Source organism: Triturus cristatus, chromosome 4_2 (assembly GCF_964204655.1).
Source record: "Triturus cristatus chromosome 4_2, aTriCri1.1, whole genome shotgun sequence".
NCBI lineage: Eukaryota > Metazoa > Chordata > Amphibia > Caudata > Salamandridae > Triturus > Triturus cristatus.
The window spans coordinates 68,101,167-68,642,380 of record NC_140586.1 but is presented as its reverse complement, the minus strand read 5'-3'; the positions used below and the strand labels follow the sequence as shown (position 1 = coordinate 68,642,380).

The 541,214-nt window shown below is 45.5% G+C and overlaps 1 long non-coding RNA gene across 1 annotated transcript; it reads right to left on the bottom strand.

Moving 5' to 3' along the window:
- Window positions 1–55,886: 55,886 nt before the first annotated feature.
- LOC146832996 (uncharacterized) lies at window positions 55,887–490,774 on the bottom strand. Its single transcript, XR_014960190.1, has 3 exons — window positions 490,644–490,774; window positions 430,603–430,709; window positions 55,887–58,955 (listed from the first exon to the last, which is right to left on the bottom strand). It is a non-coding gene; the product is annotated as an uncharacterized LOC146832996 (long non-coding RNA).
- Window positions 490,775–541,214: the final 50,440 nt, after the last annotated feature.

The following is a 541,214-nucleotide window of genomic DNA, read 5'->3' as shown; positions in this document are numbered from 1 at the left end:
CATCACTCATGACATGGTCAGTGACATCACTGATGGCATCATTTAGTGTGTCTGTGTTTCTGTAAAATATAATTTTGTTTTATATATATGCCAAGCTGTATTGGGGAATGAGTGGGTGTATAAGTGTCTGGATGGAGGATTTAGTAGGTGCGTGACTGACTGTATAAGTGAGTGATTAAACGTATCTTACTGGTTGTATGGGTTAGTGACTAAACTGTGTGAATGTCTGTATGCGTCTGTCTGTTGGTGTGTAAGCGGATGCATGGTTTTGTGAATAGGTACATGAGTGTCTATATAAGTTATTGGTTGGTTGTCTGAGTAAATGTATGGGTGCCTGAATGTTTGTGTGGGTGGGATATGTATGACTCTGTGCATAGATGTGTCAGTGGGTGATTCACTGGGTGCATGGTTTCAACACTAGGTCTGTCATGGACTGTATGGGTCAGTGAATATGTGTATGGTTGTGTTATTGAGTGAATATATATTTCATTAGTACATGTGTAATTTACTACATATGTGAACGGCAGTATATATTTAGATTGGAGTACAGAAATGACTATAACTGGGAGTGTGTGATAGTGTGAGTGGCTATATGGATGAGTGTGTGCTTGTATCATTGATTGTATAAGACCATAAGAATGTGCTAGTATTTGTATGAGTAATTGAGCTAGTGTCTGTATAACTGTATAGGTGAGTAAATGGCAGTGTGATTAATTATTTGCATGACTGAGTACGTGTGTGTGAGTATCTATACAGGTGTATGAGTACATATGATAGTCCTGTACTTAGTGACCATAAGTATGAGTGACTGTACGGGTGAGTGAGTGGATGGGTATGTAGACCTAAGACTCTGTGAGGGGGTATGTACTTATTGGTGTTGGAGTGTCTATGGTTTTGAGAGTGGCAGTGTGTAATTTAGAGTGGGTGTATCAAATGTTATATTAAATTGTCAGAAGATGCATCAAATGATCACATGAATGACGTTATCAGTGATGTCATCAGTGATGTAATTTGAGATGTCATCAGTGATGTCATCAGTGATGTCACTGACTATGTCATGAGTGATGTAATATGTGACGTCATCAGCAGTGCATTGCGGGGGCGCGAGTTATAGTTAGCTGAACTAACTATAACGGGGGAATTTCAATGGTTTTGTACGAGGGAAATGTCCAGCTAACTATAACGCCCCTGAAACCTATGGTTTTTTCAGTGAATTTCTAAGGTTTTTTATATACTAATTCCTAACTATAACATACCTGAAACCTATGGTTTTTTAAGTGAATTTCAAAGATTTTTTAAATGCTAATTCCTATCTATAACTTATCTCTAAACCTATGATTTTTAATGATTTTCATAGGATTTCTAAATCTTTATATTTCAGTGTATCAATTCTTTTTTTTATATTGTTTTTCACCATTTTCATAAGTTTTTTTCACTTAATTCTATTAAAAATAAGAAAAAAAATATAATTTGTTTTTAATGATTTTTTTTGTAAAAAATATTAGTACATTTTTTAAAACTATTTTTTATATTGTTTAAAAATATTTTTTAAACTATATTTTTAATAGTTTATTATTATTTTTTTACAAGTTTTTTTGGGATTCGCTCACCATATGCGCACCTTTCTCGATCCCTGCGCGGAACATAGTCGCCATTTTACGATTGTGGTGTAGGATCTGCGTACAGTATGCTTTGGGTACGTATTTTCGTGCGTGATTGCTATGCGAGCGGTACGCGACTCCAAGCCCATAAGCGACACGTACGAAGTATGTTACGTGATGCTCGCGCGCTTCCGTGTGATGTCATATACATGCTTGACGCGGTGGATGCGCGAATTCCGTGAAATTTCTTAATGTTTTAAATTATATATATAAGTATTTAATATACATATTAGGGCAAGACATTATCTAAGCTAATTATAAAACTAGTATACTTTTGGTTTTCATAAACTTAAATTACTTTTTAATGCGATTTCGCAAAGTCGTGTTGGGTGCGTGCTGCCATTGCGCATGGTGCGCGGACCCCATGTGACCTGAAAAAAAGAGATTTGATTGGAGCCCCCCTCCCTCAATAAATAAAGCCCCGGGGGTAGCGGTCCCCGGGGCTGGGGGGCCCCCCTGGGCCCCCCAATGATTTTTACGCATTTTGCCCCCGGGATTTGGCACCCCGGGGGGTAATTATTATGGAAGCGCGAAAGCCTGAGCTTCGGTTTTTTCTTTTTTTTTTACAGCTGGATCCGCGCACCCTGCGCGCATTTTGCCGTTAAAAAAAAAAAAAGGGGCTGTGGGAGTCCTTCTGGGACTCCCCTAAGCAACTCTAGAGGGTCAGAGTATTTCTACCCTGACCCCTTTATATCTTTCACACACTTATTTCCCTTACTTCTTCAGCCTCGCTTGTACCGAGGCACAAAATGGCTGCCAACAGTTCCTGGTTTCGAATGTTGACAGACACTTGACAGCCAATTAGCATTCAGCGCGTGATCGGGAGGGTGCGCGCACGGTTTGCAGAGGGTGCGCATAGGGTGCGCGGATCCTCCGAGGCCATAGATATATATGTAGTTTAACTCTAATTTTCTCAGGAACTACTGAACGGATTTACACCATTTAAGCAAAAGGCACGAGTCTGAACTGAGGACTACCTTTTTACCAAATTTGGTGTAGTTCCGTTCAGCAGTTCAGGTTGTAGCTGCGTCAAAAGGTCCTATGGGAAATTTCATGGGGAAAACGTGTTTTGGGACCCCCCTTAGTTCTCGGCCCCCGCTTGACGAATCACCCCGAAACTTTCAGGATAGGAGTGGACCGGTGCTGGCCAAAAGTTTGGAAAATTTCGCGAAGATTCGTCAACCGGCGCCAGACTTATTGGGAATAGAATGTTGCGGATTTCCTATGGAAAATAGGTCCTAACTATAACTACCTACTGGCAACCGCCAGTAGGTAATATATATATATATATATATATATATATATATATATATATATATACTCACTTAAAAAACCATAGGTTTCACACATGTTATAGTTAGGTGGATATTTCACTCGTAAAAAACCAATGAAATTCCCCCGTTATAGTTAGTTCAGATAACTATAACTCGCGCGCCCGCAATCCACTGCTCATGACGTCACATATTACATCACTCATGACATGGTCAGTGGCATCACTCATGACATCACTGATGACATCATCCTTGTGATAGAGTGGCGGTCGCGCGAGTTATAGTTATCTGAACTAACTATAACGGGGGAATTTCATTGGTTTTTTACTGCTGAAATATCCACCTAACTATAACATGTGTGAAACCTATGGTTTTTTAAGTGAATTTGCAAGGTTTTTTAAATGCTAATTCCTAACTATAACGTGTGTGAAACCTATGGTTTTTTCAGTGAATTTGTACGGTTTTTTAAATGCTAATTTATTTATGTATTATTATTTTTTTTCTATATTTATTTTACAATAAACTACGTATTAAAATTTTTTTTTTGGTTTTCACCGTGCGCGCAAGGTGCGCGCACCCCCGCGATTTAAGCAAAAAAAATCCTTCGGGGTCCTTCAGGGACCCCCTGACAAAGGCTAGGGGGTCAGGAACTCTCTACCCTGCCCCCTTTTCACGTTCGCCACCTTCCTTTTTCACTCTCGCACTGAAAACAAACAAAATGGCGGCCGACACTTCCTGATTTCGACCGATTCGAACGTTGACTAACATGTAACCACCAATCAGAATTATGCTCGCGCACGTTAGGGTGCTCGCAGGGTGCGCGCGTATAGATATTGATATGCTTTTAAATGCTATTTTCTCAGGAAATACTGAACAGATTTACACCAGACCTGCATAAGGCACTTCCTTGACCTTATGGCTACCTCTCTGCCAAATTTCAAGTAATTCTGTTCAGCCGTTCGGACTGTAGCTGCGTCTAAAGGTCCTATGGAAAAATGCATTGGGGAAAACGTGTTTTGGGACCCCCCTTTTTTCTCGGCCCCCGCTTGACGAATCACCCCGAGACTTTCAGGGTAGGAGCTGAACGGAGCGCCCCATTAGTTTTGAAAATTTCGCGAGGATTCGTCAACTGGCGCCAAAGTTATTCAAAATAGAATTTTGAGATTTCCTATGGAAACACGGTCCTAACTATAACTATCTACTGGCGACCGCCAGTAGATAATATATATATATATATATATATATATATATATATATATATATATATATATATATATATATATATATATATATATATATATATATATATATATGGCTTCAACTCCCTTTTCCACGCACACGATATGCCGCTGCAGGTAGGAGCCCAGACCACGATTTGGTGCTTGAAAGGATCTTTATTCGTCCGCTCACAAGTTCAGCACAGCCATTACGCGTTTCGAGCCCGTGGGCCCTTGATCACATGACGCTAGCAGCAGTCTCACCTGGGCATTTAAACATTTTTTTAAAGTGCATTTTTTTCTTTTCTTAAAGTGACATGGTGCTTTATGCAGTTACCAATGATATCTTACAATGCAAAGGTAGTAGATATAGAAAACATATTGACATTTTCAATATAGCTAAATATACATCTCAATGATAAAAATTATTATATAAATTCATCATTAACAATAAATATATAAATATATAAATATAAATAAATATATATTAAAGACTTTAAAAGGGTTTACATATTAAAAAGTTTGCATATATAAAACCCCGCAAATGTTTGATTGATAAAAACACTCGCCTGAACCATAATTTATATGTCTGATGGCCATTCTATTGTTATGACTTAGTGTCATAATTGTGGATAATATTTATGAATGGAGCTTTGAAGATAGTATTTACAAAAATTATGTTCAGCAAAATGATGATATTTATGTCTTAGACTTTCATTGCATACAAGAATAAAATCGGTAACTATTAACGTGTATGAAAATGTTGTGTGCCACCTCATCCTCACCCAAAAAGTGTGACCGTGATATATATGTTCATGTTCACAATCCCACAAAGGCTGCCGAACACACGACGGGTGCACCCATAGATGGGACTAACTACATATTGGAGTTCAACTGCAAGTGGCCGGGTGGTTTGAACACAACGGAGGACTTACATACCCTTTTATGAGCAAAATTGTGAATAAACTGTGCTGTATCTTTAGACAATAGTGTATATATGGCACTTGAGTGTAAAATATCAGATCCCCCACAATATGGCTATGCCATCTACCACACAAGCAAATATAGAATATCCTGTCCCTGAAAACCTGTAAAAACTTGTTGAGACTAGTAAATTAAGAAGAGAAAAATGGGTATATGGGAATGATTGTCTATCACAGGGGCTATGATCCCGTGACATTGTTTTTTGCGATTAGTTTTAAGAATTTCATGGGTAGTTTTTATCTATGTGTCTTTTTATTGATTGATTTAGACATGTCGCTGGGCTATTGCCAATGTTTTAGCATTATTTATTCTCATTAACCTCATACACTCTCTTTTTATAATTTTGTCATATATAGAATGAACAGTATCTCTTACTATTGAATTTGGAGTTTTTTTAAAACATGTGTTCGATGGATTTATGCCACGTTTTTTAATGCACTAGTCACTTTTGGATTGTAGCGTTTAGGTCTTTGTTACTTTAAACGCATGGTATTATAGCACTATAGCACTTTTTGAAAAAGGAAAAAATCTTTCAGATTTTTATCGTTTTGGTGAGCACTTAATATTATGTGACGCACATTGTGCAACAAATTGATTCATGAGAAAGGTTGGATAAAATGTAATATATATTGTTCCACCATAAGATTGGTCAATATACTTAAGAATACATGTATGAGGAGAATAAGGCATTTATGCTTTTATTATATCTTTTAGATTTCCAATATATATGGGAAAATGCATTCTTATAAAATGTATAAACAATGTTGAAATGTATTTATACAAACATTAGTATGTCTTTCATGTCTATCAATGAATATGCTGCACTTGCACTTTAAAAATGGGTAATCTCGTGACGTATGATCAGGTGATCAAGGACGCTTGGACGGCCGAAACGCGTCCTGACACAGAGAAAATAAAATAATGCTGAACACAGATGGTCTACGCTGGTGATTTCCGCGCGCAAGCGGGTGAATATTGCGAGTTGCTGATATATATATATATATATATATATATATATATATATGTTCATGTTCACAATCCCACAAAGGCTGCTGAACACACGACGGGTGCACCCATAGATGGGGGTGAGACCCATTTTTGTTACACAAGCACGTGAGTGCTTCAAAAGAATTTGAAGCACTCACGGGGTAATTTTAAATGACTGTATTTGCAGACGCATTTCGGCGTTATGCCTTCTTCCTTGCAGTCACATCATTAAACAGCAAGCACGGAGTTGGTTCGTTTAAAGCTTCCATTGTTTGTTCCTATTGGTGGAGATATGACCATTGGGCAAGTGGTAATGTTATTATTAAAATCGCTGTGGTCTATGCATGTGAGTATGGCTGCAGCAGCAATAACTATGTATATATGTATATTCAGATTGAGGAAGGGTGCCTGGCCAGCCGAAACGCGTCATTCCTTGTGTGCGTGCTCTCTTCTATATGAAGCAGAATCTCACGCACCACCAGTCGTTTTTGGGCTTCTCGCATAGACCGTAGTTTGGAGTTGGAGCATGGTAATGCCAAAATGATTAGCCCCCAGGGATTACACTGGAAAGAGGAAGAATGGATGACAGCAGAGCAAGAGGCAGAGATCCTGGTGCGAGGAGGTCTGACGGCATTCAGCGCGGGGACTTTGCTTCACCTGACTCGAAATGCCTCACGCTTTAATCCGGTGTATTTCTGGTGACTGGGCACCGTTTCAGCCAACGCTGTTTTGGTGAGGTTTGTTTGGCTTAAGGATTTTTTGCGCATGGCCCTCCCCCTGCACAGTGACTAATTTGCATTGACTGCGTGGTGTGCTGCTCATTACGGAGACTGACACTTACAGGCTTTAAATGTGCTTTTCACTTCCTTGACACACGGAGTCCATTTGGAGTCAGTATTGAGTATATCATGTTGAATTTGTGTGGGCACTACTAACTGTAAGCTGGGGTTAAACTTCGTCTCATTGCCTGCTGATTCATGCGGGCTACATTTCAGACGTTTATTTGGTCACTCTACATATTGTTGATGCCTTTATATCAGTTAGTTGCCTGTTTAACATCCTGTAACTGTTTAAAATGAGGGAATATGGAATTAGTAGTCCAGTGGGTGGTGACATTCTGACTGCGGGGCAGCGGAAGAGCTCGGATATTCACACTATGTGCCATATTCTGACAGCAAGGCATATGCTAGAGTAATGGTGAGCTTCAATTTGTTTACCGACATGTTCTCCAGCATTTTGTCATTTTGCTACACATTCAAATCATGAGAGAGCTCCACTCAGTTATCGCCTCGAGAGATCTCTATGCAATTTAAGTGATCTCTATGTCAATCCCAAGAGTAGATAAATGTACAGATTTAAGGCAACCAAAATGTAGACCATAATTAATGCTCTCACATATATAAGAATTCTCAGAAAGAACCAAAGAACAACGATAAATTTATCAAAAATACAAAAATTAGCATTTATTAAATTTTTAGACAATGGAAAAGATTGAAAATCATTCATTCACTTTCATATCCATCAAACGAACTCACAACCATACCAAAAATGAATTAAAAACATTGTTGAAATGGTAACACATTGTCAATGAGTGGTAAGTCAACACAATATATAAAGAACACTGTCAATTGAGAATGGAGTGGCACAAATTCAAATGACTGGTGGAATTCTACGCGCGTTTCGGCACACCCAGGGTGCCTTCATCAGGAAGAGGGCCACAATAAAGACAATTGATGATTTTTTAATATGGATAGGAGACCTATAATGATGAACAGTCAATGGAGGCAGTGCGATATATCAAAAGTGATCTCAAAAGCACATGACGATGGAACGCTGGTTAAACAAAGTGGAATGTAGAGAGCAAAGTCCTCTGTTGATTTCAATAAAGATATACTGTAAGTCTGATGGACAAAAGTAGAAAATGCTGCGTCGCTTGGACAGGCAAGGAAGTTCAGTGATGTCTGTGGATAACCAGATGTCACTTTCTATTTTTCTGGGTTAGATTAGTTGCGATGCAGACAGAAGGGCTCAATTCAATTTAAATTGCTGTTTTTACGGATAATCATTAATGAAATCGGAGCTTCCGGATATGGGGTTCCTCTTATCTGCAGATATGCCTAGGGACTGTAGAAACAGGAGGTCAATTCCCTTTGTGTTCCCGATACATCTCACCCACGCAGCGTACCAAAAGATTGCTAAGCGTCACATGAAAGCTATTTGCGCTATTCCGTTGCTCCAGGGGGAAAGGGCAAATTTACATATCCTCCCTGTGTCACAGACCCGTCATCACACTAACTCATTCATACATTCATTCATTGGCCCATAACACCAACACTCATACGTCTCACCCGAATCTGCGCACAGGAGGAAAAGAGACGCTGGACATGTGGGGGGTACCCTATTACCTATAGAAGGAAATATTTACATATTATACATCTGCACTTATAGAATCCTAACTTGAACATCAAGGCACTCCACCACTTGGTCGATGGACCAATTAGTTGGACTGGTTGATGGTGATTTAGAACCTGCTAAAACACATTAAAGCTTCGGAACCTTCGATCAATCAATACCTTATTAAAAGAATCACAAACTCATTTCTTGTTAATCAATGTTTTAGTTTATCTAATTAATTCTCATTTGTTGGCATAGTCAGTACTCAATCAGATCAGTTTCAATGAATAATTTGGCACAATTTGCATAACAATTATATTTACCTAAATCGCGACACTGGTGACCATTTCCCGAAAACCAATCAGCCCTACACGAATCAATAATCCCTTCTGGTAAAATCGCTCAGTCAAATGCAGGTTAAGACCCAAATGAGTCCGGGAAAGTTCTTTTCGCTCTGCATGACACAGTCCCAAAGGTATCAAATGGACCAGGCAATAGTGTTTAGCAAATCGATCCTCCTCATTAGCAGTCACCCACGGCAATTCGGAACGCACTTCTCTCCCACCCTCTCTAAAGTTTCCCTTATATAATAAATTCTAAGATAAATTGCAACATCGCTGAGAGGAGAAGGCTTCTAATTGGCTAAGCCCTCAAAATTTGAAATATTAGACTAGGTTCCCAAGTTTTCTTGGTTCTCAGGGAATTGAATTTGTCATCCTTTAGTTTGTACAGTTCTCATGCGAAAAGTTCTGAAGTAACAATATGTAGACCTCTGGATACAGGTCTCCATTGATTTTTCCTGTCATTCACATTAGCTGAGTTCTGGCAATCCTCCATGTTCCTATCCTTGACGAGGTACAGGGTGCCCACAACGGAGGTCGCCTGGAGATCTTCAGAGTCATCCGAGTCTGCGCAGTAGACATCGCGCTCACACGACAGTGGCCACTTCCGAACTCCATTTTGAATACTGCGGCCTAGTAGGCCCGAATGCCAACTTTAAGCAAAACAAACATAAAATAAATGAATACACGGAAATTAAGAGTCTAATGTTAAACCCACACTGATCCCACTGTACATTAGTATGTTCCTAGCTTATAGCAACATTTAAAGCGATATTACTCACCATTTTGCCATACCAGGAGCACAAACCATCACAAAGCAACATAAATCATGCAGATTTCTATACCACCACATTCTACAGTTAATATGCATACCACTGTTAATTAATAGAATTATTAGCCATGCAATTTGCATTTTAGTCCCACGTATATCTTGTGTTTATTAAGGTGCAAAGGTTGGTTAATCATAACACTTCAAACAATTAATACGGGTTAGTGATTAAAATGATTATGTAATTAGTATTTTCATGCATAATAGTGAAGGTATACACAATTTTGTTTTACCTGCGCCACCAATTCCCCCTTTGGTGATTTTTAATATCACCACAAATCCCACTAATTTTCAGTTAAAATTTATGGAAATGAATTCTCAGTTCTCTTACATTTGGTTACGTCACATCATTGTTTCCCCCATCTCATCCTCTTTTGTTTTCTTATACATATTTTCCTTCCATTCTTCTAATTCTATATCTCCCCTTTCTCGTTCTCTTGTTTCTTTCTCCCTTTCCTTTGCCACTTCTCTTTTTATTTTATTTTGTAATTTTCTTCTTTTTATACATACGCATCCTAGTCTTAAAATCAATATTAGTATTACCACACAAGTCACTGACATTAGAATATTACCTACAAATGAACTACCTATTTTGATTAAGAAGCTTTTTATAGTAGACAATCCTTTACCAATCCTTTCCCAAACACTTTCAACCTCCAGTAGAACAATTTCCTCATGCAAGTCTGTTATATTCTTAATATATTTATTTAAATTTGTACTCTCGTCAGGAATGTAAGTACAACAATGTTGCACTTTCAGCATTCCACAAACTCCTCCCTCTTTTGCCAAAATAATATCAAGGGCAAGTCGATTTTGCATCACCATAGCTCTCATGGCGACCATTTCGGTATTCACCAGTAAGAACCCTCCAGCAGTGCTTGTCGATAAGCGATCCACTACTGTAGACAATTTCCTGATTTTATGTGCATTCAGAGATATTCCAACTACTGGTATCAGTGCTCCAAAAATATCCCCAACAATTTCTGACCAACTCTCTCTCCTTCTGCGTTGTTAGTTGCCTACCTATCTCATGTACACCATCTTTTCCCCCTCCCACATGAAATATTTTCGGGAAGACCAGGCATAGGTAACATGTGCCATACCAATGGTCCGGCAACCGATAATAAGCTTTGTTCCCGCAGATGAAATATAATCCAGGGAATACCGGATCGTTTCCTTCTTTAAATCCCCATCCTCCCATGATTCTATATGTATCATGGCATTCACTCGAACCTATAAAATTTCCCTTTCTGAGGCCAATCTAAACCTATAACCGGACTAGTTTCTCCCTCCAAATGTTTTTCCCTTTCAACATCCAAAACTGTCGTCTCTCCTTTTCCCTCAGGTATCTTTCTTTGCATCTTAATTGTCCTCTCTTCAACCATGTCCAAGAATGTCTTTTCTTCCTTCCTCAGACTACAAGTAAGATTATTCTTAAACACTTCCTCTAAAGTTAATTCTCTAGTTTCTAAGAAATATTCACCTAGAACTTTACCAGGTTTTATCTTATTCAGTTCAGGAACTACAGGTACTTGCGAAAAAATATTATCTACATCAGAATAATAATAGTCTAATTTCCCTGTTTTATAAAACAGACTAGCTAATACACTACATGTTATCCCATATGTCACAGGAAGGTGGTGATAGGTAACACCCTCTGATACTGATGCAGGTAATTACATACAAACATAACAATCTCTAACATCCATCGTTTTTACATATTTGTACAACAATTTTGAGAAAACATTATTAGAGAAATCAGTTATGGACCTATCTTTGTGTAAATCCGTTCTATCAATTTAGTTGCATGAGTATTATAACCCCTTTCTATATTAGTCCTATTTTCATGGTGTTTCTCTACCCCTCCGAACGTTACTCTAAACAAAACTATTATAGCTAATATACTCCATAGAAGCATTAGTAATCCTGTACAACAACAACACACCTTGCGCCATCTTCGAAGGAACCCACATGTTGGTTTTCTATCTTCAGCGTTTGCCATTTCGGAAATGATCAGTGTCTTTTGCTTGCCTCTTTATTTACAACTAACTTTTGTCAAAACCCAAGGCTCTAAGCACCTACTTGATTTTTTACAAGTTATAGGTCTTATCCGGTAATTTCAATCTCTCTGTAACTTCTTCACGTTGCTTCAATCTGGCATTTGATCGTCTTTTATCTTGCTTTCACAATCTTGATTCAGAATTTCCTGAACATCCGTTTCATTGCCGATATCAGACAAGATAACTCTCAGGATTTCTGACTCTTCTTCCTCTTCAACCACTTCCGGTATAGTCACACTTAGACTTTCTTGGCTGTCTGCTCCCTCTTGTACTTCAGGAAGTGCCACATATGTCCATTCCGGTGACTTATACCTCTGGTTGGGTTTCTGAATTTGTTTTTCTTTCTTCAATTGTGCCTGATCAGTGTCCTCAATATTCTCTTGACTGGACACTTCATTCACCTGTTCTGCCTTAGATGATTTCACTCTCGTCAATCGATACCTCAGTCTCTTTATTCTGTTTGGCCAAATTTCCTCCTTTGATGGCCTTTTCAACTTAGTTCCCTTCTCACCTTGTTCGGTTTTCCAAGCTCTCTTCCTTAAGACTCGTCCTTCTTGTGCTTCTCCTTCACTTTCTTCAGATTCAGTCGCAGTTTGACCTTTTGATTTTCCCTTCACGACATCTGGTTCCTTATCTACAATTTTCCCTCCTCGTGTTTCTTCCGCGCAATCTTCCTGCTGAATAACTGTCCCTTCTTCTATCTGGACGTGTGTAGTCCCTACACCTCCTCGGGGGTCTTCCGCAACAATCTTACCCTCACTCTCTGTATCTAGTTCCTCACCTTCTAGTTCTATCACCTCAGGTGGAATTTCTTTCGTGTTTGCATGTGGGGCTTCTTTATCAAGGATTTCCTTATTGGTTTCTCCAATATTTTCATTTACCTTTTCTTGTACCTTCCCCTGTTCAGTATCTGATTTGGAACTAGTCTCAGAGATTTCCAGTCGTCTCCTTAATAGTAAATTTTCTGGTTCTGGAACTTGACTTGGTTCCAACTCTCCCCTTCTTGGAGCTTGTCTTATTCTTGTTTCTTCTGATTCTGACTCAGAACTGGTATCCGACTCTCCCAAATATTCTTCCTCACTTCTATTTACAGGACTAGGTATTCAAAGAGTATGGCTGGCATGAATCCAATTCTTTACTCTGGCACATTTCACAGCAGTCATTGTGGTCAGAATCACTTGACGTGGTTTTCCCCACCGTGGGACCAGGCAATTTCTTCTTCTATGCACTTTAATCCTTACCCAGTCTCCAGGACTTAAATCATGAGCTGGCTTCTTTTCAAGGGTGGTTGCATCCGATCCAACCTGTTCCACCACTCCAGAAGCCTCTGGATGGTAGGCACAATGCAGTTTCTGTTGTACATTCAATGCTTCACAAATCAATTTTATGATTTCATTCTCAAAATGCTTTCCTCTATCTGACTCAATCGTAACTGGGAACCCAAACCTAGGAATGAAATCTCTCAATTGGAGTTTAGCTACTGTAACCCCGCTACTCCTTCTGATTGGGTATGCTTCCACCCATCGTGAAAACAAGCAAACAACTACTAGGACATACCTTAGCCGATTACATGGTGGCATTTCAATTAAATCAATCTGCATTCTGGTGAAAGGACCTCCCTCCTGTCCTATCGTTCCCAAACTCACCACCGTTTTTCTTCCTGGATTGTATTGCTGGCATATAAGGCATCTCTGACACAGGCTTTCAGCTACAAGCCGGAATTTTGCATTATACCAAGTCTGTTTGAAAAGTCTAATCATAGCATCCCTACCCACATGTGCTTCTCCATGGTACATTCGTGCCATGGTAGAGATCATGCTATCAGGCATTACTGGTCTTCCATCCCGGTAAACCCAAACTCTGTCTGCCTCTCGGGGTGCACACCCTGATTTTATCCACCGTTTCCTTTCCTCTTCTCCTGCCTCTTCCTGTAACTGCCTGACCTCTTCCCAAGTACTCACAGTGTTAGTAAGGAGTAAGGAACATGAGTTCATTTCCTTTTCCTGTTTCCGATTGACCGAATTTTGGGTCTGTGCACAGTACTGCACTATATCATTTGCGAATTCATTTCCCGCCGACACGTAGTCAGCACTCTTTGAATGGGCTGCGTATTTTACCACCGCCAATTGCTTAGGCAGCTGTATCGCCTCAAGCAACTTTCCAACCATCTCAGCATTCCTTATAGGAGTTCCACTCGATGTCAAGAACCCTCTTTGGGACCAGATTTGCCCAAAGTCATGCACAACTCCAAATTCATACTGACTATCAGTAATCACAGTGACTCTCAGATTCTTTCCCAATTTACATGCTCTTGTCAATGCAAACAATTCAGCAACCTGAGCGGATCTCACACCTTTCAAACATGATGCTTCCAATACAGCCGCTACAGTACGCTGCACTCAAAATTCCTTCTTCAGTCCTCAGGCATGACCCATCCACAAACATCACATAGTCACTTTTTTTCAAAGGTACATCTTTTATGTCCGGACGCGGCTTGGTGCAAAAGTCAAGCACTTCCAGGCAATCATGATCCACGTCATCCTTCACTTCCACATTTACAGCATCAGGCAGCAATGTTGAGGGGTTCACATTAAGACACCTCACATGTCTAACATTCGTAGCACCTAAAATGACTTTCTCATATTTAGTTAGACGACTATGCATCATAAATTGAGTGTGGCTCCTTGTTAAAAGGATTGCGACGTCGTGGGATACAAACACTCTTATACGGTATCTCATCACAATTCCTTCACTCTGTTCCAAACTCTTGCAGGTAGCAGCCATTGCTTTTAAACAACCAGGCAATGCTACAGCTACAGGATCTAACACGGCTGAGAAATATGCAATTGGTCTTCTTAATTTCCCTTGCTTCTGTACTAACACAGAAAGTGCACATCCATCTCTCTCACTGCAATAGAGCTCAAACTCCTTCTCATAGTCAGGCATTCCAAGAGCTGGGGCTTCACACAAGCTGTCTCTCAGTTGTTTAAAAGCCTTCAATTCTTCTTTGTTTAATTCAAGGGGGTCTTTCACATCACTCTTCGTCAGGTGTACCAGCGGTTTTGCAATCAGTGAAAAGCTGTTTATCCACTTACAACAGTATCCCACCATTCCAAGAAACATTCTCACCTCTCTTTGAGTCATTGGTGCTCTCATTCCCTTGATTATTCTGATTCTGTCTGCAGTCACTTTCCTCAGGCCTTTCTCAATTTTGTGACCTAAGTATTGTACTTCCTTTTTGCAAAATTGTAATTTAGATGGGGATACTTTAAGTCCTCCATCTGCCAAATGATTCAACAATGCAACTGTATTTACCACACAGGTTTCTTGTGTTATCGATGCCACCAGTAGGACATCGATGTATTGCACCAGTACTGAACTTTCAGACATTTTTAAATCTTCCAGAGATTTCTTTAGAATCTGATTAAATATCGAGGGACTTTCTGTATACTCCTGTGGGATTCGGCACCATGCCAAGGTACGTTCGCCGAAGCGGAACGCAAAAATCTGTTGGCTGTCAGGGTGCATGGGATAGAAAAGAAAGCGTGACACAGGTCAATGACCGTGTACCATTCTGCATCATGGGGAAACTGATATAGGATCACTGAAGGGTTTGGCACAATGGGACAACAAGGTACAACAATTTTATTCACTTTTCTCAAATCTTGCACTAGCCTAAAAGTCCTGTTAGGCTTTTTCAAACCCATGATCGGTGAGTTACATGGACTGCTCATTATCTCTCTCAAAATGCCCTGTTCAATCATTTTGTCTATTATAGGAGTCACTCCTGCAATTATTTCTGGTGTCAATTTATATTGGGGAATATTCGGGTAACTTATGCCTTCTTTTACAGTAATATTTACAAGGTCTACCTTTTTCATCAACCCCATATCTTCTCCCGTGAAACCCCATACCTCGGGTTTCACTGTTTTCTTCAATTCTTGAGGCAATTCTTCTGGGTCAAATACAACAAATGCCTCAGTAACTTCGGGGTCCAGATTAGCCATGGTCATTCTATACAGTACATACTCAACAGGAGTTTCAAAAGCTATGCCATCCGGAGTACAGAAAATCGTGCAGTTCATTTTACACAACAAATCCCTTCCTAACAAATTTACAGGACTGGTATTGCAAACAACAAAGTGATGCAAATCGGTGAATTTCCCTATTTTAACTTTAACAGGCTCAGTAAGATACATTTTTATCTGTCTATTGAGACTCCAACTACTTGGATTGTGTCATCCGAGAGAGGAAGATTTTTGACGTCAGCTGATCTAACAGTTGAACGAGTAGCACCAGTATCTACTAGGAAAGTAAAATTTTCCATCCACAAAAGGTCCTATCTGGTCTACCTCTAGAGTTGCGCCAAGTACGCACTCCTCGTCCTCCCCTCGGCACCGTCAATAACTCTCTTCTGACTCACTCTCCTCACACTGCAGCCAATACTGCGAAACAGCACTAGTGCGCAGTAGCTTTGTTACCTGTTCTTCAGTGTAGAATCCTGTCTCATTAATGCATCTCTGAGGGTTTACGCTCTGTGGAAAAGGTGGCTTTGGCACTTGACACTGTTGGGCAACAACCTGCTGCTGTCGCGGCGGTTGACAACTCACCTCATTCTGCACCTGTGGATTCAATGATGCATTATCGCCATTAGCACTCGGGGGCAATTTACACTTGGATTTCCAATGTCCTACTTTTCCGTAATTATGACATGGCCATTTCTTTTTTGCTTCGGCTAAACTAATTTGTCCCTTTCCTTTTCCAATATTAGGTTTTGGTCTCACCTGGCCCATGCCATTTGCCTGTTCAATCAACTGGGCTTCTTGCCTTTCTGCTACCTTAACCTGTGCCCACATGGCTTTCTCTTTCAGCTTGCGTTGCTTTGCCTCAATTTCGTTGCAAAAATATTTTGCATGTCTCAGTACTTCATCTATCTTTTTGTTTTGCCAATCCACCGTATGCTGTTTGATCATCTCACTTACTTCAGGTCTCAATCCATAAACAAATTGATATACAAAATGACTCAAATCCTTTTCACTCAATTTCTCATCGCCACTATATTGCTTAAAAGCTAACAACAATCTTTCATAATAGGCATGGACAGATTCCTTAACTTCCTGGTGAGTTCTATCAATTTTTACCCAATCAGTTTCTTTTGGAGGCACTTTATTTTTCAAAACGTAATTACTTGTTCATACTTCCTCATTACTTCTGGATCAGGGGCACCTGTTTTAGGATCCCTAGGATACTCTTGAGTGGGCCAACCTACCGTAATTTTACATTCCGCCTATAGATCTGCTGGTACAATGATATCGAACAAACCATTCAAATCAATCCACAATACTTTGGATAATTTAACAAACCTTTCCACTTGCCTATACCATTCCACAGGCTTCTCCCTAAGCCTGGGAAAATCATTTGTAAATGATAAAATGTCCTGTCTAGTCCAGGGAACATACACATAATCCCCTCCGGGGATCTCCCTCATCGGACATTCTGTTACCACCGTCTCCTTTTCTCTTACCGGAAACGCTGAAAAGGTCTTATCTGTTGCATCATCTCTTTTACGAAACCACCTGCTTTTCCATCTATCCACATCACCCCATTTTCTTAGCAAAGCAATTAATTCTTTAATTTGCGTCAACCTTCCTGCAGTATTCAAATTTTCAATATCTTTTTCAGAGAAATCTACTCTATATGGCTTCTGTAATTATCTTATTTTTTCAAAATCAATACCCATTTCGCTTGCTGTCTCTTCCAGTTTCTCATGCAAACTCCTCGCAATCTAGGTTATACTTTTACAAAGAAACATTCATTCTTCATCTTGATATGCTTTTAATTTTTCAGTTGGAATATTCCCTACTATTAATTCTTCCAACTTTATTTTAATTTTGCTACATCTAAAGGTTGAGGTTCTGTATCTTTTTGCTGTAAACTCCTTAACCAATCACATCATTCATCAGAAGTGGGACCTACAGGAATTGTTTCACTTCTTATTCGTTCCATACTCCTTTCTGGGGTCTCTGATGCTGATTCTGTTTTCATTAGCGTCTTACTTGCTGGACTTTGATTAATTGTCAGATTTTTAGGGGAACTTAACCCTGAGGTACCTACTAATTTTCTCCATGGATTTTCTCCTGAATCTCTTTTTTCCGTCTCGATTTGTTTATTATTATTGTAAGGGACTGTTAAACAATGCTCACTATCTTTCTGTTTATCAAAGACAGGCATCACTGGTCCTATAGTTACAGGAACAGTTACGTTTTTCATATTTTTGGTTAATTCCCTAATTTTCTCAGTTAATTCCATGGTAGTTCTAGCCAGTTCAGCTGAATTATCATTTACCATCCTGACAGGTTGTCCTATTTCAGAGTCTCTAAATGGATTATTTTTCCCCAAATCAGGTGGCGTCTGCTCAAAAGTTTTGTTTCGCGATATTTCTTTGACTGGCACACTCGGCGTCAGCAACGTGGAGTTTGGTTGATACGGGGGAGGATTTTTATAGAACATGTCCTCTAGCACATCATCCTCCGACTCATTCACACCGTACTTGTAACCTTCTGACCCTGTATTTTTTCTTTTTTCTGTACACTTTCTACCACTAGTCTCTTCAGCATTTCTCAGTGGAAACATCCCATCAGTCATGTTTGCACTCCGCCATCTCCTCATTCGGTCCTCATGACTCTCCTGTCCACACGGTCTACCAAACATGTTATTATACCTTCCGCCACTCCGCTGCCGTTCTCTTTCATACATCTCATCTTCCCATTCCGTTAAAGCTTCAAATTGAGTAGGTCTAGGTCTCGGTTCTAACCTCATCATCCTTTCTCTTAAGTTTCTTAATACAGCTAAACTGAACGAACCACTTTCTGGAAACGCTAGAACTCCATCTTCTTTTGTATACTTTGCCCAATTATCTAGCCAAATACATGTATGGTACCCATATTTCGCTACCATAAAGGATGCGGGTGATTTCGGTGGGGGAAGTAGCTGTCCTTCCCTAGTCACAATGGGCTTGTCCATTTTAAATAAGTTCTTGATTTTCCCAAACCATGACATTTGCTCCTTCTCTGGTGAATCGTAGTACATCATTTTCTTATTCTTTACTCCTGAACTGCTAGAATTCCTGAATCGCTTCCCTACGACTATTCTGTTTGCTGTCCAATCGCAGCGCGACTCACACTAACGCACCAATCCTGAGCGTCTACGTCACTCTGTAATTCTCCAGTCCCAGCGCGACTCACACTAACGCCTCAATCCTGATCGTCTACGTCACACTGGCATTCTCCAGTCCTAGCGTGACTCACACTAACGCCCCAATCCTGAGCGTCTACGTCACACTGGCAGTTCTCTACTCCTAGCGCGGCGTACACCAGCGCACCAATCCGTGAACACTTCGTCTCTCTATAGCTGACCAATCCCTGCGTGGTGTTTCTGACGTCAGCTTGTCTTGCTACTTCGGCTTCTGCTGACCCCTCCTTGACAAAATTTATCGGCAAAATTTCCTTACGTTCTCTTCAATCAAACATCTGTTAGTAACGACATAAAAACACCACAATTGCCTGTTTCGCTAAACCAAGAGATAGTTTTGTTCATTTACACAAGAATTCTGTATTTCCAGTAGGCAGCGCTTACCTCTACCCTACCACAGAATTATTCTGTTTCGCTGATAAAGTAGCACTACCCTCTACCTAACCCTTCTAACAAGCAAAAAAAGCTAACCGTTTCTCTGGGGATAAAACACGTGGAGACTATACTGCTCCTCAGAATTAAGGCCAGAGTTTCACGAGAGAACCTGTTGCTATTGCACTCACGCACTTTCACACAGAAATGTCCCTAACGATAACACACGACAATGTTACCAATTCGAAACCAGACAATGCGTTGTGCGACTCCAATCGTCACACATTTCCCTGTGTACCTACAGGGCAACCAGACAATACACCGTGCAACTTCACTTGCCACACGTTTTCCCCGTGTACCTACAGGGCATCCAACTTCCTACATCCCGGAAGTCTTCAACAACATCAACATAGAACGCAACGCGACTCAACATAGAATGTTAGAACATAAATCGACAATCAATCCAATCATCAATAATCAATAAACCAATACAATAAAACCATCCTCTGCTACCAGAAAACTGCTCCAGCGGGAAATGGCAAATTTACATATCCACCCTGTGTCACAGACCCGTCATCACACTAACTCATTCATACATTCATTCATTGGTGGGGCCCATAACACCAACACTCATACGTCTCACCCGCATCTGCGCACAGGAGGAAAAGAGGCGCTGGACATGTGGGGGGGGTACCTTATTACCTATAGAAGGAAATATTTACATTATTTACATATTATACATCTGCACTTATAGAATCCTAACTTTAACATCAAGGCACTCCACCACTTGGTCGATGGACCAATTAGTTGAACTGGTTGATGCTGATTTAGAACCTGCTGAAACACATTAAAGCTTCGGAACCTTCGATCAATCAATACCTTATTAAAAGAATCACAAACTCATATCTTGTTAATCAATGTTTTAGTTTATCTAATTAATTCTCATTTGTTGGCATAGTCAGTACTCAATCAGATCAGTTTCAATGAATAATTTGGCACAATTTGCATAACAATTATATTTACCTAAATCTCGACACCGGTGACCATTTACCGAAAACCTATCATCCCTACACGAATCAATAATCCCTTCTGGTAAAATCGCTCAGTCAAATGCAGGTTAAGACCCAAATGAGTCTGGGAAAGTTCTTTCCGCTCGGCACGACACAGTCCCAAATGTATCAAATGGACCAGGCAATAGTGTTTAGCAAATCGATCCTCCTCATTAGCAGTCACCCACGGCAATTCGGAACGCACTTCTCTCCCACCCTCTCTAAAGTTCCCCTTATATAATAAATTCTAAGATAAATTGCAACATCGCTGAGAGGAGAAGGCTTCTAATTGGCTAAGCCCTGAAAATTTGAAATATTAGACTAGGTTCCCAAGTTTTCTTGGTTCTCAGGGAATTGAATTTGTCATCCTTTAGTTTGTACAGTTCTCATGCGAAAAGTTGCGAAGTAACAATATGTAGACCTCTAGATACAGGTCTCCATTGTTTTTTCCTGTCATTCACATTAGCTGATCCTCCACGTTCCTATCCTTGACGAGGAACACGGTGCCCACAACGGAGGTCGCCTGGAGCTTCAGAGCCATTCGAGTCTGCGCAGTAGACATCGCGCTCACACGACAGTGGCCACTTCCGAACTCCATTTTGAATACTGCGGCCTAGTAGGCCCGAATGCCAACTTTAAGCAAAACAAACATAAAAGAAATTAATACACGGAAATGAAGAGTCTAATGTTAAGCTCACACTAATCCCACTGTATATTAGTATGTTCCTAGCTTATAGCAACATTTAAAGCGATATTACTCACCATTTCGCCATACCAGGAGCACAAACCATCACAAAACAACATAAATCATGCAAATTTCTATACCACCACATTCTACAGTTAATATGCATACCACAGTTAATTAATAGAATTATTAGCCATGCAATTTGCATTTTAGTCCCACGTATATCTTGTGTTTATTAAGGTGCAAAGGTTGGTTAATCATAACACTCCAAACAAATAATGCGTGTTAGTGATTAAAATGATTATGTAATTAGTATTTTCATGCAAAATAGAGAAGATATACAAAATTTTATTTTACCTGCTCCACCACCGTATACAAATGGAATAGTTTTAACAGGTTTTCTAATTTATGGTAAAAGATACATCTATATCACAAATGTTATGTGCACACATTGTACAGCTATTGTAATGGGCAGATGATGTATTATGCAGTTATTGAGTGTATTTGTTTGCACTAGGCACTTTGCATTTTGATTTGTATAATCATTATTTTCAGTTTCATTTGTGACCATTACCACCACTTAATACAATGCACGCAAATTCACTTGCGCGTATGTTTTCAATGTGGTTATCTTTTTAAATGTGTGTATCTTTTCAATTGGAACCACAACATGTTGTCTATGTCTATGAAGTTTGACATGTATAAATGTTTTTTTTTTAATGACGCTCATTAGATTGAGGAAGGCTGCCTGGTCAGTAATGAGTGAGGAAGGCTGCCTGGTCAGCCGAAACGCGTCTCTCTGTTGCCGGGTCGGAGGAGGCCCTTCTGGAATAAAAAGTGCCTGAAAACTCAGCATTCCTTGTGTACTTGCTCTCTTCTACGTGAAGCAGGATCTGTTTGGATGTATATATATATGTAATATAAATATCACAGCCGCCAACTTAAGTATGGCCAAATAACATATTATGAAGAGGAATTGAATACACACGTATTCACCATTTCTTACTACAGTGCAAATTCCAGTTTGTTACTACAGTACACAAAAGTGACATGAGAAAACACTTTTCACTGCCTCGTAAATCGTGTGTTACAATTCCTTTACACATGAAAACAACTCTCCTGATAGTCATAACGTCTCTTGAATGTGAGCGTACCTTCCTGCACAAATTTAACACCTTGAATCCTGGTTTTGGTGAAATAAATTTGTTTAAACAAATATGCATGAAAAATGAAATGGCATAAACCATACAAGCAGATGTGCAGAGTATAATATGGTATTTATTACCATTGATGAGGTAGGGGAGGGGCAGACCTAGCCTCACATAGCATCACCATCTGTACTAAGTCAACCCAATACCAGGCTTACAGACTCCACACACACCAAGTGGTCTTGAAGATGGTGAAGGTTGCGCTACAGTACAGCTCTAATTTACGTAAAAGAGAACACCAGAGATTGCACAGGAGAGGAAAACACAAGTGTGCAGCTGAGTTGGAGAGCAAACTCACGAGTATGAACTAGCGAGTGGTGCACTGCGCACTTAAGAGGCAGGAGACAGAGTGGAATGTAATGCCCTCAAGTTCCAGCTTCCCTCAGGACTCCTGTGTGATCTTGAGCCCATCACTCCTTGATCCCCTAAGAGCTGAGCGGTGCAGACATTAAAAACTGGAAACACAACACAACCCACTTCCTCTGTGATCGTTGAGCTGCCACAAGTGTTTGGCAAGGCTGTCAGCTCTGGGCACCATTCATCCCCGCGGGCACTGCCATCTGTACTGCACCTGAGCCCAACCCCGGAGCAGCATCATCAGCAAAGCCCCAATGAGTGTCCTCGTGGCCATTCGCCTCTTTGCAGACTCCAGATTACTGCTGAAGAAGCGTATTTGATGGAGAGATGTTAGGAGGAAAACAGAGATAGAAAGGTACATGTGTGGGAGGGGAGTATGTAGTATATAGAGAGTGGTAGTGGGTGGTAGTCATAGGGAGCACCAACTAATTATATCTTAGAACTTTCAATGCGATATATTAATATGAAACAAATAAATTGGTACTATTTTTAATGACCCCTGAAGGAGGAGAACCGTATCTGGCCCTACTGACATTCGAACCAGTGACTAGGTGATTGAACATAGACCTCTATAGCAGACGCTCAACCCACTGGGTTGTCTTAAGAGGTTTGGAAACTGCAACTACCAAGGTTGACGAAAATACCCACATATGCTCTGGAATCCACAGAGCTGTCATACCTGGATCAGAACCCATGACTGTGATCTCTGCTGCTGGTGCTCAAACTATGGGCTCTTTAGGTCTCACTTGTGACAGAGCATGTGCTGCTTGCGCTTGCACTCTAGTTTCCAAGATGTATTGTAAAAAGGGGCTTGCAGACCGTCCATTGCTTAGCATTTGTTGTCTTTTTTGTCACTCTTATTTGCAGCCATGTAATTGGGCTGGGTGTATGGGCGTCACCTCTTCTTTTCAGCTGGACCATGGACCAAGTACAGATTACTTATCAGCTTGATTGCTGTCTTTCCGCTGATAGAGATACTATTTTTTAAACTGTATTTTGCATATGTCTTCTACTCATTTCCACCCCCCTTGTCCGTGTTGTTTCTTCCACCTCCTACCTCCCTACGTCCAATTGTCTGTGTTGCTTCTTCCCTCTCCCACACGTTATAAGACAAGAAAATGCTATAACGAAGCTGCGTCATGGCACTTTTTTAAGTGTCCCGTCCCCATGCCCTCCCAACCTCCCTCCTGTTATTCAATCAATCAATCAATCAGGGGATTTATAAAGCGCACTACTCACCCGTGAGGGTCTCAAGGCGCTGGGAGGGGGTGGGGGGTGCAGCTCCGGTCCATGTTATTCATGTTACCCCTTTTCTCCCAGCCCCCTCTCATTGTCCCTGTTGCTCACCCCCACCAGACATAGGGAAAAAAAAACACTATGATGCAGGCAGCGCTGTTGTACAACATGGCTAAAAGACATTGGCAAAGCTGTTCTCAATTGTACCTGGTTATGAATTCCCATACTTTGTAGAAGGAACAACTGGATTGCAATATACTTTCAGCCGGTGACCTAATAGACCTTGACTGATACAAATACACATGCACAGACTGTGAGAGAGAATTTGAGAAAAGGCAGACGTAGATGTGAGTGTGGACTGCAGTCGTAGGCAGGGGCATAGCTTGCTCAGTATGATTGGGGGTGTGAGCTTCAGATTTCCCAAAACTTACGCTGGGACATCTTGTTAAAACACATTGGGCCTAATGATGATGCAGGTCGGACTGCAACCAATGGCTCATCGGTTGCGGTCCGACCGGCATCTGCTGCGGTCAACCAATGCATTATGAAGCGTGCTGTCGGAGGCAGTAGTCAATGGGACCAACCGATGCTTTCTGACAAAACTCACAATAAATCGCTTATGGACGGCGTTTCCAGAGTCAGGATTATGATGTTGGGTTCCGACAGCCATTCCATGTCGGCCTTCCCGCCACGGTCTCCGCATTTGGGCTTGTGGTCCCCCCTTGAACATCCACAGGGTGCAGGGATGTTCACAAACTTCCATTACTCAATGGGAGCTTGTGCTACGGGCGGTTTCCGCCCGCCACACAAGCTTCCATAGAGAAATTGAAGTTTACGACCACACTTTGTGTGGTCGCATCGTAATAAGTGTCTTCAGAACCGCTGACCTATGGTTGAGTGGTTCCCTCACTGAAACCGAGTTGGTTGGAGGCAATTCCGAATGACATCATAATGAGGGCCATTAAATGAGAAGCCAGACACAATGGGAGCTTAAGGGGCAGTGGAAAGAGAGAGTGCGGATTGCTAAGGCTACTTAAACAAAATATTTTTCACATGAATCAACATTTTTTAAGTCCTTCAATATATAGAAGAGAAAGAGTGGGTGTGTTTCTGTTGTGTGGTCATGTAAAAATCCCAGGTGAAAATCGCAAGACACTTCACACTACCGAACTGAGAGCACTTCTACCCAATTATTTACTGCAGAATACATTTTTTAGGGGGGCGGGGTGTAACCCCCCAACGCCCACCTAACCCCCTCCCCGGACCCACCCCAATGTGTGTGCTGACTCATCATGAACCAAGGGGCAACATACACCTCGGGATCGTCCTCTAAAATCTCTTATTTCGATGCACTGTGGATAGCTAGGGCCCAGCCCTCTACGTGTTCTATGGTGCAATTCACTAAAATAGATGTAACCTACAACTCTTTCACATCTCCATCCAATCTTATGTTGTGCTTGTTCTGTTATTGAATAAAAGTCTGTCGCGGAACGGCTGAACGGCTGCCCTAATCAACAATTTAAGTGTATTGGATTTTCTTAAAAGGGAAATTAAGTCCGCTTTTCTAGCCCGAAATGTATGTTCAGCCTTAAGTAACAGAAGCCCTTTTCTCGCTTAGAAAATCTGACAGGTTTCTAAACTCAGTTCAGGGATCCTTTCAGCCGTCGTGTGAAGGCCCCGCCTCTCACATGTCCTGCGTTCTGTCGCTCTCCTGTGAAAACTGGTGGGGCAGGGGTGAATGGGATGGGGCGGTAGGGGGCTGCGTCGGTGCTCCTCACACTTTCTGCAGCAGGTACCTCTTGGGGCGTGCAGGTACGTGCGGGATAATGCTCGGTGGCACCTGGAGGGAGAGAGGAAAGGGGACGCGTATCCCGCTCTCTCTTCAAATGTCCTGTTTGAATTTTTACCCTTATGGGTTTTGTCGGCCCTCTGTAGCAACTCTCTGAATAATGTTACAGTCGCTGTATCTTTATTTATGTCTGTGGCCTGTGCTATTGTCTTTCTTTCTTGTCCCTCTAGTGTCTCGCTTTCTTTTTGAAGTATTTCCCTCTTTCTTCCCTCATTTCTTTCCCTTTTCAGCCTCCTCTCAATATACCTCTCCTTCTTTCCGTCATAAGCTCACTCTTTCCTTTCCTAGCCCCTTCTCCTTTCTATAGCTTTCTCGCATTCTCCCTTTTTCGGCCTCTCTTCTCTTTCCTTCCATCTTTCTCCTTCCAAAGCCAGTTTCTGTCGTTATTGTTCCATCTTCACTGCATCTCTTTCCCGTATGTCGATATATATGTCACCCGCTTTCTCTCTCAATTTGTCTCATTCTTTCTTTCCCAGTCTGTCTCTAAATCTCACACTTTTTCTCTTCACCGCTCTTTCTTTCTTTACCACACCTTCCTTTGACCTCCTTTTATCTTCCTTCCTAATATCTTTAATCATTTCCTCCTTTGTCTCCTTCCTCTGATTCCTCGTCCCTCTATTCATTTCACCTACTTCACTCTCTCCTGCTTCCTCTCTTTCTCCACTCTTTTTCTTTGCCTCATATTTCCACCTTTCACTCTTTTCTCTTCATTTTCTCCTTTCACGTCCTCCTCCTTTGTTTTTCTTTCTCCAACCATTGTTCTTTTTCTCTTTTTTGCACCTGTTTATACATCTCTTTTTCTTTCTTTCTCTGCCTCTTTCTCTCTCTCTCCCTCCCTCCCTCCAACTCTCTGCCTCTCCTCTGCTTTCCCTCTCTGCCTTCGCTCTTCTCTCCCACTCTGCCTCTCCTCTTATCCCCCACTGCCTCTCCTCTTCTCAATCTCTCTGCTGGGCTCACAGATATGTAGCCCACCCCCAGCCTACTGAAATGTAGAGTAATTAAAGACGCCTATCTGAAGCAGATTAGCTTAATGAATTTAGATAGCCAGCATCTGGAGAAAGGTGAGCAGCTATTCGAGGGGGGACAGGGACGAGAGGAGAACAAGTAGATGAAAAATGGATTTTTTTAAACTCTTGTCCTGCCGAGGCCTCTGTCTACAGAGTGAGCCAGCATCAACCTGTTCGCTGATGGCCGAATAAAGAGATGAATGAATACTCCTGCTGGGCGTTTCGTGTCACCCTGTAGATGGTAGCCAAGGTTCGAGAAGACTGTTATATGCATAAGTTGATTTACAAAATTCAAGGTTAGCTCAAGTGACAGCACACACACACCCTTTGGCTTACGATGACATCACAGGGTTAAACCGTTGTCTTCTTCCAGCCACTCACAGCCTCTGGAGAGACCTATCATCGGATGATTGAATGTCAGTTTCACTTAGCACCAAGATGGCTTTTTTGAGGTAGTTGTGGTCTCTACAGTAAAATAGAATGCAACATAGCATACGTGTCAGTAGGTGTGGGCACAAGATGTGCAATTATTTGTAAACAATATGCACTTTCAAAGTATTTAAATAGGCAAAGTCTCCTAGAACAGGAGTCTGAGGTGAGGGCTGAACGATTTCAAGTTACGTGAATTTCTTGCTGTAAGGTAAAATGAACAACAACCTGTAACTTTGCCTTTTTTCCTATGAATGTGTCTGCAGAGTGTACTTCCTGTCCTCCTCTGACATCACTTCCGATTTTGTGGTCGAAGGTTGTACAAGAAATAGATAAGATAAACTTTTACAGAAAAGCTAGGACAAAAGCAAACAGCAAATAGTTTTTAAAGAGTAGTCAAGCAGGCGATACAACATTCATAGTAAAGAAAAACATATTATATTGTATGGAATGTTCTTTGTTCCCTTTAGACTATGAAGCAGCAACAACATCCGCTCTTGCTTTGTCTCTTAGACAGCTCTTCGTTTCCTGGATCTCCCGCTTCTGGTGAGGTGCAAGAGTGAGCCCCTGAGGGCTGAGGCTCCTCCCCCTGGGGGCACTGCAGCTATGGCAGCCTGTGGAGTTCAGATCCACCGACCCTGCGATCCGCTTACATTGAGCCGTGGCCAATCTCCCCTAATACCAGATAAGCCGGGCATGCATTCTGCAGCGCAAGGCTTCTAAGCGGAGATGATCGCATTGTCCACTTACAACAATAGGATGTGATTAGGGAATTATGTCTGCGAGCCCTCTGCCAGGCTTGTTCTTTGGTCCTTTTGGCCATGCCAGTTTTTTTTAGATGTTACTGGTAGCTGGTGGCAGCTTCTTGGTTCTTCCTCCTGGTAGTGCTGAAAGCTTGTGTAGGAATCAGGCAGGAGTGAGGAGGGTGCCAGATGCCTGAGACCAGTCTGCCTCTTCACCCAGGCACTCATGACTCCTGCGGGTAAGGCTTTGTCATCTGTTGGGGGCCATATTTAATGGATGCTATCTCCAGGTGCTGCCCATCCCTCCTAGAGAGTAGACTCTGCACCACCTGCTCCAGGAATTGTACTCTGGAGCTGCCTCTTATACACTCCCGCACTTCCAAAGTGCTCTGAAGCCATCAGAGGGTGGTTGCAAAAAACCTCAAATAAAGAAAAGCAAAATAAATGTTTTGCCTTACTACAAGAGCTCAGTAACCTGCCAGGAAGCTACAGGGTAATGGTGTTTGATTCTTTACGTTTCTGCAGGGGAGTGTTTTTTGTGCTTGTGTGTGTATGAGTGAATGAAGAATGTGGTGCGCGTGTGTGTGAATGGAGTGTGTGAATATGTGTGTGATGGAGGAATGTTCAAGTAAAACCTGCTATTGTGCTGGTAGAGAGCCTAATTAGACGTATCAGTGTTAGGCCTATGGCATGAAAGATGGCACAGCAGAAGTGATATTTCTTATGGGATCTCTACCTGAGAATGGGAGAAGGAGCGTGACCCTGAGAGACCTTAGGGCTGTGTGGGCCGCCACTTGGCAAGTTCGAGACAATGATGGACCTGGTACCCAGTGTGCTCCTATCCACTGGCTGTCTCTGGATTGTATGTTGAGTGGTAGTGGTGTCAAGGACTAGTGATGGCACTTGGGCCCCTTCCCCAGATCCCTGTGTGGCAGCAAGTGGGGGACGCATATGACTCCTTTTTTGTGAGAGTACTACATTTAGCATGAGGCCGCCTCAATCCAGCAGCCATTTAGCTGTGGGTCTGTCCTCATCCTGTTCATAGAATTAATGCTTATCTTTATACGTGTTGTCATCTTCCACCTTGGCCTACAGATCCTTTTAGATGATAATGCTGTGTAGCACCAGTGACTGTGACTTTGTATCACATTACTTAACCTTCAAGCGGGGCTTTCGGTTTGTGGAGATCCCCTAAATCCTGATTTTAGGAGATCCAAGTCCTTTTACGTAAAGATGGGAGCAATATTATTGGAGATAAATGGTATTCACTGCTTGTGGCAATTACCACCCATCACAGAAGAAGGAAAAAATACTGCTTACCTGTCAATCTACAGACTGCCATAAAAGTACCATGATCGGTACCCTTTATAGACAAAAATACTGCCTAAATATTTTGGAACTTACCACCTAAATAATGTCAAATCTGAGATAAACTTTAAATTGGTAAAACCTACACACTGGTCAAGTAGCGTGCTTCTTTGGTTATGTGTGGAAACTAAACACTCAGGCAATAATGTCTGAGGGCCTGATTCACAAAGGTAAACTTAGACCTAAAGTCGAGGTTTAGAACTGAAGTCTAAGTTTAGACCGGAAGTCTAAAGGTAGACCTGAAGTCTAAAGTTAGACTTCAGGTCTAAGTTTACCGTTGTGAATCAGGCCCTTAGACTTAAGGTTTAAAGTTAGACTTCAGGTCTAAAGTTAGAATTCAGGTAGCGTGTTAGACTTCAGGTCTAAGTTTACCTTTGTGATTCAGGCACTTAGACTTTAGGTTTAAAGTTAGACTTCAAGCATATCACATGGGCCTGACCGAGACCTTCACTAAATTGACTACATACTGGTACTAAACCCCTGACCGTCTACACTCTATGGATCCCTTCCGAGATGCGGACTGCTGGTGGGGCTGTGGGGAGCGGGGCACTCTTGTACATTTGTTGGGACTGCCCCCATCTCCAATCTTATTGGGGGCCAAGTCCTCATGGAAGTAGATACACATTTCGATACACAAATCCCGTGCTTCCCTGCCTACGTCCTCCTGGGCCTTCCGAACCCATTGACATACCCACTAAAATCTCGCAGAGGCCGGCTCATTGCCATAGCGCTGGGATCAGCGGTTCAAAACATCCTGACACACTGGCGCACCCCTTAGATTCCTACCTCTCGGACTGGCTTTATCGATTATGGCAGGTGTTGGGTATGGAGAAGCTCACTCTGACCATGATGGGGAAGGGATCCACATTTAACGAATTATGGCAGCCATACCTGGCCCTCCTTTCCTCTGAATTCCGGGAAGTCACATGCCCCAGATATCTCCGCCTTTTGCGACTCTCTGACCAACGGCAACCAGACCCATGAACCCTTGCGGTGAAGGATTACACATAAGTTATGTTTTTCTCCTCCTGTTTTCTCTTTTCTCTCTCGGTGGACAAGGGAAGGGGTGGGGGGAGGAGGGGGGTTTAGAGTAAGTTTCCTTTATGAGTATTGTCACACCTCTCTAATTGCGTTGGGCGCCTTATCTGTTCTGCTATTTTGACACAGCATGCTTTGACCGTGTGCCAACGGTTACAGTGCTGCCCTTGAACTGCTGACTGTGTTTTGATAAATCTCAATAAAAAGATTTAAACGATAAAGTTAGACTTCAGGTTGCGATTTAGACTTCAGGTCTAAGTTTACCTTTGTGATTCAGGCACTTAGACTTTACGTCTAAAGTTAGACTTAAGGTCTAAAGTTAGACTTCAGGGAGCGAGTTAGACTTCAGGTCTAAGTTTACATTTGTGAATCAGGCACTTAGACTTTAAGTCTAAGTTAGACTTCAGGTTTAAGTTTACCTTTGTGAATTAGGCCCTTAGACTTTATGTCTAAAGTTAGACTTAAGGTCAAAAGTTAGACTTCAGGTAGCGTGTTAGACTTCAGGTCTAAGTTTACCTTTGTGAATAAGGCACTCAGACTTTAAGTCTAAAGTTAGACTTCAGGTCCAAAGTTAGACTTCAGGTCTAAGTTTATCTTTGTGAATTGGACCCTGAGTGTTTTGTCTGGTAGGTGCCTCTCCTTCCACCTGAAATTTAATTTAATTTTCCTTGTCGTTTTTTTACCACTAGGCAATACATTTCATCCTGTAAGGATTTGGTCAGCGGCTAAATGCATACAAATATGTGTTCTGCTTAGTGTATGTCTTGCTGCTGGTGGTAATCTCTCTCAGTGGTATTTACTAAGGCAGTCTTTTACACTGCTATTTAATGAGTTTACGTGCCCCTCCACAACAAACCTTGTCATACACTGGACAGAATGGCAAGGTTTTAAGTGATATGAAAAAAGTGGAGTGGACAGTCTCTGAAAGGGGTGTGGCTTATATAATTAAGGGGAAAGCTTAAACAATTAAACTACATTTCTGTGATTCCCATAGTGTGCCACCCAACTGGCATTTTGGTTCCTCTCTGAGATTTCTGTTTTTGGATCCATATATATAACACAACAACTGAAAAACACTTAAAATCAGTCAGAACTATTGGATTTTCCAGAGGTTGTTAGGTACTTAGAATAAAGGAGTAACAACATTGATTTTTTGGCAAACAATTGATGAAAATGTTTCGATTCTGAAATAGTGAGACAGTAAATTAAACATTACTGAGTCCTGTGGAAGGGGTAGTGTTCTTCAGAGTGTCTCAATAACTCCTATTATGTTAGACATGTACAGCCTTTTTCTCATCACATCTTGTCCATCTGCACATCTTACACCTCATCTCTTTCCAGCACCCTCTTTTCAACCTCTCCTACATCTACTTCCTTGTATCTCTTTCACTTCACTACCCACAAACACACAACTCACCCACTCACTTGTGAGCGTTGCATTTTCTTTTACTACTTTCGACTTGTTAATATTTTGACAACTGTGTACCTCCTTCACCCACGTGCGCACAGAACCACAACTGGAACTGGAATCTGTGATCACTGCTCTATGTGCTCTTCAGAGAGGCCAATGACTGGATGTGCATTATTCTGAACTCCTTATTGATCCACTGACAGGCTCTGTGAGAAACTAACATTCTCTTCAGCCTCAACTCCAGAGCTCTCAATCATGGCCCCTAATAAACATCTGGTGGTGAATCAGTTAAAAAATATGCACTACACATAAAGTACTATACTATACGAAAATAAAAACCCAGAATTACAACTTCCTGGGAATAGCTAACACTGTGTTTAAATGTAAGATTAAATGAAACATGTGAAAAATAAACAAGAACTTAATATCTGACATTGATTACCTTAACATTCTTTTCCATTCATTGGTTAGAACCCGATCAGTGTTTTTTCATGAAAGTTAAGGACATCAGTGGCAGAGGTAGACAGTTTGCTGCCCATGGTGGTCCCTGCGGTGGCGCCCCGCAGAGGCCGTATGTAAGAGGGGGGGAAGAGTGCTGGCGATTCTTGCAGCAGCCGCCCCGCGAGGGCTGCTGGTGGGAGCGGGAGGGGGAAGCCCGCCGCCTCCAAAGCTCATCTTGCCCGGGGTGGCCTGTCCCCATCTAGCTCCCCTTGCTACGCCACTGAAGGACATGAATATAGGACCTGACAGGGACCTGTTTCAATGTCCGTTTTTAATTACTACCGTGTCCGAAACCCAGAGGGATCCGTCCCGCTTAAAGCCCTGTGTAATTGCATTTATGTTGCCTAGCTGTCATGGCCTAACCATATAGGGTCAGAATGTCTGCTGTTCCGTCACCTTTTGGGGGTTGAAATTGCTGGTCAGATGTGAGCAGTAGGTTTTCCTACGTCAGTGGCTACTCTGCTTTTAATCATACCAAATAGCAATCTGTCCGCCAGTTGCCAATGGTCTAACGCATATGTATTTTATATCTGGGGACCAGACTCACCAGTGAAGGCTGGGTGCTCAGCAGAAGATCAGAGCACTTTTAACACCCTTCTACTTGGCACACAGTTTTCTTTCCGGTTGCTGAGCCTGTGTTTTCCCAACCGGGATAACCAGAGGGTTGATCTGTGTGTCATGTGGGGTGCCATACTAAAAAAGTGGCAGGTAAAGTGTGGAAGTATGGAGCAGAGGAAGGATGTCAAACATGGGGTTCTTCTTCCCAGTTAGGCCAATTCTTGCAACTCTCCTGGAGCATTGGGTATAACCGGCCATAAAGCAATTCCTACCTAAGACGTCTGTCTTCGCCATGTTTGTTGCTTGAACTTCCCAAATGAAGATGCTGCAAACCTCTTCCCCTGCGATGTCAATTCCGGCCTATTCTCTGGCTTAGGCAACAGAAGGATGCATCACAGGACATTAGCCACCTATTTTTTATGGCATTTATCTCCCTCTATGATGCATTTTAGTCCCTGATTTTTGCTTTTTTTTCAGCATCATGAGCCTTATTGGATTCTTGTTTCTGGAAAACCATATGCTGGGTTCTTTCTGAACTCTGATTTGAGGGATCACTGGCACAATATTGGAATCAACAAAATCGTGCCGAAAATATTGTTTACAAAAAATGTCGTTTCCCCGCTCCTTATATTGGAAAGTATAAAAAATTTAAAAATATTGTTTCACACTAATATCGTTAAAAAAGTACAAAAATATAGTTTCTGAATGTATATATATATAGTTTAAAGTAGTACATCTTAAATATTATAATATATTCCATCAATAGATTGGTAATTAAAAAAAATTCACTAATATTTATCACTAAATATAAAAATAAACATACATATATGTGTGTATGTTTATATATATATATATATATATACACACACACATAATTAAAAATAAAAATATTTTACACTATATTAATGTTTTAATTTTTTTAATTATTACTATTAAAAGCACATTACACACACACACACACACATATATATGCAAAAAAGAAGTAGAGAACTCTGGGTAGTTCCCAAGTTTAAGTGGAGATCAGCTCCTGTATAGAGCACCCTACACCACCAGTGACACTCTGGATCTTCTCACTTCAAATGTCTGTTCGGTCAGACATAGGTAGTTAATAGTTAGGCCTTAGTTTCCATAAAAGAAGCATTTTTTCACTTGCCTATAACTTTAGTGTCGTTTGACCAATCTTCATGATATTTTCTCAAGAAAGTATCAAGGTAGGTTCTATGTGTCATGGAAAGCTTGGAGGTGATCCGTGTAGTGGGTACCAAGAAATAGGGCTGCAAAATAAGGGTGCATTTGTAATGTTTATTACCATAGGAACGCGTTGTCAAATATACAGCCCGAAATGCTGGATGGAATCACACCAAATTTGGCAGAAAGGTAGATGTTGTAACGCAGGTTGTGCTTTTTGTTATTTGGTGCAAATCCTTTCAGCAGTTTTTGAGAAATTTAAGCTGAAAAATATAGTGATATCTTTGGCTGCTGATATTTCGCAGAGCTTTCGCAATGACAGCGGATATTTCGCAACAATTTCACGGTAAATCACAAATTTGTGCATCAGCGGGAATGCTGTGATGGTCTGGGCTCAACCTGAACAGAAAGTTGCAGCCGCCATTTAATCGTTCGGGTATGGTTCCTGGGGCTGAAAATTTCTGTGAAAGCTAACACAAGGGGTCAAGGTGGAGGTGCTTCTACCCCATGTTTGAGAAATTGGGGTGTTAGTGACACAAGTTATGTGTCCAAAATAGATTTTTTTCATTGTGCACGATATTCACGACAACGCCGCCACCCCCAGCCCCCTGTGTACCATCGTGGGAACACCACGACTATTGCGGCGACATCGCAAATGTTGGTGGAAATAAACAAAAAGTATCTATACCTATATGCATACCTTCGCTGGTCACAGTCACAGACTCATGTACCTATGCACATATCCACTCAAACACTCTTTCACCCACTCACAAACCCACTCAGACACTAATGCATCCAGTTAGAGACTCACTGAGAGACCCATGTGTGTACTCACATAAGCCTTTACAGGCGCATGCACCCCGTACAGATGCACTGAGACTCATGTGCCTCTTCACATACATAGTTAGAGACGTATACCTCCACTCACAGACCCACTCAGAGACTCATGCACCCAGTCACAGATCCTCTCAGACGCTTACGCAGCTACTGACACACCCACTCAGACAGTTATGCACCCACTCATAAATTCGATCGCAGACTCATGTACCCATTCACATTCCCACTCACTCACACACACACCACATACCCAGTCAGAGACTTATAGACCCACTCATAAACTCAATCAAAGACTCATGTGCCCATTTATATACCCACTCAGAGTTATGCTCCCACTTATAGACCTACTGCAGGACTCATGTACCCACTTACATAAACCAGTGAATCATTAATACACAATGTTATAGATATTGAGAGACTAATAAATGTTTTTATAGATTTATTTAAGTAGTGATTTATCGAGTGTGATGGTTAGAATGAATTATATAGTTGTTATTTTTGAATGTGGTGGTGGCTATTAAATGCCTACTTTTGCTTTGTGTTTTTGCGACGTCTTTGCGGTCATCACGGCAACGATGTTATTGCGACTCCCGGCGTCACCACGAACATGTAAAATAGGTTTTAGAGATGGTTTTTATAGAAACGCTATTGAAAAATTTGACTTTAGACAATAGTGTAATAAACCCCTAGTGTGTAAAATACTGGAATAAGTGAAGAAGAAGAAGAATAAGTGTGCATATCTGTGTTTTATATTTTATAAAAAAAGGCACGATAGTCGAGACGCGCTGAGTAACCGCAAAAATGGAAAATAGGTTTTAGGGACGGGTTTTTAAAGAAACTTAATATAAGAACTAAACTTTACAGGTACATAATCCTTTAGAAATTGTATGTGAAAACCTTATAAATTCACTGAAAAAAACAAAGGTTACAGGGACATTATAGTTAGGAAATAGAATTTTAAAAAAACTTAGAAATCCACTCATACAGAACCAGAGAAATTCAGCAGCTAATTGTTTATCATTGTAATCTTATAGCATTTGTTTATATTTTTATTTCTTTTTTTGTAAATGTCATTCTTTGTTTTTAAAATATTTTGTTTTATTATTTGTTTGGTCATTTATTTAATGTTTTGAAATTCAAATGATTAATATTTTTTCTGTTTCATGTTAAAAAAAAAATATATATATATATTATCTACTGGCGGTCGCCAGTAGATAGTTATAGTTAGGACCGTGTTTCCATAGGAAATCCGCAACATTCTATTTGGAATAACTTTGGCGCCGGTTGACGAATCCTCGCGAATTTTTCAAAACTAATGGGGCGCTACGCTCCGCTCCTACCCTGAAAGTCTCGGGGGGATTCGTCAAGCGGGGGCTGAGAAAAAAGGGGGGTCCCAAAACGCGTTTTCCCCATGCATTTTCCCGTAGGACCTTTAGTCCGAGCTACAGCCCGAACGGCTGAACAGAATTACTTGAAATTGGGCAGAGAGGTAGTCCTCAGGTCAGGGATGTGCCTTTTGCAGGTCTGGTGTAAATCTGTTCAGTAGGTCCTGAGAAAATAGCATTTAAATCAATATATATATCTGTAAGCGCGCGCGCAAAAATTAAAAATAAATACATAACTTAGCATTTAAAAAACCGTACAAATTCACTGAAAAAACCATAGGTTTCACACACGTTATAGTTAGGAATTAGCATTTAAAAAACCTTGCAAATTCACTTAAAAAACCATAGGTTTCACACAAGTTATAGTTAGCTGTACATTTCACTCGTAAAAAAACAATGAAATTCCACGTTATAGTTAGATCAGGTAACTATAACTTGCGCAACCGCAATGCACAATGTGTCATTTCAGATGTCATCATTGATGTCATGAGTGATGTCACTGACCATGTCATAAGTGATGTAATATGTGACGTCATCAGCAGTTTATTGTGGACGCGCAAGTTATAGTTACCTGATCTAACTATAACGTGGAATTTCATTGGTTTTTTATGAGTGAAATGTACAGCTAACTATAACTTGTGTGAAACCTATGGTTTTTTAAGTGAATATATATATATATATATATATCAAAGCTTCCAAGTGCCTACAGGCAAGGACGCACACAACCAACAGCTCGCTGAGAAGAGTTTATTAAGGTAAGGCTGAGTTTCGCATTCCGATAGGATTACAGCTCTCATGTCGGTAGTTATAAGCCTGACGCGTTTCTGAGCTTCTGCTCTCGTCAGAGGCTCGACAAGCAGTTTGTGCTGTTTGGCACACCCACGCAAGTTAATTAACCGCCCTCAGATGGGCTACATCAATGTGTTCAACGCAATGCCTGCTGGTACTTGTGGTCTGTGTCATACTAATTCCCCCACTGATGGATGTACGATAATTCACACTGTTCACTTTCAAAGCCCTCGGATGGTCCTCGGAAATACGTGTCAGTCCACAATCCCATCAGCTGCTGGTTCCCATACGAGGCTCGGAAGAATTTCGGGCCCCAGGACCCCCAGTCATCACGGGGTGGTGCAATCCTTCGCGGCTGGGCTGCCGCGTGTAACATCAAAGCTTCCAAGTGCCCATAGGCAAGGACACACACGACCAACAGCTCGCTGAGAAGCATTTATTAGGGTAAGGCTGAGTTTCGCATTCCGATAGGATTCCAGCTCTCATGTCGGTAGTTATAAGCCTGACGCGTTTCTCAGCTTCTGCTCTCTTCAGAGGCTCGACAAGGAGTTTGTGCTGTTTGACACACCCACGCAAGTTAATTAACCGCCCTCAGATGGGCTACATCAATGTGTTCAACGCAATGCCTGCTGGGCCTTGTGGTCTGTGTCATACTATTCCTCCACTGATGGATGTACGATCATTCACACTGTTCACTTTCAAAGCCCTCGGATGGTCCTCGGAAATACGTGTCAGTCCACAATCCCATCAGCCGCTGGTTCCCATACGAGGCTCAGAAGAATTTCGGGCCCCAGGACCCCCAGTCATCACGGGGTGTTGTGATACTTCGTGGCTGGGCTGCTGCGTGTAACATCAAAGCTTCCAAGTGCCCACAGGCAAGGATGCACACGACCAACAGCTCGCTGAGAAGTGTTTATTAGGGTAAGGCTGAGTTTCGCATTCCGATAAGATTACAGCTCTCATGTCGGTAGTTATAAGCCTGACACGTTTCTGAGCTTCTGCTCTCTTCAGAGGCTCAACAAGTAGTTCGTGCTGTTTGACACACCCACGCAAGTTAATTAACCGCCCTCAGATGGGCTACAGCTTTGAGATTATACACGGCGGCCCGGCCGCGGAGGAGAGCACCAACCCGTGATGACTGGGCGTCACAGGCCCGGAATCTGCCGTGCCTACTTTGTGAAGCAGTAGCGGAGGGATCAATGGCCACTCTGCACTGAGACCCATTCGAGGGTTTTGCATTACACCCATCAAGGGAAGAGACACGTACTACTAGTCCCACGAGACACTGCGTTCCCTCCATATGAGTGGCCCATCTGTGGGCGGTTAAATATAAATAGTGGGAGTGTCTACATGCTTTCCCTCACGATGAGCCTCTGATGATGAGTACAGGCTCAGAAATGCGTCAGGCTGATGATTTATATGAGCTGTAATCATCGGCGTACAGAGATGTCCCTTACCCGCTATAAAGCAACCACGCTGCTGCTTGAGTGCTCCCTCGCCTGTGGGCACCTTGGATCTTTGAGATTATACGCGGCAGCCCAGACGCGGAGGAAAGCATCACCCCGTGATGACTGGGGGTCACAGGCCCGGAATCTGCTGTGCCTACTTTGAGAAGCAGTAGCAGAGGGATTAATGGCCAACTCTGCACTCTGAGACCCATTCAAGGGTTTTGCGCTACACCCATCAAGGGAAGAGACACGTACTACTAGTCCCACTAGACACTGCGTTCCTTCCATATGCCCATCTGTGGGTGGTTAAATATAAATAGTGGGAGTGTCTACATGCTTTCACTCAAGACGAGCCTCTGATGACGAGCACAGGCACAGAAACGAGTCAGGCTGAAGATCCATGTGAGCTGTAATCATCGGTGTACGGAGATGTCCTTTACCGGCTATAAAGCAACCACGCTACTGCTTGAGTGGTCACTTGCCTGTGGGCACCTTGGAGCTTTGATATATATATATATATATATATATATATATATATATATTCACTTAAAAAACCATAGGTTTCACACAGGTTATAGATAGGTGGACATTTCACTCGTAAAAAACCAATGAAATTCCCCCGTTATAGTTAGTTCAGATAACTATAACTCGCGCGCCCGCAATCCCCTGCTCATGACGTCACATATTACATCACTCATGACATGGTCAGTGGCATCACTCATGACATCACTGATGACATCATCCTTGTGATAGAGTATGTATGTGGCGGTCGATTCAAATGTTGACTGACATCTAACAACCAATCAGAATTTCGCTCGCGCACGGAACGGTGCGTGCACGTGCGCGCACGGTGCGCGCGTATAGATATTTATATGCTTTTAAATGCTATTTTCTCAGGAAATACTGAACAGATTGTCACCAGACCTGCAAAAGGCACTTCCCTGACCTGAGGACTACCTCTCTGCCAAATTTCAAGTAATTCTGTTCAGCCGTTCGGGCTGTACCTTCGACTAAAGGTCCTATGAAAAAATGCATGGGGAAAACGCGTTTTGGGACCCCCCTTTTTTCTCGGCCCCCACTTGACGAATCACCCCGAGACTTTCAGGGTAGGAGCTGAGCGGAGCCCCCCATTCGTTTTGAAAATTTCGCGAAGATTCGTCAACCGGCGCCAAAGTTATTCAAAATAGAATTGTGAGATTTCCTATGGAAACACGGTCCTAACTATAACTATCTACTGGCGACCGCCAGTAGATAATATATATATATATATATATATATATATATATATATATATATATATATATATATCCCAGAACAGTTTTCCGCGATTCCTCTGCTTCTTAAGTGGCGGCGGGCTTCGGTTGAGGTAGCGAACCTCAAATATAAACTCCACTCCACGGTATTGTGTTCCTCACCAAGAATAGCCGAGCCCAGATCTGTCTTGCCCGACGCGTTTCGGAGCAGCCGCTCCTTTCTCACGGGTCATTTCATGTTTGTCTTAGAAAAGTATATATTGAAGGTGCACACGTCACATAAACAAAACATAAACATAGGACTACTACACCACATCTAGGAGTACAAGCAAAATGGCAGCCATTTTGGAGTGGTGACTATAACCATTGTATAACATGGACGATATTCATTAAACCTGTACATATTTTTAGGCTGATATACACGTAATTCTAATGCATCCTAAAAATTTAAGTACATATAATATTGAAACCATTTCATTTGGTCAAACTAATTACGTGTGATTGTAGTTACAAAATTAATTTCACCAATTCAGCCCAAGTGGGCATATCAGTCCCAAGTTTCTAGTTTTGAATATCAATATTCCAAATATATATAGTCCATTACCTCCTTGTAATGATGCAAATTATTTCCAATTCAGCCCCAGTGGGCTTAATAGATTCATCATTAATTCCATGAGCAATTTATTTGCATACATCCTCATATTATGATGATGGTGTGTCCGTCTCCTACAATAAAAATACATGTGAATAGTGATCACCTGTAAACACATAAAAATACAAACTTCATCAGGGGTACACGGTTTACTTTAATAGAATATTTCTTTTTCATCTTAGTACTTTCTTTAACCTAAATGGACAGACAATTCCTCATCTTTATTGAGCCCTAAGGGATGCATTGTTTCATATTTGATGATCATCTTAGATTCAAGTTGCCTGAGTTCTTTTAGTCTGTTTCCCCCTCTTTTAGAGATGGGAATTCTATCCAAAGCACAGTATTTGAGTAAGCTAGCATTTTTCTCATGAACATCTTTAAAATGCCTGGCTATTGGATATTGTTTATCCTCGTTCACAATTGCTCTCTTATGTTCTAAAATACGTTTCTTTACTTGATGGATAGGGCTTCCAATGTATAGCAACGCACAAGGACATATTAAAGCATATATACAGTAATCTGATTTACATGTCAGATATTTGTTAATGACAAACGGTTTTTGATTTTTTGATAATTCAATCTGTTTGGTGTTACAGCTATTTTTACAGGCTTTGCTTGATCTACAAGTAAAGAATCCCTTTGTTTTTGGGCCCTCAACGGTTCTCTGTATAGTACCACTACAAAGAATGTCACTTAATGCAGTACATTTTCTAAATGTAATCTTAGGTATTATCACCTACAAATGTTTTGAGGGTTTTGTCAGTACCTAAGACGTTCCAGAATTTTTTAAGACAACGTCTATCTTCCCATGATTGGTTGCTATAGGTAGTTATGAATCGTAAGGGAGATTCGATGTCATCATCCTTACTTGTGTCCTTCAGTAAATCAGTTCTATTGACAAACTTGATTTTCTCACAAGCTTGGTTTATGGTTTTAGTCGGATATCCCCTATCCTTAAAACGAGTTACCATAGTTTCCATTTCTTCTTTGAAATGAGCATCTGAACTACAATTCCTCCTTGCTCTTAACAGTTCCCCGTACGGGATACTGTTAATCAAGATTTTCGGATGGCAGCTATCTGCATGTAACTGCATGTAAATTACCTGATGTTTTTTTCCTAAATAATCTACTCTCAAGTTTATTATTGACCACTTTCAGCTCAACATCCAAAGATCCTATTTTTTCATCATGAATAGTGGAGTATATATATATATATATATATATATATATATATATATATATATATATATTTCGTAGTACAAACGCCCTTCCCGGGAGCTCCGCCCATAGTTCGGTGGCGCGTAAAGCCAGTAGAGCAGAACTGGCATATAATCACAGTCCAAATATAAGTAAATACGCACTCTCAGAAGTCCAATCTGGATATTTATTCAAGGTTCAGGTTACGCATTTCGGAAGGAAAGTTTACTTGATCACACACGTGATCAAGGAAGTTTTCCTTCCGAAACGCGTAACCTGAATCTTGAATAAATGTCCAGATTGGTCTTCTGAGAGCGCGTATTTACTTATATTTGGACTGTGATATATATATATATATATATATATATATATATATATATATATATATATATATATTTCCACAATGTGATCCACAGAGTTCAATGCGCTCATGCAGCGGGTGCTCTGCGTAGGGGCCGGATCCTGGCCCTAATTTCCATTTTACACACAATTCATGCGGCACTCCGGAGTAAAGTTTTCAAGATGAGTTTATTTTGCCAATACAAACTGGTATATCTTGTGAAGATAAGCAAGATTCGAAGCCTGCACACAGCGTGTCGGTTTCAAGAATGTTTAATGGCAATGTGTTTCAACCCTGCCGGGTCTTCCTCATGGCCAATTTACACAACACAGTTTACAATTCCCCTTAAAAAAGAACCTGAAGGATTTTGTCTGCCATTTATGGCTTTTTCACTCAAAATGTGACCCTTTATAAGGAGTCATTTGACACTTTTGACGTGTATATTGAGTGCATGGTGGCACCCTGGCAGCTTCGAAGAGTAGTTTTTTTTATCAGTCAATCAAGAAGGGAACTAGAAAGGCCTTCACAGTGTCTAGTTCTTTGCAATGTACCACTCTGTGTGGGAAGTGTGTATGAACAAGTTACTCTGCCACGTGTCTGTAATGATGTGTTTTTTTCATGAAACATTATCTACACATTAAACAAATATTGATCTATCTGATTATGGTATATGAGCTGAATGGCATTTGGCAGCCATCAGTGCTTGATTTGAGCCGGTTGTTGCAGGTGGGGCCCACGGGCAGCCATTTCTGGGGGCCGGTACTTATTTTTCCTCATTAGACTTTTGCCCAGAGCAAGAAGTAGAAAAACTCAAAAGGGACAAAGAATGAGATAGCGAAAGATGCAAAACAGTGACAAATGGAGAAAGCAATGACGAAAAAGAACCTGCAAGAGTGAGATATATGAGTGGTGAGTGCCTGATGGTGGATGAAAGAGGCTAAAGTGGAATCACGCCTGGTAGCCTTGGTATTTGGCAATCCAGACATTCAAAAGCGTCAGATGTGGGCTTCTGAACAAAACTTTGTGCCTGACTCTTAGTCTTTTACAAATTAAGCGTTGGTACACACAGTGGTATATGCTTGTCATCTACAGCACCCATCACATTCGAGTAATGTACTGTCTCTCAGAAGATCTCCTACTGATGATGTAGCTCTTCAGGCATGGTGGGCAAGTGCTTGTGGTTCCTGATGTGGTTATGCGTGGCCCTGATAAATTTGTATAGTGAATGTGAAACAAGACCTTAGGATGTCCTCCTGTTACTGTTGCTGGTGACTGATATTTTGCAGAGACTGAAATGAATTATAATTTTAGCATTTGTAAATGTATACATGGTTCCACCACTTTTGGTAAGTATGTCAGAATAACAAGTATAAAAATATTGTACTACAAAAATATTGTGGGCAAAATATTAACTATTAAAATATTATGAAGGTCAATATATATTGGCAAATCAGTGGCATAACGAAACTTGAAGGTCCCCCCCTGCAAAGTACATTGAATGGGCCCCCATATTCTGGACCCAATAAGGAGCTCTCAGGCCACGGACCTGCCGACCGTGTACAGTGTGGGGGAGGGCCCCCTCTAGATTGTCCCCTGCACCGCAGGGGCTGCGGAGGCTAATGTTATGTCGCTGAGATAAATATAAATGTAATATTCTAAACTGTGCTTCTCTGTACCTTGACAAAAGTTTTAAATTGGTGATTATGTTTGTATACATATTATGCGTTCATATGTTTTTGGCTCTGTTCAAATAAGGTCCTCCTATGAAATATAACCTTTCCTTCTTCTCCCTTCTAGCCTACCAGTAACTATTAGTAGTATTAGGTACTAATAACCACTGCATCTGTTAAGTCATAACAAATGCATGGGTTACTAGTAACCAAGGCGTTACCAAGATTCTTTCAACAATCTCTTGGCCCCTCCCAATAATAAAAGGAACCAACTGGGCAGGTGCCAGAGATTTTTATACACCTATATATTGGATCTTGCTTTCCACTACTACACCAAAGCACTCCCTGGTACCTGCAGGGAGCCTACTCACCGCTAGTACATTCTCTGGCTGGTCGCTGATGAAGCATGACATCCTGGGTGGTGTCTGAGGCTTTTCCAGACATTTTAAGGTCTCGCCTAAGCAGCGCATGCACTGTCTCTTTGAGACATGCTGTAATTTTCGATATGGGCTTTAAAAAACACCCATCTTTCTAATTGGCTCCTTTTACTGTCCTTTGTAAGTGACTGTTTTTCATTGATTAATATCGTCATTACTCCCTCCTTTTTTCACTTTTGTAACTTCCCTTGAGGACTGCCCCTCTTACGTGTGGTGTTACACGTCATGTTATTTATTACTGTCTGAGTCCTTTTTTTCATTTAACTCTTTCTCTCTCACCTTGGCTACAGCTGCTTTGGAGGTCACGCTTTATTTGAGGCTTTATATTTGCAAAAAGTGCTTGCTGAGACGTCGCGCTTAAACTTAAAATATGGTGGCAGCACCTTTTGTGTGGTGGCTTTATATTTACAATAAGCGTTCATCGCACGCTGCCCTTTAACCAGTTTATTTTTACAATGCGCCACACTGTGCTTCACATTTAACATGGCGCATGCGCGCCTTTCTTTTGTGCTGTGCCGCTCATCAAAATCAAAAATATTATTTTTTCTTTTGGTTAACAGTGCGCCATGCCGCGCTGTAACTTTACCAATGGCACACGTGCGCCTATTCAGATCATTTTTTTGTCAACAGCGTGCATGCAATGCTTCAACTTTAACAATGGCGCCTATGCGCCTATTCAGGAGATCATTTTCTTTTTATCACCACCCATAGCACATACCGCAGCGGCTATTCAGCATTTTCAACACCAAGAGCTCTAAATTTCACAATTGTGAGATCTATTGCATTGCAAATGCTTGTTGTATGGGTCCCTGGTCAGTAAATATAGAGAAACATACAGAACTGTAGGTCCCCCTTTAAGAAGTTGGACAACCATCCAGAGGGGATAGCCACTGACATTTTGTTCATGTCTTTTCTGCGGCAGTAAAATATGTGGTTAGAGAGGACGCAGACGAGGCCAGCCCAAACCTAGCCCCTCGTTCTCTGGACCCCACCCTGGGGATCTTATTGTTTATAATAACTATTGGCAGTAGGCAGTTGACGCATGCATCTCACATACGCGTAGAGTGGTACACCCTCACTATCTCAGTTGCATCTTATTGCAGGGCAGTAAAATTGCATTCATTATATCAACGTAACCAATAAATATAATTCTTAATAGCGTTAGAGATATGATATGGACTTAGCTTGACGGTGTAGTAGTTGGCATGTACTGGATGCAATCTTGTTGTAAGTCAAGATTTTTTTTTTTTTTTAAGATTTTTATTATTTTCTTGCACAAGGTATAAACATTGCAGACATTATTTAGTAAATATCCATAATCATCACCTTCGCATTGACTAACATTGTGGCACTTGATATTATAAGTTCGCAAACATTTCTTGAAACTGGCGAGTGTCCTCATTTTACATTTCCAACTCTCCTTCATTTTCCTTGTCTGAGTCCTCCTCTACTTCAATCTCAGGTGGTTCACAAATGTTTTCCCTGTATTTATTCCACACCCCCCATATCCTGATCCATTTCCCGGGGCAACCCCTATTCACAAATACTGTTTTCTCTGCCACCATGGCCAAATCAAGATCCCTACACCAGCCTGTCAATGACGGTGTCTCTTTCGCTCCCCACTTTTGTGCGATATTGCGTTTTGCCACCATTATCCCCATTGTTACCCACCCCTGTGCAGGGCGGGTGAGGTCATTTGGCTCCCACACGTTTAGAATGCATCTTCTAGGCTCGGGCTCCAGTGATATTTCCACCACTTGCGAGATAGTCCTCATTACTTGTATCCAATATTCTGCTATCCTGGGACATTCCCACAAGATATGGAGGAAAGTGCCCTCCTCCCTACAACTTCTCAGGCAATACGGATGTGGTGCCGAGCTTATTGTGTGCAGGATACATCTATTGTAGTAGGTTCTATGCAGAATTTTTAATTGTACTAGTTTAAGTCTGGACGGTATCCCCACCTCCCGCGGTGATGCTAGCGCCTCTCGCCATTCATAGTCGTCGAAGTCGCCCACCTCTCGTGCTCATGTTTCCCTGAGTGCCCCGTGAGGATCCGGGAGGATGTTCACTATCTTTTTATATGTGAAGGAAATGGCACGTCTATACATGCAATCTGTCAGAAGCCTATCCTCCAAGGGGGTGGCTTCAGGGACCTCTGTGCCCGGTGGAATAGCTGTCCGTAACGCATGCCTAATCTGCAGGTACCTAAAGCGTTCAGAGGGCGCCAGGTCGTATTGCGCCCTAAAATGCTCAAGCGTGGCTACTCCTCCCTTATGCCACATGTCCCCCACTGTAGATATTCCAATTGCATCCCATTTGTCGAAGCCCTTGCAGTATCCCAGGCCGCCCAGCCGCTGTGTCACCCACAGGGGGGTGAGCTGTGTTATCTTTCCTGCCCATCCCATTTTTCCCTGCGCTATATGCCAGATAACGACCGTCAACCTAGTGGGCCCGAGTAGCTTCGGCGTGCGCTTTTTGTTATACAGTGCGCACATCATGCCTTTCGCCCCGAACCCATCTCTATCTGCCCTGTAGGCGGGATTCGCCTGCGGAGCATGCACCCATTGATTAATGACTTTCAAGTGCGCCGCCCAATAATATAACTGGATGTCCGGTAGCGCAATGCCCCCATCAAACCACCCTTTGTTAAGCTTGCGTTGTGCGATGCGCGCCGGCTTGTTCCCCCACATTAGCCCCGCGACTTGTGCCGCAATGTGCTTAAAATACGCGGGCGGCACCGAGTATGGTGTATTTTCTAGGGCGTACAGAAATCGAGGCAGCGCCATTATCTTAAAAAGCGCTGCCTTCCCAAGCAGCGTTAGGGGGAGAGTCCCCCAGTGAGTGACATCTCTTTTGAGACGGTCCAGGGGGGGGCAAAAGATTTTTCTTAAAAAATTCCTCAGGATCCGGAGTGATGTAGATTCCCAAATATCGGAATCCCTCTACCGAAATTTGCAGTGGGCAATCCTCCGGGAGCTGTGGTGGTGGGCCTCGGAGTATGAAAAGTGTGGACTTGGACCAGTTGATAGTGTAGCCCGATGCGTGGCCAAATTGGTCACATACATTGAGAACCACCAAGATGGAGCGATAAGTCAAGATTTTTGACAATAACATATATATGCAACCAATACACTGCAGCCACTACAAACCTTTTGGTTGCATCCTGGTTGGCCTTTGCGTCTTGATTGATGTCTTTTGGGTTTGTGGTGATTCACAGAGGTTGCATTTTAAGTACATGTAAGTTGCGATCCGCTGATTGGGATGCTCATGTTTCATATTTGCATTTTGCCCACCCGCAAATGCTACCAGGTGTTTGATGTGGGTGCAAATCCAGGCTGTGCCACTTGCATGCACTTCTGTCTGTTTCTCTGCAGCTGTGCGTCACCGCTCTAGCGTGCTAGGTTTAGCAGCTGGTTGTTGGTGCCCGTATGGATCTGTCTTTATTAACATGCTGCAGCGTCATGCTTTTAATAAAGATCACGTTCAGCTATTATCAGTGTCACCTAGGGTGGTCTTAGCTTGTCAGCTGGTCTTGCATAAATATAGGCTGGTCTTCTATGCCTGTTGGTGGTCTTGGATGTGGTAAATGGTCTTGTATACATATACACTGTGGCGTTGAATGTGTCAGGTGGCCTTGCTTAGTTGAGGTGGTCTTTTATATATAGAAAGTGTTCTTGAATGTGTCAGGCTGTTTTACAAATGCCCAGTAGTCTTCTATGTATCTTGTAGACCTGGACATGTCTTTGGTCTTGAATGTGTCTGGTTGTCTCACATATATTTGGTGGTCTTGCTCTTTCTAGTATCTGGATGTCTTGGATGGGTCAAGTGGTCTTTTATCTGTCTGTCCGTCTATCTATCTATCTGTCTGTCTATCTATCTATTTATCTGTTAGTCTGTCTATCTATCTGTTAGTCTGTCTGTCTATCTATTTATGTTAGTCTGTCTGTCTATCGATCTATCTATCTGTTTATCTGTCTGTCTGTCTGTCTGTCTGTCTGTCTCTCTATCTATCTATGTTATTGCCTGGCCTTACATGTGTGATGTGGCCTTACATATACTGGTTGGCCCTTGCCAAGGTCAGGTGTCTTGCATATATATAGAGTGGTCTTGTTTGTGTCAGGAAGTATTGGACATGTCGGTGGTCTTGACTGTGTCGGGTTATCTCATATATAGCCGGTGCTTTTGCAAGTATTTGTTGGCCCTGCATGTTTTGGTGGTCTTGGATGTTTAGCCCGGTGGTCCTTGATATACCTAGGGGAGACTTTAAAACACCCTTTTGAAATGACTCCTCGGGACCTTTGAAAAGGATTAATTAATTTTCTCCTGAGGGGGCCGTGGAGGCACGGGGTCAAGTTTGAGCACCAGCCACCTCCCCACAGTAGAAGCTCTTTGACAAGGATGTCAATCATGCGGCGTGCGCGCAGCAGCAGTGCCGTTGCCTAGCAACTGGAAATGTGGTTACCAGGCGGGAGGGAGAGCTCGTAGGGAAATAGTCTGTTAATTCTGAAGAGGCTGGAAACCCCAGATGCTGACATCAGAAACAAGGATGGTTAAGGGTGGGGGGCTCAGTGTCATGCAGACGGTATGAGGTAGGGAGAGAAAGGGCTCTCTATCAGTACTTTTGCTCTTGCTGATGGACAGGACTCCGTAGGGGGCATGTACTGCTTGGGCAGACCCCATAATTAAAATACGAAATGCACCGAGGGCTGCTGGAATGGACTGACACCAATGACTGCATGTGCTCTGTGGGCCATGATGAAGGCGCATCGGTATGGCTTTGTGAGGATCTCAGCATTGGTATACAAAGGGTGCTGGGGACGGACAGCATTGAGGTGCCTTGTGAGAGCTGTGAATGCCACAGCACATTCACTGCAGACTGTGTTTCAAAATGTGTGGCATGTTCAGCCAATACAGATTTTTTTTCCGTACAGTACATTGCATTCTGAGGCTTGTAGTTTCACTTTTAACATTGTAAGCATGGGCTCACAAATCCCAGTATCCAAAGTAGTTTTGGTAAAAAATGACAGGGCTGACTGAAGGTGTTGGGCATAATATGTGGGCCTTTGCAAGATAGTGGGTGGGTTACGGTCAACTGGTAGATCTTTGTGAGGGTTCCAGTGGAGGAGTTGCATGCATAACTGCCAAGCGCCCCATGTCCTGTGTAACTCCATAAACTACTCCTGGCTTTTTTCCAACAACACTGTGCATTCTGGGATATGTGGTTTGGATTTTAACGTCGTAGGTATGTGCTTGAAAGCCCACCTGGCAAATTGTTGTTGGTTCATAAGTCAGGACTAGGTGAACGTATTAAACAGGAAATTTGGCCATCATGGAGGGTCGGATTGTCATTGAGATTAGGCCCGGGCAGTTGCAAAAAAGTGGCCCAATTCATGAAACATCATTTGGTTAGTACCAGATGACACATTTTTAGGGAAATGTATGATAACTTGGCCATTGTAAAGCCTATAGAACCAGTAAGATTGTTTGAAGGTTGAAGCACTGCATTTAGACCTCAGGGGCAGGGTGAAACAAATTGGCCCAAGGGCCACAATACTTTTTCTGGCTAAGGTTGCCACCTGGCTAATCTTTTTACTAGCATGACCGGTATTATAATATCCTGGCAGGTACGAAAATGCTGAAAACCAACCAAAGTCGGTATATTTGACCGTGATTAGAGTGTAATTTAAACAGTCAGCACAAGGTGAAATCGCTTTAACATGTATCCAAAAGCTGCTTTTTCATCCATGACTAATAAACTAAAGGAAGATAGATAAGCCATGTTTTTATATAAAGCGTGCGCTTTAATTATCACGCTCTGGCCTTTTCAGAATTTTAATTGCTTTTATGTAGCTTTATCTAGGGGGAACTCGTCACAAGGACATTGGAACGATTTACATGAGCACTAGTTATGCTACACAAGATCAAATTCATTTTTAATTTAGGCATGGGGAGATTAGGTGATTTGCCCAGAATCACAGGATGTTCAGCCAACGCAAGCACCGGAACCTGGTCTCTCCGTCCCAAAGTCTGCAGCTTTGGCTGTAACGCCAAATCCACCCTAGTTTAAGAAAGGCTCAATAAAGGTGCCTCACAAAGAGGCAGATATGCACATCCTCCAGGAAGGGGTGAATGCCATTGAGACCGAGGGGCCATCACCAGGCCCCCAGCGAGGCCGAGGCTGCTTCTTTTATTTCACCCCTTCCCCAGACCACCATAGCCTCAGAGCGATGACCTGACAGGGGTGAAGAAAAAGCACACAGCTACTGCAGCTCGAGCGGGTGGGGGGGGGGGGGGGGTGGCTGAGGTGTAGATGGCCCATGGCTACAAAATCACCTGCCCCCCCCGTGAGGCCCTTGTGCGTACTCCCAACCTCCCCCATTCACCATTTGCTGAATGTGATGGCCTGGTAGGGGAGGGGTCAGATGAAAGACACTGCTTCTGATCCAGGATGGCCTCACGGGGGAGGGGGGGAGGTGAAAGGGGCCAAACAGCCAGCAGTGCACCTGGCCCACAGTGAGGCCTATTCTTAGACTAACTCGCCTCCCCCGCCCTCCATACCCTGAAATGTGATGGCCTGGCAGTGGAGGAATGAAGCAGAGACCCTTTTAAAAACACAGCCCACGGGTCACGGGGAGGAATGAAGCAGAGACCCTTTTAAAAACACAGCCCACGGGTCACACTTAGGCACCGGCCAATCGCCCAATGCCCTACTACCCAATCTGACCATCAACATGACAGCTGTGTGCATAAGTCGCTGCAGATCTAAAGTGCACTAGCAGAGCTTTTAGAGGTTTACAGGACAGTAAGAATGCTCATCTGCGGAGTCCCTCAAGGATCGTGGTTCAGCCCAACACTCTCCAATGTCTACATGATGCCCATCGCAGACATTGTCAGAGCCCATGGCATTAACATTGTATCCTATGCCAATGGCACACAGTTCATCCTCCCCCTTCCTGACTTCCACCTCCCACCCTTCCGCTCCAAGACCACCAAGATCATCTGCGGCATACCACAAGGATCCTCACTCAGCTCGACGTTGTTCAATATCTACATGGCACCACTCGCCCACGTCGCCCGACAGCACAGCCTCAACATCATCTCCTACGCTGATGACACCCAGCTGATCATCTCCCTCACCAAAGACCTTCTCACCGCCAAACCCAACCTCCACAGGGGAATGAAGGCCGTCACCAAATGGATGAAGGACAGCAGGCTGAAGCTAAACTCTGACAAGACGAAGGTCCTCATCCTCGGCTCCACCCCCTCAGCCTGGGACGACTCCTGGTGGCCTACCTCCCTGGGAACAGCTCCAGCACCCACCGACCACGCACGCAACCTAGGGGTCATCCTCGACTCCACCCTCTTCATGACCAAGCAGGTCAACGCCGTCTCCGCATCCTGCTCCAACACCCTCCGAATGCTCCGCAGGATCTTCAAGTGGATCCCCTCCGAAACGAGAAAAACCGTCACCCAGGCCCTCGTCACCAGCAGGCTGGACTACGGAAATGCCCTCTACGCAGGAATAACAACCAAGCTCCTGAGACGGCTGCTACGCATCCAGAACGCCTCGGCATGACTGATCCTCGACATCCCCCGACGCAGCCACATCACCCCCACCTGAGAGACCTACACTGGCTCCCCGTCAACAGGAGGATAACCTTCAAACTCCTCACCCACGCACACAAAGCCCTACACAACGCCGGACCAGCATACCTCAACAGACGACTCAGCTTCCACACCCCCACCCGCAGCCTCCGCTCAGCCAGCCTCGCCCTCGCCACAGTCTCTGCATCCGTAAAACGATCGCCGGCGGCAGATCCTTCTCCCACCTCGCCGCCAAGACCTGGAACACCCTCCCCACCAACCTACGACAGACCCAAGACCTACTGGCCTTCAGAAGACTTCTCAAGACCTGGCTCTTTGATCAGTAGCAGCTCCCCCCCAGCACCTTGAGACCCTCACAGGTATGTAGTGCGCTTTACAAATTCCTTGATTGATTGATTGATTGATTGATTGACTTAACCAGCACCTCCAAAGCAAACTTTGCCAACTGCATGAGCAATGTCGCCACTTGGATGAAAAACGGCTGCCTCTAGCTTAACACAGACAAATCCGAAGCCCTAACCTTCAGCAACAACCACTCCCCCGGTACACCTCTTGGTGGTCCTCTGCTTTGGCCCCCCCACCCCTGTGGACAATGCGAAGAACCTCAGGATCATCTTGGACACCAAACTCTCCAGGAGCAGACAGATCAATGTTGTCTCCTCATCATGCTTTCACATCCTGTGAATGCTGCACAAGATTTTTAAGTGGATCACACTGAACACCGGATGAAAGGTCACCCAGGACCTTATCACAAGGAGAATTGATTGCGGACACGCCCTCTACATCGGAATCCGATCCCATATCCTACACTAGCTCTAAACCACCCAGAACGCCACCACCAGACTCATGCTGAAAATCCTGCGAAATAACTGCATCCCTCCACACCTCAACAATCTACACTGGTTCTGGGTCCAGGAGGGGAGACATCATTTAGTTTGCATGCGATACATCGAATGCCATTACAACGTGGTTGTTACAACGACAGCTTTGTTATATCGCATACGATTACATCGCAAGTCGTTACAAAGACTTGCTGTAGGGGGCAGAAGGTGTTGGATTTACAATCCAACACTTTCCCTGCTGTTGCACAAACTGGAGTATGACTAGTAAATTATGCTATTCCTAAGTCCAGCGCGCCCCCTACAGCAAGTCATTGTAACGACTTGCGATGTAATTGTATGCGATGTAATAACGCGGTCGTTGTAACAACCGTGTTGTAATGGCATGCGATGTAGCTCATTCAAACTAATGTCATATATTCTCCAGGAAAGATGTAAGTTCAAGCTACTCATCCATGCCTACAAAGCTCTCCACAATACCGGTCCAGCTTACCTCAACCACCGCTTCAATTTCTAAAAACCCACCAGACACCTTCGATCTGCATCCCAGGCAAGAGTACACCTCTCTCGCTTCACGGAAGACTAGAAGTGGAGGATGCTCCTTCTCATACCTCGCAGCCCAAACCTGGAATGACCTCCCAAAACACCTAAGAACCTTCCCCTCCATACCGAACTTCCAAAGCAATTTCAAGACATGGCACTGCCAGACGAAACAGGTCTGATCCCCTCCCCCCCTCAGACCTGCCCTACTCAGCATCAAGATAACCTCACGGGTGATTAGCTGTGCTATACATTTTCACATAACATAACTTTGAAGCAGATCAGGATTTCGCTGCACTGGCAGAGTTATGTTATCCTAATGACACATGTATTCCATAAACTTGTAGTACTATCCAGAGGTGCTTTTATTAAAACAAGTGCCTGTCAAACGCCTCTAAAAATGTATAGCTCAGGTTTCTCATGCTTGAGCACCTCATCCAGATCCGTTTTTTGGTTGCTTGTTAGCTAAGACCTTTTGATGTAACTAAAATTATATGTATATTTTCATTACTTATCGGGGCTTTCAGCCAGACATCTCTGTCCATTGGACAGCTATTGTGTCTTTCATATTATTCTTTCACCCACTACAGCATTGAGGAATGGGTCAGCCCACTTCAGTCTTTGGTTAACTTCATTCTGCTCTTTCACAAAGAGCACATCCATACACAGAATAGTTCTCCTCAATGTAATTTTTTTTAGCTTGATGGGGGCTTAGCAACTTCCCCAACAACAATCTTTTGCAAAAACCTTGGCAAAACAAAACAAACATTGACAAAGCCAAAAGATTGGCAGCGAAATTTTAGGCCTATTGGATTTGCCAGTGCTTGTTTTTGTTGCTTTCTGGCATTTGTAGTCTTGTTAAAACTGTTATAAGTTCTGGAAAGAAAATCCCATAATTCACAGCTTTGTAATGAAACGGCATACATTTTATACTACCAAAATTGTCAGCAAAAAAACCATAAACGCGCCCTCACATATATTATGAAACATCATTGTGAGTGAGGCACTAAGTGTTTGAAATGTCATGTGGTCTCAGATTCCAAGGTCCTGTGGTAATCTTGAGTCCAGCGGCCTTGAAGGACTGACGTAGGTTCCACAGAGAAAACGCACTTCCAAAAGCACCCTTGATTAACGATACATTCATTTCAATAACCGAATCATTGCCTCAGAAAGCAGCACAATTATGCAAAAATACCAAACATGCCTAGTGTGGAGCCTGGGAAGCAGCTGCTGTGCCCTGCGGGAGTCACTATTGTAAGAGGGATCTATCCATCTATTCAAAGCAGTGCTTAATTTGAGCCAGTGGTTGCCAGTGGGGGGCACGGCACTTATTTTTGGGCACCAGCACTTATTTTTCCCCTATCAGATAATTACCGAGGGCACGAGTGGGAAAAACACAGACATCTGAAAGACGCGGGAATAAAAAGATGGCAAAACTGTCACAAGTAGAAAACAGGAACCTGCAATTGTAAGAAAGAAGGGCCGGGAGTGTCTGGTAGTGGATTGAAGACTAGACCATGGTATTCCGTGCGCCGATGTTTAATTGCACCAGCAGCTGACATCTGAGCGGAGCTTTGAGCACCGCACTCTTTCGTTCACAAATTAAGCACTGGTTCCAAGAGGGCACCTAACATCCAGACCAGAGCTCTCCTTTTACAACTCATTGTTATAATGCGTGTTTTACACCCCTCATAAAAGGCATTGGAACACTGTGCCTGGTAACTTGTGCAGTTCATAAACATCAACCAGCCAGAAGTGACGTTGGTAAATTTCATCGGTAGTTCCTCAATACTGTTTTCCCAGGAATGCCCAGCATGGGTCTATGAGAGTAGGAGCCATGCTAGATTTTCATGATAACCCTTGGCTATCTATGTGAGCTTTATTTTGAGCCTTAGGGCCTAATTACGAGCTCTGTATGGCTGCTTAATAAACAAATGAATGAATAAACAGTTTTCTAGAGCTCACAGAGGCTCCAAACTGAGTCTCCTCGTCCTGAATATCAGTGAGTGACTACGTGGTGTAAGAAGAACAACGTAGCTGTAGGGAAAAATGCGAGGTTTGGATTTCTGATGTAACAGAGCAAACGTGTAGTAGTGGTTAGGAGTTCTTGAGTTTGGCTGCACCAAAACTGAAGGCATGACCACCATGACAGGATCTGCAGAGCCTGGGGATGCTTAGCAACCTAACTCCAGAAGATCTCGAGGCTCTGGCAACATACTGTGCTCAGACTGTATTGGTTTTGATAAATAGCACCTATTCTGAGTTTTTCACCAGAAATGGGGAATAACATGTGGATTTTGGTGCAAGTCATTTCCCCCATTAAATTCGGGCAGGGTTGACAGGCAAACATTTAATGGGATGCAGGCTTTAACACTTGCTGTAAACACCTGGTGCAATAAAGTCTTTACAATTCATGATTCCAATTCATGCAAATTTGAGCAAGGGGGTCTGAATTATTTGGCCAGTTGTAATCAATTGCTGAGCAGCATCTAATGCATGCACATTTATTTTATCTAGGTATCCTAATACTGTGGTGCTCATCTGTCTCTTCTGGACCCACGTTGAACACCACTGCCTTATATGATATGGCTGTTGCTGGTCTCAGTACTGAGTAATAACTTTCCAACATTTATTGTGCTTACCATATAAAAGGGTAGTTCCTGAAATTACTAACATACTTTGTTTTGGTTGACGAGTTCACAAAAATAGAAGCTGGAAAGCAAAATACGAAGGTTTCATCCCTCAAATATTCATTGACCTTATATGAATGTGTATTACAGCATACCTCTTATTTTATCTAAAGTATTGCGAAATAATATCACATTTACCAATGCATATATCAGAAAGCCATCAAACAAGTATCAACAAATAACTTCTTGGGCACCTCTAAGACACAATTCTTTTAAATAACTAATAAGTCTTTATTGAACAAATTGAACATTAAAACATCTTAATAAATATTACAAGAAGTATGTTTTTTCAGAACCTGAAAGTCAAGCATTTAGAAAGTAAGAAGTCTTCTTAAAATGAGTAGACATTACACACCAAGACTTTGTAAACTACCAGGGCTAGTTGGATTTGTGGCACATTTTATTCAGTGGGCAGACATATGACATCCAGTCCAGGGAAATTGTCTAAGGTATTATCTTCTCTGTGGCATGCAGCAGATATTTGAAATGAGTTTGACCAACCATTAGCTTACCATATTCAATAATCTTTTACAAACTCTGGTGTTCTACTGTGATTCACCAGGGCATATCCATGACAGATGTTCAGAAAATCCCCAAGAGATACAGTTATATACCATGATTCTAAACCTGGAATCATTTAGGTTGTCTGTGGTTTTCCTGAAAATGTGGCCTTGCTTTGGTGTTGAGGACCAATATTTACCACCCTTGATGGGATACAGAAGGAGGTCATAAAAAATCACTTAGACAGATGTTATTTTGTAATTTGAAATAAATGTAGTGCCTTCTGTAACTGAGAACTATGTCAATTAGTTCCAGAGTCCATAGGCGTTACGCTTCATTGGTCAATAAGCAATGTGTGCTCCCTACTTCCATCCTAGCTCCTATCTTGCCTTTTGACAGGGCTTCATGGGTCTGGTACAGAACCTGCCATTAAAATACAGCTTCTGTTCACTTTGAACAGAGGAGGACATGAGATGGTGTCTTGAAAAGAGTATTAGATCAGATTGTTCAAAATAAAAACTGGAAAGTCCAAAAGCCCAACATGAACTAGACTGAAAATTAAAACCTTGAGAGCAAATCATTTTTATAAATAAAGCCCCAAAGTTTTTTGAAAACACAATTAAATTAACATGGAGCAATAAACAGATTGGGCATTTGGGAGCGTTTAGAGCTATAATTTTGTTAAGTAAATTTTTTTTGCATATAAGTAAGGGTGACAGGTAGCTTAACAGCAAGAATAAACATAAGGGATAAAGTAACAGCAAGGGATTGTTTACTGTAAAGGTTGGGTTAGGATTAGAGACAGTTTAGGATAGGACCGAGTTAGAATCTTAAACAAGATTAGCTTTCACACTTGTCTTTTGGTAAGTGTCAAGCCCGAGGTTAGAGATAGGGAAAGAAGTAATATGAAAGTGTTAGAGTTAGGACTCCATTCCAAGTTGTGTGATAATCCAGCTCGGGTAATTTTACATCTGAAATTTCCATTACAAATGGGGGCATTTATTATTTTGTGAGAAATTGGAAATTACTGAATCAGGAATATCGAATGCAACGCTTGCAATAATCCCCCATATTCACCCAGATTTTAATCCAGAAAGTTTACCAGTTTTTCGATGGATAAATGTCCAGGGAGATGGGGGGATTTACCAGCAGTGTGATATTAATTTATTTATGCATTTGTATATAGCACGGACATTACCCAGAGGTGTCAGAGCGCTTTACGATAGAGTGAAGAATGTTACATGAAACATTCCAAGTAACAGGGTGACAATAGGTCCCTCATACCATTAATTCCTCATTCAATGTTTCAAACCAGAGCTATACCAATGACCTGTCTGAGGGCTGGCTTTTCACCAGTTTCTTGATTTTTTTTTCTGATGAAGGGATGCTAGGGTTTTTGGGGATGGCTGCACTTTTTGTGGAAGTGTACTATTTGTTTTCAGCATTTACTCCTATTAATACTCTAGGAGATATTGATACTTCATTAAAACGGAAGACACATTTTATGATTTTTGATCTTTTATATATCTACATTTAGAAAATGATTTTGCTCAGAAAATATTTTTTCATACCTAAAGCAAAGAAAATTGCACCTTGTGGGAACAGACGCTCTAATACATGTTTTTTCAGGCAACTTGGCGAAAGCACACCATTTAAGTCTGTATTGTACAGGCTACAGCCACAGCTAGGATTCTGTTGACACGTAAAAAACATATGTTTGTAAAATTACATTCATTCTATAAACCTTAGTTTTTTAAAAATGCTTGGCAATCTGAGATCGTGTTTTGAAACAAAGGATCATGGTCGCGCATGAAAACAATTCAGACAATCTTTTAAGAATGTTTTTAAAAACACTAAATTAATACATAACTACAAATAATGCAGGCTGAGGAGAGCTGCTTGCAGGCGTTTCTAATCTTTGAGGGATGAAAGAGTTACCAACACTAGAAGAGGGCTTTTAATTAGGGATGTACAATATCGTGAAAAAAATTTTGTTGCAGGAAATTTCAGCCACAAGCATGGTGGTGGTGAGATGGTGCCAAACTTTCAGGCTTTATTATATTGCGAAGTTTTTCACTTTTGCAAATCTTTGCTGACAAAACCATAATTTTGCTCACCAGTACTTTTAACGTAAGTGTGCTTTGATGCCAACTCTGGCATGTGACAATAAAAATCACATTACTCTTGGTTAAAACACAAAGTCAAAGGAGTATTTGTACAACGTCAAAGGATTTCTGATCCCAACACAGCGTTATGAGGATAAAAATACTTTTGCATTGCAGAATAACAGGTAAGACCGTCAGTTACACCGCATATCTTGCTCCAGTTAATCATAGTAAACAACGATTGTCACCTACACATTCCATGTCAATGTTTACTTTAATTGACCATGGTTTTGCCCATGGCTATGCAGAGTCAAACCTTGATTGGCAATGCCCAAATAATAGTCATCCTCGTCGACATGCACACATGCCAATCATATGCCTTTTGAACCATGATCATTCTTTGTCGATGCTGTCGTGAACATGCAGCAAAGGCCGGCGTGCAGGTCCTCGCAACAATGGTGTGAACTTGTGGTGGAACTGATCTCCCCTCAACTACGCGTATTCTCAAGCAATAACAACGCCATCTGTATTATCTACCCAAGAATACCCGTCATCGAAGGGAGCCAATCACAGCACTATGCTGGAGCAGGCCAACTGTATCCCATTGGCAGTCACCGCCATTTTCTTTGAAAGGTTGGAAACAATTGGAATCCAGGAAATCCTGGCCATTCTGTGGAGACATAAATAAGAACACATCTTTAAATATTGTGCTTGAAGTTTGGAAGCGTGCAATAGCCATTAACCAATTTTACTTCAACTGCCTGCTGAGTTTTTAAAACATATTTTATATTGAAGTTTATGTGGAAAAAGATTGATCACATACAATTACAGACAATACACTTGTAGATATGTTGTCAATGTCCGCTTTGCAATAAAACGAAAATGTTATTAACAGCGGCTCCCAATCCATTAATGTTACGTCAGAGGGCTTCCAAACAAAAAACAATCTTACCTTTGAGCAAAACTCGCGTATTGGGTGAAGAGAAACATGTGAGGGGAGGAGCAAATTGAAAATAGGGGTGTGGCCACAAAGAAGCTTGGAATAGGGCAGAATGAATGGGTGTTCCAAAGTTCAAGCGGGTGCTATTAGTACCTTAGAATGTATATAAATTAACCTGCCCAATCCTTGCAGTGAAAATCTACACTACAATGAAGTAATGTATATGTAAACATTTCTGAACTATTTGTGCCTGTATTTGGATCCTGAATTGTGGGGCAGTGTTTCATTTCAGAAAGCCTTTGGAAAAATGCACTATAGAAAATTCAAAAATACAACGAAAAAAAATAAAATAAAATAAAGCCTTGGCACATCCAAAGCATGAAAGATAAATAAAGGCAAAGGACACCTTGGAACCCTGTAACATTCAGTTAATCATGCAATCTGATCAGATAGAGGGCTTCAGCGTGCATCTCTTTTTCTTGATAGGAGGGTTTTGGGGACAGGAAAGAGGACCAGGATAGGGGATCCTAGGTCTGTGATGTGCTCTCTCTCTTTAAAAAGCATCACCAGAGGATGGGCTTTTGGAGAGATAAAGTCATAGGGAAGGAAGAACCTTCCCTTTAGCTACCATGATCGTACGTATAAGCCATACTGAAGGGCAGACCCTGGGCACTGGAAAGACTGAAGCCGATGGGCATCCCACGATCTTCAGTGAGTATTACTCATTGGTTACTTTGTAACAGAAAGAGTGCCAGTGACCGAAGCTCTGCTCAGAAGCCTGTGGTCGTTGCTACTAAACATCAGCACACCTAATACCAAGGCAGGTAGCCTGAAATCTATCTTCTGCCTCTTTAATGCACTACCAAACACTCCCTTCCCCTTCTCCCCCTTTATCTCACTCTTGCAGGTCCCTGCTTTCTCCCATTGTGACCATTTTTAATCTTTCTCTTCCTCCGACTTTCTAATTTGTGTGTTTCGCTCTCTCTGTAAATATCTGATGCCAAAAAGTAAGTGTTGGTCCCCAAAAATAAGTGCCGGTGGCCCCCACCAGCTCAGATTAAGCACTAGAATTACTGTACAAGGAAGAGACTCAAAAGGATGGGTTATCTGTGTTGGAAAGAGACTAGAGAAGATTGGTAACTCTATCTCTTCTTCAGAAACCGCCATTGTAATTTACGTCAGATGTAGAAGGAACAACTGTACATGCCCTCTATCACACGATAAAGCTACAAAACTGCCTTTTTTCCTTTTCCTTAGACTTGTGATGGAAGCATGGCCGTTAGAATCAGTTCTGACAAACTCCCCCTCTATGTAGTCCAATGCAGCAGTCGTGGCCGGCATGGCTCGCCGGTGGGAGGGTGGGGTGTCACGGGGGAGGTCACAAGGGGGTCGCGGGGGACGTCACAAGGGGGTGTTTAATTTAAAAAATAAAAAATAAATGTACCCTGAGGCCGGGTGCCGCGTCTTCTCGGCTCCTGCTCTCCTGCCTCCGACAGGAACAGGAAGCAGGCAGCCAGGTTCCACCCCCTAAGCCAATCACAAAGCTGCATGCAGTGATGTGATTGGTCGGGGCAGCGCCCAGCCAGGGGCTTATTGGGTGGGCATGTTTTCCACACAGGCTGCATTGAAGCCTGCATGGAGAAGGGCAAAGTGACCATGACTGGTTTGGGCAGCCCGAGAGGACTGATCAAACAGTGTATGTGCACTCAGGAGTGGGCACACCACTCCTCCTCTGCCCTGCTCGGAAAGCAGAGCAACCCCGTCCGCAACGCAAACATAAAATGGTAATGACTAAAAGTATTACCATTCTATGTTTCTTCTTCTCAACTTGCGAGAAATCAGCGGGGCAACGCTCTTCCGCCATAGCGGATGAGCCGCTCCTGCAATCCAGGGGTAAACAAAGCAACCACTGCTGGACTGGCCTTTTGGATACTCTGGCACTGCCAGACTGGTCAACTTGAAATAGGCCATTCTGAGGGTGTTTTTTGCAGTCCCATGCGCCATGAGGGGATCAGAAAAACTGTTCACACTTGCTCTTTCAAGCTGGCTCATCTAGCAGTGCCAGAGTGCCCGAAAGGCTAGCCCAATACAGATAGCAGTGTACACAGAAAGGTGTCTCTGTCCTTAATCTTTACCTGGGGAAAGCTCAAAATGCCAAGGTGAGGTACAGAGCATACACACAGTGGCGTAGTGTTTGGTGCAATGGGCCAATAATGCCAGCAACAAAACTGGGCCCCGTCACCTGTTTGGCAGTATAAAACGGCTACTAATTGGGGTGAAGTTAGCGTCTCACACGACTGGGACCCAGTGCCACCACACCTGCTGCACTACTGATATCGCTGCCCCTGCATGTCCATCGCTGTGTTGGGGTCGAATATTTCTATCATTTGGTACACGCCTGCTCTCACTGTGCTGGGAGAGGAGAGTTTTCAGAGGTGGGGGTGGTACAGAGGGTCCCTTGTGCGTTATTTTTTAATGTAAAGTGCCTGACTTCTGCCTAGAACCCTCACTTCTGCCTGGAACCCTCGCCTCTTTCCCAAGAGTCTCTTAACCGCTCTTACCTTTCTGATTCTAAAATCCTTTCGTTTCCCCCTTTTTCCATTAGTCTCTGTCTCTATTTTCAATTTCCCACATTTTTCTTTAAACAAACACCGTTATGTTTTTATTTTTACCATAAATTTGCTTTTCACAGCTCATTTTCAAAGCAAGACACCATTCTTTTATTGTTTTATTAACATTCTGAGATTCTTCTGAATTCAAGAGAGAGGAATGATACTGTATTATTTCTAAAATTCCTTTCTCCGATCAAGGGCGAAGAATGATACAGTAATGTGTTTTTTAATACAATTCAGACCTCACTCTCAGATCAACAGCAAAGAAGGATGCCATACTTTTCATAAAGTACAGAGCCTATTCTCAAGGGTCAAGAGTGAAGAATAATAACATCACCTTTATTCGAATAATTTTATCAGTATAGTTGAGTACATATTTTCTTATGGTATGTTATCTTGGTCATCTTATTTCAGTCCAGTCCCTCTTTCAACAAACTACTGAAAGGTGTAAATGTAGTCCCATTCAGGCGAAGGAGCCCCCAGAACACATTGGATAATTATACTCAAGCCCTGGAAAGGAAACCTAGAACCCTTAGAACAGTGATTCATTTGGTAACCTGACTCAAGTTGCCCCAATGAAGCTCCAGAAATGCTTTTTCCAAGTGAAGATGGTCAGGAATACAGGATAACATGGCGGAAGCGCTGGGTGGTTTGCACTGAGATGACTGATGGTCTCTGCCAAAGTCCAGACTCGAAGGGAACCAGTTGGACTTTGATTTTTACTGTCAGGAAGTAAGCGCGAGGCTGAGAGGTGCAGAGGGAGTGTGTTCCAAGGACTAAAGGCTTGTGTGTGCTCAGGGGACTTCAGGATTAGGTAGGAATGCCTAGGTCAGGTATCTGTAGACGTGCTCTGAATACTTCACAAACACACGTCCAGGAGGGCTGAATCCATGACAGAGTTTCAGGATCACCACTCACTGGATAAAATATTGCCTTTGAGACTTTTTGAAGTTTACTTATTTCATTTTGGGGTAGGGGCGATGTGGATGTATTGTTTCATGGCTTAGAGGAGAAAGATTCTACAAATGGGAGTTCTTGGTGGCATGCTCAGTGTCTGGGCGCGGATCCTGAGTGGAACTGCTGTAGCAATAGTCAAGTAGAGAAATGACTAGTGCAAGGTTCAAGGTAAACCTGTGAAGTGCCATGGTACACAGGAGCCGAAAAGGTTATTAGTTTCATAATTAACATTGTAAGAGAAAAAAATCCACGAATGTATGCTTTTGCATAAACCAATTTTTGTTGGAGAATGTTATCCCCCCCAAAAAGTTTTTACAGTAAAATTCTTCTCCAGAAATATTGGAGCACGAATTTGTGCCCAAAAACAAAGTATTATGAAGTTTACAAACATTTGCTATTTTATTAAAGAGCTTAGACTACAAACATTTAAGGTGGAAAGAAAAAAAATACATCTTTATTTATTGTAGCATCGATGTGTCATCGGATGGCTCCCTTAGGGTACTTTGTAACACTGTGCTTATGCCGAAGGATAAAACAAAACCTTAAAGCTCAGGGTATAGACAATGCTAGGGCAGTGTGGAGGGCAAACATTGGCTATTAGGGTGTAAGCGGGGTAGGAGGTGAGCAGGTGCATAGTACCACTCCATCCTTCCTTTATTGACCTCTGTCATTTTCACCACATTGGTATTTCCAGGTTGTTTTTAGGTCTTGTCATTTGATTCTCCTGAAATTATAGGTGTGATATTCTTACTTATAGGGGCTTTCAGCCAGCACTCTTCATCCATTGGTCTGTTATTATGTCATTTTCATTTTTCTTCCACCCACTACAGTATACAGCATGGCACTTCTCTCATTGGCTAACGTCACAATGAGTGGCAGATTTTCTGCTATTTCACAAGGAGCATATTCAACACAAAGTAGTTCCCATAAGTGCCAGGGACCCTTATAGTAATGTGGGCCTTTTAAAACCAAAACCATATTTTTGCTTTTAATCTATTTTTACGATTGAGGAGGGCCCACAAACAATCATTGACTAAGGCAAATGGCTGGGGCCAACACCAGACGTATGAATGAACCAGACTCTTGGGCTATTGCATGCTGGTATAAAGTTTAATACAAAAGTTAGCCAGACATAAAAACCTGTGGAACTTCTTATGTCCAGGAAATACTTTCACTTATACGACCTTCTGGTCTTTAAACTGGTTTCTGTTATGGAGCCAATAACACAAACAAAGGGCTAACGCTCTGGCAGGGATGTTGTCTATTATAAAGGGTTAGCTAACCCCGGGCGTAGTGGGCGTAGCGGGGCTACGCGGAGGTCCACGGAGTTGCGAACAAACTTTGTGGACCTCCGCTACGCCACGCCAAGGGGGGTGGAGGCAGGGGTTAGCAAACTCCGCTCCGCTGCGAGTGTGCCGAGATTTGCCTTCTCCGTGTTCTCAGCGGAACGTGGAGGAGGCAAATCTCCGCACACTCTGGAGGTCTCCGTCCGGGGTTAGTTAGCACTGGGCACCTTTTTATTCTGGAAGTGCGCCCGTGGTTTTGCCTTGCTGATACCCGGTGTAGATCTTGACTTGACAGCGGAGGCATTACGCATCTTTTCTCTCCATAAGGGCTCATATTCACCTAGTAAGAGCACAATACCAGCAGAGTGACAGCCCATCTTGCCAAACAGTGCTTTCAGCCTCTGCTTACATTGCCTCCATTTTTAAGCTTCATATTGAGGTAGTTCTTTTGGAAGAAATTAATGTTTTCAGCATTTCCTGTTCCCTTCGTTTGGCGTGCCACAAATTAAAAACGAACACATTTCTGACACAACTTTAAATACTTGTGGTTGAAATTAAAACATTGGCCGCCTTCCGGCCCCCACCCGCCCCACATCTCTGTGATCCATCTAACAGCAAACCATACCACTCCTTTCCTCCTGTCAACAGCGCCACTAACAGACCCACAAAAGAAATTCCCTATGCATCTCCCCAATACTCCACCCAGCTAATAAATGCTTACCACATGCTAAAGAGACATCATTTGACACTGAGCCATGTGAATGTGTCGCGGTTTGTGACAACAGGACAGAGATGGTGCTCTCTGTTTATGAAAGTAGACTAGTCATAGCTACCAAGCTTCACAAGTCTATGCATGACTAGCTGCTTCAGTCCAGGTTTGTTCACTGTATTCTGGGACCTGTAGTCCGGGTTCTATAATGGAATAAAGATGACTACAAGTCTCAGAATGCAAACAAAAACCTGCTATATAATGTGTGACCTCCATTCCATTTAATCACAGAGACACATTTAGGATCGCAAGGCGTTACATAGCAAAAGCATCTGCATCAATAACAACCATTAAGAACTAACTTTCCTCTAGGCTCGAAAGTGCATGCATTGAATCAGTATACCAACTTCAGTGATGTTCCATAATATTCAGCTACTGCAGCACTTACAGTCATCACTAGAAATGAAGGGGCATATTTATGAGAAAATGTTGGGGCACAGAGATGCGCCAATTTTAGCAGCGTCACGCTCCGACATTTTAAAAATGCAGGGATACGCCGTCTTCACGAGAATACAGCACACCCCTGCGTTTTCCCTAGCACTGGCGCTAAATATATCTGCCTAGCGCCAACGCAGGCACCTGCCTGCATTGCAGGGCATGATTGTTTATGTGCAGGAAGGTGTCCCTTCTTGCACATAAACAATCACTAATGGCAAATGCAGCATCCATAGAAGTAGCAAATTGTCATTATTTATTGCACATAAACAAACAATAATGGCATTTTGCTCTTTCTATGTGCATAGCAGAATGCAAAAACAAAGTATTTTCCCTCGTTTCACCATTCTAATGCCTGCTTTTGCATGGCGTTAGTTTGTGGCGCTGCCCCAGATTTACACCTCCTTGTAAGTCTGGGGCAGTGTCAAAAGTAATGGGTGTTGTGGTGGAACGCCCACAGCAACACCCATTGCACACCCCTTTCATGCTCAGTGACGCGTGCAAAGGGGCCTAATTTACAAGGCGGAGTTAAGCCACAAAAAGTGAATTCACGTCGCTTTGTAAATATGGAGAAGGGCATTTAGCCACCAGAACATTGCCAAGAGTGACGGTCTGGTGGTGATATCCCCTTGTAAATATGCCCCTGACTCTGAGCCCCATGGAGTAGTGTGCTATCCGTCCTCAAAGTTCATTCAATGTCTCATCAGAGATAGTAAGCACTATATAAATCTTCAGTACAATGTAATTTGGAACCGAGTCCTGTCTCTGGCTTCCTAGCAGACGGCTAACAGAAGCCCTCAGCAGAGAAACTAAAGAAATACTTTTGGATGGATGAAGATCTAAAAAAGATAAAAGGACAAATCTCAACACTTCAACCCACGTGGCATAAGTTAAAGAATCATCTTGCGAAAATGCATATAGACAGGCACAACAGAATGTATATGTATAAAAAAAGCAGGAGAAAATTCGCTATTTAATGAGGGTCTACAGTAGCAAATGCCCAACCAAGGAAATCCATACGGTACTGTTGGAATTCCAAAACAGTGAAATACTTAGACAACTATCCCTCACTCGCAGTACTCTTATCAAAAGCTGGTAACTCACTACACTACAAATGCAGGTGACTTAGACCCAATTAACAAGAGTAGCAACTGTTGCCTACTGACGCCACCTTAAACAAAAACTCCAGAAAAAGGCGTGCATCTCCACTGTCCTTCGAAGAAATAGAGTGCCAGAATTTCTGAGCCTTGTGAAAGCCACCTGTTTAGCCAGCTGCCTTTCAGACCAATACCAACTACAGATATTCAAGACAATTCTACTGTCAACATCAGTGTGGAGACCGGTGTTGAATATGATCAGTAATTCTATATCCACGGGGAGCTTAACAAAGGGCTTAAAGTGTACCAATGATCATTAACCAAGAAAAACAACCTTGGTCCAGAAGGCCCCAATAACACTACACATTTGTAATGGACCCTTCTTTGACATTCTGTTTGAAGAAGCAGCATTTGTACGGATCTCTCAATTCCTAGAAGGCAAACATTTACTCTTAGACATCTCACAGGGCTCCCCTAGGAAAAGGCACAACATCTAATCCAATTGCCATATGGTTGTCAAAAACGGTGTAGCATCACTTCTTGTCCTGGAGCTCTCTGCAGCTTTCAACACAGTTCACCATCAAACCACAGTTCTTAGACTCATGAAATTAGTAGTGATGGAACAACTCTTGCTTTGATCTTCTCCTAACTTGATGACAGGGCAAACATGATATGCATTCCCCTTCTTCTTGACACCTTAAAAAATAAAAACAGGAGTTTCCCAATCATCATCAGCTCTCTTCTCTCCTTTAATATATGCATGAAACCATTAACAGAGCTAATCAACAGTTTTGAGTTTATTTGTTACAATTATGTGGACATCACAGAAATAATGCTCAAACTAGAAATTCCCAAGGACATATGACACTTAAAAACTGTCTCAGAGCGTTAAACCGACAGATGACATGGAACTATGATAAACTTAATGGGGCTTATTTACAATCCCATTGTGCGCCATTCTTTCCCATGTTAAAAGTAGAACACCGGTGGCGCAAGGGGCTTGTAAATAAGCCCCAATGTATCAAAAACTGAAATACTCATTTTGATGATTGAAAAGCATGATCCATTAACACTCTAGCAAGATGATCTAGGACCACCGCCAAAAATATAAAATGGAATTTGAAACATTGGCATTGTCTGGCACTCTACACTCTATGAAGTTCCAAGTGGACAAACTAACCATGTCAATCTTTTAAACTATGAAGACACACTGATGCAGTTTTTCTCATCTTGGATTTCCACAAAATGTTCAAGCAACAACATTACTCATCCTCTCGAAAATTGCTCATGCAGAGATCGGCATCACAGGATTCCTCTATCAGGGATGGGATCATGCCAGAAAATTCAGAACTCAGCTGCAAGATTTCCTTTTTATCTAGAGACACGCACATACATCTCACCTGCGTTGAAGGCTCTCCAATGATTTCATGAAGGAAGAAGATCTTCATTCAAACTATTATCTGTCACTTAAAAGGCAATATACAATTCAGGTCCTGAATTCCACCAGCTGAAAATCAACACATATTCCCAATCTAGGAATTTGCATTCTAGACCATCACTGCAGCTAATCATTCCACCTTATAACAAGCATTGGCATAGCCAATAGGTCTCGCCTTTGGGACCTTATAAGTGTTTAGCCATGCAACAGTTGCATAACTAAATACTTATAAGGTCCCAAAAGCGAGACCTATTGGCTATGCAAAGTGGCCGTGCGGCTGCGAAAGTGAAAGTGATCGCGATCACGATCAAACATCAAAGCGGCTGTGAAACCGAAAGTAATTGCGGTAAAGCGCGCCCGCGCACATGCACTGTAGCTCTAGGCTGGCCTGGTAGCACTTTTTGGAGCCCTCTCAATAAGTCTCGCCAGACCAGTGCATGCGCTGGGTCAGGCGAGACCTAAAAAGAAAACAGTTGGTAGTGCTGGTTTCACTGTACAGGCTTCCAAATTATGGAATTCCATCCCAGAAAAATTAAGAGACAGTGACAACCATCTGGAATGTGGAACAATGATTAAGAGCTGGTTATTTCCAATCTGACCATCATAGGTTCTCTGACGCATCTTCTTCTACAAAACAGAAAAGAAAGCAAGATTAAAGCCTGCTCGGTCCACAATCAGAAACTCTTGCGAATCAGTCAAGATCTTTTGCAAGAAGTCAATGAATGCTTTCATCCAGTTCCTGTATGGATATATAGAAAATAAATGAACATAAACTCACAAATGCTCTGCTTTTTTCTACTTTCACTACACATGATTTCATGGACTCCAACAAGCTTCCACCCTTTTAAATTGCATTATCCTGGACAAAAAATACTCCTATTTATGAACATTGAATACTAATGACCATCTGCTGGTCCTGCTCACCTTATTCTACTTCTATTTAGGCATGGAAAAAATGTGAATTACGCCAGAGTAATCAAAGTAATTTTGGTAATTCTTCATTACTCTTGTGATGTGAAATTACCAAAAGGATGCAATTACATCTGCATGAGTAACAAAGATAATTTAGGGCAAAAATCTTACCGCAGCAACACAAGAACACTGAACTAAGAAAGCTCCTGTTCATGTTCTGTTGCATTTTGACCTATTTTCTTAGCTCAAAATGCATCCTCTGCTCCATTTTGGACACAATGGTGCTTTTTGCCCTAAGAAAATAGCAGTAAATGCAGGATTACAATCCTCGCATACAGGGGAGTAACTTCAGGGGGGGTGTTACCCCCCCAAAAAAAATTATTCCGTAGTAAATAGTTGGGTACAAGGGCTTTCGGTCAGTTACAATGAAGTTTCTGGTGGATTTTACCTGGGATTTTTACATGCCCACACTGACAAAAACAGACACACGCACACTCGCTCTCGTTTCTGTTTTGAAGGCCTTAAAAAGTTTGTGTTTTAAATGCCCCCAACAATCTGCCCTCCTCTCACTTTACACCGTCCCTCAAGACCTCCTCATGCCCTGCTTCTCATATAATGTGTTTTAACAAGATATTCCAGCGCGACTGTTGGGAAATCAGAAGCTTACCCCCCCTCCCAATCGAACTGAACAAGCTATGCCCCTGCTCGCATAATTAGGCACGGTTCTACGTAATTTCGTGTTAATTCCATGTAACTACGCTAAAGAAAATTACACTTGTTAGGCACACCCCTACTCTGAATTGCATGTCCCTATTCGACTCCTACACAAAGCTACACACCCTCTGGCTTACCTTTCTACATGGTCTTTTGTGAATAGCCCTCTTTCCCACAAACAGGCAATCAGTTCCCTACCATCTAACAACAGTCCACACTTTCTCTACCCTATCTAGTCTTCCTGCCAATTGTTCGCACAGGCACCCTCCTCCTGCAGCCCCTGCTAGCTATAACATCTAGTTCCCTAGAGAAACTTCCTCTACACTATCCATTCACCTTCTTTTTTTTCTTCTGGAGTTTTATGTAGCGCAAACTTGACCCGAAGGTATCAGAGCGTTTTACATGAGCAGCAGTTGTGTTACAGAGGGACACATTCATTTTTTTGGTAGGCACGGGAAGATTACGTGATTTGCCCAGAATCACAGGATGTTGAGCGTCCTTGCTGAGACTCGATCCCGGTTCCCCAGCGTTGAGGTCAACCGCTCTAGCCATAAGGCCACATCCTCTCCACTTACGAGTCATTTGCATGAACTAACATATTCCCACCCTGCTAGTGATGACATCTAACGCCCTCTAATTCCACCACTGACTGGAATAATGCATGTAAGGGTTTCTTCTGAGGACACAGGACTGAAGTCACTACTCAAAAAATACCAAATTACTAACCTTGCATAGTGGTAGTGTGATACTTGCCATAAAGCACTTAAGTGCCTTCTAAGCTAGCAAGCGTTATGTAAATGCAATTACAATACAATACAAAGCATCTCTAAAAATAACTCAAAATGCATGGAGGTCTTCAGTTCTAATCCACAGCCCAGCCAGGTGTGTGTGCGCTGCAGACAATACAGTAATAAAAAGGCAGCAATTACAAGATGTCGGATTTATTGGGCTATCAGCAAAGCTGGGTCTTAGGGACTCAACTCTAATATAGGCCTGAACGTTTTATTTAATACTTCTTGCCAAACCAGACAATTCTGCCTCAATTCCAGACTATGACTTTTGAACGAGATGTGGGGAGTCAGCCAGGGCGTGACCTCAACCTGCTTGCGTCCCGTGGCACGTGCACAGGCAACGAACATTTGACGTCCTTTCTGACAGAACTACTGTAGCAGGAATGTCGACATGAAAAATATCGTACATCTAAGAATATACCGTTTATGGATTTACTTTACTTAATGTATATGTACCTTGAGATAATATATATTTTAAGGTATACAATTTGGAGTTAAGAACATTAAGTCTATACCTACCTATACATACTTAACGTTACACTATTTTTGTTATGAGTATTCTTACAATATTAGTGTCGCACCATATTTTTGTGTTGGATATTCTGACATGCCGCCCTAAACAATAAATATGGCAGATGGGATTCTGTGAGGGTGCCAGATAAAAAAAAAAAACAGGGTGTGGAGAGGGTACGTCGCAAAGGACGGCTGAAAGGTTCCATTTGTATTTTTTTGCAAAGATTTTAAACAATAGTGAGGGTGTAAGTTCGAGAGCTTTACACATCCCTAATTACTAGATTACTTTGTGATGACCAATAGGATGGAGAAACATTATAATATTGTGCTGAAAGAATAAGCTTCAATTTATAAAATGCATATATTCATAATCATTAAAATGTGAACACACAGGTATTTCCTAGCTGGGCCTTCGTTTTTCAAATAAATAGAATGAATGTTAGTGCAACAGAAAATTACCAAATCTGCAGAAAACGATATACCATTACAAATAGTCATGTCTCAACTTCTAAGACAGGCCAATAACAGACACTTTTTGGGAATATATTTTAACGAATTATGCACTCATCTTTTATATGCCAACTCACATTCTACCAGGAGTACCAACTGTGAGGTAAGGCTTGTAGATTCATTTTATAGCTGGTTTCTAAATGCTGATATTTACATGTGCCACGATGCATGGGCAAACAGTGTGAGGAGCTGGGGACGTTAGGACAGACAGTGTGAGGAGCCCGGAATGCCTGGATAGACAGTGGGAGGGGCTTCGGATGAATAGAAAGTGCGGAGTTCCAAAAACCTCTGCGAAGGGACACGGAGTGCAGATTTTTCTTTTGAGCGACTCACCAATGTTAAGTTGGCAAGTGCTCGTAAGAAAAAATTGCGCGCTAGAACTCATCCTGCCAAGATTTTTCAATGCGGGCGGTCGTGGCAAGTCGCGACCGCTCACGTTGAGAACTCTGCCTCTCACATTGAAGAAGCTGCTGCTCGAGTAGAATGTCTACTCGAGCGGCAGAAAGCAGCAGCACCCTCTGGCATAACGCATAGTGCAGTTTGCACTAATTTTACAGCACAAGACGAACTCCTGGTGCTAAAAATCAGTGTGAGCAATGCAATTTAACAGACTCCGCTGCTGGCGGAACTACGCAGAACGTGGCTGAGTTTTTCTGGCACTTCGCGGAGTTCCGCAGAGTAAAACTCTGCCAACTCCACCTAGGCCTACTTGGAGTATGTGCAGCAGAGTAGGTAGCATGGTGTGCTTGGGAGATTGGACAGTGAGTATGGGGAGCTTTGGTAAAGAGAGTGGGAGGTGGTCAGAACACATTCATGGTGCGAGGAGCTTGGGGTACATGGACTGACAGTGTGAAGAGCTTGGAGCATATGGACAATGTGAGGAGCTTGAGACATAGGGACAATTTGTGTGAGGAGCTTGGGCACGTGGACATATAGGAGCATATTTATCAAAGAGTTATATCGCCCTTGTACCACACAAGGGCGGGCACAAGGGTGACGCAAATACTAAATCAGATTTATCAAGCCCTGCATGCCTTGATATATCCAGAGTAACACAACGTGGCACAAATTGCTGCCTTGCGTTACTCTTCCCCAGGGAGGTGTTCTATGGTTGGAGCATGGGTGTTCCCATGCATCCACCCAAGGATTTTGGCACATTCCCAGATTTACTAAAGCCTCTAAACCTGGGAATGCCTCAAACTGCTGTGCCTCCCCAGGTGAGGCACAACAAGGAGGGATATCTTTATATCCCCTCATTTTTAGGTCTCTCCTGACCCAGCGCATGCGCTGGTCTGGCGAGACTTATTGAGAGGGCTCCAAAAAGTTCTACCAGGCCAGCCTAGAGCTACAGTGCATGTGCGCGGGCGCGCGCGCCGCGCTTTACCACGATTACTTTCGGTTTCGCGGCCGCACGGCTGCTTTGATGTTTCATCGCGATCACTTTCACTGTCGCGGCCGCACGGCCGCTTTGCATAGCCAATAGGTCTCGCTTTTGGGACCTTATAAGTATTTAGTTATGCAACTGTTGCATGTCTAAACACTTATAAGGTCCCAAAGGCGAGACCTATTGGCTATGCCAATGTTTGTTTCCTCTTTCTATGTGCCCTGCATTCTGCAGCACACATGGAAACAGGAAAATGCATCAGAGAATTGTTTTTGTGCAGAAAACAATCCAGCTTACAAGGCCAAAACCAAACCTATGGTGTAAGGGGCCTGGGTTGGCGCTAGGTGGCCGAGAGTGCGCCAGTGCATGGAAACGGCAGGAATGTGCCATATGATGTTAAATACGATGCATTCTTGCCCTTTCACGTTAGTTGTGCTGCATCAAAATGTGATAAGCATGTCCCATAGCATGTTGAGATTAATGCTCATGAATAAATGATGGGTGAAGCAGCTTTGGTAAGGACAGCTAAGGTTGACGGACTTGGGGTGCATAAACAGAGGGAGTGAAGTTCTGGTGGACAAGGACACCAGCATGAGGAGCTCAGGGTACCTAGAAAGGTAGTGCAAGATGCTCATGGCACATAAGCAGTGAGGGGCTCTTTGGCTACATGAACAGACAATGTGAGGTTTTTATTTCTCCTGGACGGACAGTGTGAGGTTGTTATTTCGCCTGGACAGGAAGTGTGAGAGCTTTGGGCACATGCATAGTGTGGCAATCTTTAGGTACATGGGCCTATAGTGGGAGAAACTCAGAACACATGGATAGACAGTGTGAGGACCTGGGGGGTATTTACTCACCATGTGAGAAGTTTGAAGCCCTTGGACAGATAGTGTGTGAAGTTGGCGTCCTGGATAAACTCTGTGGAGAGCTTGGGAGAAATGTAGAGACAGGTTTGAGGTGCTTAGGACACATGAAGAGACAGCGGGAGCTCAGGGTATGTGCTCTGACAGTGTGAGGATCTGGAGACAAGCAGGGTCTAAGAAAGAAGCATGAGATAAATGAAGAGACAACGGGGAGGAGCGTAGGCCCACAGGAGATTTTATGGGGCCTAGGGGTGGTAATGGATCATCTTCATCATCATCAAACAGCATTTGTAAAGCACAACACTGTCACTCCTAGGGGTATCTAAGCTAGTGTGAGCTGCTTTGGGCACATGGACAGAGATGTTCGAGGCACTTGGGCAGCTTGTGAGAAGCTCGGTAGGGAGCAGAGAGGGCGATGAACTTGTAGTATCGTGGGAGAGTCGAATGTTCAGTACTCTCAATCCATCTCTTTTAACTGGCAATAAATCCCAAGCGCCTGGAGCCAGTTTGGTACAGAGTGTGCTCCAAAGACGCCCTCTGCTGAGGGCTGGCTGCAGAGCTGATGCTGTCCAGCACAGGGACGCCAGGCAGTCAATTCAAGCTGCCTCTTTCAGGTGCGAGGAGCTGTCTGGGTCCATTGAGTCTATTTTCTCTTTGCAATAGGGTCCATGCAGATATGTATTTCTGAGTATAAATGCAGGAATACAAGTCCCAGAATGTAAAGAAAAAACACAAAACTAGGAGCTCTAGACTCAGTGAGGTACTTACACCCGGCATGGGACAGCCTAGCATCTCTGAACTCATTGAGGTACTTACTCCCGGTGTGGGACAGCTTAGCATCTCTGGACTCAGTGAGGTACTTACTCCCGGCGTGGGACAGCTTAGCATCTCTGGACTCAGTGAGGTACTTACTCCCGGCGTGGGACAGCCTAGCACTTCCATCCGGCATGGGACAGCGTGAACTCTCTAGTAAGTTCATCACCTGACATGGGAAAAGTCCCGCTGCTAGTCCCAGCCTGCGTGGTGCATTGGATATGTTTATGACATGGGTTACTATCAAAGGTACATTCTGCATCCACACCACCTCACTCCTGCCTACCCTCGCATGATCTTACACACTGGGACAAGCCCAATTCCAACTCTATAAACAAAATCTATAAATCTTCTTCGAAGATGAAAAATCCTTTGTTTCATAGATACACTCAGTGGTTAAAAACACAACCCATGATCCACCCATGCTGAGAAGCATTCACCCTCTACAAGCCAGCCTTTGTATGAACATTCAGAAGTCTGGGTCCCATCAGGACTAGATTGCTGTGAGAGCTGTGTTGACCGACACAAACCGCAAACATGAACATGGAAAGATTCTAATCAGGTAGTCAGAGCGTGCCTGGATCTAACAACACACACGAACATGCCACATGCATGATGTCCCTCGGCTGCCTTCAAACACAGCAAAAGGTCTAGGTCTATACACACGTCTCATGCACAAGGCCTTATGCGGAAAAGACCCTCTGCAAAATCAGGCTTAACTCCGTTGACCTCTGAGGAATGTGAAATCCAAGAACGCCTCACGCCTCTGCTACACCAAACCCAGACCAATAAAACAGAGGGCGCTCTCTCGACGCACAGGCAGTCTGTGGAAGAACTGTTGCCGCCCTCAGGGGGCCAAGGTAACTTCCTGGAGGCCAGAAAAGACCAACAGACATCTCTTGAGCACACCAGTGCCTCGGGGATCATAACCTGCCACAGGCACTGGGCCCTCGCACCAGCAGGATCCCTCCGAGAGGGATCCATTTGATACTGGTCTGGGCAAGAACGCCTGGAGCATCCGTTCCCCAGGAGTTGTGGGACTGAACTCATCTTGGACTGAACCCACCGCTGCAAAGAGACATTTAGCGCTATGAAGCCCCGATGAAATAAATAAACGACAAATGAGTAAAATGTTATACTATTCCATTGCCCCATGTCAATTATGTTTGTGACGACAGTGACACGCCCACAACGGCTATTTTAGAGGCCTTAATGCCTTGTTTAGAGGGATACAAGACAAACAGGTGGCATCTGGGATGCTATTCCTCTAGTCGCAGGTTTTCACTTTACAACCGTGTGCATTCTGGGAGTCGAAGTCTTTTAGACCCATTTGACCTGGTGCCCGATTACCATGTTTACTGAAAGAAAAGCTAAAAACTGGGACTGCTTGTCCCAAGTGCATTTGACTCACGGGCCATCCCAACCACCAATTATTTATTTCTCCTATGTTATGAATTGTTTTATTAGGCCTGCCCTTTCAAGTGCACCAGTTATTGGCAAAGACTATCGGATACTCACAGGGCTACTCGGGGCTTCAGTCTTTGTTTTTAATGTAGCCAATCATTGAATTCAAACTACAGCCGGGCCTCATTCATGCCACGCAGCAGGATGTACTAAGGTGTGTATCGGCGTTTGCAGAGCCCATCAAGCACGCCGGGGGTTTCTCTCTCTCACACACACGGACGCAGGCACACACACACACATATGCCTGCGTACATAGCTCTTCTGCAGATGGGTGGTGCCAATATCAGTCCATTTTCTATGTCTATGGCCACCCCGGTTTTTGGTTCTGAAATATCTAGTTGGCCTAAAGTCCGATAAGATGAGTACACTGACTCTTTCAATCATTTGGGCGCCGAGAGATATTCGGCCTTGCAGCCTGCGCTCTTTGCTGCGCTGATGGTCAGCGTTATTATTTATTAACAGGAACATTGAACCAGAAGCAGGGGCTGTGGTGGCTGATCGATAGCAGACGCTGGAGATGTGAACGCAGAATGGGTAATGAACAGCCGAGAGTCGATTAAGGCTGGGGTCGGATCTGGACAGGGCACTTCCTCAAGATTGATGGGCAGTGGGACAAGGCGGATCAGGCTGTGGAAGTGAGGTTGGATGGGCATGTGACACAGGGTCGGACTGGGACAGAAAATAGGCCTGGGCACCAAAATAACAAGCATTTGCAGTGCAATAGGTCTCGCAGTTGTGAGAGTCTGAGCTATTGGCATTGTAAATGGCAATGCCTTTTATTTACGTGTTGGTTTTTCACAGTGCTTTAAATGGAAAAAAATAAGTGCAGGTACTCTTAAAATGAGCTATGAGTGTAGCAAGTGGGCGGGGCTAGGGGCGGGGCTAAGGACAAGACATAAGACACTTCTACTATGTGGCTGAATACTTCTATATTCTTGAGTGCGGACTCACAGAAACAAGCAGCAATGCTCACACAAAGCATTCCAAGAATGTCCTTTAAATACCTCCCTAGTGTCTGGATTCTCTCCCTCTTTCACTCGCTTTTCTCACACACACACACACACACATACACACATACACACACACACACACACACACACAAACAAGCGCACACAAGCAGGCAAACACCCAGACACACAAAAGACAGACACTCACACAAAAGACTCAGGTGGGATAAAGGCCATTTTACACCGCTTATCTCCCATGCCTTTCCTAATTGCTGCTATTGCTGCTGTCAGCGGGATGCCTGGATTCGAGTGTGTGCACAAATGCACACCATGGTGTGAATGTGATTGTCCGCATAGGGCCAGAATGGACCCGGCTCTGTCAAACACAGCGTGGTGGTGAACACCGGACATTATGCAGATGAGCCCTGCTGAATTGTTTAGAGGTGGCTCAGCTTGGGCTAGAGACGCTTTGGCTGTCAGACAGCCTCGTTCGTGCGCGTGAGTCAAAGCAACAATGAGCCTACCTTTGATGAGTACCGGTACTCTCCTTGGCAGCAGAGAAGTGCCAGCACTCAGAGCGGTAAAAATGAGAAGTGCCGGTACTCAGTACCGGTGAGTACCGGCCCATTTAAAGCACTGGTTTTTCAACCATAAATAAAAAGCATTGTCATTTACAATGCCAATAGCTTAAACTCTCGCAAATGCGAGACCTATTGCATTGCAAATGCTTGTTGCTACAGCTGATGAGTTGGTTCCTCATAGGTTTCTTCTAGTATAATTTGGCCTTGCAGTAGAGAATTGCAGTTTCTTGTGCGACAAAAGTGTCATTCGGGGCTTCCTATCTTCATTTCCTCCCTTTTGCTAACGATATGTGGTTGTTTGTTCCAAAGTGAGAGCAGAGGCGCAACTAGAAGCTGTCTCAGCTCGGGCTGACACACACGATGGAGGGGGACTGAAGCCCTTTGAGCCCAATGGGCATTGCACACCTGTGTGAGAGGCAGTTCCTTTTGACATTTGTCTGTGGCATAGTGCGTTCCAGCCGAGCTTCTCTTTGTTGCATTTCTCAAGCATGTTTCATTCGCCCCCTTTTCTACTAGAGACTGTGTGGCACACCCCCATTGCTGCACACAATGTCAGGAGCAGGTGGAGTATCTTCTCCGAGATCTGCCTTTGAAGAGCTCTTACTTGCTTTTAGGGATGAGATGTTGGGGGGGAGGGGTCTTCCTATGGCTATATCACGGCCTGTGGAAATTGAGAGAGTCCATTTTAACTGGAAAAATGGCAGGCAGATGTTTTCAAGAGCCTCTCCCAAATTTATTGGAAACATGATTTCCTTGGTGGCTAGCTCTACTTTTTTTCTTTGGGTATGGTGAGTTGTTCAGGAAGTTCACTAAAACCTTCTAGTTGATCGGATGCAATCAGGTCCCGTGAAGTAGCAGGCGAAACTGTATTAACGGACTAAGACCACATCATTCATTGTATCCACCCTAGAGGTAGCACAGATCCATCCATATCTATACTAACGTACTTAGACCTCAGTATTATTCTGTCCAACCTCCCTCCTGCTGTGCAGGAGCAATGGTGGCATTGATATGCCAGGACCCTTGGTTTATCATGCTGCGGCATTAAGTCCTGAAATATGGCTCCAAGCAATGTCTACAAGGAGGGTGGGGAGCACACAGACTTACTCCTCCTGCGGGTCTGAGTTCACGTGCTGTTTAGTCAACCCGAGGATTTCCTGTTTCTAAAAGGAGTGACTTCAATGGAACACTTACCCTCGTCCTTAAAAAGGAGAAACATGTATGGAAAAATATGTTTGAGCTTTGCTAGGGAGACTGGTGTGCTGCAATATCTTACCCTTGCCTCTGTCGTCGTTCGGTGGGCGTCGCCTGTGGTAGATGTGTGTTTTTGAGTGGGGCCAGGAATGAGCTGTACAATGTTAGTGCCCCTTTTAATGGGTCAGGGGCGCTAAAATGGTGGAAGGTAATGCAGGTGGAGCAATGAATATTTTTTTATCCATGCCGTCCTATTAAAACTAATCAACTACTAGTGAGTCTACATTACAGCCGCCTCTCTCTCTGATGCGCCTCCAGTTACATAAGCCAACACTCTCAGTGTGTCTCATCACTCTCCTAGACCTGCTCTAGAGTCAAACCCATTTACTCATTTTAAATAATATTTAAAGATTGTCTATAAGGGTGGAATCACGATGGGCCTCGTTTATTTTAATTATACACAAACGCACACAAATACGTCTTCTAATATTGATTAGCTTTTACGCCTTTTGATTTTATGCTCTCATCCTTACCCCCAAAGCTTATTCTGGATGACACTTTAACTTTAAGCCCCTCAGGAGCTCCGCAGCCTCTAAAGAAATAAACCTAAAACTGTGCTGCAGTCCAGGTCCTATTCGGAGTCAGACACTGGGGCTTTATGAGCGGCACCAAGAATGCAACGATGAAAATGCACATCACAGCCAACATAAACCGGTCATCATGTCTGCTCTAGGTTCTCCTCTGTGGACTATATCTTTAATATTCATTAAAAGGAGTGCAAGAACACAGGTGCAATATAAGGGTGCTCTGTGTATGCAGGCGATAATTTATCAGCCAGTCTTTCATAACGTCTCCGAGCCAGATTACTGAATCAAAGGAGAAAATGTGCATGCAAGGTGACAGTAATTTAGCAGCGGATGTTACTCCGGCAGCCCGTCTTCGGCATAGCTGTGTGCAATTGACAGGATGCGGCCTAACAGCCAGAGCTGCCGACTCTGGAGCTGGAAAACTAGGTTCGAGCCTCGGCGTTGGCTCAACATTCTGTGATTCTGGGCATATCAATTCATCTCCCGAAGCTTACCAAAAATAACTGTGTCCTTGTGTAACTAACGTGAGTTGTGCTCCTGTAATGCGCTCCGATACCTTCAGGTCGAGTTCACGCTATATAAATCTGCAGGCAAAAAAGAAGTACTGCTCAGCGATCTCAAACAACTGATTGTAAGGTGAAGAGCTCAGTCTTGTTAATGCTGTCATGAAGTTTTTATTTTGCAATCTACTTTACAATTCACTGCACACTCGCAAATGGACGTGCCTGTATTTTTGTGTACAATTTTCACAACTTCCTTCATACTGTTTGAAAATGTCGGTAACATGAAAAACATAAGGGAAAGTTTGTGGAGTCACCAGATGTCATAGAAGAGTATTTTAATTAAATATACATAAAGGTGGGCGCCATGCTTAAATAAAGCGCGACGCATCTTCATAAGTGATTAAACAAAGAAAGCGAACGCGGGGAGTAAAGAAAGTGAAAGCGTGCTATGCGCGCGTTCTGCTAAGACGCTGTCATTACACGTGTACAACATACGCGTGCATATGTCCTGTCCGGGCGCGTGCACATGCCCTGTCTGGGCAGGTACGCCGAAGGAAGACAGGGAGGGAACCAAACATACTTCCCTCCCAATAGAAAGCACGCATTTCGCGGGCGTTCCAATAAAAAGCGTGGGTGGAGCTTCCACCCCCGATTTGCAAGCCAAAGTGACGACAATCGATCTCGCCAGGAGCGAGCAGCACATGCGCTGCGTTGCTAGGCGAGACCTAACAATGGCCCCCATTAGTGAATAAGATAGCTAAAAAGTGGCCCATGTATGCAAACTGAGGCAGTTTTGAACTTGTAAAGGGATGCTGTATAATTGTTTTTTTTAAGGTATGGAAGACAGCATGGATTTGACCTTGCTTCGGTCAATGTTTGTTTTGATATCAGGGAAATAAACAATAAGAACCGGACCAGCAGACCATAAAACAGGGCCACAAAAGCCAAAACATGGCCCCCACTCTGACCTGTCAGGTGAGGCCATCGGGCACTGCCTGATTGCTCTATAAGCCAGTCTGACCTTTGAGTTCGATGGGGCCCATTCCCAAAGGTGAGTCCCCAGAGCAGCGATGGTGGAGCACCAGGATGGCCCATTTTAGTCTCAGTTTAAGATAAATTAAGCCAAATGATAAACCTCTTTATCCCTGTGCAGTGTGGCCACTGCATTTCATGTCATCATGGACACTATCCTTGGTCATGGTCAATTGTGTGACATCCTCATGCATTCTGATTGTTGCAGTCTTGGTTTACTTCCATTGAACTAATTAGACTAACACACAGCAATGAGTTGTGGGTGAAAAACCAGGGCTGGATGAGATGTCCATGAAGACAGGAAGTGAGATGGCTGCCCTAATCCTGTACTCACATTACCTCCAAGAAACCGGCAGTAAAATCTTGGCTATGCCGATCTGATTGGATCAACGTTCCAGCAAAACTTACCTGGCCTGATAACTTTTATCCACACGACGGAATCTTAAAATAGACTCAACCCTCCAGTTACTAAACAGTGGCACAGATCTTTTCTGCCCTCGCAATGCACAAAACTTGACATACTACGTGGAAACCTTCTCCCATATTTAAATATATTCTTCAAAACATAGACAGTAGACCATTCACTGTTGTACTTGGAATAGAGAATCTGACTCAGTCACCTTGAACAACTCCTATAAAGAGGTGAAACGTGTTGGCTGTCCTGCTAGAACAAAAACATTGCCCGACTAAAATGATAAATTATCAGGTCTTTTGGATTTTTCATAATTCTAGGTTTCTAAGTGTGTGATTATGCTATGGAAATGTGAATTTTCTTGAACATGTTGAAATTTTGAGGTGTGCCACCATCATCTGAACATATATGTAAAGAATGATCAGTTTTTGACTATTACAATCAACATTAGTGTTAGCGAGGTGCTTCCATTTGAGCACTCTATGTCTATTAAATATGAGTATTTTACAACTTTGTATTACATGTTCTGGATGTGCAACAAAACCTTGTCCACTGCTACCTTTGTAAACGTAAAGTTTCAGAGATGTTTTAAAGTCAAGGCACTCCAATTTTCGGCTGCTATATTGGTGCAATAAGACGGGAGCTTGGCCTATATGTATTTCTGTAATGCTCCGTGGACAGTGTTTCTGCATGGCTTCTGCACTTCCACTAAAGATAAGGCAGAAAAAGCATATTTTTCAGAACCGTGTTAGCAGGAAGACAAATTTGTTAACAAATGAAGTATTTCCGCAAAGGTATTAGGAGGTCTGAGAACAAGCACATATTATTTTTTATTACTCTGTCTCCACAAGTACTACAACCCTAACAAGACATATTCAGCCTTTCCGCTGCGCTGCAAGAAATGCAATATACATTAGATGAAATTCTAGGGAAAATGGATGCAATTGGAATGCAATGTAACTTTTTGGAGAATTTACTTGAAACCACAGAAGGAAGAGTCGCAGAGGCTGTGATCAGAGCTGCCACCGTGAAAGATGATATTGTTCAAAGGAAAGAAAAACATGAAAACTGAATTATAATATGCTGATGAAAATAGAAGACCAAGTATCTAGATCTTGGTGCAGTAATGTTTGCCTAGTTGGAATACCTGACCTATAGGAGAATGTCAATTAAGAAAAAAAAACTGTGGCTGATTTAATCAAAGAATAGAGACCATAGGCTGAGCTTTCAGAGCACAGAGGCCTACAGATGAGGTAGGCCATCCCGTCCAACTATTGCAAAGATTTTGTTTGACGCTTTGAGCAAAGATGACATTCTGAGAGCTTCAAGAGATGAGAGAAATACCAAGTGGACGAACCAGAGTGTAAACTCTTGTTCTGGCTTTATTTAGGCAAAAAGCCAGAAATTATTTCAACACCGCAAAGGCAATACCAAAGGGAACATCATAGAAAATAGCTTTTCTTCTTTCATTAAAATGAAATGACCCGGGCTCTGAAAGCGCCACATGCGCACACAAGAGGTAAATCACGCTATACAAATGCTGATGACATCACATAACACAAAGCCAGCAGTTGTATATTATCTCAGTGTGTCGCTGTGGGGAGGTCGCTCTTTCCGGTCCATTCCTTCCTGAGCTCACCCCAGACTGCAGCTCTAAAATCCCCAATATTCATATTTCATTTCGCCTCCTGCAAGAGCCAAATTGCAGAAATGGTGTAAACATCCAGTTAATTTCTCAAATAACCAATAAAGCAACAGGGAAACCATTAAAATAACACATTCACGCTGTCGGGAAGAAAAATGGGAGCCCGTGCTCTTTCTGGAAGGGAGCCAGCCAGGCTCGTTGTCGGTAGGCGGGGCGACTTCTTATTGTTTGAGCATTTTCTATAGTGCCAACCATACAAGAGGGAGTCAGAGCGCTTGAAATGGAGGAACACCAGCACGAGGAAGGCGGCGGTCAAAGGTCATTGGGCAGTTTATAATCCACTAGAGCTGCATGGGGATCTCTCCCTCCCTTCTCTTCAGCTGCTATTATGTCAGCCTCCAAGAAATCTGTCTTTGGACCACAATAAAACACTTAGCAGTAAATCTATCTCAGCGGGGCAAAATCCCTACTGGGTTTAAAAGGAGAGCTGCCAAGTGACCCTATGTCATCTGTGGCACCTTGAGCCAGGCCAGGCTTTTTAGCCAAAAACACTATACTTTCTACGACTCGAAGTTTTTCTTTTAAATTGTGGGCATATAAGTCCATATTGCAAAGTGTGATTGGATAAAAAAAGTCAGAGTGACTGACAGTGTAACACATGGGTGTCCAAAGTAGGTCGACAAGGGGAAATTCTATGACAGGTATTGGGATAATCTTTCACTTTGAAATGAGTTTCATTTAGTTTCACTAAATGGAGGTGATTTTGCAGCTTCAATTCAAACGTAGAACTGTGCAAAATTCACATCATTTCCTTTCGCATAATTATGCAAAATTTTTGAAAATATATGAAATTTTGCAAAATGCAAATATGGTATTCAAAGCTATTTTTTTAGCATGAAATTCATCAGGACGCATTTCACTCTTAAAAAATAACACAAAACATAAGTGCTGCAATCTGTAGACACTTGCATTCTGTTTATTTGCATTGTTTCCATGCTCTTGCAATAGGATTTTTACCCCATCTGACTTGAAATTACATGATGGGGAGTAACAGCTTTATTTTGAGAATTTCACATAACAAGTGCAACAAGAAATGTTGGAAAATACCTCACATTATGCTGGCATAATAAAAATTTCGCCCAGGATGCTGATGACAAACGCTTCCAAACAGAGAGTACAAGAGTCCGCCATGGTCTCAAATAGCCTCCAAGATTTAGTTCTGGATGAGGGAAAACTTTCAGTTTCTGAGAGTCTCCAAGGCTGAGGTCATGAATAAAGGAAACCCAAGCAAACCTTCTTAAGCATTTGAGGTGTGAGCGGCGGCCACTCCGGTGTAGATAATAATAGACAATAACACAAGGTTTGGTTTGCTTGTGGTCTCGTCTTCAGTCCTCAGGTTTCGTCTGTCCCGTAGAACAGCAGTCTTCAGCTTCTCGCTTTATTGAACCACAGAATGGAACTCGCTGGAGCCCTAGTGCTGTCTCACCGAGACGGTTGCACGAGAGGCTACATCCTCTCTCCAAGGAGCGACATTGTGAGAGGGCGTAGGATAAAGAAAGAAGCAGCAGATCTGCTTCACTCAGATGACCAGTACAGGAAATGAGTGGGATCCATCCGGATCCCGCAGCTATTATTGAACCGGATGCGAGATCCGGGAACAGGGCCAGCCAGTCGACCCCTGTATGTAGGAGATGTGCACGTACTGTAAGATCTCAGATGTATCTGCATGAGTAATTGCACGAATAACCTTTTACGTAGCACTTACTCATTTATTTTTCTTTAATTTCTTTTATAGCGCGGCTCATCTCAATGTATTGTGTTCAAACTCTTTAACTCACACAAATATTATACAGCTGCAATCAAACATACAAGTATATCGATAAGTTGTAAATGTATTTAGAGAGCGCTTACAACCCTGACGAGGCACTGAAATGCTCCTCTTTTGGCACGTAGCACTATACTCGGGAACCCTAGATTAGTAGTTAGTAGGTTAGTACAATTTGTTTTTGTGTATTTTTGTTCATTAGTTGTGTTAGGATTGTGCTCTTGATTGCTTGTGGTGTTTAGGAGAGTTTGGGGTAGGCATAGAATGATAGGAGTGGATTTGCGATTGGGGAAGCAGTGGGTTGTTTTTGTAAGTAATGGTGAATATACATGAAATATTACATAAGACAATGCAGGTGACAAGGTGACCATACTAACAGGCATTACTTGTTAAGAACACTTGTTCTGGAGAAACACAGATTCGGGAGTTAAAGTGTGTGTGCGCCACATAACAAAGTAGTTGTGTTTGTGTGTACTAATAAGCCTTTCTCATTACCCAAAAGGAATCTTATAAGCAACTTTAGACTAATAAAATATTGAGAGAAAAAAACTAAGGTTCTTACACTTTGTATGCAGCTCTTTAATGTCATTTCATAACTTACTGAGCTGCATCACAAGGAATGTTTCTTACCACCTTCAGATAATACAAGAATCTATGCGACAAATGAAGTAAGCCACTGAATTAACTACATACCATACAAACAAGTAACCTAAATGTTAAACATTGTGCTTTGCAGCAGGCACATTACCCTTCAATGCTATTTTGTTATGAGTCAAACCCGTGGCTAGACCATGCAGATCTCTCCAGCAAGTGTATTCAACACAAGAGTTATCTTATTGTTGTTATACCTTGGAAGTTTCTGGGTGCACAAAGACCTCTGCAGCAGATGCCGTACCTCAATATTTTAAAATGCAGCCTGTTTGTGACCAATTAGGTACGCCAGAACAGATAAACTGTCAATTTTTTTTTATTAGCAAATTCTCAGGGGTCAGAAATTAAAAAATAAATGTATAAGTTGACTGTCAAACTCCCTTCTTCATTAAAGGTGGGTGAGCCAACAAATTAACGGGGAGAGCCGAGCCAGAGCCGAGCCAAGCCAACACTCTGGCTCGGATCTTACAGCCCGTGCAGGAGCCAAGCCCTGACAATATGTGTTATGTAAATCATGCAAGAAACCATGTAAAATATGATAAAATCACTTCAAAGTGCTAAAAGGTATATTTATTTAAGATGCGGAAGCTCTACATTAATAGGGCACATAATAGTACTGAGAAGTATTTATTAAAAGTGATAGTTTTGTACAACTGGAAGACTGAACTCACACATTCGAAGATGGTGTCATACGCAATAATTAATAAAAAAGAGTTTTGGTGAAATAAAATATGTGCTTAACCTTTTGACCATAGCGCGAGTTCCACTGAGGTGTGGGTAAAATAACGAGTGGGCGTTTTTTCGGACGGCCCCCGGCTGTCCTTCGCACACGCCCACCGTGACATCGGACGGCCGGGGGCTGTCCGACGCATGGAAAGGGTTCAGAACACACAATTTAAGCAGGGAAGCCACGATTTATCCAGGCCTTCTGGTTTTACTCTGTACAAATTGGCCAGTAAATTGGTATCTATTTGTCTTTCCTTAGGTTAAGGCTTTGTTTTTACCACTTAGTGCATTCTTCACCAGTTTTTTAAAATATAGCGCAAAATCGACCCGAAGGTATTGGAGCGCTTTACATGAGCACCAGTTACATTGCACAAGATCGCATGCAATGTTTTATAGGCATTGGAGATTAAGTGATTTGCCCAGAATCACGTGATGTCGATCCGACTGCAAAACTTGAACCTGGTTCCCGAGTTCCATAGTGGCAGCTCTGGCCGTAACACCACATCCCGGGTAGAGGGAAGGAGGTAAAAACCACATGAAAGCTCAGCTCATTACATTATGGGCTCGAGGTTCCAACAGGATCTGGAGCTGAGCCAGAGCCAGGCTTCAGGCTCGAGCTTTTAGTGGCTCGCCCACCTTTACTCTCCATGACTGTGATTCCAGCCCCTTTCTTTCCCTTTTCTTGACCCCACAGTCTGTGTGACCATAAAGTAATTTTTTTCAACTTCCCGCATTGAAGATCAACAAGTGATTCCATGTCAGGGAAGGGCACAGTGATCCTGCCCGAGGCTTTCCCTACAAGCCCTTAGCATCTGGTAATTGAATGCAGCCGACAGAACAGGATATGTCATGTGGCGCCCAAGACCCATCTGACTCTCAAGAAAAGAAGGCCCCCAAGTGACTGTGCCCTGTAAACACTGCAGATTGGCACCTGCCCTGTGTCCGGGACCCCAGGGGGCCGGTGCCATTCAGAACCTACGCACCTACAGATGCCTCGGGTCGGCCTTGCCGAGGTGCACCTGCTCCCCCTTTCATCCACTCGTGTGCGGCGTGAATGAGAGGGTGGGCGGGCGTGGGGGACACAGTACACCGCATGTGTGCGACAGATTGTGTGTTTTGTGCTCTGAAGAAAGGCAGCTGATGAGCCGCTTACCCCGTGTTTTCATTTTAGGAGAGAGAGAACTCGAAGCAGCCACCGAGGGAGACGTACCAACAGAAAGAGACACGGAGAGGGGAAAAAAATGCAACATATTGAAGCATCCGCCCTTGGAGTGGGAGAAGGAGGGAGGCACGAACGCACAGCTAACCAGAGAGAAACACACCAAGGCCGCCACCCTTGGACGGAAATACACATCATCAGAGCAAGAGACTCCCTCACAGAAAGACGCGCGCACGCACACGCACGTGAGCGGTGGCCGCACTCAACATTCTGCACAGGCGCAGCGCCGTGAGTAGGCTCGGTGGCCCCCTCTCAGTGTGCACTCAAAGGCGTCCCGAAAAGATTGGCATAAGGGTGACTTGCTTGAGCGTAGTTACGATGGGCCTGGACTGTACCAAACAAAACTAACTCGAGGGGGACAGCCATTCCTCAATATATGGACAACCAAAGAATCCACTCAAAAGGCCTCATTTAGAGTTTGGCCGGAACTGAAAGACCTCCTATTGCTGGAAAGAACTCTAAATACGGGGACAATCCGCCAGCTGAGGTCCCTCGCCCATATGGATTGTCTTTTTTTATTAAGCAGATACATACGGTAATCAACAATACACCAAATTACTAGTCATTATTTAATCAACAAGGTACATCATTAATTGAGGCATTGGGTTCATAAGGACATTAATTTAAATATTTCCTCCAGCTATAAATAAACATGCATCATGTCGGAAGGACAACCCACAGGGAATGCCGATGAAAATTCACAGGTGGTTTGCACCCCATATTTTATGCTGCTTCCAGAAATCGGAAGATTTTCAGTTTCCTCCATACTCTGAATGAGGTCCAAAGTCCATCTGTTTGCAAATGACCAAAAATCTTTATTTGCCTCTTTTTCATAGTTAAATATCCACCCTGCATCTTGAACTCATCGCTGAATTGATTTAAGCTAACAATCCTGCTTAATATTTTCTCTTAAGACAAGACCAGATATGCTGTGAAACTTTAGACCACCAATTGTTTTCACCATCATAAGTTTGAAAATGCTTATTTAACATTTACAGTGGTGATGTGTAAACACAGCCATCCTGATGTATGTGCCTGCATGGTAGAAAGCGAAAAGGTATGTGTGGGAGAAAGAGGAAGCAAGAGAGAGGTACGTAAACAAGAGAGGGCAGAGTGCAAGGGAGATTAAGGTGTCTGAGTAGGGCAAGTCGGAGTAATTTGTGAGTGAAAGAAGGATTTGAGAGAGGTAAGGCTATGTGTACGTGTGTGTGTGTGTGTGTAAGGGAGTATGTCAGTGAGGGAGGAGGGTGTGAGGGAGAATGGGTTGGTAAGAGTAGCATGTGATTGAAAGGAGGATTGTGGAGAGATGGCTGTGAGAATAAAACGCACGTTTAGCAGATGTCAGAGATCTCAAGCAGTGCTTAATTTGTAAAATATTAAGTGCCAGGGCCCTGACTAGGACGCCACTGCAGCTTGCAAAACCCATTGCCCGTCATTGCTCCCAGAGATGGTACCAAACGAACTACTTACCATCTCTCTTGCCTGCAATTGAGACAGTTCAGTTTATTCCAGTTTCCCAAAGCTAGAGAAATGGCTCAGGAGGCAGGTATTAGTATTTTTTAATGTATATTGTACTCATAAACTGTTGATCTGCTCATCTCTAAATGAGATGAGCAGTGCCACCATGTGGCAGAGTGTCATAAGTGTGGTGATGACAATTAAATGCCGGAGTCGAGCACCGGAAACCAATTAAGTGCTGGTGCTGAGCACCGGAAACCACTGGCTCAAATTAAGCACTACTCTCCAGCTCTCCAGTATCTAGAGTCCATATGTGCATAGCTTATCCAGCCCAGGTGTTTGCTTTGCCTTCTTGAACATGCAGACCTATTTATTCTATTATAAAAACAGTACTTCAAGTCTCCAAATGCAAAGCAAAAACCTGGACTGGATGAAATACCCACACATGAACCTGTGGAAATGTGAGAGTCCTGAGAGATGTGAAAGGATAAATGAAGGTATGAGAGAGGTGAGTGATATGGGTTCAGGAAGAGCGTTGTGTGTGCGTGTGTGGTGAGCTAGAGGAAAGAAGAAGCATGTTTGAGACTATAGAGAATCAGGACTTGGCAATGAAAACAGTGAGCAACATAGGGTGAAGGAGAAGGATATGTAAGGTAAATAAAGAGAGGTGAGGATATGAGAAAGGGGAATGTATGAGGATCACATTTAGGAAGATAAAGGAGGGTGAATGACAGAAAAGAGACGGAGAGGAGTCCGCGAAAGGACACTGCCACACAAAGGGAGTGTGGGGCAATTTTGGGGGAACAAAATACTAAGTGGATGACTAGACTGCCACCAGCAACAGCTGTGATATTGCCAATACAAGCAGCAGATGTGTCATCCAGCGTGGTGAAACTTTGTGCACTAGTCCTACATGCTAGATAAGGCTAGAGGGAGGGAGGGAGCAAGCGGGTAGATGGTTAAGTGTTTGAGCGGGAGACAGAGTGTGGGCCTTGATGAGAGTGTAACAGAGAACTTGAAGGAGAGGAGGTTGGGAGAGAAGGGGGCAAGAGAGAGGCAGGTTTGAATAATGCGTATGAGGGAGACAAGGGTAACAGAAGAGAGTGAAAAACAAATGAAAGTGAAACAAGAGCAGTGGGTTAAACCCCTGCTCCAGAGCACAGTGTGCAATCTACATGCCACTTATTCCGTAAAGGAACATGTTTTGTGAGCGAAGGAACCTTGCACTACTACTTCTGTTGTGCTGATTCTGTTCTGCATGGAAAGGAAGCTTGCACTGCTGCTGCTGTTGTGTTGATTCTGTTCGGCAGGGAAATAAGGCTTGCACTGCTGCTGTCATCTGGGAAAGAATTTTGGTGTTTGCCACAGCCATTTTTCAGGGCAGAGAATCTAGCATTGTTAATGCTCCAGTTGTAGGGACCTGTAGAGAGAGGTGCAGCACACCGGCCAGAGCAGCTGACGCCGAAGCGCCGGGCTCATGGTTTGATACCTGACACTGGCGGCAGCTCAGATCAGCATCATGTGACTCTGGGCACTAACCCCCAGTGCCTCGAAACCCTTAACGGGGGTGATATGTTCGCGCTTTACAAATAAGAATTATTATTATATCTATAATTCAAGGAAGGGAAGCTGGTATTGCTGCTACCAGTGTTGTAAATGTTCCGTGTGTGTCAACGCTTTTGCCACTTATCCTGCTGCTGTCATTGGTCCTTTACCTGTTCACTGTGTCGGGGAAGGTTGCACTGATGTCCCCTCTGCTATGTGTCAGTGAAGCTCACAATTTTCACTATACAAAAATATGGGTGGGCGTAACTGGATGATTCTCTCTAGCATAATTACCACATGCTTACTTGTAATTATGTGAGAAGCATAATGCAGCATTTAGCGCTATTTTCTTACTGCAAAATGCACCCTCACGTCCAAAGTAGACCCAGGATGTATTTTGCGGTAAGAATATAGCACTAAATGCCACAGTCCACAAACAGCAGTAGCCAGCAGCCGCTTGAGCTCAGTTAGCTCATTGTTCCTGTGCTCCTGCAGCAGGATTTTTTCCTCAAATTACTCTGAATTACTCAAGCTGGCGTAATCACGTCATTTCGGTCATTTCACATCACAAGGGTAATGTGTAGTTACTGAAATTACTCTGGCCTAATTACATTTTTGCCCAGGCCTATACAAAATCTAAAATGATTGGTATAGTCACCTATGAATGAAAAAGTAAGCCCTTCCAAAATAAGTAAGCCAGGCTTACTTTTGGTTGTGAAACAAGCACATATATTTTCTAAAGGGACTAGACCACTGTGTTAAAGTTGAAAACAAAGCTGATAAGTGACCCAACATGATGAATTATCCCTTTTACCAATTTTGCCTTTCTATCCTAAACCAGTTAAGGGGAGTTTGAGCCTACAAATAATATTGTTGAAAACAAAATCCCAAGATCCAAAATGCAACATACGGCTGGGTGAAAAGCAAGGACTGGCTGATGGTGCCACATGTCATGGATTCACTTGGCAGCCTTGTGAAAAGAAACATAACATTTGTTTGTGATTTTCTGCCTTGTATGAAACCGGGCCTGCAAATCTGGTGTGCACCCTGAATATTGAAACCAGAATATCGATGGCACAGAATATTGAGGACAAAATCTCAAATTCAAAATATCGACAGGTAAGTATATATCTTCTATACTTAACTCCACATAAATTCACCTGCGTGATATATGTGTCTTCAAGGTATGTGGACGTGGAGTTAGGAATAGTAAATCTATACTTCCCTAAATGCACTTACCCTTTGATATTTTGTCCCTCGATATTCTGTCTTCGATATTCTTATACCACAATAGTGCGAGGGTGAATATTTAATAGTATGACCTGCAAACCCCCATTCTAGCCATAGACTCCGGCAATGGGGGGGCTGTTCTGAATGGTTGTATGACAGAACCCCGCATGCATTTACCCCGCATACCTGTACAACGCAGTCACTACCCCGATTGCAATGTTACCATGCGTTCCTTTACCATGCAAGGTGATACAATGACCTGCTTCAGGGGGCGCTGGACTTTGGAATAGTATAAATTACTATTCCAACTCCAGTCTACGCAACAGTAGGGAAGTTGTTGGACTTAAAAATCCAACATCAGTCCAACAACGCACCCCCAACACACGGTAATGTCGCAGTCGGGATAGTAACTGCGTTGTAAAGGCAGGTCATTGTTGTGACTGCGGGGTAAAGGATGTTTCCCGTTTTGAAATTTTTTGCCGGGGATGATATTGGTTTCCAGTAAGGCACTGGCAACAACCAGACAGGGAGGGACACCAACACAGCCAGCAGGAGAGATACACCCTGAACCAAGACAGTTGAAAGTATTCAAAGGCAGACACCCAAGTGGGGGGGGGGAGAGAGGGAGAGAAGAGAGAGGGAGAGAGAGAGAGAGAGAGAGAGAGAGAAGAGAGAGAGAGCCAAAGCTCTAGATCTGGGCTCGGTTCCACGTCCTAGCTGAAGGACGTGCCACGGACGAGCCATTCCTTTGCCCCACCTCTACATTCTAATATGCAACTGCATGAAAGAGAACATACAAAAACAACACCTAGAAAAGCGAAGGTGAGCTGCTGTAACAGGAGTCTGAAATGCAATCCCAAATATGCATTTTTCTTTTTTACTCCACTTTGCTCTTTAAATGCAAAATAGGAAAATCAAACTATGCCCAGCACACTGCAGCCAGTTGAAAGGTGAACTGGGACATTGCAGCCTGAGAGCAGCTCTCTGAAGTCCTCTGTGGCCTTTTCATGCCTTGTGAATCTATGTTACTGCTTCTATTGAAGTTTAGGACGACTCCTGAAATAGGTTTGTGTGCTAACCCATGAATGGAAGGACAGAGACATTAATATGTAAATCGAGTGCCCCGCTTTCCTTACTATAAGTCCGTCTATGTAAAACAATAAGTACCACTAGGAGGTGAATCCTGGGACTGAAATGCCGCTGTGTCAGCAGACGTTCTGGGCTGAAATCTCAGCTTCCACACAAGGCCAAATTGTGTGATTGTGGTCAAACAACTTTACGTCACTGTCATTGTTCTCAGCTACAAAACATGGGAGCAAACCCGGAGTTAGCACTATACAACACATTTTCATTCACACATAGTTTCTAGACTGTAATATTTCCCCAATATTATCTTTTACATAGCACACACCAGCATTTTATTAGTCTCTTTGTGCACTAGTGACAACTTTACCCAGATATGTTTTCTTAAATATTTCTCCTTTTATGTTCAGAAATTAGAAATTGTAACACATGTTCCTCTTAGCACTCCTCTAATGTAAAGTCTAACTTTACTACTTGCAAGTGCCCTTTGTGAATACGGAAAGACGTAAAGTTAGACTCTCCGCCAAGTTTGCCTTTGTAAATCAGGCCCCTGGTGTCTTGCCGCGTCAGACAGGGAGAGACATTAACCCAGTCTGCTAATGAGGGACTGACTGATTGCTGTGATTTGGAACGGGCTCTATTTGCACCTTGTTATTCTCTCCGTATGGCTGCTTTGGGAAGGGCAGTCTCCCTCCTTGTCTGTGTGATCAAGTATCAAAGCAAATGTTACTGCATTTTACCTTTTTTGTGTGCACATTTTATGGAAAATTGACCAGGTTGTTTCATTTGCCTATCTTCAAATTGCACAATTTTAGGTCATGCAGGCCAGCTCTTAATTTCTTACAGACTCTTGATAACCAAAAAACATGCTTTGCTGTTTCCAGCTTTTTGAAAAGTGCTGTTTGTTTCTGTACATCCACGTATGAATACTTTTTATATCAGTTTTTTTTGTATGTTTCATACATTTGCTCTAGTAATGAAATCTCGCGTTCTTACGATTAAGTTACATAATCGAAAAGTCTTTTGAAATTTAAACATGATTGACTGATTGGTTGATTGATTGACTGATTGGTAAAATGCTATCAGTTACTTTCAGAAGCAAGTGCCCAAAAAAACGTAAGTGCCAGGGCTCTTGTCAGGCGGTCACTGCAGCTTGCACCACACATTGCCCCTGTAATGCTGTAGAAGATAGTAACAACACAACTACTAGACATCACACTCCTACAATGTGACAATTCGGATTGATCCAGGCCCCCAAAGCTATAATAATGGCTTGGGCAGCAAGGAATAGTCATTTTTAATATATGTAGAATTAAAATGTAACTGTTGTTGGGGCCATCTCTAAATTAGCCAGACAACGCCACTTTGTGGCAGACCGCCACAAGTGCTGTTGTTGACAATTAAGTGCCGGCGCTAAGCACTGGAAACCACCGGCTCAAATTAAGCACTTGATTTATTTAGCCTTAGCCAAAGGAGGTGTAAACAGAGAAAAAGAGAGATACAGTCAAGAATATGAAAGATATAGACAGCGAGAGAAATCCATAGATGTAGCCGGGAGAGGGAGGGGGGAGCAAAACAGTCAGTCAGAGTTTCACACAAGCTAAACCAATGGAGTGATTGGAAGCGGCATATATAACAAAGAGAAAGAGAGAGTCAGAAAGAGAGTGCAAAGCCTACTTCACCCTATTCACAAAGAAATGGCCATAAACATATGTTTATGGGCGAAATATGTGATGTTTGTCACTTGGCCTTTCCGATAGAACACCTGAAATCCTCCATCTGGAATGAAATATGTAGTAAATTACTTGTCTTCTGTCTTTCACTGTACTGCTCTGCTAGAATGTTCCATGACATCATAGAATGCCTGAATGCCTCTCTGGGCTAGAGTGTCAGTTGGTCAACTCAGGTTGAGCTGTTGGGAACCTGCTCCTGGTGGGGCTATCGCTGTACCATCTATCTTCTCCTACCATCCTGACCACCTATGTTGGAACCAAGCTGCTAATAAAGAAGTATCCTACATGTACAAATGGACTCTGTATCTTTGTTTACAACAATTTTGGCGACGATCTTAAGAACTGACGCGTGCACTAAGGAGTAAGGACTACTAAGGAACCAAGGAACTAAAGACTTTAATCATTTTCAAGACGTCAATTGAAACTCAGATGTAACGCCCTGGCCAGCCCCACCAGTGTCCTGTACCACCCGGACAGCCTGCAACCTGGGCGTTAGTTATCCTTTCACTAAAGACCCTGCTGTCATCTGAAAAACTTCTGCTACCCTCCCTGAGGCACAACAGGCACAACAGTGAACCACTGATTTATCTAGAGCTACAATTAGCTTCCAATAGAGCCTCACAGTGTACTCAAACAGCGTCTTCTTCAAAGACTGATTGATTGTAGATCTAAACGGTTTCTTTGGCAGTGACCAGCAGTGTACTCAATTGCAAGCTACATCTGCAGACGACACACACCGAACACTTTGTGGGCGTGTTTTGCTCTTGGTGCTTTTACGGAGACAGTGACTGCACTAAATCGTCCTCGAAACTTTTCTGGAAGAATTAGCCGAGCGATTGGTGACTTGAGGAACGGCACCTTTGGTGAGCACTTGGGCATATTTGCGGGGGCAGAGACTCTGTGTTTTTTTGGTGTGTGTGCGCGTTTCATTTTGCCGCTTTGGCTCCCTAATGGACCCTCCATATCAAACTGTAGCACATTGTGTAAATTCAAAATCCTTCCACGCGCACCTCACCGTTCTCTTAGTTCCGTGTGGAGGCTGGGTGAATTCTGTATGACGTCTTCCCTAGTTCTTCATAGCTGACCAGTGACGCCTGCATGCAACAGCGTGCCGTGAGCCATACGGCGCTGCGCCTAGAAGCGTGCCGCCATCTTGTGCTTGGCTACAGCATATTGACTTGGAATTTTTACTTGGACCTCCCGTTTGCCAACCATGTTTTTCTCGTGACATTCAGCTTACAGGCAGCGACGTTTCTTCGCACCGCTATCTTGGGCTTTGCTCCAGCATATCGCCTTTTCGATTTTCCTCTTCAAATCGAGTTTAGTTTGTTGTGATTTGCGCGATCCTTGCTGCCTTACACACGCGGTGACTATACTCATGATAAACGAGATGACACGAGCAGAGGCATTGCTAGGCCAGCACCACAAACATAATGGCAGTTTCAGAGTTACTTACGAGGCTGGACTGCCCTTGCCTACTGCAGGTCACATTGCTCTTGACTATGTCTGCGATGACTTATCCATCCTGGCAGGGGACAACTTTTCTGGAGCTACATGGAGCTGCATGAAACGAGCAAGGAATGAGCTTCTCGTCGGGGACGACTTCGGGTGAGAGACCGCTCACCGGTGCTTAACCAGTGCCTTGTGATTATGTCTTCTGTACTCATTATGCATGTCCTCTATAGGTCTGTGCTTACATCGTGTGGGGGAGGGGTCATAGTGTCTTGCCTTAGTTTTAGTTGTTTATCTGGAGTGTACCACCTAGGGGAAGGTGTGCAGTCTTTCCAGGGCATTTTTATCCTGTGGTGTACCCTTATTAGGGGAGGTTGTGTTGCATGTGGGTAGTCAATGCCCGTATTAGTTCTCCAGGGTTAGTACCCTGTGGTGTCTCCTATGTAGGGGAGGTTGTGTAGTTTCCACGGTTAGTACCCTGTAGTGCAACCTTCTTAGTAGAGGCTGGGTTGTTTCTGTGGTGTGTACCCCGTGGTGTACCCTTATCAGGGGAGGTTATTTGTGTTTCTGGGGTGTGTACCCCGTGGTGTACTCTTATCAGGGGAGGTTATTTTGTGTTTCTGGGGTGTGTACCCCGTGGTGTACCCTTATCAGGGGAGGTTATTTGTGTTTCTGGGGTGTGTACCCCGTGGTGTACCCTTATCAGGGGAGGTTATTTTGTGTTTCTGGGGTGTGTACCCCGTGGTGTACCCTTATCAGGGGAGGTTATTTTGTTTTCCAGGGTGACTACTCTGTCATGTGCTTTACCTAGTGGAAGTTGTGCTATTTTTCGGGGGTTAGTACCCTGCGTCGTCCTCTATTACTAGGGGAGATTATGTTGTTTTCTAGGGTGCGTGTACCCTTTGGTGTACCCTATCTAGGGGAGGTTGTTTTATTTTCATGGGTTAGTACCCTGTCTTGTTCCGTGGTGGAGTTCTTTTTGGTTGCTTCTTAACGTTATCTTGGGTCTTCCTTTTATGTTGACACTATGCTCCGGTCGAAGTCTACCTGCGCGGAATTCGTTGCCAAGGGTTCCTCGCTTGTACAACTTTGAGTGAGAAGCTTTCCTCTAGTGTTTAGATTTTTTTTTTTCAAGTGTCAGCATGCCTTCTACCAGGGGACCCCGTGTTTATTTACAGAGCGTTTCCTCTCTGTAGTATCTTCTTGTTATTTAGACTGTATCTAACCCCTATTGTACCTCTCTATTGGGGATGTTGTTTTCTCCCAGGGGTTAGTGTCTGCACCCACTTTTGTTTAACAGGGTGTCTACCCTGTGGTGTACCCGCTTATGGGGAGGTTGTGTTTCTCTGTTGCATTGTTTTTTTCCCCATGTTTTGTTTTTCCCTGAGGGAGGGGGATGGGGCGTGTTGTAGTGATTTTTGCATCTTAACACATTGTTGTTCATGCCAGTAAAATTCTTGATACCTCATGTAATACATCTTTGCATATGTCATTGTTGCACTTTCTTGTTAATTATATATTGGAGGTATCTTACTTGTCTTTATCTTTATTTCTGCTGTTGTTCCCTAAGGAAGGAGGATGTTTAGTAAATTTCTTGTCTTCTGTCTTTCACTGTACTGCTCTGCTAGAATGTTCCATGACATCATAGAATGCCTGAGTGCCTCTCTGGGCTAGAGTGTCAGTTGGTCAACTCAGGTTGAGCTGTTGGGAACCTGCTCCTGGTGGGGCTATCGCTGTACCATCTATCTTCTCCTACCATCCTGACCACCTATGCTGGAACCAAGCTGCTAATAAAGAAGTATCCTACATGTACAGATGGACTCTGTATCTTTGTTTACAACAAAATACACCTCAAGCAACTCTCCTGGCGTACTTCTGCGAATGTTTGCGAATTAAAAAAATGCAATAGTACGTTTACTACATCTTCATGCCCCATGTAAGATCTTGCACTAACCTCAGCTCCACAAATGAAAACATCCGACGCCTCCAGCCACCCCTTCCAAAAATCTTATTAATGGGATTGCTAATGTCGTCACATTTCTTCTTGTATTAGGACAGCATTTCTGGTCTGTGGCTTTCATTTCTCACCCTAATAGGCATAGCGCCAAGTACATGTTTTATATGTGAGATGTTTCTTTTATGTTTCATGTCTTTGATTCGGTTTACAATTGTTTGTACATCACTCTGATACTTTTGGGTCATGTGTGCGCTTTAAAAAACACTTCAAATAAATAAATAAGAAGGGCCACCCCTATACTACACCTACTTCTGCCACATGGGTCGCACCATAAACAAGTGCTCTTTCAACCATGCCTACAAACCCTGGTGTGCTACAAAATACACAAACACACACTTTGACGCCGCACCAATGGCAGCAAGACCTTCACTAACAACCAGCAACGAGGTGTCCTTGAAAAAGAGGATTCCAGCGCCTCGCACCAGCCCACCATTACCCTCAACTCCTTATACATACAATGCTGCCCCTCCTTTGAAAAACACCCCAAAAGAAAATGTCAGGGGCCGAAAAGCGACCATGACGGATGTATGTCGTTACAACGCACACTTTTACAACGCATGCACTTACAACGCATTTTTTACAACGCAACATCCACTACAACGCATTCCATTACATAGCATGACACTACAACGCATGTTTAAAAACTACCTTTACAACGCATTCCATTACATCGCTTACTACCTTTACAACGCATACCATTACAACGCATAGTATAGGGGTAAAAATTACTATTCTAACTCCAGGGGGTGCAACAGTAGGGTAAGTGTTGGATTGCGTTGTAATGGTATGCGTTGTAAAGGTAGTATGCGATGTAATGGAATGCGTTGTAAAGGTAGTTTTTAAACATGCGTTGTAGTGTCATGCTATGTATTGGAATGCGTTGTAGTGGATGTTGCGTTGTAAAAATTTCGTTGTAAGTGTAGTGCGTTGTAACAGTTGCGTTGTAAAGGTTGTTCACCGACCATGACTCACCCACCCCTGTTGTGCTATTTTACTTTTTATCTCATTTGTTGAGCTTCACGCCACACTCCTGCCCTTTATGCATCAGGTGTTGCCATTATCTCATTTAATGGTAGTAAATTTGCTGACCTCGAGAAGCTCACTTGACTCTCAAGCTGCTGTAGACAATGGTCGATGTATGTTTAGCGCGGTCCTGGGCACTATTCCGGCTCTGAAAGCCTGTGATAACATTTTGCCAATATCATTTTAAGACATTGACATTGATTCACTATAATTGCAGGGACAACAGAAGACCCCATAGACTCTTTGTCACCCTTATTTCACATTAATCCCCCAACTGCCTTCCACTCACTGCTCAGATGTGAGGATAGGGCCAGGGAGCCGAAAGTACCGAAAGTAAGCATGAAGCATAAAGGTTTCTTTTTTTTTTACCATAGAATTTCTGCTGTTTTATATACCACGAAGGTGACCAATGGGCATTAGAGTGCTTTACACGAGAACAACACTATTTTGTCACCCGGGGATTAAGTGATATGCACAGAATCAAAGGATGACGAATAGAGATGGGGATTCGAACCTGGCTCCCCAATTCCAAAGTCAGTAGCTCTAGCCATTAGGCCACATCCCCCCCTTTTACAGTTTAATCACGCAACCACCTTTGGGACGGTTACCACCAGGGATAACAAGGACAGTGGTTGAGGTAGTAAAGGACAAACCAGTGGTGGCAGCTTATCATATGATACCCCTGGCTCTCCCTCACCAGAGTCCACGGCAGAAGACTCTGTTTACAGCACACGGTCCGCTTGCTCCCAAAAAGCTGCTTCTCAAAAGAAACTCTCAGTTCAGCATTTCAATGAGCGCAAAGTTATCAGTGCTTGAATCTCACATTCTTTACCTGACCCTGTGCTTTTAGTCTTCAGCTCGTGCCAAAGAGATTCATAAGGTCTCTCAATACTTCCCCTTAGGTCTTTCATCGGGGACATGAACCCAGTTTCATGCCCATCCTGATTCCATATTTTGCCCTTTTCTCCTACTCACGGTTAGAGTTTTACACACAGATGAGTCTTTGAGCAAAGGGTGTTTGTGGGTCTAGTTAAAGACATTGTCTGTAGGTCTTACTCCATCATGCACAAATTTTACTTAAAATATTGTTTATTAATATATTACATGTTCTACAGAATACCACAGAACGAACCAGTTTCTGCCTCCAGAAGAAGACATACTGTATCTTTTTCACAAACTGGTGCCGACTGAGCAGTTGGCCTAAGTCCATCCATCAACTGTTGCACATTTATGCCATTACATGCAATAGACAGCCAAACTCCTCATCCCACGAAGTCATCCTAGCGAACAACATGGCTACCTTTCAAAGATAGTCTCTTCTGTCGATGTCAAACCTTGAAACATTGAGCTCTTAAACCGGTACCTTTGTGGAGAGGTGTACTGATGATCAGGTCTAAATTATTGAAACATTTTTATCCCATTACTGACCCCATCGGCCTAATGAACATGATTCGATATAAGAATGCGCCTTAGAACAGCTACAAAGGTACTCAGTCACCCTGCGATTTATATGAAACGACGTAAGGAAAGCCAAAAAACTGGCTCATTATGGGAACCCCATAGTAATTAAAGGGCTCTCTCAAGACCTATATTTCTTTTATCACAATTAAATTCAACATGGGCTCAACAACAATGTAGTCATATCAACAGGACTAACAACATTTCTTTTATCATAGTTGTTTACTTAACTTCTTTTTATATGCAAGATATCAATATCAAAAGTAATTCATTTTCTTTCTTTTTTTCCCCTTTTTAAAAACGTTTTATACATAAAAGTCAACAGTATTCCCATATGAAATTCAGAAATACATACAATGTACTGTTTAACAAATAACCCCCAGAAAAAAATACAATTACACATACCAAAACTAAACAATACACAGACTCATTCAGACTCACACAAGTTCATACAGCATTCACAAAAAAATATAAATCTGGATAAAGGGGAGACTATAGATCGCAAAGTCCCCGCGACCAAGTGTGATGCATATGTTCAACAAGATATGAACATTAGGCCAACACGCGTTTCGGTGGCATAAAGAAAGTAGTACGGCCACCTGCTTCAGGACCTGTTCAGAATTTCCTGAATGAAAAGTATGAAAAGTCTTTTATAAGACTGAATATTTTTAATTCAATGTACAGTTCTGAGACACCTGAAGATAAGTGTTTGCTTTTCTCCCTCTATCTTGATTTTTTGTACCTTTTACTTTAGTCAAACTGCACTAAATAAGCATTGGCAAAACCAATAGGTTGCTGCTCACATTATAAAGACGAGATCTATTGGCTGTGCTAATGCTAGTTATATTATGTTTACACATATAGGACACACACTCACAAAAATTTGTATAATCATAAGAAGCAAGTAATTGAAAAGCGAGAGAATGTAATGTAGTAGAATAAGGAAAATAAGTAATCATAAAGTAAAACCATGCTTCAAAACACACATGGGACCTGATTCACAAAGGGTCTCTGTACTCGTGGCGGAGGCATCGCAGTTGTGGGGGAGTCTCCGCAATCGGGGCGGAATCTCTGCAATGAGAAATCTCATTTGTGAATCAGGCCCAAAGTAGATGGGAAAAAATATAGAAGGAAAGAGTAGTCCTTTAAGTGCGATATTATATCCTAAAGGGGTTGTAGTACTGCAAAAATTAGCTAGGCCTCTCGCGGTCTGTATAATCATTCACCATCCTGTGCATTATAGCAGTCCAGAAATGTTGACTGCATTTCTTCAGAGTTTGACTCTGAAAAGTGTTCTGTTTGTTTTTAAACTTTAAGTAGTGCAGCGGAAATTTTCATTATAAAATCCTGCGTTACCTGCTTCTGTGAATACGGATTTATTTCATTTACTACCATTAATGCATTTTGAATGCATTTAAGTTACGCTTAGGTGCGCAAACTGTTTGTGAATCAGGTCAAACTGCCTTGAATTGTGTATCCTACATCTTTCCCTGGGCACAGAGAATCAGGACTCAGCTTAATTATCACTAAACATGTATTTATATTATTATTGCAAGTGGAGAGAATACCAGACTTAAAGGCAACATTTTCCTAGATATAGATAGATGTAAAGTTGTTAACTAACATAGGCGCAGACGTCTTCTATTGGTATAAAGTGGGGTTGTCCATGGTAGGCTCAGGAGGACTGGTTGTATGCCCACATTTCAGGAAAATCACTTTGTAGACTATTTCCATTTAGATTCAATATATGTAAATGTATCTTATGTAGATATCTGAAAATAAAGCTGGGATCCTCTCTCTCGGACTTATGCTGGACATCACTGTCTTAAAGGGGAACATAGGCTGGGGAATCCACTGCTAGAATATCCTTCATCGTAGGTATGGTATGGTGGAGTATAATGCACCAATGAATAGCTCTGTCTTCAGATTTAGCAGATCCTCCAGTGACCGGTGGACCCCTCTCCAGAGTTATGATCCGGGGATTTTCCGTTACCACCTAACTGTAAATCAAAGTAATAACATTCTTCGAAAAAAGAATATGTGTGAATCTTGCAAGGCCTGGTGAAGTGTTGGCTGTATCCACCGTGTGATATAGATGCATTCTAAAGACAGAGATTAGTTAATAAGGTAGTATATGCCCATGATCTGATCTGCTGCATAGACAATTTATGTCATAGGTACTCGCAAACATTTTTTCACAGGACCAAGATGTTTGGCCTTTGGTGTGACCAGTGCCCAAACGTATGCCATCAGGATAGTGGATGGGGGAGGGAGGGTGTGAGGGGTGGGTGTAAGGGAAGCAAAGAACTTACATCTAGTGACTGAATTGAGTTGCAGAATGTGGAACCAGAAAACCTTTGATTAATTCCAGCTTCCCCACTTGACTAAATTGTGAGATCCTAGACAATTGTTTTATTTTACTTTCCCTCCTTTTTCATCATTCCCACATATAAGTGGACCTCGAAATACATGACTTCAGAAAGTGCGCTGTACAAAACCACAAAAAAATACTTTTTTAGAATTTTAGGGAAACCTTATATTTTTACAGGTTTGTGCAAGAGCTGTTTGAAAATGAAGGTGTTCTGAAAGTTAAGTTGTGCATGACACTCTAATTACTTCCTTTCTCTTACAGTAATTAGCCTTTAAATAAATGCTTGCCGGTTTATTTAAGATTGTTTTACTGTTAGTGCTGAGTCTAGTAAGTAGGGTTGAGTGGAACTCGTGAAGTTTTACTCCGTGGAATTCCACTGACTTGCCTAAAAACCCAGTGAGATTACGCAGAGTTCCACAAGTGGCGCAATTCCGGTCCCTACTTTGAGTAGCATTGATTTATGCGGACATCCTGCATGCACAGGGTGGTGGTGCTGACTCACCAATACCCATTAAAGAACTTCATAGAATAAAACATTTAACGCAGTTTAGGAAATTATATTTGATTCCCTGCCTCCACTTTAATCAAAGCTGAAAGATGATTTTGTGAAAATAAAACAATGATAGTAGGGGGACTTGGTGCTACAAAGAGGCTGCGAGGTCACACTTCAGCACTAGACAAAAAAACTAATATTTTTTTTAAAAAGAGGCCAGTCTTCTTCTCACTTTCATGCACATATTTTCTTTAAATATGAACTCATCTACTATCTAGGGTGGGTTTGCAGAAACTGGCTAACTCCCTCTATCAACCGGTATACAACTCCCTCTTTCCAGGCCGTATTTTGTGTAGTATTTTACAATTCTAGAACTACCTACAACAATTTTATGCTTTTTTGAGTAGATGTGGAAACCACAAACAGACACATCAACACCATCAACAACTTATATAAATTGTTTGTTTGTGCATTAATGGAATTTCAAGAAGATTGGAGTGAGCCATTTTTGTGAAATATGGCTCCTGCTGCCAACACACTCCCTCCCTGTCAGATTGCCTTGTCAACTGCTCCTGGTGTTTGTAACCACCGTACTCTTTTACAGTGTGCCCTTTCTATGGCTTCTCTCGTACTCTGCTATGTCTGTGGCTCGTCTTACCAGTACATACCATTCTCATAGGCTCCTCCTATCGGCAGCCACCACATCCTAGCGACAGGCTGCACGAGCAGCATCTGGCTAAAGACAGCGTCAGCTGCCTATTGGGAGAAGTAATGACATCCATACTACTGACCCTCAGCATATCACAGATGTGTACTCTGTGTGCTTGACCCCAGTGTCTCAGGTAAAGCGCTACACTGTCTTCTCACAGTATGGGAGGCATGGAAATGGCAGCACCATGTGTCTGCTGTAAGTGTTACTGCCAAGCCAGGCGTCACAAGTCTGCAAATGCTCGCTTCAAATTACTCTACCAATTGTATTTCGAACTATTTTCCGTCAAATAGTTGAAGACCACAAAGCTATGTAATAATAAAGCTTCTCAATGGACTGGGCAGGACTGTGCTTGGATGGGAGTGAGTATTTCTCAGACAGGAAGTCCGTTGTTGATTTCTGAAGGTGAGTGTAGTCCACAAAGAGCAGTGGAGCTGGTCTGGGTTCTGATCTCGGGCAGGGACGGCACACAAGGCATAGGCCTTTGTCTTGCCTTCATCAATGACTAGAATTTGGATCCATGTTGGCGAGTCCGAGCCCTGGATACACAAGTTGGCCTATGTCCATGTTATTAAAGTTACCCTTTTCACGAACTGGCAGTGCGTGAAGATGACACTGCCCTTGGTAATCTGGTCAAAGATACTGAGGCGAGTTTCAACACTTCTCAACACCTTCTGCTTTTGGGGAAGAACCACTGGTGTTAGTTTGTTGAGATAGGAACAATAAGACAGTTCAACCTGGTAGTTGAACGTAAATGGGATAAAATTAAAAAAAATAATATTTGAAATCTATAGTTTACAAAATTATATTAGGAGGCCCACAAAGATCTTCTCCAAGGATTCCTGCGTAGACCTAAGCAGCGCTTCCTTCATAAATGTGGTGACATAAACGTCCCACTAGGGCTAGAAATGTCTGGAGGAAGCAGACCTAATCTTATCTAGTCAGAGACGCTCCACTGCAAATATGCAAAATATTCTTATCTAATGAGATTCGTTGCTGGCATGTTGGCATCTATCCGGCCAATAATTGTTCAGTAAGGCCCCCTGGTCTCATCTTTTGCTCCATCCGCCATTTTGAATCCCAGTGGTGCATGAAGACCCGAATAGACCTGGTTACCCAAAGCTGTCTCACAGGTACGAGGCTCTGTAATGCTAAGTACATATTTAGAAATTATTCCTTGAAGAAAGCAGGGCACGCATTATGGTCAATTTATAAGAGTTAAATTGGATTGCACAAAGATTCTCTACCTGGAGTTATCTAAAAGAAAACATGTATCTGTATGGTCCACATTCTGAAGGAAATAATACACCAGTGGAAAGTCAAACGAAACATCAAATTCAGAGAACACTAAGGAAACGCAATTATTAAAACTGTCACTCCCTGATCCACCAACCATATGCATGCCGTAGCCATATCTGCTGGAAACCTCTGGTCTGCAGCTGGAATGGATGCTGTTTTTAGGTAAGGGCCCATTCAAGGGCGTAGAGTTGACTGTACCCAGGACATGGATATAGGACGCGAACCCAGGCACAATAGGGTCTGTAAGCAAACCTTAACCACGTCTGAAAAGAGTAACAACAACCTCGTGGCTGAGAATGGTTCTAAATACTGGTTGGAATAATGCAGATACAAGTCACCTTCAACAAACATTCCCTGAATGGAGTGGTCCAGAGCTTCCATTAGGAGATATGTATAATTAATAATCAATACAATTACTAAAGTAATTTCTGACTTAGCGTTCATTACTTTACGTCCAACCAGTCCCTCAAAGGCTGTGGGAGTGTACAGTACCACACCCCTCCCCCATGGTTCATTCACTGGGGATCTATGTGGAAAGGTGAAAGCTAGCATTAAAGATCATATGTTATGGTCTGTGCATATGTATGCTGCTTACTGCCATTTACATTGTCCCATAGCACCTTTAGAACCTGGCTGCCCGTTTGCTTGTGATCACATTTGTTTCAACAAACTCCCTTTTAATGGAATGTTTTTATGATTGAAGGACGGCTGGTGGCAGATGCAAAAAATACCAACCTCTCCATTCTAGCCTGTACATCCCACAGCCTCTCATTAGCTCATTTTTTCTATTTAATTCCCAATAAATTAGGTATTGTTCCTTTGGTGTCTGAAGGCAGCGCAGTCCTGCACAGCAAATCCCTTTTATTTCCACATTCTAGATTTGATAGAGAACTTGTGGCCCACTATGCCTCTATTAAAGGGACTAACCATTGTAGAGAAAAAACAATGCTGTTCTCCCACTACTGCATCTCTTACAGTCACCACCAATTGGCACTCTAAAATGTTCCTTTGTTTGATGACGTCAGCTGAGTTTTCAGCTATATTTTGACATTATCTACTGGCTTGGCCCCTATAATTGATGCAGTGTTTAATTTGAGCCAGTGGTTTCAGGTGCTCAGCACTGGCACTCAATTCTCAAAACCAGCACTTTTGACAGTCTACCACATGGTGGCAGTGCCTGCCTAAGTTTAAGATGAGCCCAACAACAGTGCCTAATAATTCAATATACATTACAAATGACAATTCAGACTGTTTCATACCATTTTTCCAGTTTGGAGTGGCCTGTAATAGTCTGAATTGTCACCCTTTTAGGAGGGTGATGGTTAGTAGTTGTGCTGTTACTGTTATTGGTGTGCTGTCTGAGGTAATGGGTGGTGCAGGCTGCAGTGGCCTCCTGAGAAAGGCCCTGGTACTTAGATTTTTACAAATTAAGCACTGAATTGCAGTCTTCTCTAGCCTTGTGCTCCAGTGCTGCCATTGTCCACTGATTGGGAGGGCAATGTTTTGCCAGTCCTCTTTCAGTTTGGGTTTTCTGGAAGAAAACCTGCTTTCTTCAAAGCTGGATCTTATACGGCCATTCACTCCTAATGCCATAGACTGTTGTATGCTGTTGCTCCTCTAGGCTCCAATAAGGTAATCAAATGGATTATTACCAACAAAGTTTTGTCTTTTAGTTATTCATTACTTCTGCTCTTTTTCATACTGGTTTTGTCAGTGAAGATGGCATAATACTATTCTCCAGAGGTGGGCTAGGCAACGAACTAACAGGAACAGCCGAGCCAGAGCCGAGCCACAGATCTGGCTTAGCTCTAAGGCCTGATGTGCAAGCCGAGCAATGAAAATGTTTGGCATCTAATTTGTGCAGCAAACCTGAAAAATGTGTTTAAAACCCTTCAGAATTCAATTAAGTGTTCTTCTTTAAAACATGGAAGTGTTACACTTTAGTGCAACAGATTATACTATTGAATTGAAAGGCATTTATTTTAAGTGAAAGTGTTAAACATGAATTTAGAAACATTCATGCCTCACCTCCCTGACAATGATGCCATTAGTGAGCTAAGAGGCGAATCAATTGTCATGTGGACCGAATATGTGGCATCATTTCAGTCTATGAAATCAAACATAAAAGAGAAAATTGCTTAGGATGACACATTTTGGTCAAGCGGGGAAGCCAGGAATGAGCCACGGTTTTCTGGTTTCACTTTGTGCAACAGAGACATTAGACGGTTATTTCTATCTCTTTTCGGTTTTAAATCATAGGGAATGATTTGTTTTTAATTCTTGGTCCATGAGTTTAGTGCAGGGGTGGCAGGCAGATGCCACATGAAAGCTCTGCTTGTTATGGGCTCAAGGGTCCAAGAGGTCTTTGAGCTGGGCAACGGTCAGGTATCTGGCTCGAGCTTGGCTTGAGCATTTTGTAGCTTGCCCATCTCTACTATTTTCAGCATAGACAGCAACATATTTATGAGTTTGGTGATGCAGGGCAGCACAGCAAGTCACCTTGCTGCACTGCCCTACGTCACAGGGAAAGGGCAGGAATGCGCAGTGTTTATCCAATACTACGCATTCCTGTCCTGTGCCCTTGCACTGGTCAGTTTTGGCAGCTGAGCACTAATGCAGGCCACCATGGTGCAAGGGTGCCTGTGCTGTAGACAGGATTGTTTTATTGCAGGAGGTTGTACCTTCCTGCACAGAAACAATCCTGATAGGTGTTTCCTCTTTCTATGTGTGATGCAGAATGCAGCACACATAGAAGGAGAATAAAACAAGGAGAATATGGATATTTCTCTTCAATACGTATCCCCTATGGAGGTGCATCTTTTTGGGGCATTCCCAGATTTACAAGGTCTTTCAAATCTTGGAATGCGTCAAAAATGATTGGAGTTGCGTGGAAACACCCACACAATGCACAGGGAACGTCTACCCAGGGCAGAGTAAAGCAAGGCAGCAATTTGCGCTGTGCTGTGTTAGTCCATATTTTTGGACCCGCACATAGCCACGCAAAGAAACTTTGCGTGGCTTCAAAAATATGATTTACGGTTTGTGTCACTCTTGCACCACGTTGCGTGGTGAAAAAGCAACGCAAACCGGGTCCTAGATAGGGCTTTCAATCCCTATCTGGGCAGGCTGTAGGCCGAGCACTTACTTCATTGGTTTGTTTCCCTCTGTAAATTTGAAGGTTCTCCATTCTACCCTGTTGCATGGTCTTCCTTTCAATGATACCTCTCTTCCAACATTATTTACTACAAAACTACAAACTACCATAACATTGGCACCACTGTTGTGATTCTTGTGGCTAACATGAGCTCACAAATATATATCGACAAGCAGTTTGAGACGCTGGCGTTGGTGGGCAGTGTTAAGAGTCAGAAATTGTGGGCAGTGTCGAAAGCAATAATTGGTTGACAGTGTGATGAGATCTATCTGGTGGGAAGTGTGAGCAGTGGGGGTCTGTATGAGAAGCCAGCACTGGTGGGCAGTGTGAGAAACTGGTTCTAATGAGAAGGTTGGATATCTGGCCCTGGTGGGCAGTGTAGTGACCTGTCTGGCACGGGTGGGAGAGCGTGAGCTGCCACTCGCTGCCAGTGTTAAAGCCAGCACGGCTTGGCAACACAAGGAGCTGCCACTAGGAGGCAGAGTGGGAAGTTTCCACTGCTATGGAACAATTCAGGCCCTGATGCTCTCCATGCAGTACATTTTGCCAACTCCGCCGTTAAAATGATCCAAGTGTCTAGAGGCGATTCCAAGACCAATATCTCAGAAGTATTGGATCGCTTTCCCCTCCCCACCCTGCTTCATGGTACCTCTTCATCTACATATCTCCCTCTTTAGACGTAATTTGCAATATTCCATGCACTGTCCCAGAGTGCTTCCATCGTGCGCTGTCCCTCGTCAGAGAGCCCCAGTGTTGCGGTTTCAATGGAGAGTATTGCTTGCAGTTCAGAGTGCGAGGCCACCAACAGTTGGAAAATGAGTGGTTCCTAATAACATAATAATTCATATTCACTATTCTATGTTTTCCTTCCCAGTGGTGGTTATTACCTGCAAGTGGAGTGCACAGTAATATCATGGTCAAAGATCGACCGCTGCAGAAAATATTCACAAACGTGGCACCAGAGAGGCCTTCTCTCTGGAGCTGAATCCTGTAAAAATGTAACAGGAGGCCATGGGATATAGTCTTGCAGCGGCATGATTCTTTCCAGGTCTATGCTTCAAGGGCACCCCCAGCCACAGATCCCAGCTTTGCACAGTGAAGAGCCTCCTATTCATTCTGTACCTTGTACAGTGACCATGACTAGCCGACACAACCAGTCTAGTCAACAAAAAGGTTGTATGCACCCTGCCAGGCCAACAAGGCTGTCCCATATATCTTCATGGGTCAAAAGGCTGTCCTACGTAAAATACCTAGTTAACAGAGATGCTGCCTACCCCATTACTAGTCAACAAGTTAGTCTCATGCACCCTTTGGTGGCAACAACACTCCACTCACACCATGAGTAAATATAGTCATACCATGCACCCCTTGGAGGCAATAAGGCTACTCCATACACCCTATGGAGCCTGTAAGACTGCCTCGTGTACTCTGGTTAGTGAACAAGTAGCATATTGGTCAAGCACACCACTAGGGGTGGGTGAAATTCGTGCAATTTGCTTTTGCGTAATTATGTGAAATTTTGAAAAATATACAAGAAATTATGTGTAAATAGGTGACATGCAAAAGTGCCATTTGGCACTATATTTTAGCACAAAATCCTTAGTAGCGTCTACTTTGGACATGACAATGTATTTCACATTAAAAAAATAACGCAAAAAAACCCCAAAGCACCATTACTAACAGCCGTTTATGTGCTGTTGTTTGCATTCTTTCTGTGTTTTTGCACTACATTTTTATGGCAAAGGGTGCATTTGCAGTACATTTTTACCAGTTATTATGGAACGTGGCATAATAGCATAATTTGGGGAATTTCGCATAACGAGAGTAGCATGAAATTAATGAAAGTATGCTATATTATGCTGGCGTAGTTCAAATTTTGCCCAGGTCTACACTCTACTTGGGTTGTGAAAACACCCTTATGCTCCACCGTTCAATTCTACTTGTGGCAGAAGCTACTGCAACATTTTACTATCACCAGTGCTACTGGAATTATGTGGCAGGAGAAGGTCAAATTATGTGGCAGAGTTGCATAAATTATGCGACATGAAAAGGCAAATTATGTGGCAAAATGGGGCACATTTTGTAATAGTATTACTTCATTATTTCATCATTTTTAAACTTGGTAACACTGTCTGGCAATTGGTTGCACCCCATTAGGGCCAGTTTAACTTCCAAATATAGCAATAAGCAACAAAAAGTTGACCAGTCAAGTGTTGAAAAGGGCCTTTAACCGCTCTGGAACACGTGTTGCTGCATTTTCAGTAACTTTTGAACTGTTGGAGCCAGAACATTTTTTGGGGTTGTTAAAATCTGTAGATTATGTGTCAGATGTAAGATTATGTGGTAAATGCAGCAAATCTATAACTATGTGAAAATTGCTGCAGCCGCACAATAGCCTAATTCCAGTGGCCCTGACAATCACCTGCTTGTGCTTACTTGCACACACTATTCACTTTGCACGTGGAACAGTGGCGGCTCCTCGAGGGAGTGCTGCGGGGCGGTGGGGAGGGTAGTAAACTCCAGCATAGAGCCCAACGGAGTTAAGTAAATAAATAAAACAATTTACATTGCGTGCGCTGCACCGCCGAGTTGGTCTTGCAGTGTGCGCAATGTAAATTGTTTTATTTATTTATTTACTTTAACTCCGTTCAGCCGTCTGCCGCCCCCCCCCCCCTGCCCCTGCCCCTCCCCCACCGCCCGGTAGCACTCCCTCGTGGAGCTGCCGCTGCCAAAGATTAATCTGGCATAGTGAGCACATAAAAAAGGTAAGAGCGATGTTGGGCTCCAAAGCCCTGAGGACCCAGTATATTGATACAGGCTCAATGTCATAGAGTCCCCGTCCTTTTAAGTATCAATTGGTCACATGTATTGGATATCTTGGAATGGGTAAAGTCCCAAGCAGGACCAAGGGTGGGTTATTTGGCATCAATAAAACATCAATCACAGACGAATATTGTTGGCAGTCGTCAGCGCTTCAGTCGTGAATGTATCAACTTGCGCTATTTAAAAGTACGAGTATTTTTTATGATTTCCTTTTGCGTAATTATGCAAAATCTCAGACAAACTCCACAAAATGTTGTGAAATTCAATAAAACTCAAATCAGAGCTATATTTAGTGCGAAATCCATCCTTGCATCTATTTGGAGGCAAAGATGCATTTCGTGCAAAAGGAAATAAAAGGCAAAAGACGTGCGCTGAGAACAGCAGCCGCTCCTGTTCTGGTTTCTCACATTGTTCCTTTGCTCCTGCATTGGGATTTTTGCGACCAGGTGTAATGAAGTAATTTTACGTAACCAGCATAAAGCGAAATGACGCAGATAGTAAAACGTCATCCATCCTTACTGAAAAGAACGTCGAGCATGACATTGAGCCTACAGCCATTGCAAAAAGACGCATTTCCTTTTTTATAACCAGTAGAATACCATCTTTTCCCACTAGCCTTGAAGAAAACCCAGGCCTGCAAGCCATTGGGGGAAACACATGGTGGCTCTTGTCGCTTACTGAGGATACACATTGAAGAATGGACAATAAAGTAAATCACCAAGCAAAATCTCTGGAATAATTGATTGTTCTCTAATACTGTGTTGAATTGCATTTCAGTGTTGATCACTCTCTGCTGTTATGGTGTCCGTGTTTTCACTATTTCTGCACATAAAAAAGCGAACTGGAATATTTTCCACAGCGACACGAAAAGGGTCGAAGGGATAGCTGCACCTTGCATCAGGCACGAGGTTGTGGGTCTCGCTGCTGTCCAGGGTGCTGAAAAGGCAGCCTTGCTGCGTTGATGAATGCCGTTGCTGTCCAGGGTGCTGAGTGAAATCGTCTCTGCTGTGTGGAGTGCTGAATGTTGGTGCTGTCCCGTTGGTGAACGCTGCTCCTTGACGCTGTCTTCTGAATGATGGTCTGTGCTACTGTGGCTAGTGCTGAACGTTGCTCTTTGACGTTGCAGTTATCTTTTTTCCTGCTGTCCCTCCTACTGAATTTTGCTCCCTTTAGCTGAATGTTCCTCTCTGCTGCTCTCATTTTCATTGAATGTTTCTTAATGCTGCTTTCTGCGGCTGTGCCATTTGCTGGATGTCCCTCTTTGGTGTCCAGGCTGCTGAATGGTGCTCTCTCATTCACTTTGCTGCTGAATATTGCCCTTTAGTGCAGAATGTTGTCGTTTTACATGTTGCTCCCTGGTGCTAAATCTGTCTCTGTGCTGCTTTTCCCGGAGTTCAATGTAGCTCTCTGATGCTAAGTGTTTGTCTCTGCTGCTCTCCCTGGTGCTGAATGCTGCTTTCTGATTCCGCTCGTTGCTGTTGACTGCTCTCCCTGGTGCTGACTGTTGCTATATGCTGCTCTAGTGAATGTTACTCTCTGTGGCAGTTACAGGTGCTCTGAGACCCACAATGTTGCTGTTTGGTGTTGTTCCGTTTTTTGAATTTTACTCTAGGGAAAGACGAATGTTGCTGCTTGGAGTGTAGATTGTTGTTTGTGCTGTAAGTAATGATACATTTCGTTCCCTGGCTGTTAACAGTTACTCTGAGACGTTAAATGTTCCTATCTGTTACTCTCCCTGGAGCTGAATGTTTCTCTCTTAGAGGGGAATGTTGGTTTCCTTTGCTTTCTCGTGTGCTGAATATTGCTCTCTCGTGCTGTTTTGAGTGTTAAATGTTGCGCCCTGGCTGTTAAATGTTGTTCTGGTGCGCTGAATGATCCTCTCTCCTACTCCCCCTGGTGCTGAATATTTCTCTCCTAAGGTGCGAATGTTGGTCTCTTTTGCATTCTCTGGTGCTGAATATTACTCTCTCGTGCTATTCTGAGTGTTAAATGATGCGCCCTGGAATTGAAAGGGGCGTTGCGTTACTGGATGTTACCCAGTGCTGCTGTTACTGGGGATGAATGTTCTTCTCTGCTGCTCTCCCTGGTGCTGAAATGGCGCTCTGGTGCTGTCCCCAGGCGCTTTGTTTTACTTTCTTGTCGCTGAATGTTGCTGTTTGCTTGCTTGCGGGGAGTAGTTCTGGGCACTATGTTACCCTCGGATGTCAAATGGTGGTTCTGTAGCTGTTTCTCGGAAGCTGACGGTCCTCTCAGCACTTTATTCCCTTTGAATGGTGAGCGCCTATAACTGCAAATCACAAAAGCCTTCCTTGCGCATGCGCTTCAGAAATCCCTTGCTTTTATCTTACCAGTGAGCTGAATTGTGATGCACAGATCTCTGCAGTCACTGCATCAACCTACAGAGCTATTTAAACGGGACTCAAAATTGCAGCCTGCAGGTTACACGCAGAGTAGAGCAGTGAGCACATTAGCCCGCTGAGCCATCTTACTTGGAGAGTACCCTGTCCTAGGAAGCACAGCTTTGACCGTCCTTCCCCTTCAGGCGCCAGAAAGTTATCTGCAGTAGAAAGCTTTATCCGGGCTGGGGCCTTGTGACCTGCAGGTTCCATATATATCTATAGCTGCCCATAACCTGCTAAGCTATCTCGCTATATTTTTATAAGCTTTACGAGCACCAATGCATGCATTTTGAAAGCTACTTCATCAGTGTGTCCCTGCTCCCTAAACTGAGGAGTCCGCATACCCTGCCTCTAAAAGTTGGCCTGTCAATGGCACATGATTGCATTAAAGATTCATACCATCTTGGTATTTTTGTGTGGTTTGTGAGTGTTTGTGTGTGTGCTTTTGTGTGCGATTTATCTGTGCACGTGAGCCGGCGTTTGGTTATCTACGCACAGAGCAATATACTCTTAAACACTGACAAACCCCACATCACATTGTGAAACAAATCTTCAATGTAATGTATAGAGGCCAGGGGCGCCTCCTCGGACCCACTTAGCAATGTAAAGAAGCCCCAAAGAGCTCGAAATAAAATAAAACTTGTTTTGTCACAGGGTCCACAGGCCCTGGGCCAGGTCTACAGACATAACTTTTCTCCTGAGGATTCACAGCCCTGCAAATTACCCAAACCAAGGTCTGCGGACCTGAAAAAAGCAAGAGACCTACACAGGCGAGGTCCTTTGGCCGCACAGTGGATTGGGCGCGCGGCTGGCGGGGAACAATCCCTGCAGTCTGTCCACACCGAGCACAGTCTTTGACAATTTGCAGTTGCACTCAGATTGTTTTAGATAAATCTGTTTCACAGGATGGATTCACACAACAAACCTATACATTTTTGACAGATTTGTGGATCCAGCTCGACACATGCTCTCCGATATGTTGGACTGCACGATACACAATTCCTTTAGTGGATGAGCAAATTTCAGGACACTTTCAGTTATATTTTGGGGCATAGCGGCCCCTCCGCCCACCTCCCCCACCCTTCCTGTCAGGGAATGTTCCCCCATCCCATCACTATTTTCAAGATGCTTGCTTTGCTGAATGGGATCCTATAGCAGCCATCATAACATTTGTTAACTGCTATCGGCTATTGGATGGTCCAAATTTGCGAATCCTCTGATTCAATTTAGATTCCCAGGATCCCACATTGGACAAAGGGAAAAAAATAGATTAGTCTATTGTTCAAATGTAGATCCAGGAATTCTCTGCAAGTAGGACCAGCTAACATTTTTTGGATTAATTGACGAGATAACTCCATAATTTAACCTGTTTACAGTCTGCTCAGCACCATTTTTATATCACAGAGATCCGAAAAACAGATTTGAACCAACTACAACCACAAAAAGGCCATATTGTGAGTACTGTTCTAGAGTCAGGCCCAGTGAGGTGTAAGTTCATTCACTTGTTTTTGCTTTAGTCAGCAAACATAGATTGCTAAGGTACTTTGAGTTAGAAAGGCTTCTTTTTCTCAGCTTAAACAATCTTCACAATTAGGCCATCTCAAAGTTTTTCTATCAATTTTTAGGTGCAAATATATAGGGCAATTTTTGGAACATGCACAAGGTTTTTCAGAGGTGTAGAGCAAAAATAAAGGCACAAATTTACATCAAACTGTGCTTGGCGATAGTCAGAATTGAATTCCTTTGGTGTAAATCCGTGCAATAGGTTTTATAATATATTAAACATAGAGATTTCTGGTAGGCCTGGGTGTGTAATTCCGTTCCGCTCGTGGAATTTGCAGAGTTTTTCCCACATGGCGCTCCACGTAGCGTACGGAGTTCTAAAAAAAAAATCAGCTGAGTTTTCCCTCGCTTGTGGCTGCCAACGTTAAGTTGCCGAGCACGAGCGAAGAAAATCTTACTCTAGACCACTTCCCAGGGAAATTTCTCAACGTGGGCGGGCGTGGTGGTATTCGCTACCTCGTGCGTTGAGAAACCTTCTGTTCGCGTTGCGGAAGCTGACGCTTGAGTAGAACATCTATTTGAGCTGCAGAAAGAAGCAGCACTCTTTTGATCTGTGTATGGTGCAGTTCGCTCTGATTTTACAGTGCAAAACTAACACTTGGCGCTAAAAATAAGAGCAAAAGGTATGAAGCAATGCACTCTGCCGCTTGCGGGACTCTGCCTGGAGTTGGTCACTTCATGGAGTTCCATGTAGCAGAACTCCGCTAACTTTGCCCAGGCCTAATTTCTGCATGAGCCTAGAATTGAGGAACTGATGCTCTACAGTTCAAGAACATCTGAAAAGTCATAGGCTGCAAAGAAGTCATAGAGTGTTCAGAATTCTCAAACTCTTTCTAGAATCACTTCCTAGCTCTTTAAATCAGTTCTCGAATCAAAAAAGGACAAAAACCTAAGTGGCAATAAATACTGCACTATATAATAACAAAATCCCACAAATTCAGTAAGAAAAACAATGCTAATTAATGTTGTGATCAAGTTCCATAAACCGCAAATTCAACATTTATGTTAACCAACACACCCATATCATCAGGTATTGACATTGTCTCTCTCTGGTGACACCCATTGCTTTGGCAAGGCTTTATGGTTTCCTTGGGTACCAAATATGGCCACATATACACCTTTAGTTTTGGAACATAATCATTAATGTAGATTTTGTCCGTGACATTTCAATGTTAGGCCCTCCATTGAAGGCAATGGAGTGACAGAGGTTTATTATGGCTGCTATAAAGGGCAATAATGGCTGGTGTAGAGGTCATTAATGGCTGGTATGATCTCCCCCATTCAAATGTGTGCCTGCAGCTCCGGCCTATAACTTTAACCGCCAGATTTGCCCTCACCAGCGGGCAATAATTTGAGGTGTGCGTAACTGCATACAATTTTGGGAAGAGTATGCATAATTACGTGAAATACAAAACCAACATTTAGGTTTATATTATAGTGTGAAATGTGTCCTCATGTCCATTTTGGATGCGAGTGCACCTTTCATTCTAAAACAAGCATTTGCAATGCAAATTGGTCTCGCATTTGTGAGAGTTAGCGGTATTGGCACTGTAAATGACAATGTCTTTTACCTACCAAAGGATTGAAAGAGGAAAGAAAATGAAAACAGAAAGGATGCTAGAGAAAGGAAGAAAATGAAACTAAGATTAAACTAACCTGAGGAAAGGGGGCAACTGGGGTAAAAAGCAAATAAAGGGAAAAAGGGAAACAACACAATAAAGAGACGTTAGTACTAAATAAAGTTTACATTGGGTACAAGTTTATTTTCAGTTGTGCCACTGACAGGCCTATTTAAAAGAATCTTAAGAAGCAAACACTGAATTAATGTGCACTATAAAAAAAACACATTTTAAATCTGAAATGCTATAGATAGGTAGTTGATATTCAGTGTGTTTCATCGTGTGATGTTGTTTGAAGTTGTGTTTTTTTTTTTGGTTGCCAAGTGTCATTGATGTGGGACTATAATGGCAGCCTTCTTGTGTTAAACATCGTTTATGATATTAACAAACACCAGATAACAATAAACTCATTATCACAAATGCCTACCAAACCCCAAACCCCACATGCACTCAACAGTTCTGGAAATAAGTTTATAAATCAGCTATCTTATCAAGTGATCAATTCTATATGGACCTCGAAAAAAGGACTTTCCACCGCTCTGAAACCATACTCCATAACAGTCTCAAACCCTTAACATAAGAGCAGCTTAATTCTAACCTCTTTAGTTGCATATGGAAATTTGAAGTAAATGGAACTGGTTACTATACGTGTGTCTATTGTAACTTAATATCAGTGCTAAATTTGTAAAAAAATAAAAATAAAAAAAGCTACTTGTCAGGAGGCCCCTGCAGCTTGCCGCACACCCAGTAGTGCTGGTGTTATGAATTGAGTGCTGGTGCCAAGCATCGGATACCAGCAGCTCAATGAAGCACTGTTTAATACAGAGAACTCAAGCGCTTGTGTTTCACTTCGACCTGGATATGCAAAGTGAAGTGGAGATGGGCTGGAGTGCAGATGGATCCTGACCGCAAATGGACGGGTGTAGGAGTTCATGACACACAGGTTTCTAATAAGATGCCCTGCCCTCAAACTCTATGATCAAATAAGGTCACGGCTGTTTTAGGGATAATGTGAGAGCGAGGTAAAGGAATCTGTTGAAAAATGTCGCACGTGATATAAACATGGTATTTATTAACAGGAGAGGATTTTGTTAATATTGACTGCTTGATGGTATTTATAAATGAACACCGAACGGGGCTTGTCAGTATTAAGTGAAATTAAAGTTTTGCAGATCCCCGACTGACCCCCATGTAGTGATGGTCAAAGGACTACTATCCTCCACCTCTAATATTGTTTCTCTGAGCCCCCACACTGCTGTTGCCATGGGGAAGGTGTTAAATACTTTCTAATAAGCCAGAGAGCACATGGTGACCGCACGCTCCCATAACAAGCATTTGCAATGCGCATTTACGAGAGTTTGAGCTATTGGCAATGCAATAGCTTAAACCGTCACAAATGCGAGACCTATTGCATTGCAAATATTTGTTTGTCTACTAGCGTCCATGCAATGCTTTCATGTTCATGGAGGCCGCGCCCTTTTCTTTAGACAAGCCTCATCTAAAGAAAGTAAAATGTTTACAGATCATGTGACCAACAAAGCAAAAAATATTACATGGCATATGCTCACCACTGCAACAGAGAAGAACATCGATCGTGAGAGATGGTGTTCAAGAGAGGAAAATAGAAACTCTGATTGTGATACTAAATTACCACTTACCTTGATTCCACTATTTGAACATGTCCTTTAACATCCTACAAAACTACACTATTACAATATATTTGTATGAGAATATTTAGTTTGAACATGTGCCAAATTGTTGCTAGTCTGTTTCAACCCATTCACTATGAAAAAAAGTAACCATACCCTGCTAATAATGCGTATTTATGTATGTTCTACCAGCGGGTTCCTATCACAGCTGCACTCCAATGTGAAGCAGTCGGCCATTGACTTGATCTAGGTTATGCAAAATCTCAAATAAATGATCTATTTCACGGTTTCCCTCCGATTTAGTTCACCCCATAGGAGGTGGGTTGAGAAGGCCAGTGGATTGCTGGGACACATCATTGTACTGCTTGCTTCTGGGAAGGCGGTATAGGTGCGATATCAGCATTCACTTTTCCAATATATACTGTTGAAAGTGATTTGAAGATTAGAGTGGCGTGGTTAAAAAGGAAGACTACAGGTAATCCATGGAGGTTTTCAGTAACATTTATTTCAGAGCAACAAGATGCACTTACACAGAGGTCCAGTCTAACAATGCCGCTAACCAGCTCGCTGTGTGGATATATATATCTCCACAATGCATTTTCAAACCCTGCATCGTCCCGAGAAAGCCAGTTACCATTCGTTGATGCCTTAGAAACAAGAAACCGTGTCTGGAAATACAAGAGAGAGTATAAAGGGAGTGGTGCGCGCACGGCCGTCACGCGACGCGAAAGTGATAGCGATCGAGCGCGCGGCGGGCGATGCGCTTAATGAGCATGAGGAATGCCATATGGCGTCTCTGCTCAAGCGCGCGCCCGCGCATATGCACTGCAAGCTGTAGCCGGCGGTAGCATTTTTTTAAGCCCTTACTTAAAGTCTCGCCAGACCAGCGCAAGCGCTAGCTCAGGCAAGACCTAAAAATAGCATGAAAAACACATGGTCTGGGAACACAGAACATTTGCCTGCATTTTGGGTGTTTAAGTTGTCTCCACGTTCCTGTACTATAATTTTGCCACAGCATAATTACGCGAGGTACCATAACGGCATAATTGGGGAATCCCACATAAAAAGCATAAAGCGAAATTCCTGAAATTACATGAAAAATGCCATTGTTATTTAAATTTCGGCGGCGCCTAAGAGAGGTGTGGCTCACTGGATAGAGGCGGCAGACCCGTAAGCAGAGATTCGGCCAGGGACCAGGGTTCAATTCCCGACGCTGCAGGGTCGTGGACCAGGGTCAAAACGGACTCGATAATTCTCGCCTCGGTACCTACTCTAACCAGGAGCACACTCGGCAACTCTGGGCATTAAGCTTGCCTCATCTCTACAACGGCCCCCCACAGACGCCAGGGATGCCTGGTTTCACCTTGGAGACACCCAGAAAGGGACCGTCTCACAGGGAAAGCCAGGACGGGTTCCCCAGCGGTCTTTAGCGCCGGGACACCTCCTTGTGAGGTAGCTGTTCGCGCTCTACAAAATGCTGTATTATTATTACCTACACTGCTATATTATACGTTGGATGAGAAGAAATATCTTAAGGTTAAATTGTTCAGGGCTCGAGAAAATAATTTTTTGTTTCACAGGTGAATAAGTTTGGCCTAGTTTTACGAATAAATATTACATTTTGCAGCAACAGTGTTTGGCCACTGCTAAATGTCTCACCAACTGAGGTGCTGATTGGCCAAGCGAGAAGGGACAACCATGGAGAAGAGGATCCTAAAACATGTATTTAGCATTCAATGTGCCATCTAAATAGAAGCTTACAGATGCATCAAATATTTCCACCAAACCTTGCACAGCAATAGCTCAGAGTCCAACTTGAAACCCCTTTGTGGCTTTGGCAAATCTGTGGGATATATTTTAGTGAGATTTTTTCAGTTATTTGCCTTTTTGGGTTACTTGTTTTTATTTTTCGGTGGTTATTAGGTCATAACAAGCAAGTGCAGCTTGTGAGCCAAAATTCATGCCGTGTTTTTTCTCACTTCGGGCATTGAGGCAAAAATGCCTTCGGCCATTTGGGTCATCAAGTATAATGAGCTTACCATGTGACCCTCAGAATCTGGGTATCTGAAATCTATAGTAAAGAAGATTCTGTTGGGGGAAGAAATAATTACTTTACCTTTGTCAGAAATGTACGCACAAGAAACGAACGGAAACACACCTGGATTGATGTAATCAAAAGAAATTGTATTAACAAAATTAATTCATATTTCATACAATAGACTTTAGAAATGACATGATAAGGCTGTCACAGTGAGAAACATGGCATTACAATACAACACGAGGTAAGTTAATCAGTGATAAGGGGATCTAGAAGTGACAAAGTGTAAGGGGTGAAATACAAATTTATAGAGCTGTACATATATAAAATCTGTAGTCAAATGCTATCAATCCCTATACAAATGAATCTCCAGTCCATACAAGATTCTGTTTATTCACATGGTGATGAGAAAGTAGGGAACTGATTGCATTGGCACGTCGATGTTTCGACCAAGAATGTGCGTGATTCTAGTAGAGTCACAGAGGGTCTTCTTCAGGACAAGCAAAACAGCCAGTACGAGATGACAATCAAGGGCCTGACGAGTGATTGGATTGAAAAATCCACCGGGGGTTGGATTCTGGTCAGGGATGATGAAGTCTGCAATAGTGTTGAACCATCAGGAAGGATTGGTAGCAGCACGAGTCAGTAATTGCATGCAGCTGTGGGGATAAGTCACATCAGCTGTGGTATTAATCACAAGGCTCTGATCTCTAGGCGAGTGAATGAACTGCAGGGTGTCTTCAGTGTAGGCAGGCAGGACCAGAGCAGACCCAATTGAGAAAAAATATGCTTTATTTCAAATTAGACAAAGCCGACTTACAAGTATACATAGCATTTTTACATACATTTTTACCTAGTTTCACCCTTGGTCTGAGATTGAGCTTTTACGATTTGCAAACTGAAAAGGACAAAATAGTTGAAGCTAGGCCAAGGTTTTCTATCCACTCACTCACATTGGTGTGGCCAGGAGCCTGTCCTGCACAAATACCCAGTCGCAGTATGGCCCACCTTCGCAGTTGGGGACATCTCAGTGCATACCTGCCAACTCACACAGCGCAACTGTGTGACACACAATATCGGCTCCCATCACAGGGTCTCCTGGGGAGGAGCCAATATCACATGGTGGCAGGGAAAACGATCTGAAAACCACTGTAAATAGTGGTTTTGCAGCTCGTTTTCCGAGGCTTTCAACTGCCGACCTCCATTAATGGGTGTGAAAACACCCCAGGACGTCAGATCCCAGGACGTCAGATCCAACCAAAGCAAGCTTTTTTGCGGGGAGGAGGGTGTTTGGGGCGGATTTCACTTCTCTGCACAAGGCCACGCCCCTTTCATGGCCCCACCCCCTACTCACAGGAGGAGATTTTCCTTCAAGTTGGCAGGTATGTCAGTGGCATGGTGGAGGATGGGGCAAGGTGCTGGAGCCTATTGGGTGTGGGAAGGGGTCTGGAGCTAGCGTTGATGCTTTGGGGGCTATCACAAATGGACTTTGATGGGGAAAGGGGAGGGGATAATGGAGCAGGGTACAGTACAAGGGCTCCAATCGGAAACTGCTGTCCTACATCCTAGTGAGAACGGTTTTGCGCTGTCGCAAATCTCTTTTGTTTATTTAGAGGCAAGCTTGCAGAGCACGCAGATTAACCGCATGACTATTGCAAAGCATATAATTACAAAATCGCACAGAACACATTCACTGCCAGAAGAGAAATCTCAAGTTACACAAAAAATAAACCTTCTGAAATTTGACAGTTCTGGTATGCATCACGATGTAACCCCCCAACTCGGACGTGCCTTGTTTGTACGACATCATCTGTGACGTCGAAGATCACATAAACAATTGTTTCTTTTGGTGACAATGTTCACATGTTGAAAACTATGCATGCTTTTGGATTTTTAAGTTTAGGGGCAATGGTGTGTTAAAAGTGGTTCTGTAGTCTAATTAATAAATTGCAAAAAAAATTATACGGACATGTGCTCTGCATGGACAGTTGTGTGTTAAAACTGGAGCTGCTGTCTAACAAGTGCATTTTAAATACAGCTGTGCAAATGGTCAAGTTTTTGGGAACGGAAATGTGTATGTTGAAAGTGATAGTCTAACAGCTACATTTTTAGTTCGAGCCTACCAGGCAACATAGATGTCTGGTTGTGAAAGGCATATTGTGGGCGTACCAAGAACATAAAGGGGCTTGGAGCTAGCCTATAGCTTACCATTGGTTCACTCTCATTTGCTTCCTATTCGTGTCCCAGAGTGTCAATCTTGTATTTGTCCCTTCCATAGAGCATGGCGTCTTTACCGTCTCTTTTGATATTCTGGCTTCTATGCTTCCACTGACGGCTTTTCAAGCACTACTTTTTTCTTTTTGGTTATTCACTTCACAAGAGTGCATGTGTTTTCCAGCTGTCTACCTCCTGTACTTCTGTCTTGCCTGAACTCTGTGTTGCTCGCTGTAACCCATGTGCTTCTCCCTGCTCCCCTTATGTTGAGCTCGCTCTGACATCCTCCCATCACTGCTTTTTCACCTATGTGCTTCTCCCCAGCCTGCTCCACTTTGCTTTCTCACTCGTTGCTTCTCCTCCCCACCCCACCCTCCATCTTAATTCTGCCCCCACTCTCTGTAATGCTTTTCACATCCGTGCCCTCCTTCCCTGTCGCGCACTGCTTCTCCTACCCATTCGCCACATTGCTTCCCCTATCCACATGCTCTTTGTTGCCCTACCCATGCCCTCCGTGTTGCCCAATCTCCACATCAGAAAACGCTTCCTCACATTTTTTTCATTTGCCAATCTAACTCAGATTGAAAAATAAAGAGAAAAAAATATGCAGGGTCATTTTGTAGAATGTAGGCGTGGTGAGCATTTCTACAAAAGTGATCATTTTTTTCTAATTTAGCAATGCTGCACAGCTTTGGGGATACTGTACGGCATGGTATAAACACATTGACTAAGCAAATAGGTCTCTAAGGCGAAAAATATTGGCTTTGCCAATGCATGTTTTAAATATCTATTTCCAATGGACTCTTCCTCTGCAGGGACATCAATAGTTTGAAATTGATACTGCAACTAACAACAACATTTGCTCTCTGACTTTCAGAGCACTTCATCACATGGCGTAACTGTAATGTCCATTAAAATATTTATTCTGATGAGTGTACACAAATGTACTGTGAATATATAATGAGCATGGAGGGAAGCATGATACTGGGGCTTTCTTGAAAGCCTCTTATTCAGTGTCATGAAGCCTTTATACCATTCTCCAAGTCTTTTATGTGTGTACGTTAACTGCACAGTGAGTATATGAGTCTAAGAGAGAGTACGAACATGTTCAGAGCATGGTCGGTGCAATCACCCTAAAATACCTTGCATTATGCAAAAAGCATACTAGTGCAAAAGGGCCTGGCTGCCTCCAGAAACTGGGGAACAGCTTTTACCATGACGGCCGATCCTCGCGTTTCAGTTACACGTGGCCATTACAACGAATGCGTCTTTACCGTGCATCCTTTACCACGCATGCTGTTACAACAACATGCCTTACGGAAAGCAAGCGTTGGACTTTAAAGTCCAATGCTTTCCCTACTTTTGCGCAAACTGGAGTTGGATTAGTAAATTATACTGCTCCACTGACCAGCAATTTCCCTAAGGCATGTCATTGTAATGATATGCGTGATAAAGAAATGCTTGGGAAAGATGCATTCATTGTAAAGACTGCGGAGTAACGGCATGCGTGGTAAAGGCATGCGTTGTTCTGACATACAGCCCCTGAAACTAGCTCACCACCTCATACCATCCATGAACCTGCAATCCTCCTCAATTTATTTGATCTAATAACACACCTTCAAAAGACTAAAACACATAGGGGACAGGGCCAGGATCGATGGAATACTCTGTCCTTAGCTCAGAGCAGAATCTCCCTACCTTCAATTCAAGAAACATCCGAACACAACACTTTTTCAGACTGACATTCAAAAAATACCTAACCTTCCTACGGGAACAGGACGCCGGAGAAGAATGTCAGATACAGGCCGTCCAATGCCACCAGTTGGTCTTTATTTCCTTTCATTTATATTGCACTTCCATCTGGTTACTTATCATCTCTTGGTTGACCATATCCATACACTGGGAATAGATGGCCCAGCGTTGACACTGCTGCAGTAATTTCTCTCTGGGAAACTTCAGTCGTTGTCCTGAGGAGAATTTACCACAGAACCCTACTCAGGGGAGCCCCGCAGGGATCTTCGTTGAGTCCAACGCACTTCAATTTGTATGTAACAGCCTTGGCTGCGCTCATAATTATTTTGTCTATCATTAGCATCATATGCTGATGATACTTAGCAGTATCTCTTTCAAAAAATGATGTCCACACAAGCGATCTATTTAGGAATTGTATGAACACAGTATGCAAATGGATGAACTGCAGCTGTCTAAAGCTTAATTTAGCTAAGATAGAGGTTATTCTCTTCGGGAATAACACTTCTTTCTGGTCCCCTGAATGGTGGCCATCTTCTTTGGGTTCACATCCAGCACCTGTTATGAAGGTTAAAAATCTTGGGGTGCTGCTCGATGACAAACTGATATATAAAAATCAAGTCAATAAGGTCACTTAATCTTCTTTCCACACACTTAGAATGTTCGAAAAGATCAAAAAATGCATTCTCTTCGATCTCTTAAAAATGGTGGTCATTGCATTAGTCTTGGCAAGACTGGGCCACTGCAAGACTCTGCATTTGGATCTGCCCAAGGGCTCCTTATACAAACTGCAAACCTTTTAAAATGGTGCTGCGCATTGTCTTCTAAAAATCCCCAAATTCCACTCAGTGAAAGTGGCTATTAATCAATTATACTGGTGCCTGTCACACAATGTGTTATCTTCAAAGCCCTATGCATATAAGACTCTGCACGGGCAAGTCCCCAGTTACTTCAGGGAGAACCTGAGATTTTATGTGCTGAGATGGACTCTTCGTTCTAGCTCTGCTACGTACTTAGTGGTGCCATCATTCAAACCATCATCTTGGGGTGGCAGAAGTTTCTTCTGGTCTACGGCGCTACACTGGAATCGACTCCCTTACAGTGTGAAGGCTGCTGCCTGGCTCTCCGTATTTAGGAAATTGCTGAAAACTTGGCACTTCATCCATCGAACTGACAACTGAGGATTCACTGTTCCTAGTCTCATAGCTGCAAGATGCCTCCAGGCAATCACTGTGCTCTACAAGTCATTTCCTTCATTCATTCATTTCTGTTTTATCTTTCATCCAGGGCTCTGAAGTGGCCTGTGTTGCTTAGCACTACATAAAACGTTCATACTTTCAGATAAACAAACACACAAATTAATAAATAATGTTCCTGTGTGGATAATACCTACACCCCATGCTTGAGCCTCTTTTTAACCCCCACGTCACCCATCCATCATATGCATAATTAGCCCAGGATGTGTTTTTCAACCACAAAGTGGAAATCTGGTTATGAGTGGGTCTGTGTCTGTGATGACTGTTTCTGGGGAATATATGCCCATCTCTCTCTCTCTCTCTCTCTTCCTTCCCTCTTGGATCCTGGAATATGTGATATACATGTGTTAGGGACTCCTCCTTTAACGCCAGTTAGGAGGAGAAGGAGTGAAATCCACGTCAGCATGGATGGAAAAGCGAGATGGCGACAACCTAAGCCAGCTTTGGGCCTGCTTCACAGCATACAATGTGATGGCTCTTCCACTCTGCAAACCTTTGCACATGTTAGAAGGAAGTATGGACTACCGTTGAGGTGCACACTGTGGGTCAGAAAAGTCATGTCTACATTTCCTGAGTGAAACTCGTATATCTACTTGTTTCTTGGCAAAATGTCCATACTGTATGTTACGCTATGCTTGTCAGTAAGTGGTGATAGAGTTTGGTGGTGCTGTGGTTAGGGCTGTGCTGGTTTGTTGTGGTGGTGGTGCTGCTGTGGTTGGGGCTATGCTGGTTTGTTGTGGTGGTGCTGCGGTGGTTAGGGTTATGCTGGTTTGTTGTGGTACGGGTGCTGTGGTTTGGGCTGTGCTGGTTTGTTGTGATCGCAGTGCTGTGGTTAGGGTTGTGCTGGTTTGTTGTGGTGTTGGTGCCATGGTTGTGCTGGTTTACTGTGGTGTGGTGCTGTGGTTAGGGTTGTGCTGGTTTGTTGTGGTGGTGGTGCTGTGGTTAGGGCTGTGCTGGTTTGTTATGATCGTAGTGCTGTGGTTAGGGTTGTGCTGGTTTGTTGTGGTGTTGATGACATGGTTGTGCTGGTTTGCTGTGGTGTGGTGCTGTGGTTTGGGTTGTGCTGGTTTGTTGTAGTGGTGGTGCTGTGGTTAGGGCTGTGCTGGTTTGTTGTGGTGGTGCCTCTGTGGTTAGGGAGTCTCACTATTTCCGAGGCCTACATTAGGGACAGAAATGACTTTCTTGACAAAGAAACACAACACTTTGCTAAGCTAGTCACGGCTGTGACACCATCAACACGGGGCAACAAAGTGTAATTACATGCAAAAAATACTCCAGGGCCTGAAAAGGGTCTCTTCAACATAGGATGCCAAAAATCCTCTCCACCAGTCGACAGGACAAGAAAAAAAATGGAAGTAAAGACTTTGGTGTGTGTGTCAGGCCTTGTCCTTCAGTAGTCCATCTTTTTAAATTAATGAAAAAAACTTTGCACATTAGCTGGTCAGATTCGAAAGAGTCACTTTGAGCACAGGGGTCGGTGGGAACCCTCGGGCACATGTTCAACATGGGTCATCAGCAGATATGGGTTATGAAGCTCCACAGACACAAGCTGCGTTTTAAACACACTGCGATCAACGCCAGTCTTTAACCCCCCCCCCCTCCCCCTGTCTGTCAGAGCTAATTTCAATGTATATTGCCTTAAAACATCGAATAAAGTGTTAACATTGGTATCAACACACGCTTCTCCATAACATCGAATATGTTGAACAGCGCTATAGAGCTACATGCAGCACTAGGGACAAAACTAGAGATCAGCGCAGGGGAAGCACCAGAGAGCAACATTCAGCACAGGCATCGGCTCAGCTTCAGGGAGCGACATTCAGCAACCGGAACAACACCAGTGAGCAGCAACCAGCGACAGAGTGGGACATTCAGCACCTGGGACAGCGCCAGAGAGCAATATTCAGAACAAGCAGCTACTCAGCTTCAGGGAGCAACTTGCAGCAGCCAGCGCCAGAGTGAAACAGTCAGCACCTGGGGCAGCGCCAGAGAGCGACAATCAGCAACAGAGGGCATCCTTCAGCACCACAAAGAGCAGCATTCAGCACCAGTGAACAACATTCACCTTCAGAGAGCTGAATCCAGCACCCCAGAGAGCACCATACTGCACTAACATGCAACAATCAGCATGAAAGAGCAACATTCGGAACCAGCTAGTAACATTCAGGACAAGAGATAGCACCAGAAAGAAACATTCAATAAACGGATAGCAGCGAAAAGTATCATACCGACCCTAAGAGCAAAATTCAGCACACTGGAACGCAAAAGCGAGCAGCAGTCAGATCCATTGCACAACTTTCAGCACTGCCACAACAGTAGAGAACAACAATTAGCACCACTGATCAATAATCAGCACAGCAAGCAACAGAGAACAACAATCATCACCACAGAGCAACAATCAGACGCACAGAACAATACCCAGCACATGGGTTACCACCAGAGAGCAACAGTCAACAAGAGGGAGTAGAATTGAGCACATTAGAGAGCATCATAAGGCAATTAAGACAAATAATTACACAAGAGACATACAGTCAGCAAGGGGACCGTAATAGAGAGCAGTAAAGAGGAACCAAAGATAAACGATCAGTACCAAAGAAAATATCCCGAAACAGGTCAGCACCAGGACACAACAGTCAGCACAAGAGAATGCACCAATGTGCAACATTCGCACCAAATAGCACCATTTGTCTAGCAGGTTAGTAGCAAAGAAACGAAAGGATCAACAAACAATCAGGATAATACGGAGACCCAGAGATCCACAATCAGCACACAAAAAGCAACAGACAGCAACAGCTTGCACCAGAGAGCCACAATCAGAACCAGAGAGCAACATTCAACTCTCGGGACTACAGCTGAGAGCAACAAACAGCACCAGAAAGAAACAAGCAGCAAATAGGTCAGCACCAAGGAGCAACAATCAGCACAGGAGACAGCACCAGAGAACAATACTCAGCTCTCTGGACAGCACCAAGGAATAACACACAGCACTTGGACAGCCCCAGAGAGGTAAACCCAGCACCAGAGAGTACATTCTGCACTGAAGGCAGTCTGGGTTAGTTAGAGCAGTGAATTCTTAGAACCTGATCCTAGATACAACTGTTCCAATCAAATGTCTTCAAATGTGGGCATGTGCTGTACAAATTTAGAGCCCGGTTTAGAGATTGGCAGATGGGGGGAGGTACTCGTCCACTGTTACAAGCACCATAGGATATAATGCACTTGTAATATGGCAGACGGCATATACACCACGTTTTTAAGAAAGTATCTCATCCACTGAACTCTAAATCCGGCTCTAAGGCTTATTGAGGCCATGTCTGAAGCATAACATGCAAAACTGATCTGAAATCATTACAAATGGATGTTCAGTGACTGTTCAGCCATAATGACTGAAGAAAGGGCCTTGTGCAGCACAGGACTGAACTCTCCATATCCCGGATGAGTAAGCCATATAAGCAGCAAGCAGACCCACGATGTCAACTCTTACAACATGTTGTAAGAGATTATCAATCTGGTGAGTCCTACTGACGCCCTAATGTAGGAAATGGAGGTGGTTATGACTACCCCATGAAAATATCAGCACTAAAACTAGAAAATAAACTTTCAAACTAGCAATATTGTAATGGGCTTCTCTGTAAAACACTTTCCGAAACAAAATGCTCAAACATGTTTCCATCAGATTTTCATGAAATGGATATATACATCGAATTAACTTTGAGCTGACATGCTTATACAGCATGGAAACTGAAGAAGGGGATTTTATATAAAACACTATCAATGATGTATAGGTTCATTAATAATTTGGGCAAGCATAATACGAACAAAGTTCTATTTGTGCAGCATCCGGGAAACATGCCATATTCAGTATTGCCCAAAGCCATTCCAAATTGACGATCATTTGCTATCCATCCTTAACATGTACATTTTTAAATTAAGCTGGTAAGGATTCCACTGTCTTCATCGTCTGCAAAGTTTGATGTAGCAAGCATAATTGTACGTTCTTACCAATAAATGTGTATTTGCAGGAACAAAATTACATCTGCACACCAACACTTTAAAAGGAATCAATGAACACTGTTCAAAATTAACTGTGCATGTGACTGTCAGGAAAACTAATTAAAACAACCAAAGGTGATCGGTGGACTGCTTCCCAAAGCTTCAATCACTTGGGCAGCATTCACGTCCATAATTTTTTTGCAAACTGCGTTACTTCACACGTGGAGCTTCCATATACAAATGAATCTTGGCCCTTCTCTAAAAGAAACAGTCTAGCCCGAGCTGCCACTTTACGCAAAAATTGTAAAAATGAAGCATCAGTTGTGTGAGAGCCATTACACTGTGGGCACTACAACCAGCAGAAAAACAAAAAATAATCATTTCACATGACTTAAAACTTCAAAGGTGAGGAGTAAAACTAAAAAAACTCCCAGAATTAGGAAATTGCAAGTGCTATGGAGGTTCATAAAACTTAACACCACAATACAACACATCACTTAACACAAAAAGCAATACTGTAAGACAGCTAAGTTGACATTGGAGTGTTTCTGTGCCTTTAAAAATCATGTGCATGAATGTATCTACTTTTGATATTTTTTATCTCATCACACATTCTTAATGGTATCTTCCATTGAAAATGGTGACATTTTCTAAACTTGGCCTCATCCGACTCAGTTCTTACACTGATTGGCAATGTGTTTCACAGTTCGGGGGAGAGAGAGGAGAGAGATCTTCCACCCCATTTGGCCTTCTGAATGTGTGAAACAGTTAGAAGACCTGTGTCGGAGGATCTTAAAGTCCTGCATGGAATGTAGGCAGTCAGCAGGACTCTAATCGGACGGGGACCCTTCTCATTTATTGCCTGTGGGTCGGAAATAGTGCTTTCAGTTTGATTTTATGCACCACCAGGAGCCAGTGTAATGACATCATGGCTTTCTTTGCTGTGGAACCTTTAGGTACCTTATAAATGGTTCTGGTCGCAGCGATCTGCATCACGTGTAGCCGTTTTTAGACTGCTTTTGGGGAGCTGGGGTATAGAGAGTTTCCATAGCCCAGGTGTTAAGAAATCAATGCCTGGACTACCCCTCTTCTGCAAGGGATGGGCAGTAGATCCAGAATTTCTTAGTGTCCTCTATATGCCGAAGCAGGAACTGGTCAGTTTTTTGGCTCGAACTTACATCGACAGAGAACTGTCCAGCCATATTCCCAAACTTTTTATAGGAGAAGATGAAAAGGGTAGCGTTCCTAGACTGGTTTGCCAACCCAACAGTGTCAATGGGGGTGGATTATTTCCCAGTACCATCAGTTTGGTCTTGCCTCATTGTAGTTTTAATGAGCAGCTTGCCATCCATTGGGTTACTTTCTCAAGGCATGAGCCTACCTGAAATTGAGAACCCTCGTTTGGGGTGAGGGAGACGGCAAGCTGTGTATCGTCCGCACTGGAGACAATGGACACTCCTTTCATCACAAGCCGGGCGGATCTCCCTGATGAAGAAATATAACTTTGCTCTCAAATTGCTCCAGCTTGCAAATTCCACCGTTTGGTGCTACAAAAGCTTGACATGTTGTTGGAATTTGTTCCAATCCAAGCATTTTAGTTGCTGTAGGAGGTCTTGATAAATTCTAGATTTGACTGTTGCACACCCTATTAAATATATTTTCTGATAAATAGTTGGATACAAGTGCTTTCAGTTGGGTATGGTGAGGAGCGTATCGGATTTCACCAGAGATTTTTACATTTACACAGACAAAAAGCACAAACACTCTCTGTTTTGAATTTTTTTTTAAATGTTGGTTATTTTCACAAAATCGGGTGTTTTCTCTTACGTAGTAACCACTACCAATCTGCATTTCTCTCCCTTTCCGCTACCTCTTAAGCCCCTCTCATGCACCATCCCATTAAATGCCAGCGTGATTTTCGGAAAATCTGAAGCTCACTCCCCCAATCTCACCGACCAAGCTACGACCCTGTTTGTTTGCAGAATGCAAAGAGACTAAGAAAATAAGACCGCCTTCTGAATTGCGGACAATATTTCAGATCCACGGTCTGATGCAAACTTACGAATTACAAAAGGCCTTCAATACTGCCGTGAGATTCATTCTGAGCATCCAATCAGCCAAAGTATTTGTTAATGGGAGGGGTTTATACTGAAGGTTCTCAAAACGAATACCTACACTAAGGCGTAGGGTCGCCACCTTACTGCATTTACACCAGCCTGGCTTGTATTTTTAAGCCAAGCGAGTAATAATATTGGGAAAACCTGTGAAAAACGGTAATTTTTTCCTTACGAAACATAAGCTTGAAACAGAACAAATGCATACGAAAATCAGTTGAAAAGTATTTGCGAGCTGTCTAAATCATTTCAGAAGGACCATTAGAGCAAACAGAGGAATGCCTCCAAGGCCAAGAAAGAATCCTGACAATTTTGCACATTTATTTTCACCTACCAGCTCTTGGCTGTTCCAGAATAACAACCTGTAAACAACTATCTGGTATTTTTTTCTAAAAAAAAGGTGCCAACCTTACTAGAGGATAGAAGAAGGTTCTCTGTTCTGGGGCCTAGTCTGTGCAGTTGGCTCACAGGGCCTTGTCTGTGCTTACAGCATGTTTTATATCATTCGGAGCAGCTTCTTTTTTGCACATCATCCCGTAAACAGAACGCCTCAAAAAAGCTCCTTTACATGTCATTTGAATTAAAAATCACATACTTTGTTCTTTTTATGAGCTGCTTTCAAAATTCACTTTAGAAGTAGTTAGAAGACATATGATTAACTTTCGATGTTACTTGAATGTAGTTTATAGACAAACGGGCAACTAGCAGGTAGCAACTACCTTTCATAAGAATAAGCAAATTGTGTTTTGCAAGGAAAGTTTCCCTTAAACCCTCTTCCCCATTTGCGCCCTTCTCTTCAGCTCTTACATTACCAAATCATTTTGAGTATGAATTAGATCCACAATTCCAGAGCGTAGGTCACACCTATCCCATTCGAATTTTTTTTATAATTTATATTTTCCTTCCCACAATCATCTTGTAGTAACAGTGAATGTGGCTGGTATATGAGACCCCCAGGGGACTCAAAAAAATCAAGGACCCATGGGGAAAAGGCCGGAGAGGCCTTTTATTCCACGGGGCTGGAGCCATTTGAGGCTGAAAACCCAGGGCTCCTGCTTAGGCCTCGATCACTTTCCTCAGGTCCCCGGGTTAATTGCAGCAGAGAAGGAGGAAAATGGGAGGGAAGGAAGAGAGAAAGTGAACAGAGAGGGAAAACGGCTGGATGGAAAGAGAGTATTAGCGTCAGAAGACAGAAGGGGGCGGGGCTGGTTTGAACATTTCTGGTGAGCCCGGCCCTGCCCAAAGGGACTGGAAAATCCGCCCTGCGGAGACTGAAAATGCTGGAGCCTCTGTGGGGACTGATAAATTCCAAACGCCACCAGTACAAACTTCTCAAAAGCTGATCTACACTTTATTTTTCAGTTATATTGGTATTTCTAAAGAAATATGGGAAATAACCTGAGCTCACGGCGGGCTGGTGGACGTAAACAGGTATGGCAGGACTGAAAATCTAAGATTGTAATTTTGAGGCCCCATGGATGCCCACAGACTCCGACGTTAAAAAAAGAAAACATGCCAGTACGGAGGCTTCTCTGGAGCTCTCCATGGTCCTGAATCTAAAAGGAACCGCTCAGCTTCTGTCCTGTGACAACGAGGAATGAACTGGAAACACGCCCTGGGGGCAGAGTCTCTAATACAGAGCTATGTATTTGTATTGTGGCATTTGTCTAGAGCTTGCTATCCCCATGTGTGGCGATGAAGCGCTTACCCACACAGGTACAAAAGCATGCTGTGCGGCCTGTGTGATTGGGAGGGTTGTGCCTTTGACTTGAGCTTGTGATGGAAGTGTTTTGGTGACCCGCCTGAGTGGCCAGAGTGGTGTGCCTGGTGGGACACGATGCTTAAACTTCTTCCTATGTCTGCAGCGGATAGAGGCAGACACTTCTAATTGTCACTGTGCATCTCAATCATCACTAAAGAATACTTAATTTTAAAGTACTATATCTCACTGAAGGTTGATATTTATAGAGGGTGAAAAAAATGAGAATATGTATATGTGTGCGCTTCAATAATCGTGTTTCTGGCTCCCCCTTTACACTACCGTCTTCGAGCCAGACCACGCCGGGCCACGCGGCCTCCATTCATAGCCAAGGAGGGTCTGGGAGGCCCAGCTTTACCTCTCGGACCCAAAGCATTCCATCCTCGCCAGCAGCCCCGCCATTCACACTGTGAGGGAGCTCCTGCACCCCCGGGTGAGTAGTGTGGTGGTGCACTGCACTTTATGTTTTGGTGTATATTTATATGAGGCACTTTACCGGTTCATAAGACATTAATTACCATGCGAGTTCATTTAAACGAGTCGCGTCGAAGCACTAAGTCGGTCATTTTAGTTACGAGCCTACGGAAAAAGAAGGCGTGCGAAGAGCACGTGCTCTTTTTATGCGTTTATGCCCGCGTGCAATGGAAAGAGCTCCTCGCCCACCCCCTCCCCCCCCCCCCCCCCCCCCGAGAGTGTCTCACTGCTCTGACGTGAACCGTCTCAGACCACCACACGGCAGCCAGCCGGTTGACAAAGAGCAGCAATCAAATATGCCCCCTCCCTCGCGCCACAGGATGGAAGAGGCACCCGTCCCCGCGGGGTGCCTAGCGGCCCAGAAACCACCTCACACCCCATCTCTGAATATTTTGATGGTATTTCAGACAGCAGGGCAGGGGCACATAATCCACAGACCCGCCCCCACCACCACCTTCGAAGGGGTGGTCGCATTGTGACAGATGCAGGTTAGGAGATGTGCCGAGTGCCGTAAGCAGGAGTCTGACGTCTGCTAAAGGCTGGCGTGTGCGGAAACCTCGCCCAGGCCCACGGGCTGGACCAAGGGGTCTGTCTCTATTGGGGTGGGGGTGGGAGGGCAAGAGTGGCTCAAGGATGGAGGGCGGTGAAGTGTTGTCAGAGGGAGCTACCGAAAGAGAAAACACATAACATGTCCGGCCGATGGGGAAGAGGGGCACACCCTTGCGCCTCTTTGTGGCGCGTGGATGGTGGGTGAAGACAAGGCCAGTGTGGCAGTGCCATTGCTCTGTATGGACTAGGCTTTTGGGGTGATCAGATCTGTATGAAGAGGAAAAGCGGGTGCTTTCAGGGGAAGACGAAACGCGGGGTTATGCACTGAGATGGGTTTAACCTGCGGGGGAGCGGGCTGTACTCTACACGCAGGGTGGGGTGGGGTGGAGGGGTGGCATTCATTTTGTATGAAGGCTTCAGTCGGTGATGTGGGGAGGGGCAGCAGAAAGGTATTGCAGGGCCAGGGGTGGGTGATGTGGGCCGGGGCAGCTCTCTGGCTCTGAATGACACGGGTGGGGCCGATGGGGCGGGTGCTTGGGGCACTGCGGAGCAGAGGTGGGAGGGGGAGGGTGGACGGATGTGTGGATGAGGGCGCAGCAGTTGTGCTCCCACTGACCATAAATGTCGGGGTGGTGCAGAACCCCGGGATAGTAATGATCCAAGATGGGTGGTTGGGGGGGGGGGGGTCAGTAGTTCTGCACGGAGCAGGGCTGGGTGGGGTCATGTGGGTGCAGCGGCTTTGGAGCTAAGGACGGTGGCCGGGGAAGGGATCGGCCCCGTGGTTTTGTATGGACTAGCTGTTTGGTAGTGGGGGGGCTGGGGGAGGACAGCATCTTGGTTCTGCACAGCGCCTGGGTGGACAGGTCCGTGCTGTAAGATTTTGGGACAGGATCGTTTGCCGCCTGCAGGATGTCAGATTTAAAGGAAAGAAATATAGGGTGAAAACAGTCAAAGGCTCCACTCACCATGTGCTGCCCTCCCGGGCTGGGGCCGGTGCTGGCTCCGGGCTCCCCGTCTTGTCGTCTGCTTCCTTCCCTCTGTCCATCTGCCCCACCCATCCCTCCCCGCCCAGCCCCAAGCGCCCCCCTCTTTCACCCTGCGAGACCCCTGCATGTCTTCTCCCGGATCCCGTCTCAATCCAGTTTTGACATCTGCCTCTCCCTTCTTCTCCTCCCCAGACCCCTCCCCCCGCCTATCCCCTACCTCCACTCGGCCCTTTCACCCCGCCTCCTTCCTCCACGCGTTCCCTTTCAACCCTCCATCTTCCGAGAGCACCAGACCCTTCTGAAACCGGGGCTGGAATGTGACAGGAGGGAGTGTAGGGGTACACGTGGGCGGTGCAGGGGAGGGAGGAAGAAGAGGAAAAGGCATTGGTGGGAAGAACGAAGGTTTAAGGGAGGGGAGACAGGGAGAGAGGTGGTGATGGTAGAGGAGAGAGGGGTTTGTAAAATAAAGGAGGGGAGAGAGAGAGTCAGGCAGATAATGAAATACTGGTGGAGAGAAGGAAGGAAAAGAATGGAGAGAAGGGGAAGTGTGCACGAGAAGGAGAAAAACCGAGAAGTGAGGCAGCTGGTAGGACAAACGCAGAAAGAGAAGCAGAAAGGGGAAAATGCAGGGGACAGAGAAGAGAGGTGGAAGAAAGGAGGGCAGGAAAGAACTGAGGGAGAGAGATAGCAGAGGAAAGGCGAGTTCCGGGGGAGAGAAGATGGAGGCGTGGAGAGGTAAAAGGAAACGGGAGAGGGAGAGATGGACCGGGCAGAGAATGGGAAAGGCAGTTGGGTGGGGAAACGTAAGGGAGAAAGGAACAGAGGAAGGTCAGGACTGGAAGAGAAGAACTAAGAACAGGGAGAAGTAGAAGACAGGGAGTGAAGGTTTAAGAGGGGTGTTCAGAGAAATGTGAGAGGGATGTAGAAAAATGGGCCTACGTACAAAGAAGTGTCAGAAGGAGAAAGGGGGTGAGAAGAGGGAAAGTAAGGAAGACAGGGTCTATAGAGTAAGGTAAGCGAGGGGGAGAAAGGAAGGGGACACGGTGAAGGTTAAGGAAGAAAGGGAAACGTGTGAGGAAGGGGAGAACCGAGGAGAGAGGTAAGCAAGAGAAAGGGATACAGAGGGGCTCAAACCCACTAAGTCTTCAAGCTTTGGGCCCAAGGGTCACCAAGAAGCCAGGCCAGTGGGCAGTGGCATCATTTCTTAACAAGCTTGTCACCTTGAGTCTGGCACCTCTGCGCCTCTGACGCACTGCGGGAGCTGTGCCAAGATTTTCATGGCTCCACGGAAAGTGCCATTTTGCCAGATGAAGTGCTCCTTATACACTGATAACAAGCATCGGCAATGCCAGTAGGTTTAGTTTACAAATGAAAAATTATTTTGTATCATTGATGGGTTAAGGCAATCAATAATTCATCATTCATACACTCTGTCCTATTTTTGCATTCATGCTTTACTCATCCATCCATGCATCCCCCTTCTGATGCTACCATCATAAAACCCACACACAGTCAACCCCATATGCAAAATAAATCAAAAGAATACATGCAGTAGAAAGAAAACACGCTGCCATCTAAACACGGTGGGACCCTAACCTCTGAGGCGGAAGCCGGAGGAGATATTCGCTATTTTAAAAGAATTGTTGATTTTTGTGTTTACATATTTTAAAACTTCTATTTTCTATTCTCTTCTCACCTGAGCTCTTTTCTGGGCAAAAGCGCCAAGCAGGCTCAACACATTTCAGCGGAACTAGCGCTGTTTTGGCACATTGTTGTTCGCGGCCGCCATCGCAGCAGACGCGAGGCCACGCCCACTTGACAGGCCACGCCCACACCCCCTGCCTATAAAAACAGCGCTGATTACTAGCGCGACCAGTGGAACCCTAACCTCTGAGGCGGAAGCCGGAGGAGATATTCGCTATTTTAAAAGAATTGTTGATTTTTGTGTTCACATATTTTAAAACTTCTATTTTCTATTCTCTTCTCACCTGAGCTCTTTTCTGGGCAAAAGCGCCAAGCAGGCTCAACACATTTCAGCGGAACTAGCGCTGTTTTGGCACATTGTTCTTCGCGGCCGCCATCGCAGCAGACGCGAGGCCACGCCCACCTGACAGGCCACGCCCACACCCCCCGCCTATAAAATGTGCCTCCCACGCAAGCGCAGCGGACGAGCGCAGTGGGAGCGCCGTTTGCGCGCCAAAGGCGCGCCTAAGGCAAGCCCATCTGGGCCCATCCGGGCCTGGACGGACCCAGGCCCAGGGATGCTGCCAGATCCATCCCCCAGTCGCCTGATGTACTCAGCAGACATGCTTCGGGACCTCCGACCTGAAAAAAACCAAGGTTGTCGCTACACTCACGAAGCAGGTAAACCCTTTACAAGCTGCATGCGCTGCTATACAGCCACTCAGACCCCAGCCAATTCCAGGCTACAGCTCGGTCTTCTCAACTGTCGCTCCCTCCCCAAGCACGCACTCGAAATCAATGGGCTGATCCAAGATCAAGGCTTAGACACATTGTTTTTAACAGAAACCTGGCTTTCTGACAGCAATGATGCGGATATTGTCACCGCCCTTCCCCCAGGCTACCTCATCCAAACCCGCCATAGACCCAGAGGAAGAGGAGGCGGGTTGGCTATAATCTACCGCGATCACCTCAGCTGCAGAATCAATGACGCCAATATTGAAGACGCTGAAAGCTGCCACTTTTCCCTCCAAACCTCCCCGACGCACTCCCTTTCGGGACTGCTTATCTACCGGCCCCCGGGTACCCTTGGGAAATTCCTTAACGCAGTCACCGAAACGACCTCTCAATTGGCCGCCTCTGTTTCCAACTTTCTTATTGTAGGTGATCTTAACCACCATTTTACTGATCCCGCTGACCGGTCTGCCTCTGACCTTCTAGTGGACCTTCTGTCACTCAACATTCGATTGGTGAATAACGAGCCCACCCACGTCAAGGGACACCTCTTAGATCCCGTCCTTACTAATGACGCCAATATTACCACGAGTCCTTCTTTGTCACTGCCTTGGACCGATCATTTTTTAATCCCCATCTCCTGGGAGTCTCCTACTGTTACCACCCAGTCCGCGAAAATCAAAGTCACCGACAGACGTTGGCACAAACTCGTACCATCTGAATGGTTCTCCGTTCTCTCTAATTCCATTCCATCGCTTTCCCCTGATGCCATTACGGCCGATAAACAGTTTAGCTCCTGGATCACATCCTCGTTGGATACACTCCTTCCTAAAACCACCACCCTCAGACACACCAAACGAATACCTCCGGCCCCGTGGTATACTCCAGAGCTCAAGTCGCTTCGGCAGGACTGTAAAAGAGCTGAACGTTCCTGGAGGATGGAGAAATCCAACACTAATAAGGATGCCTATCGCACCTCCTTATTAGTATACAAATCTTTTATTGGTAAGACAAAAAGTCTATTCTTTCAGGAAAGAATTGAAAAAGCCGCCTGCTCTAGTAAAGAAACCTATCCCATCCTGAAAGAACTTCTCAATGTTCCCGATCCCGTCCCGAGAAACCCCCCAGACCCCAAAGCGGACCAGGAAAAATGCCATCAGCTAGCCAGCTTTTTCCAAGAAAAAATTCAAAAAATCCTTAATTCCATCCCTCCCTCCATTCGCGACCCCCTCGACACTCCGATCTCCCCTAACCTAACTTCCTGGGGGCAAATAACCATCAAAGAAGTCGAGAACACGCTAAAAACTATCAAAAGCGGATCTCCTAGGGACCCCGCACCGCTACGGATCCTCAAGGAAGTAGCTCCCATCATTATCCCCCCCCTCACCCATCTGATTAACGAGTCTTTTCAACAGGGAATCGTCCCCCTTAGTTGGAAAGCGGCAGTTGTTAAAGCACTCTTAAAGAAACCCTCCTTGGATCCAGCGGAATTGGCTAATTATAGACCAATATCCCTCCTCCCTGGGACCAGCAAGATCGCCGAGAAACTGGTGAACAAGAAACTTTCCCAGTTTCTTGAATCTAATAATCTGCTAAAAAACTCGCAGACAGGTTTTCGCCCAGGACAGGGCACTGACATCGCCCTCCTGGCGGCGGTGGAGGAGGCCAGAGCACTCTTAGACGAAGGAGGTTCAGTGGCAGTGATCCTCCTCGACCTGAGCGCGGCCTTCGACACCGTCAACCACCAACTCCTGATCAAACGGCTCAAGAAGGTAGGAGTAGAAGGCACTGCTCTATCCTGGCTTTCCTCCTTTCTGGCCCAACGTTCCTTTCAGATCTGGGAGAATAACTCCTGCTCCTCCGAAACACCCCTCCAATGTGGGGTGCCTCAGGGCTTCTCCCTGAGCCCCACATTGTTTAACATATACATGGCCCCATTGGAGGAGGTTGTCACCCCGTTCGGAGTGAGCATCGTCAGCTATGCGGACGACACACAATTAATCGTCTCCCTATCCCACCCCAGTCAACAACCTGCGGACTTATTCAACTGCTTGACGCAGATACAAGGGTGGATGAACAACTTAGCTTTAAAGCTGAATGGATCAAAGACGGACATCCTCCTTCTGGGTCTGAAAGGTCTCACTTTTCCCTTGAACATCTGGCCACCCTGTCTGGGTCCCCCCCCAGACCCAAAACAGGAAGTGAAAAGCCTGGGAGTATGGATCGAAGCCGATCTCTCATTCACCACGCAGGCCAAAAAAGTAGCCGGTACCGGCTTCGTACTACTGAAATCTATGAGAAAGATCCTGCCCCTACTTCCACCCACATCGCAAAGACTTCTTAACCAAGGCCTCATACTTTCCAGGCTCGACTATAGTAACGCAATCTACCTGGGCGCACCTGAAGCAACCCTAAATAAACTTCAGAAAATCCAAAATGCGGCGGCCCGGATCCTCACTAACACCCCGGCCAGAGCTTCAGCCAAACCTGCTCTGAAGCTCCTTCACTGGCTCCCAGTGAGGGAACGAGTGATTTTCAAAGTCTTATGCATGGCGCATAAGTTACTGCAGAATCAAGGCCCTACGATTCTTAGAAAATTCATAAAATCTTACAAAGCCCCAAGATCCCTTCGATCGGACAAGGAGTCCCTTATCATCATGCCCAGATTCAAGAAAGCCCGCTCGGGTGGAAGACGCTTCTCGGTCCACACTGCTCGCCTCTGGAACGCTCTCCCCCGAGACCTGAGAAAAGAACCCAACTACTTACGTTTCAGGAAACGGCTCAAAGCTCACCTGTTCCCTTAATTTTAACCTTCCTCCTTCTGAAACTTGCCGTCCCCCCCTCTCAGCCGCCCAACCCACAGAGGTAGGGATCTTTAGCGCTGGGATACCTCAGGGTGACTACGCGCTCTATAAATTTTTTTAATAATAATAATAATATTGAAACTAAACATAGCTGCGGGCGCCCATCTTGCAGTGGTATTGTAGATAGTTTATCCTTGTTTTAAAGTTCAAACATACCAGCCATGTTTAGAACCAACCTGTTGGCCACCTTAGAATGATAAAACAATGATACAATATGGATATCAACATCCTATAAGGGTCACCTGGTTCAGAGGAAGTAGCAAGGTGGAATGTGGGCCACTGCAGATGAAAAGAGGGGCAAACAAGCGGACGCTTAGCGATGCCTGTGGAGCTGTAGCATGCGCTTGAGAAAAATGGAGAAAAGAAAATGGAGAAGCAAAGAAATGGAAGGGGAACTATAAAACGAAGAAATTGAAACTAAAGGACTAGCCACCCAGACCTGATGCTGAAGGGCACTCATTTTCAGGTGGATGTGAACATGTAATCAGAAAATGCCATCATTCAAAGCGCAAGAAGGCTGGTCCAAAGCCCTCTATTTATCTATATGAATATATAGTTAAACATATGGATGTATGAATTATTACATTATTTTTTATTACTAGATCTTGGCAGACAGCTAAGCCTATCAGATTCTAGCAATGATTATTACAGTGGAAATATTCTACCTCTAGGTTTGTCAAAGGGGGTTAAACAAAACCAATATTCTTCCCTACAAAGGTAATTGTAAATTTCATGTAACAAAACACCTGACTGCACTCTTTAACACATTGCAAAGACAATCCACCCTTAAAGGCCTATTGGCTTTAACAAGTGGGTTACAAAGTAAATACAACAGCTCAACTGCCTTTGTTGTAACTTTTCATTATAAACAGATCACACCTGAGGAATCTGATGTAACTTTTTCTAGTGAACTAATAAATCCTGTAGCCTTTTCACCACAGGGTTGACACCATAACCAACAAAAGCCCACTGAAGTCCACATAAACTGGCAACCATCAGGAATACGGCACATAGTTATGCAATTACAAATGTGTACAAAACTACAGTTGGCAAAACAATATACAACCACTCTCAACAGGGGATAACAAGAATCATCACAGTAAAAGTCTTCTACTTCCAGGGTTTGTCAGAGTGGGTGACGGACTCCTTACCCATTGCCTACAATGGTAACCTGTGAGATGACAAGTAACACAATACTAGTCTAAAGTCTGTAACAAATTGTGATAGCAATCCACTATTAGAGGCCTACTGGATTGAACAAATGCCCAGCACAATAAATAAGCCAGGTTTATTTTACTGCCTTTTGTCATAACTTTTCAAAATAAGCAGATAAGACCTATGACATCGGACATGGCATTTCCCAATACATCCACCAGTCCTACAGTTTGCCACCATTACCAGACACAGGGTTGCTGTTTTCAGCATAAGCTTTCCCACTTGGCAACCATTAGGCACACAATCATAAAATTACAAAGGATTATACATTTACAGATGGTTAAGCAAAATACAGTGTTTCCTAAGGGCCTAACATGGATTCTGACAGCAAGCAAATCATCTATATCCATACGTTACCATAGCGGGTAACCAACACCAAAACCCTTTACTACTACAGTAATTGGGGAGATTCCCTGAGACAAAATCCATCTCTGCAGCCTTTCATAAAGAGTCATAACTATCCACCCTCGAATGGATGGATGTTAACATAAATACTTTTCACAATAAATATGTTTATGGTAACATTACGTAATAAACGAATCAGGCCTTTAGACAGGATCATTGGCTTGCCACCATTACCAGCTCAGCCCTTCTGTATTGAAGATAAGATTTGCCCCAAGCCAAAACGTGGAATTCAAGCATTCTTTTCACAGGAAGCACACAAAAGGCCTGATTACGATGCGGGAAGGAAGGGCTCCGACCAACGGCCCACATCGTAATCACAGATTCGGCTTCCCTTCCAACCAAGCCATTTCGATGGGCTCGGTCGGAAGGTAATCCAAATCAGTCTTCCGAATGGCTTCCAACGGGCTTGGAGAGCCCGTCCGCCATTCAGAAGACCCACAGTAATGCCTCGGCCGTCTCTTTCTGGCCCAGGGATAACAAAGGCAGTTTCGCACTGCCTTTTTGTGTCGGCCTTTCTGGCACAAAAATGCATTGGGAAACAGCTTTGGGGGCCCCCAGCAGGGCTCCCATGGGTGCAAGGCTGCTGAATGGCAGCCTAGCGGGGACCGGTGGTGCCCACCTGTTAATCCTTGCACCCAGTGGAAGGCTCCTTGAGCTGCCTGCCTCTGGGTGCAGGGATGAACTGCACCTTAGCATTTTGCTATGAGAGCATACATTCCGTTTGGAATGCATGCTTCCATAGCAAAGTATAGGATTGTGGCCAAACAGGGTTCGGTTGCATCCTAATTCCTGGAATGGAACCGATGACAGGAGGTCGTTCGGATCCAGTTCCAGAATGATGCCGGACAGACTTGGGTCCATCCGGCATCGTAATCGGCCCCAAAGTCAGCCCTATCAAATCCTGTAGTGAGGGGATCCAACATGTGGGTGGAGCCTAAGTCCTTCTCTTAGTAGCACTCAGAAAAGCCTTTTTGTGTTGATCAAAGGCCCTAGACCTAAAAATGCCTGTAAATTAGTGTAGTCCTGTACATGCCACACTGCTCTCAAACACACAACTCTGAAGTCCAAAGCTAATTATGGAAAGAGAAGGGGAGGGTTCCGGGACCGAAAAAACAGGAATACACCCTCATGACTTCACTCCTCCCATCTGTGCTGCTGCCTGAGAAAAACAAAACCTTATATCATCTACTTATCTAAGAGGTGTCAGCAGTGTTACAGTCCCACATGTGTACTTTAAAAAGAAGTACATTTTCATGCCAATATAAGCGTACTACTTTCTGTATGTTATGAGCATTCACTAGGCATTCTTACTTCTGCTAGCTCAGGGGGGTAGATAAACAATGAAAATTATACCAGCTGTGGGGAGAGGAAGCACTTTTTTCTGTAGAAGCACCCAACCTCTACCTAGTCAAAACATGTAATCCTTCCGCCATTGTGTGGGAGGGGTCAACACCCCTCTCTGTAGTACTTCTGAAAGCTCTTTTTTAGGTTGATCACATGCATTCCCAAGCCTCACCTAGAATGGGGATTATTGAAATAATTTTGCATCACTACTATGTGGTGCATTAATGCTATAAACTGAGCCACATAGACTTAAACCCAATGAGTTTCCCAGCTCTGTAACCAGGCCACCAATGAACTAGAGTAGAGTGCAAAAGCAAGCTTGATACATACAATTTTCATATATTATAATTTAACTCATGTTACGGAAGCATGGGTCCTCACTAGCCAGAACGAATCATTAACTAACGATGCAGAAAACCTTAACCCTACCCCATTGGGTAACATTGTCCTTAGGGCATTTTATTTTTTGAAGTCTAACGTCAAGTGCCCAAGCACAATAAAGTATATATACACTAAGTATGAGTTATTGTCTATATGAATAGATGAAGTGGTGTTTTTATAAGTGTATAGCTAAGTAAAAGTAAGTATGATCCATTGATTGCAAAAGTGAGTAGGATGACTTCATAAGTGATTAGGATGTGTGCTGGTGTGTAATGTCGATATAGGTGTTTAAGTATATTTGATAGTGTTCTATTGATCATTGACAGCATGTATGAGTGAATCTATAGGTAAGTGATTAGATGTGTGTATAGATCTAGGAATCACTGAGTGGGTGTTTAAAAACTTGTATTGGTGTGTCAATGGTTTTAAATCTGGCACTCTGTATTTTACAGTGAGTGATGAAAGGTTATACTAGTGTATGATGAGGTGTATCTGATTTTCACGTGGATGATGTCATCAGTGATGTCATTTGAGATGTCATCAGTGATGTCACTGACCATGTCATGAATGATGTAATATGTGACATCATCAGCAGTGGATTGCGGGCGCGCGAGATTTAGTTAGTACAACTAACTATATCGGAGGAATTTCAATGGTTTTGTTCGAGTGAAATGTCCAGCTAACTATAACACCCCTAAAACCTATTGTTTTTTCAGTGAATTTCTAAGGTTTTTTAAATGCTAATTCCTAACTATATCAGGCCTGAAACCTATGGTTTTTTCAGTGAATTTCAAAGGTTTTTTAAATGCTAATTCCTAACTATATCAGGCCTGAAACCTATTTTATTTTCAGTGAATTTCAAAGGTTTTTTAAATGCTAATTCCTAACTATATCAGGCCTGAAACCGATGTTTTTTTCAGTGAATTTCAAAGGTTTTGTGAATGACAATTTTTAATGTATTAATTGTTATACTGATTATTTTGATACTGATTTACTACATTTTGTAAACTGTTTATTTTTAGATATTTTATTTGTTTAATTACATTATACATTACAATACAAAATATACTTTCTCAGAATGAATTACTTTAGTTTAAATACTTTGCAAATAGGCAATAGACTTTTAAATATAGCAGTTACAATTGTTGCAATGGGCAACACAATTTCAAACACAATGCAACATTGAGCTCAATGTGAATTTCTAGTCAAATGCAATTAGTTACTTTATGGATTACTTTTCTAACCACAGGACTGGATCCTAGATTCAGTCCTTGGACATCTCCTGTAAACAGTTGAGTAAAAGCCTTTTGGTTACAGTAGTGATTTTTAAGGAATATTATTGTATTTTAAAAGTTGACACTTAGAACATTTTTCACATAGAATCACCAATGTTATCCTGTGGCAGAAAATTCACTTAGCAGGTAAGTAGTGTTATCGTTACTTTTTCTTACTCAGTCGTGGATCCTGGATCCAGCACTGGTCAATCTCCTGTAAACAGTTGAAAGAATGTGTTTAAGTCATACAGATGATTTTTCAGGAAAATATTTAGTTTGTGAAAATAGACACTTAGAAACTTTTCTGCTCAAAACCACACAATGGATTCCTATGGAAGGAAATACAAGTTACTGGTAAGTATGCTTAGAATTACTTTTCAGGGTCAGTGCTGGGCTAAAAGATGCAGCACTGGGTTCTCTCCTGATAACAGGTGAGTAAATCGGAATTCGTAGTTTGGCTGATTTAAGAGGAATATTTGTAAGTTTCAAAAATGGACACTTAGAAACTTTTCTGGTGAAAACCACACAATGGATTCCTATGGAAGGAAATACAAGTTACTGGTAAGTACGCTTAGAATTACTTTTCACGGTCAGTACTGGGCTAAAAGATGCAGCACTGGGTTCTCTCCTGATAACAGGTGAGTAAATCGGAATTCGTAGTTCGGCTGATTTTAGAGGAATATTTGTACGTTTCAAAAATGGACACAAACTTTTCCGGTGAAAACCACGCAATGGATTCCTATGGAAGGAAATACAAGTTACTGGTAAGTACGCTTAGAATTAATTTTCAGGGTCAGTGCTGGGCTAAAAGATGCAGCACTGGGTTCTCTCCTGATAACAGGTGAGTAAATTGGAATTCGTAGTTCGGCTGATTTTAGAGGAATAGTTGTACGTTTCAAAAATGGACACTTAGAAACTTTTCTGGTGAAAACCACACAATGGATTCCTATGGAAGGAAATACAAGTTACTGGTAAGTACGCTTAGAATTACTTTTCAGGGGCAGTGCTGCTCTAAAAGATGCAGCACTGGGTTCTCTCCTGATAGCAGGTGAGTAAATCGGAATTCGTAGTTCGGCTGATTTTAGAGGAATATTTGTACAATGGTGAAGGAAGGGGGCGGGGCCTGAGGTGACGTGTGCAAACCCGCCCTGTGGTGCGTTTTAAGTTGGGGAAGTAATTCCTCTTCAATCCTGCGGTCCCCTGGGGGTCAACTAGCCCACCAGATATTGCCAGTATGCGCCAGGGAGCTGCATTGCAGAGAGGTGTTCAGAGGCCACGCCCCTTTTTACAACACTCTGCAACGCAGCTCCGTTGAGATTACTGGAGGTACCTGGTGGGCTAGTTGGCCCCTAGGGGACCTCTGGATTGAAGAGGAATTAATTCCCCAACTTAAAACGCGCCACAGGGCATGTTTGCATACATATCAACTCAGGCCCCCCCCTACCTTCACCACTGTGCAAACGCGCCCCGTGGCGTGTTTTAAGTTGGGGGATTAAGTCCCCTTGAATCCTGAGGTCCCCTGGCGGCCAACTAGCCCACCAGGTACCTCAAGTATGCGCCAGGGAGCTGCGTTGCAGAGAGGTGTTCAGAGGCCACGCCCCTTATTACAACAGTCTGCAACGCAGCTCCGTGGTGCTTACTGGCGGTACCTGGTGGGCTAGTTGGCCCCTAGGGGACCTCTGGATTGAAGAGGGATGAATTCCCCAACTAAAAACACGCCACAGGGCTTGTTTGCACAGTATCACCTCAGGCCCCGCCCCCTACCTTCACCACTGTGCAAACGCGCCCCGTGGCACGTTTTAAGTTGGGGGATTAAGTCCCCTTGAATCCTGAGGTCCCCTGGCGACCAACTAGGCCACCAGGTACCTCCAGTAAGCGCCACGGAGCTGCGTTGCAGAGAGGTGTAAAAAGGGGCATGGCCTCATTACACCTCTCTGCAACGCAGCACCCTGGTGCATACTGGAGGTTCCTGGTGGGCTAGTTGGCCCCCAGGGACCCCCAGTATTCAAGGGGAATTAGTCCCCCCTCTGCAAACGTGCCAGGGTGCGCGTTTGCAGAGTGGTGTAAGGAGGGGGCGTGGCCTCCGGCCCGATCCCGTCTTTTTTTTTCTTTTGGCCCTGGGGACCCCATCCCCCAGGGCCTGCCCCCAATTTTTATTTATATTAAAAAAAACGGGAAGGGACCCGCGTGGCCCCCCTCCCGAGGCCATAATTTGCCCCGGGGACCCCATCCCCCGGGGCATGGCCTTTTTTCTTTTGAATTGTTGAATATTTTATGGAGGGGGCTGCGTAGCCCCCCTCCTCTGGCAACTTTAAGGCCCCGGGGACCCCATCCCCCGGGGCCGGTCATTGATTTTTTAAAATTTATTTATTTTCTTGGTGGAGGGGGGCCACGTGGCCCCCCTCCCAGGCCACTTCTGGCCCCAGGGACCCCATCCCCGGGGCCTGGCCTCTCGTTGGGGACTGTGGGGTTCCCCAATCCCCCCACGGTCCCAGCCGGCTCCCCGCCTCCTGCGGGAGCCGGCATTGCTTTTCCACATGGGGGGCAGTGTGGGGGGGATTGGGACCCTACCCACACTTAATTTGTAACTATGCCCCCAGGATTAGCCCCCCCCCCGGGGGCAAATTACTATATGGAGCTAGGAAGCCCACGCTGATCCCTTTTCGCATTTTGCGCCTTTTTTGGGGGGTTTTCTTGTGCCTCGGTTCCACCGAGGCACAAGATGGCTGCCAACACTGCCTGATTCAAAGTGTTGGCAGCCAATTAGCATGCGGCTCATGCTCAGGAGGTTGCGCGGATCCTCCGAGGCCATAGATATATATGTACATTTAACTCTAATTTTCTCAGGAACTACTGAACGGATTTACACCATTTAAGCAAAAGGCATGAGTCTGAGCTGAGGACTACCTCTTTGCCAAATTTGGTGTAATTCCGTTCAGCAGTTCGGGCTGTAGCTGCGGCTAAAGGTCCAATGGGAAAATGCATAGGGAAAACGCGTTTTGGGACCCCCCTTTTTTCTCGTCCCCCGCTTGTCAAATCACCGTGAAACTTTCAGGATAGGAGCGGACTGGAGCTGGCCAAAAGTTTGGAAAATTTCAAGAAGATTCGTCAATCGGCACCAAAGTTATTCCAAATAGAATATTGCGGATTTCCTATGGAAAATAGGTCCTAACTATATCTACCTACTGGCAACCGCCAGTAGGTAATATATATATAGATATAATATATATATATATATATTTTCACTGAAAAAACCATAGGTTTTACAGACGTTATAGTTAGAAATTAGCATTTAAAAAAACATTGAAATCCACTGGAAAAAAACATAGGTTTCAGGTACGTTATAGTTAGAAATTAGCATTTAAAAAACCTTAGAAATTCACTGAAAAAACCATAGATTTCAGGGACGTTATAATTAGCTGGACATTTCACTCTTACAAAACCATAGAATTTCTACTGTTATAGTTAGTTCAGCTAACTATAACTCGCGCACCCGCAATGCACTGCTCATGACGTCACATATTACATCATTCATGACATGGTCAGTGACATCACTGATGACATCACTGATGACATCACTGACGACATCATCCAGTGAATGTGTCTTTCTGTAATTTTAAAATATGTTTTATATATATTCCAAGGTGTATTGAAGAATAAGTGGGTGTATAAGTGTCTGGATGGATGATTTAGTAGGTGGATGACTGACTGTATAAGTGAGTGATTAAATGTGTCTTCTTGAATACATGGGTCAGTGACTAAACTGTGTGAATGTCTGTATCAGTCTGTCTGTTGTTGTGAAAGCTGCTGCACGGGTTGGTCAGTAGCTACATTAGTGTCTATATAGGTTATTGATTGGTTGTCTGAGTATTTTTGGGGGGAGATTGAGTGTATGTGTGGGTGTGTGAGAGGTGAGTGACTGTGCACAGATGTGTGAGTGGTTGATTCACTGGGTGTATGAGTTCAAGAGTGCATGTGAAAGCAGCTGTATGGGTGTGTGAGTGTGTGTATCAGTGTGTTGGTGAGTGAATAGATGTCTCAGTGGTACATGTCCAAGTACATATCTAGCTAAAAAGCTGTTAGACTACCGCCCGACTAGAACACTCAGATCTACTAGCAGGCACCTCCTTACCGTTCCCAAAGTACGCACAGTTAGAAATGGTGACAGATCCTTCTCTAAAATAGCCCCAGAAACCTGGAACACTCTACCTTTATTTATTAGGCTAGAACCTAATCACCAGAAGTTCCGAAGAAACCTAAAAACCTGGCTATTCTAGCACTGCCTGACCTCCTGACTACCAATCTGAGTAACTGCTGGCGCTATGAAATCTAAGGGTGATTTATGCACCTTACAAATACCAAATACAATACAATACAAAGTAACTACATATGTAAAAGGCAGTGTATGTCAGAGATGAAGTATATAAAGGACTCTACATGATAGTAAGAGATTGGGAGACTGGCTGTATAGATGAGTGTGTACTTGTATCACTGATTATATAACAGAGTAAGTATGCATTAGTATCTGTATGAATAAGTGGGGTGGTGTGTGTATAATTGTATAGGTGAGTAAATGCGACTGTGATAGATTCTTAGGATGACTGAGTAGGTGTGTGAGTAACTGCATGGATGAGTGGCGGTGTGTGATTGTCTGTATAGGTGTACAAGTGCATATGATAGTTTTGTATTGATGAGTGACTGCATGTATGAGTGATTGCATGGATAAATGAGTGGATGTGTGTGTAGACCTAGCAATGAGTGAGTGTGTATGTAGTAACTGACATTGGCGTGTCAATGATTTAAAAAATGGTAGCCTGCATTTTACAGTGGGTGTATCAAAGGTTATATTAGAGTGTGAGGAGGTGAATCAGATTTTCACGTGGATGATGTCGTCAGTGATGTCATCAATGATGTCACTGACCATGTCATGAATGATGTAAAATGTGACGTCATGTGCAGTGCATTGCGGGTGCGTGAGTTATAGTTAGCTGAACTAACTATAACGGTGGAATTTCTATGGTTTTGTAGGAGTGAAATGTCCAGCTAACTACAACGTCCCTGAAACCTATGGGTTTTTTCAGTGAATTTCAATGGTTTTTTAAATGCTAATATCTAACTATAACGTCTGTAAAACCTATGGTTTTTTCAGTGAATTTCAAAGGTTTTATCAAACCTATATTGTTTTTAAGTAAATTTTAAAAAGACGTCCATACTTTTTGTAGTGAAAAACTAACTGTAACAGTAGTGTGTTATAAGTTATAATTTAACCATGTTTAAAACTTAATTAGCACTAATTAACATATAAGTGTGGAAAAAGTGTGACGCAGCAGCTATGATACCTGACTTCGAACAACAAAATTCACAGTTCGATTACCGGCTCCAGCGGCAGGTTAGCCCACCACTATGTCACTGTGGGCAACACCTTGCTTAATCTTCCCGATGCCCCCGAGCGCCTGGCCACCTCTCCGGGGGTAGCTGTACGCTTTGCAAATGCTACATTTTTAAAATTTAAAACCATAGTGATGAGAAATATTAGCATGTATATTTTGTTTTCTATTCTGAACAATATTTTTTTGATATCTTCTATTTAGAGTTACGGCAATTAATAGATGTTTTTAGTCACGAGAAAGGAAATAACACAGTTTGCTGAGTAACAGTGTTTAAGCTCTCCAACGTATGTACATATTAATGAGCTTATACTTGGGAGGATCGAAATCGAAACCTTTACCGCTTTTCACATTTTGTATCTTTTCCCAACACATGCACAAGTTAAACAGTGAAAACGTGAGCACGTGTCAACTGTAAAAGGTGACATCTAAATGGGCGGAGCCGCATCTTCCTTCTATAGACTACACAATAACCAAAAAGTATATAAACCACACCCGTTGTTCGATTACTTTCGTTTTTGCGAGTTATTTACCCGTGTACATTCTGTAATGCAGGTACCGTTTTCTAGCTTCGGATTCTTCTTTGGCGACAACAAAACATATTACGAAGTTGTAAGTTGTTTGATTATGGCATAGTAGATATTTATACTACGTAGCTATTTGTAAATATTTAAAGATTTGTATTTTGAAAAAAGTGTTATTGGTAACCCTGGGCGTAGGACTACGCTACGCTCGCGTAGTTTGCGCAACTACACGCTACGCGAATTGCACATAGCACAGTGCAAAAACAGTTGGCGTAGCGGGCATTTTTTGCTTGCTCGCAGTCCTCAACGTCAAGTTGGCGACCGCGAGCGAGCAAAATGACATCCCGGCAAGACTTTTTACTCGTTTGCGATCAGAAACATCAAAGTGCCGACCGCGAGCGTGGAAAATAAACCTCCCGGCGAGATTCTCAACGCGGGGAGGTCAGGTTTCTCATTGCGAGTGGAAGCGTATGCTCGTGACCGCTCGCGATGAGAAACTACCAGTCCGCGTTGAGAAAACTGCCGCTCGAGTACAAATCTACTTGAGCGGCAGAAAACGACAGCTTGCACTGTGCAAGATGCCATTTGCAATGATTGCACAGTGCGGACAAGCATCCAGCACTGTGCAATCAATGCAAACAGCATTTTCCCTGCCGCACTACGCAGCTCGCGTAACTACGTGTAGCTTGCGTACTGCGAAGTGCACTTCGCGTAGCGTAGCGCTACTACGCAAACTGCGCACCGAGTTAGCTATTGGTTGTTTTTGCCATTTATATGTAACGTCAGCAGCGTGTATTCAGAACAGACAGAATAGAGGAAACACTGTTCCTTTTCTGGCTCCTTTGAGCTCATATAGTGTGACTTTGTATATTTTAATATTGACACTACACTTGACCTCAGATGTGTTGGTGACCCTTGGGCATGAAGACTAACGATTTATAAGTAACGTTAGCAGCTTCTAGTTCTTACTCTGTTTCCCCCTTGGGATCATATAGTGTGAGTATGTATATTGTAATATTCACAGTCATTATGATCTCAGAGGAGTTTATGACCCGTTGGCGCGAAGACTAAAGTAACGTCAGCAGCTTCTGGTTCTTACTCCGTTTCCCCCTGGGATCATATAGTGTGAGTATGTATATTGTAATATTCACATTTATACTGACCTCAGAGGAGTTTATGACCCGTCGGCGCGAAGATGAAAGATTTCGAAGTCCCGGCGAAAAGAAGCTTTTAACATATTCACAGCTGGAAAATATTTCGTTATTGATCTTCTTTTGTGTTCATGACTTTATTTTCCTTTTCCTTTTGTCTGGCATCAGTAAATATTCTAATACAGTGTCATATTTTCAGACAACAGGAGTTGGAGATTTGTCGGCGCCAGGAGTAAACCATCTGAAATACAGCTTACTGACCGTTATAACTCACTTGATCAGATATTTTTACAGTGACAATATTTTTCAAAATTGCAGTTTAAAAAAAGATTGTTTGCATAGATACTTTCTTACTGAGTGCCTTTGATAAACCCTACATTTTTTAATGATATTTTGGTATATCTATTTTTCTCTGCTGTGGTTCCTATTCACTTATCCCTATATAATATATAAGACCAGTAGTGTATATTATTATACTACTATCCTACATGTTCTTAAAGGAGTACGTGATCTGTTAGCGGAGCAATGAGCGACGTCTAAGCACTGCGCCAGAACCTTCCCGAGTTCTACGGAATAGAAATTGTAAAAATGTTGATTGTTTTGTTGTGGTTCTTATTCTTCTTCTCCTGTGGAATACTATAAACTCACCCTGTATATTTTAATACTGTGAGTTTATAGTACTTCAAAGGGGCTGGCGATCTATCTGCGAGAAATTAATAACATATAATACAGTTATTTCCGTTGATAACTTTCTACTGCACAGTTTGTAACACTGCTAATGTTTTATAAAACAATAGTTGCTAAAAAAAAGTTGTATACATAGTGCTTAATTTAATGTTTTGATGAAGCGTACATTTCTATGTAATATGACGTCACTTGTGTTTAACTGTTTTTTACTTGTTATTGTTGTTGTGACCTGAGATTATGTAGTGCGGGAGTGTTTCTTGTAGCACTTCTTTTCTACTTTATCTAAAAGTAACTGATGCCCTCTTATATTAACAAGAATATGGGGCAACACTTTTCCAAACTATAGGCGACAAAAAAAGGGAGGGTGTGGCCACGCTTAAGGGATATTTTATGAATTGTGTTTTTATTTGTCACCCCTCTGATATATACAGCCACACTTTCCTAAGAAAGTATATTTGCGATTGCTTAATAAAAACTGTTTCAAACATGGACGGAAATTTTTGCAGCGCAACCACACCTACCATTTTGCTGCAAGGAATTAGCACTCCCCGCGACAGAAGTAAGCACCGCACTATAACTATACATTATAAGTAAACATTGCTCCCGAGAAGTAGCCTACTCAGAACCTTATTTAAATGAAGACCACAACAGCGTGCTTTGTTTTTGCAACCCCCCTCCTCCATATTATATTTGCTTCAAAGATATAGCGCTCCCCGTCACAAAAGTAAACACCACATTATAAGTAAATAGTGCTCCTGGGAAGTATCTCACCCGCTGACTTAATAAAAAGAAGACCGCAACACACTCTGTTATTTTCCCAATGTGATTTGTAGGCCCCACACAAATTATATATATGGCCCTTAAAATATATAAAAAAACATTTTTACCTTCACAGTCCCTGACCACACCTTGTGACCACTGTACAGAGTTAATAGTGTTCCTACCCTCCCTTCTACTACTTTTTTTCCCGTACTCCTTTGAAGTGCGTCACAAAATGGCTGACAACAGTGAACCGTTCCTAGCCAATAAGGAGCAAACTTGTACTCGGAACCCTTTAGCTAACAAAATGTCCATGGTGTTCCAAAGAGAGGGGGGGGGGGGAATGGCTGCCAACACTTCTACTTCATTAAGTTCGGGAAGGTCCTGCTTGGAACACGTTACCTAATCAGATGTCCCTGATGCTCCGCGGAGGGGGAGGGAATCGCTGACAACACTTCTACTTTCAATGGTTCGCAGCCAGTGAACATTAAGCTCTGGAAGGTCCTGCTTGGAACATGTGAGCCAATCAGATGTCCTTGCTACTCCGCGGAGAGGCAGAGAATGGCTGGCAACACTTCTACTTTCAATGGTTCGCAGTCAATGAACATTAAGCTCTGGAAGGTCCTGCTTCGAACATGTGAGCCAATCAGATGTCCTTGCTACTCTGCGGAGGGGGAGGGAATGTCTGGCAACACTTCTACTTTCAATGGTTCGCAGCTAATGAACATTAAGCTCGTTGTTGGAACACCTCAGCCAATTAAACGTTAATTTTGTTCCGCACACAGGGACAGAACACGCCCTCCCACATAATATTAAATTTCCTCTAACAAAGTGACGCTATCCGTGATAAAAGTGAACATTGCATTATAAGTAAACATTACTGCGCATTATATTAAAGGAAGGCCGCAATACTGCGCATTGTTGTTTTCCCGGTATGATTTCCACAGCCTATTGAACATTGCCGCAATACAGCGCATCGTTGTTTTGCGGACGTGATTTCCACGGCCTACGCAACATTCACACCACCTCTGTGTGCACCCTACACACTGCTTGCTGCAATACGGCGCAGTCTTTTCCCAATGGGATTTCCAGAGCCTACGCAACCTTGCCGCAATACCGCGCACCTTTGTTCTGCGGACATGATTTCCACGGCCTACGCAACATTCAAACTCCCTGCCTCTGCACTGTACAGCCTGCTTAAACTAAGTCCACACTGTTCTTACTGTACCCTCTTATATAATTTTTCTCTTTTTTTCCCCCTACTCTTTTCAACTGAGTCACAAAATAGCTGTCAACACTTCCCAGTTTCAACCGTTCACAGCCAATGAGCAGCAAGCTTGTGCTCGTAACGCCTCAGCCAATCAGATGTTGGAATTCTCAAATATCGATATCTGTAAATTTTGATATTTCTCAAAAACTACTGAATGGATTTACCCCATTTAAACAAAAGCGTGCTTTCTGGACCAAGACCTTTCTCCCTGCCAAATTTGGCGTAATCCCGTTCAGCAGTTTGACCTGTAGCCTTCTCTAAAGTTTCATGGAGAAAACATGTTTTGGGCCCACCCCCCTTTTTTCTCAGCCCCCCCGGAGAAGGGTCTTGGTCTAGAAAGGATGCTTTTGTTTATTTGGTCTAAATCCATTCAGTAGTTTTTGAGAAATATTGAAATTTACAGATATCGATATTTGGGAATTCTGCCATCTGATTGGCTGAGGCGTTACGAGCACGAGCTTGCTGCTTATTGGCTGCGAGCACTGCGAGCGGTTGCAACTAGGAAGTGTTGCCCGCCATTTTGTGATTCCGTCGAAGTGAGTAAGGGGAAAAAAGGGCAAAAAAAGTGTGAAAGAGGAGGGTAGGAGCACTGCAACCTCTGCGAGGTGTTTAGGGTGTGCTATAGACGGGGTGTGAAGCGAAGTATTCACCCCTAGCAGTGTGAAAGTTGTTGGGCTACGGTCTGATGGTGCTGGGGGCGTAAGCTGAGCTGCTGACGGACTCGGGGTACAGCCGGTGAACTACTGACCCCTACTGGTCTGAAAGTGCTGGGTACGGAAATTAAGTGAGGTATTGCCTAGAGTGTCATGCTGCTAAATTTAGCTGCTGCTGGACTCGGGTATGAAACCGTGAGCCTGTGTTTGCTATGCTGTGAAGTCATGTGCTCTGGACGCAGTGCTACACTTGTCCTACTTGTATATGGTGCTTAGGTGGTGTTGTACAGGGAGTGCGAAGGTAAATCAAAACGGTATTTGTAAAGCGTAAACTACTCACCCCTATGGGGGAGTAGAGGTGGTGATCAAAGGGAGAGCTCTGTGCTGCAAAGTCAGATGGTCTGGTCGCTGCGTCACAGCTGTGTGGAGAATACATTTTGGCGAGGGTGCGGGAGTTGCCGTTACCTGGCCTTAAAATAGCGGGCCTAAGTTGTCAGTTATAGGGTGGCTCTAAAAAGAGCCCTTGTGTTGATTAGTTGGAGCTACATATAAGTGCGGATGCACAGCTTCAAGTTATTCATGAAAACTCGATTTCCGTGATCTGTGAAGTGTACTCCATCACTTCTGTAGATATCAGCCATATCAAAAAGTATGTTGTTGTTGTAGATGGACCCCATTTTGTGGTCTCTGAGGTATGCAGACACAGCTTTGTTGAGTTTCTTCCTAGATTTTTCAATCTGAGGACAAAATTGTTTTGACCATTTCCACTTCTGTCTTTGGCATATATTGGAATATACAAAGACAGTTTGAGGGAAAAGTAACATCAATTGTCCAAAGGTGTCCTTCATAAGCATTTCCAAACCTACCCCAGTCAATGTGCCTAGGTCGTTTTCACCATAGTGCACAATCATGAGGCCAGAGTGTTGGAGATGCAAACAGGTTTTAACCAAAGGCAACAATTGGTGCCACTTCAATCCTCTCTGCCATTTAATGTCCACATTTTGTAAACCTAGGTCGAAGTCAATACGTCTCTGTTCTGCATACCTCTTGCACCAGAAAATATAGCTATGTCCTGCGATCCACACTAGCATTTTGAAGGTATGGCTGGAAGGTATGGAAAGATGTCTGTAGCTCCTGCAGTTCCTTGGTAGAATAAGAGATATGTTTAAAGATGGGGAACTACTTTTTATTGCCATACAAAACGATACGTGATTGGGAGATGAAAAGCATTCTTTTTTAAAAGTAGGGTGCACCTTCGTTTTGTGGAAAAGCATCTTTGTGATTGGTAAAGAAAAAGCAGTTTCAACGTGGAGTACATATCATAGGATAAAAGTTGTCAACTCAACCACACCTACTACTTGTATTTGGAAGGCACTGTTCGAACTTAAAACAACCGTGAACTCTTAACCTGCACGTGCCGTTAAATGTTCGAGAAATTGTTGCAAAAAAAAAATGGTTAAGTTTAAAAAGATTGATGAACTTTTAACCTGCACATGTTGTAGAATGTTCTAGAAAGTGTGTTGATAGAATACGTTGCACTTCTGACTTCTATGTGTTGGTGAATATTTTAAAAAAACTGTTTATATGGAAAATTAAAAAGAAACCAAGAAAGAGAAGTTTTGAAACCTAAAAGAATCAAGGAACTATTCTAATTTGTTCTTTACATGTATTTATGTGTGGAGCAACAAAATTATAGACAGAACAGCACCAGGAAGAGGAAGAAGCAGGGAGTGGGGGGACGGGGGAGATGGGCAGAATGGCAGACATGCACAATTAAGTATAGCACAAGTATAGACAAACAATGGCCAAAATGAAATACACCACCAAGGAGCACAAGTCACACAACTTACCAACATCACACCAGTGAACGAGCATAGAAGTGAAAACCACGCTGCATTCATAGAGGATGTGTACAAAGGCGGGTCGTTGGTTTTGTGGGATGTCTGCGACCGTGTTCCTCATGGATGACATGCCCAGCGCGTGGCACATGGGCGAGTTCACTGTCTGTTACGTTGCAAACAGCTGCTCCTCCCTCCCACGAGCTTCCACACTTTTGTACGGTACGGTGTTGTATCTCGTGCACTCGTACGGCACACCATTGTAATGCCTATTTGCGCATGTGCTGCTGCATTCCAACTACACCATCACAGTGCCGTTTGGAGGTGGTGCATGCCACTTTACAACATTGACTGCTGCGGCCCTTGTGGCAGGCCACACTAGAACACAAAGACACACTTACCACACGTCCTGTACACGGAGATGTCCGAGAACCCCGTTCCCGTTGTCGGATAGGCACACCCCTGCGTTGACCTGTGTACTCCGGACCAGCACACGTCGGTTGTGCATGCAGGAGGATGCGTGCGTAGCTACATGTCCAGGCTTACTGCCAACGCTGAGGTGATAGCACACTGTGATGTTTCAGGGCTGGTGCCTATCATGCTAACACAATGACCAGAGGGACACACTTGCTCAGATGCAGATTTGGGGGGTGTTGGCGGTCCCGGAGTTGTTCCGAAGAGTCTTGTGGCCCTCATGGGTATCCCTGTGTCATGCTTATTTATTCTATAGCACCTGTGGGTGTTCTGGTGTGGCTCTTGGCTGTGTTCTCTTTCATGGTGCAGGTAGGCGTCCTGCTTAACACCATCAGAAAGCCTGTGTAAAATCCCTGGTGCTTACGTGGCTTATCGCCAGAATTTGTTTCGCTTTGCAGTTGGTGTGAAAGTTGTGATGTGATTTTTTGCATGTGCAGGACAATATACGAACTGGGCAGTGTATCTCGTCAAGATCCAGCACCTGAGGCCCGATTCCCAATCAATATAAATACAATCAGGTTTCGTAAATGATTTTGTGTGTACACTGTGAGTGCAGCCACTACGTCAGTGCAATTCAATACAGGATTTTAGTATTTTGAATAAATCGCAAAGGTGCACCTCGTGTCTTTTTGCACGGAAACGGCTAGTCTGCATTTCATTATCAGCAATTTAATGGAAGTAAAGTTGAGATAAATCTAACACAATATTCAGAAGTTGGTGGAAACTGCAGACATCACCAGTATTACCGCGATAAGTCCTCAAAAATTTAAGACCAGGTGGACTTCATCAAATGACAGTAATAAGAACAAGAAAGAGTTACACAGCAGTTAAGAAAACAACCAGAAAAGTTATTCTTTTTTTTTCCAAACTTTATTTTTTTATTAACATATATCAACGATTGTTGGACTTGGCCCTTTTCCCAGAAATTTTTCGCTTTTCTGTGGAACCAAATGTGGAAATGGAAAGACTGAATGTGTGCAGACTGAGTTTCCCCATTTTAAAAATGTAATTTAAGATGGATGCCAAAGCTGTGTGGTTGCGCCGTTTGACTGAGCTGGGTTGACAGTCTAGGCATTATTTCCCAGCAGCCCCAGCTTTTGGAGGGAAGCCTGGCACCCAGGGTGCTCTACCCCTCCCCCTAGGCCAGTTAGAGCCAGTTTCCCCAGATGCTTCTAGAAGCTTCTGGGACTGTCTGGAAGGTGGGGTGAGGGGCGTCTAAAGGGCGGAGCTGGGCTGCCATGCAGTCAGTCAGAGGGTGGACCTGGGAGAGAGGGGACCTGCTGCCAGGGGTTACCGCCACATAGGCCTGTGTGCTGGGCCCTGAGCCTACCTACCCCCCCCCTACTGTCCACAGGGCGAGGGAAAGCTATAGTGGGGGCAACGCAAACCTGGAAAAGCCTTCGCAGGAGTTTAGGCGGTAGGATCAGTCAGGGACCTATGCCTCTGAAAGTGACAGGGCTTAGGTGCTGCCTTTCAAGTGAGTGAGGGATCCTGAACTACCCACTGATCTGGCCCGGCGAGGGGAGAATCCAGGGACGACAGGCAGAGACTAAATAGTCCGCCTTCAGCCACCAACGCAACTTCCCCCCCTCAAGAAACCCTCAACCAAGGGGCAGGAAAGAGAGAGCGCTATTTACAAGCCCCCCCCCTGGAAGGAGAGCGCTAGATTTGGTGAGCGCTACATCTGAAGGGACTGTATTCTGCTGGGGGCCGCTGTCTGTCCACTCCCCTGTGCTGTCGCCATATGGATGGTAAATCGACGCCAGCGGGAGCCCACCCCGCGTGATACCGGCCGTCGGCGCGAGTGAGAGCTGCCTCGGCACTTATTCACAACATCGGGAGCCTACCCCGTGTGTGTGCCACCACGCGGTGGGTGTAGTTAGACCACGGGAGCCTACCCCGTATTGGCGCTGAATTAAGAAACGGGAGCCTACCCCGTATTGCCCCAGCAAGAAGAAACTGACCAGAACTCACCGCCGTGGGCCGGGACCTCGCTGGTAGCGTGGCCGGGCGGAGAGAGCATTGCGTGTCCCAAGATCACCACCGCCGCCCGGGCCCACGGGAAGGAGAAGCACCCTGGCGAAGGAGGTCGCCGCAGCTCCGAGGTCCGGGGAGGGCCGCAGCGGCTTTCACGAGGGCGGTGCTAGGCCCTGGGAGTGTCGGCGGAGCGTTGCCAGGCGACCGGGGTGCCGGCCGCGTCATCGGCCGCACCTCGCCGGAAGCTGCGTCCTCATTGGTTCCCGAGCGAGGGCCGGAGCTGGTCCCGATCGTTACGGGAGGGGCTCCGCTGCCAGAGGGAGCCCCTCGATCAGCTACCCCGCCTACTGAATCGGCAGGAAGGAGACGCCGAAGGAAGTGCTGCCGCCCGGGGGTCTCTCCGCGCACTGAGGAGAGCCCCGTGTGCGCTGCCTGCCACCAGCGACGCCGAAGCCTGCCAGGGAAGTGCCGGTGAGTGGGGCCTTGGTCCGCGTTTGCTGGGGGAGGCATCGGGGCATAACCTCGGTGCTCGCCTTCCCCCCGGGGCCGCGTGGGGGCAGTCCCTGAGTTCCCCAGTCCTGGAGGGGGACTCCAACGGGACCGCCCGAGTTTGGATGTTTCTCAGCTGCCCCACTTGACAGCGGGCAGCTGCATCGGCCCCCAGAATCGATTTCAAGCACCTGGGGGGCAGGCTCCCCCACGAAGGGGCCTTTTTGAGGAGCGGGGGATTGGGATTGAGAGGGCGACGGGGCACATTGTCGGTGCCCGCCCCCCCCCCTTGCACCAGTGTGACTCTGGCTAACGCGGGACACGGGAAGAAGGGACCCGGGGAAATATTCCCCAAAGAAGGCTCCAAGCCAGAACCAGAGGTAGCGCTTGGTTCCCTGACATTGGGAAGCGCTGTAGGAGCTGGCAAAGTCTACTGCTCCAAGAGCTTGCTATGCGGAATGCCCAGTGAGGGCCATATATTAAGCGCCAGTTTGCCAGGTGTAGCACCATGCTATAGTGTCAGGTTCAAAGCGCTATGGTAAATGAGGGTTGTGCAGCGCTAATGATGTGCTATGTTCAGCGCTAGGCCCAATGGCTATGTTTAGGTGCCATGTGCTGAGCGCTATTGCCGTGCCATATTTGAAGTGCCGGGGTAGAGCTGTGATTGCTGGCCTAATGTTATGATAGGTGCAGCGCTAGGGTAAATGCCTGATTTAAAGTGCGATTCCATTGCCCCGTGCAGCGCTATGTTTAGTTGCCATGCCCTGTGCGCTAAGGCCTTGTTTTAACGCGCTATCGCCGTGAAAGGTGCAGCGCTATCTTTGAATGTCATGTGCTTAAGTGCTATGTTAATGGTTATGTCTAAATGCCAGGTTAATGTATTGATGCTCTGCCTAATCTAATTTCCTGCCTCAAGGGATGCCCGGGACGGTCATGTTTATTGTGATGCTGTGAGGTTTCCTTTACAGGTGTTCCGGCCTAATGTCTCACGTCATGCCCTGATGTATTTTATTGCAGGATTAATGTGGATGGATGGGAGCTTTATTCCTCACGTACAATTATTTTATCTGTAAATCGCAATGATTCCGGCAGGGGCCCGATTGGCCCTGCCCTGTACATAATTCCCCCCTGTAAATTGGAACCGGGCGCCAGTTGGCGCAGTGTAGAGATTTCCTGACACCTAGTGGTTTTGCCAATACAAAAGTTATTTCTACCTAAACTGGTGTAGTGTCTCTTTTTGTAGTGTGCCTTGTGTGTCGCATGTGTGTACTGCGTGGATGCTTTGCACATTTCCTCTGGAGTTTGGCCCGCCTGCTCTGCACCACGCTACCCGATTCCAACATTGGTGTTCAGCGGTGGGATAGGACTTGTGTTTGCGCAGTACCGCAGCGACCACGGGTTGCACTGCAAACTGAGTGTGTAATGTAATCTCAGGTTTTGGGGAATTATTGTTTTTTCCATAATTGTGATTTCCTCCTGGAAGTGTTTTTAAATTGTGTCCCCTTGTTGCACTGTGGGTGGTGTGTCCCGGGTGTACCTTGCCAGGATGGGGTTGACCTACAACGAAGGTGATCTTGGGGAGTACACGGAGCAGGAAGTGATTTATTTCTGCAGGGAGAGAGGGATACCCCCAGTAGGCAACACACGCAGGAAGCTATTTCTCTATGAGGCCCTCAAGAGGGGGGAACCCTTAGAGATTGGTGGGGACCTGTCAGATTACCCCTCCGCATATTTAAGGGGTGGATTTAGTGGAGACCCGGAGGAGGACCTCCAGTGTAGGAAGGACTCCGAGAGTGAGGGGGCCCAGTCCATAACCCAGGAGGTAGGTGACACTGACGAGGAGGAGGAAGATGACCGGGGGGAGACGCCAGTAGCGAGTAAGGACACCAGAGTTAGGGAGTCCAGCGCTGGGTCCAGTCCCGGGGGCACTGCCCCGTCCCTTTCCCTGTCCCCAGAAGAGTGGGTAGATAGGAGGGAAGAGAGGGAGCATCAGCTGGCGCTGGGAAGGCTCAAGGTGGAGCTAGCGCGGCTGAGTGTGCAGGAGAAGAGGCTAGAGACGGAGAAGGTCCTAGCGCAGGAGAGGATGGCGGAGGCAGAGAGGGCCTTTGCCAGGGAGAGACCAGCTCGGGAGGGTAGGTTGTCCCCTGAGAGTGGTTTTTGTGGTCTGGATTCACCAGTAAGGGTGGGATCCAGTGGTGGCAGCGAGAGTGGATCCAATGTAGGGTGTCCCACTCCCAGAGCCCAGGAGACGGTGCCTGATTCCCAGGAAGAGGGGGACAGGTTAGAGTTCAGGGGCAGGGGAAAACTGTCCCACCAGTCCTGGGGGGAGTTTGTGGAGGTGTGTGGGACTGCATTGGAGGATTGGGTGGTGAGGAGTGCAGTGAATGAGTGGGAAGGGCTGTGCCAGGTACTCATCCGGGAGCACATGCTCAGAAATTGTTCCCCCAGGTTGCGTCACCACCTAGTACAGTGTGGGTTCTCCGACCCAAGGGAGCTTGCACAGGAGGCAGACCTCTGGGTGAGGGCCAGGGTGTCTGAGGAGGCATTGGGGAGTGACCCTGAAGAGGGTGGTGCAGGGATCTTCCAACCCATCGAGGTGGGAGAGGTGGCGAATAGCCCAGCTAGGTCCCCGGGAAAAGAGAGGGTTGTAGGGCCTCACGACCTATCCATAGGAAGGAGTGAGACGGGGAGGTGTCCCGAGGTGCCCCAACCGCAGTCTCAGGGCCTGGAGAGTTCCGTAAGGGAGCCCCAGGTTGGGAGCCTAGGCTGTCCTGATGTGCCGCCCGGTGAGGGGGAGCCCCTAGTGTTAGGAGGACCCGGGGCATCTGTAATTAGAGCTCCTGAGGTTCTGGGGTTGGCCCAGTTGCAGGGTTTAGATCCTGGGCTGGGATGCCAGGTTCAGGGGTTGCCTGACCTGGCGGGTGGGGCATCTGTTACCAGTGTCCCCCCAGAATTGACTTCCAGGGGTACTTCTCCAGGTGGGAGGGTGCGGAACTCTGGAAGGGGGTGCAGAGGGAGGAAGGTCTCACCTCGGGCACCGGCTCAGCCACAGGGCTTAGATCCTGGGTTGGGAGGCCAGGGATGGGTACTGCCTGACCTGGCGGGTGGGACATCTGTTAGCAGTGTCCCCCCAGAATTGTCTTCCAGGGGTGCTACTCCCGTTGGGAGGGTGCGGAACTCTGGGAGGGGGTGCAGGGGGAGGGAGGACTCGCCCCTGGCACCGGTGCAGCCTAAGGGTTTAGACCCTAGGCTGGGGAACCAGTTGAAGGGTCAAGGCCCTGGACTGGGGAAAGAGTGGTGGTCTGAGGGTGCCTCGCATGGGAGTAGGGTGAGGAACCCCAGAAGGAGAGGTAGGGGGAGGAGAGCCTCGCCCCTGAGGGCTGGTCAGCCTGAGGGTGCGGACCCCAGGTGGGAGGACCAGTGGCAGTTCGGAACTGAAAGGAGGAGGAGGAGAGTGGTCAACGGGTACTACGGGCCTGGGGTTACTGCCCCCCACTCTGTGAGACCGCAAGGGCCAGAGACATCTGGGTGGCCTAGGGGCCAGTCCTGGCCACAACCAGCTAGGGGACCCCCGGGTGGTGGCTCAGTCGGTCGAGGAAGGTTTGAGAGAGGGAACCTTCGGGTTCCAGAGTGGAGGAGAACCTGCGGGTGCTCCTGCAGTTGCGGGCCTGCGTCCACCTTTTCTCGCCCTAAGCAGGGAAGCCCATCAAGGCATTGATCGGTCTACCCTGGCTTTTGGCTGGAAGGGGGTTGTGTTGGACTTGGCCCTTTTCCCAGAAATTTTTCGCTTTTCTGTGGAACCAAATGTGGAAATGGAAAGACTGAATGTGTGCAGACTGAGTTTCCCCATTTTAAAAATGTAATTTAAGATGGATGCCAAAGCTGTGTGGTTGCGCCGTTTGACTGAGCTGGGTTGACAGTCTAGGCATTATTTCCCAGCAGCCCCAGCTTTTGGAGGGAAGCCTGGCACCCAGGGTGCTCTACCCCTCCCCCTAGGCCAGTTAGAGCCAGTTTCCCCAGATGCTTCTAGAAGCTTCTGGGACTGTCTGGAAGGTGGGGTGAGGGGCGTCTAAAGGGCGGAGCTGGGCTGCCATGCAGTCAGTCAGAGGGTGGACCTGGGAGAGAGGGGACCTGCTGCCAGGGGTTACCGCCACATAGGCCTGTGTGCTGGGCCCTGAGCCTACCTACCCCCCCCCTACTGTCCACAGGGCGAGGGAAAGCTATAGTGGGGGCAACGCAAACCTGGAAAAGCCTTCGCAGGAGTTTAGGCGGTAGGATCAGTCAGGGACCTATGCCTCTGAAAGTGACAGGGCTTAGGTGCTGCCTTTCAAGTGAGTGAGGGATCCTGAACTACCCACTGATCTGGCCCGGCGAGGGGAGAATCCAGGGACGACAGGCAGAGACTAAATAGTCCGCCTTCAGCCACCAACGCAACTTCCCCCCCTCAAGAAACCCTCAACCAAGGGGCAGGAAAGAGAGAGCGCTATTTACAAGCCCCCCCCCTGGAAGGAGAGCGCTAGATTTGGTGAGCGCTACATCTGAAGGGACTGTATTCTGCTGGGGGCCGCTGTCTGTCCACTCCCCTGTGCTGTCGCCATATGGATGGTAAATCGACGCCAGCGGGAGCCCACCCCGCGTGATACCGGCCGTCGGCGCGAGTGAGAGCTGCCTCGGCACTTATTCACAACATCGGGAGCCTACCCCGTGTGTGTGCCACCACGCGGTGGGTGTAGTTAGACCACGGGAGCCTACCCCGTATTGGCGCTGAATTAAGAAACGGGAGCCTACCCCGTATTGCCCCAGCAAGAAGAAACTGACCAGAACTCACCGCCGTGGGCCGGGACCTCGCTGGTAGCGTGGCCGGGCGGAGAGAGCATTGCGTGTCCCAAGATCACCACCGCCGCCCGGGCCCACGGGAAGGAGAAGCACCCTGGCGAAGGAGGTCGCCGCAGCTCCGAGGTCCGGGGAGGGCCGCAGCGGCTTTCACGAGGGCGGTGCTAGGCCCTGGGAGTGTCGGCGGAGCGTTGCCAGGCGACCGGGGTGCCGGCCGCGTCATCGGCCGCACCTCGCCGGAAGCTGCGTCCTCATTGGTTCCCGAGCGAGGGCCGGAGCTGGTCCCGATCGTTACGGGAGGGGCTCCGCTGCCAGAGGGAGCCCCTCGATCAGCTACCCCGCCTACTGAATCGGCAGGAAGGAGACGCCGAAGGAAGTGCTGCCGCCCGGGGGTCTCTCCGCGCACTGAGGAGAGCCCCGTGTGCGCTGCCTGCCACCAGCGACGCCGAAGCCTGCCAGGGAAGTGCCGGTGAGTGGGGCCTTGGTCCGCGTTTGCTGGGGGAGGCATCGGGGCATAACCTCGGTGCTCGCCTTCCCCCCGGGGCCGCGTGGGGGCAGTCCCTGAGTTCCCCAGTCCTGGAGGGGGACTCCAACGGGACCGCCCGAGTTTGGATGTTTCTCAGCTGCCCCACTTGACAGCGGGCAGCTGCATCGGCCCCCAGAATCGATTTCAAGCACCTGGGGGGCAGGCTCCCCCACGAAGGGGCCTTTTTGAGGAGCGGGGGATTGGGATTGAGAGGGCGACGGGGCACATTGTCGGTGCCCGCCCCCCCCCCTTGCACCAGTGTGACTCTGGCTAACGCGGGACACGGGAAGAAGGGACCCGGGGAAATATTCCCCAAAGAAGGCTCCAAGCCAGAACCAGAGGTAGCGCTTGGTTCCCTGACATTGGGAAGCGCTGTAGGAGCTGGCAAAGTCTACTGCTCCAAGAGCTTGCTATGCGGAATGCCCAGTGAGGGCCATATATTAAGCGCCAGTTTGCCAGGTGTAGCACCATGCTATAGTGTCAGGTTCAAAGCGCTATGGTAAATGAGGGTTGTGCAGCGCTAATGATGTGCTATGTTCAGCGCTAGGCCCAATGGCTATGTTTAGGTGCCATGTGCTGAGCGCTATTGCCGTGCCATATTTGAAGTGCCGGGGTAGAGCTGTGATTGCTGGCCTAATGTTATGATAGGTGCAGCGCTAGGGTAAATGCCTGATTTAAAGTGCGATTCCATTGCCCCGTGCAGCGCTATGTTTAGTTGCCATGCCCTGTGCGCTAAGGCCTTGTTTTAACGCGCTATCGCCGTGAAAGGTGCAGCGCTATCTTTGAATGTCATGTGCTTAAGTGCTATGTTAATGGTTATGTCTAAATGCCAGGTTAATGTATTGATGCTCTGCCTAATCTAATTTCCTGCCTCAAGGGATGCCCGGGACGGTCATGTTTATTGTGATGCTGTGAGGTTTCCTTTACAGGTGTTCCGGCCTAATGTCTCACGTCATGCCCTGATGTATTTTATTGCAGGATTAATGTGGATGGATGGGAGCTTTATTCCTCACGTACAATTATTTTATCTGTAAATCGCAATGATTCCGGCAGGGGCCCGATTGGCCCTGCCCTGTACATAATTCCCCCCTGTAAATTGGAACCGGGCGCCAGTTGGCGCAGTGTAGAGATTTCCTGACACCTAGTGGTTTTGCCAATACAAAAGTTATTTCTACCTAAACTGGTGTAGTGTCTCTTTTTGTAGTGTGCCTTGTGTGTCGCATGTGTGTACTGCGTGGATGCTTTGCACATTTCCTCTGGAGTTTGGCCCGCCTGCTCTGCACCACGCTACCCGATTCCAACAACGATAAAGTAATAAACAAAATGTATCCAAAAAAATACAAAATAACAAGGTGGAACACTGCTGTAGGGACCATGGATGTGGACGACAGAACCTGGAAAATAAAGCACAAAATAAGGACGTGTGTAATGTGCATATCAAAGGAGAGAGACCTAGAGAAAAAGGGAAGGAAAAAAAAGCCAGAGAGAAAAAGAGAGGGAAGGAAAGAAAGGGAGCGAGAAAGGGAGAAGGAAGAGAGAGTTAGAGAGATAGAAGGAAAAGAAGAAAGAGAGAGAGAGGTAGAGAGGGGGAGAGAGAGAGAGCAAGAGGGGGATAGAGAGAGAGAGGGAGAGAGAGAGAGACACTGCCGCCCCTGCGAATCCATGAGCAAATAATTACCTGGTGCCACTGGAGTGTGCAGCAGTGGGCACTCCACGTCCCCGTCAAAACTCCGCGCATCCCAGATATGTCGCTGAGTCCTGAGTCCTGAATGGCGGAGACCACATCAGGTGCTTGGAGGATCGCACAGATGTCGCTGAGTCCTGAGTCATGAATGGCGGAGACCACATCATCTTCTCCACGGCCCGGCAGATCTCACACATGTCGCTGAGTCCTGAGTCATCAATGGCAGAGACCACATCAGCTTTTGGGGCCGCTAAGTGTGTGGAAGTTAAGTTTGTGCCACGTGGTGGTAGGCGCCTGATGGCCATATGAGCTTCGGGTGGCACTAAACCTGTGCATCTGAAGTCTGCGCCAAGGTGGTGGTAGGCCCCTGAGGGATATACAGATTAGGGTGCGATTAAACTTCTGCGGAAGTTTTGAAAGACTCTTTATGGTTGAGACACGTGGAGCGTCCGACATCTAGTCAGCACCGGCAATAAAGGATGTGACGTTGTCAATCTATTATATTTGCGTGGTCACATGGCCTGTGACACATGTGCCGGATGGGTGTGTGTGCAAACCTGCCCTCAGGGAGTGGGTAGGAGATGTGGAGAGCTAGACCACTGACCTGCACACCAACAGCGAGTACGCCTGCGACAGGTAGCTATGTGGGGCCATCGTCGGAACGTAATGTGAGTAGCGTGGCATGGCGTGGCGTACGACGGAACAGAGCAGGGATAGCTACAATGGCGTGGACAGCTCGTAGTACTGCGTCTGTGAGTGGAGTGGACGGGCCGCAGTTGTCCCTCTGCGAGCCTGGGTGCGAACTGTTCATAACTCACACTATATAAGTATTGAAAAATCATTTTGTGATTCAGTCCGTCTGCAGGCATTTGTCTGAGGTATTTGTGAAAACATATCCGAATTCTTTCTGTGATAGATACCACTTTGACGCTGCCTCTCCCCACATCAGCAGGTAACGCACCCTCTTCCCACATTACCATCATACCCCCAACAACCTTCTTGGGCCCGGAAGTGTCCCTGTGCGGTTGGACAAAGAAGAGTATTAGACATGTATAGCTTTACATATAAAAAAAATTATTTAAAGAAAAGAACAACAAATAAGACTGAAGGGAGTCTGGTGCTGTGGTCGCTGGCACGAAGTTGGGGTGACTGTCATTCAGGATTCAGGACACAGTTACACATGTGGGATCGGTTTGTGTTAAAGAGGGTTAGTGGCATGACGTGCTGTTGGCCTTGCATATGGAAATATGCCTCACTGATCAGAGGGAGTCTGGTGCTGTGGTCGCTGCCACGAACTTGGGGTGACTGCCATTCAGGACTCAGGACACAGTTACACATGTGGGATCGGCTTGTGTTAAAGAGGGTTCGTGGGACTACGTGTCGCTGGCCTTGCATATCGAAATATGCCTCAGTGATCGAAGGGAGTGTGGTGCTGTGGTCGCTGCCACGGACTTGGGGTGACTGCCATTCAGGACTCAGGACACAGTTACACATGGATTGACTTGTGTTGGACACCGTTAGTGGAAGTACACCTACATTCCTAGTTTGAATTTTATAATGAGTACGTCGGCAATAAATATAAACAAAGTTGGGATTTTCACCAGAAACTACTTTAAACTTTGTTATTTCTTTTTAAACTTCAGAACAGTATTATCTTCCATTTGTTGATCAACACCTAGACATATCCAACTGTTATTTTCTGTACAGTTCTCTTGACTAGCAAAGAAACGTAAGTCTATATCATCACAAATTTGTTTTATAATATTTATATTAAAACTCGATTTCGTGCCGCAGGAAAACCTATACTTATCCAGATGCTTCCTGTTGAGTTTGAATATAAACTTGCAGATGTCTATCGATACGAACATTGGTAGGATCAAATTTCTCGATGTGAAAGTATCTTCAAACTGAAGCTGTACATTTCTTTCCTAATTGTCTTCTCCTGTGAAATTTCTTCCCACATTTCTTTGAATTCTGTTTTCCCAGAGTTGGTAATATATGACGTGACATAGTGAGAAACAGCAATTGAGTTATGTGCATCATATTGTATGTTCATATTTGCATTTCACATCTTCAAAATCTCCGGATTGTAATCATTATTGTACTTCGATGCTTCTGTTCTTTTTAAATTATAAGTATTTTGGGGTGATTTTCAAGTGATGGTATGTCTCATTGCTGACATAAAACTGTTCACTCTTCCTTTGGAAATTACTGGACGTGGAAAGGGAAATCGACAGTTTGTGTAAAATGTATCTTTTGTGTTATCTTTTCGTCTGCAATACTTTCCACATGTATGACTTCGATATGCAAATACGTCACACTAATCGAAGGGAGTCTGGTGCTGTGGTCGCTGGCAAGAAGTTGGGGTCACTGCCATTCAGGATTCGGGACACAGCTCCACATGTGGGATCAGCTTGTGTTGAAGATGGTTAGTGGTACCATTTGTCACCGGTCGCCCACAGTGTAGGGCAGAGGTAGCGGTGAGCTAGGGTCCACAGCCACGTGCATACGTTGGTGACCCAAACGAACCTTGCGTAGTACCCGTTCAGTGGCACCACGTGTCGCCGGTCTTCCATGAGGAAATACCCCTCGGACTCAGGACACAGTTACACATGTGGGATCAGCTTGTGTTGAACAGGGTTAGTTGGCACCATGTGTCGCCGGGCTTCCACAGTGTAGGCCGGAGGCAGCGGTCAGCAAAGGCCCACAGACAGGTGACGTTGACTTGAGCTGCACAGATTGGGAGCATTTGGTCTTCTTAACCCATTATAGTCTTACACAATTTGTGTCACTACTAATGTTGAATTGTGAACCATGTAACTCCAGTGTAGGGCGGAGGCAGCGGTCAGGATGGGCGCACAGCCACATGGCGTTGAGTTGAGCTGCACAGTTAGTGGCACCTGGAGTACTCAGCGTGTGCGCACCCTGAGATGAGACGTGATCCCGGCAGGCCGCGCTGGGAGCAATGTGTTTTGTCTAATTAATTCTGCGTTGATAAGGCCACGTGGGGATGACTTATGGTGCAGTGAGTTAGTAGCACCTGAAGCACACAGCGTGTGCGCAGCCTGCTATCATGCGTGGTACGTGCGGGCCGCACTGAGAGCAATGTGTCTTGCGAACTGGACTGCGACATCTGCAATTGCCACTGCATCTGAATTGTGAGCCGTGCTGTCCGTAGTGTAGATCGAAGGCAGTAGTCGGTACAGACATAAGTCTGCAGTGGTGTGCCGCTGGGTTCGCAGGGGCCCTGTGTCGAGGAGGCCCACGGTTATGGCGGCTGCCACGTGCCAGGGTGAGGGCTGCCGTTCTGACAGACTCGTTGGTCTTCCCACAAGTGAACCACGCCTATATATATTTGAGATGTCATCAGTGATGTCATCAGTGATGCCACTGACTATGTAATGAGTGATGTAATATGTGATGTCATCAGCAGTGCATTGCGGGGGCGCGAGTTATAGTTAGCTCAACTAACTATAACAGGCAAATATCTCTGGTTTTATATGAGTCAAATGTCAACTAACTATAACGTCCCTGAAACCTATGTTTTTATCAGTAAATTTCTAAGGTTTTTTTTAAATGCTAATTCCTAACTATAACGTCCCTGAAACCTATGGTTTTTTCAGTGAATATATATATATATTATCTACTGACGGTCGCCAGTAGATAGTTATAGTTAGGACCTAGTTTCCATAGGAAAAGCGTTTTTTGTTTTCCCAATAACTTTGGCGCCGGATGACGAATCTTCGTGAAATTCTCAAAACTTGTGGGGCGTTCCGGTCAGCTCCTATCCTGAAAGGTTCGGGGTGATTCGCCAAGTGGGGGCTGAGAAAAAAAGGGGGGGGGGTCCCAAAACGTGTTTTCTCTATGTTAATTCCCTTAGGAAACTTTAGACACGGCTACAGCTCGAACTGCTGAATGGAATTACACCAAATTTGGCAAAACTGTAGCCCTTGTTTCAGAAAGAGACCTTTTTTTTTTCAAATGGTGTAAATCCGTTCAGTAGTCCCTGAGAAATTCAAAAAATAGAGGTCGGAAAATCAATTTCCCATAGGAAACTTTAGACACGGTTAGAGCTGAAACTGCTGAACGGAATTACACCAAATTTGGCAAAAAGGCAGCCATTGGTTCACAAAGAGACCTTTTTGTTAAATGGTGTAAATCCGTTCAGTAGTTTTTGAGATATTAAAAGAAAAATGTGTTTATATATCAGGGCGGGACCTAACTACACCAGCACGAGCTTGGCTCTCATTGGCTGACAACACTTCAATTCAGGAAGTGTTGGCAGCCATCTTGGTGTAATGCTTTTAGTTCTCGCCTAGCGACGCAGCGCATGCGCTACATGCTTGGCGAGATCTATTGCTGTCGATCTACCCAAACACCACTGCACTAACCTAAACCGAAAAACACTACCCCCAGCACGACCCTCTACACTACACAAACACCACTGCACTACCCTACACCCTAAAACACTACCCCAGCACGACCCCCTATACTACCCAAACACCACTGCACTACCCTAAACCCTAAAACACTACCCCAGCATGAACCCCTACACTACCCAAATACCACTGCACTCCCTAAAATACGACCCTCTACACTACACAAAACCAATACACTATCCTAAACCCTAAAACACTACCCCCAGCACGACAAGCTACACTACACAAACACCACTGCACTACCCTAAACCCTAAAACACTTCCCCCAGCATGACACCCTACCAGTAGCGGCTCGTGTAGGGAGTTTGGTGGGGTAGTGAGGCGGGGCGGGGGAGGGGCAGGGTGGGGAAATGTAAACACCGGAATATGGATGAACGGAGGTAAGTACACATTTAAATTAATAAAACAAATTTCGTTGCGCACGCTGCATCGCACAATGCGATGCAGCGCGTGCAAAGGAATTCGTTTTATTAATTTAAATGTGTACTTACCTCCGTTCATCCGTATTCCGGTGTTTACATTTCCCCACCCTGCCCCTCCCCCGCCCCGCCTCACTGTCCCACCGAACTCCCTCCACGAGCCGCTACTGCGCCCTACACTACACAAACACCACTGCACTACCCTAAACCGTAAAACACTACACCCAGCACGACCCCCTACACTACCCAAACATCACTGCACTACCGTAAAACAAGACCCCCTACACTACACAAACACCACTGCACTACCCTAAACCCAAAAACACTACCCCCAGAACGACCCCCTACACTACACAAACACCACAGCACTGCCCTAAACCCTAAAACGCTACCCCCAGCATGACCCCTACACTACACAAACACCACTGCACTGCCCTAAACCCTAAAACACTACCCCCAGCATGACCCTCTACACTACCCAAACACCACTGCACTGCCCTAAACCCTAAAACACTACCCCCAGCATGATCCCCTACACTCCCCAAACACCACTGCACTGCCCTTAACCCAAAAACACTACCCCCAGCACGACCCCCTACACCTTACAAACACCACTGCACTACCCTAAACCCTAAATCTACCCCAAGCACGACCCCCTGCACTACACAAACACCACTGCACTACCCTAAACCCTAAATCTACCCCCAGCACGACCCCCTGCACTACACAAACAGCACTGCACTACCCTAAACCCTAAATCTACCCCCAGCATGACCCTATACTACACAAACACCACTGCACTACCCTAAACCCTAAAACACTACACCCAGCACAACCCCCTACACTACACAAACACGACAGCACTACCCTAAACCCTAAAACACTACCCCCAGCATGACCCACTACACTACGCAAACACCACTGCACTGCCCTAAACCCTAAAACACTACCCCCAGCATGACCCCTACACTACACAAACACCACTGTACTGCCCTAAACCCTAAAACACTACCCCCAGCATGACCCTCTACACTACCCAAACACCACTGCACTGCCCTAAACCCTAAAACACTACCCCCAGCATGATCTCCCTACACTACCCAAACACCACTGCACTGCCCTTAACCCAAAAACACTACCCCCAGCACGACCCCCTACACCTTCCAAACACCACTGCACTACCCTAAACCCTAAATCTACCCCCAGCACGACCCCCTACACTACACAAACACCACTGCACTACCCTAAACCCTAAATCTACCCCCAGCATGACCCTACACTACACAAACACCACTTCACTACCCTAAACCCTAAAACACTACCCCCAGCACGACCCCCTACACTACCCACACACCACTGAACTACCCTAAACCCTAAAACATGACCCCCTACACTACAGAAACAACACTGCACTCCCCTAAACCCTAAAACACTACCCCAGCACAACCACCTACACTACACAAACACCACTGCACTCCCCTAAACCCTAAATCTACCCCCAGCACGACCTCCTACACTACACAAACACCACTTCACGACCCTAAACCCTAAAACACTACTCCCAGCATGACCCCTACACTACCCAAACACCACTGCACTACCCTAAACCCTAAAACATTACCCCCTACACTACACAAACACCACTGCACTACCCTAAACCCTAAAATACTACCCCCAAAACGACTCCCTACACTACACAAACAGCTCTGAACTGCCCTAAAACACTACCCCCAGCACGACCCCCTACAATTCCCATACACCACTGCACTGCCCTGAATCCTAAAACACTTCCACCAGCACGATCCCCCTACACTACCCAAAAACCACTGCACTGCCTTAAACTCTAAAACCCTACCCCCAGCACAACCCCCTTCACTACCCAAACACAACTGCACTACCCTAAACCCCAAAACACTACCCCCAGCACGACCCCCTACACTACCCAAACACCACTGCACTACCCTCAACCCTAAAACACAACCCCCAGCACGACCCCCTACACTACACAAACACCACTGCACTACCGTAAACCCTAAAACACTACCCTAGCACGACCCCCTACACTACACAAACACCACTGCACTACCCTAAACCCTAAAACACTACCCCCAGCATGACCCTCTACACTACCCAAACACCACTGCACTGCCCTAAACCCTAAAACACAACCCCCAGCACGACCCCCTACACTACACAAACACCACTGCACTACCGTAAACCCTAAAACACTACCCTAGCACGACCCCCTACACTACACAAACACCACTGCACTACCCTAAACCCTAAAACACTACCCCCAGCATGACCCTCTACACTACCCAAACACCACTGCACTGCCCTAAACCCTAAAACACTACCCCCAGCATGATCTCCCTACACTACCCAAACACCACTGCACTGCCCTTAACCCAAAAACACTACCCCCAGCATGACCCTCTACACTACCCAAACACCACTGCACTGCCCTAAACCCTAAAACACTACCCCCAGCATGATCTCCCTACACTACCCAAACACCACTGCACTGCCCTTAACCCAAAAACACTACCCCCAGCACGACCCCCTACACCTTCCAAACAACACTGCACTACCCTAAACCCTAAATCTACCCCAGCATGACCCTACACTACACAAACACCACTTCACTACCCTAAACCCTAAAACACTACCCCCAGCACGACCCCCTACACTACCCACACACCACTGCACTACCCTAAACCCTAAAACATGACCCCCTACACTACAGAAACAACACTGCACTCCCCTAAACCCTAAAACACTACCCCAGCACAACCCCCTACACTACACAAACACCACTGCACTCCCGTAAACCCTACATCTACCCCCAGCACGACCTCCTACACTACACAAACACCACTTCACGACCCTAAACCCTAAAACACTACTCCCAGCATGACCCCTACACTACCCAAACACCACTGCACTACCCTAAACCCTAAAACATTACCCCCTACACTACACAAACACCACTGCACTACCCTAAACCCTAAAATACTACCCCCAACACGACTCCCTACACTACACAAACAGCTCTGAACTGCCCTAAAACACTACCCCCAGCACGACCCCCTACAATTCCCATACACCACTGCACTGCCCTGAATCCTAAAACACTTTCACCAGCACGATCCCCCTACACTACCCAAACACCACTGCACTGCCTTAAACTCTAAAACCCTACCCCCAGCACAACCCTCTTCACTACCCAAACACAACTGCACTACCCTAAACCCAAAAACACTACCCCCAGCACGACAACCTACACTACCCAAACACCACTGCACTACCCTCAACCCTAAAACACAACCCCCAGCACGACCCCCTACACTACACAAACACCACTGCACTACCGTAAACCCTAAAACACTACCCTAGCACGACCCCCTACACTACACAAAAACCACTGCACTACCCAAAACCCTAAAACACTACCCCCAGCACGACCCCCTACACTACGCAAACACCACTGCATTGCCCTAAACCCTAAAACACTACCCCAGCACGATCCCCCTACACTACCCAAACACCACTGCACTGCCCTAAACCCTAAAACACTACCCCCAGCACGACCCCCTACACTACCTAAACACCACTGCACTGCCCTAAACCCTAAAACACTACCCCCAGCACGAACCCCCCACACTACCCAAACACCACTGCACTGCACTAAAACCAAAAACACTACCCCGGCATGACCCCCTACACTTTCCAAACACCAATATGCTACCCTAAACCCTAAATCTACCCCCAGCACAACCCCCTACACTAAACAAACACCACTGCACAACCCTAAACCCTAAATCTACCCCCAGCACGACCCCCTACACTACACAAACACCACTTCACTACCCTAAAACACTACCCCCAGCACGACACCCTACACTACCCAAACACCACTGCACTACCCTAAACCCTAAAACACTACCCCAGCACAACCCCCTGCACTACCCAAACACCACTGCACTACCCTAAACCCTAAAACACGGCCCCCTACACTACACAAACACCACTGCACTACCCTAAACCCTAAATCTACCCCCAGCACGACCCCCTACACTACACAAACACCACTTCACTACATTAATTCCTAAAAAACTACTCCCAACACAACCCTCTACACTACCCAAACACGACTGCACTACCCTAAACCCTAAAACACGACCCCCAGCACGACCCCATACACTACCCAAACACCACTGCACTACCCTAAACCCTAAAACACAACCCCCAGCACGACCCCCTACACTACACAAACACCACTGCACTACCGTAAACCCTAAAACACTACCCTAGCACGACCCCCTACACTACACAAACACCACTGCACTACCCTAAACCCTAAAACACTACCCCCAGCACGACCCCCTACACTACGCAAACACCACTGCATTGCCCTAAACCCTAAAACACTACCCCAGCACGATCCCCCTACACTACCCAAACACCACTGCACTGCCCGAAAACCCTAAAACACTACCCCCAGCATGACCCCCTACACTACCTAAACACCACTGCACTGCCCTAAACCCTAAAACAATACCCCAGCACGAACCCCCACACTACCCAAACACTAACACCTGCTCTCAAAGTGTGGAAACTCACCTCCGGTTCTTACCTGCTGCTACTCCTCGCCGGACCCGCTTCGCGGGTCCCGCTTCGTCGCCTTGGACCCTCGGACTTTTGTTGGACCCTCGAAATTGCTGTTGGGCTATCCACTGTGCCTCCCTTAGACTGTGCTGGGCTGTTGGCGTGGTTGCGCGCGCTTGTGCAGGACCGCGGGGCTGCGAGCAGACCCGCAGGGACTCAGTGTTCCAGGAGTCCCTGCGTGAGGTTCTGACCCGTAACACCTGGGTCGCTCTCCCTGCCTGTCCCGCCCACTTATCAGTCATTAAGAAGGGCTGTGTCAGAGGAAATCTTTGGGACTAACACCTGCTCTCAAAGTGTGGAAACTCACCTCCGGTTCTTACCTGCTGCTACTCCTCGCCGGACCCGCTTCGCGGGTCCCGCTTCGTCGCCTTGGACCCTCGGACTTTTGTTGGACCCTCGAAATTGCTGTTGGGCTATCCACTGTGCCTCCCTTAGACTGTGCTGGGCTGTTGGCGTGGTTGCGCGCGCTTGTGCAGGACCGCGGGGCTGCGAGCAGACCCGCAGGGACTCAGTGTTCCAGGAGTCCCTGCGTGAGGTTCTGACCCGTAACACCTGGGTCGCTCTCCCTGCCTGTCCCGCCCACTTATCAGTCATTAAGAAGGGCTGTGTCAGAGGAAATCTTTGGGACTAACACCTGCTCTCAAAGTGTGGAAACTCACCTCCGGTTCTTACCTGCTGCTACTCCTCGCCGGACCCGCTTCGCGGGTCCCGCTTCGTCGCCTTGGACCCTCGGACTTTTGTTGGACCCTCGAAATTGCTGTTGGGCTATCCACTGTGCCTCCCTTAGACTGTGCTGGGCTGTTGGCGTGGTTGCGCGCGCTTGTGCAGGACCGCGGGGCTGCGAGCAGACCCGCAGGGACTCAGTGTTCCAGGAGTCCCTGCGTGAGGTTCTGACCCGTAACACCTGGGTCGCTCTCCCTGCCCGTCCCGCCCACGTATCAGCTTATAGCCAGTCACTGTCCCCGCTGCGCGGGAGCGCGCGGGAGCGCCCGGGGCTAAGCCCGGGCAAAGGGCGGGCCGTCTGTGGCCGTCAGGGGCTGGCAGCGGCTGGGCTGGGCCACCTCCCTAACATTTTAAAATATTTCGCCTAAACCTCACATGGTCCTTTTCCATTGTTGATGTAAATGCTCATATTTCTATCTTTGCATTTAACCATCGTTAGGCGTGTGTACCCATTGTTAGCATAATCGCTTAGATTTATCACTGATTACCAATATACACGTTTCTTTTTCGAGGTATTAATTTGGTTAATTGTCGATTTAAAGATGACCCTAAGATCTGGAAAAAAGAGGCAAATCCAGGTCTCTACTTCTAATGGCATTTATACGGGTACAATTGACCAATTCTTTAAACGCTCTACTGCTATACTGGAGAAAGAAATTGCTATAGTTGAAAAACGCCTTTCATTAGATATAATTACAGGCAAGCGATCTTCTCTTGGGAAAATTAGTGAGGCAGCTTCCCCTATTTCGCTTTCCCTTATAGATTCTGATAGCAATGTTGCTAATATTGATCCTGTGCCTATAACTGTTCCTGAGACCCAAATAGGGGAGATGTCGGAGGTGGGTCAAGATAGTTCACTTATCACTGTCCACGATAACCTGCTTAACGGTGGAACTACCATTTTGTTAGATCAGTCTAGAGGGAACTCAGGTCTCTCGGACTCACCTAATTTAAATCTTAGTAAGGAGCAAGTGAATTCCCCCCCCATTTTACAGCTTTCTCCCTTACAGAATCCTGGGAAACGCAAAAGGCTAGATTTTCCCTTCTTAGTTGAACATAATGAGAGGGTGGGAAGCACTATTGATTCTTCTACTCGGCTGCGTAACACTAACGTGGTGGGTCAATCCGAAGATCATAATACCACTGTTAGTATTGTAGAAGGTATACTCCTGGCAAAGATAGAGTTATTAATGAAGTCCTTGCTTTTACCGTTATTAGAAAGGACAAGATTATTGAATGAAAAAATGGACTCTCTGGATAGGCTGTTTAAAGAGAATATAGCACCATTAAACAAAAAGTTAGACAGTCCTATCCCTAAAGGTGTGACCACCATTGCTCCGTCACCACCGAAATCCCCACCGAAATCCAAACCGATAAATAAAAAAAAAGCAGGGACGTCAAGTATAAAGGCGGGATCTCGTATGTTAAAATCTCCGAAACCAACCTCAGTATCGGCCGTTAAGACGACTGTTATCTCTGGGGTTACACCTAGACAGAAGGCCATAAAACTACCCCAGCCCAAGAAAACACCTAGCAGTCATGGACATAATCCTCGGCCATTTTCTAAACCTATCCCGAGGAAACATTGTGTTAATCTCCCCCCGGAGTCACAGCCCTATACCATCATTTTAACCGGGGTGGCTCCATTAGTTGAAGGTAAAAGTGAAACACACATGGACCTCCACAATAAGGTAACATTTTGGCTTAACAAAAATCGCCCGCTTCCACCCAATACGTATTCTGAAATTCTTAATGTTAGAAGGGTGGATTGGATAGGTTATGGTAAGAAAGATCTTGAAGGGGACTGTGTGGTGATTAATTTTAGAGAATCATGGGTGGCTAATTTTATTGGCAGAGAACCTAGATTTGGAAGAGTTGGGGATGTGCAAACTTTATTGCTGAATTATTTTTATCCCGCTTTTTGCACAAGCGGTCCCCACACCCCACCTCAATATTCTAGAAGAGACAGGCCAAGAGGGAGATTTCACTTAGACACTCCAGCTTATCCTTTGTTTTGTCCACAACTCACAAACCGGTTTGCTCCGCTGACCGGCTTGGAAGATGTGGATTGACTTGATAATTCAATGCTGAATCCAGTGCGGAGTGAAGTTGTACTGAGTTCCCCTAGCCCTGTTCCACCTCCTAGGGCTGAGACGGCAACAGGGTTGAGTGGTAATTCCAAAGGGGAGGAAGATGGGGTAAAACCTTTGAATCCCATATATAGTCCTCTAGCACTGGAGGAGACTATTAACCTACCCAACAACCTGCTGAAAGACACAAGTAATATTCTTACAGTCCTGTCATGGAACATAGCGGGATTGTCTGGGAAAATGTCCGAAGCTGACTGGGGCTCTTTTGTGGATTCTTTCGATGTTATTATGTTTCAGGAAAGTTGGTCAACTGTTGCCATTTTTCGGGTTGGTTATCTCAATTATTATAAACCAGCCTGTAAAGGACCAAAAGGTCGTCCCTCAGGTGGTTTGGTTATTTGGATCAGGCAATCTCTAGCCCTTATAATCGAAGAAATTCCTACTTTAAGTAACGATATTCTTGCCTTGAAATTGTCTGGCAAAAATAAAGAGGTTTTTTCTCTGATTAATATATATGCAAGAGGGCTACCTGGTGGGAAGCCTGCGAGAGCAGTCAGTGATCTAGACTGCTTATTAAACACCATTTCTAGCGATAATTGTACAATGGTGGCTGGTGATTTTAATTGTTCATTTGAACCCTTTCCTAATCTTGATAATGAAGGATATGGGGAATCTGATCAAATCTGGAATATTCCACCATTATCTATCCCCCCCATCAAAAAGGTTACCGAGGCAGCAATGCAGTGGCTAGGCCTTTGTCTTGAATGGGATCTGCGTGCAGCTAACGGTAGAACTAAATCAGATTCAATGGGAAAGGTCACTTTTGACAATTCCAAGTATTCGAGTCGTATTGACTACTTCTTATTAAAGATAAAATTCTGGAAAATCCTAGAGGATATGGAAGTAGTCAAAAGATCTGAAAGCGACCATAACCCTCTGGCAATTAAACTAATACTGAACGAGGGTTTCAGATTGGATTCTGCGTCTACTACTGTTACAGCTGAGGCTGTTCTTACGAATGACTGTAGAAGAGTACGCTGGACTAGGCTTATAGACAACCCTACCGTGTTAGAAAGGATTGCGGTGGAGGTCTCAGTAGCCACTAATCTGATGGTACCGATACTTAACGAAGGTACCTTCCCGGAAGAAATAGGGATGATCCATGAGACATTGTTTAATAAGATAAAAACTTTTTTTAACGAACCCACAAAAGGAGAGAAAAATAGTCTTGTACCAGCTAGGACTAAATGGTACGATAAATCTTGTCGGTTAGCACATAGCACCTTAATAGATGCTATTAAATTGAAGTCAGCCACTGATATTAGGCTAGCCAGGGTCAACTACAAGAAAACACTTAAAGTGGCAAAAACCAACTGGGATGAACAGCGTTGGTTAGATTTATATCAAGCATGCACCTCATCTAACCAACAAAAATTCTGGGAGGTTGTGAAGTGGGGTGGGACTGGGGACTCGAAAACACCTGTTAACCACGTGTCTGCAGAACAATGGGTCAAACATTACGCGACGCAGTTTAGTGACACGGTACGGATCTCCCAACATTGGGAAGATGCCAGTGTTCAGACTGCGCCGCCTTTACTTGACCACGTTGTTTTTACAGAATTGGATACTGTAGCTGCGCTTAAACAAGTTCAGAACGGTAAGGCTCCTGGTATGGACTGTGTCCCCGCGGACCTCTTTAAGTATGATCAGGTGCATTGGGTTCCGTATATAACCACCCTAGCAAATGCGATAGCCAGAGGGTTGGAGATTCCAAATTCATGGAAAGGGGCAGAGATCCTTCCCGTGTATAAAAAAGGAGACAAAACTAATGCAGGAAACTACCGTCCAATTAGTCTTATCGATGCCCTTCAAAAAATTGTGGCTAGAATGCTTTTAGGAAAAATTGACACTTGGATGGTCGAGGTTGACATTCTTTCCCCACTTCAAGCTGGTTTTAGGGCTTATATTAGCACAGTTGACCAGATCTTAAGATTCGTTATGATCTATTGGAAAACTGTGTTTCTGAAAGGCGGCAGGATCTACGCTGCATTTGTGGACCTTAAATCAGCGTTCGATTTGGTCCCCAGAGGAAAGATGTGGGCTGCACTGAGAAAGATGGGTGTTCCTCCTGCGCTCTTAGAACTTACCATCAGGATGCACGAGGGAAACTTTGCTAGAGTAAGGTGGGGTCGTCAGGGCCAGGTTACTGAAACCTTCCCGGTGACTCGTGGAGTGAGACAGGGCTGCGTCCTGGCCCCTACCCTTTTTATACTTTTTATTAATCAAGTGGTTAAGTTTCTCTCAGATACTCCTACAGACGCCCCATCGTTGGGGGGGAGTAAATTCCCCCTTTTAATATTTGCGGATGATACACTCATACTGGCCAAAACTCAGAAGGGTTTGCAGGTTGCTATAGATAAATTTGTGGATTTCTGCAAAGAGAACGATTTAGAAATTAACATTAATAAAACCAAATTTATGGTCTTCACGAAGAAAAAAGCACAGAGGGGTAATGTCATTATGAACGGGTCAACCCTGGAACAGGTTGAAGTTATGACCTATCTAGGTGTCACAATGGATTATAGATTACGCTGGAAAGAGCAAATAACAGCGCTTAGCCTGAAACTAATGCGCTTGTCCGGTTGTTTGGTGAAGGAGCAGCGGAGCTCTCTGACCAAAAGGGTGCTGCCCGCCCTCAAAATATATAGTGCAAAAATTAGTTCTGCCATATTATATGGGGCGGATATATGGGGCTATGTAGACCTGGCTGTCCTTGATAGGATACAAAACAAATTCCTCCGAAATTTAGTTAGTCTTCCGCCATCAACACCAACTCTGCCATTATTGATGGACATGGGGCTTCATTCATTCAAACATCAAGCCCAGTATAGGTTGGTGGCGTTATGGAGACGAATATGGTCTACACCAGAACTCGCCATGTTCGCCCGAGAACTTCAGGATGTTAGATCACAGCAGGGGGCTGGTGATATCCCTTGGTTTAAGTCTATTAGAAACATTCTTTTTGGAATGGGTCTCCCACTTTTGTGGTCTGAGCCGGGCTCCCATATCTTTCCTTCTAAGAAAGATTTTAAATCTCTCTTTTGGTCTATGGTCAAGGATGAATACGTTGCTCTTTCGGAGAAACCGAACTTGACTGGTTTGTTTCTGCTATATAAAATAGTTCCCCATATAGAGTGTTTCTGGGATATAATAGTTAAAACCACTGATAGGAAACTTTACTTTCAGTTCCGTCTTGGTACATTGCCTTTACGGTCCTTTACCAGTGGTTGGCAGAAGCCGGCGACCCCATTTTGCCCATGTTGTATAATCCATAAAGAAACAATAGGTCACTTCTTGTTCGTTTGTAATGCTTATCGTGAACCACGATATAAGTGGCTAAAACCTATTTGCCATAGACTAAAGACCAGGTCGAGCAGAGAAGCCCTATTCATCTTAAGAACTAATACTTCTGAATGTTTCTCAATCGGAATGGCTAAATTTCTTGGATGGGCTTGGTTACTAAGATCAAAGATAGTTTGTAACACTTTGTTATGAACATCTTATATATTGTGTTACTTTGCTAGATTGTGTCTTTGACCAGTATTGATGTTGTATCTTTTAATTGTATTTGTATAATAATAATTTTCCTTTTCCGTCTTTATGTACACATCTAATTTAATTGAGGTCTTAAGTGTTTTTATATTGTATATAATGTTATTGATCATGTAATATTGTTATTAATTGTAAATACCTTGTCTTTTATGAAGAATATTCGAAATAAAGACGTTAAAAATTAAAAACTGAAACTGAAACTGACTACCCAAACACCACTGCACTGCACTAAACCCAAAAACACTACCCCCAGCATGACCCCCTACACTAAACAAACACCACTGCACAACCCTAAACCCTAAATCTACCCCCAGCACGACCCCCTACACTACACAAACACCACTTCACTACCCTAAAACACTACCCCCAGCACGACCCCCTACACTACCCGAACACCACTGCACTACTCTAAACCCTAAAACATGACCCCCTACACTACAGAAACAACACTGCACTACCATAAACCCTAAAACACTACCCCAGCACAACCCCCTACACTACCCAAACACCACTGCACTACCCTAAACCCTAAAACACGGCCCCCTACACTACACAAACACCACTACCCTAAACCCTAAATCTACCCCCAGCACGACCCCTACACTACACAAACACCACTTCACTACAATAAATCCTAAAAAACCTACTCCCAACACAACCCTCTACACTACCCAAACACCACTGCACTACCCTAAACCCTAAAACACGACCCCCTACACTACACAAACACCACTGCACTACCCTAAACCCTACACAGTACCCTCAGCACGACTCCTTACACTACACAAACACCACTGCACTACCCTAAACCCTAAAACACGGCCCCCTACACTACACAAACACCACTGCACTACCCTAAACCCTAAATCTACCCCCAGCACGACCCCCTACACTACACAAACACCACTTCACTACATTAATTCCTAAAAAACTACTCCCAACACAACCCTCTACACTACCCAAACACGACTGCACTACCCTAAACCCTAAAACACGACCCCCAGCACGACCCCATACACTACCCAAACACCACTGCACTACCCTAAACCCTAAAACACAACCCCCAGCACGACCCCCTACACTACACAAACACCACTGCACTACCGTAAACCCTAAAACACTACCCTAGCACGACCGCCTACACTACACAAACACCACTGCACTACCCTAAACCCTAAAACACTACCCCCAGCACGACCCCCTACACTACGCAAACACCACTGCATTGCCCTAAACCCTAAAACACTACCCCAGCACGATCCCCCTACACTACCCAAACACCACTGCACTGCCCTAAACCCTAAAACACTACCCCCAGCACGACCCCCTACACTACCTAAACACCACTGCACTGCCCTAAACCCTAAAACAATACCCCAGCACGAACCCCCACCCTACCCAAACACCACTGCACTGCACTAAACCCAAAAACACTACCCCCAGCATGACCCCCTACACTAAACAAACACCACTGCACAACCCTAAACCCTAAATCTACCCCCAGCACGACCCCCTACACTACACAAACACCACTTCACTACCCTAAAACACTACCCCCAGCACGACCCCCTACACTACCCGAACACCACTGCACTACTCTAAACCCTAAAACATGACCCCCTACACTACAGAAACAACACTGCACTACCATAAACCCTAAAACACTACCCCAGCACAACCCCCTACACTACCCAAACACCACTGCACTACCCTAAACCCTAAAACACGGCCCCCTACACTACACAAACACCACTACCCTAAACCCTAAATCTACCCCCAGCACGACCCCTACACTACACAAACACCACTTCACTACAATAAATCCTAAAAAACCTACTCCCAACACAACCCTCTACACTACCCAAACACCACTGCACTACCCTAAACCCTAAAACACGACCCCCTACACTACACAAACACCACTGCACTACCCTAAACCCTACACAGTACCCTCAGCACGACTCCTTACACTACACAAATACCACTGCACTACCCTAAACCCTAAAACACTACCCCCAGCACGACCCCCTACACTACACAAACACCTCTGCGCTGACCTAAACCCTAAAGCACTACCCCTAGCATGACCCCCTATACTACCCAAACACCACTGCACTGCCCTAAATCCTGAATCACTTCCACCAGCACGATCCCCCTTCACTACACAAACACCACTGCACTACCCTAAACCCTAAATCTACCCCCAGCACGACCCCCTACACTACACAAACACCACTTCACTACATTAATTCCTAAAAAACTACTCCCAACACAACCCTCTACACTACCCAAACACGACTGCACTACCCTAAACCCTAAAACACGACCCCCAGCACGACCCCATACACTACCCAAACACCACTGCACTACCCTAAACCCTAAATCTACCCCCAGCACGACCCCCTACACTACACAAACACCACTTCACTACATTAATTCCTAAAAAACTACTCCCAACACAACCCTCTACACTACCCAAACACGACTGCACTACCCTAAACCCTAAAACACGACCCCCAGCACGACCCCATACACTACCCAAACACCACTGCACTACCCTAAACCCTAAAACACAACCCCCAGCACGACCCCCTACACTACACAAACACCACTGCACTACCGTAAACCCTAAAACACTACCCTAGCACGACCGCCTACACTACACAAACACCACTGCACTACCCTAAACCCTAAAACACTACCCCCAGCACGACCCCCTACACTACGCAAACACCACTGCATTGCCCTAAACCCTAAAACACTACCCCAGCACGATCCCCCTACACTACCCAAACACCACTGCACTGCCCTAAACCCTAAAACACTACCCCCAGCACGACCCCCTACACTACCTAAACACCACTGCACTGCCCTAAACCCTAAAACAATACCCCAGCACGAACCCCCACACTACCCAAACACCACTGCACTGCACTAAACCCAAAAACACTACCCCCAGCATGACCCCCTACACTAAACAAACACCACTGCACAACCCTAAACCCTAAATCTACCCCCAGCACGACCCCCTACACTACACAAACACCACTGCATTGCCCTAAACCCTAAAACACTACCCCAGCACGATCCCCCTACACTACCCAAACACCACTGCACTGCCCGAAAACCCTAAAACACTACCCCCAGCATGACCCCCTACACTACCTAAACACCACTGCACTGCCCTAAACCCTAAAACAATACCCCAGCACGAACCCCCACACTACCCAAACACCACTGCACTGCACTAAACCCAAAAACACTACCCCCAGCATGACCCCCTACACTAAACAAACACCACTGCACAACCCTAAACCCTAAATCTACCCCCAGCACGACCCCCTACACTACACAAACACCACTTCACTACCCTAAAACACTACCCCCAGCACGACCCCCTACACTACCCGAACACCACTGCACTACTCTAAACCCTAAAACATGACCCCCTACACTACAGAAACAACACTGCACTACCATAAACCCTAAAACACTACCCCAGCACAACCCCCTACACTACCCAAACACCACTGCACTACCCTAAACCCTAAAACACGGCCCCCTACACTACACAAACACCACTACCCTAAACCCTAAATCTACCCCCAGCACGACCCCTACACTACACAAACACCACTTCACTACAATAAATCCTAAAAAACCTACTCCCAACACAACCCTCTACACTACCCAAACACCACTGCACTACCCTAAACCCTAAAACACGACCCCCTACACTACACAAACACCACTGCACTACCCTAAACCCTACACAGTACCCTCAGCACGACTCCTTACACTACACAAACACCACTGCACTACCCTAAACCCTAAAACACGGCCCCCTACACTACACAAACACCACTGCACTACCCTAAACCCTAAACCTACCCCCAGCACGACCCCCTACACTACACAAACACCACTTCACTACATTAATTCCTAAAAAACTACTCCCAACACAACCCTCTACACTACCCAAACACGACTGCACTACCCTAAACCCTAAAACACGACCCCCAGCACGACCCCATACACTACCCAAACACCACTGCACTACCCTAAACCCTAAAACACAACCCCCAGCACGACCCCCTACACTACACAAACACCACTGCACTACCGTAAACCCTAAAACACTACCCTAGCACGACCGCCTACACTACACAAACACCACTGCACTACCCTAAACCCTAAAACACTACCCCCAGCACGACCCCCTACACTACGCAAACACCACTGCATTGCCCTAAACCCTAAAACACTACCCCAGCACGATCCCCCTACACTACCCAAACACCACTGCACTGCCCTAAACCCTAAAACACTACCCCCAGCACGACCCCCTACACTACCTAAACACCACTGCACTGCCCTAAACCCTAAAACAATACCCCAGCACGAACCCTCACACTACCCAAACACCACTGCACTGCACTAAACCCAAAAACACTACCCCCAGCATGACCCCCTACACTAAACAAACACCACTGCACAACCCTAAACCCTAAATCTACCCCCAGCACGACCCCCTACACTACACAAACACCACTTCACTACCCTAAAACACTACCCCCAGCACGACCCCCTACACTACCCGAACACCACTGCACTACTCTAAACCCTAAAACATGACCCCCTACACTACAGAAACAACACTGCACTACCATAAACCCTAAAACACTACCCCAGCACAACCCCCTACACTACCCAAACACCACTGCACTACCCTAAACCCTAAAACACGGCCCCCTACACTACACAAACACCACTACCCTAAACCCTAAATCTACCCCCAGCACGACCCCTACACTACACAAACACCACTTCACTACAATAAATCCTAAAAAACCTACTCCCAACACAACCCTCTACACTACCCAAACACCACTGCACTACCCTAAACCCTAAAACACGACCCCCTACACTACACAAACACCACTGCACTACCCTAAACCCTACACAGTACCCTCAGCACGACTCCTTACACTACACAAATACCACTGCACTACCCTAAACCCTAAAACACTACCCCCAGCACGACCCCCTACACTACACAAACACCTCTGCGCTGACCTAAACCCTAAAGCACTACCCCTAGCATGACCCCCTATACTACCCAAACACCACTGCACTGCCCTAAATCCTAAATCACTTCCACCAGCACGATCCCCCTTCACTACACAAACACCACTGCACTACCCTAAACCCTAAATCTACCCCCAGCACGACCCCCTACACTACACAAACACCACTTCACTACATTAATTCCTAAAAAACTACTCCCAACACAACCCTCTACACTACCCAAACACGACTGCACTACCCTAAACCCTAAAACACGACCCCCAGCACGACCCCATACACTACCCAAACACCACTGCACTACCCTAAACCCTAAATCTACCCCCAGCACGACCCCCTACACTACACAAACACCACTTCACTACATTAATTCCTAAAAAACTACTCCCAACACAACCCTCTACACTACCCAAACACGACTGCACTACCCTAAACCCTAAAACACGACCCCCAGCACGACCCCATACACTACCCAAACACCACTGCACTACCCTAAACCCTAAAACACAACCCCCAGCACGACCCCCTACACTACACAAACACCACTGCACTACCGTAAACCCTAAAACACTACCCTAGCACGACCGCCTACACTACACAAACACCACTGCACTACCCTAAACCCTAAAACACTACCCCCAGCACGACCCCCTACACTACGCAAACACCACTGCATTGCCCTAAACCCTAAAACACTACCCCAGCACGATCCCCCTACACTACCCAAACACCACTGCACTGCCCTAAACCCTAAAACACTACCCCCAGCACGACCCCCTACACTACCTAAACACCACTGCACTGCCCTAAACCCTAAAACAATACCCCAGCACGAACCCCCACACTACCCAAACACCACTGCACTGCACTAAACCCAAAAACACTACCCCCAGCATGACCCCCTACACTAAACAAACACCACTGCACAACCCTAAACCCTAAATCTACCCCCAGCACGACCCCCTACACTACACAAACACCACTTCACTACCCTAAAACACTACCCCCAGCACGACCCCCTACACTACCCGAACACCACTGCACTACTCTAAACCCTAAAACATGACCCCCTACACTACAGAAACAACACTGCACTACCATAAACCCTAAAACACTACCCCAGCACAACCCCCTACACTACCCAAACACCACTGCACTACCCTAAACCCTAAAACACGGCCCCCTACACTACACAAACACCACTACCCTAAACCCTAAATCTACCCCCAGCACGACCCCTACACTACACAAACACCACTTCACTACAATAAATCCTAAAAAACCTACTCCCAACACAACCCTCTACACTACCCAAACACCACTGCACTACCCTAAACCCTAAAACACGACCCCCTACACTACACAAACACCACTGCACTACCCTAAACCCTACACAGTACCCTCAGCACGACTCCTTACACTACACAAATACCACTGCACTACCCTAAACCCTAAAACACTACCCCCAGCACGACCCCCTACACTACACAAACACCTCTGCGCTGACCTAAACCCTAAAGCACTACCCCTAGCATGACCCCCTATACTACCCAAACACCACTGCACTGCCCTAAATCCTAAATCACTTCCACCAGCACGATCCCCCTTCACTACCCTAAAACACTACCCCCAGCATGACCCCCTTCAGTACCCAAACACAACTACACTACCCTAAACCCAAAAACACTACCCCCAGCACGACCCCCTACACTACCCAAACACCACTGCACTACCCTAAACCCTAAAACACAACCACCAGCATGACCCCCTACACTACACAAATATCAGAGCACTACCCTAAAACACGACCCCTACACTACACAAACACCACTGCACTACCCTAAACCCTAAAACACTACCCCCAGCACAACCCCCTACACTACACAAACACGACAGCACTACCCTAAACCCTAAAACACTACCCCTAGCATGACCCACTACACTACCCAAACACCACTGCACTACCCTCAACCCTAAAACACAACCCCCAGCACGACCCCCTACACTACACAAACACCACTGCACTACCGTAAACCCTAAAACACTACCCTAGCACGACCCCCTACACTACACAAAAACCACTGCACTACCCAAAACCCTAAAACACTACCCCCAGCACGACCCCCTACACTACGCAAACACCACTGCATTGCCCTAAACCCTAAAACACTACCCCAGCACGATCCCCCTACACTACCCAAACACCACTGCACTGCCCTAAACCCTAAAACACTACCCCCAGCACGACCCCCTACACTACCTAAACACCACTGCACTGCCCTAAACCCTAAAACACTACCCCCAGCACGAACCCCCCACACTACCCAAACACCACTGCACTGCACTAAAACCAAAAACACTACCCCAGCATGACCCCCTACACTTTCCAAACACCAATATGCTACCCTAAACCCTAAATCTACCCCCAGCACAACCCCCTACACTAAACAAACACCACTGCACAACCCTAAACCCTAAATCTACCCCCAGCACGACCCCCTACACTACACAAACACCACTTCACTACCCTAAAACACTACCCCCAGCATGACACCCTACACTACCCAAACACCACTGCACTACCCTAAACCCTAAAACACTACCCCAGCACAACCCCCTGCACTACCCAAACACCACTGCACTACCCTAAACCCTAAAACACGGCCCCCTACACTACACAAACACCACTGCACTACCCTAAACCCTAAATCTACCCCCAGCACGACCCCCTACACTACACAAACACCACTTCACTACATTAATTCCTAAAAAACTACTCCCAACACAACCCTCTACACTACCCAAACACGACTGCACTACCCTAAACCCTAAAACACGACCCCCAGCACGACCCCATACACTACCCAAACACCACTGCACTACCCTAAACCCTAAAACACAACCCCCAGCACGACCCCCTACACTACACAAACACCACTGCACTACCGTAAACCCTAAAACACTACCCTAGCACGACCCCCTACACTACACAAACACCACTGCACTACCCTAAACCCTAAAACACTACCCCCAGCACGACCCCCTACACTACGCAAACACCACTGCATTGCCCTAAACCCTAAAACACTACCCCAGCACGATCCCCCTACACTACCCAAACACCACTGCACTGCCCGAAAACCCTAAAACACTACCCCCAGCACGACCCCCTACACTACCTAAACACCACTGCACTGCCCTAAACCCTAAAACAATACCCCAGCACGAACCCCCACACTACCCAAACACCACTGCACTGCACTAAACCCAAAAACACTACCCCCAGCATGACCCCCTACACTAAACAAACACCACTGCACAACCCTAAACCCTAAATCTACCCCCAGCACGACCCCCTACACTACACAAACACCACTTCACTACCCTAAAACACTACCCCCTACACTACCCAAACACCACTGCACTACTCTAAACCCTAAAACATGACCCCCTACACTACAGAAACAACACTGCACTACCATAAACCCTAAAACACTACCCCAGCACAACCCCCTACACTACCCAAACACCACTGCACTACCCTAAACCCTAAAACACGGCCCCCTACACTACACAAACACCACTACCCTAAACCCTAAATCTACCCCCAGCACGACCCCTACACTACACAAACACCACTTCACTACAATAAATCCTAAAAAACCTACTCCCAACACAACCCTCTACACTACCCAAACACCACTGCACTACCCTAAACCCTAAAACACGACCCCCTACACTACACAAACACCACTGCACTACCCTAAACCCTACACAGTACCCTCAGCACAACTCCTTACACTACACAAACACCACTGCACTACCCTAAACCCTAAAACACGGCCCCCTACACTACACAAACACCACTGCACTACCCTAAACCCTAAATCTACCCCCAGCACGACCCCCTACACTACACAAACACCACTTCACTACATTAATTCCTAAAAAACTACTCCCAACACAACCCTCTACACTACCCAAACACGACTGCACTACCCTAAACCCTAAAACACGACCCCCAGCACGACCCCATACACTACCCAAACACCACTGCACTACCCTAAACCCTAAAACACAACCCCCAGCACGACCCCCTACACTACACAAACACCACTGCACTACCGTAAACCCTAAAACACTACCCTAGCACGACCGCCTACACTACACAAACACCACTGCACTACCCTAAACCCTAAAACACTACCCCCAGCACGACCCCCTACACTACGCAAACACCACTGCATTGCCCTAAACCCTAAAACACTACCCCAGCACGATCCCCCTACACTACCCAAACACCACTGCACTGCCCTAAACCCTAAAACACTACCCCCAGCACGACCCCCTACACTACCTAAACACCACTGCACTGCCCTAAACCCTAAAACAATACCCCAGCACGAACCCCCACACTACCCAAACACCACTGCACTGCACTAAACCCAAAAACACTACCCCCAGCATGACCCCTTACACTAAACAAACACCACTGCACAACCCTAAACCCTAAATCTACCCCCAGCACGACCCCCTACACTACACAAACACCACTTCACTACCCTAAAACACTACCCCCAGCACGACCCCCTACACTACCCGAACACCACTGCACTACTCTAAACCCTAAAACATGACCCCCTACACTACAGAAACAACACTGCACTACCATAAACCCTAAAACACTACCCCAGCACAACCCCTACACTACACAAACACCACTTCACTACAATAAATCCTAAAAAACCTACTCCCAACACAACCCTCTACACTACCCAAACACCACTGCACTACCCTAAACCCTAAAACACGACCCCCTACACTACACAAACACCACTGCACTACCCTAAACCCTACACAGTACCCTCAGCACGACTCCTTACACTACACAAATACCACTGCACTACCCTAAACCCTAAAACACTACCCCCAGCACGACCCCCTACACTACACAAACACCTCTGCGCTGACCTAAACCCTAAAGCACTACCCCTAGCATGACCCCCTATACTACCCAAACACCACTGCACTGCCCTAAATCCTAAATCACTTCCACCAGCACGATCCCCCTTCACTACCCTAAAACACTACCCCCAGCATGACCCCCTTCAGTACCCAAACACAACTACACTACCCTAAACCCAAAAACACTACCCCCAGCACGACCCCCTACACTACCCAAACACCACTGCACTACCCTAAACCCTAAAACACAACCACCAGCATGACCCCCTACACTACACAAATATCAGAGCACTACCCTAAAACACGACCCCTACACTACACAAACACCACTGCACTACCCTAAACCCTAAAACACTACCCCCAGCACAACCCCCTACACTACACAAACACGACAGCACTACCCTAAACCCTAAAACACTACCCCTAGCATGACCCACTACACTACGCAAACACCAGTGCACTGCCCGGCCCGAAACCCTAAAGCACTACCCCAGCATGACCCCCTACACTACCCAAACACCACTGCACTGCCCTAAACCCTAAATGACTACCCCCAGCACGGTCCCCCTACACTACCCAAACACCACTGCACTGCCCTACACCCAAAAACACTACCCCCAGCACGACCCCCTACACTTTCCAAACACCACTGCACTACCCTAAACCCTAAATCTACCCCAACACGACCCCCTACACTACACAATCACCACTGCACTACCCTAAACCCTAAATTTACCCCCACCACGACCCCCTACACTACCCTAAACCCACAAACACTACCCCCAGCATGACCCCCTACACTACCCAAACACCACTGCACTACCCTAAACCCTAAAACATGACCCCCTACACTACACAAACACCATTGCACTACCCTAAACCCTGCAACACTACCCCAGCACGACTCCACATACTACACAAAGACCACTGCACTACCCTAAAACACTACCCCCAGCATGAACCCCTACACTACACAAACACCACTGCACGACCCTAAACCCTAAAACCCTTCCACCAGCACAATCCCCCTACACCACCCAAACACCACTGCACTGCCCTAAACCATAAAACACTACCCCAGCACGACCCCCTACACTACCCAAACACCACTGCACTACCCTAAACCCTAAAACACAACCCCCAGCATGACCCCCTACACTACCCAAACATGACTGCACTACCCTTAAACACGACCCCCTACACTACACAAACACCACTGCACTACCATAAACACTAAAACACTACCCCAACACGACCCCCTACACTACGCAAACACCCCTGCACTACCCTAAACCCTAACACACTACCCCAGAATGATCCCCTACACTAAGTAAACACCACTGCACTGCCCTAAACCCTGAAACACTACCCCCAGCATGACCCCCTACACTACCCAAACACCACTGTACTTCCCTAAACCCTAAAACACAACCCCCAGCACGATCCCCCTACACTACCCAAACATCACTGCACTACCCTAAAACACGACCCCCTACACTACACAAACACCACTGCACTACCCTAAACCCTAAAACACTACCCCCAGCATGACCCCCTACACTACCCAAACACCACTGCACTGCCCTAAACCCTAAAACACTACCCCCAGCATGATCCCCCTACACTACCCAAACACCACTGCACTGCACTGCCCTAAACCCAAAAACACTACCCCCAGCACGACCCCCGACACTACACAAACACCATTGCACAACCCTAAACCCTAAATCTACCCCCAGGATGACCCCTTACACTACACAAACACCACTTCACTACCCTAAACCCTAAAACACTACCCCCAGCACGACCCCCTACACTACCCACACACCACTGCACTACCCTAAACCCTAAAACATGACCCCGTACACTACAGAAACAACACTGCACTCCCCTTGACCCTAATACACTACCCCAGCATGACCCCTACACGACACAAACACCACTGTACTGCCCTAAACCCTAAAACACTACCTCCAGCATGACCCCCTACACTACCCAAACACCACTGCACTGCCCTAAACCCTAAAACACTACCCCCAGCATGATCCCCCTACACTACCCAAACACCACTGCACTGCACTGCCCTAAACCCAAAAACACTACCCCCAGCACGACCCCCGACACTACACAAACACCATTGCACTACCCTAAACCCTAAATCTACCCCTAGGATGACCCCTCACACTACACAAACACCACTTCACTACCCTAAACCCTAAAACACTACCCCCAGCACGACCCCCTACACTACCCACACACCACTGCACTACCCTAATCCCTAAAACATGACCCCGTACACTACGGAAACAACACTGCACTCCCCTTGACCCTAATACACTACCCCAGTACAACCCCCTACACTACCCAAACACCACTCCACTACCCTAAACCCTAAAACACGACTCCCTACACTACACAACCACTGCACTACCCTAAACCCTAAATCTACCCCCAGCACGACCCCCTACACTACACAAACACCACTTCACGACCCTAAACCCTAAAACACTACTACCAGCACGACCCCTACACTACCCAAACACCACTGCACTACCCTAAACCCTAAAACATTACCCCCTACACTACACAAACACCACTGCACTACCCTAAAACACTACCCCCAACACGACCCCCTACACTACACATTCACCACTGCAATACCCTAAACCCTAAATTTACCCCCAGCACGACCCCCTACACTACACAAACACCACTGCAATACCCTAAACCCAAAAACACTACCCCAGCACGATCCCCCTACTCTACCCAAACACCAGTGCACTGCCCTAAACCCAAAAACACTACCCCAGCACGACCCCCTACACTTTCCAAACACCACTGCACTGCCCTAAACTCTAAAACACTACCCCCAGCACGACCCCCTACACTACCCAAACACCACTGCACTGCCCTAAAACCTAAAACACTACCCCCAGCACGAACCCCCCCACACTACCCAAACACCACTGCACTGCCCTAAACCCAAAAACACTTCCACCAGCACGATCCCCCTACTCTACCCTAAAACACTACCCCCCTCATGACCCCCTTCACTACCCAAACACAACTGCACTACCCTAAACCCCAAAACACTACCCCCAGCACGACCCCCTACACTACCCAAACACCACTGCACTACCCTAAACCCTAAAACACAACCCCCATCATGACCCCCTACACTACCCAAATATCACTACACTACCCTAAACCACGACCCCCTACACTACACAAACACCACTGCACTACCCTAAACCCTAAAACACTACTCCCAGCATGACCCCTACACTACCCAAACACCACTGCACTACCCTAAACCCTAAAACATTACCCCCTACACTACACAAACACCACTGCACTACCCTAAACCCTAAAATACTACCCCCAACACGACTCCCTACACTACACAAACAGCTCTGAACTGCCCTAAAACACTACCCCCAGCACGACCCCCTACAATTCCCATACACCACTGCACTGCCCTGAATCCTAAAACACTTTCACCAGCACGATCCCCCTACACTACCCAAACACCACTGCACTGCCTTAAACTCTAAAACCCTACCCCCAGCACAACCCTCTTCACTACCCAAACACAACTGCACTACCCTAAACCCAAAAACACTACCCCCAGCACGACAACCTACACTACCCAAACACCACTGCACTACCCTCAACCCTAAAACACAACCCCCAGCACGACCCCCTACACTACACAAACACCACTGCACTACCGTAAACCCTAAAACACTACCCTAGCACGAACCCCTACACTACACAAAAACCACTGCACTACCCAAAACCCTAAAACACTACCCCCAGCACGACCCCCTACACTACGCAAACACCACTGCATTGCCCTAAACCCTAAAACACTACCCCAGCACGATCCCCCTACACTACCCAAACACCACTGCACTGCCCTAAACCCTAAAACACTACCCCCAGCACGACCCCCTACACTACCTAAACACCACTGCACTGCCCTAAACCCTAAAACACTACCCCCAGCACGAACCCCCCACACTACCCAAACACCACTGCACTGCACTAAAACCAAAAACACTACCCCGGCATGACCCCCTACACTTTCCAAACACCAATATGCTACCCTAAACCCTAAATCTACCCCCAGCACAACCCCCTACACTAAACAAACACCACTGCACAACCCTAAACCCTAAATCTACCCCCAGCACGACCCCCTACACTACACAAACACCACTTCACTACCCTAAAACACTACCCCCAGCACGACACCCTACACTACCCAAACACCACTGCACTACCCTAAACCCTAAAACACTACCCCAGCACAACCCCCTGCACTACCCAAACACCACTGCACTACCCTAAACCCTAAAACACGGCCCCCTACACTACACAAACACCACTGCACTACCCTAAACCCTAAATCTACCCCCAGCACGACCCCCTACACTACACAAACACCACTTCACTACATTAATTCCTAAAAAACTACTCCCAACACAACCCTCTACACTTCCCAAACACGACTGCACTACCCTAAACCCTAAAACACGACCCCCAGCACGACCCCATACACTACCCAAACACCACTGCACTACCCTAAACCCTAAAACACAACCCCCAGCACGACCCCCTACACTACACAAACACCACTGCACTACCGTAAACCCTAAAACACTACCCTAGCACGACCCCCTACACTACACAAACACCACTGCACTACCCTAAACCCTAAAACACTACCCCCAGCACGACCCCCTACACTACGCAAACACCACTGCATTGCCCTAAACCCTAAAACACTACCCCAGCACGATCCCCCTACACTACCCAAACACCACTGCACTGCCCGAAAACCCTAAAACACTACCCCCAGCATGACCCCCTACACTACCTAAACACCACTGCACTGCCCTAAACCCTAAAACAATACCCCAGCACGAACCCCCACACTACCCAAACACCACTGCACTGCACTAAACCCAAAAACACTACCCCCAGCATGACCCCCTACACTAAACAAACACCACTGCACAACCCTAAACCCTAAATCTACCCCCAGCACGACCCCCTACACTACACAAACACCACTTCACTACCCTAAAACACTACCCCCAGCACGACCCCCTACACTACCCGAACACCACTGCACTACTCTAAACCCTAAAACATGACCCCCTACACTACAGAAACAACACTGCACTACCATAAACCCTAAAACACTACCCCAGCACAACCCCCTACACTACCCAAACACCACTGCACTACCCTAAACCCTAAAACACGGCCCCCTACACTACACAAACACCACTACCCTAAACCCTAAATCTACCCCCAGCACGACCCCTACACTACACAAACACCACTTCACTACAATAAATCCTAAAAAACCTACTCCCAACACAACCCTCTACACTACCCAAACACCACTGCACTACCCTAAACCCTAAAACACGACCCCCTACACTACACAAACACCACTGCACTACCCTAAACCCTACACAGTACCCTCAGCACGACTCCTTACACTACACAAACACCACTGCACTACCCTAAACCCTACAACACGGCCCCCTACACTACACAAACACCACTGCACTACCCTAAACCCTAAATCTACCCCCAGCACGACCCCCTACACTACACAAACACCACTTCACTACATTAATTCCTAAAAAACTACTCCCAACACAACCCTCTACACTACCCAAACACGACTGCACTACCCTAAACCCTAAAACACGACCCCCAGCACGACCCCATACACTACCCAAACACCACTGCACTACCCTAAACCCTAAAACACAACCCCCAGCACGACCCCCTACACTACACAAACACCACTGCACTACCGTAAACCCTAAAACACTACCCTAGCACGACCGCCTACACTACACAAACACCACTGCACTACCCTAAACCCTAAAACACTACCCCCAGCACGACCCCCTACACTACGCAAACACCACTGCATTGCCCTAAACCCTAAAACACTACCCCAGCACGATCCCCCTACACTACCCAAACACCACTGCACTGCCCTAAACCCTAAAACACTACCCCCAGCACGACCCCCTACACTACCTAAACACCACTGCACTGCCCTAAACCCTAAAACAATACCCCAGCACGAACCCCCACACTACCCAAACACCACTGCACTGCACTAAACCCAAAAACACTACCCCCAGCATGACCCCCTACACTAAACAAACACCACTGCACAACCCTAAACCCTAAATCTACCCCCAGCACGACCCCCTACACTACACAAACACCACTTCACTACCCTAAAACACTACCCCCAGCACGACCCCCTACACTACCCGAACACCACTGCACTACTCTAAACCCTAAAACATGACCCCCTACACTACAGAAACAACACTGCACTACCATAAACCCTAAAACACTACCCCAGCACAACCCCCTACACTACCCAAACACCACTGCACTACCCTAAACCCTAAAACACGGCCCCCTACACTACACAAACACCACTACCCTAAACCCTAAATCTACCCCCAGCACGACCCCTACACTACACAAACACCACTTCACTACAATAAATCCTAAAAAACCTACTCCCAACACAACCCTCTACACTACCCAAACACCACTGCACTACCCTAAACCCTAAAACACGACCCCCTACACTACACAAACACCACTGCACTACCCTAAACCCTACACAGTACCCTCAGCACGACTCCTTACACTACACAAATACCACTGCACTACCCTAAACCCTAAAACACTACCCCCAGCACGACCCCCTACACTACACAAACACCTCTGCGCTGACCTAAACCCTAAAGCACTACCCCTAGCATGACCCCCTATACTACCCAAACACCACTGCACTGCCCTAAATCCTAAATCACTTCCACCAGCACGATCCCCCTTCACTACCCTAAAACACTACCCCCAGCATGACCCCCTTCAGTACCCAAACACAACTACACTACCCTAAACCCAAAAACACTACCCCCAGCACGACCCCCTACACTACCCAAACACCACTGCACTACCCTAAACCCTAAAACACAACCACCAGCATGACCCCCTACACTACACAAATATCAGAGCACTACCCTAAAACACGACCCCTACACTACACAAACACCACTGCACTACCCTAAACCCTAAAACACTACCCCCAGCACAACCCCCTACACTACACAAACACGACAGCACTACCCTAAACCCTAAAACACTACCCCTAGCATGACCCACTACACTACCCAAACACCACTGCACTACCCTCAACCCTAAAACACAACCCCCAGCACGACCCCCTACACTACACAAACACCACTGCACTACCGTAAACCCTAAAACACTACCCTAGCACGACCCCCTACACTACACAAAAACCACTGCACTACCCAAAACCCTAAAACACTACCCCCAGCACGACCCCCTACACTACGCAAACACCACTGCATTGCCCTAAACCCTAAAACACTACCCCAGCACGATCCCCCTACACTACCCAAACACCACTGCACTGCCCTAAACCCTAAAACACTACCCCCAGCACGACCCCCTACACTACCTAAACACCACTGCACTACCCTAAACCCTAAAACACGACCCCCAGCACGACCCCATACACTACCCAAACACCACTGCACTACCCTAAACCCTAAAACACAACCCCCAGCACGACCCCCTACACTACACAAACACCACTGCACTACCGTAAACCCTAAAACACTACCCTAGCACGACCGCCTACACTACACAAACACCACTGCACTACCCTAAACCCTAAAACACTACCCCCAGCACGACCCCCTACACTACGCAAACACCACTGCATTGCCCTAAACCCTAAAACACTACCCCAGCACGATCCCCCTACACTACCCAAACACCACTGCACTGCCCTCAACCCTAAAACACTACCCCCAGCACGACCCCCTACACTACCTAAACACCACTGCACTGCCCTAAACCCTAAAACAATACCCCAGCACGAACCCCCACACTACCCAAACACCACTGCACTGCACTAAACCCAAAAACACTACCCCCAGCATGACCCCCTACACTAAACAAACACCACTGCACAACCCTAAACCCTAAATCTACCCCCAGCACGACCCCCTACACTACACAAACACCACTTCACTACCCTAAAACACTACCCCCAGCACGACCCCCTACACTACCCGAACACCACTGCACTACTCTAAACCCTAAAACATGACCCCCTACACTACAGAAACAACACTGCACTACCATAAACCCTAAAACACTACCCCAGCACAACCCCTACACTACACAAACACCACTTCACTACAATAAATCCTAAAAAACCTACTCCCAACACAACCCTCTACACTACCCAAACACCACTGCACTACCCTAAACCCTAAAACACGACCCCCTACACTACACAAACACCACTGCACTACCCTAAACCCTACACAGTACCCTCAGCACGACTCCTTACACTACACAAATACCACTGCACTACCCTAAACCCTAAAACACTACCCCCAGCACGACCCCCTACACTACACAAACACCTCTGCGCTGACCTAAACCCTAAAGCACTACCCCTAGCATGACCCCCTATACTACCCAAACACCACTGCACTGCCCTAAATCCTAAATCACTTCCACCAGCACGATCCCCCTTCACTACCCTAAAACACTACCCCCAGCATGACCCCCTTCAGTACCCAAACACAACTACACTACCCTAAACCCAAAAACACTACCCCCAGCACGACCCCCTACACTACACAAATATCAGAGCACTACCCTAAAACACGACCCCTACACTACACAAACACCACTGCACTACCCTAAACCCTAAAACACTACCCCCAGCACAACCCCCTACACTACACAAACACGACAGCACTACCCTAAACCCTAAAACACTACCCCTAGCATGACCCACTACACTACGCAAACACCACTGCACTGCCCGAAACCCTAAAGCACTACCCCAGCATGACCCCCTACACTACCCAAACACCACTGCACTGCCCTAAACCCTAAAACACTACCCCCAGCACGGTCCCCCTACACTACCCAAACACCACTGCACTGCCCTACACCCAAAAACACTACCCCCAGCACGACCCCCTACACTTTCCAAACACCACTGCACTACCCTAAACCCTAAATCTACCCCAACACGACCCCCTACACTACACAATCACCACTGCACTACCCTAAACCCTAAATTTACCCCCACCACGACCCCCTACACTACCCTAAACCCACAAACACTACCCCCAGCATGACCCCCTACACTACCCAAACACCACTGCACTACCCTAAACCCTAAAACATGACCCCCTACACTACACAAACACCATTGCACTACCCTAAACCCTGCAACACTACCCCAGCACGACTCCACATACTACACAAAGACCACTGCACTACCCTAAAACACTACCCCCAGCATGAACCCCTACACTACACAAACACCACTGCACGACCCTAAACCCTAAAACCCTTCCACCAGCACAATCCCCCTACACCACCCAAACACCACTGCACTGCCCTAAACCCTAAAACACAACCACCAGCATGACCCCCTACACTACACAAATATCAGAGCACTACCCTAAAACACGACCCCTACACTACACAAACACCACTGCACTACCCTAAACCCTAAAACACTACCCCCAGCACAACCCCCTACACTACACAAACACGACAGCACTACCCTAAACCCTAAAACACTACCCCTAGCATGACCCACTACACTACGCAAACACCACTGCACTGCCCGAAACCCTAAAGCACTACCCCAGCATGACCCCCTACACTACCCAAACACCACTGCACTGCCCTAAACCCTAAAACACTACCCCCAGCACGGTCCCCCTACACTACCCAAACACCACTGCACTGCCCTACACCCAAAAACACTACCCCCAGCACGACCCCCTACACTTTCCAAACACCACTGCACTACCCTAAACCCTAAATCTACCCCAACACGACCCCCTACACTACACAATCACCACTGCACTACCCTAAACCCTAAATTTACCCCCACCACGACCCCCTACACTACCCTAAACCCACAAACACTACCCCCAGCATGACCCCCTACACTACCCAAACACCACTGCACTACCCTAAACCCTAAAACATGACCCCCTACACTACACAAACACCATTGCACTACCCTAAACCCTGCAACACTACCCCAGCACGACTCCACATACTACACAAAGACCACTGCACTACCCTAAAACACTACCCCCAGCATGAACCCCTACACTACACAAACACCACTGCACGACCCTAAACCCTAAAACCCTTCCACCAGCACAATCCCCCTACACCACCCAAACACCACTGCACTGCCCTAAACCATAAAACACTACCCCAGCACGACCCCCTACACTACCCAAACACCACTGCACTACCCTAAACCCTAAAACACAACCCCCAGCATGACCCCCTACACTACCCAAACATGACTGCACTACCCTTAAACACGACCCCCTACACTACACAAACACCACTGCACTACCATAAACACTAAAACACTACCCCAACACGACCCCCTACACTACGCAAACACCCCTGCACTACCCTAAACCCTAACACACTACCCCAGCATGATCCCCTACACTAAGTAAACACCACTGCACTGCCCTAAACCCTGAAACACTACCCCCAGCATGACCCCCTACACTACCCAAACACCACTGTACTTCCCTAAACCCTAAAACACAACCCCCAGCACGATCCCCCTACACTACCCAAACATCACTGCACTACCCTAAAACACGACCCCCTACACTACACAAACACCACTGCACTACCCTAAACCCTAAAACACTACCCCCAGCATGACCCCCTACACTACCCAAACACCACTGCACTGCCCTAAACCCTAAAACACTACCCCCAGCATGATCCCCCTACACTACCCAAACACCACTGCACTGCACTGCCCTAAACCCAAAAACACTACCCCCAGCACGACCCCCGACACTACACAAACACCATTGCACAACCCTAAACCCTAAATCTACCCCCAGGATGACCCCTTACACTACACAAACACCACTTCACTACCCTAAACCCTAAAACACTACCCCCAGCACGACCCCCTACACTACCCACACACCACTGCACTACCCTAAACCCTAAAACATGACCCCGTACACTACAGAAACAACACTGCACTCCCCTTGACCCTAATACACTACCCCAGCATGACCCCTACACGACACAAACACCACTGTACTGCCCTAAACCCTAAAACACTACCTCCAGCATGACCCCCTACACTACCCAAACACCACTGCACTGCCCTAAACCCTAAAACACTACCCCCAGCATGATCCCCCTACACTACCCAAACACCACTGCACTGCACTGCCCTAAACCCAAAAACACTACCCCCAGCACGACCCCCGACACTACACAAACACCATTGCACTACCCTAAACCCTAAATCTACCCCTAGGATGACCCCTCACACTACACAAACACCACTTCACTACCCTAAACCCTAAAACACTACCCCCAGCACGACCCCCTACACTACCCACACACCACTGCACTACCCTAATCCCTAAAACATGACCCCGTACACTACGGAAACAACACTGCACTCCCCTTGACCCTAATACACTACCCCAGTACAACCCCCTACACTACCCAAACACCACTCCACTGCCCTAAACCCTAAAACACGACTCCCTACACTACACAACCACTGCACTACCCTAAACCCTAAATCTACCCCCAGCACGACCCCCTACACTACACAAACACCACTTCACGACCCTAAACCCTAAAACACTACTACCAGCACGACCCCTACACTACCCAAACACCACTGCACTACCCTAAACCCTAAAACATTACCCCCTACACTACACAAACACCACTGCACTACCCTAAAACACTACCCCCAACACGACCCCCTACACTACACATTCACCACTGCAATACCCTAAACCCTAAATTTACCCCCAGCACGACCCCCTACACTACACAAACACCACTGCAATACCCTAAACCCAAAAACACTACCCCAGCACGATCCCCCTACTCTACCCAAACACCAGTGCACTGCCCTAAACCCAAAAACACTACCCCAGCACGACCCCCTACACTTTCCAAACACCACTGCACTGCCCTAAACTCTAAAACACTACCCCCAGCACGACCCCCTACACTACCCAAACACCACTGCACTGCCCTAAAACCTAAAACACTACCCCCAGCACGAACCCCCCCACACTACCCAAACACCACTGCACTGCCCTAAACCCAAAAACACTTCCACCAGCACGATCCCCCTACTCTACCCTAAAACACTACCCCCCTCATGACCCCCTTCACTACCCAAACACAACTGCACTACCCTAAACCCCAAAACACTACCCCCAGCACGACCCCCTACACTACCCAAACACCACTGCACTACCCTAAACCCTAAAACACAACCCCCATCATGACCCCCTACACTACCCAAATATCACTACACTACCCTAAACCACGACCCCCTACACTACACAAACACCACTGCACTACCCTAAACCCTAAAACAATACCCCCAGCACGATCCCCTACACTACACAAACACCACTGCACTACCCTAAACCCTAAAACACTACCCCCAGCATGATCCCCTACCCTACGCAAACACCACTGCACTGCCCTAAACCCTACAGCACTACCCCCAGCATGACCCCCTACACTACCCAAACACCACTGCACTGCCCTACACCCAAAAAAACTACCCCCAGCACAACCCCTACACTTTCCAAACATCACTGCACTACCCTAAACCCTAAATCTACCCCCCAGCACGACCCCCTACATTACACAAACACCACTACACTACCCTAAACCCTAAATCAACCCCCAGCACGACCCCCTACACTACACAAACACCACTTCACTACCCTAAAACACTACCGCCAGCACGACCCCCTACACTGCCCAAACACCACTGCACTACCCTAAACCATGTCCCCCTACACTACAGAAACAACACTGCACTACCCTAAACCCTAAAACACTACCCCAGCACAACCCCCTACCCTACCCAAACACCATTGCACTACCCTTAACCCTAAAACACTGCCCCCTACACTACACAAAGACCACTGCACTACCCTAAACTCTAAATCTACCCCCAGCACGACTCCCCACACTACACAAACACCACTTCACTACCCTAAATCCTACAACACTACTCCCAGCACGACCCCCTACACTACCCAAACACCACGGCACTGCCATAAACCCTAAAACACGACCCCCTACACTACACAAACACCACTGCACTACCCTAAACCCTAACACACTACCCCCAGCATGACTCCCTACACTACACAAATACCACAGCAGTACCCTAAACCCTAAAACACTACCCCCAGCACGACCCCCTACACCACACACACACCTCTGCACTGACCTAAAACACTGCCCCCAGTACGACCCCCTAGAATACCCAGACACCACTGCACTGCCCAAAACCCTGAAACACTACCCCCAGCACGACCCCCTACAATACCCAAACACCACTGTACTGCCCTAAACCATAAAGCAATACCCCCAGCATGACCCCCTACACTACCCAAACACCAGTGCACTGCCCTAAACCCTAAAACACTTCCACCGGCACGATCCCCCTACTCTACCCTAAAACACTACCTCCAGCATGACCCCCTTCACTACCCAAACACAACTGCACTACCCTAAACCCAAAAACACAACCCCCAGCATGACCCCCTACACTACCCAAATATCACTACACTACCCTAAAACACGACCCCCTTCACTACACAAACACCACTGCACTACTCTAAACCCTAAAACATAACCCCCTACACTACAGAAACAACACTGCACTACCCTAAAACCTAAAACACTACCCCAGCACAACCCCCCACACTACCCAAACACCACTGCACTACCCTACACCCTAAAACACGTCCCCCTACACTACACAAACACCACTGCACTACCCTAAACCGTAAATCTACCCCAGCACGATGCCCTACACAAACACCACTTCACTACCCTAAATCCTAAAATACTACTCCCAGCACGACCCCCTACACTACACAAACACCCCTGCACTACCCAAAACTAAAACACACTACCCCAGCACGACTCCCTACACTACACAAATACCACTGCACTACCCTAAACCCTAAAACACTACCCCCAGCAAGACCCCACACACTACACAAACACCACTGCACTACCCTAAACCCTAAAACATGTCCCCGTACACTACAGAAACAACACTGCACTCCCCTTGACCCTAATACACTACCCCAGCATGACCCCTACACTACACAAACACCACTGTACTGCCCTAAACCCTAAAACACTACCTCCAGCATAACCGCCTACACTACCCAAACACCACTGCACTGCCCTAAACCCTAAAACACTACCCCCAGCATGATCCCCCTACACTACCCTAACACCACTGCACTGCACTGCCCTAAACCCAAAAACACTACCCCCAGCACGACCCCCGACACTACACAAACACCATTGCACAACCCTAAACCCTAAATCTACCCCCAGGATGACCCCTTACACTACACAAACACCACTTCACTACCCTAAACCCTAAAACACTACCCCCAGCACGACCCCCTACACTACCCACATACCACTGCACTACCCTAAACCCTAAAACATGACCCCGTACACTACGGAAACAACACTGCACTCCCCTTGACCCTAATTCACTACCCCAGTACAACCCCCTACACTACCCAAACACCACTGCACTACCCTAAACCCTAAAACACGACTCCCTACACTAGACAACCACTGCAATACCCTAAACCCTAAATCTACGCCCAGCACGACCCCCTACACTACACAAACACCACTTCACGACCCTAAACCCTAAAACACCACTACCAGCACGACCCCTACACTACCCAAACACCACTGCACTACCCTAAACCCTAAAACATTACCCCCTACACTACACAAACACCACTGCACTACCCTAAAACACTACCCCCAACACGACCCCCTACACTGAACATTCACCACTGCACTACCCTAAACCCTAAATTTACCCCCAGCACGACCCCCTACACTACACAAACACCACTGCAATACCCTAAACCCCAAAACACTACCCCAGCACGATCCCCCTACTCTACCCAAACACCACTGCACTGCCCTAAACCCCAAAACACTACCCCAGCACGACCCCCTACACTTTCCAAACACCACTGCACTGCCCTAAAACCTAAAACACTACCCCCAGCACGAACCCCCCACACTACCCAAACACCACTGCACTGTCCTAAACCCAAAAACACTTCCATCAGCACGATCCCCCTATTCTACCCTAAAACACTACCCCCAGCATGACCCCCTTCACTACCCAAACACAACTGCACTACCCTAAACCCTAAAACACTACCCCCAGCATGACCCCCCTACAATACCCAAACACCACTGCACTGCACTAAACCCAAAAACACTACCCCCAGCATGACCCCCGACACTACACAAACACCATTGCACAACCCTAAACCCTAAATCTACCCCCAGGATGACCCCTTACACTACACAAACACCACTTCACTACCCTAAACCCTAAAACAGTACCCCCAGCACGACCCCCTACACTACCCACACACCACTGCACTACCCTAAACCCTAAAACATGACCCCGTACACTACGGAAACAACACTGCACTCCCCTTGACCCTAATACACTACCCCAGTACAACCCCCTACACTACCCAAACACCACTGCACTACCCTAAACCCTAAAACACTACTCCCTACACTACACAACCACTGCACTACCCTAAACCCTAAATCTACCCCCAGCGCAACCCCCTACACTACACAAACACCACTTCACGACCCTAAACCCTAAAACACTAATACCAGCACGACCCCTACACTACCCAAACACTACTGCACTACCCTAAACCCTAAAACATTACCCCCTACACTACACAAACACCACTGCACTACCCTAAAACACTACCCCCAACACGACCCCCTACACTACACATTCACCACTGCACTACCCTAAACCCTAAATTTACCCCCAGCACGACCCCTACACTACACAAACACCACTGCAATACCCTAAACCCAAAAACACTACCCCAGCACGATCCCCCTACTCTACCCAAACACCACTGCACTGCCCTAAACCCAAAAACACTACCCCAGCATGACCCCCTACACTTTCCAAACACCACTGCACTGCCCTAAACTCTAAAACACTACCCCCAGCACGACCCCCTACACTACCCAAACACCACTGCACTGCCCTAAAACCTAAAACACTACCCCCAGCACGAACCCCCCACACTACCCAAACACCACTGCACTGCCCTAAACCCAAAAACACTTCCACCAGCACGATCCCCCTACTCTACCCTAAAACACTACCCCCAGCATGACCCCCTTCACTACCCAAACACAACTGCACTACCCTAAACCCAAAAACACTACCCCCAGCACGACCCCCTACACTACCCAAACACCACTGCACTACCCTAAACCCTAAAACACAACCCCCATCATGACCCCCTACACTACCCAAATATCACTACACTACCCTAATCCACGACCCCCTACACTACACAAACACCACTGCACTACCCTAAACCCTAAAACACTACCCCCAGCACGACCCCCTACACTACACAAACACCACTGCACTACCCTAAACCCTAAAACACTACCCCCAGCATGATCCCCTACCCTACGCAAACACCACTGCACTGCCCTAAACCCTAAAGCACTACCCCCAGCATGACCCCCTACACTACCCAAACACCACTGCACTGCCCTACACCCAAAAACACTACCCCCAGCACGACCCCTACACTTTCCAAACATCACTGCACTACCCTAAACCCTAAATCTACCCCCAGCACGACCCCCTACACTACACAAACACCACTACACTACCTTAAACCCTAAATCTACCCCCAGCACGACCCCCTACACTACACAAACACCACTTCACTACCCTAAAACACTACTGCCAGCACGACCCCCTACACTACCCAAACACCACTGCACTACCCTAAACCCTAAAACATGTCCCCCTACACTACAGAAACAACACTGCACTACCCTAAACCCTAAAACAATACCCCAGCACAACCCCCCACACTACCCAAACACCACTGCACTACCCTAAACCCTAAAACACGGCCCCCTACACTACACAAACACCACTGCACTACCCTAAACCATAAATCTACCCCCAGCACGACCCCCTACACTACACAAACACCACTTCCCTACCCTAAATCCTAAAACACTACTCCCAGCATGACCCCCTACACTACCCAAACACCACTGCACTACCCTAAACCCTAAAACACGACCCCCTACACTACACAAACACAACTGCACTACCCTAGAACTCTACCCCAGCACAACTCCTCATACTACACCAAGACCACTGCACTACCCTAAAACACTACCCCCAGCATGAACCCCTACACTACACAAACACCACTGCACTACTCTAAACCCTGAAACACTATTGAGACAGTCATTCACTCACTAACACACCCATACACACACTCATCCACACATACAATCCTGCACACATGCTGTCTTCAACACATACAAACAGTGAGTCACTCATACATGTACTCACTCATCATATGTACTCATACACCCATACATCCTGTTCCACAACGCCACTCATCCATAGAGTTACTCACACACATAGTCACTCACGCTAATAAAGAATCAAACATCCATGTAGTTGCATATACAGTTATACACACACTACCACACTTACTTCTACAGAAACTTACACATACTTAGTCTTCTAAGTAATCACTTATAGAAACACATACTTATTCATACAGGAACTCTTCCAATTTCTCACTCTCACATATATTCACTTATATATACCAATAGTCACATATACTAGCTTAAAACATATGTAGTTAATCATAAAGACACTATTGAGACAGTAATTCACTCACTAACACACCCATACACACACTCATCCACACATACAATCCTGCACACATGCTGTCTTCAACACATACAAACAGTGAGTCACTCATTCATGCACCTATGCTCTACGTAATACCCCCCACCAAACCATACAGACACTTAGGCACTCATACTGATACTCAAAAAACCAACTAATAACCTATATAGACACTCATGTAGCTACTCACCAACCCATGCAGCCATTTATACACAAACTGAGAGACTGATACAGATATTTACATATTTAAACATTACTCACTAAGCCATGTATTCACTAAGATACACTTAATCAGTCAGTTATACAATCAATTTTTCAAAAACAAATCATCCATTTAGACACTTATATACCCATTTATTCTTCCATCGACTTTGAGATATACATATATAAAACATATTTAATTTTCAGAAAAACACACATTCACTGGATGATGTCATCAGTGATGTCATCAGTGATGTCATTTGAGTTGTCATCAGTGATGTCATCAGTGATGTCACTGACCATGTCATGAGTGATGTAATATGTGACGTCATCAGCAGTGCATTGCGGGTGCGCGAGCTATAGTTAGCTGAACTAACTATAATGGGGGAATTTCAATGGTTTTGTACGAGTGAAAAGTCCAGCTAACTATAACGCCCCTGAAACCTATGGTTTTTTCTGTTTGTATATATATATTCACTGAAAAAACCATAGGTTTCACACATGTTATAGTTAGCTGGACATTTCACTCGTACAAAACCATTGAAATTTCCCCGTTATAGTTAGTTCAGCTAACTATAACTCGCGCGCCCGCAATCCACTGCTGATGACGTCACATATTACATCACTCATGACATGGTCAGTGACATCACTCATGACATCACTCATGACATCTCAAATGACATCACTGATGACATCATCCATTGAGTATGTGTTCTGAACAATTTTAATATGTTTAATATATATAGGGAAAGGCATGTTGAAGAATGAGTGGGTGTACAAGTGTGTAAATGGATGATTTTCTGTGGTGCGTAACATGATTCTATAAGTGAGTCATTAAATGTATCTTACTGCAGACTAGTGACTAAACTGTGTAAATGTCTGTATGTGTCTGTATGTTGGTGTATAAGTGGCTGCATGGTTTTGTGAATAGCTATATGAGTGTCTATATAAGTTATTGATTGCTTGTCTCAGTATCTGTATGGGTTCCTGAGTGTTTGTGTGGGTAGGGTGTGTGTGACTCTATGCATAGATGTGTGAGTGGGTGATTCTATGGGTGCATGGTTTTAAGAGTGCATCTGGGATGGACTGTATGGTTGAGTGAGTGTATGTATGGGTGTGTTAGGGATTGAATGTATATCTCAGTGGTACATTTGTGACTAACTACATATGTGAAAGGCAGTATATGTGCGTGTAAGAGTATATAAGTGGGTAGATGTGAGAGTGTGTGATTGTGAAAGTGACTGTATGGATGAGTTTGTGCTTGTATCAATGATTCTATAAGAGTGTAAGAATGTGATACTATTTTTATGAGTAAGTGAACTTGAGTGTGTATAACCGCATAGGTGAGTAAATGGGAGTGTGATTATTTGCATGACTGAGTAGGTGTAAGAGTAGCTCTATGGATACTTGTTAGTGTGTGAGTGTCTATATAAGTGTATAAATGTATATGATAGTTTTTTATGGAGTGACTGTAAGTATGAGTGACTGTACAGGTGAGTGAGTGGAGGTGTATGAAGACCTAAGAGTTAATAAGTGGGTATGTAGTTATTGGTATTGCAGTATGTTTGGTTTTGAGAATGGAACTCTTAAATTTTGAGTTGGTGTATCAAAGGTTATATTAGGATTTGAGAAGATGTGGTAATTTATCACATGGATGATGTCATTTGAGATGTCATGAGTGATGTCAGTGACCATGTCATGAGTGATGTAATATGTGACGTCATCAGCAGTGGATTGCGGGCGCGCGAGTTATAGTTAGCTGAACTAACTATAACGGGGAAATTTCAATGGTTTTGTACGAGTGAAATGTCCAGCTAACTATAACATGTGTGAAACCTATGGTTTTTTCAGTGAATTTGCAAGGTTTTTTAAATGCTAATTCCTAACTATAACGTGTGTGAAACCTATGGTTTTTTCAGTGAATTTGCAGGGTTTTTTAAATGCTAATTTCCAACTATAACGTGTGTGAAACCTATGGTTTTTTAAGTGAATTTGCAAGGTTTTTTAAATGCTAATTCCTAACTATAACGTGTGTGAAACCAATGGTTTTTTAAGTGAATTTGTAAGGTTTTTTAAATCCTTTTTTTTTCTTTTTATTTTTTTTAAACAATATGCTACCTATGTATATAATCATTGATTTACTGTATCCTGCAATATAGAAAGGTTCACCTTTTTGTAAATAAATGGTTAGATATAGTTAAATAACATAGTTAATAACTTCTACAAACCTTTTTTTTTTTTAGGATGTTTTTCCGTGCGCGTACGGTAAGCTTACCGTACGCGCACGGTACGTTTTATGTACGGTGCGCGTACGTAATGTTTGTGCTCCGTGTGCGCATGCGTACGCGATTTACGTACGCGTCCGTACTTCCTGTGTGACGCGTAAGCGCTTGCTCCCTACGTGCACGCGCACGTTACGCGGAACCGCCATACGTGCGTGCGTGCTTCTAAAGCGCATGCGCGCGTGCCTCTAATGCGCATGCGCGCGTGCGCGCGTCTTCCGTACGCGCATGCGTACTTTTACCGTGCGCGTATTGTAAGCGTACGGAGCGCGCACGGTAGGTCATGTGATCCAGAAACAACACTTTTCATTGGTTTAAACTTGTTTCATTTCCAGAAACTTCCAACACCACACCCATTAACCTCATTACTGCTTGTGATTCTCTAGGAGAATGAGCTGAATTGCCTTTGAGATACAATGGTAGAGCAGCAGTCCTCTTCTGAGAGTGAGCAGGGCAGCAGCATCATCAGACAGAGAAGGAGGAAACAGAAGAATTCTTTTGTTTGGGAATATTTCACATTTCCAGAGGGGCAGAAAAAGGTAAATGCTCCATTAGTCACCTGCTCACTTTGTGAGCGTGTCTTATCTAGAGGTAATCCAAGGAAGAAGTATTCCTTTGGTAATTACACTATGTTTAGACACATTAGGGATGTACATCCCAGGACTTTTGCTCGACATACTGAAGCAAACCCTCCAGTAAGTCACCCGAGCACATCCGCAGAAGCTCAGCCGAGTACATCTTCGGCAGCTCAGCCGAGCACTTCCTCTGCGGTGGGAGCATCACCCTCTTCTGCTCCTCTGGACATCTACCCTCAGTTTCAGAGAGTACATATAAGGTGCAACACTTGTTACTCTCTTATTGCTATGGGGGAATCTAGTATTCCTCTAATAGATAATAAGATTGAGCAGCACAAGTGCGGTCCCTTCTAATATTCCCATTCTTTCTTTTCTCTGTCCCTGTATTAACACAAGGGCTCTTTTAAGAGCCACCCTACCTCACAATTTTTTTGTAATTTATTTTATGAGTTTTTAAAAAAAAAACTTTTCACCATGCGCGTACGGTACACGCACCTTTAAAAAAAAAAAAAAAAATATTTATTACACCCTTCAATGTACTTGAGGGACCACAAGGGAAATGACAAAAGCAGAGTGAGGAGAAGTGAAAACAAGGGACTACGAAAGTAAATGTGTGATAAATACAGATATTTCAAACTTACCTGACCAACTTAATTTTCATTAAATGGTTTTTTATAATTGCTAGAAAAAAGGATTAATTTTCCTAAAATTTCTTTCTCAATCTGTAACAAAAGAAAAAAAGTATTAATATTTAACAATACATTTTACAATACAGTACACATATTTTCATATTTAACAAAGACATATTTTGCCCTTTTTTGCTGTTTTCAGAATATATTGAAATTCACTGCAAATTGTGAAACCAATTGCATTCATCACTTAACAGCGGGCAAAAAAATTAACAATCTGAAAGATTGTTTAAAAAAAGCCCTGAATCTCTTCTCAGTAAAACATACCTTGATAGAAATATAATATATATAATAAAAATATCATCTAACAACAATAACTATTTGCAATAAATAACGTCTGTAAATCTTGTTGCTTGAGCTCATACACCCAAATAATATCTGTCAAAGAAGTCCACAAGAGAAATTTTTACCTTTCCATGAGGCCAAATGGTAATTTTTAAATTCTTTTTTGATGAAATATCCAAAGGTAATCCAATAAAATCGCAAAAAATGATTTGTTCAGATGTTGCAATTTGTATCTAAAATTTTGGTTTTAGAAAAAATAAATAGGAATTTGGTAATTCTGCAGGCAAACGTTGCTTGAAAATCAATTGAGAATCATTACACAGTGTCCAGCCTTTTGCACATTTAAGATAAACTGTGTAATGACCAGAAGTTATCGAAGGTCCATCATGGAAAATTATTGCAACTGCAACAAAAGTTTTTCCTGATATTGATAATTGTTTTCCTACAAACTTCTTTATAGAAGTGTCCAATTTTGTTCCATCAGCTCTAAAACGTTGCATCATTAAAATTACATACTGTCCATATTTCTTTAAAAATAACGTTGAAAACATGTCTGATTTACATTTAGAACATTCCATGCTGTGATTGGCATCTTTAACTAATTTACTAAAAGTGACTGATTGACTCTCTGGTAATGTTAAATATATGAACCTTTCAGAATCAACATTAGAGCTGCATGTGTTGAAACAGTTTTCACAACTATGTTCCCATTTATAAGAGAGACCAAACATATTTTCTATTTCTACCCCTTCTTCTTCCAGTACCATAAGAATATACATCAAGAATTCCTGTGCATCTTGCTGGACATTTTGAGTAAACTGTGTACTTCCTGAACATACATCTAAACGTTTTCTAACATCAGAAGCACTTTCTATTTTAGTTTTATCATTACTCAGCTTCTCAAAAAGAAAACTCAGCAGAGAACAGAATCTTTTTTCATGATTTAGTATTATCTGCTCTTGCAAACTTTCAAGGTAAAATACAACATTCAGCACTACATTAGCGTAGCAGTTGACACCAGAGCTATTTTCAAAATGACAACCAACAACCTCTTCAGCATTGTCCTTTTTCTTTTTGCTTGCAATCACATCACTCTCCTTTTGTTTTCTCTTCTGTACATCCTCATTACAGATATTCTCAATTCTCCTTTTCCGACAAACAACACGTTTTTCAAACACAGGATACTGACCTAAATGAGGAGCATAGCTTCTTCTTAATCTATTATATTTCTTTACACAGTTTGCATCAGCACTAACTTTTGAGTCATCAAAGTCTATCATGAATAGACCAGATAATGTTTTCACTCGTGACAAAGCAACATATGCCATACCTTCTTTGAACACAGTTGAACCAATGTTTACAAAAGCACTATCTACAGTTAATCCTTGCGATTTGTGAATAGTTACAGCATATGCTAGAGAAAACGGAAACTGCTTCCTACGCACATATAAGTCTTTCACAAGCAAGAAACGAACTGAACAACGACAAATGTCTTTAACCACTTCAATCTGATCAAATTTTATTTTTAAAATTTCAATTCCATCTTTTTTCTGGTATTTCACAAAACCCACAACTTTACCCATAGCTCCATTCACTAAACCTTTTTCTACATCCAAATTTCTTCTTAAAAATACTCGACAATTCATACAAACATAAAGATTTTTTTCTAATCCAGCTGTTTTCGAAATGTTCTTCTCTAGAGAATCCAATTTATTTTTCAGTTTGCCTGTTAATGTAATAGTAATTCCTTCATGCTGAATTTTGTCCACTGCTTCCATTTTCTTAATCTCTTCCTTTTCCAATTTCAAAAGTTCCTCATTGAATATCGAGCATTCATGTAGTGTTGGCATTAAGCAGATTACAGTATTTTTTTCTGCAATGTTCTGGTATATTTTCTCTGCAACTATTTCTTCATTTGGAAATAAATTATGTAGCATCCGACTCTGTAATGCTTCTCTGCCAACTTCTGTAAGTAGTCCAATTCTGATATCTTTCAGAATACTTGCATAATCTTCATCGTTTGCTTGCCTCATATTGGTAGTGAGTTCTTTGTACTCAAAGAATGACCAAATATTCGCATTACCAATACTTCCTAATGACTTCTTTGTGTCTTCATGTGTCACAGTATTAAACACTGGTTGTCCTTTAACTGGAGTGAGCTGCAGAAGATCCCCAAAAACTATAACATGTTTTCCTCCAAATAACACGTCATAGTCTCTCTTTACAATTTGCTGCATTCTTAAATGCACAAAGGCAAGCATTAAGTTTGATACCATGCTTACCTCATCAATAATGAGAACTTGCATCTTCTTCAACACTCTTGAAACTTCGGAGCATGCTTCTCCTGTTAACTTGTGATATTCTATTTTGTTCTCATGCTCCACTGGTAACATTAGCAAGCGATGTAAGGTAATTCCTTTTATGTTATATGCTGCTAACCCAGTTGGAGCAGTAACAACACAAGACAAAGTTGAATCCGTTTTTTGCTGTAGGTAGCTTCAGATGACTTTAATTAAGAAACTTTTTCCAGTACCAGTTTGTCCACTCACATACATCCTGATTGGTTCAAATGATGCACATGAGCACTCTTTCTTTTCATGTAGCAATCCATGATCAATTTTTTTTGTGACTTCTTCATAAATTTGTTTTTGTTCTTCATTCAGTTGCTGTTCCAAATATGTTAAGTCTACTAAATCTTCCTGAGCTTGATTCATAGCTGTTTCCACTTCAGTCATTGCTATTGCAGCTTCATTTTCTATGATTGGTTGTCCTAGGGGATCTTGACTGAGTGTTCCAGAACTTTGGCTGTCTTGAGAACTGTCTCTAGCTACTTCAGCTGCAATTGTAGCTTCCTGTTCAATTTCTTCATTTAACATTTGCACATAATTTGTGAAAGTACTGCATTCAATCGTATCTTTACATGCATTAAAGGAATCTTCATAGCTGTGAAAATCTCCAAGTAATTCATCCTCTGAACGCCATGGTTTAAACAGCTGTAAAAGTGCTAAGTAGTAAAATTCCTTTTTGTCAGGAGTGTCGCAACTCAGCTTCCTGTGATTAATCAAGCTTCCTTTTGTTTGCTTCACCAAACATCCTTCCTCACCAATGACTTTATATTTTCCATTGTTGATGTCTTCTGTGGCTTTCCGTGTAAAAATATAGTTCTGCAGCACTTCATAGAGACACATGTTCTCAAGATGACGACTTCTTTTTGGGTAATATGTGTCCAACATGTTTGATTTCAAAATATCTGTACTTTCCGGGTCATTCTCTGCCAAATATTCAATTTCCCCAACAGATTTCAGTACCCGATTTCTCATTCCTGCAAGGCCTAAACTGACCCAAATTATTCTTCTGGATTTGGAGTACAGACTTGCAGATGATAACCTATCTGAGCATTCGTAGGATCCAATTTCTCGATGCGATAACATCTTTAAACTGAAACTGTATAGCTTTTTACTGACAGTCTTCTCGTGAGAAATCTCTTCCCACATTTCCTTCAATTCCGTTTTCTCAGATTTAGTGATGTAAGATGTGACATACCGAGCAACAGCAATAGAATTGTCAGCTACATACTGAATATCCATGTTAGCATTCCACATGGATAAAATGACTGGGTTGTAGTCATTTATATATTTTGACTCTTCTTTTCTTCTTAGGTTGTAGGTATTTTTAGGCAATTTTCTTGTAATAGTATGTCGCACAGCTGACATAAAACTGTTGACTCTTCCTTTTGAAAGAACAGGTCGTGGAAATCCAAATAGACATTTTGTGTAGAATTTTTCTTTACTCTTGTACTTTTGTCGACAGTATTTTCCACAGCGATGACTTTGGAAACGTAAAACTTGCTCTTTTAAATGTTTCTCTTCTGTGCTTTTAGGTATAGCACATGTTGCATATCCTTCGATGAAACTTAAAACTGCATCATCAGAATCTGTTCCAAATTTTGGGGCATCCTTGATCCACAACAGCATATGAATATGAGGAGCACCTCTTGCTTGGTACTCTTTTCTCCAAAAGAAATCCACAACTTCTCCAAGAGGTGGATTTTTTTATTGCATATGAAGGACATCATAGCCTCAAATCTATGATTGAAATATCTGCAAACATTAACCGGATCCAATGAGCACAATTCTCCTGCTGTCTTGTATTGGATGTTTTCAATATTTGAATTTGCCTCTCGAAGAAAATCCAAAAGATCATCCCAAGCGTACTCAGCACAGCTTATGGTGAGAAACTATGTAGGAGTTCCTAAATTCCGTAACATACACTTCAATTCTCCATGGCGTCGGTACCAATATTCATTTGTCCCACGCTGACAAGCCATTAGATCGATCAATTGAGATTCCAAATGATCATCTCACTGTTGCACTTGGTTCATAAAATCCTTTGCAGACACATTACGTAGATGTACTCCAGTTTTCAAAATGTGATTTACTGCATAAGATAGTGCTGACAAGTCACTTTCAAATAAAAGATGGAACAAATAAGGAATACTTTGACGAAATCTGGGATCTTCTGCATATAATCTTGTAGTCCGATACTCAGAAGCAGGAATCTGTACTGGACGTTCATCATATCGTCCACCTTTTCCTGTAGGAAACAGCTGGGGAAAACAACGAGCTTCCAAGCTCTCCTCCCATACACTCACGGGAGTTCCTTGTGCTTTCTTCATCTGAAACAGATCAATAGTGTTTGCCATAACTTCTTTTGAATGAAGAGGATGTATGCTGAAAGGTTCATAAATTTCTTCTTCTTTTGACTTATCCACTTTTTCAATTTGCCCAGCTGGTATTCCTGAGTCTGGTAGTAAAACTTCTTCATCTTCATCCATATAAATTGTTTCATACCATTTATTATTTCTTTTCAAATATAAATTTGCTCTTTGTACTTTTCGTACATCTACCAGCTCCTGCCAAATTTTCTTGTTCTTTGTTGGTACTCCATTAACCAAAATACCTAATGGTTCAGTTTCCAATGTATCTGCATCAATAGTTTCCATATTTTCTTTCAAATCCAATGGCAAATAGACAACTCTTCCTTTTAAACCTCTTTGTAAATCCGAAGGAGGTAATTTGCCTGTTTTGGGCTCCATACGAACTATAGTCTGGAACGGATGGACACATTGTATGAGTATAGACTCATACGTATTTAAATCACTAAGTTCTGCAGGAATTTCAACCAATTCTAAATTATTATGTACAGCTCTTGCTGGCATTTTCTTTTCTTCTAACTTGTTACAACAGTATTTACAAATACGGTGATATTCACCCAAATCAAAACAATTTTCCAGAAATAAATATGTAGCAAAATCCAACCACTTAGTATTATTTTCTTTTTCACTTTTTTTATAGAGATCAACATACCTTGTTTGATTTTTATAATGGCTTCTCCGGCAACAAATACAAGTAATATTTGGTCTTTCATTAGAGATGATAGTAAATTTTGTCATTTGATCTTCAAAATTTTTACTAATAGTAGGTTCTACATTGTCTTCCACATTTTTCTTCAATTACTGTGTCATTATCTGCACTTTCTTGTTCCGGACCAAAGTAACAAAACTGAATTTCATCAGTAACCTTCTCTACATCTGATACAGATCCACGGAACAGAGCCCTATTCGACTCATTTAACTTTAGTGCTGGACTTTTAGCAAAATACAATCTTCTCACAAACTTTCTCATTTCAGTATGATGAACTACCAGCATCCTAAAATGGTGAAAAACACTTTGGCAAACTTTCCTAGAAAGACAAGCCAGAGAATGTCCTTGCAAACCAGTATTCTCTCTCACTCTACATGGATCTATTCTTTGAAGCACCTTAATCTTCTGTTTAACACTTTTTTTACTATATTCTCTTAGAAATTCACGTAATTTATCAATAGATTCCTGTGGTACAGTACAAATACTACTACAATTCCAAGTGTACACTGGGGCTTTAGGACGTCTTCCCATAACCTCATCAGCTATCACTTATTCCTCATTTCTTGGAACCATTTTCTCCTTTTCCATTAAACAACCATCTTTCACTTCATAAGCACGACCTCTGGTGTCAACTGCATGCAGCAAACTATTACTTTGAAGATAACTCTCTTCATTAAAAAATGGTTCAGTACTTGAACTATGCATCCATTCTCCTAAAAACACTTTACAAAAGTTATTTCTTTTCACTACTCTTTTCGTTTTGCTTTGTGACTTCATTACATTGACCATTTTATCTAATGTACGGATCCTGTTCAAAATTAAAATGAATAGTTTTCTTTTTAAATCTAAAGCCTTAGCTACAATTGATTCCATATCTTTTTTTCGCTTATAAAATGTTGCTTTCTTCTTATAGTTTTTCACATCCTTTAGCAAATTGGACATCACTCTTCTCTGAAACATTTTTCTACGAATGTGTTTAAATGCTGTTTTTCTTTTTAAGTCAATCTTTATTGCTTCTAATTGTACATTAGCATTATCTAATTTCTCACTTTTGTCCTGTTGTTTTCTACTTGAAACTCTATTTGCAGTGGGGAAATTTTTCAAATTTGTTCTTTTTTTTGAAGATATTTTTTAAAAAATCCTTGGTTTGCTTACCAGAAGACTTTTTCTTTTTTCCAACATGAGGATCTTCAACTAATTTGGGTCCTCCAGTTGTCTTCAAATATAAATGTTTTTTCTGTTCTTTTCTCTTCCTTGATTTTATAGGCATCTTTAACTTATTTCACTGTTGTTCAGCAATACCTGAAAGAAACTAAAAAAAAATACCTTTATGTAATTTAAATTTATTACTATATTTTTTTGTGCTTTTAAAATCTTATAATACTATCTACCCCTTTCCTACAAGTGAAAAACACAATAAAACCAACACGAATTAAAGCTATTCCTTTCCTACGAATGTAATTCTAAAAGAATCAGAGTGCCACGAATTTAATCTCTGACAACAATTCCTGTGTGCGCACAGACTCATGGTGTGATTCTAGGCAGAAAACTAAATTTGATTTGCAATTTGAAAGCACACTTACTACTGTGGTAGAGCAAGTGATAATTACTCTAACAGTCTGACACATTTTCATTATTTATTTCAGAAACAGAAAAGAGCACATGCCCAAACTGCTTTTTGAGACCATGAACATGTGCAACTTGAATAACGTACTACACTCTAGCAAAGGAAATGAGCCTTGGTGATGTTATGTATTAGCGTTACTCACTGCTATCTGAAACACCACACAGCACTGAATAGTAAGCTTGACTGTACATGAGAAACAGCTTGCTCTCTGCTAAGAGTGTGCTTCTGGAGACTGTCTACTGTCAAGTGCAAAAGAGATCTGCATTGATCCTTGCGCAACTGCATAAACATTGGAGACATGTATGTAACACTACCTGTGTGGTAAGGGTTAATTGGACTTTTGAACATGTACAAACTACATGACCCACTGCAGGAGTGGAAGGAAAATATACCATGTTGATGTCAAATGTGTTTGCATTGCCCTCTCATTTGTGACATATTAATTTGGGCTCAATGCTAGCCATCACAGTTCAATAAAACAAGCTGCCCCTTTCCCACAAATGCAATTCTGAAAGAACCAGAGTAAAACGAATTGAATCTCTGAGAACAATTCCTGTGAGCGCACAGACTCATGGTGTGATTCTAGGCAGAAAACAAAATTTGATTTGCAATTTGAAAGCACACTTACTACTGTGGTAGAGCAAGTGATAATTACTCTAACAATCTGACACATTTTCATTTTATTTTTCAGAAACAGAAAATAGCACATGCCCAAACAGCTTTTTTATGCTGAATACAAACCATCACAGTTCCAAAAAACTAGCTGCCCCTTTCCTGCGAGTGCAAGGCTAACAGAGCAAGAGCAACACAAATTAAATCTCTGATAACAATTCCTGTGTGCACACTGACTCATGGTGTGATTCTAGGCAGAAAACAGTATTCCTGGGAGATACCAGTACACCTTAACTTATGGTGAAGACATACTCCATAATATCTAACATGTTCAAGGCACTTAAATATCTTCCTTAACATAAAATGTAAAACACAACTTTTAAAGTGGTAGGAAAATGTACCATGTTATTTTCAAATGTGTTTGCATTTGCCTCTCATTTGTGAGAAAGTGATTTCTACTGAATGCTAACCATCACACTTTAAGAAAACAAACTGCCCCTTTCCTGCGAGTGCAAGGCTAACAGAGCAAGAGCAACACAAATTAAATCTCTGATAACAATTCCTGTGTGCACACAGACTCATGGTGTGATTCTAGGCAGAAAACATTATTCCTGGGTGATACCAGTACACCTTAACTTATGGTGAAGACATCCTCAATAATATCTCACAACTTCAAGACAGTTAAATATCTCCCAAAACACAAAATGTGAAAAACAACTTTAAAAGAAGAATCACATTTCTATTATTTATATCAAAATGCTACACATACATTCCCTCTCAAATTCATAACTCACCTTTAAAAGTAGTTAGTTCAGAAATAAATGTGGCACTCAAACAGCAGATTATCAGAGCCAGAATCTCTGAGCTGTACACCTCTCTCCTCTCACCAGAACCAGTAAATGGCAATGTTTCCCTCTCTTTTTCCACACATATACATGTTAACTCCAAATCACAGTGCTTCCCACAATTTTTTCAAATGGAAACACACATTTCTATTGGTTGCAAATTTCAACCCTTTCCAAATGATCCCTTCCCCCAACATGACTTCTGACTGCTACCATAGCAACAGATCATGGAACACTGGTGTGAGCAGAGAGGTCAGAAGTTCAGCACACAATGTTTCTAATCCAAAGAGCAAGATTGCTTGACTTTTCAAACCTAACAACAAATCCAAAGTAATGTTCTGTGGGTACACATTTTTCTGAGCCAATACAAAACATGCTTGTAAAAATCTAAACATACAGCCTAGTTTTAACTGTAAAATGGTTTGAATCAGCCAATCAGTTCTTTAAAAAAAAAAAAAAAAAAGTATGTTAACCTCCATTTTACAACTATCTTTCTTTTCATATTGCCATTCTACTGAAAGACACCTTCTGAGTGCATCCAGATCTCCTTGAAAGATGTTCACAGTGTGGATTGTAGGTCACAGCTATGTCTTCTGGAGTGAAAAGTTTGCAGAAAAAAGAGGAATTGTGAAAGACCTTGCTTTGCCAAATGTAGACATTAAATGGATTGGTCAGAGAGGGTTAAAGTGGCACCAATTAATGCCTTTGGTGAAAACCTTTCTACATCTCCCACAGTCTAACCTTATTATTGTGCACTGTGGTGGAAATGACCTAGGCACTTTAACTGGGGTAGGTCTGGAAATGCTTATTAAGGACACCTTTGTGCAATTGATGTCACTTTTTCCACAAACTGCCTTTGTATATTCTAATATATGCCAAAGGCAAAAGTGGAACTGGTCCAACCAATTTTGTCCGCAGATTGACAAAGCAAGAAAGCACGTCAATAAGTCTGTTTCTGCTTTCCTCAGAGACTATGGTATGGGTTCTATATACCACAACAACTTGCGTTACAACATGCAAGACATTTATAGAGAAGACGGTGTACATTTCAATGATGAAGGGAACAGAGTCTTCCTCTTGAACTTTAGACTCTGCATCAGTACTTACTTATAGGTACAAAAAAACACTCCATGAACACAACGGCTCTTTTTAGAGCCAACCAACATCCAAACATTTCATTTTGATTTTTAATTCTATTTTTTTTATTTTTTTTTCCGCCGTACGCGTACCGTACGCGCACGGTACGCGTACCCCGCGATTTAAAAAAAAAAAAAAAAAATGTAATTTTCACACTTCTGAGTCCTTTTTGGACCCCCTGACAAAGGCTAGGGGGTCTGCAACTCTCTACCTTGCCCCCTTTTCACGTTCTCCAGCTTTGTTTTTTAGTGTGAGACACACAAAATGGCAGCCGACACTTCCTGATTTCGACCGACTGGAATGTTTACTGTCATGTAACCACCAATCAGAATTACGCTCGCGCACGGCAGCGTGCGCGTACGGTATGCTTACCGTACGCACACGGTGCGCGCTTATAGATATATATGTACTTTTAACTGAAATATTCTCAGGAACTACTGAACAGATTGACCCCAGATATTCAAAAGGCACATCCCTGAGTTGAGGACTACCTCTTTCCCAAATTTCAAATAACTCTGTTCAGCCGTTCGGGCTGTACCTTGGACTAAAGGTCCCTATGGAAAAATGCATGGGGAAAACGCGTTTTGGGACCCCCCCTTTTTTCTCGGCCCCCGCTTGACTAATCACCCCGAGACTTTCAGGGTAGGAGCGGAGCGGAGCGCCCCACCTATTTTGAAAAATTCGCGAGGATTCGTCAACCGGCGCCAAAGTTATTCAAAATAGAATTTTCAGATTTCCTATGGAAACACGGTCCTAACTATAACTATCTACTGGCGACCGCCAGTAGATTTTATATATATATATATATATATATATATATATATATATATATATATATATATATATATATATATATATATATATATATATATATATATATATATATATATATATATATATATATATATATATATATGAACACAGAGCATTCACCAGTTTTCTCAAGGAAAAGAAAGAATGCACGAACTCCTCTTCGTCGGTAGATACTGTCGTTTATTCAGTTCTCAAATCTCCCTTATGTCATACATATATATATATTCACTTAAAAAACCATAGGTTTCACACATGTTATAGTTAGCGGAAATTTTACTGATAAAAAACCAGTGAAATTCCCCCGTTATAGTTAGTGCAGGCAACTATAACTCACGCGACCGCAATCCTCTGCTGATGCTAATACTGTATTTAGACACTTATTTGCCCATGTCTTCTTCCATACATTTTTAGCTATACATATATTACAAATATTTTTTTTCATAAAGACACATATGTCATCAGCAGAAGATTGCGGTCGCGTGAGTTATAGTTGCCTGCACTAACTATAACGGGGGAATTTCACTGGTTTTTTATCAGTAAAATTTCCGCTAACTATAACATGTGTGAAACCTATGGTTTTTTAAGTGAATTTGCAAGGTTTTTTAAATGCTAATTCCTAACTATAACGTGTGTGAAACCTATGGTTTGTTCTGTTCACCTCTCTCCTCTCAGCAGAACCAGATAATGGCAAACTTTCCCTCTATTTTTCCACACATATACATGTAAGTTTCAAATCTCAGTGCTTCCCCCTTTTTTTCAAATGTAATCACACATTTCTATTGGTTGAAAACCAACCCTTTTCCAAAAGTACCCTGCCCCCAACTTGACTTCTGCCTAGTACCCTTCCCCCAACTTGACTTCTGCCTGCTACCATAGCAACAGCTCATGGAACACTGCTGTGTGGAGTTAGGTCAGAAGTTCGCCACACAATGTTTCAATTCCACAGAGCAAGAGTGCTTGACTTTTCAAACCTAACAGCAAATCCATAGTACTGTTCTTTGGTAACAAATTTTTTTGTACCAATACAAAACATGCTTCTATTAATTTACACATACAGCCTAGTTTTTATTCTAGAATGGTATGAAACAGCCAATCAGTTCTTTTTGTTTTGTAAAAAATATGTATGCCTCCATTTCCAAACTGTCTTTCTTTTCATATTGCCATTCTACTGAAAGACACCTCCTGAGTGCATCCAGTTCTCCTTTGAAGATGTTCACAGTGTGGATTGTAGGGCACAGCTATGTCTTCTGGAGTGAAAAGTTTGCAGAGAAAACAGATATGGTGAGAGACCTTGCTTTGCCAAATGTAGACATTAAATGGATTGGTCAGAGAGGGTTAAAGTGGCACCAATTGATGCCATTGGTGAAATCCTTCATGCACATCCAACACCCTGACCTCATAATAGTGCACTGTGGTGGCAATGACCTAGGCACTTTGACTGGGGTAGGTCTGGAAATGCTTATGAAGGACACCTTTGCACAACTGTTTTCACTTTTCCCTAAAACTGCCTTTGTGTTTTCCAACATATGCCAAAGGCAAAAATGGAACTGGTCCAATCATTTCTGTCCGCAGATTGACAAAGCAAGAAAGCACGTCAACAAATCTGTTTCTGCTTTCCTCCGTGACTATGGTATGGGTGCCATTTACCACAACAACTTGCGTTATGACATGCAAGACATTTATAGAGGAGATGGTGTGCACTTCAATGATGAAGGGAACAGAGTCTTCCTCTTGAACCTTAGACTCTGCATCGGTACTTACTTGTAGGTACCACTAAAAAATCATTTCATAAACACAACGGCTCTTTTTAGAGCCCCCTAATATCTAAACACTTAAATCTGAATTTCATTTTTTTTAAATTTTTTTTTTCTACCGTACGCTTACCGTAAGCTTACCGTACGCGTACCCCGTGATTTTTTTTAAAATCCATAAATGTTTTCATTTTACTTTACAGTCCTTCTTTGACCCCCTCACAAATGTAAGGGGGTCTGTAACTCTCCTCATTGCCCCCTTTTCTTGTTTTCACTCTTTTTTTTTCTGAGTGAAACACACAAAATGGCGGCCGCCGCTTCCTGGTTTCGGCCGATTCGAATGTTTACTAAGATCTAACAGCCTATCAGAATCGCGCTCGCGCACGCCACCGTACGCGTACCGTAAGCTTACCGTAAGCGTACGGTAAGCGTACCGTAAGCGGGCTCAGATATATATATTGATTTAAAGGCTATTTTCTCAGAATCTACTGAACAGATTTACACCAAACCTACAAAAGGCACTTCCTTGACATAGGGACTACCTCTCTGCCAAATTTCTAGTAATTCTGTTCAGCCATTCGGGCTGTAGCTCGTTCTAAAGGTCCTATGGAAAAATGCATGGGAAAAACGCGTTTTGGGACCCCCCTTTTATCTCAGCCCCCGCTTGACGTATCCCCCCGAGACTTTCAGGGTAGGAGCGGAGCGTAGCGCCCCACCTATTTTGAGAAATTCGCAAGGATTCATCGACCGGCGCCAAAGTTATTCAAAATAGAATGTTGCGGATTTCCTATGGAAAAGGGGTCCTAACTATAACTACCTACTGGCGACCGCCAGTAGGTAATATATATATATATATTCAGTGAAAAAACCATAGGTTTCACACATGTTATAGTTAGCTGGACATTTTACTCGTAAAAAACCAATGAAATTGCCCCGTTATAGTTAGTTCAGCTAACTATAACTCGCGCGCCCGCAATGCACTGCTGATGACGTCACATATTACATCACTCATGACATGGTCAGTGACATCACTCATGACATCACTGATGACATCTCAAATGACATCACTGATGACATCACTGATGACATCATCCTTGTGATAGAGTGGTAGACCTCCTCTCACCCTAATATAACCTTTGACACACACATTCAAAAATAGAGACTAAAATTTTCAAAACAATGGACATACCAATACCAGTTACAACAACCTCTTCAGTAATTCTAAGATCCACATACACATCCACTCATTCACCAACAGTCCAATACAGTCACTCATACATGTACTCACTCATCATATGTACTCATACACCTATACATCCTGTTACACAATGCCACTCATGCATAGAGTTACTCACACACATAGTCACTCGTGCTAATAAAGAATCAAACATACATTTACTTGCATATACAGTTATACACACACCACCATACTTACTTCTACGGAAACTTACACATACTTAGTCTTTTAAACAATCACTTATAGAAACACATACTTATTCATACAGGAACTCTTCCAATCTCTCACCCTTGCATATACTCACATATATACACCAATAGTCACATATACTAGTTTTAAACATATGTAGTTACTCATAAAGACACTATTGAGACAGTCATTCACTCACTAACACACCCATACACACACTCATCCACCCATGCAGTCCTGCACACATGGTCTGTTCAACACATACAAACAGTGAGTCACTCATTCATGCACCTATGCACTACGTAATACCCCCCACCGAACCATGCAGACACTCAGACTGATACTCAAAAAACCAACTAATAACCTATATAGACACCCATGTAGCTACTCACCAACCCATGCAGCCACTTATACACAAAGTGAGAGACTGATACAGATATATACATATTTAAACATTACTCACTAAGCCATGTATTCACTAAGATACACTTAATCAGTCAGTTAAACAATCAATTTTTCAAAAACAAATCATCCATTTAGACACTTATATACCCATTTATTCTTCCATCGACCTTGAGATATACATATATAAAACATATTTAATTTTCAGAAAAACACACATTCACTGGATGATGTCATCAGTGATGTCATCAGTGATGTCATTTGAGATGTCATCAGTGATGTCATGAGTGATGTCACTGACCATGTCATGAGTGATGTAATATGTGACGTCATCAGCAGTGCATTGCGGGCGCGCGAGTTATAGTTAGCTGAACTAACTATAACGGGGCAATTTCATTGGTTTTTTACGAGTAAAATGTCCAGCTAACTATAACATGTGTGAAACCTATGGTTTTTTCACTGAATTTCTAAGGTTTTTTAAATGCTAATTCCTAACTATAACGTGTGTGAAACCTATGGTTTTTTCACTGAATTTCTAAGGTTTTTTAAATGCTAATTCCTAACTATAACGTGTGTGAAACCCATGGTTTTTCAGTTTTTTCTGCACACAGAGTCATGTTTTCACATTAGTCCCAAAACGAAATTTCTTTGCCAATTTGAAAGCACACTTACTGCTCTTTTTTTTTTCGGGGCAAGTGAAAATCACTTTTTACAAGTGAAAATCACTTTTACAGACTGACACATTATGAAACCACTTTTTTTGATTTATTTAAATGCACATGTCCAAACTGTTTTTTCAGACCACCACCATGTGTATTCTCGGTGACTGCCTACACTCCAGCAAGGGCAACCAGCCTTAGTGATGCTGAATGTATTTGCATTACAGACTGAAACCTGAAAACCCCACTCGCTTGTAAATACTGTGCATGACTATACATGGCAAGCACATGGGTGTGTGCTAAGACTCTACTTCTTCCCCCAAAAATTCGCTCCCCCTTTCCATCTAATGCAACTGTGAAATCACCAGAGCAATACGCAATAAATCTCTGCCTATAATTCCTCTCTGCACACAGAGTCATGTTTTCACATTAGTCCCAAAACGAAATTTCTTTGCCAATTTGAAAGCACACTTACTGCTCTTTTTTTTTTCGGGGCAAGTGAAAATCACTTTTTACAAGTGAAAATCACTTTTACAGACTGACACATTATGAAACCACTTTTTTTGATTTATTTAAATGCACATGTCCAAACTGTTTTTTCAGACCACCACCATGTGTATTCTCGGTGACTGCCTACACTCCAGCAAGAGCAACCAGCCTTAGTGATGCTGAATGTATTTGCATTACAGACTGAAACCTGAAAACCCCACTCGCTTGTAAATACTGTGCATGACTATACATGGCAAGCACATGGGTGTGTGCTAAGACTCTGCTTCTTCCCCCAAAAATTCGCTCCCCCTTTCCATCTAATGTAACTGTGAAATCACCAGAGCAATACGCAATAAATCTCTGCCTGTAATTCCTATTTCCACACAGAGTCATGTTTTCACATTAGTCCCAAAACGAAATTTCTTTGCCAATTTGAAAGCACACTTACTGCTCTTTTTTTTTTCGGCGCAAGTGAAAATCACTTTTACAGACTGACACATTATGAAACCACTTTTTTTGATTTATTTAAATGCACATGCCCAAACTGTTTTTTCAGACCACCACCATGTGTATTCTCGGTGACTGCCTACACTCCAGCAAGGGCAACCAGCCTTAGTGATGCTGAATGTATTTGCATTACAGACTGAAACCTGAAAACCCCACTCGCTTGTAAATACTGTGCATGACTATACATGGCAAGCACATGGGTGTGTGCTAAGACTCTACTTCTTCCCCAAACAATTCGCTCCCCCTTTCCATCTAATGCAACTGTGAAATCACCAGAGCAATACGCAATAAATCTCTGCCTATAATTCCTCTCTGCACACAGAGTCATGTTTTCACATTAGTCCCAAAACGAAATTTCTTTGCCAATTTGAAAGCACACTTACTGCTCTTTTTTTTTTCGGGGCAAGTGAAAATCACTTTTTACAAGTGAAAATCACTTTTACAGACTGACACATTATGAAACCACTTTTTTTGATTTATTTAAATGCACATGTCCAAACTGTTTTTTCAGACCACCACCATGTGTATTCTCGGTGACTGCCTACACTCCAGCAAGGGCAACCAGCCTTAGTGATGCTGAATGTATTTGCATTACAGACTGAAACCTGAAAACCCCACTCGCTTGTAAATACTGTGCATGACTATACATGGCAAGCACATGGGTGTGTGCTAAGACTCTGCTTCTTCCCCCAAAAATTCGCTCCCCCTTTCCATCTAATGTAACTGTGAAATCACCAGAGCAATACGCAATAAATCTCTGCCTATAATTCCTCTCTGCACACAGAGTCATGATTTCACATTAGTCCCAAAACGAAATTTCTTTGCCAATTTGAAAGTACACTTACTGCTCTTTTTTTTTTCGGGGCAAGTGAAAATCACTTTTTACAAGTGAAAATCACTTTTACAGACTGACACATTATGAAACCACTTTTTTTGATTTTTTTAAATGCACATGTCGAAACTGTTTTTTCAGACCACCACCATGTGTATTCTCGGTGACTGCCTACACTCCAGCAAGGGCAACCAGCCTTAGTGATGCTGAATGTATTTGCATTACAGACTGAAACCTGAAAACCCCACTCGCTTGTAAATACTGTGCATGACTATACATGGCAAGCACATGGGTGTGTGCTAAGACTCTGCTTCTTCCCCCAAAAATTCGCTTCCCCTTTCCATCTAATGCAACTGTGATATCACCAGAGCAATACGCAATAAATCTCTGCCTATAATTCCTCTCTGCACACAGAGTCATGTTTTCACATTAGTCCCAAAACGAAATTTCTTTGCCAATTTGAAAGCACACTTACTGCTCTTTTTTTTTTCGGGGCAAGTGAAAATCACTTTTACAGACTGACACATTATGAAACCACCATGTGTAACTACAACAAAAACAATTTCCATTTCTATTATTAATTTCTTAAGTTACCACATACATCCCCTCTCAAACTGTAAACTCACCTTTAAAATTAGTTAGTTGTGAAAGAAATGTGACACTCAAACAGCAGATTATCAGAGCCAGGATCTCTGTTGTGTTCACCTCTCTCCTCTCAGCAGAACCAGATAATGGCAAACTTTCCCTCTATTTTTCCACACATATACTTGTAAGTTTCAAATCTCAGTGCTTCCCCCTTTTTTTCAAATGTAATCACACATTTCTATTGGTTGAAAACCAACCCTTTTCCAAAAGTACCCTGCCCCCAACTTGACTTCTGCCTAGTACCCTTCCCCCAACTTGACTTCTGCCTGCTACCATAGCAACAGCTCATGGAACACTGCTGTGTTGAGTTAGGTCAGAAGTTCGCCACACAATGTTTCAATTCCACAGAGCAAGAGTGCTTGACTTTTCAAACCTAACAGCAAATCCATAGTACTGTTCTTTGGTTACACATTTTTTTTTACCAATACAAAACATGCTTCTATTAATTTACACATACAGCCTAGTTTTTATTCTAGAATGGTATGAAACAGCCAATCAGTTCTTTTTGTTTTGAAAAAAATATGTATGCCTCCATTTCCAAACTGTCTTTCTTTTCATATTGCCATTCTACTGAAAGACACCTCCTGAGTGCATCCAGTTCTCCTTTGAAGATGTTCACAGTGTGGATTGTAGGGCACAGCTATGTCTTCTGGAGTGAAAAGGTTGCAGAGAAAACAGGTATGGTGAGAGACCTTGCTTTGCCAAATGTAGACATTAAATGGATTGGTCAGAGAGGGTTAAAGTGGCACCAATTGATGCCATTGGTGAAATCCTTCATTCAAATCCAACACCCTGACCTCATAATAGTGCACTGTGGTGGCAATGACCTAGGCACTTTGACTGGGGTAGGTCTGGAAATGCTTATGAAGGACACCTTTGCACAACTGTTTACACTTTTCCCTAAAACTGCCTTTGTGTTTTCCAACATATGCCATAGGCAAAAATGGAACTGGTCCAATCATTTCTGTCCACAGATTGACAAAGCAAGAAAGCACGTCAACAAATCTGTTTCTGCTTTCCTCCGTGACTATGGTATGGGTGCCATTTACCACAACAACTTGCGTTATGACATGCAAGACATTTATAGAGGAGATGGTGTGCACTTCAATGATGAAGGGAACAGAGTCTTCCTCTTGAACCTTAGACTCTGCATCGGTACTTACTTGTAGGTACCACTAAAAAAATGACTTCATAAACACAACAGCTCTTTTTAGAGCTCCCTAATATCTAAACTCTTAAATCTGCTTTTCATTTATTTATTATTTTTTTTTTTACCGTACGCTTACCGTAAGCTTACCGTACGCGTACCCCGCGATTTTTTTTAAAATCAATAAATGTTTTTTTTGTACTTTTCTGTCCTTCTTTGACCCCCTTACAAATGTTAGGGGGTCTGTAACTCTCCTCATTGCCCCCTTTCCTTGTTTTCACTCTTTTTTTTCAGAGTGAAATACACAAAATGGCGGCCGCCGCTTCCTGGTTTCGATATGATATGATTGATAGTTTTCAAGAAATGGTCATCCAAGATCTCGATGAGTTGAGAACTGCATCCAATCACAAAGAGGTGAAATTACAGAACATGTCCAAAAAACAACGTGAGGCCATTAAATCATTGCAGGAGGACAAATCCTTGGAAATCAAGCCTTCAGATAAAGGCAGTAATGTCGTCGTCCAAGACAAAGAACTGTATGAGTTGGAAGCCCTCAGACAACTCAGTGATGTGGACTGCTATAATAAAATTTCTAGACAGCAATATAATGAGAGTGTCTTAGAATTTTATCAGCTAATTAGTAGGTGGCGGGACAAGGGAATTTTACATCAAGATGAGTTCGAATTCTTAAAAACCGAGCATCCTACTATCCCTACCTTTTACCACATCCCTAAACTGCACAAAAATGATAAGAATCCCCCTGGAAGACCTATCGTGTCTTCCAAAGGAAGCCTCTTAGAAAACACCTCAACTTTGATTGACACTGTACTGAGTCCCTTTGTTGGCAATTTAGTATCTTATGTTAAGGATACATCTGATTTTATTAAACAAATTGCCGACATACCATGGGAGGAGAACCACATGTTGGTAACCATGGACATAACTAGTTTATACACCAGTATCAATCATCAACAGGGTTTGGAAGCAGTCGAGACCTTTCTAAAAACAAGATCTATACAATACACTGAACATAACCTAATGATCATAGAGCTTATGACTTTTTGCCTATACAATAATATTTTCTTATTTGGCAACCAACTGTACATCCAGAAACAAGGTACCGCGATGGGCACGTGCTTCGCCCCCAGCTACGCGAATCTCTTCGTGGGCTGGTGGGAGAAGCACGTGGCCTGGTACGGGGCAAATGAGCCCTGGATGAATAAGATCGCCGTCTGGATCAGGTACATTGACGATATTTTTATCGTCTGGAAAGGGTCGCAACAAGAATTCCTAACATATCTAGATCTCCTGAATCATAACATCTATAACTTACACTTTACTAGTAACATAAGTGATTCAGAAGTGGCCTTTCTACATCTACTGGTATATGAGTGAGGGACAACTTATGACGAAGTTATACCGGAAAGCCACCGCAGGTAATGCCACCTTACACTTTACCAGTCAACATCCAAGATGCCTGGTGAATAGCATCCCCTACGGGGAGTTATTGAGGATAAAACGTAACAGCACTCTAGACACTAATTATCAAAGATCAAAGAAAGAAGCCATTAAGCGCTTCAGTGTAAGAGGCTATCCAGTAAAAACACTGAAAGCAGCAGAAAGAAGAGCAGATGAGAAAGAAAGAAACCTGCTTCTAGTAAAAAAACAGGATGAGAAACAAGACGATACAACTAGGCTGATTTTGACGTTTTCGAAGAATTCTCCTCGAATTCGTCAAATCATCAACCGACATTGGAGTATTTTGAGGGCAGATATGGTCAAACAGCGAGGGGGGACCACACGCATCTCCGGTTTTAAAGTAACCTTCATCAATGTTAATGTTTTGTTTGAATACACGCACTTTGGCAATCAGAGTACATATAGTAGCTGAACTCCCACATTCATTGCGTCGTGCAATTATTTCAACACAGAGTTCAAACTTTGCATCTCCATTGTCAGTGCTGTCCGTAATCGGACTCCATTACCCATAATACTTCATCATGGTGTTCAAGTTACGGTGCGGCCTTCCCCTTAATTCCGACATTTAAGGTGTTAAAGTCTTAGATGACTGAGGAAAAGTTGTTAATCTATTTTGAAAGGAAAAATTTCCCATATCCTTCTTACTTGTAGGGAATATTGTGGGAGTTCAGCTACTATATGTACTCTGATTGCCAAAGTGCGTGTATTCAAACAAAACATTAACATTGATGAAGGTTACTTTAAAACCGGAGGTGCGTGTGGTCCCCCCTCGCTGTTTACTACCACAGCATACTTAAGGTGGGAACAGCTGAGCCTCTGGACTGCATATGATTAAGAGCGTTGTACGCTCGAAACGCGTAATGCTGCATTCTGTGACTGCTGTCCTTGAAAATAAAAGCTACTTTTTACTTACTTCTCCGAATGGTGGGCTTCTACTTGCTGCAACTGCGGTATGGTTTGCGTATGGAATATTAAGGCGGTGACGACGCCAAGAAGCCCCGACCCGTCTGGAAGGGCGCCTTCTTCGTCAAGGTGCATTTGGATATATATATATATATATATATATATATATATATATATATATATATATATATATATATATATATATATATATATATATATATACACAAATGCATACCAATAAAGGCATAAAGAAATAGCAACAGATCAAGAATTTCTCACTATTAAAACATACGCATGATTAAGACATATTAAAAACATTCATGCCAAACAGTAATAGCATATTTTTGGTAGAAACAGGTGGACAACGGGGAGGCAGGTGGGACAGTGAGGAATCCACAGGCAGATACTGTATCCACCAGAAAAAGCGTTACCGAAGGTAAGTAACTTGTTCTTCTGAAGGATACTTCTGCCTGTGGATTCCTCACATTTTGAATAGAATCCCCAAGCCGCATCTCTCCTGGAGGAGGGTGTCCACCTGACTAGACCAAAAAATCTTGCAAAACAGATCAAGCAAAATGGCCATCTCTCCTAACCGGACGCCCTCCCGGAAACTGATACCTCTTCCAGTGACGACTAATGGCCCACTGGCTTGGGACTACTTTCAATAAACTGCAGGTGTTCACACAATGGCTGCTGTTTGTTACTCAGTGTACGGCTTATGATTAAGGAAGCAAAATTGAAACGCATGAAGCCTAAAATATGAGACATGCAGAGGGTGCTACAGACCTCACTGGAAGAGATATCATTTTCCAGGAGGGCGTTCTCATCTGGGCAACCTTGATGTTGGATTTTAGCGGCTGTGCCCGAGCCGCGAGGACAAACTGCCGCTGAAATGCGGACCTTCGGCGTCATGATGACACAGGCGCTGAGTTTCAGGACGGAAACGCTCGAATGTGAGTGATCTATGATGGGCAGCTTTTTCTGCATTGTTAGCGGACATTTAACCCACGGAGGACAGTATACCACACAGATTTGTTGAACAAGGCAACACCCACTTGGGGATACTATAGTTGTGACGAGACTGCAAATACCATAATGCAGTTGAGCACACGCCCACAGAGGCACCCCCTCTACCTGACAAACAAGCTGGAACTTTCTGGTGGCTCCAGGTCCAGAAGGCACACTGGCACACTGCTGCTTAAGCCCAAGAAATTTAATTAGCTTAAAACCTACAACCGAACATTCTCTGGCATCTCCACGAGAATCTGGAACTCCCTTCCAGTGGAAACAAGACTGATTCCCTCTACACTCGCCTTCAAAAGGGAAGTTAAAGTGCTACTAATGGACAATGCGTTGATCTTGATACTGTGCTCCTCTTGCTTCTTACTTACTGTTACATTTCGTTGGTGGCGACCCATTGTCACCTGTCATATTGTTTTCTTTGATCTTGATGTATATTTCCCAACGGGGTGTCCACCTTTATCTCATCTTGACCCTGTTGTATATTGTCCCAAGGTTACCCTGATTTTTTTCCCCTTGCTGTTTTCCGTTGTCTACATAAAACATGTGTAAAGCGCTCTGATACCCACCTGGGTCATGTTCGCACTATCCAAAACTTTAAATAAATAAATAGAGGCAGTACTATTGGCCCAATGGGGCAGGATTCCTGTCAATAAATTGCAGGTGTTCACACAATGGTTGCTGTTTGTTACTCAGTGTATGGCTTGTGATCAAGGATGCAAATCTGAAATGCGTAAAGCCTAAAATATGAGATGAACGCGGATATATATATATATATATATATATATATATATATATATATATATATATATATATATATATATATATATATATATATTATCTACTGGCGGTCGCCAGTAGATAGTTATAGTTACAACCTAGTTTCCATAGGAAATCTCAAAATTCTATTTTGAATAACTTTGGCGCCGGTTGACGAATCCTCGCGAAATTTTCAAAACTAATGGGGCGCTCCGTTCAGCTCCTACCCTGAAAGTCTCGGGGTGATTCGTCAAGCGGGGGCCGAGAAAAAAGGGGGGTCCCAAAACGCGTTTTCCCCATGCATTTTTCCATAGGACCTTTAGACACAGCTACAGCCAGAACGGCTGAACAGAATTACTTGAAATTTGGCAAAGAGGTAGTCCTCAGGTCAGGCATGTGCCTTTTGCATATATGGTGTAAATCCGTTCAGTAGTTCCTGAGAAAATCAAAAGTAAAATCATATACATATCTGGGCGGAGCCTAACCACACATCTCATTGTGAGATCTGATTGGCTGTCAGCACTTCATCCAAGAAGTGTTGGCAGCCATCTTGGGACCAATATACATGATAGCACCTCATTAAAAAGCATTGCAGTTAATAGAAGGTTTTAAGACTTTAGTTACATTATAAATCATTTGTTGATGGTACCATACTCATTTTAGGAATTGTAGTATGTTCTAAGGTGATTTTACCATGTGAAAAAGCCTTCTGCTGGGATATCATGAATCATGTTTGAGAGAAAACTATTTTCACATGCTTTTCCCACAGAGGTTTGGAAGGTGATCTATAAGCTAAACTGAGAGCATATTTTCTGTAAATTCACATTATCTTTCTCAGTCATGTGAGAATGAAGTCTGACATTCTCAGTAAAACAGGTACATCCAACAAGGGCAGAGACTGTCAGTTGATTCCTTTGTGTTCTACTGCAGCTTCCCAGAGTGTTCCAAAGAACAACTAGCGCGCTAACAGTCTTACTTATGACAAAGGTATGGCACACCTGAAGCCATCTTGATTGGAATAAAGTGATAACATTTAAAACATTTAATTTAAAAAGGAACAAAATGAGAGGGTTCATTTTGCCATAGAATGTATGATTAGTGCTGCAGAAAGAAAAATTAGGGCACATTTTGAGTGACTTCTCAAATCCTCTTCTATTTCATTAAAAAATTCTGACATGCAGACTGAAACATGCACTTTCAATACCAGCAGCAGACTTCCCTGGTGAGCAGTAGCTTTACTACAGTGATCTAATGAGCAACTAGAGTGCTAACATTCTGAATTTATGGCAAATGTGTGACACATCTGAATGCCTTCTTCATTGAATCAAAGTAAAAAAACTGACAGTATGCCTACTGAGGAGACTGCAGTAAATGAGGAAATTAGGAAACTTCATAACAAGTCTCCCAAGATGGCCACCAGAGACAAAAGAGCCCAAATGTAGCACAAATATCACCGAGATGTAGCCCAAGTATAGCCCAAGGACAGAAATCCCAGAGTGTTTTAAAGAACAACTAGAGCGCTAACAGTCTTACTTATGACAAAGGTATGGCACACCTGCAGCCATCTTGATTGGAATAAAGTGGTAACATTTAAAACATTTAATTTGCAAAGGAACAAAATGAGGGGGTTCATCTTGCCATAGAAATTATGACTAGTGCTGCAGAAAGAAAACTTAGGGCACATTTTGACTTCTCAAATCCTCTTCTATTTCATTAAAAAGTACTGACATGCAGACTGAAACATGCACTTTGAACACCAGCAGCAGACTTCCCTGGTGAGCAGTAGCTTTACTACAGTGATCTAATGAGGAACTAGAGTGCTACCATTCAGAATTTATGGCAAATGTGTCACATCTGAATGCCTTCTTGATGGAACCAAAGTAAACAAGCATTAAAAATGCAATAGGTCTCGCCCTCGTTTAAGTTAAAGCAATTCTGTTTGTAGTTAGGTGGCTTTTTAGCTTTGCTTTTATTAGTGTTTTTCAAAATTTCATGTAAATAACATGCATATCTGTATATGTATGCATGCATTTATATTTGTATTTATATAGATATGCAGATTATATATATGTTTATAAATGTATGTATATACATATATATACATATATATATAAATGCATATATGTGCATATGTGTGCGTGTAAAGAGAGGTAGAGAGAGGTAGAGAGGTAGAGATGTAGAGGTAGAGACGTAGAGGTAGAGAGGTAGAGGTAGAGAGGTAGAGGTAGAGAGGTAGAGGGAGAGAGGTAGAGAGGTAGAGAGTAGTAGAGAGAGAGGTAGAGAAAGGTAGAGAGGTAGAGAGTAGAGGATGAGTAATAGAGAGTAGAGAGTAGAGAGAGAGTAGTAGAGAGAGTAGTAGAGAGTAGTAGAGAGAGTAGCAGAGAGTGAGTAGGAGAGAGTAGTAGTGAGTAGTAGAGAGTGAGTAGTAGAGAGTAGTAGCGAGTGAGAAGTAGAGAGTAGTAGAGAGTGAGTGGTAAAGGGTGTAGTAGAGAGTAGTAGAGAGTGAGTAGTAGAGGGAGTAGTAGAGAGTGAGTATTAGAGAGTGAGTAGTAGAGAGTAGTAGAGAGTGAGTAGTGGAGACTGAGTAGCAGAGAGAGAGTAGTAGAGAATGAGTAGTAGAGAATGAGTAGTGGAGAGTAGTAGAGAGTAGTAGAGAGTGAGTAGTAGAGAGTAGTAGAGAGTAGTAGAGAGAGAGTAGTAGAGAGTGAGCAGTAGAGAGTGAGTAGTAGAGAGGGAGTAGTAGAGAGAGTGAGTAGTAGAGAGTAGTAGAGAGAGTAGTAGAGAGTAGTACAGAGTGAGTAGTAGAGAGTGATTAGAGAGAGTAGTGGAGAAGTAGAGAGTGAGTAGTAGAGAGTAGTAGAGAGTTAGTAGTAGAGTGAGTAGTAGGGAGTAGTAGGGAGTAGTAGAGAGTGAGTAGTAGAGAGCAAGTAGTAGAGAGTGTGTAGTAGAGAGAGAGTAGTAGAGAGTAGTATAGGGTGAGTAGTAGAGAGTGAGTAGTAGAGAGAGTAGTAGAGTAGTAGAGAGTGAGTAGTAGAGAGTGAGTAGTAGAGAGTAGTAGAAAGTGAGTAGCAGAGAGAGTAGTAGAGAGTGAGTAGTAGAGAGAGAGAGTAGTAGAGAGTGAGTGGTAGAGAGTAGTAGAGTGAGTAGTAGAGTGAGTAGTAGAGAGAGTAGTAGAGTGAGTAGTTGAGAGTGAGTAGTAGAGAGTAGCAGAGAGTAGTAGAGAGTTGTGGAAATATGGATTTTTATGGTTAGTTATGTCCCCTATCTTGGACCCCAACGGTTTCATGTATAAGTCACAAGTACATGTATGTTCCCTCCAGTTCCAGTTATGAAGACGCAAACACATGTGCGTCCACCGTCAACATGTCCTCTTTCAGATCCGCCATGAATGGACCGGATATTCTATTCCTAAGTATGAAAGGCCACCGGCTTTATATGGTTCATTTATCCCATTTTACAGTTCAGGCGAGTAGGCCCTGATTCTGCCATTAAGCCTTTTCCTGCCTTCTGCCTCTGAAAGCTCCAGTCTGAGCTCGCATCTGTATCCATGAACTTTGTCCTACTCCCTGCGCGGCTAACGGTGCCTGACTCGGCCTGTCTGCCTGCCAAAAACTGTATTTCACCTTCAAGATTATCTGCTCTGCTCCGCTCCTCATCCAATGCATTCCTGTCTAGTAACTTAAGTAAACATTCTTCCAGCTACCGAGCAAAGGGCCCGGCTTCTCTGTCTTTATGCGAGTAATTCATAGCCCTGTTACTATGGAAGATTTCTGCCCTTGCATCTCATGTAGACACTTAGACGCTTGTACACGCACTCACAGTCAGTATAGTCAGTATAGAATAAGATTCTATCCTAAGAGACCTCTCTTTTTGGATAACACAGTTCTTTAAACATAGGATATTAGATATGATTTGGGATTAGGTTGACATAACCCCAGACTTCTGTCTCCACATGTAGAGCTAAATGTCAAGTCCCATTCTCTCCCTAGTTGCACGTCAAATCACACGTCATGCTGCTGCGCGCGCATCTCTGCCAAGTATTTTTGCTGACATTGCGAAATTCTTTCATGGAACCACCAATTTGTGACATCATACCTAATGACGTTCTTTAGTTACGCCTAGTTACACCCATTTTAGTTACGCATGTATGTCTTTATCTCTGTTATCAACTGTTACGCCTCCTGCATCTGTTTCACTGTAATGCCTCTTCTATAAAAATGATTACCTGTCAATAATGGATTGAGTCTTTTACTTCCTGAACCCTCGTGGTGATGGAATATGGAGTCCACAATTCGAATTGTTATTGGAATAAAGCCCGTTCCGAACCTCTAATACCACGGATTCTGCCTCTTATTTTACTGAGCTATTCTTATTAATTTTCCGTATCAAATTAAGTACCGGTAATTAAATTATTTACCACATATATGGCGCCCGAACAGGGACACTTTCTCATCTCACGCGCCGGAGGTGCGTTGCAGGCCCGGTCTCCTGCCACAGCTGGACGGACAACAACGCGTACCCACAGGATTTCCTGTATCTCCCTCTTGCCGAGCGGGGGTAACTGAGGCTGCGATCAACACCCAGACGAGGCGGTGAGAAGTGCGAAGTATCCCGACCAGAGCCTAGCTGAGAGAGCAAGATCCGAGGTATACAGAGGCCCACCAGGTTCCGAAGTTCCGAAGTTTCGAGTCAAGTCCAGTCCGGTTCGAGTCCAGTTCAGTTCAGTTCCGAGGCCTTCCGTTCCGAGCTACCCGGTGAGTACCATTGCCGGAGAGGCGTTCTGACGTGCACATAGGTTGTGCCGGTCAAGACGGGTTTGGGTACACAAATCCGGTCTGCACTGTTTCAGCAGTGTATCTGTACTGTTCAGCAGTATATCTAGTATGTCTAGTATATAATTCAGAATTACCTAGTTAGTGTCGAGTATTATGCTTAGTGACTAGTTCCCTAAATGGCCATCATTGTTGTTCATTAAATGTTAAATGTTAAATGTTTTATATACGTTCTGCATATTGTGGTGTGAATGACTGTTCATTATTGTGTTTTGTTGTATTAAACGTGTTCAAAATTAGGTATCAGATCAGTTCTCGATATGCCGCTCTTTTCGAAATTAAGACAGATCAAAACTAGAAAAGGGGTACTCGAAGAAGCTGTTCCCATTCCTCCTAGGGACACTCCAGGGTACTTCATGTATCATAAACATGGCCTAGACGCCATATTATTTCTTGATTTATGGGTAGACTACACCAAGGAATTACCAGAAAGTCAGAGGTGGCCCGCAGCTGGGACCTGGGATGCAGATTGCATCATGAAAGTAGAGGAAGAATTATGGAAAAAGAAAGCTAGACAATCACAGAAAGATGCCATTGAATTATGGCGTAAAGAATCATATAGACGTACAGAAAAAGCACTCAGACAGGAAGAGAAAAGTAAGGAGAATTCAAATAAAGTCCGAGAAAATATATTAATTGAAGAAGGTACCCGAGTAAAATCAGAACAAGTAGACAGACAAAGAAATGCCCTTATGAACGGTATGTATCCTCTTCTGGCCGAAGGGTTACCTAAGGCTACTCCGGAGATACCAAAAGACTTGCCACCTCCATTGTTTCCGATAAAAGCACATCCCAAAGGGCATCCCAGAACCGCAGAAGATGTTTTCCTTTCCTCCTATTTAGACGACGCAGCTCCCGAGTATGCTAATACTGCACCACATAGACCGCCTGCCGAGGGGGTTCAACGCCAAGACCCTCCGTCTGTACCTCCGCAACAACAAACTCCGACACAAGTTCCGGCAAGCACATCTGTTTCTACAGCTGTACCCACACCTATGGTTGCTATATCACGTTCAACGAATCCTTTCACATCTAGCACCCCAGGCGGTGCTACAGGAGGTACAACAAACATTTTTTCCATGCCACCCAGAGTAAATAAACTTTCCTTTCAAGAATTAGCCCACCAACGTACGCCCAAACTAGTAACTCCCGACATGCTTAAGGAACTTCTAGTAGATTGTAGATATGACCCTGTGCCCGGCAAAGAGGACGAAATGCTGCTGGCATCATTACGTATCCGACGAGCTGCAATATATTTAGGGAGGCTACCAGGAATGACTACACATTTAGAAAATATATATCACTTTGTCCAGTCAGGGCGAGATTCTGAGAGTATTAATAGAGCCATGGAGTACCAGAAGGTGGAGATACAGGGGGAACTGTTACGTTTCCTCATAAATTGTGTGATCAGAAATCAAGACCGACCAGGGGTAAACCCGGAAGAAATGCGAATTCTTACCACATGGAGTCGGAATATATCAGAGGGGAGACATGATAAACTATTAAGTATAGTAGCTATGTGCCGAAAGATCCGCAAAGAAGTAGAACGAATACACGAAGAAAGATTAGCGGTAGACCAGCCTGAACAAAACGAGGAGGAGGAAGAATTAGAACTGCCCACAGGACAGTTAGAAACCATGGCCTATGTAGGTAAAGGAAGATCTTGTAATAATACTAGATGCTTTACTGATCCGATACGTCCGATACGTCCAGATAATAACAGAAATTTCCAAACCCCTATAATAAATATAAGGTCCCCCGAACATTCGTTCCAAGCCGCTGACAAATTACTCCGAGAACGAAGGGGTTACCATATGCTCGATTCTATGGACGAACAAGAATTAGCCAGGTCAGCCGTTCACTGGGTTGACAGTCCCGGAAAATATAGTGATGATACACTAGCACACACGTTTTTGAACCTCACCCCAGATGAACAGCGTTTAGCTGGTATCTACATGATTCAACAACTCCTTATATTATATAAAAGCCAACACTCCGATCCTGGTCCCTTACCTGATATATTGACTGAATTACTCACGAATAAATGGAGAGGTTCAGGTACTGAGTTAATTAGAGAAATACTAGAATCCAGAAAGCAGTACATTCTTTTTGTATGCCCTGAACATGTCTCACTGCCCATCAAGGAAAGAACGACGTATTATATGGATAGACAGAATCCCTTACGCGAAGTGCACCCGATAAAAGGTGATGACAATCAGTTTAAACGTGTGTTTGTATACACACCCATATCTAAAATGGAACTATTAGAAATGAAGAAAGTGGTACCCAGTCATGACAAAGACCCAGCGGGTTTCCACCGTGAAATTAAAGACATGTTGCTCATGGGAGAGTATACCTATCCCGACATTATGAAAATATTAAAGGTATTAATGCCTGCGGGCATTTACGAAAAACTCAAAGAAAAGGATTGGGAGGTGGGAGACCAAAAGATAGATTGGACAGCATTAGAAAACGAAGAAACAGCTCGAGGTCCAGGTTTAGGGCTTGGGGAAAAGACCAAAATACTACCAGGTTTATTAGTACAGGTACTGCCACGTTTATTAACTACGAAAAAGGAAGACTGGGGTGCAATCTCAGCCTGTAAACAAAAGCAAGATGAAGACACTAGTGATTTCTATGTCCGATTCGAAAAATGTTTTGGTATAAATAGTGGAATAAAAGCAAGTAGCGAATCGTATCCACATCTGTTTGTGACAAAATTAGTTGAAAATTCCTTGCCCCAAGTTAAGAATAGAGTATTGAAATTCGAGAGTACCTGGCAAGGTAACACTCCGTCACAAATGTTACAAATGTTACAGTACCATCACAATAGAATTAGAGAGGAACAAGAACATGAACAAAGACGCATGAAAGACACGAAAATGAAAATGCTAGTTTCCCAGACAGTTCCAGCTGACGGTCATAAAAAGGGTATGACACAGTCCAGTGTTTCAGCAGGTTCTGTAAAAGGGACATGCAACTATTGTAAACAGCCAGGTCATTATGTACACGATTGTCCAGTTTTAAAACATAATATCGCCATAGGTAATACAAAGGAAAGACCACGGCCACTTAGACAGGATCATAACCAACAAGGAGCTCCGCAGCATGCACAGTCCATGCCAGCTCCGCGACAGTCTATGCCAGCTCCACCACCGCAGCCTATTGCTGCCACACAAACAACCACACAACAGATGTACCAGACTGCACAGTATGACTATCCTGATTATCAACGATACTCATGAAACAGCCTAGAGAGGGAAGTTGGCTTACCCCTTATCGAGGTCCCTGTAGATCAAGAAGGACCTTATGTACACAGTGAACTATTAGGCCAAGATAGAAAATTTTTACTTGATACAGGGGCAAGCCGAACAACGATAAAACGTAGTGAAGTTCCAGGGGCACCCCTCTCAGGCTCACAGAATATTTCCCTTGGTTTTTCAGGAAAACCTATCATTAACGAAGTATCACAGCCTCTTCCACTTACGATTGGTCCCTTGACACGAACTACAGATTTATTGCTTACTAAATCATGTCCAGAAAACCTGTTAGGTATAAAAACATTGAAAGCTCTAGGAGCTATAATATGTTGTTCTCCGGAAGGAGTAAGATTGTTTTTACGTGATTTCAAAGGGCACTATGTGTCCCGAGACATGGATCACCGACTGCAGACTTTACCCACACATTTATGGGCACAAGGCCCTACAGATGTTGGTTGCATGAACATTACACCATATCGAGTCACACTAAAGACAGGAGTGGTACTACCACGAATGCGACAATACAAGTTACCCCCAGATGCTGTAGTGGCTTTACTGCAAATCATTGACGAGCTTATTACCCAAGGAGTGGTTGTGGAAACCGACTCCAATGTATGTAATTCCCCGATAATTCCGATTCTTAAACAAACTGATCCAAAAGCCCCGCCAGTATATCGATTGGTTATTGATCTGCGCGAATTAAATAAATGTATTGTACCACAATACCCCGTAGTCCCAGAGATTTCTTCATTACTAACAGCCATTGATTCCGAAGCAACATTCTTTACTGTAATTGATCTCAAGAATGCCTTTTTCAGCGTCCCAATAGATCCGGAAAGCCAATACTTGTTCGGATTTAGTTTAAATGGACGAAGCTTTAAATTCACACGCGCACCTCAAGGATTCACAGAAAGCCCCAGCATCTATAGCCAAGCACTGAAACGAGAACTTGACAGTATCCACATGCCAGTCAACACTGCCCTGCTTCAATATGTTGATGATCTGCTGATCACCGCTAGAAGCGAACCTGAATGTGAAAAAGCCTCACTGACGGTTTTACAATTTTTGGCCGAGAAGGGGCACAAGGTGTCCCCTTCTAAGCTGCAATTCTGTGTCCAGCGAGTTGTTTACCTTGGGCACTCGCTGTCCAAGGAGGGAAGGCAGCTTACACCCGATCGCATCCAGTTAATTGCTAACATGCCACCACCCAAGACACAAAAGGAGGTGCGGGCTTTTATAGGCCTCACTTCATATTGTAGGCAGTGGATCCCTCAGTATGCATTTCTAGCAAAACCACTCATTCAGTTGACAACACAGGAGGCAGCCACATCGACTGTCCTCCCTTGGACTCAGGAACATACACAAGCTTTTGAAAGCCTAAAGAAAGCTTTATGTCAAGCACCTGTTTTAGCAACACCATGTTACAATAAACATTTTACGCTCTTTGTTACAGAACGCGAAGGTACTGCCTTGTCAGTACTCACACAGGAACAAGCAGGATCACACAAACCATGTGCTTATTTTTCTAGTACATTAGATCCAGTAGCTCAGGCTCTGCCTGCGTGCCTGAAATCAGTGGCAGCAACAGCTTTAGCAATCAGACAAAGCGATGCCATAGTGTTAGGACATCAATTGACAGTACAAGTACCACATGCAGTAGAGGTTCTCTTGAACCGAACGCAAACACAACACTTGACTATAGCAAGACTCACCGGTTACGAATTAACATTGTTTCAGCCACACATAGAAATCAGACGTTGTAGTACATTAAATCCTGCCACACTTTTGCCAGTAAACGGAACAGACCCACTCGCACATGATTGCATTGAAGTTATTACTATCACGACGAAACCCAGACAAGACTTGACAGACGTCCCATTGTCAGATCCAGACCTGACGTTGTATGTAGATGGTTCATGTATGAGAACAAGTACAGGAGAGCTAGTGGCCGCGTATGCAGTCACAACAGACACTGAAGTCATTGAAACATATTGCATAAATACCTTGTCAGCTCAAGCAGCAGAGCTCATCGCTCTGACACAAGCCTGTATTCAAGCCACAAATAAGAAAGTCAACATATACACTGATTCACGTTATGCATTCGGAGTTGTACATGACTTCGGCGTGCTGTGGCGAGAGAGAGGTTATTTAACTTCTCACGGTGCCCACATTCAGCACGGACCCCTCATTCATGCCTTATTAGATGCAATACATCTACCCACTGCAATATCAATTATGAAATGTAAAGCTCATACGAAAGTTACTGATATCATTTCCCAAGGCAATAATCTAGCTGACAGAACAGCTAAACAGACTGCTCAAGCTCACACATCTGACATGACAAAGACAATAGTTCCGACACCAACACATTGCATGACGGTTAAGGATCCCGCTCTTGATGTAATTGACATACAGACACATGCTACACCAGATGAAATAAAGAAATGGACTGAATTAGGAGGGATCCAAACGGATCAAGGATGGATGACGAAGGAAAAATCTGTATGGTTCCTTCCTGACTCTATGGTTCAAGTTATCATTAATACAATACATAGTCCAGCGCACCTAGGAGAAAAAGCTATGCTAGACAGCATTCAACACATTTGGTTTAACAAACATTTACGAGCAGCAGCTAAACAGAAGGTTCGTACCTGTATGATCTGTTGTCAGTTTAACCCAGGTAAAAGCATTCCCGTAGAACAGGGTGGATTTCAGCCTCCTGATCACCCTTTTGAAGTCCTCCAGATGGATTTTATCCAGATGGAACGATGTTGAGGATTCAAATATGTTCTTGTAGTTGTCTGTGCTCTTTCCCGTTGGACAGAAGCATACCCGGTCTCAGATTACACTGCTCCGACTACTGCCAAACAGTTGGTTCGAGAATTCTTCCCACGGTACGGTTTACCACGTGTTGTCTACTCAGATAACGGCCAGCCGTTCTCATCCGAACTAATGAAACACGTTTCACTTTTGTTAGGCTATCAATGGAAATTTCACTGTGTCCGACACCCCGAGGCAGCAGGTCTCGTGGAACGACATAATCAAACTCTGAAAATTAGATTGTCCAAAATATGTAGAGAGAAAGGTGTCGACTGGGTAGTAGCCTTACCAGTTGCACTCTTTTACATGAGAATGGTAGCGCACTCTCGAACAGGGCTATCCCCTTATGAGGTGATCTTTGGCAGACCACCAAATATGTGGGGGACGCCTATACCACGCAAAATAACTGATGTTGACTGTAATATGCTGACAGATTTCCTGGCTTCCTTGATGTCTGCACTACAATCTTGTCGTTCACAGGTAGCTGCAGCCTTTCCCGACAACACCGAGGTGAAACCCCATGACGTAGTTCCCGGGGACCTGGTGTTAGTGCGAAATTTTGACCGGAAGACTCAGCTGGATCCTAGGTGGAAATCGCCTCAACTTGTACTACTCACCACGAGGACAGCCGTGAAGATCGAAGGTCGCAAAGGATGGTTACATTCAAGTCATATCAAGAAATTTCATGGACTACCGTCTGATGTAAACGTTACACCTCGCGTGTCTTCACCGATTGACTCAAAGCTTCCTTTGATTGAACAAAGCGATAAGGAACTATACAAACTAAAATTACGGTCTAATAAGTCAGACAATTTGATTGTTTAAGTCCTCTCCAAGGTGAATCGGTCGAATTTGTCTCTGACATGTATCCCCTAGACCTGAATAGAGAAAGAAACCGAAAGATGCAGTTGAAAAAGCATGCGTACTGTAAATCACTGCGTAGTCATTGCACAGTGACGTTATTAATTTTGTTTTTCTTAAGTCTTTTAATAATCGCTGCAAGTATATTGTTGCACATATTATCCTATTTCTAAACATGTTTACAATGTTACTGCTGAACATTCTTTTAGTGAATTACCCCCGCATGAGTTGTCCTATAGATTTGCGCTGCGCAATAACACTTTTATTAGTATGTTACATCATTCCCATCAGACTAGCAATGCTACAAATTGTTGGATATGTGGCCGACTCCCTCCCTATCAGAACTATAAGGGAATTCTGCCTCTCTTTCCATATCCGTTCACACACAATGGCTCCTGTGGAGCATGGTTTAGTTTGGTTAATTCCCTAGATTCGAATTCCGCAGTTTATCAAGACAATTGGGTATGGGGAAACCTGAACCTAGTTTTGCTTAAAGTCTGCTACCCTGACAAGGAGGGACTTCCCAAAAGAACAGGAACTGATCTAGAAAATGAAGTATACGGATTAGGTAATTTCACGCTTAATCTCATGATCCTGAATGTTGAATCCGAAGCTGCACCAATTTTGCCCGCTATGTCAGTATTTCCAGTTAAAGGTGAATTGTGTGTAAGAAAGAATGGTTCCATACATATGGGCCATAGTAGATGCACCACTGTAATAGAATTCAGTGATCAAGGCAAGTCTACATTTAGAGCTTCTCGCCATTCCTACTTCGTATGTGGTCAGACTGCATATATACGTTTGCCTCTAGATTGGGATGGTACCTGTTACATCGGATTCCTTTTGCCACCTGTTTTCCTAGCTCCTCCTGATTATCATAGAAATACTCATTTAGTACACAATAGACAGCAGAGAGATCTCCCAATAGTCGATTACACTGAAACAGCATGGGAAAAATACACAGATTTCAATAAAGGTTTCTTCCCCTATATAGGTACAGTGACTAATAGTAAGTTGATACGTAGATTAACCAGAACCCTTGAAGCAGTAGTGAACGAAACTATTTCCGCCTTAGGCAATTTAACAGAAGAACAGTCTGCTATGCGGATTGTTGTGCTTCAAAATCGTCTTGTCCTTGACGTCATCCTGGCCGATAGGGGCGGAGCTTGTAGGGTCATCGGATCAAGTTGTTGCATTTTCATACCAGAAAATTCGCCGTCAGTATATAAAGCCATAACTCGCCTTCATAAGATTGTAAGCCAGATACACCAGAGTCCAGGCACCTGGACTTGGTCCGGTTGGTTCTGGGGCGTGTTGTCAGCCTGGGGATGGAGAATGCTCTCCTTCCTAGGTATTGGCTTTCTCATACTATTCAGTTGCTGCTTATGCCTACAATGTGGACCAGCGATTTGTGGTCTGTGTGCCACATCGTGTATTCCACCACCAAGATTTCATTCATCCCGGAAGAAGAAAGAAGAACAAATGATGCTATATGAACAGATCGACGGATTAATGAAGATTGATATCTCCTAAGGGCCAGAAGGGGACAAGGAGGGAATGTGGAAATATGGATTTTTATGGTTAGTTATGTCCCCTATCTTGGACCCCAACGGTTTCATGTATAAGTCACAAGTACATGTATGTTCCCTCCAGTTCCAGTTATGAAGACGCAAACACATGTGCGTCCACCGTCAACATGTCCTCTTTCAGATCCGCCATGAATGGACCGGATATTCTATTCCTAAGTATGAAGGCCACCGGCTTTATATGGTTCATTTATCCCATTTTACAGTTCAGGCGAGTAGGCCCTGATTCTGCCATTAAGCCTTTTCCTGCCTTCTGCCTCTGAAAGCTCCAGTCTGAGCTCGCATCTGTATCCATGAACTTTGTCCTACTCCCTGCGCGGCTAACGGTGCCTGACTCGGCCTGTCTGCCTGCCAAAAACTGTATTTCACCTTCAAGATTATCTGCTCTGCTCCGCTCCTCATCCAATGCATTCCTGTCTAGTAACTTAAGTAAACATTCTTCCAGCTACCGAGCAAAGGGCCCGGCTTCTCTGTCTTTATGCGAGTAATTCATAGCCCTGTTACTATGGAAGATTTCTGCCCTTGCATCTCATGTAGACACTTAGACGCTTGTACACGCACTCACAGTCAGTATAGTCAGTATAGAATAAGATTCTATCCTAAGAGACCTCTCTTTTTGGATAACACAGTTCTTTAAACATAGGATATTAGATATGATTTGGGATTAGGTTGACATAACCCCAGACTTCTGTCTCCACATGTAGAGCTAAATGTCAAGTCCCATTCTCTCCCTAGTTGCACGTCAAATCACACGTCATGCTGCTGCGCGCGCATCTCTGCCAAGTATTTTTGCTGACATTGCGAAATTCTTTCATGGAACCACCCATTTGTGACATCATACCTAATGACGTTCTTTAGTTACGCCTAGTTACACCCATTTTAGTTACGCATGTATGTCTTTATCTCTGTTATCAACTGTTACGCCTCCTGCATCTGTTTCACTGTAATGCCTCTTCTATAAAAATGATTACCTGTCAATAATGGATTGAGTCTTTTACTTCCTGAACCCTCGTGGTGATGGAATATGGAGTCCACAATTCGAATTGTTATTGGAATAAAGCCCGTTCCGAACCTCTAATACCACGGATTCTGCCTCTTATTTTACTGAGCTATTCTTATTAATTTTCCGTATCAAATTAAGTACCGGTAATTAAATTATTTACCACAGAGTGAGTAGTAGAGAGTGAGTAGTAGAGGGAGTAGTAGAGAGAGTAGTAGAGAGAGAGTAGTAGAGAGTGATTAGTAGAGTAGTAGAGAGTGAGTGGTAGAGAGTAGTAGAGAGTGAGTAGTAGAGAGTGAGTAGTAGAGTAGTAGAGAGTAGTAGAAAGTGAGTAGTAGAGAGTGAGTAGTAGAAAGTAGTAGCGAGTGAGTAGTAGAGAGTGAGTAGTTTAATTTAAAAGGAACACAATGAGGAGGTTCATTTTGCCATAGAAATTATGATTAGTGAGGAAAAAAGAAAAATTAGGGCACATTTTGAGTGACTTATCAAATCCTCTTCTATTTCATTAAAAAATTCTGACATGCAGACTGAAACATGCACTTTCAATACCAGCAGCAGACTTCCCTGGTGAGCAGTAGCTTTACTACAGTGATCTAATGAGCAACTAGAGTGCTACCATTCAGAATTTATGGAAAATGTGGGACACATCTGAATGCCTTCTTGATGGAATCAAAGTAAACAAGCATTGAAAATGCAATAGGTCTCGCCCTCGTTTAAGTTAAAGCAATTCTGTTTGTAATTAGGTGGCTTTTTAGCTTTGCTTGTATTAGAGTTTTTCAAACTTTCATGTACATACCATGCATATGTATGCATATATGTATATGTTTGCATGAATTTATATTTATATAGATATGCAGATTATATTTATATGTTTATATATTCACTGAAAAAACCATAGGTTTCACACACGTTATAGTTACGAATTAGCATTTAAAAAACCTTGCAAATTCACTTAAAAAACCATAGGTTTCACACATGTTATAGTTAGCTGGACATTTCACTCGTAACAACCAATGAAATTCCCCCGTTATAGTTAGTGCAGGCAACTATAACTCACGCGACCGCAATCCTCTGCTGATGACGTCAGATATTACATCACTGTATTTAGACACTTATTTACCCATGTCTTCTTCCATTAATCTTTAGCTATACATATATTACAAATATTTATTTTTCATAAAGACACATATGTCATCAGTGATGTAATATCTGAAGTCATCAGCAGAGGATTGCGGTCGCGTGAGTTATAGTTGCCTGCACTAACTATAACGGGGGAATTTCATTGGTTTTTTACGAGTGAAATGTCCAGCTAACTATAACATGTGTGAAACCTATGGTTTTTTAAGTGAATATATATATATATATATATATCAACCAAGAGTTCCCAAAAGAAATTGGAACGCACTCCACAGCAACTGTTCACCAGAACTTTTAATCGGAGGATGACACAACTTGCGGACATAGGCTTTTCACGCCGACCGGTTTCGGAGCCTCCTGCTCCTTCTTCACGGGCGTTGCCTGAATCGTTACAGCGTCAAAGCGTCACTTAGCAAGCATTTGAAGACTGTGTCCTGATTGGACATTTGCTAATAAGTAGTTATCCCTCTGGTGGGTTGCATGCTGGATTTTGTAGTGTGCTTTGAAATATCAACCCTCTGGTGGGTGCTGTATTGTTCCATGCAAAATAGTGTTAATAAAGACCCTCTGGTGGGCGCCATGCCCACAATGTTGGTGCTGATTTCAAGAGTTACTGTGCCACTCACGGGCTGAGAGTTCTTACCCGAGCGGTCTCGTCCATTTCCATTTGGACGGCGGTGCAGTTCCTCGCGGTTTTGGGACCGCGAAATACATCAACCAAGAGTTCCCAAAAGAAATTGGAACGCACTCCACAGCAACTGTTCACCAGAACTTTTAATCGGAGGATGACACAACTTGCGGACATAGGCTTTTCACGCCGACCAGTTTCGGAGCATCCTGCTCCTTCTTCACGGGCGTTGCCTGAATCGTTACAGCGTCAAAGCGTCACTTAGCAAGCATTTGAAGACTGTGTCCTGATTGGACATTTGCTAATAAGTAGTTATCCCTCTGGTGGGTTGCATGCTGGATTTTGTAGTGTGCTTTGAAATATCAACCCTCTGGTGGGTGCTGTATTGTTCCATGCAAAATAGTGTTAATAAAGACCCTCTGGTGGGCGCCATGCCCACAATGTTGGTGCTGATTTCAAGAGTTACTGTGCCGCTCACGGGCTGAGAGTTCTTACCCGAGCGGTCTCGTCCATTTCCATTTGGACGGCGGTGCAGTTCCTCGCGGTTTTGGGACCGCGAAATACATCAACCAAGAGTTCCCAAAAGAAATTGGAACGCACTCCACAGCAACTGTTCACCAGAACTTTTAATCGGAGGATGACACAACTTGCGGACATAGGCTTTTCACGCCGACCGGTTTCGGAGCCTCCTGCTCCTTCTTCACGGGCGTTGCCTGAATCGTTACAGCGTCAAAGCGTCACTTAGCAAGCATTTGAAGACTGTGTCCTGATTGGACATTTGCTAATAAGTAGTTATCCCTCTGGTGGGTTGCATGCTGGATTTTGTAGTGTGCTTTGAAATATCAACCCTCTGGTGGGTGCTGTATTGTTCCATGCAAAATAGTGTTAATAAAGACCCTCTGGTGGGCGCCATGCCCACAATGTTGGTGCTGATTTCAAGAGTTACTGTGCCGCTCACGGGCTGAGAGTTCTTACCCGAGCGAGTATATGTATATATATATACATATACCACTCATCAGCCCCTCCAGGAGGAAAGCTCAAGGACACAGCGGGGATTTCCTTAGGGACTGCTTTATTTCACCGGTACAGCGTGCAGATGCATTTCGGCATTTTGAGCCTTCTTCAGTGCTGCTAGTACCGATATATATATACACACACTTTTGTAATGCACACAGCTACCCAGAGGGGTTTCCCGGAACAGAATAGAAGCCAAGTGTTCACATTTTTGCATCTAGGCCAATGGAGGTGCTATGATCTTATTGTTTTGTTATTCACATTGCCTTATTATACATACCCTAAAATTTAAACTTTATCTTTTCAAAGCACTATATCTGTATGGCTATCTAGTTTGGTCTATCGAAGGTTACTTATATAGCACACTGCGCCAGAGCTCATGGCATTTAAACCTGAAAGACAATCCAGCAAGAAAGTGAAGGCCATATGTACAAATACATTTTTCCACAGACACAGAATGGGAAAATCCCTTTGATACAACAGGCCCCTTTAGAAGTTTAAACTGTCTATAAAGTTGTCATATTCGATTCCAAGAGAAGGGAGAGAGCAAGGTGTTCCACATTTTACCTGCAACAAAAGAGAAAGCTTGTCACCGAACTTACAGCTCTGAGCTTTCTGCACTATTAGAAGGAAAAAACGAGCAGTCATAATACTCTCCTTGGATTGAAAAAGTAGAATTTTCAGCCCAAAATACGTGAATTCTTCTTTCTACAATACAGATGGTGCAAGATCGGTGAGATGGGTATTCTTTTCTTAATCTATGCCACCAGTCTTGCATTTTCATTTTAAGCAAGTTATAGCTGGTCTAATACAGTATTTGGGGATGTCCAGCATGGACGGTGATGATGATAGGGGGTATTTATAAAGTGCACTGTCATGCATGACTGAGCATCCTGGACTCATATATTTCATAGACTACACTAACACATTTACAACTGTGATGTGGTGTTTGGATTCAGTAACTGGAAGTACCGATCTTAACATCTTTAACTGCAAGAAACACGCCTTTGATGCATGACTCACTTGCTGTTTCAAAGACAGTTTGACACCAATCAGGATTCCAGGGTTGCAGACTACCTCTGTATTTGACTTGGGGAGAACTTCCGTCTTGTCAGAATTTGATTTCATATATTTAGTCGCCATCCGCCAGTGAGTGATGGAAAGAGAGTTAGTAAGGATGGCTGTGCTGCAAGGCAAGGCAAAGCTATAACTGTACAGTCAGTTGTGTTTCATGAGCATGCACATAAAAAGAAGTTCCAATGATCAATCAATCAGGGAATTGTGAAGCGCGCTACTCACCCGTAAGGGTCTCAAGGCGCTCGGGTGGGAGGGTGTGAATCTCCGTTCAGTCGAAGAGCCAGGTCTTGAGGGTCTTCCTGAAGATGTGCAGAGTGGGGGCACGTCTGATGTGGGAGCTTGTTACAGGTATTTGCCATGAGGTAGGAGAAGGCTCTTCGACCCGTTCTGGCTCTGGGGATGTGTGGGGTTTCGAGGAGGGCAAGGTCGGCGGAACATAGGTTTCTCTTGGGTACGTGGAAGAAGATTCTTTCGTTTAAATATTGGGGTCCGGTGTTGTGGAGGCATTTGTAGGCGTGGATGAGTATCTTGACGGTTACTCTCTTCTCGACGGGGAGCCAGTGGAGGTCCCGCAGGTGTTGGGTAATGTGTTCGTGTTGGGGGATGCCGAGGATGAGTCTGACTGTGGTGTTCTGTATGGTCTGGAGCTTGCGGAGTACAGATATGTTGATTCCGGCATAGAGGGCCTTTCCGTAGTCCAGTCTGCTGGTTATGAGTGTGTGGGTGATGACTTTTCTTGATTTTGGGGGGGATCCATTTGAAGGTCTTTCGAAGGATGCGGAGGGTGTTGAAGCAGGTGGAGGTGACGGCGTTGATCCGTCGCATCATGGTGAGGGAGGAGTCAAGTATGATGCCGAGGTTCTGGGCGTGATCCGTGGGGGTGGGGGGATTGCCAAGGGTGGTGGGCCACCAGGTATTGTCTCATGCAGAGGAGGAGGCTCCAAGGATGAGGACTTCTATCTTCTCAGAGTTAAGCTTCAGGCAGCTGCTGCTCAGCCAGGATGCAACGTCCTTCATTCCTTCCTGGAAGCTGAATCTGGTGGTGCGGGGTTCCTTAGTGAGGTAGAGGATGAGCAGGGTATCGTCGGCGTAGGATAACATGCTGAGTCCATGCTGTGTGACGATGGTGGCGAGGAGGGCCATGTAGATGTTGAAGAGCGTGGGGCTGAGCGACGAACCCTGGGGTACTACGCAGTTGATCTCTGTGGGTTTGGAGAGGAAGGGTGAAAGTCTGACTCTTTGGGTTCTGCCGGTGAGGAAGGAGCGGATCTAGTTGAGGGCGGTTCCCTGAATGCCGGCGTCGTGGAGTCTGGCGGTGAGAGTGCGGTGGGAGATGGTGTCGAAGGCTGCAGAGAGGTCAAGTAGGATCAGGGTTTGGTGTGGCCTTGGTTGAGGAGGGTGTGGATGTCGTCTGTGGGGGCAAGTAGGGCGGTCTCTGTGCTGTGGTTGCTTCGGAATCCTGATTGGGAGTGGTTGAGGATGGAGTTTCCTTCGATGAATTTCATTAGTTGGATGTTGACGATCTCAGTGACTTTGGCCACGAGAGGGAGGAGAGAGATGAGTCGGTAGTTCTTCAGGTCCGTCGGATCTTCTTCAGGAGGGGCTTGACTTCTGCGTGTTTCCAGTCATCAGGAAAGGTCCCGACTTTGAAGGTGACCAGTTGGATCGTGTAGAAGTTACACAATAAGGGTGACAGTGGCGACCCTTGTTCAACACCACAACTGAGCGCACTCTGCTATGATCTAAATGGTGTAATTGTGACCATTTGAGTATGAAATTAAATGAAAATTAATTTGTAAAGTGCACACATACCCAAAGGAGTCAAAGCACTAACATGCATTGCCTGACAGAAAACATAACAGCCAGTCAAGTAAAGTTATGGCGTTATTTGCTGAATTATTGCTTTATTCAGATTACTAACTGCTAAGCACCTTCTGGAGTAAGCCTTGCCTACTAGGCTTTGCTACTCCAGGATAGTTAAGTGCATGAAGGGAATAACTTCGTTATCTGAGTGGAGTGCAATAGTCCCAGAGGCTGTGCGACTAGAGGTGGATGAGCTAACAAATTAACTGGTCGAGCCAAGCCAGGGCGAAGGGGTCTGGTTCGGATCTTAGAGCCTGTGCATGAGTCAAGCCCTGAAAATGTTTCCTATGTAAATCATACAACAAACATCACATAAAATATGATAAAGTCTTTTCAAAATTTAAAAAAAGTTTGCAATAATGAAGAAAAAGAGTTTTGGTGAAAGAAAATATTTTCCTTAGATCACACAGTTTAAGAGGGGAAAGGCGCGATTTATCCAGGCTTTTCTGGTTTTACTGTGTGCAAATCAGCCACTAAATGATTTTCTATTTGTCTTTCCTTATGTCAAGGTTTTGTTTCTAACTGTTTTTGCATTTTATATCACAAACTCGACCCAAAGCACTAGTTACATTACGGAAGGTTATCGTTCATTGTTTGTAGGAACAAGGAGATTACGTGACGGCACCAAGACTTGAACCTGGGCCCTAACTACCTAAGTCGACAGCTCTGGCCATAACACCACATCCAGGGTACAGGGAAGGAGACAGGAAGGCAGGCAAAAGCCACATGAAAGCTTGGCTCATTTTAGGCTTGAGGTTCCAGCTGGCCCTCAAGCTGAACCAGAGCCAGGCTTCAGGCTTGAGCCTGGCTCGAGCTTTCAGTGGCTCGCCCACCTCTATGTGCGACATCAGTGGTAAATGACAGTAGCCACCACACATACTTCCTAGAATAACCACTGATCACCCAGGGACCCAGAGAAAATGCCTCATGATTCAAGCATCCGAATGGTCTACAGAGCATGATATAAAATCTTTCAGGGTGCTTGTACTATTCAGGGCTTCTAGGCTTTAATCAGATCAGCTACACCGAAATTCTCTAAAAATAGTTGGATTTAAAGATTAATTATTTGCAGAGCAGGAATCACCTCAAGCAGGTTTCCTATATTAGCTGTCTCTTGCCATGTGGTCAGCTATGAAATAAATAATCCCCTTGCAGCACAAAGCCGCCACTTTCTGACCTAGAGCAAGTTTGTCATCACAATGCAGGCCACACACTGTTGTACAGCAGCAGAACTCAGAATTGTCTAGGTGCTTGTGTGGCGAGCTCATCCACTCTAAGCTGTTTCTTAGTTTTCTGGTTGTTGTATTCAAGTATTGATTCAGAACTACACGCATCAGAATGCAAAGTCAAAACCTGGACTTTAGCAGCTACTTATAAACCTGGGCAACAGGAGGACTCTGTATCTTGGCCTGGGCTCTTGGAAGGAAGGGAAAGCACTGAGGTCATGACTAAGTCTCTGCCCTCCAGCACCAGGAAGATCAAGAACCAAGAGAAGAGAAGTTCCTACCCCCCACCCTCAATTCCAGGGTGTGTTCCATGACCTTACATCATTGGGTTCTATCAAGATACAGAGCCATCTGCAGCACACTAGCAACTTCACTAGTTCAGCTAGAGAGAGGCATTTGGAGCAGTGTTCCATCCACAAAGTTTGCAAGACAAACTTCACAGCGGGATATTTAGCCATCTTCAGAAGATGTGGGCCAGACCAGAAATGGTCAGAATGTAGACAGAAAAAGATTCGCCTGCATGTACGCAGTGCTTAATTTCTGCCAGTGTTTGCCAGTGCTCAGCACCAGCACATAATTGTTAACACAGGCCCTTACTCAAGACAGTTAATTACATGGTGACAGTGTGTGTACAGAGTATTATTTTTTGTTGCAGTTTTATATATCGCAACATAGAACCAAAGGTATTGAAGCACTTTGCATGCGCACCAGTTACATTACATAAGGGCATATTCATTCTTGGATTTAGGCTTGAGGAGAGTAAGTGACTTCCCTAGAATCACTGGATGTCGAACCTACGCTGAGACTCTAACCTGGTTCCCCAGTTCCAAAGTTAGCAGCTCTGGCCTACGCCACATTCACTCACATATGTACACAGTATGTACAGAACACATCAGTTTAACAATTTCATACACATTTAAAAAATAATTCTAGAGCATCAAGGCCATTGCTACTCCTTTGGGTGGGCTGGAATTGTCCAAACTGTCACATTTATAGAGTGCGATGTTTAGTACTGAGCATTTACTCTGGCATATGGCAGCGAAGGCAGTGCCTGTCTGTAGTGCAACCTGCAGTGGCCTCCTGAGCAATACCTTGTGTCCTGGCACTCGTTTATTTACAAATTAGGCACTGCAAGCACAGGCCCTCAAGGTCTGACCGCACGGGTCCTCCAATCTAAAGAAAAAGCAGGGATTTTTCTCACTTGCCATTGGACATAGGATCTTGATAGGATGAAGACTATTCTTCTAGAGTTTGGTAGCACTGAAAAAGGCCTTGTGTTTGCTGGGGTGAAACACATGCTGACTGTTGAAACTTCATGATGCCAGAAGTAAAATATACAACGACAATAAATACTAAACATTTAATGTAATAATTTTAACAAAACCAACCCTCTCTCATCATCATATTTTATGTGTTGCATTGATATGCTGAAGAAAAAACACACACAGAATAATGTATATGATATATTACGATATTTCTCTACCGGAGTTCCTGCACTTATTTGCTATGTAAGTATTCTGGGGGGAAGGGCATATCGAGCTGGACCCTTCCAAGTACACCCTAAAAACGAATCACTGTTCATAAACAGGACAGCATTAGAGGAGGTGCCCCACCCCTTCGAGACATGGGGAAAAAGACTAAGGTGAGGACAGACTCACCAGTGTGAAGTGTGCAGGATGTGAATCAGGGTACCACCAGCATCCGCGCATGAAGGATTTGCCATTCCTCTCTTTTATGTAATGAAAAATAAATGTAGAACGGTTGCACTCCCAAATGGTAAGTGACTGTAATCTGTTTATTCAAGAAAAGAATATTCTTAGGTGCTTGTGAGTGCCATCTCCTGATCTCCAGAGGTGTAATCAATATGGTAGCTCAATAGCGTATTCTTTTCTTGAATAAACAGATTACAGTCACTTACCATTTGGGAGTGCGACCGTTCTACATTTATTTTTCATTATTGAACTTGCTGATCTCTCTGGTCTGCACCCACTCAGATGAAACAATTTCATATGAAGAAATTGCAAATTTAACAGGAAACAGAGCAGATACTTTTGGTTTCACCACTGAAGAAACTAACAGAATATACGCTTTAATCCAAGCATCAGAATGCATTACTTCTAGTACTACATCAGTACAGTCTACCATCAGACAACTATTGTTTTCTGCAAAACGTGAAATTAACCAACGATTGCATGCTAGTACTCTTATTCGCTACCACAAAGTGCAACGGATTCCAAGGGGTCTACGTATTCCTCTCAAGTCGACTTTGTGTAAAAACAATGCCAGATTCACAGAGCATTGGTACGCAATTTTGAATAAATGTTCCCTCGACTTAATTCTTTTAATTGTGGAAGAACTGTCTATTTTGCTGGAGGAACTCAACAAAGAAGTCTCACAACTCCAAAAAGATTTTAGTGAGAAAATAAGTGAAGATGAATTGGCAAAGACTCTTGAAGACATCAATATACAGTTGGATAAATATCAGAGAGAAATCAATGAAAGGAAGTTACGTAAATCTAAGAGAGACACTGTTGATTATAAGCTCAGAGAGGTGTACACGTGGGCAGAGGTATACGCCTCTCGTAGGCAGCAAAGATCATTCAACAAGAGACCTACAGAAGGTAAAATATCATCATCTGATGAGTCACAAGCTAGGAGACCACCACCTAAAAACGTCACTGTACAATCTGACAAGGATGCTAGCCCTTCAATTTCAAGTGTTACAAATATAGAATCGGCTCCTTTTTTAGGAAGAGGCCAGAAAACACACGTCGAACCAGGATGGCAAAATTTAAGAACACAAGACTTACCAATCGCAAAATCAGCGAGGAGTCAGACAAATTAGTGATTAATATCTCTCAAAAAGTATTAACACCTTTCCAAGTCCAAACATTACAAAAAGGTACGTCTTTTGTACCCACCTACAAATCGAACGAATTGGAAACCCAAGTGAGTCTTTTCAAATTCATGCACAATCTACGACTCAAACATTTTTTTTCTAACATCGTTGAACCCACTCCTAGCCAAGAGACAGGAACTTTACTTGATCTCAGACCTAATAGTAAGTGCATGGCACCCGTAAGCAATAAAGTTCTAGATTCCTTTGAGACCATCGTAGGGAAGGAGATCAGCGATCTGTTTAAATCCAAGGAGCAATGTAGATCGAATCTCACAATGAAGGAACGTAATACTATTTTTCAACTGGCATCTGATGAGGAGATCATGTTTTGCAAAGCGGATAAGGGGGGTGCCCTTGTTGTTTTAGACACTTGTTTTTACATTGAAAACATTGAGGCACACGCCATGGATCAAAACATTTATATGAAATTAATTTCTGATCCAACGCGAGAATTTTCTAAAGTTCTTATGACTACTATTGATAACGCATTCAACAAAGGCACCATTATTGAACGGGACAAAAGATTTCTGGTCAAAGATAACCCCAGTATTCCGTATCTCTATATGATACCTAAAATTCATAAATGTTTGGAAAGACCGCCTTTCAGACCATTTGTAAGCACCAGAAATTCCATACATGAACCAATTGGAAAATATATTGACCGGCATTTACAATTGATTGTGCAAAACACGACAATTTATTTAAGAGACACCACTGATTTTCTCACCAAGATAAGTACTATTCAGATTCAAGAGCATATTCAACCAGTGTTGTGTACCATCGACGTCAAGTCACTGTATACCTCTATTCCCCATGACTTGGGATTACAGGCTTTGGAATCTTTCCTGATCAACAGCAATAAGGAAGATGATCTCAAAATATTCCTCCTCAAACTCATGCATTTCACTTTGTGCCATAGTTATTTCTCTTGGAACAAGGATTATTATACTCAACTGTCCGGTACATCTATGGGCAATTGCGCAGCTCCTGCGTATGCTAATCTTTTTATGCATCGGTTTCAGTTAGATCATATTTTATCTCAAGAACATTGGACAAACAATCTGGTTGCTTTTTAAAGATACATTGACGACATCTTTTTGATTTGGAAGTGCCATCAATCAATCAATCAATCAGGTCATTTGTAAAGCGCACTACACACCCGGGCGGGTTTCAAGGCGCTGGGGGGGGGGGGGGGAAGGGGAGGAAGCTACTGGTCGAAGAGCCAGATCTTGAGTTGTCTCCTGAAGGTCAGCAGGTCTTCGGTTTGGCGTAGGTGGATGGGGAGGGTGTTCCAGGTCTTGGCTGCGTGATGGGAGAAGGATCTGCCTCCGGAAGTAGTTCTCCGAATGCGTGGGACCGTGGCTAGGGCGTGGTCAGCGGAGCGGAGTTTCCTGTTGGGTACGTAGAAGGAGAGTCGGCTGTTGAGATAGGCTGGGCCGGTTTTGTGGAGTGCTTTGATTGTGTGCATGGATCAGGAGCTTGAAGGAGATTCTCTTGTCGACGGGGAGCCAGTGCAGGTTCCTCAGGTGGGGGGAGATGTGGTCGCGGCGCGGGACGTCGAGGATCAGGCGTGCAGAGGTATTCTAGATTCTCTGTAGTCTGCTGATGAGTTTGGCCGAGGTTCTGGCATAGAGGGCGTTTCCGTAGTCGAGCCTGCTGCTGACCAGGGCTTGGGTGACTGTTTTCCTCGTGTTTGTCGGGATCCATCTGAAGATCTTACGGAGCATGCGGAGGGTGTTGAAACAGGTAGAGGAGACTGCGTTGACTTGTTTGGTCATGGAGAGTTTTGATTCGAGGATGACTCCCAGGTTGCGTGCGTGGTTGGTGGGGGCCGGGATGGACCCCAGAGATGTGGGCCACCAGGAGTCGTCCCATGTGGAGGGGTTGGACCCGAGGATGAGGATTTCCGTCTTGTCTGTGTTCAGTTTGAGGCAGCTGTCCTCCATCCAGTCGGGGACAGCCTTCATTCTCTGATGGAGGTTGGATTTGGCGGTGAGGGGGTCCTTGGTGAGGGAAAGGATCAGTTGCGTGTCGTCGGCGTAGGAGATTATGTTGAGGTCGTGATGTCGGGCGATGCGTGCTAGTGGCGCCATGTAGACGTTGAACAGCGTCGGGCTGAGGGAGGATCCTTGTGGGACGCCGCAGATGATCTTGAAAGCCTCGGAGCGGAACGGGGGGAGGCGGACTCTCTGAGTTCTGCCGGAGAGGAAGGAGGTGATCCAGTCCAGGGCTTTGTTTTGGATCCCTGCGTAGTGGAGGCGCGTGCGTAGTGTGCGGTGGCAGACGGTGTCGAAGGCGGCGGAGAAGTCCAGGAGGATGAACTTCTTTCATGTATCTCACAATTGAATACCATAGATGAACGCATACAATTCACCCACAATATCAGTATGAATCGCATTTCATTTTTAGACGTCGACATTACAATACAACATAATCAATTGATTGCTTCAGTATTTACCAAGGCAACTGATCGCAATAACTTTGTGCATTTCTCTAGTTTTCATCAGAAATCCCTTAAAAAACATTTGCCCTATTCTCAACTTTTACGGATCAAACGCATTTCATCAACGGAAGAAATTTATCAAGAACACAGTCTTAAACTGGTGAATAAATTGAAACAAAGAGAATATCCAACCACTATTTTACAAGAGGCAGTGGACCGGGCAAAATTGAAGAGCAGAATTGAGCTTCTTAAACCTAAAATCTACAGTGATTCTCAAGACTCAAGAATGGTATTTGTATCCAAATTTTCCACTCAAAGTGTTAAAATCAAAAGCATCATTCGCAAATATTGGCCTCTTATACAAGCAGAACCGGATTTCAAAGGTATTTTCCACCAATCTCCCATTTTTGCCTTTCAATGCACCAATAATTTGCAACAATTAATTAACAAGAGCACCCCTCAATATGAGCAGAACTACAGAGGAACTGTTCCTTGTCATAATTGTGGCAGCTGTAATAACATCATTAAAGTGTACTACCATTATACATCCCACCAAAGGTACTCCGATCAAACTACGAGTCACCGCCACTTGCGACTCTAGCAATGTGGTATACTTAATGAAATGTCCGTGCGGATTACCATATGTTGGCAAAACGGAACGTAAAATGAAGACCCGACTCACTGAACATAAAAGCAACATACGATTGAAGAACACCAAGTCCACGGTGGCGGCATATTTTCTCGAGTTAAACCATAATATCAGTCAACTTAGGTTTATGGTGTTGGAACAAATAACAGTGAGACAAAGGAGAGATAACAGAAGCTTTCTCCTACAACGAGAATTATTTTGGATCAACAAACTTAACTCTGTACACCCGATGGTATTAAACGAGCAATTAGAATTTAGTTGTTACTTATAATTTCTCGAACTGTACTATGTATATGTGACCTACGTTTATATTTCTGCATAACTTGACTTTTATGCATTTTTTTGTTCAGAAATCAGTTGCCATACATATTTTTTGAACTGCACCTTGTGTATATGACCGATGCTTATACCACTGTTGAATTTGGTTACTATGTATCTTATAGCTTCGTTTCACATTCTGGATTCATTTTAACTTTTTCACCATTTTCATCTACCTCACTTTTCTACTTTTTTTCTTCTTGTCTATTAGTCTTTTTTCAACGCCTTTGTGTCTGTTTTCTCTGTTTGTTTCACCGACGTTCTCACATACGCGAGTATTTTTTCCGTATTTACAAACATTTCTTCAGTGTTCACACTGATAGCCTGCTCACTTCCGGTTTTTCCGATATTTCTTTTCCGGGTCTTGAGGGACGCGGGACACACCACGCTTGGTTACCAGTTTGATAACGGCTGATTTGAGTAACAGGAACACGCGTCCGTTTTTATTTCGTTCTTACGTGTGGTTTTCACTCAATGTGCACGTTGTTTTTTTTGTGTATACACGAGTATTTTTTATCACGCATTTATATGAGCTCTCGCTCGAAGCTATTTTAGCATTTGAATAAGCATCTATGCTATACGTTTCGTGTTTGGCACTTTGCACCGCAACCCCAGTTCTTATTGTCAGTTCACCATACCGATCACTTGCACTGCGAGTCTTACACTCGTCTCCATACCGTTGAGTTCACTCTGGGTGTTTCTTCCTTCTTTTCTTCATTTTTGGATTGCACACTTGATTTCTAGACTTTGGACAGTTACTGATATATTCTTTGGTCACTACTAGCATTAGCATAACATTTGTTTTGCATTCATGAGCTCTTGGATTTCAGCTCATTAAGTTATTTTCAATTCTCTCTAGGAAATTCCCCTGACGAAGGGTTAGACCCGAAATGCATCGGGGAGTTTTTGCTACCTGGTACTCTGTATACAAATTTTACGTGTAAATACTATGGATTCCTTAATATGAGAAGCATCATATGAAGAATGAGAATTACGAACTGGAGAATAAATTCTCTATTGGATGAATAATTGAATTGGATTTGTGTTTACTTGATGAACATTTTAAACGCGATTCCATCGCCAAAGCAGAGTGGCAGGTGAGTACGTTCTTTCCCTGTTGGAGACGCTATTGAGCTCTCTTTTATGTAAGACATTGCCTGGATGGGTCTCCTACTTTTCAGGCACCTGCACAAGTTAACCTTACTGTGCTGCTCAACACCCAACTCGCTGGTTCCTCTACACTAAGCGAGTGGATAGCTCAGATGGTTCCAGAGCCTTGAAGTCAAACTCCTGGTACCCCTATTTTCGGTGTGTGAACAGGACAGCACTACCAGAGTCATAGTTGTCACTAGTGCAGCAGGTGCAGTGGTACTGGTGCCCATGCTAGTGAGAGGCCACTGACCAACAGTTACAGCTGCCTTTAATTACCCAAATAGTAGGTGGAGGCATTTCCTTGCCTGCGTTTCGTCCACTGGTACCCTTGCTAAGTAACTGAGCAGCACCTTTCAACCTAAGTCATCCATGAAACAGCCTTTACAACGCGGGCTTAAGCATGCGTGCCATTTCCCTGCAAGTGGAACAATGCTTGCCTTAACCACGCACATGCCTTAACTACGCATATTCTTGGTTAAGGCAGTCGTTGTTCTAGCTGTCTGAGAGGATTGGCGGGGAGAGGAACTAGACAAATAGCGGCAGGAAAAAGGACCATGACGCAGTTCGGTAAGTTGAGCAGGGCTAGGGCCAGGGGGAAATGGGGGTAATTTTCAGAGGAGGGGGCTGGTTTTAGGGCTAAGGACGAGGTGCTGGGGATGGTCTAGTTTTCAGGGCAGGAGGCCGAGTTTTAGGGCTCGGGGGGGGGGGGGGAGGGGCAGTTTTCAGGACTGGAGGCCAGTTTTTGAGGCTCAGAGTGGGATGCTGGGGCTGGGATAGTTTTCTTGGGCTATGGGGCTGGGTTTTAGGGCTCAGGGTAGGGGGTCTGGTGGTTAGTAAGGTTGGGACGGGTAGATTACAACACAGGAGGGACGAATTTTAGGACTCAGGGTAGGGGGTGCTGGAGTGGGATCTTTACCACACATATACCTTTACCAATCATGCCTTTACAATGAAATTCATTGTAAGGGCATGCATGGCTGCGTCATACAATCAAGTTGTGCAGCAATTTGTGAGTTTTAGGACCCTATAAGCGGCCCCTTGACTGCCAGGAAGCCCTAAAGAATTCAGAAAGGGGGCACACTCTAAAAGTGGTAGCCAATGTGTTCTGATGTTTATATACATTAAAATAAGCATTAGGCCTTACGCTATAATCTTACAGATGGTGGTTATATTTACTGTCTGCATTCACTTAACCTGAAGTCTGTTCTGACTGTGCAGAACATTGCAGAGCAATCCGTTTTATTCTGTGTGCTTGTTGCCACGTCTTTTGCTTCATCACTGCTTATTTTTAACTGCAAGAAACTTTCCTCCTTGCAACGTCCTTGCTAAGTCCTCATACTTCCTTGATTGCAAAATATGCTAATACTGCTGATGATTCTGATGAAAGCCCTGTGCCCGGCAGAGGCTGCTGCTCGTGATTCGACCAGCATGTGACACCCGAGCATTAGGCACCCCCACAAAGGCGATGGCCATACTGTTGTGTATTTTTCAAACTTATTTTATTGAATTTGAAATAGGTATATCCACGCCTCAAGTGCACATATCATATTCATAAATGCATGTTATTCCGTTGTTTGTCCACTCGAATTCAGATCCAGGTGTATATGTTTGAAGTAAAAAAAACAGCTGATTCGTAATATGCTGAGGTCATCCTGTGATGCAATTAACAATAAAAAATGCAGCTCTTCTAATTGGGTCCAAAGTTTGGATTCTAGAGCAGTTGCTGAATCATCTAATCATCTCTACAGGAAAGACAAGAGCACATTCCCTCGACCCTTTGCAAGCTTCACTAGCTTCAGATAAAACAAAGGGTAGCCTTCAAGTTGCGCTGCGCCATCCATAGAGCATCCTGGTCGCAGGCCCAAAATACTTGTGGAAACTTTTCTCTAGTGAGCTTCCAGAATGTCCAACTTGGACTTCAAATTGAACCAGACACTGCTTACATGGTTGCCTTCCTTTGACTGTAGTTCCTTGTATGTTACCTCCCTCTCTTTCTTCCTTTGAAGCAGCTCGGCAGTACGTAGGCTTTGTTAACCACTATTAATTAAATAAATAAATAAAATAGAAACCCAGGGTTGGGTCAGGATGTTGCAAATTAAAGGAGTGCGCATGCGGCATCTATAGCAAGTGTTGTCTTTGGTGCTATGTTCCTGTGTCCTTTCGTGGTTTTCTCTCTGCCACATCGAGCTCTTTACCGCACAAACAATGATGACAAGTATAGAATCAGGTGTTGCTATTATTAACTGATTTAACTAGGGAAAGCCAGTCAGTGTGCTAGCCTCTCCTGTATATCTCAGGTCGGTTCCCCGTTTACATCTCTGGCTTTCTCCTACCTCTCTTGGCTTCCATATAGAGATATGCTCCCCCACGTGGTCCATTTCAGCACTTCTGTCCTCCATTTTGAAAAATCTGGGCCCGCTGATGACTTTTCTGGTGTTTGTCGTTTTGCTAACAATAATGGCAGGACTATGAATTTATTGTTAGTATTTTTGGTTTTGGGGTGTGGGAACAGGCCCAGTAAACATACCACTAGCTGCATTAGGATGAACCTCCCACTAACCTGTTAGTAAGAGTGTAACATGGCGACAGCACTTTGTTATGCCTAGACAATCCCAAACCATGTGGTAGAACGAAATATGGAGGAAAAAAATACACTTATAATTGCAGTACCATGACATTAGATTAGCTTAAGACCTAAGACCAGTGATATGCGCAGCAAGGGACAGGATGTGATTGGTTAGGACATGCAGCTTGGCGAGCTAGTTACGCGCCGTTACACAAGGATGAGCAGGGATGAGTTTAGAGCGATAGGCGATCACTGTCTATCAATATTTACTCAGGAGTGGATGATGGTGGTTTATGTTTCTTTCACACTGGCTTACTTTGACTTACATCTGGTACACGATGAATGCACCTCTGGTTAAGTCCTACTTCTCTTTTGGGTAGTGAGGCATGTTCTATGTAGTACGTTAAACTGTAAGAATTTAAAATGAATATTTCTAGATACCTTAGGAACTGTGTCAGCATTAAGCACCAATCGAGCTCAAATTCCTCCCTGTCCATGTCAGTTGCTCATTTCTCACATAAACTTTCTGGTGAGCATTTGGTGGAGCTTGGAAGGCGCCATACAACATGGTCACCATTTTCCTACCGTGCCCTGATGTGCGCAACAACTGTAATCCTATTTGAAGGGGGTTCTGCCTCTCCCTCGCCTCATGTTCTTCTCAATGACCCAAACAGTAGCCCATGAGGTAGAAACAGTCCTGAAGGGGCATGATATCCTTGTGTCAGCACTTGAATGGGTCTAATGGATCCTTTGTCATACATGCCCCCACCAACTAGAGTCCTTCTTCTTCCCACTGCGCCAGTTGTGTCTCATGAGAACTGAGTAGAGCTACCATAGCTTTTTATAAAAACAATCAATTTAATTTGATTCCATACCTAACTTGTAATTTGTAATATAGAATAAATACATTTTAAAGATTTACTTTAGATAGGATTTTTAAAAAATGCAAAAAATAATTGTACTTTAATTTAATATATTAAAAATAATTCAATATTTAATTCGAAATTGAGTTAATATAGCTGTCACGTTTTATTATATACTACGTTTAGAATTAAAACATTAAATTAATTTGTATCACTATGTAAAATATAAGTATTTTTACTCATTTTTTAATGTTTAATAAGGTTCTCAAAAGATCCCTATACTTTAACATAGAGAGATTTCCACCCTGGCGGGAACTCCGCCTACAAGTGAAAACTTACCAGTAGTAACCTTACATTCATAAATTTGGCTACAAACTTTGCTTCAGGGGATGGGGAAAAGCAAGTCTAAACTTTGTAGTAAATTTACCCTTCGAAATGGTGAGTGACCAAAAGTGCCAAATTTACTACAGGGCGTAAGAGTAAATTTGCACATTTAGATTTAATCATGTGTAAATTTACTTTTGTAAATAGGCCCCATGTGTCTCCCTGTAGACATGGTACAGAGCCCTCAACATTTCCAGACTTAGGTAAGGTTATTTGGTACCTTATGTTCTACCACACATATTATCCCTTCAATAGTGTCCTTACCAGATGTTCTCCGACAGGTCCACGAGGAGCATGGTGCCTCCCTAGTAATAGTTCTTGGTATGTAATTCATTCGGAATATACACAACATTGCTGAAATCATTCTTGGCAATGTGAGAAGTGACATCACGTTTGGTGATTCACCAAATGTATGTGGCTACTCTAGAAGGAAGCAAAATTACCAAAGATTATTTCCCAAGATTATGTTTCAATGGGAAGTGGTACTCTGGCAACCACATGTCCTAAACCCAGTTAAAATCTAAACTTGAAAATGGGGTGAACTCAAAAGAGAAAGAGCATCAACAGAAATACCAAGGTGATAATTCCAATACCTGAGGTGGATCCTGCAAAAAGAAACTCAATAATATTGCAAAGAGGAAGATCATGGGGGTTGAGTTACGGAACAGAAGAGAAAATAAAGCCTCTAGGGATAGAAGGCCTCTGTCTAATGACACTCCTCCCTCTAAAGGACCTAGGGAATAAGAAGTCTGATCCACACAGGAGTACCTAGGCATCCCAGTGGCCCAAGAAAGACATGCCATCTAACAAGAAACAAAGGACGGAAAAGGATAGCTCTCTGGATTCTCAAAGGCGACAAATAGCTATTGGTTACTAGATACACCAGATGGGCACCTTGGTGAGGCTAGCCTATTTACAAAACTCACAAGTTGAAGGGGATATCGAAAAGGCAGTTCAAATGATTATCTGAATTCAGGCAATATCTGTGACATTATCTTTGCTGAGGAAGATTGGCTAACACTGGTTATGATTGACCGCTCCCACAGGAGAGGAAGTTTTAATGAGTGACTTTTCATCTACTGTGCCTCACTTACTTAAGGACTTTTATGCAATGCAATGCAGGGCAGTGGGCATTGCACTTAGCTCTAGCCCACTACAAACAGCTGGTTGCGATAAAGAAGCTGTCTCCATGTTTTACCTCTGTGCGATGAACTGCAAATCCTGAGTCAGTGTCCCATGGAGTCTAAGGCTGAGGTGGCTTACAAATAGTCTAGTTGAGCTCATACCCCTCTTAGAAACATTTGACTTCTTGCCCTCACTACACTCAGAGTCAAGTATGGAAGGGGTGTGCTTGGCCAAGTTTGCATTGCCATAATACAATGGACCTCTGAACACCAGTGGAAAAGGACGGCAACAGAGTCAGCTGTGGCCCAGTGGCCCCTAATAACTTTGACACCGATTTCTTAATCTGCACAAGGCTTAAAAACAAGTTCAGGAAGTTTGGGTTGGGCATACTAAATTGCATGCAGATTTGTCACTGAGTTATGAGCTTAAACTAAATAGGAGTACAAAAGAAGTGACATGTCTCATTTAAGAGTTATATGAATCTTTGCTCTCTGGTGTAATAAACACAAGTGAATATAAATACACCAAATTTGGGATGGAGCACGAACTTTACTAAGGGAAGTTCCTCTGCTTGGTTCAGTGTAAAGTTATCAGTAGTTTTCAAGAAATCAGTGTTAGAAAAACAGATAGGCTTAAAAGGGTTACCATTTAAATATATTTTAATAGCTTAAAAGGTATGCATTTCATTTGCCTGTAACTTTAACACCGTTTGACAAATTTTCACAAAAGTTGGCAGATGCTTAACATGTTTAGAATACTCTTGGTACTGTTACATTTGTTCAGAGTTGTTACATGCCCAGGTAAATAGTGCGGTACAAAAGGGGGTGGTGATGGACGGAGCATCAGAACCAATCAAACACTCACACCCTGTCAACAGATCTGGGTTTAATCCATCACTGTTCTTTAGCCCACTCTGCCACCCCAGTTCAGACATGGCCATATGCAAATCAGTCTGACCCTGTGCCTTATGGGAACAGTCCAGCCCGAACTGCCAAGCCATGCCTTCCCTGCACCGGAAACAAGCTTCCTAGGACCGGTTTCTGGCATTTCAGCCGTCTTCAGCCAGGCTTGCTTGAATCCAGTGGCAAAGTGAGCAAGGGACTCAACGTCTGAGCATACCCTGCCAACTTATGGCGAACAAAGCGGTCCAAAAGGGGGTGGTGATGGACGGAGCATCAGAACCAATCAAACACTCACACCCAGTCAACAGATCTGGGTTTAATCCATCACCGTTCTTTAGCCCACTCTGCCATCCCAGTTCAGACATGGCGATATGCAAATCAGTCTGATCCTGTGCCTTATGGGAACAGTCCAGCCCGAACTGCCAAGCCATGCCTTCCCTGGACCGGAAACAAGCTTCCTAGGACCGGTTTCTGGCATTTCATCGTCTTCAGCCAGGCTTGCTTGAATCCAGTGGCAAAGTGAGCAAGGGACTCAACGTCTGAGCATACCCTGCCAACTTATGGCGAACAAAGCGGTACAAAAGGGGGTGGTGATGGACGGAGCATCAGAACCAATCAAACACTCACACCCAGTCGCCAGATCTGGGTTTAATCCATCACCGTTCTTTAGCCCAATCTGCCACCCCAGTTCAGACATGGCCATATGCAAATCAGTCTGACCCTGTGCCTTATGGGAACAGTCCAGCCCGAACTGCCAAGCCATGCCTTCCCTGGACCGGAAACAAGCTTCCTAGGACCGGTTTCTGGCATTTCAGCCATCTTCAGCCAGGCTTGCTTGAATCCAGTGGCAAAGTAAGCAAGGGACTCAACGTCTGAGCATACCCTGCCAACTTATGGCGAACAAAGCGGTACAAAAGGGGGTGGTGATGGACGGAGCATCAGAACCAATCAAACACTCACACCAAGTCAACAGCTCTGGGTTTAATCCATCACCGTTCTTTAGCCCACTCTGCCACCCCAGTTCAGACATGGCCATATGCAAGTCAGTCTGACCCTGTGCCTTATGGGAACAGTCCAGCCCGAACTGCCAAGCCATGCCTTCCCTGGACCAGAAACAAGCTTCCTAGGACCGGTTTCTGGTATTTCAGCCGTCTTCAACCAGGCTTGCTTGAATCCAGTGGCAAAGTGAGCAAGGGACTCAACGTCTGAGCATACCCTGCCAACTTATGGCGAACAAAGCGGTACAAAAGGGGGTGGTGATGGACGGAGCATCAGAACCAATCAAGCACTCACACCCAGTCAACAGATCTGGGTTTAATCCATCACCGTTCTTTAGCCCACTCTGCCACCCCAGTTCAGACATGGCCATATGCAAATCAGTCTGACCCTGTGCCTTATGGGAACAGTCCAGCCCTGACTGCCAAGCCATGCCTTCCCTGGACCAGAAACAAGCTTCCTAGGACCGGTTTCTGGCATTTCAGCCGTCTTCAGCCAGGCTTGCTTGAATCCAGTGGCAAAGTGAGCAAGGGACTCAACGTCTGAGCATACCCTACCAACTTATGGCGAACAAAGCGGTACAAAAGGGGGTGATGATGGACGGAGCATCAGAACCAATCAAACACTCACACCCAGTCAACAGATCTGAGTTTAATCCATCACCGTTCTTTAGCCCACTCTGCCACCCCAGATCAGACATGACCATATGCAAATCAGTCTGACCGTGTGCCTTATGGGAACAGTCCAGCCCGAACTGCCAAGCCATGCCTTCCCTGGACCGGAAACAAGCTTCCTAGGACCGGTTTCTGGCATTTCAGCCGTCTTCAGCCAGGCTTGCTTGAATCCAGTGGCAAAGTGAGCAAGGGACTCAACGTCTGAGCATACCCTGACAACTTATGGCGAACAAAGCGGTACAAAAGGGGTGGTGATGGACGGAGCATCAGAACCAATCAAACACTCACACCCATTCAACAGATCTGGGTTTAATCGATCACCGTTCTTTAGCCCACTCTGCCACCCCAGTTCAGACATGGGCATACGCAAATCAGTCTGACCCTGTGCTTTATGGGAACAGTCCAGCCCGAACTGCCAAGCCATGCCTTCCCTGGGCCGGAAACGAGCTTCCTAGGACCGGTTTCTGGCATTTCAGACGTCTTCAGCCAGGCGTGCTTGAATCCAGTGGCAAAGTGAGCAAGGGACTCAACGTCTGAGCATACCCTGCCAACTTATGGCGAACAAAGCGGTACAAAAGAGGGTGGTGATGGACGGAGCATCAGAACTAATTAAAAACACTCACACCCAGTCAACAGATCTGGTTTTAATCCATCACCGTTCTTTAGCCCACTCTGCCATCCCAGTTCAGACATGGCCAAGTTAAAAAGTTAAAAAGAGGAGAAAAACGCTTTTTTGTGCTATTAACTCTAGTGTTGTGTAATTTATCTGCAACAATTTAGCAGACTATAAGCACTTAAACCCCGTGCAGGATATGCAGGTTTCTCAGGATATGACATGGGGTGGATGAAATTAAGGTGGAGCAGGTCAACTGAACACTGAATGGTTACTGGCAGTGACACTTTTTACTGGCAGTGACACTGTTGTATGGATCTGCACTATACTTGGTAGACACTTACCATGTATAGCTTACTCTCATTCTAACTCCTCTAGCCGTCTTTGCTCTGCCACAGAAAAAAATGCTTCATGAAAATACAATAAACTTGGCATGGAACTAGAATATTACTCGGGTAAGTCCTTTTGCTTGCTTTGGTGGAAATCCGTTTAGTAGTTTTTGAGAAGTAATGTTACAATAATGCATTGGGTGTGGCTCCAAGGGTTAAATTTAGAGATATATGACTCATTAGTCCTTAGATCCCAGGGGGCAGATTTATAACGGACTTGCGCCACTTTTACGCCGCCGTTGCCGTGGGAGATGTGTCACGTTGTAAAGCTTGCGCCACATGTGGGCGTACCTGCACAGGGGGGGCGTTCCGGCGCAGGAACGCCTCCGAAAAGTGGCTGAGTGAAATCTACAAGATTTCACTCAGTCACTTTTCCGGCCATGCTGCGTCAAAACCCTGCGCCTGCTTGAAGCAGGCGTAAGGATTGACGCAGCATTGTAACGATAGGGCACCCCCGAGCCTTGCTGGAGCTGCGTCGCGCTTGCGACGCAACTCCAGCAATGTGCCAACCTTCCGCCATCAGATGTGTCACGCATCTGTTTATCCTTGCGCCACGATGCGCTGCATTGTAAATGCGGCGCATCTATTGTGGCGCAAGGGTAAACTTTCGTGACGCATCCTCCCTGGCACATCCATGCTGATTTGCAGGGATGCGCCAGGGAACATAAATCTGCCACCAGGTTCGCAGATCCTCCTTGAACCAAAATGTTAAAAAACAAATTCCTCTTACCCCATTGGACAGAAGAGCTTTTTGCTCCAGCCATCTGTTTTGGGTCTGTGGTCCCAGAGCTGGGTCAGTTGACCCAAAAATCTGATTGGCTGGCTGGAATAGACAAACATCTGTTGTAGCTGCCATTACAGTAGCTTCGTCCCCATCTCCAGAAAAAAACCTGAGAAGAGCAACAAGAGGGCATGCCTTGACCCAGTGTTTCGTGTGGGGGTGCCATTTGCTTAGAAAAAAAATATAAAGGACATTTTGCTGTTGGAGTGGGGACCTTGGCCAGCATTTGTCTGAGTGAGGCTCCAAGGTTTGTGAACCCTTCTTTTGGCACCCTTCTTCTAGGAGCCTGTGGATCAGGCAATGGCTGACCACAGCAGGTTGGCTGCAGTGCATGGTCACAGGTCATGCGTAGCAGGGTTTAACTGCCCACAGTAGTTTTACATAGGTAGTAGAGGGTGGTTGAGATAGTTTACAGAGATCAAACTGTAGATTTGTTTTAGTTGCATTTAATTTCATTGTGGCGTGACTATGCTCTGCGTACACTAACACATCATAAAGCAGTGCCATGTTACCAATTAAGCAATATTAAGATTTATATTATAAATATTGACCTACAAGTGAGCTATTTACTGCCTTCCAAGTTTCAGGGGAGATGTATTTGTATTGCTGTTTTTTACTCTTGGAGAGAATATGTGGCACGAATGCCAGGTGCTAGAGGGTTCCAGTATAGGGTTCCTAGGAGGTAGACAGCCTGGAACCTGCAAGTGGACACACCTTGGCTTTGGGGTGGCTGAAAGATTGGAAATGGTAGATTTTAGGTGCCGGGTGTATGCGTAACAGGATTAAGCATTGAAGAATCAGTTGGAGGCAAGATCATGGACTGCTGTGAACTCCAATGTATTAATATGGGTGTTAAAATGGGAGGTGTCACTTCTGTTTTTTACTCCTATTTGATTTAAGCTCATAACTCAATGACAAATCCGGATGCAATTTAGTATGCCGAATCCAAACTTCATATTTGCAAATGGCTCTTTTCTTTGTGCTTAGCCGGCCAGGCTGGTGGTGGTAATCCGAGATTAGGAAATGTCATGGTAAATTGAACAGATTTCTGGTGGGACAATTTATAACCTTGTCATGTTAGACAGTTAGACAGTATTTCGGGATGCCAGACAGATTGAATTCCAATTTACTAAAAAATAGAAAGGCGATGAGGTTTGTGGAAGTTTCAAAAGAACTTAGCTTATCTTGGGTATGTTCAAAAGTGGAAAACTTGCAGTGGTGATGAAGGTTGTGTGATGGAACCACGCATGCGTTTACCACGCATGTCAGTTCCACGCAGTCTCTACAACGCAAGTCTTACCTACGAGTATGCCTTTACAGCGAATTATGCATTGTTAAGGCATGTATAGTCAAGACATATCCGTGGTTAAGACTTGACAGGTAAGTCTTGACCCCCCCCGACCCCTGGCCCACCCCAAGTCCTAAAAACCACCCCTCCCTCCTGAAAACCAACCCCCTCTCCCCGAGCCCTAAAAACTTCCCTGCCCCAGTCCTAAAAACTACCCTGCCCTCCTCTAAACCCTAACAACTACCAAGACTCCCCCTGAGCCCTAAAAACTACCCACCTTCCCCTAGGCCCTAAAAACTACCCTAACCCCCTGAGCTCGAAAAACTACCCTACCCCAATGCCCTAAAAAGTATTATGATCCCTGCCCCCCGAGCCCCAAAAACTACCCCACCCTCCCCTAAGCCATAAAAACTACCTGAGCCATAAAACTACCCTACCCAAACTCCCCGGTCCCCCCTAAGACCTAAAAACTTCCCCACCCTCCACTAAGCACTAAAGACTACCTTGCCCTTCCCTGAACCCTAAAAACTACCTGACCCCCCAGCCCTGAAAACTACCACAACACCCCCAAAATCACACAAATTACACCCCCAGAACCCGACCCAAGCCCCAGTTACCTCAGCGCATCCTCTCACGATCCTTCCTGCTTCCTCCAGCTAGCAGCTAGACCGCGCACTGCCTTAACCATGCATATGCATGGTTAAGGCATATTCGTGGTTATAGCAAGCATGTTAGCGCTTGGGATGTTAGAACACACGTGGCTCTGCCTGCGTTTTTCTGACTGTTTCCCTCCGATGAAGGCTTACATTTGTAAAGATTGGCTAAGAAGGGATTAATTTCAGGGAGCTTGGAGGAAAGAAGGTAGATTTTGGTGGGAAGGCTGTGCGCTGAAGATGAGAGAAAATACAGAACCTCCGTTTTGGAGGAGTTAAGCCGCATGAGTGATCATAGTGCATTCCAGTGTGAGATGTCTGTGAAGGATACCAAGATGAGGGGCAGGAGATGGGGTGTAAAAGCTGGAACGAAGAAGATGAAATGGGTATCATCAGTGCAGATGCGATAAGAAAAGCTAAAAGGGGATAATGTCGCAAAGGTGTGTGAAGATAGAAAATAAGAGGGCTAAGGACAGAGCCTTGAGAGAGGCCTACCAATAGTAGGGTAGATCTTGATATTTCTGAGTCACAGGAGATTGAATAAGAGTGACAGCGAGGGTAAGAGATGAACAAGTTGTAAATTAGGCCAATAGTGCCTCTTGAGTCTAGAGAGGAGCGAAGAGTAGAACAGTCAACAGTGTTGAAAGAGCGGGTAGGTGCAAATATATGTGGATGGAGGAAAGTCGATTGTGTTGTTCAATAGGGAAGTTTGATACATGTGAGAGTGCTGTTTCAGGAGAGTGGAGGGTGTGAAAATCAGATTGGAGACAGGAGATTTGAGACTGGTTTGTTCTTGGAGAGAAAGATGGAGTAGAGTAGAAGAGGCAGGTCAGACAGAATGGGCATGCTGGACATGAGGGCTAGAGGTGGAATGGGTCAGTATGTGCACAGGGTGGCTTGGTGGAGTATTTGGAATAGTTTGTTTGGGTCGGTTGTAGCTGGGAGTGACACTGATGTTGGATGGGGTTGTGATGTGGCAGTTTGTTGTCGTAGAGTGCTGGTAGAGCAGAAAATAGTGTCTGTCCCTGACAGAGGTGATTTTGAAGTAGAAGTATTTGGCAAAAGAGCTGCTGGTTACATAGATAATACACTGTTTGTTGTCACTAATATCTTTGACATATTTCTGGAATATGCATGAAATCTGGCATACCCTGAGTGGGCTCTGCTCAGAATCTCAGCTTCCAATTTCTTGCATAGTGGTGAAGGGGAGGACAAAGTTATTGGGTGTGATCCGAAAGTGGAATTTTCAGATTTAAGCCTGTAAGGTATTTTTGCTAACTATTGAGTTATTTTCTGCTTAATGGAATTGCACTATACTTGGCCCAAGATAGAACACTCAGAGAAGGTAATTTGTTGGTCTCGGGCAAATGTAATTAGCATTGTTCAAGATATTTGCATTTCAGATGTGTTGGGTGGGTTTCAAAGGTATGCCAATGTGGTAGTGCTGTATACCTGTCCTCTCCATTTCATGCATAATTTTCGTAATTCAATATGCATCAGTGATGTCTCTTGTAGGAATGCTATATGTGTATAGTGGCGTTTAAGATCAGTATGGACACGGTATCTGTTAGTGGGAGTGGCCATACACCGTACGTTCCATGTTAGTATATTATAAAGTGCAGTTGTATGCCTACCTGAAACAGTGTGCCGTGTACCAAGGTCTATTTTCTCCTTAGTTCTAGATTGTGGGTCCTCCCGAGTGTCCTCTTTGTATTTGTTTGCATGTGGGGGTGCTGGCTAAGTCTGGACAATTCTGTGTATGCTCCTCCAATTTGCAACAACAGTGTAAACAAGATTTTCAACCCCCCCTTCCCCTGTTTCGGCATCCGCATATTATTCAGCCATACCAATACAACTTTAGAACATTCATTTCATAAAATCTGAAAGTATAGTATATGCCCATTACAGTGTAGATTAGTGGGTTGCAGGCCCTCCACTATGTTATATGGTCAACTAGGCCCTGATTATTGGTCACTGTACCTGGCCCCCCTCCTAAGCCCACGCGGTGCCCCATGGCCTCTGTGTGGTCATCCCATGTCCCGTCTTAGGAAAACCAAGCAAGTAATCCACCAGTCTTGGTGTCAGTTTGGGCCTGGTGTTCCTCCTCAGAAGAGGCAGCAGTGTCATTGGTGCCTGTCTGCTGCTTGGCCCGACTGGAAGGCTACAAATGCCTTTTGCCTCTGTTGCCGGACCTCTGCTACCACTTGTGCTCACTTCTTGGCCATGTGCTCATTTGAGGAGTGATTGCATGACCTCCTGTATCTCGTTCTCGGCATCAGCCACTCTCCACTGCACCGATCAGTGGATGACGGTGTCACTATGCCTTTAGCATGTAGACAGTGTGAGAAGTTGACCTGATATATGCTGTCAACTAGTTATAGTGGGCACCCTGTATCTGTCCAAACAACCCCTTATGGTGAATGGGTTAAAGACAACCTTTATTGAAAGCTATCCTAGTGGTAGCTATGGAGAGCAGCCTTCAGGCTAAGTCTTGAAGGAATGTAAAGCAGCTTGTTTTACCAGTCTATGATCTCTTGAATGATCAAATTAAAGGACAACCACACCAGGTATATATTTAAAACATATGTATGTCAGATAAAACACACCCCTCTAGTCTCTTTATGAGACTGGAGTTCTAAGTACTTAATTTACAAGTTAGCAATCAACAGTAATAGCAAAAATACACGTTCGCGCCCTAGGGGCGCACCAAACCATATACCAATAAAGTGGTATAAGAACCATGACTGAACTAGACACAAGGCCTAGGGCCTGTAGAATCGCGGGGACCCCAAGGAACCACCCAAGGTAGGGACACAGGGGCTGTGTGCAGTGTGTAAACACAACCGTAGGTTCCCGTTAGCTTCTATGGGCAATGTCGCGGATGGAAAATTAAAGATTAGGGACACTTAGAGTCGAGTCAGGACCAAACCCTTTTGGACTTAGGAAGTTCTAGGGCTAGCACCCACGGGAGCACCGGAGTACTCGTATTACCTCACCCAGGGAAGCCGGGTGCATAGGAGTCTTTTGGTGTCGGGTCGCGTCATCGATTTCAATGGAAGCTGGCGAAGAAGTGCTGCTGCCGTGAAGAGGAGAAGTGTCTGAAGAGATCCAAGCCTGGATCTAGGATGGAAGGAACCTGAAAGCAGAAGGGACAGAGTCTGGGTCACTTACCAGTGACCAAGGGCAGGATGGACCAATGCCCACAGATGTCGGTTGCTTCAGGTGAGTTGACCAGTGTCTTGACTCTTCAGCCACGAGGTCCAGGAGGTGCCGATGACTACCAGGAGCTGGATTCAAGCTGTCCCATGATGTCTGTCGATTGCTGCGGTGTCGGCAACCAGATTGGACCCAACAAGCCTTGACAACGGCAAGTTACTGGAAATCAGAGAGAGGACTGCGGTGCAGACCAGCAAGGTCTGGGGGACTCACCCAGCGAGGGTAAGTCGGGGCACGTCTGGAGCAACCAGGAAAGCCCAATCAGAAGAGGAGTTGCCTTCGTGGGCACCTACTAGCCAACGGGCTAGCGATCGCAAAGGAGCCCCGAGGGGTTGCACTTGAAACTGGCCCACGGCTCATTCGTGGAGTGGAGGCCAGCAATCTCTGGTGCAGGAGGTGCTCAAGGCTGGGGCTACTAGGAGCCCAAAGCACAACTTCGAGGAAGACTCAGAAGATAGTGTTGCTGCAAAAGTTCACGGTGCCCAGGGGTCACGGTTCCACGTCACCCACGATAGCCACGGGCCTCAGCTTTGCTGTGCACTCAGGGTAGCCTCGGGGTAGTCTGGAAATCCACCTCTGGTGATGCCAAGACTTCGGCGTCCGGCGGGAGCTTCAGCGATGCAGACCGGTCAGTTGCTTCTTTGGTGCCTGCCAAGCAGGGGAGTCACTCCTTGACCCCAAGGGAGATTTCTTCAGTCTTCTAGTCAAAGTAGAACGTCGAAGGTCCAGGATATATGTTGCAGAGTTTCGTCCAGGGTAATCTAAAGTTGCAAGGACTGGGTTCCCATACTTATACTAAGTTTGGGGGTTGGACATACTCTAGGGACCCACCTATGGGAGGGTTTGGAAAGAGGGGTGGTTACACCCATTTCCTTTGTCCAGTTTCACGCCAGAGCAGGGGCAGGTAGCCCCTGCAACCGGTTTGAACTGGACTATGCACAGGGACACCAAGTGTGCCCCCAGTGCAGGACTTCAAAGCACCAGAGAGTGCTCCCGCCCAGCCCCAATACACATCTGCCTGTCTGGGGAGGTGGTTACACCTCCCTGGGACAGGATACCTATTGTACAGGCCTCCCCTGCCAGAGTTTCGATCAGCAGCAGGGGCCAGACCCGTGTCTGTGGCAGAGGCATCTATTTTGTGATGCCAGGGCTGTAGAAAGTCCTACCGGGTTAGACCAGTGTGAACATGTCTCTCCCTCTAGAGGGTGGAATGCTACCCCCGCCGCCAGAACTGGCGGGGGGGGGGGGGGTAGTACTCCAAAGCGTTTGACACCAAACACGACATGTTTCCGTGCAGCCATCCCAAAGTTAGCATTTACCACGAGGTTATAATGCACGTAAGAGTATATGGTCAGGCTGCACCACAAACAGCATCAGAGGAGGAACTCCGAACGCTGCACAGGTGCTCTAATCATGCAGGGGCACCCTCTCACATAAAAACCAAGCACTCTGCCTTCAGGATTGTTAAGGCCTGCCATAGGAGTGACTTCTAGGTTTTATATGTGTGTGCAATGGTCGTGATATAGGTAGCCCATACCACAGTAAGGGGTGCAAGCACACCCTTACCCAGACTGCAGTAGCAGACCTGTGGTGCCATTTTGGAGTGCTTCCCAGGGGTGGCATAATACATGCTTCAGCCCCTGGTAGGCCTCCCAGGTACCTATGCCCTAGGTACATAGTATACCATATACTAGGGGCTTATAAGGCACTCCAGAATCCAATTAGGAATTTACCTAATGTACATGGAAACCATTTTAGAGAGGAAGCAGCTAGGCTGGGGACCTGATTAGCAGGGCCACAGCCAGACTAAGGTAAAAAAACAGTGAAACACAAGCAAAAAGTGGGGGTACCCATGTGAAGCAGATCCTACTCTCCTACAGCCAGGACAATGGTTCTTTGGGGGGGTTGGAAAAACTGCAATGACTCTCCCTCTACCACCCTGAGTTTAGCGGAGTAGAGGTGTGCATTTTTTCAGACCCAACCAAGTAGTTGCTGCTTGACCAATGCCTAGGCATTGTGACTGTGCTGTACCTCCGTAGTGAAATCAAGATAAGTGGTAATAGTATTGCCCTTGAATTGCAATCGGTCTTTTGTCTGAAACAGTTGTAAGATCAGGTCTGTCCCTGTAGTTAAGTAGTCTGGCAACTACAGGTCTCAGCTGGGCCCCCGGCGTCAGGGGACTCCCTGGTATGTGGTGGCTCTTTCTACTGAGAAGCATTTGGGCACCATCCAATACTGTAGACATCAGCCAATGTTTGAGGAAAAGTTCCATGTTTTAGCCTTCAGAGCACTCCGGGAAGCCAATGAAGTGAACATTGTTATGCCTTGAGCGACCTTCTGCATCTACCGCCTTCCACTGTAGAGTGTTTATGTTGGCTCTAACGTTTCTTTAGTTGGGCTTGGATTTCTTGCAGCATGGGGTGTATCAGAGTTATTGCAGAATCAGCATTGTACACCTGGTCCACCAACTTCCCGTGGTCCGAGCGGAGCAAATTCACTTCCAAGGATACCGCATCTATTTTGGACTCTTGTGGTTTTGGTGTCAAGTGTTGCCTGTAATTTCCTGTCAAATTGCCCAGAGTGTTGGTCGGGAGTGGCCTCAGAGGTCCTCCTGCGTCTGTTGGAATAGCTGGGTGATCCGTTAAATCCCCATTGGTTGGGGGAGGATTTTTGGTAGGCTTGGGTTTAGCCATCTTTCCTTGGTGTGAACCGAGTGAGTTTACCCTGCCCGTTCCCAATGGAGTCAGCGTTCCTAGACAGTGTCTCTCCATCCTAAACCGGGCCTTACACTATACACAGTCACCATACCTCAGTGAGCTTTCATGTGTTGTCCAATAGCAATGCTTGTTGTGCCCGTGAACCAGTAAAATACAGCGCTCATCTGTGGGAGTTTATGGCAGTGCAAGCCTTAGAACGCTCCGCTACTTGGTAAGTGGAATTGAGGTCCTTGTGGAGCACTTCTGAGCTGCAGCATCGTTCTCCAGGATTTTCTCCCTCACCCCTTGGGGTCCAGAGTTCAGCAATCAGGCTGTGCTCAATGCGGGCCACCCCAGGTCACCCTCTCAGGGCTCACTCTGCAGGAGGAGGAATGTTCTGTTAGCAGCAGCGTACCTGTTCTCCGCCTCCAAGTCGAGACAGCCGTGTCTCCTTTTCTCTCCATTGGTCCTGCCGCGCTGCTTGGGTTCCCCAGGAGCCGGAGGCATCTGCTTCAGACCTCCGGCACCGCATTATCTGCGCTTCGTGACTGTCTCACATCGGCCTCCCTCTGGATGCTCTGCAGGTGGGATCCATGCCGCAGCCCAGCCCACCCGGTGCCCCAGCCCGATCGCACCCACTGGAGTCTCCAGCAAGTGCATGCACCTAGGGCTGGCGCTAGGCATGGGCATTGTGGGCTTCTGGCCAGGGCCCCACCTTCACCTTATCCACATGGGGCGCCGCATCAGTTGGTCACAGACCACAGCACGCTCCTCACATGCATTTCTGCCCACGCTTTGTGCTCCTCTTGTGCCCCCCCACCCATGCACTATTTAGTAGCCAAGTGTGGCTCTGCCTCGCACTTCAAAGGGCAAGGTAGATTGTCTAGGGACGTGGAGGTGACGATTAACACCCTGCACAGAAGATTCGAGTGGGGTGGAGGACACAGCAGCCACACTGTCTGCTGCTCATGAGGGTGCCTCATTTGTTGCCTTGGTCACAAGGGAAGGGGCCCCCTACCCTGGGCCTCGCACCACTACACAATTGTTGCGAGGCCCAAGAGAGGGCTCCCTACCCATGGCATTGCAGGGGTATACCATGGCTGTATTACCAAGGAGTGGTGGACTTCAACCCTGGGCCTCGTAGTTATGGTATTGTGCTGCGAGGCCCAGGAGAGATGTGAATTCCCCTGGGCCTCTTAGCACTAGACCAGGGCTGCCACAGGCAGAGAGTGTGGGCCTCCCCTTAGGGTCTCGCAACGCTACAGAATGTCTGAGAGGTCTGGGAAAGATTTAAATATGCCTATGTGTGTCATTTCCAAGTTTTTGGTGTGCTCATGTGACATTTTATTTAGTGAAAAATCATTTGCATTCTGGGATGTGTAGTTTTGTTTGCCAATTAAAGAAGGGCTTCCCAGCCTTGGGATGTAAGTGATATTGGCTAACAGGACAGATTTGCCAGTGAGCATGTATATATGATATATAAAGTTTAATGATTTAACAATTAGATTAAATAATATAATGTATTTCCACTTAATATAGTTTTAAAATATTCCAACTTATTTTATCAGTGCAATTATTTATATTTCTGTTGATACTGCATCAGTAAAGTTAATTCATGCAAAATTACTTCAACAACGCCATAGGATTATTAGTTATTTTATAGTATTAACCCCTTCAGTGCCCATGACGAGCTGGACTCGTCATGGGCTGCGGTGGCGCTGTGCCCATGACGAGTCCAGCTCGTCATGAACTCCGCCCGCTAATGGAAGGCGCGGCACTGGGCGGGGAAAGGGGCGGGCATGCAAGGGGTTAATGTGATGTCACGCCATATGAAAATTAGGGGGGCCTCTCACATTCCCTTTCTGCCCAGGGCCCAACAAATCCAAGGACCGGCACTGCATGCGCCACCACTATGAGTGCATCAAAGGGGGTCACTTGTACTCGGGCAGGTGCTGCCAGGCTTGTAACCCAGGATGAAGAAGGATTACAGCAGGGACTAAACCAGAACTCAGACAAACAAGACTACTGTGGTCGCAATCTTGACCCCCCCCCCCCCCCCCGCCCTGCCACATCCCCCCCCACGCTAGATGCTCAAGTGATTAACTCCTCTGAAATAGGAAGAAATCAAAGGAGTCAAAGCATGAAGCTCATTTGTGTTCATGATAATGTTATCTGCATGTTTCCAGGTTGTAAGTTTGTGTGGTGCTTGACTGTGCCATTGATTTGACCATGGTTGCAAACTATATGAATTTTCAGTGGTGGTATGCACATGATAGTGAGGAAATCTGTCTTGCTTCTGTTGTTTAAATATGACCAATTCTGAATCTGAGACGGCGGTTGCAGGTGGGGACCACCGCACTCAGTTTTTGGGGACTCGCACTTATTTTTCCTAAACAGGCTTTGATTCAGAGAAAGAGAGTGAAAAACACACAAGGATGAAGGAGTAACAAAAAGTTGGAAAAAACAGTGCCAAAGGGAGAAAGCAAGAATGAAAAAGAACCAACAGGAGTGAAATAAGGAGGCAGGGGATGTGTGGCGGTGAAGTAAAGAAACATGAGGTAGAATCAAGGCTAGGCAGCATTGCTATTCGGCACCGTGAACTTCGATAGCACCTGCCGAAAACTGTGAGCAAAACCCCGGCACATATTTCTTTCCAAATTAAGCTCTGAATATGACCACATGTAGAGCAGATTGGAAAGGTTTTGGAAAGTGTAGTGGTTAGCAGCAGTGTGGTGATATTTTTTTGCCAAATTAAGCTCTGAATATGACCACATGTAGAGCAGATTGGAAAGTGTAGTGGTTAGCCGTAGTGTGGTGATGGAGGTACTATGAAAGCTCAAACATAGGCTGGGTCCCTGGAATTATGCGTCAGGTGAGGGCGAAATTATACGGCAGGTTTGAGTAAATTATGTGGCAAGAAAAGCCAAATGATGCGGCATAATGCAGCACATTTTGTAATAGTATTAATTCAACATTTAGTCATTTTTAAACTTGGTAACACTGTCTGGGCATTGGTTGCACCACATTAGTATCACTTTAACACTCAAATATAGCAATAAGCAACAGAAAGGTGACCAATAAAGTTTTGCAAAGGTCCATCCAGCATGCTGCAACACTTGTCACTACATTTTTAGTAACTTTGTGACCCGTTTGAGCTAAAAACAAAAATAGTTTTTGTTCAATTCTGCACATTATGTGGCAGGTGATAGATTATGTGCCAAATAAGGCAAATCTCTAAGTATGCGAAAATCGCTGCGGCCCCAGAATCGCATAATTTAAGTGGCCCTGATTATAGATTAGCGACTGTGTGCATGTTAATATGTGTAGGCTGCCACAGTGACCCACTTTGCCAGAACTACTGTTAATTTATTTCAGTACCTCCTCTCTACCTTAAGGTCGCAAGAAGGACTTGGCAGTCGTTGCTCAGCATTTCCCACTCACTGGAGTGCAGTCCCAGAAAATGTTTACTCTTCTTCGTGGGCGTATACTATTCCATATATTATTTGACTGCATTTAAGCTATTTACACTAAGATCACTGCTCTATAATGTATGTGGATCAGAACAGTTACACTTGCATAGTTGTTCTCCGAGCCTATCCACGTACATCCTTCATGTCATAAGGTGCGTCTATATCTTCAAGCAATATCAAACCTTTTTATCACCTTAACAGTTTACTTTTTTTTTATTGTATTTTCTGCACAGGGGTGCTCATTCGTGGTGTTATCCTGAAGTGCCTTGAGAAGTTGACCCTTCGCTACAAGTGGGGCGCCGAAAGAATTGTTCACTATGGTTTGCTTTGTAAGTGACCCGTTTTGGAAAATGCCCTCACTTTTTAAATGCAACTACAAATACATAATACTTCTTCGTCTTTGACCGTGTGGACCTCTTGGACCATTAAGTGTTTACAATGCGGAGAACCACATCCCTGTGTTGCTTTTATTATGGGTTTAGACAGCAGAATCCACTCACTTCAGTCAGAGAAAGCTACCCTCCTGTCACCATTGTCTCCACACATTTGCCTGGCCCAGGAAAGGTTCTTGTAATTACATGGGTTTTCACCTGTTGTGGCTTCTGTAATAGAGCAGCTTTCCTTAACCCTGTTGCAACAGAACGCTCCTTCTCTGACACTAAGGGACCTATGAGGATGGCGGGCGGACTTTGGTCCGCCCGCCACCCTAGCGGTGCAGGGACCGGCCGCCAGTGGTGCGGCGGTCCCACATCGGCAATTAGGATGCCACCGCGGCATCCTCTATTCCCAGCATTGTGGTGGGCGGTGCTCACAGAACCGCCAGCCACAATGCTAAGAATGCACGTTGTGCATTGTCATGCACAAGGTGACAGGCACCGCGCGGTGCCTGCCTCCTTGTCCGTGACAATGTAGGGGGGTACCATAGGTACCCCCCATGTGCACCCCCCCAATACCCTGGGGTTCGCAACAGGTCCCCGTAAGCAAACTCCGCATGGCTTTTCATGGCGGGATCTCCCCCATGGAAAGCCCTGCACCGCTGCCCACCGCCACCATATCCAGCCCCTTTTCCGTCCGGTCGACTGGTCGACCGGCGGAAAACCGGCGGACCGTCTTTCCATCCGCCGGGGTCCCCCCCGCCACACTAGTATGGCGGGGGGAAATGGGTGGCGAGCGGGGTATGATGAAGGGCGGATGGTGGCGATCCGCCCTACATCATAATAGACCCCTAGGTGCGGTGTTGTGTCCTTTGGCAGACAGATTTACTCTAGTCAGGATGGGTGGGTCTGTTTTGTAAGCATTTTACCTCATCTGCAAGAGATCCTTTTCCCTCATGCAGGTGTCATTTGAGTTTACTTCAAGACCCTCTGTAGGAGGCTGGCTTAGTATATGGTGCACATTTATTTAAGTGAAGCACCTTGCACTAATCCAGACAACCCTTATGGTGATTTTAGTGGTCTTAGGCAACCAGTGAAAGCTCTCTAAGTGGTGACTGTGGAGAGTAGCCTTCAGACTTAGTCCAGGAGTGTAAAGCAGCTTCATTTACGAGATCTAATCATATAGTGTAGGTTCAACGAAAAAGAACCACACAGTGCACTTATAAAAAATAGGTCTATTAATTATACAACACTCACTAACACATTGGTATATCTCCTACCCCGAGATATCAACACAAATACACACAATACTTCAATTGTAAAAAGGTAAGTAAGAACAATACACAGTGATCTCCAGGAGGAGACCGAACCATATACTAGGAAATGGAATGTGAACTGCGACCAAAGTCAGGACTTGGACCAGGAGACTCAGAAGAGCTGGAGACACAAGGAACCACCCAAGGTAAGTACAGAGGGACCCCATGGAGGCTGTGTGCAGAGTGGAAACTCAGCCGTGTACTCAATGAAAGTCAACAGGAAAGTCAAGGTTGCAGTTTTGAAGAAGAAGGACCCTTCCCAGTGGTCCCTGAAGAAACCCTGTGGAAGAAAGAAGGGTGGAGAGTCAGCCCACCCACGGATACCCCAGGAACCAGGATACCTACACCAGGGAAGCCAGGTGCATAGGTGCGATATAACGTCGGAAACCGCCGTAGACCACAATGGAGGGCTTCAGAAAAGATGCCGCTTGCAAAGACTGGGCAACAGTCCGGTGGAATCCAAGGGTGGATTCTTAAAGAGAAGAACCTGCAAGCAGAGGGGACAGAGTCTATGCTACTCGGTGGTGACCGGGAGGCATGGAAGAGCAATGACCACGGAAGATGCAGGACTGATGACAGTGACCTTATTGTCGCAGCTGTGGGGACTGGGTGACGCTGTGGAAGAAGAGGAGCCGGTCACGAGCGGTCCCATGTCGGAAGTCGAGAACCAGGGGGTCGGTGTCCAGCGGGAGCACCAACAGGCCTTGACAGCAGCAACAGACATGGAAAACGATAAAGAAGCAACGTTGGGACCAGCACAGTCCAAGGTACTCACCAAGTGCAGGAGAGTCGAAGCAGGCTCTGAGCAAGCTGGGGAGCCCACTGAAGCAAAAGAAGACCCTTGAGAGGACCCACAGGAGTCGCAAGAGGACCTTGAGGAGCTCACCAAAATGAAGGCCTGTGGTGCAGAGGTTGGGGTGAGGACAAAGACCTTGGTAGGAAGAGATGCTGGAGGCTGGAGCTTCTTATAGCTCGAAGATCTCTGCAGTGCAAAGCCAACATGCCTTGGCAACGGCAAGTTGACGCGGTGCACAGGGGTTCAGTCCCAGCGGTTCCAATGAGGAATACTGGCCTCAAAATTGCAGAGAGGACAGGTCAGGCATCGAGGGAGTTGCAGGACCACCACCTGTGTTGCTGAGCCTTTTGAAGTCTGTGGGACGTCAGACGCAGCAGACCGGTCAGCTTTATTGCGGTGCCTGTAGATGCAGGGGTGTGACTCCTTCAATCCAAGGGAGATTACTTTGGGTGTCCTTGATTCCCACAGGTCTGTTGAAGACGGGGGCGGCTCCTCCACTAGGGCAGAGGAGCATCGCCCCACTGCTTTCTCGCAGTGTGAGAAGCAGAAATATACAATGGTAATAACTACTATTTTATGTTTCTGCTTCTCCAATTCCGAGAAAGCAGACGGGTTTGGTTGGGGGTGGGCGTGTGGGCAGGTCTGCTCTAGAGAAGGGGAAGAGTGGTGTGCCCACTGCTAAGGGGACTGACTGTTTAGCCGGCCCTCTGGAATCGCCCAAAGCAGTCATGCGCACTCTATAGCTCTCTATAGAGGCTGCCTGCTTCCTGAAGACGCGGGACCCGGCTGGCGAAAAAGTAGGTTTAAATATATTAATTAACACCCCCGCACGACTTCCCCCTCCCCGCAAGACCCTCCGCCCCGGCCCCCACTCGCAAGACATGCCAGCCGCGACTAGTTGAAGATCCTGAAATAAGCACAAAAACAGACAATGAAGAAAACTTACAGAACAGCGAGACCAGGAGCAGCAGGAGTCTTCTATGATGCAGTCTCGGTTCAAGGCGAAGTCCAAGTGTCCAGACGGTTGAAGAGTGGCGTGGTTTCAGTCTTGAGTCTTATCCCTCAATGAATCTGAGGACCCACCCACGGGTAAGCTTTTTTATACCCTAGGAAAGGGGTTAGGATGAGTCAGAGGTCCCTCTTAGAGGAGGGGCAGGACAGAGGGGTGGATACACCCATGTCTTTTGTCCAGTTTTGCGCCAGAGCGGGAGCCAAGGGCTCCCAGAACTGGTTCTAACTAAAGTATGCAAGTAGGGCACCAAATGTACCTTTAAAAGCAGTCTGGTGGCACTGGCAAGTGCTTCCACCTCCCTGTGACAGGAAACCTATTGTTCTACCTTGCCCTGCTCAAGCTCAGCTCAGCAGCAGGAGAGCACTATCGTGTCTGGGGTCGGTAGCAGCACTAGCTTGCTGGCAGACCCTGGAAGGCTGTTACCTGGAGTACTGGAGGCTACCCAGAGGGACCTCACGGTGCATGGAATCATACCAAACATGCCCAGGTTCGGCATATCCAATATGTATTTACCCATCGCATAATGACGCATGGCCACTATATGTATCAAAATGGCTGACCGCACTTATAAAGCCTATAGAATCGACTCTGGGGTTTGTAGGGGGTGTACTGCTCCTTCAGGGCACCCTCACACTTATAACCTAGTACCCTGCCTTCAGGATAGAAAGGCCTGCCTTAGGGATGACTTATAGGTTTTAAGTGCAGTGACCTCAGATATAAGGAAACGTATATCTGTCATAAGTGGTGCTAGCACCAGCTTATACAGACTGCAATGACAGGCCTGTAGTCACAGTTTGTGTGGTCTCTCATGGGTGGTATAATACATGCTTCAGCCCATGGGGTGCCCCTAGTGTACCTATGTCCTGGGTACCCTAGTACCATATACTAGAGACTTACATGGGTACACCAATAGACAATTGTGGAGGTACCAAAGCACTTACCATGACAAACCGAGGGAGGAAGCACAGTGGCTGGGGTCCTGATTAGCAGGATCCCAGTCACACTAGTCAAAAACATACTGACACCAGCAAAAAGTGGGGGTAACCATGAGAGCAGGTCCTACTTTCCCACACCCTCCCTGTCACTGTATCTGGGCTGAGATGCCCTTGGGGAGCACAAAGACTTCATTCTCTCACTCAGCCATCCAGCACTCGGTGTTGCATGGATTCTGGTACCACCTTTAGAATCCTAGGATTTGAGTGATTTGCTGTATTCCGAGGTTGTGCTACTCCTTTCGGCATGACACCAGAGGCAGGGCCTCCGAGGGGAGGAGTGGCACGTAGCGCTTTGAAGCTTGACTCTGAAAGGAAAGCCTCCTCAGGACACACCGACAAAGAAGCAGGTCCTGTGCACTCAGCTTCTTCTTTTCCCAGATGTTACCTACTCACTTTTCACATAAACTAACCTCAAAGTCAACGATGACGTCACTAGCACTGGGATGAGTAGCTGGAGTCACGTGACAAACCCAGACTGAACAATTTTCACAATCTAACACATTCCCACACAATCACACGCCCCTAAAAAAAAGAGAAACATTTTACAGAATGACTGTCACCTAAATACAGGGCTGGCTTTGGCGCTGGTGGCGCCCGGTGCAACAAACACATTTTGGTGCTGACTTCTCTCCTTCTCCACGGATTCCCTCACTATCGCCCCTCAACAGTGCCCCATGTCTTCTCAGAGACCCTCTCTCCCATGCATTTCATTTGTTTTATAGCGCTCCTAATACAAGTGCAGGGCGGCCTAGCACTTTACATCACACACACATTATACAGAGACAATTAAAGAAGTGTGTAAATCAGAGTATAGGAAATGCGACATAAGACAGGGAGGCAGTATATTATAGAGTGTTTGGAAGCAGAAACGTGGGGTTTAAAACGTACCGCAGTGGTTGGTTTTAATAATAAGAAAGTATTTCTACCCAAATAAACCCTTTGTAGCAACTTCCGCATAATGTAAAACTGGGTTAAAAACACAACGTTCTAACCTATAGCATGCTCTTTTCATGCAGCTCTCATGACAGTGCAAAGCTCACTGTGATGTATTAGGATTGTGACTGATAAACTGTAAGTAACAAAAGGATCTCTGTGACGAAAGCAGTAACCCACTGAGCTCCCTACATAAAATACAGTTCTGTGATCTGGATGGCACTCTTCTTTGCAGCAGGCATATTAACCCTCCAGAGTTATCTTGACATTTTTATTGTTGCCTGAAAATTGCTGGACACACAAGGAACTCTGCAGCAGGTCCTTTACATTAAAATTATTTCTAAACTCAGCAGCCCCCTTCCCCCCCAACCCCCAAAAGCTCAGTGCCAGGTGTGGTTACACCACCCTAAAGCCGGCCCTGCCTAAATAACGTCATCCTGATCATAATCCCTAGTTACTGCTATGCCAGAACTCCACAACATTAGCTAGTTTCTAATTAACACTTTATTCCTGTTTCACTAAGAGCTGTATTCTGCTTGATGGTTCTCAATATACCGACTTCTGAAGGATGAAAGGCGGAGTTGGCCTTGTCCGGATTTGAACCGTGACCTGCACACCAACCCATCCTGACAACTGTATATAAATATACTTGTCCCCATCTCACTCTGGTCGACTTGTCTCTCCTCATATTCACTTCCCACTCATGCTTCGACCATCTCTCCTCTTCTCTCTCCGCGTATTTCCCTGAAAGGTGTGCTCGCCTGCCCCCCCCCCCCCTTCCTTTTTTGCACCCCGCTCTCTCCCATCTTTCCCTCTCTGCACGAGGCACTGGCAGTCAGGAATATGCGTGGAAAGCTGCCTGACAGTGATGTTTGTATAGCCGAGCCCTCCCCCTCCGCCCCCAGCATGTAGCTGTCATGAATTGGGGGTCTCAGGGGGCCGGTGATTGAGGCAGGCCCATCAGTTTATAATCCCTCCTGTTCTACCCCCACACGGCCCCTCCCCCACTAGCCGCTTCTCCCCCACTCTCTGCTAATGGCACACTAATTGCTGGTGGCTGGTGACGTTTTTTTTGGAAATTGCTGCCAGGGGAGACGAGGCACTCGAACTGTTCTGTGCTGTTTTTGTTTGATAAAATCATTCCTTCCTGTAAACGCTCTGGTCTCTACGAGCAGACGGCTCTGTGAGACCTTTCTGGAGCCTCCATCGAGAGAAGCCCTCTAAAAACCTCTAAAATATTTGTTTTCTGGGTGACTGATCTGTTGTCAGATGTGAACCTGTAGGCTCTGTGTAACAGGAAGATTAGCTCCATTCATGCCTGAGTCTGCGAGATCTGTGTAACACGAGAAACGGCTATCATGACTGAGCTTGAGAAATCTATGTAACATGAAAGCTAGCACTGGTGGCAGAGGCGGGAGCCTGTGAGATCTATGTAACATGAAAGACAGTACTAGTGACGGAGCCCTGAGCCTGTGAGGTCTGTGTAATCTGAGAGACAGGACTAGTGAGCCCTGAGCCTGTGAGGTCTGTGTAACCTGAGAGACAGCACTAGTGGCTGAGGTGGAGTCTGTGTGATCTGTGAAACCCGAGAGACAGCACTAGTGACAAAAGCGTGAGCCTGTAAAATCCTGTAACCTGAGAGACAGCACTAGTGACTGAGCCTGTGAGGTCTATATAACCTGAGCGATAGCACTGGTGGCTAAGGTAAGAGCCTGTGAGATCTGTGGAACCTGAGATACAACACTAGTGTCTGAGCCCTGAGCCTGTGATGTCTGTAATAACCTGAGAGATAGCACTGATGGCTGAAGTGGGAGTTTGTGACATCTGTGTAATCTGAGAGCCAGGACTAGTGAGCCATGAACCTGTGATGCCTGTGTAAATCAAGGGACAGCACTAGTGACTGAGGCTTGAATCTGTGACCTCCGTGTAATCTGAGAGACAGGACTAGTGACTGAGCCTGTGAGATCTGTGTAACCTGAGAGACAGCACTAGTGAATGAAGCGTGAGCCTGGGAGACAACTCTGGTAGCTGAGGTGGGAGACGGTGGCATCTGTTTAATGTGAGACACAGCACTAGTGACTGAGGCTTGAATCTGTGACATCCGTGTAATTTGCCTGTGAGATCTATGCAATCTGAGAGACACCACTGGTGGCTCATGCCCGAACCTGTGACATCTATGTAATCTGAGAAACGGGACTGGTGACTGAGCCCTGTGCCTGTGATGTCTATGTAACCTGAGAGATAGCACTGGTAGCTGAGGCGGCAGCCTGAGAGCTGTGTAGCCTGAGAGACAAAACTGGTGACTGAGCCCTGAGCCTGTGAGGTCTATGTAACTTGAGAGATAGCACTGATGGCTGAGGTGGGAGTTTGTGAGATCTGTGTAACCTGAGATACAGCACTAGTGAATGAAGCGTGAGCCTGGGAGACAACTCTGGTAGCTGAGGTGGGAGACGGTGGCATCTGTTTAATGTGAGACACAGCACTAGTGACTGAGGCTTGAATCTGTGACATCCGTGTAATTTGCCTGTGAGATCTATGCAATCTGAGAGACACCACTGGTGGCTCATGCCCGAACCTGTGACATCTATGTAATCTGAGAAACGGGACTGGTGACTGAGCCCTGTGCCTGTGATGTCTATGTAACCTGAGAGATAGCACTGGTAGCTGAGGCGGCAGCCTGAGAGCTGTGTAGCCTGAGAGACAAAACTGGTGACTGAGCCCTGAGCCTGTGAGGTCTATGTAACTTGAGAGATAGCACTGATGGCTGAGGTGGGAGTTTGTGAGATCTGTGTAACCTGAGATACAGCGCTAGTGATTGAGTCCTGAGCCTGGAAGATCTGTGTAAACTGTAAGATGCTCTACTGGCTGTTGCTGTCGTCTGTAACATATATGTAACCTGGGAGACATCTCTGCTGGCTAACGCCTCAACCTGTAAGAAGTGTGTGAATCTAAAGATCGCTCTGCTGGTATATACTTGCATCCGTAGGTTCTGAGTAAGCCTTCGGCCATCTCTGCTGGCAATGTCCTGGACCTGTATAACTGTAATCGGAGTAAATTTTGCTAGCATTGGCCTAATCTGGGGCCACTGGAATTATGCAATTCTGCAGCTGTGGCTTTTGTTTGCATAATTATGGATTTGCACATAATCCATAATCTACTGCATAATCTGCAGATGTTAACCCAAAAAATGTTTCTAGCTCAAACAGATCAAAAGTTACAAAAAAATGTTGCAACATGTTTTCGCACACAGTGGAAAGCCCTTAGTGAAGGTTAACTGGTCATTTTACAGGTTCCTATTTCCGTATTTTGCTGTTACACTGGTACTAACGAGGAGAAATCTTCCCTAGACAGTATTACCATTCCGCATAATTCCAGTAGCCCTGGTCAGGGCCTATACTACTATCTTTGTAACTGAGGGATAACTCGAATCACTGAGCCCTGAGTCTCTATGCTTTGTGTACAGGGTGCGCTTACTGCTAGGATACACCTGAGTTGTAATACGTCCAAATCTGTGGGTAGTTCTGTTGTCTGAGATTTAAGCCTGTATGATCCATGTAATCTAGGGGTCGCCCCACTGCCTGAGGTCTGAGGCTGTGCATTTTTTGAGACCTGAGGAATAGCCCCACTGTTTAAGGACTACGCGGACTGTCGTGTGTGTGCCTACAGAGAACAAGCTAAGCCCATGGATATTTAGGTACCAGGGGTACATAGTGCTTTAAAGGAACAGAGGTCCCTCAACAGAACATATAAAAGGTTTTTTTAACTGGGAAAACAATTACGCCCAGACACTCTGTCAATTAAAAAAACAAAAAAACATTTATTAAACAATTCAGTTAAACGGTGGGTGGAAACAGACAACACAAAATTAAATAAGCAAAACAAAATACAGAAAAACTCAAGCAATAGTGTGCGACGTAAGTAAAATAATAGGTTAGTCACAATTAAATTTAAAGCAGCACTTCTGCCCCTATGTGCCTTACTCTGTACATTATAATAGGGTCAGTGTGCGGGAGTCAATGACGTTTCGATCCTTACAAAATAACAGGATCGTCATCTGTGTCTGTTCCCACAGATTTAAGACAGTAGGTTCTAACCGGTTGCCTGCTTCAGATGCCCTTGGACAGGTTGTCATATAGTGCATCCGGAGAGTGTGTGCGCCCCCATCAAAGGAGGCATTACACCCCTGAGTGGAAGTCCTTGAATCACCACAAGGCGCGCAACACCCCCAGAAATCTTTTTCAGCCCCCCCGAAATTTTGCTCTAGTTGCCCGCCTGATCACCACAGTGGTTAGAGACGCTGCAACTCGTCTGGAGCTAGGCCCGTCACATCAGCACTGCTTCCCTACTCTCGTCAGTGAAAATGTATTGCGGTACCTATTATTATGTATATTTGTAGGTCGAGCTTATCACTCAGGAGACTATCCTGCACCTGAAGAAGGGCGGTGTGTCCTGGCTGTGACCTATTATAAGAACCAGGTTTTCAGCTTTTTTTTGCAGGATTCCGGTGGCTCTAATGTGCAGGGGAAGGTCGTTCCAGGCTTTGGTGGCCAGGTGAAAGAATCCATGCTCGCCGGCTTTAGCTCTTCGGCTTCGGGGTACATGGGTGAGCAAGAGGTTGGCAGATTGGAGGTTGCTGCTAGGGGAGAGCATGTGGCCTTATGGCTAGAGAAGTCGATCTCGACCCTGGGGAACTGGGTTTGAGTCTCGACAGGGATGCACAACATCCTGTAATTCTGGGCAAAACACTTCATTTCCCCGTGCTCAACAAAAAAAATGAATGTGTGAAAGCGCTCTGATACCTTCGGGTCAAGTTAGTGCTATATAAAACAAAGAAAAAAAAAGGTGGGGTGTGAAAGCTGTTCAGGTAATTCTTTCCCTTACACCCATGTAACGGCTTACATTTCATCAACCCCTAAGGATGGAAAGCCCGAGTTGACATTGCAATGAGCAATATCTGCAACTTGTAGATCACATACTGATTCTGCGAAGGATGGATTATCCTTATGAAGAATCTGAATACTTTTCTCAAGGATACTGGCCTCCACCGTAAGCACTAACATTTCTCATCAAAATCCTCTCTCTTCAGAACCATCACAAAGATTTTCATTTGCAAATGAATGAGTGTCGGTGCCCAAAGCTCTGCTCAGAAGCCCAAGGCCAGTGCAATTAAATGTTGGTGCACCAAATACCAATGGTCAGTAATCCTAAATCCTTCTCATGCCTCTTTAATACACTACCAGACACTCCCTGTCCCTCTATCGCACGGCTGCAGGTTCCCGATTTCTCCCTTTGTGACATTTTCCTGTCATTCTCTTTGTACGTCTTTACGCTTTGCGTGTTTTCCCTCTCTTGCTATTGTTCTTCGATGTCTAATGGGGAAAAATATGTGCTGGGCCCAAAAAAGGAGTGCTGGTGCCCATTGCGAGCAACCACCTGCTCAAATTAAGCACTGTTAAAATGCTCTCACTATGTTCTTCAGAAATGCACCACTGAAGCTGCAGGTCCTTAAAATATGGTGGGCGAGCACCATGGAGGGGGCTGAGGCGAAGCCACTGCTGTCCCAGCAGGTTTGTGGACCATCTATCATATCTTAAACAATCCCCTAATTCTATGTAGCTCCAAGAAGCTTTCGTGTAATCATGTGCGTTATAAATGAAATACCTAAAAAATGAAGAACCTTTCTCTAGGATAATTGCCTCCACAGGAAAGACGAACATTCCTTAAGGAAACCGCAATTATCAGGAGCTGTGCAAGCCATAAAATATGTAAAATGCAGAGGAGCCCACTGTGAGTCCTGAAAGAGACAAATCTGAAAAAAGCATTACGCGCCAAAACTACAGTACACCCCCACCCGCATCCCATTTTGTATGCATGTGCGTCTGTCTTCTGAAAAAGCATTCACTTAAAAAAGAATCTGATAAAACCTAGACCTAACTCCAAGGACCAGTGGATTGCTTTTCAAAAGCTATTTTTAGGTCGAAGCCATCTGGCATCAAAGACATGCTGAATGCTTACCTAGGAATGCATACCTCCCAATGCTTGCCATTGGCTTTGTGTTTTCTAGCTCATATTTGCTTGCGTTCTGTTAGCTGGTTTTGTTTGTTTTTGGCCATGCAGCATGTCTTTGTCCCTCCCATAGAGCATAGCCTCTTTACCACCTATCTGACTAGCTCCTTGTACTCTTCCACAAGTGCTCGCTTTCATGAAACTCTTTTTTTTTTCTTTTTCGCCAAGTACTCCTTGAGAGTGCTTGTGTTTTCAGCTGTCTTCCTTGTATGCTAGTTCAGGGAGCAGCTGCTGCAGCTGGGCAGTTTGCAATAAACATACTGTATTTCAATAGTATTTGCTCAAATATCTGACAAGAACTTCTCAGCTTTTAGTTCAGTATTAAGTGTTAACTGACAAGTGCTGAAAAGGACTAGCCTTCATCAATGAAGCATACATACAGATTACTGTATTACCATCTATATTTCACATGGCAACATAACGTTATAAGGGATGTTAATAGGATCTGCTGAAAACAGTGCAGGGATACATTCGGAGGACCTTTCACAAGAATCTAAAAACAGAGTTATATGATCAAAAGCAATAAATGAAAAGTGTGCACGGACATTACAGACAACAATTCGAAGAACCACCCAATATGCAAATTTTACCGGCAACACTTGTAGTGCAAGTCACTACAAAGTGTGGGCGGGGTCTTTGTCAAACAGTTATTATAGCACTTGCTGCATTACTGAACCTGTTTTTAATACTTCATAATTCTTACAGATAAGAGACTAAAGAAATATGGAGGTTGTGAGGCCTGAGATCATATTTTGTACCAATTTAATAATCAAGTTCCTTCTTTTGCCCACTTGACTCTTGAACGGTAGCGATAGCACACAGAAGGCTTACCCCAGTGTGAAGGCTTTGTGGTCAAGCCTATTTTTAAAAAAAGGTGATGGAAGTTGTCCCTCCAATTATAGGTTAATTAGTTAAGTGGAAATTTAAGAGAAAGCGTTCTCCCAAATTTTACTGAATAATGTCGAGGAATGGGTTTTGAGCAACAGTCTCCTTCTGATTGAACAAAGAGGATTTCGAGAGGGCCGCTCCACTGCAGAACATTGCTTCGCCTTGTGGCCTATCATTAGGAAATCACTGACAGTGAATCAGAGGCTGTGCTGTTGGCTCATGCACTGCCGTTGATGCTGTGGAAAGAGGGTGGCTTTGTGGTAAATATTGAGCCTGGAATATTTCCAGTGGTCTTTTAATAATGATCCAGGCTTTGCATATGGAAATTGGGCAGAGGTAGAACTGGATAATTCAGGACTCTTATCGAATAGAATCAAAATATTGATCAGCCTGCGCCAAGGTCGCATCCTGGCGCTGACTCTTTTCAATTTATATGTGGCAGATTTGTAGGCCGTTTTAAAATCAATTGAGTCAATTTCACCTAAGGTGGGCCCAATGCACCTCTCATGTCTCCTTAATGAGGATGACGTGATCCTCTTCGACTATAAACCAATTGGTCTACGGAGAAAATTGGAGGCTTTAGTATTATACAACAAAGACATTTAAAAAAAAAAAATCTAGAGAAACAAAGATTATTATCTTTGGTAAAAAGGTCTCTAATTTCAAATGCGTATTGTATTTGACGCAGAGTGAGGTGGTGAATTCGTACAAATACTTGAGTATGACATTTTTTAGGAACCTGAATGGGATACTCACATGAAGAAGGTAGAAGCAAGAGTCCTTTTACAAGCGGGGGTCTGGTGAAATGTAATCAGATGTTTGGGGGCTTTAGTTGGTCCCAGTTAGGAAAGCGTATGATTCTAAAATTACCCCGCTTGGCCTGTATGGAGTGAAGGTTTTGTCCATAGAATCGACTCATATATGGAAGCCGGTGGAAGGCCTGCCCTCAAGCATTCGCTTAGTCTCTCCAAAGGGACTATGATGCAAAGCATCTGGCAGGAATTAAACCTCACGTCATGGTATCTCATGACAAGTTTCCACCTTTTTACGTTCCTGAATAAGCTGTCTTCAGACATACATTCAATTAAAATGTCAAAGCTATGTTGAGGTGAAATTCTTGTCATCTAAACGAAGTGGGCTAGGTTTACACTAGGAAAGATTATTGATAATAAAACCATGCACGGGAACGATAGGAATGTGGGTGACGCTCTCAAATAAATAATCGCTGAGAGTGTCGGCCCTTGAAGTGACTCATAAGTTGGATATTGTTTACTTGGTGAAGAAACCTATCAGTTTTTCATTACACATCATAGGGCATGGGGATGTTTTCCTGTACCGTACTCAGTTACACAAGCCCACAATGCATATGGAGATTCTGAAATCGCGGAATGCAGCACACATAGAAGAACAAATGTTACTTACCTGTAAACTGTGGTTCTCCAGTATTGGTGTCTTTCATAGATTCACATGCTTGAATATTCCCCGTCATCGAAGTGGGAGTCCCACGGTACATAAAAAGCAATAAGTCTCATGTATATAGATATATACATAAACTATATAAGAATAAAATACATATCTAAATAAACTTTATATAGTTTAAAATAACATATCAAGTCAAAAGTACCATAGGATAACATTGACATATAGGAAAACATTGAAAAAGGAATCACTTTACTGACATATCCATGTCGTTTTTATAGTCCAAACTCCAGCCAAGCAGGCACAAGCACCCTCTAGAAGCTTCTCCTCAGAGTCTCAGGCCCTCAGATTTTCGTAGCACAAGAGTGACAAAGAGTCTAATGAGGAGAAGAGAGCCTCTGAGGGGAGGAGGGTGGGTCGCATGTGAATCTATGAAAGACACCAATACTGGAGAACCACAGTTTACAGGTAAGTAACATTTGTTCTTCTCCAGTATTGGGGTGTCTTTCATAGATTCACATGCTTGAATAGAATAGTGAGCAGTACCCTGCAGCCTGAAGAGGCCGAATCAACGTTGCATGAAATACAATGACATTGTATGATAAAAACACACAGCTGATAACAACCCAAGGAGGAGGGAAGTAACAGAGGCTCACCTTATTTGAAGAAAATTCCGAGAAATACTTGGCCCACAGCCGTATCAGCTTCATTGATTGCATCCAGGCAGTAGTGCCTCGTGAAAGTGTGCCTGCTGGACCACGTAGCTGCCCGGCAGATCTGATGAATGGGCACACCAGCGAATAAAGCAGTGGAGGAGGACATTGCCCTTGTAGAATGCGCCCTCACTCCAGAAGAAAGAGGCTTGCCAGCCTTCTGATGGCAGAAAGATATCGCTGAAGAAATCCAACGTGCAATTGTTGGTTTGGTAACAGAATGTCCCTTACAGGTTCGCCCGTAGGCAACGAACAGTTGTTCAGACTGGCAAAAGGGTGCCGTTCTGCTGATATAAAACTTGAGACACCTCTTTAAGTCCAAAGAGTGTAGACTCTGTTCCGCTAGAGATTGCAGATGAGGAAAAAATGTTTTTAAAACTACAAGTTCATTAAGATAAAAATCGGACGGCACCTTTGGCATGAAAGCTGGGTTAGTGCGAAGGATAACACAGTCTGATTTAAATTGAAGAAAAGGAGGCTGGATTGTAAAGGCGTGAATGTCACTTACTCGGCGAGAGGAAGTCAGTGCAAGTAGGAGGGTGACCTTCCAGGTTAAAAATTTGAAATCCGCTGAATGGATTGGCTCAAAGGGCGCCTTCATAAGCTGCGCCAATACGTTGTTAAGACGCCACGTGGGCGGAGGACTCAGAATGGGAGGAAACATCCGGAACAACCCTTTAAAGAATTGCTGAATTACTTTACATGAATAGAGAGAGGAAGTGGCGTCCTGGCGAAAGTGAGAAATTGCCGCTAGAAAGACTGTTAAGGTGGAGTGAGACAGTCCTGACTGTGCCAACTGCAAAAAGAAAGGCAGAATCTGTGCCGGGGAGGCGTGCACTGGGTGGATGTGAAAATACGAGCACCAGTGACAGAAGCGCTTCCACTTTAGCTTGTAGGTCTTCACCGTGGAAGGCGCCCGCGCCCTGGCAAGAACTTCCCTGCAGGCAGGTGAAATGTTCAAGTAAGCAAATTCAAGGTGCTCAGGTTCCAGGCAGACAATTTGAGTGAACTGGGATTCGGATGGCAGATCCGACTGTTGTTCAGTGTTAGAAGGTCCGGCCGAGGGCAAAGAAGGATGGGCTCGCACTGAGAGAGGAGCAGTAGCTCCGAGAACCATGCCTGCCGAGGCCACCGTGGAGCAATCAGGAGAATGTGGCACCGTTGTCTCCGCATTTTCCACAACACTCAAGGAATCAGAGGGATCGGCGGAAAAGTGTAGGCATATATCTTGCACCAGTCCATCGAAAGGGCATTTCCGCGCGACCCTCTGTGGGGAAGCCAACTTGCGTAAGACTGGCTTTTGCTGTTCTGTGGAGTTGCAAAGAGATCCAGGTTCGGGTGACCCCAAAAGCTGAAGACAAAGTCTAGAGTCATGAAACAAGACTGTGCACACGTCTTGTTTCACGTTTGTATAGTGGGCTCAGGCCCACTTGTAGAGGGTTTGGGGGTTGTTTTTCCCTCTTCTGTTGCACCGTTTCTGATTTATTTTAATTTGAGACAAGAACGTTCAAAATAGAGCGCTCATCAATAACCTGGCAGTGTGAAATAATACCCCCATTTTTGCTAAAAGTCTAGAGTCAGGCTGATGCAACTCCCACTCGTGGATCGATGACGCTGACCGACTGAGTGAGTCTGCTAGAATGTTGGAAATGCCAGGCAGGTGGACTGCAGTGAGCGTGATCTGATGGAGTATGGCCCAATCCCAGATCTTCTGAGCCAGCTGGGAAAGCAGTGGAGATTTTGTCCCACCCTGCTTGTTTAGGTAGTGCATGCTGGTGGTGTTGTCCGTTTGAATGAGCACTGATTCCCCTTGAAGCTGGAGCCAGAAGGATTTGAGTGCAAGGAAAATTGCCATCAGTTCTAGTCTGTTGATGTGCCAAGAATGTTGAGACCGAGTCCATTTGCCCTTGATTGATAGATCTTGAAGGTGTCCACCCCACCCTTCCAGGGAGGCATCCGTGGTAAGAACGAGTTCCGGGGCTTTTGCCAGAAAAGAAGTTCCAGCTGCGATGTTGCGAGGTTGTGTCCACCAGTGCAGAGCTTGTGCCATGCGAGCGGTTACGAATATCCGGTCGCTGAAAGAACCGGAGATCTGACGCCATTGTTTGTCAAGTTCTTCTTTAATGGGACGACTCTTCAGTCTGCAATGTGGGATCAAAGAAATGCAGGAGGACGCCATCCCCAGAAAGGACTTCAATATGCGGACTGAAATGGACCGCTTTGATCTGATGGAAGCTGCGAGCTGTAGGATCCGTGTTTGCCGATCGGTGGAGACGAAAGCCATGGCCATGGAGGTATTGATGGTAGCGCCTAGGAACGTTCTGTGCAGAGCTGGCGTGAGCTGAGATTTCTGTATGTTGACTGACCGTCCTAGAGAGTGGAACAGAGTCCGACAATACTGAGTATCTAGGGATGCTTGGTGGTAGGACTGAGACTTGATGAGACAATCGTCCAAATATGGGAATATTTGGATGCCTGGCAACCGCAAATGGGCCACCACTGGGGCAAGGACTTTCGTGAAGACTCGAGGAGCTGAGCGAAGCCCGAAGGGCAGGACTTTGAATTGAAAGTCCCTGTGGCCTACACGGAAGCGTAGGTATTTCCTGTGGCGTGGTAAAATTGGCACGTGGAAATAAGCATCCTGAAGATCGATTGTTGTCATGAAGTCGTCTTGAGAAAGGAACTAAAGAATGTCCCTCAGCATGAGCATGCGGAATGATTGGTCTTTCAGAAACTTGTTGAGGGACCTCAGGTCGAGGATAGGGCGCCACTCCCCAGATTTCTTTAATACGAGGAAAAAATGGGAATAGAAGCCTAGCCCCTTCTGAGATTTCGGAACCACTTCGATGGCCCCTTTCTTGAGCATAATGCTGATCTGATGGAAAAGCTCTTTGAGATGAGCGGGAGGAGGACCGGATGGAGGGGTGTTTCGAGGGAATTTGACGAATTCTAGGGCATGGCCCTTTGAAACAATATCCAACACCCAACGGTCTGAAGTGATCAATGACCGATTTGAAAAGAATTTTGAGATTCGTCCTCCAACTCGGAACTGGGGGGGCACTGAGGGGAGGGGGATATAAACAAAGAGACCCATTGTTTTTTGGAGGAGTTCCCCCTATAGTTGGACTTGCCTCTGTAGGATTTACTAGTCTGTTGTCTGTAAGACTGTGGGTTTTGGGAGGAAAAACGTTGGTGTCCTTGGCTGTAAGAGCGGTATTGAGTGGAATTGCCACGAAAGGAAGAGGTGGTGCTGCGTCCGCGAGCACCCCGAAAAGGCTGCCTTCTAAACTGTAGCGTGCCAAGGGAACGAGCCGTTTAGTGTCCTTCTTGATTGTTTGGAGGGCCTCATCCACATGCTGTCCAAACAAGGACTCCCCATCAAAGGGCATATCGAGAATCTTTGCCTGGACTTCTTGACAAAAAGAAGAAGAACGAAGCCAGCATTGCCTCCTTAAAACAGCTGCTCCAGCCAGCTGTCGAAAACCAGTTGAGGCGATGTCTACAGAGCAATCAATAATCTCGAAAGATGCTCTTTCACCTTCTTGCAGAATTTTGAGAGCGTCCACTCTAGAGGGCTCTGGAATGAGCTTAATGAAAGCCTCCATGTCCTACCACATTTGGCGATTGTAACGGGCCAAGATGGCCAAAGAATTTGCTGCCCTTACTGTTGTGGAGGCCATGGTAGAGAACTTCTTCCCAATGGCGTCCAGGCGACGGCCATCATGGTCAGGTGGAGAGGAAAGTAGAGACAAGGGATTCTTCGAGCGACGTTGTGCCGCCTGGGTGATGACTGAATCCGGCTTAGGCTGGGATACCAAGCAAGCAGGAGAAGAGTCCGGGGCCTTATACGTTTTCTCCAACCGTGGAAGAACTGCCGGGATTGAATTAGGTGTTTTCATCAGTTTAATCCCTTCATTTCAAATAAAGTCAATTATGGGCACGGCCCGAACTTGTTTCTGTGGTTGTGATTTGAAATCATACAGAAAGCAATCCTCCTCTCTCACGATCATGGGGAGATGAAATCGCTGCGCCGCTCTTTGCATCAGCTGATGGAAACCTGTAATGTCAACAGGTGGAGAGTTCACTGGCGACTTCGGAGGCGAAGAAGGCGAATTTATTTGATAATCATCCCAGTTGGCCATGGTGTCGTCGTCATCGCCCTGGAGCTCTCCATCTTCCGTATCTTGAAGAACGTCACCGTCACCATCTGCAGGGGGTACTAGTGAAGGGGCGGATGTCATTGGCTCCGCCGGCACTGGAGGAGGAGTCGGAAAGTTCGATGGTGCATCACGTGGAGAACTGTGAGAAGAAGGTGGAAAACGGCGATTGTAATCCTCCAACATAAATTGGAGATTAGAGATGAGTGTGAGAAGTTGGCCTGATATATGATGTCACTAATTCTAGTGTACACCTTGTATCAGTCCAAACAACCCTTATGGTGATTGGTTGTAAAGTCAACCTTATAGACCAGCTATCCTAGTGGTAGCATGGACAAGAGCAGTCTTAGGCTAAACTCTGAATGGCATGTGAAGCCAGCTGTTATACCATATGTAATCCCTTGAATACCAAATGAAAGGACAACACAACAGATATATATAAAAATAGAATGTATTTATTCTAGTCAAACCCTCAGCACTCTTTATGAGATTCGAGGTAAGTACAACACAGTCTTAATTAAGCATACATTAAGTCACACAGGTAAGTAATACAGTTAGGCCCTAGGGGCCACGCAAACCATATACTAAGTAAGTGGTATAAGAACCACTGTCACGAACACAGGATAGGCCTAGGCCTAGGGAATCGCTGGGGCTACACTATACTACCAAAGGTTAGGAAGTGGGAGGCCCACGGGATTCAGGTGCAGAGTGGAAACACTCACGCGTAATGCGTAAAAGTCGATAGAAATGGAAGTTGTTAGAAATTAACAGTTTTAGGACACTTCTGGTATAGCTAGGAAGTCGAGACTCGGAAACGTGACCCTTGGATAGTCAATACCCTTGTGAGCACCAAAGTACTCAAGTTACCTAGCCCACGGGCTGTGGGTGCATAGGTGTGAACTTGCGTCGGGTTTCGTCGTTGACTCCTATGGATGCCTGAAGGAAAGTTGCTGACAGGCGGTCAGTATAGAGTGTCCGGTGGATCCCAAGGATGGGATCAAGAAGGAAGGAACCTGCAAGCAGAAGGGACAGAGTCTAGGTCACCAGCCAGGAGCCAGGAAGGAACCAGGCGATGTCGTGAAGATGCAGGTGAAGAGGTGAAGCTTGTCGCAGCAGCCACGGGTACCAGGCGGTGTCGAGGACGACCAGGACCAGGAGGTGAGCTGTCCCACGAAGGCTCTTGCTGTCGGCGGCGTCGAAGTCGAGTCAGGACCCAACAAGCCTTGGCAAGCGGAACCCACGCAGGATGGAGGACTTGCTTCTGGTGCAGACCAGGAAGGTCTGGGGTGCTTCTCTTTCACAGAGGAGCGGGTGCCAGTCTGGAGGAGCCGGACCAGCAAGATGAAAACAAAGGTTCGTTGTCGCAGAAGTCACTAGCCAACGGGCCAGCAACCGGACAACACGTCGAGCAACTCAGGTGCAGAAGGGCCCCCCGCAGAACACGTGAAGTGTGGGGAGCTGGTCTTCTTTGCAGATGGTGCTCGGGATGGGGGCTTCTCAATTCCCCAAGCACAGCCTCGAGGGAGCCTCGGAAGTTGCGCTAGTCAGGTACTAGCCACTTTTCCCAAGTCGCCGGTCCCTCGTCCCTCATCGCCTCCACGGGTCTCAGCTTCGCTGTAGATGTGGATCTGGGTCAGAGGTGTCTGGAAGTCTCGGCGCTGGTCAGTCTCTGCAGTCGTCCCTCGTAGGATCAGTCGCAAAGCAAGCAGCGGTCGCTGGATGGTGCCTGGTTGCCCAGGGTGGTCACTCCTTGGCCACAAGGGAGATTTCTTCAGTCTTCTTCCTGAGGTCGAATGTCGAAGGTCCAGAGTTTCTGTACAAGTTGCAGATTCAGGTTAATCTAATTTAGCAGGGCTCAGCTATCTACTGATATACTGGGCTAGTGGGCTGGGCTACCTGCAAGGTCCCTCCTATGGGTGGGACCAGGAAGGGGAGTGGTTACACCCCCTTTCCTTTGTCCAGTTTCGCGCTAGAGCTGGGGCTGGAGTGCCCCAGTGCCGGTTTGAACTGGACTATGCATGGAGCACCTTGTGTGCCCCAGGCATGTCTCATTCCTTTCAGCCCTCCCTGCCCCAATACACTAAAGTCTATCTGGGGAGGTGCTAGCACCTCCCCAAGCAGGAAACCTATTGTCCAGGCCTCCCTGGCTGGGAGGGCTCCCAGCTGCAGGAGGTCAGACTCGTGTCTGTGGCAGCAGCATCCATTTTGTGATGCTGAGGCTTTGGTCAGAGTTAAACAGCAAAGTAGGATTTTAACATGTCTCTCCCTCTAGAAGGGAGGAATAATATCCTCATCACCAGAAATGGTATGGGGGTATTATTCCAAAGTGTTAGACACCTTACACAACATGTTTTGATAAAGCCAAACCATAGTTACCATAACCGTTTAAGATTATAAGGTACTTTAAGAGTATATGGTAGGCTATATCATAGAACAGCTATAAGGACATGGTTCCGAAAGCTGCAGACAGGCTTAGCTCATGCTAGAGCACCACCTCACATGTTACCAAGCACTCTGCCTCCAGGATTGTTAAGGCCTGCCATAGGAGTGGCTCACAGATACACGTGTCTATTTTAAGGGTAGATATAGGTATACTATATCTAAGCAAGGGGTGATTACGCGACCTTGCCCCAGCTGAGTGATCAGCCAGTTGAGTCTGATTGTAAGGCCAGGCCAGGGGTGGCATAATACATGCTTCATCCCCTGGTAGGCCTAGGGTACACCTATGCCCTGGGTACCTAGGGTACACTGTACAGGGTCCAATAAGGTGATCCTTACCAATTGGGTATGTACCTAGGGTACATGGAGTCCATTTTAAAGAGAGGGCAGACAGCCTGAGACCCTGAATGGCAGGATCTCAGGCCAACTAAGTCGAAAAACCAGCTAGACACTAGGCAAAAAGTTGGGGGTAACCATAGTCAGATATCCACCTTCCTACAATGAGGGACAAAGGAAGCTGTGCCATTGGGACCTGTGTAGGAGGATCCTGCTCCTCTTCTTGATAATAATGATCGTCCAGATCCTCATCCTCGAAATCCTGACATTTAATGAAGAGTTCAGATGGACTGCGAGCAGCCCGGAATGTGGAATGAATGTCCTCATCAGAAGCAGAGTCATCCTCGTTGCCAGAGGGAAACAGCTGTTGCGGTGGCTGAGTGGCCGGTCGCATAGTAATGGAGTCCAAAACAGCGTGACGACGCTGAAGCAAGGAATCGTCAAAAGGAGCAGATATTGGCGTAGACAACGGCACCAGTGGAAGAGATGCAAAAGTTGACAACACCGTCGACGAACCCACCGTCGGCGAAGTCATCGCCGACTAAGTCCTCGCCGACTAAGTCATCGCCGACTAAGCCACCGCCGACTAAGCTGTCATCGACGACGAAGCTGTCATCGACGAAGCTGCCGCCGCCGCCGACGAGGCTGCCGTCGACGAAGATTTAATCATCAACGACGACGATTTCTTCTTTTTGATCGTCGATGAGGATTTGGACGTCGACGGGATAACCAGTTTCTTCGTCGTCGACAAGGAGGATATAGGAATCGTCGACGAGACAGCCTTTAATGAAACACAAACCACTGTCAACGGAGATAACGTCGGCGAAGCCGTCGTTGACGACATAGGGAATCTGCTGGAAACCGTCGTCACCGTTGTCGACGAGGTTGAAGAAGCAGCGATTTCGTCGACGGAGTGACCGTCGACGAGCCTGTCGATGGTCTGGCACGTTTTTGAGTAGAAACATGCGCTGAAGAAGTCACAGACGCCTGAGAGTGAGATCTCGGGGGCGTTGACGTAGTAGCAGAATGTACTGGCACCATAGAAACTCCCAAAAGGTGAAGCTTTCTCTTTTTTAGAAAGGGAGAGGGCAAGTCCTGTACAATACTACGCTTAGAAGAGACTCCGGTGCGAGCAGAAGCCACACTTTCGACCTCAGAGAGAGGATTATCTGCGTCCTTCAATTTTTGGAGCCACAGAAGGAGGCGACCCTCTCTGTCCTTTACAGTCTTTTGTGAAAAAGTTCTACAGATTTTACAGTTGCCCACCTTATGGTCGGGGTAAAGGCAGTAAATATATTTTTCACGAGAGTCCTCAGAAAAAAGTCTTAACTTCCCACAAGAAGCACAGGGATGGAAAAGAGACTTCTTACTTGAAGACATGAGGATAAGTTGAAGAAAATCCAAACCAGAGAAAACTGAGCAGAGCTCAGGGAGACTCCCTTCACACGACGTGCGGTAGAAAATCTGAGGGCCTGAGCCTCTGAGGAGAAGCTTCTAGAGGGTGCTTGCACCTGATTGGCTGGAGTTTGGACTATAAAAACGACATGGATATGTCAGTAAAGTGATTCCTTTTTAAATGCTTTCCTATGTGTCAATGTTATCCTATGGTACTTTTGACTTGATATGTTATTTTAAACTATATAAAGTTTATTTAGATATGTATTTTATTCTTATATAGTTTATGTATGTATCTATATACATGAGACTTATTGCTTTTTATGTACCGTGGGACTCCCACTTCGACGACGGGTAATATTCAAGCATGTGAATCTATGAAAGACATCCCAATACTGGAGAAGTAGCAAATCACTTTTATTGATTGTTTATGTGCAGAAAGGCGTCTCTTCCTGCACATAAACAATCATCCCTGCAATGCAGGGATACCTTGCAAAATGGTGTAAGGGTCTCTTCACTGGCGCTAGGCAGCTATTTTTAGCGCAGGCGCAAGGTAAAACACATGGGTGCGCCATATTCTTATGAATACTGCACATCCCTGCGTTTTTTAAATTACCCCGCGTGATGCTGCAAAATTGCTTTCTGCATTGCACCATTTCCTAGTAAATATACCCCTATATTATTATGAGCAGAAACCGTGCTCAGAAAGGTACTACTCGCAAATCCCTATGTGAATAGCAAACAATGGTAAACGTACACAAACGTGTACGTTTACTTTGTGAATCAGGCCCAGACTGTTGAGCCAACGCCACAACACTGAAGTAGGCAGCTCCGGCCATAACTCCATATCCTCTCCCCTTATTTCAGCGCTGGGGTTGGTGAGCGGGAGGTGGGATTTGGAGAGGAGGGTTTATAATGCCATTGTAATTTATTCACATATATCGAGATATTGATTCGAGGGAGGCCTTGGTATTTTCAATGGTCAAAAAACGGAATAACAAAGAAATTGAGAATTACATGGTTTAAACGTCCACATTGTGGTATCCTCTTTATGTGTTTTGAGCATACACCAGCATGGTCATGGATGGGGGACTGCGGAAGGCCTTTTGTCGACAGCATGAATTTGAAAGTAATGCAAACTGTGTAAAATTATGATTCCTTCTTTGCCATTAATATCGTTTGTTTCTTGGTTCGTTCAAAAACATTTATTGTGCAATATTGTTCAGAAGGCCAGCTCATTAAAGGAAAGAAGAGATTCCGGCAGCCCATGATGTGCAACCTGAGAACACCCCAAGCCAAAGACCCATTTTAAAGAATATCTGGAAAAATCCGGAATATAAGAGTCGCACCTTTTATTTCAAGAATTATATGACCGTGTTGGTTTATTATCTGCTGAGTGAACCATTCATTGTATGTTTTTATATACTTAATTGTACTCTGGGAGTTAGAGAGTATAGTTTATATAAATATGTGTACACGTGCCTCCTTTTGCAATTTAAAAACGTTACTTGTTGATGAATATCAATTTGAAAGGAATCATCCAAAGGTGCATAGTTTGCTTTCTAAAGAAATCGTGGTATTTTCTATAATGTTGGGAACCCTTCTTGCATTAATGTATGCTAAAATGTCGAAGCAGTATGTGCACCCAGGTCAGCTGGTGCACTATAGTGCAGTGTTTGCACCATGTAGAGGTGGCACACTTTTAAGCAGTATTTGCACCCTGGTGAAATGCACATCCCAGAGAACTATATGCTCTCTGTACAGCTAGGATGATACACCCCAATATATGTACCCAGGAGAGTAAGCAAAATAAGTGCAGTATTGTTCCCTGGTGAGTTGGCAGAAGACACTAGTGCAGCATTTATTCTCTCTCTTTTTTTGTTGCAGTTTTATATAGCGCAAACTCGACCCGAAGGTATCAGAGCGCTTTACATGAGCACCAGTTGCATTACAGACTGACACTTTCGTTGCTAGGCGTGGGGAGATTAAGTGATTTGCCCAGAAACACAGGATGTTTGAGCCTCTTGCCAGACTCGAGCATGGTTCCCCAGCTCCAAGGTCGGCCGCACTAGCCGTTAAGCCACATCACTAAAGTGCTGCTTTGACTCTCTGACTTGGTATTCTGCCGTGCAATAATTACCCTCTGTAGAAGGCACTCTATGTTGCAGCATTTGCAGAACTGACTCTCTAAATAGGCACCCTGCAGTGCAATAACTGCCCTCTGTAGAACTGCGCTGTAGGGAGCGGCGTTTGAAGCACTGACTCTCTGAATTGGAATTCTGCCATACAAGAGTTGCCCCCGTAGATCTGACACTCTATGTTGCAGTATTTGCAGCAATGACTCTCTAAAATGTATTTCTGCCGGGCAATATTTGCCTTCTGTAGACCGGCGTTCCAGGATGCAGCATTCACTCTCTGAATTGGTGTTCTGCTGTGCAATATTAGCCCTCTGTAGAACTGCCATGGCAGGATGCAGTAGTTGCAGCAGTGACTCTTTAAATTGGTGTTCTGCTGTGCAATAATAGCCCTCTGTAGAACTGCCACTCTAGGACGCAGTAGTTGCAGCACTGACTCTCTAAATTGGTGTTCGGCTGTGCAATATTAGCCCTCTGTAGAACTGCCACTCCATGATGCAGTAGATTGAGCACCGACTCTCTTAATTGGTGTTCTGCTGTGCAATAATAGCCCTCTGTAGAGCTGCCACTCTAGGATGCAGCAGTTGCAGCACTGATTCTCTAAATTGGTGTTCTGCTGTGCAATATTGGTCCTCTGTAGAACTGGCACTCCAGGATGCAGTAGTTGCAGCACTGACTCTCTGAATTCGTGTTCTGCTGTGCAATATTAGCCCTCTGTAGAACTGGCACTCCAGGATGCAGTAGATGGAGCAACGACTCTCTTAATTGGTGTTCGGCTGTGCAATATTAGCCCTATGTAGAACTGCCACTCCAGGATGCAGTAGTTGGAGCACCGACTCTCTTAATTGGTGTTCTGCTGTGCAATAATAGCCCTCTGTAGAGCTGCCACTCTAGGATGCAGTAGTTGCAGCACTGATTCTCTAAATTGGTGTTCTGCTGTGCAATATTAGTCCTCTGTAGAACTGCCACTCCAGGATGCAGTAGTTGCAGCACTGACTCTCTGAATTGGGATGAGCACTCCGTAGAACTGTCACTGAAACTGTCACTCAAGGATGCAGTAGTTGCAGCACTGACCCTCTGAACTGGTGTTCTGCTGTGCAATATCAGCCCTCTATAGAGCTGACACACTAGGATGCAGTACTTGCAGCACTGACTCTCTGAATTGGTGTTCTACTGTGCAATAATAGCCCTCTGTAGAACCGGCACTCCAGGAGGCAGTAGTTGCAGCACTGACCCTCTGCAATGGTGTTCTTCTGTGCAATAGTAGCCCTCTGTAGAACTGACACTCTAAGATCAGTAGTTGCAGCACTGACTCTCTGAAATGGTGTTCTGCCGTGCAATAATAGCCCTCTGTAGAACTGACACTCTAGGATGCAGAAGAAGCAGCACTGACCCTCTGAATTGGTGTTTTGCCGTTCAATAATTGCCCTCTGTAGAACTGCCACTCAAGGATGCAGTAGTTGCAGCACAGACTCTCTGGATTGGTGTTCTGCCGTGCAATAATAGCCCTCTGTAGAACTTACACTCTAGGATGCAGCATTCGCAGCACTGACTCTTTGGATTGGTGTTCTACCATGCAATAATTGCCCTCTGTAGAACTGCCACTCTAGGATGAAGTAGTTATAGAACTAACTCTCTGGATTGGTGTTCTGCCGTGCAATAATTGCTCTCTGTAGAACTGATACACTGTGTTGCAGTATTCGCAGCACTGACTCTCTAAATTGGTGTTCTGCTGTGCAATAATAGCCCTCTGTAGAGCTGCCACTCTAGGAAGCAGTAGTTGCAGCACCAACTCTCTGGATTGGTGTTCTGCCGTGTAATATTTGCCCTCTGCAGAACTCACACTGTGTTGCAGCCTTCGCAGCACTGACTCTCTAAATTGGTGTGCTGCTGTTCAATAATAGCCCTCTGTAGACCTGCCTCTCCAGGATGCAGCATTCGCAGCACTGACTCTTCGAATTGGCACTTGCACTCCATAGAACTGTCGCTGTAACTGGCACTCAACGATGCAGTATTTGCAAGGTGGTGAGCAGGTATATACAGCGCGGATTTTGAACCCTGGTCGAAAACCACACACTAGTGCAGTAGTTGCCCTCTGCTGGGTTGGTATACACAGCACAGTAGCTACTCTCTGTTGAGCTGGCACACTCTAGTGGAATGCTTACACCACTTGAGTTGGCATGCAATAGTGCAGCATATGCCATGATCACCAAGTCAAGCTGGCACATTCTATTGCACCCTGCAGCTGGCAGGCTGTAGAGCAGCATATACCAGGATGGCCAGGGTGAACGTACACACCACAGTGCAGGTTCTCCGGAGCACTGTCTGGGTCTGGCTGCCTGCCCTGCGATGCCCTCGTCCTAACGCTGAGCATTAATACTAATGTTCTCAGAACAGCAGCAAATCCGTCTTAATAGTGCGCCCACTGTCTGCTCGGCAATGTTTAAGCAAAAAGAGTTACCATGGCGACGGCGTGGGCATTGCAGTTGTGTATAATATCATATGTTAAACATTTTCTGGCTTCTTTGAGTCATTTGACAGCAGCGCAGGCAGGCTGAGCCCTGGTGCCTTGAATGCCTCGGATTGTAAGCATGCACAACTGACAGGCGCTAATACGCTTTCAGCATGTAATGCCGCACCCCCTACGTCCAGTAAGGAAATCGTGCACCCCACTTCTGTTCTTCTATTATTTTAAGTACTAAAAGATACCTGCCCCCTGCACTGACTGCAACGCCCTCTCTGCCCCCCAACTTCCAGTACTCAACTCACATTTTCTTTATTCGATTTGCAGCAGCAATCATAAAAGCACAGTACAAACAATTAAAACAGTTAAAACTGTTCAAAACCTTCAGTAAATACATGAGCTAGCCGGAAGCTACAAATTCATATATAACAATAAAGCACCCTCGATAAAAATCTAGATAAATTGCAGCATAGATTACAATTATCTAAAAGTTGCAAATACAGTAATTCTTCTCTAGCTTATTTAAAGTTTAAAGGCAAAAAATGAGAGACATTTAAGAATAAGGAAGGAATGGTTGTGAATGAACAGTGTAGGAGAACTCATACTAATGAAACCTTAAAAAAACAAAAACCTCAATTTTAGGGTCCGCTATGTTAAAATGAATTAATCGGGGCCACCTAAAACCATTAATCTAATCATCATCATCATCATCCTAAATATCTTTATGCAATTTGCGTATAAAATCATAAAGAGCACATTATTAGGACAACATATTAATAAGATACTGCTATAACACAGAATTAATGATATTTCCACAAATTAGCAAAATACACCCCTGCCAGAAACCGAGATAAAAAGCAGCAGACTTTAGGCGAGTCTGATAACTGCAGATACAGCAAGGCTGGTCTCACTTGATTGAAATTCAAAGGCACAAAGAGGGGCCCAACTTCCAATAGTTAACGCAGGTCCCCTAGTTCCAGAAATTAATACAGGCCAGCCCCTGACTTTAAGTACTGAATATAGGGTCCGCACTCCAGCACTGTATACAACGCTCCTATGCCAAAACACTGCATGGCATTTCATCACATCAAGTATTTAGAACAGGGCACCCACGTCCAGGCATTAATGCATGGCCCCTACTACCAGCAATATGTATATAACTTGAGTCCTTCAGAAAATATCACAAAGAAGGTGGGGCACTCAAAGCAGTTCCAAGTGGATTTATTACTCACGGGTCTACCAACAAAACAACGGTCTCACAGGACGCACTTCGGCTTCACGCCTTCATCAACAAGTAAGTAACCATTTTGAAAGATATTTATAGCATATACATGTTGCAGGGCAAATGTTAGTAGACATGGAAACGTTTGCATTGCACTCTCTTTCACAGTAAAATTACAAAAACGTCCCCAGTGGGCCAGGGCAGAAGTGGTCAATTGATCACAATATAGTCATGGAATTGTGCTCATTCCACCATAAAAGCAGTACTTTACACTCCAGGCCCAGTGGGAATAGACATAGTAGAGTTACAATTCAATTAATTGCTACTCTAGCCCATTATATATCCTAGCAAATCAAACCCCAGCGGGCAGTGAAACCGGCCTCTACTGTTACAATAGAGTTGAGAGATTCTTTTCCTGTCTCAACTGCAATAGAAACAAAAAGCACAAAAATTTCCGCCCCAGTGGGCAAAGGTAAGCAGTAAGGTAGGGGTTCTCTTCCCAAACCTCACCAGTCTTTTACTCAATGACATTCCGCATTATCATGTCATAGCAATAGACTCTAACGCTCATAGATTAATAAAGAAAAGTCACTCTTACTAGACCCAAAGCTAGTGGGTACTTCTCTTGCCCATACTTGCGGTAGCTTCAATAGATGTTCTCTGGTCTCCATGGCTACTCTGAATGCGCACTCAGATTCTCTATAATCTGCAAAAAACGCATAGAACATAGATAATAACACATAAGTTGACAGATCACCAACTAACAAAAATACTTTCTAAAACCAAAGAACTCAAAATGATACGGGTATCAAACTGCTAACAGCATGGGACAGTCAACATTTTCTCTGTAAACAAGCAACACGGGCCAATCCACATTGTTCCAGTCAAAGGTGAACATCAGCATTTAGCCCTTTGGGTTCAATGCTGTCTAATGCAAGAATATATTTCAGACAAGGATCCTGAGTCTTTTTTCCCCGTCCCCCCTTCTTTCAACACTCTTGATTCAATTAATAACACTGTATTTGAGGTTTCCTATGTCACTATTCTGGCATGTGTGGCAGTGTTTTGCAAGGGCATAACTTTGATCATTATTTTTCACCACTCTTAGTTGTTGTAGGATGCGCCTGTGTACTTGTAGAGTGGAGCTCCCTACATATATTTGACCACATCTACATTTGATGGTGTAAACTACAAACTCACTTTTGCATGTGTAATGCTCCCTGATCTTCTGTGTTCTATTAAAGATCCTATATTCTTTTAAGATTCTCCCCATTTCTGCAGGTTTTATACTTACTACAGCGGAAAGAATCTTCCATGGGTCGCAGATAAGTTTTCTTTTCATTTCTCACATCGCTGTGTACTATCCTATCACACATAGAGTCAGCTTTCTTGGATGTGATCAGAGGGTTTTTAGGCAGATCCATGCCTATTATCGGATCTCCTTTGAGCAAGTGCCAGTTTTTCTGTAGTACAGATCAAGCGTGCTGTGTTGTATGTAGTGATAAAGCAGTGTTCAGCTTTCTTCTCTGATCTACGGTTACTTCTATGAAGTAAGTTCTCTCTAGGTATTTTTTCTACTCTCTCAATAGCTTTAGTAAGGGCCTCTTTAAAATAACATCTTTTTTGGAACCTGAATGTCATGTCCTCTTTAGCATTGATAACGCTTTTTTCTGAATTGCTAATTCTTCTTGCTCTGAGGTATTCCTCATGCGGTATGCTAAGTATCTGGCTGCTGGGTGTAGCAAACAGTTTCCAGCACTAGGTTTTCTGAATAGGGAGGTAATTACTTAATTGTTGACCACTTCAATTTTGACATCTAAAAATTCTGCCTGGGTCCTTGTGGCTAGTGAACTTCAAATTCAGATTATTGTCATTGACTTCACTGACAAAATCCTCTGCTGAGGCGGTGTCAACGCGCCAGATGATAAAAATGTCATCAATAAAGCGGAGCCACGTAATTATTCTGTTGCTCCATTTTTCCAAAGAGGGGTTGTTAAGTACCTGATCCTCCCACCACCCAATGTGGAGGTTTGCGAAACTCGGGGCAAAGCACGTACCCATGGCAGTCCCCTGCTGTTGCTCAAAAATGTCATAATTAGAAAAGAAAATGTTGTGTTTTAAACACCATCTCATCATTTCTGTGATCATCATATTGTGCTTATAGAACCTGATGTGCCTTTCTTTCAAGAAATGTTCAATGCCCCCGATGCCCTCTTCATGCTTAATGCTGGTGTAGAGAGCTTGAACGTCTAATGTCATCAATAAAAATTCCTCTCCCCATAGGGTATTTTCAAGATGTTTGAGGAAATCCATTGTATCTTTAATGTACGACGGTAGCCTTTCTACAAAAGGTCTCAGAAAGGTGTCTATGTTCTTGGATACATTTTCAAACAGACTTCCCTGCGCTGCAATGATGGGTCTACCTGGAGGTCTGACGGCATCTTTGTGAATCTTAGGAATGAGATAGAAAACAGGTAGCTTGGGTTTGTCTATTTTGAGGAAGCTAAACTCATCGCTACTGATAAGCCCTTCATTCCTCCAATATGTCAGTCTTTGTATGAAGTTTCACTCTACTTCTTCAACATGTACAATGTTAACTTTTTTGTAACAAGTACGGTTTCTTAGGTGGTTGTAGGCCTCAGACATATATGCCTTTTTGGACCACAGGACAATGTTTCTTCCTTTATACGCATTTCTGACGACTACATCATGATTTTCTGAGATCTTTCTAAAAGTTTCCTGCAGGCCTAAATTGATTTTGTGACTCCCTTGTTCGCTGGAGTTTCTCAGCTCCTTAATTTCAGCTGTAACCCTAGCTGAGAATTTATCTATTTCATCGTCAAGGGTCGGGGGCAGTGCTTTGGACTTAGGTCTCAGGTTTGATACACCCTCTTCGGACACCCAGAAACACTCCCTTTCCAATCTTTCTGCTATTATGGTGTGTTCCATCGGGCCCTTGTTGATATCCTCTAACGCCCACAATTCCTGCTTAACTTCGATGTCTCCTACCACCATATTCTGTTCAGGGATATTCCTAGCTGTGTAGGTAGGTTTGGTCCTAGTGTTCAATTTGTACAATTTAGCCAATTTTAATTTCGAACAAACTTAAAGAGTTCGATCCTAGACATAGTAGAGTTACAATTCAATTAATTGCTACTCTAAGCCATTATATATCCTAATAAATCAAACCCCTCTGGGCAGTGAAACTAACCTCTACCGTCACGATAGAGTTGTGAGATTCTTCTCCTGTCTCAACTGCAATAGAAACAAAAAGCACAAAATTCATACATACATATATATTTCTTATTTTTTAACTTAAAGATGCCTGATTCCAGAACTGTACAACCCTGTTCTAGTTTTTATATAGGCCCCTACTACAGAAATTATTACAGGATTTCTGCTTTCAGTAATTAATTCAGGGCCCTCCTTAGAGTACTCAGTATACGGTCCCCACTTCAAGCATGGTATACGGGACTCCTACGTCCATACATAAATGGAATCCCCCACTCCTTGTATTTATAGCAGACCCCCAGCTAAGATATATAAATATAGGGTTTGTGCATAAAACAAATGAGTGCATTGCACTTCTAGTATGAATTAGACCCCTGAATTCAGACCTGAATGCAATCCCCACAACTCTTGAGTTTATCTTAGCCCCCCCAACCAGAAATCACTGTGACCCACTTATTTACAAAAGTGAAGGCCCTCCTTACTGCCAACAGTCCACGCGGTCCTGACGCCCAGAAATTCATGGATTGGTCTATTTTTTCAACGGTTAATGCAAGACCCCTAACTTGAGAAGTGGATGCAATAGCCCTTACTTCCGGAGCGGATGCAAAAGCCCTTACTTTCGGAGGTTAAATGCACGTGTCCTTGGTAAAAGGCTCAGCTGGTGCCTGATGTTTTGTGGTGTACTGACAGCCTGGCGCATACTGATGATTGGCTTATAGCACTGGCATGATCGATACCTGCAACTGTGGTCTGTCCTACCCGCCTGGCGCAGAGAATACCTGTCACTAGCGGGCAGCGCTACCCTTAATGCCTGCCATGGCAATCGTCCTTACCTGGCTGGTGGATAGCAGTGTAAAGGCATTGTCTGGCATACAGCGCTAACTTGATGGATGCCTGTCATTGCGGTGCCAGCTACCCACCTGCCAGGTGAGATAGCAGTCTTTAACGGATAGCGCTACCGCGATGATCTGTCATGCCAGTTGCTCTTACCCTCCAGGTGGATAGCAGTATGAATGCAGTGCCTCGCTGATACCGCTGGGGTGATCAATGCCTGCAGTGGTAGTGATGCGTACCCGCCTGACAGTGAGAATGCCAGTCCCTGGCGGACAGCACGGTCATCACCGATGCCTGCCATTGGGTGTCTCTTACCCTCCTGGCGGTGGGAATGGCTGTTCTGCTGTGGCAGTCACTCTTTTCCATTTGCAGATGTGAATGCCAGTCCCTCACGGCTAGCATGATCAAACCCACCCGTGGTGACGGTCCCTAATGCCTGGTGATGTGAATGAGTCTTTTTGGTGGATAGAGCTGGCAGACTTTTTTACCTGCCTGGCAATGTGAATGCTTGTTTCTGTTGAATATTGGTACCATGAACGCCTGCCGTGACAGTCGGTCTAATCCACCTGTAGGTGTGAATGCCAGTCCATCACGGATAGTGCTAGCATTATCCATGCCGGCCATAGTGGCAGTCCCTACCTGCCAGGCTATGAGAATTACGGTCCTTGGTAGATAGCGCTAGCATTATGGATGCCTGTGGTAGTCCCTACCCTCCAGGCTATGAGAATGCTGGTGCGTGCCAGATAGCGTTGGCATTATGGATGCCTGTTGCAGGCCCTACCCTCCAGGCTATGAGAATGCCGGTCCTCGGTCGATATCACTAGAATTATCGATGCCTGTGGCAGGCCCTACCCTCCAGGCTATGAGAATGGCAGTCCCTACCCGCCAGGCTATGAGAATGACGGTCTGTGCTGGATATCACTAGAATTAGCGATGCCTTTGGCATGCCCTACCCGCCAGGCTATGAGAATGCTGGTCCTCGGCAGACAGCATTAGCCGCATCGATGCCAGTGGCAGTCCCTACCCTCCAGGCTATGAGAATGCTGGTCCGTGCCGGATAGCGCTGGCATTATGAACTTCTGTGGCAGGCCCTACCCTCCAGGCTACGAGAATGCCGGTCCTCGGCCGATATCACTAGAATATTCGATACCTGTGGAAGTCCCTACCCGCCAGGGTGTGAGAATGCCGGTCCTCGGCCAAATTCACTAGAACTATGGATAGCTGTGGCAGTCCCTACTCGCCAGGCTATGAGAATGCCAGTCCTCGGCGAATAGCACTAGAATTATCGATGCCTCTGGCAGGCCCTACCCGCCAGGCTATGAGAATGACGGTCCGTGACGGATAGCACTAGCATTATCGATGCCTGTGGCAGGCCCTACCCTCCAGGCTATGAGAATGTCAGTCCTCAGCTGATAGCACTAGCATTATCTATGCCTGTGGCAGGCCCTACCCACCAGGCTATGAGAATGCCAGTCCTCGGCCAAAATCAATAGAACTATGGATGCCTGTGGCAGTCTCTACCCACCAGGCTATGAGAATGCCAGTCCTTGGCGGATAGCACTAGAATTATCGATGCCTCTGGCAGGCCCTACCCGCCAGGCTATGAGAATGACGGTCCGTGCCGGATAGCACTAGCATTATCGATGCCTGTGGCAGGCCCTACCCTCCAGGCTATGAGAATGCCGTTCATCGGCCGATATCACTAGAATTATCGATGCCTGTGGCAGGTCCTACCCTCCAGGCTATGGGAATGCCGGTCCTCGGCCGATATTACTAGAATTATAGATGCCTGTGGCAGGCCCTACCCGCTTGGCTATGAGAATGTCGGTCCTCAGCTGATAGCACTAGCATGATCTATGCCTGTGGCAGGCCCTACCCGCCAGGCTATGAGAATGCCAGTCCTCGGCCAGTATCACTAGAACTATGGATGCCTGTGGCAGTCCCTACACGCCAGGCTATGAGAATGCCGTTCCTCGGCTGATACCACTAGAATTATCGATGCCAGTGGCAGGCCCTACCCTCCAGGCTATGAGAATGTCAGTCCACGGCCGACATCACTAGAATTATCGATGCCTCTGGCAGGCCCTACCAGCCAGGCTATGAGAATGCCAGTCTTCGGCCAATATCACTGGAATTATCGATGCCTGTGGCAGTCCCTACCCGCCAGACTATGAGAATGACGGTCCGTGCCGGATAGCGCTGGCAGTATGGATGCCTGTGGCAGTCCCTACCCGCCAGGCTATGAGAATGCCGGTCCTTGGCTGATAGCACTAGAATTCTCTATGCCTGTGGCAGGTTCTACATGCCAGGCTATGAGCATGCCAGTCCTCAGCCAATATCACTAGAACTATGGATGCCAGTGGCAGTCCCTACCCACCAGGCTATGAGAATGCCAGTCCTCGGCGGACAGCACCAGAATTATCGATGCCTGTGGCAGGCCCTACCCGCCAGGCTATGAGAATGCCAGTCCTCGGCCAATATCAGTAGAACTATGGATGCCTGTCGCAGTCCCTACCCGCCAGGCTATGAGAATGAAGTTCCTTGGCGGACAGCACTAGCATTATCGATGCCTGTGGCAGTCCCTACCCGCCAGGCTATGAGAATGACGGTCCGTGACGGATATCACTAGAATTATCGATGCCTTTGGCAGGCCCTACCCTTCAGGCTATGAGAATGCCAGTCCACGGCCGACATCACTAGAATTATCAATGCCTTTGGCAGGCCCTACCCGCCAGGCAATGAGAATGCCAGTCCTTGGCCAATATCCCTAGAATTATCGATGCCTGTGGCAGACCCTACCCGCCAGGCTTTGAGAATGACGGTCCGTGCCGGATATCACTAGAATTATCGATGCCTGTGGCAGGCCCTACCCGCCAGGCTATGAGAATGCCAGTCCTCGGCCAATATCAGTAGAACTATGGATGCCTGTCGCAGTCCCTACCCGCCAGGCTATGAGAATGAAGTTCCTTGGCGGACAGCACTAGCATTATCGATGCCTGTGGCAGCCCCTACCCGCCAGGCTATGAGAATGACGGTCCGTGACGGATATCACTAGAATTATCGATGCCTTTGGCAGGCCCTACCCTTCAGGCTATGAGAATGCCAGTCCACGGCCGACATCACTAGAATTATCAATGCCTTTGGCAGGCCCTACCCGCCAGGCAATGAGAATGCCGGTCCTTGGCCAATATCACTAGAATTATCGATGCCTGTGGCAGACCCTACCCGCCAGGCTTTGAGAATGACGGTCCGTGCCGGATATCACTAGAATTATCAATGCCTTTGGCAGGCCCTACCCACCAGGCTATGAGAATGCCAGTCCTCTGCAGACAGCATTAGCTGTATCGATGCCTGTGGCAGGCCCTACCCACCAGGCTATGAGAATGACGGTCCGTATCGGTTAGCGCTGGCATGCATGATCGTTGCCTGGCATGGGGAAACTTTCTACCAGGCTGGCGGTGTGAATGCCTGTTTCGGGCAGATGGCGGTGTCCTGGCAGTGGTCTTTACCTCTTGGTGTATACTGTTTCAGACAGAGATGCCGGACATTGCAATGTTTCCTACCCGCCTGGGGGTGAACATTTCAGACCCTGGGTTTAGCGCTACCATGAATGCCCGCCATGGCTGTATGTGTGAAATGCCAGGTCCTGACGGATGTCACAGGCATGATCGGTTCTTGTTGTGGAGACTGTCCATACCCTTATATAACAAGATGAGGGAGTGAAGAGGTAGTGTCGTACACGGACACGAGGGCGGATACATCCTCCTCTAATACTTAGTAATTAAATCAAAAAGATCCACCACATAGGTCTGCTTGTGTTCAGGGAAGTGTTTTATTCATCCTGGTGTGGATGCACACAGTGTTTGCTTAAATACCCCTCACACACCAAAAGGGCCCTTGGTGTCATGCTTCATCATAGGGGTCTTCCCGCCCGCTGCGAGACGGGGCGTGCTACGACCTACGACTACACAGGAGCACTGTTTTAACAATACTATGTGTAGTGATGGGGTAGTGAGAGGAGGGGTCGGGAGTGAGTATGAGTAAGTGATTTAAAAAGGACCTGGCCTCATGGACTTAAAAAACTTGAATAGATCATTAAGGCTGGACCTGTTAAAAAAGTGATGCGGAGATGTCCTGCCTATAATGTGCGGATACTCCTATAAAGTCAACATGTTTCGAAACAAAGGCTTCTTCATCATGACTGAAAAATCCCCTCAGTACTCACTATATTGAATTTCCCAAATGGGTGTTCTATATATAAAGCTGATAAATGAAAAATGAAAGATGCATGAATTTTATGCACTTAATACGATACCCAATAATACTATGTATGTGTTATTCTGAAAGAGAAAGTACAATTAATAGCGCTTTTCCATGCGCAAACACTCGAAATCTACGAAAGAAGAATGGTTAAAAAGATGAAAAAAACACATGGTGACTGTAGCATGATCTTAGTGCTATTGATACCGTGGTCTATCGGTGCGAAGACCTGTGGCAGGAAAAAGGGACACACGAGACACACACACATAGAACAAAAAGCACGCACTCTATTTATGCGGCTAGGGTAATTGCTGTAAGGTTCGTAAGTACATGATGTCATCCGTCATTAGATAATACATACTATGTAATGTAGGAGGTAATACTCCATGAGCCTCTTGTAACGGGTAGGGAAGGGTGTCGCCAAACGTGGTACTGTTAAGTAAAATAGGAGGGAGAATTTCAGTATATTGCTGGCGATGGTCTGATGCCTGCAAACACAAATACACTCTCCAACGGCTGTGCCGTATATTGCTGGCGACGGTCAAAGCCTGCAAACACAAATACATTTCCCAAAGGCTATGCCGTACTTATGTTCTGGTCGACCCAGCCTTGACTCAAAATAAAGCCAACCCGCGGCTCCGTGATGGAGAAGGAACCGCGGGAAAGGTCTATTTATGCTGCCATTAATTGGCCTTAGTTGTCTGCACCTGCGCGAAAGGAACGCCCTTTCGCCCCTGGAGGTGAAAGTTATTGCAAGTTCCGGCGGTGTCCAAGCGTCAGGCAAAGTTGCCATAGTGACGCGTATGTTTTAGCGGAAGTGGGAAAAAAAGGCTGCTACCAAGCTTGCAGCTAGAGCATGGCGTTGTCGCGCTGGTTTCGTTTGTTAGAGGCCGGGGAAATTTATTGGTTCAGGAAACTAGCGGAGTTCAGTGAGACCGGCGCCAGGGTTGCAGTCTGAGCGCCGCTGTATAGTAGGAGGATCTCGTCATATACCTAAGGAATATGAGCGATCTAATAGAGGCACATTCCCTTAAGCCCCCCTTCCCAAATAGACTATATGGGAATAGCCCAGAGTATATATAAAAATATATATAAAAATATATATCTGGGGAAATCAAGTTCTTGTAGCCAACACACTATTTAAAAAAGTACTGTTGAGTTCATCTAGAAACAAGGTCAGAGAATGGTCTTCGAAGTTCATATATATAGAGAGAGAAGAGGCCAGAGTATGGTCTCTGGGGGGCGCTTCAAGGCAGTCACCGTAGATGGTGTCTGGTGAGTTAACCATTAAAAATCTATGAAAATTATAGAGTACAGAACATGGTCAATGATTATCGTTCAAGAGGGGAAAGGTTCATCAAGATAGTTGGGCCCACGGGATGTCGTCATTAAGGCCAGTGATGTTGGTCCCCAAACGGAACACCCATCTTTTTTCTTCTTTTTCTAGTGGATCTCTCTCATTTTGGATTTGCTCAATGATGGTCCATTTCAAATCGTCCACTGTGTGGGTCATGGTCAGATAGTGGTTTGCCATTTTTGTTGTACTTTTCTTACAGCGTGCATTACTCTTATGTTCGCCTATGTGGATTTTCACTGGTCTTGATGTTATGCCGACATATTCCAGTCTGCATGGACATGTGATGATGTACACCACGTTTTTGCTGTTACAGTTTGTAAATTTGCTTTTCTCCCAGTCCTCTCCATTGGTGAACGTGATATTTCTGCTTCTCTTGGTGAGGCTACATGTGCTGCAATTCCCGCAGGGGTGAAGTCCCTGTACAGGTGCGAGGTTGAGAAAAGGTGGGTCCCTCTCCTGCATTGGTCGTGGTCTCGTATGGACCAGGATATCCTTTACATTTCTACCTCTTTTGTGGGAGAAAATTGGTTTTGGAAAATTGAGTTTACCAATATTCAGTATTCTCCAGTGTTAGTTTATTATCTTAGACACTTGGTTTGAGTGTCTACTGTAGGTGGTTACACAGATAGGTCTCGTTTCTTGTTCTCTTGGGGGATGGTTCTCCAGAAGGGCGTCTCTATTATTGTTCCTTGCTCGCTTGAGCCCTTTCTTCACGATACGTTCTGGGTAGTTACGTTTCAGTAGTTTGTCTTCCAGATCAGAGGCCTATATCTTGAAATCGGTGATTTCAGAGCAGTTCCGTCGTAGACAAAGGAATTGTCCATACGGAAGGTTATCCCGCAGGTGCCTTGGGTTGAAGTTATTATATAATAGCAAACTATTTTTCACCGTGGGCTTGAAATGGGTCGTTGTTTTCAGACCGCCACTTTCAGGGTAGATATTGAGGTTGAGAAACACCAGGTTGTTGCTGGAGGCTGTGTGAGTACATTTCAGGAAAGGGTTTTGCTAATTGAGCCACACCATGAAGTCATCTACAGAGTCGGTATGACCTTTCCATATCACTAGGATGTCATTGATGTACTGTTTCCAGACAATGGTGCGGTGATAAGTAGCACTGACCCTGGTCCTAGCAACGCAGACTGGGATGAGCTGGCAAATCTTAGAAGAACGCAGATAAAAACAGCACTGCATGGTCTATTGATGACCGAATACCTGAGGGCCAAGGCCGCACCTCAAGGCCTTATAGTTCGGAACGAACCCTTCATTTTTCAGAACGACAAATCCTTCAAAAAGGATTGGTCCCTAATTTCATGGCACTGCACCAGAGACTGGCTGGTCCTTATCATCAAGACCGCCACGGGATTGGCACAGGAACTCAAAATCAATATACAGAAACTAGAAATCCAACTTAAAAGCTACCAATCCCATACAGCACTAAAGAAAAGATTGGATGAACTTAATCAACAAATGAATGAATATGAGGTCACTCTAAAGCAAAGCAAATTCAAGAAATTGAGGAAAGACACAGTAGCCTTCAGCCATGAACACGTATATCCCTACATACGTGATGATTATGTAGCAAAGAGATACAACAGCGAACAGGGATCAGACAGTGACCTATCCGATACAGGCTCCAGCGACTCATAGTTAAGCCGCGGAGTAACCAGAGGAACCAGAGAGGAGGAACACAACACCAGAAGACATTCAGACCCAGAGGAAGGGGATGGGGCCAGTACCAAGGCCCCCGGTCTACGTACAGTACCGATATGGCCCGCCACCGATGGGTGGACCCTACCAACATTGGAATCCAGCACCACCGGAATACAACTATTACAGACCACCTCCTCCTCATTTTTTAGGACGAAGCCCTGGCCCCCCGAGAGGAAGGAACCGGAGAGGCAATCAAGTCCACTGGCACAATGAATCCGAAGAGGCAGCCAGGATGGCAATGAGGAGCATGATGGCATCAATGAACCAACCAACAACCAGCAGGAGGGGCAATTAGTGGTGAACCTGACAGACCATACACTCACGGAACCACAAATGAGTGTCCTGGAAAAGGGCCTGGGTTTTGTCCCCACCAACAAGATGTACAAATTTAAACTCTGTCTCGAAATAAAGGAATTTATGAGGAAATTGAAACTACGTGCCTTCTTTTCAGAGAAAGAAACGATAGAAACAACTGAAGAACAGACATCCGACACTGGACTACGACCGAAATCCACATTCACACCTCTGGATTCCACACTACCAATTGAACTACTCACCTTTGAAAAAGCAGTGATGGAGGTCACAGGTCTGTCAACTGAAGACAAGAACGTCATCCAGAACACGACACACCGAGAAAAACAAGCATTGCAAGAATTAGTGAATAACATCGACCTAGCAATCAAGCCTGCTGACAAAGGGGGTGTGATCGTAATTCAGACGACACACAACTATGACACCGAATGCAGGAAACTACTGGACGACCCAAAGAACTATGAAATCATGTTTGATGATCCAACTGAGGAAATACAGATACGGATTGCAGGAATGGTCAAAGAAGCAATAACGCACGACTGGAAATCCAGGAAGGAAGCGGACTTCCTAATACAAAAATCACCAAAAACACCATACTTTTACACCATCCCAAAAATTCACAAGAACCTAGAATACCCCCCGGGACGCCTGAATGTGTCCGGGATTGGCTTCATACTCGAGCCCCACTCTAAATTTGCTGCCGCCTTCCTCCGGCCCCTAGTTCAGAAAACAGTCACCTATCTGAAGGTCACTAAAGCGGTACTACAACTACTAAAGGACCTTGACTTCGACCCAAACCAACATCTCCTACTTGGGCTCGCCGTCTAGAGCCTTTATACTAGCCTACCACACGGCAAAACTCTGGGGATCATAGAGGAAGTACTGTACACCACTGCTTGGGGTTACCAGACACCACGCAGCGTAGTCTTGGAATGTATTTCACTAGCACTGAAAACATTTTATTTCCAATTGCGAAGGGGTGCACTACCTACAGAAGCACGGGACCAGCACGGGCAGCACTTTCGCCCCAAGTCTGGCCGGACTATACGTATACCATTTGGAGACCACCAGAATATTACACCAGGAAAATCCATTCCATGACGGCATCATTGTCTGGAGACGGTACATCGATGACGTTCTAGTGATATGGAAAGGTGATACCGACTCGGTAGAGGACTTCATGGTGTGGCTCAATCAGCAAATCCCTTTCCTGAAATTTACTCACACGACCTCCAGCAACAACCTGGTGTTTCTCGACCTCAATATCTACCCTGAAAGTGGCGGTCTGAAAACAACGACCCATTTCAAGCCTACGGCGAAAAATTGGTTGCTATTATATAATAGCTTCCACCCAAGGCACCTGCGGGATAACCTTCAGTATGGACAATTCCTTCTTCTACGACGAAACGGCTCAGAAATCACTAATTTCAAGATACATGCCTCTGATCTGGAAGACAAACTACTGAAACGTAACTATCCAGGACGTATTGTGAAGAAAGGGCTCAAGTGAGCAAGGAACAATAATAGAGATGCCCTTCTGGAGAACCATCCCCCAAGAGAACAAGAAACTAGACCTATCTGTGTAACCACCTACAGTAGCCACTCGAACCAAGTGTCTAAGATAATAAACAAACACTGGACAATACTGAATTGTGGTAAACTCAATTTTCCAAAACCAATGTTCTCCCACAAAAGAGGTAGAAATGTAAAGGATATCCTGGTCCATACGAGACCACGACCAATGCAGGAGAGGAACCACCTTTTCTCAACCTCGCACCTGTACAGGGACATCACCCCTGCGGGAATTGTAGCACATGTAGCCTCACCAAGAGAAGCAGAAATATCACGTTCACTAATGGAGAGGTCTGGGAGCAAAGAAAATTTACAAACTGTAACAGCAAAACCGTGGTGTACATCATCACATGCCCATGCAGACTGGAATATTTCGGTATGACATCAAGACCAGTGAAAATCCGCATAGGCGAACATAAGAGTAATGTATGCTGTAAGAAAAGTACGACAAAAATGGCAAACCACTATCTGACCATGACCCACACAGTGGACGATTTGAAATGGACCATCATTGAGCAAATCCAAAATGAGAGCGATCTACTAGAAAAAGAACAAAGATGGGTGTTCCGTTTGGGGACCAACATCACTGGCCTTAATGACGACATACCGTGGGCCCAACTATCTTGATGAACCTTTCCCCTCTTGAATGATAACCATTGACCATGTTCCGTACTCTATAATTTTCATAGATTTTTAATGGTTAACTCACCAGACACCATCTACGGTGACTGCCTTGAAGCGGCTCCCAGAGACCATACTATGGCCTGTTCTCTCTCTATATATGAACTTCGAAGACCATTCTCTGACCTTGTTTCTAGATGAACTCAACAGTACTTTTTTGAATAGTGTATTGGCTACAAGAACTTGATTTCCCCGGATATATTTTTTTTTATATATACTCTGGGCTATTCCCATATAGTCTATTTGGGAAGGGGGGCTTAAGGGACTGTGCCTCTATTAGATCGCTCATATTCCTTAGGTATATGATGAGATCCTCCTACTATACAACGGCGCTCAGACTACAACCCTGGTGCCGGTCTCACTGAACTCCGCTAGTTTCCTGAACCAATAAATTTCCCCAGCCTCTAACAAACGAAACTAGCGCGACAACGCCGCGCTCTAGCTGCAAGCTTGGTAGCAGCCTTTTTTTCCCCACTTCCGCTAAAACATAAGCGTCACTATGGCATCTTTGCCTGATGCTTGGACACCGCAGGAGCTTGCAGTAAATTTCACTTCCAGGGGCGAAAGGGCACTCCTTTCGTGCAGGTGCAGACAACTAAGGCCAATTAATGGCAGCATAAATAGACATTTCCCGCGGTTCCTTCTCCATCACGGAGCAGCGGGTTGGCGTTATTTTGAGGCGAGGCTGAGTCGACCAGAATGTAAGTACGGCATAGCCGTTGGGAAATGTATTTGTGTTTGCAGACATTTGACCGTCGCCAGCAATGTACGGCATAGCCGTTGGAGAGTGTATTTGTGTTTGCAGGCATCAGACCATCGCCAGCAATATACCGAACTTCTCCCTCCTATTTTACTTAACAGAACTACGTTTGGCGACACCCTTCCTTACCCGTTACAAGAGGCTCATGGAGTACTACCTCCTACATTACATAGTATGTATTATCTAATGACTGATGACATCATGTACTTACGAACCTTACAGCAATTACCCTAGCCGCATAAATAGAGTGCGTGCTTTTTGTTCTATGTGTGTGTGTCTCGTGTGTCCCTTTTTCCTGCCACAGGTCTTCGCACCGATAGACCACGGTATCAATAGCACTAAGATCACACTACAGTCACCATGTAGTTTTTTCATCTTTCTAACCATTCTTCTTTCGTAGATTTCGAGTGTTTGCGCATGGGAAAGCGCTATTAATTGTACTTTCTCTTTCAGATTAACACATACATGGTACTATTGGGTATCGTATTAAGTACATAAAATTCATGCATCTTTCATTTATCACCTTTATATATAGCACACCCATTTGGGAAATTCAACATAGTGAGTACTGAGGGGATCTTTCAGTCCTGATGAAGAAGCCTTTGCGTCGAAACAAGTTGACTTTATAGGAGTATCCGCACATTATAGGCAGGACATCTCCGCATCACTTTTTTAAAAGGTCGAGCCTCAACGACCTATTAAAGTTTTTTAAGTCCATGAGGCCAGGTCCTTTTTAAATCACTTACCCATACTCACTCCCGACCCCTCCGCTCACTACCCCATCACTACACATAGTATTGTTAAAACAGTGCTCCCGCGTAGTCGTAGGTCGTAGCACGCCCCGTCCTGCAATGGGGCGGGAAGACCCCTATGATGAAGCATGACACCAAGGGCCCTTTTGGTGTGTGAGGGGTATTTAAGCAAACACTGTGTGCATCCACACCAGGATGAATAACACACTTCCCTCAACAAAATCAGACCTTTGTGGTGGATCTTTTTGACTGTCCCTACCCGCCTGGCGCTGTGAAAGCCGTGTCATATGTTGAGCAGTGTGAATGAAGAATCGGCACTGGTGGTGGTAGGTGGCACTGTGTAATTTTAATGCCAGTAGCCAAGCACACGTACCACCTTTTCACAATTGTAGAGCACTCTCAGTATGAAGGAGCTTCACATGAGCCGTATGCTAAGTGAGGACGGCTCCTTTGTCGAAAAATCCCACCACTATGGTGTGCCATATCGACCAACAGCCCTAGGGGAACAGCAAGCAGATATTAGGTTATTAAGCCCGACCTGTACCAGAGTTACCAGGACCACCACAGCAATCCTTCTGCTAATATTCAGGCCAGGAAAGACAGGTTAGGGAGGCACCCAGGGAGAAAGATTAACACGCTCCTGTGCCAACATACCAAGAAGCGGGTCTGCGACATGCCATTAGCTCTGCCGACAGGGTTGTAGCTTTCAGATGGCACGGGAGCCCAAGAGTGTTAGTAGCTCAATGAATACAAGTTGTGGCTGTATTTTGCTATTCAGCCAGTGGACCCATTTTCTTTGATTGCACCAGGGCCCATGAAATCCTTGCTAAACCATCATCTGTACACTCAGCGGATAAGCCTGGTGGCTGCAGATTGTGGGTGCAATCCTCAGACATTAGCTGGGGTTAAAGTCATCAGCAGGCTGCACGCTGGCATTTGTAGACACATTCATAATTGGGGTGGGAGATAAACCACTAATGGAACCGTTGCCTGATTTGTGGGAACCAGATGTCCTGAATAAGTCTCTACTTAGAAAGGAACTACAGTAGTTACTAAATTCTAAGGTGAGCCCCCCCCCACCCTTGGCTGTAATGCTTCATCATTGGCCATCACACTTGTGAGAGAAAATTAAGACCCGCCTTACAATTTAGTACATTCTGTAGGTTCTGTCTAAATAGGGAGCAACTAAGGACATCTGGTTTCCACAAACATGCAAAGCCCCCTTTGGTGGGTTCCGTAGTGACAGTGTATGAGTCCTCTTAGCTTTGGGGTGCTTTATAAATTGTCTTGGAAGGACGCAGGCAAGGACTGACCACATTTCCTCCGATACTTGGTTTCATATGTGTTACGGATAAACTACTGAACCACAAGTTCCAGAATGCAAAGTGTCAAATTCTAAAAAGTGGGACTTGTTGAAGGCATAACAAATGACTTGGAGCCTCAGGCAGCTAGAAACAAAAATATCCATGTGCTGGTATCACGATCCTAGAGTGCCTGTTACCTACTGAGAGGCGCAGGTGTTCTACTGTTTAAATTGTTAACCCTCTCCTGAGAAGTGCTGGTGCTCTTCTATTAAAAGTATTACTTCTTTCCTGAGAAGGGCTAGCACTCTCACTTTAATATTACGGAAGTGGAGGAGCTCAGTACCTGCCCATTCAAAGCACTGCTCCAATCTGTCTTCAGCCCTCATTCTGAGTGGGCTGGAAAATAGGTCAGATTTTTCCCACCCCAGGAGTTACCAATATTGGGGATACCGGTAAAATCTGGTTCATTATTAGTTGGACCCCGGGCACCCACTAAGAAAGGAGGAATTACCAATGGAATCAGTATATCTGGGTCCATTTCCCGCAGTGATCCCTCATTTTCCTCCAGGGTTTCCAAACAGAAATTCTGAAAGTTTTTTGAGCAGCTGAATTCTCCATGTGAAAGTAAAACAATTAAAATTACAATATAACCTTATTGGAATTAAGAGATCACTCATAATGCCAGTCTTAATCTTATACCGGTAGCGGGAAACTACACTAGTGTTAAACGTCACTGAGATTAAAAAAAACATGCTCTTCAGGGATGTTTTTGCCGCAGATTAGACATTGTTAAGTCCACTATCTCTGTTACACCCCAGCCTCATGAGTGAACCCAACAGGCAAAAGCCTGTTGCTGAACATATGGGGAATGGGGTATTCCTTTTCAGGTATGGCTTACAGCCAGCTTTATTAGTATCACCAGCCTCATGTAATGAAAAAAATCATAAATAAAAAATAGATGCAAAGATGAGCTTAGGGTCATTCCTTATCATCATTTGGTCTGTTCAACTGTTATTCAAATTTCAATACACAAACGCACACACACCTATGTGTGCGCACACACAAACACACACACACACACACACATACATTACCTATTGCCGGTTGCAGGCCTGCAGGACCTACTTTCCATAGACAAAGAGTTTTTTGTTTTGGTAATAACTTTTGGGCCGTTTGACAAATCTCTACAAAATTCTCAAAACTATTGTGCCACTCATTTAAAAAACTGTTTATAAAGTTTCAGGGTGATTCATAAAGCGGAAGCCGAGAAATAGGGGGGTCCAAAAACACGTTTCCCCATGCATATGCCCATAGGGATTTTGAACACGACTACAGCATGGACCGCTGGATGGAATTACACCACATTTGGTAGAAAGCTAGCTATTGGCCCAGAATGAGCCCTTTTTAGGTCGAGCCTAGGCAGCGCATGCGCTGCTCTCCTAGCCATGCAGTATTTGAGTATGGACTTAAAGCCCCACCCCCTCTCCGTCTATATTTGTCATTGGCTTGTGTCATTGTTCTTCTGGCCTCTGATTCATTATTGTTAGTCCTCCCTTAGTACCACCTTCATTTGTAACCTCCCATGAGGACTGGCCCTTTTACTTCAGTTGTTCACGGTCTGTCTTACTTAGTATGCAAGCACTGTTTTCTTTAATGGGTTTCTGCCACTGTAGGCACAACATGCTTTCCTGCAACATTCTGCGCACCATGTACGCTTTCATGGGGCGCTTTTACAAAATAAAATAGTTACTCTACTTGAAAAACTACAGCTTTTTTTGGTAAAAGGGCCCCATACCGCGTTTTCACTTTAATAGTGGCTGCAGACCTTTCTTTAGACATGGCTCGTCTGAAGAAAGGGGCATGAACTCTATTAATGTGAAAGCGCAGCATGGGGTGCTTGTAAACAACGAGCATTTACAATGCAATAGGTCTTGCCTTTTGGAAACTTTAACCTGTTGGTATTGTAAATGACAATGCCTTTTAAAAAAAAAAATCAGATGGCAACCAGATATGAGCAAGTCATGCAAATGTGTACGGTCTAAGTGCAACTTGTTGTTATGGTTATGTGAACGTGTCATGTTTTTCCACCTAATGAAAAATTAAAATATATTTAAAATAAAAGACAATGCCTTTTGTATTGCAGTTTTGTTAAACACATATATATATAAGGCGTTGTCATTTACAGTGCCATTAGCTCAAAACCTCGCAATTGCTAGACCTATTGCTTTGCAAATGCTTGTTGTGATTTGGTGTAAATCCGTTCAGTAGATCTGGAGTTATTAAAGAAAAAAGAATTAGACATATCTAGGGATGCGGACCCTCCTGCAGATCTATACACATCTAGAGATGCGGACCCTCCTGCAAATCCACCGCAGTGTGTCACAAATCTATGTACCAACAGCAATGTCATGATTGTCTGGCCGCAACCTTACAGGAAAGTTGCAGCCACTATTTTATCGATCAGAGAGCGGTCCTGGGGCTTAAAGTTTAAATTGTAAACTGATTGTTGGGGTTAGGCTAGAGGTACACTGACCCTATGGGTATGTTGGAAGGGTCGCAGAGGAACCCATAAAGGGCTAGAAATTGCCTTACATTTTTTTTGACACATGCAGGGATTTGCAGACCCTCCGCAGTGCTCAGCGCAGCCACGTGTGATTCCGTGACTGTTTTGTGAATCTTGCTGCAATTAAAAAAACACACTCTCACACTCACTCTCAGGCCCACACAGGCACTCACACACCCGCTCACAGATCCACAAGGCACTCTCACACCTACTCACAGACCATAGTGCAACTCACACATCCACTCACAGACCCACAGTCACTCACACACCCATTCACAGACCCACACAGGAACTGACACACCCACTTACAGACCATACACCCACTCACAGATGCACACACTAATAGACCAACTCACAGATCCATAGTACCACTCACACACCCACTCACATTCCCACAGAGGCACACACTCACTCACAGACTCACACAGGTACTCATACGCCCATTCACAGACCCCCACTCACACTAACACACTAACTCACAGACCCACCCAGACAGTCACAAAACCACTCATAGACCCACTCATGCACTCACACACCCACAGACAGACTCACACACCCACTCACAGCCCCACTCAGGCATACACACACCTACTCGCAGACACACACCCACACAAACGCCCACTCTCTCACTCTCCCATCCACTCACAGACAGACACTCATACACCCAATTACAAACCCACACAGAAAGTCTTGCACCCACTCAGACAACACAGATACTCACAAACCACTGACAGATGCAAACAGACTATCACCCACCCACTGACAGATGCATGCCACTCACATACCAATTCATACAGCCACTCACACATCCCTACAAACACTGGTGACCCATATACCCCCACACACACACACAGACCCCCAAATTCTGCAATACAGCCACTCACCGAGTCATAAAGTCATGCGCATGCCAATGTATTAAATGTGTTTCTGTTTTAAAAGAGTATTTTTAGCTGGGAATGGGGCTGAAGATCTGTCTTGAATCCTAAATGTGCTGCTTTGTATTAGATGTGTGGTTTTGGTTTGTGGATCCGGGAAGGATCCACAGAGCCAAGTAAGAAATACAAAAAATGGAGTTAAAAAGAAAATGAACCAGTGTTTGGGAAAAGGGTTGGCTTTGAAAAGAGCCTTTGTGTTTATATTGTGTAGATGATATCTACACATAAAACATGATGCATTGTTTTAAGTTGTTGAGGAACAACCTCTTGCCTGTGTCTGTGAAATGGACTCCATCTTTTCAATATATTCTGTCCATGTCGAAGGCTAAGTTGTTATGATATATAGAGCCCATGTTACGTCTCGGAAAAATGCAGAAACAGTTAAATTGGCATGTTTCCTGGTTTTCTTTATTAAGGACAAAATTGGATTGACTACTGCCACTTTTGTCATTGACAAATGTTGCAGAACACCAAGGCAGTATGTGGGAAAAGTGTCATTCATTTTCCAAAGGTATCTTTCATTAGGATTTCCAGTACTACCCCAGTAATTGTACCCAGGTCTTTGCCACCACAGTGCACAATCATGTGGTCTGGATGTTGGCAGTCCACAATGCTTTCTACTAAAGGCAGCAACTGATGCCACTTTACCCCTCTCTGGCAAAACCAAGTAATGTGTACATTAGATAAACCTAGGTACCTGCCAATGCCACTCTTTCTTGCACTCTCTGGCCCAAAATACAAAACTATCTCCTACAATCTAGGCTCTGATCATTTTGGAGACACGCAGGCCCCCCACACAGTCACCCATTCACTCATAGTCACTGACACAGCAATCACTCACCCATACAGCCACTCACTCACTCACCCATACAGCCACTAACACGGACATTCACTTTCCAATACATACACTCACTTATCTATACACACACTCAAACAGCCACTCATTTGCCCATCTAGCCACTGATACAATTATTCAGTCACCCATAAAGCCACTCATGCAGCCATTCAGTCATCCTTACAGCCAATCACACACCCACTCAGGTACCCATACAGCCACTTACACAACTTATTCACTCACTTATACAGCCACTCATAGTCCCACTCACTCACCCATGCAGCCACTCATCCACTCATACAGTCATTGACACAGCAATCACTCACCCATTCAGTCACCCTTACAGCTACTCACACACCCACTCAGTTACCCATAGAGCCACTTACACAGCTTGCCCACTCACTTATACAGCCAGGCACAGTCCCACTCACTCACCCATTCAGCCACTCACCACACATTCACTCACATGTACAGCCACTCACTCGTCCATACAGCCACTCACTCACCCATACATCAACTCACGCAACCACTCACTTACCCAGAGCTACTGACAGAGCACTCACACAGCCACTCACTCATACAGCCACTCACATGCCCACTCACTCACACATACAGCCACTCACACAAATACTTACTGAAACACAGTCACTTACCCACTTACTCACTAAGCCACTCACACACCCACTCACTTACCCATACATCACTCACACAGCCACTCACACACACAGCCGCTAACTCACCCATATAGCCACTGACACAACACTCACTCACCCATATAGACACTCACACCACCACTCACTCACCCATACAGCCACTGACACAACACTTACTCACCCATAGAGACACTCGCACCACCACTCACTCACACATACAGCCACTGACACAGCCACTCACTAACCAATACAAGCACTCACACCCCCACTCATTTATTCACATACCTAGTCAAACAGCCACTCACTCACTCACTCATACAGCCACTGACACAGCCACTCACTCACTCATACAGCCACTGACAGATACTCAGTCACCCATACAGCTACTCACACAGCCACTCACTCACCCATACGGCCACTCACACAGACACTCACTAACACACACAGCCACTCACTCACCCATGAAGCCACTCACACACTCACTCATTCACCCATATAGCCACTCACTCACCCACACAGACACTCATACCCCCACAGAGCCACTCTTTCACACATACAGTCACTGACACAGCAATAATTCACCCATACAGCCACTCAAACTCACACACCCATACAGCCGCTCACTCACCCACCCATACAGCCATTAACACAGACATTCACTTTCCAATACAGACTCCAATACAGACACCCACTTATCTAGACACACACTCAAACAGCCACTCACTCACCCATCTAGCCACTGATAAAATCACTGTCACCCATACAGCCACTTACACAACGTATTCACTCACTTATACAGCCAGTCGGTAAATAGACATAATATCGAAAAAATAATATCAAACAACAAGAATATCGAAGTTAAAATATCGAGATAACATTAATATCGAAGTGTAGAATATCGAGGTAAGTAATATCGTTTTTTTTGTGTTTAGTAAAATATCGAAGTATGAAATATCGATGTAGTAATATCGTTTGTAGATAATATTGATTGATTAGTTTTGTTAGAAATATCGAAATATAATATATATATTGTTTAAAATGTCTATTTAGTGTATATTGAATGAGTAAATTGTTTAATTATATGTATAAATACTTTATTAATTTTTAAAATGTAATTAATAGTGTTAAGTAATTTATTGTATGATATGTTTTAGGAGCGGGATGTTGGGTTATTAGGGGATAAGGGTGGGGAGTGTTTTAAAAATATTAGTGTAAAATCAGATAATAATTTAAAAATATTAAATAATAAATAAATATGAATATTAAATTGTAATGGAATTTGTAAATTCAATATTTATAATTTTGAAAATAATAAAGAAATAATATATATTTTTTAGGAGCGGGATGTTGGGTTATTAGGGGAGAAGGGTGGGAAGTGTTTTAAAAATGTTATTGTAAAATCAGATAATAATGTAAAAATTTAAAATATTTAAGAATTCGAAATTTCAAAATTTTATTGTAAATTCGAAATTATATAATTTAAAATTATAATGAAATTAGAATTTTGTTTTATGAGTGGGATGTAGGGTTATTAGTGTATAAGGGTGGGGAGTGTATTAAAAATATTACTGTGAGATTTGATAATAAGTTATAAATATTAATATTAAAGAATTAGAAAGTTAAAATCTTAAATTTAATTTTGAATTTTTTTTAAAAAAAAAATCAAATTAATTTCGAAATTCTTTTTTGGTTTCATGGTTGGGAAGTTGGGTTAATAGGGTGTAAGTGTGTGGATTGTATTTTAATAATTATTACAAAATTATAGATTAATAACTAAATATATAATTGGGAATAATTTAAAATTGTGAATATTTAATGTAAAAATCTAATTATATACTTTTAATTGGAAATTAGAATTTCAATATTTATGTTGTATTTATGGGTGGGATGTGGGTATATTAGGGGAGAAGGGTGGGGAGTAATTGAAAAAAATAATAGTGTAAAAATAGATCATAAAACTATTACATTTATTAGTAAATATTGTGAAATTTAAATTAAAAAAAAATTATAATTAAATAATTGTATATTTGCAAATTTTATGGAAAACATATTGTAAATTTTTTATATGGAATTAGGGTTAATATGGGATAGGGGTGGGTATTGTTGTAACGATAGTATTGTTAATTGTAATAGTTTTAAAATGATATCTCATAGTTAATAAATGTAGATTTTTAATATTTTGAGTGATGTTATAACCAGCACCTTCTCTCAGTTTTAACTTTCTGGAGCGGGAATATTACATTTTATTGGGTTAGTGTCCAGCACCTTCCCTGAGTTTATGTTAATTGGAGTGGGAATAGTAAATTATATAGGGTTACTGTCCAGCACCTTCATTGACTTTATTTTAACTGGAGTGGGAATAGTAAATTATATAGGGTTACTGTCCAGCACCTTCTCTGAATTTATGTTAAGTGGAGTGGGAATAGTAAATTATATAGGGTTACTGTCCACCACCTTCTATGACTTTATGTTAACTGGAGTGGGAATAGAAAATTATATACGGTTAGTGTCCAGCATCTTCCCTGACTTTATGATAACTGGAGTGGGAATAGTAAATTATATAGGGTTAGTGTCCAGCACCTTTCCTGACTTTATGTTAACTGGAGTGGGAATACTAAATTATATAGGGTTACTGTCCAGCATCTTCCTTGACTTTATGTTAACTGGAGTGGGAATAGTAAATTATATAGGGTTACTGTCCAGCACCTTCCTTGACTTTATGTTAACTGGAGTGGGAATAGTAAATTATATAGGGTTACTGGCCAGCACCTTTTCTGAGTTTATGTTAACTGGAGTGGGAATAGTAAATTATATAGGGTTACTGTCCAGCACCTTCTCTGAATTTATGTTAACTGAAGTGGGAATAGTAAATTATATAGGTTTACTGTCCAGCACCTTCTCTGAATTTATGTTAACTGAAGTGGGAATAGTAAATTATATAGGTTTACTGTCCAGCACTTTCCCTGACTTTATGTTAACTGGAGTGGGAATAGTAAATTATATAGGGTTAGTGTCCAGCATCTTCTCTGACTTTATGTTAACTTGAGTGGGAATAGTAAATTAGATAGGGTTACTGGCCAGCACCTTCCTTGACTTTATGTTAACTGGAGTGGGAATAGTAAATTAAATAGGGTTACTGTCCAGCATTTTCCCTGAGTTTATGTTAACTGGAGTGGGAATAGTAAATTATATAGGGTTACTGTCCAGCACCTTCCTTGACTTTATGTTAACTGGAGTGGGAATAGTAAATTATATAGGGTTACTGTCCAGCACCTTCCTTGACTTTGTGTTAACTGGAGTGGGAATAGTAAATTATATAGTGTTACTGGCCAGCACCTTTCCTGAGTTTATGTTAACTGGAGTGGGAATAGTAAATTATATAGGGTTACTGTCCAGCACCTTCTCTGAATTTATGTTAACTGAAGTGGGAATAGTAAATTATATAGGTTTACTGTCCAGCACCTTCCTTGACTTTATGTTAACTGGAGTGGGAATAGTAAATTATATTGGGTTAGTGTCCAGCATCTTCTCTGACTTTATGTTAACTTGAGTGGGAATAGTAAATTAGATAGGGTTACTGGCCAGCACCTTCCTTGACTTTATGTTAACTGGAGTGGGAATAGTAAATTAAATAGGGTTACTGTCCAGCATTTTCCCTGAGTTTATGTTAACTGGAGTCGGAATAGTAAATTATGTAGGGTTACTGTACAGCACCTTCCTTGACTTTATGTTAACTGGAGTGGGAATAGTAAATTATATAGGGTTACTGTCCAGCACCTTCCTTGACTTTATGTTAACTGGAGTGGGAATAGTAAATTAAATAGGGTTACTGTCCAGCATTTTCCCTGAGTTTATGTTAACTGGAGTGGGAATAGTAAATTATATAGGGTTACTGTCCAGCACCTTCCTTGACTTTATGTTAACTGGAGTGGGAATAGTAAATTATATAGGGTTACTGTCCAGCACCTTCCTTGACTTTATGTTAACTGGAGTGGGAATAGTAAATTAAATAGGGTTACTGTCCAGCATTTTCCCTGAGTTTATGTTAACTGGAGTGGGATTAGTAAATTATATAGGGTTACTGTCCAGCACCTTCCTTGACTTTATGTTAACTGGAGTGGGAATAGTAAATTATTTAGGGTTACTGTCCAGAACTTTCACTGACTTTATGTTAACTGGAGTGGGAATAGTAAATTATATAGGGTTAGTGTCCTGCACCTTTCCTGACTTTATGTTAACTGGAGTGGGAATAGTAAATTATATAGGGTTACTGTCCAGCACCTTTTCTGACTTTATGTTAACTGGAGTGGGAATAGTAAATTATATAGGGTTAGTGTCCAGCACTTTTCCTGACTTTAATATAGGTGAAATGGGAATAGTAATTTGTATAGGGTTAGTGTGCAGAATGTATATGTATTGTGTTAATGAAGTATGTTTTTGGATTTAATGTTGGAAAAAATGTGATTATTTACATTTTTAAACAATTAAATTAGCTAAATTATATATGTGATAGTAATAAATTATGAAATCCAATATTTTTATATAAGCTTTATTTTTGTTGAAGAAAATAGAGATATTATTGTTTTTTTTTATTTACAGAATGGAGTATACATTAGTAGAGATACAGCAAATATGCATACATTTGTGTATTTTTGCAATGTTTTAAGGAAAATACAATTTATTGATATCATCACATTTTATAACAGAAGTATTGATAATGACAAAAAACATACATAACATTTATTACTTTTTTACATTGTTTGCAAATAAACATATTCTTGCAGTATTCATATAATAATGTGTTTGTTGGCTATATACATAAAAAAATCATTGCATATGTAATTTCTGAAGAATATTGTGTCATTTGTATTTTGTTGTTGTACATAATTAGTACATGACAAATAGTATATTTTTATGCTATGTATTTTTAATGATGATTAATAATATTATTGTAGGAAATGTTAATATTATTAATGTTTATATTTTATAATTATATGAAAAAAATGTTTTTCAACATGTACGTTTTGTAAATAAAATTTAAATAATAACATACATTTTATTATAGTTTGTACAGTTGTGAAAAAAATATTACTGTATTATAATCATAATAATAATGTATTTTTAATTATTATGAATATAATTTTTAAAGGTATTGTTTATTAGAAAATCATTTTTAAGAATTTAGATAAATTTATGTTATTTTTATATATCATTATAAGGATGTTTTTTATTGTTTTAATATAGTTACACTGATTTAAGTAGGGATTTTCATTTGAATGGGATTATTTTGTAACCGCTTCATGTTATTTTGGGTCATTTTGGACTGAGGAAGCTCGCGGTTGGAAGCTGCGTCGCGTTGAGCAAGGTAAGGGATGTTTTAAGTATTAAGTGTTCTTAAATACTTATGTTTAGGGTAGTTAGGATGTTTATAGTGTATTGATTGATAATGTTAAATGTTTTGGGTGTTTTTGAGGTGTTAGTAATGATTTAGTTACGTGTGGTTGTTTACTGGTTGTGACGTAGTTTTAGAAGTAAATATCGTCATTAAATATGTGTTGATTTAAATGATGTAATTGTATTTATTTCGTGTATTTGGGTGTGATTGTCTGGGTGGGTATGTTTTGTTCTTTTTTCAGGTAAATGTTCATCGATGTTTTTTCGAAGACCAAGACGCGTTTTTTTTTTTTAAAGTGTGTGTTACTTGATTTAAGTAATATTGTTAACACACTTTTTAACTTTTTACGGGATTTCATGGAGCGTTTCTTTTTATTTTTTACTTCTTTTCGGGTTTTTTAGGGTTTGGATATTATGATGGAAAGAGAGACGTTATTTTTTTTTTTTTAGAAAGTGTGTTTTAGTTAATGAAACTAATAAAGTTATCACACTTTTTTTTAACCTGGATTTCCAGGATCGTTTGTTACTATTTTGACCTACTTTTCGGGTTTTGAGGATTTCACGTTTTTAGATTTGTCGAGGATGGATTTACATTGGATGTGTTCATTTTTTCATTTTTGGTGGGGCAAATTTTTTATTATTACTATGGATTGACATACAAATGGAAGGAGTCTTGCTTGGTGGAATTCATCTTGTATGGCTACATCAATGGTAAGTTATATTTTGTTATAATTTGGGTGGGAAATGTTATTATAGTTTATTGTTATATATATTATATTTACAGAAATAATATTTAATTGTACATATATATTTTCTATATGAAAATGAAATGTATCTGACAATTATATATTATTTAGGAAAATATAGTATTAATATATGATTGCAATTGTTTATTGTATTGACCAATTTCTTTGATTAGCTGTGTGTATGTTAATTATAAAATGCTTTTGGCTATTAGTGATAGGTAGTCTAGGCCACTTGTTGATGGGTATAGGTTTACTTGACTTTGTAGTAGATCAAACATTTGTTTGGTTTGTTTAGTTAATTTAGGACCTATTTGAGTAACAGATTGTTGCATCCGTAATTCTTGGTAGCTTTGTTCTTTTTGTAGAGATTCCAGGAGTTTTTGTAGGGTAGGTTTCCCTCTGCTTGTAGTTGCTTGGAAGGCATTATGCCATCCTTCAACACTATTGTTTGTTTTGGATTGTTTATTTAAGGTACTCAGGTATACATTCCACCAAGGAATGTGGAACTTTGGTTGTCTTCTATGTCCTGATCGATGTAATCTTCCCACCCAGGTGTCCTCAAAGTAGTCTAGGAGTTGGCTTAATTTGTCTTCGTTCTTTTTGTAATAGGGACTTTCTATTAGAATATTATAGTGTTCTGCTACATCTGTTACAGGTACGTATGCTAGTGCTATTAGTTTTTTAACCTGGTAGGCAAAAGTACTATCTGTAGCGTATTGTACACTTAGGGTGGACTTTTGCAGATGTCTCCATAGACTCTGGTTAAAATGATAATAGCAACCTTGGATTGCTGTGTGTGGATAATTTTTTAGTATTGAATTGATCATGGCTAATTCGAAATCAATAATTATTTTTTGAGGGAAATAATTATTGGTTTCTTCTTTAATTTTGGTTAAAATTTCTATGTATGTTGTTTGCTGTTTATTTGGTAAGAGGGCATAGATGAATGGAATGTTAGAATGTTGGTACAATCCATGCACTGTGTATAGTTGGTAGAATGGTTTTGGACAAACTTTAAAAGTTCCATCCATCATCCAAGTGTCACATTGTTGTAATTTCGCTAAATTGTTTGCAGTAGCAAACATAATTATTCTTTTATCAGGAGATTTGTTATCAAAAAAAATAAATGGTTCATTAGTGTGAGTTATGCTTAATTCTGGGGGAATGATTACTGTCTCAAATGTTTTAGGGGTAGGTAGAGTTTTGGTAGTTAGTTTTTTTTGTCTAGCAATAGTTCTTTTTAAACAATCAATTGGGGGTAATTGTGCTGATGCATGGTGTGGTATTTTTAATAATTGTTCTTTGAGTATTTGGGTGGTGGGTTTATCAGTGCTAGTACTTGCTTCTTTAATGTTTTCAAGAGCATTTCTAACTTCTATCTCTGTTATATTGGGGGGGGTGATTATGTTCTTTTACAGAAAGAACAGTGGTTTCTTTTGTAATAGCTCTACCATAGCATTTGTTTGAGTAGTATTTGCTACATTTCCAAAACATTTTCAGACCACTTTGCTTTTCTTGTGTATATACATAACCCATATAACATAACAACATTTTATTTTTTTGAGACGTTATAAATTCTGCACCTTCAGTCGTGTTGTTCTGTATTATGCTAGGAGAGATGAAAAAATATTTTGTAAATATAAACAATGTTATAGATATTTTAAATATATTTAAATTTTAGTGAATATACTTACAATGTTTAATTTGATTTGTTGAAAGATGTTAATTAGCTGATTTGAAGCTTTCAGTTGAATCTTGGAGATAGATTTTCTGTTGATAAGAAAAAAAAATTAGTTAATAGTTGGATACATTTTTTTGAATGTGATACTGTTTTAAGGGGAAAGTAACATTCTGGCTGCGTATTTTAGGCTGTTTAATGATTGAGGTTTATATACTTACAACTTTCTTTGGTCCAGTAGGTTATTGCGTAGAAGGTAGTTTTGGATGGTTCAGTGGTTTTCTGTAGAGGAGAGAAATAAGGAATAAATATGTTTTAGAATTATTTTTTTAATTAATACTTGTAGGTGGGTAGGAAACATTTAAAATATACTTACATTGATTAATATTAGAGTTGTGGGGATGTCCAAAATATTTCTGTTTGTTTAGAAGGTATCTATAGAGGAGATGTGAATGTAATTAAATAAAGTGTAGTAAATTCATTTATAGAAATAGTTTCAGCTGTAGCATTCTAGATTTGTTGCTTTATCAATAGAGTTTAACTTACTTTCTGTAGTTGTAAAATTTTCTTTTGGACTGTAAATTTTCTTTCAGGAAACAGTTGAGTAGAGTTTCATCTTATTTCTTCTTTTCAGTTTGTCGTGTGAAAGAGATGTTGAAATGTAGTGTTTTTATAGTGTGCAATTAATTAGTTGCTTCATTTCATTGGTTTAATTTGAAATGTGAACATGTCATTGGTCCACCTTGATTTTTTTTTTTATTTTCTGGCTGTTTGTTTCCATGTAAGGGAAACGCTAATTAGCAACTTATTAGTAGTAAGTTATTGTTTATTTGTAGTAGTAAATGCTTTAAAGATATTTGTAAATGTGGTTTAATGCATGTATAATAATTAAAACATTATTTATGTAGTGAAATGTATTCATATTGTTTATGGAATGTTTATTTTTAAATGTATGTGTTTGAACGAAAATGTTAATGTTATTTAAGTGTTTTATTATGTATTACAATGTTAATGTATGTGTTGTGCTTAAAGTATATTTTCTTCATAGTTTTTTAGATAGTCGATATTGTGAAATATTCTATATTTTGGTTGTCTATATTTCTGATTTCGATAATTTTGTCATTTACATAGTCATTTAAGAGTAGACGATAATTTTGTTCACGATATTTATAAGTTCGATATAATGATATACGATATTTTGTAAAGACGATATTGTGTACTCGATATTTTAGTATTTTCTTTAATAAGTATGGTGAGTCGATAATATTGTAGTCGATAATTTAGCAACGATATTTTAAGTAGTCGATATTTTGGTAATCGATATTATGTCAGTGATCCCAGCCAGTCACATTCCCACTCACTAACCCATTCATCCACTTACAGGGATGTGGAATTCCTATAGCCCGACGCCCAGGACATATTGTTTGGGGTCAAGGGCAACAAGTTTTAATGTGCATTCTGTCCTTGGGACCCCCAGCAGCATGAACCCTTCAGCTGCCAGTTTGCAGTACCCCATTAAGGATCAGGGAAGGGCACTGCCTGCAGTTAAGTTAATATTTGTGTGCATATGTTAATGCTGTTCAAACTTGTATTTATGGTTCATTAATTAAAAGTCTTTATTATTAGGGTGAGCGCTCTCAGTAAATGTAAGTTCTGACTGCACTACTGACAGTGGTTTAGGTATAAAAATGTGTACAAATGGTTTCAAAGTTTAGCAATATGAGGCTATGCATAATACTCCCAGAATGCTGTCTGATTAGATGCAAATATTTGCAGAAGCTTGAAAGCAAGATTAATGATTCTTTGCTTTCAATATAAAATGTTACTAAAAAAAGAAAGTAGGAAACATTTTGTTTTGCTAAACTACTGTAAAATTTCAGGTACCATTTCTTTGCAGCATCATTTAGTAAAATGTGTTGATGCAAGCTAGTATTTCCCCAAAATATTCATATTAGAAAATCAGTGTAACCAGTTTCAATAAGATTTTGGGAAACATCAAAATAAACAAGCATTGGCAAAGCCAATAGGTCTGAAATGGTGGTCAGCTTTTTAGTTTTGGCAATGCGTGACTTGTTTTGGCATGGTTTTTGTAAAACCTTATTGATGTGAGAGCTGGTGGACCCTCACCATTATAACAAACATTGGCTAAAGCAAAAATTGTTTTTGGGCGCAAAAAAGCACACACTGCCACATTAGTTACTGGCACTGAACAAAACTAATTTGTGTGCCGATATGCTCCTTGTGAAAGAGCAGAATGCTGTCACTCACCGTGAAGCCAGCCGATACAGAGAGAGAAAGAGAATTTTAATAAACACAAAAGGTCATGTTAACGCCAGACCAAATTAGGGGCCCAATTATTAAAGAAAGTCTCAAAAGTGCACCCTTGGTATATGTCCTTCAGGGGAAGCAGGTGAGGTTTGTGAGTGGGAAGGGCGGGCATGCAGGAAAATAGGAGACATGGATCTCATGCAGGGAAGTGAAGGGATGCAAAGTAGCAAGAACAGAGCTAGTGCCCTTGCTTGTACGTCTGTCTCATCCAGCCTTGTGTCTCTTTTTTTCCGTATGTCTCACTGTCCCTTCCGCTTTCTCTTTGTACCTGTTGCTGCTCAGTACCTCTCTGCTGCACCTTGCACCGGTCCCGACCTCTCATTACCCCGTACCTGTGGCCGTTCACCTATCTTTTCCTGCTGAAAAACTGAGCAATATACACACTATGCACGGATTGTTCTCGTCCTGAATTTGAATTTAGCACTGAAAATGAAGTAGCCAGAGATATATTACACAGCGCCAAGAGGCCGTGCATGTGCACCAATGCCCTTCACACATACTGCCGGACTTTTAACGCTATCAGAATTGTGCGACTTATCCGCAGAAATCTTGCAGCTGCTGTGCCCTTGAGAACTTTATAATATGTAATAGGAAGCCCTAGTTAAAAAGCAAGTACAGAATTCTTTCAGAGCATGTCTAACTCAACAGAGGTAGCAATGTGATTTTTTTAAAGGGGGAGGCTTGGAGCATAAAAGCTTACCTCGCGTTACAGCCATCGCGCAGTTTATGTTTAGGAGACACAAACTGTACACCACACCATATTTACAGGGTTTTGCTTCTATATTCGTATACATGCAAATAAGGCCCCGTCCGTCATATATATCACGATCTTCATAACATGATTTTATCTCAAATGTTGTACTTACCGGATCGCCAGTCGGGTTCACAGCAAGTCCGTCCTGATCAAACACAGCCAACAGGAATACAGCAGACCTGATGCCTGCATGCCGATTATGCCAGAATCAGAGCTGCGCAGTCAACTCTTCCACAGCCCACGCCCCCAGCTTCCATTATCCAACCAGTAGGCCTAAAAGTACAGCGAAGGCAATGGGTGCTCCAATTGTTGCCACCCACTACTCTCTCACTCACCCACTAGCCCTGCCCCTTACCATTCATTTAAATAGCGCGGTAATATCGCCTGGTTGATAGTATATGCGCCCTATTGAAAACCAACCATTTTCTGCTTTTTCTGGCCACTCCCTTCATGCAGACATCACTTCTAGATTGTGCATCGAGGGCGAGCAATAGTCCTCGCCCCGGCCAGCACATGTGCAGGAGGTCTCTCCTCCTCCCTTCCTAAAAAAAAAACTGGAATTTGTATTCACAAGAAGCAGTGAGCACTTCAATTGAATCAAATGAAGTGCTCACTGCATCGTGTTGAATACAAATTCCATTTATTTTTCTAGGAAGGGAGCTGCTACATTGTGTACACATTCTCTTATCTCCTCCCCGTCGGATCCTAGTCCCGAAGCTAGTGAGGCAAAGCCCCTTTCGCCCCTTAACACCAGCTGCCACTGATGTCCTTGCATTAAGGGCAGCAATATGGCTTTTGTGAATTCACACGAATTTACAGTAGTAGGGCAAGAGATATTACTCCTAGAAAATATTTGTGAACTGCGTTTTAGCATGAGCAAATATGCATGTGTAGATTTGCTCATGCGAAAACCTGAGTGTTTGTAAGTTTATTTTCCCTCCAACCATTTTTTTCCCAACTCTGGAAGAAAGATGACTTCTGCCATTGTCAGGAGTAAATTTCCAACATTTCTCAGTATTGGAAAAGATTAGAGAAGAGTTTTTGAAAACCCTTAAAACATGCAAGTTAGTAGGTTTGCACAGACTCAGGACATTCCAACCCTGGAACTATTGTTTACCACTACCTTCAGTCCCAGTATGTAGATCTGCGGAAACGTAGCAACATAAAGGGATTGCTAGTATTCAAACACTAATATCGTATGAGCCCTGGCATAATCAGAGAGGCTATATAAGAGCTCTTATATAATGAGATTGCTGCCATAATTTGTCGCTGCACAACATGGCACAAAGGGACAAGTAGATTTTGTTACAGGACAAGTAGATTTATGAAGCAACCTGCCCCATGGAAAAGTAGATATTTTAATAAATTCCACACCCCTGCACTTACCACACAGACATTCACTCACCTATACAGCCACTCACACACCCACTCACTCACCCATACATCAACTCACGCAACCACTCACTTACCCATAGAGCCACTGACAGAGCACTCACTCACACAGCCACTCACTCATATAGCCACTCACTCATCCATACAGCCACTGGCATGCCCACTCATTCATACAGCTACTCACATACCCACTCAGGTACCCATATACCCACTAACAATGACACTCGCTCACCCATACAGCCGCTCACACAAATACTTACTGACACACAGTCACTCACTCACTCATTAAGCCACTCACACACCCACTCACTTACCCATACATCACTCACACAGCCACTCACTCACACAGCTGCTAACTCACCCATACAGCTACTGACACAACACTTACTCACCCATACACTCACACCACCACTCACTCACCCATACAGCCACTGACACACCCACTCACTCACCCATACAGCTACTGAGACAGCCACTCCCTAACCAATACAGGCACTCACACACCCACTCATTTATTCACACAACTACTCAAACAGCCACTTACTCACTCATACAACCACTGACACAGCCACTCACTCACCCATAGAGCCACTGACAGATACTCAGTCACCCATACAGCTACTCACACAGCCACTCACTCACCCATACGGGCACTCACTAACACACACAGCCACTCACTCACCCATGAAGCCACTCACACACTTACTCATTCACCCATATAGCCACTCACTCACCCACAGTCACTCACACCCCCAAACAGCCACTCATTCACTCATACAGTCACTGACACAGCAATCACTCACCCATACAGCCACTCACACTCACACACCCATACAGCCCCTCACTCACCCATACAGCCACTAACACAGACATTCACTTTCCAATACAGACACTCACTTATCTATACACATACTCAAACAGCCACTCACTCACCCATCTAGCCACTGATAAAATCACTGTCACCCATAAAGCCACTCCTACAGCCATTCAGTCATCCTTACAGCCACTCACACACCCACTCAGTTACCCATACAGCCACTTACATAACTTATTCACTCACTTATACAGCCACTCACAGTCCCACTCACTCACCCATTCAGCCACACATTCACTCATACAGTCACTGACACAGCAATCACTCACCCATTCAGTCACCCTTACAGCCACTCACACACCCACTCAGTTACCCATACAGCCACTTACACAGCTTGCTCACTCACTTATACAGCCAGTCAGTCCCATTCACTCACCCATTCAGCCACTCACCACACTGACATTCACTCACATGTACAGCCACTCACTCACACATACAGCCACTCACACACCCACTCACTCACCTATACATCAACGCACGCAACCACTCACTTACCCATAGAGCCACTGACAGAGCACTCGCTCACTCATACAGCCACTCACATGCCCACTCACTCACCCATACAGCTACTCAGATACCCCCTCAGATACCCATATACCCACTAACAGTGACACTCACTCACCCATACATCTACTCTCACAAATACTTACTGACACACAGTCACTCACCCACTTACTCACTAAGCCACTCACACACACACACTTACTTACCCATACATCACTCACACAGCGACTCACACACACAGCCGTTAACTCACCCATACAGTCACTGACACAGCAATCACTCACCCATACAGCCACTCACACTCACACACCCATACAGCCCCTCACTCACCCATACAGCCACTAACACAGACATTCACTTTCCAATACAGACACTCGCTTATCTATACACACACTCAAACAGCCACTCACTCACCCATCTAGCCACTGATAAAATCACTGTCACCCATAAAGCCACTCCTACAGCCATTCAGTCATCCTTACAGCCACTCACACACCCACTCAGTTACCCATACAGCCACTTACATAACTTATTCCCTCACTTATACAGCCACTCACAGTCCCACTCACTCACCCATTCAGCCACACATTCACTCATACAGTCACTGACACAGCAATCACTCACCCATTCAGTCACCCTTACAGCCACTCACACACCCACTCAGTTACCCATACAGCCACTTACACAGCTTGCTCACTCACTTATACAGCCAGTCAGTCCCACTCACTCACCCATTCAGCCACTCACCACACTGACATTCACTCACATGTACAGCCACTCACTCACACATACAGCCATTCACACACCCACTCACTCACCTATACATCAACGCACGCAACCACTCACTTACCCATAGAGCCACTGACAGAGCACTCGCTCACTCACACAGCCACTCACTCATACAGCCACTCACATGCCCACTCACTCACCCATACAGCTACTCAGATACCCCCTCAGGTACCCATATACCCACTAACAGCGACACTCACTCACCCATACAGCTACTCTCACAAATACTTACTGACACACAGTCACTCACCCACTTACTCACTAAGCCACTCACACACCCACTTACTTACCCATACATCACTCACACAGCCACTCACACACACAGCCGTTAACTCACCCATACAGCCACTGACATAACACTCACTCAACCATACAGATACTCACACCACCACTCACTTACCCATACAGCCACTGAAACACCCACTCACTCACCCATACAGCTACTGACACAGCCACTCACTCACCCATACAGGCACTCACACACACACTCATTTATTCACACACCTACTGAAACAGCCACTCACTCACCCATACAGCCACTGACACAGCCACTCGCTCACCCGTACAGCCACTTAGTCACCCCTACAGTCACACACACAAACACTCATTCACTCATAAAGCTACTCACTCACCCATACAATGACTCACAGTCCCACACACTCATCCATATAACCACTCACTCTCTAATACCGACACTCACACACCCACTCACTTATCCATTCACCCACTCAGACAGCCACTCACTCACCCATACAGCCACTGACACAGCCATTCACTCAATCATAAAGCCACTTACACACCTACCCAATTACCCATACAACCACTCACATAACCACTCAGTTACCCATACAGCCACTCACACAGGTACTCACTCACTTATACAACCACTCACAATCCTACTCACTCACCCATATAGCCACACAGACATATACTCAGGCAGCCACTCACTCACCCATACAGCCACTCTCGCTCACTCACCAATACATCCACTGACATAGCCACTCACTCACCCATACATCCACTGATGCAGCACTCACTCACCCATACAGCGACTTACACGCCTAGTCAGTTACCCATACAACCACTCACAGTGCCACTCCTGCACCCATACAGCCACTCACACAAATACTTACTGACATACAGTCACTTACCCACTTACTCACACACCCACTCACTTACCCATACATTACTCACATAGCCACTCACACACACAGCTGCTAACTCACCCATACAGCCACTGGCACAACACTCACTCACCCAGACACTCAAATCACCACTCACTCACCCATACAGCCACTGACACACTCACTCACCCATACAGCTACTGACACAGCCACTCACTCATCCATACAGGCACTCAAACACCCACTCATTTATTCACACACCTACTTAAACAGCCACTCACTCACCCATACAGCCACTGACAGCCACTCGCTCACCCATACAGCCACTAGTACAGCCACTTAGTAACCCCTACAGTCACACACAGACACTCATTCACTCATAAAGCTACTCACTGACCCATACAGTGACTCACAGTCCCACACACTCATCCATATAGCCACTCACTCTCTAATACCAGCACTCACACACCCACTCAATTATCCATTCACCCACTCAAACAGCCACTCACTCACCCATACAGCCACTGACACAACCAGTCACTCAATCATAAAGCCTCTCACACACCTACTCAATTACCCATACAACCACTCACATAACCACTCAGTTACCCATACAGCCACTCACACAGGTACTCACTCACTTATACAGCCACTCACAATCCCACTCACTCACCCATATAGCCACACAGACAGATACTCACTTATACAGGCAGCCACTCACTCACCCAGTCACTCACCCATACAGCCACTCTCACTCACTCACCAATATGTCCACTGACATAGCCACTCACTCACCCATATAGCCACTGATGCAGCACTCACTCACCCATAGAGCAACTCACACACTCACTCAGTTACCCGTACACCCACTCACAGTGCCACTCCTGCACCCATATAGCCCCTCACACAGACGCTTATACACACACACAGCCACTCATTTGCCCACTCACTCACCCATACAGTCACTGACACAGCCACTCACTCACCCATACATCCACTGACAGATACTCAGTCACCCATATAGCTACTCACACTGCCACTCACTCACCCATACAGCCACTCACGCAGACACTCACTAACACACACAGCCACTCCCTCACCCATGAAGCCACTCACACATTCACTCATTCACCCATATTGCCACTCACCCACACAGTCACTCACACCACCATACAGCCACTGGCACATCCACTCACTCACTTGTACAGCTTCTCGCACAGCCCCTCACTTACCCATACAGCCACTCACACAGACACTCCCCCATACAGCCAGTCCCACTCACTCACCAATACATTCACTCACACAGCCACTCGCTCAGTTACTCACTCACACATACAGCCACTGACACAGCACTCATATATATGTTAGAAATAGTATCACCCAGTAGTACACAAAGTATAATAATTTCACTTAAGTAGTAGCTTAGTATATATGTTTAACACTCATAAACGTTTGTAAAACACTCACAATTACTGGATGATGTCATTAGTGGTGTCATTTGAGATGTCATTAGTGATATCATCACGGATGTCACTGACCTCGTCATGAGCGATGTAATATGCGAGGTCATAAGCAGTGAATTGCGGGCCATATGATGTGTAAACATAGAAAATATGCTGTGCAAATCGAAACATGATGTAAAACACCATGAGAATTGTCTGGGCAAAACAAGTAACGTACTCAAAAATATTTTAGATATTTAAAAAATATTTTGGGTGGTATTAAAATATTTTAGATGTTATAGTAACTCATAAACACTGTGACTCAACGCCAAAAAGCACAGACTAAAATACACATTTCGATAAATCCTCTGATATATCCATTAGCATAGGCTAAAATCATCAAATTAATTAAATTCATTTATATTGGTGCTAATTAGAGAGAATTGTTGTGCGGCCAATGTACAAAGTAATGTATTTGGATAAAACTGTTGCAATTAAATAAGCGTAGTAAACCTAATAAAATTACAAGATTGCAATATAGCATGTGGTTATTCATACATTTCACCACTTGATCTGGCAACCATCAAAATTACTGGATAAATCCTTTGAATATTCATGATTACGGTCACCTGCCACCTAGCCCAAATGAGAGAACCATATTCCCCATGCTTTGAAGATTATACTACCCAAATACATATTGCACATAGATTAGCCATAGAATGAATATCTGCAAACCGCACAATCATATAGTCAGTTTGTCGTAACAATTAACCCCTTCGCTGCTAGGTCTATCCCCCGTGCTAAGCCTTTTTTTGGGCTATTTGGGGTAGTTCGTGCTTAGGCCCCTGTAACTTTTTGACCACATAAGGTATCCACGCCAAATTTGCGTCCTTTTCTTCCAACATCACAGGGATTCTAAAGGTGCCCAGGTTTTGGGGATTCCCCTGGAGGGGACCCAGAAATTAGCAAAAATACAGCTACATTTTGTTTTGTTTTTGGAAAAAATGGGGGGAAAGGGCAACAGATGAGTGTCTGTTTTTTCCTGCAAATGGTATCAACCAAGGGGTTGTGTTGCTGAAATCATCATCTTCCCAACTTTCAGGGACAAGCAGACTTTTACCAGCATGTGAATTATAGGTCATTTTTCAAAGTGACTTCTTTTTTACACATTGTCTTACCTTTGGAAGGCAGAAATGCATTGAAAGTCAATAGGTAATAACAGTTGCTCCACACTTTTGTGTTTCCCTAAGTCTCCCGATAAAAATGATAACTCACTTGTGTGGGTAGGCCTAGTGCCTGCAACAGGAAACGGCCCAAAACGCAACGTGGACACACAACATTTTCACAGTGAAAACTGACCCTTTTTTTACAAAGTGCCTAGCTGTAGATTTTGAACCTTAGCTCTGCCGGCACCTAGGGAATCCTAACAAACCTATACATTTTTTAAAACTAGACACACAGGGGAAACCAGGGTCTGGTGAATTGTCTGGCTCTCACCAGGTTCTGTTACCCAGAATCCCTTACAAACCTTAGAATTTGTCAGAAAAATCACATTTTCCTCACATTTCTGTGGTGGAAAGTTCTGGAATCTGCGTGGATCCACAAAATTCCACCCACCCCGCACTTTCCAAAGTCTTCTGAGAAAAATGGTACCTCACTTGTGTGGGTAGGGCTAGTGCCAACGACAGGAAACGGCCCAAAACGCAACGTGGACACACCAAATTTTCACAGTGAAAAGGGACCCTTTTTTTGCAAAGTGCCTAGCTGTAGATTTTGGAACCCTAGCTCTGCGGGCACCTAGGGAAATCTAGCAAACCTATACAGTTTTGATAACTAGACACCCAGGGGAATCCAGGAGGGGGTGACTTGTCTGGCTTTCACCAGGTTCTAATACCCAGAATCCCTTGCAAACCTCAAGATTTGTAAAAAAAAAACATTTTCCTCACATTTCTGTGGTGGAAAGTTCTGGAATCTGCGTGGATCCACAAAATTCCACCCAGAACGCATTCACCAAAGTCTTCCGAGAGAAATGGTACCTCACTTGTGTGGGTAGGCCGAGAGCCAGCGACAGGAAACGACCCAAAACGCAACGTGGACACACCACATTTTTACAGTGAAAACTGACCCTTTTTTTGCAAAGTGCCTAGCTGTAGATTTTTAACCCTGCCAGCACCTAGGGAAACCTAGAAAACCTATACATTTTTTAAAACGAGACTCCCAGGGGAATCCAGGATGGGGTGACTTGTCTGGCTCTCACCAGGTTCTGTTACCCAGAATCCCTTGCAAACCTCAAAATTTCCTGACATTTCTGTGGTGGAAAGTTCTAGAATCAGCGTAAATCCAGACAATTCCACCTATCCCGCATGCCCCAAAGTCTTTTGAGAAAAATGGTACCCCACTTGTGAGGGTAGGCCTAGTGCCAGCATCAGGAAACGGCCCAAAACGCAACGTGGACACACCACATTTTCACAGTGAAAACTGACCCTTTTTTTGCACAGTGCCTAGCTGTAGAAAAACAAGTCTGTGCCTAGAGGGCTTTCTGCTGCCCTGGGAGGGAATCGGGGAGGGGGGGTTGCCCCGATATTCACCCAATGGGGGGCAGAAAGACTGTCGCTATTTTTTTGGAGGGTGGCGCCATTGGTATGCCCATTCTGGGCAGCCCACCCCCACACATAAAAAAAGCCAGCGTAGTCGCTGGCGCCTAGTGGGCTTTCTGCCCTCTCCGGGTCAGATCAGGGGCCACTGCCCCCATCAGCCCCCGGGGGGGGGGGGGGGCAGAAAGACTGTGGTATTTTTGGGGGGAGGTGTGGGCATTGGCATGCCCATTCTGGGCTGACCTCACCCCTGAATTAAAAAAAATAAACCCTGAGGCCTAGAGGGTTTTCTGCCCCCCCGGGCGGAAAATAAGGGGCTATTGCCCCAATATGCCTCCGGGAGGGGCAAAAAGACTTTGGTAATTGTTTTTGGGGTGGGGAATTATCATGCCCATTCTGGCCAGCGCCTACCCCTATATCGTACAAAAAACAATTTCTGGTGCCTCGATGGGTTTCTGCCCCCCCGGGTGCAGATCAGGGGCTACTGCGCCATCTGCCCCTGGGGGGAGCAGAAAGACTGTTGCATTTTTTTGGGGGGGGGGGGGAATTGGCCTGCCCATCTTGGGCAGCTCCCACACCTACATCAGAGATTGGGCAGATTGGGGGCTCCTGCCCCCGTCTGCCCACTGGGGGGCAGAAAGACTGACATTTCTCGGGGGAGGGGCATTGCCATGCCCTTTTTGGGCATCCCTCACCCCAACTTTAATACAAAAAAATACCTGGTCTCTAGCGGGCTTTTGCCAACCCGGGGGGGGGGCAAATTGGGGGACACTGCCCCCATCTGCCCCCCAGGGGAGCAGAAAGACTGTTGTGCCGCAAAAAATATGGGGGGAGCAAAGGTTCTTGCCCAAGAGGCTGCTCCCCCTCCTGGGTAGATCCCTGCTTGGGGATCGCCCTCCTTTCCAGTGATACCTCTCCCATCTTTCTACGTGCTTGAGGGGCTGAGATAGCCCCCTGAGCATGTGGAAAGTGAAACTGAAATGAGCCTCTTGGCTCATTTCAGTTTCGGTTTCACTGAAATGACGTCAGCGCAACATGCGCGCTGATCGTCATTTCAGGGAAACCAGGGGAGTAGCCTCAGGAGCTGAGGAAGCTATTCCCGAGCTCCCGAGGTTGATGGGGGATAAAGGGAATCCCTCTGGTGCCCGCACCAGAGGGATTCCCTGTGCCATGTGCAAGGATGGCCGGGGGCCATCCTACGCACATGAGCACTGGTGCGTCAGACGGCCAAGGCCGTTCGATGCACCAAAGGGGTTAAGAACCACTTGATCAAAACTTCACATTTCAAATGGCAAACAAAAAGGTGTTAACATTTGTATTTTCAAAAAAAAATTGTAAAAAAGTTCTATATATAATTGATCCTACACATCGGCCTGAAACAATCGCCTACATACACACACATCTTGTGAAAACTAAGCACTAAGTCTCGGGATAAGTAGCAGCTCAGCTTTTTATCCAATACTGTAATCATTTAAATATAAATCATATTAAACCGGGAGAAATTCATAAAAATGTATGAGAGGGGCATGGCCAGCCATCATGGCTGACCGGACTTAACTCCGATCGGCTCCGTGCCAGGCCCCAACGAACTGGTAGCTTGGGAGGCATCACTTGCCTTAAATCCGCGTCGCCCGCTTGTTGGAAGGCGGACCTCGGGGGGAGTCGGAGAGACCACCCAAGGGGGCCCCCACACTGTACGAAGTAGCCGAGCGCTGCTGAGAAGCCTCCTATACCGTACTAGCACAGTAACACCACCACACAGGACTCGAGGATGTTTATCAAGACGAGCAATTCCTTATCAGCATTTAGGAAGTTACGGTTATCGGTATATACAAGGGGGGATCGAGGGATCCGCAAGAGTCTCAAAGTCTTTGGTAGGGACGGGGTAGCGGGACAGTCTTTAGTAGCAGCTGGGTACGAGGGTACCTTAGGCCCAGTTCTTGATCCTCAAGCTGGAGGGACTCTGGGTCTCGGAGTGGTCGAGCCGCGACGGCGTCAGCAGGGCTCTGGCGATCAGTTCGTGGAGCTTGAGCCGCGACTAGGTCAGCAGGGCTCTTAAGGTGTTTCAGTTCATCTCGAGCCGCGACGACGTCAGCAGGGCTCTGGAGGAGGTTCCAGCGAGGTTGGGCCGCGACAGCGTCAGCAGGGCCCCGATGTTCCGTGAGGTTCCTTGTCTCAATAAGGTGGAGCCGCGACGCAGTCAGCAGGGCTCGTGATATAGTGTCAAGCAAGAGTTCTTCTCCGTCGGGTCAGCCGCGATTCCATCAGCAGGGCTCTTGACTCCGGGATACAACTACTGTCCCATTGCGGGGTTGCCCCAGATATAGGTCTGGACCCCTTTGATGTCCGGACCCTTGCGCCTGGGGGGGCGGAGAGGCCGGGCTGGGAGAGGCCAGACGCCCAGCGGGAAAGGCGCCAGGCCCGGGGAGGCCGGAGGACGATCGCACCTAGGTGTTGAGGGACGGTGGGGGTCCCATCGAAACTCTCCTCCTCCGGGAGTGGTGAAGTGGCCAGGCCGTGCCCCCTGGCCAGATCTTGGTGCTTCGATGTCGGGGCTTCGCTGGGGCCGATGCCGGAGGGAGCCGGGCTGCGTGGGCTGGTGCGTGGAGTAAGCATGGGGGGGGGGACCCCGAAGGGATGAGGGGTCCCTGTGCGGCCTGGAAAAGGGGGCCGCTGAGGCGGGTGTAGGAAAACGGGTACAATCCAAAGGGGGCCTCAAAGGGAGGAGGGGTCCCTGGCGGCCTGAAAGGGCGGCCCGTGTAGGCCGGTGCGGGGGACGAGCACAATCCAAGAGGGTTAAGACCACGCCACGAGACCGGGTCCAACAGGCGTCCCCCCCAGCCGAAGGCAGGGAGAGTCACCCATTTCCTTGGGGGTTCTCCTCGTCGAGGCGGAAGAAGCAGGACAGGCCGTCGGCGTTGGGGTGGTCATTGCCGGGCCGGTGTTCAACAGAGAAGTCCATCCCTTGCAGCGAGATGGACCATCGCAACAGCTTGGGGTTCTCGCCCCTCATTTGCATTAACCACCGCAAGGGTCGGTGGTCGGTCTGGACCCGGAAGTGGGTGCCGAAGAGATAGGGCCGGAGCTTTTTGAGGGCCCACACTACAGCGAAGGCCTTCCGCTCGATGGTGTCCACCGCTGCTCCCGGGGCAGCAGCCGTCGGCTGATGAAGGCCACGGGTCTGTCGAGTCCCTCCGAATCTACCTGGGACAGGACGGCCCCAATTCCATATTCGGAGGCATCCGTCTGCACCACGAACTCCTTGCTGTAGTCAGGGGCCTGTAGCACGGGGGCAGTGCACATCGCCGTTTTGAGAGTCTCGAAGGCAGTCTGGCAGCGGGGGGTCCAGTGTACCTTCTTGGGCTGCTTTTTTGACGTGAGCTCTGTGAGGGGGCCGACAATGCTCCCATAGTCTCTGATGAATCGCCGGTAGTACCCGGTGAGGCCCAGGAAGGCCCGGACAGCTCTCTGGGTGGTGGGGGGTTCCCACGCCTGGATGGCATCAACTTTCGGTTGGAGGGGAGCCACCTGACTGCTCCCTACTTGATGGCCCAGATAGGTCACCGATTCTTGGCCTATCTGGCATTTGCTGGCCTTGATCGTGAGCCCGGCCCTTTGGAGGGCGGCCAGGACGGCTTTGAGGTGCCCCAGGTGCTCAGCCCAGTGGCTGCTGTATATGGCAATGTCATCTAAATAAGCCGCGCTGAAGGCCTCTAGCCCGGCCAGGACCTTGTTCACTAGTCTCTGGAAGGTGGCCGGGGCGTTCTTCATGCCGAAGGTCATCACCCGAAAGTGGTAGTGCCCATCAGGGGTGGAGAAAGCGGATCTCTCTTGGGCACCGGGGGTGAGCTGGATCTGCCAGTACCCGGCGGTGAGGTCAAAAGTGCTCAGGTAGCGGGCTGCCCCTAAGCGGTCGATGAGCTCGTCGGCCCGGGGAAGAGGATGGGCATCGGTCTTGGTAACAGCGTTCAGGGCCCGGTAGTCCACACAAAATCGTAGCTCCGGGGGGTGCCTGGTGCGGCGGCCTTTGGCACCAGGACGACGGGACTGGCCCACGGGCTGTCGGAGGGCTCGATGACCCCGAGGGCCAGCATCTTCGCCACCTCAGCCTGGATGCAGGCCCGCACCCGGTCGGGTACTCTGTAGGCTCTGTGTCGCACGGGGGGACTGTTCCCAGTGTCGACGTCGTGGACACACCATGGAGTCACCCCCGGAGTGAGGGAGAAGAGGGCCGCAAAGGGCTGCAACAGTTGCTGACAGTCGTGGTGCTGTTCCGGGGTCAGGGAGGAGGCGAGTTGGACGCCTTCGATGGTCCCGTCGTGGTCGCTGGTCCGCAGGAGGTCGGGTAGGGGCTCGGAGTCGCCTTCGCCCCCGTCGTCGGTCGCTAGCAGTAGGCTTAGTTCGGTCCGGGCAAAGTGGGGTTTGAGCCGGTTAGCGTGTAGAACCCGGAGGGGGTTCCGGGGAGACTCCATGTCGATCAGGTAGGTGACAGGGCTCTTCTTTTCCACCACCTTAAAGGGCCCGGTCCATTTGTCCTGGAGGGCGCAGGGGTCAACCGGTGACATGACCCAGACTTGCTGGCCCGGCTCAAACTCGATGGTAGAGGCGTTTTGATCGTACCATCTTTTCATGTCCTCTTGGCTGGCCTCGAGGTTGGCTTCGGCCAGGGCTCGGAACCTTCGTGTCTGGTTTCGTAGGGTCAGGAGGTATCTGTAGACGTCGGGAGGGGCATCTCGGGGCTTCGTCTCCCAGCCCTCCGTGACCAGGCTGAGGGGTCCTCGGACTGGATGCCCGTACAACAATTCGAAAGGGCTGAATCCCAGGGACTTCTGCGGGACCTCCCGATAGGCAAACAGGAGGCACGGCAGCAGGACATCCCATCTCCGCCGTAGGGGTTCTTCCAGGCCCTTGATCATGCCTTTTAAGGTTCTGTTGAACCGCTCGACCAGTCCGTTCCCCTGAGGGTGGTATGGGGTGGTGAACTTGTACGTGACCCCGCACTGCTGCCACAGGGACCGCATGTATTTAGAGATGAAGTTCGTACCTCGGTCGCTCACCACTTCTCGGGGGAACCCCACTCTCAAGAAGATCCCCATTAAGGCCCGGCCCACTACGGGGGCTGTCACAGTTCGAAGCGGGATGGCCTCAGGGTACCTGGTTGCGTGGTCTACGAGGACCAGGATGAAGCGGTGACCCAGGGCGGTCCGGGGGTCCAGGGGCCCTACGATGTCTATTCCGACCCGTTCGAACGGGGTGTTGACTGCTGGGAAGGGCTGGAGAGGGGCTTTGACCCGTCCCCCCGTATTGCCGCTGGCTTGGCAGGTCTGGCAGGACCGGCAGTGGTTGTCCACGTCCCTCCACATCCGGGGCCAGTAGAAGTGGGTCACCAGGCGGCTGTAGGTTTTGTCCTGCCCCAGGTGCCCAGCGAGGGGCACATCATGTGCCAGGTTAAGGAGGAACTCCCGGAATCGGAGGGGGACCACCAGCACTCGACTGGCCCCCAGTTCTGCAACCTTCTGCTCGCTGTACAGTAGTCCTTCGGCCCAATAGACCCAGTGGGTTCCGGTCCGGTCACCGTTGGCCTGCGAGGCCGCTTGCTGCCGGACTCCTTCAAGGGAGGGGCAGGTCTTCTGTTCCTCCAAGAACTGTTCTCTGGTGGGGCCCCCATCGTGGCGCCATTGGGCAAGCTCCGGGAGTGTGCCAAGAGAGGCGATCTCGTCCGGGGGGGGGGCACCGTGGATCTGGCATCAGTGTCCGCTTCTTCCTCGCTGGAGGCAGGGGGTGGCACGGGCCCCTCGGGCTCGACGGTGTCGGCGGCCATGGACGAACGGGGGGCCTGGGCGGCCATGGACCGGGTGGTGGCGCAGGCCCATTCTGGTAGTCCTAGCATTCGGAGATGCTCTCGCCGCTCCACTTGAGCCCAGGGGGAACTCTCGAGGTCGTTCCCCAGGAGGCAGTCCACCGGAGCGTTGTCGCGGACAGTCACCTTCAGCATGCACGTCACCCCTCCCCATTCGAAGGGAATCTGGGCCATCTGGCACATGCTCTCGCTGTTGTCGACCGTCCGGACGGGGCATAGCACATTCGGCAGGATCTGTTCGGGGGCCACCAGGTGGCAGCGGACAGCGGTGATACTGGCTCCGGTGTCACGGAGGGCTTCGGCCCGTCGTCCATTGATAGTGACCCACTGTTGGTACTTCTGGGTGTTGCTCGGGATGGGTGTTCGGGGCACCATTTCTCAACTGCCCAGGCAGACCAGGGACATGGCCGCCGGCTCCCACTCAGTGGACCCCCCGTCGAGGGGTTCTTCCTCTTCCTCCCCTTCCCCCAGGGCGGCAGCCGCTAGTTGTCGGGGCGGGGGCCCGCTGGTCCCACTTCGTCGGTTCCGGGGGCAGGCAGGGTCGCTGGCATAGTGTCCTGTTTGTTGGCAGCCGTAGCAGGTTATCGTGGGCCGGGGTCCGGTTTTGGCTGGCGTCGTCCCTCTTCGGGCTAGGTTCTGGGAGGTGTGTTGCTGAGGCAGCCCCCGAGGCGGACTCCGGGGCGGCCCGGCTGGGATGTCCCGATTCCTGTTCGACCCTCCTCCCCCGCCGCGCTGGCGGGGGGGTCCGGTGGGGTTTCGCTGGTACTCCCCCATCGAGCTCCGGGGGACTCGGTGTTGACCCATCGATCGGCCTCGGCGGCGAGCTTCCGCGGCTCGGTCAGCTTGCTGTCGAGGAGGTGTTGTCTTAGCTCCACGAAGCAGTTGTTGGAGAGGTGTTCCCAAACAATGAGGTCGACCAGCTGCCCGTAGGTGGTGACCTTGCTCCCCTTGATCCAACCTTCTAGGGCCCTGCTGAAAAAGTCAACATACTCTACCCACGTGGTACCGGGGATTTTCTGGCAGTCTCTGAAACGCTGGCGGTACATTTCCGCGGTCAGTCCATAGCGGGTGAGCAGGGCCTCCTTCATATGGTGGTACGAGGTCATCACCTCTTCCGGGAGCTGGAGTAGGGTGTCTCGGCCCTCGCTAAGGAACCGACCCCATAGGCCGGCACCCCAATCCTTCCGGGGTACCCGATGGGAGGTCATGGCCACCTCGTACGCCTTAAACCACTGCTGGATGTCATCGTTTTTATAGTACTCCTTGACGGCATCTTTGGGAATATGGACCTTGGCTTCGGTGGGCGGCAGAGCGTCTCTATTGCTGGGGGTGCCGGTCTCCCCCTTCTGGGCCTTGATCTCGAGTTCTTTGAGGCCCCGCTCGTGTTCGAGGGTCAGCCTTTTCTCTTCCAGCTCTCGATGCCGCTTCTTCTCCTCTATTTCCTCTTGTAGCCGTAGCTATTCCATTGCCAATTTCTTTTCGGCCAGCAGGAGTTCGCCGTCCAGCCGAAGTCGTGCGAGCTCTAGCTCATGGGTCCGGACCTTCTCCCGCTCTCGTATTTCTTCCGCGGAGAGGCCGGTTTCCAGGCTGTTTCTCCCTCCGTTCGCTGGGGTCGGTGCTGGTGGCGTGGCTGCATTCAGGGGCCGGGGACCTTCACTCTGGGAGGGACCCACCTCGGACTCTATCCAGGTTCTCAGGGCTTTCTGCATCTCTTCCTTGGTACCTAGGCCGGTGGTCGCAATGCCCTTGTCCTTGCAGAACTGTTTTAACTCTTTGTGCGTGTACTCTTCCAATCGTTCTGGTTGGAACTCCATGGTCGCGGTGGTTTCCTGGTTGCTCATGGTCTCTGTTCGTCTGGATGGATAGCGAGTGGGTTACTTGCTTGTACGATCTGCGTTCGGCTCGGATCCCACCGCTGCCACCAAATGTTGGAAGGCGGACCTCGGGGGAGTCGGAGAGACCACCCAAGGGGGCCCCCACACTGTACGAAGTAGCCGAGCGCTACTGAGAAGCCTCCTAGGAGAGGTCCTTCTCCTATACCGTACTAGCACAGTAACACCACCACACAGGACTCGAGGATGTTTATCAAGACGAGCAATTCTTTATCAGCATTTAGGAAGTTACGGTTATCGGTATATACAAGGGGGGATCGAGGGATCCGCAAGAGTCTCAAAGTCTTTGGTAGGGACGGGGTAGCGGGACAGTCTTTAGTAGCAGCTGGGTATGAGGGTACCTTAGGCCCAGTTCTTGATCCTCAAGCTGGAGGGACTCTGGGTCTCGGAGTGGTCGAGCCGCGACGGCGTCAGCAGGGCTCTGGCGATCAGTTCGTGGAGCTTGAGCCGCGACTAGGTCAGCAGGGCTCTTAAGGTGTTTCAGTTCAGCTCGAGCCGCGACGACGTCAGCAGGGCTCTGGAGGAGGTTCCAGCGAGGTTGGGCCGCGACAGCGTCAGCAGGGCCCCGATGTTCCGTGAGGTTCCTTGTCTCAATAAGGTGGAGCCGCGACGCAGTCAGCAGGGCTCGTGGTATAGTGTCAAGCAAGAGTTCTTCTCCGTCGGGTCAGCCGCGATTCCATCAGCAGGGCTCTTGACTCCGGGATACAACTACTGTCCCATTGCGGGGTTGCCCCAGATATAGGTCTGGACCCCTTTGATGTCCGGACCCTTGCGCCTGGGGGGGTGGAGAGGCCGGGCTGGGAGAGGCCAGACGCCCAGCGGGAAAGGCGCCAGGCCCGGGGAGGCCGGAGGACGATCGCACCTAGGTGTTGAGGGACGGTGGGGGTCCCATCGAAACTCTCCTCCTCCGGGAGTGGTGAAGTGGCCAGGCGGTGCCCCCTGGCCAGATCTTGGTGCCTCGATGTTGGGGCTTCGCTGGGGCCGAGGCCTGATTGTGCCGGGCTGTGTGGGCTGGTGCGTGGAGTAAGCATGGGGGGGACCCCGAAGGGATGAGGGGTCCCTGTGCGGCCTGGAAAAGGGGGCCGCTGAGGCGGGTGTAGGAAAATGGGTACAATCCAAAGGGGGCCTCGAAGGGAGGAGGGGTCCCTGGCGGCCTGAAAGGGCATCCCGTGTAGGCCGGTGCGGGGGATGAGCACAATCCAAGAGGGTTAAGACCACGCCACGAGGCCGGGTCCAACACCGCTCATCTGAGGTTCCCGGGAGCAGTGGAGGCTGACAGGGTGTGAGAACGGTCCCCCCAGGTGCGATGTGAGGGGACAGATATCTCAACCACCGGCGCCCAACAAGATGGCGGCTTCCACTACGCTCGGCCGCAGAGACACTCACCGGATCTGCGGGACCAGCAGAAGCCCACGCGAGCAGTGGGTGGATTGAGGACTCCGGGGATTCCGCCCGCCTTACCCCCGGGGGTCGACACCACATGCGGACTGACAGCGCCCGGCTTTATCGGGGCCCATGAGGGAAGATGCGCCCTGACAACTGCGATTGCGGAGCGGAGGCCCCCGGGGGAACAGAGATCCCTGAGGACCCCTCCGGTGGCAAACGGCAGCAGTGGTGAGGAGCGGGGGATCCCTTGTGCCAAAGTGGCTAGCCAAGAATAAGCTAAAATACACGATGCCTGACTGTTGGAGGGAGGACCACCGGGGAGTCAGGGGGACCCACTCTGGGGCACCTTCCTACCGCAAAGTTACAGCCGAGCGCCGCTGAGAAGCCTCCTAGGAGAGGTCTTTCTCCTATGATCGTACTAGGCCCAGTAACACCACCACACAGGACTCCGTATCAGTTGCTTATCTAGGTACTTTATCAATAGTAGCACATTCTAAATATTTACAGGGGGATCGAGAGACCCAGAAAGAGTCTCAATGTCTTTGTAGGAACAGGGTAGCGGGACAGTCTTAGTACCAGCCTGGTACGGGGAAGCTCTGCGCCAGACCTTGCGTTAGGCCGAAGGTGGCTCCGGGGATCGGAGCGGCAGGTGCTGGTCTCAAAGCAGCTCGGACGTGGAGAGCCGCGACGGTGTCTGCAGGGCTCGGGTGGTAGTTCCGCTTAGGTCGAGCCGCGACACAGTCAGCAGGGCTCCGGTGGTAGGTCCGCTTCGGTCGAGCCGCGACGAGGTCAGCCGGGCTCTGATGGCAAGTTCAACAAGGTCGGGCCGCGACAGCGTCAGCAGGGCCCCAAAGGTTCGTGAAGGTCTTTAAGCACGGTGGAGCCGCGACGTAGTCAGCAGGGCTCAGAGCGTGGTTCCAGGATGAGTCTTTCTCCGTAGGGTCAGCCGCGATCCGATCAGCAGGGCTCTTGACTCCGGGATACAACTACTGTCCTGTTGCAGGGTCGCCCCAGATATAGGTCTGGAGCCCTTTGATGTCCGGACCCTTGCGCCCGGGGGGCGGAGAGGCCGGGTCGGGAGCGGCCAGACGCTCAGCAGGAGAGGCGCCAGGCCCAGGAGAGCTGTGGGGCGATCGCACCTAGGTGTGGGAGGACGGTTGGGGGTCCCATCGATACTGCCCTCCGCCGGGAGTGGGGAAGTGTTCACGTGGTACCCTCTGGCCAGTTGTTGGTGCCTTGATGTCGGGGCTGGCTGGGGCCGAGGCCGGGTTGAGCGGGGTCCCGTAGGCTGGTGCGCAGAGTCACGTACAATCCAAAATGGAGGAGCCCCGAGGTGCAGGCAACCTCGTGCGGCTTGGCGAGGGGGAACAGGACCACGCCACGAGGCCGGCTCCAACACTGACCTTAGGATGGCGGCGGCCAGGCACCAGCACAGAACCTCGTGAGAAGGCCCAGGCTGGAGGTCTCTCGCCCCTGCTGCTCATCCCTGTCACGGCAGCCTGTCAACACCCCTGAAGGGGCCCTGCTGCAAGCAACAACCCACCCCACAGGGGCTATGCGTGCATGACCCAAGATGTAAGAGACTCCTTAGCATCGTAGCAGAGAAGGGCTGTGGCGCCAACCAGTGGAGTCCCCATGTGGTCCAGAAGGGAGTTGCACCCTTGATGGAGTTGTCATGAGTGGCTGCCTAAGCACCTCAAGAAGGTACCAGAATCAAAGTGGGGGTCCCTGGACAGCGTGACCTTCCTGGTCTTGGTTCAACCGTCCTAGCCCCAAGGAGTGGCGAGACACCCAAACCACGCCCGCTACACCAATACTGTGAGCCCTAGTCCCAACGACATTATGCCTCAACGCCACTGAGCTTCTTTTACCCAATACGGAAGGACCTCCTGCTCATCCCAGGTGGGCAGAGTTGGGGAGGCCGAAGCAGTTCCTCACGCTATTTTCTACGGCAGGGAAACCCTGCACAAGCGGTGGGCGAGGGTCCCTATGCCACCCAAAAAGGCACAGCACTCAAAGATCTCCAGCTTCTTCTCCCCCCCCCCCCCCACCAAAGGGGAAGTTAGTGATGAGGCAACGCGGTCTGATGAACGTATGGTGCTTACACGAGAGGACTTGATGGCCTCGCTTCGAGAATTCAAGCAAGAACTCGGGGATGACATCAAGGCTGACATAGGGGCCTCTTTCGATGCATTCAATGCAGAAATGGGAGGCCGGCTGGTAGCCCTGCAATCTGACATTGACTTAATTGGAGCCCGCCCTCTCGACCTTGAGGTAAACACCAGGAGCTGGTGGATCGCGTGAGACCCTTGGAGACCCAATCTGAAGACCTTCGCGCTCAGTTGAAAGCCACTTTGCTCAGATGAGGGGACCTTGAAAACCGTTCCCATTGGGAGAACATACGTGTGAGAGGCCTGGAAGAAGGATGTGAGGGCCCGGATCTGGAGGCCTTTATGGCGGGGCTATTCTCAACAGTACTCGGAGATTCTAAACCGGAGGTCCGACTAGAAAGAGTGAACAGAGTGGGGTCTTGAGTCCCAGGAGATGCCAGAAAACCCAGAGATGTGCTGGAGAAATTCAGCTGTTTCAAAACTAAGGAGTTGGTCCTCCAGAAGGCGCGAGCCCTTGACAGGGTATCTTTTGAGAACGCAGAGTGTTCGCTCTACCAAGATGTGGCACAAGCCACACTCACCTAACGCCAACAATTCCGACCTGTCACTGCAGCCTTAAGAGAACGTAAGGTGAGATACAGCTTGACTTACCCCTTTGGTCAAGCCTTCACACTGGACAATAAGAACTATCACTGCACGGAGTTAGAGGAGACAGCAACTATCCTGGGCACTGAAGTGCCAGTCACGACACACGCAGCGGAGGCAAGGAGAGTGGAGGGGACGATGGGCCCGAAGAAGCAGGGGGGGGGCCTTGGCTTAAGCAGTGGAGACCAAGCAAAAATACCACGGGTTGAAGAGCCTCTGGATCTTTGGTGATTAGAGGTTTTGGTTCCGCCTGAGTCAACCAGGGTGTCCAGTGGTTCACGAGCCCCGACGGGATGACTGGGATTGTCCCAGCTGGTTATAGACACTCTGACTCTAGTAACAAGGTGGTGGGGGGAAAAGCTCAAACTTTTAATGCCGTCCACAACATTCAAAGAGGCAGTTAGCTACTAGCTTATTTGTGCTTACGGAACTGTTTTTGGGCCTTGGCGGCAGAATTTGGTCCGGCTGTATAATGCTCGAAATGAGGTTCTCCTCTGTGATCAAGGGCCCCCTAGCGCAAAGTTATGGCCTATTTTTGATAAGGTTCATTTTGTTTTGGTGTCACAGTATTTTTTGCACTTTTTTATCAGGTTGCTGGGGTGGGGAGGGGGAGAAACACAATGGGTAATGTGCAAGGGAGCGTGAGGGAGGGGTCTAGCTGCCTAGGTGTTTTCTGACGAACGATGAGGGTTAACTGTTTAACATGGAACATAAAGGGTCTTAACTCCCCTAACAAGAGGCAACGGATCTGGAAATTCTTAATGATCAACAGATTCAAACAGACGCCTTGCAGGAGACGCACCTCCTACGTAAAGAGGAACAACAATTGAAACATAGGGCCTATCCGCAGATCTTTCAATCTTCAGCACGCACCAAACACAATGGGGTGTCACTTCTTTTCCACACTTCAACCCCCTTTCTTCACCACGACACTAAAATAAACAAAGAGGGGAGGTTTGTGATGGTGAGGGGGAAAATAGGAGGCAGACTGTGCACTAATGCCACGATTTACGCACCAAACGCAGGGCAACATGATTTCCTAATCTTTTTCTTAACCACACTCGAGGGGTTCGCAAGAGGTGACATCTTACTGCTTGGAGATTTCAATTTGATTTGGAACCCGCCCCTGGACACCACACACTCCCATAGGGCTGTAGGGGGGTATTTAGCAAACTACTTAAAACAACATTACAGGGGTTGGGACTGGTGGATTTATGGAGAAATGCCCATCCCTCGAAGCGGGGCTATTCCTTCTTATCGTACTCGCATAGGACATACTCCAGGATTGACCATGCATTTATCAGTCAGTCCCTTCTCCACACAATAACGGGCTCCCAATTGCACCCGATTTGTCTGTCAGACCATGCGCAGCTAGAGTTAGTGCTTGATTGGCCTGCCCCGCGCTCCAAGGTATTTTCCTAACTACCTCTGTAGGGATCAGCTTCTAAGAGTTATGGAAGGCAATCACAGAATTCTTTGACCTTAACGACCCAGTGCAAACCTCCCTGGCCAACAAATGGTACACCTTCAAGGCAGTTATACGGGGGAAGTACATCGAACTAGACGCCACTCTCAAATCACAACGTAGGGGGAACTTCTTCTCCTTGAAGGGGAGCTTCGCATGGCTGAATCAGCCCACAAAACTAACCCCTCGACCCAAACCCTCTGTAAGACTACACAGGTCAAGGGGTAGCTCCAGGCTATTTACACTAATGGGGCGGAGAGGACCATGTTACGCTTGCAAGTGCACAATTATGAGGGAAGAAGCAAGGTTAGTTCCCTATTAGCATGCCAACTGCGAGCAAGACAGGAAAAGGAATACATTAAACTCATAACCGATGGGAGGGGGACCTCTCACCTAAGTGAAACAGGGAAAGCCAAGGTCTTTGGGGAATTCTATCGAACCTTGTATACTGCAGACTCATTAGGCGCACAGGTCCAGGACCATTACCTTGAGGCTCTGGACCTACCTCAGGTCCCGGCCTCTACAAATGAAGATTTAAGTAGTCCCATCTCCGCGGAAGAGGTCCAAAAAGCGATCGACTCTCTCAAGCTTCAAAATGCGCCTGGCACTGATGGCCTCAAAGCCCACTTCTATCGTACCTTTGCGCCGGAACTGGTGCCCTGCCTGGTGCAGCTTTTCAACCTTATAGCTGACAGGCAGGAGGTAACCCCTTCTATGGGGAGGCTCTGATCTCCGTTATCCCCAAACAAGGGAAAGACCCCACTAGTTGCGCCTCTTATAGGCCTATAGCGCTACCGAACTTGGATGCCAAGATATACTCCAAAATATTGGCTTTGCGCCTGGAAAACATTATGCCATGACATTATGTCATTTGAGATGTCATCAGTGATGTCATCAGTGATGTCACTGACCATGTCATGAATGATGCAATATGTGACATCATCAGCAGTGCATTGCGGGCGCACGAGTTATAGTTAGCAGAACCAACTATAACGGAGGAATTTCTATGGTTTTGTACGAGTGAAATGGCCAGCTAACTATAACATCCCTGAAACCTATGGTTTTTTCTGTGAATTTCTAAGGTTTTTTAAATGCTAATTTCTAACTATAACGTCTCTGAAATCTATGGTTTTTTCAGTGACTTTCAAGGCTTTTTTAAATGCTAATTTCTAACTATAACTTTTTTTCAGTGAATTTCAAAGGTTTTTTAAAAGATAATTTTTAAGTGTGATAGTAGTTATATCTGTTTTTTTTGTACTGATTTTCTACAGTTTTTTAACTGTTTATAAATATTTTATTCATTAAATAACATTATATATTTTTCGGAAAATTGCACACAAAATTTTTAAAAAAAATTCAAAACTGAAATATTGATTAATTTTCTTGTTTTCATTTTTTATTTTAATATATTTATATTCTTTTCTTTTTTAAAAAAAATTCAATTTTTTTCCGGAGTTGCGCACGCAAAGCGCACACATCACGGTGGGTGCGTGCATTCTAGCCACCATTTTAGAAAAGTTATGAAGGATCCGCGTACGGTGTGCGACGGCTATGTGTTTTTCAGTTACATCATATACATTTAATATTACATGATGTGCGCGATTGGTATGCGACCAGTCCGCGACTCCTGCTCCTGCGCATTTGCGACACATGCGCATTACAGTACGAGATGCTTGCGCAGTTGCGGGTCCCGCATGACATCATATACGTGCTGGGGTGCGCTGGGTGCGCGACTTCCGCAAAAAAATGTTATATTCCAAAATGATATGTATGTGTCTTTAATATACATATTAGGGCAAGAGATTATCTAAGATATTCATAAAAATAATATATTTGTACTTATAATAAACTTATATTATTTTTAAATATATTTTCACGAAGTCGGGTGTGTGCATCGTGAGTGCAGAGAACCAGGTCTGCAGAGCTGCTGTAGAGCAAGAGAATCCAGGTCAGCAGAGCCATTGTAGAGCCAGAGAACCAGGTCAGGAGAGCTGCTCTAGAGACTAAGAAGCAGGTCAGCAGAGCTGCTCTAGAACCAGAGACCCAGGACAGCAGAGCTGCTCTAGAGCCAGAGACCCAGGTCAGCAGAGCTGCTCTAGAGGCTGAGAACCAGGTCAGCAGAGCTGCTGTAGTGCAATCAGTCCTTAGCACACGCCCTCTTGTCAAAAATAAAAATTATTTCGTGTTTTCACATTTACAGTACATATCAGTTGGCAGAAGAAATAAGTTAGTCTTCTCTTATGGGTGGTTCTTTATTCATTAGGTGTCTTCAGTATGGTACACAACAGCCAGCCAACACGTGTTTCGTCGCAACAAGGGAATGTAGTCCCGCGACTTTTTCAAGGCTGTATTACAAAAGAAATTGAAAACCTATATAGTACATAACTTGAAAACATGTACTCAATGGTAATGTCAAAGCAACATGGTGGTGAAACTCAAGAACCGACTAAAAGCGGGTGAGCTATGTAGTCCATTGCAATAACAATAAGTATGAATAAGCACATACCATCATGATTCAAGATATCATAATATAACCATAAAGTTTCTATGATTCTAATAATAGTGGAGAGAGCTGAAAAGTCGTGCTATAGTGGGGAAATACGCCGAAAAACAAAGCTAATCCTATTTGTGAATGGCAAACCCACGTGAACATAGTCGTGGTGTGACGTGGCGGGTTCGATTCACTATATTTAAGACTATACGGTGTGCGTCTCCATATGTGCTCGTGTGAAGAACGTTTTTGTGCCATATATCGGTGAAGAAAAACGTGAACGTAACACTGAAAGTCATCCGGTCATAGCTACCTATTCTTGGCTTGGTAAAATTATTCTGGAAAGAATGAACATATCTATATTTAGTTCTCGTGAAAAAGACTTTGAGAAACCAAAACCGATTATAGACATGGGCAGTATTTGTTAAAGTAAAAACACCTACTTATTAGGTGGTGATAATTCCAAACCACCTATGGTTTCTGCAGTAATGGCATCACTTTCCTCATGAGTCAGTGTTCTTTGATCAGGTTCAATAATTTTTCAGTACTGTGAAAAATAAGTTAAACGAGTTAATTAACCTACATCTCAGACTATAAACTATTTATGCTGATTGTGGTACGGGGTAATGTGCTAATGGGGCAAAATGCTGAGCGTGGTTTAAAAACTCTGTATTTTACTATGAGCAGGATTAGTCAGATGTTATTAAAATCCGACGTGCAGCTATGATAAAATTTAACATCTGTCATGTCTCGAGTATATATATCTATAACATAATGACGCGCGTTTATAAGTGCAGGCTCGTATTAAATAGAAAACGTCCCTGGCTACAGGTCTGTTATCATTATACACCATTGCATGCTCATCATCCTATTGTAATAATGGCGTGATTTATAAAAAATAGTCGGGTGTAACCACATGTAAAAAATGTAGATGCGGAATACAACCATGACGAAATCTCTATCTGTCACCAATCTGAACTGATCCTGTGTATATGCCAAACAGCGTAAACCACCAGTGGGTGCTAAACAGCCTTGTTTTTTCAGCGTGACACGACTCATAAAAATAATCAGAAATGAAAACCTAAATCCAAGATAATGGAAAATGTTTCTCAACTATCCTCTCTGTTATCTGGGTAAACAGTCCTAATATACTACGACTCGTAACGTGCTCGAGCAGCGCTTACCTTATATAACTGAAAGTGGAGCCGAAGTGATGCCCGTCTCTGGTTTCCCGGTTTGGAGTGTTTGCATGCGAGTGGCTTTCCTTGTGATTATATTTCCGGTTTGGAGACGTGAAGCGTAATCACGTGACTAGTTCTATCACGTGCCTCTTCCCATGTCGTGAATAGAAAAAGGACTAGGGCGAATTTGCAAATACGGCGGCCATTTTAAAGCTAGTTCATTGTATCATAGTGTTAGTGGTAATACCTATTATATTGGTCTCTCCAACTATTAGATTCAGTACAAAGATTTTAAAGTAATATCGTGAAACGAAAATTAGACAGTGTGAACTAAAGACATGTTGTAAAACATCAGTACCATAAGTGTCCATACAGTTATTAGACATAATGTGTTAAACAACTGTGAATTAACAGAAAAGTTGCAAATTGGAAAAAACACTCTTTTCTCCTGTAGTATTGACATAAGAATATAAATAGATCTGTCATCTGTATCACATTAGCATTAGAATTTCTTTTTGAGCAAACACATGTGTAGTAGTATTGTAGGTAGAGTAATCCCATAGCCCATTGTGTGTTAGATCTTGGCAATACGGAACTCTTGAATAAGTCTGTGGTTGCGGTAACTTGAATTCAGATACTGGGGGTCTCACCTTCCTAGAAAGTAGTGTAATTCATGGTCAATGTTAAGACCATGTTCCACACTACGCATTTTTAAAATCCATTGTGCCTCTCTTTGTCTCAGTGTAAGTTCTCTGTTCCCTCCTCTAGGACTACTTGGGACATGTTCTATTCCATAGAATTTAAATGTGCGGTTAACTGTTTGAGCAGGGCAAATAGACATGTGCGCCGCTAATGGGTATCTCATGTCTCCCTGTTTAATTGCCCTGGTGTGTTCCCCTATGCGGTCCCGCAAGGGTCTGATTGTGCTACCAATGTAGTATTTTTCACATTTGCATTGTATTATATATACTACAAATTTAGTTAGGCAATTGATGTTGGAGTTTATTTTGTATTTCCTTTCTCCTGGTCCCAAGAATTCAGTCTTACGGTCATCCGCCCATTTGCACGAGCTACAATGACCGCATGTGTAGAAGCCACATGAATATTGGCTGAACCAATTGGTTGTGATGATTGTTTTTGGGTAGCTTGGACTCAGTAGGTTCCTCAATGAGACCCCCCTCCTGTACGTTATGTTGGGTTTGTCTGTAATGAACTCCCTGAGAGTATTGTCTGCCTTTAGTAAGTGCCAATGTCTATTAAGGCTCCTTTTTAAAACTACCGACCAATTGTTGTAACCGGTAATCAGTCTGATTTTTTGGTCGTTATCTTTCTGTTTGGGTTTGTCCCTCAGTGTTTCAAGTTGGGTTATTTTTTCTATTCTCTCTTCTGCTTTCTTCAGTAAAGACTTACTGTAACCCCTCCTTTTGAATCTGGTTAGTATTCCTTTTTTCTGAGTCTGAAATTCATCATCCCTACTGCAATTACGTCTGGTTCTAGTCAGTTCTCCAAATGGGATAGAGCGTATTTGGTGAAAGGGATGTGCACTACTTGCATGTAAAAGGGAATTGCAAGCTGTTGCCTTACGGTACAGTCTACTTTCAATTTTACTGTTGTGTATATACAGTTCCACATCTAGAAATGATATGTGCGTTTTGCTGTGTTCCATGGTGAATTTTATGTTGCATTCATTGTTGTTAAGAAATTCAAAAAAACTTAAGAGTTTAGAATTCGTTCCTGTCCAGATCATAATACAGTCGTCTATGTAACGACCCCAAAATAGAATAGAGTCGTTATATTTGGCACCCAATGAGCCCCAGATTCTCGTCTCCTCGAACCAACCCATAAACAGGTTGGCATACGAGGGAGAAAATCTGGAGCCCATTGCTACTCCCTGTGTTTGTCTAAACCATTGTTGTTTGAAAAGAAATACATTGTTGTCCAATATTAGTTCTATCATTTCAATTAGCATTTCTGTATGGTTCCAAGAGCTAGCAGCCCTTCTATTCAACATCCTCTTGACTGCCCTTATGCCAATGTCTCTTTTTATACTGGTGTACAGAGCGGTTACATCCAGTGTGACCATAGTCATGTTTTCTTCCCAGTTTAAATCAGCTAAGGTGCTCAAGATATGTTTTGTGTCCCTTATATATGAAGCTAAGTTGGTTACTAAAGGCTTCAAAAAAATGTCTACGTATTCAGATATCCTTTCTGTCGGACCACCTATGCCTGATATTATAGGTCTTCCAGGTGGGAAAGGAAGATTTTTATGTACTTTCGGTACAGTGTAAATACAAGGATATCTTGGTCGGTCAACTTTTAGATAGGTGAATTCATTGTCATCAAGCAGTCCCTGTTCTTGCCATCTTTTTAGTTGAGTGTTTATGTATTTGGTTAGCGTCCAAATAGGATTGCCTGTTAAGGTCTCATAGCATTCAGGGTCACTCAATTGGGTCAGTATTTCTTGTTCATAGTCTGTGCTACGCATGACCACCATATTACCTCCTTTGTCAGCCTCCCTGATTGTTAAATCTTTGTTGTTACTAAGTGTTCTGAGTGCTAGTCTTTCTTTTTGTGTAAGATTATCTTTCTTCATACGGGTAGCTGTGTTTTTAATGTCGTGTTTGTCTAATTCAGCCGTGACCAATTTATAAAAAAGGTCTATGTTGTTGCCTGCTGTGAGTGTAGGTGTCCATTTTGATTTTTCTTTTAACTTGCTAGTGATACTGTAATCCGGGTCGATGTTTAAGTCTCTCATTATCATGTCAGTTGAAACCACTTCGTCTTCACAATCAGTTAGAGATAGTAGCAGTCTGGTATCTAATAGATCCTGTATTGTTTGTTCATTAGGTAATAATAGACCGAGATTTTGCTGCATGTCTTTATTTGCCACTTTGTTCAATTCGAAATGCTTCTTCAATTTGATACGTCTCATGAACTTAAACAAATCAATTTTGGTTGCACATATGTCACCAATGCTGCTAGGGCAAAAGCTCATCCCTTTGGATAATACGGACAACATATCATTAGTAAGCTCTATATCAGACAAATTCATAACAGATAAATCATTCATTTTCTCACATTCCATGATCTGGTCCTCACCCCGGGACGTTCCGTTTCTCTTGCCCCCTCGCTTTCCCCTCCTTGTTTTTCTCCCTGAATTGGTCTGCGATTCTCTCTGTTGCCTTTTTTTATACGTCTGACCTCTAATAAAAAACTAGTTTCGTTGGAGACATTACCCGTAGCTTCTGCTCTTTCTGGATCACTATCACTAGTCAGATCTGTATCTAATGAGGTGGTGCTAGAATGAACTGATTTGCCCTCCCCCGTTTTGGTGGGTATTGTTTTGGGAATCAGGTGATCATACTTTTTAGCAAAAGTAAAAATTCTACCGCTAGCGTAGTCCCGTTCATCTCTTTTAATTTTTCTCATTTTCCGCTGTTTGATATCTGCGACATGTCGTTCTATGATCTCATTTAGAATTACGTAGTTTTTGGTCATTACCTCTGGTAGATTGAGGTCTTTTATTTCCGTTTCTAACGCTTCAATGTCTTTCTGCAATTTAGCAACCTTCCTATCACAGTTTTCTATTAGGATCTCCATCAGTCTGTTTGAATTATTATTGAGTTCCTTCTCCCAATCTGCCAATAAATCTGCTTCCAAATCTTCGTAGGTAGGTATTATTTGGGATCTTAGTCCCCTAGGTACCCTTTTCACTTTTATATATTGTCTCAGGGTCGCTGCGTCCCACCACCTGGACATTTCATTAAGTCTCATTTTTTCAAGTTTCAAGAATTTTTCTTTCATACCCTCTTTTTTGGAGGATTGGCCACTTGATTGTGGTGTGGTATTTGACCCCTGATTAGTTAGGTTGTTGAACAGATCATCTGCCTCTTTGTCTCTCTTCCCCTTATCACTCGCAAAAGTAGTCATGATGCTTTCCCGGCTGCCACCTAGATGTATAAGCTAAAATGCTGTCACTGGGGTTTTGGGTTTAGGTAAAGGCGCCACAGGGAAACTTCACATACGTTATCTGTTTTACTTGCTAAGTAGTATGACGGTGCTATAAGGTGGGAAGTACCGCCTGACTTCCCAGAATTAAGAGCCTTAGCTCTAAACAGTTGTGCAATCAGTCCTTAGCACACGCCCTCTTGTCAAAAATAAAAATTATTTTGTGTTTTCACATTTACAGTACATATCAGTTGGCAGAAGAAATAAGTTAGTCTTCTCTTATGGGTGGTTCTTTATTCATTAGGTGTCTTCAGTATGGTACACAACAGCCAGCCAACACCTGTTTCGTCGCAACAAGGGAATGTAGTCCCGCGACTTTTTCAAGGCTGTATTACAAAAGAAATTGAAAACCTATATAGTACATAACTTGAAAACATGTACTCAATGGTAATGTCAAAGCAACATGGTGGTGAAACTCAAGAACCGACTAAAAGCGGGTGAGCTATGTAGTCCATTGCAATAACAATAAGTATGAATAAGCACATACCATCATGATTCAAGATATCATAATATAACCATAAAGTTTCTATGATTCTAATAATAGTGGAGAGAGCTGAAAAGTCGTGCTATAGTGTAGAGCCAGAGAAACCAGGTCAGCAGAGCTGCTTTAGAGGTAGGGAACCAGGTCATCAGAACTGCTTTAGAGGCAGAGAACCAGGTCAACAGAGCTGCTCTAGAGCGAGAGAACCAGGTCAGCAGAGCTTCTTTAGAGCCATAGAACCAGGTCAGCAGAGCTGCTCTAGAGGCAGCGAACCTGGTCAGCAGAGCTGCTTTAGAGCCAGAGAACCAGGCCAGCAGAGCTGCTCTAGAGCCAGAGAACCAAGTCAGCAGAGCTGCTTTAGAGCCAGACAACCAGGTCAGCAAAGCTGCTCTAGAGCCAGAGAACCAGGTCAGCAGAGCTGCTTTAGAGCCTTAGAACCAGGTCAGCAGAGCTGCTTTAGAGCCACAGAACCAGGTCAGCAGAGCTGCTCTAGAGGCAGAGAAGCAGGTCAGCAGAGCTGCTCTAGAGGGAGAGAACCAGGTCAGCAGAGATGCTCTAGAGCCAGAGAACCATGTCAGCAGAACTGCTTTAGAGCCATAGAACCGGGTCAGCAGAGCTGCTTTAGAGCCAGAGAACCAGGTCAGCAGAGCTGCTCTAGAGCCAGCGAACCAGGTCAGCAGAGCTGCTCTAGAGCCAGAGAACCAGATCAGCAGAGCTGCTCTGTAGCCTAAGAACTAGGTCAGCAGAGCAGCTCTAGAGCCAGATAACCAGGTCAGCAGACCTGCTTTAGAGTCATGGAACCAGGTCAGCAGAGCTGCTTTAGAGCCAGAGAACCAGGTCAACAGAGCTGCTCTGGAGCCTAAGAACCGGGTCAGCAGAGCTGCTCTAGAGCCAGAGAACCAGGTCAGCAGAGCTGCTGTAGAGCCAGAGAAACCAGGTCAGCAGAGCTGCTTTAGAGGGAGAGAACCAGGTCAGCAGAGATGCTATAGAACCAGAGAACCAGGCCAGCAGAGCTGTCAGCAGAGCTGCTTTAGAGCCAGAGAACAGGTCAGCAGAGCTGCTCTAGAGCCAAAGAGAACCAAGTCAGCAGAGCTGTTTTAGAGCCATAGAACCAGGTCAGCAGAGCTGCTCTAGAGCCAGAGAACCAGGTCAGCAGAACTGCTGTAGAGCCAGAGAAACCAGATCAGTAGAGCTGCTTTAGAGGGAGAGAACCAGGTCAGCAGAGCTGCTCTAGAGGGAGAGAACCAGGTCAGCAGAGATGCTCTAGAGCCAGAGAACCATGTCAGCAGAACTGCTTTAGAGCCATAGAACCGGGTCAGCAGAGCTGCTTTAGAGCCAGAGAACCAGGTCAGCAGAGCTGCTCTAGAGCCAGAGAACCAAGTCAACAGAGCTGCTTTAGAGCCAGAGAACCAGATCAGCAGAGCTGCTCTGTAGCCTAAGAACTAGGCCAGCAGAGCTGCTCTAGAGCCAGAGAACCAGGTCAGCAGACCTGCTGTAGAGCCACAGAAACAAGGTCAGCAGAGCTGCTTTAGAGGGAGAGAACCATGTCAGCAGAGCTGCTTTAGAGCCAGAGAACCAGGTCAGCAGAGCTGCTCTAGCTGACACTGACTGACTGACACTGACTGATTGACACTGACTAACACTGATTGACTGACGCTGACACTGACTGACACTGATTGACTGAAACTGACTGACTGACAATGACTGACACTGCTTGACTGACAGTGACTGACTGACACTGACTTACACTGACTGACTCACACTAAATGACTGACACTGAATGACTGACACTGACTGACTACTCTCTTCTACTCACTCTCCACTACTCGCTCTCTACTACTCACTACTACTCACTCTCTACTACTCACTCTCTACCACTCACTCTCTACTACTCTACTACTCTCTACTACTCACTCTCTACTATCCTCTACTACTCACTACTACTTTACTACTCACTTTCTACTACTCACTCTCTACTACTCACTCTATTACTCTCTACTATTCACTCTCGACTACTCTCTACTACTCACTCTCTTCAACTCTCTACTCACTCTCTACTACTCACTTTCTACAACTCTCTAATATTCACTCTCTACTACTCACTCTACTACTCTCTACTACTCTCTACCACTCACTCTCTACTACTCTACTACTCTCTACTACTCACTCTCTACTACTCACTCGCTACTACTCTCTACTACTCACTCCCTACTACTCTCTACTAATCTCTACCACTCACTCTACTACTCACTCTCTACTACTCTTTACTACTCTCTCTACTACTCACTCTACTACTCTCTCTACTATTCACTCTCTAATACTCACTCTCTACTACTCGCTCTCTACTACTCCCTACCACTCACTCTCTACTCCTGTACTACTCTCTACTACTCACTCTCTACTATCCTCTACTACTCTCTACCACTCACTCTCTACTACTCAGTCTCTACTACTCTCTAATACTCACTCTCTACTACTCACTCGCTACTACTCTCTACTACTCACTCTACTACTCACACTCTACTACTCTCTACTACTCACTCTCTACTACTCTCTACTACTCACTCTACTACTCTCTACTAATTTCTACCACTCACTCTACTACTCACTCTCTACTACTCTCTATTACTCCACCCTACTACTCTCTCTACTACTCATTCTACTACTCTCTACTACTATTCACTCTCTACTACTCACTCACTACTACTCACTCTCTACTACTCGCTCTCTACTACTCACTCTCCACTACTCACTCTCTACTACTCGCTCTCTACTACTCTCTACTACTCACTCTCTACTACTCTACTACTATCTACTACACACTCTCTACTATCCTCTACTACTCTCTCTCTACTACTCACTCTCTACCACTCACTCTCTACTACTCTACTACTCTCTACTACACACTCTCTACTATCCTCTACTACTCACTCTACTACTCTCTACCACTCACTCTCTTCTACTCTACTACTCACGCTCTACTACTCACTCTCTACTACTCACTCTATTACCCTCTACTACTCACTCTCGACTACTCTCTCTCTACTACTCACTCTCTACTACTCTCTACTACTCTATACTGCTCACCCTCCACTACTCACTCTCTACTACTCGCTCTCAACAACTCTCTACTACTCACTCTCTACTACTCTACTACTCTCTCTACTACTCACTCTCTACTACTCTCTACCACTCATTCTCTACTACTCTACTACTCACTCTCTACTACTCTCTACTACTCACTCTCTACTACTCTACTACTCTCTACTACTCATTCTACTACTACTCACTCGCTACTACTCTCTACTACTCACTCTCTACTACTCACTCTACTACTCACTCTCTACTACTCTCTACTACTCACTCTACTACTCTCTACTAATCTCTCCCACTCACTCTCTACTACTCACTCTCTACTACTCTCTACTACTCACTCTCTACTACTCTCTCTCTACTATTCACTCTCTACTACTCACTCTCTACTACTCTCTACTACTCACTCTCCACTACTCACTCTCTACTACTCGCTCTCTACTACTCTCTACTACTCACTCTCTACTACTCTCTCTACTACTCACTCTCTACCACTCACTCTCTACTACTCTACTACTCATTACTACTCACTCTCTACTATCCTCTACTACTCACTCTACTACACTCTACCACACACTCTCTACTACTCTACTACTCACTTTCTACTACTCACTCTCTACTACTCACTCTATTACTCTCTACTACTCACTCTCGACTACTCTCTACTACTCACTCTACTACTCTCTCTCTACTACTCTACTACTCTCTCAACTTCTCACTCTCTACTACTCTCTACTACTCACTCTCTACTACTCTCTACTACTCACTCTCTACCACACACTCTCTACTACTTGTTCTCTACTACTCGCTCTCTACTACTCTATAGTACTCACTCTACTACTCACTCTCTACTATTCTTTACTACTCACTTTCTACTACTCCACTACTCATTACTACTCATTCTCTACTACTCTCTACTACTCTCTCTCTACTACTCACTCTCTACTACTCACTCTCTACTACTCACTCTACTACTCACTTTCTACTATTCTCTACTACTCACTCTCTACTACTCCGCTACTCTCTACTACTCACTCTCTACTACTCTCTACTACTCACTCTCTACTACTCACTCTCTACTACTCACTCTCTACAATTCTCTCTCTGCTACTCTCTACTACTCACTCTCTACTACTCACACTACTGCTCACTCTACTACTCACGCTCTACTACTCTCTACTACTCACTCTCTACTACTCTCTCTCTACTACTCACTCTCTACTACTCTCTAATACTCTCAGATACTGACTCTCTACTACTCACTCTCTACTACTCAGTCTCTACTACTCTCTACTACTCACTCTTTACTACTCTCTACTGCTCACGCTCTACTACTCACTCTCTAATACTCACTCTCTACTACTCACTCTCAACTACTCACTCTACTACTCTCCACCAGTCACTCTCTGCTACTCTCTCTACTACTCTCTACTACTCACTCTCTACTCTCTATTACTCACTCTCTACTCTCTACCTCTCTCTCTACTACTCTCTACCTCTCTACCTCTACCTCTCTACCTCTACACCTCTACCTCTACACCTCTCTCTACCTCTCTCTACACGCACACATGCACATATATATGCATATGCATTTATATATATGTATGTGTATATATATATGTATATACATACATATATAAGCATATATATAATCTGCATATCCATATAAATACAAATATAAATGGATGCATACATATACATATATGCATACATATGCATGGTATGTACATGAAAGTTTGAAAAACACTAATACAAGCAAAGCTAAAAAGCCACCTAATTACAAACAGAATTGCTTTAACGTAAACAAGGGCAAAACCAATTGCATTTTCAATGTTTGTTTACTTTGGTTCCATCAAGAAGGCATTCAGATGTGTGACACATTTGCCATAAATTCTGAATGGTAGCACTCTAGTTGCTCATTAGATCACTGTAGTAAAGCTACTGCTCACAAGGGAAGTCTGCTGCTGGTATTCAAAGTGCATGTTTCAGTCTGCATGTAAAAAAAAAATTATGAAATAGAAGAGGATTTGAGAAGTCAAAATGTGCCATAATTTTTCTTTCTGCAGCACTAATCATAATTTCTATGGCAAAATGGACCCCCTCATTTTGTTCCTTTGCAAATTAAATGTTTTAAGTGTTACCACTTTATTCCAATCAAGATGGCTTCAAGTGTGCCATACTTTTGTCATAAGTAAGACTGTTAGCGCTCCAGTTGTTCTTTAGAACACTCTGGGACATTCTGTCATTGGGCTATACTTGGGCTACATCTGGGTGATATTTGTGCTACATTTGAGCTCTTTTGTCTCTGGTGGCCATCTTGGGAGACTTATTTGTTATGAAGTTTCCTAATTTCTTCATTTACTACAGTCTCATCAGTAGGAAATACAGATGTGTCAAACATTTGCCATAAATTCGGAATGTTAGCACTCTAGTTACTTATTAGATCACTGTAGTAAAGCTACTGCTCACCAGGGAAGTCTGCTGCTGGTATTGAAAGTGCATGTTTCAGTCTGCATGTCAGAATTTTTTCATGAAATAGAAGAGGATTTGAGAAGTCACTCAAAATGTGTCCTAATTTTAATTTTTTCAGCACTAATCATAATTTGTATGGCAAAATGAACCCCCTCATTGTGTTCCTTTTAAATTAAACTACTCACTCTCTACTACTCCCTCGCTACTACTCTCGACTACTCACTCTCTACTACTACTCTCTAATACTCACTCTCTGCTACTCGCTCTCTACTACTCTCTACTACTCACTCTACTACTCTCTACCACTCACTACTACTCTACTACTCACTCTCTACTACTCTCTCTCTACTACTCCCTCTCCACTACTCACTCTACTACTCTCTACTACTCTCTCTCTACTACTCACTCTCTACTACTCTCTACTACTCACTCTCCACTACTCACTCTCTACTACTCACTCTCTACTACTCTCTACTACTCACTCTCTACTACTCTCACTACTACTCACTCTCTACTACTCTACTACTCACTCTACTACTCTCTACTGCTCTCTACCACTCACTCTCTACTACTCTATTACTCACTCTCTACTACTCACTCTACTACTCTCTACTACTCACTCTCTACTACACTCTCTCTACTACTCACTCTCTACTACTCTCTACTACTCACTCTCTACTACTCACTCTCTAGTACTCACTCTCCAGTACTCACTTTCTACTACTCACTCTACTAGTCACTCTACTACTCTCTCTACTACTCACTCTCTACTACTCTATACTACTCACTCTCTACTACACACTCTCTACTACACACTCTCTACTTGATCTCTACTACTCTCTCTCTACTACTCTTTACTACTCACTCTCTACTACTCCCTACTACTCACTCTACTACTCACTCTCTACTACTCACGATTTACTACTCACTCTCTACTACTCTCTCTGTACTACTCACTCTCTACTACTCTCTACTACTCACTCTCTACTACTCACTCTCTAGTACTCACTCTCCAGTACTCACTCTCTACTACTCACTCTACTAGTCACTCTACTACTCTCTCTACTACTCAATCTCTACTACTCTATACTACTCACTCTCTACTACACACTCTCTACTACACACTCTCTACTTGATCTCTACTACTCTCTCTCTACTACTCTTTACTACTCACTCTCTACTACTCCCTACTACTCGCTCTACTACTCACTCTCTACTACTCACGATTTACTACTCACTCTCTACTACTCTCTCTGTACTACTCACTCTCTACTACTCTTTACTACTCACTCTCTACTACTCTACTACTCCCTACTACTCTCTCTCTACTACTCACTCTCTACTATTCACTCTCTACTACTCTCTACTACTCACTCTCTACTACTCTCTCTCTACTACTCACTCTCTACTACTCTTTACTACTCACTCTCTACTACTTACTCTACTACTCACTCTCTACTACTCACTCTCTACTACTCACTCTCTACTACTCTCTCTGTACTACTCACTCTCTACTACTCTTTACTACTCACTCTCTACTACTTACTCTACTACTAACTCTCTACTACTCACTTTCTACTACTCACTCTCTACTACTCTCTCTGTACTACTCTCTACTACTCACTCTAATACTCACTTGCTACTACTCTCTACTACTCTCTCTCTGCTACTCACTCTCTACTACTCACTCTCTACTACTCACTCTACTACTCTCTACTACTCTCACTCTACTACTCTCTACTACACACTCTCTACTACACACTCTCTGCTACTCTCTACTACTCACTCTCTACTCTCTATTACTCATCCTCTACTCTCTACCTCTCTCTACTACTCTCTACCTCTACCTCTCTACCTCAACCTCTCTACCTCTCTCTACCTCTCTCTACACGCACACATATGCACATATATATATGCATATATATGCATATGCATTTATATATGTATGTGTATATATATATACATACATATATAAACATATATATAATCTGCATATCTATATAAATACAAATATAAATGCATGCATACATATACATATATGCATGCATATGCATGTTATGTACATGAAAGTTTGAAAAACACTAATAAAAGCAAAGCTAAAAAGCCACCTAATTACAAACAGAATTGCTTTAACTTAAACGAGGGCAAGACCCATTGTATTTTCAATGCTTGTTTATTTTGGTTCCATCAAGAAGGCATTCAGATGTGTCACACATTTGCCATAAATTCTGAATGGTATCACTCTTGTTGCTCATTAGATCACTGTAGTAAAGCTACTGCTCACCAGGGAAGTCTGCTGCTGGTATTGAAAGTGTATGTTTCAGTCCGCATGTCAGATTTTTTTAATGAAATAGAAGAGGATTTGATCAGTCACTCAAAATGTGCCCTAATTTTTCTTTCTGCAGCACTAATCACACTTTCTATGGCAAAATGAACCCCCTCGTTTTGTTCCTTTTTAAATTAAATGTTTTAAGAGTTACCACTTTATTCCAATCAAGATGGCTTCAGGTGTGCCATACGTTTATCATAAGTAGGACTGTTAGCGCTCTAGTTGTTCTTTGGAACACTCTGGGAAGCTGCAGTAGAACACAAAGGAATCAACTGACAGCCTCTGCCCTTGTTGGATGTACATCTTTTACTGAGAATGTCAGACTTCATTCTCACATGACTGGGAAAGATAATGTGAATTTACAGAAAATATCCTCTCAGTTTAGCTTATAGATCACCTTCCAAACCTCTGTGGGAAAAGCATGAGAAAATAGTTTTCTCACAAACATGATTCATGATATCCCAGCAGAAGGCTTTTTCACATGGTAAAATCACCTTACAACACACCACAATTCCTAAAATGAGTATGGTACCATCAACAAATGATTTATAATGTAACTAAAGTCTTAAAACCTTCTATTAACTGCAATGTTTTTTAATGAGGTGCTATCATGTATATTGGTCCCAAGATGGCTGCCAACACTTCTTGGATGAAGTGCTGATAGCCAATCAGATCTCACGATGAGATGTGTGGTTAGGCTCCGCCCAGATATATATGTGATTTTACTTTTGATTTTCTCAGGAACTACTGAACGGATTTACACAATTTAAGCAAAAGGCAGGACTCTGATCCAAGGTCTACCTTTCTGCCAAATTTGGAGTAATTCCATTTGGCAGTTCGGGCTGTAGCTGCGACTAAATGTCCCTATGGAAAATTGCATGGGGAAACACGTTTTGGGACCCCCCTTTTCTCTCGGCCCCCGCTTGACGAATCACCCCGAGACTTTCAGGATAGGAGCGGACCGGAGAGGGCCTCGAAGATTCGTCAACCGGCGCCAAAGTTATTCTAAATAGAATGTTGCGGATTGCCTATGGATAATAGGTCCTAACTATAACTACCTACTGGCGACCGCCAGTAGGTAATATACACATACATATATATAAATGCATATGCATATGTATGCATATATATATGTGCATATGTGTGCGTGTAGAGAGAGGTAGAGAGAGGTAGAGAGGTAGAGGTGTAGAGGTAGAGGTAGAGGTGTAGAGAGGTAGAAGTGTAGAGAGTAGTAGAGAGAGGTAGAGAGAGGTAGAGGTAGAGGGTAGAGAGTGAGTAGTAGAGAGTAGCAGAGAGTAGTAGAGAAAGTAGAAGAGTGAGTAGTAGAGTAGTAGAGTGAGTAGTAGAGGGTGAGTAGTAGAGAGTGAGTAGTAGAGGAAGTAGTAGAGTGTAGTAGAGAGTGAGTAGTAGAGAGTAGTAGAAAGTGAGTAGCAGAGAGAGTAGTAGAGAGTAGTAGAGAGTGAGTAGTAGAGTGAGTAGCAGACAGTAGTAGAGACTAGTAGAGAGTAGTAGAGAGTGAGTAGTAGAGAGGGAGTAGTAGAGTGAGTAGTAGAGAGAGAGTAGTAGAGAGTAGTGGAGAGAGAGTAGTAGAAAGTGAGTAGTAGAGAGTGAGTTGTAGAGAGTGAGTAGTAGAGAGAGAGAGAGTAGTAGATAGTGAATAGTAGAGAGTAATAGAGAGTGAGTAGTAGAGTGAGTAGTAGAGAGAGAGTAGTAGAGAGAGTAGTAGAGAGTGAGTAGTAGAGAGTAGTGGAGTAGTAGAGAGTGAGTAGTAGAGAGTAGTAGAAAGTGAGTAGTAGAGTGAGTAGTAGAGAGTAGTAGAGTGAGTAGTAGAGTGAGGAGTAGAGAGTAGTAGAGAGTGTGTAGTAGAGTGAGTAGTAGAGAGTGAGTAGAGAGTGAGTAGTAGAGAGTAGTAGAGAGTAGTAGAGTGAGTAGTAGAGTGAGTAGTAGGGAGAGTAGTAGAGAGTAGTAGAGAGTGAGTAGTAGAGAAGTAGAGAGTGAGTGGTAGAGAGTAGTAGAGAGTAGTAGAATGAGTAGCAGAGAGTAGTAGAGAGTGAGTAGTAGAGAGTAGTAGAGTGAGCAGAAGAGAGTGAGTAGTAGAGAGTAGTAAAGTAGTAGAGAGTGAGTAGTAGAGAGTGAGTAGTAGAGAGCGAGTAGTAGAGAGTAGTAGAGAGTGAGTAGTAGAGAGTGAGTAGTGGAGAGTGAGTAGTAGAGAGCAGTAGAGAGCAAGTAGTAGAGTGAGTAGTAGAGAGAGAGTAGTAGATAGTGAGTAGTAGAGAGTAGTAGAGTGAGTAGTAGAGAGGGAGTAGTAGAGAGTGAGTAGTAGAGTGAGTGGTAGAGAGTAGTAGTGTTATGATTCCCCCCGTGGCGAGCGCTAGCGGCGACCCCCGGACTTCCGCACTCGGAGACGCCCGAACTTCAATACCCAGAGGGCATAGCGCTTCTCGCGAGAAGACGCGCCAGACGCTTAAAACAGGAAGTCTCCGACCTCCCGTTGTCGGAAATTCCTGTTAGGAGAATACATCCTCGTCCGATCCTTGGTCTTCAGTCCGTGGCTTTGCGTACGGTAAGGGGGCTTGCACCAAACTCTACCTTTGTCCCTCCGTAGTCGAGCGGGTGCTCCTACGAAGGTCTTCGTCCGGATTCTTGTGGATTTGTTCGGCCTGCGGTAATCGGCAGGCGGAGAGAGAGAGAGAGCCTCTCCCCGGAGATTTGTTCGGCCTGCTTTGTCGGCCGGCGGGGTGGTGGCTTCAAGCCTGATCTTACAGTGTCCCTTTGCGAACCTAGAGCTCCAAGGAAGCTCGCGAGTACGGGGCCCTATCTTCAATACTTTTCCTGCTTTTCTACATAAAGTTTACAGTGTGGAGTGAACACGAAGGGAGAGTGTGGTGACTGCGTGCAGAGGCTTACAGTGATGGATGCAGTACTGTGGTGTATTGTCTAACTGTTGGTTTCTATGGCTCTATCTTAACAGGGGTTATCGCGAGTGGTAGAGGGCTGCACTCTACCCCTGTGAAGTGCGGTGGAGTCAAAAGGAGGGTAGGTGCCCGTTCACGCTGCAGAGCATCATTGTTCAGAGTAGGCTGTTAGTATAGGGATTGATCATTGTTCGTTTGTCATTGCTACAGCCTAACCTCCCACATCAAGCGCTGTCAGCCCACCTCTCAACCAGCCTTCAACCTTACGTTACCTTCTTCATGTTATGAATGGATGTTATTTTCCTTTACAGGTATAAGGGCTACGGGCTATACCAAGTTCGGTACACAGTATTACTTATTGTATATATTGGGGTGATTCTTACTGGTGTGTGCTCTGTTCTTTTCTCGTTACAGATCTCCCTCCCCGGTGTTCCCTTCCTTTCCTTCCCTCACTTGATCCTTCCGCTGACCTGCGCTGTAACAGCATTCAGGCTTGGTTAGATCAAGAGGTGGACCCCTCATTCTTCAACCCGCTCCTGAGGACCGGTCGGCGTAACAAGTAGAGAGTAGTAGTGATTAGTAGAGAGTAGTAGAGTGAGTAGTAGAGAGTGAGTAGAGTAGAAATAGAGAGTAGTAGAGAGTGAGTAGTAGAGAGTGAGTAGTAGAGAGTAGTAGAGTAGTAGAGAGTGAGTAGTAGAGTGAGTAGAGAGTAGTAGAGAGCGAGCAGTAGAGAGTGAGTATTGGAGAGTGAGTAGTGGAGAGTGAGTAGTGGAGAGCAGTAGAGAGCGAGTAGTAGAGAGTGAGTAGTAGAGAGTGAGTAGTAGAGTGAGTAGTAGGGAGAGAGTAGTAGAGAGTGAGTAGTAGAGAGTAGTAGAGTGAGTAGTAGAGAGGGAGTAGTAGAGAGAGAGTAGTAGAGAGTGAGTAGTAGAGTGAGTGGTCGAGAGTAGTAGAGTGAGTAGTAGATAGTAGTAGAGAGTGAGTAGTAGAGAGTAGAAATAGAGAATAGTAGAGAGTGAGTAGTAGAGAGTAGTAGCGAGTGAGTAGTAGAGAGTGAGCAGTTTAATTTAAAAGGAACACAATGAGGGGGTTCATTTTGCCATAGAAATTATGATTAGTGCTGAAAAAATAAAAATTAGGGCACATTTTCAGTGACTTCTCAAATCCTCTTCTATTTCTATAAAAAATTCTGACATGCAGACTGAAACATGCACTTTCAATACCAGCAGCAGACTTCCCTGGCGAGCAGTAGCTTTACTATTACTGTTAGTGATCTAATAAGCAACTAGAGTGCTAACATTCCGAATATATGGCAAATGTGTGACATATCTGAATGCCTTCTTGATGGAATCAAAGTAAAAAACTGAAAGTATTTCCTACTGAGGAGACTGTAGTAAATGAGGAAATTACGAAACTTCATAACAAATAAGTCTCCCAAGATGTCCACCAGAGACAAAAGAGCCCAAATGTAGCACAACTATCACCCAGATGTAGCCCAAGTATAGCCCAATGACAGAATGTCCCAGAGTGTTCTAAAGAACAACTAGAAGGCTAACAGTCTTACTTATGACAAAAGTATGGCACACCTGAAGCCATCTTGATTGGAATAAAGTGGTAACACTTAAAACATTTAATTTGCAAAGGAACAAAATTAGGGAGTTCATTTTGCCATAGAAATTATGATTAGTGCTGCAGAAAGAAAAACTAGGGCACATTTTGACTTCTCAAATCCTCTTCTATTTCATTAAAAAGTTCTGACATGCAGACTGAAACATGCACTTTGAATACCAGCAGCAGACTTCCCTGGTGAGCAGTAGCTTTACTACAGTGATCTAATGAGCAACTAGAGTGTTAACATTCAGAATGTATGGCAAATGTGTGACACGTCTGAATGCCTTCTTGATGGAACCAAAGTAAACAAGCATTGAAAATGCAATAGGTCTCGCCCTCGTTTAAGTTAAAGCAATTCTGTTTGTAATTAGGTGGCTTTTTAGCTTTGCTTATATTAGTGTTTTTCAAACTTTCATGTAGATAACATGCATATGTATGCATATATGTATATGTATGCATGCATTTATATTTGTATTTATATAGATATGCAGATTATATACATGTTTATATATGTATGTATATATATATATATATATACATGTTGGAGCCGGCCTCGTGGCGTGGTCCTGTTCCCCCTCGCTAAGCCGCATGAGGTCCCATGCACCTCGGGGCTCCTCCATTTTGGATTATACGTCACTCCACGTGACCACCTACGTGACCCCGCTCCACCCGGCCTCTGTTCCAGCGAGGCCCGACATCGAGGCGCCAACCCCTGGCCCGGGGGATACCACGTGAACCCTTCCCACTCCCGGCGGAGGGCAGTATCGATGGGACCCCCAACCGTCCTTCCACACCTAGGTGCCATCGCCCCACAGCTCTCTGGGGCCTGGCGCCTCTCCTGCTGGGCGTCTGGCCGCTCCCTACTCGGCCTCTCCGCCCCCTCCGGGCGCAAGGGTCCGGACATCAAAGGGCTCCAGTCCTATATCTGGGGCGACCCGACAACAGGAGAGCAGTTGTATCCTGGAGTCAAGAGCCCTGCTGATCGGATCGCGGCTGACCCTACGGAAGAAGACTCATCCTGAACCCACACTCTGAGCCCTGCTGACGACGTCGCGGCTCCACCGTGCTTAAAGACCTTCACGAACCTTTGGGGCCCTGCTGACGCTGTCGCGGCCCGACCTTGTTGAACCTTACCATCAGAGCCCAGCTGACCTCGTCGCGGCTCGACCGAAGCGGACCTACCACCGGAGCCCTGCTGACTGTGTCGTGGCTCGACCCAAGCGGAACTACCACCCGAGCCCTGCAGACGCCCCACCCGAGCCCCACCCGAGCCGCTCTGAGACCAGCACTCAAGGTCTGGCGCAGAGCACTCCTGTACCTGGTTGGTACTAAGACTGTCCCGCTACCCTATCCCTCTAAAAGACATTGAGACTCTTACTGGATCCCTCGATCCCACTGTAAATATTGAACGTACTACTGCTGATAAAGAACCAAGTCAAGCAACTGATATTGAGTCCTGTGTGGTGGTATTACTGGGCCTAGTACGATCATAGGAGAAAGACCTCCCCGAGGGGGCTTCTCAGCGGCGCTCGACTATAACCTTGCGGTAGGAAGGTGCCCCGGAATAGTCTCCCCGACTCCCCGGTGGTCCTCCCTCCAACATTTGGTGGCCAGCGACGGGATCCGAGCCAGACGCAATCGTACAGGCAAAGTAACGCACCCACTACCTAACCAGACGGAAAAAGAAAAAGGGAACCATGGACGGCCAAGAGGCAACCGTGGCCGCAGCCTTCCAGCCGGAAAGGTTGGAAGAATACACCCACAAAGAACTGAAACAATTCTGCAAGGACAAAGGGATCCCAACCACAGGATTGGGCACCGAGGAAGAAATACAGAAAGCCCTGAAAGCCTGGGCAGAACCCGAGACCACTCCACCCCGAGCCGAAGGGACCTCGGCCCGGGACGGAAACCTGCCGACCCCAACCCCGACAGATGGGGGGCGAAACGTCCCAGAAACCAGCCTTTCCCACGAAGAAATTCGAGAACGGGAGAGGGTCCGGACACACGAAATGGACCTTGCCCGACTCCGGCTGGACGGTGAGCTCCTACTGGCGGAGAAGAAAATAGCCTTGGAGCAACTACGGCTGCAAGAGGAAATCGAGGAAAAGAAACGGCATCGGTGTGAGAAGTTGGCCTGATGTATGATGTCACTAGTTGTAGTGTACACCTTATATCAGTCCAAATACCCTTATGGTGATTGGTTGTAAAGTCAACCTTATAGACCAGCTATCCTAGTGGTAGCATGGACAAGAGCAGTCTTAGGCTAAACTCTGAATGGCATGTGAAGCCAGCTGTGATACCATATATAATCCCTTGAATACCAAATGAAAGGACACCACAACAGATATATATATAAAATAAAGTGTATTTATTCTAGTCAAACCCTCAGCACTCTTTATGAGATTAGAGGTAAGTACAACACAGTCTTATTTAAGCATACATTAAGTCACACAGGTAAGTAATACAGTTAGGCCCTAGGGGCCACGCAAACCATATACTAAGTAAGTGGTAGAAGGACCACTGTCACGGAAATAGAATAGGCCTAGGCCTAGAGAATCGCTGGGGCTACACTACACTAGCGTTAGTTAGGAAGTGGGAGGCCCACGGGATTCGTGTGCAGAGTGGAAACACTCACGCGTAATGCGTAAAAGTCACTAGCAATAGTACAGTTTAGAAAACGGTAGATTTAGGACACTTCCGGAGTAGCTAGGAAGTTGAGACTGGAAAACTAGACACTAGGATAGTCACTATCCTGATGAGCACCGGAGTACCCAAGTTACCTAGCCCACAGGCTGCGGGTGCATAGGGGTGAAGATGCGTCGGTTTTCGTCGTCGACTCCTATGGATGCCTGAAGAAAGATGCTGACAGGCAGTCAGTGAAGAGTGTCCGGTGGATCCCAAGGCTGGGATCAAGAAGAGAGGAGACCTGCAAGCAGAAGGGACAGAGTCAAGGTCACTAGCCAGTGACCACGTGGAACCAGGAAGGAACCAGGCGATGTCGTGAAGATTGCAGGTGAAGGTGAAGCTTGTCGCTGCAGCCAGGAGGACCAGGAAGCGTCGAGGACGACCAGGACCAGGAGGCGAGCTGTCCCACGAAGGCTCTTGCTGTCGGCGGCGTCGAAGTTGGACTAGGACTCACCAAGCCTTGGCAAGCTGAACCCACGAAGAACGGAGGACTTGCTTCTGGTGCAGACCAGGAAGGTCTGGGGTGCTTCTTCTTTGCAGAGAAGCGGGAGCCAGTCTGGAGGAGCCAAACCAGCGCAGAAGATTTCAGGGTGCGTCGTCACAAAGGCCACTAGCCAGCGGGCAAGCAACCGGACAGACGCGGCAAGCAGGAAAATGCAGAAGGGCCCCACGCAGGACTCGTGGAGTGTGGGGGGCTGATCTTCGGTGCAGATGGTGCTTGGGGTTGGGGCTTCTCAATCCCCGGTGCACAACTTCGAGGGTGCCTCAGAAGCTGCGCTTTAAGTTACTAGCCACTTTTCCCAGGTAGCCGGTCCCACGTCGCTCGTCGCCTCCACGGATCTCAGCTTTGCTGTGGATGTGGATCAGGGTCGGAGAAGTCTGGAAGTCAAGGCTCTGGTCGGGCTCTGCAGTCGGTTCCTCGTAGAACGTGGGCAAAGCAAAGGGTAGTCTCTTGATGGTGCCTGTTTGCACAGGGTAGCCACTCCTTGGCCACAAGGGAGATTCTTCAGTCTTCTTCTTTCGTCGAATGTCGAAGGTCCAGAGTTTCTGTTCAAGTTGCAGGTTCAGGATAATCCAAAGTCTTGAGGCCCAACTCCCACTCTTATACTAATCTGGGGGGCTGGGATACCTGCTAGGTCACGCCTTATGGGTGGGACCTGGAAGGGGGTGGTTACACCCACTTCCCTTTGTCCAGTTTCGCGCCAGAGCTGGGGCTGGAGTGCCCCAGCGCCGGTTTGAACTGGACTATGCAAGGAACACCTTGTGTGCCCCAGGCATGTCTCATTCCTTTCAGCCCACCCTGCCCCAATACACTAAAGGCTGTCTGGGGAGGTGCTAGCACCTCCCCAAGCAGGAAACCTATTGTCCAGGCCTCCCTGGCTGGGATCACTCCCAGCTGCAGGAGGTCAGACTTGTGTCGTGGCAGCAGCATCCATTTTGTGATGCTGAGGCTTTGGTCAGAGGCTAACAGTGAAGTATGATTTTAACATGTCTTTCCCTCTAGAAGGGGGGAATAATATCCTCATGTCCAGAAATGGTATGGGGGTATTATTCCACAGTGTTAGACACCTTACACGACATGTTTTGATACAGCCCAACCATAGTTACCATAACCGTTCAAGATTATAAGGCACTTTAAGAGTATATGGTAGGCTATATCATAGAACAGCTATAAGGACATGGTTCCGAAAGCTGCAGACAGGCTCAGCTCATGCTAGAGCACCACCTCACATGTTACCAAGCACTCTGCCTCCAGGATTGTTAAGGCCTGCCATAGGAGTGACTGATAGGTACACATGTGTCTATATATAAGGGTAGATATAGGCATACTATATCTAAGCAAGGGGTGATTACACGACCTTGCCCCAGCTGAGTGATCAGCCAGTTGTGTCTGATTGGAAGGCCAGACCAAGGGTGGCATAATACATGCTGCATCCCCTGGGAGGCCTAGGGTACACCTATGCCCTGGGTACCTAGGGTACACTGTACAGGGTCCAATAAGGTGATCCTTACCAATTGGTTATGTACCTAGGGTACATGGAGTCCATTTTAAAGAGAGAGCAGACAGCCTGAGACCCTGAATGGCAGGATCTCAGGCCAACTAAGTCGAAAAACCAGCTAGACACTAGGCAAAAAGTTGGGGGTAACCATAGTCAGATATCCACCTTCCTACACAACCCCCCCCCCCCCAAACGAAAGGAGATAAGGCTGGCCTTGACAAGGTAAGCCTCTATTGCCTAAGTGGCCATATAAGGAAGAACCAGCACTGGCATGGTTACCCCCTGTCTCATGGTCCACTAAGCAATCCCTCATCCTAAAGGTATCATAGGGTCTCCACCATAGGGAATCTCTACCTTGGGTGTGTCTTTGCAAAGTAAAAGGCTGGTGTTGAAATGGAGTACTGAAGTGAGTGTCCTCAAAGTGAGGCCTCAGCTTCCTCCAATCATTCTCCACCATGGATGCCTTTCTTTCTTTAACTGAGTTGCACTGTGCTCTCAGGGTCAGCCTCTGGCTACCTAAAGCTGGAGGCTGGGTCCCTTTTGTTGTCTTACTGGAGGGACAGGTCAGGTTTGGGGCCCTAAGGTCCCATGTTTGCCTGTGCCCAACAGAATCCCTCTGGGGGAGGTCCCTAACTACCTGTAAAGGGGATCCCTCAGGAATGTTTTTACCCATCACCTGGCTAGGGCTACTAGCCAGGCAATCCTCATTCTTTTGATGGGGGGGTTCTTGTGGACAGGGGCCCTCTTGGGGTCCACTGGCCTCCCTGACCTCTGCAGCCCTGGGCTGACTGAGGCAGGGTAGAGAGAGACAGGCTACCTGCACCAGACTGGGTCCCACCTTGGAAGGGGCCACTGACATCAGAGGCTCTGCCAGGCCAGGCCTGGCTACCTCTGGGGCAGTTCCTTCACAAGGGGTGAGGTCAGATCCCTGAGGAGGCTGACCTTTTCCTAATGTCTGGGGAGAGGGAGACTTTTCTTCCTCCCCACTACTCTCTGTTTGTGTGGAGTGATCCATAGTTTCAGGCTTCACTACACCTATGTCAGTCTGAGTATGGGCTGAGACCATTACAGCCTTGCCAACCTTTTCAGGAAGGCACTCAGTTTGTGTTTGAGCTGTGACTGTCACAGCTCTGCCAATCTCTACAGGGAAGTCTGTCTTTGCCTGGGCTGTGGCTACCACTGCCCTTCCAACCTTTTCAGGGAGGAAATCTACTTGGACAGGGGTTGTGACTGGCACAACCCCACTACCCTTTTGTGAAGGGCCTACCATTTTAGAATGGGTGTCTTGTTCAACTCCAGCCCAAGCTGAGAGTTCTAAGTCATTCCCCAGTAAGCAGTCCACAGGCAAGGTTGGAGACACTGCCACCCTTTTAGGGCCAGTGACACCTCCCCAGCTGAGACATACCTCTGCCATGGGATGACTGTTCTGTTTGCCATCAATGTTAGTTACCTGGTATGAGAAACCAGGCAAAAGCTGCTCAGAGGGAACTAGCCTATGGGCCACCATAGTGATGCTAGCTCCAGTGTCTCTGTAGGCCTCAGCTTTTCTACCATTGATGTAGGGCTCCTGTCTGTACCTACCCAATGTGTTGGGACAGGCAGTGAAGTTGGCAAACCCCATGCCACCCTCACAGACAAGAGTAGCTGCTGTAGGGGAATTGGCTAAGCCAGGATCCCCCTGTGTTCCCCAAGAAAACCCAACCAAATTTTTGGGGGCACTCCCACCACCTGGGGGATTACTGCTGACAGTAATAGGTGGTGTGACAGGAGTAGTTGGAGGAACAGTTTTGTTTTTAGCCCTTGGGCAACTGCTGTCAGTTTTCCAATGCCCAGGAGTTTTACACTCATGGCAGTAAGGCTTTTTAAATGTGGTAGAGGAGGGAGCTTGGGACCCACCACCCTGTGTGGAGTTTTGGGGCCCTGAGGAAGATTTCTCTTTTGCTTTATCCCCACCCTTCTCTTGAGGCTTGGTGGTATCTTTCTTTTGGTCACCACCCTGATTTTTAGGCATAATCCTGGTCCTGACCCATTTATCTGCCCTCTTTCCCAATTCTTGGGGAGAGGTCAAATCTGAGTCTACCAGGTGTTGATGGAGAAGCTGGTTCTGACAATTACTAAGGATCTGCTCCCTCATAATCAAGTTGTACAATCCTGTATAGTCCTGCACCTTGCTGCCATTTAACCAACCTTCCAAAGCCTTAGTGGCACAATCCACAAAATCAGACCAGTCCTGTGTCTGTGTCTTCTGGGTGTCTCTGAACAACAACCTATATTGCTCAGTGGTTAAGCCAAACCCATCTATCAGAGCACTCTTCAGGACTTTGTAATTGTTTGCATCCTCATCACTGACTGTGAGGAGCTTGTCTCTACCTTTGTCAGAAAAGGAGAGCCACAAGATAGCTGCCCACTGACTCTGGGGTACCTGCTGTACTTTGCAGGCCCTCTCCAAAGCAGTCATCCACTTGTGGATGTCATCCCCATTCTGATATGGGGGGACTATCTTGCTTAGGTTTCTATGGTCATAAGACCTATCCCTATCTCTAGGAATGTTGCTGCCACCAGTGGGTTCTGACCCACTTAACTTTTGCTCTCTAGCCAGAGCAAGCTTCTCCTTGGCAAGGGCAAGTTCTTCCCTCTGAATCCTCAGATTAGCTTCCCTCATTCTGGCTTCATGCTCCTTTCTCTCAGGTGAAGTCATTCCCCTGTGAGAGGAAGCATTAGAGATGCTAGAGACATGGGAGTGGATGGATTCCCTTGAAGGGGATCTGTCCCTCCTGCTTCTCTGTGTAAGCCTACTTGGGGGTCTGTATGGGGGGACCCCATGCAAACTCCCATGTAAGCTTAGGTTAGCCTGGCTAAGTCTTCCTACTTGGCCCTGGCTGTCTACCTCTTCATCTGAAGTCCCATCTGACTCCTCTGTGGTGGGTAGACCCTCCTCTGTACCTAGGGTACCTGCCTGAGAGGCCCTAAGAGTATCATACTCCTCTAGGAGTTGTCTTAACTGAAGGAGGGTAGGGTTTGCACCCTGTTTTATTCCTCTGGAGGTACACAATTGTCTCATCTCCTGGAATGTTAAGGTATCATATCTAGAGGGGGTCTTCTGCAGACCTGACCCTCCTGAGAGAGCATCTACTTGATCTCCTCTCAGAGACATGATCTAGTGAGGGTGTGGTGTGTGCACCTACCTACACTAGTTGTTTCTACTAAACCTCTCTAGTAGTTGTAGTCAGGGTGTGTTACTCCCTTCAACCTACAACTACTAAGTCCAGTAGGACTTAAGTATTATAATCTATGTTATATGTACCTAGACAATATCTGTGTGATCTTTCAATTTAGTATCTCAAGATTACAATGGTATTACAACAGCAAGCTCAGATCCCAACCGCTGCTCACCAATGTTCGAAGTTGGCCTGATGTATGATGTCACTAGTTCTAGTGTACACCTTATATCAGTCCAAATACCCTTATGGTGATTGGTTGTAAAGTCAACCTTATAGACCAGCTATCCTAGTGGTAGCATGGACAAGAGCAGTCTTAGGCTAAACTCTGAATGGCATGTGAAGCCAGCTGTGATACCATATATAATCCCTTGAATACCAAATGAAAGGACACCACAACAGATATATATATAAAATAAAGTGTATTTATTCTAGTCAAACCCTCAGCACTCTTTATGAGATTAGAGGTAAGTACAACACAGTCTTATTTAAGCATACATTAAGTCACACAGGTAAGTAATACAGTTAGGCCCTAGGGGCCACGCAAACCATATACTAAGTAAGTGGTAGAAGGACCACTGTCACGGAAATAGAATAGGCCTAGGCCTAGGGAATCGCTGGGGCTACACTACACTAGCGTTAGTTAGGAAGTGGGAGGCCCACGGGATTCGTGTGCAGAGTGGAAACACTCACGCGTAATGCGTAAAAGTCACTAGCAATAGTACAGTTTAGAAAACGGTAGATTTAGGACACTTCCGGAGTAGCTAGGAAGTTGAGACTGGAAAACTAGACACTAGGATAGTCACTATCCTGATGAGCACCGGAGTACCCAAGTTACCTAGCCCACAGGCTGCGGGTGCATAGGGGTGAAGATGCGTCGGTTTTCGTCGTCGACTCCTATGGATGCCTGAAGAAAGATGCTGACAGGCAGTCAGTGAAGAGTGTCCGGTGGATCCCAAGGCTGGGATCAAGAAGAGAGGAGACCTGCAAGCAGAAGGGACAGAGTCAAGGTCACTAGCCAGTGACCACGTGGAACCAGGAAGGAACCAGGCGATGTCGTGAAGATTGCAGGTGAAGGTGAAGCTTGTCGCTGCAGCCAGGAGGACCAGGAAGCGTCGAGGACGACCAGGACCAGGAGGCGAGCTGTCCCACGAAGGCTCTTGCTGTCGGCGGCGTCGAAGTTGGACTAGGACTCACCAAGCCTTGGCAAGCTGAACCCACGAAGAACGGAGGACTTGCTTCTGGTGCAGACCAGGAAGGTCTGGGGTGCTTCTTCTTTGCAGAGAAGCGGGAGCCAGTCTGGAGGAGCCAAACCAGCGCAGAAGATTTCAGGGTGCGTCGTCACAAAGGCCACTAGCCAGCGGGCAAGCAACCGGACAGACGCGGCAAGCAGGAAAATGCAGAAGGGTACCCACGCAGGACTCGTGGAGTGTGGGGGGCTGATCTTCGGTGCAGATGGTGCTTGGGGTTGGGGCTTCTCAATCCCCGGTGCACAACTTCGAGGGTGCCTCAGAAGCTGCGCTTTAAGTTACTAGCCACTTTTCCCAGGTAGCCGGTCCCACGTCGCTCGTCGCCTCCACGGATCTCAGCTTTGCTGTGGATGTGGATCAGGGTCGGAGAAGTCTGGAAGTCAAGGCTCTGGTCGGGCTCTGCAGTCGGTTCCTCGTAGAACGTGGGCAAAGCAACGGGTAGTCTCTTGATGGTGCCTGTTTGCACAGGGTAGCCACTCCTTGGCCACAAGGGAGATTCTTCAGTCTTCTTCTTTCGTCGAATGTCGAAGGTCCAGAGTTTCTGTTCAAGTTGCAGGTTCAGGATAATCTAAAGTCTTGAGGCCCAACTCCCACTCTTATACTAATCTGGGGGGCTGGGATACCTGCTAGGTCACGCCTTATGGGTGGGACCTGGGAGGGGGTGGTTACACCCACTTCCCTTTGTCCAGTTTCGCGCCAGAGCTGGGGTTGGAGTGCCCCAGCGCCGGTTTGAACTGGACTATGCAAGGAACACCTTGTGTGCCCCAGGCATGTCTCATTCCTTTCAGCCCTCCCTGCCCCAATACACTAAAGGCTGTCTGGGGAGGTGCTAGCACCTCCCCAAGCAGGAAACCTATTGTCCAGGCCTCCCTGGCTGGGATCACTCCCAGCTGCAGGAGGTCAGACTTGTGTCGTGGCAGCAGCATCCATTTTGTGATGCTGAGGCTTTGGTCAGAGGCTAACAGTGAAGTATGATTTTAACATGTCTTTCCCTCTAGAAGGGGGGAATAATATCCTCATGTCCAGAAATGGTATGGGGGTATTATTCCACAGTGTTAGACACCTTACACGACATGTTTTGATACAGCCCAACCATAGTTACCATAACCGTTTAAGATTATAAGGCACTTTAAGAGTATATGGTAGACTATATCATAGAACAGCTATAAGGACATGGTTCCGAAAGCTGCAGACAGGCTCAGCTCATGCTAGAGCACCATCTCACATGTTACCAAGCACTCTGCCTCCAGGATTGTTAAGGCCTGCCATAGGAGTGACTGATAGGTACACATGTGTCTATATATAAGGGTAGATATAGGCATACTATATCTACGCAAGGGGTGATTACACGACCTTGCCCCAGCTGAGTGATCAGCCAGTTGTGTCTGATTAGAAGGCCAGACCAGGGGTGGCATAATACATGCTGCAGCCCCTGGGAGGCCTAGGGTACACCTATGCCCTGGGTACCTAGGGTACACTGTACAGGGTCCAATAAGGTGATCCTTACCAATTGGTTATGTACCTAGGGTACATGGAGTCCATTTTAAAGAGAGAGCAGACAGCCTGAGACCCTGAATGGCAGGATCTCAGGCCAACTAAGTCGAAAAACCAGCTAGACACTAGGCAAAAAGTTGGGGGTAACCATAGTCAGATATCCACCTTCCTACAATCGGTAACTAGAGGAGAGACGGCTAACCCTCGAGCACGAGAGGAGCCTCAAGGAACTTGAACTAAAATCTAAAACGGGGGAGACCAGCACCCCCGGAACCCGGGACGCTCTGCCACTGACCGAGCCAAAGGTTCATATCCCCAAGGATGTCGTCAAGGAGTACTATAAAAATGACGACATCCAGCAATGGTTCCGAGCATACGAAGTAGCCATGACCTCCCATCGGGTACCCCGGAAGGATTGGGGTGCCGGCCTATGGGGGAGGTTCCTCAGCGAGGGCCGGGATACCCTGCTGCAACTCCCCGACACGGTGATGACATCATACGACCGCATGAAAGAAGCCCTACTCACACGCTATGGACTATCAGCCGAGATGTACCGGCAGCGCTTCCGGGACTGCAAGAAGATCCCCGGTACCACGTGGGTCGAATACGTGGACTTCTTCAGCCGAGCCTTTGAAGGATGGATAAAAGGGAGCAAGGTCACCTCATACAATGAACTGTTCGACCTCATTGTCTGGGAGCACCTCGCCAACAACTGCTTTGTTGAACTAAGGCAACACCTCCTGGACAGTAAACTGACCGAGCCCCGGAAGCTCGCCGCCGAAGCAGACCGATGGGTCAACACCCGGGTCCCCCGGAATCCCGTGGGGGACTACCAACGGAGTACCACGGGACCTCCCCTCCAGCGAGGCGGAGGAGGGGGGTCCCACCGCAGTCGAGAATTCCCGGTCGGGCCGCCCAGAAGCCCGCCACGAGGCCAAGCCACCAACCACCCGTCCCCGACCCTGGGCCGAAGAGGGACCCCTATCGCACGGCCTGGACCACGACCGACAGTGACCTGCTTCGGCTGCCAGCAGACCGGCCACTATGCGAGCGACCCGGCCTGCCCCGTGAACCGACGGAACGGGACCGCTGTCCCCCTCCCCGGCAAATAGCCGCCGCAGCCCTGGGGGAGGGAGAAGACGAGGAGGAAAACCACGACGGCGGGTCCCCCGAGTGGGAACCAGCTGCCATGTCGCTTGTATGCCTGGGCTCCCGAGAAATGGTGCCCCGAGCTGCCATCCCGAGCAACACCCAGAAGTACCAGCAGTGGGTCACCATCAATGGACGACGGGCCGAAGCCCTCCGGGACACTGGGGCCAGTGTGACCGCTGTCCACTGCCACCTGGTGATCCCCGAACAAATCCTGCCACATGTCCTATGCCCTGTCCGGACCGCGGACAACACCGAGAGCATGTGCCGGATGGCCAGGATCCCCTTCGAGTGGGGAGGAGTGTCCGGCACCCTAAAAGTAACTGTCCGCGACGACGCCCCAGTGGACTGCCTCCTGGGGAATGACCTAGAGAGCTCCCCCTGGGCCCAGGTGGAACGCCGAGAGCATCTGGGGATGCTAGGACTGCCCGAGTGGGCCGCTGCCACGGCCCCCGACAAGCCGATGGGCCCCGAACTACCACCCTCCTCCGGCACGGAGGAACCTGACGAGGAGGCCGGGCCATCCGAACTTTGTCCCGACGAGGCCGCCTCCCTCAGCGAGATCCCCGAGCTGGCCCAGTGGCGCCACGACGGGGGCCCCACCCGCGAACAATTCCAGCAAGAGCAGAAGGCCTGCCCGTCCCTCGAGGGGGCCCGACAGCAGGCGGCCGCCCAGGCCGCGGGGGACCCCACGGGAACCCACTGGGTCTATTGGGACAATGACTTATTGTATAGCGAGCAGAAAGTCGCCGAACTAGGGGCCGGCCGGGTGTTGGTGGTCCCCCTCCGATTTCGAGAGTTCCTCCTGAACCTGGTGCATGACGTGCCCCTCGCCGGACACCTCGGGCGGGACTAAACTTACAGCCGCCTAGTGACCCATTTCTATTGGCCCCGAATGAGAAGAGACGTGGACCATCACTGCCGGTCCTGCCCGACCTGCCAGGCTAGCGGGAAGACTGGGGGTCGAGTGAAAGTCCCCCTACAACCATTTCCAGCCGTCCACACCCCGTTCGAACGAGTGGGGATCGACATCGTGGGGCCCCTCGACCCCCGAACCGCCCTGGGACACCGCTTCATCCTGGTACTGGTCGACCACGCCACCCGATACCCCGAGGCCATCCCACTCCGCACCGTGACAGCTCCAGTGGTGGGCCGGGCCCTGATGGGCATCTTCTCCCGGGTGGGGTTCCCCCGAGAAGTGGTGAGCGACAGGGGTACGAACTTTATTTCAAAGTACATGAGGTCCCTCTGGCAACAATGTGGGGTCACCTATAAATTCACCACCCCTTACCACCCCCAGGGGAACGGACTAGTCGAGCGGTTCAACAGAACCCTGAAGGGGATGATCAAGGGCCTGGAAGAGCCCCTGAGGAGGAAATGGGATGTCCTACTGCCCTGCCTCCTGTTCGCCTATTGGGAGGTACCACAGAAATCCCTGGGCTTCAGCCCCTTCGAACTATTGTATGGGCACCCCGTCCGAGGGCCCCTCAGCCTGGTCAAGGAGGGTTGGGAGGCGCAAGTCCAAGATGCCCCTCCCGACGTTTACCGGTACCTCCTGACACTGCGGAACCAGACTCGGAAGTTCCGGGCCCTGGCAGAAGCCAACCTCGAAGCCAGCCAAGAAGACATGAAACGCTGGTATGACGAAAATGCCTCAACCATCGAGTTCGAGCCGGGCCAGCAAGTCTGGGTCATGTCACCCGTGGACCCCTGCGCCCTGCAGGAGAAGTGGACCGGGCCCTTCAAGGTAGTTGAGAGGAAGAGCCCCGTCACGTACCTGGTCGACATGGAGTCCCCGAGGAACCCCCTCCGGGTCCTGCACGCCAACCGGCTCAAGCCCCACTTTGCCCGAACTGAACTAAGCCTGCTGCTGGCTACCGACGATGGGGGCGAAAGTGACTCCGAGCCCCTACCAGACCTCCTGGGGTCCTCGGGCCAAGACGGCTCCTTGGAGGGCGTCCGCCTCTCCGCCACCCTGACACCAGAACAGCGCCACGACTGCCAGAAGCTGCTGCACCCCTTCGCTGCCCTCTTCTCTCTCACGCCCGGGGTGACCCCCTGGTGCGTCCACGACGTGGATACTGGGGACAGCCCCCCTGTGCGACACCGCGCTTACAGAGTACCTGACCGAGTCCGAGCCTGCATACAGACCGAGGTCTGCAAGATGCTCGCCCTCGGAGTCATCGAGCCATCAGACAGCCCGTGGGCCAGCCCGGTAGTCTTGGTGCCGAAGGCTGCCGCCCCCGGCACTGCCCCGGAACTCAGATTTCGTGTCGACTACCGGGGCCTGAACGCAGTCACCAAGACCGATGCCCACCCCTTGCCACGAGCAGACGAGCTGATCGATCGCTTGGGGGCCGCCCGCTACCTAAGCACCTTTGATCTCACCGCTGGGTACTGGCAGATCAAGCTCACTCCCGGTGCCCAGGAACGATCCGCCTTTTCCACCCCCGATGGGCACTACCACTTTCGGGTAATGCCCTTCGGTATGAAGAACGCCCCAGCGACCTTTCAGCGGCTAGTGAACAAGGTCCTGGCCGGACTAGAAGCCTTCAGCGCGGCCTACCTCGACGACATTGCAGTCTTCAGCGACCACTGGGCCGCGCACCTAGGACACCTCGGGGAAGTCCTGGCCGCTCTCCAAAGAGCCGGGCTCACAATTAAGGCCAGTAAATGCCAGATCGGTCAAGGATCTGTGACCTATCTGGGTCACCAGGTGGGGAGTGGCCAGGTGGCGCCCCTCCAGTTAAAGGTCGACGCCATCCAGGCGTGGGAGCCCCCCGCAACCCAAACCGCTGTCCGGGCCTTCTTAGGCCTCACAGGCTACTACCGACGATTCATTAAGGATTATGGCAGCATTGTGGGCCCCCTTACGGAGCTCACTTCCAAGAAACAGCCCAAGGCGGTGCACTGGACGCCCCGCTGTCAGACCCCTTTTGAGGCCCTCAAGGCGGCCATGTGCACTGCCCCTGTGCTACAGGCCCCTGACTACAGCAAGGAATTTGTAGTCCAGACCGATGCCTCAGAGTACGGGGTCGGGGCGGTCCTCTCCCAGATGGACGCCGAGGGCCTCGACCGACCTGTGGCCTTTATCAGCCGCCGACTTCTGCCACGAGAACAGAGGTGGAGCACCATCAAGCGGGAGGCCTTCGCCGTGGTATGGGCTCTCAAGAAGCTCCGGCCCTACCTTTTCGGCACCCACTTCAGGGTCCAAACTGACCACCGGCCCTTGTGGTGGCTCATGCAAATGCGGGGCGAGAACCCCAAGTTGTTGCGATGGTCCATCTCGCTGCAAGGGATGGACTTCACCGTGGAGCACCGGCCCGGCAACGACCACGCCAATGCCGACGGCCTGTCCAGATTCTTCCGCCTCGGCGAGGAGAATCCCCCAAGGAGATGGGTGACTCTCCCTGCCTTCAGCTGGGGGGGACGCGTGTTGGAGCCGGCCTCGTGGCGTGGTCCTGTTCCCCCTCGCTAAGCCGCACGAGGTCCCATGCACCTCGGGGCTCCTACATTTTGGATTATACGTCACTCCACGTGACCACCTACGTGACCCCGCTCCACCCGGCCTCTGTTCCAGCGAGGCCCGACATTGAGGCGCCAACCCCTGGCCCAGGGGATACCACGTGAACCCTTCCCACTCCCGGCGGAGGGCAGTATCGATGGGACCCCCAACCGTCCTTCCACACCTAGGTGCGATCGCCCCACAGCTCTCTGGGGCCTGGCGCCTCTCCTGCTGGGCGTCTGGCCGCTCGGCCTCTCCGCCCCCTCCGGGCGCAAGGGTCCAGACATCAAAGGGCTCCAGTCCTATATCTGGGGCGACCCGACAACAGGAGAGCAGTTGTATCCTGGAGTCAAGAGCCCTGCTGATCGGATCGCGGCTGATCCTACGGAAGAAGACTCATCCTGAACCCACACTCTGAGCCCTGCTGACGACGTCGCGGCTCCACCGTGCTTAAAGACCTTCACGAACCTTTGGGGCCCTGCTGACGCTGTCGCGGCCCGACCTTGTTGAACCTTACCATCAGAGCCCAGCTGACCTCGTCGCGGCTCGACCGAAGCGGACCTACCACCGGAGCCCTGCTGACTGTCGCGGCTCGACCCAAGCGGAACTACCACCAGAGCCCTGCAGACGCCGTCGCGGCTCCCCACGTCCGAGCCGCTCTGAGACCAGCACTCAAGGTCTGGCGCAGAGCCCTCCCGTACCTGGTTGGTACTAAGACTGTCCCGCTACCCTATCCCACTAAAAGACATTGAGACTCTTACTGGATCCCTCGATCCCACTGTAAATATTGAACGTACTACTGCTGATAAAGAACCAAGTCAAGCAACTGATATTGAGTCCTGTGTGGTGGTATTACTGGGCCTAGTACGATCATAGGAGAAAGACCTCCCCGAGGGGGCTTCTCAGCGGCGCTCGGCTATAACCTTGCGGTAGGAAGGTGCCCCGGAATAGTCTCCCCGACTCCCCGGTGGTCCTCCCTCCAACAATACACATACATATATATAAATGCATATGCATATATATGTGCATATGTGTGCGTGTAGAGAGAGGTAGAGAGAGGTAGAGGTGTAGAGGTAGAGGTGTAGAGGTAGAGAGGTAGAGGTAGAGGTAGAGAGGTAGAGGTAGAGAGGTAGAGGTGTAAAGAGGTAGAGGTGTAGAGAGGTAGAGAGTAGTAGAGAGAGAGGTAGAGAGAGGTAGAGAAGTAGAGAGTGAGTAGTAGAGAGTAGCAGAGAGTAGTAGAGTAGTAGAGAGAGTAGCAGAGTGAGTAGTAGAGAGTAGTAGAGAGTAGTAGAGTGAGTAGTAGAGAGTGAGTAGTAGAGAGTGAGTAGTAGAATGAGTAGTAGAGAGTGAGTAGTAGAGAGTAGTAGAGAGAAGTAGAGAGTGAGTAGTAGAGTGAGTAGTAGACTGAGTAGTAGAGAGTAGTAGAGTGAGTAGTAGAGAGTAGTAGAGTGAGTAGTAGAATGAGTAGTAGAGAGTAGTAGAGAGTGAGTAGTAGAGAGTGAGTAGTAGAGAGTGAGTAGTAGAGTGAGTAGCAGAGAGATAGTAGAGAGTAGTAGAGAGTGAGTAGTAGAGTGAGTAGTAGAGAGAGTGTAGTAGAGAGTAGTAGAGAGTGAGCAGCAGAGAGTGAGCAGCAGAGAGTGAGTAGTAGAGTGAGTAGTAGAGAGTGAGTAGTAGAGTGAGTAGTAGAGAGTAGTAGAGAGTGAGTAGTAGAGTGCGTAGCGGAGAGAGAGTAGTAGAGTAGTAGAGAGTGAGTAGTAGAGAGTAGTAGAGAGAGTAGTAGAGAGTGAGTAGTAGAGAGTGAGTAGTAGAGAGTGAGTAGTAGAGTGAGTAGTAGAGAGTGAGTAGTAAAGAGTAGTAAAGAGTAGTAGAGCGAGAGTAGTAGAGCGAGAGTAGTTGAGAGAGTAGTAGAGAGTGAGTTGTAGAGAGAGAGTAGTAGAGAGAGAGTAGTAGAGAGAGTAGTAGAGTGAGTAGTAGAGAGAGAGTAGTAGAGAGTAGTAGAGTAGTAGAGAGTGAGTAGTAGAGAGTAGTGGAGCAGTAGAGAGTGAGTAGTAGATATTAGTGGAGAGTGAGTAGTAGAGTGAGTAGTAGAGAGTAGAAGAGGGAGTAGTAGAGAGTAGTAGCAAGTGAGAAGTAAAGAGAGTAGTAGAGAGTAGTAGCATAGTAGAGAGTAGTTGAGAGCGAGTAGTAGAGCATGAGTAGTGGAGAGTGAGTAGTAGTGAGTAGTAGAGAGTGAGTTGTAGAGAGAGAGTAGTAGAGAGAGTAGTAGAGTGAGTAGTAGAGTAGTAGAGAGTGAGTAGTAGAGAGAGAGTAGTAGAGAGTAGTAGAGTAGTAGAGAGTGAGTAGTAGAGAGTAGTGGAGCAGTAGAGAGTGAGTAGTAGAGATTAGTGGAGAGTGAGTAGTAGAGTGAGTAGTAGAGAGTAGTAGAGGGAGTAGTAGAGACTAGTAGCAAGTGAGAAGTAAAGAGAGTAGTAGTGAGTAGTAGCATAGTAGAGAGTGAGTAGTAGAGCGAGTAGAAGAGAGTAGTTGAGAGCGAGTAGTAGAGCGTGAGTAGTGGAGAGTGAGTAGTAGAGAGTAGTAGAGAGCGAGTAGTAGAGAGTGAGTAGTAGAGAGTGAGTTGTAAAGAGTAGTAGAGTGAGTAGTAGAGAGTCAGTAGCAGAGAGAGAGTAGGAGAGAGTGCGTAGTAGAGAGTGAGTGGTAGAGAGTAGTAGAGTGAGTAGTAGAGAGTACTAGAGAGTGAGTAGAGAGAGTAGTAGAGAGCAGTAGAGTAGTAGAGAGCAGTAGAGTAGTAGAGAGTGAGTAGTAGAGAGAGTAGTAGAGAGTAGTAGAGAGTGAGTAGTAGAGAGTGAGTAGTAGAGAGTGAGTAGTAGAGAGTGAATGGTAGAGAGTGAGTAGTAGAGAGTGAGTAGTAGAGACTAGTAGACTGAGTAGTAGAGAGAGAGTAGTAGAGAGTGAGTAGTAGAGAGTGAGTAGTAGAGTACTAGAGAGTGAGTGGTAGAGAGTAGTAGAGTGAGCAGTTGAAAGAAGTAGAGAGTGAGTAGTAGAGAGTGAGTAGTAGAGAGTGAGTAGTAGAGAGTAGTAGAGTGAGTAGTAGAGAGTGAGTAGTAGAGAGAGAGTAGTAGAGAGTGAGTAGTAGAGTAGTAGAGTAGTAGAGTGAGCAGTAGAGAGCAGTTGAGAGTGAGTAGTAGACAGTAGTAGAGACTAGTAGAGTGAGTAGTAGCGAGTGAGTAGTAGAGAGTGAGTAGTAGAGAGTGAGTAGTAGAGAGTAGTAGAGAGAGAGCAGTAGAGAGTGAGTAGTAGATAGTGAGTAGAAGAGAGTAGTAGAGTAGTAGAGAGTGAGTAGATTGCGAGTAGTAGAGAGGGAGTAGTAGCGAGTGAGTAGTAGAGAGTGAGTAGTAGAGAGTGAGTAGTAGAGAGTAGTAGAGAGTGAGTAGTAGAGAGAGAGCAGTAGAGAGTGAGTAGTAGAGAGTGAGTAGAAGAGAGTAGTAGAGTAGTAGAGAGTGAGTAGATTGCGAGTAGTAGAGAGTGAATAGTAGAGATAGAGTAGTAGAGTAGTGGAGAGTAGTCAGTCAGTGTCAGTCTGTGTCAGTCAGTGTCAGTCAGTCAGTCAGTGTCAGTCAGTCAGAGTCAGTCAGTCAGTGTCAGTCAATCAGTGTCAGTCAATCAGTGTCAGTCAGTGTCAGTCAGACAGTGTCAGTCAATCAGTGTCAGCCAGTGTCAGTCAATCAGTGTCAGTCAGTGTCAATTAGTCAGTGTCAGGCAGTCAGTGTCAGCTAGCGCAGCTCTGCTGACCTGGTTCTTAGGCTCTAGAGCAGCGCTGCTGACCTGGTTCTCTGGTTCTAAAGCAGCTCTGCTGACCTGGTTCTCTCCCTCTAAACCAGAACTGCTGACCTGGTTCTCTGCCTCTAGAGCAGCTCTGCTGACCTGGTTCTATGGCTCTAAAGCAGCTCTGCTGACCTGGTACTCCGGCTCTACAGCAGCTCTGCTGACCTGGTTCTCGCCCTCTAAAGAGCTCTGCTGACCTGGTTCTCGCCCTCTAAAGCAGTTCTGCTGACCTGGTTCTCTGCCTCTAGAGTAGCTCTGCTGACTTAATTCTATGGCTCTAAAGCAGCTCTGCTGACCTGGCTCTCTGGCTCTAGAGCAGCTCTGCTGACCTGGTTCTCTGGCTCTAAAGCAGTTCTGCTGACCTGGTTCTCTCCCTCTAAAGCAGCTCTGCTGACCTGGTTCTCGGCCTCTAGAGCAGCTCTGCTGACCTGGGTCTCTGGCTCTAGAGCAGCTCTGCTGACCTGGGTCTCTGGTTCTAGAGCAGCTCTGCTGACCTGCTTCTTAGGCTCTAGAGCAGCTCTGCTGACCTGGTTCTCTGGCTCTACAATGGTTCTGCTGACCTGGTTTCTCTGGCTCTAGAGCAGCTCTGCTGACCTGGTTCTCTGCGCTCACGATGCACGCACCCGACTTCGCGAAAATATATTTAAAAATAATATAAGTTTATTATAAGTACAAATATATTATTTTTATGAAAATCTTAGATAATCTCTTGCCCTAATATGTATATTAAAGACACATACATATAATTTTGGCACATACATTTTTTTTGCGGGAGTCGTGCACCCAGCGCTCCCCAGCATGAATCTGACGTCCCGCGGGACCCGCCACCGTGCAAGTATCTTGTACCGTAATGCGCATGTGTCGTGAATGCGCTGGAGCAGGAGTCGCGGACTGGTCGCATACCAATCGCGCACTTCACGTAATATTAAATGTATATGATGTAACTGAAAAACATGCAGCCGTCGCACACCATACGCGGATCCTTCACAACTTTTCTAAAATGGTGGCTAGAATCCGCGCACCCACCGTGATGTGTACGCGTTGAGTGCGCGACTCCGAAAAAAAATTGGATTTTTAAAAAAAAAGATAATAATATAAATATATTATAATAAAAACAAGAAAACAAAAAAATTTATCAATATAGAATAATGTTTTATATAAAATGATACTCAGGTGATGTACAGTTACTTATTGTATGCTTTTAGTATGTAAATATTGTATTGTAAATAGTGTTTTGTAAATTGCTTTCTAGCCCTGAAGAAGTCCCAAGAGGGATAAAATGCGTTGGCAAAGCAATTGTATGGTTATTTTAATAAAAAGAGGATAATTGATTCACAATAAAGGACGAACTAAAAAAAACTACAATCAAGACTCACGTCATTGATAGAGACATGCGCTATGGGAAGCTGTATGAATGTGTTACCTTGTTACGTTTCTACTATAATAAGTTGTACTATGCTAGTTACAGAATAGAATTACATTTCTCGGGTGCAGGGTCAGTTTGTAGTCTGACATCACTGATGACATCATCCATGTGACAATCTGATACACCTCATCTTACACTAGTATAACCTTTCATCACTCACTGTAAAATACTGAGTACCATAATTGAAACCATTGACACACCAATATCAGTTACTACATACCCACTCACTGATTCCTAAGTCTACACACACAACTCCCCATTCAACAACAGAATCATTTATACATGCAGTCACTAATTAATAGAACACTATCAAATGCACGTATACACATATATAGACATTGACACATCAGCAGTCATCTTAGTCGGTTATGCAGTCATCCTACTCACTCATGAAAAAAATTAATCACACTTACATTTACTCACTTACACAATTATCCAACAACAACTGATTTATTCAAACACATAGTAACTCATTGTTAATATGTTAAAAAATCACCATTACAATTCATTCATATAGTTACTCTCACAATCACTGACTCTTACACATACTTATTTATATACACCAACTCTCACATACAATGCCTTTTTATTTTTTTACTTTGTAGAAGATGTACAACTAAAACATATATTCGCTCACCAACACACAAATAAATACACTCAGTCACCCAAACAACTGTTTCCACATGCACTCTTAAACGTATACACCTAGTCAATCAACCATTCACACATCTATGCATAGAGTTACACACACCCCATCCAAACACACACAAACTCAGTGTCACATACAAATACTCACCCAACTAATCAATAACTAATATACACACTCATGTAGTTAGTGACCAACTGATGCAGCATGTTATACAACAACAGAGACAGTGATGCACAAATTCACATAGTTTAGTTACTAATCCATGTATTAAGTGAGACATTTTTAATTACTCACTTGAACAGACAGTCAGACAGCTACTAAATCCTCCATCCAGACAGGTATATATCCACTCAATCTTCAATACAGATTGATATATATATAATACATATTTAAATTTCAAACTAAACCACATTCACTGGATGATGTCATCAGTGATGTCATCAGTGATGTCATCAGTGATGTCACTGACCATGTCATGAATGATGCAATATGTGACATCATCAGCAGTGCATTGCGGGAGTGTGAGTTATAGTTAGCAGAACTAACTATAACGGAGGGATTTCTATGGTTTTGTACGAGTGAAATGGCCAGCTAACTATAACACCCCTGAAACCTATGGTTTTTTCTGTGAATTCCTAAGGTTTTTTAAATGCTAATTTCTACTATGTTTTTTTCAGTGAATATATACATACATTTATAAACATATATATATAATTTGCATATCTATATAAATACAAATATAAATGCATGCATACATATACATATATGCATACATATGCATGTTATGTACATGAAAGTTTGAAAAACACTAATACAAGCAAAGCTAAAAAGCCACCTAATTACAAACGGAATTGCTTTAACTTAAACGAGGGCGAGACCTATTGCATTTTCAATGCTTGTTTACTTTAGTTCCATCAAGAAGGCATTCAGATGTGTCACACATTTGCCATAAATTCTGAATGTTAGCACTCTAGTTGCTCATTAGATCACTGTAGTAAAGCTACTGCTCACCAGGGAAGTCTGCTGCTGGTATTCAAAGTGCATGTTTCAGTCTGCGTGTCAGAATTTTTTAATGAAATAGAAGAGTCAAAATGTGCCCTAATTTTTCTTTCTGCAGCACTAATCATAATTTCTACGGCAAAATGAACCCCCTCATTTTGTTCCTTTGCAAATTAAATTTTTAAGTGTTACCACTTTATTCCAGTCAAGATGGCTTCAGGTGTGCCATACTTTTGTCATAAGTAAGACTGTTAGCGCTCTAGTTGTTCTTTAGAACACTCTGGGACATTCTGTCATTGGGCTATACTTGGGCTACATCTGGGTGATATTTGTGCTACATTTGGGCTCTTTTGTCTCTGGTGGACATCTTGGGAGACTTATTTGTTATGAAGTTTCCTAATTTCCTCATTTACTACAGTCTCCTCAGTAGGAAATACTTTCAATGTTTTACTTTGATTCCATCAAGAAGGCATTCAGATGTGTCACACATTTGCCATGAATTCAGAATGTTAGCACTCTAGTCGCTCATTAGATCACTGTAGTAAAGCTACTGCTCACCAGGGAAGTCTGCTGCTGGTATTGAAAGTGAATGTTTCAGTCTGCATGTCAGAATTTTTTAATGCAATAGAAGAGGATTTTTAGAAGTCACACGAAATGTGCCCTAATGTTTCTTTCTGCAGCACTAATCATATTGTCTATGGTAAAATGAACCCCCTCATTTTGTTCCTTTTAAAATTAAATATTTAAAGAGTTACCACTTTATTCCAATCAAGATGGATTCAGGTGTGTCATAAGTTTGTCATAAGTAGGACTGTTAGCCCTCTAGTTGTTCTTTAGAACACTCTGGGAAGCTGCAGTAGAACACAAAGGAATCAACTGACAGTCTCTGCCCTTGTTGGATGCACATGGTTTACTGAGAATGTCAGACTTCATTCTCACATGACTGAGAAAGATAATGTGAATTTACAGAAAATATGCTCTCAGTTTAGCTTATAGATCACCTTCCAAACCTCTGTGGGAAAAGCATGAGAAAATAGTTTTCTCTCAAACATGATTTATGATATCCCAGCAGAAGGCTTTTTCACATGGTAAAATCACCTTAGAACACACCACAATTCCTAAAATGAGTATGGTACATCAACAAATGATTTATAATATACCTAAAGTCTCAAAACCTTCTATTAACTGCAATGTTTTTAATGAGGTGCTATCATGTATATTGGTCCCAAGATGGGATGGCTGCCAACACTTCTTGGATGAAGTGCTGACAGCCAATCAGATCTCACGATGAGATGTGTGGTTAGGCTCCGCCCAGATATATCTATGATTTTACTTTTGATTTTCTCAGCAACTACTGAACGGATTTACACAATTTAACCAAAAGGCACAAGTGTGAACCAAGGGCTACCTCTTTGCCAAATTTCGTGTAATTCCGTTGAGCAGTTCGGGCTGCAGCTGCGATTAACGGTTCCTATGGAAAATTGCATGGGTAAAACATGTTTTGGGACCCCCCTTTTCTCTCGGCCCCCGCTTGACGAATCACCCCGAGACTTTCAGGATAGGAGCGGACCGGAGCGCCCCACCAGTTTTGAAAATTTTGCTTTCCTATGGATAATAGGTCCTAACTATAACTACCTACTGGCAACCGCCAGTAGGTAATATATAGTGCTAAATTGCATGTGACTCAGGCAACAGGTACTCACATTAGGTTAGTTTCCTGTGCACCCAGCATTAGCGCAATCTGCTTTCACGTAGTTATGTGAAATGTCGCCAAAATTACATTAAATTATGCATAATTTCGCAAAATGAAAACATCAAATATTGCGCTGTTTTTGCACAAATGGCATCCTCACATCAATTTTAGGCACAAGATGCATTTAAACAAAGTACTGTATTTTTTTGTTTGCAGGACATTTTTACTTCATATTGTGTGTAATTGCATGAAGAGGAGAATCGCAGTAATTTAATACATTTTGCATAACAAGCGTAACATGAAATTTCAAAGATTACTTGAATTTTATCAGTGCAATTTAACCTTTACCCAGGTAAAATTATAATTCAAACAAACTTTACATTACACAATCTTGCGTAACAACGTAATCTTGGGCATTTTGTACAACAGTCGCAATACAAAACAATTATAATGTGAAATACCGGAAATTATACAAGATTCTACCAACATAAACAATATTTTGATGCGGCTTAATTTACACCAAACCTTCCATGAAAGTATAATTTTACTTAAAAAGAATGCTTTTGATGATTTGGTGTAAATCTGGTCAGTAGTTTTGAGGTACTGGCATTTGAAAAATGTACTAGGTGGGCTTCATAGAGTTAATAATTTTGTATGTCTTGCCGGTTGAAAAGACATTTTTGAACTTGCCTATAACTTTTGTATCACTAGACTAATATCCATGAAATTTGGCAGATTGATTCACAAAGGTAACCGTACACTTTTGTGTAAATTCACGATTTTTTGCAATTCACAAAGCAATTTTACGAGTGGTAGCTTTACGACTGCCTATCTCTTTATGTGCGGAGTCTCCCCTACAAGTGCGTAGACTCCACAGTCATAAAAATACAACTTGTAAAATTCCTTTGTAAAAAGTGTACGATTCCTTTGTGAATCAGGTCCTTGGTATGTTGAGATCACTGTATGTATTTTCAGATTTGTGCAGTTCTGAAAACGATGACCCAGTTAGAAAGGAGGAGGTCAGAAAATTTGCAAATTACATCCAGTGCAGGTATTTAAAGTTTCATGCTTATCCAATGGATCCCAAAGCAAAAAAAGGGGATGCTGTTTCCAAATTTTTGATTCACAAATAAAATGGGCACCATTTGATGGATCTACAGGAAATCTAGCAGAGGCATAGCACTTTAGCCTACTATTGGCGGTTTTAAATTTGTGCATATTTATCGGGCGCATTTTTAAAGTGATAAGAAGGTGTCAATTTGTTAATAACATTGCCACTGCGTGACAAATGTGCACAAAGATTTGAAAGAAGCTTGGAAGGATTGGCTTTCTATTGGTATATAAAGTTTTGTGCCAATCTATGAAGAGAGGGCAACGTTAAAGGGGGATGGATAATAAGAGTTTAATTGCTGATAACTGTAGCAGTCTACAACAAATGTAGCAGACCTGTAGCAAGATACACGCAGTGCAGGCATTTCATGGGAGAGGGGGTCGAAATTGAAGAATCAAAACATGATTTACTAATAACTTTGGTGCTGTTTGACAGATCTATACAAAATGTGGCAGAGGCTTAATATATCTTGCCAACTCTTGGTTTTCTCATTTCTAAACAGGTGCGTTTGTGGGGACAGATTTAAAGGTGTTACATAAGAAGTTTTGACTTACTAATATATCTGGTCCCGTTTGATGAATCTTCACAAAATTTGGCAGACTTTAAGCGCTTCAAAGCGGCGCACATTTCCCCGCTGTGCGGGTGAATTCCATGCGTGCACAAATCGGACGTCCTCCGGCCAGCCGTCACACACGCCCACCGTGACGTCGGACTGCCGGGGGCCGTCCGACGCATGGAAGAGGTTAAGCAGGTTTTGTTTTCTGTTTATGTCAAGGTTTGAACAGATCCGTTGGGGTGGGGGCAAAGATAAATGGAGGCAATAAAAGTTTCATTCACTAATAACTCTGGTGATGTTTGATGAGTCTGTGGGAAATTTGGCAGGCAGTTAGCAAATTAAGTAGAGTGCAAGTCTAGACAGGCTCTGAGACCAATCCCACTGCACACAGCTGAAGACAGTTGGGTGCAGGGCTTGGCCAAAGGCCATGTGAATCGCAAAATGGGTACATGGAAAGTAAATATGGTACATCGTACAAAAATCCATGAAACTCGTAGGAAAAAAACAAATATATAGGTAAAGGCTAGCCAGGGTTCAGCAAACACAAAGCAGAAAAAGCCCTGATATATGTATGTTATGGGGTGCAATGCATAACACAGGCCATAATGTATGCCCTCCTCATGCTCAGTACACCACTTAGCTAATGTAATGGATACAAATTAAATGCTATGTATAAAGAACAAAACATGGATGGGGCATGAGTTATGGGTTATGGTGTGCATTCTGCATTGCAGAAAATAACCGGCATTTTTCAAGACTTTTAACTGTGGTTTTATTGAATGAAGTTGAATTACAGGTTGTTGTGCTTTTATTACACAAGCTGCAAAGGTATAAAACCTCGTATGTCACAGGAAGCCATGAAATATGTGAAATATTTCACAGTTGCCCCTAAAAAACAGATTTCATCATCCTAATGAAAGTCCCCGAAACGACACCACCAAATTTTGCAGCAAGCTTTTTTAAATTATGTGGCGAAAATGCAAATTATGCAAAACATTACCTTTCACTATTATTATTTATCATTTTGAGATAGAAATCAAATTTTTGTTGAAAGATGGAATTTTTAAAGTATTTGGCAAATGTTCCAAATTATGTGGTAAATTCGTAATTATGTGATGATGAACACTGCAGCCACAGATTCACCTAAATCCACTCACCCTCACCATTGTCCACTGTTTGAACAATTTACTCAATATAGGTAAACAAAGCTTTCCTACCAATGCCCATTGTTAGCTGCACTTTGAAGAAAACAGCCTCTTCATGCCAACTGCCCCAAAATAAACATGCAATATAAAAATACATAAAGGTTACCATGTATAATATGGTACTATATTCCCATGTCAGGATTTTGGTGAGTTTTACAAATCACTTGGTCTTCATGGTTTATGATGTCAACAGAATGCTGAATGACAAATTTGGATCATATTACACAGGTATCCATTATGTATTCGCTCTCTCTGTTTTTCTCTCTCTGTTTGTCCTTTTCTTTCTCTGTATATATACGTGTGTATGTGTGGTGTGTGTGTGTGTTTTGCTCAGCAGGCATGGCCGTCACATTAGCGTAGTTATAGTTCAACTGCATAATCAATTAACAAGGCGTTTTTTGATTTACCTAAACCTTTGCACTCATCAATGGAATTGCATCAAATTTGGGCACCTGATTAGTGTGGTCAACTAAGGTCTATCATGCCAAATTTCGTGAAGTTCTGTACAGGGAAAAAAGGAAAGAAGAGTGGTCACAAACATATTTTTCCATTTTATCCCCCATATGATGTTTTGCTTGCACCTACAGCCTAAACCACTGAGCAAATTTACACCCAACTTGGTGTAAAAGTATAGACCTCTACTCAGAAAGCATAATTTGGTTTAGTGTAAATCTGTTCAATAATGTTTAATATGTTAGTGTTTGAAAAAGGTACAGTGTGGGCTTGAAAGGCATGAATGTCAATTCATCAAAATGCCAGCTGTAGCGGATGTAACATCACAAAGCCTTTGACATTAATGACATTGCAGGAAGTGACGTCCTATGATCCAGAATCTTCACAGGAAATAAGGTCATAACACCTTAACCCTGATAAGACCACTGTAATTGATATTGCTGAAGTTCCATAACAAATGTACGATTAATATAACAACACAACACAGATACAAGTCTATTTTAGATATCGTCTGTATTACGATGCTGACAAGATATGCCACAAAAACCTTATTTTTCTTTCTTCGCATCACATGAAAAAATGTCTGCTTGTCTGAATAGGATACAGTACTACAAAACGGAGCACTGTACTGGAAACCTAAATATTATATACAACAAACTGACATGACTTAATAGTCCCCCTAGTGTATACCACAATGAGTAACATATTGATAATCATAGGGTGAGGAAAAGAAAGATATTTAAATACCAATAGTAGTTATATCCACATGTATTAATTGACACACACTAAACATTGAATATGAACTGTGTTATTGGGTTAAATTATTACTTATTGTTAAAACATTTTGATTTATGAGGATTTGCACAGCGCTATCTCTCCTTCGAAAAACACAGAGGTGAAGACTTAATTCCAACACATCTTTTTTCATGTATTCACAATAATGAAACATGGTACCAACCAGTAAAAATATTTGTTTGCTCATCTTTATATTTAATCAGAAGAGTATGCGCTCCAATGCTGAATGCATGTATTATAAGAAATGCATTTTCTTGTAGTGGTGGCTGGTGAAGCAAGAAAGCCTGAGCTCTTCTAGGCAGGATTCATGGGAGTTCTCCCCCTGAGATTTGTTTTACAAAATGTGGCCAAATAGCGCATTTTAAGGCACAATTTTCACATGGAATTGCTAACATGCTATATGCTCTGAAATGGCACTTGTTAAATATTCAAGTCATTTGATGGTGTACCAAGTCAATAAAACCTAATGTTTCCCACGAGTTGACATCATTGTTTTTCCAAAATGTTCTACTGGTGTCCTCATATGTTAAAAATCTCTCAATTGTGACTGGGCCAGCACTTTGCCATGGGTGCCTTCATCTGTCAATGAGTGCCTCCTTAGGCCAACAATTACATACAACATGCCAGTGCCAGAATTTTGCTATTAGTATAGTCCTTATAACATGGGTACCTATTATGTCAAACATTCCTTGTAGTACGTTAGGCCCAGCATATTGTCATGGTTGCCACCAGCACATATGCTGTGGTTGTCCTCCCTTATCAGGGCCGGACTGGGAACCGAAACCGGCCCTGGCAAACTGCTTGGACGCCCCCGTGGGGGGGCGAGCTGTTTACTAGGGCCAGTTTCGGCTGATTTTTGGCCGATATTGCTGGCCCCCGGTAACAAAAACAGCTACCCAGGGGCCCAAAACTGGCCCCCGCCATGGCGGCGCACCGGGGAAATGCCTGGTGCCCACTACGGCCTGTCCCTTATACCTCAAATCACCTCCATTGTGCCAGCACTAGCAATTTGCCTTGTGTGCCCAATGCCTAGAATTTTCTCCAGTTTGCCGGCACCAGCATTTTTCCATTGATGCCCTACGTCAAGAATGACATCCATTATGCCTGCACCAGCATTTTGACGAGTGTCCCATATGCCAAGTATTACTTGTAGCATGCAAGTGCCAATAGCTTGTCTTTAGTGCCTGATATGCTAAGAATTGCCTCCAGTATTCTAGTGCTAGCATTCTGCCATGGGTGCCTCTAAAAGCCAAGAATTACATTCTATGGGACAATCAATCAATTATAGAAAACTTTATTTGGTTTTGTGAGAAAAAAACATAGAAGTCGGAAATACATCACAACTCACAGAAATACAATCGTTTCAAAAAGGTAAAAGGTTTTTAAAAGATTAAAAATCACTCCAGAACCCAATTTTCCCTTACCCCCCTCAAGTTAATTTGCAGGTCGCTTTGAGCCTTACTGCAGCTTTAAAAAACCTAAGGACATACCATACTGTGCTCTCTGAAAGAATTAATAAAAAAATATAAGCAGGTCCTACTTGGTTAAAATTGGCTTGTTTTAAAATAGGGAATAAGAATGACTTCCTAGGCACCAGGTAATTACTGCAAAACATAAAATAATGCAGCATGTCCTGTGGAGACGTACCGTCGCAGCCACAGGGAAGCAACATTTCACCTTTCATAATCCCTCTGGGATGTGCAAGGAGAAGATAAAATAAGTCAAATCGAAATCTACTCAATAAAAAGCGATCATGTGAACTGGGAATCCCTAGGTGATAAGGTTCTGTAGTAAGGACCGTTTTCAAAAGGTTATGACTAAGTACATGTGGGAGCCGGCCTCGTGGCGTGGTCCTGTTCCCCCTCGCTAAGCCGCCCGAGGTCCCATGCACCTCGGGGCTCCTCCATTTTGGATTATACGTCACTCCACGTGACCACCTGCGTGACCCCGCTTCACCCGGCCTCTGTCCCAGCGAGGCCCGACATCGAGGCGCCAACCCCTGGCCCGGGGGATACCACGTGAACCCTTCCTACTCCCGGCGGAGGGCAGTATCGATGGGACCCCCAACCGTCCTTCCACACCTAGGTGCGATCACCCCACAGCTCTCTGGGGCCTGGCGCCACTCCTGCTGGGCATCTGGCCGCTCCCTACCCGGCCTCTCCGCCCCCTCCAGGCGCAAGGGTCCGGACATCAAAGGGCTCCAGTCCTATATCTGGGGCGACCCGACAACAGGACTACAGTTGTATCCCGGAGTCAAGAGCCCTGCTGATCGGATCGCGGCTGACCCTACGGAAGAAGACTCATCCTGAACCCACACTCTGAGCCCTGCTGACGACGTCGCGGCTCCACCGTGCTTAAAGACCTTCACGAACCTTTGGGGCCCTGCTGACGCCGTCGCGGCCCGACCTTGTTGAACCTTACCATCAGAGCCCAGCTGACCTCGTCGCGGCTCGACCGAAGCGGACCTAACACCGGAGCCCTGCTGACTGTGTCGCGGCTCGACCCAAGCGGAACTACCACCCGAGCCCTGCAGACGCCGTCGCGGCTCCCCACGTCCGAGCCGCTCTGAGACCAGCACTCAAGGTCGGGCGCAGAGCCCTCCCGTACCTGGTTGGTACTAAGACTGTCCCACTACCCTATCCCTCTTACAGACATTGAGACTCTTACTGGATCCCTCGATCCCGCTGTAAATATTGAGCGTACTACTTTTGATAAAGAACCAAGTCAAGCAACTGATACTGAGTCCTGTGTGGTGGTGTTACTGGGCCTAGTGCGATCATAGGAGAAGGACCTCCCCGAAGGGGGCTTCTCAGCGGCGCTCGGCTATACCTTTGCGGTAGGAAGGTGCCCCGGAATAGTCTTCCCGACTCCCCGGTGGTTCTCCCTCCAACAGTACACTTGGCTTCCTTTGCTCACATTCTTCCCTTTCCAGCATCCTCAGTCTAAAGAAAGACTCTTTTACCCAAGGTGGGTCTTTGCTACAGACATTATCAGGAGTGCAAAAAAGGTCTGGTATGCCTAGTTTCCTTAATCCTTCCTGTATATAGTTTAACCAAGGAATGCGATAAGCACCGTCAAGGCCTAGGCCGTCTCTTAATATCTTTTTGTTAAGGGTAGCCCCGTCAATTGACCAGATTTTTACTCAATAATTTAAAGGGTGGAGAGACAAGTCTGTTTAATAGGGCGCACCCAATTCACTGTGAACAATATAAGCATGTTTTATTAAACCAATAGTGAATAACTGATGATTATTCACTACTAGCATATTTAAAAAATCCCCATAAAGGTTAGCTGGCTCTGTGTCTGTAGCATTGATTTTGCCACCTTTGAGGCAAGGGGTCGCAAGGGCAGTGGCAAAGGACGCAAGGGCCAAGCCAGGGTCACAGCTGCTGAGTATGACATACTTAAGCTGCTGAGTATGACATACTTAATTAACAATCCCATCTGCCTTTTGCCATGCACAGTGGGGGTTGTGTGACTGTGCCGGGTTAGCTGTGGGCCATGGATGTAGGTGAGGCCTTGCACTCAACCCCCTCCGCACACAACCGAAGGTAGCAAGGATTCTTCAGTTTAATACATCAAAAAAACACAATAATATTTGCTGGGAAAACAAACACCATTAACTACTGAATTATGATTATGACTCACACGTGCAAAATTATTAAAATTCGCAGTTGTGGTTACCATAGGTTACAGCCAATGCCATAATTCGCTGCCTGTCCCATGCTCAAAACACAAATTTGCCACCAGCACAGAAATAGAAATACTTACCAGGAGAACAACATATCAGGCGGTGAGAGTTATGGCATGTTTTTAGTATGTTGGTGACTATGACTGGTGATTTTCAGAGGTTTTTCATGTTAGAGCCAGGTGATGATTCAATAAGGAACTAGGGAACTTTGGGTAGTTCTCAAGTTTTAGGTAGAGAGCAGTTCCTTTAAATGGGAAGCTCTACGCCATCACTGACACTCTAAAACTGTTCACCTCAAATATCTGATTTTCTAGTGGAGTTTTGTATGCATAGGATTAGAATAGTACCATCCATGCCAAGCTTGAAAAGGGACAATGCCCTTTGCCATTTTTGCAGCAAAGTCTTTAGGCATAGGATTAGCTAGTGCCTTCCACAAAGAACTGAAAAATTACAAAAACTTATTGCCTCTTCAGGCACAGTATTACAGCTTAGGTTTGGTAAAATGCTATCTAAGCCAACCTGGAATGAATAACTGCAGTCCATGATTAATGTGTTTCGCTCTTATTAGAGCTTGTCGGAGGTACATAGTTTTGTCCAGAAATAAAGGAGCACCCAGTAAAAGTCAAAGCAATACCCTGTCTGGCTTAGAGCGGCACATAAATTATGCAAAAAAGGAAGTAGGAACATCTGGGTAGTTCCCAAGTTTTAGGTGGAGTGCAATTTCTCTACATCGGACGATCTAAAACACCACCGACATTCTAAAAATGATCACCTCAAATGTCTGTTTTTCTAGCAGGTTTTCTTATGCATAGGATTAATGTAGCGCCATCCATGCCAAGCTAGAAAAGTGACAAAGTCCTTTGCCATTTTTTCAGAAAAGTCTTTAAGTGGTTGCCATCCACGCCAAACTGAAACATGACTAAAGTCTTTAAACCACTCCAGGTACAGTATTAAGGCTTTGGATTGGTAAAATACCATCCAAGCCATCCTGGAATCGACAAAAATAGTCCCTGACTAATGTGTTTTGCTCTTATTAGAGCGTGTCAGAGAGACATAGCTTGGCCCAGACACAGGGGAGCACCCACAATACGTCAAATCAATATCCTTTCAGGGTATGTACACACACAGAAAAAAAAGAAGGGAAACCATGGATAGTTCCCAAGTTGTAAGGGGGGAACAGATTCTTGTCTCCAGTTGAGCCACAACATACCAGCACACAGGAGAGCTTATAGCTGGGCAGTTCATTTTTCAGTCGTAGAAGAATTACAAAACAAAATGCAGAGGAAACCCTGTTTACTGTCTCACAGATTGCATGTAACCATTACTTTATGAGGGGAAATAACTTTTCTTATAGACATGAGAAGCTTCTTCAATGTGGTATTAATTTATTGCACAAATCTAACACTTTGTTACCTGCTTATGTTTTAAAATATTTTGATAAAACAAATCAGAGCGATATGAGCAAGGTGTGGCTAGTACCCCTGCACATTGCCATGGGGTGTAGTGGAGAGAGTGAGGATGGGAAACATCCTTTACATCGCGATGATTACACCGCAATGCCGTTAGAACGCTGCCATTACAATGCAAGCGTTACATCGACTTGCACTGGAGGGCGCTATAACCTAAGGAATAGTAAGATTTACTATTCCAACACCCTCCCTACTGTACGTAGACTGGTGTTGGAATAGTAACTCTTACTACTCCTAAGTCCAGCGCCCTCCAGCGCAAGTCGTTGTAACAACTTGCGTTGTAAAAACTGCGATGTTACATACCGCAATCATTTTGATCGCGTTGCAACATCACATATTCGTGAGAATAGACATCAATATGTGTACAGTTAATTATCAACTTTTGCATAAAAATAGCATGTAGATCAACAGAGTGTGAACCCATTCAAGGTGACGTTAAAACATTAAGGACAACCCGTACAGAGAGACATAGCACCTTTACCATAGAAGCGATTTGTGCAGGAAGCTCGTCTTTAAGTACTTGAGATACTTATTTATGTGTTAGCATAGACATATCCTATGGCACCTGTAATACGTCAGACGGGATATCCGTCACAATTGTGACCTCTCTGCTGAACTTTAAAATCAGGCCCTGTTTATTTCTAACCCCAAGATTATCTGTAGAATGTAAACGTTTCATCACTAAATAGAATGCAATTCTCGATAAATGCTCATTGGGTTTGATCCTATGCCTATAGAGTAATTGATGCAGTCCAATACCACACTTGAATTGCACCTAAAATTCCTACAATGCTAATTAAAAAACACAAGTTTCACATAAAGACTAAACAAGAACTTTAGCTTACATTAACACACAACTGGAACAAAGGAATATGGATTTATAAGTTTTGTTGTAATACATACAACTATACAAGCATTGGCAAAGCCTCATTTGTCTGTTCTTTTTGTCATTACTTGTCTAGTTTCGTCAAGGCATTTGTAAATCCTTGTTGTTGGTACAGCTGCGGTCCTTGCCAATATAAAAACATTGTTTAGAAGCACTAATTGATGCAGTCCAATACCACAATTGAATTGCACCTAAAATTCCTACAATGCTAATTAAAAAACACAAGTTTCCCATAAAGACTAAACAAGAACTTTAGCTTATATTAACACACAACTGGAACAAAGGAATATGGATTTATAAGTTTTGTTGTAATACATACAACTATACAAGCATTGGCAAAGCCACATATGTCTGTTTTTTTTGTCATTACTTGTTTAGTTTCGTCAAGGCATTTGTAAATCCTTGTTGTTGGTACAGCTGCGGTCCTTGCCAATATAAAAAAATTGTTTAGAAGCACAAATATCTTTTTCTCTAAAAAGCACACATTGCTGTAGTAGTCAATGGCACTAAAGAGAACTACTTTGTGCACTGATGTACTATGACTTATTGTGAAGCTAGCCAGTAGTGAAAGTGGGGTAACCGATTGCCCTATGCTGTATGGTGTAGTGAGTGTATAAAAAATTTAATGATACAACAACAAACCAATAGATGGAGAGAGCTCGCTGAAAGCCGCTATAAGTAACTATAATATATATGCAAATTTACTAAAATAAAAACGTCTTGGTTCACACCAGAACCTAAAATATAATTGTCCACATTTGAAGGGAACTCTACCGTAATGAGAGGCCTCTGATCTTTAATTGTTTAATTATTGGTCTAAGTAGAGACGTTGGATAATTGTCAGCTGACGACCAGTAATGGACATAATACAATAACCTACAATGGCTATGCCAGAATCGTCTACAGCAAGCACAATAACTTTAATGTTTTTTTGTGTGGGTACAAAACTAAAAGAAAACCGCGAGAGGAAAGAGAAGGACCAGAAAGGAGGAGAGTCAAGCCAGGAAATCTTAGTAATTAATATCGTGAAAAGTACTTTAACCAAGGATAAAGAAGAAATCTTATAGAGCGGCTAGTCATCTATTTCCTACAATAACAACTGCACTACTCAATACAAAAATTGATGTGTTGAAATTTATCAGAAAAATGAAACTTACAATTGTTTACTCAAGATTAGCAAACCCAATACCATCACAAGAACCAGAGTACATTGAGTATAGATGTAGAGGGATCATTTTGTCCACCTGTAACAAATGCCTTTTTGAATATATATGAAGGTTTGTTATAAAAGGATACTAAGAAATCTCCTTTCAAACTGAAGAAATAGAGAAGAACCCGCAGACAAATTATACATAAATAATTGGAAAATTGAGTTTGAATTAGGAGCTAGCAATTAAATCAGCCAACAAAGGTGCTGTTAACCGTAAATATAATTTGCACCAATTACATGGAGGAGGCAATTGGAGAGTTAACTGCTGAAGGTACCTACATTATGATAACAGAAGATCCAACTATTGAACTCTCTAAAGGGACAAGTGCAAAACGAAGCTGCCAGGCTGCTGTGTCAGGTCCCTAGGAAGGTGTCAGCTACCAACTCTTCGCAAACTACACTGGCTTAAAGTGGAGAATCGTATTAAATTTGAGGCCTTGAGCTTTATGTTTAAAATTAAATCTGGAACAGGCCCACAATAGTTGTCACCTTCAATCCAGCTGTATACCCCTCCTCATCTTCTGCGTTCTGCTGGACAGTCCAAATTCATTATCCCCAGAATAAAACTTATCAGGATGGGCGGTAGGTCCTTCTCCTTTTTGAGACCCTCCCTGTGAAACTCTCTTCCTATCTCTATACGAGAGGAAACTGTCCTCTGTAGATTCCGTAGACAAGTGAAGACATGGTTATTCACTCAGTAACTCACTACTTATTCTTCTTCTGCCTACCTGGTCGGGCCGGGAAACCCCTCAGGGTAGCTGTGCGCCTTACAAATTTAAATAACATAACATAATAAGTGCAGTATTTGATGCAGCACTGCAAAGTAAATGGATATCACTGAAAACAAACCAGAATTTGACAAACCTATATTCTATAGTACCTATCTTTTATTTCATACATAGGATTTATAAGAATTTTTTTTAAAACATAGAAAATCTACTATTGCCAGCACCAAGCATTTAAAAAGTCGCAATTAATACCAGTAACTGACAAAAAGACGTCTAACTTACTAAACATATAATAAAAATCCAGTACATTTAAATGGAAATGCAACTCCATTCACAATAAGCCACAATATAAAATATGAATCTTATTCACTTCTCAAGACGTCACCATGGAGTTTTTTTGTTAGCAGATGAAATAATTGAAGCAAAGTGAAGTGAAGGGATGGATTAAGCTGTGACAGCACATAGAAATGATGATGTAAAAACTCCCATCAAAATATATAGAAAAAGAGAACATTTAAGACATGCATTGAGCAGAATTTTCAACATATGACAGGAGCACAATGGACATGCAAATGTAATATTCACTCTGACGGTTCTTGAAATTGGACTGATTATACTTATTGAGGAAAACATTATATAAGGTATCTGAAAACCTGAAAATCTTTCTTTGTTGATGCTGTAATGCACCAAGAGTGTGAATATGTTCATAATTACTGGTTCTCGTAGAACCAGGCTCTTCATGATAAGGAGCTTAATGGATTGAAATGAATAAAATAGTTCAAATAAGGAGCCCGAGCTTGTGTAAATATGATATGAACTAATTAACTGAAGGAAGTTGGAAAGTGTTTCTTTATTAAGAAGAATTGGCAGTGGAAATATATGTGATCAAAAAAAGAATGCTATGGTTTGAGAATAGATATATTCAATTTAAAATAACAGTTTTGAGAATTTTGGGAAATTGACTTAAAATGGATGCTCTTGTGAGCCCCAAACTACAAACGGTATTTACAGTCAAACGACTTCAGCATCTCGAGAGGGCAGACCGTGAGCCTGCACCATAAGCAATGATATGGGAATCTATACCATACAATATATAAAGGTTCTTGCCATTAGAATTATCGAAGCTGTTAAAAACTAATTGTGATTGGTGTAACAAACAAGAGCAGAAGGCTATGTATTGATTTCCACCAGCTCAAGTCCATTGGCCTCTTAGGAATTTTTGAATCTCTCCATTATTCTAGAGTAAACTCTAGAAGAGCCCTCACTGCACATCCATACATCACACCATGAAATGATCGTTAAACCCCCAGGAGAGTACAAAGGCCCTTTGGAACTTGCAATTATGTAGCCACTTGGCCACTAACTTCCAAAGTTATCAATCATTATTTTCTTCAGACCTTTTCGCTGCATTGTTCTAATTTTGGAATATATGCTGATGATTTCTCCTTTGTAGAAGGGGCCGAACACATAATTTCAATTTCATGATGTTTAGCGGATATAGATCACATTTCAATCAATCAATGGCTTGTAAAACATGACTACTCACCCGTAAGGGTCTTAAGGCGCGGGGAGGAGGAGCTGCAGGTCCACCAAAGAGCCAGGTCTTGAGGTCCGTCCTGAATTGTGGCAGTGACAGTAATTGTCTGAGGAGAAGAGGCAGGGAGTTCTAGGTCTTCGCTGTGAGGTAGGAGAAGGATCGTCCTCCGGCTGTGGTCTTGCGGATACGTGGGATGGTAGCCAGGGCCAGTTGGGCGCTGCACAAATCATTTATTGATGACGTGTTCTCTGTCATCCACCGAATAAAAGACCCCATGGCTTTGTGTACCTGTGCTTAATATGCAGGATGCATGGATTTAACGCCCTTGAGCTAACCTTAGTCTTTTTGGAGGTGGTACCTTACATTGGCAAATTACTGAACCACAAAGCGGAGAAATTTACCACCTTTCATTAAATGCTCAAAATTAATTGCCAGCTTGTTCATTCCATCTGGTATGTTCTTCTATAATTCAACCTCTTGAATTTGCATAATTGAATCCACAGGATTGGCAAATGAAGGGTACATTTTTGAGATTGGTGTTTTAAATTATAATCTATGATGGCTGGCATGTGTTAAAACAAGTACGAGAACTGGGAGTAGTGTCATGTTTCATATGACCACCCCGGTTTATTTATTTATTTTTGTGGTTTTAGATAGCCCAAAATCGACCCAAAGGTATTGGAGCGCTTTATATGAGCACCAGTTACATTACACAAGAACACATTCTTTTTTGGTAGGCACGGGGAGATTAAGTGATTTGCCCAGAATCACAGGATGTTGAGCCAACGACAGACTAGATTCCAGTTTCCCAGCTCCAAAGTCGGCAACTCTGGCCGTTAGGCCACATCCTCTACTATTAGCTACCAAAGCAAAGCTTTCCTTCTCCCTTATCCATAAAAGTCAAATGTGATATACAAGCACTGATCTTGATTCTCAATAGTTTTCATTACAAAACAAAAGTGATGCATGGAAATGTATGAGTAAATGATTCCTAACAACTAATCATTCCTCAGGGAAGCAAACCCCCACATCGTTTTTTATGTCTACTGAGCCAGTACAGAAGGCAACCAACAATATGCAAGACTTGGCCCTGCCCAAAAAGAACATGCTTTTGGGGCACATCTCCTCTACACTGGAACGGTATTTGGACAAAACATTAGAAACACAAATATCGTTGGACAGAAGAATATCGTTCAATATAGTTAAAAAATGTCATGGACAAGAATAGCATGTGGGGCATTTTCTATGGTTAAGCAAAGTTTTCTATGTGTAACTACACATATATGTACCTTGATAATATATATCTTCAAGGTACGTAGATCTGGTGTTAAGAATAGTAAATTTATACTTACCTATTTGCACTTACCTTCTCGATATTCTTGTCCTCGATATTTTAGACACAATATCATGTCCACACGATATTTGTGTTTCTGAAATTCTTTCACTGATCCCACTGGAACGCAGGCCACCAAGACATATTGAAGCTATGTTTGGCCTCATCAGTGCGGTGCAGCTTGGGTACAAATGCAAGTGTTGCGGCTATCTCTCCTGTGGCAGGTACTGTGGCTGTCGAGCCCAATACGTCACAGCAAGTTTAACGTCCACGTCCGCGTGCTCCTGCTGCACTTACGAAGACTCCCCGAGACCACAAACATTTTGATCAACCTCCCACTAGATCTATGCTAATTCTTGCAGCTGCGTCCCCTGTAAAGAGGAGAATATCCTTCTGCTACTAACAGAGACCACCAAAAATCATGTCAAGCTTACCGGATGCGCTGAGAAATCCATCGCAGTACGTTTTGTCATCAGTATGAAAAACACCAACTGCCGGCAGTAGCCACATAAAATAAGTCTGTTTGCTGGGGACTGGCTCCCTATAAATAAAGAAAATGGAAGGAGGTTAAGGAACATGTGAGAAAGTGTTTGAATATTGGCCTCACGCTGCACAGCGTTACTCAGACTGACCCACTCAAGAGGAGTTTGAGGGTTAAGCAATGAGCCCTAATAAAACATTTACTAAAAATGAAGTGAACCGATTTACATTTATTCGTTAAAAATTGTCTCAAAATATTTAGTAGCTTTTTTAAATTTGTAATAATATTTGTTAACACTTTGAAAATAAGGAATAAATGTAAAGAAATAACAACTGAGCAACTGAAAATAATAACAAAAAATCTTCCACAGCAATAATTGCATAGGCATTGATGGAATTTTTTTAAGATTGTGTATTTAGAATGTCCGATGGACACATAAGGGTTCAGGCGAGGGAAGTGGAGGCGTTTCTCATAATTATGATTAATATAGAGAAAGGGGCTTGTGGGGAGGGGGTTCCACACAGTGGAAAGGCTGTTGGCATTTGGCCATATATATGAGAACTCATATTTTATTTTTAAAACATATGCTTAAAATAAAAAATTAAAAATTAAATCTAAACATGTTAAGGTGAAGTTGCAATTTACAATAAAATGTGTTTCGGTCAACCTGATATAAGAGATGTAAAAACTGTTTTAGCAGATAAATCATGACAAAAGATGTTTGGTAAAAAATATTGTTAATGCATGGAACCCTCACACCATTCGACCGCCCTCGAAAAGGTGGCTTGCCCCCCACATCTGCTCGAACACACTCTTCACGGAACAGAAACTATCCCACGTGCATCTATGCCTCAGCTGGCGTCATCACCGAGATGAAAGTTTAACAACCAACCCACTGCAAGCAAAAGGGCAGCCATGTGTGGATGTCCGACGCACACCAATTTTGCTGAAGTGAGATAGAATTCACAGGTTTACCTCCGCTCAATTGCCCAACGAGCACCCTCTTTGTGAAACACCTGCCGCTGATCTGGGCTCACCGGATTGCGTCTCGCGCCACACGTTCCGTCGTACCGTCTTCTCGCGTGAACTCCCAGTGCTCGCTCCATTTCGTCCGTTATGGTTCCTTCACAATATCACTTTTTTCAGCGTATCCAATAATGTTTTTTACATCTGTTCGGAGTTCTTGCTTGCGCCGTGCAGGCTGCTTTGCCCGTGTTATAACTTCATTAATTTCAGCCATGCACTAGGCAAAGCCTGCAGCCAACTGGTCAGCCAGCTGCTTCCGGGAGTGTTTACCCCCAGGGCACTGGGTATTGAATATTCAATCGATGGTCTTTCTCCTTCTCTGCCAAGAGCCCGCGCGCTGCTGTACCCCAGAGGCTGCTGTCTGGCCGAGGCTGGAGTTCAGAAACTTCAGGTTCAAGGGGCCGGAAACAAGCTGTGCAGGACCGAGGCGCTTCCAAAACGTTGCAGTTTGTATTGTATTGTATTGTATAAGAATTTATATAGCGCAAGAGAACTGTAACCCTACGGGTATCCAGGCGCTCTGACCAGACAGGATGTTTTATCGCACGAGGAGACAAAGTCGGGGACTTCATGCTACTGGGAACAGCCAGGTCTTAAGGCTCCTTCTGAATTCTATCAATGACTGCGTCTGTCTGAGAGCGGGTGGGAGCGCATTCCAGCTTTGAGCTCCGACCACCCTGAATGCCCACCCTCCCAGTCTAGCCCGTTTGAAGCTGGGCTGAACCAGCAGGTTGGCCTTGGATGACCGCTGTTTTGGAAGGCACTGGTGTTGAAGGGGTCCATGTAAGGGAAGCTGAGACTCTTGGACCCTAAGGAGTTGCCACCTTTGAAAATGTTTTCTTGGCTTATTGGGGCTGCCCAGAAAGCCAGGCCCCAGAATCACCCCCCCATATTTAAAGGCTTGGAAACATTGCATTATATTGTATTATAGCATTTATATAGCATTTACTACCTCTGTGGGGTGCTGAAGCCTTTCCCCCATAGGTAGCACGCTATGCCTTGCAGGTGCGTGGTTGGAAGAGCGCTGTCCACTGGGATGCAGTTATCATGTTTTGAGACGCAGCGCCTAGATTTGTGATCAAGAGGTGTGAGACACTGATGGGCACCTTACAGTTTGCAGTATGGTGGCACCCTTGATTGGCTGTGTAGGTCTCATTGTGTTATTTTTCATGTACAAACCACTTGATGGTTACCACATTCGATTCTGGGGTCTTATGGACTTGTGTAAGTGTTGGACCCCAAACCCCAATAATTCACTGAACTCCAATAAGTCAAACACCCAAAATTTACCTCTGACTGTTCGGCTCCACTTCTCTTGATCTTGTTGCAAGGGTCACCACTTTCCACAACCACCCACCAATTTAGCATAGTAAAATCAAATTATAAATGGGTCCACTCAATAACTGAGTTCCAGATCAAGATAAAGCTTACAGTTTTATTATAGACATCTTAGTATAGTCAGTGATACTCAAAGTATGGCTCGGGGCCGCTTGCGGCCCTTTTGACCTTTCCATGCGGCCCCCCTGGTGAACAGCAGCATGAGCTACTGTTTAGTTGCTAAACACTAATAATCAGAAAACACGTGTTAAATAAACAGGCAAGCATTTATTAACCTGCATATAAAAGCTTGCCAGTTTATTTAAAAAAATTTGAGCCCTCCTTACACAATACCTGACCCACCCAAACTCCCTACCATCACCCTGCTCGCATTCAGTGCGGCCCTCGGACACACCATAGACCGTACTTTGTGGCCCCTGGGCAAATGTTTGCGAGTACCCACGGGTTAGGAGATACATTGAAATGTAGTAAATGCCATAAAGGCTCAGAAGCAAAATTACAAAATCTGAAATCTTTTAATACCCAAATCAAGCAGAAAAGACACTCAAAAATCTAAGTGTCAGGCTCATTAAGAGAAAGACAGCATCCTAAATGAGAAGGAAAGTCAAGACAAACGGACAGTCTCAGGAGGAAAATGAAAAATCATCCCTGATCTTTCAAAACCAGGTGTTTTTATTCACATTTTGTGTATAAACAATTAGAAAAACTGGAGATTCAGCATGACATGATTATAGTTAGCTCACATTGACAAATCAAAAGGAAGATCGTAGTTTTAAGACCCTCTAGCACTAGCGCATTTTTAAGGTAGACTAATTCTTCCTTTAGCTTAGCTTTCTCAGCAAAAGCAGCCTGGGGAAGTAAAATACAATTTGAAACATTCTGAAACAAAGGCTCATACATTAGTGTTTATGCATGCCGACATCGGAATTTCTAATGGAAGTCCTTCAGAATGATACATTGGGAACACAACGCAAAGCTCCATTCATAATACATGCTCAATACATGCTTTGCTCTCCAAGAAAAATTACTATCTACCGCACAATACACTGCGCTCAACGGAAACTGCAAGGACAGAAGACTCACATCTGGACATTGATTGGCAGGGGTAATGAGCAGCAGCTGGATGAGCAAAACACAAATATGGCCTAACTTAGACTACATTAATAAACACTCCTAAACATTAAAATCAAATTATCTAAGCACTCCATCATTAATTAATTGGTTACTACTATAAGAATCATAGAAATAATTAGTTCACCCAAATTATTTGTCACCACAAAATGCAAGTCATATAAAGTTTCTAAAAACTGACTTGCGCATGCATGACTGTAAGGGGTAGAGGTCGGAGATGTGATAAGATTGGTTAGATTATAGTCATGATTCTATGATTTGGGAGACATGACGAAGAGGTCACAGTTTATGGTTAGATGTGACCTGCAGGGAGTACTGTATTAGAGACAACTCGTGTCCACCAGTGAGTGGCAGATCTCATCAATCACTCCATGCAGTCCACAGGGGGGTAAGTAGGGTGTCTAGGTTTCATGGACTGGTAGAGTTTTGCATTATGGTATAACTGCAGATGTTTTTGCTCTAATGCATATAGCATCAAGAAACAAGGTGATGGATGGTATGCATATGGCTGGGCCAAACTGAGGTGGCATGGTGTGCAAACAAATGAAGGACTGAGATGGGGCCCGAGTAAATACCAGTGGTTGAGATTAATTCAAGCATTCCATCCATCACTTTTTTAATATACTTTAGTGCAATGTCCTCAGTGGAATTGGAATGCCCAGATATGGGTCCTGTGCACACTTTTCCACTGGAAAACTGTACATGACCGATGAGCCCTAATAAGGCCAAATGGGGTATTGGGCTGCTTGTGTTCTGGTTCAGGGGGTGACCTGGTCTGGCAGTTTAGATGGAACTGTCCTATTGGGGTAGGGTCAAGCCTGATTTGCATATGGCTGGGTCCAAACTGAGATATCATAGTGTGCAACATAACAATGGCTGGGATGCTGCTCCCAGAAATTACCATTGGCTGTGATTAATTCAAGCATTCAATCCCATCACATTTTTGTATACTTTAGTGCAACACTGTAAGTGAGATGGGTATACCCAGACATCGGTCCCGTGCACACTATGCCACTGCGACAAAACTATACCCAATTTATGAGCCCTAATAAGGGCAAAACCGGTCTTGGGTTGCTTGTGTTGGGGTTCAGGAAATGACCATATCCTGGCAGTGTGAGCTGGACGGTTTCTCTTGGAGCAGGGTCCAAACTAATTTGCATATGGCTCCGTCCAAACTGAGGTGGTGTGGGAATGCAAAATAACAATGGGTTGGGATGCAGCCCGGGCAATCATAAGTGACTGAGATTAATTAAAGCATTCAATCCATCACTTTTGTATACTTCAGTGTGACACCCTAAGTGGGATGGCTAATAATAAGGGAAAAAACAGTCTTTCATTTTTTGCGCTCTGGTTCAGGGGTTCAACCTGGCATGACAGTTTTGACTGGACTGTTCCTATTGGAGCAGGGTTAAGACTGATTTGCATATGGCTGGGTACAAACTGAAGTGGCTTGGTGTGCAAAATAATAATGGACCCGAGTAATTACCATTGGGTGAGATTAATTCAAGCATTCCATCCATCGCATTTTTGTATACTAAAGAGAATATGGCCAGCCTTGAGGAATAGGTGTAACATTTCAAGACTATTGTAATACAATTGGGTGTGGTATGACTAAATGTTGCTGTACTAGTCATAGATGGTAAAGTTAAGTTTCCTAGAGTGATCGATCTTGCCTCTGGGGTCAGCAAATACATTTAAATGGTATGAAGCTGTGTGAAAGTACAGAGTTTTAGAGACCTCATCTAACCAGTTAGGATGTGGTGAGGTTAGTTATTTGGCATTGTTTTCAGAGTTCAGTGCTGATTTAGAGCTGCTGGATGGGTTATAACATATTCTCTTCAGGGGCACATGTGACATACTTATCTTGAGAAGAGCCTGGTTGCCACCTCTCTTTACAATTTAGGTGTTCCTGGATGTAACGTATTTTATCTGGTAAGGATATCATGAGTTTGGTCACTGGAATCAACACGACTTGTCCTCCTAGGACTTTATATTTTGGATGGGATGGTGGTTTGCAGATTACCTTAGCCAAGCTTTCACATTTCATCCAAATTTTAGATGTTATTGAAAACAATGCATTTTTGCTGGTAGGGAGTTCCTAATTTGAGCTCTTGAACTGAGACAGGGGATCCTACTTTGGATATCTTAACATAAGGTGGTATGACGATCCAAGGTGCAAATCTAGAACATAATGTCCTGCTTTGTTTGTATTGTTTGAATTTAAATTGTGCATACATAGTCCTTTTCCCTGGAAACTTCTGTGGCCAATGCAGAATGCCTTGAACATTGATCATCTGGCTACTGGTAACCAGTGAAGTGCTTGAAAGATCGGAAACATGCTCTCTGAGATGGACATGGAACAGGAGTCTTGCTGCAAGATTCTGTTTTCGGTGTGTTTTGCGTATGATGAAACAGGGTGCACTGAGGTATAGGCTTTTGCCATAATTACATTTGGAGCTTACCAGTGATCACACTGGCTTGTAGTTTTCAAAATATGAGACAATGCATCAGAATGTTTTCGGCGTAGAAAGTACTCTTAGTGACCTGCTTGTCATGTGGAGTTAGGTATAGATCTAAGTCAACAATTGCCTTTAGGTTTCTCACCTCTTTTGACATTTGTAGTGGGGGTCAGGTTCCTTGGGCCAAATGGCCATTGGTTCATATCTGCAGCATTGTCCACTGGTCATGATCTTTGTTTTGTTAGAAGTGTTGGGCTTTACGTGGTTGCTCGTCATCTAAGTGTCTATTTCGTGGAGGCAGTCTTCAAGTTTAGGTATTTGGAGGTTTTCTGGTCCATCCACCCTTTTTATGTCTTTATTTTCAAGTTTTACAAAGTAGCAACAGCAGTACAGAACTTCAGGCAGATAAACAAACAATACAGCCCCATATTACAAATCCCGCACAATCACAGGCGTCTCCAATTTCCATACCATCTCCATGCCGGGTTTCAAACAGAGAGCAGTCCCCAGCAACAAATTACTCAGGAACAGAGGACCTGCGGGTGTGCTGGGGTGTTGGAGGGAGGCCCGCCGGGTAGTCGGGGAGACTATTCCGGCACCTTCCTACCGCAAAGTTATAGCAGAGCGCCGCTGAGAAGCCTCCTCGGGGAGGTCTTTCTCCTATGATCGTACTAGGCCCAGTAACACCACCACACAGGACTCAATAGTAGTTGCGAGATTAGATTCTTTATCAGCAGTAATACGGGCAATATTTACAGAGGGATCGAGAGATCCTGTCAGAGTCTTAGTGTTCGTTCAAGAGGGTAAGGTAGCGGGACAGTCTTAGTGCCAGCCAGGCACGGGAGGGCTCTGCGCCAGACCTTGGATGCTGGTCTCAGAGCGGCTCGGAGGTGGAGAGCCGCGACGGCGTCTGCAGGGCTCGGATGGTAGTTCCGCTTAGGTCGAGCCGTGACATGGTCAGCAGGGCTCTGGTGGTAGGTCCGCTTCGGTCGAGCCGCGACGAGGTCAGCTGGGCTCCGGTGGTAAGGTTCAACAAGGTCGGGCCGCGACAGCGTCAGCAGGGCCCCAAGGGTTCGTGAAGGTCTTTAAGCACGGTGGAGCCGCGACGTCGTCAGCAGGGCTCAAGGGGTGGTTCCGGGTGAGTCTTCTTCGTGGGGTCAGCCGCGATCCGATCAGCAGGGCTCTCGACTCCAGGATACAACTACTGCCCTGTTGTCGGGTCGCCCCAGATATAGGACGGGACCCCTTTGATGTCCGGACCCGTGCGCCCGGAGGGGGCGGAGAGGACGGGTAGGGGGCGGCCAGACGCCCAGCAGGAGAGGCGCCAGGTCCCAGAGAGCTGTGGAGTGATCACACCCAGGTGTGGAGAGACGGTAGGGGGTCCCATCGATACTGCCCTCCGCCGAGAGTGGGAAGGGCTCACGTGGTATCCCCCGAGCCAGGGGTTGGCGTCTCGATGTCGGGCCTCGCTGGGACCGAGGCCGGGTAGAGCAGGGTCATACAGGTGGTCACGTGGAGTGACGTGTAATCCAAGATGGAGGAGCCCCGATGTGCATGGGACCTCGTGCGGCTTAGCGCGGGGAAACAGGACCACGCCACGAGGCCGGCTCCCACACGCGTCCCCCCCAGCTGAAGGCAGGGAGAGTCACCCATCTTCTTGGGGGTTCTCCTCGCCGAGGCGGAAGAATCGGGACAGGCCGTCAGCATTGGCGTGGTCGTTGCCGGGCCGGTTTTCAACAGTGAAGTCCATCCCTTGTAGCGAGATGGACCAGCGTAACAGCTTGGGGTTCTCGCCCCGCATTTGCATGAGCCACCGCAAGGGCCGGTGGTCAGTCTGGACCCTGAAGTGGGTACCGAAAAGGTAGGGCCGGAGCTTCTTGAGAGCCCATACCACAGCGAAGGCCTCCCGCTCGATGGTGCTCCACCTCTGTTCTCGCGGCAGCAGTCGGCGGCTGATAAAGGCCACCGGTCGGTCGAGGCCCTTGGCGTCCAGCTGGGAGAGGACTGCCCCGACCCCGTACTCCGAGGCATCGGTCTGGACTACAAATTCCTTGCTGTAGTCGGGGGCCTGTAGCACAGGGGCAGCGCACATGGCTGCTTTGAGAGTATCAAACGCGGTCTGGCAGCGGGGCGTCCAGTGCACCGCCTTGGGTTGTTTCTTTGAAGTGAGTTCCGTAAGGGGGCCCACAATGCTGCCGTAATCCTTTATGAAGCGTCGGTAGTAGCCTGTGAGGCCCAGGAATGCCCGGACAGTGGTTTGGGTGGCGGGGGGCTCCCACGCCTGGATGGCGTCCACTTTTAACCGGAGGGGGGCCACCTGGCCACTCCCCACCTGATGGCCCAGATAGGTCACAGATCCTTGACCGATCTGGCACTTGCTGGCCTTAATTGTGAGGCCGGCTCTTTGGAGAGCGGCCAGGACTTCCCCAAGGTGTCCTAGGTGCGCGGCCCAGTGGTCGCTGAAGACAGCAATGTCATCGAGGTAGGCCGCGCTGAAGGCTTCGAGACCGGCCAGGACCTTATTTACCAGCCTCTGAAAGGTCGCTGGGGCGTTCTTCATGCCGAAGGGCATCACCCGGAAGTGGTAGTGGCCGTCGGGGGTAGAGAAAGCTGATCGTTCTTGTGCGCCGGGAGTAAGCTTGATCTGCCAGTACCAGCAGTGAGATCAAAGGTGCTTAGGTAGCGGGCGGCCCCTAAGCGATCAATCAGCTCATCGGCTCGTGGCAAAGGGTGGGCATCGGTCTTGGTAACTGCGTTCAGGCCCCGGTAGTCGACACAGAATCTGAGTTAGGGGGCCGTGCCGGGGGCGGCGGCCTTTGGCACCAAGACTACCGGGCTGGCCCACGGGCTGTCGGAAGGCTCGATGACTCCGAGGGCGAGCATCTTGGCGACCTCGGTCTTGATGCAGGCCCGGACTCGGTCAGGCACTCTATAAGCGCGGTGTCGTACAGGGGGGCTCTCCCCCGTGTCCACGTCGTGGACGCACCAGTGGGTTACCCCGGGCGTGAGAGAAAAGAGGGCAGCGAAGGGTTGCAGTAGCTTCTGGCAATCATGGCGCTGTTCTGGTGTCAGGGTGGCGGAGAGGTGGACGCCCTCTAAGGAGCCGTCTTGGCTCGAGGACCCCAGGAGGTCTGGTAGGGGCTCGGAGTCACTTTCACCCCCATCGTCGGTAGCCAGTAGTAAGCTTAGTTCAGTTCGGGCAAAATGGGGCTTGAGCCGGTTGGCGTGCAGGACCCTGAGGGGGTTCCTCGGAGACTCCATATCGACCAGGTACGTGACGGGGCTCTTCCTCTCAACTATCTTGAAGGGCCCGGTCCACTTGTCCTGCAGGGCGCAGGGGTCCACGGGTGACATGACCCAGACTTGCTGGCCCGGCTCAAACTCGACGGCTGAGGCATTCTCGTCATACCAGCGTTTCATATCTTCTTGGCTGGCTTCAAGGTTGTCTTCTGCCAGGGCACGGAACTTTCGAGTCTGGTTCCGCAAGGTCAGGAGGTACCGGTAGACGTCGGGCGGGGCACTCTGGACGTTCGCCTCCCAACCCTCCTTGACCAGGCTGAGGGGCCCTCGGACGGGGTGCCCATATAACAGTTCGAAGGGGCTGAAGCCCAGGGACTTCTGGGGTACCTCCCGGTAGGCGAACAGGAGGCAGGGCAACAGGACATCCCATCTCCTCCTGGGGGCTCTTCCAGGCCATTGATCATCCCCTTCAGGGTTCGGTTGAACCGCTCGACCAGTCCGTTCCCCTGGGGGTGGTAAGGGGTGGTGAATTTATAGGTGACCCCACATTGTTGCCAGAGGGACCTCATGTACTTCAAGATAAAGTTCGTCCCCCTGTCGCTCACCACTTCTCGGGGGAACCCCACCCTGGAGAAGATGCCCATCAGGGCCCGGCCCACCACTGGAGCGGTCACAGTCCGGAGGGGAACAGCTTCTGGGTACCGGGTGGCGTGGTCAACCAGTACCAGGATGAAGCGGTGGCCCAGGGCGGTCCGGGGGTCGAGGGGCCCCACGATGTCTATCCCCACTCGTTCGAACGGGGTGTGGACGGCTGGAAATGGTTGCAGGGGGGCTTTCAGGCGTCCCCCAGTCTTCCCGCTAGCTTGGCAGGTCGGGCAGGACCGGCAGTGCTGATCCACGTCTCGTCTCATTCGGGGCCAATAGAAATGGGTCACGAGGCGGCTGTACGTCTTGTCCCGCCCGAGATGTCCGGCGAGGGGCACGTCATGTGCCAGGTTCCAGAGGAATTCTCGAAATCGGAGGGGGACCACCAGCACCTGGCTGGCCCCTAGTTCGGCGATTTTCTGCTCGCTATACAATAAGTCATTGTCCCAATAGACCCAGTGGGTTCCCGAGGGGTCCCCCGCAGCCTGGGCGGCCGCCTGCTGTCGGGCCCCCTCGAGGGACAGGCAGCCCTTCTGTTCTTGCTGGAATTGTTCACGGGTGGGGCCCCCGTCGTGGCGCCACTGGGCCAGCTCGGGGATCTCGCTGAGGGGAGCGGCCTCGTTGGAAGAAAGTTCGGAGGGCCCGGCCTCCTTGTCAGGTTCCTCCGTGCTGGAGGAGGTGGATGGTTCGGGGCCCGCCGGTTTGTCGGGGGCCGGGGCCGCAGCTGGCTGGACGGTCATGGACCGAGTGGTGACGCAGGCCCACTCGGGTAGTCCTAGCATCCCCAGATGCTCTCGGCGCTCCACCTGGGCCCAGGGGGAGCTCTCTAGGTCGTTCCCCAGGAGGCAGTCCACCGGGGCGTCGTCGCGGACAGTCACTTTTAGGGTGCCGGACACTCCTCCCCACTCGAAGGGGATTCGGGCCATCCGGCACATGCTCTCGGTGTTGTCGGCGGTCCGGACAGGGCAGAGGACATGTGGTAGGATCTGCTCGGGGGTCACCAGATGGCAGCGGACAGCGGTCACACTGGCCCCAGTGTCCCGGAGGGCCTCGGCCCGTCGCCCATTGATGGTGACCCACTGTTGGTACTTCTGGGTGTTGCTTGGGATGGTGGCGCAGGGCACCATTTCTCGGGAACCACTGTGCCCTCGGCCTGGTTGCCCCCACGCCCACTGCCTGCTGCCTGCCTCCTTCCAGCTGCCTACCTGCTACCTGCTGACGCCTCCAGCCCGGCGCCCCAGCCGCCGCAGGGCCGCCCGCCTCGATCGCCGATCCAGCCCGGCGCCCCAGCTGCCGCAGGGCCGCCTGACTCGATTTTCGCGCCGGTTTTTGCCGCGACCCCGCCCCCACGCCTGCGGATAGGACCACGCGCTCCCCGCCTCCCAGCTGACCCGCCCTCCCGGCTCCCCGACCCAGGTTCTGCAGCGACCACTGTGCCCTCGGCCTGGTTGCCCCCACGCCCACTGCCTGCTGCCTGGCTCCTTCCAGCTGCCTACCTGGTACCTGCTGACGCCTCCAGCCCGGCGCCCCAGCCGCCGCAGGGCCGCCCGCCTCGATCGCCGATCCAGCCCGGCGCCCCAGCCGCCGCAGGGCCGCCCGACTCGATTTTCGTGCCGGTTTTTGCCGCGACCCCGCCCCCACGCCTGCTGATAGGACCACGCGCTCCCCGCCTCCCAGCTGACCCGCCCTCCCGGCTCCCTTCTTAAGGGGACCCCGACCCAGGTTCTGCAGCGACCACTTTGCCCTCGGCCTGGTTGCCCCCACGCCCACTGCCTGCTGCCTGCCTCCTTCCAGCTGCCTACCTGCTACCTGCTGACGCCTCCAGCCCGGCGCCCCAGCCGCCGCAGGGCCGCCCGCCTTGATCGCCGATCCAGCCCGGCGCCCCAGCCGCCGCAGGGCCGCCCGACTCGATTTTCGCGCCGGTTTTTGCCGCGACCCCGCCCCAACGTCTGCTGATAGGACCACGCGCTCCCCGCCTCCCAGCTGACCCGCCCTCCCGGCTCCCTTCTTAAGGGGACCCCGACCCAGGTTCTGCAGCGACCACTGTGCCCTCGGCCTGGTTGCCCCCACGCCCACTGCCTGCTGCCTGCCTCCTTCCAGCTGCCTACCTGCTACCTGCTGACGCCTCCAGCCCGGCGCCCCAGCCGCCGCAGGGCCGCCCGCCTCGATCGCCGATCCAGCCCGGCGCCCCAGCCGCCGCAGGGCCGCCCGACTCGATTTTCGCGCCGGTTTTTGCCGCGACCCCGCCCCCACGCCTGCTGATAGGACCACGCGCTCCCCGCCTCCCAGCTGACCCGCCCTCCCGGCTCCCTTCTTATGACGCCCCCTCAGCGACCGCGCAGCGGATGCGCGCAGCGGGAGCGCCGAAGGTGCGCCAAAGGTAAGCCCGTCTGCGCCCGTCCGCGCCTGGACCGCGCCCAGTGCCAGGACCCCTGGCCCCCGCAGACCCCAGCCCACCCGCCGGACCTACGACGCCGCCACCCTCATCGCACTCAACGACGGATGAGTCCCGGGATGCTACCGTGCCACCCCGAGACGCACCCACGGACCCTTCAGCTGCCGCACCTGCAAGTTCACCTGCACCCGGACCCGCCCCACACCAGCACCCGCCAAGCCGAACACCAGCAGCAACCACCTCAAGTGCATCCTGCTCAACACCCGCTCAGTCCACAGACACGCCATCGAACTCTGGAACCTCATCGACACCACTGCTCCTGACGTTGCCTTCCTCACGGAGACCTGGATGAACGCCTCTTCAGCGCCCGACATCGCCATCGCCATCCCAGAGGGCTACAAGATCACCCGGAGGGACCGCACCGCCAACCAGATAGGAGGAGGCATCGCCATCATCCACAGGAACACCATCCGCATCACGACCTACACCGACGACATCCTGACTACCGCCGAACACCTACGCTTCCAGATCCACACCGACCCGAAGACCACCCTCAGAGGCACCCTGATCTACCGACCCCCGGGACCACGCACACAATTCAGCGAGGACATAGCCGACATCGTCAGCCCGCATGCCCTCCCCTCCGCTGACTACATCCTCCTGGGGGACCTCAACTTCCACCTGGAGAACAACAACGACCACAACACCACCACCCTGCTCGACAACCTCGCCAACCTCGGACTCAAGCAACTGGTGACCGCCCCCACCCACCTCGCCGGACACACACTCGACGCCGTCTTCTCCTCCAGCAAAGACATCGCCTTCAGCCACGCCACAGGACTCCACTGGACGGACCACAGCTGCGTCCACTTCACCTTCAAAAGAACGACGACCCACCACCACCAGCAACAGGTCGCCCGCAGAAGCTGGAGCAAGATCACAGCCGACCAGCTCGCCGCTTCCCTGAGCCAGCACCCTCCCGCCAGCTCAGCGAACCCCAGCCAGGCCGTCGACAACCTCACAAAGTGGATCAGCAACTGCGCGGACGAACTCGCCCCACTGAGGACCCCGCCCAGCAGACCCGGCAGCAAGAAGGCCCCATGGTTCACCGACGAACTCAAGAGCTCCAAGAAGAACTGCCGAGCCCTCGAGAAAGCCTGGAGAAGGGAGCCAACTCCGGACAACATGACCACCCTCAAGCTTGCCACCCGGAAGCACCACCAACTGATCCGCGACACCAAGATAACTGCATTCAAGGACCGGTTGGATAACAACGCACACAACAGCAAGGAACTCTTCAACATCGTGAAAGAGCTCTCCAACCCCAACGCCGGAAACAACGACATCACCCCATCGCAAGAACTCTGCAACTCCCTCGCCTCCTACTTCCACAACAAGATCGCGGACATACACAACAGCTTCAACACCCTACCGACGAACGCCACGTCCAACCCGACCGAACCACCGCCCCCCACCTCCACCCTCCGCGCCTGGACCCCGATCTGCACCGAAGAAACCGTCCGCATGATGAACTCCATCCACTCCGGATCTCCGACCGACCCCTGCCCTCACCACGTCTTCAACAAAGCCGACGCCGTCATCGCACCCCACCTGCGGGACATCATCAACACCTCCTTCACCACCGCCACCTTCCCTGAGAGCTGGAAGTATGCCGAACTCAGCGCTCTACTCAAGAAACCAACAGCGGACCCCACCGAACTCAAGAATTACCGCCCCATCTCGCTGCTCCCGTTCCCAGCCAAAGTCATCGAGAAGACCGTCAACAAGCAACTGGCCGCCTTCCTCGAGACGAACGGATCCCTCGACCCCTCACAGTCTGGTTTCCGAGCCAACCACAGCACCGAGACCGCCCTCATCGCTGCCACCGATGACATCCGAACCCTGATGGACAACGGAGAAACAGCGGCCCTCATCCTACTAGACCTCTCCGCGGCCTTCGACACCGTCTGCCACCGCACCCTAGTGCAGCGCCTCAGCAACGTCGGAATCCAGGAGAAGGCACTGGAATGGATCATCTCCTTCCTCGACGGAAGAACACAGAGAGTCCGTCTACCGCCGTACAAGTCAGAGGCCACCAAAGTCATCTGCGGCGTCCCTCAAGGATCCTCGCTGAGCCCAACCCTCTTCAACGTCTACATGAGCCCCCTCGCGGCCATCGCACGCCAACACAACCTCAACATCATCTCCTACGCCGACGATACCCAGCTGATCCTCTCCCTGACCAACGACCCCGCCGCCGCCAGAGCCAACCTTCACGAAGGAATGAAAGAGGTAGCCGAGTGGATGTCGACCAGCCGCCTGAAGCTGAACTCGGACAAGACGGAAGTCCTCATCCTGGGATCCTCGCCCTCCGCCTGGGACGACTCCTGGTGGCCCCCCGCCCTGGGCACCGCACCCAAACCGACAGACCACGCACGCAAACTGGGCTTCATCCTGGACTCCTCCCTCTCCATGACCAAGCAAGTCAACGCCGTCTCCTCGTCATGCTTCAACACCCTGCGCATGCTACGGAAGATCTTCCGGTGGATCCCCACCGAGACCAGGAAGAATGTCACCCAGGCACTCGTCACCAGCCGACTGGACTACGGCAACGCCCTCTACGCCGGAACCACCGCCAAGCTCCAGAAGAGACTCCAACGGATCTAGAACGCCTCAGCCAGACTCATCCTCGACATCCCACGACACAGCCACATCTCCGGACACCTAAGAGACCTGCACTGGCTCCCGGTCAACAAGAGAATCACCTTCCGTCTCCTCACCCACGCACACAAAGCTCTTCACGACCAAGGCCCGAGCTACCTCAACAACCGCACCAACTTCTACGCTCCCAAACGACACCTCCGATCAGCCAGTCACGCCCTCGCCGCCGTCCCCCGCATCCGAAGAACGACAACAGGAGGAAGGTCCTTCTCCAACCAGGCCGCCAAGACCTGGAACTCCCTCCCGACCGACCTGCGCCTGACCCAAGACCACCTCGCCTTCAGGAAGAAGCTCAAGACCTGGCTGTTCGGGTAGTAGCAGCACCCCCCCCCCCCAGCGCCTTGAGACTCTCCGGGTAAGTAGAGCGCTCTATAAATGCCTATGATTGATTGATTGATAGGCATACAAGCGACATGGCGGCTTGTTCCCACTCGGGGGACCCGTCGTCGTGGTTCTCCTCCTCGGCCTCTCCCTCCCCCAGGGCTGCGGCGGCAATTTGCCGGGGAGGTGGCCCCGTGGTCCCGTTCCGTCGGTTCATGGGGCAAGCCGGGTCACTTGCATAATGGCCGGTCTGTTGGCATCCGAAGCAGTTTACTGTCGGTCGTGGTCCAGACCGGGCGATAGGGGTCCCTCTTCGGCCCTGGGTCGGGGAAGCGGGGTTGGTTGCTTGCCCTCGTGGCGGACTTCTGGGCGTCCCGGCTGGGAATTCTCGACTGCGGTGGGACCCCCCTCCTCCGCCTCGCTGGCGGGGAGGTCCCGTGGTGCTCCGTTGGTAGTCCCCCACGGGGTTCCGGGGGACCCGGGTGTTGACCCATCGGTCCGCTTCGGCGGCGTGCTTCCGGGGCTCGGTCAGTTTACTGTCCAGGAGGTGTTGCCTTAGTTCCACAAAGCAGTTGTTGGCGAGGTGCTCCCAGACAATGAGGTCGAATAGTTTGTTATATGAGGTGACCTTGCTCCCTTTGATCCATCCCTCCAACGCTCGGCTGAAGAAGTCCACGTATTCGACCCATGTGGTACCGGGGATCTTCTTGCAGTCCCGGAAGCGTTGCCGGTACATCTCGGCCGACAGTCCGTAGCGGGTGAGTAGGGCTTCCTTCATGTGGTCGTACGAGGTCATCACTGCGTCGGGGAGTTGCAGCAGGGTATCCCGTCCCTCGCTGAGGAACCGCCCCCATAGGCCGGCGCCCCAATCCTTCCGGGGTACCCGATGGGAGGTCATGGCGACTTCGTACGCTCGGAACCATTGCTGGATGTCGTCATTTTTATAGTACTCCTTGACGACATCCTTGGGGATGTGAACCTTTGGCTCGGTCGGGGGCAGAGCGTCCCGGGCTCCAGGGTTGCTGGTCTCCCCGGTTTTAGCTTTTAGTTCAAGTTCTTTAAGGCTCCTCTCGTGCTCGAGGGTCAGCCGTCTCTCCTCTAGCTCCCGATGCCTTTTCTTCTCCTCGATTTCTTCTTATAGTCGTAGTTGCTCCAGGGCTATCTTTTTCTCCGCCAGTAGGAGCTCACCGTCCAGCCGGAGTCGGGCAAGATCCATTTCGTGTGTCCGGGCCCTTTCCCGTTCTCGTATCTCTTCGGGGGAAAGGCTGGTGTCTGGGATGGTTCGCTCCCCGTTTGTCGGGGCCGTGGTCGGCAGGTTTCCGTCCCAGGCCGAGGTCCCTTCGGCTCGGGGTGGAGGGGTCTCGGGTTCTGCCCAGGCTTTCAGGGCTTTCTGCATTTCCTCCTTGGTGCCCAATCCTGTGGTTGGGATCCCTTTGTCTTTGCAGAATTGTTTGAGTTCCTTGTGGGTGTATTCTTCCAGTTTCTCCAACTGGAAGGTTGCGGCCACGGTTGCTTCTTGGCCATCCATGGTTCCCTTTTTCTCTTCTCGTCTGGTCAGGTAGTGGTTGCGTTACTTGCTTGTACGATTGCGTTTGCTCGGATCCCGCCGCTGGCCACCAAATGTTGGAGGGAGGCCCGCCGGGTAGTCGGGGAGACTATTCCGGCACCTTCCTACCGCAAAGTTATAGCCGAGCGCCGCTGAGAAGCCTCCTCGGGGAGGTCTTTCTCCTATGATCGTACTAGGCCCAGTAACACCACCACACAGGACTCAATAGTAGTTGCGAGATTAGATTCTTTATCAGCAGTAATACGGGCAATATTTACAGAGGGATCGAGAGATCCTGTCAGAGTCTTAGTGTTCGTTCAAAAGGGTAAGGTAGCGGGACAGTCTTAGTGCCAGCCAGGCACGGGAGGGCTCTGCGCCAGACCTTGGATGCTGGTCTCAGAGCGGCTCGGACGTGGAGAGCCGCGACGGTGTCTGCAGGGCTCGGATGGTAGTTCCGCTTAGGTCGAGCCGCGACACGGTCAGCAGGGCTCTGGTGGTAGGTCCGCTTCGGTCGAGCCGCGACGAGGTCAGCTGGGCTCCGGTGGTAAGGTTCAACAAGGTCGGGCCGCGACAGCGTCAGCAGGGCCCCAAGGGTTCGTGAAGGTCTTTAAGCACGGTGGAGCCGCGACGTCGTCAGCAGGGCTCAAGGGGTGGTTCCGGGTGAGTCTTCTTCGTGGGGTCAGCCGCGATCTGATCAGCAGGGCTCTCGACTCCAGGATACAACTACTGCCCTGTTGTCGGGTCGCCCCAGATATAGGACGGGACCCCTTTGATGTCCGGACCCGTGCGCCCGGAGGGGGCGGAGAGGACGGGTAGGGGGCGGCCAGACGCCCAGCAGGAGAGGCGCCAGGCCCCAGAGAGCTGTGGAGTGATCACACCCAGGTGTGGAGAGACGGTAGGGGGTCCCATCGATACTGCCCTCCGCCGAGAGTGGGAAGGGCTCACGTGGTATCCCCCGAGCCAGGGGTTGGCGTCTCGATGTCGGGCCTCGCTGGGACCGAGGCCGGGTAGAGCAGGGTCATACAGGTGGTCACGTGGAGTGACGTGTAATCCAAGATGGAGGAGCCCCGATGTGCATGGGACCTCGTGCGGCTTAGCGCGGGGAAACAGGACCACGCCACGAGGCCGGCTCCCACATGGGGTCAAGATCCATTTTCCGAGTTGGTAGATGAACCCCCCTCCGGAACAGGAGGCTGCAATTCTTGCAGCATTCCTGCCCACTCAACACAGTCCTCCTCCATCTTATCATCTGTCCGGACCTCCTGCATTTGACGTTCCTCGGCCAGGGCCCACACTCCCACGTCCCTCCTCCACTGGTCATACGTGGGTCACCCAGGCTGCATCCATCTGATGGCAATTCTTCTATTGGCTAGCACTAGACCCAGCAATGCAAATTTATAATATATCTTACTGCCACTAGAGCATAGTATGAGGTGCAACAAACAGTGGCGGACTGTAAGATCTATATGTACATCAGTCTCCTCCCGAAGGCAGTGGGAAACCATGCCGCCAGCCCTGTGCACCCCCAGGCCATATGTAGGAAATCCACTTCAGCCCCCTGACACCTAGGACAAGCACCGAACCTGGTCATATATATCATGCAACCTTTTTGGTGAGAGGCAGGTTCAATATAGGACATAGACGTGCACTAATTTGAAGCTCGCATTACAGGAGACTCCAGGTTCTAACACACAGGCCTTCACCCATCCCCTGTCCATCAATGGCACCTCTAAATCACTGTCCCAGTCTCACCTTACAACCCAGGGGTACCAAGCCTATCTTGCCTCAGCGCTCCATATAAGCGGGAGACCGGTGCCCAAGCAGAGCCCCCATCCTACCAGCACTTCCCGCATGTTTGACGTTACGGAGCTCTGCGGCAAGCCAGTCCAGATTTCACTGGACATCTTAATAAGTTTTGCAAATTGTGAAAACTGACCATGGCCCACCTCAAATCTTTCCTGTGCCTCCTCATACGTAATGCACTTCTTCCCCAGATACAGGTCCCCTAAGGTCTTGCAATCCAGGCCGACACAGAGATAACCTGCTTGACATGCAAGAAAGGCTTCAACCACCAAAGCGGCAGCTGTGTTGAGAACAGGGGTCGATACAGTTCGGTTCTAAAAACCAACTCCCACGTCTTCACTGTCTGCCGCACTATGTACGAGTAGTCTTTGCTTAATCGAGCTCCCTCCACGATGCAGAGGGTTTAATTGTCTGCACCCCTTGTTTCTGCCAGCAGCTGCTATTCGCTGCTAGAGCCATCTGAGCACCATTCCACAGCGTGCTGGAGCTATGCTACCATATAGTACAATTCCATGTCTGGTAAGCGTAACTCCTCCTCTGCCATGTCCAGTTTAAGGACATGGAAACCCACTCTGCTGCATTTCTGCTGTACTTTCTGGCCCAGACGAGTGTGATCAAGAGGCTGTCCAATTTGTAAATGTCAAGCAGCCTATGAGGCACTACGGGGCCTATTATGATGGCGGGCAGGTCGCCACCGCCGCCGGCGGTTGCGATCTGCCTGCCATCACAACTACATTTACCCCCTGCCTTATTAACATGGCAGGGGGTACCTCGGCGGATGGAAAGTCTGTCCGCTGCTTTTCTGCCGGTCGGCAATCGTCACGATTGCCGGCCGGGTGGAAAAAGCCCACAATGTGGTGGTGGTGCCTTGCAGGCACCGCCATCCATATTATGATGGTTGCAGTGGGTATGCCTTTTCAATAGGGGTGCGGGGCTGCACTTGGGGGGTACCTATGATACCCCCCATTGCCATGCACAAGGTAGCAGGCACCGCGCGGTGCCTGTCACTTTGTGCATGGCAATGCACAACATGCCTCTTTGGCATTGCGGTGGGTGCTGCTTACAGCACCGCCCGCCGCAATGTTAAAGATGCGGGATGCGACCGCCAGGGTGGTGGTCGCATCTTAATTGGCGGTGCAGGAACGGCACACACCTGGTGGCCGGTCCCAGAACCGCTAGGGTAAGCCACCCGCCATCCTAATGGCGCCCTACATGTTTTGTAGGACGTATTAGCATCGGGGCAGAAACACCATCTTGGCTACTGCCACCCTGCCAGAAACTGACAACAGTAGTTTGTTTCAAAATGCCACTGAGGCTTCAAGGCCCACTAGTTCCCTTCCCATGATATACCCATACTGATTGTCAACCACATGTGTCACCTGTAGGCCCAGATACCAGAAGCTATCTACTTACGACCTTAAACCTTGGTCCGCAAAAGGGGGATTGAAATACCCTGGGCCCACTCTTCAATAGGGAATATTAGGGATTTAGCCACATTCACTGTGAGACCGGACAACTTCTCAAAGGTACGCAGCGCTTCCAGTAGGAGTGGTACCATACACATTGGCTTCCACAGGTATGTCAGGGCATTGTCAGCATACAGGTATACTATATGCTCAGTGTCTCCCACCGGTATCCTCATTCATTTCAATGTGGTCCTCAGATATGCCGTCAGCGGTTCTATGGCCAGTGCAAAGAGAAGATTGGTCCATCCAATTTAAGGATAATTTGTATATGGACTGCATAGCTTTAACACCTAATAATGTTAAATGATCTTATTATGTCTGGTAAGGGTGTCAGGTTGTTGTTGAATAGGACAGTAACACCCTGACTGGAAACACATTTCCCAAGCCCTAATACAGGAAAGTAAAAAAATATGATCTTCAGCTGTTCTTGCCTTCATGTTCAATTATGTTCAGTCCTTCTCTCCTAAGTCTGGGAGAGTGCACACCGCCTAGCCATAAACGGATGGTACAGTACTGTAGATACCTAGCCAGCTGGCCATTAGGGGTTCTTGCCATTCATTCTCAGAGGAGTAGGAAGTTCAGTGCTTTCCAAGAGTATGACTCAACTACCTTGGCAACTCCATTGTTTTATCTAGCAGGAAGTTTAAAATTACTCAGGTCAGCTTGCTTCCAACGCACTGGTGAGATTGCACCTCTCCCATACTTAGGACACTGTCCCATTCAAAAGTTAATTCAGAAAAAGTACTTGTCTGCTGTTGTCTATAAGTGCCTATGAGCAAGAGCCAGTTAATCTCATTGTGCCAGCAGCTCCTGGAAAATCTTTGCTCTCTTTAAGCCGGGCTTATATCTACCTTTCAGTATGAGCAACCAAAAATGATCGTAGGACACTCTTGGTGATGGGCCCTCTCCTATGGAAAGAACTTTCAGCTTGAAGACATGACATGCCATGGCTGGGGTAGCTAACATATCTCCAGGAGGGAGGGATCCATTCCAGATTTTCAGCATACTCCTAAAGTATAAATCTTCATACAATTCATGCTTTGTAACTAAGGGCCTGATTTAATTCTTGGCAGTAAGGATACTCCATCACAACGGCAACGGAGTATCCTTACCGCCAAGAATGTGGTCTGTCCTTTGAATTTAGATGCAGGCAGACCTTTGGTTTAATCATGGTGGAGACAACCCTACCTCTGCTGTGATTAAACCCCTCCAACGGCATTGTGGAATAAGAGTCGCTCGAGGCAGACCTGTAATTCCTCACACCTGATTTAGATGGCCAGAATTAGAGGTCAGTTTTCACTGCTTATCACCCTGATTGGGGCTTGTCAGTTGGATGTAGCTTGCTTTTAGTGGCATGATGTGTGCCCGGTACCCACGTCTGGGCATATGCTTGCCTCTTAGGGCGGTACATCAAACACACAAAAGGTGATGGGAGGAATGTTTGCAATAGGTAGAGGTCCCTCGCCCTGGAAGAGGTCCCCCGCACCTGCAGAAACAGAACAGGTGGGAGAGCCTTCTCCTACATCGCAGCCAAGACCTGGAACACGCTCCCTGTGAACAGCAGACGCTCCGCGACCCTGCACACGTTCAGGAAGGACCTTAAGACCGGGCTCTTCGACTGATCCAGAGCTGCTCCCCCCCTCTCCCCCCCCAGCGCCTTGAGACCCTCACGGGTGAGTAGCGTGCTTTACAAACCCCTGATTGATTGATTGAAACCCCTGAAAGGTATAACCATTGGTAATGGCTTGGGGTAACTTTGCAGCCCATTGGTCTTCTGCCCTCTGTTTGGATGCAGCCATATGCAAATCAATCTTCACCCTTTGTCAGGTATCTAGCAAGTTCGGGACAATCTGTCAGGGACACTAGCAGAGTTCAGGACAAGGCAAGAGACTAAGGCTTTCCAGAGAAGGGGCTAAGTAAACAAGAGTGTACCTTAAGGCTGGGAGGAAAGCAAGGAATGGGCAGGTTGAAATAAGCATTGCAAAGGGAACTGGAAAGTCTGCAGAGGAATCTATGAAGATAACATGAGTATAAATAACTGCAAGGTGAAAGCTGGAAACTATAGACAAGCTATCATAAATGATAGTTTGTCTACTTCTTGGAATTGATCTCTCTATGAGGTGAAGAAGATCTTACAAAAAGATAAGGAACAGATTAATCTCACAGAGTTTATGAAGACACTCAGCAGCTTAATGGAGTAGAACTGCTGGGTGGTTTTCTGTGCCAAAGGCACAAGCCTTAGAGACTAACTGGCACCCTTAAAAGCAATGAAAATTGGGATAATAATATAACACACAAGAAGACAAGGGGGACAGTGGAAGGTACATAGAAACAATAACTGGGCTCAAGGAAAGGCTGGACTGGAATACACAGAAATGTGACAACTGGGAATCTGCACACTAACTAGGACAGGACAGAAATATGCAGTCATAACAGGAACATAGATTACAAGGCTAGGAATCTGCATATGCAAGACTGGTCTGGATGTGTGCATTCAAAACTAGGAACAATGCCCACACTGTAACAAAAAGGCAGGAAAAGCAAGAGACAACAAACAGACACAAATAACTAATCAGAACAGAAACATGTAATCAAACAATAAAAACAGAAATCAACAGGCAAGTCTGGAATACAGTAGCAGGATCAAACGTAGCGCAAAGAGATCCAGCAGCAAGGTCAGAGATGCTGCACTCTGGGCTCACTAGGCAGAAATAGCAGGAGACTCGGCGGAGAAGCACGGATACAGGGAGAGAACCAGATACAAGGAATTAACCAGGTCCAAGAAATCAGGAACCACCAATGAAGGGAAGACAGAATTGGGACTTGGAAAGGGGAAAACCAGGGAAACCAGCAGAGATAAGACAGAACACAGGAAAGCCAGGAACAGAGTAGGGATCAGAGCCCAGAGAGAGAAATGTCCAGAATGCAGATATAAAAGGGTCAGAAAGGCTGTGGTAGAGAGAGAATAGAGGACCACCACCAGAGCATAACTAGGACAAGGTGTGGAAACAAAAGGACTACAGAGATCATGATGTATCAGGTAGGTGGTGCGGAGACCTGGACTGGGACCTGGAAATTCTAGGTGTTAGAAAGTGCTCTATCATATTTTGGTGTAACATCTGAACCACACAGGGCCCGAGTGAGCCACACCTGATGGCAAGACACACAATCCTGACACCCTACTCCAATAGGAATAGTCCAGCCTGAACTGCCAGACCAGGTCGTCCCTGAACTGGAACACAAGCAACCCAGGACCATTTTGCCCTGAATGGAGCTTGTCAGTCAGGTGTTGCGTGGTTCATGTGTTCAGTGAGCACAGAACCCATGTCTGAGCATAGCTTTGCCATTTAGGGTGGTACATGAAACACACAAACGCTAATGGTATGAATTCTTGCAATAAGCCTAACCACTGGCAATCACTCGGGGTGGCATTCGAAACCATCGTTCATTTGCCCATCATGACACCTCAGTTAGGACCCAACCATAAAAAGAGGTTGATGGAGCACTTGCCAACTCATACCTTATGTAAAAAGGCCCCATAAGCTGGGCTCATTGCATACAACAACAAAAGACCACAAAATGCTCAAAATGTTACTGGCTGGCTTATATTTGGCCTAAAACCACATTAATTAGTAGTATCCCAACTAGAAGCCTCCATTGGATTCTTACACAGGCAAGAATGGAGTTAAAGGCGTTATGCCTTAGCCTTGTGCAATCTGCCTTCAAAAACAGATAAAAATGCAAGATAAAAAAAAGACACCAACCACCCCATTCACTGCATTGAAAACAAACTACTCATCAAACCTAGGACAATAAGCAACAGTGGACACTACAGGCAATTTGCAGAAATGGTGCCTTGCCTCTGGAACAGCCCATCCTCAGGCATGTCCAATGTACCACCACTCATTCTCTTCAATTGTAATATATAAGTCCATCTGTTCTAACACTGCCAAACAATCAAACCCCCAATCCAAGACACCTCTTGATATCCAGTAAACTCCTCCTCTCTCCTTGCCTGCTGACAATCCTGCATCGATGCTCGTGTACCCGGAATCAAAGTTTGTATAGCTATTGTGCCAAATAATTTTAAATTCTATTAAAGACATGAAGGCGAGGGGTATACTTCTGTTACTTTACTGCAAAAACACAGCCGTAAATTAAGTTATAGTAAACTTTACAGTGAACCACAAAAACGTAATTTCCCATGACCTGCCCTATGACATCATCAAGCTATCCACCAATAAAGGCCTGGGAAGGCCAATAAGACCTGCTGATCTCATTGCTCTTCCTCTTTCTTTGCTAGAGTCCTCGCAAAAAAGAAACCATAACATTTGCAACAAACAACAATCTGGAAAATCCTAGTCAACATCAATCACTGATCATCACTCAGCCTTGTGGAGCATGCCATCTGATTGTCTCCTGCAATGGGACCTGAATTCTCCTGGCGTAACTGGAATGTTCAACCAAAACTGTACCCGAACCGTGGGCATTCGGAGCCTGCCAAAAAAAGGACAGTGCGTAATATCAGGGCAATAACAATGTCCGCAATTGCATTAGTAGATACGTAAGATGGTGATCTCATGTCAGAGTATTTTTTTAGAGATGGTACTCAGATGTCTCAACCGTATATCAATGTCGCTATTCAATTAGTCGTAACGTATTGCGTGGTTTTTATTCTTTCTTCTTTCATAATCATGCAGCAGTCATTTTGGAGAACGGGTATGAAGTTATGATATGATAGTCAATCAAGGAAATCCCAACAAAAATATGTATTGGAACAGCATACACCGTACCTTGAGTTGTGGCCAACTTGTTATCCGGCGTTCATGTTCCCGCCCGTGGTTCGAAATACTACCCTATAATAACAGGGTGGGCATTATTTTACGAATAACAGTAACACACCAATTTCCTTAATCAAACATGAATAAAATACAGTAAGATAAATGTGAGTGGGATAATCCTCACCTGTGTGTCCTTAATAGAATTGAAAATTCTTTGAAGCAATAGTTATAGTTATAAAAACATTTATTTTATGTCAGGACCGAAGGCTTCAGATTATGCTTATTCAAAGCTGACCCACAACAGAGGCAACATCAGCAATTGGTATGTGATAGAAAATTTTAAATGTAGAGTCTGAAGACCAATCAGCCACCACCATAATGTCTTCCAAGTGGGACCCCAACAATAAAGACTTGGAGGCCCTGATGCCTCTGTAGGAAAGTAGGATCTGCTTTCATGGTTACCCCCACTTTTTTGCTGGTGTCAGTATGTTTTGTTGGCTAGTCTGACTGGGATCCTGCTAATCAGGACCCCAGTGGCTGTGCTTCCTCCCTAAATTTGACATGGTTAGTACTTTGGTACCACCACAATTGGCTACTGGTGTACCCCTATAAGTCCCTAGTATATGGTACTGAGGTACTCACGGCATAGGTACACCAAGGGTCTCCTATGGGCTGCAGCATGTATTATGCCACCCATGAGAGACCACTCGAACTGTGACTACAGGCCTGCCATTGTAGCCTGTGTAAGCTGGTGCTAGCACCACTTACGACAGATATACGTTTTCTTATATCTGAGGTTACTACACTTAAACCTTATAAGTCACCCCTAAGGCACACATTTAAATCCTGGAGGCAGGGTGCTAAGTTATAAGTGTTTGGGTGCCCCTGCATGAGCAGGACATCCCTACGAACCTCCTAGTCGATTCTCCACTGCTGTCAGCCATTTTGATACATAAAGTGACCATCCGTCATTACGCGATGGCTAACTATATAGTGCCTGTGCCAAACCTGGGTATGTTTGGTATCAAACATGTTGACATCATAGCCCAACGCCATTATTGGTATTGGAGGTATGATTCCATGCACTGGGAGGCTCCTCCGGGAATCCCTCACTACTCCCGGTAAGAGCCGTTCAGGGTCTGCTAGCAAGCTAGTGCTGCTGCCGACCACAGATATGATTCTGCCCTCCTGCTGCTGAGCTGAGCTCGAGCAGGAGAAAGTAGAACAATATGTTTCCTGTCACAGGGAGGTGTGACCACCTCCTAGACAGTACTAGTGTATTGGGATGGGGAGGGCGCATTTGCCAGCACCACCAGACTGCTTTGAAGGACACATTTGGCGTCCTCAATTGCATACTCGGGTTTGAACCAGTTCAGGGAACCCTTGGCTCCTGCTCTGGTGTGAAAAATGGACAAAGAACAGGGGATAATCCACCCCTCTGTCCAGCCTCTCATCCGGGAGGGACCCCTGAGTCAACCTAACCCCTTTCTTAGGGTACATATGGGCTTACCTGTGGGTAGGCCCTCAGATTTGTTATGGGGCAAGAATTAAGCCTGAAACCACGTCACTCTTCGAATGTCTGGACACTTGGACTTCACTGGACTTCGCCTGGAAATGAGACTGCATCAAGGAAGACTCCTACTGCTCCGTGTCTTGCTGTTCTGCAAGTCTTCTTCATCATCTGTGTCTGTGCTTCTTCCAGGATCTTCAACAGACCTGTGGGCGTCAAGGCCACCCGAAATAATCTCCCTTGGAGTGAAAGTGTCACACCCCTAAATCTGCAGGCACCTCAACAAAGCTGACCTGTCTGCTGCTCCTGACGGCCTAAGGACTTTGAAAGGCTCAGCAACACAGAGGGTGGTTCTGCAAGTCCCACAAGGCCTGACCTGTCCTCTCTTCAATTATGAGGCCAGTACCCCTTGTCGGAACCGCTGGGACTGAACCCCTGTGCATCCTGTCAACTTGCTGTTGCCAAGGCTTGTTGGCTCTGCACTCCAGAGATCTTCGGGCTACAAGATGCTCCAACCTCCAGCATCTATTCCTGCCAAGATCATCATCCTGCACCATGGGCCTTCATCTTTAATGAGCTGCTCGAGGTCCACTTGCGACTCCTGTGCCTTTGGCCTGTGGGTTCTCGCTAGAGTCTTCTCTTACTTCAGTGGGCTCCCCTGCCAGCTTGGGGCAAGCGCTGGGATGCCCCTGGGTAGCCATGCACTATATAAATGTGTATTCATTCATTCATTCATTCTGATTCTCCTGCACTTGGTGAGTCCCTTGGACCTTGCAGGTCCCAATATTGCTCCTTCGTCGTCTTCCACTCCTGTTGCAACTGCCAAAGCTGGTTGGTGCTGTCCCCGGACACCGACCGCTGGTTCTCACCTTCCGACATGGGTCAGCTCGTGGTCTTCCTCAGTGTCGCCTGGTCCTCACAGCTGCAACGACAAGGTCACTGTCATCACTCCTGCATGTTCGGACATCTGTGGGCCTTGCTCTTCTGTGACTCCTGGTCACCTCCGAGTGGCATAGACTCTGTCTCCTCTGCTTGCAGGCTTTTCTCGTCAAAAATCTACTCTTGGATTTGGCCAGACTCTTGCAGAGTCTTCGCCAGCAGCATCTTTACTGAAGTCCTCTATTGTGGTCTACGGCAGTTTCCGACATCACTTCGCACCTATGCACCCGGCTTCCCTTGTATAGGTATCCTGGTTCCTGGGGTATCCACGGGTGGGGTGACTTTCCAACCTTCTGTTTTCCACTGGATTGCTTCAGGGTCCACTGGGAAGGGTCCATCTTCCTCAAAACTGCAACAGCAACTTTCCTGTTGACATCTATTGAGTATGCCACTGTGTTTCAACTCTCTGTGGGGCTCCTGGGTAATAACCTTGGGTGGTTCCTTGTGTACCCAGCTCATCTGAGTCTTCTGGTCCAAATCCCGACTTCGTACGCAGTTCGCATTCCACTTTCTTAATTTTTGGTTTGGTCTCCCCCGGAGACCAGTGTGTATTGTGCTTACTTACCTCTTGCAATTAAAGTATTGTTGTGTCTTTGTGTTGATATGTCCGGGTAGCAGATATACAGATGTGTAAGTGAGTGTTGTGTAAGAAATAGTAAGTAAGTAAGTAAGTAATTCTTTATTGCTCAGTTAATTAAAACCATTCCAATCAGCTACATATAATACGTATAAAAAACCTTAAAATACAAGTTTTTATAAATGAGTTTGCTAAAATTTCATTAAAAAAAAGACATAGAGCAAAATTTCATAAGGCTAAAGTGCGTTCTAAAAAAAAATTTAAAAAAGTTAAGCGTCTTTGGCACTGTCCAAGAAAGAAAATAAAAGTAAAACGTTATTTGCCCAGAGTGTCTATACTTACATTTTCACACCTGCAGGTTCTTGGGGCAGTTTTGAGCAACACCGTCAGATAGGCGGGACAGTCAAAGAAATGGGCCTTCAAGGGAGTCTTGTAACTGGTTGCGAACAGGTCTTCAATTTAGTAGTGTTGTAACCAGTCCGCTGTAACGGAGATGTGCAGACTTACTTAAGAAAGGAAGAGTTTGATATATATTTTTTTTTTATGAATTAAAGTTGGCACTGCCTAAGTATCCGGACGCGCAGCTTATACTATTTGATGACGAATGCCATTTCTTACGAGGCTTTTACGTAGAGGTGGTTGTTCCTCGTCACTGCCGAGTGGGACGATTGGACTCAAATGTTTAATGGGTTTGCTTCGTCCAATCTCTCCCTTCTGGCGTTCTGCTTTTTTTCCGCTTTTTCCAGAAACTTTACAAGATGACTTGCTAGTTGGATGTTTTTCCCATCAAAGCATGCTTTGACCGCCTGCCGACATGTTCTTATTCCCAATTTCTTTAGTGTTGGTTTTAAATGGTGTCTGCACTCCTTTACCAGTCCTTTACAAATGCACATTAAGTGAAGGATATCCTCTTTTGGGTCCCCGCATAGCCGACAATTTGTTATCGTTTGGAGCCGTTTCCACGGGGGTATTGTGATGTAAGAATCCCCAGCCGCAGTTGTATGAACTTCTCCTTTGTAATCCGTGTATAACCGACTCCTAGGTAGCTTTGGCAGGCGCTGCTCGTGTAATTTTGGATGACGATCCAGCTGTGAGCCCTGTTAGCTAGTGTTGCTTTGTCTTCCACTAGCGAAATTATCTTTACAGATTTATTTACTAATCGTTTGAAGGTGTTATGAGAACCAATGCTCTTCCAGGCTTCTTGTAATTTCAAGGAGTCTATTGAGTGCTTTAGGTAATTTGCAGCTGCACACTTACTTTTTCTTTCTAACTCCTTCCAGAGATGGTGATTCAAGCTTGAGACTTCGGCTCCCTGTATTTTATGCCAACTTTTGGCGTAGGTGCCCATTCTTTCTACTCTTTGATTCCTCAGGCCAAATTCAAGCCTTATTTGTGCCTGCGAGGTATAATTAGGCAGGTTGAATATCATTTGCATTGCCCTGGCTGTTATATTGTCCAATATCGGTGCGTCCTCCCTCGGAGGCATTCACTTCCGTAAGTAATGGCCGGTGTTAGTTTTGCTTTGATCACTTGTAATAATGGCGTAAAGCTGCGACCAGCAGCTTTCATTTTGAGATTCCTCAGTGCGACCGCTATTGTGGTTCCTCTCCTTTGTGTTGCTTCTTTCCGTGGTTGAAATGTCCCTTTTCTGTCAATGATTACACCCAGATATTTGTATTCCTCCACAGTTTCCAGTGTTAGACCTCCCATTTGCCAGCAAAACTTGGGTGAAGACGTCTTAAGAAATAGACATATTTTTATAACTACATTGTGTGGTTCTTTTTCGTTTAACCTACACTACATGATAAGACCTGGTAAAACAAGCTGCTTAACACTCCTGGACTAAGCCTGAAGGCTGCTCTCCACAGCTACCACCTAAAGAGCTTTCTATGGTTGTCTAAGACCACTAAAATCACCATAAGCATTTTCTAGATTAATGCAAGGTGCTTCACTCACCTAAGTGTGCACCATATACTAAGTCAGCCTCCTACAGCCTCTCACTGAATGTGCACCAAAAAGGGAAGTGTCTATACTCGCCTCTGACAACAACCATTTAACCCATCTGGCCAAAGTGGCCGACTTCACTCTCCCAAAAGGCATTTGCAGGGCAATAAGTATTTGCCTGCAAATGGTTTGGCGCAATTCCCTCGTTCAATATTCACAAAATTTTAAACAGCACACTACACAACGCCTGAGACTGTCCGTGAAAGCCAGGAAACTCATGCAACATGAATGTATCTTAGTACGATTAGAAATGCTAAATCCACCCCAGAGAGTGAAAAACTCTACCTGTTAAGTCCAGCGCACGCACATCCGAGACATGCCTGAATGAAATGAAGCACAAAACTATCATAAGCTTCTCGGACAGTTGCTTCCTGGACAGATCCTCATTAGCCAGCCACGATCTCAGGAATCTTAGGACCACATCCACATCACGCAGGACTGAATATTTTGGTTTGGGAGGTTGGATTAAATGAATGCCTTGCAACAACTTACAAAGTAAAAGATGTTCACCCACTGGTTTACCATCTAAAAGATGGTGGCCCGCAGAAATAGCCAATCAAAAATTATTGATCAATCTGTAAGCCAATCCCTGATCTGCTAAGTGGGACAGGAAATTAATTATCAGATGTATCTCTGCACCCATGGGATCCACACCCTGTTCATTGCATTAACAAAGCCATCACTTCCATGCTGCAGCATATCGTTTGTAATTGCTGGGAGCCCAGGATTGCTTGAGATGAAAGGAAGCCTGATCCGAAAGGCTCTGCATTTGCCAGCACCTCCCAAAGCCCTCCAGGCCATCAACATTTGTCTCCCTGATAGAACCAGAGGACGAGGAAACCTCAAGGAAATAGTTAGAAGGTCCTGGAAGGCTGGAATCAGAATCGCAGTCTGGCTCAACATTTCCCACAACAATGGGAACCAGGGCTGAGCCCTACAAAAAACGTCTCAAGAATTAGTTCTGACAATTGGCATCTCATCTGAGAAATGACCATCGGAATCATGAGGAATGGGGGAAACATGAAATGTATGTTCCCCTGCCAGTTCTGGAGGAAAGCATCCAAGCACAATGCTAGGGGATCGGGCCTCCAACTCAAGAAGATTGGGAGCTGCAAGTTCAGGCGGGATGTGGAAAGGTCCGCCACACACGGTCTCCTGTGCTGGTTGAGACACGAGAAAACTCTGGTGTGTACCCTCCAATCGCTCGAGTCTCTCAGCAATCGGGAATTCCAATCCGTTAACAGATTTGTCTTCCCTGGGATGTACTCTGCTATCACTGGAATTTTGTGTTGGAGACAAAAGTGCCAAAAATCCTTGGCAATCCCCGCTAAGAGTCGGAATTTTGTACCCGCAGCTTCTTGATGTATCTCACCATGGTGATGTTCTCCACCCACAGGAGAATACAACATTGATACTCGTGAGGGGATAACGTCTTGATAGCAAAAGACCCCGCCAGCAGTTCTAGACAGTTGATATGTAATCGCAGTTCTGTCGAGGACCAATGGCCTCGTGTGGAAACAGGGCCATATCTCACACTCTAGCCCCTTTGCTGGCGTCTGATCCATAATTACATCTGGAACACTGCCAAATATGGCTCTGCCATTCCAAGCATCCATATGTTCCACCCACCAAGTCACCTGTACTTTGGCGTCCTCTGAAAGGGAGATCTGCTCCGAATACACTCCGCCCCTCCACAGTGGAGGATCTTCAGGTGTTGAAGAGCCCGGTAATGGAGGGGACCAGGAACCTTCGCCTGAATAGATGGCGCTAAAAGCCCCACAATCCTGGCCAGGGTTCTCAAAGAGACTGTCAAAGACAAGAGAGCTTGCCTCAGCTCCTTCTTGGTCGATAGTTGAGCTCCCTGCTCAAAATCGTTTGAGCAGGGAGCTTCAGATGGACCTGAACCACGTCTATATGGAAACCCGAAATTCCAGAGACTGGGACAGGATTAGACATGATTTTGAGACATTAACTATGAGCCACAATTCTTGTCATAACTGAATTGTCCAGTTTAAATGGAGCAGAACCTCTTCCTGATTTTGGCTGATTATGATCAGATCGTCTACATAAATGATCAATCTTACTCCTCTGAGTCTGAATGATTCCACAACCGGTCTCATCAATTTTGTGAAGCACAAAGGGGCCGAAGAGAGCCCAAAAGGAAGGATGGCAAATCCATACCAGTGAAGGTCCCAGTGGAACTAGAGGAAACGCCTGTGCGGCAGAAAAATAGGTATTGTCATATATGTGTATTTCAGGTCGAGCCTGACTAAGCAATTGTTTTCTTGAAGGAGGTCCTTCAATAAGGGAATGAGAAGTCATCCCTGGAAGGGATGGTAAATCACCCAAGCATTAAACTATTTGAAGTTGAGAACTAATTTGCAACCACCCCTTTTCTTTTGCTCCTGACAGATTGTGCTGACAAAACCCTTGGGGTAAAGGTTAGGTCAATACAATTGCTTCTTTGAGCAAAAGTTCTAGGATCTGTGCATCGACAAAGCACATCTCATGTTGGGAAAGAATCAGGGGAGGGGGTGCTGTTTGAATCCTTACACCATCTCCAATATCCATGGGTTGTTTGTAATTTGGTGCCAATTGGAGAGGAAATGAAGCACTTTGCCCCCCAAAGGAGAAATAATGGGTTCATGAATATGAGGAGCCTGCATTTCCACCTTCTCCACCTCAATAGTTGGATCTCTGGATATGTTCTTAATTTTGGTGGTGTCTGGAAGGATAGAAATTTCCTTGATTCTGAGCATTATTCCAACCTCCTCTGCATCTGGGTTGGGAACCTCTTTATAAGGCCTGGCCAAATCCTCACCATGAAGCTTGGCCTCTATAGAGTCTGGCTCTGGTAAAAAGGCTATTGTGGAAAACCTTCCTAAGTGATAACTGTGCCTTGTCTGAGGTTGAAAAGTGCCCACAAATGTATCCAAATCTTTCATAAAATGATCTCCGAGCAGATGCTCATTAGCCAGTGGGCCCACTACCGTTATTGCCAGCTCTGCTAATTTGGGATCGAAGTGCATCAGGATGGAGCGTCATCTCTCCAATGAGATTGCACAGTTGGCATTGCCCAGCAAGCACATCACTTGCGGGCTCCATCTGATAAGGACATCTGGTCCAAAGGGGAACCTGACTCCTGAGCCTGAACTGCCATCTCCAGGATCTTGGCTAGCGCACCAGATAAACCCTGAGCCTTGTCTTGACAGCCACACCAGGTGCAGTCTATGCCTTAATTGGGATCTCTGGAAAACTTTTTCATACTAACCGCCATACTCTGGTCGATCTCTGGTGTGTCAGCAACCTTTCCCAGGAAGGAAGGGACAAGGGTACTCTGAATGCAATTTCGCTGTGACCTCCTTCTTGAAACCTTTGCACACTCTGGATTGGACATAGTCTGCCACCTCTGAAGAAGGACACCACTGTGTTGACCTCGGGTGTACAATCTACGCTGGTTCAAAATCCAGGAGTTGGTCCTGTTGGCCCTGTCAATGAAGTGAGTTTTGCCCTTGCGCTTCTGCGCCCACGGGGGCGACTCATCCTGTGAGCTGTCTGAGTTAGAGAACAGAGGTGATAAATCATCTTAAACTGCATCAGCAGACACTGAAGCATTAGAGGGACCCTGAGGGCCCAAGGCCCCATAGCCATGATCAAGCAGAGTGTCCTTTGCCATCTTGTTTAGGGCCTTCTTCGGTGGCCATGACGGGTCAGTCATAGTAGGAACAGATGAGTTGGGCAGGCCACAGAGCTCATTAAGGTCCTTACCCATGTCTCGGAGTGCATAGCGCTTTATAGGAGGTCAACATAATTGCAAAGAGACAGACAGTCTTATTGTTATACTCCTGAACAGAGTTGTCTGTCGCCTCTACTAGTTGTTCTTCCAGGTGGTAGTCATTTGGACCATCATATCCATCAATGCCCTCATATCCTCCTTGGAAAAAACCTGCCAGGACAATGATAACCAAGCACCAATCCTGATGTCACTCAGGCAAATATAGAAGGGAAGGTGGGAGCCAACCCCAAATAGGCTTCAGTGCACAACAATTTAGGAGCACTTGCTGAAACAATAGCCCAGCTTTTTATAAATGGAGGGAGCAGCCTGTGGCCCCTAGAGCCCAGCTCTAAATGTTTATTTCAGCCACAGGAGGGCATAAGAGGAGGCTGAAAGTAAGCGACAGCTCTGTGCAATATTCAGACAAGCTGCGCTTCCTTGAAACGATGCGGTCTGCTCGCGCATGCGCAATAGGGTGCCCGCAATTAAAAGAGGACTGCACACGCTAGAAATAAGAGCTGGCATGTCCTCTCGCTCCTCGCTCCTGCTTCATGACAGCTGAACAGAGAGACTGTGGTCTACAGCTGAACAGAGAGACTGTGGTCTCCTTGCACTGCAGCGATAATGCTGCTAACAGCACCTAAAGTCAAACCTGTAAGACAAGCATTTGCAATGCAATAGGTCTCGCATTTACGCAAGTTTAAGCTATTGGCATTTTAAATGACAATGCCTTTTATTTATGTTTTAAAAACGAAAACAAAAATAAAAGGCATTGTTATTTGCAATGTCAACAGCTAAAACTCGCGTAAATGCGAGACCTATTGCATTGCAAATACTTGTTAGATTAGTGAGTAGAAACGCTCCCTTTCGGCCCGCACAGCAAATTAATTAAATAAACAAGCGCGGCCGCTAAAGTGAAAGTGGACCGCGCTGCTAATAAAACAAGCATTGGCATAGCCAATAGGTCTCGCCTTTGGGACCTTATAAGTGTTTAGCCATGCAACAATTGCATAACTAAACTTATAAGGTCCCAAAAGCGAGGCCTATTGGCTATGCAAAGCGGCTGTGCGGCCGCGAAAGTAATCACGATCACACATCAAAGCGGCTGCGAAAGTGAAAGTAATCGCTGTCAAGCGCGGCGCGCGCGCCCGCGCACATTCACTGTAGGTCTAGGCTGGCCTGGTAGCACTTTTTGGAGCCCTCTCAATAAGTCTCGCCAGACCAACGCATGCGCTGGGTCAGGCGAGACCTAAAAAGACAGTGCTTACCGACTTATGAAGGAGACCGTGTAACACCACAAATAAAAGATCCGGTCCTTATGAGAGATAACAAATGGGGACAGGGCGGTAACAAGGAGGGACTAACAAGCCTCATTTTCAATCGGAAACCAGCCTTTACCAAGGACAATGAAACCAGCCAATCAAAAATATGGGCGGAGAGAAGGCAAGGCTTCCACAGCATACTCGACTACTGCATACCTCGCAGAGCGAGCAGCGAATGCACGCTGCAGCTAGGCCCGACCTAAAAAACGGCGATCGCGCCGGCAATCCTAAGCACGAATCGGACTTTACAGGCTGCAGCGCCAATCCTTCCAATATACAGGGGTTAGTATATATCAAATGCGCATTTCTATTAGAACATATTTAAAGCACAAGTACGAATTAATTACCGAACAGTAGAAAAACACTTCTCTTATGACAGCTGGAGCAGCAAATAAAGAGGAAGGACAATGAGGACACCAGGTGTTATAGGTCTTCCAAAGCCGAATTGGTGGATGGCTTAATGATGTCTTAGGGCAGTTCATGGGAAATGACGTTTTTGTGGTCCATTATGATGTTTACTTTAAATTGATCGGCTGCTGTGTTTTTGCAGTAAAGTAAGAGAAGCATAAGCTGAAGCCTCATGTCCTGACATAGAATCTATTTTTCCGGTACTCTCTACACAAATGGCCTTGTCTTGCTCTGCTTGTACTTTCAGTCAGTTTTGCGACGCTAGGTCATGGGCCAGTTGATATGACCACATCCCCTTCTTGCTGGCAAGGTTTTTATTAGAATAGCCTAGAAGTAATGCACTTACGCACTCTGCAATGTATGAAAAAATAAATATAAACATTTTTTGTAGGGATTTTTACAGTGCACAATCAGCCTTGTGTATGGCATTACTTCCTAGTCCTAATCTTGCTTTCCTTAATTACTCAAATGTGGCATTTGCGCTTCATGGACACACCCCTAACAAGCTGAGGATTGAAAATCTCTTCGCACCCTCCATATGTCCTGGCTTAGTAACTCAGAACGCAATAATACAGTGGGCCCGGTCACAACAGGACGAGCAGGCGGGTGTCATTAATTAAAGCTACAGGCCACCCTCAATACATCCCGGACACAACAACAGGTTGTTGCTTGGCGGCAGCTCCAGGCAGATGTTAAAGTTAAGGATTATTACCTAGCCAGTGCCCATGAAGCAAGTGACTGGCTGTGCATACTTTCTTCTTGACTTTTTTAGGAGCCACAGAAGGCGCCATGAACATCAGGAGACTCCGTTAGCAACTGGAGAATGGCGTGAGAAGCTGGAGATACTGTGAGCAACCCCGACATTGTTGGAGAGGCTGTGCATGCACGCTACCTCCTTCTTCTGGGCTGCTCTGTCTGGTAGCTGCAAGTAACATGCATTGACATAGTCAATATATCTCTCCTATGGATTTGCCAATATATTTTAGACATGTTATACAATAGTGTGACTGCTATTCAATGTGGCTAAAAGTTATTGGTGTAAAGGGGCGTGTAGTGAAGTGTTGTAAAGTTAAGTAGAGTGTAGTGGTATGGAGTCGCGTTGAGTGGTGCAGAGTAGAGTTGAGTAGTATGGTGTATTTGAAGTGACATGTAGTGTTTTAGAGTGAAATGTAGGGAGTATAGTGTTGTATAGTGAAAGGGCATAGAGTTGAGTGGAGTAGATTGTTAGAGTAGATTAGAGTGTTATGGAGTGCTATAGAGTGTTGTGGAGTGGTGTAGAGTTGAGTGACATAAAGGGTGTTGTGTAGATTGGAGTAGAATGTTGTAGACTAGAGTGGCCTATAGTCGAGTAGATTGTGAGAGTGGAGTGGTATAGAGTGGAGTAATGTAGGAGAGTGGAATGGTATACAGTGGAATGAAGTGCTTTAAAGTTGAGTGGCGTTGAGTATAGTGGAGTAGCATAGAGTGTTAGAGTTGAGTGGAGTGGCGTAGGTTGGAGGTGCTGAGTGGATTAGTGTTTTGTTTTGTAGAATAGTATGGAGTAAAGTGGCATAGATTGGTATAGAGCAGTGATACTCAAAGTCCTGCCCAGGGCTCGCATTAGGCCCTCCTGACCTTCACATGCTGCCCCCTGGTCAAAAGCAGCACAGGGTCGCTGTTTACTTGACTCTGCATTATTATTAGAAAATGTTAAATAAACAGGCAAGCATTTGTTTAACGGTTAATTAAAGTTAGAGAGGAAGTAACTTGGGTGTCCGGCAGGTTTCCTGCACCCCTAAACTTTCGGACCACCTTCATTTTTTAAGACCTCTTGCAGAAAAAGTGTACGACTATGATAAAGTCTCTTCAGAATTCAAAAAGTGTATTTCATAAACATTCAGAACCATTTCACCATAGTACATTAGATTATCAGAGCATTGAGAATTATTTTCTTAAATGATAGTTATCAAACATGAATTTAGAAACATTCATTTTTACCCTCACTGTGACAACAATACCAATAGTGAACTAAGATGCAAGTCAGTTGTTCTGTGCACTCTTTGGGTGGCTTGGGTTCCTATTATTCCTGAACAAAATTATAGTTTATCAAATCAAACACAGGAGAAGGTTTTGTGCAGTGCACATGCTTAATTCATGTATTTTGAGGTCATCTTATATGTGATAGTGAAGAAAAGTGACATTAAAAAATTGCCAAGGATTACACAATTTGGTTAAGTGGGAATGCCAAGATTAATCCCAGTTTTTCAGATTTTACATTGTGCAATTCCGCCACTAGATGTATATGCTTCACTTCCCTACACCCACCTTACCTCCAAGCCCCCCCACCGCCACCCTGCTAGCATTAGTGCAGCCCTCGGTCACATCACAGGCCAAACGTTTTGGCCCCTGGAAATTTTTTTACAATTACCCATGGTATAGAGGGAGTTACGTAGAGTGTTGCTGAGTAGAGTAGTATTTCTGGAGTGGCATAGAGTGCAGTAGAGTATTGTAGAGTGGAGTGGTGTAGAGTGTCATAGAGTGCAGTGGAGTAGAAATTAATGGAGTGTAGTGTCATACAGTGAAGTATTGTAGAGTGCAGGAGAGTGGCCTAGAGTTAAGTGGCTTAAAGTCCAGTGGAGAGGAAAAAACAAGGGGACCCGTTCTGGTAGCCTAGGGACCTCGGGTAATAACTTATTTTAAATAACAAAGGTCCTTGGCATAGGAGGAAATAGTGTAAATATTTCAACATAGACTACAGTGAGCGCTATGGATGGTTGTCCAATGTCCAGCCGGACAGAGGAATATTTATTTAATCGAGGTAAACAATGATGGACGGAATACAGAGCACAACAGGGGTAGCAAACGGCACAGTCCTGTACCGAGCGTAAAGGTAAAAGACTAGAGAGTATAGACACAAGAAAAACAGGCAAGGAGAGTGGTTGGAACAAGAGCAAGAGGAGGCTTACAATTACATGGCAATACTACGTAAGCTCATACCAACAAACAACACACTAGTTTTTACACAGTGGTTAACTTGTGCTGTTTGATACAAAGGTCGACGTTTCGATCCCTAGCTCTCAATATTACGGGATCATCATCAGGACTATAGTATGTACTGTTGCCTGATAGGAAGTGTCAAGGAGCCTGTAAGGTTATAAGACAGGAAACAAAGAAACAACAAGGAAATAATAAATCAAAAAATGATCCACCTTACTTAAAGCATCTCTATTAAAAGCACCGTTTGTATGATGTGGAACAATTCGCCATGTGAATCTAGAACGTAAGGTTGAGCATGCGGCGAGGAGTGCCAATGTTGCTGTGTGCAGTGGCGCACATTTGTGAAAACAATACCGAGCAGGCCATAGACAGTGAGGGGGCAACAAAAGATCGTGGATTGTGCCCATTGTCGTCAGTGAAACAGGTGGTAGGAAGGCGTGAGCGGGTGAAGAACAATAGTGTGCCAGAATAATCATGTGTGGCATAATGAGTTGGTCCGAGGGTAGCAACACGCGAGGTGGGATGACAGGGGGTGAGGCGGTAAGACCGAGAAGGAGTACGATTCCAAACAGTGCTTAAGGAAGGAGAACAGTGTGAACGTCAATGAACAAGGCGCAGTGATGAGATTATGACGGGGTGCGCTGACCTGACAAGCAACTCGATGGGTGCCTGGAGCTCGTGGAAGGTACGTGAAGGTCACGCAGGGGGATCTGAATGAAGGGAAAAAGGGGGGGAAAAAGGGATGAAGTGAGTCTGGTAGATGAAGTGATTCAATTGGGGATCGAACCGGGACAAGTATTTACCTTAGGCGTGGTCCGAAAGGAGTCGGACTAGGAGCTGAGGATGATGAACTCGTTACGGAGGTTTCAACGGGCAATGTGCAGTACTGGTGCTAAGGGAGGCAAGAGAATTATTGACGGGAACCTGAAAGAAGTGACAGAACCAGGTGACGGGGCCGTCATGGGGATCGGGCTTACCTTGAGGGTGCGTAAGAGGCCGGAACAGGATGTTCGCGGGTCCTGGGATCGTGAATACGAGCAGCCCAGAGGGCTGTCAAAGGGCGTGGGACCGGAGCTGAAAGGACCGTGAAAAATGATTAGATTATTCAAAATGGGGCCGTGCCCAGAGGGCGCTCTCGTGGAAGACTAGTGGAGCTAGGCTTACCTCTCGAGGAGTCGCTGGGGACCGGAGGGAGCAAGAATCTGCTGTTTCCGTAGGGCGTAATAGCAAAGAGCTACGGGACGGTGGCTGCATTAAGAAGGGCCGAGTGGGTGAGTGAAATGGAAGAAGGAGTGAAGTGGGTGAAATGGAGGAAGGACTAAGGTCGGGAACGCAACAGTACCCGCAGTGGCCATGATGGAATGGGAAAGGACGATGGCAGACATCTTGTAACGGGGAGCACTAAGTGGTGAAGGGCTTTGTGAGCATGCTCTGTGAAATAACGAATTGTCAGCTACATATAACCACATTAGAGAATTGCAAGACAGGCCATGGGAAGAGGAACATAGAGTTGGTGATCACAGTAGATCTAGAAGTGGGTATTACACATGTCATCAATGAGATGCAAGGAAAACGAGGGGAGAAAAGGGGGGAAAAAATGACACCAGAGCCTGGTGTTCACATAATTACATTTTGGGTTAAAGCATGGAGTTCCAACATTGATAGTAAAGCTATCTATGAGTGACTGTTAGTATGGAACACAGGTAATTATAGATTAAACTTAGTTACAGTAACGATGTCCAATCTTCTGTTCTATTGAGTCCGGTGTTGATGGAATCAAAACGAATGATTGTCTTTAGTTCCTCTCTGTTTAAAAGTTGAACCATATTGCCACCACGTTGGGGCAACTTCAGTGATTTGAGGACAGTCCATCGCAAGTCATCCTCGCTATGATTCGCTTCATTGAAATGTTCAACCAGGGGGGCGTTCTGTGTCTTGCATCGGATACGGCTTCTGTGCTGACATATTCTGGTCTTGACTCTTTGTGTAGTCTGTCCAATGTATATCTTCAAACAGGGAGTGGATCACTTGAACCTGTCATCCAGGGTTTGGTGGTTATTCGACCTTTCCTTAAAAAACCCTCATTCACGTTTTTAGGTGGATTATGTGGCGGTATATCTTGGTTCTCCGCCTTTGTAACGTGATTGCATCATCATCGGGTTTAGTGTTGTGCTACCTCCGCCTGGAGGAAAACCACTGGATAGTACAGTAGCGATCAGAAATCAAAAAAAGGGGGGACAAAGTGCTCATGTGTCGTGATACAGTGAAAGTTAAAAAATGGGGATATTTTCTCAAGCTACCTGGACTTTACACTTTATTATTGTCTGGTGCGTGGAAAAAGAATAAAATAGAGGAGATTGTGCAGCTGGGACAGGTAACGCGTCCGCTGTACAATCAGTCCAGTGAGTGGGTCGACATGTTTCAGCTCTTTACTTGCCCAGGAGGGTCAGGCGAGCTTTCATCAGGACCAGGGAGTGTTGTCTTAAAGGGGTTTATTGTCCACTTTAAGGGTGAGGAGTTCGTGTTATTTTTTCAATGATCTCCTAATGGAAGGTTTAGTACCTGTGGGGAGGAAGGAGGGCGAATAACAAATGGTAATGAGAATATCAAAAAAATTCTTATTTAAAAACAATGGGGGTTTTTTACCCAGAGTAAAAAACGAGAAACATGCAACATGGCAATTCTTTATGTACACTATAAGGTATGCAAGGTGAGTTCGAACGCGCCGCTGGTTACATAGCAAGTATAAATGGCAAATCTTTGTCATGATATCTGTACGTGTCGTCTAATAGGATACAATGTGTGGCAAATAACCAATTGTGTGGAGAGAGGATCTGGGTATACACATGTAAAATGCTCGATAGAATCTGCTATTCTGTGATATGGCGGCATTGTTAATTCATGCATTCATTAGGTCTGTGGATGAAAAACGGCCATCGTAGTGCTTCTGATAATCACTCTTACATGGCATACAGGCTCAAATGAGAGCACACAGGTCTGTGGATAAAAAACGGCCATCGTAGTGCTTCTGATAATCACTCTTACATGGCATACAGGCTCAAATGAGAACACACAGAGAGAAATGGCACACATCATACGTAAATTAAGTAAACAGGCTTTGTTAGAGTAGCCTTCGTACCTTCAAAGCTCGGATTTCGGGCTTCTTAGGAAGAGTGGCAGCGTAGTGAGGCTATTAGAAGAGGTCAGGGGAGAGGGGGGGGAGGAACAAGGTCAGGTTTAAAAAATAAAGAGGTTTAGAGTTTAACGTTACGTGTCTCCGTTTCCGAAGTCTGCTCCATACCGGAAATCCCGCTCTGCACGACTTGTGCTGACGCTGTCTTCCTGCTTGGTGGAGAGTGCCCGTTCTCGGTCATTTTTATGCAGTCAAAAGTGAAAAAAGACTGTCAATTAGGGCGGTGGTGTGTACGACTATAATTTGCTGTATTAATTGTATTGGACACTAAAAGCAGTAGAAGTATGTGTCGCAAGTGTATGTTACTCTTATACCTGTTATTGCAAAGATTTTAGGCAAAGCGTGATTGAATGAAGGGTTAGTGTCAAGCATAATTTGTTAATAAAGTTAAGATGGAGAGATCATTGTGGTCTAATCATGCTTGACAAATAGTTACGGTCATGGTGTTGAATAGTCTTTGATACGTTTACGTTAGACATATTTGGGAAAAGTATTTGCTCGATATTGTTAATATTTAAGCTGCCAGAGAGGTTTCACTGATAGATCGATTGGGTAACCTTCTGCGGAGCATCATAATGCGGCATTTGGGTGCTTAGACATGTTCATGACACACTCAGCCAGGGCACATCATCGTTTAAACCTGTTACATTCGTTTTTAGACGGTGTACCCATCTTTGTTCTTGTATAAAGAGACGTTTCTCGACATTTTGGGACCCAGCCACCATAGATTCTATGACAACCCATTTGAGGTCATCAAGCGTATGTGGGTGGTCAATAAAATGACTGCTCATTTTGGTAGTGTGGCGTTTACATCTGACGTTGCTTCTATGTTCGCAGATTCGCTGTTTTACCTTGCGACACGTCATGCCAATGTATCTCAAACTGCAAGGGCAGGTAATCATGTAGATTACATGGGTGGTATTGCAGTTAGTGTGTTGTTTCATCTTCCATATTAGGTCCGGTGTCAGTTCAATGGATTTCGTTGTTTCAGTTAGGTGACATACTGAGCAGTGTCCACATGGGAAATGGCCTACCACTGGCGGTAGGTTCCATAGAGTACTTGTGGTTGTGGGTGTCCTTTTTTCGGAAGGGCGTGTGTGTACTAGTATGTCCTTGAAGTTCCGAGTTCTCCTGTTCGCGAAGCGTGGTTTAGGCCAGTTTAAATTGCCAGACGTTAGAATGCGCCAGTTTTTATTGATTATTTTCTTGATGGTATTACTGGCTGTGTTGTATGTTGTTACACATGTCACTTGGTCAGGTGATGATGTTTTTGGTATCACTTCTAGCAAGCTCTCTCTGTGTTGATTTCTTGCTCTCTTCTGGCATTTGTTCACAATTTTCATGGGATAATCGCGTTTGAGTAGTTTTATGCGTAAGTCCTCCGCTTGTTGTTTGTATTCACTCAGCTCACTGCAGTTCCTTTTAAGGCGCAGGAATTGACTGTAGGGTAAATTTTCTCTGAGTGGGCGGGGATGAAAACTGTTAAAAGAGAGAAGGCTGTTCTTAGTTGTGGGTTTGAAGAATGTTTTAGTCTTGATGGTATTGTCACTTACATAAATATATAGATCGAGAAAATCCAGATGATCTTTGTTTGAATTTATGGTGAATTTGAGACATTCGTCTCGTGTGTTCAGCCAATTGTGGAAGTCTCTGAGGTCTTCTTCTGTTCCTTCCCAGAACATGATGATATCGTCAATATATCTCTTCCAGAAGGTGATCCTGGTGTGGAATGGGTTATTGTCGTTCTGGATGTGTATTTTTTCAAAATTACTGACATATAGACCTGCCACGCTCGGCGCAAATGTGCTTCCCATGGAAGTACCATGGCATTGCTGGTAGAGAGTGCTGTTATATTCAAAGTAATTCTCTGTTAGAGCCATTCTGCAGCATTCCAAAATGAAGTGTCTGGGGGTGTGGTATTGCCAATCCTCTGAGAAGAGTAAGTCCTCCAGGGTATTTAAGGTTTCTTGTTGCGGCAGACTGGTATAGAGGCTTTCCACATCTAGTGAGACCAAGATCATGGTTTCACTTAGGAACGGTTGATCATGTAAGAGATTTAGCAGATCTCGTGTGTCTTTTAAGTAAGTTGGAGTCTGTTGTACCATCGGTCTTAGATATTGATCCGCAAATTGAGAGAGAGGTTCTAGAAGAGAGCCTATTCCGGAAACAATTGGTCGCCCAGGTGGTGGGTGTTGGTTTTTGTGTACCTTAGGTAAGGAATAGAAGTATGGTATGCGTGGCGAATCTGTTCTTAAGAATGAAGCCTCATTCTTAGTGATCCAGTTGTTTGTCTCAGCCTCCTCTACCATTAGGTTGATGGTTCTTTTTAACCTCGGGGTTGGGTCTTCTTTGATGACTTTATAGAATTTTTCGTCAGATAGTAATCTTAGGCATTGGTTGTTGTAGTGGTCCTTGTCCATGATTACTATGCCTCCGCCTTTATCGGCTGGCTTTATGATGATGTCGTCTTGTGATTTTAGTTCTTCCAATGCTTTCTTTTCTTTGTTGGAAATGTTTGTGAAGGATTTAGTAGTCGTCTTGTCGATTTCATTTATCTCTTTCATTACTGCCTGTTCGAAGGTCAGGATTTCTATTGGTACCTGATGGTTCAGGGGGCAAAATGTAGATTTTGGTCTCAAGGTGGTGTCTCCAAGGTTGGGATTGACCTCCGTGCCTTGAAAAAATGCTTTTAGTTTCAATGTTCTGCAGAATTGGGCAACTTCACTTTGTGTTTTAAAAAGGTCCAGTGGTGGTGTTGGTACAAAGCCCAGTCCTTTGTTAAGGACGTCTTCCTGATCTTTTGAAAGGGTAATTTTCGACAGATTGAAAATTAGTGGGTCGTGCTGGTACTGGGTTTTTCTTTTGTGGCGTTGGCCATACTCCTTGTCAGTATCTGTCTCTCTTGGTCGGTCCAGGTGACATTTCTTCGTCTCCCTCGTTGGTTTGTGCGGCCTCTCCCTAAAAAAGACGGTTGTTGAACAAATTGGCCCATGTAGGGACCTAGTTGTGGAGGTGCTGTTTGGTATGGATTGATCCAGCCTTGATAATTTGGGGTGAAGGGGTGAAAGAGTGGGGGAGGTTGTTCTCCGTAGTTAGGGTTACGCCAAGTGTTGGGTCTTCGTCGTTGTTGTCTTCTGTTTTGCCCTCTGAATTTTCGTCTTGGCATGTTATCATCCCCACTCCAGTCTGAGTTGTTAGAGGAGTTACCGCTGGAGTCATTATCAGTTTGGTGTTCCGGTACTTCATAGTCGTCCTTGCTGTAGGGGTGCATTTTTTCCATGGAGAATTTTTTTAAATCTTTAGTTAGTTTCTGGATTTTGCTCTGTGTTAGGTATTCTCTCGTCTCATTCATATCATGGTTTATTTCTTCTAATTTTTTCTTGAAGACAGTGATGGATACCATATTCTTTAGTTTTGCTTCACTCAATTGGATCTTAATTGTTAGTGCCTCTGTTAGTCTGGTTGCAGTTTTTATTATTAAGACTAAGTAGTCTCTAGTACATTTCCAGGATATGGCTGACCAGTCTTTCCTAAATGCAAGGTCTTTTAGAAAGATCCTAGGTGCATTTTGGACCCACAGTCCTCTCGGTGCAGCGTTTCCACGTAAATATTCAGTCATAATAATGCCATGAATGGCTGTTCTGACTTGTTCCTTCTTGTCCTCGGATAGTTGTTCCCAGTCCTCATTCTGAGCCAGGGTTTGTGTGATTTCACCATCTTGCAGGAGGGATGGAAGGGAAAGAATTGCGTTTATCTCGTCAGTAGAGTAACTTAGTCCTAAGTTCTCTGCCATTTTGATGTACTTGGTCAAGTGTGGTCACTTTAGTGTACAATGTGATTTATTCGAATAATCCTCAGCGAAATTTTCGGGGCGTCTTCAAAAGGGATGTGATTCCCACAGCTGCACGCTGCTATATCAATGGATAATCAGTTGGGAGGGAATAAGAAGGATACGTGATCCAGTCACCTTCCTGTCGGTAGTTATATATCAAAAGAGAGTGGATCACTTGAACCTGTCATCCAGGGTTTGGTGGTTATTCGACCTTTCCTTAAAAAACCCTCATTCACGTTTTTAGGTGGATTATGTGGCGGTATATCTTGGTTCTCCGCCTTTGTAACGTGATTGCATCATCATCGGGTTTAGTGTTGTGCTACCTCCGCCTGGAGGAAAACCACTGGATAGTACAGTAGCGATCAGAAATCAAAAAAAGGGGGGACAAAGTGCTCATGTGTCGTGATACAGTGAAAGTTAAAAAATGGGGATATTTTCTCAAGCTACCTGGACTTTACACTTTATTATTGTCTGGTGCGTGGAAAAAGAATAAAATAGAGGAGATTGTGCAGCTGGGACAGGTAACGCGTCCGCTGTACAATCAGTCCAGTGAGTGGGTCGACATGTTTCAGCTCTTTACTTGCCCAGGAGGGTCAGGCGAGCTTTCATCAGGACCAGGGAGTGTTGTCTTAAAGGGGTTTATTGTCCACTTTAAGGGTGAGGAGTTCGTGTTATTTTTTCAATGATCTCCTAATGGAAGGTTTAGTACCTGTGGGGAGGAAGGAGGGCGAATAACAAATGGTAATGAGAATATCAAAAAAATTCTTATTTAAAAACAATGGGGGTTTTTTACCCAGAGTAAAAAACGAGAAACATGCAACATGGCAATTCTTTATGTACACTATAAGGTATGCAAGGTGAGTTCGAACGCGCCGCTGGTTACATAGCAAGTATAAATGGCAAATCTTTGTCATGATATCTGTACGTGTCGTCTAATAGGATACAATGTGTGGCAAATAACCAATTGTGTGGAGAGAGGATCTGGGTATACACATGTAAAATGCTCCAAGGCTGGATCAATCCATACCAAACAGCACCTCCACAACTAGGTCCCTACATGGGCCAATTTGTTCAACAACCGTCTTTTTTAGGGAGAGGCCGCACAAACCAACGAGGGAGACGAAGAAATGTCACCTGGACCGACCAAGAGAGACAGATACTGACAAGGAGTATGGCCAACGCCACAAAAGAAAAACCCAGTACCAGCACGACCCACTAATTTTCAATCTGTCGAAAATTACCCTTTCAAAAGATCAGGAAGACGTCCTTAACAAAGGACTGGGCTTTGTACCAACACCACCACTGGACCTTTTTAAAACACAAAGTGAAGTTGCCCAATTCTGCAGAACATTGAAACTAAAAGCATTTTTTCAAGGCACGGAGGTCAATCCCAACCTTGGAGACACCACCTTGAGACCAAAATCTACATTTTGCCCCCTGAACCATCAGGTACCAATAGAAATCCTGACCTTCGAACAGGCAGTAATGAAAGAGATAAATGAAATCGACAAGACGACTACTAAATCCTTCACAAACATTTCCAACAAAGAAAAGAAAGCATTGGAAGAACTAAAATCACAAGACGACATCATCATAAAGCCAGCCGATAAAGGCGGAGGCATAGTAATCATGGACAAGGACCACTACAACAACCAATGCCTAAGATTACTATCTGACGAAAAATTCTATAAAGTCATCAAAGAAGACCCAACCCCGAGGTTAAAAAGAACCATCAACCTAATGGTAGAGGAGGCTGAGACAAACAACTGGATCACTAAGAATGAGGCTTCATTCTTAAGAACAGATTCGCCACGCATACCATACTTCTATTCCTTACCTAAGGTACACAAAAACCAACACCCACCACCTGGGCGACCAATTGTTTCCGGAATAGGCTCTCTTCTAGAACCTCTCTCTCAATTTGCGGATCAATATCTAAGACCGATGGTACAACAGACTCCAACTTACTTAAAAGACACACGAGATCTGCTAAATCTCTTACAAGATCAACCGTTCCTAAGTGAAACCATGATCTTGGTCTCACTAGATGTGGAAAGCCTCTATACCAGTCTGCCGCAACAAGAAACCTTAAATACCCTGGAGGACTTACTCTTCTCAGAGGATTGGCAATACCACACCCCCAGACACTTCATTTTGGAATGCTGCAGAATGGCTCTAACAGAGAATTACTTTGAATATAACAGCACTCTCTACCAGCAATGCCATGGTACTTCCATGGGAAGCACATTTGCGCCGAGCGTGGCAGGTCTATATGTCAGTAATTTTGAAAAAATACACATCCAGAACGACAATAACCCATTCCACACCAGGATCACCTTCTGGAAGAGATATATTGACGATATCATCATGTTCTGGGAAGGAACAGAAGAAGACCTCAGAGACTTCCACAATTGGCTGAACACACGAGACGAATGTCTCAAATTCACCATAAATTCAAACAAAGATCATCTGGATTTTCTCGATCTATATATTTATGTAAGTGACAATACCATCAAGACTAAAACATTCTTCAAACCCACAACTAAGAACAGCCTTCTCTCTTTTAACAGTTTTCATCCCCGCCCACTCAGAGAAAATTTACCCTACAGTCAATTCCTGCGCCTTAAAAGGAACTGCAGTGAGCTGAGTGAATACAAACAACAAGCGGAGGACTTACGCATAAAACTACTCAAACGCGATTATCCCATGAAAATTGTGAACAAATGCCAGAAGAGAGCAAGAAATCAACACAGAGAGAGCTTGCTAGAAGTGATACCAAAAACATCATCACCTGACCAAGTGACATGTGTAACAACATACAACACAGCCAGTAATACCATCAAGAAAATAATCAATAAAAACTGGCGCATTCTAACGTCTGGCAATTTAAACTGGCCTAAACCACGCTTCGCGAACAGGAGAACTCGGAACTTCAAGGACATACTAGTACACACACGCCCTTCCGAAAAAAGGACACCCACAACCACAAGTACTCTATGGAACCTACCGCCAGTGGTAGGCCATTTCCCATGTGGACACTGCTCAGTATGTCACCTAACTGAAACAACGAAATCCATTGAACTGACACCGGACCTAATATGGAAGATGAAACAACACACTAACTGCAATACCACCCATGTAATCTACATGATTACCTGCCCTTGCAGTTTGAGATACATTGGCATGACGTGTCGCAAGGTAAAACAGCGAATCTGCGAACATAGAAGCAACGTCAGATGTAAACGCCACACTACCAAAATGAGCAGTCATTTTATTGACCACCCACATACGCTTGATGACCTCAAATGGGTTGTCATAGAATCTATGGTGGCTGGGTCCCAAAATGTCGAGAAACGTCTCTTTATACAAGAACAAAGATGGGTACACCGTCTAAAAACGAATGTAACAGGTTTAAACGATGATGTGCCCTGGCTGAGTGTGTCATGAACATGTCTAAGCACCCAAATGCCGCATTATGATGCTCCGCAGAAGGTTACCCAATCGATCTATCAGTGAAACCTCTCTGGCAGCTTAAATATTAACAATATCGAGCAAATACTTTTCCCAAATATGTCTAACGTAAACGTATCAAAGACTATTCAACACCATGACCGTAACTATTTGTCAAGCATGATTAGACCACAATGATCTCTCCATCTTAACTTTATTAACAAATTATGCTTGACACTAACCCTTCATTCAATCACGCTTTGCCTAAAATCTTTGCAATAACAGGTATAAGAGTAACATACACTTGCGACACATACTTCTACTGCTTTTAGTGTCCAATACAATTAATACAGCAAATTATAGTCGTACACACCACCGCCCTAATTGACAGTCTTTTTTCACTTTTGACTGCATAAAAATGACCGAGAACGGGCACTCTCCACCAAGCAGGAAGACAGCGTCAGCACAAGTCGTGCAGAGCGGGATTTCCGGTATGGAGCAGACTTCGGAAACGGAGACACGTAACGTTAAACTCTAAACCTCTTTATTTTTTAAACCTGACCTTGTTCCTCCCCCCCCTCTCCCCTGACCTCTTCTAATAGCCTCACTACGCTGCCACTCTTCCTAAGAAGCCCGAAATCCGAGCTTTGAAGGTACGAAGGCTACTCTAACAAAGCCTGTTTACTTAATTTACGTATGATGTGTGCCATTTCTCTCTGTGTGTTCTCATTTGAGCCTGTATGCCATGTAAGAGTGATTATCAGAAGCACTACGATGGCCGTTTTTTATCCACAGACCTGTGTGCTCTCATTTGAGCCTGTATGCCATGTAAGAGTGATTATCAGAAGCACTACGATGGCCGTTTTTCATCCACAGACCTAATGAATGCATGAATTAACAATGCCGCCATATCACAGAATAGCAGATTCTATCGAGCATTTTACATGTGTATACCCAGATCCTCTCTCCACACAATTGGTTATTTGCCACACATTGTATCCTATTAGACGACACGTACAGATATCATGACAAAGATTTGCCATTTATACTTGCTATGTAACCAGCGGCGCGTTCGAACTCACCTTGCATACCTTATAGTGTACATAAAGAATTGCCATGTTGCATGTTTCTCGTTTTTTACTCTGGGTAAAAAACCCCCATTGTTTTTAAATAAGAATTTTTTTGATATTCTCATTACCATTTGTTATTCGCCCTCCTTCCTCCCCACAGGTACTAAACCTTCCATTAGGAGATCATTGAAAAAATAACACGAACTCCTCACCCTTAAAGTGGACAATAAACCCCTTTAAGACAACACTCCCTGGTCCTGATGAAAGCTCGCCTGACCCTCCTGGGCAAGTAAAGAGCTGAAACATGTCGACCCACTCACTGGACTGATTGTACAGCGGACGCGTTACCTGTCCCAGCTGCACAATCTCCTCTATTTTATTCTTTTTCCACGCACCAGACAATAATAAAGTGTAAAGTCCAGGTAGCTTGAGAAAATATCCCCATTTTTTAACTTTCACTGTATCACGACACATGAGCACTTTGTCCCCCCTTTTTTTGATTTCTGATCGCTACTGTACTATCCAGTGGTTTTCCTCCAGGCGGAGGTAGCACAACACTAAACCCGATGATGATGCAATCACGTTACAAAGGCGGAGAACCAAGATATACCGCCACATAATCCACCTAAAAACGTGAATGAGGGTTTTTTAAGGAAAGGTCGAATAACCACCAAACCCTGGATGACAGGTTCAAGTGATCCACTCTCTTTTGATATATAACTACCGACAGGAAGGTGACTGGATCACGTATCCTTCTTATTCCCTCCCAACTGATTATCCATTTATCTTCAAACAGGGACATTGGATAAGGTAGATGACATTGCAGGAATTACAATTTGTGAAAGCTTGACAATGCACTGTAATATTATCAAATGTGAAACTCTTCCCCTCAATGGTGAACACACAAACATTACATGAACCACATTTTGAGTGACCAATAATGGGGGACAGACCCCAGCTCGAAAGTAGAGTGGTGTTGGGAGCGACAGGTAGTGCAGCCCTCACCAGGTGGTCCTTTAAGTTTTTGCTTTTTTTGAAAGCAAATACTGGTTTTTCGATGGTGAGATTCCCTGCATTTAGAATAGGCCAATTATGCAGTATCGCTTTTCTCAATTTGTTAGATACTGGAGAAAAAGTAGTCACACACGCAATTCTCTGCAGGTCTTTTTTGGGTTTAGGGGTCAGCAGCACTTCACGCGGACAGTACCACGCTCTCTTGGAAGCATTTTTTACGATTCTTTTTGGGTAGCCTCTGTCTTTGAGTTTGGAGGCCAGAACAGCTGATTCTCTGAAATAATCAGCCCTACAGGAGCAATTTCTCCTAATTCTCAAAAATTGAGAATACGGCAATGAGTCTCTTAGGGCCCTAGGGTGATTGCTGGTGTAGTTCAGGAGGGTGTTGCGTTCTGTGGGTTTACGAAAGAGGCGTGTAAGTAGTTCACCATTATCATGAAAAATGGTAAGATCTAAAAACGCTATGGAGTCTGTATCAGTGGTGCTGGTAAAGGATAAACCTGAGCAGTTGTTATTCAGCCAGTGTAAAAATTGACGTAGAACATCGACGTTTTGTCTCCAGATGATGAAGATGTCGTCGATGTATCTACGCCAAAACACGATGCAAGGGGAGAACGGATTGGAAGCTGTTAGAATCACATTGGTTTCAAGTTGGTCCATAAATAGCACTGCCAAATTAGGGGCAAAAATTGCGCCCATCGATGTGCCTTTTATTTGCTGATAGAAGGTGTTATTGAAGCTGAAGAAATTGCGGTTTAGGCAGAGTTCCAGAAGCTGTAGTATAAAAATACTGGGGACAGCATGTGGACGTGGGCGGGAATCCAATACTCGTTGGATTACCAAAAGGGCAGCAGTCTGAGGAATGTTAGTGTACAACGACTCGACGTCCATGGTACACAAGGTTTCAGTCAGGGGATCAAATGGATGATGCTCAATCATGTTGATCATTGCCATTGAGTCTCGGACGAAACACTGAGTAGTGGGGATAAAGTCTTTAATGAAAAAATCTACATAAGACCCAAGTGGTTCTAAGATTGAGCCGCAAGCAGAAACAATGGGGCGGCCTGGGGGGTTTGAAATATTTTTGTGGACTTTAGGGAGTGTGTATATCACAGGGGTGCGTGCTGATTTCACGTTTAGAAAATTAAATTCCTTTTTCGAGAGAAAACCAGAGTGGAGGCCCTCTGTGGTGGTCTTGAGGATTAGTCCCTGAATCTCTTTAGTGGGATTCGATGCTAGCTTCATGTAGTGTTCTGTGTTGTCAAGTTGGCGTTGGATTTCAGATACGTACGCTGTTTTTTCTTGGAGCACTATACCCCCACCTTTGTCTGCACTTTTGATTATCAAGGAGTCGTTATTCTTTAGCTGAGTAATAGCTTGTTTCTCTTTGAGTGTAATGTTAAAGGGAATAAACCTTTTAGTATTATTCTGTAGGATAGAGAGGTCTTTCAATAACATTTTCTCGAAGGTAATTACCTCTGGGGGTACCATGCCGGCTGATGGTGAGAAGGTGGATGGGGGCCGGAAGGGAGTGTTGGCCGTTTGATCCGGTATTGGGTGCATTTGGAAAAATGCTTGTAGACGAATACGGCGAAAAAATCTGAGAATCTCAGTTTGTAAGTCCATGAAATTGGGTGGAATTGTTGGAACAAAGGATAATCCTTTTTTGAGGAGAGAGAGTTCGTCGGGGGAAAGGGAATGGGAGGAGAGGTTAAAGATGGGAATCACGTCAGTATGTTGGTTGACTGGAGTGTCTGTCATTACCATTGGTAAAAATTGTTGCGTGTCCGTCTCTCTCCCGGTGGGTTGTACCACCGCTGAGTTTTCTTCACTCTGCCTCGTTGGGGTGGGTCTTGTTGGCCCCTGGCTAAAAAAGTGTTTTGATTTAGGCCTCCTCGTCTAGTGGTACTGGTACCCTCACCTGGGTCAGAATTGTCGGATGACTCAGCTGACGTATCTGAAAAGCCTACCAGGTTGCGGCGTCTGTTATAACGGCCCCACGGACGGTTGTTTTGATTAGTAGAGTAGGACCTATTAGTGTAAAAGTCTTTTTGTAAGTAAGGGTAGGTGGTCTCAATGTTGTACGTTTTTATGTCTTTCTTTATTTTGTTGGCTTTCTTGTTCTGTTCGATTCTATGGAAGTCTGCAACAGTCTTCTCAATCTGTTCCAACAATTTCTTGGCATCAGAGGTTGCGTTAGAATCTTGAATTTGTTTGAGTATATCTGAGATCTCGGTCTCTAGCTCTTTCAGTGTTTCTGTGGCGATATCTATTCCAAGTACTAGCCAATGGCGAGAACAAGTGGTTCCGATATAGCTAAAGTTGGAGATATATTTTGGATTGTCTGTAAAGATCCCAGGGATATTTCGTACTTGCAGACCTAAGGGAATGACTTCTGCTTTAAGGTAATCTGTGAGCATGAGAATCATTAATTGTAAGCGGACCTGCTTTTTTCTAAGTTTCTCCAATTGATCTGGGACTGAGGAATTAGAGGGGGTGGGTATTTGGGGGGTATCTGAAAGTAACGATGGACCTGAGCAAAGTTGTTTAATGTAATCATCTGTATACAATGGTGCAAAGGCTGACATGCTGTGGTGTAAGAAAGGGGAGTCAAAAAATTAGGAAAGTAAAGTGGGAAGACACTCAAAAAACTAGGATGGCCGAACCAAAAGATTGGTAGGGAGGGGATTGAACCCTTGCAATCAAGCGATTGCGCTAAGTAAAGAGGAAAAAACAAGGGGACCCGTTCTGGTAGCCTAGGGACCTCGGGTAATAACTTATTTTAAATAACAAAGGTCCTTGGCATAGGAGGAAATAGTGTAAATATTTCAACATAGACTACAGTGAGCGCTATGGATGGTTGTCCAATGTCCAGCCGGACAGAGGAATATTTATTTAATCGAGGTAAACAATGATGGACGGAATACAGAGCACAACAGGGGTAGCAAACGGCACAGTCCTGTACCGAGCGTAAAGGTAAAAGACTAGAGAGTATAGACACAAGAAAAACAGGCAAGGAGAGTGGTTGGAACAAGAGCAAGAGGAGGCTTACAATTACATGGCAATACTACGTAAGCTCATACCAACAAACAACATACTAGTTTTTACACAGTGGTTAACTTGTGCTGTTTGATACAAAGGTCGACGTTTCGATCCCTAGCTCTCAATATTACGGGATCATCATCAGGACTATAGTATGTACTGTTGCCTGATAGGAAGTGTCAAGGAGCCTGTAAGGTTATAAGACAGGAAACAAAGAAACAACAAGGAAATAATAAATCAAAAAATGATCCACCTTACTTAAAGCATCTCTATTAAAAGCACCGTTTGTATGATGTGGAACAATTCGCCATGTGAATCTAGAACGTAAGGTTGAGCATGCGGCGAGGAGTGCCAATGTTGCTGTGTGCAGTAACGCACATTTGTGAAAACAATACCGAGCAGGCCATAGACAGTGAGGGGGCAACAAAAGATCGTGGATTGTGCCCATTGTCGTCAGTGAAACAGGTGGTAGGAAGGCGTGAGCGGGTGAAGAACAATAGTGTGCCAGAATAATCATGTGTGGCATAATGAGTTGGTCCGAGGGTAGCAACACGCGAGGTGGGATGACAGGGGGTGAGGCGGTAAGACCGAGAAGGAGTACGATTCCAAACAGTGCTTAAGGAAGGAGAACAGTGTGAACGTCAATGAACAAGGCGCAGTGATGAGATTATGACGGGGTGCGCTGACCTGACAAGCAACTCGATGGGTGCCTGGAGCTCGTGGAAGGTACGTGAAGGTCACGCAGGGGGATCTGAATGAAGGGAAAAAGGGGGGGAAAAAGGGATGAAGTGAGTCTGGTAGATGAAGTGATTCAATTGGGGATCGAACCGGGACAAGTATTTACCTTAGGCGTGGTCCGAAAGGAGTCGGACTAGGAGCTGAGGATGATGAACTCGTTACGGAGGTTTCAACGGGCAATGTGCAGTACTGGTGCTAAGGGAGGCAAGAGAATTATTGACGGGAACCTGAAAGAAGTGACAGAACCAGGTGACGGGGCCGTCATGGGGATCGGGCTTACCTTGAGGGTGCGTAAGAGGCCGGAACAGGATGTTCGCGGGTCCTGGGATCGTGAATACGAGCAGTCCAGAGGGCTGTCAAAGGGCGCGGGACCGGAGCTGAAAGGACCGTGAAAAATGATTAGATTATTCAAAATGGGGCCGTGCCCAGAGGGCGCTCTCGTGGAAGACTAGTGGAGCTAGGCTTACCTCTCGAGGAGTCGCTGGGGACCGGAGGGAGCAAGAATCTGCTGTTTCCGTAGGGCGTAATAGCAAAGAGCTACGGGACGGTGGCTGCATTAAGAAGGGCCGAGTGGGTGAGTGAAATGGAAGAAGGAGTGAAGTGGGTGAAATGGAGGAAGGACTAAGGTCGGGAACGCAACAGTACCCGCAGTGGCCATGATGGAATGGGAAAGGACGATGGCAGACATCTTGTAACGGGGAGCACTAAGTGGTGAAGGGCTTTGTGAGCATGCTCTGTGAAATAACGAATTGTCAGCTACATATAACCACATTAGAGAATTGCAAGACAGGCCATGGGAAGAGGAACATAGAGTTGGTGATCACAGTAGATCTAGAAGTGGGTATTACACATGTCATCAATGAGATGCAAGGAAAACGAGGGGAGAAAAGGGGGGAAAAAATGACACCAGAGCCTGGTGTTCACATAATTACATTTTGGGTTAAAGCATGGAGTTCCAACATTGATAGTAAAGCTATCTATGAGTGACTGTTAGTATGGAACACAGGTAATTATAGATTAAACTTAGTTACAGTAACGATGTCCAATCTTCTGTTCTATTGAGTCCGGTGTTGATGGAATCAAAACGAATGATTGTCTTTAGTTCCTCTCTGTTTAAAAGTTGAACCATATTGCCACCACGTTGGGGCAACTTCAGTGATTTGAGGACAGTCCATCGCAAGTCATCCTCGCTATGATTCGCTTGATTGAAATGTTCAACCAGGGGGGCGTTCTGTGTCTTGCATCGGATACGGCTTCTGTGCTGACATATTCTGGTCTTGACTCTTTGTGTAGTCTGTCCAATGTATATCTTCAAACAGGGACATTGGATAAGGTAGATGACATTGCAGGAATTACAATTTGTGAAAGCTTGACAATGCACTGTAATATTATCAAATGTGAAACTCTTCCCCTCAATGGTGAACACACAAACATTACATGAACCACATTTTGAGTGACCAATAATGGGGGACAGACCCCAGCTCGAAAGTAGAGTGGTGTTGGGAGCGACAGGTAGTGCAGCCCTCACCAGGTGGTCCTTTAAGTTTTTGCTTTTTTTGAAAGCAAATACTGGTTTTTCGATGGTGAGATTCCCTGCATTTAGAATAGGCCAATTATGCAGTATCGCTTTTCTCAATTTGTTAGATACTGGAGAAAAAGTAGTCACACACGCAATTCTCTGCAGGTCTTTTTTGGGTTTAGGGGTCAGCAGCACTTCACGCGGACAGTACCACGCTCTCTTGGAAGAATTTTTTACGATTCTTTTTGGGTAGCCTCTGTCTTTGAGTTTGGAGGCCAGAACAGCTGATTCTCTGAAATAATCAGCCCTACAGGAGCAATTTCTCCTAATTCTCAAAAATTGAGAATACGGCAATGAGTCTCTTAGGGCCCTAGGGTGATTGCTGGTGTAGTTCAGGAGGGTGTTGCGTTGCGGTGGTGCACATGCATAGGGAAGATCTATTGGCTTTGCCAATTCTTGCTGTAATTAGTGAGTTTCAGTTAAAATTATAAGATTGTGTACATGGCCTGGAGATGGAGACACCAAAGGTACTTGAGCAACTGAAGCCCACAGCCTGCGCTCTGCTACATATTGGGTTTTGTTTACATTATAAGATTGTATGCATGGCCTGGGGGCAGAAACACTAGAGGTACTCGAGTACCTGGAGTCCACAGTCCGCCCAAGCCCTGCCCTTGCAGCTACCGGTGACCCCCTTGCGGTAACAGCCGCAGCCGTGAAGGCAAGAGCGGTGGGGCCGGGTGGAGGGGGGGATTCAACAGATGACCACAAGGGTAAATTAAATACCCACCGCTCGTACCTGCACGGGCCGCGACCAGGCTAACTCACAGCAGGAATATACAGTCGGGCAGGACGCACTTCATCAAGTTGCACTTATACCAATGACAAAACAAAGCGTCTAGTGTTCTAGTCTGAGCTAGTATTTCCACGGCCTTTCTGCGGTAAAACTCTCCGCTGTAGAAATCCTGCAGCAAAGTTTTGCTTGGGCTCCCGCCAGGCTGAACTTTTAATTTCCAGTCTGCCACTACCACAAGTGCGTTTTCACTCCGAAAATATACCACGCAGCCTAATATTCTATGAAGTTATTATGGTCAATGTCCTGGACAGAAGATTCTGTGTGTGGAGGGGGGTGGGGGGCTTGTTCTGGCTCTAGATTCTTCTCTCAGCCAGCACTCCCAACACCCCTTTATTTTTTGCAGAAGTGAAATCCCAAGAGATTTTTGTTAAAATAAAATATGCCAAATTCATGACCAAGTCAGTATTTCCATGGTGACGGAGAATCAACATGTGAAGTAATTTGCCTCAAATAGAACGCTCAGTTACCAAATTCTGCTGCGCCAGAGAAGGGCAGGGGTGTGATGTCGCGAGCGGGATTTGCACGGTATGGAACCAGCAAGAGAGTATGGATGACTGATTCAGGAGTGAGGGGAACTCAGTGATCATTCTGCAGTGCTTAATTTGTAAAATATGAAGTGCAGGTGTTCAAATGTTTGTCGGAGGCCACACCTACTTTTCTCTGCCCCCACCCACTTCATCCACTGGCTCCACCCACTTACTATATTAGCTCCACCCACATCGTCAACTGGCACTGCTAAACATCAGATGTAATAAAAGATGTGTCAGGGCACTAGTTTGCTCATACACACATTGCATAGATACAATCCTATGTGTGTAAATCAGTATATAGGGAATGTTCCATCAGACAGGACTAGAAGGCATAGGAATCACATGTCATCCATGATTGCATTGTAGGCAATATAGTTTAAGAGTTCCAAGTCTGGAAAAGCGCAAATTCAGAATTTAAAACATAACAGCATTGTTAGGGGTTCTCTCCAATAAGAATTGATTTCTACCCAAATGAACCCTTTTTGCAAGATTAGTTTAATGAAAGATTGGGCAAAAAATATATATAGCTCTAATATATAACTTGCAGTTTGCATGCAGCTCTTTGATGACAGAATAGTTAATAGCTTGCTGTTCTATGTTAGGATTTTAACTTACAAACTGCAAGTAACAAAAAGATCTCTCTGACAGAAGCAGTAAGACACTGACCTACTTTACATGATTACATGCACTTTTTGATCGGCATGGTAAACGTTCTATGCAGCAGGTATATTAACCATCTGTACTACCTTACAACAAGCAGTCACAACTTCCCCTAGACAAAACCCCTGTGACTGTCTCCCTCCAGGAAGATGATTAATCACCAGTTATCTTGACATTTTAATTTATGCCTGAATATTACTGGAGGCCAGGAAGGAACTTGGCAGCAGGTGCTTTTAAAACAAGAATATACTGTCTGTGCTGGGGGTTAACCCTCTGCTTACCTTTGGGACTTGGCCCACCTGGCCCAGTCACAAGTCCAAGCCCCACCAAGGTTGCAGAGTTAGAATGCACGCAGTATAATTGTGACTCACTGGACCCTGCTCATGCTCAGCCTGCTGACACCTTCACTGTCCTCTCAGTCTATGTGTTTTGATTGATGAGGATTCCGAGGATGGAGGATAGGCACGCATGACTGTGCGCACCCAAACAAAAAGCAGTGTGTATTGGTTGGTTTGGCAAGCAACAGGCAGCAAGCAATTGGCAAGGCCAGGACCACGCCACCACCACCACCACGCCACCGCCACCCACGGGCGGCATGATCATGGTGGCACTGGCATCACATGGCGGCTATGGCCGCTACCTCACTTTACAGTAACAGTGCAGTCACAGTGTGTGTGTGTCATGTGTCAATTAAAACTTAAGTTACCGGTCGGTTCGGGCCGGGCGCCCCGGCCGGGACAGGGACACACACACACACACTGACTGCAGTAGTGCACTGCACAGCCTGCAGGATGCCTCTGCAGCCTTACTTAGGCTAACTGATTAGGCCTGCTGCTGCCACACTTTACACAGGTTCTGCCTCACCTGGTGGCTGGTGTGGTTACTGGCGGGCAGCACTGGCCAGAGTCAGACTGGCCAGTACTAGTAGTAGTAGTACTCACTCACTGCTGGCGGCTACACTAGCCTATGCCGGGCTACTCCTCAGGCTCAACGTCAACAAGTCGCCAATGCAGCACGTCGCGACTTGCACCACAACAACGTCGCCCTGCCTGGCCGTTTGTGCTTCTTGCTGCTGGCTTACTTTTCACACTTAGACTTACTTTCACTTAGCGATGCTGCTGAATGGTTCTTTGAATCTTGAACCGAATGGCCATGTTCATGACTAGGTGGGGAGAGGTGAGAGGCCGTGCGGCCGGGTATGCTGGGGTGTGCGGTGTGCACTGTGCGGTGTGTCAAAGCAGCGAATGTGCACGTATTGCAATCGTTAAAAAAAAAAACAACTGTGGACGCTGCTTGGCGCGCACAGCCCCAACCCCCCCCCCCCCACACAGATTTGTAAAAGCAAAACTGAATCCAGCCGCAATATCGATCAAACTAAGAACCCACGGCCACCGGGCCACGCCATCATCAATAATCAACATATAATAAATTAAACAGTCTGACTCTCTTGGCTCACAGGCATGGGCCGCAACACACTGTCTTCTTGACTGTGGGAGTGGGCAGTGACCCCGGACCAGTAAGTTCAGTGAGAGTGGGACTGTGGGAGTCTGGGGGAACTCACTCAGGACTGTCGACTGTGACTGGCAGCTTCATTAACTGATTAGGCCCGGCCTCGCCCTCACCTGGTGCTGCTTAGTCTGCGCTGCGCACCTTTATTTAACTGATGAATGATGATGATAGGCCTAGGCTACCGGGCCATGCCTCCCTCACCTGGTGCTGCTGTGCTGTTGTAAGTTGTACTTTCTACTCCTCAACTTGGCCAAGATGGCCAACCAACGTCGTCCAGATCGCGCTCGCCTCTCACTAGTCAGTCAGATACTTTGAACGGCGGCAGCAGCCGGTTGAACCCAGTTGGTGAGGTGCGGCCGTGCGGGTATGCTGGGTCGTGGTGGCAAAAAGCAGCGAATTCGCGCGCATTGATTGATTGCAATCTAAAAAATATCTGCGCGCACTGCTTGCTGCCGCGCACAGCCCCAACCCCCGCAGAAGACCAAAGCCCTGCCCACCTCAGTGCCCCACCCACTGGGCCGGCAACACTGAGCCGCTTCATTCGCGATCATAACGAAATGAGAAGAACTAGTGTGTGACTCGTGTGGTGTGACTGAGTAGTGAAGAAACTGAGTCAACAAGTACGTCTTCAACATCACAAGTTACAACAGCCAACCCGGTACATAACGTAACACTCTAACAGCAGCACTTACGCGGTAGAGCAGAGCAGCAGTGTGCAGCAGTGGCACTGAGCCACTAATTACTATAAAATCAATTACGTGCACTAAACGTGTGTAGACCCGGCCCTGATAATTAAGTGCCGGTGCTAAGCACCGGCAAGCACCGGCACAAATTAAGCACTGCCTTTCTGACCAGTGGTGGGCAGCACAACCTGGGCAGGGGGAACAGCCCTGAACCATAGACCAGAGGGGGGCAGCAGGGGGAGAGGAGCCATACTGTGTGTCTAGAAGGGATGTACTGATGGGTCATGGGAGTGGCTCTGCTGGCACAAGTGGGGAGGATGAAAAGCCTGACCCTAGTGGGAGGGTGAAAAGGCTAGACCAGTAGAAATGGTAAGCAGGCAGCCATGCTGCAAGGTTATTTTATTTTACGTTTTCTATAGTAGAGAGATTTACAGCAAAGATGATGAGATTTTATACAAACTCATCACTAGAATGGATACATAAAGACAGGGGCAAACTGTAAAAGATATTTGAATCAAGATTACGTACATTACGTCCCAAAAACCTTGTAGGGAGTGCTGACAAAAATACTACACTATGTATACACACAGAAATAGATATGATATGAAAATGTCCACTTTTTGTAGCCTTTGAATGAACCTTAAGACTGTTTTTAAAGAGATTTCAATGTGATTTGCACACCCATCACACTAAGAAGAGCAATGTGCTCTGCTCACCAAGATGTATGTATGTATGTATTTATACGCAGGGCGAACCTTGCTCTGGCTCAGCAACAGGCATACTCCTTCTCCTTTCACACTCACACAGTCCACCTTGGAAATGTAACACTGAGCAAGCCCTCTACTAACCACATGCAAGAAACATCAGAAAAACAACAAACACTATCAAAAGAAGTCTTCCTTTAGTTCGACTGAAGGATCTTCCAGGTAGCACAGTGTGAGAAGTTGGCCTGGCATATGCTGGTCACTAGTTATAGTGGCCACCTTGCACCAGTCCAATTCGACTCTTATGGTAGATAGGTTTAAGACAACCTTTTAAAGAAAGCTATCCTAGTGGTAGCTGTGGAGAGCAGCCTTCAGGCTAAGTCTCAGAGGAATGTAAAGCAGCTTGTTTTACCTTATAATCTCTTGAATTACCAAATGAAAGAACACCACACAGGTATATATATCAAATATATATGTATTTATTTCTAGACACACTCTATTAATCTCTTTATAAGATTAGAAGTCAGGAACACATTCAAATATCAACGTTTCACAATAAGTTAAGCACAAATATGGCTGGGGCCCTAGGGGCGTACCAGACCATATACTAAAAAAGAGGTTTAGGAAAGTCGACTTGCAAGGGGACAAGGCCTAGGGCCTGTAGAATTACTGGGGCTTCACTAATGCAGCAGAAGCAGGTAAGTAAAAGACCCACAGGAGACGTGTGCAGTGTGAGAACACAGCCACGGGTTCCCTATTGATTTCAATGGAGCAAGTCGCGGTTGGATTTTTAAAGTTTTAGGGTACTTCGAGGAAGTCTACAAGCAAGCCACTTACAAGGTAAGTAATTCAAGGGCCAACACACACTAGGGCACTGGAGTGCACAAGTTACCTCACCCAGGGAAGCCGGGTGCATAGGTGTCTTTTGGTGTCGGGTCGCGTCGCTGTTTTCTATGGAAGCCAAAGAAGATTTGCTGCTTGCGAAGACTGAAGAAGTGTCCGGTGGAAGTGTCCGGTGGAATCCAAGGCTGGATTCAGGATGAAGATGACCTGAAAGCAGAAGGGACAGTGTTCACAGCCACTTGCCAGTGACCCGGGACCAGGAAGATGGATGCCCACGGATGTTGGGTGATTTCAGGCGATCAAGGGTGTTTTGACTCTTCGCTCACGAGGACCAGGAGGCATCGACGATGACCAGCAGCTGGATTTGGAGTGTCCCATGACGTCTGCAGCTTACTGAGGTGTTGGCAACCGGATTGAAGCCAACAAGCTTTGGCAACAGCAAGTCTCGTGGAAAGTGAATAAAGTCAGCGGTGCAGACCAGCAAGGTCTGAGGGACTCACCCAGCGAGGGTAAGTGAGGGCAGCCCTAAAGCAACCAGGGGAGCCCTTTGGTTTGATCAGAAAGTCTTCAGGGGACCCACAAGCCAACGGGCAAGGGATCGCAAAGACGCCTCATGAGGAAATGCTTCACAGGAGCCCACAGTCCCTCGGGATAGGGTAGGCCTCTGATTTTCGCTGCAAGACCTGCTGGAGGCTAGGGCCACAAATGGCCCAAAGCACAAGTTCGTAGAACGTCATGAAGGTGTTGCTCTCGACAATAGTGCACTGTACCCAGGTATTGCAGTTCCTCATCACTCGTGGGGTCCATTCGCCTAAGCTCTGCTGGGGACTCACAATGGCCATCGAGAAGTCAGGAAATCCACTTCCGGGGCTGCAGGGACTTTGGACTCTGGCGGGAGCTGGAAAGTTTGCAACCGTCGATTACAGTTTTTGGTGCCTGCTAAGCAGGGGAGTCACTCCTTGACTCCAAGGGAGATTCTTCCGTCTTCCAAAGGTAGTGGAATGTCGAAGGGCCAGGATTCTTCTTGTAAAGTGTCGTCCAGAGATATCTAGTTTGCAATGGCAAGGGTTCCCTATCTCATACTTAAAGAAAGGGAGGGACTAGCTTTATGACCACTCCTCTGGGAGAGTCAGGGTAGGGGGTGGTTACACCCACTTCCCTTTGTCCAGTTTCACGCCAGAGCAGGGACAGTAAGCCCCTGAACCCGTTTGAGCTGGCATATGCACAGAGGAGCCTACTGCTCCCCCAGTGCAGGACTTCAAAGCACTCTAGGAGTGCACCCACCCAGCTCCAATACACTAAATCCTGTCTGGAAGGTAGTGACACCTCCATGTGACAGGATGCCTATTGTTGGGTCTCCTCCACTGCGAGTTTCAGTCAGCATCAGGAGGGCAGCCCAGTGTCTGTGCTGGTGGCATCCATTTTGTGATGCCAGGGCTCTTTCAGATTTCTACCGTGTTACCACAGTAGGTACATGTCGTCCTCTCTAGAAGGGTGGGATCATACTCCCACATCATGGACTCATGTGGGGGTATGATTCCAAGTTGTTTGACACCAAACACGACATGTTTTGATGCAGCCATTCCAAAGTTAGCATTTATAATGCACTTAAGAGTATATGGTTTAACCGCATCCACAAACAGCCACAGAGAATAGACTCTGCCAGCTGCAGAGGGGCCCTGCACATGCAGAGGCACCCCCTCACATTGTAAACCAAGCACTGTGCTCTCAGGATTGATAGGGCCTGCCTTAGGGGTGACTGATAGGTTTATATGTGTGTGTACGGTGAGATATAGGAACCTATACCTCAGTGAGGAGTGCTAACACTACCTCACCCAGGCTGCAGGTAGCAGGCCTGTGGTGTCAGATTTAATCTGATTCCCAGGGGTGGCATAATACATGCTTCAGCCCCTGGTAGGCCTGTGAAGTACCTATGCCCTTGGTACCTAGGGTACCATATACTAGGGGCTCATAAGGTACCACAGTATCCAATCACTAGTGCATCTAATATGCACTCCAAGTTGTTTAGAGAACACAGAGAGGCTGGGGCCCTGATTAGCAGGAACCCAGCCAGACTATAGCCAGAAACCAGTGTTAACATCAGAAAAAAAATGGGGGCAACATAAGTGCAGATCCTACTCTCCTACACAACCCCCCCCCCCCCCAAACACAGGGACACTAAACTAACCTTGACCAGTTGAGTCTTCGTGTTCTAAGTGGAAATACCTTGAGAGTCCATCTGCATTGGCATGTTGGGTCCCAGGTCTATGTTCCACTGTATAGTCCATCCCCTGTAGGGAAATGGACCACCTTAGCAATTTAGGGTTTTCACCTTTCATCTGTTTGAGCCATAGGAGGGGCTTGTGGTCAGTCTGAACTATGAAGTGAGTACAAAACAAGTATGGCCTCAGCTTCTTCAGGGCCCACACCACAGCAATGGCCTCCCTCTCTATAGCTGACCAACGTTTCTCTCTAGGGGTCAGCCTTCGGCTTATAAAAGCTACTGGCTGGTCTTGACCTTCATCATTCAGTTGAGGTAGTACAGTTCCCACACGCAGCTCAGAAGCATCTGTTTGGACAATGAACTTTTTTGTGTAGTCCGGACTCTGTAAGATGGGAGCAGTGCACATGGCCTGCTTCAGGTCATCAAATGCATTTTTGACAGCTAGATGTCCACTGAACCTTTTTTGGCATTTTCTTAGAGGTAAGATCATTTAAGGGGGTCACGATAGATCCATATCCCTTAACAAACCTCCTATAGTACCCAGTCAGGCCTAAAAAGGCTCTAACCTGTGTCTGGGTTGTTGGAGCTACCCATTCCATTATGGTTTGGATTTTGCTCTGCAATGGTTGAACCTGGCCTCCACCTACAAGGTGGCCCAGGTACAAAACCTGACTCTGCCCTATCTGGCACTCAGTGGCCTTGATAGTGAGGCCTGCTTTTTGCAGGGACTCCAAAACATTTCTGAGGTGGACCAGGTGATCGTGCTGGTGGAACTAAAGACAGCAATATCATCTAGATAAGCTGAGCAATAAGTTTCCATACCAGTCAGAACTTTATTCACCAACCTCTGAAAAGTGGCAGGTGCATTTTTCAAACCAAAGGGCATCACCACAAAGTGATAGTGCCCACCAGGGGTTGAAAATGCAGTTTTGGCCTTAGCATCATCAGCTAACTTGATTTGCCAGTAGCCAGCTGTTAGGTCAAATGTACTCAGATTTTTGGCTGAGGCCAAAGTATCAATGAGCTCATCTGCGCTGGGAATTGGATAGGCATCAGTCCTGGTGACTGCATTGAGGCCTCTGTAGTCAACACAAAACCTCATTTCTTTCTTACTACCCTGGGTATGAGGTTTAGGCACAAGGACTACTGGACTAGACCAAGGGCTATCTGAAGGCTCAATCACACCTAATTCCAACATTTTCTGGACTTCAGTCCTGATACAGTCCCTGACATGGTCAGGTTGCCTGTAGATTTTACTCTTGACGGGCAGACTGTCTCCAGTGTCCACCTCATGGGTGCACCAGGAAGTCTGACTAAACATATGTCTGAACTGTTGCAGAACTTGTCTGCATTCAGTTTGCTGATGATCAGTGAGGCTGCTTGTCAAAGCAACACCATCCACCGACCCATCATCAGGGTTCTGTGAGAGCAGGTCAGGGAGAGGGTCACTCTCCTCCTCCTGTTCCTCTTCAGTTGCCATGAGCAAGCCCATGTGAACCCTGTCCACATATGGCTTTAATCTGTTGACATGGAGCACCCTAAGGGGGCTCCTGGGAGATCCAAGATCTACCAAGTAGGTGACTTCTCCCTTTTTCTCAACAATTGTATGGGGGCCACTCCACTTGTCTTGGAGAACTGCTGGGGCCACAGGCTCCAACACCCACACGTTCTGTACTGACTGATAGACAGTCAGTACAGCCTTTTGGTCATGCCAAGCTTTTTCTAGTTCTTGGCTAGCCTCCAGGTTTTTGGTTGCCTTCTTCATGTATTCAGCCATCCGGGAGCGGAGACCAAGTACATAGCCCATCACATCCTGTTTGGGAGGTTTGAGAGGTAACTCCCAGCCCTCCTTCACCAAACATAATGGACCTCTCACAGGGTGCCCAAACAGAAGTTCAAAAGGACTGTAGCCAACCCCCTTCTGTGGGACCTCCCTGTATGCAAACAGAAGGCAGGGAAGTAAAAGGTCCCATTTTCGCCTAAGCTTTTCTGGGAGGCCTTTAATCATTCCCTTTAGGGTTTTGTTGAACCTTTCAACTAACCCATTGCATTGTGGGTGCTAGGGAGTAGTGAACTTGTAGTAGACACCACACTCCTTCCACATTGCAGTTAGATACCCTGACATGAAGTTTGTATCTCTGTCAGATCTAACCTCCTTAGGGACCCACTCTGGAGAAAACTCCAATGAGGGCTCTTGCCACCACAGGGGCTGTGGTGGTCCTGAGGGGAATTGCTTCTGGGTATCTGGTGGCATGATCCACTACCACCAGGATAAACCTGTGCCCAGATGCTGTTGGAGGGTCAAGGGGACCAACAATGTCAATCCCTACCCTTTCAAAGGGAACCCCCACCACATGTAGTGGTATCAGGGGGGCCTTTGTTGTGCCGCCTGACTTGCCACTGGCTTGGCAAGTGACACAGGAGCGACAAAACTCCTTTGTGTCCTCTGACATGTGTGGCCATTGAAAATGTGGAACAAGCCTATCCCAGGTCTTGTTTTGGCCCAAGTGTCCTGCCAATGGGATATCATGTGCTAGGGTCAAGAGGAAACCCCTAAACTTCTGAGGTATTACCAACCTCCTGGTGGCTCCAGGGGTAGGATCTCTAGCCTCAGAATATAGGAGTCCCTCATCCCAATAAACTTTATGGGACCCACTTGCACTCCCAGCAGCCTCTCATGTGTGTGTATGGTGAGATATAGGAACCTATACCTCAGTGAGGAGTGCTAACACTACCTCACCCAGGCTGCAGTAGCAGGCCTGTGGTGTCAGATTTAATCTGCTTCCCAGGGGTGGCATAATACATGCTTCAGCCCCTGGTAGGCCTGTGAAGTACCTATGCCCTTGGTACCTAGGGTACCATATACTAGGGGCTCATAAGGTACCACAGTATCCAATCACTAGTGCATCTAGTATGCACTCAAAGTTGTTTAGAGAGAACAGAGAGACTGGGGCCCTGATTAGCAGGGACCCAGCCAGACTATAGCCAGAAACCAGTGTTAACATCAGCAAAAAAAGTGGGGGCAACATAAGTGCAGATCCTACTCTCCTACACACAGTTAGAGAATGCGCTACAAAGCCACCACAATGGTAGTTGGCGCTATACAAATGTGAATAACATTAACATGTATTTGTTAAATAGTCCTCAAAATGGCTAGTCATGTGGGTCCAAGAGGGCCAGATACATGTCGTATATTAAGGATACCCCATGAGGTACAATTGCATGTAAGTAAGCTAAATGTAAATAATTTACATAGTAGGTAGGTTAAAAACCTGGCATGGTTCTGCTAGCATGAATCACCACATAAAAAGTTCTATTTATGCCTTCCTCTAAGACCAAGAGCGGACACACTGCTTAACTACAGCTATGTGTCCACACTGTGCATTGCCAAAACCCTTTGGGGCCACCCCAAGCATTAGCAAGGCCTTTTTTCTCCAGCCTCAACAGGGAAAATGAATAAGAGGACCAATCGATACACAATTCAATCAAGGGAAGGGAAGACAAGAGAGATCCAAGGATAGAAAGGAAACAGATTTAATAATTAGATACACAATTGGTATATACAATTCAAAATAACCATAACTAACACATGTGCACTGACAGTGAAGTGAAAAAGTGAACGGTGCAGTGACATAAGTGTGAGGGTGACAACAAAGTACGGCAAAATGATTCAAATAAATTCAAGGTCAAGGAGAGTTATATACAATGGATAATTTACACATAATCATGAAGGTCTCACAGGACCCTGTAGTTAGCCGTAAGTAATGCTGTCTGGTCGACGACGTTTCAACCTCCTTGCGTTGAGGTCATCATCAGGACTATGGTTATTGCAATCTTTTAAAATACCTATGTGTAAGAAGAAAGGGGGGAGGATAATGAATAGAGAAGCCCAGGAAAAACAATAACTTACAGCACAGAGAATGAAAAGTGAAGAGCAGGTCGGAGGGTAATAGTACCTGTGTCCGTGGTAAAACACCACCTCAATGTTAATTGCAGGAAAATGTGGAACAATTAAATATGGTCCGTCACATTTAGAGGGGGATCTTCAAGTGTCTGAAATGATAATAAAGAAACTATAAAAGTGGCCAAATAGTTCAATACATGTAGTCGAGTAAAGCGCGATGGAAGGCGCTTACCTATAAGGGACACCAAAACTACGGAGGCCAACAGGAACAATTTAAGGTATCCTGGTTATGCTTCCAAATCAACCATCTATCATGAAAAGAAACGGAAATGAAAACCGTGCTCTAGTCGGTAATATATAGTGGTGTTAGGGGCAAAACCGCTTACCAATTGGATCAATTTGTTAAATAAGGCGAAGGCATCCAGCGGTGAGTAAACCGCTATGTTTGAAAACAATCAGCACTCTAAAGAAAAGACAGAACGCGAGCTTTATGAGAGGCGTGTAAAGACAACGCCGAATCAATACGGGAACTGAATAATCTGGCCAAGGGAAGGCAAACCATTAAGTGACTTACTGGAGTCGGTTCGTCAATCACCATGTATCGGGATTAGTCCGAGGTGGGGCCTCAGCGTCTAAACGAGTAAGACGTCTAGCGTGTGTGAGAAGCGGACGCCAGAAATAAACTATCCGGGTCATGTGACAGCATCAAGGCCACAAAGGAAGGACTACCAGGTACGAACACAGAAAGGGAAACAGGACAGATAACAGGAAGGGAAAGGTGGAAAGAAGGTGAAGAGGAACACCCGATCAGTGTGGGGGTCAACAATAATAAATAAGTTTCCTATGAGGCATATAAATTAATTACAAATATTAACAACCACAATTCAAAATTTTTTGTATGGACCTATGATCAAGGACAAAACAAATTGCAATTGCAACAATAATAATAAATCACAATTAGACACCATAATAATAAGTTGTAATAAAACGTGTAGACAATCGATAATAATAACAAATTATGAACGACAAGTAAACAAAAAATTACAACGTCACTCAATAAGCATTATCTATTATGAAAAACAATTGAAAAACAAAGGGAACAGGGAAGGGAGGGGAGGGAGGAAACGTGGGGACAACTAAGGAGGAGAAAAACCGGAAGGGAGGGGGTGTGTGTGTAAGGCAGGGAGGTGGTGGTAGGGGGGGGGGGTTGTGTGAGGCAGGAAGGTGGGGATTGTGGGGAAGGGAACAACAGAAGGGTGGGAAAAGGAGGGGGCCAGAAGGCGGAGAAGGGTAAAGGCAGTGCGCTGGGATACCAAAACAACTTAGACAAAGGGGTAAAATGCTGTAAAAAGACTCAAGCAATTAGAGATTTTTGGACATTTTTTGACATTTGCTCACACTGTCAAAGAATACTACAGTCTGAATATCAATAGGACAATGCTGGTAAAGATGAGTAACAACATGTAAAATCTGAATCCTAGCCACTCGTGATAACCGTGTTCCATTCGTCTAAGGAATTCAATCCATGTGATACAGAGTTACAGCGTGTAATCCAACGACATTCGCATTTATTTAACAAGGTCTGTAAATTACCACCCCGGATTGGTAATTGTGGACAATCTATGACTTGCCAAGTCATATCCGTTTCCGAATGGTTATGCTCCTTGCAATGCATCACAAGTGGAGCAGTAACGACGTTGCATCTAATGCGACTTTTGTGTTGGGAGATGCGTTGTTTAACCATCTGTGTAGTCTGCCCAATGTAAAGTAAATTACACGGACAGCGTATCACATAAATAACATTGGTGGTACGACAATTGGAAAAATGTTTCAGTTGATAGGTGTGAGAAGGAGTGACAAAAACCTTGGTATTGCTGGTCAGATCACACACATTACAATTTAGGCACTTGAAGTGGCCTATTACAGGTGGTAGATTCCATAAGGTAGTATTCACAGATTTTTCTTTGGTGGGCCAGGTAATGGCATGGACAAGCTTGTCATTCAAATTATTTCCCCTCTTGTATGATAGAAGGGGAGGGTCTGTAAAGTGTGGAAAAGAGCGTAGCAATTTCCAATTGTTCTTAATTATCTTGGAAACCACATTACTGCTGGGGCTGAAAGTGGAAACAAAAGGGATACGTGTATTGACACGTTTGATGGAGGGTGCCAAAATAATTTCCCTATGGTTATACCAAGCTCTTTTGAGGGATCTTCTGACCAAATGTTTGGGGTAGCCCCTGTCGATCAATTTAGCCGAGAGGATAGCTGCCTCTCGAAAATAATCTTTTCTCCACTTACAATTCCGCCGTATACGGAGGAATTGTCCGTAAGGCAAGCCGTCTCTAAGCCCTCGAGGATGGTAACTAGAATAGGCCAAAAGAGTATTACGCTCTGTAGGTTTTCGATATAAAGATGTCCCAATTAGACCATCCTCCGCATGTAATGTGAGATCCAAAAAAGGGAGGTCATTCCTACGCACATCTGAAGTAAATTTTAAATGGGTTTGGATGGAATTCAACCAGGTAATAAACGACAAAAGGTTCTCATGTGTACCCTGCCATAGCAACAGAATGTCGTCTATGTACCTGCGCCATAAAGTAATGTTGGTGAGAAAAGGATTACTGCTATTCAGAAAAATGGTGGACTCTAAATGGTGAACATAGAGTACTGCAAAGTTTGGGGCAAAACAAGCACCCATCGATACACCTTTAACCTGAAGGTAATATGTATCTTTATACAAAAAATAGTTGTTGGTCAAGGCTATGTGCAACAATTGAACCACAAATTCCGTAGGGATGCGTGTGGGACGAGGGCGAGTATTCAATATTACCTCCATGACCATGAGTCCATCAGCCTGGGGAATATTAGTATATAAAGACTCAATGTCTAAACCGACCATAAAGTCGGATTCAGGATTGAAAGGAAGGTCGTCTATGATGTTAATTAGATGTGTGCTGTCCTTGACAAAGGTGTCAGTCAAGGGGACAAAAACCTTAAGAATAGAGTCAATATATTTTCCCAGGGGTTCCAACACAGATCCGCACCCGGATACTATCGGGCGTCCCGGAGGGGACAATGAGTTCTTGTGGACTTTCGGTAAGGTGTAAATTACCGGTGTCCTAGGGAATGGACTATTAAAAAAATCATGTTCTTTTTTACTAATAATGCCACTCGAGAGGGCCTGAGATGTAACAGAGGCTATCTTAGTTTGGATGGAACGAAGAGGATCTGAAGTCAATTTGCAATAATGTAGGGGGTTATCAAGTTGTCGAAGGATTTCTGAGTCATAATCCTCACGATCCATCACGACAATCCCACCCCCCTTGTCGGCTGGTTTTATTATTAAATTTTGGTTATTGCTCAGACTGTACATCTTAATTAGTAATTAGGCAAAGCGAGAGGAGGGCGAGGAGGTAATGCCTCGATTACTTACCGGTAAGTGCATTACTCCAAGCCTACCTCTCACTTAGGCTAATGACACTCTCTTGCCCGCCTGTTCTGACCGGGCCAACCGTATTATTGCTTCCGGCGTCACAAAAACAGGATGTATGGAGGGTGGAAGAGGATCGTCAACTTATTAAGGGTGTGTCCTTGAGGAGCAAGGAAGGGCCTCAATTAGTAATTGATGAAAGCGAGAGCTAGGCTCAGAGTAATGCAATTACCAGTAAGTATTTGAGGCACTGAAGCACTTTCTGTAGTGTGGGCATATTTTTCCAAATGGCTCCAAGGTTTCCTTCTCTAATCGGACTCTGACTTGGGCTGCACAAGCGCATTTTCATTTTGTGTAGATGGAAGTGTGCCTCTTTCTTGTTAGAAGGGTGTGTCAGCTTCCTTGAGTAGGTCAGATCATATTGTTGCTCTAAATCGTTTACATGTTTTCTTGGCCGATTGGGGCCCTTGCCCTCAGATGTGCGTTTGGCAAATGATGGTGAAGGCATGTGTTGTAGAGTACTGTGAAAGCAATTTTAATATATTTCGGATGAGCTCAATATACGTTTGCAGTTCTGATGTAATTTACTGTAATGTAAATTGTGTATGTCCCTAAAACCTGCCAACAAATGTCGAGCAAAACTGCAAAAGTTGGTGTGTATGTATGTGTTTTGTGTTTGTGACAGAGAGCAAAACTGAACAGGGCTTCCTTTTTTGTTTTTTTTGAAGGCCTGTAACTGCCATGGCAACGGTAAGGTGGCTGTTGAAAAAAAAATATAAGGCGTTTGAGAAAACGGACACATATTGAACAGAAAAGGTTGTACTTGCTGTGTTTACATAAATTGAAAATCAAAAGGCTGCACTTCGCGCAATCCGTGTGCACAGGAAAGAGTCATTCTCTCAATGCCACCTTTCAGGAGGCGCATGTTATATTTGGATGGACCAAAGCGTTTTTGGGACCTGCGGTTCTGGAATGTACTTCGGGCGGAGTCAAGCTGGTCGGCGGGGGAGACTGTATTGGGTTATGTTTTGTACCGTTTAGCAGTGAATCATAGTGGGCTGTGGCTTCATAGCGTATGTTAGACTCGTTTTCGTTAAAATACCCTTTAAATCCTAACAGGTTCCGGTCAGTGTAATGATGGGGGTTCCCTCCTTATTCACCAAAGACCAAGAGTAGAGGTTGTGGGTATTAATATGTTTTATTATCACCATCGGCGGGAGAGCGCCGGGAATTCGACCTCGCGGCATTCGCACATGCGCATTCGCTCGTTAACGTACGTTCTCGCGCGCTGCGTCACAACGTAGCGCGCGAGAACTAGAGCGCAATACTACATATCTTCCTTCTTTTATAAACAAAGATAAGTGGTCCTTAAAGTCCCAATGATCATTCAGCTACCCTCTAGTTCAAAGTCTCGGAAGTGGCTGGGTCTTACCACCGCTCTGTCCACTCTAGTACGCCTTACCGGAGTGGAGCATTCCTCTTGGGTACCTTCCTTCGCTGGGCTTCCTGCTTGGCTTCTCGGTGTGCTCGGCTCTTCCCTCCTCGTGGTTCTGCTCTCCTCTCCACTCTGTTCCACGATCTCTGGTGTCATTTGCTCCCCATGCATCTCACTGCTCTCTTCTCCTGTCCTGTCTTCCTCTCCAGCCGCGTTGTTTCCTTCATTTTCCCTTGCGCTTGCGTCTTGTGGCGTCCTTTCACTCTCCTCCTGGGGCCAACGTAGGATTTGGTTGCATTTGGTCATACGGTCTTGAGACCACACATTCCCATCACTGAGCAATGCAGCCCTGTCGTACACTTCTTTCACTTGTAGGGGAGGGCTGTATTTGCTGGCTCCCTTCTTTTTCTTCATGGCAAATCTGACTCTCACCCATTCCCCTCTCTCCAGGGTAGTGGCCTTCACTCTCCTCCTTTGATTATAGTATTCAGTATATATTCTTTGGGCCTTCTCCAGGTTGTGCTGTACCACTGCCGGAGACCACTTGCTGGTTATCGTCTTTTCTCTCCACACTACATTGTCTTTGGTGAAAGGATGTGGTCCCCTCAAGATTTGGAAAGGGCTATACCCCATGCCTGTGGGGGTGATACGGTATGCTCATATCATGTTCTGTACCTCCTTCTCCCAGTCCTTGCCCATCATGATGGCTGCTTGGATGGATCCCATGATGACTCGATTGAAACGTTCCACTTGTCCATTATTTGACGGATGATACACGGAAGTATGTTGTACTTTGATTCCATTCCTCTCAGCATATTTGTACCACTTTTCAGAGGTGAATTGCGGTCCATTGTCGCTCAAAATGGTTCTCGGGATTCCTTCCCTGAGGAATACTGACGTCATGAATTTAATCACCGTCTCCGTATCCATCGCTTCTTGAATATGTATCTCCGGCCATTTGGAGTATTTGCCCACAAGAACGCACAGATATTGGGGCGTCCCTTGGTTGTCCAGCACCGGTCCTAGAATGTCTACCGCTACTTCTTCCCATGGATCCTTTGGTGGAGTGAATTTCCCCAGCGCCGGCCTTAGTGGGTTCAGTGTCTTATCCGCTCTCTGGCATTGGTCGCATTCCCTGACATGCCTCTCTACCTGGATGTCCATTCCGGGCCACCAGTACATGTGCTTCACCCTCATCTTGGTTTTCACTATTCCCAAGTGTCCTTCGTGCAGCAGCCCGATTAGGCGAGATACTAACGCTGCCGGGGGAATGACTTTCTCACCTCTGTACAGGAAAATTCCATCGTCTCCCACTGACAGCTCCTCTCTGACCTCATAGAACTTCCTGAGCGCCTCTTGCAACCGTCTTTTCTCGGGCCACCCATGTACTATGTGTTCCTTGACCTCTCTAATTTCATTGTCATCTTCGTACTCTTGGGTCCATTTTTGCTTACTTATTACCCTTTCGGGGTCTTCCATTACCGCTACCATCTCTTCCTCTTCTGCTGCTGGGTTGGGGGCCTCCTCCATCGCTGCTGCTCTGTTGAGATAATCAGCGACTTTGTTTTGTGTCCCTGGTATGTACTCCACATCATACCTGTATTCTAGTAACTTTAGTGTCATCTTGGCTATGCGTGGCGTGGCGCTTGCATGTCCGTTGGAGGTGAGCACCTTGACTAAAGGCTTGTGATCCGTTTTGAGTTTGAACCTCGTACCCCATAGAAATTGGCAGAACCTTCCCATGGCCCATACCACCGCCAGCATTTCCTTCTCGATTACACTATATTTCTGTTCTGTAGGTGATAATGACCTGGATGCAAAACAGAGGGTTTCCGTCGTCCCTTCTCTCCTCTCCTCCATGAGAACTGCTCCCAATCCTTTTTCACTGGCGTCTGTTGTCAGTATAGATTGTCCCTGCGGGTCGTATCCTTGCAGTGGTACTGCTTGACTGATGTCGCGCTTCAATGCTTCAAATTCCTTTTGCGTTTCTTCTGTCCACTTGAACGCTGTTTTGTCCCTTATCAATTGTCTCAGATGGTGTGTCTTGGTGGCAAAGTGTTGCACGAATTTGCTATAATATTCTGCCATCCCAAGGAATGATCTCACTTCTTCTTTGTTGGATGGTGCCTCGGCGTTACAGATAGCTTTCACGTTTGCTCGTTTGGGTGTAATGCCTTGTCCACCTATTTCATGTCCCAAATATGTGACAGACGTCATCCCTAGTCGGCACTTCTCCCATTCTGCAGTCAAACCATTGGTCTCCAACACTCGAAGCACTTTGTCTAGCTTCATATCATGGTCTTTCCTGTCTGACCCCATCACCAGTATGTCATCTTGGAAGTATTGGATGCCCTCGATGTCCTTGAAGAGGCGATGCATTAACTTCTGGAACACTGCCGCTGCGGAAGCGAGACCAAACGGCATCCTGCGGAATTGATAGCATCCAAAAGGCGTTATAAAGGAAGTCAATTTCCTGCTTGTAGGATGTAGATCAATCTGGTGATAGGCAGATGTGAGGTCGATGGTGGAAAACCACTTTATCCCCTTTGTTTTGGACAACATTTCTTCAATGCGCGGCAATGCTCGGCAATGGGAATTTTTTCCACTACTAGGCACTTGTTAAGCTCACGAAGGTCCACACACAGACGAACTTTCCCATTTGGTTTCATGGCTACTGCCATTCTGAACTGTCTATGGGCTCTATTATTCCATTTTCTTCTAGTCTCCGCAGTTCAAGCTGTACCGCTTCTTTTGCGGCTAGCGGCACGTTACGGACTTGGTGCGATACCGGTCTCGAATTTTCCCTAAGTACTATTTTGTGGGTGAATTTCTCTAATTTGCCCACTTTCCCCCCAAATACCTTTGGGAATTTGCTTTTCATTTCTTCTAGTTCCGGCCAGCTCCCTGGCGCTGTCAGTAGCACTTGCGTGTCCCCTTCTGGGTCTAACTAGATCCCGAGGTCCCCTTGATCCATCCATCCTAGGACGGATGGGCCTCTTTCCGCCACATACAACTTGCACTCCGCGCTTCTTCCTTTGAATTCGAAGTTCAACTTCCTGTATCCCACCATGGGAATGGGTTCGCCTGTGTACGACACTGGCCGTATGTCCGGTGGTTCGAGCCTTGAGCCCAAGCTGGGCTCGAATTCTTCCCTCCATACTGCCCTTTGCACTATGGTGTACGGCGATCCTAAGTCTGCTATAATCTTGATTTTCACACCTCCTATTAGCATGTCGCACTGTGGCTTGCGGGAGCGCTTGCTCCCGATGCCTAGCACTGGCTCATCCACGCACAATACCTCGTCTTCTTCCTCTTGTTCGTCGTCTTCTTCCTGTTGGTCTTGCATCACATACTTCACCATTGGTCTCTTTGTTTTCCGGCGGCACACTTTTTCATAGTGCCCCATAATGCCATAGAACATGCATTTTGCTCGGAAAGCGGGGCATCGTTTGTCTTGGGCAGCATGCGCTGGACTACCACACCTGTAGCACACCGTGCTGTTGTCTCTACTCGGTTTCCATGATTGTCCCGGTTTCCCTTTCCACCTACTCTGTCCTTTCCAGTCGGGCAGCATGGTTTTGCTCTGTCCCTGCGGTTTGGCGTCATCCACCTTGTTCACCATGGTTCCCTGACTGGTCTCCCTCTTGGCCGCGTCCGCGCACCTTTTCGACATTTCCGCCTTTTTCACTAAGGCTATTACTTCCTTCAGCGACGCTTCACTGTTTGTCCACAATTTGTCTTGCACGGTTTTGTTGGTAGTGAGCATAACTATCTGGTCTTTTATGAACTCATCAGTCAGGACTCCGTACCTGCACGTTACTGCCAACTTCCTCAACGCCGCCACATAGTCATCTATGGATTCGCCGGTTTCTTGTTTCCTTTGCTGGAAATTGTACCTATCAATGGAGACGCATACCGCGGGCCGGTAGTGGGTGTCGAGGTCTTCTATTGCGTGTTTGAACACGTCATCATCTGTGTCCGGTCTGGCTGCGGGTACCAGGGTCTGATAGACTCGTATCCCTTCTGGGCCTAAATTGTGCAGTAGGATCCTTTTCTTCCTCGCACTGGGAAAGGCCTTCCCATTTTCATCTTCTAGCGCTGCAATGTAATTCTTGAAGTACTCTCTCCAATCTTCCCATTTCATTTGAGGTTCTCCTGGTCTCGGCAGGAACGGGATTGGTGTCGTCAGTGAAGATGCTTGCGTGCTCATTTTGGCGCGTCCTTCTGGCACTGCCCCTGGGCCTCTCAGACTGCCTGGCACGTCCGCGCTCTCACCTTGCGTTTTGTCTTGTCGGGGTTCTTCCGCTCCCCTTTCCCTGCGTGCTGCTGCGTCCCCCAGGGTCTCTTTGGGTTCGAGCTGGCCTTCTCCGTTTTATTTCCTTATTATTTATTTTCCCTTCTTTTTTTTTTTCCCCCTGTGGGTGTCTTCTGTCCGTATTACTGCCTCTGCCACGCTCTCCCACCTTATTCTGCTCCCAGAAGGTGATTCTCCTCCTACGGTCTTCTCTGGTACCTTTCCAGCTCGACACCTTTGCCACGTGGTGTTTCTGTGATCGAGTTCCCCTCTAATTTTCACTTTCCTGCATACAAATCCCACCCTCGTCGCCACTGTAATGATGGGGGTTCCCTCCTTATTCACCAAAGACCAAGAGTAGAGGTTGTGGGTATTAATATGTTTTATTATCACTATCGGCGGGTGAGCGCTGGGAATCCGACCTCGCGGCAATCGCGGGCATTCGCGCATGCGCATTCGCTCGTTAACGTGCGTTCTCGCGCGCTACGTCACCACGTAGTGCGCGAGAACTAGAGCGCAACACTACAGTCAGTGCGCAGTGTTTTTCTGCAGTTAGTATTGACCAAAATCAGTGTAAACATTCATATTTTTATAATTCAGTGAAGTTTCTCATTTCATGAAGTTATAAAATTATGATTTTTGTCCAGCTAAGGCTCTGACGAGATTCTAGAGATTTCATGAGTAAATTCTTCTGCTACATGCCAATTTGTATGTTTTTAATCCTTCACCAACGGGGCCATGTGGTGTCACGGTCTAGTGGTTGGTTACCAAGAGACCCGGGCAGAGGCTCACGGGAAGGTGTGCTGCGTGCCTGCGTCGCGCCATTCGTGAGAACTAGTTACCGGGATCACAAGTGCACGAGAAACGGCTGAATAAAACATATACGTGAAATCACCTACACGTGTTGGTGTCTGCATACTTTGAATGCCACAGCTGCCGAAGAGCGAAGAACGAGTCCCCCTGCATCGGCTGCCCGACGCGCACGCAGTGCAGATTTGCATACTCTGCAGGCAGCGCACGTTATCCACGGCGCCACGAGTGAGAAGACCGGCGTCCTTCCATTAAGCCTCCCACCTGCATCTGGCCACGCCCCTCATTGCTGCGAATAGTGTACCGGCACGCAAGGCAGTGTGAGCAGCATGCCCCACAGCTTCAGCACGCTCCTCCTCCCCTTCCCCCGCATCTGCAAGCTGTTTTGGGGGACTGCCAGAGAACCTGCTGTGCACTTTCACCACATCCATTGGTGGTGGTTTGTTCCACACACCACAAGCTGCAGAGACTGTCTGCCCACTGCAACCCTGTGCCCCCTGCTTGCTGCCTACTCCTCCAGACGAACTCTCAGGGAGGAGTCTGTACACGTGTCCACGGTTCCCCGTGCAGTATTCCTTTTGCAAGCAGGCCAACTCCACTTGTTGCCACAAAGCACGTGCCCTCACCCCCCCACCCAGGGACACAGAAATAAGCTGGTGGGAGCCACAGAGTGCCAAATCCAGAGCCATCTACTGGAGTCTGCCACAGACGCAGAAGCTCATCCCGCTACAACCACTATCCAGAAAGGCACCCCACCCATCACGATGTGTGCCCAGACCTTCTCCCTCACGAATCCAGTGCCCTTCCTCCCGAAACCAGGAGAACCGGCCATGAAGTGGGCCAATTGGAAAGGGTATTTCCTCAACTACCTATCCGCCCTTGACGATGAAGTATTTTCTAGCAAACGACGGCAAAAAATACTTCTACACAGCTTGGAACCGGAAGGGTTGAGAGTCTATGAAAACATGGTCAAGAAACCGAGGGCTGCAACTGATGAAGACGTATTCCAGCACGCATTGGAAGACCTGGACAGCTACTATCAGCCAGTCATCTGCACGGCCATTTATCGATACAATTTTTTCCAACGGAAACAAAGTGAAACGGAAACCATAGAGGATTATGTCGCAGCACTCAAGAAATTGGCTGTCAACTGCAAATTGGGCCATCTTCATGATTACTTGGGTGAGTGGAGAAGCACAGTTGCATGAAATCATAGCAATCGTCAAAAAGGCCGAGCTGTCTAAACAGTGTGCTATGACTGCCAAGAAAGACACAGACGCCGAGCCCACGGTCTGAAAAGTAAGTGACACCAAAGTTTCCGGTGACAGACCACCCCCCTTTGCTGGATCTCAAAGTAACCGGCGCCCCACACGGCCATCTACGGACCCTGCGAAAACCCCTCCAGAGAAGACGAACGCTTGTTACAGGTGCGGCAGCCACACCCACATGGCCAATGACAAACGTTGCCCGGCATTCCGTGTCAAATACTCCTTCTGCGGTGTCGTGGGACACTTTGGCAAAGTCTGCAGATGGAGACCACGTAGCACATCTGTGAAATGCATCATGTATGACTCAGAACCCGACACAGGGGAGGGGGACAGGGATGAAGATTGCATCTTATGTATTGATGACCAAGTATGGGGCATAGATTGTCATACTAGAAAGAAACTGTACTGTTTGTTGACAATCGGGGGGGTCCAGATTTCAATGGTTGCAGATTCAGGGTCCCCGTTCACGATCATACAAAAGGAGATTTGGGATAGCGAGTTTGCCAACACAGTAGGGAGCCAATTACACCCCACAGACGTACACCCAGTCACGTACACGGGAGAGAGAATTCCCATGGTAGGGTTTATGCCCCTTACGTTTGAGTTCAACGGAAGGGTCACAACAGGAAAACTATACGTGACAGAAAAAGGCCCCTCTCTTCTTGGGTGGGCTGACCAAGGTGCATTGGGTATCCAACTTCACCCGGGTGGAGAAAGTCAAGTCCTCATGACGGACGAGCCTCCCAGACCAGATCAGGATAACCTGAGGAAAGACTTCCCACACATTTTTGGTGGGACCATAGACCACCTATCAAAATTCATGCACAAGATCATCCTAAAGGACGGCGCAGTACCAGTCAGCCATAGAGTGCGGAACATCCCTTTCAACTGCAGAGAATCCATACAGCTGGAAATGCAACGTCTGGAAGAGAGCGGCATCATTGAGCCCATCAAAAGTGCGGAGTGGCTGGTGCCCTTGGTCGTGGCACAGAAACCGAATGGGAAGGTGAGGTTGTGCATCGATCTTCGAGAACTGAACAAAAACATATTGGTGGACAAATTCCCGTTGCCACGCATCAACAAACTGTTAGCCCAGACCAAGGGTATCCAGTGGTTCTCTACAATAGATCTCACAACGGCATACCACCAGATCCTGCTACACCCCTTATTAGGAAGCTGACCTCGTTCATTACCCTGGTTGGCTGCTACAGATTCCGGCGTCTACCCTTCGGACTGGCCTCCGCCGCGTCGGTATTTCAAAAACTCATGCACAGATTATTCAAGGACAGTAAAAACGTCCTATATTTCCAAGACGACATACTCATCATGGGTACGACCAAAAAGGAACACGATGCCACTTTCCGGAATGTGTTACAGACACTCTCCGACAATGGCCTTACGGCACAACTGGGGAAGTGTAAATTCGGACTGCGCAAGGTCATGTACCTGGGCCACGAGATCAGTGAAAATGGGATCTCCCCGAAAACGGCTAATGTGGAAGCTATCAAAGCGGCACCCCGACCTCGGACCAAAGAAGAAGTCCGTTCTTTTCTCGGCCTAGCAGAATTCTACAGTAAGTTTGTCCGCAACTTCGCCACCAAGACTCATAGCATGCACCAACTCTCGAAGGACAAAAACAGCTTCAGTTGGACAACGGAATCCAATCGGGAATTCGAAACCATAAAGAAGGACATCTGCGAAGCCATTCCTCTTCAGGGGTTCGACTGTGCGGCCCCCAGCATATTGACCACGGATGCCAGCGAGAAGGGGCTGGGAGCAGTGCTATCGCAACGATCCAGGGACGGCACGGAAACCACGATCGGTTTTGCATCGCGTTCGCTCGCCCCCAACGAGGAGAAATTCAGCGTCATTGAAAAAGAGATGTTGGCAGCCACCTGGGCTATGGACAAGTTTCGACAGTACCTCTAGGGTTCCAGGTTTCTCCTCAGAACGGACCACAAACCGCTGATAAAAGTCCTAACATCCAGCGGCCACGCGACTGCCACCCCGTGCATCGCGAAAATGACTCTCAAACTTCTGAATTTTGTTTATGATGTAGAATACCTACCCGGCCAAAAGAAAAAAAGCAGCAGCCTTCCTCAGCCGCTCTGCCGCAATGGAAGCAGCACCCCAACCCAGTGACTGGGATGAGTACCAGGTAGCATTCACGGAAGACCATGAAACCATCAACAGTGCACAGGACTGGACTTCTGCCTACGACAACGACCTGACATTGGCCCGAGTGAAATCATTTGTCACGAGTGGTTGGCCTGACAAGAAGCACTTGCCGGAGGATACTCAGAAGTTTTCGAAGGTAAGGGATGAACTCTCCCTCAGCGACGACGCTGTTTTTTTACTCAGGGGTGACAAAGTAGTTCCTCCTCAAACATTGCTGGACTGCATCCTGTGCATAGTGCACGAAGGCCACTAAGGCATCGTGAAGTCCAAGAGGAGACTCAAGCAGTCATACTGGTGGCCCGCCATCGACACCCATGAGGAGAAGTATTTACGGGCATGTCAGCACTGCACCAATGCGAACAAATCGCTCACACACCTGCGGCCCCCGATGGGTAAATTCGCTGCGCCCTCCAGCCCCTGGGAAGAACTGTCAGTTGACATACTGGGACCCATCCTGGACTCTTGGGGTGTGCCCAAATATGTGATCATCCTAGTCGACAGATACTCAAAATGGCCAGAAGTGGAGGTCTGTGAGAAAGCCGACACAGATGCAGTCATCATGTTTCACACCAACGCATTCTTGAGGGAGGGCGTCCCGAGGACCATCACCTGTGATAACGGACCCCAATTTACATCCGACAAATGGACGGCATTCACCCAGAGGAACGGAATCAAGACTCATCATACACCAGTCTACCATCCAGCGAGCAATGGCCTGGCCGAACGCTTTAACCGCGTCATCATGGGCTCAGTCCAAGCCGCAATCAGCGCGGGCAAGAACTGGGAAACGGAACTCAAGAACACGATATGGGCGTACTGCATCACACCCACGCTGACCGGATACAGCCCATTCAAGATCCTACGAGGCAGAGAATCCTTCTCGTGTGGATGAAAATGAAACTACAAAGCAAGTGGTCCCCGGCGGTGGTTAGAAGCAACATCGAGAAGGCCCAGAAAATCTACAAAGACAACTATGACAGGAAGCATAACGTACGTGACGTCGCTTTGGCAGTTGGAGACTGGGTCAGAGTGAAACTAAGCCACCTAGGCAGGAAGGGCAAAAGCAAGTTCAGCAAACCACTATAGATCAAGGAACTCTATTCCCGCTCTGACGGACTGACAATGCCAATGCTGATGGACTTTCCAGGTTCTTCCACTTAGACAATTAAGACTCTCTTGGAAAAGGTTAGTCTCATCCTTTTTTGTTGGGGATGGTTGTAAAGGGAAGTGCCTCTTTTCACATGATTACTTCCCACTTTTTGCCTGGTATGTGGGGCAACTTTGACTGAAAGTGTGCTTGGTTCCTGCTAACAAACACCAGTGTTATTTCCCTAAACTGTAGGATTGTTCCACAATTGGCATCCTTTTAGGATGCCTGTATGTCCCAAGTAAGTGGTACCCCTGGTACCTAGAGCCTTTGGAACTAAAGAGGGTCCCTAAGGACTGCCGCACAAATTGTGCCACCCAAAGGGACCCCTCACCAAGCTCATGTGAACTGTCATTGCAGCATGCACGCATTGATGCAGACAAACCAGAAGAGTCGACATGGCACACATCCCTGTGCGCCATGCCTGCCACCACTACACGTGGTATAGGTAAGTCACACCTATGGGAGGCCTTACAGCCCTAAGGCAGGGTGCACTATACCCATGCGTGGGCATATCATTATGAGTGGACATGTCCCTGTGATATCTAAGGTCACCCTTGAATATTACAAGTGCACAGGGAAGCCATGATGACTACATGGGCTGGACAATCGTGATTACGAGTTCCCCAGTTACACAATGGCTTCACTGTACCCCAAGATGTTTGGTACCAAACACCTCATCTTAATAAACCGATACTGATGCCAGTGCTGAATTTATAAATAAATGCACCCAGAGAGCATCTTAGAGGTGCCCTCTGAAAACCTACTGACTCCTAGTGTGTTAACTGACTGGTCTCAAACATTCAACCACCATAGACAGGTTTCTGACCTCCTGAGGTGAGAGCATTTGTTCTCGGAGGCCAGGAGCAAATCCTGCTCTGGGGGGAGGTGCTCACATCTCCTCCACTCAAGATATGCATTCCAGGGCGTGAAGCTTCATAGGTCCTTCCGCTTTTTTTAATACGTCACATGCTATTCCAGATAGTGGAGATGCCCACGCCCTTGTCCTGACCCCACTTTTTGGCAGCAAGACATGCAGGAAATTTTGTAAGATTAAGATGTGTGCCTACATTCAGCTAGCACCACCCCTAGGGCCGGCCAGCTGATGTGGATCCCACTTTTCAGATGACTCCATTTTGTTTTGGACAGAATTAGTATTCTAGAGTCAGGGTTATGCCCACTTCCCACAGGAAGAGGTCGTATAGAGGGGGATAGACACCCTAAAGGTCGGTATCCCATTGGCTACTACCTGTCGTACTGATAATGGCCCTAAATTGAGTATTTATGTGGGACCCCTGAACCCAAGAACTAAGATTCAATGGATCAACAGAAGGAGGATGAAAAAGAGTCACTGCTTGGTGAGAACTGTAGCAGAACTTTGGCGCAAAACCCTGCCATCCTCAGCTCTCTCTCGACAGTTCTGACAGAGTGATTTGTCTTTCGAGCTGACAACTACCAAAGCCTTGGGTCACCTGCTAGTACTTCAAAAATCACCTACAGTCACCCTTGGAGTAGAGGAGCTACTCCCCTGCAATCAGTATGCACTGGAAAGCAGAGTCCGGTCCACCGCCTTACAGCTCCCCGGTCAACCAACACCACTGACAACAAGGAGAAGCGTAGCAAAGTAATCCAGGCAGGATTTATAAAAATGAAGTTAGGTTTTATTTTAAGGCAGCACAGTATGAGCATCTGCACAGGTAGAAATTTTCATAACTTCTGTTGCCTGGAACATGGAACATCATGCACCATAGCAACAGATTACAGAAGGGGTTTCAAGCATAAACACATGTACAAGCTGAGCATTTAAAGGAACATGAAAGAAAATAGAGAATGTAACAAGAAGGTATTCATGCTCTGGAAGGTCAGATCTGTCTTCCCAGCCAGTGTGAAGACACCAGGACCAACCAGTGCCGTGCAGTACCAATCCCCGGGTACCGAATGCCCTGCAGCAAACACCAACAGCCAGCGTCCAGTCCGGATTCTCCCTGCACCATGACCGCACAGCCATCAAGGGATGTCAGCATCACTGATACCCACTTTGAGAGTGGCCCAGCTGCCTTGATTTAGTCCCTGCCAGCTGTTTGTTCCTGACTGCGAGGATCATTTTTGCACACTTAATCCAGCTGACAAAACCCCTCTGCTCCTGAGTCCCCTAGCCCAGGACCTGATGAACTGCCTATGCCCCCTTGCTCCAAGACCCTGTTTGACCTGAGCTTCCATTTGGGAGCCCTCGTAGTCCCCTTGTGCAGCCTGTCTTCAGGTGGAATCCCTTCTCCGTAGCACACTAGCTACCAGCTTCACCAGAACCCTGCACCCACTAGAACCCGGGCAGTTCCCAAAGAACTGCTGGCAGTACTTTGAACCTTGGCTCACTATTATTCCAATTCCAGAAAGTGAACCCCTGAAACCGACTTTACTTACCTTTATACAACTTTGACTTTTCCTTCCATAGGATTGCATTGTGCGTAAAGGTGCACACTTTAAAAGCTTTTCTTATCTGTACAATTATATTATTGAGAAAAGTACTTACCTTTGAACGAAGTTCTTGGTTTCAAAATATATATAAAAAGAAGTGTTATTTTTCTTAATTGGTCTCGGATTTATGTTTTGAGTGTGTGTCATCATTTACCTCTGTGAGTACAACAAATGCTTAACACTACCCTCTGATAAGCCTAACTGCTTGACCACACTACTACAAAAGAGAGCGTTACTATTATCTACTTTAGCCTCTGTAAACCAATTGGGGACTACTGTACTCTCTGCACAGTGTATTTCATTTAAGAGAGCCAGCTTCCTACACTCATTTTGAAACTGGAAACCACTGCTTGCACCAGGATCTTCACTTTTATACTTTCATCAATAAGGACCTCTTTAACTTTGTTGTCCTCAGCTTCACTAGATTCACTTTCAAGTTTTCTCACCTCCTTCTGTATCCACGCTGGGAACTTGAGCTCGACTCTGTGAATCAGTGGTTGTTTTTACCACTTCTTAATCCACCGCTTTCATTCTTTTTGTGTGAGCAGTGTGGATCTGCTATGAAATTACAACACACTTCACAGCATTGTTAATCACAATTATAACTTGGTAAGGGCTATGCCCCCTGTCTTCAAGACAGTTCTTACGAATAAGTATTTTGAGAACCATCCAAGCTCCTGAGTTCAGTGAGTGACACTGAATTTCCTTTGTTGGTTATATTGACAAGTTCACCTGGTGAACAACAGATTTTATTAAATGAAATGAAATTAAATTAAATGAAGTAGCATTTTTAAAGCGCGTGGTTACCCGGAGGCATCCCAGCGCTAGGGTCGAACCGCAATAGGCTATGGAGATCAGTGTAGAAAAAGCCAGGTCTTAAGCCTCTTACGAAAGATGGAGTGGTCAAATTCTTTACGCAGATGCAGCGGCAAGGAATTCCAGAGTTTAGAGCCTTTATAAGAAAAAAGCCGTCCGCCGCTTCTGGATCTACTAATTCTGGGAACATCCACAAGATGAAGATCATTTGAGCGTATCTGTCTATGGGCTTTGTGGGGTCGGACAAAAGATTAAATAATATCCGGTCCCTTACCCCCAAGCATCTTGTGAGTGGTGCACAGAGCTTTAAAATAGACCCTTTCCTGGATAGGAAGCCCAGGAAAGGGCTTCCTATCAAATGTTATCATAACAGCTAGAGCTTTGCAGTAATCTAGACAGTGGCATCAGTAATTGAAACAAATGTAGCTGAAGGAGTATAGGTCAGTCTCATTGCTCTACCAATTAATACTTCATGATGCAAGAGACCAGTCTTTTTATCAGGAGTACTTCTGATACTCATCTTAACAAGAGGAAGAGAGTCTGGCAATTTCAATCCAGTGGAAACACACATTTGGGTAAGTTTGCTTTTTATGGTTCCATTCATTTTCTCAACTACTCCAGAAGATTGAGGATGATAACTACAATGGAACCTCTGATTTAATTGGAGAGCCGCACAAATCAATTTTTAAATCTAATTTTTAAAATATGAGTCACAATCTGTCTCAATAGAGGTCGGCAGTCCCAATCTCGGTATCAGTTTTCTCAATAAGAGTTGAGCAACTGTCTGACTGTCTGATCTCTGGGTGGGATTGGCCTCAAACTATTTAGAGAACAGGCAGACAATCACAAGAATGAAGTAAAGGCCATTATTAACTGCTTTCAACAAAACCTGCTTGAAGTATTTGTAAACAGGCCCTCAGATTTGCCAATATGACTCATAGGAACACTAGTCTTCGTTATGATTATTCTTTTGAAATGTCAAACAGCAACTGCACAAATTCTCTACAACATTTTAAAATTTTGTATTTGCCCAATACGTAGTTAAAGTCCTCACCATGGAATCTTTCTTTGACTGTGATTGGTTATGTAAATATCTGGCAATAGGATGTAACATTGTATTAGGCAATACATACTTGTACTCAGGAATGAAGTACAGGCCCTGGTAATTTTTCTTATAACCCAACATTTTGCACTTTCATTACTCATCTTCTGAAGTGTCCGTTTAGAGATCTCTCAATTCACCTAAGGGAGTCTGTACTGCATTCTCAAGTGCACAATATCGGACCACCTGATCAGCATATTTATTCCCAGGAGTGACCACATCTTTTCCAGTCATATAGGCAGTGCACTTAACCGCAGTCATCACTTTTGGTTGTTGAATTGCTTTAACAAAATCAAGTAGATAGGGACTATTCCTGATGGGAGATCCAGAAGATGTCATTAGTCCCCTTTCTGACACACTTGCTTTCAGGCCTTTGCCTAAATGAACCCTTCACTTGCTTTGACGTTTTATTCTCTCCTTCTCTGTAGCCATGCAATTCCATTTGTTTAAAGCCTCAAACTGTGCAGGTCTAGGTAATAGCTTTCTATCATTCATAGTTTGTCCCAGAAGATCTAGCTTTCTAATGTTAAAGGTACCCTCTACAGTCAGAGGCAGATATTCATGCCATTCAGAAATCCAAGTACTGTATAGAACCTAATGTCTGTCATCCTCTCATAGTCAGACATTCCCTCAGAAGGTAATATCTGACCCTCAGTAGAAGGTACACTAGAGGCTTTTGGTTTTTCAACATAGCACCCATACTTTCTGTTCAAAACAATCCAAAAATCACAGAGAGTAAATTAGCGAACGACAACCAATCCAGGTGGCTCTGTCAACAACCAGCCAATGACAGCGTGACCCTGTGGTGACATTTACTAATTCCAGCACAGCTCCACAGCTGACTAACCAATCACAGCTCAAATTTTCCATGAATGAGGAAAACAATTGCAAAGCCTTTCTGAAAGAACTCACTGTAAATCAATTTTAAAAAACCTGGTCTTTTCAGCCTAAATAAAAAGAAAATCAGCAAGTTAGAATAAGAAAAATCTCACAAACAACAGACAGAAGAGCAGCACCTTCGTGACATGGGTTAAACTCAATCTGTACTATGTAGACCCCTGTCCAGCCGCAATCCACCCTCAATTGATGCACTTAGTCCCGTGCACGTAGGAACAAGGGACACCAACCTTTATTAGACACACAAACGCCTAGAAAGTAAGTCTAGTTAATTTAGGAAACCCTAGCTGCATGCCTGCAGTGCCTCATGAAACACACTACTGTATGCATTTAAGTAAAATCAAATTTTCTTAACATTTCGACGAATCTGATAACCAAACCAATAATCGATAACTTTTCAATACAAATTGCAAATAAGAGTAGTAAATCAAAACACGAGTGATCAAACAACCAATTGAACCCAGAATCAACATTGTATAATCAAAAGCCTCACAAAAAGCGTAACAATCCATCTTTCAGCACTAGACTTGAAATCTTGTCTACATTTTAAAAGCATACCAAAAGCACTCACAATCACCAGAATCATTCCTCCCTATTAATACTTGCAATCCAAATCTTTCAGGAACAGCATTGCAAGGCAAGTTCTCTACAAAATCCTCCAGGATAATCCACACCAAAAAATCAACTAACTTTGAGGACTGAGCAAAAACAGAATTTGAAAGCAGAAAGGAGGTGTTCTTTAATGTGCAACCATCCTCTGCTATCAAAAACTGTGGAAGCAAGGAGTACCCTGAAATCTAGACCCCCCAAAATTTACCTTGATCAGAGTTCCCACATTTTACTAGATCGGAAATAGTGTTAAACCTCAATTTCATGAAGCAACGTGTCCCCACATTAAGGCACCGCACCTCCCAAAGCATAAAAATTAGCAAACTATAATTTCAGGTAAATGGACCCACTCAATAACTGGGTTCTAGATCAATAGAAAAAAGGGGTTATTACAGAATTAAAAAATAAAGTGGTACAAGGTGAATGTCATATAGGATGTCACAGATCTCGCCTGGTCTTTCCGTAGGAGTGAAACAGAGGCCACTACATGAGGTCCCCACTTCCCAACTGCATGGGCAGGCCCAACTAAGTTAAAACCAAACCCCAACCAATGAGGAAAAAAGGGGTAGGGAGGAGGAAAGAAAGGCGACTTCCTCAGAAGACTACACTGCCTGGGAAGCGCCTATCTAGGGATCCGCCTACATGTCTCTCCATAAAAACAAGACAAAGAATAGATCAGTACTCCAATACACCTGATCAGCACCCTAACTCTTGCTGTGTAATAGTGTCTAGAACTGCATATAACTGTGTTCCTGTTAATCCCCTTTTCACCTTGTAATGTAGTGTGGAAGAGAAAAAGGCACTGCCAGCATGTCTAGAGGTACAAAAGAAAACAATTGTAAATGGTAAACAAACACAGCATATTGGCTATTGTTACATGTTTGCATATATCATGGAGACTTACCTACAGTGCCTCTATTGATTGTCATGTACCAAAACAACTATGTCTCAACTGGAAAACATTAGAAAAATGCAATTCAAAAGTATTGTATGTATCGCAAGGGAGGGAACAAAGGGAGACCACAACAGAAGTGGTGAAAGGAACAAGGATTTTGTATTTATACATAGTTATATCAGCGCTACCATATAATTAAATAAACAGTGACCATACCATATAAGTGTGTACTGAATGTGCAAGTAACAGTGGATGGCGCAGTGACACAAGGCTGAAAGACACAGCGTGAACGGCACATATATACATATATATATATATATATAATCACTGAAAAAAACATCGGTTTTAGAAATGTTATAGTTAGAAATTAGCATTTCAAAAACCTTAGAAATTCACTGAAAAAAACACTGGTTTCAGGGACTTATAGTTAGTTGGACATTTCAATCGTGCAAAACCAGAGAAAATTTGGCTGTTATAGTTAGTTGAGCTAACTATAACTCAGGCCCCTGCTATACACTGCTGATGACGTCACATATTACATCATTCATGACATGGTCAGTGACATCACTGATGACATCACTGAAGACATCTCAAATGACATCATCCAGTGACTGTGTGTTTCTGTAAAGTTTAAATATGTTTTATATATATGCCAAGGTGTATTGAAGAATGAGTGGGTGCATAAGTGTCTGGAAGGAGGATTTAGTAGGTGCGTGACTGACTGTATAAGTGAGTGATTAAATGTGTCTTACTGAATGCATGGGTTAGTGACTAAACTGTCTGAATGTCTGTATCAGTCTGTTGTTGTGTAAGCTGCTGCATGGGTTGGTCAGTAGCTACATGAGTGTCTATATGGGTTATTGATTGGTTGCCTGAGTATTTGTATGGGAGACTGAGTGTGTGTGTGGGTGGGTGGGAGGTGTATGACTGCGCATAGATGTGTGAGTGGTTGATTCACTGGGTGTATGGGTTCAAGAGTGCATGTGGAAACAGCTGTATGGGTGGGTGGATGTGTGTATGGGTGTGTTGGTGAGTGAATGGATGTCTCAGTGGTACATGTCCAAGTATCTACATATGGCAAAAGGCAGTGTATGTGAGAGTTGGAGTATATAAATGACTATACGTAAGAGTCAGTGATTGTGAGAGTGGCTGTAAGTATGAGTGTGTACTTGTATCAGTGATTGTATAAGAGAGTAAGTATGCATTAGTATCTGTATGAATAAGTGAGGTGGTGTGTGTATAACTGTATAGGTGAATAAATGTGAGTGTGATTGATTCTTTGCATGACTGACTAGGTGTGTGAGTAACTCCATGGATGAGTGGTGGTGTGTAAGTGTCTGTATAGGTGTATGAGTGCATATGATAGAGTTGTATTGATGAGTGACTGTATGTATGAGTTATTGTATGGGTGAATGAGTGGATGTGTGTGTAGACCTAGGAATCAGTGAGTGCGTATGTAGTAACTGGTATTGATGTGTCAATGGTTTAAAAAATGGTAGTCTGTATTTTACAGTGGGTGTTTCAAAGGTTATATCAGACTGTGAGGAGGTGCATCAGATTTTCACATGGATGATGTAATCAGTGATGTCATTTGAGATGTCATCAGTGTATGTCACTGACCATGTCATGAATGATGTAATGTGTGACATCACCAGCAGTGCATTGCGGGGGCGCGAGTAATAGTTAGCTGAACTAACTATAACGGTGGAATTTCTATGGTTTTGTAAGAGTGAAATGTCCAACTAACTATTACGTCCCTGAAACCTATGGTTTTTTCAGTGAATTTCTAAGGTTTTTAAATGCTAATTTCTAACTATAACGTGCCTGAAACCTATGTTTTTTTTCAGTGAATTTCAATGTTTTTTTAAATGCTAATTTCTAACTATAACGTCCCTGAAACCTATGTTTTTTCAGTGCATTTCAATGGTTTTTTAAACAAAAATTTCCAATTATAATGTGCCTCAATCCTATGTTATTTTTAGTTAATTTCAAAGGTTTTATAAATTCTAATTTCTAAGTATAACATCCCTATTAAGTCCCCTTGAATCCTAAAGGTCTCTGGTGGCCAAGTAGCCCACCAGGTACCTCCAGTAAACACCACAGAGAAGCGTTGCAGAGAGGTGTTCAGAGTCCACGGCCCTTTTTACACCACTCTGTAAACGCACCTTCTGGCGCACTGCTTCTCGGACGATGAAGTCTACTTGTGTCCTGAGGTCCTCAGGACTCAAGAGGACCTCATCACCCCACCAGCAGTGCACCAGAAGCCCCGTTTGCAGAGTGGTGTAAAATGGGGCGTGGCCTTGGAACACCTCTCTGCAATATAGCTCTGTGGAACTTACTGGAGGTACCTGGTGGGCTAGTTGGCCCCCAGGGACCCTCAGGATTGAAGGGGAATTAATCTCCCAACTTAAAACGCGCCAGGGGGCGCGTTTGCACATTGGTGCAGGGAGGGAGCGTGGCCTGATGTGACAAGTTTGCAAACACGCTCCATGTGTGTTTTAAGTTGGGGAATTAAGTCCCCTTGAATCCTGAGGGTACCTGGGGTCAACTAGCCCACCAGGTACCTCCAGTAAGTGCCACAGAGCTGCGTTGCAGAGAGGTGGTCCGAGGCCACGCCCCTTTTTACACCTCTCTGCAACGCAACTCTGTGGCACTTACTGGAGGTATCTGGTGGGCTAGTTGGCCTTCAGGAACCCTCAGGATTCAAGAGGACTCAATACCCCAACTTAAAACGCGCCACGGGGCACCTTTGCACACTTGTCACATCAGGCCCTGCCCGCTCCCTTCACCACTGTGCAAACATGCCCCATGGAGTGTTTTAAGTTGGAGTATTAAGTCCCCTTGAATCCTGAGGGTCCCTGGGGTCCAACTAGCCTGTAGTGTCCGGCTGGACATGTTCGAGTGTTTCACCCTGTCAAACACTCACTAACACCCACCCATCACAGGCGTCACCAGTCAGGTGACCCTGTTAATAAAAGGGGCCGGGTGCACATGCCCTGGGCCAGTTCTAGTACCTGACTACAGTGTTTGTGTACCCTCATTGCAAGGCATGAGAGCCTAGGGCCCAAGACTCCACAATGGCGACGAGTGGGTTTTGTCCCATGCCTGACGAGGAGGCCACGTCCTAGTCATGTGTGGGGGAAAGTGTAGTTCGCACCGAGGGCACCCCCTCACCTGCTGTTGAGCGACTGCAGCAGTGGAGCTGTGGCATGCTTGGACACGCGTCTTCCAGTTCGTCCTGCATCTGACCGTATACTGACCCGGCTGTAGCCCGCTGCACTGACCAGCCCAGCACCGGACCCGAGGTGACCGCAGGCAAAGCGATCGGCACCGTAGGAGGTGAGACTCCACACCAGCATCACCCGCGTGAGGCGAGAGAACTGTGACCGTCCAATAACTGACAGAGTGCCGAGGTGAGAGGAGCCGAGAGTGGCCCTGTCTTGAACCCCACGCACCTGCTGTCGGCGGGCGAGAGCTAGGAATCTGGGAGACGTGTTGTAGCTAGTTCCGCTCTCGAGGTGCTCCCCTACTGCCGACCCACATCCACGTGGTGGGATAAAGACTGCGCCAACATTGAGGCAGACAGAACACCTATAGTGCACCCCCGTACCCGCCAGAAACTCGGCCAGCTGCCAAATGCCGGCTGGTAAGGAGAAGTTCATACTAGCCATGGCGGTCCAAGAGGTATGACCCCCCCCGTAATGAAGGAGTGATTCCGCGCCCGTGTCTGCAGCCCCGGCAGAACCAGACAAGCTGTTCCGGCTGGAGAGGGTTGTGGTAGCGCGCTGCAGCGTTGCCCGCCCCGCCGCTCCAAGGCCGAGAAGACGGGCAGCGTGAATGATGGAACCTTGCACCCCATGTGCGCATGCCCCAATGCTCCCATAGCCTCCCAGCATGACCCGACCAGCAGCGCTCCCGCAGGCCACCCCGCATGCTGTCATCCTCCCTGCGGTAGGGCTCGCTCGACCTGGAGCTGAAAAGACGACTGCCAGGGTATGCGGAAGTCCTACATTAACCCCGTGACATTGCCTGTAACAGGCATCGAGACTGGAGAGGCCCGTGGCGCACTCAAGGAGAAGGCTGCCGAAGCCTGTGTTGGAAGGAAACTCGGCGCTATTGCGCCTTAGCAGCGGCAACCCCTGCCCCTCCAGCAAGCAAACCGCTCTGCCACACCAGCGCGCCCACTCGGCTAGATGGGCTAAAGCATTTGTGACAGCAGAGCCCGGTGAGCAGCCCCAGGTGACTGAATAGCTGCCCTCAAACCTGCCTGGAATTTGTCAAACGCCCTGCCGTGCAGCGTGAAGTATGCAGTGCGAGCACATACCTCTGCAACAGCCCACTGCAGCAACGATGACCTCCCGCTCTGCCTGTGCAAGCTGCGACCTGTAGTTGCACAAAGCTAGAAATGGTAGCTGCAGCGCCACCTGGTGGTGTCTCGCCGAGATAGCTTCTTAAGTGGAATAACCAGCTGTCGACTAGAGCAAAGTCCCCGTGTCACAGGGAAGGCTCACGAGGCACCACAGAAACTACCCAGGAGAAGGACCACAAGCTTCCTCCATGCAAAAGGGTAGGCTGTATGTGAAGGAAGGAGAGGTTACCCCATGAGAGACACATCTGTAAGCCTGTATGGCAACACGTGGACAGGCAACATTGCCAAAAGGACCGCTGATCTGCCTGAGGATGAAGATGTCAGACATATGTGCCCTACACTGGGCATGAAAGAGAACGAGCAATGCCCCAACACATAGCCACAAACACTTGAGCACAGACTAGGAAAGTGGGGCACACCAATCACATTGCCAGCGCAAACAAAACTGTATATATGCTGAGCTTTACAGCTATTCTGCCACACATAACCTGGAGATTATCCCCCTCCCAGTGGAACCCTGCTGTGACTGTACCATACGGAGTGATGGACGTTCCTCTGTTTCAGTGAAATGCAGGAAATTTAGACATCGTAACTGCTGTGAAATGGTATATCGCCTTCCACGAGCATAGTGAGAGCCAATACCAGGCCCACTGGGTTTTTATTCCTCGTAATCCTTCAGCCCTCCCGCATCCATAGCGTTATGACACGCTTAATGGCTATCCAACACTGAATATTACAACGCAAGCTTACAACAGCGATCCACAGTGATTCTGCCGCTTTACTGCCTGATTCCACCCTCATAAGGGCACCCGGTCGGGTACCCTGTGAGTTGTTTTCTTTCACTTTTTACACGGTGTCACTGTCTTCACACATCAGGCAGCATTACCACCGTTCAGGTGTCCCAATATTTTAATGTCCTGAAGAGACCCTTTATCCTAAATAGGGTTGAATCGCCATCGACAATAAACAAAGGCGAATCATTATTTAACACTTACGAAGAATAAGTGTTTAGAACTGTATTGCTTTATTCCTTATGGTCGCCTTTATATTTAATAATTGAAACCTTTCACATATGTTGCACTCTATGTCACTTTTAGTTTAGGTTCAATCACTTTTCTCACTGGGACACCTTTCATGATTGTTTTGCATTTTGATTCGATTGTGTATTGAGGCACTGTTTATATGTTGCTTATCATGAATACAAAGAATATCGGGGCATATCAACAACAACCGGCGATAATTATCGCTCAGCGCTCTTAGCGTGAGGATAATTATCGCCGGCTAGCGTGAATTTTTATCGCTGAGATAGCGTGCTATTAGCAACGCTTATCTCAATAGCGATAAAAATCTACACGCTAACAGGCTAACGTGAGATTATCGCTGGAAACCCAGCGATAATCACACGTTACCTTGTTGATAGGGACAGGCAAACTTAGCCATGATATCCTCCTTCCATAGGATATCATGGCTAAGTCTGAAAATTAGCAGACGTAAAAAAGCAGCGTTAACCGCGGTTAGCGCTGCTTTTTTTGTCTCTAACAGGGTTAGCGACATTCTTGATAATAGGAGAAATGTCGCTTAGCGACATTTCTCCTATTATTTTACTCTGGAACGCCCCCTTTGCATCTCATTAGAGATGCAAGGGGAAGCGTAGAGTAAAAGGGTGCTAACATGCAAATTTGCGTGTTAGCATCCTGTTGTTGATAGGGTGTTAGTTTTATCTCTGCTTTTTTGGCTTTTAAAGCCAAAAAAGCAGAGATAAAGCCCTTGTTGATATGCCCCATCATTATGTATCAACCTTCCGATGTGTATAGCTAATTTTCTTTCTGACTCCGCTTTAAACCCTATATATTGCCATTGTGCTCTGTTTATCATATAGTTGGTTATTATCCCGCAGGAGCCATTGTTTCTTTCTTAGAATTCAGTACCCAGGCTCCATGTGAGTAGGGTTCCCTTGTTTTTTGATTACGTGACTGCAGAACTGACAGAACACGTGCATCCGGACACACTCCCCGTACTATGCTGCGGAGGTGTCAAGAGGGGAACCCAGCAAAAGTACCATTCACGCCCAAGTGAGTTACCTATCCGTTGCAGATCAAGAGACTGTAACTCCGCGCACAAGGGGAAGATCAAAGAAGAAAAGGAGCAGCATAGCCCACAACGTCAGCAAAGTTGCCCCGCCCCCAGAGGACGTAATAGTGATTCGCCAGAGACTGTAAATGCTCGCTAATTCTGCTGCCAGCAGCCAGAGATCTGCTTTCCGTGTGAAGGCGCACTACGTGCCGGCCAGAGAGAAGAGGCCACACAACAAGGAAGAACCACGCCCGGGAGAGAAGTGAGCAATACGCAACCCCAGTGGCTGTCTGCCGCCACTGCAAGTGAGGAAACAGCACCACTCACCCATATTGATGAACAGCCACCACCGCAAAAAGGGAGAGTCAGAGAAAAGCAACGTTGAAGACTGCAGGGAGATCCTCTACATCTCCACCATGCAAGCGATGCTCCGCAGTGGGCCAAGCACATCAGTGTCCTCCCTCACACTGCCTCAAGACGGAGTCACCAGATATCCACAACAGGCAAGAGGAGAGTCGCACACCCCACGTGGCAAGCGTATGTTCTGACGTCAGGCTACACATGCCCGGACGCCACAGTCGCACCACCAGCATTGAGCACGTCACTCGAAGTGACCAACTCCACCAAGCATGCCCGAAGGGAGGTAGGATTAAGTGCCACGATGGCGCAAGCACGACGCTCTCGAGTGAAGAGAAGAGGAGCACCATGAAATCCCTGAGGAGGGGATGGTGCCAGTGAAAGGTCCCCAAGAGGAAGAAGCAAGTCCTACTGACAGGACAGACTGGCGACAGGTCCGCAGAAGAGTGAAGACTGTCCCAAGAACTTGACGCGACCAGCGGGATGTCCACGTGGCACAAACATGTGGCAGGACGCCACATCCAAGTGAGGACCTGGTCGGAAGGAGGAGAAGAGAGTGGCAGGACACCACTCCGCGAAGGAAGGAAGAACAGTGGCACGACACCACAGGGCAGACAACCACCACAGGCGGGAAGGAGAAAAAGAAGCAGAGTGACAGGACAGAGGACTCGTACCACCACAAGATGAGCGCACCCAGAGACACCAGACAGCCATCAAGCCAGACCGACGTCCCTGGAGACAGCCCAATGGGAGAACCAAATGAAAGCCGCAGCCAGCGCGAACCGCGTCTCTTTCCAATGCTTCCCAATGCGACCGTCCAGTCCAGAAGCCAGACCGATGTCCCTGGAGACAGTCCAATGGGAGAACCAAATGTAAGCCGCATCCAGCGCAAGCCGCGTCTCTCTCCAAGGCAAAGAACAGCCTCAGCAAGATGAAGACACGGGCTGCGAAGTCCCTCTAGTCCTCCTCACTCCGCAAGGTCACCCAAGACCATAGATCGCTGCCTGTTTGCCCAACTGAAGGAAAGTTGCTGTTATGTCATCGTCATCCAGGTGCATCATCACCCAGGAGCATCGCACCACCAGAGTGGATCCCCACACTCCAGACAACCAGAGTTCAACGAGGCGAGCCACCCAGGAACCTTCTGTGTGCCCCCGTCAACCTGAAGCCTGCCAAAGTAGAGCATACCCGACCATTGGAATATCCACCCTTGGGGTTACACAAGACTGGGCCGTGGCCCTTTTGGGAGTTCAGCAGCGACCCCTCAGCGCGGCCTACAAAAAGGCCCGCACAGCCCACACGGTCACGTGGCAATCCAGGGGCAAGGTCCGTGACGGAGTTCCTGTGAGAGGGGAATGCGAATAGGAGAGATGCGTCAGCAGCAGTTCCACGAAAGGCACTGGAAGCATGGAGGTCACAGTTGAAGACTGGTCAACCAAAGACCACTGGTGGAAGGCACAGAACCTGAGTCCTGATGGCGAGAACGTCGAGACCGAGACACCACTCTCTACGGCTACATCAGCGACTTGGCTGTGAGTCCTGTTGGCAGTTCCTCAGCGACGCCTTTGTGCGGCTTACACGAAGCCCGCACAGTCCACACAGTCCCATGGCAGCCCGGCAGGAAGGCCCTCCAGGAGGCTCCAATGAGAGAGGAGTCCAGTCAAGAGAGGCAAGTCTGAAGTTGCTCGGCTGTCAGGAGCTATAAGGACCTTCAACACGTCACCTCCAAGAGAAGGCCTCATACAGTAAACAGCCTTTAGTACGCGGATGTTGGTCCGCGTACCATTACTTCACAAGCGTTACAACGCATGCTATGTTAAAACACGTAGCCTTTACTACACAAGTTGTAACATCGCATGCGTTGTAACGCTTGCAAAGCAAAGGCTATCAACATCGTTGTGTGGAAACGGACGTGCTTCTGTTTCCACACAACGACGTGCACAACTGACGCTGGAAGCCCGGAGAAGAGGAACCACGGCTGAAGGAGAAGAGAGGAACCGAGGAGGGAGAGGTAAGAGGGGCTGTGTAGTATTTAAGGGTTAAGGGTAGGGTGAGGGTCGTGGAGGGGGTAGTCTTTTTGGTTTTAGGGTTGTGTAGTTGTGTTTTTGTAGTGTGGAGTAGTGTATTTTGGTTTAGGGTAGTGTCGGGGGTGTGCAGGGTAGTGTTTAGGAGTAGGGACAGGACTGGGGGTAGGGGCAGGGTCATGCCGGGGATAGTGTTTTAGGGTTTAGGGTAGTGTTGTGGTGTTTGTGTAGTGTAGGGTAGTGTTTTAGGGTAGTGTCGGGGGGTCGTGAAGTGTAGTGTTAGATTGTAGGGTCTAGGCAGGGGGAAAGGGGAAGGTCGTGTAGGGGGTAGGGTTTTAGGGTTTAGGGTAGTGTTGTTGTGTTTGTGTAGTGTAGGGTAGCGTTTTAGTGTAGGGACTGGCTTGGGAGTAGGGGCAGGGTCGCGCTGGGGGTAGTGTTTTAGGGTTTAGGGTAGTGTTGTGGTGTTTGTGTAGTGTAGGGTAGTGTTTTAGGGTTTAGGGTAGTGTCGGGGGGGTCGTGAAGTGTAGTGTTAGAGTGTAGGGTCCGGGCAGGGGGAAGGTGGAAGGTCGTGTAGGGGGTAGTGTATTAGGTTTTAGGGTAGTGATGTGGTGTTAGTGTAGTGTAGGGTAGTGTTTTAGGGTTTAGGGTAGTGTTGTGGTGTTTGTGTAGTGTAGGGTAGTGTTTTAGTGTAGGGACCGGCTTGTGGGTAGGGGCAGGGTCGTGCTGGGGGGAGTGTTTTAGGGTTTATGGTAGTGGTGTGGTGTTTGTGTAGTGTAGGGTAGTGTTTTAGGGTTTTGGGTAGTGTCGGGGGGTCGTGAAGTGTAGTGTTAGAGTGTAGGGTCCAGGCAGGGGAAAGAAAACAAGTTACTTACCTGTAACTACAGTTATCCAGTATTGGTATCTTTCATAGCTTCACATGCCTGAATCATTCCCCGTCGCCGAGGCCGGAGTCCCACGGTAAATTAAAAAAGTAGTGCCATAAGTAAATAACAGTAGTAGGCTAAAAGAAAAAGGCCTAAGGCCTAAATCTTAGAAGCCTATCTACATCATTATAGTAAAAAGAACCAAAAGTTAGCTCCAACCAATCAGCTACCAGCACCCTCTAGAACACTCTCAGCAGAGTCAGTTCTCCTCAGGTTTTCTTAGCTCAAGTGGGAAGTAAGATTCCCCAATCATAAAGAACTGACTCGCCGGGGAGGAGGGTGGGTGCATGTGAATCTATGAAAGATACCAATACTGGATAACTGTAGTTACAGGTAAGTAACTTGTTTTATTATCCAGTATTGGGGTATCTTTAGCAAGCAGTAAGCCAAATGTATTGTCGTTTGCGGATGGTGGGAGACAGTGTTCATAAAACTCCCAAATTGCATCCACAATGGCTGAGAAATGTTAAAATAACCAAGCCTTTAAGGAATCAAAATCCATATTAAAAGACATTACCGAAATAAAGCATGAATACATCAATATTAACATACAGATATATCTATATATCCATATCTTTAAAATTATAAACATATATGTTACATGAAACATGGTAGCATATAAAAGAGAAGAAGCACCTGAATCTGACCTTAATGAAAGAGATGGCAGAGGACCGCCTGTCTAACAGCTGCATCATCTTGTTGCGCAGTTTGAAGACAGTAATGCTTCATGGACGTGTGGACATTCTTCCATGTCGCAGCACGACAGATATTTTCAAGAGTCACTCCAGCAAACAATGCTGTAGAAGCTGCCACAGTCCTCATAGAATGAGCTTTGGCTTTCCTCTGTAAAGGTTTGTGGGCCTTGTCATGGCAGAAATGAATCGTAGAAGCCAGCCATCTGGCTATTGTTGCCTTTGTCACTGCAGTCCCAAGTGTCGCTTGACCATAGGCCACGAACAGTTGGTTTGATCGTCTGATGTCTGATGCTTAACATCCAGAGAGTGTAATGCTCTTTCAGCTCGAGTGGATGGATCCGGAAAGAAAGTTCTCAACCTTACCGGTTCATTCAAGTGAAATTGAGACGGTACTTTAGGAATGAATCTAGGATTTGTTCGAAGGGTTACTTGGTCCTTAGTGAAATGTAAAAAGGGTTCTGTGATAGTGAAAGCTTGGAGTTCACTAACCCTTCTTGCTGAAGTAAGAGCCAGGAGAATGGCAACCTTCCAAGTGAGGAATTTGATATCAGCTTTGTGGATTGGCTCAAATGGTCGCTTTATTAATTGCGCCAGTACGGTATTGAGTTCCCACTCTGGAGGGTGTGCTCGCACTGGAGAGAAAACTCAGAACAGCCCTTTCATAAATTGTTTGACAAGTGAAGATGAACAGAGAGAAGGAAGCTTGGCGCATTTTCTGAGTCTGGAGAGAGCAGCAAGATGGACCTTGACCGATGAAAAGGTAAGCCTAGACTTGGCTAGAGAAAGCAAATAAGGAAGAATTTGTTCCGCAGGAGCTCGCCTCGCACCAACAGCAAAATCACTTCCATTTTAAGCGATAGATTTTGATTGTGCTCTGGGCACGAGATTTGGTTAAAATCTCACGAAAGTCCTGAGAGATGTTAAGGTCCTTGAACTCTAAGCAATCAGGAGCCATGCGTGCAAGTGCAGGGACTGTGGGTCCAGATGAACCACTTGGCCTCTGTCCCTTGACAACATTGTGGGCGTCGGAATAAGGTGAATAGGTTTGTCCTGAGACAGTAGTAGAAGTTCCTGGAACCAATACTGTCTTGGCCAACGGGGTGCAATCAGAATCAGATGGCAACCCTCCAGCTTCATCTTGCAGAGCACCTTCGGGATCAAAGGTATTGGGGGAAAAGCGCAAGCACAAATCCCTGACCATCGCATGGACAGGGCATTCCCCCTTGAGCCCTGTTGAGGGAACCTGCTGGCATAGTATCTGCATTTCTTGTTCTTCCTTGTTGCAAATATATCCAGTGCTGGTTTGCCCCAAGCTTGGAAAACTCTGTTCACCTGCTTCTCTTCCAGTTCCCACTCGTGACTGTCCGATTGGGATCTGTTCAGTGTGTCCACCAGAGTATTGTGGAGACCCCTGACGTGTTCGGCTTTCAGGGTTATTTTGTGGAATGTGACCCACACCCACTGTAAATTGAAGGTATTTGCGATGTTTGGGATGGAGAGGGATGTGGAAATACGCATCTTCCATATCCAGAGAAGCCATAAAATCTCCTTCGTTTAGACAGCTCAAGATCTCGGAAAGTGTAACCATCCAGAAACTTTGCTTTTTGAGGAATTTGTTGAGCTTGCGGAGGTCCAGAATGGGTCTCCATTCCCCTGACTTCTTCTTGATGAGATAGAAACGAGAGTAGAAACTGGTTCCTCTTTGAGATGATGGAACCTTCTCTATTGCATTCTTGAGGAGCATCGTTAAGGCTTCTTTGAACAATAAGTGAAGAGGAGGGGGACCCCTGGGCAGAGTAGTAGGTGGCTGTTTGATGAATTCCAAGGTGAGGCCGTTGGTTACTAGGTCTAAAACCCATCGGTCTGAGGTAGTTTCCTGCCACTTGTGAACAAAAGCTGAAATGTTCGCGCTCGCGGGTAGAGAGGGTAATATGGCTGGCGCCCTGCATAGATCATTGTTTCCTGTTGGTATCTCGACCTTGATTCTGTGATCGTTTTCGACCACCCTGACGGGAGAAACTAGCCGAAGAGGATTGGCGGTATGATGACTGCCTGTAAGGCTGTCTATACTGCGATTGATACTGCCTATTTTGTTGGTTTTGGTATCCTCCTCTTGAAGCAAAACCACGGCCTCTTGCACCTCTGAAAGATCCGCGCCTGTATTGAAGGGCACCTAATGATCTAGCGGTATCCGTATCAGTTTTGATAGCAAGGAGGGCCTCATCAATAGAGATTCTCCGTCATAGGTCATGTCTAAAATGTTCGTTTGCACTTCCGGCCTGAAAGTTGTGGCTTTAAGCTATCCCTGGCGTCTAAGCACTGCAGCACTGGCAAGATGACGAAAGTTGGCGTTCGTAATGTCCAGCGCACAATCTATGATGTCAGATGCGGCTCGTTCTCCTTCAAACAGAATCTTCCTTGCATCTTGCCTACGGTCTTCAGGAATAAGGTCAATAAGTCCAGCCATATCTGACCACATTTGACGGTCATAGCGACCGATTATTGCCAGAGAATTCACAGCTTTAATAGAAACCACTGCCATAGTTGAAATTTTTTTACCTGTAAGGTCCAGCCTCCGCCCTTCCTTATCAGGCGGTGTGGTTATACGCGTCGCAGGATTTTTGGTTCGTTGTTGGGCGGTTTGAGAAATTACTGAATCTGGTCGTGGATGACAAATCAGACAAGATGGACTGTTAGCGGGAGCACAGTACTTTTTCTCAATGCGAGGGAGTACAGCCGGAATAGACACAGGCGTCTTCATGATCCTCATGATGAGGAACAGCTCTCGTGATCTTTTTAGACTTCCCCTTGAAATCATGCAAAAAAGCAGTCTGTCTGCTCAACTGTAACAGGCAACTGGAATCTAGATGCTGCTCGCTGCATCAAATTATGAAAGCTCCCGATGTCCTCGGGGAGAATCAGAAGGAAGAGGAAGGGGTGGAGAAGGCATCAGTATAATATATTCGTCCCAGGGATCCGTAACATTAGTACTGGCGGGTAACTCATCCTATTCAACCTCCTCTTCAGAGAATGTAACGTCATGGTGCACGTGGTCAGATGGACCTGAAGACTGAGCCGGCGAAACAGGAACCTCAGACTGAGGTAACGGATCAGGGATCCCCGCTGGTGGAGGTGGATTTTCTGGGACAGCCTGTTGTGGGGGAAACCTTTGACGGTAATCCGCCAGCATGGCCTGGAGATCCTGTATGAACGTAGGAGAGAGGTGACTCATTTCCTTCTGGCACAACTCCCTTCGAGGCAATCTATGGTATGGAACCATAAGTTCATCTTGATAATAGTGCTCCTGGTATTTGTTGTCATCATCGTCTTGACACTTGATGTTAAGCTCAGAAGGATGATGAGCTGTGCCAAATGGTCCCTCGTCGTCTTCGTCCTCATAAACATAATTTTCCAAAAGGTGAGATGGCAAAAGTGGAGATATTTTACTGTAATCTTGTCTTTGAAAAGTTTTAAGTTGAAAAGATGCAGATGTTATGGGTGTTGATTGCGAAGGCAAAAGTACCATTGTTGATACCTGAGATTGCATTGGTAAAGTCGTCAGGCTCTTCGTCGTGGACGGGATCATCGTCGACGGGATCGTCGTCGACGGGCTTTTCGTCGACAGGCTTCTCGTCAACGGGCTGTTCGTCGACGGGCTCTTCGCCGTTGACGTCGATCACGTAGACTTCATAGATAACAGTACCTTCTCCGACAGTGGAGGGTTCGTAGACGGAACCTTTGCCGAGGGGCTCGACGTCGACGTGGTCGTCGACGGAGACTTCGTCGATGACTTCCTTGTTGACGATTCTTCCAGAACAGGCTTATTAGATGTGATAGAAATCCTAGTCGACACAATAGGCAAAGTAATGGCCGTCGTCGAGACAGTAACAGTCGACGATGGGGCAGAAGAAGTCACAGAAATCGTCGACGATGGAGTCAACGTGAGAGATTAAACCTGGCTTTTACTCATGGTTTTTGAAGTAGACAGCCTCTTTGATTCCTTGACCAAAGTAGAGGGTGGAGACCGTTAATCCAGAGGAAAGTTTAGGTGACCTCTGTGAAGAGTCAGATACATCCTGGGAAGTTTTATGATGTTTTCTTCACTCACTTGAAGAGCTGCCATGGGATGTAGCTCTTTTGCTAGAAGTTGAGGCTCTGTCATCCTCCTCAGCGGAGGAAGATTTAAGCCATAAAAGCAGTCTTGCCTCTCTATCCCTAATCTCTATCCCTAAGAGTCTTGGTAGGGAAAGTACGGCAAATCCTATAATCCTTCACAACATGCTTAAGATAAAGACAGTAAATGCAGTCCATATGCTGGTCATCAACATGGACACTCTTCTTATCACAGGTCCTGCAGGGTTTAAAGAGAGCTTTCTTGTCAGACATCCTGAAGAGATGAAGTGTAAAACTGAGTAGGCACTCAGGGAGACTCCCTTCCACACGACATGCGGTGAAAATCTGAGGAGAACTGACCCTGCTGAGAGTGTTCTAGAGGGTGCTGGTAGCTGATTGGTTGAAGCTAACTTTTGGTTCTTTTTACTATAATGATGTAGATAGGCTTCTAAGATTTAGGCCGTAGGCCTTTTTCTTTTAGCCTACTACTGTTATTTACTTATGGCACTACTTTTGTAATTTACTGTGGGACTCCCGCCTCGGCGACAGGGAATGATTCAGGCATGTGAATCTATGAAAGATACCCCAATACTGGATAAAGTCATGTAGGGGGTAGTGTATTAGGGTTTAGAGTAGTGTAGTGTTGTTTAAGTAGTGTAAGGTAGTGTAGTGTAAGCATGATTTTAGTGCAATGTTTTTAATTAACATCTCCAGGCAGCCGCTGGCAGAGGGTAGGTGCTGATTGAGCTGGCCCCCGACGCAACCCAAATAGGGCGCTGGCAGCCTCGGCTAGACCTAGGAGGCCCCGTTCATATACACGAGGGTTACATTAGCTTGGTACGCTCTTCCTTTCCTGCTGACTAGGTCACTATACCCCGCAGCCCTGTACCTCTTCTAACCTCTTTTAAGACGTGGGTTACCCCTCCAATCCTTGGCACCCCCGTCTTCACCGTGCACAACCTCTCACACTACTCTGGTCCTGATGAAACGCCACTGACCCGCTCGGGCATTTCAGGCGTGAAACATGTCGACCTTCCACTGAAGTCACATTAGCACCTTGCGCTTATTAGTGACCTTGCGACCTTTCGGTCTTTTTACCTTGCCCGGGGCTCCATTATATTAAAATTCACTGTTTGGACACCCCTAGGCATTTTATTTTTCACACACCTCGCACGCACGCCATCACTTATCTCACGGATCCTACCTACTGTTTTTTAGCCCACACACCCGCATTCACCTTACGGCTTTTCTCTTTAAAAGACCTCCGAAAAAGAGACCCTTCGGGGGACCGTCGGGCATTGCAGCGCCGGCCCGACGAGGAGCAACAACAAGCCCAATGATGAAGCAAGACATCCTTCGGGGTGTGTGAGGGCAAACTAGAGGCTACATAGAGTCCTCCCCTTCGGGATTGGATCCTTGAGACTGGGGAAATTTCTCTCTGCCTCTTTTCATCTCCCCTCTACCCTCCCTCCCCCCTCTACTCTCTTTCCTCTATCCCTTTTCATGTTGAATAGGTGATCGCTATTTTTGTTTCACCGCCAACAGGGAACAATGTCCTCATTGATTTAACTGTCATGAGTGGAGCACGGACATTGGACCATAACCAGCTCCTGGTCCCCCTCTCTTTTTTTGACTAAATTTAATTAGCATAAACCATAATACATTTATAACCATTTGCATTATAAATGCATGGGCAGTTAAAACATGCAAAGTAATGGTTTATGCTAAGTAAAAACATCGCCCTAAAAGCATGCTAAGTAATGGTTTGCTAATGGTTTGCGAAATATCAACATACATTCCCTCATACACCGAGATCATCCCCAACAGCTGTAAGTTTGTCGTCCACCGGAACCTCAGTGCCGGCAAGATCTCCAGAGTGGACTCCACCACCGCTCCAGATGTACAGATACTTGAACTTTGTAAATAGACTCCAACACCGCCGTTGTATTCCACCGTATATAGGTTTTCATTATACATGTCCTTATATAGGCACAATTCGCATTGCCCTTATATAGGCATAAGATCCCAGTCCTTATTTAGGCATTAACCATGCTATCCAAATACAGGCATGTCACCTACATCCGTCCACCCCAATGTCACAACGAGTTCTTAGAAACCAGACCCATAATCTCTTGGGAGTTCCCCTAGCACAGGATTATTGATTTCTCAAGAACTCTTTTATTATGCATGAACCGCTATTCCTTAAGGGTTCATTCCTGACGTCTTCCTCTGTACGACCTTATGTCAATGCTAACATTCCAAGGCACCTACCGGGAATAAATATTCCATCCCTGCTTTCAGAGAATCCAGCTTCCAGTGTTCTGACTCCCTTCGCGGGGTGTTAGAGTTCGAGACCCGAAAAGAGATTCCCACCTCTCTCATTCTCAAGGTATGGAGCTGACTAGATCCTAGAGGGACTCTTGACATACTAAACTTAGCATACCAGACTATGGTATACAGCACCTACTTCTTACCTTGTCCTACACCTAAGTTAGGTACACTGGGGTAGAACTAGTTAGAGAAGCATCTTATGAGTACTCACATTTTTAGCTTATGTTATTTATGTATATGAATATATGTCATAGCTAAAAGATAATGCTAGCGCAGTATTATTTCTTTCTACTGCTTACGCTGTACATAATATATCTTGCATACTGTCTTGTCATTGTAACAGCTCATATCTCTTACACGAGAAACAAGACTGTTCAATTAATCCTTTTAGTGAAACGCCCGTCTGTTGTTTCTGTGTAACTCTGAAGAAACTAAGCTTGCACGATTAGCTGAGTGAAACTGTTATCTATTGTTTCCACGATTCTGAGAGTGTTCCGTTTCTAAAGGGAAACAAAGTTGTCATGTGTATGCGGTTGACAGAAACTACTCCCTTCTTGTTTACAAGGAGTTTCTAGTGGCCTCTGAGTTAGCGGGTACAAATTAATTAAGTTTAATATACTCAATAGGGGCATACTGACCTCAGTCCTATGCCAAACCTATAGGGTATATTGTTCCAATGCGCAGAGCCTATTGGGGAAATAGGAACTACACTACACCGCGAGACCAGGCCGGTCTGAAGTACATCACCAAGGGGGACCAAAGCATCCTGACCATGTGGTCCGAAGCTCCAGCGCTGCCTTGCTGACTGCCTGAAGAGATTCATTTGGTGCTATGTGTTGTTTATTTGTTTTCTTCCAGGTTGGACTTTTGTTTGTTTCTTTTCATTAAAGTTTGGAAGGGATGTAGTGTCCGTCTGGACACGTTCTAGTGTTTCAACTTGTCAAACACCCACTAACACCCACCCATCGCAGGCGTCACCAGTCAGGTGACCCTGTTAATAAAAGGGACGGGTGCACGTGCCCTGGGCCAGTTCTAGTACCCTACTACAGTGTCTGTGTGCCCTCAATGCTAGGCATGTGGGCCTATGGCCCAAGATTCCACATAGCCCACCAGGTACCTCCAGTAAGCGCCACAGATCTGCTTTGCAGAGAGGTGTAAAAAGGGGCATGGCCTTGGACCACCTCTCTGCAACACAGCCCTGTGGCGCTTACTGGAGGTACCTACCAGGGACCCTCAGGATTCTTTTTTTTTTTTTTTGAGAGAGGCAAGAACAAGTCGTGTCATTTACAAAGAAATGAAGAAATAACAAGCATGAGGGAATAAAGACATAAATACATACGGGGGCTCAGTGAAGAATAAAAACACAAGAGATAAAAAAATAGATAGAAAAAAAGGTAAAGAACGTCAAACATAATTGATTATCCTTTATACAACCTATTAGACAGAAATAGAGACAACGGGGGAGATCAACTAAAGAGTAAAAAGGATTAAGCATATAAATGTTTATCAACAATAAAGAATCATTGCTTTGACCATTCCTCTAGTGGGAGCCAAGCAACCTCATGCCTCCTTCTTCCCCTTAATGAGGACACTGAAGACTCCAAATTATAAAGAGCCAGGATCCTGGCTCTCCAATTGAAAAACGTGGCGGCTTAACCATTGGGAGGTGATACAGAGCCGAATCATAGACATTGCTACAAACAAAAAAGCAGAAACATATCTCGTTCTTTCAGGTATCTCAGTGCCTACGCACCCCATTATTACCAACTCTGAAGAAATGGTGACCGGAATATTAAGCGTTGAATTTATAAAACACTCAACATCGTACAAAAATTCCCTCAGATTTGGACAAGAGTGAAACATGTGTATAGCATCTGCTGCTTGAAGCCCACACCTAGCGCAGCAATCGCCCTTCCGGGCCCCCTACTTTGCGATTTTTGCCGGTGTATAGTATAGGTCAAACTTTGCCATATTGCTTTGGGTCCGTAAGCTGACAGAAACTAAGACGTAACTTGCAAGGTCTAATGCTGTCCTTATATCCACCCTAGTCTTGCCCAATTTAGTCTCCCACTTAGAGTTTTGAAGATCAATATCATCCGGAAAATCAGATAACAGATACTGATAAATTGTCCCTATTCTAGCCCTTCTTTGAATTAATTCAAATATGGTGACCTTTTCAAACACTACAGGAGTTTCATGTAGGCGTTTATCGATGAAAATTCTAATCTGAAGGTATTTGAAAAAGTCATGAGTGTTTAGATGAAACTTGTCCCTTAAAAAAGAAAAAGAGGCCATTTGCCCTCCGGAACTTAGATCACCTATATACTTCAGCCCTAGTAGCTGCCATCTAAAAATGATCTGATCCTGAAAAATAGAAGGCAGAAGCCGGGCAGCTTTGAAAGGCGTATAGAGGTTGATATTCGGAATTGACCATTTATGCCAAATTTTACGTCAGGCTGAAAACATAGCACCAATAACCTTGAACCTTGTTTTCTTAAAATAACGCGTCTCAAGGATACAAGTTTGAATACCCTTGGCAGCCTCACCCAAACCTATCTCATAGATTGTAGGTCTATTAGAAAGCGGAACCTCTGCCCTGTCTCCCAGCAGTGATAGCCCTAGATGTTGAAGCATAGCAGACCAGTAGTATAATAAAAGATTTGGGACCGCCCAACCACCACGATCCCTAGGAAGACACATCCACTTAGCTGCCCTTCGTGAGCGACGATACCCCCAGAGAAATCTATAACAAATCTTTTCGGCCCTAACAAGACTTATTTGCGAGAGCTCTAAGGGGATGGTTCTAAAAAAATAGAGAAACTTTGGGAGGACCAGCATTTTAAGTACATTGCAGCGGCCATATAAGGAAAGATGCAGATGGTCTAACCTTTCAAGCTTAGTATTGACAGATTCTACCACTGGGAGAATAATCAAGTCGGGGATGTTGTCTACAGAAGTAGTAATTTTAACCCCTAGATATGTTGCTTCTAGGACCACAGGAGCGTCAGAAGGACACATAGCGGTTGATTGGATAACCTGCGTTTTTGAAACATTCAACTTATAACCTGACAGAAGGCCGAATTGTTCAGCAAGAGTTTTTAAGACTGAGAAGGCCGAGCTGACATCACTGGTTAAGACAACAATGTCGTCCGCATAGGCTAGTGTCTTACATTCAGTAATATCAATCCTAATCGTCCGGATATTTAGATTCAAGCCACAAGCACTGTTATTCCTGCTCAATATATTCCCGAAACTTCTGCTCCAACAGTTCCTGTTGTCAACATGTCGGACCAAGCGGTCTGCCCCATTACCTTTGCTGGGGTTAATGAATCTATACGGGAGCCTGAAGGGGTCGATAAATTTTACTCACTGTCAGAACACACTGGGTCATCAGAGGACGACGACCCAGATAGGGAGCTGACAGATGATGACAGTGATCTCGGTGACTGGCGATCTAATGAAGTACTTAAGGATGAAACTTCATCCTGAGGCCCTCGTGCGGTCCGTAAAGCCATGAGATCGAATGATCATGGGACTTTCCTGTCAAGTAAGGACCCGGGATCACTAGGATCAATGGCCTGGGACTATTCCTTTTCTACCCAGCCAGGCCCAGTGGATGATGCCTTAGCCTTGGGTGGTGGTATATTGGTTCATCCTCTCCAGGCTCCTCCTGGTGAGATAACACTCTCAATCATATACCAGACTATCATGGCTCACCGCGAAGAAACACGTCAGGAGAGCGCTCGCACTCAGGGGGCATGCCGCAGGATGCAAAATTCAATCTGCAGAATAGCTAAAACCTGCTCTGATATCGCTGCCAGAACGGTTGAAGCTGAGGAAAGAATCTCCACTCTGGAGGATGAGGTGGCAACTCAGAAGGGTCTCACAGATCTGATTAAAGCATAAAAGGACAATATGCTTTGGACACTGACTGATCTTGAAAATAGGGCCAGGCGGAACAATTTGAGGATCCTAGGGATTCCTGAAGGCATAGAAGGGTCGGACACCAGGCAGTTTGTCATGGAACACTTCTCCGAAGCTTTCCCAGATGTAAAGCAGTGGGACTGGCAGCTGGAAGTGCAGCATGCGCATCGCTTTTCTTTTAAGCAAAGACAAAAGTCTGGCCAGGCTGGTGACAAGCCTCGGGCAATTTTAATTTGCTTGAATAATTTT